This window comes from Mauremys mutica, chromosome 5, assembly GCF_020497125.1.
Source record: "Mauremys mutica isolate MM-2020 ecotype Southern chromosome 5, ASM2049712v1, whole genome shotgun sequence".
Lineage (NCBI taxonomy): Eukaryota > Metazoa > Chordata > Testudines > Geoemydidae > Mauremys > Mauremys mutica.
In genome coordinates, this window is record NC_059076.1 from 40,142,380 (window position 1) to 40,719,095 (window position 576,716).

The 576,716-nt window shown below is 41.6% G+C and overlaps 2 protein-coding genes and 3 long non-coding RNA genes across 21 annotated transcripts; 1 reads left to right on the top strand and 4 right to left on the bottom strand.

Moving 5' to 3' along the window:
- Positions 1-43,131: 43,131 nt before the first annotated feature.
- Positions 43,132-51,003, bottom strand: LOC123370950. Its single transcript, XR_006579652.1, has 5 exons — positions 50,202-51,003; positions 48,387-49,783; positions 46,581-47,977; positions 46,046-46,172; positions 43,132-44,347 (listed from the first exon to the last, which is right to left on the bottom strand). It is a non-coding gene; the product is annotated as an uncharacterized LOC123370950 (long non-coding RNA).
- Positions 51,004-53,381: 2,378 nt separating this feature from the next.
- LOC123370949 lies at positions 53,382-56,580 on the bottom strand. Its single transcript, XR_006579651.1, has 3 exons — positions 56,067-56,580; positions 54,258-55,657; positions 53,382-53,848 (listed from the first exon to the last, which is right to left on the bottom strand). It is a non-coding gene; the product is annotated as an uncharacterized LOC123370949 (long non-coding RNA).
- A 14,261-nt stretch (positions 56,581-70,841) lies between these two features.
- On the bottom strand, positions 70,842-348,869 carry CAMK2D (calcium/calmodulin dependent protein kinase II delta). 13 transcript variants are annotated; one of them, XM_045017932.1, is made up of 22 exons: positions 347,629-348,869; positions 346,116-346,210; positions 251,598-251,657; positions 194,556-194,610; positions 174,205-174,270; positions 169,904-169,976; positions 163,176-163,278; positions 158,011-158,094; positions 156,902-156,996; positions 154,699-154,821; positions 153,470-153,553; positions 152,649-152,691; positions 147,612-147,649; positions 146,134-146,166; positions 141,210-141,269; positions 139,556-139,597; positions 136,798-136,846; positions 108,217-108,292; positions 101,815-101,909; positions 97,340-97,568; positions 89,662-89,739; positions 70,842-72,045 (listed from the first exon to the last, which is right to left on the bottom strand). In XM_045017932.1, exons 1-21 carry the CDS (start codon positions 347,694-347,696, stop codon positions 89,724-89,726), a joined length of 1,587 nt encoding a protein of 528 aa, XP_044873867.1. In that variant the 5' UTR covers positions 347,697-348,869; the 3' UTR covers positions 70,842-72,045; positions 89,662-89,723. The 13 variants fall into 13 exon arrangements, with proteins under 13 accessions (XP_044873867.1, XP_044873866.1, XP_044873858.1 ...); XM_045017923.1 differs by lacking the exon at positions 169,904-169,976 and adding an exon at positions 170,960-171,032 and having other exon boundaries at positions 70,843-72,045; positions 147,612-147,646; positions 347,629-348,865; XM_045017922.1 differs by lacking the exon at positions 169,904-169,976 and adding an exon at positions 170,960-171,032 and having other exon boundaries at positions 70,843-72,045; positions 347,629-348,865.
- A 72,075-nt stretch (positions 348,870-420,944) lies between these two features.
- ARSJ (arylsulfatase family member J) lies at positions 420,945-468,341 on the bottom strand. 5 transcript variants are annotated; one of them, XM_045017918.1, is made up of 3 exons: positions 468,186-468,341; positions 466,738-466,877; positions 420,945-423,639 (listed from the first exon to the last, which is right to left on the bottom strand). In XM_045017918.1, the coding sequence occupies exons 2-3, from the start codon at positions 466,773-466,775 to the stop codon at positions 422,244-422,246; spliced, it is 1,434 nt and encodes a 477-aa protein (XP_044873853.1). In that variant the 5' UTR covers positions 466,776-466,877; positions 468,186-468,341; the 3' UTR covers positions 420,945-422,243. The 5 variants fall into 5 exon arrangements, with proteins under 5 accessions (XP_044873853.1, XP_044873855.1, XP_044873852.1 ...); XM_045017920.1 differs by having other exon boundaries at positions 466,738-466,980; positions 468,186-468,299; XM_045017917.1 differs by lacking the exon at positions 468,186-468,341 and having other exon boundaries at positions 420,945-423,218; positions 423,540-423,639; positions 466,738-467,595.
- On the top strand, positions 423,103-435,235 carry LOC123370951. The gene is made up of 3 exons (XR_006579654.1): positions 423,103-423,242; positions 434,106-434,150; positions 434,771-435,235. It is a non-coding gene; the product is annotated as an uncharacterized LOC123370951 (long non-coding RNA).
- Positions 468,342-576,716: the final 108,375 nt, after the last annotated feature.

The window sequence follows — 576,716 nt, forward strand, 5'->3', positions numbered from 1 at the left end:
GCTTAGTGCAAAGGAAGGCTTCCAAGTTATATGCAAAAGTCTTTTCCTCTATGAATTATGCATTTTCTGGAGCCCCCTAAAATAAATGATTACAGTATATATATTACAGTATATATAGGAAATCAGTATGTAAGCATTTCAAACGATGACTGGCCTCCTTTCAAATATCTACCTGTGAGCATTCTTGTGTATAGAGGCCCTGATCCAACAAACTTTACTTCTGCATGTAACAGCTACTCATGAAAGTAGTCCCCTGATCTCAGTGGGACTGCTTCTGATTAATTGCTACAAGCTCCTTTTTACAGCTAAATCACAAATTAATATGTGTTGTCTCATCCCAGCAATATGCATCTGGTATAAATGTTCTGGATTTAACAATTAATGTGCTAAGAATATGTAAGCATCACATGCACTCCTTAATTGAGGTTATGAGTGTATGGAGCCTAATGGAAAAGCCATGTCATGTTTTTTAGATTCCCAGAAATAATCTGTGTCTGAACATTATGAATTTGGCCTTGGCTAAGTGCATTCAGATAACTTTGCACAAAAGATGAGTCATTCCCCTCTCTCTCTATGAATTAGCAGCATTCACATAATCCAAAGCCTTCACTTGCTCTGCAGGACTTATTAGCTTTTCTTGTGCTTTACATTTTAGAAGTGGAATTGTATATTATATGCTCCTTTATAATGACTTTCAAAGTTAAGGGCAGTCAGTGCGTTCATGGCAAATACAACATATTACCTCATTTAGGGAAACTCACAAAAGGTTTGAGCTGTTAACAAGGAAGTGTTTTGTGACATGTACCCCAGAAGGAAATATTACAGCCATAAATGTGGGGAAAACTAAACATGTTCAGAGCATGATCAAACATATCAGTGGTACGCAGATCAGATCTTAAAAAATACAAAGAAAGTCAGTTCGTGAATATGTTCTGTAACCAGAGGAAAGAGTATAATCTGGTCCCTTCAAATGCTTAATTTAAATATATCTACCAATCCCAGATTTTGACACAGTGCAGTGCCATGAGTAGTGATTACAGTAGTATGTAATATACATACAGTAGTTAATATTCGCAGCCATAATTACAGAAGCAAAGAGCAGTTCCACATTTAGGCCACTGCATGAAACAAATCTGGAGATCACTCTTTGGATTAACTGTGTTTAGTGTTAATAGAGTATGTAAATGGGCCGAGTCACTCTCAGGAGTTCATACAGACTATGTTGGGGCTGGTCTATACTTGAATGGTGTGTGTGTGTGTCTTGTTGTGGAGGAAGGGTGTGTGTGTTTGGTGTTACAATTATACCAGTATACTAGTGTGGATGGAGTTATTGCAGTTATATTTGTTTAAAGCACCAGCTTTATAATGGTATAGCTATTCCTCTTCCTGCATTGGAAAGCTATCAGTATAAAGCACCTTTATGCCAATATGACTGCATCCACACTTGGTGGGTTGTACTGCTTTAACTATACCAGTATAATTAAAGTGGTACAACTTGTAGTGTAGACAAGATGTTGGTCTTCAAACCACCCCTCTTCTGGGGTTTGGCTTTATTGGTAATTTAAAACTCATCCTGATCTTATTCCCTGAGCTTATTCCCTGAGCCATGAAAGTTTTTCCCAGGACTTCCTCTGTGCAAGCTCCCTAGTTCCTCCAACCTCTCACAATTTTTACTGTTGTTTGAAGTGCTGCAGCAACACAAGAGAGGAGAGAACGTTCTTGGGAGTTGTTCTCTGCTGCAGCATTTCCACTGAGGAAAAGAGAGGGTTCTGGAACTGTAGGAAAGTAAATCTCTGGGTAGGTCTATGCTTAAAATGCTGCACCGGTGCAGCTGTGCTGCTATAGCACTTCAGTGAAGTTGCTATTACACCAACAGGAGAACTTCTCACCCCCGTGAGAGGCAGTAGCTATGTCGGCTGAAGAAGCCCTCCTGTCAACCAAGGGCTTGCTACACTACAGGTCTTGTTGGTATAACTTGACGCTCAGGAGTGTGAATAAGGCCATGTCTACACTAGCAAGCTTACAGCTGTACCAATGCAGCAGTAGTAGCTATATTTATGTGAGAAGCTCTTCACCAACATAGCACTGTGCACATACCACTTATGCTGGTGAAACTTATGTCGCTCAGGAGGGTATTTTTTTCTTATCCCTGAGTGACATAAATTTTGCCAACATAAGTGGTAGTGTAGGCATTGCCTAAACCGCCCTCCTGAGTGACTTAAGTTACACTCACCTAAATGCTGGTGTGGACAGTGCTGTGTCAGTGGGCGAACTCTCCTGGGTGCAGTTGCGCCGCTGTAGTGCTTCTCATGTACACTAGCCTATAGTGCTGTCTACACCTGGGGTTAGGTCAGTGTAACTGTATTGCTCAAGGGTATGGATTTTTCACACTCCCGAGCAATGTTGTTATACCAATTGTAAGTTTATGGTGTAGACCTGGCCTCCCTCAAACTTCCCTTTCAGGTTTTTAGAAACTTTATTTTAAGTCATCTGAGCACAAGACTAGGACTTCTCTGCATACAAACTGGAACCAAAATGACTAAATCAGTTGTAATTTGCACCAAAATAACTAAAAGTGTCAGTTTTATTTTGGAGTAAGAGTGTCTAAGTTCAATTTAACTAAAATTGATTTTTTTCTGACTTAAGTTACATTGAAAAGGGTACTTTTACTCCAAAGTAAGTGTCCACACACACACTGCCACAGAAATAAATAAGGTGTGAATTACAACCAAGTTAGTTATTTCAGCTCCAGTTTGTGAGTGTACGAGCCCAAGGAGCGTGGAACTCCTGAATTCTACTCCTGATTGAGCCATGGGTTACCTTTACCTCTCTAAAAGGGGATTAAAAATAATACCGATGTACCTTAGAAGGGTGCTGTGAGGACTGGGTCATAATGTTTGTAAAATGCATTTAATATTTAATATTAAAAGCACTGTATAAATATAACTTTTTTGGAACATGTCTCAGTTTATAAGGATAACATGCAAAATGCTAAATTGTGTGGCATATGTTCACAAAGTGACTTTGGCCTTTTAGCAATATCATTCTATGGGTGAGACTTTGATCCCCCTTGTCCCTATATGCTGCTGTGGTTAGGTACAAAGGCTGAAAAAAGCCTTTTATTCCAGCCAAGGAGAATTCCTGCAGGACAGTACTGTGCAGCATAGCCAGAGGCTCCCTAGGCACATCCCCTTGGAAGCTCCAGTACAGAGGACATGCCGGGTGTAAAGCTAGGGGTGGAAGGGAGCTTAACAGGGCAGTGAGAGCAGGCCTGTAGGGCTATGAGGATTCTTGACAAGGTCACTACTAGTAGCAAATCCAGAGCAGGCTGTATATAATTTAGGCACCCAGGATGGCTGCTCTAGAGATGCAGGAAGCTGCACTAGTCTGTAATTAGGAGGGCCTTGGCCTCCCCCAGGGTTATGAGTTCTTGCTGTGTCTCCAAGAGGTGAAGCACAGAATCTTGCCCGGTATTTCCATCCCCCTGCCCCCTCCATCCTGCTCCTTTGAAGAACTCTAGTATCAAAATAGCAGAGAGCATCCTGATATTTATCATTCTTAGAATGCTCTCTGCTGTTCAAAATATGGGGCCCCTGTCACTGGTTATTTTGTTTGTGTAATGTGCAAGGGATGTCTTTCCTTTAAGAAGTGATTTAATCATTTTCTTACTGCTCACAGGAGTAATTTTCCCACTTTGGCCTTTTGAATCTTATGGGAGTAAAGGTTCAGCTAAAACATATCTGACACTTATACAATAAAATAAATCACCACCTGTATGCATTAATTCTCAAAATAGGTTCCACTGGTGTCTCAAAATATCAGACCTTAACATAACATCACTCTGACCACCTTGCATTTTTTCCTACTTCAATTCCAATGTGATTTTAGCAGTTACCATTTTACAAATGGAGTGAGAGGTTAGTGCTTTTAGTTCAACTGAAAGCTGATTAGCTGTTATGCTTGAAGGTGTTAATGGCTACCAGCAAATATCTTTGATTTGTAGGCAGAAACCATGTTAAAGTTGATGGGCATGACAGTCACCTTTCATTAGGCTAAATGAAGAAGCAATTAAGCTCCTTTATGTAGCTGAAATAATAGAAGCTGCTACAGTGTATACGGCACTGTACCACATGGGAAGGCCTGAGAAAGAACTAATTCGGGGACAAGAGGGTTTTCCCTGAGGACTGATTGCAAATGCAGGGGCTGGGGATTGATTAGTTGCAGCTGTGTTTATCTGTGTGGGTTTCAGAGTCAAAAAGCAACCAGAAAGCCAAGAGACTAAAGGCATATCTACACTAGAGAGTTTACAGCTCTGTGTAGCTGTTCTAAGCTGATGGGAGAGAGCTGTCCCGTGGACTTAACTACTCCAGCCCCCATGAGTGGCAAAAGCTATGTTGGCACAGGGCCGCCTAGCGGGGGGGGGGGGCAAAGGGGTCAATTTGCCCCGGGCCCCAGGCTCCGCAGGGGCCCCCAAGAGAAGAGCGGAGGCTCCCGCCTCCGCCCCTCTCCTGGAGCCTCAGCGCATCAAACGCCGTGTCTCCGGCCGAGCCCCTGAGCCCCGCCCCGATCCGAGCCGCGTGATGAGGGGGCGGGGCTGGGAGCTCCGGGCTGAGCTCACAGCCCCGCCCCCCTCACCATGCGGCTCTGAGCGGGACGGAGCTCAGGCCCCGCCGGAGACGCGCTCGGGTAAGAGGCTGGGGCTGGGGCTGGGGCTGGGGCTGGGGGCGGGGAAGCGGGACCCGCCCCCGCCGAAGCGCAGCCCGGTCTTCGGTGGCAGGGGGCCCCTTCTGTTCCGGGACCCGCCGCCGAAGTGCCCCGAAGGCCCGCGGCGGGGACCTCCCCCCGCCACCGAATTACTGCTGAAGACCGGGCTGCACTTCGGCGGCGGGTCCCGCTTCGGTGGTAATTCGGCGGCGGGGGGCTCCCGCCGCGGGTCTTCGGGGCACTTTGGCAGCGGGTCCCGGAACGGAAGGGGCCCCCCGCCGACGAAGACCCCGGGCCCCCGGAATCCTCTGGGCGGCCCTGTGTTGGCAGGAGAAACTCTCCTGCTGACATAGCGGTGTCCACACCAGCACTTATGTCGGTATAACTTATGTTTCTCACGGGGGTGGTTTATTCATACTCCTGAATGACATAAATTATGCCAACATAGTTTAGGAGAGCCCGAGAAGTATTTGTGAGGATGCCTTTTGGAGGAAGAAGAGCCAGAACCCTGTGGGCACAGGACTGTCTGGAAAGGCAGACTTGGAAAATATGAACAAAGAAACTGCTTCCTGTTCTTTGTTTCTCCTATAGTCATGGAATCAACTTTGTGTATGTGCTTTGTAAGTAAACAGGATTGCACCAAAGAAATAGCTGACTTGTTGTTGTATTAATTTATTCTCCAAATAGAGACAATATGGTCAGGCTCTGAATTTTGGCCAAATGTTTAAGCCAAGGGCAACATACATTAGATGCTGCACTAACTTACACTAGGAGATCAGAGCAGCACACAGCTGGTCCGAGATTGTGAGAGCCTAAATGTGGCTTAAACCATCTTTGGCTCTCTCCCCGCTCCCCCTTGTTTTACCCAATGGGGTAGGGGTGTGGGGGGATGCTGTACACTCTTCAGTTGCAGACTAATCTTGGAATAAAAGTGTTTTAACAAGCAAAGTTCTTACCTCTTATCCACTGGCCAAAGATGGTAGAATGTACAGACTAACTGAGTCTATTTGTCTAATTACTGTGTTTATGCCATTGCTCAGGCACTCCAGGGTACTAGAATTAACAAGCCCACTCCCTTCTACTCATTAAAGGTTTTTAATTTTAATGTCTTTTAGTGCTTGAATTGTTAAAAACATTATCCTTCCATGACTTCTTTCATGTACCTAGCAGAACTAGTGTGACTATGTTTGCAAAAATCCCCAGCTAGATCTCTGCATGCATATTACTTAAAATTAATTAGATGCAAAATCTATAGCATTATATGCAGAATTAAGATTGAAATAAAAAATGAGGAAGGCCCAGATATGAGAACTCTTTCTGCAACCTTAAGTCAATCATCCTGCACATACTATGCATTTTGTAATGCACATTAATAACAAACAACAATACATTTTTACAAGGCTTTTTTTTTAACTTACCTGCTAAATGTATTACTTAAGTATCAGAAATTTGACATGTGCAACATGGTTAAGTTAGCATTTTGGGAGCAGCCTTAGCTTCTGGAAAGTCTTGATTTGAGTCCTTGATTATTACATTGCATTTTAATTTCCCTGGTATAGGTGTGTATATAATTTAAAAAAGATAGAGAAGAAATAGGAACCTGCAGCTATTTGGCTTGGGGAATTTAAGCTCCATTGCCTTTACCACTGGATCTTGTAAATTTTTCTCTCTGCCTTAGTAGTATTTTATTATCTTTATTGTGATAGCACCTAGGGACAGAATCTGGGATCAGGGCCCCATAATGTTAGGCATTGTACAAACAATAGTAGTCCCTGCCCTGAAGATGTTACAATTTAGATAATGAGGAGGGAGGTGGAAAAGAGAGAGATAACATACAAGCAGAATAACAATGTAATTATATGCAAGTGACATGTTTGTTCCACAATGTATGTTGTTTATTTGTTTTTTTAAGTTTTGAGTGGGGTTTTTTAGTAGGAAAGTAGTGAAACTGAAAGATAAAGGGAAAGGGGACTTAGAAGGGAGAGAAGAAAAAGGGGATAGAAGGGAGAGAAAGAAGGAGAGGGCCATGGAGTACTGTCAGAGTCAAACCCACGTCTGTGAGACCAGTGGTTTAAGATTTTATTTCCTTCCAAGGCCCTGAGGGACAATGGCAACCTTTTACCATCCTCCTGCATTCACCACAAGTGATTTATTGATTAGACTTCATACGTCTGATATTTCCACCCATTCTTTTCTTTGGGTAGTGAAGACATAGCCTTAGTAAAGATTCCTTTATTACTAGATGTGCATAGGTATGTTATTGGGAACCCACCAAGGGAAGGAAGAACAGGCCTTCTAGAGACGAAGTTCTTAAACTATTGTCCAGAGAGCACTAGCTGATGGTCCAAAGTGAACTGGCTAATTACAGTGTGCTGGCTCTACTCTTTTTTTCTAGCTAACTTGTATTAAAAATACCTCAAATAGTTTCCTAATATTTTTCCATATAAGCAATAATTATGATTGACACAGGGATGTTATTCAATTGTAAATGGGACTGGGAGGCCTGGCAGTTATGAATGAGCAAGCGGAGGTCTCCGTGAGACAATTAGTCTATTAAAATTCAGTCCACACCATGAACAAGCTTGAGAATGCCTATAAGGCCAAGAATTTAAAATGCCTACATTGCTTGCCTCTGAGCTCACAATACAGCTGGCACACTACCAAATTGGCAGTGAGCTTTTTGTAAAAGTCTCTCTCTCTAGTAGCCAATTCTGCTTTTAAACACAAAATAGTTACCCAGTCCCAAAAAACTAACAAACCGTCTATATATGTATTTACAGAGAAAATAGTAAGTGTATTATTGGATGTAGATGATTTACTCCCTCTCTCTTTTCTGTTCTGCTTTTGTCTTGCCTCTTCTTTCTTTCATTTCACATTGTTCTTGGCTCTTTGCCCTCTTCTTTCTCGTCATCCCACTAGTGTTGTTTTATCTGTAAAGTTTTGCAAAAACGTACACACTTTGGTCCCTCCAATTTGATCCCCTGTCCATTTGCTCTTGGAACTGCACTTCCACATGTTTTGTAGAAACAGGACACATCTGCCACACAACAAATCATGGAGGAGGGCATCTCAGTCTTTTAGTTCCCAAATCACTTTCTCCAAATATGGTGTAATGAAATAGGGACTAAAAATCAATTGTAATGTAATTGCCCAGGAAACGCACCCACCAATGTGTGCATTCCCAGTGAAATAAGATTGCTGCTGCTGCTGCTTTAGGGGAATATTAGAACAATTTACTAGTCACAAATAATGACAGCAGCAAAGAGTCCTGTGGCACCTTATAGACCAACAGCTGTATTGGAGCATGAGCTTTCGTGGGTGAATACCCACTTCGTTGGTACATGCATCCGACGAAGTGGGTATTCACCCACAAGAGCTCATGCTCCAATATGTCTGTTAGTCTATAAGGTGCCACAGGACTCTTTGCTGCTTTTACAAATCCAGACTAATATGGCTACCCCTCTGATACTTGAAATAATGACAGATTAACTTGTATCCACACCTGTCCTTCACCTTTTTATCACAGGTCACCATGCTTCACAGCTGATCCGTTACTAAGGAGGCATGTAGAGTGGAAACCACACTGAATCAGACCAATTGTACACAGAAAGATCTTATGTTCCTATGCTATGGTTGTAACAAAAGCTACAAGATAGCATACACAAGCCTGATTTTTATGCTGTTTCGTAGCTTTTGTAGTCAGTGGTGGAAGAACAGGTTCTGTAATGGGCATGCTGAAGGCGGAAACCATGTATTTGGGTTGTTATTACTACTTCAAGCCAGGAGGTGTGGCAGAACTTCTAGTTCCAACATCTATGTTTGTAGTCCTTTACACTTGTGCGAATGTGGAGGTAAAACACTCCTATTCTACTCTGATCGCATTTTACACCCATTCTGCAGAGCTGTAGATGAATATATGAGGTGCAAGTCAGTAGAGAAAAAGGCCCCTGGCAACTTCAGCTAGTGCTGAATCAGCAACAGTTTATTCCTTGAATGAGGCACACAGTTGTCACTCCATGATACCTCTGTCCAAGCTTTGCACAGGCTATGCAGTCATTTCTATATATAGTTGAAGGTTTTGGGTAGGAGCTAAGTAACATTGCTATATGGTCAGGAACCCAATTATTTAAGAGCTTGCCTCTCTCCCTATCTTCCACCTTGGGTATTATTGCCTCACTCTTACTCTCAGTCAACCTTAAACTTTCACAATGATGGTGGGGTTTTTTTTGAAGTAGTCAGCTGTTCACTAGCAACTGGGACCACCATCTCAGTTCACAAAAGCCACCAAACAGTTATCAAAAGGTAGCTATCAGTCAGCACTCATCTGGACCTGATTTGAATAAGCAATATAAAAAAGAATGCTTCTGTATCCTGTTACCAATCCCTTAAAACGGCTAAGGCTTGATTCTGATCTCATTTACAGTAGTATTAATAAGGTACCCTTTGACTTCAGTTATTTCTCACTTATACAATTATAAATGAGACCAGAATCTGCCTTTTTCCCCCTTCTCCACTAAATACTACTCAGCCTTGCCACTAATACCCTAAAAGCTACACAGTAATTGGGTTTGTGTAGCATTAATATAGGTTGTTACTGTAGGTGTCTTGTTTTCTTGTGCATAATAAAATTCAATCATAGTTTTAAGTCCCCAAACTGGTTTGTTTTCTATTTGAATGATATTCTTGATTGATTTGTAGGACTCTAGAATTCACACCAAAAAGATGTTTCTCAACTCCAAGTGGAAAGAATACTTTTTTTTTTCAGAAACAGTGGTATTTAAAATATGTATAAACAATACATGAGACTTAGGTACCTAGGTGCTTTGGAAAATCCCAACAGGAGTCTATCTGCATCGTTAAGCATCTACATACCTTTAAAAATCTGCCCCTAAATTTATTTTTCATCTCTTGTTAGCCATGACATGCTCATTAGCTGTGCACTGGATAAAGAAAGGCCATTCAGACATAGCCACTTGATTTAAAAGGGTCTTGAACATGTTGCTTATGTAAAAGCTTACAGACAATACAAAGATAATTCCTAGTGATTTTAGGACAACCTGACTCCCTTTCTAAGAATTTTAACAAAATAATTCTTTAAAAATACCTAAGCAGAACAGGTAAATGTAAGTGTTTTTCTTTATTATGATATAGATACAGTCTTTCCCTGACACCCTTGTGAACTTCCTTGTTATCTCTGGTGTCTTCTCTCATTATTCCGTTTGCCAGATCTGTACATACATATGTTGTATTTTTTATGGTTGCAGAATAATATCATTCTCTCCCATGTTTTCTTAGTTTTCTATTTTATGTTGTTTCTTAGTTATTCCAGTCATATGCATTTTTGAATATGGATTATATAATTAGAATGAAAGAACTGCTAGGAATAGACCTATGGTCCATCTAGTTTAAGATCCTGCTTCTGGCTGTAGCCATTGTCATTTGCTTCAAAGGAAGATACAAACTTGCCCTAATATAATTTTATATCAGAGTAAAGACATTTTTTCTTAAATCTAATTTGTAATCAGTTTATTTCATAGACATTTGGATTGATAACCTTCTAATTTCATCATAGCTGGATAAATGAAGATGCTATTTTTATTTTCACAATAATACTTCTCTAGTATATGCTTCCGAGAAAGGAGGTTTAAAAACCCCTCAAACCCAGAATTCATCAGAGGGAAAAAAATCCCTTCCTGACCCCTGCAGTTAGCCATCTAAAACTGTGAAGCTTTTAGGAACTTAAGACATAAAGTGGAAGCCAGGGCTGCCAAGGGCCCGCACCATCACAAGCAATCTCGTCATACAGTCATACTCACATATTTGTCCAGTTCTCTCTCAAAACTAATTGTTTGTCCGCTTAACTCCTGTTTGGAGGCTGTCCCAGAACCTCACTCCTCCAAATCTTCTTCTAATTTCCAGCCTGAATTTGCTCAAGACCAGTTTATATCCATTTGTCCTTGTGCCAGCATTGTCCTTTATCTTAAATAGCTCTTCATCTTCTGTGATATTTACCCCCTAATGTACATATAGAAAGCATAAGAACATAAGAACAGCTGTACTGGGTCAGACCAAAGGTCCATCTAGCCCAGTATCCTGTCTTCCAATAGGGCCAGTGCCAGGTGCTTCAGAGGGAATCCATTCCCAGCTTCTGGCAAAGAGAGTTTAGGGTCACCATCCCTGCCCATCCTCGCTAATAGCCATTGATGGACCTATCCTCCATTAACTTAACTAATTCTTTTTTTAACCCTGTTGTAGTCTTGGCCTTCACGACATCCTGTGGCAAAAAGTTTCACAGGTTGACTCTGCATTGTGTGAAGAAATACTTCCTTTTGTTTGAAACCTGCTGCCTATTAATTTCATTTGTTCTTGTGTTATGAGAAGGAGAAAATAACACTTCCTTATTTCGCCACACCAGTCATGGTTTTATAGACCTCCGTCATGTCCCCCCTTAGTCATCTTTCTTCTAAGCTGAAAAGTCCCAGTTTTATTAATCTCTCTTCATATGGAAGCTATTCTATACCCCTAGTCATTTTTGTTGCCCCTTTCTGTACCCTTTCCAATTCCAAGATATTTTTTTTTAGATTGACAGGGGGGACACACCAGATTTGCACACAGTATTCAAGATGCGAGCATACCATGGATTTATATAGCAGCATTATGATATTTTCTGTCTTATTATCTATCCCTTTCTTAATGATTCCCAACATTCTGTTAGCTTTTTTGACAGCTGCTGCACATTGAGTGGATGTTTTCAGAGAACTATCCACAATGACTCCAAGATCTCTTTCTTGAGTGGTAACAGCTAATTTAGACCCCTCATTTTGCATGTACAGTTGGGATTATATTTTCCATTGTGCATTACTTTGCATTTATCAACATCTGCTATTTTGTTGTCCAGTCACCAAGTTTTGGGAGATCTCTTTGTAACTCTTCGCAGTCTGCTTTGGATGCAACTATCTTGTGTAGTTTTGTATCCTTAGCAAATTTTGTCACCTCACTGTTTACTCCTTTCCAGATCATAACCCCTCTCAGCCTTCTTTTTGCTAGACTAAACAAGCCAAGCTATTCCAGGCTCCTCTCTTAAAATAGGCCCTCCATTCCCTCAATTATCCTAGTAGCTCTTCTCTGTACCTGGTCCAGTTTAAATTAATCTTTCTTGAACATGGATGACCAGAACTGTACACAGCATTCCAGATGAGGTCTTACCAGTTGTGATGGGTTCTCCCCCACGCACCTCAGGGTGTCACCTGGAACTGAGGTACAGCTGAGCCCTCAGTCTCACCAATCTGGGTTCCCTTCTTGCACTGTGATGTGACAAGCTGCATAGCTCTCCAAACTTGCACTCACACCAACATCCACAGACAGAAACCACACCCAACTGTGTTCATGAATGCTCTGGCCAGCCACTCATGCACCCACAATAGAGAGGCTACAGCCAAAATACTCCCAGCTCCCCAGCTTAAGACCTCAGAGCTGCACCTTCCTACCCTAGTCAAAACCCGTCCAGTATGAATTTATTGCCCAGTCCGCCACTTCTACAAAGGAAAGTGGACGTGCATCAACTCTTGATCATGAGCTCAGATTTATCCCCTTTGCACTTCAAACAACACACAGTGTTTTAGGTAAAGTATAAAATAGCTTTTAAATGATAGCAAACAGATCAAAGTAGATTACTGTATAAAATAAAACAAAACCACAATCTAAGCCTAATGTACTCTTTAGTATTTGAATCAAGCATACACAGGCAGGCTTCCTTCTTTCCTGCCTGGGACCAGCACTTCCCCCTCAGTTCATTCTTTTTCCTCCGGTACTTTCAGGTGTGGGGTTGTGGAGAGAGTGAGGTCCAGTCATGATGTCATTTCCCCTCCTCCCCCGCCTTTTATATCTTCTTCTAACTTGCTTGAAAGCTCTTTTGCTGTGATCTGGGTCAAACAGTTCCCATTGTGTAGTGCTATCTCTGAGGGGTTTCTATTGTACACAGTTTCTGGGGTAATCTTTGTGCTTGTGTGTATTTCCTTAATATTTTTTTGGCCTTTTTATTGTTGTACCTGAAAGGCTAGCTGTGAGTGTTCCCAGAGTAAGCACATTTGATATACAGATATCTAGTCATTATTCATAACTTCAGATACAAAAAATACATGCACACTAATAGGCTAATCATATTCAGCAAATCATAACTTTTCCAATGACATCTTACATGACACACCTTGTACAAAATGCATCATAATTATGCCATAATCATATCCTAATAATATCACTATGCTGAATATGGGGTGTAGTGTCAGACCAGTGTCTTGTACAATGGCATTAATACTTCTCTATCACTGGAAATGCTTCTCCTGCATCCTAGGATTGCAGTTGCCTTTTTCACAGCTGTATTTCATTGGTGGCTCACGGTCATCCTGTGCTCAATCCATACACTCAGCATGAAATAACAAAATAAAAATGGAAGAAAAGAAAATACAATAAAAATTAGAAGGCTATAGGATAAATTCATTAAAATATTAAAAGCAAGGAACTTACCTCCTTGAATGCTGCTACTCAAAAGTGGTCCAACCATGTGTGAAGAGAGAATGGCTGACTTACTGCTATGGCATCTGAAAATGAGAGGGTTTAATTACTACCACTTATGCCAGAGGTGGGCAAACTATGGCCCACGGGACCCTCCTGCCCGGCCCCTGAGCTCCTGGCCTCCTCTAACCGGCCCTTCATTCAATTTTGGAAACCCGGTGTAGTCCTCAGGCCAAAAAGTTTGCCCACCCCCGACTTATGCGCACACACACAATCTTGTGCTAGACAGAGCTATGGAACAAACCAAAAATGCGAACAGGTGAAAATAGATATTGTGAATCCCAGATCCTATGCACCTGCTCCAGGATGCCAGACATTATGGAATATATTCAGCAATCCAGATGAACTACAATGCCTGTAGGGAATGCTGTCTGTGGATGCAGTGCTCTTTGTGCTCCAACAGGGTGCCTCGTGTGGAGACAGTGCGCCACTGCAGCAGCACAATCACACCCATGCAAGATGAGTATGTAAAATTCTCTAGTGAAGATAGTCCCAAGGAAACACAAAACTAAGGGTCCACCTACTTTGATAAAAATACCATGTTGGGGAGTCATGTTATTTGGTTTTATCCCGGACTCATTTTACAAGGCTAGTACAATGCTATATTGTGCTATGGTCTTGATTGTTGGTCTCTGTGTTTCAGATCTCAGAAGGCTGGGTCCATACCAGGAAAATTAGCTGTTGCTGATAACAGGTCTCACTTTCAACTGGCCTTAACTACAGTTTCCTGAAGGTGCAAAACACAGCTTGTCCTGATCTAGGCTTGCAATTAAACCATGTGCAAGTGAACAGGTGCTGAACCTGTTGCTGAAACTTGTTGACATCATGCAAGAGGTAATTTTCCTAGTGTAGGTGAGACAAAAAGGTGTGACTGTTTCATGAAAACCAAGCACATGTTTCAGGAAGGAGAAAATTGCTCTTTTTTTTTGGTCCAACCAATGATCTTTCTAGGCTTTAACATTTGAATTAGATGGTGAGGAATATGCTTGTGGATATGAAATTATTTCCAAGATCTGTCCCTCACCTGCAGAACGAACTTTTAATTTAAATAGTAAAATTATATAATTTGCCAAATGTTATTGCTCATAGATTTAGATATTTAAACATACTGTAGTAAATTCAGCCCTGGTGTAAGTGGGTCAAACTTCGGTGGAATTTGGAAGTAATACACATGTTCAGACAGGTGACCAAGTTTGTGCCCCAAGCTTATTGTCTTGGGAGGCCAGAACCAGGAGCATGGCAGAGAGAACAGATTGCAGATTTCTCAAGCAATCTTATCTGGCTGTCATGTGAATCAGCATTTAGCATTCTGTATGGAGGAACATTTAGCATTCCTCAACCTCCAAGTGTGTGTGTGGGCAGTGAATACAAGTGGAGAAAATTGGGAGAATTTAATTAAACCCTCCTCCTCTTCAAAGTTTAAATGTTGAAATAAAGTGTTGCTCAGAATACTTTATCTCTGACATCTGATGTCACCTTTTCCAATGGGACTTATAACTGCTATTATAGGTCAAAGTTTTGTTTAGTGACTTGGAGGCATTTTTAAATGACATTTTGGGCAAGTTTGGCAAAATTCCACCAGCAGTTCATGAATTATAGAAAAATCCATGGAAGATTTTGTCCAGAGTTGTCTTTTTCCATGGGTTCCCTGAGAAATAGTGTGTACCATACGCTATTATCGCCTCTGAGTGTCCCTAGTACAAGAACCTGGACCCAGATTTCTCTTAGGCCTGGTCTACGCTGGGAGGGGGATCGACCTAAGATACGCAACTTCAGCTATGAGAATAGTGTAGCTGAAGTTGATGTATCTTAGGTCGACTTAACTCACGTCCGCACAGGGTCGACTGCTGCCACTCCCCAGTTGACTCTGCTTCCGCCTCTCGCCACGGTGGAGTACAGGAGTCAACGGCAGAGTGATTGGGGATTGATTTATTGCATCTACACTAGCTGCGATAAATCAATCCCCGATAGGTTGATCACTACCCGCCAATCTGGAGGGTAGTGTAGATGTACCCAGTGATGAGCTGCCAAAATATTAACAATCGGTTCCTTCCTCCGCACCCCAAGAGGGGGTCATGCCCCCGCCCGGGACTCCTGCCCCATCCAACCCTCCACGTTCCTTGACAGCCCCCCACCATGGGACAACCGGTTCTAAAAGGGCTTCTAAATTTAACAACTGGTTCCCGCGAATCGGTGGTAACTGGCTACAGCTCACCACTGGATGTACCCAAAGTCTATATAGACTGTCACATTCGGTAGAAAAAATGATCCTCTGTGGAGAATACCAGTTGCCTGTTGATTCCATTCCCAGCAGAAATATGAGTTTTATAATCTATGGTACTAAAGTTTTTCAACTCCCACCTTTTCATTTTAAAATATCCTGTCTATAGATATTCTTCCTGAGAATTCACTTCTTGGCTTCTCTCCACTGTCTGAGTCAAGTATTTCATTTTCCTGCTAAATGTAACAGTGCTATTTGCAACCCAGAACATGTCTCCTATGTTGCTTGGTTGATTCTACCACTTGGTAGTAACTGGGTCTTAAGTCTGGGATGTCATGTATTACGGTATGATCAGTAGGAAGGACAAATTTTGAACCACCTTTGCCAATTTAGGTGACTGTTTTACCTCTAAGGAACCACTTTGATGATTGAGTAGGCCTTGCTTTTCTCATGCACAGAAGGGATTCCTGTATCCCATGTGTAGTGTCACCAGTTCCAGGGCCGCCCAGAGGATTCCGGGGGCCCGGGGTCTTCGGCGGCGGGGGGGCCCTTCCGTTCCGGGACCCGCCGCCGAAGTGCCCCGAAGACCCGCAGCGGGGCTCCCCCCGCCGCCAAATTACCGCCGAAGCGGGACCCGCCGCGGAAGTGCAGCCCGGTCTTCGGCGGTAATTCGGCTGCGGGTGGGGGCCCGCCGCGGGTCTTCGAGGCACTTCGGCGGCGGGTCCCGGAACGGAAGGGGCCCCCCGCCGCTAAAGACCGGGCTGCGCTTCCGTGGTGGGTCCCACTTCCCCCCCGCCCCGGCCCCGGCCCCAGCCCCAGCCCCAACCTCTTACCCCCGGCTCCCTCCTCACCCGGAGTCTCAGCGCCTCGCCGGAACAGCCGCAGCGTGCGGCCGGCGGGGCCTGAGCTCCGTCCCGCTCCGAGCCGAGTGGTGAGGGGGCGGGGCTGGGAGCTCCACGCCGAGCGGAGGGAGCGGAGCTCCCAGCCCCGCCCCCTCACCACGCGGCTCTGAGCGGGGCGGGGCTCAGGGGCCCCGGCGGAGACTCGGCGCTTGATGCGCTGAGGCTCCAGGAGAGGGGCGGAGGCGGGAGCCTCCGCTGTTCTCTTGGGGGCCCCTGCGGAGCCCGGGGCCCGGGGCAAATTGCCCCCTTTGTCCCCCCCCTCTGGGCGGCCCTGACCAGTTCTGGGCTCAAAGTCTGACTCTTGAAGTTAGCATTCAAGGCTGGTAGCTTGTCCTTTTAGCTGAACTTCAGTCATAAAGCCAAAACATTCAACCAATAAAAAGTTAGTTGGGAGGCTTAGTTTTCTCACTTTTATAGCAATTTCTAGTTATATAGACTATGTTTTTATTGGTATTTTTAAAATAAAAAAATATAACAGAAAACAGAATTGTTGATAAGGGAAATATTTTTTTACATTAGAAGTAAGAGAGAGTGTCTCACATACACAGTATATCAGAATACAGTAGAGTCAGAGAAATACACCTCTACTCCGATATAACACTGTCCTCGGGAGACAAAAAATCTTACGAAACCACGATATGTCAAATTTGCTTTGATCCACTGGCATGTGCCGCCCCGCCCCTCCCCGCCCCCAGAGCACTGCTTTACCGTGTTATATCCGAATTCATGTTCTATCGGGTCACGTTATATCGGGGTAGAGGTGTATCAAGTATTGGTTATGGTAAAGGTACATACTGTTATAGACATAATCAATTATTTATTTTTAACCGATTTGTCCCATTTGTTTTATTTTTCATCCAATAGTTTAGTTGTTAACTTCACACACATATCAAGAAAGTTGAATGACTATATTTAATTCGTGTCAACCTCATTTCCACAGTTGTTAGTTGTTTCTGAAGCCATAAAGACAGGTGTCTTTACAGTGACAAGGATTCCAAACAACTATTTCTTTGATTAATTTCTAAGTATTGGAAATACTTCCCTAACACAAGTTGTGACCTCTATGTGGCAGACACTGTCTTTGTGCTATTTGTACATGCAGAGTCTAGTACAATGAGATCTGGAATCCAAATCTGGATTCCTAAGTGCTTCTGCAATAGAAATAAACAACAATGATAAATAATAGGAATCTTGCACCAAGGACTAGAGGACAATTTTTATGAGTTTAGGCTTTAATTTATTTATATTGTAGTACCCTCAACCAGGTTAAGGTCCCACTTTGCTCAGCACTGAATAGACATAGTAAATGAAAGTCCCTGTCCAAAACAGCTTACAATTTAAATGACAAGATTTTACAGTTGGGTGAAACAAATAAGCAGGGAGCAGGGACAGATAGGATGGGTTAACAATAACAATAGGATATTTTAGCACAGATTAGCGGTCTGTGCAATTCTAAGCCAGTCAATAACAGCAGTCACAACTCACCAAGTGCCTAGCTATTAGGAAATCGGAAAAGGAAATGAAGCAACAAATCTCTCCAGAAGCATGGAAGATTATAACTAATTACTATAAGCAGGACAAGTTCAGCCTCTCAGGAAAGATATTGGAAGAAATTTATTGTTAGATATTTCCACACGCCAGTTTTAAAAAATGAAACCAATTCAAAACTCAGAACAAAATACAGGAGGGAATGCTATAGTAAGGGGAACCATCTCTTGGGAATATTTCCAAACTGAAAGGTATTTGCTAGTGTTAGAAATCTGGAATATCTAGATATTCCAGTGTTAGAAATCTGGAATATTAAAAAAAAATTAACTTATCCTCTCACTAAACTTCTACATTCTCCTATCTTTTCACTTCTTCTACATGAAGTCCATTTTCTCAATCAGTGTCTTCCATGCGACTTTATTAACTAAAATGTAATCCTCGATTACTCATACAATATTTTGCCACCACCCTTGCTTGGGTGCAGTTTGAAAGTCTCAGCCTAGTATGAATTTCAGATCCAAAATGATCTTACATGGGTCTCCAGAAGGGAAAGTAAACCAGAAACAATACCATCATCCCGACAGGTTTACGTAATATCTTGTCTTTTATACAACATTTAATATATCTATTTAATTCTGTATGCAGTAGTGGTGTAGCTGTGTTGGTCCCAGTATATTAGAGAGACAAGGTGGATGAGGAAATATCTTTTATTGGATCAACTTCTGTTGGTGAGAGAGAGAAGTTTTTGAATTTACACAGAGCTCTTCTCTCTTACTAACAGAAGTTGGTCCAATAAAAAATATTGCCTCACCCACCTTGTCTCTCTGTTTAATTTTGTCCTTTGAGTGTTCGGATTTTATTAAACAATATTTTTGGCATTTCTCTTCTGTCTCTTGTAGGTTCACTGAGTGTCATTTAAAGCGCTCCATCCCACTATGTTAGCATAATTATTTTGCATTAATTTCACATTTTTTATAGGAGTGTGTTTGGGTTCCTCTGAATCAGGAGTCCCCAACGCGGTGCCCGCGGGTGCCATGGCGCCCGCGGGGGCATCTAAATGCACCCGAGTTCTGGCCAGCGGTGTAACATCCACCGAAATGCCGCGTATTTCTGCGACATGCAGCAAGCAACGTCATCGAGAGGCTTCGCCGCCGAAATGCCGCAGAAATTCAGCGGCATTTCGGCAGATGCTCCACCACCGCCAGAGTCCTTCGTCTGACACCCACCAGACGAGAAGGTTGTGGACCACTGCTCTGAATGATCTTTGAATCTTAGAATCATAGGGTTAGAAAGGACTGTAAGGGTCATCTAGTCTAACCCTCTGCCAAGATGCAGGATTTGTTGTGTCTAAACCATCCAAGACAGATGGCTATCCAGCCTCCTTTTGAAAACCTCCAGTGAAAAAGCTTTCACAACCTCCCGAGGCAGTCTATTCCCATTGTCCTACTGTTCTTAGATTTAGGAAGTTTTTCCTGCTATTTAATCTAAACCTGCTAGGCTGTACCCATTGCCTCTTGTCCTGCCATCTGTGGCAAGAGAGAATAACTTTTCTCCATCTTTTTTATGGCAGCCTTTCAAGTATCTGAAGATCCCTATTATCCCCCCCTTTAATCTCCTCTTTTCTGAACTAAACATATCCAGTTACTTTAGCCTTTGCTCATATGGCTTGCATTCCATCCATTTGCATACTTGTATCTTCAAGGGTACCGCCACCGTTTTATCTATTTTTATGCTCTCTCCCACCTTATTAGACTTTTTGCTATAGCGACTGCCCGCAGCTGCGAATGGCAGCACGGGACAACTATTACCCTGTCAAAATTTGTATGAGGTGTAAAAAAAGGGGGTCAACCAATGTTTGGAGGCAAGGAACTTCACTCCAGAATTGCCCAGAGGGATGGATGCCTGCATAGGTTGAGCACACTGTTTCTTCAGTACTCTTAGCCACTGTCACTCAAGGAGCAAAGACTTATGCTCAAGTGATGAACTCTGAGTCTCTTCAGGCTAATGCAAAGCCATTGTGTCTTGTTAAGATATTAGAGTCATTAATTAAAACAAATCCAAATGTCTAACATGAATTAAAACCAAAAATACTTTAAATCTTTCATGCTATTTATTATGGAACAGATTCCCTTCTGGTCTTCACTTATAACAGCTTCTGGAATGCTACTGTATATATAATTAAAAAATCTATGTAGATGAAAAGGGATTTTCTCTTGTCACTTTATAGTACTGTCTTTCAGTATAGATCTGTTTTGCCTTTGACATGTCTAAATGATTGCCTCAGATAGTATTTGCAAATACATTTTTCTTTGCAACTTATCAGTAAAATATGAAGTTTTCCTGATGCATTATATTCACACAGGAATTACTTTGATGAAAAGAGCAGAGATCAATTGCACTATATGTATTCTGAGAAACTTGGGAAGAGGCACCATCTAGTGCTTTCTCTGTAGTATTGAAAGAAACTCTCTTTCTTCTTGTGGCTATAGTTACTTCTCTCCCAGTTCTGCCAAAGCTACATTGAAGTTGTGAAGAAAAAATATCTATAAGTGATGGTGCAGATGGGTAAATCCCTTAACATTATGTTTAAAAACATTCTTTGTGCATACCAATTAAAATTTGTATTAAAGTTAATGTTTAAAATCAAATTTACACAAGTTAAGAGGGAAGGTACTACACATCTGGGGTTGGGCTTGGGTTATGGGGGATTGCAAGTATCGGTTACATTCAAGGTTCACGTGGTACATACATATCACATAACCAGCATAGATCCAGATTGGGGTGTGGGAGTTTTTAAAGCATCAGTGGATAAGTGTGCTTGGGTATGCCACCCATGGAATGTATTAACAGTCCAAGTCGGTACTGGTGTAGAGAATAAGTACATGGGTGGGGTGCATCCCTTGGTTCGTCAGGGAAGGAAGTGGGTTATTTCCCTGGTCAGCGTTCTCGGTTACTCGACCTGGTACTGGTGGTGTCCTGTGATGTGTTCCGTGTAGATGTCTCCGGATAGTACTCACCTGGCCTAAAGTTAGGCACTTGAGTTGAGAATTCTGATACTTAAAATATCACTTTAGCAACAGTATTATATTGTATGTTTCTGTATTTACATGTTTTAGTATAATACAAACAGGAGGCTAAATTCACTGCTCGGATAAGCAAGTGTGACTCCCCTCATTGATGTCTGTCTGTTTATACCAATTGTGAATTTGGTGAAGGGAATGAAAAACACAAAGATAAGACTTTCTAGTGAAGGACTTGGATCCTGAATCAATTCACAATAAATAAGAATATTTTTAAAATTACAGATCATATGTAATAAAAAGCTAATATATTCTTATTTTGAGATGATCCATACCATCTGTCTGACTTCCACTAGTGGGGTAACCTGGAATATATTCCCCCACCTCGATGCACATGAAAATGGAGAAAATATGCTCCCTCATAATTTTTTTTCAAGGTTTGAATGAGATGCCAAATATATTCAGTGAACTTGCTTCTTTATAGCTGACCAGTACTCCTGGTACAAATAATTGGACATATGTAACTACTGCTAGGATGTATGCAGAAAGGGGTTACTTTTGGACACAAGTTACAGAAAACTTTAAAATGGTAACAAACAGTTGTCAATAATGCAAAACTAGTGCCAAATTAACTTTTTTAAATTAAAAAATGCAACATTTTTTAAAATTAAAAAGACTATGCAGGTTCTTATGTGACTGAGTCATTGTAGTATCTAAGTGCCTTCCAGAAATGCAGAAAGGACTAAGTGATGTAACTGGCTACTTGCACCTATGAGTGTCCCAAAAACAAGTAGCAGAAAACATACAATACAAACAAAAGCACTTAACAATCAGAGTATTTATATAGCCCTCTATCAGCCAAGCAACACGTAGCTCTACCTATGGTCTTCCATCTCCAGTTTCAGAAGCACACTGGTCTTATGTTTTATTAGTCCATAACACTGTCCTCAAACTCCCTCAGCTCTCCCCCAAATTCATATAAGGGTCAGTCATCCACCCTACTTGCCCACAGATAAAAATTAATTAGTATTTGATAAATCAAAGGTGAACATTCAAAAGGAACCTTCAGGGTACATTCTCACTACGGCAATGGGACGGCTTCTCCTTTCGCTGTAGTTACTCCATCTCCCCAAGAGGCAGTAGCTAAGTCAACAGAAGAATTTTTCCATCAACCTAGCACTATCTACACTTCCCTGCTCACTCAAGACCCTACATTCTCTTTCCTCCAGCCGTTCCTCAGCTGGGCCCACTCAGTAGTTAAACCTGGAATCACCTAATTTCTCTCAGGTGGGGCCCATTCTGTAATCAGGGCTGGCTTAGTCAGGGGCTCTCTATTATTATCTCAGAGCTCTGGATGATCTCTGAGTGTTGATCTCTCTCTCTCTCTCTCTCTCCATATATTTTTATTTATGAATTTTGTTGTCAAGCCCTGGCTCTGTCCCTCTTACACCAATCACTGTAACTGACTTCTGCTCTGGGTTATCTGGATTCTTCTAATGATATTGGGACAGCCAATAGTACCATGCTGCATTCCATGAGGTGAGGATCTGGCCCATTGTTCTTATGTTGGGCCAGATTCTGCCACCCTTATGTTGATTAGTACAATACCCCACAAGCAAGCCCCATTGAAATCAGTGTTAGTAGAGTGAGGTATTACTCAGTGTGAGTAGGGGTGGCAGAATCTTGCCTATTATGGCTAACTATGCTTTCTACATGTAGCAATGTAAATTAAAGGCTGTTTTCTAAAGACTACACTTTTAAAAGTAGATTTTCTCCTTGCCTAATGCAGCTGCTATCTTGTCCTTACGATGCAGCATGTTACACAGTCACTGTGTTTTCTCAGTCATGGAAAATTTCTCTTTGTTCAGTCTTTGGGCCCAATTCTGAGAAGTGCTGAGCACCCACTAGTTCAGTGGGAGATCAGGATGCTGAGTACCTTGCAGGAAGCAGTTAGTGCCTCTTAGGGTTAAGCCCTTTCTTTGGTGTTTTTTCCTTGACCTGAAATGAAACCAAATCTAGACTGAAGAGTATGTTTTACTCTATGAGTATGAGCATGAAAAACATCATTCCTGTGACTTGGAATCACCTTTGCCATAGCCTGTGGAGGGTCTTTACCTTGTGAAAGATTTTGTGTTTAGGTAACAACTGTAGCACTGCTGTCTTGTCTATTTATATCCTTCTGCTTGTACGTCAGTGTGTTGTGATCCTGCATGTCGTATCAGTGCACTTACATTTTCCCATACATTATACAAAGAAGTATCTGACAGATTTTCAAGGAGCAGATTTATACCATACAGCTTTATACCTGCGGAGAACTGATGCATTCTGACTTGTATATTTAGTATATGTTTTTGAAAGTCATAAAATTTCACCATAGAAGATAGTTTAAAATTTTATTTTGCAAATGTCAGTTACTTACGTGCTGCAATTATCTGTGCATTTGACCATCACCAACACGAATACACAGTCAAGTAATTGAAAACAATCACTCCACTAGATATGAAATTGTTCTTTTGTGAAAGGAGTTGTGCTGAAGGGTTGCCATGTTGTCAGAAGTTTAAAGGAAATATAGGCCAAGATGAGCTTGTCTTTTAGCTAAAAAGGTTGGAAAGCCCCTCAAGGGAAATTAAGATTAAAGGGGTTTATTTGATGGCCTTTACTGGTTATCTAGCACAGTTTTGGTCTAACAGGGAGATGAAGCTGTCCATAAAAGGAAAAGTACAGGCAAACTTGACACAGACCAAGAGAGAGGAAAAGGAAGAGAAATGATGTGGGAAATATGCCATGAATTTTGTTGTGGTGCCATAATTGTTAGATGAACAGTGGGAGTAAGGGAAATATAGAAGATACTTATTTAGACCTAGTTGGAAGATCTATTATTTTCTTAAAGGTATTTATGGACTGGACAGCCCAACAGCGTTTGGCATTTTATAAAATCTCTAGCTTTGTGAAACAGTTTTTATGATGGTGGCAGGAAAATAAACATAACAGTGTCTAGTAGAATGGAGCAAACATCCTCCCCAAAACAAAAATGGTGGAACAGTAAACTGGGTGCTTTATATAAATATACAGGGATGAACATGAAGAAAAAAGACACTAAAAATTGTGAAAAGAAACCACCACAGGAAAAATATTTATCTCACTTTCTGTGTTTTTTGAGAGGTGGGATATGAATTTGCTCCACGGTTAAGAATCGAAAACAGACGCAAAAATCAGTAGGTGTGCATCTTCCAGGTCCAGTTATAAAGTAGCCAAAATCTCATGAGTGGGTCTAAAAATGGGATTTTTTTTTTCATGAAAAGAGTCAGCGCCGGCCCTGGCCTTGCTGACTTTCTTGGTTTTCTGTAGATGCCAACAGACTTGGCAACAACAGTCTATTTGGATGATCTACATCTGCTTTTTCTATCCTATGCTTTCCCCAGGTTAGTCATTACTGATGGGGAGTTTACATAAAGCCTCTGAAGATAGTATGTAAAAGTGAAGAGTTAAAATGGCCTGCTTGAAGAGAGATTACATCGAGTTGCTTCTATGCTTTAACTGGGCCAATATTTTTCTCGCCCATTCTGTCAAAGTAAAGTGTCTACACTTTATATCAGGGGTCGGCAACCTTTCCGAAGTGGTGTGCTGAGTCTTCATTTATTCACTCTAGTTTAAGGTTTCGCATGCCAGTAATACATGTTAACGTTTTCAGAAGGTCTCTTTCTATAAGTCTATAATATATAACTAAACTATTGTTGTATGTAAAGTAACTAAGGCTTTAAAAATGTTTAAGAAGCTTCATTTAAAATTAAATTAAAATGCAGAGCCCCCCGGACTGGTGGCCAGGACCCAGGCAGTGTGAGTGCCACTGAAAATCAGCTTGCGTTCCACCTTTGGCACCCGTGCCATAGGTTGCTTACCCCTGCTTTATATGCTAACCTCTAGTGTTTTCATTAGAGCAATTCCCCCCACCCCACCCCGCAGGACGGCCAAGTTTGGGAAATATAGAAAAAACATGATGCTACTTGTTTGTATGATAGTGTAATATACCACCATTTTCAATTCTGTGTGGCACATTATCAAATGCAATAAAGTATGGGATCATATCTGGATTAGCCTCACTCCATATCAGTTTTGCAATTTTGACATCAAACTGATTTACCTTGGTGCTTCAGAACAGCCAGCGTGCACTCTGCTTGATCTTTGCTTTAGAGTTTGGCAAGGAAAAGTGGCCAGACGAAAGGATAAAATAAGATGGCATGGCTATGGAATTGACAATTTTGCCATTAGGGAAACAAGCATCATTTTGTTCATGGCCATGCACATACATTGTGCTTCTGTGCAGAAGATGACAATTCTGTATTAGCAATTTGGAATGCATTAGCTGGTGCATAGCTTTGCCCCCTTGTTGGTGAACCACATTTCCGTGGGCAATGTAGTAGTGTGTGATACTTGGCCTGCATCTTTTAACATTATCTTGAGCACTAGATAGATACCCTGTACTTGGGGAAAGAATCACTACATCTTATTCTGGCCCTGTATCTGCCTAGTCCTGAGAACTCCCAAGTTGTTGCTTTTTGTTAGGTGGAGCACTTGGTTTCCATTGCTATTAGTCATTAAAGTACCCTAATTATCTAAGGCTCCAGGATTGTTCATTCTAATCCAATGTGTTCAAATAAATTCGAAAAATTTGGTAGAAGGTTGTAAATAAGGATTAAGAACAAATAAATTCTCGGGCTTTTTTCCCCCTTAAGCTTGAGGACATGCTATACATTGTACATCTTAAGTTCATCTACTGCTGCTTATCTACATATCACCACTGCTTATGGCATTAGAAACAACTTGCTATGGAAGTTATGAGGTCACAGAAAAGGGAAGATTATGGTATGCAAATAGCCTTAGCAAGAAAATGAGGCAAGAAACACATGGGGCCAAATGGGGCCACCCCTCATCAAAGCTCAAAATCTGGCTTTGGGTGGATATTTTGCCCCTTAGCCTGCTGGGTTTGCATGTAATAGCTGCACTGGTGCTCTAGTGGTAGAGACAAATGAAGTTCCTATACACCTCATACATTGGTTGTCACCTACTACAGCACAGACCTGTCTAGTGGCTACACCCGCAGCCCTCCACTCTGTTGCAAAGAAAGGTATGACAGAGTCCAAGGGGCATAGAGACTTCCCAGCACACACCCTGTTCTCAGCAGAGTAAAGCTATTCTGCTTGTATTCTGGTTTTGTATATAAACAGAGGGTAGGGCAGCACGTGTGACTTAATGTAGTGGTTGATTAGTTTCTAAAATGTTTGGGAGGTTTCCTACTCTAGGAGGTGCCAGCTTTCATTCTTTTACACATCAAAACTGAGCAAAATTGAAAGACATGTCATCTGATCTTATGAGGTCTTGCCCAAGCAAAGCAAGTATGTCTTAGACCACTTCACCTTTTTACATTGTAGAGACAGTCTCCCTTTGTACAGCTTATAGCCAGTCTAGAGTATCTCATATCCTGAGATGCAGGACTGAAGGAGATAGGCCTGGGAAATACTTCAGTAACCGCAACACATTTTCAGTGTGTATATTTTCTTACATAATGTGCTTGAACTGTTTTAAGTATTTTGCTCAATTTTACATAAGGTGGTTACATGTTTACAAAAGGAAATATGATCGTATGTATAATGTACATGTACAATGTAGCATTTGCAATATAAAATGATGTTCCTGGCCAATGCAATGCTATAACAATATATACATGTGGGACTCAGTTATGGCTCTAAGTTTATGGCTACATTAGCGCTTCAAAGCGCTGCCGTGGCAGCGCTCCCGCGGCAGCGCTTTGAAGCGCTAAGTGTAGTCAAAGCACCAGCGCTGGGAGAAAGCTCTCTGTGGGGAATAACGGACAGCACTGGGAGCCGCGCTCCCAGCGCTGGGGCTTTGACTACACTGGCGCTTTGTAGCGCCGCAATTTGCAGCGCTGCAGAGGGTGTTTTTTCACACCCTGCTGCAGCGCTGCAAATTTGCAAGTGTAGCCATACCCTCAGAGTGGGATGGGGGAGCTGCACTGACTGAGTGGTGGAGGTACAGAATGTCACACCATGAAAATGTTACATTTCTTCTGGGAGGATTAGACCCTCAATAGCTGAACGCATCTTTACTTTGTGACCAGAGTCAGCGCTAGCACAATGAGAGTCCATGAAAATGTTACATTTCGTCTGGGTGGATTAGATCCTCAATAGCGGAACACATCTTTAAGAAACTTGTGGCTAGAGTTGGCGCCGGCCCTGGCCTTGCAGCCAGAGTTAGCACTGGCACAATGAAAGTCCATGAAAATGTTACATTTCTTCTGGGAGGATTGCTCTTCAGCCAGGCTCTCCCCTTTGATCAGCGCTTCAGTCGCTTGGTGTGATGTCTGTAGATGTAGCTGGATCTCCCTTTTATCAAGTTCTTTCTTCCCTCTTGGCTTTGCCCCTCCCCCTTCAAAGTCAGGTGAGCATTAGCTCATCACAGTCCTAAACTGTCCAAAGGAAGGGGGCGTGACTCACTCGAGAGTCCAACAGATTCTTTTGTTGCTCCTAGGCCTTTGTTCCTGTGAGGCTAGGCTGGGTTTGTCCCATACATGCCCTGATGAGGTGTGAACTGCTTCTCTACTCTTGGAGAGTTTTTGCTTGGGCTTATTTTAAGCCATGAAGACACATTTTCAGCCTCACAACTATATACATGAAATTATAACCTATAACATTACTATGACCACAATGCTCAGTGCATCATGAGCCTTCCGAAGACACCCAACATGACAAACTTTGCATTAGATATCACACAATCATATTATAAGGATGAACATGGGGGTGTAGGGTGTTCCCATGAGGTACAGAATGTCACACCATGAAAATGTTACATTTCTACTGGGAGGATTAGATCCTCAGTAACTGAACACATCTTTATGAAACTTGCAGCCACAGTCGGAGCCAGCCCTAGTCGGCACCAGCCCAATGAGAGTGGGTTTGCAGTTTTGTTCATTTGCTTTCAGTACCCCACAACATCTTCTCATGGGATTTCACCCTGGTGTGGAATACAGATGCCCCATCCCTGGAAAGTCATGGGAGAATGGGGAGCATAGCCCATGACAGTCTGAGGGCTCTGGTAAGTCTGCTTTCTCTGCTTTGAAAGCCAAAATCTCAAATTTCTTATAAAAGTGCAGGAAGACTTGGGAGACTCTAACCAAATTAATATGCACAAAAATGTTTTCATGGTTTCTTCATGTGATTTTTCTTTTTTAATTTAAGTGGAAATAGTTTTCTTGTTGAATTAAAACACATTTCCCTGCCATGATGGAAACTCCATCACAACAGTCTATTCTAGGGCTTGAGATCCAGAAAAATTAAACCACAGGAAGTGAAGAGAATTAAACAAACCAGAAGAATTTCCCTGCCCAAGCCAAGAGGAAGGCAAATGTTAAAAGAGAAGAAACCAGCAAAACTGGTGAACACTGAATTTCATTTTTTAAAAAAATATTTGAATTTTTTCATCCCAGGGACACACTTGGTAAAAAATACATAATGTGACTTCTCTGCATAACCTCCTTCTGACTACATTGTAAATCATAGTCATCCATGTGCGTACCTCTCTACCATGTGTTACTTTACTAATTGCTCATCCTGTTTTATGAATTATTCTCAATTTTTCACTATTGTCAGCTACTTGGAGTGATCAACAGGACATGATAGTCACACTTTCCAGCTGCATCTATTCCTCAGCTCCAGTATGTATATTAAGACCTGGAAATAACAATGAGTTAAGATTTCATTTTCTCAGAGCTTTCTATCTCCTATGGTTTCACAAAAAGAAGATACCGATGATTTGTGCTGTCTACATTTTAAATGCAGCAAAGAATCCTGTGGTACCTTATAGACTAACAGACGTTTTGCAGCATGAGCTTTCGTGGGTGAATACCCACTTCTTCAGGCTTGCATCTGAAGAAGTGGGTATTCACCCACGAAAGCTCATGTTGCAAAACGTCTGTTAGTCTATAAGGTGCCACAGGATTCTTTGCTGCTTTTACAGATCCAGACTAACACGGCTATCCCTCTGATACTCTATATTTTAAATGTGCCTTCTAAATTGGAGGAAATGGTTAAAGTTGAGATTTGCCAATATTTTTGGGAGGCCTAACCCTTTCCTCCCACATTTACTTCATCCATGCCTAGCAAACTTTAAATATTCCTAAACTATTTCTGTCTCTCAAATGAAGGAGGTTATGAATGTGAAGTGCACTGGCTGGAGGTCTTTTCCGTACCACTTTGGAATTGTGAATGATCTTCTTAAATGATAGAAATTAATGTATGATAAAAAGCCTGTATGTATGTGGATCCAACATGAGTTAACAGGGTTGTGTATTGTCACGGGTGGTCACTTTCACAAAAATAAATAAATAAATAAATAAATAAAAGGAGTAAACGTCATAAAAGAACTGGAAAACAGAAAGAAAAACTCTGGAAGCTCCAAGAAGGAAAATCTTGTAAGTAGAAAATGATCAAAGAAACATTCTCCAAACAAATTCAAAGACATAAAGGAAAGACACAGCAGTCTATGTAGGACCCTCAACAAACTCCAGGCTCAAGTTTCCCACACACAAAAAAGGAGTGTATAAACATCATCATGACCACCAGGTGTTTGCTGCATGTTTGCCTCGTACTGCTTTACTCCACTGAAATTTCATCTCACCTCTGTACCATGCTTCACTTCCAGTAGAACAAAATGAACAAAGAGAGCTTTGGAGCTTCTGAAGAAAAAGAGAAAAAATTTCCCCTCACAATGCATAAATGAAAGGGCAGCTTTCAAGCCCACTCAGGATGTTGTCCAACTTCCAGTGTCCCAGAAGGAGAATGCCAAGGTGGCAATCCAAGAGATCGTCCAAGAGATGATCAACATCTTTAGCAAAAACCTCATCCAAAGTGCTTGGGATGGGACTTCCATAGTCAGGTTCCAAAGTGGACTTTACCAGCAGATTCAGCAGCTGAAGGCATGTTTGAGAGGGAAGGAATTAACCAGCCCAGAAAGTGAGGACCTCCAGCTCACCAGTCGGAGAGTGAAACAATACTTTCAGGGGGTAGATGCTTTCCTGAGAGAAAAGCAATACAGCCTGTGTGCCTGGGAGATCATTCACATGGAAATACCCAGATGTTTTGTACTGATTGACAAACTCACAAGAAGACTTAGTAACTAAGGTACAATACAAAAATTTTCCCTGCAGTAAATGAATCAACATTAGTGTAATTTATACAGCTGAACAGAAAGAGAGAATAGTTTATAATTCTTTTTATATAGGGCCTGATCCTTCTTCCACAGGTTCAATGGCCGAATAGCAACTGATTTCCATGGCAGCTGCTTTAGCCACTTCCTGTCCTGTACTGGAAATGGATTTTCAGTGACATGGATTTATTTTTCTGTGTTTCTATTATTATTTATTTTTGCAGATCTTCATAATCTCCAACGTATCAGTACTGTGTGCAGTAGGTAATTGGCAGACCAAGCAACAAAGTACACATATGTGGAATACTTAGGCACCTCACCAGCACTTTGGTCATCAGGTAATGATACTTCCCTCCCAAACCACAAAGTACTCTGACTTCGACATATGTAGCATTTCTACGATTATCATCATTGCTATTAGTTAATCTGTCCTCATGAGAACTATTTCTAGTATTCCAAAGTTTGAGAAGCTTCTTAGAGACTTTAAAAAAAATATGAACATACTAAAAGACTTGTGAGCTTTCATATTTTCATTTCATTTATTGAGATCTATTCAATGAAAATTATATTTTTTTCCCTTTCTGTTTCAACTATTTCCTATTTCATTTCAGCTCTGGATGCTGCAACTACTGAGGTTAAGACAGAAGGATGCAATGGAATCTCTCCTCTCTGCTGAGTCTTCCCACAGTGACTTCTAACACTCCATAATGCTTGACGTGTTATGCAATACATTCACTCTATTATGAAATGATACTATGTGGGTTAATCAAGCCCTGATGGAGAAGAAATGCTAGGAGAGAAAAACAACAACTAATGGTGACAATATTATGATCTCAAGGAACAGAGGAGGGGACTATTCTGATTATATGTATTTCTCAGAACATTTCATGACTTGCATCTAGATCAGTGATACTCAGAGTTCAGCTTGTGAGCCGCAAGTGGCTCTTTGATGTATCTTTGCAGCATATGATATAAAAACACCAGCTGATTTAATTATTAGCCAGTCTTAGTTATTAACCAGTCAGTATGCTTTTATTATGTCATTAACCAATTAAGTTATCAACTTGCTCTAATAATATACATTATATAAAATATAATATATATATTATATAAAAAAACTAAATATTTCCTCTGTCATACTGTTTAAATATGAATACTAAATGAATCAATGCATTCACACAACTGTGGCTCTTTTGGGTAATGTTGATTGCTAATTTGGCTCCTGAACTACTGAGGTCTGACTATCACTGATCTATATATTGAAGTTCTGCAACATGCAAACTGTATTCCCTTAACTGGAGGGAAAGTCTTTGCTGTGGTAACTGACAGGTTAACATGCACTACAGTGACAGTTACAGGTAGAAGGTCTAGCACAAGCTGATTATTACTTATCATGTTATTATGGGTACTGTACCAGCATACAGTAAAAGAATGCCCAAGAGGACTTCACTATCTTTAGCAAAATCCTCATGCCAACTGCCTGGGATGGGAGTTCCATAGTCGGGTGACAGTACGGCTTTATCTGCAAATTCAAAGACTGGAGGCATGTTTGAGAGCACAGAATTAACCAACCCAGAAAACAAGGAGCACCAGTTCACCAGAGTGAAAAAGTACTTCCATGGGATAGATGCACACCTGAAGGAAAAAAAAAAAAAGCAATACAGCCTGTGTGTTTGTGAGATCAGTCACATGGAAATACCCAGATATTTTCTACTTATTGACAGACTCTGTAGAAGGCTTGTCCAGTACAAAACTTTTCCCCAGAGTAATTGAATTAGCGTTACTGAAGAGAGAGATTTCAGGTGGCCCCAACAGGGTCTCAAGCCCACAGAGTCCCTGAAGGAGAATGCTCAGGTGGCAATCCAGGAACCCTTCCAACACATTTCCTGCTGATTTTGCAAACATTTCTCACAAGCTACCTAAGTTCCATTCAGATACTCAAAATACTCATCAGCAAGTTGGGCATCTGGAGACATGTTTGGTTGTAGTGATGGAAAGTGGGACTCTTACTGGGAAGGATGGACTTACAGCTCACCAGGATGGAAGTGAAGAGATACCAATTATTTCATAATAGATATGCAGTTAACTTCAGCCTTAGTGCTGGCAAGAGAATCCAAGGAGAATTGAGAAGTTTTCAAATATGCGACAAACTAATAAGGAAATTTAGATATAAAAATACCAACTTTTTGGAAGTACTAACTGAAATTAATGAATCTTTTATATGGCATACAAAATGAGATGAAGTGGAATTTTAACAGCTGTTGCTACTGTTTATTCTCCTTATGCGCTGTGACAATATTTTCAGATCATTTTACTGGATTTGTAACAGTATATTTGTCAGTCTACTATTTATTTATTCTTCTTGTTTATGTCATTTTCATAGGTATTTATTACTTATAAATAAAATATTATTTCATACAAAATGGCAACCTCCAACAGTAGTGATTTGTATTAAATACCTATATAAGCAAAAACAAACAAAAAACCCCAAACCAACCCAACTCCAACTCTGTAATTGTTCATCCTTAAAACTCCAATTCCAAAAAGTACTTAAGCACATGAGACTCATCCCACTGAAGTTCATGCTTCAAGCTGGGAACACACTTAAATACATTGATGAATCTCAACTTCACAGTGCTTCCATATGAAAAAAATACTAACTGTGTAATAATTAGTCTTTCCACTGTAACAGATCACACACCACATGGATCTCTATCTCTTTTTCCTCTTCTACCCTTTACTAGATTATTTTTGCCCAGTAGTTGTGGATGTTTGGTGTAGAAGATGGTTATGTTAGCAGAGGCTAGTTTGGTGTTCTCTCCCCACCAATCAAGTCTGCATGCCCTGCCAAAAACACACCAATTAAACTCATTTGTAACCAGCCTGTCTATGCCCTCCCAAAATCAGGTTAGCCTGCATTCACACACCCCAACCTAAAATCAATCATGATTCCATGTATTGAGCTCTTCTCCACAATATATTTATAAGCAATCATCCCCCATTTAAGTGTGTGCGCACATGCGTTCCCAGCAGATTTGTATGTCCTCTCCTTCCCTGCAGCTGACTCCTTTGTATGTGCCCAGCCTAGACTAAATTCATGCTTGCAGGCTAAAATGTGTCAGACAGCATAGCTCCTGATAGATGGTTCAAGTACACCCTTCCCCACTTCCCTCAATCAGGCTTGTGTGTGCCTGGCTACTCCTATCCCTCCCCAGCTGAGACTGCATGCATCTGTGCAGTAATCAGGCTTGTGTTTACCCCCAATCACCATCACTCACATTTTCATACACCCCCCACACTTCCCCCAGATTAGATTTGCATACACTCCCCTGCACCAACCTAGCTTGCTTGCCCCTCCCCCTCTCAAACAAATGAGATTTACATCAGCACAGCCATCTCTCCTCCCCATCAATCAGTTTGGCATGCAACCGTTTCATATACCACATACTGGATATTAACATGTGGGGACTCCCTGATTGCTGTAACTGCAGATAGCATTCCAGCCATGTGCACACAGACTGGCTTCCCAGCGCCACCTCTAAACATCCCTTCAGAAACCTGTGCTCCTCCCTCCCAGTTCCATAGAGGTTGCTGCAGCCATCAGCCCTTCAAATCCTCACCATCAAGCAGGTTTCAGTGTGCCCAGTCTCACTCTCCCCCACTAATCAAGCTCGCAAGGGCCTGCTTTACCCCCCTCCATCAATCAGGCTTGCATGCACCTATCCCTGTCAACCAAGCTTGAGTACACTCAGCTGACAAATTTCATCTCCAAGGCTTGTAGTCACTAGGCCATTTATCCCTATGTCACAAATCTCTCTGGGCTCCCCCTCTTGGCAGCTCCCCAGACACTGAATCCCCCTTGGACTTTCAGATTCTCTGGGTCTCAGTAGGTGGCAGAACTGTTTCTTCCCTTGGCCTCCCTGGCACACTTCCTAGGCCCTGACTCTCACTCTATTACCTCATCATGGAAATAGAATCTTGCAGCCTATCAGCCTTAGGCCCTCATAGGGTGACTAGATAGCAAGTGTGAAAAATCAAGACGGGGGTGGGGGGGTAATAGGAGCCTATATAAGAAAAAGACCCAAAAATCGGGACTGTCCCTATAAAATCGGGACATCTGGTAGACCTAGGCTCTCAGGACCAGCATGACACCCAAAATATTTTCATAGTTTAACATGTCCTCTACCAGAAATCAGGGCCGCCCGGGGAGGGAGAGGGGCAAGAGGTGCAATTTGCCCCAGGCCCCGGGCCCCGCAGGGGCCCCCACGAGAGTTTTTTGGGGCCCCTGGAGTGGGGTCCTTCACTCGCTCCAGGGGCCCCGGAAACTCTTGCGGGGCCCAGCCCCTGGAGCTTCTTCCGCTCCGGGTCATCGTCGGCAATTCGGCAGTGGGGGGGTCTTTCCGCCCCGGGACCCGCCACCAAAGTGCCGGGTCTTCGGCAGCAATTCGGCGGCGGGGGCCCCCCGCTGCCGAAGACCCCGGGCCCTCTGAATCCTCTGAGTGGCCCTGCCATAAATACACCTATAGGTGGGAGCCTTCTTGTTTTCCTCATCAAAGGACCATATGATAGGTATAGCCTAGACCATCCAGGCACTTTGCACAGGATTCTAACACCCTATTGCTCTTTTCTTAATGACACAAGAAATGCACAGATTTATACAAAAATTGTAAACCCGACATGAAACTCCCCGTTTCAGTTTCCTCCACACTTCGGCAATTTTATGGGCCTGGATCATGGTTACTTGGGGCCACCCTACATCCTTCTTTTGCAGTGCATTGCTTATATTGACTAAACATGACCCTAACGCCAACATTTAAAAATATGGTACTAAAACTGCCTGTTGGATCATATCTAGTGAGAAGCCACCTCTCTCCCACATTTTTGGTAGGTAGATAGTGTTTATGGAGAGCTCAGTCAACGATAGCACTACAATAACAAATTTCAGCCACAGTCTAAACAGCTGAGACATATTAAAATGTATGAAAAACGTCTGGCTCTTTGTAAACATTTTCAGAAATATTTGTATGTGTGAGTTTTTGATCGAAAACAGCATTTGGGTAAAGACAAAGTTTAACCAGTACTTTTATAACTACACATTTTAAAGAGGATTCTCTCCAGAAAAGTTCACGTAGTCATCTTGAAAGCAGTTTTGAATTCGAAGGCAATCAATCAGAGAAGAGACATAATTACATCGACTCAGGTGAACCATCATACAGAACAAGTAGTAAATTATGAATAGGGAATAGTCAAAGCAAAAGATGTGGTGAGAAGATCCTGAGCAATCAGAGAGTGGAATGTAAGCCATTTGTCAAATCATATTAAATAAACACATTAACAAAATCTGAATTTATTTGCAGATTATTTGCAAATAGGAAAAGGCAACAAATTAATCTCTAATTACACATTCAAATAAAGATGGCTGACATATAGAGGAGAAAAAAATCCCAAAAAAGTTTTCTGCTCTTTTTAATTGAAATTTAAATATACAGGATTTCATCAAATTCTAGGAAATATTTCACCCAGCTGAGTCTGTATCTAATCTTTCCCAGAAAACAGTGCTGATACAAATATACCGATAGACTGTGTCTTTACTTCCATTGCTTTCTTACTTTAACTTTTCTTGTTAGGGTTCAGATTTTTAAATTTCTCTCTCTCTCTTATAAATATTCCCTCCTAAGCTTCAACTTGCCATGAAATGCGCACACAGAACTCCCATGGGAGATGGGAGTGTATAAGCCATGGGTCCTGTGCACAGTATTTCTATATACACACAATAAACATCATTCTTTAAAGTGACACTTCCAAGTAGTTTGGGCACAAACTCTGTATTCTGATAAAAGAAAGCACCTGAGGAGATGGGGGAGAGAGATGTGACAGAACTAGTAAACAGAAATATTCTTATGTTTTCTTCCTTTCCTTTTTTTAAATTAATATAAAAATTATTTTCAATTTTTGGATTGAAACCCATTCTCCTTCACTGATGGAAACTCCAACATGACAGCCTAGTGCTATGGCATGGAAAACAGAAAGTGAAACTTGCAACAGAATGCAGCAAAGAATCCTGTGGCACCTTATAGACTAACAGACGTTTTGCAGCATGAGCTTTCGTGGGTGAATACCCACTTCTTCGGATGCAAGTCACGGCTACCCCTCTGATACTTGCAACAGAATGTGTAGCTCGTTCAACAGACCACTGAAGTTGCAGTGTTTAAGCCTAAAAACACACACATTGAAATAAGAAAAAAGCACAAATGGTGAAAAGTCAATCACATTTGAAACTATTAACCTCATTCATTTATCTCAGGCTCTCTAGCATATTTATTACCTACCACATCATCTTTTTGGACAACTCCCTCCCATGTCACTACACTACATCACTGGGAACTACTCAGAAGTGCCCAACAAGACAACATGTTCATACAATTCAACCAAACCTGTTCCTCAGCTTTTTCACAGCTGGTATCAGGTTCCTAAGTAAAGCTCCAGTTTCTCAGTGCCCTCTGTCCATCCTCTGGTAATCCCTACTAACAAGGTTTTTCCTCCCTCATTTTTCAAATGGTCAGGAAATTGCATGAGATTAATAGCTGTCTGGCCCCAATCTCCCACAGGAATTCTTTCCTTGCCTTATCAAAATTTTAGAGGTCCCTACAGCATTACACCCTCTCAAAGCTTGGAAGGAAGGAACGAGACAGCTAGAGCATAGCAGGTTTTTATGATTTTCAGTGTCACAAGATAGGGAAAAGAACAAGGAGTACTTGTGGTGACTGATACAGACTAACATGGCTGCCACGCTGAAATATCTCAAGATAGGGAAAGTTTTCCATCTTCTGGCAAAATGAAGGAACAGCAGCTTTACACATCACTCCACCGCTCTTGTCTGTAGGGTCTAGCAAAAAGAAGCTTTGCATTAGTTCGCCCCCTCCCTGCATCTTCCCAAATTCATTGTTATCACTTCAATGCATGGATAATCTTACTAAGGTAACAGACATTCATACCTAACAATGTTAGTTACAGGTACTTGGGAGTAGACAGACAGGTCCCTACTCTAACCTGTAACTGTATGACAACTGTGAATCATCATACTCTTCTTACCCATTCCACCCCACTATCAACCTCAGCCTGGACCAATCTACACGGGAGGTCCACTTCCTAGACACCACGGTGCAAATAAGTGATGGTCACATTACCACCACCCTATACCGAAAACCTACCGACCGCTATGCCTATCTTCATGCCTCCAGCTTCCATCCCGGGCACACCACACAATCCATTGTCTACAGCCAAGCACTGAGGTACTACCGCATCTGCTTTAACTCCTCAGACAGAGACCAACACCTACAAAATCTCCACCAAGCATTCTCAAAACTACAGTACCCTCACGAAGAAATAAGGAAACAGATCAACAGAGCCAGACGTGTACCCAGAAGCCTCCTACTGCAAGACAAACCCAAGAAAGAAACCAACAGGACTCCACTGGCCATCACATACAGTCCCCAGCTAAAACCCCTCCAACGCATCATCAGGGATCTACAACCCATCCTGGACAATGATCCCACACTTTCATGGGCCTTGGGTGGCAGGCCAGTCCTCGCCCACAGACAACCTGAAGCATATTCTCACCAGTAACTGCACACCGCACCATAATAACTCTAGCTCAGGAACCAATCCATGCAACAAACCTCAATGCCAACTCTGCCCACATATCTACACCAGCGACACCATCACAGGACCTAACCAGATCAGCCACACCATCACCGGTTCATTCATCTGCACGTCCACCAATGTAATATACGCCATCATATGCCAGCAATGCCCCTCTGCTATGTACATCGGCCAAACTGGACAGTCTCTACGGAAAAGGATAAATGGACACAAATCAGATATTAGGAATGGCAATATACAAAAACCTGTAGGAGAACACTCCAACCTCCCTGGCCACACAATAGCAGATCTTAAGGTGGCCATCCTGCAGCAACAAAACTTCAGGACCAGACTTCAGAGAGAAACTGCTGAGCTTCAGTTCATCTGCAAATTTGACACCATCAGCTCAGGATTAAACAAAGACTGTGAATGGCTTGCCAACTACAGAACCAGTTTCTCCTCTCTTGGTTTTCACACCTCAACTGCTAGAACAGGGCCTCATCCTCCCTGATTGAACTAACCTCGTTATCTCTAGCTTGCGTCTTGCTTGCATATATATACCTGCCCCTGGAAATTTCCACTACATGCAGCCGACGAAGTGGGGATTCACCCACGAAAGCTCATGCTCTAAAATGTCTGTTAGTCTATAAGGTGCCACAGGATTCTTTGCTGTTCTTACCCTTTAGATTTGGTTTTGTTCTTCTGATTTGTTTGTTCACTTCCTTAAATAAAAAGTAGAAAACTGAAAGTAAAAAGAAAACTAGAAAGTGATGAAAGAAAAACCTTCTCCGACATATACTTACATTCAGAGTGCAGTGTATTAAATTGCTACCCATAGGAATGTGCTACATACTGTGTACTGCTTACAGTTGTCAGGCCTGGTGCTCTGTGAGTAGCACATTCCTACAGGGAGCAATTTAACAAACTACACCCCAGTGGCTCTCGCAGCCACGCTGCCCTAAACGACCTCGCTGCCCAGAGTGCAGGTAGCATGAAGAGCTGAGGCTGCGGGGGTGGGGGAGTAGAGGGAGGGGCTGGGGCAAGCCTCCCTGGCTGGGACCTCAAGGGCTGGGCAGGACTGTCCCACAGGCCGGATGTGGCCCACGGGCTGTAGTTTGCTCACCTCTCCTTGAGTTACCTCAGAGCTTCCTGCCTCAAACCCAACCCTTCCCTCTGCTTGTGCCCCTTCTGTGGGTTTGCCCCCAGCCTCCTACTGCCCTCTCAGCATTGCTCCTTCCTCAGCGCCTTCTGCCTGCCCCATGTTGCAGTTTCCCAAACAACCCACATTCCGTCTACCGCTGCCTCAGACTTCCCGCCAGAGCCAGCTGCTTCCCGCCGTCTCATCGTGGCGCTCCAGCCTCACCTTTGCCCCTCCTGCCACCTCACAACCCGGCCACCCGCTCCTCTTTCTCAGGCAGTGCCTGTCGCTGCTTCCCATCCGGCCTCCTTGCGGTCCCTGCACCACTTTCAGCCTAAGGCACAGTCCCTCTCATGCCGCCATGTGGAAGCCTGGTCCGAGCTTGTTTCATCTGGTCCCAACCAGTCTGATGTTCTCGGGGTAGCGGGGCCCCCTGCAAGGTTCTACTGGCTGTGGGCAGCTCCTAGTGCCGCTTCTCCCCGTTGAGCCCCCCTTTCCCTGAGGGCCTGGAGCAGTGTCAGAATTTTGAAGACCAGGGCCCCCACCTGGGCACGTGGCCCTCTGCTCCTAAGCCCCGCCCCCGGATCGTGCCGCCTCAGAGGTTCTCACGGGCCCACCTCACAGTTGGCGCCTGCCATCCTCTAACCTGAAGTCTTGCCTCAGTCTCGAGCTGATTCAACCTCTCTCTCACACCGAACACCCTCCCTCTTGAACCAATTCCCGCCCAGTCTGAGCCCCGCCCCCTGGTGGAGCCCCAGGTGGGCTCCGTCCAGCCCTTGTGTCTGTGACTAAGTTTTGGAGTCCTGGTGCCCTGGTGGCAGCAGGGCAGCGATGCACAGAGCTGCCTCCAGAGGCGCGAGGGGCGGATCTCACTTGTCACGGCAGCCCCTGCACTGAGCCTGCCCTGGCCTCTTCCTATGGGGCAGGAGGAACCAAACCATCCCCTGCTGTCCCTCAGCAGTGCACAGAGCCTGCCTGCACCTGCTTCCCCACTGTGCCAAGCTTGGCCCCATCCCTGCTGCTCAGGCTTTAGTACCAAGCCCACCATGGCTTCCCTCGTCCCCAGCAGCGTGGGGCCATCCCAGGCTCTTTGGCAGAGCCCACCACCAGCCCAGGGAGGAGTTGGGCCACTCCCAGCCTTAGGCAGTGACTTCCCACTTGCACAGCCCGACTCCACTGACAGGAAAGAGAAACCAGAGGAGACCGACCCACATCCACAAAGATGTTTGGGCCCCTCACTCCCCTCACATAATGGCTATGTACCTTGGAGGAGCTGGGCCAATATAGCCAAACGATACAGCAAAAGCTTCTAGTGTAAAGAGACATCCCCTGCACAGGCATCAGTAAGGAAATGACCTGCACACTGAAATGTGCTGAGGTGCTATCTACACATCAGTATACTGAGTCCTCGAGGTTCTTCTTTTTATCCATAGAGGTTTAAATGAATCTTTGAGGCAAAGCACTTTCAACCTTGATTTAATTATATGCATGTGTTTTAGAGCACACAAAAATAAAGAGCTTGTAATTTTACAATTCTATCTACAAGAGAGCAAATGTCATAACCCAGTACCTTTAACTTTAAACCATACTAGAGTTACATGGAAATTCTGTTCTTTATTTCCCCTGAAGAAATAGAATATATAGGGTTTGTATGTGTGTTTGAATCTTTAGCGATAATAATCCCAGTAGCTAGCCGTGAATAAGTGTTTGCAGAGGACATATGTAGATTTGTTTATGTAACTTTAGCGTCCTCGTGGCCAAGATGGAGTCTGCTCTGCAGACAGCTATGACCAAGAAAAGGGCCGTGCAAGAACGCAGCAGAGAAAGATCCTTCTACCCCAGGGGCATCTGGTCCAACCCCACCCCGAGTGAACACACACCCCCCCCGGAAGAATATGTTTGTTTCCACAGGGATGAAAGGAGAAAAATAACAGGGGGAAAGTTGGGGGAAGCGGTAAAACTGGGCTGCAGTCATTACAAGGCCCCACTAGTACCACCGTCGGAAAGAGCTGGGGGGGAGAACGGTAATTCTATTTTGTAGAGGATTTTGCTATTTCAAAATCAGATTTCATTCTGATTTGGAATCCTATTCAAAAATTTTGAAATTCTCTGTGAAATGGAATTGCTGATCTCCACTGAGCTCTAAAGCAGCCTTGTAGGCTGCCCCAGAGCTGGAGACCCTTGGAGCCTTACAAGACCTAACTCCACGGTAGCACACCTGGTGGGCTGTCCTGGAGCCAAGGACCGTAAGAGCCCTACCTGGCGAGGAGTCCCGAGCCTGGCAGCTGGGGCTCCCGCAACTTTCAGGCTCCCAGCTTCCCATCAGCCCACCAGGCAGGCAGCTGAAGAACTGGGAGCCTGGAAGCCCGGGTTCCCCAGCAGCGTGCCACATGGTCTGTGAAGGAGCCAGGCAGCTGAGCTGTCAGGAAGCCAAGCAAGTTTCCAATGGAATTCTGCCTGGCCGGCAAAGTTCCATTGGAAACATGCTCGGTTTCTGGTGGATGCTGTCAGAATTGACACAGTCCTGCAGTGTGTTTCAATTTCAACAAAAGAGCAAACTCTGGCAATTGTTTTTTTCTAACAAGCTCCACTAATTAGAGAGCAACACGACACAATAGTTTTAAACAATAAGACAAATCAAACAGCAAGGAAGATAATTTTTATATAGGCAGAATGCATGGTAATTATTCAGTGGAAATGCAACCTGCACCAACGCAGTCTTTGAGAGGTTTAGCCAACTTTACACCAGGTTAACTAGCTGCAACCTTTTCTATTGAATAGTCATTCCTGGCAGATCTTTTGTTTAGCTGTAGAAGCCCTTTCTTTTTCCAGGTACGCATGACGACTCTGGCTGAGGTATGCTAAAACGGTACTTTGCTGAATTAGCGCCCTCATCATCATACCATCAGGTTTCAGGTCTCTCCTAGCATGGAAGGAAGTGCACCTGTGACTCATCAGCTGCCTCTGAATTGGGCTTAAGTGAAGGGGGAAAGGGGCAAGTCAGAGTACCTGTAAACAGAGAAAAGATGACTATTGAATCTATTGAAGTCATAGAGTTCCCCTAGTGTAACTGCAGCTGCTGTACACTTAGACTTTGTTCATCTGCTTTTTCTACACCAGGTGAACAATCACCTAAGACTGAGTATTTGCTTTCCAAGTTGCCCACCTTTGAATAATAAATCATAGGGCAAGAGTCATAAATAGAAAGCACATCCCCATGCACATTTCAATGGAACAAAAAGCATCTGGTATAGGAGAAATGAATTAACAAATGCAAAGAGAGAGAGGCCGTTTCAATTCATTATTCACAGGACAGTTTTCTTCACAGCATTAGCAAAATTAATGCCTGCATAGTGAATTATATCTTCATGCACCCTACCAAAGTTAATCTCTAGTTCTCTCCCACCCCTATAGAATCTCATTTTTAGTATAAATTCTGTTTAGTGCTTTTCTTCAGTAGGTCTCAAAACAATTTACAAATGAGGTCAGTACAATCATCTCCCCTCCCCACTTTTTTTTAAATGGAGGGGGACACTGGCACAGGGAGGTGACGTGACAACCAAGTGACCCAAGGACAGCCAGTGACCCAGCAGCAGAGCCAGCAATAGAAACCAGGTCACCTGAATCCCAGGCCAGTGCTCTAAACCACTAGACCACACTACCTCCCATGTATTAGCATATTGAAAATTTAGTGCACCGTAGAAGTAAATTTCTGAGAAACTTGAGATTAAGTTAAATATAAAAATATTACATTAATCTACTTTTTACAAAATTTCTGAACGGGAAAGGTGCAGAAACCAGAGGACCTTGCTAGTTTTAGGCCAATCTTATTATAGCCACAATCATATTTTGTGCAAAGGAAGTGAGCTCTAGGGTCTGCAGATCTCAAACAATCTGTAAGCCCGTGAACAGTGAAGGGACCAAACAAAGGCCTATTCTTGTGCACCTAAAAAGCTCTAGGAGGGCAATCTTATGCACCTAAGTGGCAGTGAGATCTTCATCCTCAAGATCACGCTGCAGTCTGCCCAAAACGCGGGATCCAAGAGAAAAAATCAAACTTGCACCACTACAGGGTAGTTACTTCCAATGACCGCATGAAAAGGGTAAAACAATGTTAATTAAATTAAACGTAACAATACCAAAATTCTTCACAAGTTTACCAGATTCCTTTTTCTTTAGCCACAGAAAAAATGGAGACAATACCTGAATGCATACATTTTATTAATTGAATGACATAAAGAGTAATAAATACATTCATAAATAAGGAGTTACAGAAAGCAAAGCAATGTGATATGACAATCAAAGTTCAATCCATGCATTTAATATGGAGCAGTCCAACTTTTATCAAATAGGTATAATCAGACCTAGTTAATTCATATCACACATCATAAAGTGGTGATTTTAGCAAAATCATCTTAATACAGAACAGAATTAACTACCAGTGTAAATCCTTTAATACAGATTATTGTTCAACACTTAAGTGGCAGAAGTAGAAGTTTTCCACAATTATTGCACTTTGAAAAGCTGCAGACATGCTATCCTCTTGAAAGTCTCTGGAGATATCTTTATTCTTCTTTATATGGTCATCTTCATCCAAGATTTTGGAATTAGGAATGAAAGTTAGAATTGAGGTAGCCAGGTGGGTCCTGCATCCCCGTTGAGCTACAAATTCAAAGCTCAGGGCTTTCAAACACCTACCCGAAATTAACTTTTACACCAATCAAATTGCACCAAACAGACAACCTCAGCTTTGCCCTCTAAATACAACTACTAATGTAAGTACACAAAAACATCTAAAATTGCCAACAATTAACACTAAACCAATACCAGAAAAACAATCATAATCACAAAATACTGCACCTCTGCTCAAATACCAAGACTTAACAGAAAAATACCTACCTAAACATCCACATCATCATCCTCTGAATTCAATCAGCATAAAAGATTATTAAAACACCACTATTGCCACGTCCACCAATGGACACAACTACTAAAAACACTAACTTCTGACAAAATAGGTGCAAAGTTAATATTGATTGTGTGGTACACTTTGGTTGGTGAGACCGTTTAAGTAGAGTAGGTGTTTGAAAGTTGTGAAGTGCAGGAAGTAACTGCCAGATGCCAGAATATTTAGTTTTGTTTGCTCCCTTTTAGAAATGTGTGAGAAATACACAAGTTAGGCGTTACCTGGAGTAAATGTTAATTTTGTGAACCTTAAATTTATTTGAGGAGTTTGGGGGGCAGAATTGGGGGTGAGTGGAGAATAAAAATCTATGGCTTCCCTTCAGTCACATCCTTGCACTTCCAATAGGAAATGATGACTTATTAATAAAAGGAAGTAATCATTCTATAGAACTTGTGTGTTTAAGGTCTCTGCATTTCACATTCACAGTCATGCCTTGGTATTGATACTTCCTTCTTCTCCACTTGTGCTTCAAGATGCCTGAAACAGAGAAAGGCAGCATAAGGAATCTGTAAGTGAGAACCGCTTTCAACAACTCCAGGTTCCGCATGCAAACTCAGTATAAAATACTGATACAGTGTTCTTTTCCGCATCTGCAAAGAGTCTGGAGATTTAGGTCAAAGACAGTTCTTTGTGGTCCTCACAGACTTCCGCAAGCATTTCCCCCTCCTCCCAAGCTGCACTGGCTGAGAAAAGTCCTGGACCCCTCCTCCTCTAAAGCCACAATCTCCACATTTCCCCTTGACAATTATTTCACCAGGCAGTCTCCATACCAAATCAAGAGGAAGTAAATAATGAGGGGCAGGAAAGAATTAAGTGACAAGTATTCCTAAAGCAATGAGACAGGGTCTACTGCCTGGAATGACTTCGTCCAAATCGCCACAGGACACTCCCTTTCGCAGCTTACCACCAATAGCAAGTCAGGTCTCCAAGAGTCCAAGAAGGGAGTAGAAAGCAGGAGACTTGGCTGCAGAATTCCAGGCACGTTGCAAGCGCTGCTTAATGGGCTGGAACTCTGGACACAGTCTCATGGGGGCACCATAAATAACAGCTGATGAGACCTGTACCCTGTTTACAGGGTGCTCATTCGGGGCAGTGGCTGCATTTGGCCTAGTGCCAAGAGACTAGAGGGCAAAGACCCGTCCCTGATGACAGGGCGGTCGTTCGCAGCACGCTGTGAAGACAGCACGAGGCCAAGAGACCCAAAGGGCCTCGGAGACCAAACCCTAGTTACAGGGAGGTCAAGCTGCCCATGTTACGGAAATGATTCTAATCCCCCAGATTTCAAAAGCGAATTGCTACCTGTCCCCTCATTACAGGGTGGTCGCTGACATTAGCCAAATAGGAGAGACCATAACCGGAATTACAGGGAGGTCCAGCTATGAAAGTACCAAAGAGCTCCATATCTTCCCATTTAAGAGTAACTTGTGACCTAGACCCTAATTCCAGGGTTGTCACGCTGACTAATGGGGCAGAGCACGGCGTAAAGCCAAATGAGCAAGTGGGCAGAGACCCGGGCCCTAGTTACAGGGCGGTCACATTGCTCAGTTTAACAAAGAGCTCAATGCCCCCCCACATTTAGGGGGAGGTGACTTGCACCCTGATTGCAGGGCAGTCACACTCACTAACAGCTAATGGAGACCCAAAGGGCCTCGGAGACTCAAACCCTAGTTACAGGGAGGTCAAGCTGCCCATGTTACGGAAATGATTCCAATCCCCCAGATTTCAAAAGCAAGATGCAACCTGTCCCCTCATTACAGGGTGGTCGCTGGCATTAGCCAAAGAGGAGAGACCATAACCTGAATTACAGGAAGGTCCAGCTGTGAAAGTACCAAAGAGCTCGATATGTCCTATTCTGGAGAGCCTTGTGACATGGACCCTAATTACAGAGTTGTCACGGTGACTAGTGGGGCAGAGCACGGCGTAAAGCCAAATGAGCAAGTGGGCAGAGACCCGGGCCCTAGTTACAGGGCGGTCACAATGCTCAATTAAAGAAAGAGCTCAATGCCCCTCCACATTTAGGGGGAGGTGACTGGCACCCTGATTACAGGGCAGTCACGCACACTAGCCAGATGACGGAGCAGAATGTCCAAAGGGGACAGACCGGGACTCAGAATACAGGGCGGTCACTCTGCTCAAGGTATTAAAAGGCTCCAGATTCCCATACAGTCTAATTACATGACCTAAGGCTGATTTGAGGGAGGGTACTGTGCCCAGAGTTCCTTTCCTTTTCCTCCATCTTCTTTTCTCCTCTGTCTGTGGCATTCCTGACACTTCCTTCTTCTCCACTTGTGCTTCATGATGCCTGAAACAGAGAGAGGGAGCACAAGGCATGTGTAAGTGAGATCCCCTTTCGACAACGCCACGGAAACTCAATGTCAACTACTGATATAGTGTTCTTTTCTGCATCTGCAAAGAGTCTGGAGATTTAGGTCCAAGACAGTTCTTTGTGGTCCTCACAGCTTCCGCAAGCATCTCCCCCTCCTCCCAAGCTGCACTGGCTGAGAAAAGTCCTGGACCCCTCCTCCTCTAAAGCCACAATCTCCACATTTCCCCTTGACACCAGGCAGTCTCCATACCAAATCAAGAGGAAGTAAATAATGAGGGGCAGGAAAGAATTAAGTGACAAGTATTCCTAAAGAAATGGGACAGGGTCTACTGCCAGGAATGACTTCGCCCAAATCGCCACAGGACACTCCCTTTCGCAGCTTACCACCAATAGCAAGTCAGGTCTCCAAGAGTCCAAGAAGGGAGTAGAAAGCAGGAGACTTGGCTGCAGAATTCCAGGCACGTTGGAAGCGCTGCTTAATGGGCTGGAACTCTGGACACAGTCTCATGGGGGCACCATAAATAACAGCTGATGAGACCTGTACCCTGTTTACAGGGTGCTCATTCGGGGCAGTGGCTGCATTTGGCCTAGTGCCAAGAGACTAGAGGGCAAAGACCCGTCCCTGATGACAGGGCGGTCCTTCGCAGCACGCTGTGAAGACAGCACGAGGCCAAGAGACCCAAAGGGACTCGGAGACCAAACCCTAGTTACAGGGAGGTCAAGCTGCCCATGTTACGGAAATGATTCTAATCCCCCAGATTTCAAAAGTGAGATGCAACCTGTCCCCTCAGTACAGGGTGGTCGCTGGCATTAGCCAAAGAGGAGAGACCATAACCTGAATTACAGGAAGGTCCAGATGTGAAAGTACCAAAGAGCTCCATATGTCCCATTTAAGAGTGACTTGTGACCTAGACCCTAATTACAGGGTTGTCACGCTGACTAATGGGGCAGAGCACGGCGTAAAGCCAAATGAGCAAGTGGGCAGAGACCCGGGCCCTAGTTACAGGGCGGTCACATTGCTCAGTTTAACAAAGAGCTCAATGCCCCCCCACATTTAGGGGGAGGTGACTTGCACCCTGATTGCAGGGCAGTCACACTCACTAACAGCTAATGGAGACCCAAAGGGCTTCGGAGACTCAAACCCTAGTTACAGGGAGGTCAAGCTGCCCATGTTACGGAAATGATTCTAATCCCCCAGATTTCAAAAGCGAGATGCAACCTGTCCCCTCAGTACAGGGTGGTCGCTGGCATTAGCCAAATAGGAGAGACCATAACCTGAATTACAGGAAGGTCCAGCTGTGAAAGCACCAAAGAGCTCGATATGTCCTATTCTGAAGAGCCTTGTGACATGGACCCTAATTACAGGGTTGTCACGCTGACTAGTGGGGCAGAGCACGGCGTAGTGCCAAATGAGCAAGTGGGCAGAGACCCGGACCCTAGTTACAGGGCGGTCACAATGCTCCATTAAAGAAAGAGCTCAATGCCCCTCCACATTTAGGGGGAGGTGACTGGCCCCCTGATTACAGGGCAGTCACTCACACTAGCCAGATGACGGAGCAGAATGTCCAAAGGGGACAGACCGGGACCCAGCTTACAGGGCGGTCACGCTGCTCAAGGTATTAAAAGGCTCCAGATTCCCATACAGTCTAATTACATGACCTGAGGCTGATTTGAGGGAGGGTACTGTGCCCAGAGTTCCTTTCCTTTTCCTCCATCTTCTTTTCTCCTCTGTCTGTGGCATTCCTGACACTTCCTTCTTCTCCACTTGTGCTTCACGATGCCTGAAACAGAGAGAGGGAGCACAAGGCGTGTGTAAGTGAGATCCCCTTTCGACAACGCCATGGAAACTCAATGTCAACTACTGATACAGTGTTCTTTTCCGCATCTGCAAAGAGTCTGGAGATTTAGGTCTAAGACAGTTCTTTGTGGTCCTCACAGACTTCCGCAAGCATTTCCCCCTCCTCCCAAGCTGCACTGGCTGAGAAAAGTCCTGGACCCCTCCTCCTCTAAAGCCACAATCTCCACATTTCCCCTTGACACCAGGCAGTCTCCATACCAAATCAAGAGGAAGTAAATAATGAGGGGCAGGAAAGAATTAAGTGACAAGTATTCCTAAAGCAATGAGACAGGGTCTACTGCCTGGAATGACTTCGTCCAAATCGCCACAGGACACTCCCTTTCGCAGCTTACCACCAATAGCAAGTCAGGTCTCCAAGAGTCCAAGAAGGGAGTAGAAAGCAGGAGACTTGGCTGCAGAATTCCAGGCACGTTGCAAGCGCTGCTTAATGGGCTGGAACTCTGGACACAGTCTCATGGGGGCACCATAAATAACAGCTGATGAGACCTGTACCCTGTTTACAGGGTGCTCATTCGGGGCAGTGGCTGCATTTGGCCTAGTGCCAAGAGACTAGAGGGCAAAGACCCGTCCCTGATGACAGGGCGGTCCTTCGCAGCACGCTGTGAAGAGAGCACGAGGCCAAGAGACCCAAAGGGCCTCGGAGACCAAACCCTAGTTACAGGGAGGTCAAGCTGCCCATGTTACGGAAATGATTCTAATCCCCCAGATTTCAAAAGTGAGACGCAACCTGTCCCCTCAGTACAGGGTGGTCGCTGGCATTAGCCAAAGAGGAGAGACCATAACCTGAATTACAGGAAGGTCCAGCTGTGAAATTACCAAAGAGCTCGATATGTCCCATTTAAGAGTAACTTGTGACCTAGACCCTAATTACAGGGTTGTCACGCTGACTAATGGGGTAGAGCACAGCGTAAAGCCAAATGAGCAAGTGGGCAGAGACCCGGGCCCTAGTTACAGGGCGGTCACATTGCTCAGTTTAACAAAGAGCTCAATGCCCCCCCACATTTAGGGGGAGGTGACTTGCACCCTGATTGCAGGGCAGTCACACTCACTAACAGCTAATGGAGACCCAAAGGGCTTCGGAGACTCAAACCCTAGTTACAGGGAGGTCAAGCTGCCCATGTTATGGAAATGATTCCAATCCCCCAGATTTCAAAAGCGAGATGCAACCTGTCCCCTCATTACAGGGTGGTCGCTGGCATTAGCCAAATAGGAGAGACCATAACCTGAATTACAGGAAGGTCCAGCTGTGAAAGTACCAAAGAGCTCGATATGTCCCATTCTGGAGAGCCTTGTGACATGAACCATAATTACAGGGTTGTCACGCTGACTAGTGGGGCAGAGCACGGCGTAATGCCAAATGAGCAAGTGGGCAGAGACCCGGACCCTGGTTACAGGGCGGTCACAATGCTCAATTAAAGAAAGAGCTCAATGCCCCTCCACATTTAGGGGGAGGTGACTGGCACCCTGATTACAGGGCAGTCACGCACACTAGCCAGATGACGGAGCAGAATGTCCAAAGGGGACAGACCGGGACCCAGCTTACAGGGCGGTCACGCTGCTCAAGGTATTAAAAGGCTCGAGATTCCAATACAGTCTAATTACATGACCTGAGGCTGATTTGAGGGAGGGTACTGTGCCCAGAGTTCCTTTCCTTTTCCTCCATCTTCTTTTCTCCTCTGTCTGTGGCATTCCTGACACTTCCTTCTTCTCCACTTGTGCTTCACGATGCCTGAAACAGAGAGAGGGAGCACAAGGCGTGTGTAAGTGAGATCCCCTTTCGACAACGCCACGGAAACTCAATGTCAACTACTGATACAGTGTGCTTTTCCGCATCTGCAAAGAGTCTGGAGATTTAGGTCCAAGACAGTTCTTTGTGGTCCTCACAGACTTCCGCAAGCATTTCCCCCTCCTCCCAAGCTGCACTGGCTGAGAAAAGTCCTGGACCCCTCCTCCTCTAAAGCCACAATCTCCACATTTCCCCTTGACAATTATTTCACCAGGCAGTCTCCATACCAAATCAAGAGGAAGTAAATAATGAGGGGCAGGAAAGAATTAAGTGACAAGTATTCCTAAAGCAATGAGACAGGGTCTACTGCCTGGAATGACTTCGTCCAAATCGCCACAGGACACTCCCTTTCGCAGCTTACCACCAATAGCAAGTCAGGTCTCCAAGAGTCCAAGAAGGGAGCAGAAAGCAGGAGACTTGGCTGCAGAATTCCAGGCACGTTGCAAGCGCTGCTTAATGGGCTGGAACTCTGGACACAGTCTCATGGGGGCACCATAAATAACAGCTGATGAGACCTGTACCCTGTTTACAGGGTGCTCATTCGGGGCAGTGGCTGCATTTGACCTAGTGCCAAGAGACTAGAGGGCAAAGACCCGTCCCTGATGACAGGGCGGTCCTTCGCAGCACGCTGTGAAGACAGCACGAGGCCAAGAGACCCAAAGGGCCTCAGAGACCAAACCCTAGTTACAGGGAGGTCAAGCTGCCCATGTTACGGAAATGATTCTAATCCCCCAGATTTCAAATGCGAATTGCTACCTGTCCCCTCATTACAGGGTGGTCGCTGACATTAGCCAAATAGGAGAGACCATAACCTGAATTACAGGAAGGTCCAGCTGTGAAAGTACCAAAGAGCTCCATATCTTCCCATTTAAGAGTAACTTGTGACCTAGACCCTAATTACAGGGTTGTCACGCTGACTAATGGGGCAGAGCACAGCGTAAAGCCAAATGAGCAAGTGGGCAGAGACCCGGGCCCTAGTTACAGGGGGGTCACATTGCTCAGTTTAACAAAGAGCTCAATGCCCCCCCACATTTAGGGGGAGGTGACTTGCACCCTGATTGCAGGGCAGTCACACTCACTAACAGCTAATGGAGACCCAAAGGGCCTCGGAGACTCAAACCCTAGTTACAGGGAGGTCAAGCTGCCCATGTTACGGAAATGATTCCAATCCGCCAGATTTCAAAAGCAAGATGCAACCTCTATCCTCAGTATAGGGTGGTCGCTGGCATTAGCCAAAGAGGAGAGACCATAACCTGAATTACAGGAAGGTCCAGCTGTGAAAGTACCAAAGAGCTCGATATGTCCTATTCTGGAGAGCCTTGTGACATGGACCCTAATTACAGGGTTGTCACGGTGACTAGTGGGGCAGAGCACGGCGTAAAGCCAAATGAGCAAGTGGGCAGAGACCCGGGCCCTAGTTACAGGGCGGTCACATTGCTCAGTTTAACAAAGAGCTCAATGCCCCCCCACATTTAGGGGGAGGTGACTTGCACCCTGATTGCAGGGCAGACACACTCACTAACAGCTAATGGAGACCCAAAGGGCTTCGGAGACTCAAACCCTAGTTACAGGGAGGTCAAGCTGCCCATGTTACGGAAATGATTCCAATCCCCCAGATTTCAAAAGCAAGATGCAACCTCTACCCTCATTACAGGGTGGTCGCTGGCATTAGCCAAATAGGAGAGACCATAACCTGAATTACAGGAAGGTCCAGCTGTGAAAGTACCAAAGAGCTCGATATGTCCCATTCTGGAGAGCCTTGTGACATGAACCATAATTACAGGGTTGTCACGCTGACTAGTGGGGCAGAGCACGGCGTAATGCCAAATGAGCAAGTGGGCAGAGACCCGGACCCTGGTTACAGGGCGGTCACAATGCTCAATTAAAGAAAGAGCTCAATGCCCCTCCACATTTAGGGGGAGGTGACTGGCACCCTGATTACAGGGCAGTCACGCACACTAGCCAGATGACGGAGCAGAATGTCCAAAGGGGACAGACCGGGACCCAGCTTACAGGGCGGTCACTCTGCTCAAGGTATTAAAAGGCTCCAGATTCCCATACAGTCTAATTACATGACCTGAGGCTGATTTGAGGGAGGGTACTGTGCCCAGAGTTCCTTTCCTTTTCCTCCATCTTCTTTTCTCCTCTGTCTGTGGCATTCCTGACACTTCCTTCTTCTCCACTTGTGCTTCACGATGCCTGAAACAGAGAGAGGGAGCACAAGGCGTGTGTAAGTGAGATCCCCTTTCGACAACGCCAGGGAAACTCAATGTCAACTACTGATACAGTGTTCTTTTCCGCATCTGCAAAGAGTCTGGAGATTTAGGTCCAAGACAGTTCTTTGTGGTCCTCACAGACTTCCGCAAGCATTTCCCCCTCCTCCCAAGCTGCACTGGCTGAGAAAAGTCCTGGACCCCTCCTCCTCTAAAGCCACAATCTCCACATTTCCCCTTGACACCAGGCAGTCTCCATACCAAATCAAGAGGAAGTAAATAATGAGGGGCAGGAAAGAATTAAGTGACAAGTATTCCTAAAGCAATGAGACAGGGTCTACTGCCTCGAATGACTTCGTCCAAATCGCCACAGGACACTCCCTTTCGCAGCTTACCACCAATAGCAAGTCAGGTCTCCAAGAGTCCAAGAAGGGAGTAGAAAGCAGGAGACTTGGCTGCAGAATTCCAGGCACGTTGCAAGCGCTGCTTAATGGGCTGGAACTCTGGACACAGTCTCATGGGGGCACCATAAATAACAGCTGATGAGACCTGTACCCTGTTTACAGGGTGCTCATTCGGGGCAGTGGCTGCATTTGGCCTAGTGCCAAGAGACTAGAGGGCAAAGACCCGTCCCTGATGACAGGGCGGTCCTTCGCAGCACGCTGTGAAGACAGCACGAGGCCAAGAGACCCAAAGGGCCTCGGGGACCAAACCCTAGTTACAGGGAGGTCAAGCTGCCCATGTTACGGAAATGATTCTAATCCCCCAGATTTCAAAAGTGAGATGCAACCTGTCCCCTCAGTACAGGGTGGTCGCTGGCATTAGCCAAAGAGGAGAGACCATAACCTGAATTACAGGAAGGTCCAGCTGTGAAATTACCAAAGAGCTCCATATGTCCCATTTAAGAGTAACTTGTGACCTAGACCCTAATTACAGGGTTGTCACGCTGACTAATGGGGCAGAGCACAGCGTAAAGCCAAATGAGCAAGTGGGCAGAGACCCGGGCCCTAGTTACAGGGCGGTCACATTGCTCAGTGAGCTAACAAAGAGCTCAATGCCCCCCCACATTTAGGGGGAGGTGACTTGCACCCTGATTGCAGGGCAGTCACACTCACTAACAGCTAATGGAGACCCAAAGGGCTTGGGAGACTCAAACCCTAGTTACAGGGAGGTCAAGCTGCCCATGTTACGGAAATGATTCCAATCCCCCAGATTTCAAAAGCAAGATGCAACCTCTACCCTCATTACAGGGTGGTCGCTGGCATTAGCCAAATAGGAGAGACCATAACCTGAATTACAGGAAGGTCCAGCTGTGAAAGTACCAAAGAGCTCGATATGTCCCATTCTGGAGAGCCTTGTGACATGAACCATAATTACAGGGTTGTCACGCTGACTAGTGGGGCAGAGCACGGCGTAATGCCAAATGAGCAAGTGGGCAGAGACCCGGACCCTGGTTACAGGGCGGTCACAATGCTCAATTAAAGAAAGAGCTCAATGCCCCTCCACATTTAGGGGGAGGTGACTGGCACCCTGATTACAGGGCAGTCACGCACACTAGCCAGATGACGGAGCAGAATGTCCAAAGGGGACAGACCGGGACCCAGCTTACAGGGCGGTCACTCTGCTCAAGGTATTAAAAGGCTCCAGATTCCCATACAGTCTAATTACATGACCTGAGGCTGATTTGAGGGAGGGTACTGTGCCCAGAGTTCCTTTCCTTTTCCTCCATCTTCTTTTCTCCTCTGTCTGTGGCATTCCTGACACTTCCTTCTTCTCCACTTGTGCTTCACGATGCCTGAAACAGAGAGAGGGAGCACAAGGCGTGTGTAAGTGAGATCCCCTTTCGACAACGCCACGGAAACTCAATGTCAACTACTGATACAGTGTTCTTTTCCGCATCTGCAAAGAGTCTGGAGATTTAGGTCCAAGACAGTTCTTTGTGGTCCTCACAGACTTCCGCAAGCATTTCCCCCTCCTCCCAAGCTGCACTGGCTGAGAAAAGTCCTGGACCCCTCCTCCTCTAAAGCCACAATCTCCACATTTCCCCTTGACACCAGGCAGTCTCCATACCAAATCAAGAGGAAGTAAATAATGAGGGGCAGGAAAGAATTAAGTGACAAGTATTCCTAAAGCAATGAGACAGGGTCTACTGCCTCGAATGACTTCGTCCAAATCGCCACAGGACACTCCCTTTCGCAGCTTACCACCAATAGCAAGTCAGGTCTCCAAGAGTCCAAGAAGGGAGTAGAAAGCAGGAGACTTGGCTGCAGAATTCCAGGCACGTTGCAAGCGCTGCTTAATGGGCTGGAACTCTGGACACAGTCTCATGGGGGCACCATAAATAACAGCTGATGAGAACTGTACCCTGTTTACAGGGTGCTCATTCGGGGCAGTGGCTGCATTTGGCCTAGTGCCAAGAGACTAGAGGGCAAAGACCCGTCCCTGATGACAGGGCGGTCCTTCGCAGCATGCTGTGAAGACAGCACGAGGCCAAGAGACCCAAAGGGCCTCGGGGACCAAACCCTAGTTACAGGGAGGTCAAGCTGCCCATGTTACGGAAATGATTCTAATCCCCCAGATTTCAAAAGTGAGATGCAACCTGTCCCCTCAGTACAGGGTGGTCGCTGGCATTAGCCAAAGAGGAGAGACCATAACCTGAATTACAGGAAGGTCCAGCTGTGAAATTACCAAAGAGCTCCATATGTCCCATTTAAGAGTAACTTGTGACCTAGACCCTAATTACAGGGTTGTCACGCTGACTAATGGGGCAGAGCACAGCGTAAAGCCAAATGAGCAAGTGGGCAGAGACCCGGGCCCTAGTTACAGGGCGGTCACATTGCTCAGTGAGCTAACAAAGAGCTCAATGCCCCCCCACATTTAGGGGGAGGTGACTTGCACCCTGATTGCAGGGCAGTCACACTCACTAACAGCTAATGGAGACCCAAAGGGCTTGGGAGACTCAAACCCTAGTTACAGGGAGGTCAAGCTGCCCATGTTACGGAAATGATTCCAATCCCCCAGATTTCAAAAGCAAGATGCAACCTCTACCCTCATTACAGGGTGGTCGCTGGCATTAGCCAAATAGGAGAGACCATAACCTGAATTACAGGAAGGTCCAGCTGTGAAAGTACCAAAGAGCTCGATATGTCCCATTCTGGAGAGCCTTGTGACATGAACCATAATTACAGGGTTGTCACGCTGACTAGTGGGGCAGAGCACGGCGTAATGCCAAATGAGCAAGTGGGCAGAGACCCGGACCCTGGTTACAGGGCGGTCACAATGCTCAATTAAAGAAAGAGCTCAATGCCCCTCCACATTTAGGGGGAGGTGACTGGCACCCTGATTACAGGGCAGTCACGCACACTAGCCAGATGACGGAGCAGAATGTCCAAAGGGGACAGACCGGGACCCAGCTTACAGGGCGGTCACTCTGCTCAAGGTATTAAAAGGCTCCAGATTCCCATACAGTCTAATTACATGACCTGAGGCTGATTTGAGGGAGGGTACTGTGCCCAGAGTTCCTTTCCTTTTCCTCCATCTTCTTTTCTCCTCTGTCTGTGGCATTCCTGACACTTCCTTCTTCTCCACTTGTGCTTCACGATGCCTGAAACAGAGAGAGGGAGCACAAGGCGTGTGTAAGTGAGATCCCCTTTCGACAACGCCACGGAAACTCAATGTCAACTACTGATACAGTGTTCTTTTCCGCATCTGCAAAGAGTCTGGAGATTTAGGTCAAAGACAGTTCTTTGTGGTCCTCACAGACTTCCGCAAGCATTTCCCCCTCCTCCCAAGCTGCACTGGCTGAGAAAAGTCCTGGACCCCTCCTCCTCTAAAGCCACAATCTCCACATTTCCCCTTGACACCAGGCAGTCTCCATACCAAATCAAGAGGAAGTAAATAATGAGGGGCAGGAAAGAATTAAGTGACAAGTATTCCTAAAGCAATGAGACAGGGTCTACTGCCTGGAATGACTTCGTCCAAATCGCCACAGGACACTCCCTTTCGCAGCTTACCACCAATAGCAAGTCAGGTCTCCAAGAGTCCAAGAAGGGAGTAGAAAGCAGGAGACTTGGCTGCAGAATTCCAGGCACGTTGCAAGCGCTGCTTAATGGGCTGGAACTCTGGACAGTCTCATGGGGGCACCATAAATAACAGCTGATGAGACCTGTACCCTGTTTACAGGGTGCTCATTCGGGGCAGTGGCTGCATTTGGCCTAGTGCCAAGAGACTAGAGGGCAAAGACCCGTCCCTGATGACAGGGCGGTCCTTCGCAGCACGCTGTGAAGACAGCACGAGGCCAAGACACCCAAAGGGCCTCGGAGACCAAACCCTAGTTACAGGGAGGTCAAGCTGCCCATGTTACGGAAATGATTCTAATCCCCCAGATTTCAAATGCGAATTGCTACCTGTCCCCTCATTACAGGGTGGTCGCTGACATTAGCCAAATAGGAGAGACCATAACCTGAATTACAGGAAGGTCCAGCTGTGAAAGTACCAAAGAGCTCCATATCTTCCCATTTAAGAGTAACTTGTGACCTAGACCCGAATTCCAGGGTTGTCACGCTGACTAATGGGGCAGAGCACGGCGTAAAGCCAAATGAGCAAGTGGGCAGAGACCCGTGCCCTAGTTACAGGGCGGTCACATTGCTCAGTTTAACAAAGAGCTCAATGCCCCCCCACATTTAGGGGGAGGTGACTTGCACCCTGATTGCAGGGCAGTCACACTCACTAACAGCTAATGGAGACCCAAAGGGCTTCGGAGACTCAAACCCTAGTTACAGGGAGGTCAAGCTGCCCATGTTACGGAAATGATTCCAATCCCCCAGATTTCAAAAGCAAGATGCAACCTCTACCCTCAGTACAGGGTGGTCGCTGGCATTAGCCAAATAGGAGAGACCATAACCTGAATTACAGGAAGGTCCAGCTGTGAAAGTACCAAAGAGCTCGATATGTCCTATTCTGGAGAGCCTTGTGACATGGACCCTAACTACAGGGTTGTCACGGTGACTAGTGGGGCAGAGCACGGTGTAAAGCCAAATGAGCAAGTGGGCAGAGACCCGGGCCCTAGTTACAGGGCGGTCACATTGCTCAGTTTAACAAAGAGCTCAATGCCCCCCCACATTTAGGGGGAGGTGACTTGCACCCTGATTGCAGGGCAGTCACACTCACTAACAGCTAATGGAGACCCAAAGGGCCTCGGAGACTCAAACCCTAGTTACAGGGAGGTCAAGCTGCCCATGTTACGGAAATGATTCCAATCCCCCAGATTTCAAAAGCGAGATGCAACCTGTCCCCTCAGTACAGGGTGATCGCTGGCATTAGCCAAATAGGAGAGACCATAACCTTAATTACAGGAAGGTCCAGCTGTGAAAGTACTAAAGAGCTCGATATGTCCCATTCTGGAGAGCCTTGTGACATGAACCATAATTACAGGGTTGTCACGCTGACTAGTGGGGCAGAGCACGGCGTAATGCCAAATGAGCAAGTGGGCAGAGACCCGGACCCTGGTTACAGGGCGGTCACAATGCTCAATTAAAGAAAGAGCTCAATGCCCCTCCACATTTAGGGGGAGGTGACTGGCACCCTGATTACAGGGCAGTCACGCACACTAGCCAGATGACGGAGCAGAATGTCCAAAGGGGACAGACCGGGACCCAGCTTACAGGGCGGTCACGCTGCTCAAGGTATTAAAAGGCTCGAGATTCCAATACAGTCTAATTACATGACCTGAGGCTGATTTGAGGGAGGGTACTGTGCCCAGAGTTCCTTTCCTTTTCCTCCATCTTCTTTTCTCCTCTGTCTGTGGCATTCCTGACACTTCCTTCTTCTCCACTTGTGCTTCATGATGCCTGAAACAGAGAGAGGGAGCACAAGGCGTGTGTAAGTGAGATCCCCTTTCGACAACGCCACGGAAACTCAATGTCAACGACTGATACAGTGTTCTTTTCCGCATCTGCAAAGAGTCTGGAGATTTAGGTCCAAGACAGTTCTTTGTGGTCCTCACAGACTTCCGCAAGCATTTCCCCCTCCTCCCAAGCTGCACTGGCTGAGAAAAGTCCTGGACCCCTCCTCCTCTAAAGCCACAATCTCCACATTTCCCCTTGACAATTATTTCACCAGGCAGTCTCCATACCAAATCAAGAGGAAGTAAATAATGAGGGGCAGGAAAGAATTAAGTGACAAGTATTCCTAAAGCAATGAGACAGGGTCTACTGCCTGGAATGACTTCGTCCAAATCGCCACAGGACACTCCCTTTCGCAGCTTACCACCAATAGCAAGTCAGGTCTCCAAGAGTCCAAGAAGGGAGCAGAAAGCAGGAGACTTGGCTGCAGAATTCCAGGCACGTTGGAAGCGCTGCTTAATGGGCTGGAACTCTGGACACAGTCTCATGGGGGCACCATAAATAACAGCTGATGAGACCTGTACCCTGTTTACAGGGTGCTCATTCGGGGCAGTGGCTGCATTTGGCCTAGTGCCAAGAGACTAGAGGGCAAAGACCCGTCCCTGATGACAGGGCGGTCCTTCGCAGCACGCTGTGAAGACAGCACGAGGCCAAGAGACCCAAAGGGCCTTGGAGACCAAACCCTAGTTACAGGGAGGTCAAGCTGCCCATGTTACGGAAATGATTCTAATCCCCCAGATTTCAAAAGTGAGATGCAACCTGTCCCCTCAGTACAGGGTGGTCGCTGGCATTAGCCAAATAGGAGAGACCATAACCTGAATTACAGGAAGGTCCAGCTGTGAAAGTACCAAAGAGCTCGATATGTCCCATTCTGGAGAGCCTTGTGACATGGACCCTAATTACAGGGTTGTCACGGTGACTAGTGGGGCAGAGCACGGCGTAAAGCCAAATGAGCAAATGGGCAGAGACCCGGGCCCTAGTTATAGGGCGGTCACATTGCTCAGTGAGCTAACAAAGAGCTCAATGCCCCCCCACATTTAGGGGGAGGTGACTTGCACCCTGATTGCAGGGCAGTCACACTCACTAACAGCTAATGGAGACCCAAAGGGCCTCGGAGACTCAAACCCTAGTTACAGGGAGGTCAAGCTGCCCATGTTACGGAAATGATTCTAATCCCCCAGATTTCAAAAGCGAGATGCAACCTGTCCCCTCAGTACAGGGTGGTTGCTGGCATTAGCCAAATAGGAGAGACCATAACCTGAATTACAGGAAGGTCCAGCTGTGAAAGTACCAAAGAGCTCGATATGTCCCATTCTGGAGAGCCTTGTGACATGAACCATAATTACAGGGTTGTCACGCTGACTAGTGGGGCAGAGCACGGCGTAATGCCAAATGAGCAAGTGGGCAGAGACCCGGACCCTAGTTACAGGGCGGTCACAATGCTCCATTAAAGAAAGAGCTCAATGCCCCTCCACATTTAGGGGGAGGTGACTGGCACCCTGCTTACAGGGCAGTCACTCACTCTAGCCATGTAACGGAGCAGAATGTCCAAAGGAGACAAGGACACGGACCGGGACCCAGCTTACATGGCTTTCACTGTTCTCAGGTTTGTACAGAGATCGATATCCCCATCAAGATAGAGAGATTTAGTGTCTCCCCTATTTAGAAAATCAGCACTCCCACCAACCTGCTGATGTGGCCTGATGTCAAAATAATGAAGGGGAGAGACTAAAACCCTTGATAGAGAGTGGTCAAGTTGCCCAGCTACTAGGAGATCCTGTATTTCCTTTGACCTAAATCACCCTCATGAAAGGCCAATCTTTGCCCTCAGCCCACTAATAGGAACTGAACCTAAAGAAAGCAGAACTGGAGAGCGATTCTCCTGTGCACTAAAAGATGCTATCTGAGCTTTTACTCTTTCCTTTTGTGGGGAGGAGGAGGATAAATATAATAATACACATTGAGCTCTTTTTCCAATTCTGAGGAGAGTAAAGAAAAAACACTGCAGTGATTTAACTGAAAGAACTCAAAATAAATAAATAAATATATAAATATACATATTCACACCCATTTGTATCACGTTCACTCACATACACATATATACAAAACAAAGGGGGACTTCCCAGAACAGAAAGAGAGTTCATTGCAATAGGTTACTTGACCCACAGTGTTAAACTTGACCAATTTTCCTCCCTTCCAAAAAGAAAGGGAAAAGGCATAAGACCTGGACCCTGCTTACAGAGGGGTCATGCTGTTCAAGGGATTAAAATGCTCGAGCTCCCCATACAGTGTAATTAGATGACCGGTGGCCTGATTACAGGCAAGTTACTGTGCCCAGAGTCCCTTTCCTTTGCCTCCATCTTCAGTGACTTGTCTTCTTTCTTCCTCTTGGCTTGACATTCCTCAACCTTTCCTCTTGTCCACTTGTGTTTGAAGCTGCCTGAAAAAGAGAGAGGGAGCACAGAGGCATGTGTTAGTCAGACACCTTTACAACAACTCCACAACTCTCAGATAAGGATTTTCCCCTCCTGAGTCAGAAAAATACCAAATCTTTCCTGCCCAGGCTCCAGTCTCCACCCCCATTCAGAGTCACCACAGACTTTTAGGCCAAGGCTCTGACAGCCCCCACCCTTCAGAGTCACCACAGCCTTTCCTGCCCAGGATCCGACCCACCCCTTCACAGTCACCTCAGCCTTTCCCACCCAGGCTCGGACCCACCCCCTTGAGAGTCTTCTCAGCCTCTCTCGCCCAGGCTCTGACACCTCGCCACTTTAGCGTCACCTCAGCTTTTCCCGCCCAGACTCTGACACTCCCCCTTGAGAGTCACCTCAGGTCTTTTCCCACCCAGTCTCCAACACCTGCCCCTCCCTTCAGAGTCACTTCAGCTAGTCCTGCCTAATTTCTGAGCCCCTCCCCTGCTGTCACCTCACCCTTTCCCTCCCAGAAGCCAAGCTCCTCTTTCACTGCCACCTCAGCCTTTCCCGCCCAGATGTAGAGCTCCTCGTCAGGCGTCACCTAAGCCTTTCCCGCCCAGGTTCCAACCCACCCCCTTCAGAGTCACCTCAGCCTTTTCCGCCCAGGCTCCGATCCACCCGCTTCAGAGTCACTTCAGTCTTTCCTGCCCAGGCTCTGACACCTGCCACCCCCCCACACACACACATTAGAGTCACCTCAGTGTTTCCTGCCCAGGCTTTGACCCCCCTCAGCTTTTTTCGCCCAAGTGCCGGACACCTCCTCCTCTGCCATCTCAGTTTTTCCCGCCCAGGCTCCGACCCACCCCCTTGAGAGTCTCCTCAGTCTTTCCCGCCCAGGCTCTGACACCTGGCCCCCCCGCACACACTTCAGAGTCACCTCAGTGTTTCCTGCCCAGGCTTTGACCCCCCTCAGCTTTTTTTGCTCAAGTGTCGGACTCCTCCTCCTCTGACACCTCAGCTTTTCCCGCCCAGGATCCGACCCCCGCCTCTTTCAGAGTCACCTCAGCCTTTCCCGCCGAGGCTCTGACACCCCGCCCCCCTTTAGCATCACCTCAGTCTTTCCTGCCCAGACTCTGACATTCCCTTTTGAGAGTCACCTCAGGTTTTCCCGCCCAATCTCCAAGCCCTGCCCCTCCCTTCAGAGTCACTTCAGCTAGTCTTGCCTAATGTCTGAGCCCCTCCTCAGGCGTCACCTCAGCCTTTCCCTCCAAGGATCCGACCCACCCCTTTAAGAGTCACCTCAGCCTTTCCTGCCCAGGTTCAAGTCCCCATCCCCATTCAGAGTCACCACAGACTTTCCCACCCAGGCTCCGACCCACTCCCTTGAGAATCTCCTCAGTCTTTCCCGCCCAGGCTCTGACACCTGTCCCCCTCCCCCGCACACACTTCAGAGTCCCCTCAGCGTTTCCTGCCCAGGCTTTGACCCCCCTCAGCTTTTTTCGCTCAAGTGCCGGACACCTCCTCCTCTACCACATCAGCTTTTCCCGCCCAGGCTCCGACTCCGGCCTTCTTCAGAGTCACCTCAGCCTTTCCCACCCAGACTCTGACATTCCCCCTTGAGAGTCACCTCAGGTTTTCCCGCCCAGTCTCCAACCCCTGCCCCTTCCTTCCGAGTCACTTCAGCTACTCCTGCTTAATTTCTGAGCCCCTCCCCTGCTGTCACCTCACCCTTTCCCTCCCAGGAGCCAAGCTCCTCTTCTGCTGCCACCTCAGCCTTTCCCGCCCAGACGTCGTGCTCCTGCTCAGGCGTCACCTCAGCTTTTCCCACCCAGGTGCCAAGCCCACTCCTCTGGGATCACTTCAGCACTTCCCCCTACCTCGCTGATCTACCTCAGACCTTTCCCGCCTCAGCTCAAGCCCCATACACCAACTTGTGCCACCACATCTCTTTGCCCATCCTGCTGCCTCTAATCACGTTCCTCACCCCTTGTGCAACCTCAGCATTTCCCTACTGAACTTGAACCCTTCCTTATGCCCTGACCTCTCTGTGCCTGGCTGGAGCCCTGCCCCTCTGGTGCCCAGTCACACGCTCCTCACCCCTCTCCTCGAGTTACCTCAGTGCTTCCTGCCTCAAGACCAACCCTTCCCTCTGCTCGTGCCACTTCTGTGGGTTTGCCCCCAGCCTCCTACTGCCCTCTCAGCATTGCTCCTTCCTCAGCACCTTCTGCCTGCCCCATGTTGCAGTTTCCCAAACAACCCACATTCCGTCTACCGCTGCCTCAGACTTCCCGCCAGAGCCAGCTGCTTTCCGCCGTCTCATCGTGGCGCTCCAGCCTCACCTTTGCCCCTCCTGCCACCTCACAACCCGGCCACCCGCTCCTCTTTCTCAGGCAGTGCCTGTTGCTGCTTCCCATCTGGCCTCCTTGCGGTGCCTGCACCACTTTCAGCCTCAGCCGCAGTCCCTCTCATGCCGCCATGTGGAAGCCTGGTCTGAGCCCCCCGCCTCTGAGGTGCTTGTTTCATCTGGTCCCAACCAGTCTGATGTTCTCGGGGTAGCGGGGCCCCCTGCAAGGTTCTACTGGCTGTGGGCAGCTCCTAGTGCTGCTTCTCCCCGTTGAGCCCCCCTTTCCCTGAGGGCCTGGAGCAGTGTCAGAATTTTGAAGACCAGGGCCCCCACCTGGGCACGTGGCCCTCTGCTCCTAAGCCCCGCCCCCGGATCGTGCCGCCTCAGAGGTTCTCACGGGCCCACCTCACAGTTGGTGCCTGCCATCCTCTAACCTGAAGTCTTGCCTCAGTCTCGAGCTGACTCAGCCTCTCTCTCACACTGAACACCCTCCCTCTTGAACCAATTCCCGCCCAGTCTGAGCCCCGCCCCCTGGTGGAGCCCCAGGTGGGCTCCGTCCAGCCCTTGTGCCTGTGACTAAGTTTTGGAGTCCTGGTGCCCTGGTGGCAGCAGGGCAGCGGTGCACAGAGCTGCCTCCAGAGGCGCGAGGGGCGGATCTCACTTGTCAGGCTTCTCATGGCAGCCCCCACACTGAGCCTGCCCTGGCCTCTTCCTATGGGGCAGGAGGAACCAAACCATCCCCTGCTGTCCCTCAGCAGTGCACAGAGCCTGCCTGCACCTGCTTCCCCACTGTGCCAAGCTTGGCCCCATCCCTGCTGCTCAGGCTTTAGTACCAAGCCCACCATGGCTTCCCTTGTCCCCAGCAGCGTGGGGCCATCCCAGGCTCTTTGGCAGAGCCCACCACCAGCCCAGGGAGGAGTTGGGCCACTCCCAGCCTTAGGCAGTGACTTCCCACTTGCACAGCCCGACTCCACTGACAGGAAAGAGAAACCAGGGGAGACCGACCCATATCCTCAAAGATGTTTGGGCCCCTCACTCCCCTCACATAATGGCTATGTACCTTGGAGGAGCTGGGCCAATATAGCCAAAAGATACAGCAAAAGCTTCTAGTGTAAAGAGACATCCCCTGCACAGGCATCAGTAAGGAAATGACCTGCACACTGAAATGTGCTGAGGTGCTATCTACACATCAGTATACTGAGTCCCCGAGGTTCTTCTTTTTATCCATAGAGGGTTAAATGAATCTTCGAGGCAAAGCACTTTCAACCTTGATTTAATTATATGCATGTGTTTTAGAGCACACAAAAATAAAGAGCTTGTAATTTTACAATTCTATCTACAAGAGAGCAAATGTCATAACCCAGTACCTTTAACTTTAAACCATACTAGAGTTACATGGAAATTCTGTTCTTTATTCCCCCTGAAGAAATAGAATATATAGGGTTTGTATGTGTGTTTGAATCTTTAGCGATAATAATCCCAGTAGCTAGCCGTGAATAAGTGTTTGCAGAGGACATATGTAGATTTGTTTATGTAACTTTAGCACCCTCGTGGCCAAGATGGAGTCTGCTCTGCAGGCAGCTCTGACCAAGAAAAGGGCCGTGCAGGAACGCAGGAGGGAAAGATCCTTCTACCCCAGGAGCATCAGTTCCAACCCCCCCGAGTGAACACACACACCCCGGAAGAATATAGGAAAGGGAAATATTTTTGTTTCCACAGGGATGAAAGGAGAAAAATAACAGGGGGAAAGTTGGGGGAAGCAGTAAAATAGGGTGGCATTCATTACAAGGCCCCACTAGTACCACCGTCGGAAAGAGCTGGGGGGAAAACGGTAATTCTATTTTGTAGAGGATTTGCTATTTCAAAATCAGATTTCATTCTGATTTGGAATCCTATTCAAAAATTTTGAAATTCTCTGTGAAATGGAATTGCTGATCTCCACTGAGCTCTAAAGCAGCCTTGTAGGCTGCCCCAGAGCTGGAGACCCTTGGAGCCTTACAAGACCTAACTCCACGGTAGCACACCTGGTGGGCTGTCCTGGAGCCAAGGACTGTAAGAGCCCTACCTGGCGAGGAGTCACGAGCCTGGCAGCTGGGGCTCCCGCAACTTTCAGGCTCCCAGCTTCCCATCAGCCTACCAGGCAGGCAGCTGAGGAGCTGGGTGCCTGGAAGCCCGGGTTCCCCAGCAGCGTGCCACATGGTCTGTGAAGGAGCCAGGCAGCTGAGCTGTTAGGAAGCCAAGCAAGTTTCCGATGGCATTCTGCTTGGCCGGCAAAGTTCCATTGGAAACAAGCTCGGTTTCTGGTGGATGCTGTCAGAATAGACACAGTCCTGCCGCGTGTTTCAATTTCAACAAAAGAGCAAACTCTGGCAATTGTTTTTTTCTAACAAGCTCTGCTAATTAGCGGTGGAGAGCAACACGACACAATAGTTTTAAACAATAAGACAAATGAAACAGCAAGGAAGATAATTTTAAATAGGCAGAATGCATGGTAATTATTCAGTGGAAATGCAACCTGCACCAACGCAGTCTTTGAGAGGGTTAGCCAACTTTACACCAGGTTAACTAGCTGCAACCTATTCTATTGAATAGTCAGTCCTGGCAGATCTGAATTAGCGCCCTCATCATCATACCATCAGGTTTCAGGTCTCTCCTAGCATGGAAGGAAGTGCACCTGTGACTCATCAGCTGCCTCTGAATTGCGTTTAAGTGAAGGGGGAAAGGGGCAAGTCAGAGTACCTGTAAACAGAGAAAAGATGACTATTGAATCTATTGAAGTCATAGAGTTCCCCTTGTGTAACTGCAGCTGCTGTACACTTAGACTTTGTTCACCTGCTTTTTCTACACCAGGTGAACAATCACCTAAGACTGAGTATTTGCTTTCCAAGTTGCCCACCTTTGAATAATAAATCATAGGGGAAGAGTCATAAATAAAAAGCACATCCCCATGCACATTTCAATAGAACAAAAAGCATCTGGTATAGAAGAAATGAATTAACGAATGCAAAGAGAGAGAGGCTGTTTCAATTCAATGAGGCTGATGACCAGGGGAGCAGAGTGGACAGGGAGCTACAGACAGGGGAGTTTGAGAGGGAGTTTGACAGAGGGAGGCTTATGATGGTTAGGAAGACCCGCAACACCTGTGCCAGCACTGCTTCTGTCTCCTCCACCTGTGCCTGTTCCAGACAGAGCACCTGAGCATGGATGCTTCTACCCAGATCCTGGTATGGTTTTGCAGGGACTGTAACTTGCAATTTCCACTTACTGATATCCAGGCTGGGGGGGGGGCATCCAATGTGAAAGGTGCCTACTGGTGGAATCTCTCAGGCAGCAGGTGGGAGAGCTACAGGAGGAGATGGCTAGGTTGAGGAGCATCCGAATCCACGAACGATTCCTGGACAGTGTCCATGTGGAGACAGCTGAGGTAGCTGTTCTAGTACACAATACTGCTGACACACCACTGGTGGAGGAGGAGATGGCTCAGGGTGGACACTGGCAGCTGGTTACTTCTGGCAGTGGGCAGTGCTCCATCCCTGCTCCGAACCCTCCTGCCGTGGTAATAGGTAACCGTTATGCTCTTCTTAATACAGGAGACAAGGAATCACCCCCTACAGTAAAGGAGGAGAAGTCTCATACCCCTAAGGCTGGGAGGTCTGCTGCCACCAGTGCGACTAGAAAATGTAGGGTAGTGGTGGTCGGAGACTCTCTGCTGAGGGGGATGGAGGCGCTCATCTGTCGCCCTGACATTTCATCTCGGGAGGTATGCGCTGCCTGCTGGGGGCCCGTATCCGAGATATTACAGAGGCATTGTCGAGGATTATCCAGCCCTCTGACTACTACCCCATGCTATTCATCCATGTGGGCACAAATGATACTGCGAGGTGTGACACTGAGCGCATCAAGAGTGACTACAGGGCTCTGGGAGTATGGGTGAAGGAGTTTGGAGCGCAGGTGGTATTCTCTTCGATTCTTCCTGTCAAAGGTAGGGGCTTGGGCAGAGACAGATGCATCATGGAGGTGAATGCCTGGCTGCGAAGATGGTGTCGCCAGGAGGGCTTTGGCTTCCTCAACCACGGGATGCTATTCGAGGAAGGACTGCTAGGCAGAGATGGCGTTCACCTTTTGAGGCGAGGAAAGACCCTATTTGCACACAGACTGGCTAACCTAGTGAGGAGGACTTTAAACTAGGTTCAACAGGGACAGGTGAGCAAAGCCCACAGGCAAGTGGGGAACATGGAGACCTGGGAGATGGGTCGGAAACAAGAGGGAGCGTGGGCTATAATGGCAGAGAGAAAGGAGGGTCAGGGCAAAACTGGGAGGCAAGATCAAACCAGTAGCTTAGATGCCTATATACAAATGCGAGAAGTATAGGTAATAAGCAGGAAGAACTGGAAGTCCTAATAAATAAATACAACTATGACATTGTTGGCATCACTGAAACTTGGTGGGATAATACACAGGATTGGAATGTTGGTGTGGATAGGTACAGCTTGCTCAGGAAGGATAGACAGGGGAAAAAGGGAGGAGGTGTTGCCTTATATATTGAAAATGTACACACTTGGACTGAGATGGAGATGGACATAGGAGACGGAAGTGTTGAGAGTCTCTGGGTTAGGCTAAAAGGGGTAAAAAACAAGGGTGATGTCGTGCTAGGAGTCTACTACAGGCCACCTAACCAGGTGGAAGAGGTGGATGAGGCTTTTTTTAAACAACTAACAAAATCATCCAAAGCCCAAGACTTGGTGGTGATGGGGAACTTCAACTATCCAGATATATGTTGGGAAAATAACACCGTGGGGCACAGACTATCCAATAAGTTTTTGGACTGCATTGCAGACAACTTTTTATTTCAGAAGGTTGAAAAAGCTACTAGGGGAGAAGCTGGTTTAGATTTGATTTTAACAAATAGGGAGGAACTCGTTGAGAATTTGAAAGTAGAAGGCAGCTTGGGTGAAAGTGATCATGAAATCATAGAGTTTGAAATTCGAAGGAAGGGTAGAAGGGAGTACAGCAAAATAGAGACAATGGATTTCAGGAAGGCGGATTTTGGTAAGCTCAGAGAGCTGATAGGTAAGGTCCCATGGGAATCAAGACTGAGGGGAAAAACAACTGAGGAGAGTTGGCAGTTTTTCAAAGGGATACTATTAAGGGCCCAAAAGCAAGCTATTCCGCTGGGTAGGAAAGACAGAAAATGTGGCAAAAGACCACGTTGGCTTAACCACGAGATCTTGCATGATCTAAAAAATAAAAAGGAGTCATATAAAAATGGAAACTAGGTCAGATTACAAAGGATGAATATAGACAAACAACACAGGAATGCAGGGGCAAGATTAGAAAGGCAAAGGCACAAAATGAGCTCAAACTAGCTATGGGAATAAAGGGAAACAAGAAGAGTTTTTATCAATACATTAAAAGCAAGAGGAAGACCAAGAACAGGGTAGGCCCACTGCTCAGTGAGGAGGGAGAAACAGTAAAAGGAAACTTGGAAATGGCAGAGATGCTTAATGACTTCTTTGTTTCGGTCTTCACTGAGAAGTTTGAAGGAATGCCTAACATAGTGAATGCTTATGAGAAGCGGGTAGGTTTAGAAGATAAAATAAAAAAAAGAACTAGTTAAAAATCACTTAGAAAAGTTAGATGCCTGCAAGTCACCAGGGCCTGATGAAATGCATCCTAGAATACTCAAGGAGCTAATAGAGGAGGTATCTGAGCCTCCAGCTATTATCTTTGGAAAATCATAGGAGACGGGAGAGATTCCAGAAGACTGGAAAAGGGCAAATATAGTGCCCATCTATAAAAAGGGAAATAAAAACAACCCAGGAAACTACAGACCAGTTAGTTTAACTTCCGTGCCAGGGAAGATAATGGAGCAAGTAATTAAGGAAATCATCTGCAAACACTTGGAAGGTGGTAAGGTGATAGGGAATAGCCAGCCTGGTTTTGTAAAGAACAAATCGTGTCAAACCAATCTGATAGCTTTCTTTGATAGGATAACGAGTCTTGTGGATAAGGGAGAAGCGATGGATGTGGTATACCTAGACTTTAGTAAGGCATTTGATACGGTCTCGCATGATATTCTCATCGATAAACTAGGCAAATACAATTTAGATGGGGCTACCATAAGGTGGGTGCATAACTGGCTGGATAACCGTACTCAGAGAGTAGTTATTAATGGTTCCCAATACTGCTGGAAAGGTATAATAAGTGGGGTTCCACAGGGGTCTGTTTTGGGACCATCTCTGTTCAATATCTTCATCAACGACTTAGATGTTGGCATAGAAAGTACGCTTATTAAGTTTGCAGATGATACCAAACTGGGAGGGATTGCAACTGCTTTGGAGGACAGGGTCATAATTCAAAATGATCTGGACAAATTAGAGAAATGGTCTGAGGTAAACAGGATGAAGTTTAATAAAGACAAATGCAAAGTGCTCCACTTAGGAAGGAACAATCAGTTTCACACATACAGAATAGGAAGAGACTGTCTAGGAAGGAGTACGGCAGAAAGGGATCTAGGGGTTATAGTGGACCACAAGCTAAATATGAGTCAACAGTGTGATGCTGTTGCAAAAAAAGCAAACGTGATTCTGGGATGCATTAACAGGTGTGTTGTGAGCAAGACACAAGAAGCCATTCTTTCGCTCTACCCTGCGCTCGTTAGGCCTCAACTGGAGTATTGTGTCCAGTTCCGGGCACCGCATTTCAAGAAAGATGTGGAGAAATTGGAGAGGGTCCAGAGAAGAGCAACAAGAATGATTAAAGGTCGAGAACATGACCTACAAAGGAAGGCTGAAAGAATTGGGTTTGTTTAGTTTGGAAAAGAGAAGACTGAGAGGGGACATGATAGCAGTTTTCAGGTATCTAAAAGGGTGTCATCAGGAGGAGGGAGAAAACTTGTTCACCTTAGCCTCTAATGATAGAACAAGAAGCAATGGGCTTAAACTGTAGATTTAGGTTGGACATTAGGAAAAAGTTCCTGTCAGGGTGGTTAAACACTGGAATAAATTGCCTAGGGAGGCTGTGGAATCTCCATTTCTGGAGATATTTAAGAGTAGGTTAGATAAATGTCTATCAGGGATGGTCTAGACAGTATTTGGTCCTGCCATGAGGGCAGGGGACTGGACTCGATGACCTCTCAAGGTCCCTTCCAGTCCAGAGTCTATGAATCTATGAATTCATTATTCACAAGACAGTTTTCTTCACAGCATTAGCAAAATTAATGCCTACATATTGAATTATATCTTCATGCATCCTACCAAAGTTAATCTCTAGTTCTCTCCCACCCCTATAGAATCTCATTTTTAGAAAAAATTCTGTTTAGTACTTTTCTTCAGTAGGTCTCAAAACACTTTACAAACGAGGCCAGTAGAATCATCTCCTCTCTCCCCCTTTTTTTAAATGGAGGGGGACACTGACACAGGGAGGTGAAGTGACAGCCAAGTGACCCAAGGACAGCCAGTGACCCAGCAGCAGAGCCAGCAATAGAAACCAGGTCACCTAAATCCCAGGCCAGTGCTTTAAACCACTAGACCACACTACCTCACATGTATTAGCATATTGAAAATTTAGTGCACCGTAAAAGTAAATTTCTGAGAAACTTGAGATTAAATTAAATATAAAAAAATTACATTAATCTACTTTTTAAAAAATTTCTGAATGGAAAAGGTGCAGAAACCAGAGGACTTTGCCAGTTTTAGGCCAGTCTTATCATAACCACAATCATATATTGTGCTCAGGAAGTGAGCTCTAGGACCTGCAGATCTCAAGCAATCTATAAACCTGTGAACAGTGAAGGAACTAAACAAAGGCTTATTCTTGTGCACTGTAGCTCTAGGAGGGCAACCTTATGCACCTAAGTGGCAGTGAGATCTTCATCTTCAAGATCACGCTGCAGTCTGCCCAAAACGCGGGATCCAAGAGAAAAATCAAACTTGCACCACTACAGGGTAGTTACTTCCAATGACTGCATGAAAAGGGTAAAAAAAATGTTAATTAAATTAAACGTATAACGATACCAAAATTCTTCACAAGTTTACCAGATTCCTTTTTCTTTAGCCACAGAAAAAATGGAGACAATACCTGAATGCATACATTTTATTAATTGAATGACATAAGTAGTAATAAATACATTCATATATAAGGAGTTACAGAAAGCAAAGCAATGTGATATGACAATCAAGGTTCAATCTATGCATTTAATATGGAGTAGTCCAACTTTTATCAAATAAGTATAATCAGACCTACTTAATTCATTTCACACATCATAAAGTGGTGATTTTAGCAAAAACATCTTAATACAGAACAGAATTAACTACTAGTGTAAATCCTTTAATACAGATTATTGTTCAACACTTAAGTGGCAGAAGTAGAAATTTTCCACAATTATTATACTTTGAAAAGCTCAATAAGGTTTAAGGGATCCCCTAAAGCTGCAGAAATGCTACCCTCTTGAAAGTCTCTGGAGATATCTTTATTCTGCCTGGTCATCTTCATCCAAGATTTTGGAATTAGGAATGAAAGTAAGAATTGAGGTAGCCAGGTGGGTCCTGCATCCCTGTTGAGCTACAAATTAAAAGCTCACGGCTTTCAAACACCTACCCGAAATTAACTTTTACACCAATCAAATTGCACCAAACAGGCAACCTCAGCTTTGCCCAAATACATCTACTAATGTAAGTATACAAAAACATCTAAAATTGCCAACAATTCACACTAAACCAATACCAGAAAAACAATCATAATCACAAAATACTGCACCTCTGCCCAAATACCAAGACTTAACAGAAAAATAGCTACCTAAAACATCCACATTATCATCCTCTGAATTCAATAAGCTTAAAAGACTATTAAAACACCACTATTGCCACATCCACCAATGGACACAACTACTAAAAACACTAACTTCTGACACAATAGGCGCAAAGTTAATATTGAATGTGTGGTACACTTTGAGTGGTGTGACCGTTTAAGTAGAGTAGGTGTTTGAAAGTTGTGAAGTAACTGCTAGTTGCCAGAACATTTAGTTCTATTTGCTTCCTTTTAGAAATGTGTGAGAAATACACAAGTTAGGCGTTACCTGGAGTAAATGTTAATTTTGTGAACCTTAACTTTATTTGAGGAGTTTGGGGGGCAGAATTGGGGCTGAGTGGAGAATACAAACGTATGCCTTCCCTTCAGTCACATCTTTGCACTTTCCAGTAGGAAATGATGACTTATTAATAATAGGAAGCTATGATTCTATAAAACTTGTGTGTTTAAGGTCTCTGCATTTCAGATTCAGTTATGCCTTGGTACTGACACTTCCTTCTTCTCCATTTGTGCTTCAAGATGCCTGAAACAGAGAGAGGGAGAATAAGGAATGTGTAAGTGAGAAACGCTTTCGACAACTCCAGGTCCCGCATGCAAACTCAGTGTAAACTAGAGATACAGTGTTCTTTTCCGCATCTGCAGACTGTCTGGATATTTAGGTCCAAGACAGTTCTTTGTGGTCCTCAGACACTTCCACAAACATTTCCCCTCTCCCCCCAAGCCACAATCTCCAGATTTCCCTTGACAATTATTTCACCAGGCAGTCTCCATACCAAATCAAGAGGAATTAAATGATGAAGGGCAGTAAGGAATTTATTGACAAGTATTCCTAAAGCAATGGGACACGGTATACTGCCTGGAATGGCTTAGTCCAAATTGCCATAGGACACTCCCTTTTGCAACTTACCACCAATAGCATGTCAGGTCTCCAAGAGTCCAAGAAGGGAGTAGAAAGCAGGAGACTTGGCTGCAAATTTCCAGGCACGTTGCAAGCGCTGCTTAAAGCCCGGAACTCTGGACACAGTCTCATGGGGGCACCATAAATAGTAGCTGATGAGACCTGTACCCTGTTTACAGGGTGCTCATTCGGGGCAGTGGCTGCATTTGGCCTAGTGCCAAGAGACTAGAGGGCAAAGGCCCAATCCCTGATGACAGGGCGGTCCTTCGCAGCAGGCTGTGAAGACAGCACGAGGCCAAGAGACCCAAAGGGCCTCGGAGACCAAACCCTAGTTACAGGGAGGTCAAGCTGCCCATGTTACTGAAATGATGCTAATCCCCCAGATTTGAAGAGCCTGCCTGCCTGCATCTGCTTCCCCACTGTGTGAAGCCCCATCCCTACTGCTCAGGCTCTAGCACCAAGCCCGCCCTGACTTCCTTCATCCCCAGCAGCGCGGGGCCATACCAGGCACGTTGGCAGAGCCCACCACTAGCCCAGGGAGGAGTTCGGCCTCTCCCAGCCTTAGTCAGCGACTTCTCATTTTCACAACCCGACTCCACTGATGGGAAACAGAATCCAAGTGATAGCAGCCCGGATCCTGAAAGTTCTTTAGGCCCCTCACTCCCATTATGGTTAAATACCTTGGAGGATCTGGGCTAATATGGTAAGAAGGAAAAGAGAAACCAGAAGAGAGCGACCCACATCCTCAAAGATGTTTGGGCCCCTCACTCCCCTCACATAATGGCTATGTACCTTGGAGGAGCTGGGCCAATATAGCCAAAAGATACAGTAAAAGCTCCTAGTGTAGAGAAAGCTCTTGCACTGGCATCAGAAAGGAAATGACTTGCTCACTGACATGTGCTGAGGTGCTATCTACACATCAGTATATTGAATTTTCAAGGTTCTTCTTTTTATCTATAGAGGTTTAAATGAATCTTCTAGGCAAAGGACTTTCAACCTTGATTTAATTATATGGATGTCTTTTATAGTACACAAAAAAAAAGAGCTTGTGTTATAGGTCTCACCCCCACTCTGAACTTTAGGGTACAGATGTGGGGACCTGCATGGACACTTCTAAGCTTAATTACCAGCTTAGATTTGGTCTCCCTGCCACCATCCAGATTTTTGTGTACCTGGAACACTCCCTTTTCCCCCCAAAACCTTCCCCTCCCTGGAAAGCCTTGAGAGACTCCTCCACCAATTCCCTGGTGAGTCCAGTTCCAATTCCCTTGGATCTAAAAATTAGGGAAAAAAATCAATCAGGTTCTTAAAAAGAAGGCTTTTAATTAAAAAAAAGAAAGGTAAAAGAAAGAAAAAAAAAACCCTCTGGGAGACAGCATATCAGCTAATCTCACAGACAACAGATTGAAAACACAGGATGTTCCCCTGGGCAAAATCTTAATACACAGAAGACTACCCAATTTGATAATTCCCTTAATTGCACTAAGACAAGTTACAAAAGAAAATAAACATAAACCTATTTATTTCTTTCTAAAACTTACTACTCTGATAAGAGGCTGGTTCCTTGATCTTTTTTACTCCAGCTGAAACTGAAACTGACTAAACAAAGGAAACTTCCCTCCTTCCTTTTGAAACATCTTGTTCCCCCATTGGTTCCTCTGGTCAGGTGTCAGCTAGGCTAGGTGAACTTCTTAACCTAAAAGAGGCATTAACTCTTAACTATCTGTTTATGACAGCTTGTAATTTATAATTCTATTCTGTTGTGTATTCCTCCTGATGAAATATAATATATAGGGTTTGTATGTATGTTTGAATCTTTAGCGATGATAATCCCAGTAGATATCCGGGAATAAGTGCTTGCAGAGGATATCTGTAGATTTGTTTATGTAACTTTAGCACCCCTGTGGCTAAAATGGAGTCTGCCCTGCAGGCAGCTCTGGCCAAGAAAAGGCATGTACAGGAATGCAGCAGGGAAAGGTTCTTCTACCCCGGGGCATCTATTCCAAACCCGCAAGAGTGAACACATGCATACCAGAAGACTATAGGAAAAGGAAATATGTTTGTTTCCACGGGGATGAAAGGAGAAAAACAACAGGGGGAATATAGGAGAAGCAGTAAATCAGGATTGCATTCAACACAAGGCCCAGAGGCCTTCACAGTGTGAAAGCACAGATGCCAAGCAATGCGTTTGCACTCAGAGTTCAGGAGTCTTGAGGAAAGTTCCAGTGAGTCTTGGGTGCTCCTGGTTGTCTTTAGTGCCAGTAACTTTTCCCCAACAAACCCCTCAAGTGCTCTCTTCTGCTGCTCTCTGCCAAACCACACAGAATGACAACCTCTTCACTTAACTAGCTACAGCTTCCCCTGTTTATTTCCAAAGGAAAGTCACCAGCTCAAGTATTATGGCCCTATACAGTTCTGGGCAGCAGTGATACTGGGTCCAGCTCCGGGTTGTCCTTGGGCAATTCCTCAGTGGCACAGTGCTCCTCCTGGCTCCTGTCCTGAGGTGTCCCGGATCAGCCGCTCTCCCCTCTCTGCTTCCCCACCCACAGCACCCCCCCCCCCCTCAGGATAAAGATTCCTCCTCATTGATAGGCATCCAATCTTGATTTTAAACATTTTCTCTCTAGTCTAACCCCTCTATAACACAGACAATAGGACTTTCCTGAATTTATTCCCTTTTGAACAGATCTTTTAGAAAAGCATCCAATCCTAATGTCCAGTAATGGAGACTTCACCGCAATTCTTGCTAAGTTGTTCCAATGGTTAATTACCCTCACTGTTAAAAATGTAGGCCTTATTTCCAGTCTGAATTTGTCTAGCTTCAACTTTTAGCCCTTGAATTTGTCTGCTAGATTAAAAAGCCCTCTGCAAAGCACCCTCACAGGGAACAGAAACTTAACAGACTGTAATGAGTCATCCCTTCGTTATCTCTTTGATAAGCTAAATAGATTGACCTCTTGAGTCTATCACCATAAGAGTCTCCCTCCATTTGATCTTCTGGGTGCATTTGTTCAGACTTGAGTTCTAAGACAGTGCTAATTTTCCCCCCACCATGAAGAGAACTGATAGCAGCCCTCAGTGGAATATTACTGGAAAAGTTGTGTGAGGTTATGAATATGAGCAAATATTGGTACTGATTTTATAACTAATGCTCTACCGCAATAAAAAAAATCATATACAATTTATAGAGGCCACTGTTTACTCACATGTACTACAATGTAGTAACAGAGCTATGCCCATATTTTCCTGGTTTTAGGCTAAGAAATGGCTGCAGTAGCTTGGTATCATTATCTACAGTTATCACATAAACACTGACTTTTAATGGTGACCACTATCAGGCTTTAGCTGAATAGTCTCCTCAGAAATTCAGTTAAAAAATATCTAGATATATGAACATCCATCTTTCCCCACATCTTACATGGTGCTGCTCAAACTTACACACCTACGTGACAGGGTTGCCAGCCCTCCAGGGGTGTCCAGGATTAATCTTTAATTAAAGACTATGTCATGTGATGAAATGTCCAGGAATGCACCAAACCAAAATTGGCAACCCCACTACCTGAATACATATCATCCCACATACCCTGGCGGCCGTCACCGAGTCACATACACAGTTACCATTTGTGTGCACATACACTGTCGATACATATTCACCCACACATGCACTGAGGCAGTAGATAGTCTCTTCCCCATTGCTTGCATATACTTATATTCCCATGACATAAATATCACACAGGCAATCCAACATGTGCATACAATACACATACTTTTCAGGTGATCCCAGCCATGCACACAGGGTGAACTCCTGGCCCCACTTAAGTTAGTGGGTGTTTTGCAAGGTTAGCCATCTGCACAAGGGGTCAACAGCTACACAACACCCTGCTCAGTGTTATCAGAACACCGTTCTATATAAACATAGCACAACCCTTCAAAAAAACAGCCATGAAATATACAGGATTTGATAAAATCGTGTAAACTCATGAACACTCCATGGTTTTTTTTTGTCTCTTTTTACTGTTGCACCTTTAAAAAAAATTAAAAATTGCATATGAATGTTATTGTTTCTGTTTAGGTTGCATAATTAAAGGCACTCACCAATACTTATAATAACTTTGCATTATGTATCCATCCTTAAACACTGCAATATGGTATATGAAGGATGCGGGCTTGATACTGTTGGAGAATCTAACGTTTTGCAACTCTTGACTTTTGAGTCTTCATACCCTCCTATGTGGAAAGTGTTATGTCCTAGGGGCCGCCGGTGTAGGAAGCAATCACTTGAGGCCAGAGAGCAGACAGCTAACCAAAACCTCCATTTTATTTACAGACACAGAGAGCTCACTCAGCCGGTTGAAACCAGCTGAGCTATCCCTTAATAGTCTAAACTCAGTTGCCATAGTAACAAAACCCATGACAACCAAATACACAACAGAAAGTCTAAGGGAAAGTATCTGCCTGATTGGTTTCCCTTCCCCATTCTCCTGCTGGTGGAGGAAGGACAGAGAATCAGAGCTGTTGCATGTGCTAAGGAATAGCCCCAGTCCACAAAGCAGGCAGTGCTTTCTTCCTCTGCCCTTGCGAGCACAGGGCTGGGGAGTTCTGAAGCACTCAGTGCTGAGCAGTTAGAATAAGGGGGAGGACAGCAGCTACTTCTTGGTCCTGCAACCTTCAGCCTGCTCTACACTATAAAGTTTTATCAGCAAAACTTGCCTTCTGCTGGCACAGCCTAGCATGCAACCCCACTTAATTTGGCAAAAAGCCTCCATTTTTGCTGTCATAGTGTTGAGTCTGAACTTTTTATGAACTGAAACTTAACTCAGACTTCATGTCTCTGTCTGAAACTTTTAATCAAAAAACTCTGACCTGCGAACTACTCATGACCCCTCCCCTCCCAATAAGTAGCCATAAGTAGCCATCCCCTCTTTTGTCTTCTCCAATTTACATTTTAACCTGTTTTGTCCTGTAGAATCTTGATTGATTATGCATGACCATTATGATCTGTTAATCACTTTGTTTACTTCTGTGTATAAACATTGATGCTTACCCCTAATAAACTGGCCACACTCCTCCAAAGCTTGGCTCTTAAGCTAAGGATGGTGTGAGCCCGTTGATCAACGAATTGTTTTGTCTGGTCTCTGACAGATCTCTGAGCCCTATACCAACTCCGCACAAACTCGGGTGCTGGAGAGGTGAGTAGGACTTGCTTTTTACCTAACAATTTGGGGGCTCGTCCGGGATTCCTTCTGGTGCGGTGCCTCTGTCCAGTGGTCAGACCACTCATATACGAATTGGCAGGCGCCACGGGAGATTTCTCCCAGCCAATTCAATATTGAGGGGTTGTGTACTGGACAGCAGGATAAACGCCAGTTGGAGGGCTCCTGTCAGACACCATGGGTCAAGGGACTAGCGTGCCTCTTGAGAGTCCGCTGGGGATTGTAAATAAGTTATGGAATGAAGGGAAACTCCCAGTACAGACAGGAATGTCTAGGAGGAAGTTGTACACACTGTGTGTAAGGAATTGGACTGGGTATACCGCGGTATTGGCCGACCCGAGGATGAGGTGGCCTTCGTATGGCTCTTTCGAACAGGCTGCCTTAAGAGGAGTAAGGAGCCAGATCGAAAAAGACCATCCGGGACAGTTATGTTACTGGTTTTGTTGGGACACAGCAGCAGAGCTGTGGAAATCTTTAAAGATTATGGCAGTCAGGTATTCTTCCGAGAGTGAACCCCCTCCATGTTATTTCGATGAAGGGTGTAAACCACGGCGTGTTTTAACTCGTCAGTTGGTCCCCACTGCACCTGCCCCTATTCCTCCGCAAGGGGACTCTCTCCAGAGTGCAGAGGGGAATCTGCAGGACTCCAGATTGGAATCTCTGCAGAGGGATAAGGAGGAAATGGAGGGGCACACCTCGGGAGGAGTTTTGCATGGGAGAAAGGGAAAGTAGTAAAAAGAAAGAGAAAAGGAAGAATATAAGTTGATGGCTTTAGCTTTTTGCGGTGGTATTCGAGGCAGAAGCCGTGGCCGTGGCAGGGGATTTCAGGGTGCTCGGGGAAGAGGGTCCTGGCAACCCCAGCCACCAGGAAATTGTTTTCAGTGCGGACAACCCGGTCACTTTAAACGTGAATGCCCGTGGGGACGCCCAGAGGGTCCGGTCGCATCCGCAGATACTTACACCAGGGACGAATACACTCCTGCACCACCAGCCCAGCCCGTTCCTCAGGCCTGGATCAACTACGGGCAACAGCAACAGCTGCAGCGAACTCAGCCTTCTCAATGACGGTACCCCGGGGGCGAAGGCAAACAATGTGATGGTCTTATTTCCTTAATGTCTTTAGCCGGCTCTTTCCTCACTTTCTCCCCTCCCAGCAAAGAGCCTCATCTAACCCTTTCAGTCCAGGGACTGCCTGTCTGTTTCCTCATTGATACTGGAGCTACTTTCTCTCTTTAAAATCATGCCCCCTCTCCCTGGCTATCCTCTGAGGTTAAAACTGCAACTGGGGTGGAAGGCAATCCACAGTCTCTGGGACTCACTTTGCCTCTAAATGTTATTTATGCTGATAAATGTTTTTCTCACCGTTTTCTTTTTTCCCCAGCTTGTCCGATCCCTTTGATGGGCCGGGATTTACTCTGTAAGCTTGAGGCTACTTTAACCTGCACTCCTGAAGGGGTAGGATTATTAATGACAGTGTTAGGAGATTTGGCCCTAACTCAGGGTAATTGGGAAACCCCCCCCCCCTCTCTCCCCTGACCTCACTGACTTGCCTTTAACCCTCTGGGGAATTTCTGACACGGATGTTGGCCTGCTCCTTTCAGCAGAGCCAGTAAGGATTCAAGTGAAGCCCTCCTTAGCCCCCCCCGTCAGTCCCCCAATACCCCCTGTCGCTGGAAGCCCGGGAAGGCATCCGCCCCATTGTCGAGGGATTCATTGCACAAAAGCTAGTCCGCCCTCAGCGCACTCCCTGTAATACCCCTATACTGCCTGTCAAAAAGCCTCCTAAAAAGGACGGAGACCCTATTCGTTGGCGCTTTGTACAGGATCTACGGGTTATTAATCAGTATGTGGTCCCTCTTCATGCAGTAGTTCCTGATCCAGCTACTATCATCAGCCAAATCCCCTGGGATGCTGAGTGGTTCACTGTTATTGACTTAAAATCAGCCTTTTTCAGCATTCCTGTGCAACCTTCACCTGGGAGGGACAAAGTTATGTCTGGCAACGACTTCCTCAAGGCTACAGAGACAGCCCCACGATTTTCAGCCAATGCCTCCGCCACGACTTGGAAGGCTTCACCAGTCCGCAGGGATCCACGTTAGTCCTATACGTAGATGACATCCTACTAGGTAACCGCGAAGAAGCCGCCCTCCGCATCGATGGTAAGGCACTTTTATTATACCTACACACCAGAGGCCACAAGGTAGACCCTAACAAGATTCAGTGGGTCTCACAGAAGGTCCGATATCTGGGCTTCCTGTTAACCCCAGAGGGGAGACAAATGGACCCAGCCCGCATAAAGACTATCCAAAACTGCCCTCTGCCAAACACCAAGAAACAACTTCGAGGTTTCTTAGGATTAATTGGCTTCTGTCGACCTTGGTTGCCGTCCTGCGGGGAGTTGAGCAAACCGCTCCACCGACTGACTGCTAACCTTGCTCCTGACCCTTTGCAGTGGTCCCCAGACACGATTCAAGCCTTTCAGTTACTCAAGGACAGTGTGGCCTCCTCCATGTCTCTCCGCCCCCCCCAATTACAGCAAACCCTTTCACCTTTTTGTCCACGAGAGGGGCGGAATTGCTAGTGGCGTCCTTACCCAGCTGAGCGGGCCCCACCATTTCCCGCTTGCTTTTTACTCCCAGCAGATCGACCCTGTCGCTCAGGGAACCCCATCCTGCACCCGGACTCTGGCAGCAGCTGCCCTGCTGATCACAAAGGCAAAGAGCCTGACCCTGGGTCATTTTACCACGGTCTGGACCTCTCATGCCTTGTCAGCCCTTCTGCGTAAGGGCACGACCCAAGTCTTTTCGGCCCATCGTCAGCAGCAGCTAGAGGCCGAACTCCTAGAAGACACTAAGCTAATTTTTGAAAGGTGTGGGCCCCTTAATCCAGGTACCTTGCTTCCTGATCTGCCAGTCCTCCAGGATCAGCACGACTGTGTGGAAGTAGTTCATAGCATCTTACAGATAAGGAACAACCTGTTTGACGTGCCACTGGACAACCCTGATTGCATCCTCTTCTCGGACGGAAGCTCCTTCTATGTTGATGGCAAGCGTTTCACCGGTTATGCAGTCACCTCTGAATGGGACATTCAAGAGGCCGCCTCACTGCCAGGCAACTGGGGAGCCCAAGCCGCCGAACTCTACGCCCTGGCCCGAGCTTGCCAGTTGGCCGCTGGTAAGACCGTTACCATTTTTACTGATAGCAAGTATGCTTTTACCCCGTACCAGTACCCGCTGAACTACAGTCGTGGGAGAGCCTCGGAGCCACTCTGGTCAAAGGGACCTGGCTTATGCCGGATGGCCGAGCCTGCCTCCCTCGCTCCACATACCCCGTGGCAGTTCGCTGGCACCATGATAAGGGGGGTCACTACGGCACGCACGCCCTTGTGGACACCATTGCTCGCTTTTGGTATGCTCCAGGCATTCAACCCTACTGCCTGTCAATAGTGAAAGCATGCAGCACATGTCAGCGAAATGGACCTGCTCCGCCTCTTAACAAAATTAAGGGTGGAAGACCGCCACCTGCTGTTCCATTTCAACATCTTCAAATTGACTTTGCAGATATGCCAAAGGCTTTTGGGAAAAAGCACCTCCTTGTTTTGGTTTGCCCTCTGACTTCATGGGTCGAAGCTTTTCCTACTGCTAATTGTACTGCTGCCACAGTGGCGAAGATCCTCCTTAGAGACATTGTACCCCGTTTTGGCATCCCTCTCATACTTGATTCAGATCGCGGACCCCACTTTACTGGTAATGTCCTTGGCCATTTAGAACAAGGACTGGGCATTTCACACTCCTTTCATACACCCTACCACCCCCAGTCTAGCGGGAAAGTTGAGCGTATGAATAGGGAGCTTAAGCTTACATTGGCTAAATACTGTCAGGAAACAGGGTTAAACTGGCCTCAGGTACTTCCCTTGGTCCTGTTTCACCTTCGCACTCGCCCAACCCGTGTATTGGGATTATCCCCCTTTGAACTGCTCTATGGACACCCCCCTTTCAAAGGCGGGGCGCTACCACGTGCTGATGTTTCACTATTGGGAGGGGATCATATGACCGCGTGCCAGTTTCTCTCCCTACAGGCTCGCCTCCGTACCCTTTGGAAAGCCTCACAGTTTTCCCAGACCGTGCCGCTGGAAGAACAGATCCACCCGTTCCAACCAGGGGACTTCGTCTGGGCCAAAAAGTTCGTTCGTGGCGACGCCCTCCAGCCGAGGTTTACTGGACCCCACCAGGTTCTTTTAACAACCCAGACTGCAGTGTTCCTGGAAGGACGCAAATCCTGGATCCACCACTCCCACGTCAAGCCAGCCGTAGTGGACCACAGTGACGAACCAGCAGCTCTTGCCACCACTGAGGATACTGCCTCTAACCAGTGGACCAGCTTACCTCTTTCAGACATCAGACTTAAATTGACTCAAAAAATGAGAGGACCTTTTATTCTGACAACTGTATGTTTTTTATTATGCCTTTTTATTTTATTTTCTGCTTATGAAAAATGCTGTGTTTTTGTAAACGACACCTACCCTGACACTTTTCAACGTACCAAACATCTAAGGGAAATGGCTAAGAACTACTCCTCTGGCCAGCCACCTTATGATTGGTGGGGAGCCTTATGGAATTGGTTGCCTGGATTTGGGTGGGTTAAAAAACTCTTGGTGGGTGTTGTTGGGGCCATAGTAATCCTTATAATACTGTGTTGCTGTATTCACTGTGTTCCCTCCCTCATAAACTCATGTGGGTCAGTTTATTCTTTTTCTACTTCAGCCAAAGGCCTTACTCTCTTCGAGTTGGCCCAGGCTGAAATTGCCAAGCGGCCCTTGGCTCCTTAAAATAGGGTGTAGCATTTGGTAAATAGTTATCCCAAAGCTACAAATGGAGGAATGTTGAGTCTGAACTTTTTATGAACTGAAACTTAACTCAGACTTCATGTCTCTGTCTGAAACTTTTAATCAAAAAACTCTGACCTGCGAACTACTCATGACCCCTCCCCTCCCAATAAGTAGCCATAAGTAGCCATCCCCTCTTTTGTCTTCTCCAATTTACATTTTAACCTGTTTTGTCCTGTAGAATCTTGATTGATTATGCATGACCATTATGATCTGTTAATCACTTTGTTTACTTCTGTGTATAAACATTGATGCTTACCCCTAATAAACTGGCCACACTCCTCCAAAGCTTGGCTCTTAAGCTAAGGATGGTGTGAGCCCGTTGATCAACGAATTGTTTTGTCTGGTCTCTGACAGATCTCTGAGCCCTATACCAACTCCGCACAAACTCGGGTGCTGGAGAGGTGAGTAGGACTTGCTTTTTACCTAACAATTGCTCTTCCCTTTTTCAAAGCTGTAGTAGATCTTTGCCAGTATAGTTATATCAACACAGTGCCAGTATGAAAGCAAATGTATCTGTACTGGACGTATAAGATGTCTTTCAACAATAGTCCCAAAATGCAACAGTCCCTTCTAAGGCTACCATATTTTAGGTTCCTAAAAAGAGGACACAGAGACATGAGGGAGCTGGAGGGTGGGGGTACTTGCGGCGGGGGCAGCGTGCGGAGCCTCCTGGCTCCCCAAGCATAGGAGCCAGAGGGGGAACATGCTGCTGCTTCTGAGAGTCGCAGGGAGCCTGCCTTAGCCCTGCTGTGCCACTGACCAGAGTTTTCACGGCCTGGTCAGTGGTGCTGAGCAGAGCCACCAGGGTCCCTTTTTGACTAGGCATGCCCTACCAGTGTCACTCCTTGTTACAATGACAGGCGCAAGCCCAGGACACAGGGATGGCCGTCAGTCAGGGCTTGGAGCTGGCGCCTGGTTGGGCAGAATCCTTCAGCTATGGCTTGCAGGGGAATGGACCAATTAGTTGCAGATGAAGGGGAGGAACCATCAGTAAGTGGACCAATCGGGGCTCTTTCTGAGCTGCAGCTTGTCTGCTCTGCAAAAACCTGGCCATTTCCTGTTACTTGAAAAACCTGCCCAGAAAGAGAAAGGAAGCTCAAAAAAAGAGGCGGTGGCAGGGAAAACCTGGATATATAGTAACCCTGTGGCTTTGGCAGTGAATTGTCTGATACATTTTAAACTCTGCTGCTGTCCCACCATCAAGCCTGGGAGGCTAGGGGACAAAGAAATCTGCCCTGGACCTGCCAACTCTATCCCAGTGTTGATAAGGGGGGGTCACTGGCCTAGAAGAGCAGAGACCAGTACCAGCAGAACAGCCCTTCAGATCAATACTGGGAAGACACTACAATGTGCTAAGGTGTATGGGGGGGGGGGGGGGGAAGGGCTGTATTCATTTGTGTGCTAGGAGGCTGGGCGCAGTATTACTCCAGGTACTTGAGAGGGCAGGGTGTGTTATTAATCCAGGTGCCAGGGATCACTAATGGGTAATATTAATTCATGGGTCAGGTGCCAGTAGGAGACAGAATTAATTGGTGTTTGTGTAGGGTTTTTTTTTTTTGGGACTCCCTCACACCAATAGGTAGGAGCTGGAAGAAAACACACAGGCAGACACTGCTTTATGTGAAATTATATAAATATAAAATACACTTGGATTCTGGGCACCCATTAAGATGTTGACAGGTACCTCACAGTCAGTTAGCTGGATAATATTTGCACATGCACCCAAGGGCTTGTCTACATGGAGCAGTAATCCACTCTACAGGGGATGTGATTTCTAAAGCACACTAAGGTGTTGCAGACTAATTGGTCCTTGTAGGCCCTGCTGGTGCACACTAAAGTTTCCCTAGTGCACTTTAAGGGAGTATTGTTTCAAACAACATTACATTAAAGTGCACCAGCAAGGTCTACATGGACCAATTAATATGCAAAACATTAGTGCACTTCAGAAATCACACCCCCGTAGAGTGAATTAACCACCAGTCTAGAGAAACTCTAAATGACTCAGGAGACTAAGTCCCATATTCAAAACTTTTGAAAATGGGACTTAGGTGCCTAAGAAAATGGCCCATTATATAAGTTCCTAATGACTTAGGGACTTTTTAAAATGTAAAATTTGTCGCCTCTCATTGCACCAGAAAGGCAGGGCAGCCCTTCTGAAAATTTAGGTGTAATGTCTCAGTCATGCAGTCCTTTCACATGCAAAACTCCCCTTGATTTCGATGGGAACTATGCAGACAATGGCAAGATTAAGTCCTCAATGTTAATTGATATGTTTCCTTCCAACTAATAATTGTTTAAAGATAGGGAAGCTGAAATCTTAAAGTCCTCTTGAAGCCATTTGAACCATTTTCCTGATTGTTAATACAGCTAATTTGAGGGACTAAAGATCTTTTGCTGGAATATATTGGAAAGTTACTGAATATAAAATATGATCATAAGGATCCAAGAAGTGAGAGCTTACAATAACCAGGGTCCAGCGAGATCTCCAAAAAGACTAAACAAAACAAAGACACTCTCCCTGCCCCTCAATCTTTCTGAGAATAGAAATAGTATATTTGTGAGAGATTTACAGCACTTGAGGAAATAGTAAAGGACAGCCTCTCTGGAACAAAGTTCTGTAGACAAGTTAAAGTTAGAGGGGAAAATAGTTATTTTCTTCACTAATCCCTTTGAAATCAGTCTTTGGATAATGGATTCAGTTTGTTTCCATCATGCTTGTGGATAATGTAGTGTAATTATGAGTTCTTGTTAAAAAACAGATCTTCCAGCCATGACACACCCTGTGTTGCTTGTTCATAGTTGAAAGAGGTTCATGAAAAGTACGGTACTTTTTCCATTGTGGAACACATTGAATCTGTTTGGGCAGTCCCAAATAGAAAGAGGGTGAGGGATAGCTCAGTGGTTTGAGCATTGGCCTGCTAAACCAAGGATTGTAAATTCAATCCTTGAGGGGGCCACTTAGGGATCTGAGGCAAAAATCAGTACTTGGTCCTCCTAGTGAAGGCAGGGGGGTAGACTCAATGACCTGTCAGGGCCCCTTCCAGTTCTATGAGATAGGTATATCTCCATATATTATTATTAAAACATAGAAACACAAAAATCCACCAGGTGGCAGCATACGAAAATATTTATTGCATGGTGCCACAGATGTTCAAAGTGAGGTTAAAAACATTTCCCAAAAATCTTTAACCTGTTTGTTTTTTTTCCTCTCTCGTCAACTAGTTTATTTTATACACCGGCCTATATTCTAATCTGTCTACCCCACTGTAAATGCATGGTAAATCCATTGGCTTCAGAGCAGCTACTGCAAATTTACATCAGCATAGCTAAAATTGTAATCTAGTCTGTCATCTGTAGGGCCCTACCAAATTCACAGCCATGATAAATGCGTCAAGGACCATGAAATCTAATCTCCCCCTGTGAAATTTGGTCTTTTGTGTGCTTTTACCCTATATAATACAGATTTCATGGGGGAGACCAGTGTTTCTCAAATTGGGGGTCCTGACACAAAAGGGAGTTGCAGGGGGAGTCAGAAAGGTATTTTAGGGTGGTTGCGGTATTGCCACCCTTACTTCTGCGCTGCTTTTAGAACTGGGTGGATGGAGAGCGGCAGCTGTTGGCCAGGCGCTCAGCTCCGAAAGTAGCACCCCACCAGGAGCAGCACAGAAGGGTAGCAAAATCATACCACACCACCCTTTACTTCTGCGCTGCTGCCTTCAGAGCTGGGCAGCCAGAGAGTGGTGGCTGCTGACTGAGGGGCCTGCTCTGTGGGCAGTAGTGCAGAAGTAAGGGTGGCAATACCACACCATGCCATCCTCTGGTGCTGGTGGTGGCTCTGCCTTCAGACCTGGGCTCCCGGCCAGCAGCTGCCGCTCTCCAGCTGCCCAGCTCTGAAGGCAGTACCACTGCCACCAGCAGTGCAGATGTAAGGGTAGCAGTATTGCAACCACCCCCCACCCCACAATAACCTTGTGACCCCCACACAACTCTTTTTTGGGTCAGGACCCTTACAATTACAACACCATGACATTTCAGATTTAAATAGCTGAAGTCATGACATTTACTATTATAAAAATCCTATGGCCATGAAATTGGCCAAAATGGACCCTGAATTTGGTAGGGCCCTAATTATGTGGATCGATTTCACTATTATCAACAATACTTGTAACATAGTAGAATATCTGTGGGACTAGGTTAGTTTCATACAGCTAAACCATTCCCCAACTTATACAAATAATAAAGAAAATTGCGTTTCCTAATACCATTTACATTTTTGGGTTAAATTTTCAAAAGTGCTGAAGTAATTTCGGAGCCTAAATGTAAAGCTCGGCAAAGAACAGTAATACCATTTTGTGTTACAGATTTTAAAATTTTGTTTTGTTTTGATTTGGAACAAAACCCCAAAATGTTGAAGTTCTCCACAAAATGGAATTGCTGTTCTTTGCCTAGCTCTACCAGGAACCCTGCTTTTGGGGCAGTCCACCTGAGCCAGGGACTCCGGAGCCCCCAACTCTGTGACAGCCCATCATGTAAGCTGCCCTACAGGAAGCCAAGAAGTCATGAGCCTGGGAGCTAAGACTCCCGAGGCTTCCACACTCTGGGCTCCCCAGCAGCCCACCAGGTGGACTGCCAAGGACCTGGACAGGTGAATTGGCAGGAAACCAGGTTTTTCACTGCATTGTTAGCTCTAGCTATAACTTGAGTTTTGTGCCTAACCCAACACCCATCCACACATAAAAATCTATAACTTAAGTTAAACGGTACTTTAAACTTGAGCTAGTTGGCCAGTTGCAGGGAAGGAGGGTTGAAGTTTGAATGCTGCTGATGCTCAAGCTAGCAATGCAGTGGTGATGCCACACTTTGAGTAACAAACCCACCAGCTGCTAATAAAATTACTCTTTGCAGCTCGAGCGCTGTTTCACAGTGTGGCTACTCTCACTCAAGTTAGGCTGTCTTGAATAGAGTAACTTGAATGAGGCAACTGCTGCAGTGAAGACAAACCCTTAAATCTTATTTGCCTACTCACTTTTGAAAATGGGGTTTACGCTTCTAAATCATGTAGGGGCTCTTAAAATTTATCTCCATGTTTTTTTAATTTTGTTGAAGGGACTGAGTTGGTTCCATGTATTTCCAATATTTCACAAGAGATCTAAAGTCCTATGTACTTAATTTATCTTGAAGAGTATTGTACACTGAAGTTGTTGAATAGAACTTACCCTAAATAATATAATCAAAACTGAAAACACTGACCATTTCAGGAAGATAATCTTGAAATCCCAGTATTTCACCCTAAACATATCATATCTCAAACTTTTTTTCCTTAAGACCAGTTGGGGTTTGTGACATATTGTTTGCTGCTGATATACTCATGTAGAAGCTTGTGCTCCTTTTCTGTTATCAGCCTGAGGGCAAGGACTATCTTCCTATGTCTAGGTACAGGGCCTAGCATAATTGGCTCTTGATCCTGATTGAGGTGTTTCAGCTCTACCACAATACAGATAGTCCACAGTAATAATTATTTCTGTAACAAACATATCTTCGCTCTTCCACATTCGTATTTGCATTATAATGTAGTCCCTATGCTGACGTGATAGTGTAAATGTTAGGATACAAGCAAAGGCTATGTTGAAGATTAGGGTTAAAATTTAATCCAGCTCATGTTAAAATTAAATTGTGTGTTAAAATTATAGGTAGAGAGAGCTAAGGTTATGTTTAGGATTATGGCTATACTAAGGGCTGTGTGAAGCAGACAGTCAAATCATGTATAACATCAACATGACATTTTAACTATGGCCAGTTTTTTCCTGGAATAGTCCGTTCTTTTTATAGTAACATATTAGTTACTCAGAAGGCTTTTTAAAACGTCAAGAATTGTTCTGACCAACACCCCAATTGCCTCAACACAGTGTATCCAACTCACAGAAAAAAACATTCTGCAAAATTAAGTTAGATCAATTAGTAAAAATTAGATTAGTAATTTTAGTGATTTATTAAGAGTCATTATGCAGACCAAGATGATACTGTCAGGCTGGAGAGTGTACTTATTTATGCTTTTCAGATATGTGGAAATGGAACGTAACTCCTTTCTAGAACAGTATTTGGTGGGGAAAATGAGTAAATGTGTGGGGGTCACAAGTAGTGAAGACATATGTATGACAAAATGTAGGACCAGCTGATAAATTGCATGTATTTTCTTTGGGACTTGCTGTAGCATTCCAAATGTTTGAGCACCTTCAGATAGCCGTTGTTTCCCTCTTTTCCTTTTTAAATGTGGAATTTCCCCCCAAAAACAATAGCCTGAGGCCTTGGACAAGCAGTAAACAATCCCAGACCACTGGCAATTTAACACTGGGTACTATGGGCCTGATTCACCACTATATTACTCTTGGCATAAAACTACACCACCACAGTGGTGCATAAGGCTCTGTATTTCACGAGCCATTAAGCCTAGAAGTTCCCCCATTTTTCCAATGATATGAAGCACTCTTTCTAGTCCTGGCTCATAGTGAGATGACAGATCTTAAAAGCACAAGATTATGTGTGTAAGCTTTTACAGTAACGTTTAGGTTTTTAAACTTCAATAGCCTTCCAAGGGGAGTAGGGCAGGCAAAAAACCGAACTGGCTTCAAGACTGAGCTTGAGAAGTTTATGGATGGTATGGTGTGATGAGACTGCCTACAATGGCATGTAGCCAATCTATGACTGCTAGCAGCAAATATCTCTAATGGCTGGTGATGGGACACTAGATGCGGAGGGCTGTACATTACTACAGAGAATTCTCTCTCAGATGTCTGGCTGGCGAGTCTTGCCCACATGCTCAGGGTCTAACTGATCGCCATATTTGGGGTTGGGAAGGAAGTTTCCGCCGGGTCAGATTGGAAGAGAATCTGGGGGTTTTTCGCCTCCCTCTGTAGCATAGGGCATGGGTCACTTGCAGGTTTACACTAGTGTCAATGGTGGATTCTCTGTAACTTGAAGTCTTTAAGCCATGATTTGAGGACTTCAGTAACTCAGCCAGAGGTTAGGAGCCTATAGCAGGAGTGGGTTGGTGAGGTTTTGTGGCCTGCAATATGCAGGAGGTCAGACTAGATAATCATGATGGTCTCCTTTTGATCTTAAAGTCTATGAGTCTATGTATACCTTTTCTCTCCTGTCAAGATCTGCAGTGTTAGACTCATGGTAATCAATACAGCATCCTGTTTTTACAGGCTGTGGGATCTGAAAAATAATACCAACAAAAAATTTAAAACTCTAAAACATTTCTAAATGCTTTCCTATAAAATATAAGATATATGCAAAATTCATCATCATGGTGTATACTAAAGGGAATAATACCAGGGCCTTAGGAGAGAGAATTTTTGAAATCGAAACTAAATTAAAGACAGAATCAGGAAAGCCACTGCTTACAAACTGAAGGAGAACTCTGTTATTGGACTATCAAATACTTTAGGTGCTCTTTTCAACTAATAGTTTGGAAAAACATATAGATGTAATATAAAATATTGTGCTTTTTTCCCCATGCTTTGCACAACACGACTTATTGTGAAATAAAACCACAAACACAGTATCAGCAGAAATCACAAATTTATTAATCCTTAAATATATCTGTCAGTCATTTACCATTATGGCAAGAAATATGTACACTGTGTCCCATGGTAAACTGCAGTGTTCCAAAATGACAGAAGACAAGTGTATAATTCGATTGTGGTGGAGAGAACGAGTCACAATTTCCTCACGTCTTGGTGTGGAAGACAAACTTGATCTACAGTAATACGTCAACACCACATGCTATGTTAAAAGTGTAAAAAAAACCAAACCCCACCCTACACCTAATTTTGTTAAATTTAAATACATTTATACTACTTGTAGCTGCTTCACAAAAAAAGTAAAGAAATTAATGAGAAAAAAATTAGGCCATTACTTTTTTGTTTTTCACAGATCCCATTGGCAGGTTAATATGGCTCAACACATTTACTGTAAATGCTTATTTTAAATATACATTTTTAAAAATCATGTAATATTATCAGAGAAGCTTAAATCCATCTATTGTACATCCACTAATAACAACATCAAAGTGTAAAGGAACGCTTTTGATTTATAGTCAACACAGAAAGTAAAATTATACAAATTAGGAAGTCTTCCCATTTTAAAAATTTCAGGTTGCTGAGAGCTGTAAATTGTAATTGCTAAAAAGAACACTGATTGAGATATCATGCACTATACAGAGCTGCAGAAAACAGTTAGCCCCACTGATAATAAAACAATGAACAACAACAACAACAACAAAAAGGGAACAGACAGCCCCTCTATTTTTCTATTAAAAATGGGTGGGGAGAAAGGAGGGAGACTAAATCTAAATGTTTGCAGGAATATACATTCACAGCTATAAAACAGAAGCAAAAACAGTCCAGGTCACAAAGTATATGTTTTAAATTGACACCGAGAGCATTCCCTGCTTACTTTACAGGTGTATGCAGCAACAGAAAAAAAATAGTAAGTAATGCTGCAATACTAGTTGTCCCTAATATTACGCACCGTGCAAGGATTTTAATAAGCCAAGAGAAAATTGGGGGCAAAACACCATTGTAAAGTGTTACAGTATTATTAGAAAATTGGTATATTCATGATAGTTTTTCAGAGTAGTAGCTGCTACAATGGAAAGTAAACAAACGCTTTATATTAAGCTTGTAAGGCCTAATATTTCTAGGTTAAACTAACCACATATCTGGACTAGAGCATAAACAAAATAAAATAATCCTCTAAAGCTTCCTTAATAAATTTACTGTACACCCTGAAAGTGATAAAAATCTATTTTGTTTTATCCTTTCACTTTAATCATCACAAATTTTAATTTTGCTCTTCCATCACTCAATATAAATTTTCAGTTAGCATAAAAAAGTAAAGGTAAAGAATCAAAATAGAAAGACAAAAAATGTTACTCACTGGCCAGAACAGTAGAATTTAATTCTAAAGTATTCAAGCCAGCAAATGATACAATTTTTCCAGTTTCATAACTAAAATAGCTTCAGCTGGTACCAATCCAACATATATTTGCTTTCACATGCATCAGTGATTTTATCCATCTTTGTGTTCCAACAAAACTATTCTGAAGCATTAGCAAAGCTCTAAGTGGAAATCTCATCGATTTCTACTATGACCCAAAGCAAAACCCAGTGGTTTTGGAAACAAATAAGCCAAAAACAGTTGTTTAAAAAAAAACAAAAACAAAATGAGAACATGTACTTTTTCTCTTTTTTATAAACATAGTAATTTTAAAGTTATTTGTTAAAACTTAGCATTAATAGAGAAAAATGACAAGTGGATTGTGTATCTACTACTGTACACTGATTTTTGTTTTGTTTTGTCATTTCCAATTTGCTGAAGTGTAAACAACATGTACAGATAAAATATACAACAAAATGATGCATCAAATGCATTACATGTAGAACTGTCAGCTTCATGCACTCAGAAACATGCATGAAGAGAAGAACAGGATGGCCCACATGGTAACCAATCAGGTGCTTTGAGTACGGAGAATGCAAGAGTGGCGGTCGTAGAATTTTAGCTAGAAGGAGGAAAAACCCCAATATTGCTGTTATTGACTTAGCAATATCACCACTTTATGCAGCACACTACAAGTGCTGGAAAAGTACTATAAAGTCTTCCCCAATCTACAACCTTGCAGGATACTGCTTTGAAAAGCAAACAAATAAGTAAGAACTTACATTGTTCTTTCACTCTTCAAATCACTTTATAAACACCAATTAACCTTCACTACATGCCAGGAGGTTAGTTAAAAGTATCCTTACTTTAGAGAATGGGAAACTCAGGCAGAAAGCTTTACTGACTTGCCTAAGTCCACAGAAGGGATTAAGTTCAGAACTGAGCTGTAGTCAGTCCAAAGGGCATCTAAATTGGTATATTTTACACCACTTTATGGTACTGTCAGTGTGCATATTACAAAAACTTATAATGACTAACAGATTCACATACAACTAAACAATATATCATTTACATCCCCACTTTACACACCACCTTTGAATTTGGCCCAGTAAGTTGTGAATGTCAGGGAGTGTGAGCTGATATCATTTTCATGCAGAAGGGCCAGAAGAGGTGGGTAAGAGGAAAAGAAACTAACAGGAATGTGTAAGAATATTTAGAGTAGGCCACTCAATATTATTATCAATATCATTATTAATTATTTGTATTACCCTAGTGCCTAGGAGCCCTAGTCATGCACCACGGTCCCATTGTGCTAGGTGCTATACAATCACAAAACAAAATCCTTACTTAAGCCTTCTTTTGGCTCCTCAGTATGTAATTTAAAACAACTTAGATTCCCTTATACACTGATAAATGGGTACAAGGGAATCTAGTGAAGTATTACATCATGTCTGAATTTGGCCTTTGGAATCAGTTTCAGACCCAGTAGTCCCATGGCTGCTAATTCCATGCTGAGACCAGGAGACTACTCTTCTGTGTGTGTGTGCACATCTGTTCAGTAGTTTTGCAAAAATAAGCTAAAAGAACTAAATCATAAGAATACTGAACACAGAGAAAGTTAACAGAGATAATCTCTCATCAAACGTACCACTTCTGTAGATACAAGCAGTGGAACAGATGGAAACCAAAGCTTTTCAGTAATTTTCTTGACTCAGTTAAAAAATAATCTAAGTTTGTGGCCATTTTATGAGCCAAATGAATTCATGTCGAAGAGAAACATCTCTGTGTGTATACAGCAGCATAGGAGCTGAGTTCTGGCCTCAGATTTAATATGCATTCATCACTGCAGTCTTGACAAATCAGCCACTGTGCTTGCCCAAGCTGATTTGACACAATCCAGTGAAACATATTCCCGCAAAGGTGGAAGACAATAGCTGATTACTTTTGTAATTTTATTGTATTTGAAATCTTTTTCTTCAGCCAGTGTGAGTAAGATTTACTATGTATTACAAAGTGTATTAATGAATGGAAAATATAACATTAATAAATATTCTTATAATGATAGATCTATATCTGATGGAGTGCAAGTATTCTAAATCCAAGAAAAAAAGAAATAATAAGGATATGGTTCTGTGGAATTCCACTTTTGTGAGGCTCTAGAATGGAGATATGTTTGCATTGCTATATTCTCTGTCAGAATTGATGGTAAATTCCAAGACCTTATAAAAGATAACCAGGAAGGTTTGTAGAAAGTGACTTCTATGTGTTACTCATGTTGCATAAGTTAAAAATGGTGAGCCTCATTAAAATACTATACCCCACATCGATCATTTACTCCCAAAGCTGTAGAATCTACGGTTTGCAGGAATTACTAGGCAAAATTCTAGTTATGCAGGTGGTAGATGGTCATTAAACTAAATGGTCATTAATCTTCCTTCTGGCCTTACTTCTATGAATGTGTGTATGTATGAAACTACTCGGTTCTCTCTAAGTACTTAGCAAAATACGTACAAGCAGAAAAGTTAAAATGGAAAGGACTAAAATTTTCCATAATCTAGTTCCTGTCATCCTGGTAGGAACCCATGTTTTTCAGTGAGTATCAGGATGAAATATTGATTCTTAGATACTAATCCTTTCAGGACTTTGTCATTTATGCTTTTGGCCCCCAACATGAGATGGGGCAGACCTATTCCACATATCCCTCCAATGTAAAACCTGTGTCTTATAACCACCAAAATCTCTCCTTTTCTGTTACACTAAATATACTTTGTTAAGCACTGGCAGTGTGTTTGGAGCTGTGCAAAACAGAGAAAGACAATGCGCCTGCCACCAATGGGTTTACATTTTAAAATAAACACTATGGTACAAGCATACAGATTAATAGATTATAAAGCCAGGCGATGGGTTTCTCTAAAAACAGCATTTCATTCCTTTTTAAAGTTTAACACCACTTTGTTCTATCACTATATTTCATTGGTTGACAGATTGACATTGCAAGGCTATGTGGAAGAAGCATGTTGTAAGGAGGGAAGGTAATTGATGCAAAAGGCAAGGTGAGAATGCCAGGTATAAAGAATAGAACAAAGGCATAAGTGGGAGAAACATAATAGCGAAGTTACGTGGGAAAGGAAAATTAGAAAGAATAAAAAAATAAAGAAATGAGAGCAGAGCTGTAGACATAAATGGACTGAGGCAGAGCCTTGAGAGTGAGGACAAGAGGCTTGAACGTGATACCAGAGATGATAGGAAGACAACTGAGGGAATCAAAGTTGTGAAAGGAGCAGACAAAATGGATTATTACAAGAGCAATTTTGGATAGACTAGCTGGGGCAGTGTGGAAAACAGGGAGGCTATGGGAGAAGGAGATTGTTGCAGTCAAGGTAGGAGATCACCAAAGGAAATGCATACAAGCACTTTTTAGCTGTGAGGATGGAAAGGATGGATTTTTGAGATGTGGTAGAGGAAGAGCCAAAGGATTTAGCGACATCCTGGAGGTAGAAAGAGGAGTCTAAAGTAACACTGAGGCCTTGTCATCCAAGTTTGCAATCTCAGAAACTGCCTCCATCAAGGAAATTCACACTGGTGTAAGTACATTGATGTGCAATCTTCAAATGTAGATGTGCTGCTACAGTGCAGCTTAATTTGGGAACATACCAAAAGTAAGCTGCAATGGTATAGCATGTCTACATTAGGAGTTGACACACTGATACTGTTGCACCAATAGGAATTTTCTTAATGTAGACAGGGCTGCAGTTTGCAAGCCTGAATCATGGGGAGAGCAGTGGTGTAAATTACATTAATGAGTGGGGGAAAAGCAGAGGGTTGAGAGGAAAGACGAGGGGCCAGAACCTCAGCTGGTACAACGTGATGTAGCTATGGGATCAATGGACAAACATGATTTACACAACTGAGGATCCAGCCTGAGGAATTCAGTATTTTGCATGCTGAGTCTAAGGCCTTCGCTACACTTGAGAGTTACAGCGCAATAAAGCCGCCCACAGCGCTGTAACTCACTCCCCGTTCACACTGGCAAGGCACATACAGTGCTGAATCTCCGTGGCTACAGCGCTGCAGGTACTCCACCTCCCCGAGAGGAATAACAGCTGCTGCGGAGTGGCTGAGACGCTGGTGCTCCAGTGTAAACGGGGAGTAACCTTATCACGCAGTGATTGACCTCCGGAAACTCCCCATAATCCTTTTAAGTGAAGATTCCTCTCCTTGTTTTATTGTGATGCCTCTCTTTGTTTTGTTGTGAACTCCGGGCTCTGGGAGCTGCTTATCAAAAAAACAAACACAGCTACTGTTTGCTGTGAACGAGTAGAGGCAGGTGGGGGGCTCCCTTTGGAATGCCCACAGCTAATGTTTGCTTGAAGAGAGAGGCGGCGCGGGGGGGAGGGGAAGGGTCCGTTTCGGGGAGCGGCTGCTTATCTGGTCTGTGAGAAAAAAACCAAACAGCTGCTGTTTGCTTTCAGTGAGTGAGAGAGGGGTGGAGGAGGGAGGGGGGTTGGAACTTGCAAGGCAGGGTGCTGACACACTGTCAGCACTCCAAAAATCCACTCTCTCTCCGCCCCACACTCCCTGTCACACTCCACCCCACCCCCACTTTTGAAAAGCACGTTGCAGCCACTTGAATGCTGGGATAGCTGCCCATAATGCACTACTCCCAATGCCGCTGCAAATGTGGCCACGACAGTGCGTTGGTAGCTGTCAGTGTGGACAGACTGCAGCACTTTCCCTACTCAGCTGTACGAAGACAGGTTTAACTCCCAGCGCTGTACAGCTGCAAGTGTAGCCATACCCTAAGCTGCTATGATTCCAAGGATGCAATATCAGAAGATACTTAGAGATGCCTGAACACAGTGGGATAGACCACAAATAGAGGGAGAGATTTGAACATCAACCACACAGACATAGTAACTGAAGCAGTGAGAACTGACCAGCTCACTCAATAGGAAAGTGTAAAGGGGGGAAGAGAAGAATTTATGATTCTTATTTGTATCTTATAATTTATAAAGTAAATAATCTGATTCTAAATCATCTAGCTATGTACATGGCTAGTATGTGTAAGCACTAGGGCTAGCTGGAAAACAGGAAAATTGCTAACATTTTCATTTTTCATCAACTTTTTGTTTTTGTTGAAATTTTCCAGCCGGATCTAAATAATTATATGTTTCCTATCATTTCTCTCTCTTTACTTCCTGCCAGTCCCCTTGGACTGTATTTGTTATGGCCCTTTTGTGTCTTGTTTCAGGGCCTGTCTACATTAAAGAAGCTTCCACCAAAGTAATTACAGCAATGTGATTACACCATTGTAAACCCCTGCATGTAGACATGCTGCACAGGTAGAAAGTGCTGCTGACACTTGTGACGCTCAATCCAGGGATTTACTAAAGTAACCTGCACTAGTGTAAGCCCGACTTTGTATTGAGGCAGCGCGTCTATGTTAGTGGTAGTGTAACCACATCAGCTGAGTTACACTGGGGCAAACTTCCTTTGTGAAGAGGAGGCCTAAAATTAAAACTATTGAAACTCTTCAGAGCAGACACTGTCTATGTGTATGTACTTGTACATGTTCTTACTATGTGTACGTACAACACCCAGCACAGTGAAGTCCTAAGCTTAAATGGGCATGATTGTAAACAAATAATACAAATTATTACAAATATTTGCACTAATACTGTATGCAGCATACTGAATTATTAAACAGACTTTTCAGAATTGACAGTGCAGAAGTTACACTGCAATGCTACTTTCAAGAGAGTGAAAGTTTTAGAGTTTAAGGCCAGAAAGGACGTTTAGATCATCTAGTCTGACCTCCTACATAACACAGGACATCCTTACCCCGTAGTTAATACTGTTTGGATAGATTTCTTACTTGATTGGTACTGTTGGTGACCCTGAACAGTGAAAATGAACATTCTGCCATTTGCCATCACGGCGGTGCCAGACCCGGGTCTCCTCGGACTGCATAGTTTTTGGCATTCCACTTCCGTCCATGTACTGCGTCAGCCGTATGTATGCAATGCAGGCAGCATCATCGCCCACAAGATGGACATGGGGATTGAGGATAATGGTGTGGATTGGCTTATTACCCTTGGACAAAGCTATGGGGGGAAACACACACAAAATCAGTTTTTCCCCAAGTAAACCAACAGAGTTAGCCATGTCTCTCAGTACTGAAAATGGTATGTAAATATATCAAGATTGGCAGATGCTAAATACTAACCACTGTTTTACTGATAAGCAAGCAAAACTAGCACAAAAAGTTGCAGCAGTGGGAAGGGAGTGGCACTACAGAAAGGAAGCATGTTCTCCTCTCTTCTATCAGAAAATCATTCCAAAATAACTGTGGTCTATACTAATCTGCCAAATAAGTTACAATAATTGTCTGCTTTTCAACCCTGATCAGTTTCAAGATGTCTTGCCATAATAAAGACATAAAAGAAGGATGTGTAATTATATTGTTCCCTTTCCTTTGTTCACTTTGTTGTTCACTTTTAAAAGTGAGGTCACGGGATGAATCTCATTAGTTAGCACCTGAATTCTGCTCACAGTAATATATTTGCATTATTCCTATCTCTGATTCCTCCCAGCTATAAATTTCCTTCTTTTATTTTTTTTAGTTGGCATTTCTTATTTCTTATGCGCTACCTTTGTTGAAATGATCTCATCAAAGTCTTTGGCCAGATTTCAACATGATTATTATCCAAAGTGATCTTGATTTGTTTTATATGTATCGTTTGATGGTTCTAGTGCAGTAGTGAAAGCTGTTACCAAATGCTTTATTTATGTGGTTATACTTCTTTGTACTTTAGAAAATGTAGTAAAAAGACATTTAAAAACAGAATTACTTTCTGTGATTTGGGATCTGTGTGTGTCATATTGTGAACTCCATGTTGTTTTGTGACCCAGTTTTGTTTCAGGGCTCTACTTTGCTCTGTAGCAGTCTTTGTGGATTAGAGCATCCATTTTGCAATAGGGACTTGACTCCTAGTAGAAAGACTATGTCTGAGAAGTAGAGACAAAGCAATCGAGAGCCATCAATGTTGAATAACCTTTTTCTATGGAACAATGGGTCTTCTACTGGTAAGGCCATGGTCTTTGAAGGTCTCTCTACAAGGAAGTTGATGTGGGGAGAGTAGGGGGGTGGAACATGGAATTTCCTCAGTGGAAAGAGACATGCACCAAGAGAAACAAAGGCTGTTATTAAAAGCTAGCTGCTACTCTGAGCAAAGGGTTAGTCTCTTGCTGCATGTCAGAAGGAAAGGGCAGGAGGAAAGACAAAGCAGGAAGGGCTCCCTAGCCTGTGCACACTGACTTCAGACTCAAAGAAGTGGGGAGATCAGACTTAAAGGGAGCACATTCAGAACTGTTTGTTATTTTCCAAAGATCTGAAACTCTTGTGCTGTTTAAGAGCAAAATGCCTGTGGTTAACAAATCCCTTTGCTAAGTTTGTCTTCCTTCCACATTGCCCCTGAAGGAGTTAATCAAGAAACCAGAGCTCCCACAGCCAGGTGGACTCTGGGAGAATGTGACTAAGCACTGGGGGGGTTAGGCGGGGGACACTGGTTCTAGGGTCTAAGGCAGCTGGACTCCAGAGTCTCACTGCCCAAGAAGAGTGTCAGACACGGGGTCTGCACTGGGTAGTGTGCCTGAGAGACCCAGAATTAGGAACAGTGACCATTACCCATGACCTGGGGTTTAGAAGTACATGGGATTCTGTGGTTGGATCCACATGCACCAGACTAGTGTCTGTTCACAGAAGGGGTAGGTTGTGACGCAGTGGTATGAAAAACAAGCAAATCCTGAAATTCCACTTTTCCCACCAATATCACAACCTGGGCCAACTCCCATTTCTGCACAAATACCAGTCTGTTGTGAGTGGATCCAACCACAGGATCCTATGTGCTTCTGGCATGCTGTTCTTCTGGCTTGACTACTGTTATGGAGATAGGAGAGATGTACTCCAGAGTCAGTTCTTTTCCCATCCTGCCTGTTTCCTTTCTAGCTGGGTGGAGGAGGCTGAGTTCACCCCACCCAGCCTGGGCTGTGAGGAAAACTGCTCTCTGCCCACAGAGCTGGCCAAGCTCCCCAACTAGACCCTCGATAAGGAGAAAGCAGGAGACACAAACCCTTCCTTTTGTCTCTCACTTTTCTCGGCCTAGCTCTCTGCCTGAAACCTGTGGGGGCCCCTAGGGGCTCCAAACACCTCAGAAAGGGAGTGAAGGTGAGAGGACAATCTCTCCCAGAATCAAACACAGCCCTGGGACACAGCTGGGAATTTGATGGACACATTATTGAGCTGCACTGTTAGTCTACAAACTTGAAATCAAGTTTGGAATTTCCTTCCCAAAAGCCCTGGAACAGGGCGTGTCTAGCTGAGCTATCAGCCACAGGGGAGTGGAGGGAGGAAACTGGAGGCAACTTCAGAGGGCAGGACATTCCCCTGTCACCAGTGACTGACGGGTCTGGTTCTGCCCCCAAGCTGCAAGCAGGCTGAAGTACCCATTGTAAAGGGCCTATAGACCTTAGCACTAAGGAGAACACGCTAAATGCTTGCAGTTCTCATTTCAAAGTACGTTAGACAGTAACCCACAGGAATGGGTTACCCAGGGAGGAAGTGAAATCTCTATCTTTAGAGGTTTTTAAGGCCTGGCTTGACAAAGCCCTGGCTGGGATGATTTAGTTGGGGTTGGTCCTGCTTTGAGCTAGATGACATCCTGAAGTCTCTTCCAACCCTAATATTCTATGTTTTTAAGTAATCTGAATCCTTACCCAGGACATTTTTTTACTAAATAAACGCAGCAAAGAATCCTGTGGCACCTTATAGACTAACAGACGTTTTGCAGCATGAGCTTTCGTGGGTGAATACCCACTTCGTCGGATGCAAGTAGTGGAAATATCCAGGGACAGGTATATATATGCAAGCAAGAAGCAAGCTAGAGATAACGAGGTTAGTTCAATCAGAGAGGATGAGGCCCTGTTCTAGCAGTTGAGGTGTGAAAACCAAGGGAGGAGAAACTGGTTCTGTAGTTGGCAAGCCATTCACAGTCTTTGTTTAATCCTGAGCTGATGGTGTCAAATTTGCAGATGAACTGAAGCTCAGCAGTTTCTCTTTAAAGTCTGGTCCTGAAGTTTTTTTGCTGCAGGATGGCCACCTTAAGATCTGCTATTGTGTCCATTTATCCTTTTCCGTAGAGAAAAGGATAAATGGACACAAATCAGATATTAGGAATGGCAAATCAGATATTAGGAATGGCAAATCAGATATTAGGAATGGCAATATACAAAAACCTGTAGGAGAACACTTCAACCTCCCTGGCCACACAATAGCAGATCTTCAGGTGGCCATCCTGCAGCAACAAAACTTCAGGACAAGACTTCAAAGAGAAACCGCTGAGCTTCAGTTCATCTGCAAATGCTCATGCTGCAAAACGTTTGTTAGTCTGTAAGGTGCCACAGGATTCTTTGCTGCTTTTACAGATCCAGACTAACACAGCTACCCCTCTGATACTAAATAAACAACCACCACCACAACCACTTCATTAATATCTGTACAGATGGGGAAACTGAGGCACTGAAATTCAATGATGTGTTCACAAGACAGAATGGGAGTCCATCTCAGATTTGAGATTAGAATTTAGGAGTCCCTGGAGCGAGTCTTGTGCCCTGACATTTCTCATTCAGAAATTGCTGGATGAGAAAATCAATTTCATTAGTTAATTTATACCACGATCAGCCTCCCTTTGAGTTTCAAATCTGTTCTGAAACTATGTCATCTATAGTACCTGATCGTCCATGGTATGAACAAGTAAGCAGTGTAGCTTTTATTTTCTGAAGCTGACATGGTTGTATTAAATCCACCAACTGACGTGCTGTGATCACCATTAAGAGAGTCATGAGGCCAGTGCTTCAGCTAGTGTGAATCAGCACAGTGACTATAGTTTTTCCTTAGACTTACAGTAAGAAAGAATAATGATCAACTGTTAGGAAATGCTGACTTTTTAATGGTGATCAGTTTGTCCATCACTGCAGACTTTTCAAATGTGCCCAGTGCTGTGGTATTCAGCCCCTCTAGCTCTGAAAAACAGAGTGGGAATCACTTGCCTTCCAACCCTATTTACCTTTTAGCCGTCCCTCCATACCCCTCTCCTCAAAAAGATATTACATGAACTTGACAATTCCCTCCACAATAAAAAGTTCCCCATGGTTTCTAAGCAAGTTTAAAGTATTTTATACTGCATAATTCAAAATGAAATTTCAAAAACATCATAAGCAGCTACAAAAAACAGCTGGATTTGAGAAGCACACCTGGAAATATTTTAAATGTGATCAAATAGGAAAACACACCATTTTCAAAGTAGAACCTGTGAAAGTCCATCCCTTCCACCAGATTCCCCAAAGCTTCAGGTTCAAAAGATGTAAGGCCTGGATCACAGATCTTTCTGTGGAAGAGAAAATTGAACAGTGATGACAAATGTATAGTTAGTTTCAGATACAGCACAGGACTGCTTTCTTCTTGATAACTCTGAAACCAAAGGAATCCCCAAATTGCAATTTTCTATCCCTAATACATACAATTCACTGCAAGAGGGAATTCAGACTAAGTCAGCGTTTCTCAAATGTGGCCACCGTGGCTTCATGCAGCCACCAGGGACTTTTCTTGCGGCCACAGCCTCCTGGGCTGTGATGGAGGGGGAGTGAGGGGGTGGGAAAAGTAACTCTCTCTCCTCCTCCCTGTTGCTCCTGGATGCACCCCCTTGTTGCTGGTACTGTGGCCACCAGCAGGGATTGGGCCCTGCCTCCCTCTGGAGTCACCTGGGGCACAATGCTGTAGGAACAGGCAGCCATCGAGTTCCCCACTTTCCCTGGGGCAGTGGGGCTCAGGCTTTGGGCTTCAGCCCTGGGGTGGTGGGGTGGCAGGCTCTGGACACTGGGCTTTGGGTTCAGTCCCGGGCTCTGGCTGCGTGGCAGCAGGCCTCAGGCGCCAGTGGCAGGCTTCGGGCTCCGTCCCTGGATCCCATCCTCCAGTGGCAGGCTTTGGGCTCTGACAGCATGGCTTCAGGCTCCAGCCCCCCGCTGCCTTCCCCAGCTCCCCACCCCCATCTTCCTTGATCCCCACTGCCTCCCTCGACCCTCCCTCCAGGGCTTAATTTGTTCCCAGGCTTGCCAGGGCTGAGTAAGTCTGCTGTGAAAAGTGAGACTTGTATGTTTGTAAATATCACTTTTCACAACGGACTTACTAGCTAGCAATAAATAAATTACAATGATTTGGACATGTATATGTGCATATTTATTTGGTTTTCCTAAAGCTAATTAAGTATTTTCAGAAAAATTTGTCTTAAGAATCCCTGCTCTAAGTGATGATTATGATGGCGCTGAGGGAAAATTGGAGAATCTTTATACCAGAGGCAATATGGAGCAGAAAGCTGAACAGTAAAGGAGAGACTACATATGAGGATGTCTGAGGAAAGACTTCAGAAGTCAGAGGGGCAGGAATGGTAAAATGAGTGCTATAGCCATGTGGAAAAGAAAGCTTGAAGAAATGCGGTCTATCAACTAGAATATTAAGGTCCAGATTAGAAAGAGAGATTACTCACTGTATGCAGTAGCTGTAGTTCTTCCAAGATGTGTGTCCCTATGGGTGCTCCACTTCGGTGTGCACCTTTCATGGGAGATTTTCATTAGCAGTGTCTGTTGGCCCTCGCATGCACTGTTAATAACTTGTGCCCTGCACTGAGGTTATATCAGGCTGCGTGGGCAAACTTCCCTCAGTTCCTTCTCCACTGCTGAGTCTCAGAAGGAAACTCTGAAGCAGAGGGGAAGGAGGACGGGTAGTGGAGCACCCCTAGGTAAGGCTGAGATTCTTTCACAGAGGTCATGAAAGTCATGGATTCCCTGACTTCTGCATTGGCTGGTGCAGCTGACTTCAAGCCGCCTGATCAACGGGCCCCAAGGCCAAATGCTCAGGCACCCCACGGCTAGCCACACTGGCCACTGCTGGAGCGACCCAGGGCCAGCTGCACTGGCCACTGCTCGGGCTGTCCCAGGCAACTGGCTATAGTGGCACTGTCACACCCCAATGGCTCCCTCCCTCAGGGAGTTCCCGGGGAAGGCAGATCAGCATTGTATGTGGCTAACGTTGTTGCAAGAAGGGGGGCTGTGCTGGGCCCCAGACGTCCGGAGGAGGAATGGGGGGGCTGGCCCCAGGCCTCTGCGGGAGGGTTGGACGGGGGACTGGCCCCAGGCCACCGCTGGGGGTGGGAGGGCTGGCCACTTCCTGTGGAAAGTAGAGTGACCTGGCCCCAGCCTGCTCTGCTCCCCTGGCTCCCAGACTGGGGGGAGGGGGGAACTGCCCCCCCGCTGCACTCACCAGCGGCGTGGCTGGGAGCCAGGGGAGTGGAGCAGGCTGGGGCTGGGTCGCTCAATTTACCGCTGAGTGCAGGCCTGACAGCTTCTGGAGTCCTCAGGGGAGTGGGGGCGGGGAAGAGGCAAGGTGGGGCGGAGCAGGGTCAGGAAGAGGCAGGGCTGGGGCAGTGAAAAGTGGGAGCGGAGCCGGGCGGGGGCCCTGGGGAAGAGCCGGAGCAGGGGCTGGAGCAGCACACAGCTGCACGGGGCACCAGGAAATTTCCTGGTTCCCTACGCAGCTGCATACTTTGTGTATGGGTAAGGATGGCCCTGGGGTAGACTTATACTGTTGTTGTTTGCCCCAGTCATTCACCACATCAACCACTAGAGAGTCAGGTGGAACGTGAGAAAATAGGAACACACAGTCGTTAATGTGAACATAATACTTTTTAGTGACTCTTTTTCACATGGGTGTTACTGTAGCAGGTTTCTCAACTGATTTTTGCAGGTCCCAGCAGAGCCTCGTTGATAGGAAGGGCAACTATGGATGGTGTTGCAGAGTGAAGAATATACAACAGCTCTGATCTCCTGAAGAGGTATATGTAAGGGAGTCTGACACCTATTTAATGAGGTCTTGAGGCTGCCATAGCCATAGATGGAGGAGGAGTGATTACTGCCTCCATCTGGTGAAAAAGAAGAGATGGTAGTTGTAGGGGGTTGCTTCTTTGTTCACTTACGTCTCTTGAGCCTCGAACATTTTCTCCTGCTGCTGGGGAGGAGAATCTTGAGTCTCCCTATCATCCGAGGGAATAGGGTCAGGGCCCTGGAGACCTGTCAGTGATAAACTGCTCAGGGATTCTAATTTAGGCATTGAGGACCAGAAGAGGGAGGGGATGGCATCCAGGGTTGCTCCCACCAGGAATGATGAGTTCCCAGGCATTTTCCTTGTCTCTTAGAGAAAGATAGTTCATATATGGGTATGTAGGAGAACCCTGAACAGAGATTGAAGATACCGAAGAGAGGTCTCCATCTTCTTACTTTAATGGGGAGCAGCGACTGAAAAGAAAGGGATGTTAAAGGGTCTAGAAACCAAGAGGTTCTTGACACCAAGAAACGCCCAGTACCTGCCAGCAGTGGAGACTCAGGTTAGCAGTCACCGGTAAGTCCTTCTGGTACGTAAAGTCTTGCAGTACCGAGTGTGGTTACAGCACTGAGTGGAGTTATGGCACCATTGGCGTTGTATGCTTCTCCCTACAGAATGGTACCGATGGTTTTGAGCGCTTCACAGACATTGTTGATGTAGATGGAGGCTTAGTCTTACACAGTACAGAAGAGCCTGATAAAAGTACCAAGAGAGGGTTTAAGTCCGACAGTACCAATCTGTGTTTGCTCTGACCATCTCTGCTAGATGGCTCCAGAGACTCCTCAGAGCTATGTTTACTCTTAGAGCTGTGGAATTTTCCTGCTTCATTGATTCTGGAGAAGCCCTTCGCCTCAACAATACCAAGCTTTGAGGATCAAGTCTCTGAGGCCGTTTACCAAAAAGTGAGGTCTCTTTGAGGTGGGTTCCTTAAAGAGGAGAATTAGAGCTCCTCTTAGGATATTCAGAGGAGGATTCAGGCTTTCCCTTTCTAGAAGAGTGTTGTGCTGAGGTTGAAGGGGCACAAGAGACCCCGAGGAACTGATGTACAATGAGGTTCTCCTGACCTGGTTCCAAAGGGGAGTGAAGAGATCAATCCATCATTAACAGTTGCATCTTGATTTCCCAGTTCTTCCAAGCCTTGGATTTGAGGGCTGAACGAAGTTACACTTCTGTGGATTGTGCGACTCTTCCAGGGAGGAAACACAGTTACAGTGTCCATCGCTGAGTGATACAGCCTCTCTACATGTGAGGCAACCTTTAAACTCTGATGAACTGGGAATGCCCCTCACAAGGAGGATTTCCCCAGAGGAAATAAAACAATCTTTCAATAGTCGCAGTATTTATCTATTGGCTAACAACCTAACTAACTAAACTAAGAAGAACAAAATCGGCAAACAGTTGAGACACGCATAATGCAAAGATGCTAAACTCAGTCTCAAGCCGAGGCGACTGAGAAGGAACTGAGGGCGGTTTGCCCATACTCGGTGCAGGGCATGAGGATATCAGCAGTGCATGTGTGGGCTGAATGGACACTGCTAATGAAAATCTCTGATCAAAGGTGCATAGGGTGCACATGCACCTGAAGTAGAGCACCCATGGGGACACTACTCAAAGAAGAGCCACCCATTCCTACCATGCTTTTTTTTCCTTTCCAGATTTTCCTCTCTTATGGCAAGTAGAGCTGGGTTCATAAAGCCATTATTCCCATGGATCTTGTTTCCCAGGAATGATGAAAAATTTCTAATTGGAGACTTTTCCCACAAGAATACTATTTGCCATTGTAATGTCCACTGTTTTGACAATTAACACAAACAATAAAACAGCCTTCCAACTCTGAGATTTAAATGAGGTGGCATTCTATTTGTTTCATGATAACCCAGAACAAAGGTTCCTTATCCTCCATCCAGTTTGCCCTACTGCAGAGCATGCTTGACCTCAAAGGCATATGACCTCATACAAATCAGCCTGTGAAGCAGAAATATGATGTATGTGAAATTCTGTGATCCATTGATAAACATGGGCATTACCATTTCTGTCTGTCTTGCTTTCCTATGTGTCATTCCAACAGGGAACATAAATTATATACTGCATCATGCTGGAATGAAACACAACACATATAGGCATGAAGGATGAAATCTTGGTCCCAATGAAATCAGTGGTATTTTTGCCATTGACTTCTATAGGATCAGCATTTCACCTAAAATTTTCTTTTGGTGTTTGGCCAGAAGATACATTTTCAAAGCCATAAATGGACGTTAGGCATCTAAATCCTACTGGAAGTCATAGGACTTAGATATTCAGCTGTTATTTGTGCCTTTGAAAATCTCCCCCATGATATGTTAAGTCTAAAACCAATGTTGCTACCAATGTTTAAATGGTAATTTAATTTTGGTTAGATGTTTCTAAGGCTTGAGTTTTGCCATGCTGCAAAACAGAAAAGTTTTGAGCAAACTTCCATTTGATATTTTTGTACAACAGTTTTTGTAACAGTCAAAGGCTATAAAGTGCTCATACCAGGCAAAGGCACATTACTGGTAATTTGTCACTGTCTCATAGGAGTATTACCTCCCTATTTCAACTATTCTAGAACCTTTAGCTCTTCATGAGCTGAAACAGTGTCTTTAGCTCTACACCTTTAACTTTAAACAAAATATAATTTGTTTTCGTTCCAAATACATTTAATGGGTTGGAGTAAAGAAACAACAGAACTGGCCATAAGGTTATTTTAAAAATGGAATTAGTTCTTGAAGCAGAATTTTTTTGGGTCCTGAACAAAATTTCCGAAGTAGGGCATCCAATGAAGTGGGCCCACGAAACCTTATGCTCAAATAAATTTGTTAGTCTCTAAGGTGCCACAAGTACTCCTGTTCTTTTTGCAAAGTAACACTGGTGCAGCACGCAATGGGAAGCAGTCAGAGAGAGGCAGGAGAAGGCCAAAGTAAGTGCTTGAGGTCTTGCTTTTTTTATTTAATTTTTTAAGGGAGTGTGGAGAGAAAGGAACTTATGCTGTAACTTTTGGGGGGTTGCAGTGATTGGAGTGGTCTTGTGACACTGCAGGGGAAAGTGTCTGTCCCCACCAATTCTGGAGACAAAATAGTTCCACTTACACAGTGACACACAGTTTTAAGTGAAATACTGTAGAATGGAAATGCTTGTAAACACAGAGAAAATAACTGGCCACATGGACCCTACTACCACAAATAGAAGTTCCATAGTGCACATTGATGTGCTGCTATGTGAAATGAAAAGGGTAGGGGTATGTCAAAGTGCATTACATAACTTTTAGTGCTTGGTAGCAGGGTCTACATGGCCAGTTAGTGCATGGCAGGTGAGTGTGCTGCAAATTCACACCCAGGCTTGCTATGTACTAGCTCTCTATGTAAATGAACCATAAGTCCCAAGTGGCATTAATGTATTACAGTGCAACAGATAGAATTCTGGTGACAGTGAACCTCTGCTTATACTGAAATGTTTCTCTTAAAACAGCTTTCCAGTGTATTTTGATCTTGATTCTTAGATTTTAAATCATGAACATTCTCTCCTCTCTGCCTGATGAAAGAGATCACTGCATATGTTATGTAGCAATAATGGGTCTGATTCACTATGGTGTTATTCCATGTTTATCCTAATATAACGCTACTGAAATCTGCTGTTATACCAGTATGTGACTTGTGCAATACAGCAGTGAATCAGGTTCTGTGTTTCCTCAACATTTTTATACATTTATCTCATCTTGTCTCTTGCAAAATGAGTCAACTTACGTGTAAGCTTCAAAGTCCCCATTGTTGATAGCTTCAATCAGCTGCTCAGTAACCTTGATAATCTCCTGCTTACGAGCTAAAGAAAGGATAAACAGACACAAATACAACAAAACATGAGATGGGAACAAAAGTGGAAAGTGACAGCATAAAAGACTGTCAGACTAAATAACAAAGGCAAGGACATTTAGATATTTCCCTGGTCAGTGTGACTGCCATTCATTCCATGATTCCACTATTCCACTTTCTTTTCTAGTACCATAGCCAGAAGTGTTAAATTACTCGCTTTACAATATATTGGCCTTAGTGTATTCCTGTATTCATAAGGAAATAAAGCACATGTCACAGATCAATGATACATTTTCTGCCTCAATTCTGATCCACTTTCTCTCACTGAAGGACCTGCCTTTAAAAACACAACAAGCTCTTGACCTTTACAGAAGTGTAAAAGCAGCCAGTTGTCATTTTATGAGCAATATTGTAATGATTCACCTACATCTGGAATCTGGAGCTTGTAAGTGTACAATCCTGATCTCAGAAATCTATGTTTACAATGAATTTTTCCCCACTTACCATTTGTTTTGGCCAAATGCAAAAAGGCGGGGTGCCAGCACTACCTTAAATGGCGCTCTGCCTTTAATTGCAGAGATGTAACCATAAGAAATTAAGAATGTAAGAACAGCCATACCATTGTCCATTTAGCCCAGTATCCTGTCTCTGACAGTGACCAGTGCCAGATGCTTCAGAATGAACAGAACAGGGCAATTTCAAAGCAGCCATCCCTTGTTGTTTAGTCCCAGCTTCTGGCAGTTGGAGGTTTACAGACACCCAGAGCATGGGGCTGTGTCCTGACCATCTTGGTTAATAGCCATTGATGAACCTATCCTCCATGAACATACTTAATTCTTTTTTGAAACCAGTTTTACTTTTGGCCTTCACAACATCTCATAGCAATGTGTTCCGCAGGTTGACTGCACTGCACTTTTGTTTGTTTGAAACCTGCTGCCTATTAATTTCATCAGCTGAACTCTAGTTCTTGTGTTATGTGAAGAGGTAAATAAACTTTCCTATTTACTTGCTCCATAGCATTCATGATTTTATAGACCTCCATCATATCCTCCCCTTAGTCGTCTCTTTTTGAAGCTTGAACAGTCCTAGTCTTTTTAATCTCTCCTTGTAAGGAAGCTATTCTATACTTCTAATCATTTCTGTTGCCATTTTCTGCACTTTTTCAATTCTAATACATCTTTTTTTGAGAGGGAGCAACCAGAACTACACACACAGTATTCAAGATGTGAGCATACCATGGACTTATATAGTGGCATTATATTTTCTGTTTTACTCTCTCTCTCTTTCCTAATGGTTCCTGTTAGCTTTTTGACTGCCACTGAATACTGAGTTGATATTTTCAGAGAACTGTTGGGACTCCAAGATCTTTTTCTTGAGTGGTAACAGCTAATTTAGATCCCATTATTTTGTACGTATAGCTGGGATTATTTTTCAGTGTGCATTACTTTGCATTTATCAATACTGAATTGTATCTGCCATTTTATTGCCATTTTTAACTCTTCACAGCCAGCTTTGACTTAATTATCTTGAGTAATTTTGTATTGTCTGCAACCGCTCCTGAAATAAGCCCAAACCACTATTTAAGAGAAATTTAGGTCCTGATACTATATCCAGATCTTCCTCTGCAAAGTCGCATTGATTACAGTAGGATCTGTATGGATTCAACACAGATCTAACTGCAGCAATGAGTCCTTCCGTTGTAAGCTCTGTGGCACAGTGACTATGCCTATTATTATGTTTGTAAGCAAGAGTTACAACAGATCTTTTGGTGCTACCATAAACAAATATTAAAATAATAAAAATGCCTTATAAAAGACCAGTATTTTAAAAGTTGTGTGTGCGCGCGCGTGCACACGTGTATTTTCCTTTAGCAATTATGGAAGTCCCAGTAAGACTAAATGGTCACTCTGCTAGCAGGGCTAGTGGGTAGCATGGTGGGATAAGGAAGATTTTTAAAAATAAAGAGAGGTTTCAGTTGCCTGATTTCTTGCAGGTATTGTGGATGAATTTGTATGAGGTGAGGACAGTGGCTTTGCTGACCAGCACTGGCAGGGTGCTCCACATATACAGAATGATGTAGAAGGAACTGTGGAGATAGTTGTGGGAGAAGCAGAAAAATGGGGCACCAAGACTGGCATCATCAGCAGAACAAAGAGGATAGTGGGGTGATGAGATAAAAGACAAGGGGAGTAGAATGAGGAAGGGTCTAGAAACTGAAGGACAAGAAGTTTAAACTTGATGTGATGAAGAAAGGGGAGTGAGTAGAGGGATTCAAGGAGGGAGGATAAGATGGTGAGATGAGAGGGGAAGGAAGATGATGCCTGAAATCAGAAATCTTGTATGCCATACCTAGTGTAAAAGTAATTTATCTAGAGATTTAACAATACATTAAGACATGACAAATTATTAAATTAGGCAATAGAAAACAATATAATTTTCTATTGTTGGATAGAATATAATTGTTGGATCACTGTAAATAAGGCCAAGATCTAAAGATATATGCTATTTTCCAGATTCAATTTACACTAAACCCTAAGGACAGATCATATTCAGCTGGTTGGTGATAATTTTATGTATGTTGATATTATTCTTTGTTTCACAATTTATTAATACCACATTTGATTTCCCAGTTTTACCATAACATGCCCACAGTTGGATACAAGGTCATGTATATTGCAAATTAAGTGGTGAACATCTGAATATACTCTGTATCATAATATACTACTAAGTGATCCCAAGGGGCTGCAGGAGATGGTTTTTCAGTGGAGCACTGTCAATGGCATGTCTTAGCATAATTCACTTTGGCAATACTTAACTCATTCTCATCTGTCTGTGGTTTCAATTGCACAATCTAGAGTTGTGTAAAAGACAGCAGCTCAATTTCACAAAGGATTTTCAGATTTTGAAAACTGGCTTCATTCTTTAGAGAAACATGTCACAGGGTGGACCGGCCCTTTAAAGTGGAACTGATATGTCCCACCTGTGTCTCATTAACAGCATCACAATGGGGCCTGATAGAGGATAGATGGTTTCCATAAAGAGCCAGAGAAGGAACAGGAAATAGGAAGATGAAGCTGTGGCAGAGACTGCAGTTAGCAGCAGGGAAGATTTGGGCTTAGAAGCTAGAGGGCCTGGGGGGCAGGGGAAGAATGGGGCAGGATTGCCTGCTGAACTCTCAAAGCAGGGAAATAGACAGCACTGGGAGAGTGATGAACTCTCTCCTAGGGAAGAAAGGACTCCAGGTAGGAAGACCAGGGATTTCCTGCTGTGAAAAGCAGAGAAGGACTCTAGCTAGAAGGGATGGAGTGGCTCCTTGATAAAAAGTGGGTTGGACAGAGGAGGAACCTGGGGACTGGCAGAAGATGCCAGGGATGAACTTTTGAGACTTTGAAGACAGTTTGAATTGTTTGGTAATAAACTCAGCCCCCAAGGAGGGGTAATTATTGGTCACAAGAGAGCCTCTAGTGGAGTTAGTGATTTAAGAAGCCCTGAGCAGAAGGGAAAACTGAGGCAGATTGCCACAGATCCACCACTGACCATGGGAGGCGGCTCATCCTGTTACAGAATTAAACCAGAAAATGTGAAAATTCTCTGTGAAGAAACACAAAATGTTTAAAAAAAGAGAAAAACTGAAACAATTTGTTCCAAAAATGTCAAAACATTTGCCCCTCCCCAACTTTCCAAAATGAAATTATACTTAAACTGACATGATTTTGTGAAGCATTTTGATTTCAACGGAATTGAACATTCTGATGGAATATAATTCAGTTGAAGTTTCTCTGTCCAGCTCTAGTATGAACATTTGGTAAAACTATGCATCGGCTGATCTGCCCTCTGAGCACAAAGCATATCCAACCAGCAAGCTCCACAGGCTAGCAAACGAGATTACGGAAATATAGTTGGCTCAAACAGCACAACTGCTTTATGTATTCCAGTACTAGTATCAATCCCTCTAGTGCTCTTCACACTTGTGGAAAGACTTTTCAGCAAATAAAACTCACTGTAGGAAATTCACAATTCTATACTATGTTGCTATAATATATATGTGGGCTACACACATACAACTGTACATGTACAAAAAAAAGTTAGATTTATTTCTATTCAGTGAGTTTATTGAAATGCAGCATCTACTGGCTCTCAATCAAATGTTCCTAAGACAAAAGTGCAATACAATTCAGAGTAGCAAAATCTGTTCCAGCAGTGCTTCTTCCTGTACGAAGAAAACTCAGATTCTCATGCCTTACTTATCTGAAAGCTGGAATGAACATTATGAAAAAACAACAGCTCAGAACAAATGTAAGCAACAAGAAATGTTTAGTAATTAAAGTGAAACACAATACAAAATCTCCACAGCTCATGGAATTCTACACAAACAGCAGACTGTTAATAGTATTTTTTGAAATATCACAAACCTTACCTTTTTTTGGGGTCGGGGGAGAGAAGGGAATAACAGATACAAGAACTGGTTCGGCGTATCTATCTATCTATCTATAAATGTTTAAAATTGTTTATAATATATCCAGAATCCAGGGTGGGCAGAGGCAGAGTTTGGGGAGCAGGGGAAAATAGGAGATTGGAAGGGATATAGACTGGGGAGAGGTACAGGAAACATGTCATAGAACTATGCTTCACTTCACAAGGCAGGAGACTTGACAGACGTGGAGAAGGAGATACAGTGGCATAGAAGACTAGATGAGCTATCAGTGAGAGTGCAGTGAACTAGGTGATGTGGATATTGGTTGGAACATGGCTTTACCTTTGCAGACCTTATGAATCAACCTAATTTTAACTTTTGGCACTCATTAAAAGTCAGGGAAATTCCTAAATAAAATTTCATTAAAAAGTTACGGCTGCATTTCAGTGGAGCCTACCTAATGTGTGCTCTCCATGACCCTCCAATTTTTTTTTTACATTCAAATACACTTCACAAAACAAATAGTAAAAAGCCTGCCAATGAACAGGTAAGGCATGAAGATAGCTAACAAATCCCCCTCTGCCATATAATTCTTCATCACTCTTTCACCATACTCAGTTTATGCTCCCTACCCAACTTTAAACTTAATTTCATTCTTTTTTGTTTTGTTTTCTAATGGAAATACATTGTTTGCTGCACACTGATGATTTTATATCTGCATATTTTGGGGAAAATGTGCAGTAAAGATTTCAAAAGGAGGATTCTCTGCACCTTGAGGTCTTTAAACCACGATTTGAGGACTTCAGTAACTCAGACATAGGTTAGGGGTTTGTTACAGGAATGGGTGGGTGAGATTCTGTGGCCTGTGTTGTGCAGGAGGTCAGACTAGATAATCATAATGGTCCCTTCTGACCTTAAAGTCTATGAGTATATTAAGTCATGTTAGAGTTTTATAAATTCTCTCCTAGTGCAATATGCTGAAGGAGTAGAAGAATGTTTTTATGCAGAGAACTGGAATGGATCAGCTCTTTTGTGTTATGTAGTGTGTTGATCATAAGGTGCTGTGAGGTTATATAAAGTTTATTGACCTTGAAAGTGCTTAAATTATATTCACTGTATCGTGTAATGCCTAACATATGTAATAGGCTTTTATTTTTGGTAAAGATCAATCTTATAATATATCAGTGGTATGGCTTAAAAAGTTGAGACCTACCATAGAGAAAGGGAAAGTTTGCCCAGGAGGAGAGGCTACTAAGAACTGCTAGTGAGGTCCAGTAACAAGGAGCCTGAGACAGTGGCTAGCCTTTCTGTCTGTCCCCCCCACCTAGTGTGGGGACAGACTGACACTATAGGCCTGATATAGGTGAGGGGCCCTGGAGGGCTGCTCCCAGACAGTGATCTGTGGTAGAACTGGGAGCACTGCCAGGGACTAGAAGTAACTGGACTCAAGGACCATGGGAGTAAGCTGAACTCTCACCAGGAACAGAGAGATTGCCCATGAGTGAGGGCTCCTCTAGCAGACTCAGGGTAAGAGCCTCAAAAAGACTAAGACCGAGCCTAGGCTGAGGGTCGTCCGATCACAGACCTGTGATCTGACTTCAATATATAATCTACACAGTATATAAAACAAAGCATAGTGAGTTAAGGGATTGTGTTAACAGTATTTCACACAAATGTGACTTTTATTTTAGCACGTGGGCAGGTATATGATGATTACAAAGACATTTCTAACAAAAATATTTTGAAGTCAAGCTAAAATGGAAATCTAATACAATGGAATTAAGGGAATGTGTGACAATTTTGGATAAAATTATCTCATTTAGCATTATAATAGCATTAAACTCAGTACATGCATCAATTCTTGTTGATTTATTAGACTCTGGCCACATTTTACAGGGATGTATTTTACATCTACTGCATGTTTGACGATCTACTGGTATACAAGCTATGCAAAGAGGGTTTGAGCTTGTTTGCCCCACGAACATAGCAAGTGGTAATTTGACTATTAATTGGAGGCTTATGGTATGAAAAAATCCTACCCTCCATCTTATTTAGATGCAGAAAATACTGTGGCATCTAATCCTTTGATGCACTGTGGACTCAGTAGAGTAATACAGTATTTTTAAAAAGTGACAATTTCTGATGTATTATGTGCTGTTCTCCACTTTAATAAATGGAGTTAGAAGGAAGAAATCAGGAATAACTTTGAATCCTGAAGGAATTATTTGCTCATTTCTGTAGAGGAAATGACTAGACGTGATGTATTAACCTCTGCAGAATTGATTTAAAGGACCAAACAAGATAAATTGTTTTAACTTGTTGCTCTTCCCTCCTGTCTCCTTGATATTTAAAGGAAAAAGAGGAGGATTTTTAAAAAAAATCTTTTAAATTCGTATATGAGTAAGCAGCAAAAATAACTTTTTATAATTATATTACATTATGATATTTAAAATAGTATGTTATTTTTATTTTGGAATCATACAACAGAACAAAATGCATGGAATTAAGAACTGATCACACCAATCAACAACATAAGTCCTTGTTTATATAAAACAATGCTGTCTACCAAATGACGAGAATACTTTGCATTTATATAGCATCTTTACTCAGAAGACCTCAATTGCTTAACAATTATGGGTATGTACAGTATTACTATTGCCATTTTAAAGAATAGGAAATGGAAGCACAGAGAGATTAAATGGTTTGTCCAAGGTCATAGAGTGAATCAATATCAGGAATAAATCAAAGTCTCTTGATTTGCAGTCCCCTCCTTTAATCTCCAGTTCATGATGCCTGGCACAATAATGATGTGGGACATATGGAAGGATTGGGATGGAATAGATTTCTCTGGTCAGTTTGTCTGGTTGAAAGGCATGGAACAGAAAGCACACCAAAGGGGCAGGGCCTACAATGCCTTCTTTAATGTCTTAGCTTAGTGGTTTGAGCATTGGCCTGCTAAACCCAGGGTTGTGAGTTCAATTCTTGAGGGGGCCACTTAGGGATCTGGGGCAAAAAAATCAGTACTTGGTCCTGCTAGTGAAGGCAGGGGGCTGGACTCGATGACCTTTTGAGGTCCCTTCCAGTTCTAGGAGATTGGTATATCTCCAATTATTAAATTAAAATTATTAAAATTAAATTAAAATAAATCTTAGAAGAAAACTTCAGGTTCATTTCAGATAAATGATACCTATGTCAATAAAAAAAGCTGTGTATCCTGGCAATTACTGTGGGGAGTAATGGCGACTAAAACAGGTAGTTTTAATTTACATGCTGACACACAGTTCATTGTACACTTCATATTAGCTAATCTTAACCTTGTGATCCAGACTATAGACCTTAAAATCAATCAAGTAGAAATGTATGAGTTCACATTGCTCATAGTGCTGCCTTTTCGTCACTTTTTTGGAAGAAAAGATATTTTGAAGCACCACCCCAACCCAAACGTCAACAATGACATGATCTACCATGCAAAGGAAAGAGCCTGATTCACTGCTGCAGTACTTCAGTTTGACACTATTGTAACTTAGGCCTGGGCTACACTGGCGCTTTACAGCACTGCAACTTTCTCACTCAGGGGTGTGAAAAAACACCCCCCTGAGCGCTGCAAGTTATAGTGCTGTAAAGTGCCAGTGTAAGCGTGGCTCCCAGCGCTGTAAGCTAATCCCCTCGGGGAGGTGGAGTACGTGCAGTGCTGGGAGAGCTCTCTCCCAGTGCTGGCGCCGCGACCACACTCGCACTTCAAAGCGCTGCTGTGGGAGCGCTCCCGCGGCAGCGCTTTGGAGTTTTGAGTGCAGCCAAGCCCTATAATGGAGTTACATTTGCAAAACAACTGTACGAATGCAGAGGTGAACTCAGGTCCTTAAATTTATAAAAATGAATTCACTGGTGTAGATTGAAGTGGAACATGTGTTTGCATCTGCCCTTATTTTAATTCAAGATCAGGTGCTGGGAAATGACCATATACGACACACACTGTAAACTGACCACCAGCCTAATCACCACCACATTATACTCTTTTATGTCTATACTTTTTTATGCCACATTTGAGAAGGGCAGATTATATAGTATAATGGTTGTGACACTGCACTCCATAATGTTTTATGGAAATATGCTTATGAGTGTGAATATAATGTAACTGGAATATGCTTTATGCAAAAGGCCTCTTGTAAGGTATCGTTAGAAAGCTTATAACCTACTGAGTGTGTTCATCCTATTTGTATGAATGTATCATTGTTGTACCTGAAAGTAGGAACATGAAGTATAACTCTGAGGTCCTATTGTAATTATGCAGCGTGTGGGCCATCAATGGTGGTTTGGAAGCTTCATGCCTCCCGTTGACTGTTTACTTGCAAACCTTCCAGTGTACGTGCAGGCCAGCCCCAGAAGAATGGAGGCTGGGGTCTCACAGGACATGTGAACATGTCACCTGATTCTGGAAGCCATCTTAAACCTGGTGCTTTTCCTTTTAGAAGATTCCTGCCTTGTGCCAAAGATATAAAAGGGGGTAGAACAGAACAAAAGGGGCTGCCAGTCATGAGAAAACCCTTAGTTTCCAATTAAGATGTCTGCAGGAACTAACAAGGACTGTCCCAGAGGAAAGGATTGGGCCTGAACTAGGAAGGAGTCTAGTCTGTGAAAGCAGCTTATTGGAAGATCTCTGAGGATGAGATTTTACCTGTATTCAGTTTCTTAATGTATTAGGCTTAGACTTGTGTGTTTTTGCTTTATTTTGCGTGGTGATTTGCTTTGTTCTGCCTGTTACTATTTGAAACAACTTAAATACTACTTTTTATAGTTAATAAAATCACTTTTGTTTATTAGTAAACCCAGAGTAAGTGATTAATACCGGGGAGGGGCGGGGCAAACAGCTGCGCATAGCTCTCTATCGGTGTTATAAGAGGGCGGACAATTTATGAGTTTACCCTGTATAGGCTTTATACAGAGTAAAAACGGACTTATTTGGGGTTTGGATCCCATTGGGAGCTGGGTCTCTGGGTGCTCGAGGCACGTTACCTGCTGAACAGTTTTTATTTAAAGTCTGCAGCTTTGGGGGCGTGGACCAGACCTGGGTCTGTGTTGCAGCAGGCTAGCATGTCTGGCTCAACAAGGCAGGGTTCTGGAGTCCCAAGCCAGCAGGGAAAATGGGCTCGGAGTTAATTTCAGCACATCAGGTGACAGTCCCAAGGGCGTCTCTGTGACTGAACCCGTCACAATGGTCATCCTTAAAGACCTGCAACTGTCTTAGAAAATGCTTTAGATATCTTAACTTTACCCCAGTAACTGTAGTATTCCAGGTATTCCCTATAGTAAGTATAGAAAGTACAAATGAATACTGCAGATACTGAGATAATTGCAGACACTTAGCTATTTTGCCTACTGTAATTCTGGAAAGTTCTTAAGGGTAATCACTGTATATATATCTTGAAGTATGCAAGACATAAAACCCAGGACCTCTTGAATACGCAACTCTGTAGAACCAGCATGTGTTCCCTACAGACTTATAATACTTTACACAAAGCTCAGGACTGGAGATTAACTACCAATCTGATACATTACCATTATGATTAACCATGTTTTCAAGAATCATTGCCAAAATAGGGATTTAAACCAAGACATTTTGTGTTGTGAGCAATCAGATCAGTTATAGCAGGCTATCATTATGAAATTATTTTGCATACAGCAGATGGTTGTTTAATAGCATTATGCCATTTCTTAAAGAAAATATCTGTCATTTTATATAAGCACTGTGAGAAGTTTTTTGTAAGGGGAGAAGGGATTAGGGAGCTTGTGTGTTTTGTGTTGCTGGGGGGAAGGGAGGAATGGACAGAAGTAGTACAGATTTGTTGACATTGTTAATACTATATCCTTACACACTACAGTACAACCTTTCAAGGCAGCCAAACTTCCAATCCACTTCCTACAAAAACTGTGATATTACGTGTGGTCTATACATTGTTGAAATCAACAACAAAAGTACATCTGGTCATGTGAGGTGTTCTTTACTTTAGTGCATCTTGTGATGGACAGGTGTCCTCAGTACACCGTGACCCTTTCTGTAGCCCACCTGGTTGATATATTTTCTTTGTCCTGCTTTTGCATTTTCTTTCCCCTCCAATGCTATTTCTATGTTGTGACAAACAATGCAGCTGCAGGTCAGCTGAACTCAGCAAGTCCCATCAGTTAGAGCCTTTTCCTTCAACACTGATTCTTCTCTCTTCCATCTATCTATTAAATGCCCACATCTACGTATTCTGCACCTTATATAGGAAAAATGTATTAAGTTACACCAAGTGACAACACATGTGATCTGGTGTGTTCTAACTAACTTGCCAGTGCCATATCTGTTTCTAGATTGGATCAGCAAAAAAGTGCAAAAGCTCCAAGAAAGTGAGATATAATCTCAGCAAACATACAGATCCATGCACAGTAAGGTCATCTTATTATTTTGTTCCATAGGTATGCACAGTGTTTTAAAACTGGATAAAACTGGATAAAACACAAGTGCCTTGCTTCTTGGAGCTACCTTTCAAGTAGCACAAATTATTTGATACTCAAAAAGGATGAAGACACAACATGTTGTTCATGCACCCCATAAAATCAACAATTAGCATGTATATGGTTATGTCAACCATCACTCCTTATTTTACTGGAATGACAAAACCAAAATATAGAATATTGCATTTGAGTGCTATTTAAATTTTTCATAGGGGTTTGATGAAAAATGAATGGATACAGAAAGAATAAGTTATTTTTTCACTGGATTATCTCACTTTCCTTTATACCCCTTTTGCAAGAAATCTTACACATTACACAGGACCTGTCCTTTGGCCACATTGTTGCTTCTCATGTGCTGTTTCGGATTTCTAGAATATCAGTTATGCATAGGTAGTGTTTGTCTACAGTCCAGCAAATTTTTATAACTATTTATCCATAATGAAAAATAAGTGTGTCAAAGCACACCCAGTGAAGTTTAATTTGACAACAAATCTTCCCTGGCATGAGACTGTCATATGAGTGAGAAAGAGGGAGAGAGATTCCCTCACTAAACACCCTTGTAGCCTAGGTCCAGGAGTTCAACACACCTCTAACAACTGAGCCAAGGCAGGTGCCTTAGTGATATTCATAAACAGAACAAATAATTAATTTGGTGGGTTATTGCTTGGATGCTGTTTCATCCTGCCCTATGCTGTTCAAGTTGATTTGTACAGCTTTAAAGAGAGGAGCTGTACAGGGTATATGCAAAGACCTCAAGACTGATCATTCCATCCATGTCACCAGAAACATCCTCCTAATTTATGTGAAATAATTCTGTTCCATATAAGGATGGCTTTTCTTATGTCAGGCTTATCACACAAGGTTTTTCATTCTACTCTTCAGCACAGACATTTTACACAGTGGAACTGGACTTTACCCGGCCTTCAAGACAGATTTCAGGAATGACTTCCTTGGAGCATTAATCTGCCACACAGGTGACTTTTTTTCCAGAACTATGAATAGCTATTTACTATAGTAAATGATGCTGCTTTAACTAAGGAACAAAACAAATGCAAAACCCACCCAAACCATACTATTTTAAACAACAACAAAAATAATGGTCAGTCTAGACCAGATTGCAAAGGTCTTTTGTCTGACTGTGAGATGGGGGGCCATCTCAACTGATGGTATCTCTCAACTTACACAGCGCAGAGGAAGGAGTGGATTGGAAAGGCTCAGACTCATGTGAGTGACTCTGTGAGTTAACATTTTCCATGGACTTGGCCGTTGAATTGATGGAAAGAAACACAACATATGAACAAACAAAGATGAAGAGGTAGAGCATGATCAGAATCCTCAGTAGACACTGACAGCAGGAGCGGCTGCTGGGGCACAGCAAAGATGGTGACCAGTGAGATGAAGAAGCAATGGAAGAAGAGGAGTGGTGAGCAGAACATAACCTCTCCATATCACCCTCCTTTTTGAAAGCTGTATGTGGGGCATGGAGATGTGAGGAAAGAAAAAAAGAAGGCCAAAAAAATGGTAATTTAATTACAAACAAATGGATAAAATATCTGAACACAAAAATAACACTAACAATGCATTTTAGGGAAATGAGGGTTGAGGTCAAGGAAAAGGAGACAGTGGTATCACAAATGTCTCTGTTCAGATGCCAGTGGTAAGTGTCAATCCCTTTAATCGGATACTGGGATGTAATGGGTTTGAAAAGAGCCATAATCTTATATTCTTTGGGTCTTAAAAGACTAGTTTTGTGAAAATAATAAGTAAGCTAAACAACAAACAATATATAATTCAACCTGCTTAATTTAAAGTAGTTTATTCATAGAATTTTAAACCAGAATAAAATGAATTCAAATTAACAAATCATATGTAGGCGTTTCCTGAATGGATTACATATAAAAGGTACCCACCATATGGACAAATTGAGCAGCACAGATGAACCAGAATTTATCTGCTTTGAAAATGCCCTGAAGCTGAACACTTTTGCCCATGGGAAATCATCACTCTTACTATCGTTTACATCAGTCCATCCTCAGGAACACACCATCATGAGAAATCTAGATACCCAGATCATTTCACATTCAATAAATCACCTCTCTAAAGCTTAGGTGTATTACTGGCAAAAAATAAAGGTATTCTACAATATTAGTGAGAAAACATATCTACCATTCTTACACTGCAGAGATGCTGTTGATGTGTTTCAGCCTCATAATCTACCTTCATAAAAGGAGGAGAAATCCCACAGGTATTCCTGTCAGATGCCCTTTACTGTGGGTTAAATTTGCAAACTCATCTTCATTTCCACAGCTGCAATTATTTCCAGGTCCCTTTACTACCACTTGGATGTCAACATAATCTATAGTTACAGTCATGTCCTTATGTGTCCAAGTGCCCTAAACCGGTACAAAGGATTTCATGCACAACATTTGTCCAGGTATATATTTTTAGAAGTCTTGCGCTTTACCATTGTCTCAAAGAAAGTTTCTATTAAAAATCCACTTTTAAAAATACATACCTATAAATGGTACATGTATATGGTTTGATGACCCACATTTACTTGCAGTATTATTTTTAAATGGAAATGATTACATTAAAATGTATGAAAAATGAACTCTCGCTCTGGTTTCACTGCCTCCAAATTACAGAAATACCTCCCTTCTAATACAAACCAATAGCATAAGGCCCTGACATACAATGTTAGAATATGCCCTGCATGTCTCTGATGAAGTCAAGGAGTAAGAATCTGTGCTTGAAGACAGATTTGTGAAAGCAGAACTCAGGCTGCTTTTTAAAATATTCAAACCTCTTAACTAACCACAATGCCTCTATACATTCACGCACGCACACATGCACGTGCGCACACATGCTCAGCATAAAAGGAATCCTCCAGGAAAATTTTAAGTCTCACACAGATTCATAGTGCCCTCATATCTGTAATGCTGTCTGTAAACACTCAATAACTTATGAAATAAACAAATTAAAGGATTTGTTCATATCATAAATTGAATATACCCCACTGCATTTGGGTTGCTGCTCCATACGTGTGCAAATGGGTGGGGTAGGGGAAGACCTATGTATATTTGCACAAGAGAAAGCCACAATCCTGCTGCTTGTTCAGTTTGTGCACAATGTAAAAAGAATGGGGGCATGTTAAGTACCTTCAAGCACTTGTAACACTTTAAAGCGGGCTTGCCAGGTTAGGAGTGGGTCCAGAACATTTTTACATATGCTGCATCTCCAAAAATAAGCTGGGTGTAACTTCTCAGTGTGCTCTTCCCAGAATCCCCGAAGGCATCCCAACTTCTTCTCTTCTCCATAGGAAGAAAGTTTCCAGCCTTTGCCTCTATTGTGGTCAGCCTCTACAAATCCCTTGAAGTGGCAGTGACTACAAAAGTCACAATATATTAGCAAAATATGCCAGGTTATGAGACCTTGCATAATGTAAAGCTGCTGTTCCCCTGTCTCATTCTAGCAGTCAGAACAAGTGGGTCCGATCACCTTTAATCCATGATATAAAATAGCTTGAATATCACTTCAAGGGATAGAGGGAACAACGGGCACAGACAAAGGGGTGCTGCCAGGAGCAACCCTAGGGACAGGCGCAAACATAAATATACTCAAACTGGCTGAAGGTTTATATTTGTTATTTAAATAATAAATAAATAAATAATAATGCTCCCTATATTGGACTAAGTTTGTGTACTGTGTTAGGAGCAGGATAGGAATAATAGAATATCAGGGTTGGAATATTAGGAGGTCATCTAGTCCAACCCCCTGCTCAAAGCAGGACCAATCCCCAACTAAATCATCCCTGCCAGGGCTGTCAAGCCTGACCTTAAAAACCTCTAAGGAAGGAGATTCCACCACCTCCCTAGGTAACCTATTCCATCAACCTCTTAGTGAAAAAGTTTTTCCTAATATCCAATCTAAACCTCCCCCACTGCAACTTGAGATCATTACTCCTTGTTCTGTCATCTGCTACCACTGAGAACAGCCTAGATCAGGGGTCGGCAACCGGTGGCTCGCGGCTCGCCAGGGTAAGCACCCTGGCGGGCCGGCCCGGTTTGTTTATCTGCCGCGTCGGCAAGTTCGGCCGATCGCGGCTCCCACTGGCCGCGGTTCGCGGTCCCAGGCCAATGCGGGAGGCAGGAAGCTGCGGCCAGAACATCCCTCGGCTCGCGCCACTTCCTGCCTCCCGCATTGGCCTGGGACCGCGAACCGCGGCCAGTGGGAGCCGCGATCGGCCGAACTTGCCGACGCGGCAGATAAACAAACCGGGCCGGCCCGCCAGGGTGCTTACCCTGGCGAGCCGCGAGCCACCGGTTGCCGACCCCTGGCCTAGATCCATCCTCTGTGTAACCCCTTTCAGGTAGTTGAAAGCAGCTATCAAATCCCCCCTCATTTTTCTCTTCTGCAGACTAAACAATCCCAGTTCCCTCAGCCTCTCCTCATATGTCATGTGTTCCAGCCCCCTAATCATTTTTGTTGCCCTCCTCTGGACTCTTTCCAATTTTTCCACATCCTACCTGTAGTGTGGGGCCCAAAATTGGACACAGCACTCCAGATGAGGCCTCCCCATTGCCGAATAGAGGGGAATGATCATGTCCCTCGATCTGCTGGCAACCCCAAATGTTGTTCACCTTCTTGGCAACAAAGGCACACTGTTGACTCATATCCAGCTTCTCGTCCACTGTAACCCCAAGGTTCTTTTCTGCAGAACTGCTGCCTAGCCAGTTGGTCCCTAGTCTATAGCAGTGCATGGGATTCTTCTGTCCTAAGTGCAGGACTCTGCACTTGTCCTTGTTGAACCTCAGATTTCTTTTGGCCCAATCCTCTAATTTGTCTAGGTCCCTCTGTTTCCTATCCATACCCTCCAGCATATCTACCACTCCTCCCAGTTTAGTGTCATCTGCAAACTTGCTGAGCGTGCAATCCACGCCATCCTCCAGATTATTAGTGAAGATATTGTACAAAACCAGTCCCAGGACCGACCCTTGGGACACTCTGTTTGGTACTGGCTGCCAACTAGACATTGAGCCATTGATCACTAAACGTTGAGCCCAATGATCTAGCCAGCTTTCTATCCACCGTATAGTCCATTCATCCAGCCCATACTACTTTAACTTGCTGGCAAGAATACTGTGGGAGACCGTATCAAAAGCTTTACTAAAGTCAAGGAATAACATGCCCACTGCTTTCCCCTCATCCACAGAGCCAGTTATCTCATTATAGAAGGCAATTAGGTTAGTCAGGCATGACTTGCCCTTGGTGAATCCATGCTGATTGTTCCTGATCACTTTCCTCTCCTCAGAGTGCTTCAAAATTGATTCCTTGAGGACTTGCTCCATGATTTTTCCAGGGACTGAGGTGAGGCTGACTGGCCTGTAGTTCCCCGGATTCTCCTTCTTCACTTTTTAAAAAATAGGCACTACATTAGCCTTTTTCCAGTGATCCGGGACCTCCCCTGATCGCCATGAGTTTTCAAAGATAATGGCCAATGGCTCTGCAATCACATCAGCCAACTCCTTTAGCACCTTTCGGATGCAGTACATCTAGCCCCATGGACTTGTGCTCGTCCAGCTTTTCTAAATGGTCCTGAGCCACTTCTTTCTCAGGAATGATACCTGCCGCATCTATTAGGAACTTGTACAGTATTCCTGAACAGATTGATGCTAAACAATGGGGAAAATAACATCAGAAGATGATTCCTCAAGTCACTGCTTCCATTCAGAACTCTTCATAATCTGCCCCAATATATACGTATCTGATCAGTTATTCAACTGGAACAAACAAGCAAACTTTTATTCCTGCACTGTAATTAACTGGCACAATGTTAGAGTCCCTGCAGCAGCAATGATAATGAAACACTGATATTTTAAAATTCTTCATTTTCAATCAACAATAAATCAGCTCCAGTTAGATCAGCTATTCCACGTATTTATTCTCCATCAAATTATTAAATGGTATTTTGCATTTTGTATCTCAACAGCCTCAGTGACAATAATATTCTTCATTACCCTTTTGGGGCAAGAGGGATAAGTGGGTCCACAACAGGGTCACTAAAATGTAGGAATCAATAGTGCCTAACAGGGACAACCCTCAGTAAAGGGTTGTGCCAAAGTGGGAATTTGGGGAGCAATTGTGACTCAGAGAGGCACAATGCTTCCTGGAGCTCCCCAACATGCAGAGGGGCTTGTCTCTTCACAGATACAGCTTCCACTCTCCCTGCACACTCACCTCCTTCCTGCCAACTATGTGGTGATTACATCTGCAGGGGCACAAGGATGGAGGAGACTCCACACTCTGGGAAGGGGACTCAGGAATAGCAAATGGGCCTGCCACTGTCTGTAGGCACAGTCATCTTGTGCTCTCTCCACCTCACGTAATGGTACTGACTAGACTTTGTGTAGGCTGTACAACACAGCAGCATTATTGAGGTGTTTCAGATGTTTATTGTTCTCCCTTGAGAAGACTGCTTCGTGACTCCTGATAACGCTTTTGTAATTAAGGTAATTAACAGGAGTTCTCTTATGTCCTTCAGCCAATTTTCCACTTTTCTCTTTAATTTAACCAGGACACAGATGATAGGCATCTAGGGCTTGACTTCTATGGGAGCAGGCGCAATGGAGACCATTCCAAGGACAGGACAGCTTAAAAAATAAACAGCTATCAAGCCCTTGCTGCTCTGCCCAACAATTTTGCTGCTTAGTTTCTGTTGCATTTGTTAACTGCTCTGTAGCAGAACCAGGAGCAGGACCACTCTCTCTTCTAATTCAGACATGTATTGTTATTATCCTTCCTATCAGGAAACTGTGAGTATAAAGGGTATATAAACGTTTGTTAATTTTGATATTAAACAACCAAATAAACAATCTTAAGCAAAACATTTTTTTATTTACGTTCTCTGATAACTACATTCCTGGATGAGCTAAATTTCAAACAAACTTTTATAGCTAAATTATAAACCCAAGAAAATATGGGCGTATTATATGGTATTATCTCTAATCATAAACATGGCATTATTTCTAATAGTGCAGAGGCTCAACTATAATTAAATTATATAGTTAATGAGGTTAGTTGCTAAACTACACAGGATGGTTTGAAGGAGGATATTACAAATAAAAGTAAATTACACTGCAACTATTTTTCTTCACATCAGTTGCAGATAAACTTAATTGTTCTTCAAGCTATTGCTTTCCATTAACTGAAATCATTATCATTATGCTGTTATTTAAACTGAGAAGTTACTGGTTGCTAATATACCTGAAATATGCTCGAGTCAAGGTAAATCACACACTGAAATTTTGGGAACAGAAGGCAACATCAGTGACTTAATTAAAGTTAGTTCTAGATCATATACTACTAAAAAGCATAATCTACAATTAGATTGTAACTAGCTCTGCATGTGTGTGAAACTGAGAGGAAGAGAGCACAGGAAATCTGCTCACCACCCCTCGTACAATGAATGAAAAAATTTACCCAAGTGCAGAGGGCCAGCATAAGCCCTATGAACCACTTGAGCAGTTCTAGTCTCTGCAGATGTAGTGGAAAAAAGGAGTGGAGAGAACAATAGTCAGTGTTAACACAGCTGAGCAGGCATAAGGAGTACACATGGTGAAACCGTTCCAAGATAGTAGGAGGGGTCACCCTCCCATGGGTACTCAACAAAGTCTATAATGCCTCATGCTAGGGCAATGCACATCCCTGCCTCTCCTACTGAGTGGTTGTGGCTTTACAGTCACAATCTAGTATTCAGTGAAACTCTGAGGACATTTGCCCTGGTTTTGATTAGGACTATCACTCCCTTGACAAGTGAGGGATTAACTGTAACAAACTTCCCAAGATCCCATTTACTGGTACAGCTAGTATCAAGTCATCTGCATTTTTGGAATCTCATTGTAGTCTGAAAAGTTGCTATGTGAAAAAGGCACATCTTGTTAGGTTTTACATCTGCTCCATGTGCATACAGAATTGTATCTGTTGCCTTCAATGACTAATAACTTCTTAGTACTTTGTTTCCTGTGTTTTACCTGCAAAGTCAACACAGCTAAGAGTGAGCGAGCTACAGATTCATCTGGGAGAGAATGGATTATATTCCTTCTTACAAATCATCAGCACAATTGTTTTCTAAGTTCCAATTCTAGTGCTAACAAGTTATACTTAGGGGATCTCATTGTCTTCTTGAAGGCAATGAGGTTCCACAAGCACCACTGATGAGATAATTTTCTTACTGGTGATGTTGCCTGAGAAGAAAATAACTAACCTTGATTTTCAGGTTCATTTTCAAGGCTGAGAGTTACAAGTAAAAAAGATGCATTTTTTTCCTAAAACAAACATATTTGGTATTAGAGAGGCAAAGTGGATATTTGAGAGCCACCTTGTCTTTCTAATATCCTGTTACCAACACAGCTATAACAACATTGCATACATATTTGGCATGGAAGTAAATGAAAAATGGGGACTCCATAATACACTTTTTACAGAAGCAAAACCACACTTCAGGAAAATGGATTTAACCTATTCCAAAATTAAGTGTTAATTTTGGCTTTCTAAAATCTCTCCTACTGGACTATCTACTATAATTCCCATAGTCTCTGCAAGTATTTTTTTTTATCATGACTAAAGCAAAAACAATAAAACTACATAGGCCAGGAGAACAATTTGACAAGTGACATCATGGAAGTGAGAATTTTCCTTTTTTGAACATGCCTTCTGCTGAAGTTCAAGAGTATTTTTATGGCCTTTTTCCATACTGCCCTTTCTTTGCCAGCTCTTCCCTACATACCTACCGTGCCCTCATACACTTGTTCTGTGTGCTACAGACATATGAAACACCCCAAGACCTACATAGAAAAACATGGGGCTTTGTTTTTTATTCACATTTAATGTCATGTGATGACCAACTTGTATCATCTGTATTAACCCAACAACTTTTTTCAGGGATCTCTCTCTTTTGGAAACAGTGAGACTATTAAAAACAAAATCTAACTATAGTACTTCATTCAAGCCTCTTCTTTATTTTCAAGTGGACAGTGACATACTAAGCAAAACTGTACAATTGGGAATTTTCTGTAGCTATACTGGTTCCTGAAATAACAGGGCAAAAGGAACTTCTCTATTCTGCATTACAAGTCGATAACTAGATTGTTCAGCCATCTCTGACTACTGCATCAAGGGTAGTATGATGTCCATCCTCCAATCTTCTAACTGTACTCTTCTACACCATGTGCGTGACCATCTGCATCCCTACCACACAATCAGATGGTGAAGATTGGGCTAAGACACTATACCACAGTCACACTCTGAGGATTGGGCTAAACCAAATTTCTGCATTGTGGCAGCCACTCTGCCTTCTCCTCTCAGCAGTCTGTTAAGACTAGTCCATGATCTACATCTAAGGTCGCAAATAAGTAGATCTAAATCAGTGCTTCTGAAGTTTGCCAACACGCCTGCCTTTCTGTTCCAGAGTAGCTGCCATTCTATGAAGAAATAGCATTTGGCCCTAATGTGCCATTGTTCATCTGAGATGGGCACTGGGCTGGCAGCATGAGACATTTTCCCTATGCTAAGAATTTTCCCCTCCCAGGGAGGTTTATTCCTGTTTTTTGTAAATCTAAAGTTTTGCCTAGAGAGGAATCCTCTGTGTCTTACTACCCTGTAAAATTATCTTATCTTCCATCCTGATTTTACAGAGGTGTTTCTTTTACTTTTTTCTTTATAATAAAGTTCTGTTTTTAAGAACCTGATTGGTTTTTAGTGTCCTAAAAACCCAAGGGTCTGGTCTGTGCTCACTTTCTCTACCTATTTGGTTGGTACATTATTCTCAAGCCTTCCCAGGAAATATCTAAACTAAGCATCTAATACTGCAGAAATACTAAGTAATAGCAAAGAAATGCGTTAGTTTATCTTTTGTTTTAGCTTGTGAATTTTCCCTGTGCTAAGAAGGAGGTTTATCTCTGTTTTTGTAACTTTAAAGTTTTGCCTAGAGGGGAAATCCTCTGATTTTACAGAAGTGATTTTTACATTAAAATTTTTCTTTTAAGAACCCGATTGATTTTTCATTGTTCTTAAGATCCAAGGGTTTGGGTCTGTGTTCACCTTTACTAATTGGTGAGGATATTATTCTCAAGCCTTCCCCAGGAAAGGGGATGCAGGGCTTGGGGAGAATATTTTGGGGGAATAGGACACCAAGTGGTCCTTTCCCTGATTCTTTGTCTAAATCACTTGGTGGTGGCAGCATACAGTTCAAGGCAAGGTGGAATTTGTGCCTTGGGAAAGTTTTTAACCTAAGCTGGTAAAAATAAGCGTAGGGGGTCTTTCATGTGAGGCCCCACATCTGTACCCTAGAGTTCAGAGTGGGGAAGGAACCCTGACACAGGTGTAGGTGTTTTCTTCTGGAAGTGGGTAGATCTTCTGATAGGAAGTATGGGTTGCTTATTTGTACCTGTTGTCAGATTTGTATTCAGCAGGTTGTTTTCATTCATCATAATCCTCCACAGTTTTATGGGAGCTATATGTGCCACTGCATATAAATCGGATGTTAAAGTACGGCAAAGACAACCACTAATGATATGTGTGGTTGTGTTCATCTCCGAATCAATGAGATGCATATGCCAACTTCTGCCCCAAACTGTTGCATTCTACTCCACTGATGCGAGAATACCAGCCCAGGACTGAGGTGAGTAAAACATCTGCCTCGGCCTCCAGGCTGTTCTTGCTAGCCTCTGGATCAAGGCAGTGCAGGAAGTAAACTTTTACTTTAAATGTTCTAAATGGGACTGGTATGTTAGGCCGAGGTCCAATTTGACTGCTAAATTAGTGACCTCTGGTTGGAAAGGGAGTGAACGATCCTCAACACAAACTGTAAGGGGCCAATTGGCCAGGCAATTATTCAGATGGAAGGTTGCAGCCACCTTCTTAAGATTCATTTAGTGCAAGTCTCCACTGATGAAGCTAAGTAGCCAGAGCGTTCATGTCCCTGCTGAATCACTCTTCGATATTTAGTAGATTACTACCCATGTTGGTAGGTCATAAGTATATATGTTGACCAGGAGAGGCACTAGAATGGATCCTTGCAAGAGTGCATTACGAAGACTCCAAAGCCAAATGACAGTCTCCAGCTTGCAAGATGAAGCTCCATTTTGTTATTTCCATGATGAACTACACAATAGGCTTACAGGAAATAGTCTGCAGAAACTTAGTGATTAGCCCCACATGCTAGACAGTATTGAATGCAGCTGACAAGTCTGCCAGAATGGCGCAAAGGCATGTTCAATATCTTGTGTTAGGTGAATGACTTGATCTTAGGTGCACCACCTGTCAGGATCTAGGCAGTCAGGCCTGGTGGTTGGAGTGGTGGTTGAGGACGGGTACCAAGAGTCAAAGCTGGACGCAGAGTCAGGACCAGCTGAGGGCAATGTTAAACCAGGATCCACGGACAGACCATGGATAAGAACTGGGGTCAGAGTCGGTAGATAAGCCAAATCAGGATTATAGTCGGAGTCCAGATGTAGGTCGAAGCAGGGCTGGAGTCAGTCCAATGGTCTAGGAGGAAGAAGGCGGGTGCAGGGCTGGAACGGGTCAGAAACATGGCTGAGCAAGGTTGGAATAGGGTACAGACAGTCTGAAGTGGGCTGGAACAAGGCTTGGGCAAGACTGGGGCAGAAACAGGGACAGGATTGAAGGCAAGCTCGAACCTTAGGGCACCTGTAACACTGTGAGGCAGCAGGAGAGTTCCTAGCTGAGTGGTGCTGTTGAACAGATTAAGGCTGTGTCTACACTGCCACTTTCAGCGCTAAAACTTTAGTCATTCAGGTGTGTGAAAAAACACTCCCGAGGGACAAAAGTTTTAGTGCTGAAAAGCGCCAGTATAGACAGTGCTTTATCGCCAGGAACCTGGCTCTCAGTGATAAAGCTACCATCGCTCGTTCAAGGTGTTTTTTTTTTTTTAATTGCTGGGAGAGTTCTCCTTCGACAATAAAATGTGTCTACACTGCCCATGTCACAGTGCTGCTGCGGCTGCACTGTAACGTTGGCAGTGTAGACATACCCTAACTTGCAGAGAGAGTGAAATACCTGTGCCTGGGGGGTAATTTGACCTAGGCCCTGCTCAGGGATAGGCATGCCTGAGTGATGAGTCACTGCAGGCTCTGCTTTGAGGGATAAGTTGGTGTAGTTGCATTGCCCCAGCATGCTTTTGAGATGAGTCACTGAAGGCTCTGCTGGAGGGGTGAGTCTTTGTAGCTGAGTGAACAGCCCTGGTCTGTTTACGGGTTTGCCTTACATTAATTTCTCCTTGTCTGAAATCAGCCTGAACAAAGGGCAGTTGTGGCTCGATAGCCTCACTGATGTGCATCAGAATCAGTCTCTCAGAATCATAAGCTTGTATGTAACACAACGGAGAGAGATGGGTCAATAGCTCTTAAAATCTTCCAGTGGTTTTGGAATGGCTACGACCTTTGCCCTGTGCCACATTTTTGGAATGCAGTTGTCCTGGAATCATCAATTAAGGAATTTGAGCAGCAAACTTTTGGGCCTAGGTGAAGAAGGAACTCATGTATTATCCAGGCCTCTGGGGGAGGTGTCTACTGCCTTCCTGTGACATCCCCATGAATAGTGCACAGCAAAATGAAAGTCAATGAAGTGTTGAACATAGGCAAAGAGCAAAGTGAACTGCATTTTAATGCACACATTTTGAGTCTGAAAAGGTCTCTTCAAGTGTCAACTTGTTCAGTGGAACTAACAGAGCAGTGTATAATTATGAATATGATTTTGAGCTTCTACTGCATCTGTGGTTAATTCTGGATAGTTTATTCCCCTCCCCGCACACACACACTATATTAAAAGCAAATATTTATACTACAGTAGCATCCAAAAGCTCCAATTGGGATTGAAGCCCTATTGTGTTGATTACTGTACAAACACACTATAGAAAATCCCTGCCCTGCCCTAAACAAATCTAATGGTTCATTTACACTGTAAATGACTACAATAAATGGATCCAAAGCACCTGCAGGAAATAATGGAAGCATTTACATTGCCACAGTGTTCTAAATATTTCCAAATTTATTCATTTTTGATAGTAATGGGGAATCAGAGGAACTGCACCAACAGTCTGGATCAAAAAAACAAACAAAAACACCCCAAACTTACCTTACTGCAAATGACAATGCTTTCCAAAATTAAATTTCATTAAATTAAATTTAAATTAAATTTGAGAAGAAATTCTAAATCTCACTTTCCGACTCTCTGCTGCTTTGGAGGAAAAAGCAATGCATGGTTTGTTGGAACTAACCAGTATTTTTCAGAGAAATTTGTTTAACTGTCTTTCAAAGCAGAGAATGTGAAATATTTAGGTACATTAATATGTGGATGAAAGCTTGCAAACTGGCTTATTTTTGAATTTGCACGAAGTTACATAGAGCTATTTAATTGTGATCATCTCCAGTGCCTGATTTTGAAATGTCAAGATTAACTGGCTGTTTAAAAATAGTTTCCCCATTATTCTTTTGCTCAGTAATTAGGAACAAAAATATTAATAATGAGATTGTGCTGTAAAAGGTGTGATCGCACACTGTGCCAGGTGTTCTTCTGATAGCCTTTTACTTAAATAAAAGGAAAAATTAAATAAAGGTTTGACTGCTTCATTGCCCATTTGTTTATTAGGCCTTCTGATGAGGCTTTCGGTAATACCTGTTTGAGAGGAACTGGGCTGGTGAGATCACAATCACAAGAACTTGCAGGAACCAAAATACCTTGGAGTCATCAGGTAAGTGTCATATATTTCATGGGACTTGTAGAGGAGTAGTTATATAATAGCACCACACATGTTCCCTGGGATTTACTTAGAAATATTGGAATGCTATTTTGCGTGAACTGAGTGTTGGTGATAGGAAGAGGAAGTAAGCAGGACTTTCTAAAGGGTGGGACAAGAAGCATCCTTAAGCTTGGATAGTTCCATCTGCTTTGCACAGCGGGTGGTAATTCATTGAGTTCAGCCTAATATATTCAGGCAGCTGTGAATGCTGGATAGTTCCAATTACATTTTTAAGGTAGGTGTGTAACCTTACCTTTAACGGTGGAGCACACCCCTTGGGGGGTGGGTGGGGAAGAAAGGCATGAAGGATTAGCCAGAAAGTTAGGCAGCAGACAGTCCTCCCATTTTTCTCCAGAGGATCAGCTTTCATTGAGGAAAAAAATGTGTCTAGCTATTACATTTGCACAGAAAACCTTCAGTACATGAAGGTGAGCTTAACCAATTGTCTTCCTGCATTTGCAGGGAGCCTGAAACAATTGCTCTGAAGTGCCTCATTCCTTTCAGTGGGAGCTAACTCCAATGATAGTTAACAATGTTGATGTTTAAAGTAATTCATTGCTCAAAGCACGTAAGAAAGGAAAGGAAAGAAAGTTACTTAGTTAATCAGTACCATTTGGATAGTGGAGGAAATTTACCCCAGGTTATATGGACAGGCACCTTATGTTTATGTTCCCCCCTTCCTCATGGGACATGGGGCTGGGATTATCTGTTAGTATCAGGTTGTTACACTTCATTCCATCAATTCCACAATATTTCAGGGACTGGGCACTGATGGACCTGTCATCATCCTCTTTTTTTATAACTAAGTTTTTCCTCTGGAGACTACATAGGTATTTCTATCTATCTATCTGTTTGAGATGAATGATCCTGTTGAAGTGACAATATACCAAACCAGACAACACTGCTTAGCAGGAGAACATTGTTACTTGAACCTTGGGATAAGATTTTATAGCACACAAAATAAAAGTGAAACAGAAGCTATATACCTCATTAAGCAAAAGAACACTGTCTAAAATAGACAATATATAGGATATCACCAGGTTACTGATGTTCATTTGAATGCCAGCTCATAAACAATGGAGTGTCCTACTAAAGAATTATCTTATCTTGTATTTCTTATTACATTTCTGACTTGGAGATACTCATGAGTCCTAAAGCATTACATTATCTGTCCCTAAGGGTATGGCTACATTTACAAATCTGCAGCGCTGGTAGTTGCAGCGCTGGTCGTCCAGCTGTGCAGGGCCAGCGCTGGTGTGTGGCCACACTCACAGCTACCAGCGCTGCAGTGTGGCCACATTTGCAGCGCTGTTGGGAGTGATGAATTATGGGCAGCTATCCCAGCATTCAAGTGGTAGCAACGTGCTTTTCAAAAGAGGGGGGTGTGGGGCAGTGTGACAGGGACCGGGGGGAGGGCGGGGGGAGAGTGGATTTTTGGAACTGACTGTGCAAAATCAGAATTTTCCCACCCCCTTACTGTTAACTGCAAACAGCCTGCATCCAACATACCCTCTTTCCCCCCTCTGCCCCCTCCCCCCGTTTCTCTCAAGCAAAGCAAACACTCAACCCCTGTGAATGACTCCTTTTCTCGCTGCTGGTCAAGCAAAATGCAAACACTCAACCCCTGTGAATCATGCAGGGAGGAGGATCTCATTTGATTGTTCACAGATTGATCACAGCAAAGAGGAGCTGATAAGCAGCTCTGGTAGAGCAGCTCCCGAGGTTCATCATAAAACAAAGGGAGTAATTTAGTTAAAAGCATCTGGGATACACCCTTATACCCTGGAGGCCAATAACAGCGCTGGTGTGTGGCCACACTTGATGACCAGCGCTGCAATCCTTATTCCCCATGCTGAGTGAGGTGTACGGCCAGCGCTGCAGCCAGGGAGTTGCAGCGCTGGAAGTGCCCTGCAGGTGTGGCCACTTACTAATTGCAGTGCTGGAAAGCCTCCACCAGCGCTGCAACTCGCAAGTGTAGCCATACCCTTACTCTGACAACACCAGTTACTTTATCAAGCAAGGATATTGCATGCTCCACTATCCAGAAATAAAACAACAGTTTACCAAACATGATTTGAGCAACTGCATCCACTGAATCGGTTTCATATTCTAAAATGTTCTCTCACAGTCTTGAAGCTATTGAAAACTCTAGCATCTTAGAATCTATATTTTCATGCATATTTCTGCTAATAAACACGTTAATAGTGATAGCCACAGACATAACACTTCTAGTATAGTACAGCGCAAAACCTGCCCAACACTCTAATGCAGAGGTGGGCAACCTGTCAGAAGTGGTGTGCCGAGTCTTCATTTATTCACTCTAATTTAAGGTTTTGCGTGCCAGTAATACGTTTTAACGTTTTTGGAAGGTCTCTTTCTATAAGTCTATAATATATAACTAAACTATTGTTGTATGTAAAATAAATAATGTTTTTAAAATGTTTAAGAAACTTCATTTAAGCTTCATTTAAAATTAAATTAAAATGCAGAGCCTCCCGGCAGGGGCGGCGCTACAAATTTGGCCGCCCCAAGCAGTCATGCCCGGGAGGCGCCCCCGAGCCGCAGGAGCAGCGGACCTCCCGCGGGCATGACTGCGGAGGGTCCGCTGGTCGTGCGGCTCGGCTGGACCTCCCGCAGCTGCGGGCGGTTCGCTGGTCCGGCGGCTCCGGTTGAGCTGCCGCAGTCATGCCTGCGGGAGGTCCAGCCGAGCCGCGGGACCAGCGAACCGTCTGCAGTCATGCCTGCGGGAGGTCCACTGGAGCTGCCGGCCGAGCGTCCCCTCCGCAGTCATGCCTGCGGCAGGTCCGCTGCTCCCGGGGCTCCAGTGGACCTCCCGCAGGCATGACTGTGGCAGGTCCGCCGGCCCAGCCTGCCGCCCCCCCCCGGGAAAGGGCCGCCCCAGGCGGGTGCTTGCCCCGCTGGGCTCTGGAGCCGGCCCTGCCTCCCGGACCTGAGCAGTGTGAGTGCCATAGGTTGCTTACCCCTGCTCTAATGGTTAATTAACTGAGAAATCTCTCTTTTTCTTACCACTTCCCCTCTTATTTTTCATCATGTCCCTTCTTATTCCTGTCTCTGTTTTGTGGATCCACTAGAGCTAAAATTTTGTACTTAAAGCTAAAAACCAATGTCTTGTATGAAACATATAATACACAAGCTGAATATACTGGTTTTAAACCCACCAAATGTTATTAAAATAAGAATGAATAATGTCACAGCATAGAATTCAAAAAAAGAAAAAAAACTACCCCCCCCAAAAGATTACAAAGTTAAGAAGGTTATTGTGCAGAAAATTGAAAAGGAAAGAAAAAAGTGACTGAAGTTAAGACAATTATAGGGCCAGAATACAAGAGAAGCACAAAAAAACACTGGCATCTGAACAGAAATGTTTTATAAATGCTGATCTGAAAAAATGCATTAAGAACACATGAAGCAAGCAAACAAAAAATGCAAATTATCATATACAAAATGAAATTTAAAATAATATTAAATGTTATTAGTTTTTAAATCTACACTTACTACTGCCATAACTATAATTTTAAATGAGAAACTTCCTTATTCCAAAATGCTACAGAAATGGTACATGTAAAAGTTAGACTATCAAAGTCAGACTATCAAAGTCAGAACTTAACATATAGAACTTCAGCAACAAACATGATTTTCAAAAATAATAATATGTTCTCCTTGGATTACTTAGGAACTCCCTCCATCTGACATATTAACAAAAGTTAATAAAACCTACTGAAATATATGCATGTAGCCATGATTTTGCCTTTCCAACTGTTAATCATACCTTTCACATCTTCATCTTCAATAGTCGTATTGGAACTTTCTGTTGACTCCTGTTGAGAAGTAAATACAAGTGAAATGCATAAAGTGACCCAGCATATTATTCATGCACCTATGAAAATTACACTTGGTATTGTACAGATCATGCAAAGCCTTGAAGCAGGCTATGTGGATGTAATTCACAAACAAATGGCCACAGGGATTGAGATGTTTGTACCTGAAACTAAATGTCAATAATTTCCATCCATTTCAAAAGGGAACATTTTTATTAAACGTATTTCTGGCTGTCTAGTTTTTGAATGTCCAAGGAATGTATGGGGAAATATAAAAATATCTTCAGGAAAATGAGTTAGCTTGTTGTTGTTGTTTTTTCCCCCCACTTTCTATTAGACAAAGGATGTCTGAACTGTTATATGAATTACGTCAGCCAAATATTAGAACTTGCTATTTTAAGCTTAGTGAATATCAACTGTGTAAAATAAGTCATTCCATTTGAGCTTTTAAGTATAAAGTAAGGAGAATGCTGCATTTCACAATTTACAGTAATTCTTCTGCTGATATAAGAACTGATGCAATAAACTGACTCCCATTGATTTCAATAAGAATTGGGTCAAATCCATGATTATATTTTTATACTCTCCTTGTGCCAAAAATTTTGAAAGCGAGAGCAAAGTTACTGGAGAGGCCCACAACAATGCTCCTAGATAATCTAAAGTATCTTTGAAGAAATATTCTTTAACCAACCAGCCACACAAAGGAATGACTTGTCCATCAGACAGTTGTATTGAAATTTTTGCAATGTTAAAAGGCAAGGCTACTTATCACAATTTTTATAAGATATTAGAAATGTGAAAAATTAGGGAGCACACTTAAAAGGACACTGTCAAAGCTAGTAGGCAAAAAATCTGACCTACTCTTTTTCTCCTATTTTTTTTTGTAGAAGATCTATTCTTTATGATTTTTAAAAATAAATGCTTTGTTGCAAATAAAAAAAGAAAAAGTCAGCAGCAAAAAACGCAAGAGTAAAAATACCCATAACAAGCCAGTTTACTTCTGAGACAGAGGGGGAAAAATTGGATTTGTTTCAAGCTTCCAAAGAGTTACTATACATATTAATTAATTAAATGAAAAATCCCAAATACCCTAACAGTGTCCTTTTGTCTACTATGATTTCACAATGACAAGTCAAAGAAAAGTTTCGGAATGGTTAATGTATTATTCAAATGTAAAAGAACAAAATTATATTCATCAATAAACAAACTACTAATCAATCCACACATACAAACCAAGCTAAATAAACCATCATGCTTTTCCTATTGTGAATGGTGTTAGACTATTCACTTCACACAATGGACATACCATGCTCTATCATATATAGTATCTAGAAGAAAATAAAAACCGCACACATACAAGCAGGAAACATCATGCACAAGCTCACACAAGAGATGTGGCCAGTAATATGGAAGCATCCACTCCAGTTGTCATGCAAAAATATTTGTTTTTGCAGATAATGAAATTTAACAGTAACTTTCCCCATTAGTGGTTTTCCTGTCCATGTTATGACTTTTTGGGATATAAAATATCTAAATTGCTATGAATATATAATAAAGTCAAGTAGATGTAGTCATGCCAAAGAGCTCCAGTGTTTTGGTTTTTTGTTTCCCTTTGCTGGGCTTTAGTAAAGATTTGACTAAAATTAAAATACTGGCGGAACACTGCCTATTAATAAAACATGGGAGATGAAATATGGACCAGGGGTGCAGAGAGTAGTTGGTACAGGAGTGAAATGAGCATCACAACTTATTCTTACTCACAAAGTATAAAATAAATAATCAAACGAAGAAGAGATATGACTACAATATGCACAGTTAACACTTTTTCTATGCTTGTGAAATGCCTGCATCTGATATTTTCCACTCAGACTCAATCCTTTGCAAATACAGTGTTGAGCGATCACAAGTAATTACACTAGATAAATGTGACAACAATCTTAGGGAACTTTAAGTTCTCAGCATACCCATTTAAATCTGTTTAAATAAGTGAAATCTGCATATGAAAACTAGGAACATGAATCACAAACGACAATATTCCCTAACCCTTTTCAAGTCCACACAGGGAGAAAAAATTACCACGTTATAGAAACCAGACACCAAACACAACCATCACAGCACACAGAAGAAAATCAATGAGAAAAACGCATCAAATCAAGATTTATGAATTCAAAAGAGCTTCTTGTCACTTCCAGTGTTAGCTTCTTTTGAAACTGCAAGATGATGTTATGGAATAAGTCAAAAGTTCCATGCAGAAGACATGTCACAGTATGATGCATAAGCATGCTGAGAAACAGCAGATGGAAACCGCTCAAAATATGCCTTCATCTTTAGTGAAAGCTTCATACATAAGTCTTAAAAATAACCTCACTATACTCTGTCTGAACACAATGTTCCTTTGTTTTTTTGAGAACTGAAAGTTCTTGCCTGAAGCAAGAGATGTACAACACACCATGGACCTGATTCCTCAGGGTGCTGAGTGCTCTCATCGCCTACAGACATCCACAGGAGCTGAGGGAGCCAGCAGCCAGGCAGAAAGCATTCAGTGGGAATGAGCCACAGATGAATTAGGCCCAAGAGGCACCAGGTGCAACAGATCCAGGAATGAGATTTTCCTTACTAAGCTCTGGGTAATGGGCACATTCTGGCTTAGAATAGTGGATGAAATGTGCACTTTGGAAAAGCAAGATGGAGCTGATTCTTTCTGAATACCTTATTTCCATCAGGGTTGTGGATTACTGTAGTTTGGGGCTCCTGAGTGAGAACAAAATAAAGAGAAAAACAGTTCCCATTGGTAAATACATTCACATTAGTGTGAGGGAGCACGAGAAGAGCCAGCAGACAAGTGCTAAACAGTGACAAGAGCTAAAGCAAATGTTAACTGCTGCCAAAAGATGAAACAATGTCTCTAATAAAGATTCCTCCACTGGCAAGCCAGCAAGGTAGGCTACCTTACCTATTGCAGCGGCATGCAAAGACCTTATTCATGATCAACACACACACAGGGCTTTGAAGCTCTGGGGAGGCAGCTGAAGAGGCACCGTGTTTCACAATGTCTCCTATCAGATACATTGTCCCTTTTTGTCTGACCCTGCTTTAGCTCAAAAATGGTGAACTATTTTAATTTAAAAAATAGTGTATGCTTATTACTATAGCAAAAATGAACACAAATCAAAATAAAGATGGGCTGAGCAGATTCAGAAAGATTTGGGTACCTCTAAACACAAACGGTGTTTGGAAGTACAGGGGTTATATCCAGTCTGTTGCCCATTTGAACAGCAGAGATACCAACTATGATGGAAGTTCCTGATGCCATTTCAAAGTTTAACTCCCCTCTTGCTTCCCATAAAATGCCAGTTAGCTGGCACAGGAACAAGCTGCAGCAACTGTAACTTTTTAATGCACTCACAGAGGTCTGGGAATACTTGATGGAGTTGAGGACTCATGTACATACCATAAAACCTGTAAACTACTCCTCTGAAATTACTTGACTTAATACAGGCTTTCATGGGAGCTGCACATACAAATCTATGGGCAGAATTTGTCCTTATGTTTATATTAAAAAGCAGAAGCATTTCTTCAGAGCTATGTACCAAAGTACATGAGAAGTAATACTGCTTAAATTTAGGTAATTAAATAGTAGCATGTGTGTTCGTAAGCCTTCCTCCATAGCATATTCTTAAGAAATGTGACTTACCAACAGAAGCAAGATTGTGACATAGAATATTCATGTACGTTGTCCTACTGTTTAGTAATATTCCCCCAGCAGAACTTATTACTGAGTAACGCCTACTGCAGATTTAAAGTGGTACTATACAAAAAGCTTTATAGGACTAAGGTGCCTCTTGATCCCAGTAAGTGAAGCCTTGCAAAGTCCTGCTGGGTTGTCAGAGAACAGGGGGAATGAAAATCTGAATAAGGTCTATGTTGTTGTTGCCTAGCAATAATCCTGTTAGCTCTCCTTGATGTCAAAACTTGCATTAAGGCAAAAGAAAAGATAATAGGTACAATTTAAAAAATAAGTCAGCATTTAAAAGCACTGAAACAACCATCAGATGAAGAGCTAAGGGCAACATCAAGCGCATTCTATTCACTTTCTTACACTGCATGCAAAAAATTAAACTATCGCTACTAATGCTACCACACTACCACATCCAGCTTTCGTGTCACGTTTTCTATTTTATAAACATGTTGCTTCACAATGGACTTTCTCACAAAAAGAAAACAAAAAGTACAAACAACAAGAAAGAGAAAAATTGTTCCAAATGTTTAGAAAACAAAAAGAATAAAGGCAAAAAAAAGAAAAAACAAACAGAAAACAGTAAAGAACTTAAAGATAGGGCGAAAAGGAAGATTCCAGGTATACCAGCGCCGGGGTAGGAATATTTTCTTTGGGGCTGGTTACCACGTTGGTTTTGTTGTTTATCTGTAGGTATGCAGAAAATAGAAACAGACAAGCCTTAGAATTCTTGGTAGCTAGCATATCTATATCTCTCTATATAGAATATCTATATACAGATATAGATAGCGAAATAAAGAGTCACAGAAAGGTCAGCTTATGAACTTGAAAAGAACACTGACAACAGATTTGATAACTGGCTATAGCTTCTCCCAAAGACGCTAGTGACAGTATTTTGGACTTGCTTAAGGAAGTTCTATATAAAGCATACGCAGTTTCAGCTCTGACTCTTAGTGAATAAAGAATTTTTTAATAGTGGCTATAACCAGGTAATAGGAATTCACAATTAATATGGCTTTAAGAAAGAAAATGCCTACATTTCCATTGTGATTTATTCACCAGTTTACGATCATGCAACAGTGTTAATTAATATACCATCATTTCACTTTATTTCTAGGAGGGTGTCACTAGGTTAAATGTCATTTTGTTTTCCATGGAAGGAATCTTCAGTGGGTCAAATGTATGTGTCATTTACACCCATATAAATCTGGAATTACTCCATGGAAATTGGTAACTCCAGATTTATATGGGTGTCATTGAGGTCAGAATATGTACAGGTATATTCACTTTGAGATTTTTTTCAATTAAGCATTTAGTATTTCAAATGAAAAACATACACATTTCATTTTCATTAAATGAAATAAACTAATTTGTTTGTTTTAAAAAACCTCAATACTATCATTTTCCAATCTGGCTGCGCCTGCAGTAATACCTTTTGTTTACTGTACATTGGCCTTTCAGACCACAGAGCCTAAATTAAGAGTATAACTTCCTGTACAGTAGCTTCTCAACACTACTATTTTTGGCCCTGATCCTGCAAACAGTTATATATGGGAGTAGTCTCAATGACTTCAAAACATGTAAGTCTTTGAAGGACTGGGCTTTTATCTGTTTAAAAAAAATTATTCCCTTCTCTTTCTTTCTCTCTCTCTACGTAAGACTTAGCAATTAATATAAATTTCTCTGATTCTTATACCCATTTTTAAAACCCACCTTCCATAACTGCACCTGTACAATCAGGTAGGTAAATATCACTGTGGTTGCAAAACTGAAGAGATTTTAAATATCAAGCCCCAAATAAAGTATTAATACCAACTGGAAAGCTGGTTTCAATTATAACCAAAGCTTGTTGGATTCGGTTGCTGTCAAACTATTTCCAATTAAAATTACTAGGATTTTTAAAAAATATTTTTGATCAGTTCTACTTAAAACTGCAGCAGGTCAAAGCAGCAAAATGTAAGGTAGGCTATCGCATACAGGGTTGGCATCATTTCTATCTGTCGGGTACAGAACCTCTACCGCTCCACTGTGTCATTACTCTGGTACTGAAAACGTAAACATTAAATGGGACAGAAATACAATAATGCAAATCCAGACTTCTCTTCTTTCACTGATGGACATTTTGTCAGTATTAAAGTAAAATTAACTACCACATTTAAAAACCAAAAGTCAAGCCCTTTGTGTCAGTCAGGCTGTTGGGGAATATTTTTCTTATATAAAAGTCTTTAGGAAATCCAAAATGTTGAAGACCTGAATAATATTTACCAGAGAGTATAATGACATATATTAGCCTACCCCTAGACTAATGGTTCGAGCACTGGGCTGAGAGCCAAGAATTTCTGAGTTCTACTTTCAGCTCATCAATCCCTCCATGGCCTTAGGTAAATCACTTAACCTCTTTGTGAGATGGAGTTAATGATATTTAGGCCATGTCTACACTTCAGATTTCACCCAATTCTACCTCTGCACTAGTGCAATCCCTAGTACAGACTGATAAAGCTGCTGAGTAAGCGTTATTTGGGCAAATGTGCCCTAGGGGTGAAATCATGACCCCACTGAAATCAACGGAAGCTGCTGTAGCATTGATTTTAATTGTGCCAGGATTTCACCGGAGATGTTTGCACTGGTGGCTGACCATCACTTGCTGGAATCAGAGCAAATGTGAAACATAGCCAACGTCTTAGTTAGGACATGTCTAGACTAGGGAACTCTGTTCTACTGTAACTAAATCCACGTAGTTAAGATGATGGAAATCCCTAATACAGACACATTGCTCTGGTGCAAAATGGGCTTGCACAGGAGTTCGATTTATCCTCTAAGATACTGAAAGACACATGCCAAGCAGGGCAGTGTCTCTACATTAGGGACAATCTTGGCCAGCACTTTACCTTACAGGGGTGTAGTAAAGAACAATTAATGACAGAAAATGTTACTACCTGCATTCCTTACTCAGGGAAAAAAACCCACTGAATTCAAGGAAATGTTTTTGTTTTTTTTTAAAGTAAGACTACATAGATTATGGAATAACAACAGTACACACAACAATGGACAATCATATTCTTTTTCTCTTGTAACAAGAGAAAAATCACTCTCCCAAGTTGTACAACCAAAAATGAATATTCATTGACAGTTTGGCCATCAAGAAAGAAGTAATCAAAGAGTAAAAGAACGAAGCAATGAACACATACAAAGTAAATATGAGGGAGGGAATGAAAGTTTCAACAGACTTCACACAGTCCTAATCAGCAACATCAGAAATCAAATAACACACCACAGAAGTGCTCGTCATGGAACACATAACAGACAAAGGATAACCAAATTTCAAAGAGAATTTTGCCTGAGTAAGGAGAGCAGGATTGAGCCCATACTCCCCTGGTCAAAATCCTATAAAAAACAAACAACAACATTCATTCCACTACCACTGAGAACTGGAAGAATATATATTCAAGCCTATTAATGGTACATCACAAATACAGAATTTACATTAGTACAAATGAAAAAGAGATAATATATTGCATAGTCAAGTTATTTCATCAGTGTGAGCACAGCTTGGCTAAACACTTCCAAACTTAAAGAGAAATGGTAGGTTTTAAATATTTTAAATCACCTTTATTGCATTTATTTTAACAGAAAGGGGAAACTATTAAAAAAGAAATTCAGCATTTTCATACCAAATGATTAAGTGATTATGGAAAATTATTCTAAATTGGTATACTTCTACTTGTTGTCAGGAAGGAAATTTTTTTTAAACTAAAATTGTGGTTGCCAGGAAACACCTTTTAACTTTATAACAACCCTCTCACTCACTCTCTCAGAGCAAACAGTTGGGCAGGGCCATACAATCCTGAGTATTAATGTTTTTTATATATTTTATAAAAAATTGTATAAAACTGTGTCTCGGGATCTAAATCCTCCAAGCCAGTGGTTCTCAAAGCCGGTACGCCGCTTGTTATGGGAAAGCCCATGGCGGCCGGGTCGGTTTGTTTACCTGCCGCGTCTGCAGGTTCAGCTGATTGCGGCTCCCACTGGCTGCGGTTTGCCTCTTCAGGCCAATGGGGGCTGCGGGAAGAGTGATCAGCTCATTTCTTGGCCCGCGCTGCTTCCCGCTGCCCCCATTGGCCCTCAGCGGTGAACCGTGGCCAGTGGGAGCTGCGATCGGCCGAACCTGTGGCCACGGCAGGTAAACAAACTGGCCCAGTCCGCCAGGGGCTTTCCCATAACAAGCTGTGGACCGGCTTTGAGAACCACTGCTCCAAGCATTCTGTGTGGTGTTTCAGCAGACTGTAAGAGCTGGCACGCAGTATGTTTGGGATGCTGAAAATATCCCACCCTATCTGGTAAATGGCCTGTACTTTTATATTAAAATGAACTGTTCTCTTGCATGAAACATTGTATCCAGCTAGATGATGATATAAGCCATTTACCAGACAGGTATTTTCTGCTTTTCAAGGGGAAGTCTGCTTGCCCGTGACAGTTGGAGGAAGTGGAACATTTGCTCCCTTCTACCTGGATCTGCAGTACAGAGGCACGGTGAAATGTCACCAGTGAGTAAGCTGCCTCGCCAGGATCACCACCATCATCCCAGAATTCAGAATCAATGCCCGTTAAACAGGAGGATAGTCACTGCCTGCCTGGGGACTCTGGTGCTGGGGGAAGGGAGTCTATGTATTGGTTCTCAAGATGGGGGATCTGAGTTAGAGGTTGAGGTCGTCTTGGGATGAGGCTCTGGACTAGGAAGGAGGTTGGTTGGGGGACTGGAGAAGGGAAGGAAGGCGGCATGTCTGCTGTGGCCTGTGCTTGTAGCTTGACATCCTGATGTGAGTCAAATGACACTAACCTTATTCTTTGATTCTAAAAGTACAACATTCCCAAAAAGAAAATAAACAACCATCCTTCCATTTGATTTCAAGGGACAATAAAAATATACAAATCAGGGTTTTGAAAATCACCTTAAAATGTCCTAAATACTGGATATGTACTCAGTTAAAGCTGGAATTTATTTATATATATATATATATTTTTACAGAAGGAGCAGCAGGGGTAGAGAGGTATCTCTTAATGGATTCCTGATGTTGAACCATATTCATACTATATGGGTAAAAGCTCTAGCAATTTCCCAAGTATTGCAATTTTAATTTTTTTTTAAGTTTCTATGTAAATAACTACACAGAGGGTAATGTCTTCATTACACTTATTACTATCCATTTATTATTTTTATGTTATTCGTTTTTAATACAAGGAGATTAAAAAAAATTGTATTTGTTTAAACAGTCTTCCATAAATTTTTTAGTGTACTAAAGGACAGCTGCATTGGCCAATGTTACATCTACTTTTTTGTATTTATATTTCTATAGCTAAAAATCTTGCTTTAAAGAATTGTGGAACAATTAATTACAGATGGCAGATAGCACTTCTTGGCTTAGAAGTCACAAGTTTTCATGTTAAAGGTCTTGTAGCTTCTCAAGTTATGTTAACAGATTAAATGCAATTATTTGATTTCTAAGTGTGAATGTTTCACAGGAGGAAAAATCTGGCAGATAAAGATCCTCACCATCATTTGAACACTCGAACTGGACTTCCTTTTCTGAATTGACCAGTCAGAGAGAAAAGGAAAAGAAGAAAATGTGACTGGTTGGATTGAAAATATCAATGCATGGAGTACAGTATATTTTTGTTTTCAAAAAGACAGCCTAAGCTGCAGTAGAGAAGGAAATACTTTTTTTTTGTAGGGGGAAGTTTCTACATGAGAAAAATGCTGAAAACAGACTCCCACGCAGGTAAACATTTCCCCCCTTGCTTCACATAACTGAGCAGGAAAATGGTAAAAAACTGAAATGTCCTGAAAACCGCAAGTATCAGATCCCAACAAGTGTAATATTAGCAAACCATCAAGGATAATTCTCAGCAACATTGCTATCAAAAAGGAGATACAGCAGATGCCATTATAAACCTGTAGGAAGAATGGTATTTATAAAAATACTAGCCTGACTGGAGCACATAAAATTCCTGCATTCCACAAAGACGTGTTAAGGAATCTGTATTGCAATGACCTAATCATACAGAATGACGTGCTTCTTCATCCTCTCTAAAATGCCCATTATTTGACTTTGTGTAACATCAGGCTACAATGGATTCATTTTAAGAGCCTTAACATTTTTAAGTGTGAGAGAATGTGTGTGTGTGTGTGTGTGTGTGTGTAAGTGAGTAAAGGACAAATCTGCTGTGAATTGAGTATTTAAGTAAGTAGCACTCTGTTAAAGAAAAGGAGGTTTAAACAGAAAACTAAAATTCAGGTCAAAGACACACTGCTGAGAAATGAGGCAGAACTGAGAAGAGAAGAAACTTTGCATTATCTAAGGAAAGCTGGGGTGCTTTATTTAGTCTTCAGGAATCCTCTGAGAAAAAGAAATAAAACATTTTTCAATGCTCAGAGATTTTTTTCCTGGCTATTTTTCAAAGTATCTATCTAGAACATTCATTTGTGAAGCATCTCTCCTCCCACGGGACCTGGTAATATGAAAATAGGAACTCTAAATCATCTATGAAAGTTGCCAAAATGTTCCCATTCTTACCAAGGTCTGTCAGGATGAGCTTATTCACTGAGATCTTAAACCCCTGGACTTCTGCCAAGTACCCCTGGTAGAATGTACTTCATGTGTGACCCAAACTACCAGTAAGCTTCTGACGTTCCATCAAGCTAACACACCCACGACCAAAGTCTCATTTATATTAAACAGCTAAAAATACAGTGAATCACTAATGACAGGATTATCCTTTATTAAAAAGCAAGGAAAATATTCCCTTGTCAGCATTTTTCCTAACCTTGTTTGAAATATGGTACAGTTTTTCAGTTATTTCTTTTCTGACACATTATTTTGAGCTTCAAATATACAGTGAGAACCATTTCTTAACACAACCTATGAAGACGAGATGTAGTTATTTCCAATCGCAAAGTCAATAGAAGTTGGAATGGTACAAGGAAAAGAAGGCTGAATGAGATATATAGTTTGGTGCATTTGTTTAACTTACCTTGACTCCATCAGGTTTTTTTAGTAAACTTTTTGCTGCTGTAAAATGAGAGAATAAATTCAATGTCAGCAGGTTATCAATAAAGTCCATCAGGTCTGAAGCAAAGCAAGCACTTTCTGTTTTTAGTTCCTCCTTCTGCTGCTTTACATTTAGGAAATGGAATATTTACAAATCCCAGACTACTGGACATAAGGCTGCAGTAGCACTTTTCTTAGATTTGCTACCTTGATTTTGTCAAGATCTACATCGAGCTGCATTAGGCACTGCCATATCCAATAGAACCTCATTATTTCACATTGAGAGTCCTACTATAAGTTTCTAAAATGTGTGCATTAGCATATAAGTAAACACACAAAAACCATGAATTGGCAAAGGCTTACACATATAACTCTAACTGTATGAGTAGATGCACTGAATTCAACTGAATTATTCACATAGGTAAATGCTTGCAGGGTCACAGCCAAAAATATCAAGAATAACAAATCACAAAATGTGGCTGTCATTTACTGTTTTGCTTTATTTATGAGTGAATATGTACTCCTAGGAAATACAATGCAGAATACAGTAGAACCCCATTTAACCAAGCCTTTATTATGTGGCTCTCTGTATTAACTGAACCACCAGTTGCCCGGCACTGACAGCAGCAGGACTTGGGCTGACAGCCCTGGGAGGCTGGGGCTCCTGACTGTCGTGCTTACAGTCGGAGCCCCGCTGCCCAGGACTCACAACTGGAGCCCTGCCACCCATTCCCCATTCTAGTTTATCTAATTTTTTAGTTATCCAGTCTGGCCCTGGTCACAATTAGATTGGCTAATTGTGATTCCACTGTATTTTGTAAAGATTATAGCCTTTTACTATTACATTTTTGCTCAGAAATGGGGAGAGATTAGCTTTTTGGTGATAGATACAAATGCCCACCTTGCTAGTTGGCACTGGGGCTGTGGCCAAGCCAACCCAGGGGAGAGAGACCCTAGAGCCTTGACTCCTAGGGGTGCCTGCGATCTATGTAGGGTTATGGTGGAGTGGAGGGGAATATAGAGGTTGGAAATGGCCGTGAATCCCAGCCTGTAGTCGTCCACCTAGTTCAGTGGACTCAAAGACACATTACTGACTCCCTGTTCCTTTGATTTGGAGTATTAGTACTACTTCTGGAGACAGGTGACCAATTCCTGGTGCTCTCTTCACATAGCAAGATACCCAGGATGAGGAACAGAAGAAGAGCTGAAGGCTGCAGAGGTGAGTTAGGAGTTGCAACCTCTAGGTCTTGTCCATGCTGTTATAGCTGGTGGTGACATAAGGTGACTAAGTGGCTGTGGGTAAGCCATTGGGCTGCCATTTGTTCACAAATTTTTAAAGGGGAGTTTGCAGCCATTTCTCCTTGTTACACAGAGAGGCAGTTGCTGAGGACAAAAGTGCAAAGAAATGGAGGGTTTGGAAGACTTTGGACCTGACTCTTGGTGTTGCTGGGGATGGGGAGTTGGCTTCACTGTCTTGCACAGCTTGAAACATTACTCATCTGGACCATTATCCTGAACATGAAGAAGGATAGTAGGGAGCAAAGACATTTCAGAAAGGCCCCTTCATTTGACTGGCGGAAGGAGGGCTTATTCTGTTGGGAACAGCATTAGTCTAGTTTCAGCCAGTTTGCTGGGGTACCACCATTTCTCTTGGTTAAGTTAATGAAGATAAAGCTTCTGCCTCATATATATTTCTGTGTCCATGTATTATTCACCTGCTGTGTCTGGGTCAAGTGCTCATATTATTGTGGTTCTACCGTAAACATGATGGACTATATAACCATAGAAACTGTGCAGAAAAGAACAAATCTTCATTAAAGTGTCTTTCACATTTGTTAAAAGGATATTGGAACTTTAACTAGAGCTGAAGTTAAGGTTATCTTCTATAATCTAGTAAAACTCCTCAAAATCACTTTACCAGTTAGGATAGCAGATCCACTCAGACCACTGTTAACACTGTGTCACTGCTGCCCATCATAAACCCCTATTTTTCAGGAGCAGAAAAATTTCATTCATAAAAATTTATTTCAAGCTAAAGTTGACACAAAGTATCTCCACCTGTGCTAAGGAAGAGTAATGCATAATATTTTTATATGTGGAAATGCATGTGTTATATTTAAAATATGCTGGTGTTATACTTTTAACTCTTTGGACTAAAGACTGCCTTTTTGTTAAATGTAGGTACAGCACCTAGCACAATGGCCCTTGATTCTTGATTGGGTTTTGGGCCCTACCTCTGTACAATTAATCAGATAGGAAGAGCATCAAAGTCTTAAACTAATTTAGCAGAAAATGGCTATTTTCAAGCTACAGGAAAGAAAAGAAAATTAGAAGTTTATTGGCTTCACAGGTTATTTTATACTAAGAGACCTAAAAAAACACACCACCTATTGAAAAAATATAATTCTTACAAGTTGCTTGTCATAAGATGAACTATTTATGTTTTATGTTTAAAATCTTTTACATGTTTTGGAAACAATTTTTAAAATAAAAATTAAATAAAACAAAACAACAAGAGAGTCATAATGAAGGTTGTAACAGCCATTACCCCTCCCATTGTGCCTGTAGGATTGCTAGCATGTAAGGGGATGTGTCCCTGGAAAGGTTTCTTGTATGAGACTGGTATGTGATATTTAATATTATGGGACATATTCTATACTTCAGTCCTGTACATTAACAGGAGCTTCATGCCCAGAACAAGCGCAGTATATATCCTGTACTTTGCACACTGCAATAACCACACACAACTGTTTAAAGAAGTGTTAGCACCAGCTTTAGCTACGAATCTTTTGCCTTTTTTGTTGGCTTGTGATATAATTCTAATACTATTTAAAAGCATTTTGTGTAAGCAAGGACACTGTATGCGAATCAAAAACTGCAGTAGCAAAGCATATTCTAAAGTAAGCTAACAATGAAAAATTTGACCATGCTGATTTCCCACAACTAAAAAGCAATTGTTATAAATAAATCCGAAGGCACTGCTAATAAGCCAGAAGGCAAACTGAGAAGAAATGGAATTGTGACAACATGCAGAGATTAGTGAGATTCAGGGCAGATGGCAATTTTGCTTAGGAGGTACAAAAAAGATGTTTCTTTCAGTTGCTGAGGGTCTTACCTCACAAGAAACACACATTCCACATAAAAGGAAGAAAGAAAAGGAAAAATAAAACACTTTATAAACACATTGTTATGGACAAACAACCTTAAAAAGCATGCGTTCAATGAAATTCAATGAATAACTCAAAAACTAAAATGTCATCTCAAGTGCAGGTACGTCTTAAATTAACCACTGAAATGATGGATGAAAAAGTCTTTGATCACCATGCCGAGACATTCTGAAATAATATTTTTAAAGGACTATGACATTCTTGTTCTTCAGAGAGGTGTTAGACCTTACATATGATGTATGTGAAACAATGATTATGGAGAATGATTAGAAATGATACACATGCTTTATATTTTAAGATAATCCATTTTTGACAAGATACTCAGTCTTAGACTACAGCATTTTGTTCAACTCTTAAAGGAAATTGAAAGTTACTGGCAATTCATTAAACATTAACCAAATATAATTTACAATCCCTAACGATGGTTTTACATGTTACAGCTGTATATTAAATAGGGGAACCTAACAAAGAAGGGCACTTGCATCCTGCTGTAGCTTGTTTATTTTTGGATGCTTTGATGCTTATTATTCTTCAAAACATGCCCAATACACTATAGTATTTTTATCTGTTAATTAAATATATTGCAACAGAATTACCTCAGACAGAGACAGGATGTTGCAAAGTTACTGAAGAATTCACCCTAAGTTATTCAAATGCCTGCACTCCTGTTTATGGGTGTCTTATATGCATTAACAATGTCTGGTTAGGATGAAGGTTGCCAGAATAATTCTCAAATATTGAGGTTTACATTGGGAGGTTCCTAGCTCCTCCCTTCTAAATAAGAATGGAAACACAATGTAAACAAAAATATATCATAGCTATTTGGGGGACAAGAGTCTGGCTAATCAGCAGGGAGAGGAGTAGATGGGTGGGGGGAAGGAAGAAAACAAGAAGGCAGAGAAGTGTAGGCAATCGGAGGAATGAAGGGAAAGAAAGGCTTTAACACTTTTACAAATTTCCCTTTCAGAAATTTATAGCTATTTTATTTTTGGTATTTCTTCTTTTCTCTTTCATTGAAAACTTTAAATATGTAACTATAAATGTAAGCATAACACAATATTTTGAGGGCGTCCCTAATTAAGACAAAATTATAACTGTGCCCTGGGCTAACAAACACCTTGGACCTATTCAGCCAAGGGTACAGCTATTATTTCATATGCAGAAAGTACTCTTATGTTGCTATAATATGATGCTCGAGAACGAGACAGAGGTAAAAGAGTAACGAACTATCATGTGTTTATTAGTATTAAGAAACCCAAACAAATAGGAATGGTATTAGAAGTAAACTTGATTTGATATATTACTGGAAAAGTAGCAAAATATGTACTATAAGGTTGCTTTTTATATAAGATAAGAACATAAAACTTATGTCTGTAAAGTTTAGAAATGTATTTTAGTTTTGCATATTCAACCCCTCTTCTACTATGTAATTTAACTTTTAAAATATTATTCTTTGACCATATTTCAATTTGCACATTTATCCTTAGCATTTGCAATTTTTCTCTTCCTACCTGGAATATTTTCTGGGCTCTTTGATAGGATTCTACAAATAAGAATGAAAAAAACCCTCCCCCTTCACAATAAGGGAAAAAAACAGACATTGCATCAAATTATTACAACTACCACCAGTATCTTACAAAAAGCTCAATGTGACCCTTTAGTTTAATCTACAGCAGCGAGTAATTTCTGCTCTGATCACTGCAAAAAAGAAATAACTTTTATACACTATACTTTACATACTCCACAGTAGCAAAGACCTTGACTGTACTAAACTAATTCTAATTACAGCCTGGTTGCATTAAGCAGATACCAAAACGTAAAGAACATAAGGATTTGGAGCTCAATAAACGTACCTGAGAAATTTCTGGTAGCCAGCATAGTTGTCAAAATGGCCCCCTGCGTACACATATGTTAACTCAAATTAGCATTATTGATGCACAGCTCTGAGCATGAATAGACCAAAAAGGCAAATTTGCTTAATCATAAATCATTTGAATATCTAAGTCAACTCTGGAATGATGGATTTTCCATGCATTATTTGGCATAAGGTGCAATACATTGGGAATGGATAAAGTATAGCTTATTCTTAAAGCTATTACCTACCATAATATCCCTGAATAGTTACTAAGCTGTCAGAACAAGTCTTGCCACAAATGTATGGGATGAGTTGTGTTCAGAGAGTGAGTGAGTGAGTGAGAGTGTGAGTGAGTGTGTGATGTTGTCCACTAGTGGCTGGCCTGCAAAGAGTATTAAGGGTACACTACCACAATCAACTAAGGGAGGTTTTCCTTTACCTAAAGAGAGAAATGCCTGTGATTTTAAAATGAAGGGTCATCACTATCGTCCTGATTCCAGAGGGGTATGTAGATTATATTTATATTAATTGCATCTTAAAAGTAGTCAAAATGCTGCTGGAAATGCATGCAGCGCTCAACCTTATGTTGTTTATTAAGCACTGCAGCACAGTTCACATGGCTGTACTTATTTAAAGATCGAAGCCTGATGTTTGTTTATATAGCTTTGTTTTTAAGTGTTCACAAGATGGTTAATATTCACCATAAAAATCCCTTTAAGGAATGGTTATCCTCTACATGGAATATATGTCACCTTATCCTTTTACCCTTCAAAAATTACCTGCTACTAAAATGGCCCTGAAGAAAATTTTCTTTCTTACCTTTAGTTTTCTTCTTGCATTGAATTTCTTCAAGCAATCTACAGTCTCCTGCCTGTGCATCATAGAGGCCACGGTAGAACGTTGCTGAGGGAGAAGCAAAGAACAATATTCAATACACACAAATTTATGAGTAATGTTGTATTTACTGGAGAACAAGCATATCATAACCTGCATGGGCCAAATTCTTAAATCTTAAGCTCCTATCCTTCACTGGTATCTACTCAAGCAAACCTCAATGCCCCAGTGAAGTCTCCAAGATTTTGCCTGGGTGCAGGGATCCATGCCCATGGAACCTGATGCAAAACTGGAGACTCAGTTTGTACTCAGTCCTTACCTATGAAAAACTCCAACTTAAATCAGTGGGATTTACACCCGTGTAGAGACTAACTAAAAACAAACCATTTTGGCCATATATAATTATAAAAATAAAAAATCTGTAATAGTATCCTGAATTGTAGTGTCCTGTAAAATTCTATTTTAAAAAAAGAAATGGAATTTTATTTAACATTAGAAGTACTGTGTGATGCGCAGGAACAGAAAATGTGTAAAAAAGAAATATTCAAATCCTCCTTATTTCCTCTGAAACTCATTATCACTTGTATTGTTCTACGATAGAGAAGACAGTGCAGCCTACTTAGAATGAGTACAGAGCGGGGCACCAGGAACACACCAGTTCTGATTGTGGTTCTGTTAGTGACTCGCAGAGTATCCTCAGGCAAATCCCTATCTTATTGTTTCCGTGTTTCACCCTACCTTCACAATGGGGGCAGTATCATTTACCTATCTCCCAGTGTTTTGAGAATTAATTGCTCTGAAGTTGCAAAGCACGATATAACAATTTTTATTGATACAGCTCCATACTATATTCCCTGAGCATGCACATAATAATGATGTCTTAAAGGCCATGATTCTCCATTCTCCTCAGTGCAAGTGGATGTCTGTATCTGCTCAAGAGCCCCAGTGAAGTCTCTATCTGCCTGGGCACAAGGGTCTGCCTGCATGGAGCAGTTTCTCAGGCTGGAGCCTCAGTTATGGTAATTATTTCTAGGTTCACAGAGTCTAGATAATTATAGTTTTATCTCCTCTATTTAACTACATTGCAATGAAACAGCTCTAAGGAAGTAAAAAAATAATCATTAATCTTCTGAATTTGTTCACTAGATTTCGGAGAATGCTATCAACTATTTCGCATGTGAAAATTTTTAGATGTGCAAGTGGAAACTACTTACACATATCCACGGATGCTTCAGTGCCTCTGATGCTGTGATACGTTTGGCAGGGTTGATGGTAAGCATTTTATTGATGAGGTCTTTGGCTTCAGGAGTCACTGTATCCCACTCTGGTGAGGGAAACTTAAGGAAAAATATATACGTAATTCTCTCTCTATATATACATGCGTACACACACACACACACACACACACACACACACACACACACAGAGTATGTCACATGAATGGATAGCAGAGCTTAAAATTTGAAGAGTAAAGAAGCCTACTATATAGAAAACAATTTCAAACAAATTTTTCTGTAAACATTATGTTTTTTCTTCTTTATTGTTTTGATGACTTCTAACAGGCTTGATGCAGATGTCAACTTATTTTGTAGTGGAACATTTACAGAAATGTGTACAACAACATGATACAAACTGACACTTAGAGGATGAAATTACAAATTCAAGGGGAATAGAGTAGGCTAAGAAATTCAGATCAGCAAGTGTGCCTTTCTGTGTGTTTGTACACTGCCTAATACAGTACTGCAATAAAAATAATAAATACAAATATCATAGACTCATTTGTCTTCTTGAATGTTAAACAGTGTATATGACATCTTAATGTTTAACCCCTGATTTATGAAACCACTTAATCAGGTACTTAAGCCCATCCCTGATCAGCAAAACATTTAAGCATGTGCTGAAGTCCCATTGGAATGGGACTAAGTGTGTGCTCAAGTGCTTTCCTGAAACACAGCCATAAACATCTTGTGTTTTTCGCTTTTTAAATTAATGAATTTAGAGCTTGTGGAAATTCAGCATGGGGCACGGGTCACTTGCAGGTTTAAACTAGTATAAATGGTGGATTCTCTATAACTTGAAGTCTTTAAAACATGATTTGAGGACTTCAGTAACTCAACCAGAGGTTAGGGGTCTACTGCAGAAGTGAGTGGTTGAGGTTCCTTGGCCTGCAATGTGCAGGAGGTCAGACTAGATGATCATGATAGTCCCTTCTGCCCTTAAAGTCTATGAATCTAATAGCCCCTCTAGTCACTGATGATCCACAGAACAGGTATCAAAGGGGAGTGACAGTGCTACCTTCTTCTGCAGGGACCACCATTATGGAAGCATGGTCCAGTCTCTATACGTATTTAATCACTGCCTTCTCAGCTGTGACTGTAGTGCCAACTGGAATGGTATGTTCTGCAATATGGGCACTTGACCACCAAGAACAAGCCTGAGACCATAATCTCATTTCCACTACAAGGCTTACATGAATGGCTTAAAAGATAGAAAGCTCTGTATGCCTTACAATTTTTTGAGTCATTCAGTCTTTAAATTGCTTAACAGTTGAGCGCCAATAGACTTTATTTCACTGTGTCTAAAATAAATGTACTGTACTGTAAAATCTATAACACTTCTGAACTACTAGTCTAATCCTGCCACTGCTCACTGCTGGGCACTGAGAGTCAATGGGACTATTCCCACGTAAGTGTTTGCAGAAATGCGCTCTATGACACTACCGTTATGCCTGTTTAGGCACGCTACAACTTTATGAAAGATAATGCACAGGAAGAAGTAATTTAGGTTGGTAGCAGTGATATGCTGAAGAGTTTAAAGTTTTGCCAATTTCAAAATATTACTGAAGATCTGAACAAGGCAAAAGTAACCATCATTTATAAAGGATTTTAGATTAATGTAACTACCAGACTCTGAGCAGTAAAGGAATTTGATAAAAACATACTGTAGGAGGTACTCGTATTTGTAAGGCTCCTTTTGCTCACATTTGTCCCAGCCAGACACACACATGCAAACTTGTAAGTGAATCAACTGAGATCACAGCTGTGATACTCTGTAACTAATCTAATTGAAATGTAAAATCAGTAACAATAAGCAGCTTAAAGAGAAACCTTGTGCTCTCTGAACATCACCCCTAAAAAGCAACAGCGGTAGGATTGTGGGCAAAGGCACACAATAGTAGAAATATAGGTACTGTTTAAACAGGTGGATAGAAATATATTGCGTAATGGTATACATTATATATTGTACGGGCCAAAGAGATGTTTACACACATAAAAAGAGTGGATCATAAAAATGCTGATAAAAACAGAAATATTTAGGAACTAATTCCTACTTAGTTTTCACTCCCTTCTTAGTCTAGCAAAATCATATTGAAAGCTGTGATTAAAAACAATTATAAGAGTAGCTCATAATACATACGTCATAAGCACCAGCCTTGATCTGCTGATAGAGTCTGTGCTGGTCTTCATCCCAGAAAGGAGGGTATCCCACAAGGAGAATATAGAGAATGACACCTGCAGGAAGTCCAGAGTAGCACTAATTAAGCCATTCATGCAAACTAGCCCCAGGGAACATGAACTGAATCATACCTCAAGGCTGCACAAAACAGGTACAAACAAATAAGGCAAATGACTTATTTGGTAGTACAGCTGAATAGAAATCTTCCAGATGTTGGAAAATAAACATCCTGACAATGCTCTGAGGCAGCTGTTGAGTTCACATGACGACACTCTGGAACAAAGTATGGGGAGTGCAGGGGAAGACTATGTGCCAGGAAATGGTGCCTATATACTATGGGGGCCACAATGGAAATGTCTAGTTAGCTCTAGAGACAGACAGGGATATATCCTCTAGCCCTACTCGGAACAGTCTTAGACAACACAGAGATTAAAACCAGCCTGCTAATGTAAGTGCTCTCATAAGTGGAGATGCACTGCTGGTAAAGATGATGGAAGTTTTAAGCAAAGAGTCTACCATAGACAAGCCTTTCTGTCATTTATTCGGCCGTGGTTTAGTGATAACTACAAGACACAAGTGCATTCACAGATATGGCCCAATCAGTCTGTCTGTGCTACAAATAGTACCCGTTAAAGAACCAGGTTACAAAATAGTTGTCCCTTAACCTGGTTACAGATATGATTTCAGGGCAATTCAAAGGTTTTAACTGGGAGGCTAAGGCTACGGAGAGAGATTGGTATTTAGCTTGGTAATGAAATATAATTAAGGCCCAGTCTTTAATACAAACTGGAACCGTGTTTGTAACCATGTTAAGGAAAAAATGTTCTGTTGCTAGGTTCTATGACATGGTTACAACTGTAATGTAGACAGAGTCAAGAGTGCTCTGACAGCACATTTGCTTAACTGTAACATTCAAATAATAACTACTGTTCAAATAAACTACCACTGAAAAGGTAAATATGAGATGAGGGAACATTTAAAATTAACTCTGAAATACACTAAACAGAGGCTCTTAACTGACAGACCACAATGCAGTGGGCTAAATACAGTTCTTTAAAATTGTTTCTTACCACATGCCCACATGTCCACTGGCTTCCCATAGGGATCTTTTCGTAACACCTCTGGCGAAAGATATCCTGGTGTACCAGCAAAACCTGTCAGAAAGCATGATGAGAGAGTTAGCCAGTCAGTCATGAGAACAGTTGTGTTCCCCATAACTGTATATACAGTATAATAAAGGGTTTCTTAAATAACACCCTCTTCTACAGACTGTGTCTATATTAGATATTTAGTTTTAAGATCTCCTACCTTTCGGACACCTGTAGCTCAGTTCATCAGGTGACAATGGGAGTGTTGCTGTATACAGGACACCACTATGTTCAGTGTAGAGGTATGGTAGTAAAAATAACATTGGCCCCTTGCCTACATCTGCAATCCCACTGTTGCTACTGGTGGAGCTACACTGATGATAGAGCAAGAATGGGAGATTTCACAAAAAGATTCAGTGCAGACACTCTCATGGTTTATGTACTACAGCATATCTATTTTAGGACTCCAGCAATGACAAGCAAGTGCATTTATTTAGTGTCACAGAATCACAAAAGTTACAGAGGGAAAATATCTACTAGATCTTCCCGTCTGTCTCCCGGGAAATGCAGTATCTTTTCTATTTTATCCAGCTCCTAAGTGACGTAGTTAGCCCCTAAGTATGTTACAGAGAGGGAAAAAAGAGGTGTACCTACATGATCGTATGACCATTTTTGCTGGTTGTTTGTTATTAGACTGATCAGAGATAGCATAAGATAGATCTAAACTACAGAAATTATCTCAGTAGAGCTCATTTAGGAATCACAAATCATTTCCTGTGGATCCTTTAATTCAACCATCTATCCATTCTGTGGATCACCAGACTGACATCCACACAGATTTGTTACAAATGTTATCACATATTTTATACTTCAGTGGTATTTCAAGTGCACTTATTGTCCAAACGGAATACAGTAAGAGTAAAGCTACAGTCTCATGTTCATATTTAAAAAGTGAAAATACTGTATGAATAAAATGCCGCTGGCACACATGGAAAGTTTTATCAATGTATAATCAATAGGTAGGGCCAGAATTAGAAATAGTGTAGATCAGTGTATATTACAAAATGTTGTCCAAACCCCTTCTCCCAATGTGGGGATTCATCCCAGTCAATGTCAGGTTGTGGTACTACCACTGCCCTCCTTTGAAAAATGCGTGAGGGGAGTAGAAGTTATTGCTCCTACCAGAGCATCATAGTGGCAGTTGCTCACAGTAGAAATCAAATCAGGCTGCAGCCTGTTTCCAAACACTGTCCTTCATTTTTCAGACTGTGCTGGCCCTTTCCAGGCCACCTCTGATATAACTGACATTGTGGCAGTTTTCTACTACTGTACCTGTGCACCCCCGGGGATGTTTCAGGTAAAAGATGGCCCAAACTCTGTAGTGAATCTGGCTCGTGGAATTTACAAGTTCCTCCTCATTCTTTAAATACTAGACAATGTTGTTTTCCTCTTAGGAGAAACAGAATGGAGGCATGGAAGACACCAAATATAATCTATTGCCTCCTTTTTCTTATAACATGCCAAGCATTATGGAAAAATGAAAGTTATAGGTGAATGAAAGTAATAGATGACTAGAATGAATGAATGCTGGGACACTGAGAGATGAATAATCTCAGACTTTTTCTAAAACACAGTTTTAGTGGAATCTGTCCCGTTTGCCAATGGTCATGAAGTACTATTGCGTATAAGGCTGCCTGAACGACTAGAATATTGATTTGGTGACTGTTACTGTATTATGCAAACTTGGGTAGCATATTTTTATCCATCTATAATTGAAAAGATATGCAAGGGCCTACGAAGACCAGAAGACCATTTAACTGAATAGTGTCTATGTGCCTAGAGCCTCAGCTGTTAATCTTTCCAGCATCCCACTCCCCCAACTATACCTCCCTCCTCCCTCCACAGCAGTGTCCTCTTTTGGGGAACCTGAAATATGGTAACCCTAAATTTAAGACAAGGTGCAACTTGGGCTCAATCCAGCTCCCAATGAGTTAACAGGATCTTTCCATGGACCTTAATGTAGGGTAATTAGTCATTTGCTTAAGTGAGTCAACAGAGCCCACTTGATGGGTTTCCAGTAGATTAAACACCTGCTAACTGGGTGGAGTGTATTGGGAAAACGTTGCCAAGCTTTTTACAAACAGCTACACAGAAATGAGGCTTATTTGATTAACAAATGTGCAAAACAGGAAAGTATCCTGTATTCTCCAAACAGGATATAATATATTCTGAACCATATTCTCCGCTGACATAAATCCACTGACTTCAGTGCAACTCTGCCAGGAGAGAATTTGTCCCTCACACAATTTTGCAGGATAGTTACAAACTAGTTACATAGAAAAACTATGAACTAGTTACATAGAAAAAGATCCTGATTGGTTCAGAGCTATAAGTAGTATTTGTGAGTCACTAAGTGCTGGAAAATCCACCAGATAACAAAAGTTCCACTGGAAGAGGGGAGAGAGAGAAAGTTCAACATGCTATTACTATACAGGGTATGCAAGTTCAAGTTCTTCATTGTAGGGCTAGCTATGGGTAGATCTACACTAAAACCAAAGCTGTGACTGTAGCTTAGCTAGAATACCTGTGCTAGCTTTAATCAACCTAACATGCCTAAAATGCAGTCAAGCTACAGCAGCATAGGCTTCAGCATGGGCTGTACAAGCCTGCCCAGAACCCTGGGTACATATTTGCATTGCTAGCCCACACTGAAACATGTGCTGCTGCAGCTTCACTGCTATTTTTAGTCATGTTTGCTAAATTAAAGCTGGCATGGGTATGCTTACCTGAGCTTTAATCAATCCCCCCACTTTCGATTGCAGTGTAGACATAGGAAGAATGGCACTTGACATGCATGAGAAGGAGCTGCTTCTTGTTACTGTTCTTCACAGAACTATCCCAAAGACTCATACATCATGTACCAATATTCAACACTGCATTTAATTAGGCATGATCCATGCATGTTCCTTGCAAATACCTGAACAAACCATCCTTGCATCATGGGCTTTGGACTTTTACCAGTATAAGTAGCAGATTAGGGCCTAACTCTGAACTCATAGCGGTGTAAGTCAAAAGTAACTCCATGAAAGTCAATGGAAAATGAAGCCCAAATTAGATACTATGCAAGGGTTTTGTGGGTGGAAAAAGTGGGGATTTAAAACATTGTTAGAAATGGATGGGGGAAGAAAATTAGGGCTCCAAAACAGGCACAGAACCCTTCATCCCCAAACAGAAAAACAAATAAAAACTGCTTTGTTACAACATGCTATTTTCCTCATTCCACTGCTAACAGCTGAATCCATACCAAAGATATTTTGAAAACAAATCCATTCACACTCTCTTCCCTCTCCTTGTGATCTGCCCTACAACTCCCCCACACTTCCTTTAACAAGATGGGGAAGTTTTTAACTACTGGGTGAAGGTTGAATTGGTTCTTTTTGTATTTCAGAACCACTTTGTCCTTCCCTAATTTCAACAGTACCACAGAGCTGTTTGATTAAAGAGTAATACTGGGCCTATCCTATTCTTACTGCTTTCACACCAGAGGCCTTGGTCACTTACCACATTGGTTTCATTTTAAAATTACATAATAATGTTCATTTTTCACTAACCTACGCAACAATGTACAGAATTTCTTACATTATACCCTTCTTCAAGTTTTGTGTGGCGGCCCCTGTTGAATTACTTGTAGCCCAGAACATTTACTTTAAATGCATCACAGCTCCATAGGATCAACTGCAGGATTTTTTTTTACATAGATCCACAGGAACTGCAAAATCCTGAGCACTCTTCTCAATTCACCCTATTACTGAAATACCATTTAAAAAAATCTCAGGATTAACGATCACCCTGATTAATTTTTTCCTGATTTGCCAGCTGTTTTCGCCATTAATACACACCAACTTCATTCTGTATTATTTTTGACCAAGTCCTGTTGTGCTGGCTTTTTCAGTTATATGCAGTGGTAATATTTAGGTCTCCAGTGCAACTCTGTATCTTCTGGATTATAGAAATCCACTATAAAACAGAGCAGGATTTAAAACACTGAACTAGTTAATAAGGATGCTGTTATGCACAAATGTGTACATCTGTACCCAATTCTTCAGACACTCAGCATGGCTAACCAATGCTTTTGTTCTGTTATTCTTATGCTTTGACAGCAAACTCTGTTTTTTTTAATTTAATTTTTAAACATAGTTTTCCAGCTACTGTACGTGTGAATGGGTATCTGCTACAACCATTTTGCTATATTGTTCCTTTGGGGTCACAATTATTTTTGCTTACGCTTGACATCTGTTGAGTTACAAACACCATATTCATACATACCTTAGTATTTTTAAAAAAAAACTGAGAATAAACCCTTTTTCTTGCTTTTATTTATTTTGACCTTCAGGTAATGACAATAATGAATTTGCAATCTGCAGATGTTTAAATCAGGCCTGGATGAACTGATTGATTAGTTATCTGGGGGCTGTATTATCTTTTCTGAAGTGCGAAGGGGAAAATGTGTGTCTCCCACCCCTGGTGATCCTATTCCCCCCTGCACACTTTGGGTCTACTTACTACCCTTACCATGGATCTCAGAATGTGCGTAAAGAGCTCTGCTTGACCCCTTCATGCATGATCTAGAGGGTATAATCTGACAGTGTATATCTTCCTTCTTAAGGAAGTGGGGGGGGGAGCATTTAGGAGATGACTTGAAAAAAGAAATTTCTCTTTTTGAAGTCATAATGGATACATTTGACTCCACCCTTCAATATATCTTTGTGCCTCTTACTGAAAGTCAATGGGACTTAGGCTTCTTAGTCTCTAAGTGACATCTGCAAACGGGACTTAGGCTCCTATGTCACATAAGCGCTTTAAAAAATTTTACCCACTGAGTTTTTAAGCAAGATGCTGAGCTCCCCAGACTCTGCTGAGGTAATAAGAATTCAGGATGCTCAACACTGTGCAGAAAAAAGCCCAAAGTGAAGTAAGATGTAGAAACTGAATTACAGTACAAACCAAATAGCCAACCATTACATATTCAACTCTACTATGTATGATTGTCCATTATTATTATTAGGGTGGGTAACAGGAAGGGTTGGGAGGATGGGCAGAAATGTGAGATCAAACAACAAACAAAAAATAAAAGAAGGTTCACTTACCAAACCAAGCCTGTTGCTCTCCTTGAACTTCTATAGCCAATCCGAAGTCTGCCAATTTTACAGCTGCTCCCTTGGATTTGCTAGCTAACAGTAAATTCTCAGGCTTTATTCAGAGAGAGAGAGAGCAAAAGAGGAGGACGACGGGGGGGGGGGGGGGGGGGGGGGGGGGGGGGGGGGGGGGGGGGGGGGGAGAACACATTGTAAGTAACTTTTTTCAGCATTTACATTTCCCAGTACAGTATCCAATTACAGTTTTGTACTTTTCAGTATTGCCTATCTTATAGAGTGAAGAAAAAAACATGCATTTCCCCCTGAATATTACAGAAACCTATGCATTTCATTCCTGCTTCTAAAAGACTTCCTGGCATGCAAATAGCCTTCCCAATCCTACGACAGCCAGACTAAAGGAGATGTGTAGACCTACTGAAGAGATTATGGGGACCTGTGTGATCAAATAAGTGTTTTGCACCTTCCTTTGTGACACAAAGCTGGCAATCACAATTTACCTACAAAAATGCTGTAGGAAAAAAATATAGGTTGGGTCTGATCTGCATGCAGAATTTTTGCAGGATCAGTATATTATCTGCAGCAACATTATAAATGTGTAAAAAGCAACAAAGATTCTTATGGCACCTAATAGACTAACAGATGTATTGGAGCATAAACTTTCGTGGGTGAATACCCACTTCATCAGATGCATGTAATGGAAATTTCCAGAGGCAAGTATAAATATGCAGACCAGAATCAGGCTGGAGATAACGAGGTTAGTTCAATCAGGAAGGATGAGGCCCTCTTCTAGCAGTTGAAGTGTGAACACCAAGGGAGGAGAAACTGCTTTTGTAGTTGGCTAGCCATTCACAGTCTTTGTTTAATCCTGAGCTGATGGTGTCAAATTTGCAAATGAACTGAAGCTCAGCAGTTTCTCTTTGAAGTCTGGTCCTGGTCCTGCTACCCCTCTGATTATAAATGTGCTTTGCATCAGATAGTAATAACAGTAAGAGTCATGATTTTATATACATATTTAGAGAATGGATATTAAATAGATTATATAGTGCAATCTTTTCTGCATGAGGACTGTACCCTCTGTGTTTGCACAGTGCCTCACACATGGTCTGTAACCAGAAATAGCAACAGCAAAGATAGTAATAATAGCTACTGTTATTGTTGCTATTTGTCATAACGTTCAATTACAAGTTAGATTCTAGGCAACAGCAAGAAATGACTATTTTTAACCAAATAAATGTTTTTGAACAATTGCTGTACACTGAATCTGAGAGAGTTTTTCTTTTTGTATAGGTATATCTACTACTATTGGCAATTATCATTAATTTCGATAGAACACTATTAATGATTGCTTATGAGTTTCAGAAGAAACTGGAAAAATTTCTGCACTGCTTAAAGTATTTTGATTAGGTACTTTGTAAGTAAGGTACTTGGCTTTGTTTCTAATGTGAATTCAAATGCAACATTAACTTTACATATTTAAAATAGAAGCTAAGGAAATGCAAAAGTTAGCATTCAAAATAGTGTTTAATTTAAAATATGTCAGTGTATGCTGTTAAATACACCCTTTAGAACAGTGGTCCCCAACCTTTTTCGTCTGGCAGGCACCAGATGATGAGCCATGGAGGATTGTGGTGGCGGACGAACATCCCCTGAAATTCCACTGACAAGCGGCAATGTCAACAGGCGTCATCGCCGAAATGCCGCCGCCAAGCAGCGTCATCCAGAGGCGTCGGCATTTCGGTGGCAATGCCTCTGGATAACGCAGCTTGTTGGCAGCATTTCAGCGGATGCTCGTCTGCCGGCCAGTACGCGGGCACACTTAGACGCCATGGCACCCAGAGGCACCGCGTTGGGGGTCTGCTTTAGAATATACAGGACATCAATCTTGGCCAAGATAAGGCTGCTAGAGCAAAGTTAACTTTTTTTAGAATTTGCAGAATATTGTAGAGTTCAGAAAAAATATAGCTGAGACACTATCTGTAGGACCCAATATTCTTCCCCTGACATTTCCCCCTCCCCTCTTATTAAAACATTTTCTTTAAAAAAGAGGACATGCCCTATGTTTACTTTAGTTACAATCTCCCTCCTGCAAATTTATCTCACTAATTACCTGAACCATCTCTTGTGCAGGGATGTTAAAAATAGTGCATCAAATCATTACATTTTGTCTTAAAGTGAGGCCCCAATACTGCCAACACTTCAATGCAAGCTTTATTTTAAGCATGTGAGCAACTTCATCGGTTTCAGTGGAACTATACACATGCTTAAGGTTAATAATGTTTGCAAGATCAGAGCCTAAGGCTGTAAGCCTTTTGGGGTGGAGGCTGACTTTTAGTATATGTCTTTACAGTGCCTAGCACAAAAGGACCCTAATGTGGGTAGGGCCTTTAGGCATTGCAGTGATGATGATGATGATGATAAATAATAATGGCTTCTTACTAGGTTCTTCTAAAATCTTGTTGAGAAGTTTATTTTTTTCTTGTTACACAAAACTTTTATTAATCAAAAACCTAGCAAAGAACTAACTATTAATTAAATGCTACTTATACCAACAGGTTTATTTTTCTTTTTTTCCTTGCTATTTTTGTGGTAGCTGTAGCTAAAAAGGTTTAATCAAAAGTATTAAGTATTTTTTCACAGCCACTGAATTTAAAAATGGCTAAATGAAACTTCCTTGACTTCTCATCTTCTCTCTATTCCCTCCCCCCGCCCCCCCGCCAAAAAATCAACTTTAGGTTGAGACCAAGAATGATTAAAGGTCTTGAGAACATGACCTACGAAGGAAGGCTGAAAGAATTGGGTTTGTTTAGTTTGGAAAAGAGAAGACTGAGAGGGGACATGATAGCAGTTTTCAGGTGTCTAAAAGGGTGTCATAAGGAGGAGGGAGAAAACTTGTTACCTTAGCCTCTAAGGATAGAACAAAAAGCAATGGGCTTAAACTGCAGCAAGGGAGGTTTAGGTTGGACATTAGGAAAAAGTTCCTAACTGTCAGGGTGGTTAAATACTGGAATAAATTACCTAGGGAGGTTGTGGAATCTCCATCTCTGGAGATATTTAGGAGTAGGTTAGATAAATGTCTATCTGGGATGGTCTAGAAAGTATTTGGTCCTGTCATGAGGGCAGGAGACTGGACTCAATGACCTCTCGAGGTCCCTTCCAGTCCTAGAATCTATGAATGGATGCTACCTGTAAAAACTGAGTTATGCATGGACATGTGACTTGCCCAGGTGACTCCTAAACTCCATCTTGGAGCTGGACTTTGCATAGGAGTGAGGAGGGGGTCTCCACCCACAAGAGAAAGTCTATTTAAACCCCTGGGAGACCCCTCCATTTTGTCTTCAGCTGGCTAAAGAGGGAGCCACTAAAGCAATGGATGGTCGTATTTGTTTGTGATCTTCAACAATCCAACAGTGAAATTTCATACACTACCAGTTGACACACAGAAGTCCTAATTTGTCAAGCACATACCCTATTTTGAATGGGATCACATTGTGAAATGGTCTCCGCGCCCCCCCCCCACACACTTTTTTATACAATTAGAAATCTGTAATCTCCTTATTAAATGAGATTAAAGTATTGTAAGCAAATACCATTGTCATAAGATAATAAGTATGTTTCAATAAAAAAAGAAGCAGCACATTTACTCCTATGATAAGATCAACAGCCTTCCAGGCAGTGAAGTGTGGGACTATGCCCTTAAAGAACATGCAGCTGCCAGTTCAGGATAACAAGAAACACACTAGATATTTATCATGCATGAACGTCAAATGACTAATGCGTAAGTGCATAACTGGAGAGGAACTGGGAGATTTTACAGCATAATCTTGTGTATCATCCATGATTCTAACAAATCAGTCTGGATCAAAAAGTTGCACTCTGCACTAAGGAAGTTTGGCTGCAGTCATGCATGTAGAAAAGCAGTGATGATTTTAAAAGTTACTTGTAAATAAATTAACAGAGATAAATTTATGGCTTGTGTGTGGAAACGTGTTTATTCGGAAAGGTTTTGTATGGATTTTAATACATCTGGAGCTTGATCTTGATTATTTTTTTCACAAGGGGAGTTTGTGGGGGTTGTTAATCGTCTTAGATTCTCAAGAGAAACATTGGTGCTGATTGCCAGAGCCAATGTAACTTAGATCTTGAAATTTCTACATGCAAGAGTGTTGTGAACTATGTGAAAGAAGGCAGCAAGTGTTTCTGCCAGCAATTTTAAATATCTATGAGATAGTTTTTTTTCTGGATTGGGTTCTAGACCCATTCCAATACACCAAGGTTCCCAAACAGTGTTCCATGGAGCACTTCCTGGTGGTCATATGGTGCCAGATCACGTCTTCATTTCTAGCTGCTCAACTGCATTAAAAAAAGAGCTAGAAATATATGCATACTTCCCTAAAATGAAGCCAGATCATCCCTCTCACACCAAATGGGAAAGGACATTTTGTAAGCATGCTGTCAGGATACGGACAGGGTTTGAGGAAAAGCTACCTCCAAACCCTCACCATTCCCCCAGCTGCCTGGCCGCCTGCCGCTCCAGTTCTAAGTGGCCTCTCCAGGCTTTCTTGCTGGAGTTTCACCAGATCCTTGTGTGGAGAGAGTTGTGGAAAACTGAATATGGCCCGGTTACGTATTCCCTTCTCTGTGTCACTTCCATGTGGGCCGAAGGGGGCTGATTTTCAGTTTTCATCTTGAAAATGAAATTATTTCAAATTTAAGCACTGAAGTGTAATAGGAACAAAGTGTCTCTACTGCTTCCAATTCATTCAGGATTTGCCAAAATAAAAAAATCCACAAGTGGGCTGAGGTGGAGAGAGCACAGTTGGGTTACACATAAGGGATAACTCTTTTTTCATGCATCACTGAAGAAAATGTCACTTTATATGAACCTATGAATGGTACATCAACCACTCCTTATCCTCTCAGTGTATATAGCTACACTCCAGTTTCTTTAATGGTGGATTGTACAGTATATAGAGTGGGATCAGGCATCTTTAAAGCATCTGGTCAAATTTCATATCCTTTCATTTAAAGCTGGTGCTGACCGAGACATGAGTTATCCAGCTGCTGAGAAGGATTTGTAGACTGGACAGAGACTTGGCATTGTAATGTTGTCCAAAATATGAAATATGGTAGCTCCATAAGGGCAAAATGGGGGATGCAGTCTGTGCTTTTGGAATCCACCACATCCTCTAGGTTCTCATTCCTGTTTTCCTGCATTACAACCCCTTAGATTTATCTAGCGTAACATTAAGGAAATCTATAAATAAAGTAACTATACAGCTCTTTCCTAGGGTGAGAGATGAGGAGAGGGAAGACAACGTTCTAATCCTGGCTCTATCACTGGTGATGGAAAACCCCAATCTGGAAAGGAAATTCCACCATCCTATAATAAAATTCCCTGACCAAAGAGAAAGGGAATTGGCAGTATGGAGAAAACAGAGACAGAGAGAAAGAGTGTGCTCAAACAACTGCCTTGGGCTATAAAGATACCACCTTTTTATTTCCTATAGCCCAAGCCAAAATGTCTACACTGCAATTAAACAGCCATGCAGCCCAAGCCCTGTGAGCCTGGTCTCTACATTGCAATTAGACACAGCTGGCCTGTGCGAACTGACTCAGGCTCGCAGGGCTTGGGCTGCATGGCTGTTTAATTGCAGTGTAGACATTTTGGCTGCTGGGCTATAGCCTGAGCTCTGGGACCATCCCATCTTGCAGGGTCCTAGAACCTGGGCTCCAGCCGATTGTCTACACTGCAATTAAATAGCCCCTTAGCCCGAGCTCCATGAACCTGAGTTAGCTGGCATAAGTCAGCCATGGGTTTTTAATTGCAGTGTAGAAATACCCTATGAGCCATCCAGGAGCAGAAAGGGAGAGATCACTTCAACCTCTTTAGTTCCATCTCCAACTTGCATCAGATGGAATTTGATGTAGCAGTTATCACCAGTCATTTGGAAATCTATGTAGTTAAGACGGGGTGATATTCCTCTTAGCAAAGGGAACTTCTTTCCCAAAATTCTATTCTAAATACTAACACCACTCTGTGAAGAACTCTAACCTTCAAGAACTTTCTGGTCAGAAAACTGCAGCAATTCCAGCTTTAAACAAAGGTGGCCTGCAGCACAGTCATCAGCCACAACAGGAAGTAGAATAGGGCAGGCCTCAGTAGCAGCGATCTCAGGATGGCCATTTACTACTAGGACATGGGGCCTGCATGTATTAATATGCTTCACAGGCAGCTCTTTCTAAAAATGGTTTGAACGTCATATTCATGTTAGCTCTGCTGCTCCCCCACACCCACTCCAGACAGCTCTGGGATGACAGAGTGGCATACTATTTATGTAATTACATTACGGGCTCTAATACTTGAAAAATGACTCCTTTTTCCCTTTGTTCTCTGTTACTAAGATGTATAGATAATGACAATCCCTGAGCAGGTTGAGAGGATTTTAGAGGTTCACTCCTATTTTTGCCACTGAGGAGGGAAAGGAAAATATTTACAATTTCACTGGACAAGTTTGGTATCTGTAATTGTTTTTTAAATTGAAATTCTATTAAACAGCAACAATTTGTTCAATTAGGTTAGCTATTCCAGTTCGGTAAAGTCTACAAGCAAGTTTATGCAAAAAGACATGCTCATCTCTTCTGCCTTTACATGCACATCTGCAGCTGAACAGTAAGTAGGAGCTGTGTGGTGTGAGATCTGCTCCAACAGCATTACTCACCTTCAAGTCCCGATGGACTACTCCCATCTGATGACAGTGTAGCACAGCCTCCAGGATCTGCTGAATGCAATGACTGCATGCAAACACCAGGGGGCGTGTGTTAGTTCCAAGCTTACACTCACTGTCTGTATACTCTCAGCGAGACCGGGTTAAAGTGCAAAACTAGCAAACAACTGAAGATGTTTTACACAACCTTCAGAAATGTACACACATCACTCACACAGAGCAGCTACTATCTCAGAAATGCCATGCCATGTGAAGGCTTTACCTTATTTTAACCCATTTTGATCTGTACAGGGAGTTTGGAAGAAGGAAGGTCAACGTGGACTCCACTTGGTTTAATGTAGAAGTCCTGTTAACATGGATGTGCTGTTTTGGAGATTACTGTATTTTAAAAATGCAACAAATACTGAAAATGTGTTGATAACATTTTTAAAAAAGTTATGTTAAATATTTAGTGGCATTTGTTCCTTTTCCTCCCTTACTTCCTGAGAGCTCTCTGTTGCATTAGAAATCATAGCAGCCATTAAGGTAAAATTACTGTAAGTAATGTATTTTAGATAACTTATTAACTTCTCATGCTTTAATTTAGTTGGAAATCTTCATCTCTTGCCTGAGAGTTCATCATACTCTAATGGAGCAATGTGTGACCAGTTGTTCTGCTACTGCAACCCATGGTCTCAGAACAGAAGTGGTGTTTAAATCTGCAGGCTGACATACATCACAGCCAAAGTGCAACTCCAGGTGCATTCAGAATGATTAAAGAAATCCCTTCCAAAATATATGCATCATACCAACCACATTCAGCTAGGTGTGATAAGTCCAACACCTTGGAAGGTTACAGGTTTTAATCTTAAAGCAACTACTTCCCCTTTTGCCATGATGTATGTTAGGCCTGTAGACTTGCAAACTGGAAAGAGGCATCATGCATTATTTATTCTTTTAGTCATTTTGAGGGTGAGGAGGATAAGCAAGGGAACATCTCAGCCAACCCACCCTCTGCCCTTTCAAAGTAAAAAAAAACTCTTATCCAATTGATGGGCACCAGATACTGACCTTCAGGTCTCTGTGAACTATGCCATTTAGGTGACAATGATTAACACTTTCTAGAATCTGCTGTATACAATGACTGCAAAGATACAAGGGCAGAATGGAAGGGAGAACATTTTAAAGGCACATAATCACATCAAATACAAAATAAAATAAAATTTTAACAAAATATAAGGAACAAAAACGGATTTACATTTCTTGACAAATCTTAATTGCACATGGAACGGGAACAAAACAATGCTGAATATGAAAATACACCTCTACCCCGATATAACATGCAGGGGCGGCTCCAGGCCCCAGCATGCCAAGTGCGTGCTTGGGGCGGCAAGCTGTGGGGGGCGCTCTGCCGGTCACCGCGAGGGCAGCAGGCAGGCTGCCTTCGGCGGCTTGCCTGCGGACGGTCCGCTGGTCCCGTGGCTTCGGAGGACCTCCCGCAGGCACGCTTGCGGGAGGTCCGCCGAAGCCGCGGGACCAGCAGACCCTCCGCAGGCAAGCCACCAAAGGCAGCCTGCCTGCCGTGCTTGGGGGGGTAAAATGCCGAGAGCTGCTCCTGATAATGTGACCTAATATAACATGAATTTGGATATAACGCGGTAAAGCAGCGCTCTGGGAGGGGCAGGACTGTGCACTCCAGCGGATCAAAGCAAGTTCGATATAACGCGGTTTCACCTATAACGTGGTAAGTTTTTTTGGCTCCCAAGGACAGCGTTATATCGGGGTAGAGGTGTATTTCCAGATCTAAAACAAACAAAAACTAAATATAAAAACAAACAAAAAAGACATTTAACATCTAAAGTGTGGTATCATCAAACAGAACAATTTATGTGATGTTTTCATTCAGCAGCAAGGAGATTTTTAAAGAACATTTCAAATCTTAAAAAAAAAAAAAATCAGAAAAAATCTGGGAGGGCAGTGAAATCCTTAAGTAGTTTCTGATGTACTTTCGGAGAAAGTTTATAGTCTGGCATCAATATTAACACACAAGTGTTGAAATAAGGAAATGAACAAAAATGAAAAGATACAGAAGAAATGAGAGTAAAGATTAAAAAATAAACAAGAAAAAGCAAAACATTTATCATTTTGAATATAATGGTTTCTTGTAGAAAGTATTAATGGGAAAATAAATGTAAATAATTCAATAAGGAGGTATACATTTTCATTTAAAACAGCAGTGACAACAATAATTTGGTTAGTTGGCACGTGTAAAATGGAAATCAGCATTAAAGGCCCTGAACTAAAATGTTCAAACATGGGTGTATGAATATAGGTTCCTAAATGGATAAGTGTACAACCAAATGCTGAGAACCCATAATTCTCATTGAAATAATTACCACTGAAAAATCAGGCCGCTTTTATTTAGGTGCTTAAAACGTGGAATTAGCAGCATGGTTTTATACATGCAATTTGAAACTTTTGGCCAATCTATAGTGCCAAAAAATCACAGCTGAAAACTTTGGTTTTCTACACCAATGGAATGATTTTTAGACATTTTTAGCACTGTTACGGCCAATGAGAAGAGCTCATTTTTACTTCCCATTGGGTCAGAAATCTGGGACTATATGTATTGTACTTGCCAAAGGGCCATGGATTTGATGCTGATCATAGCAAATGTTTTCGCCATGAAATTCAGTAGGTAGGAACAGTCATAAATCAGTAAGTAGAGCCCAGTTCTGAAAACCCTTTCTTACATGAGTAGTCACTAACACATTTAAGTAGTCCTACTGATTGTTTAAACTGCTTGCATGAATAAGGACTACTTAGGTAAGGGTTTGCTGGAACAAGACTTATTTTTATTATAGATCATGCATCTATAAAGCTCATTAGCTACTTCTAAGGACACACACAAACACATACATAGATGCATAACACCCATAAACACTCCACTTGTTTAATACAGAATATATTTGTATGCACCCCTTTGCATCATATAATAACTTTTAAAACAGAATAATCACCTCAGGTTTTATTTTCTTTAACAACAAAGCATAACCACTTTGTGGCATTTGGCATCAGCATTAGAAAATGTGACTGTTTCCATAGAACTAAAGAAATTAGGGTATGCAAAAATTATTGTCAGCCCTCCACAACTGCTAATCCAGTTTTCTCCTCTGCAGCATGTTTTATCCAGCTTAGTTTTAAATGTCATGAGCGATCAGGTTTCCACCCCTTTTCTTGGGAGATTATTTTTCAGTCTAATCAATTTTAGTGTCAGGAGGTTTCCTAACATCCAGCCCAGATTTTCCTTAGTTCACCATCATCCCATTACTACTTGTTATACACACTTGGGACACTGCTAATGTTTTCTCTCTGTCTGCTAAATGAAATTTAAAGGACAGAATATTTGTGCTGTTATTTAAAACACTCCCAATAATGTGTTTTACATAAAATGACTGTGGTCTAAAAGAACAACCCTTACCATTGTAAAGGACTGACTGAATGTTATATTGCTACATGGCATCTCTATGTGATTTGGGTATTATAAATATATAGAAGCAAAATATCTAGCTAAATTTATTTTAAAAGGAATTTTCCCATAGAAGTTAGCAATGGGACAAATATGAAGAGGTGCATTAGGGAACCTAATGGACCAGAGTGTTTGCAGATTTGGAAACGTCATGAGTTCAGCAGAACACTGAATTGGGAAAAGACTATGGTACCCTGGATGCCCCTACCTCTAAAGAATCATGTTAAGGTTCAGTCTTTTCTTCTCTTTTTTCAATAAGCAGTTGCAATTACAGTTAGTAACTGTAGCTCCACAATCTGAGCACTGACAGAGACACAGTAGCTATTACCGTTTGTTAATGGAAAAAAATGTATCTCAAAGGAAGGAAAAGTTTTTTGGATTCAGAACACAAGTAAAACTAAATATGTAGAGATTTTCAAAATTGGTGTGTATGTCACATTAAAGTATTATTTCCATTCTACAGATGGGAAAATTGAGGCAGAAAGTGTCTTTGCTAAGGACAGAGTAGGTGTCAGAATCAGGTTATAATACCAAGGGTGAAATCTTGGCTCTATTGAAGGCAATGGGAAATTTACCATCACCCAAACTGAGCTCAAGCCACTAGACTATGTCTATCTTCCAAATCTAACAAAGCCTTGATGGGAACTATAGATGAAGACTGAATTGCTTTGTTCTAACTGATGCCAAACACCATAACTAAACACCAAAATAAGTATATATGGTAGCATAATCAAAGACAATTGTTAAAATCTAGCAATAAACAACATTCTAAAAATCAAGCACTTACCTGGCATCTGCTTCACTGTAATATTCCCTTGCAACTATATCTTCAAACAGTTCACCTCCAGTGACTCTGTGAAAACAAATGATTCATTAGGGCCAGAAGCAATGTGGCAAAAAAGTATCTTAAAGTATTGTTATGGATATAACCATTATCCATTTTTTTTTTGTGGAACAGGCTGTCATCCTTATTACAATGCCAGACTTTCCCAGCTAAGTTCAAGGAGCTGCAACTGCTTACATCGGGGTGAATTTGATCTACGACTCATGTTGTGCCAGAACCTCCCCCCCCATACACAAACTATGAACATGTACAGGCTGCAATAATGTTTGTATATTTATCTTGTGGTAGAAACTGACACAGGATAAATATACAAAATTTAACTAATACAAAGTATATATAAGCACAAATAAGATCATCTTAATTTTGTCATAGAGTTCTTTAAAAAAAAAAAAGAAGAGTTCAAATGCAGCCATTCACCAAAAACCCATTAGAGTGAGGACATGTAAATTCATCCAAAATACACACGAACAATGATGTCAAGTATGTTCTAGGAAAAAGAGCCAGCTTATTAAATCAGGGTATGCACCAACACGTAACATGAACAAACATCCCCAATATACTTTAATGGCCACCAGTTCAACAGAACACTTATGAGAGTGTTTAACTTTAAGCACATGAATAGTCCTATTGGAGTCAGGGTGTTTAAAGTTAAACATGCAGTTAAATGCCCTCCAGAATCAGAGCCTTAATTATCAGAAGACTTTACTGACTTCTCACTAAGCCATAATTACTAATTTGGCAGGCCCGCTCAGTCCTGGTGAGTTCTGCCCCAGTCACCACGCTTGAGAGAAGTTCTGTTCTCCCTCCAGTTGCAGTCCTGAATGAAACAGAAGTCCAAAGATATGCTGCCTTCCTCACTGCATCCTTAAAAGGTCCCTTGCTACCACAAACAGATATCCTGAATTGATTGTTATTCTATTATAAATACACTACTGTAATCCAGAGGAGGATTTAGAATAATTTATTTTAAATTTACAAAAAGTCTACTTACTTTTACTTGCTTCTTCCCTTTCCACCATAAAATACCACCTCAGTTTGCATATCTGTATAGAACCTAAAAGGACTCCTTGCAAGAAGTCTGAGTTATATGTATGCCCTTTCTGTTGGATTTTTGAAAAGTCTTGCCTCCAGTGATCTCTGCATATAAGGTGATTCCAGGATGTCAAGTCTCCAAAGAGGTCATATTTCATCATAGTATATGAATCAAGTGAAGCCTTTTATAGCACACTGTGTTAGAAAATTGTCAAACTAGAAATTTTAGCTCTGGGCTTGTCTCCATGTTGCGTTAGACTGCACTAGAGGGATGTAAACTCCAGTGCACTACCTGATCTGAACATGTTGTGCATTACCTAACCTGCCTGGACCCTGCTGGTGCACACTAAAAGTTCCCTAGTGAACATTAATGTAGTCCTCTGTACTACATTAATGCACATTAGGGGACTTTTAGTGTGCACCAGCAGCGTCCACACAGGCCAGTTAGTGTGCAACATGCCAGTGCTCACTAGAATTTATACCCCTCTTGTGCAGATGAGCACACTGTATAAACAAGCCCTCTTAAGCAGTAGAAGAATATAAGGAATGTGTATTAAGTTGCTTGAAAATCCATCATTTTAAGCACACTGAACTGCGTTTTTTATTTGCAGAACCTAATTGTATTTTATGTGAAAAAGTAAACCAGTAGTGGGAGCTGAATTCTACAAAACTGCATTATTTATTTCCCTATTGCTGTAGTAGTTACTTGCGGCTAAATAGCTATAGGCTGAATATTAGTTATTCAGTACAAAAAAGCAATTAGCTGAGACACAGGAATGAACTGCTCAGTAAGGAGAAAAGCCCCCTTTGTAGGGGCAGGTTGTTGCAAATTGTATTTTTATTTTTCTGTGTCCATTTGCTGGCTGGAATAAATCCCCCATATTCTAGGCTAACATATTAGGGACTCTGGAGAGCAATCTACTTCATATAACAGAATGTTATTTCATAGCACAGTCTGTAGCAAAAACTAGGAGTTATACTGCATTCACAGACAGGTTGCCTAACTGTCATTTCTTTTCGTCTTCTACCCTCCAGTGTTTGAGTTGGTTGTTAAGGCATAAAAATACCCGATAAATGCATATTTTAACTCTCCTTGGTAGCTCCTATTACATATATTTTTGTTTGCTTTGTTTTTGGTAAAGAGAATTTTCACTGTTATGTGAATGAATAAAAACAAAACATCCTTTCATCTCGTGCCTCACTAGAACAAACTCTTTAGATCCAAGCCGAAAAGAAAAGAAAAAGCTTTTAATCAAAGCAGCTTTTAATTAAAGAGTACATCAAAATGTTGCTTATTCTAATCAAAATTGAAGAAAAGGGAAAATGGCTACATATTTACTGACACTGGATGTTTACATGGCATCCACAGCTAGTGCTATGAGATGGAAAAACAAAAGCAAGAAAAATAAAATTGAAATTTTACTGACAGAAAACAAATAGCCAGAAATTCCTGCATTCCTTCCCCTCAAAGAAAAGAATTAGACTCTTAGGGAACCTTCAACATTATCAGCAGTGTAACTGGCCACAGATAGGACAATAATAATTAGAACAATTAACATTAATCTCTCCCTTCCTCTCACCCTGGCAATTTAGTACCGAAGTGGCCACAACGCATTCCTACCAACGTGTGAATAAGTTTTACTTTGCAAAGAAGTTATTTCCTATATCTTCAGTTACAAAACAAATATAACTGAGAGGGGTCTGAGGTGCCAAGCATGGATATAAGCTTTCCCAAAGATTGGGGGTGTTTGGTTATGAGGTTCTGGTTGCATCTCTAATGCAATAACATGAACTTGAACCATGATCATCAACTGCAGAAATAATTAAGGTTAATCTCTAAAATCAATTTATACAGAGGAAAATTAATGCAGCCCATATCTAAAACATTAACTTCCTAATATTAGGATCTTCTGTTTAACCATTTCTCAGGGCTTGACTAGAGAAAAACTGAAAGTTCTGCAAAGCACTATGGAGAAAGGAAATGCATCATATATAGAGATTAGGTTATGTATGCAAGGTTGAAGCTAGCTTCCAGATACGGACTAGACCTCACACTGTACAGGTGCAGAGTGTGGCATGAATAAGCAAACTATAATGAAGGAGCAAACGTGATTCTGACTCTGCACTAGAAAGCTAATGAATGGCTGCCAAGTCACCTCCCTGCAGCAATTAAGGCCTAGGAGGGAAACACACAGCTAGGGGCAAGGACTGCATTTTTGTGGTATGGACAGTGCCTAGCTCAAGGAGGCCCTGATCCAAGGAGCAACGAGGCAATGCCACAATACAAATACTATTACTCCTACTAATAATAATCAGTGCCTCATAATAAAGTTCACACTTAAACCACTCTCCTCAGACAGACCTACCCTATTACTAATTTCATCCTTATTTTTGGATGAAAATAAGGGGGGTACTGGGGGCTTGAGACTTAATGCCTTTCAGTGTGGATGATTATGTATAGCCCTTGACCTTCCTTGTGCCTGTTTCATTTGCACTGCATTTGCACTGACACACAACCTTGAATATCACACTGCACGGCACACAAGGGCTGCAGCATCAAGGCCTACAAAACATATTTTGACTTCCTTCTCCCTTCGTAACTGCACAAAATCAAACCAATCTGCTTCAAATCTTACATGTGCCCCCACAGTCCCCCTGAGAAATTACTAAGGTTAACAGTTATGGGGAGTACGCAGTGCAGTGAGTTTTAAAGGGAAGGAATCTGGCGGGGATGGGCAGCTGTATTTCTTCCCCTTTGCCCCATAAGGGACAAAGGCTTTTATGTTACCATGAAGGCCAGGAAAGAGGAGACACAAAGAGGATTAGACAGGCATGGATGTTGGCAGGATCATTAGGTGCAGGGGGTATGGCCAGTTATGAGGATGTGGGGGAAGGAGTGGGAGTCTCCCCCAGGGGTACGTTCCAGTTCCGTTCCTAATTCCGAATCCACAATATTCATAGAAAGAAATGACCTCCTTTTGCTGGCAGTCCTCGTGTATCATAAGCCAATGCATGCACACTCTCTTTTTATTAAAGGAGATGTGATAAGAATAAGCACGCCGTTGGGATTTCATTGAAGCCCTCCTTCTGAAAACTGGATACACTGTTCAAGCCCAAGCAGCTGTATTTTCTAGTGTTATTATTGCCGCTAAATTAGTTTTGTTTAAGAAGTGAATTGGGCGGAAACAACTTCTCTTTTCATAATGATTATCTATAAATGGTTATTCAGTCCCTTTGGAAGCGCAAGTGTAAGCCACATGCATACACTGCTGCATTTAGTTTCGTACGTAAGGGAAGAGAAAGTAGGGTGGATACATAATTTCTTGGTTTTGTTTCGGGGACGCTGTGTCTGTACAGATTTGCCAGAGCCAGGTGGGATACTCCCCTGCAGGAGCCAGAAATCATGGGTGTAGCCATTGCTAAACATTCTCAGTAGCCATTTCAAAGATATATAAGAAGCTTCTGTTGCAGGACATACTCATAGTCACCATCTGAAGGCTCAAACAACTGGAGCTCAGTGAGAAGACGACAAAATAGGGAAAGTTGGAGAGAGCCAGTGAGAACTCGACAGCTAAGCAATGCAGGGATAAGAGCTATCCACTGCGAGATCTGTGTCTCAGGACGGTGGCAAACCCTTTGGATCCAGGCAGTGTGCTCCCTAGCTCACTGTAAACAAGAGAAGGAGACTGGTAATTATCACTGGTTATGAGAGTTGAAAACTGTTGCTGCTGATGAGCTGCAATAGTCACAACCATTTAAAATATTGCTTTCAGGTTGTTCGTGCTTATTAACTGTTACTTCTTGACAAATTGTGGGTCAGACTTTCTCTCTCAGAACTTTAACTCCGTGTAATGTTAAATCTTTGTACGGAAAGCACTGAGCTGTGGCTTGTGCTTCCGCAGGGGAGCAGGCTGAAATGTCGGCAGGAGCACTGGAACTAGAGGTGCTGACGTGCTTTGCATCATGTACAGGGTTTACAGGTTTGTTCAATGGCGTTCAGCACCCCCACTATAAAAACTGTTCCAATGCCAGTGAGTGCAGGAAAAGGGAAGTAATCACATATAATATCGTAAACTACAAGCCATATCCTGAACACACAGAGGTCAGATTTATTATTGATTCAGTGAGAGCAGCATCAGGCCCTATATTTTGTGGAACCTGTAGAAAATTAAAGATAGGCGCTGTGATTGATTTAGAGTATTAGCTACAGGCTGGTGACATTAAAGGGGTGATACCGTTGAGTCGCCCTGGAATTCAGTAATAGCAGTCCTGGCATCAAAGGCTCTCTATTTAGATAACTAATGAGGCTCAGTAAGGCATGGCATCAAGCTGAGCTGGTATGCACCACTGCAGTTAACATGGCTTTGAGCCAAGAAGTTGTGCTCCTTGGATATTGTGAATGAGGACTGTGTAGTTAGAACCTTTCAAGAAGGGTGTACTGGGGTCTTATGGTGAACATCTCCTCTTCGATATCAGGAAAAGCAAGGTGACTATTGGGGTTTCCAAATCATCTATGTAGATATACTGGATGAAGGCTTTTGGGTAATCTGAGATACTGTGAGAGTATATTTAAGTTAATAGTTATTATTCATTTAGAGCTGTGGCTCTCAACTGTTCCAGAGTACTGTATCTCTTTCAGTCTGATTTGTCTTGTATACCCCCAAGTTTTACCTCACTTAAAAACTAACAAAATCAGACATAAAAATACAAGTGTCACAGCACACTATTACTGAAAAATTGCTTACTTTCTCATTTTTTACCATATATTCATAAAATAAATCAATTAGATTATAAATATTATACTTACATTTCAGTGTATAGTATAGAGAGCAGTATAAACAAATCATTGTCTATGAAATTTTAGTTTGTACTGACTTTGCTAGTGCTTTTTATGTAGCCTGTTGTAAAACTAAGCAAATTTCTAGATTAACTGATGTACGGCCCAAAAGACCTTTGTGTACCCCCAGGGGTACATGTACCCCTGGTTGAGAACCACTGATTTAGAGAAAGATCATTCAGTATTTATTTACATTGACTTCTTTATAAAAAGTGCTTTAAGTGTATACATGTATCTATTCCATATATAAATCTTATTCCTCCCCTTTGTTACTTTGACAATAGTGATAAGTGTTAGTAAAAGTAATAAACCTGTCTTAATTTCCATAACCTTCTGATGGGTGCTTGATAATAACTGTATAAGGAATCAGTAACCGGGGAGGAGGATGAGCTTAACATTGTTCAACCTTCAATAACATGGAGGTCAGGGACTCATCACTTTTCCCTGAGTAACTCTATAAAATAGGGGGTTGGTGGCAGCAAATCAATTGAAAATTATCTTCTAGATTAAAAAAAAATACAAAAGAACCAAACCAAGCCCTTCTTATGGATGACTTCTGTAAGGTAGAGCTTGCCAGGACAAGTGTTTTCATTCAGTTAGATATTCACCAGAACTAAGACCTATGAATATACTACTATCATCTAGAAAACGCTTTAAGGTTCTTTTGCAGACAGATATGATTGAAAAATGGTGTGCTGTGTTTGCTCACCACTTAGGCACTGCTGTCTGTTTCCTCCTAATGAAGTGTTAGTGGAGGGAACAATGGTGAATATGGAAATTGCTGGATTCTTATTTGTAGGGATTTGCAAGTTACACTATCCTGCTGTGGCACCAGGTAGCATCTACTTTCTAAACAGGCATCTGTCATGAGTTATTTCTTTACACTGGGTTTGATTTGATTGTTCTGTTCCCAATGCATTCTGCATATGCCAATGATATATTTTCTGTTCCTGTCTTCCATATATAACTTTCTGAAGAGTGCATTACAATGATGCCAAATTAAACGTGTTTACTTTCAAAACAAAACAGAGTAGTAGTGTCATAAACAGATAGTTAAGGGTTAATGCCTCTTTTACCTGTAAAGGGTTAAGAAGTTCACCTAGCCTCGCTGCCACCATCCCCCAAGTACTATTTTTTTTTCCTTGGGTAGTCTTGAGAGACTTCATCAATTTCCTGAACACAGATCCAAACCCCTTGGATCTTAAAACAAGGAGAAATTAACCATCCCCTTTCCTTTCTCCCACCAAGTCCTGGTGGATCCAGATCCAACCCCCTTGGATCTAAAAACAAGGAAAAATCAATCAGGTATTAAGAAAAAAGGCTTTTAATTAAAGAAAAGAATTCTTAACCCTTTACAGGTAAAAGAGGCATTAACCCTTAACTATCTGTTTATGACAAGTAGTATCATACAGAACTGTCAAGACTCTCTACACCAGGTGCATCTTTTTGTGGGAATGCATATGTGGGAACAAGAGGGAGGGCTTCCCACATAAAGCGCAGTTACTTCCATTTCACCTTAAAAGAGCAACAGCAGTTAGCAGTTTTTCATTGTTCAGTTTGAGGGCATTTGTATTCAGTGCAATGAATTTTATAATCACTAAGTCAATTTCTAACATTTGCTAGTGTTAAAGTAGCTTCTAATATTGTCTTTTGTTGTGATCATTTAGAAGAGCACATTTACCTCATGTATAGAATATAATTGCTTAGAAAAGCTTATACATATCAACAAGTCTTTAACAGGAAAAGGCAGGCTCTCAAATTGTTAACACCAATAAAAAATCTCCACAAAATAAACATCACTTTTTTTTTAATCTCCTGGTTTACACTTGTTATTTACTAAAATAGCTTTCATTGACAGATACAAAGGGGGAAATAATAGCCTTCGAATTACCATGGCTGTATATTTTAACATTGGTCTGTGACCTTTTTCCTTTCTGCGGCAACACACACACACACACACACACACACAAGCCCCTTCTCTTGAAATCCTACACCAATGCTGATTGTAACAATTGTATTCCAACAAGTACTCTCTGTTTTATGACAGATCACACTGGACTCTATGAAAAAGGATTTAATTGACTAATATAAAAGAATCTTCAAGTGGTTTAGCTGTTTCCATTCAGGTACCATAACTGCCAGCGTACATGGAGGTAACAGGATTTGAACTCACTAATATGAAAAGGTGACTTGTTCATGTTTTTTTCCACTGTAGCATGCAGGTGCTAAATGATCTTGAACAACATTGCATAAGTAGAGCCTCCTTAGCTAAAAAAGGGTAGAAAGGCAGAAAACTTCATGAAGTCCATTAGGGATATCACAGGTTTTAGTTATCTGGGAATCACTCATACACTAGGGGAATCGGTAACATAAAAGCCCTAAGAAAGCCAGATAAGAGTCTATTCCCATTCCACCATTTCAGCTTCCATTAAGATTGCCCTATGTGATGTTTCTCTGTATCTACCCACCTCTCCCATCTCACATAAACAGAGGCAACGGATCGTGGAACAGAAAAGTAATTATTTGTATCTATTACAAATGGTCAAAAAATGAAAAACTATTTTTATGAAAAAAATTGAAATTGTTTTAATTTTGAAGGATTTGAAGTGTTTCCGTTTTTTAAACATTTCAATACTTTTTGGGAAATGTTTATAAAAAATATCAAAATGGCTGCTGAACATTTTTGTTTATTGGAAACTTTTCTGTAAATGCAAATTTTCTATAACTATTTTAATAATGTCTACAATAGTGTTTTTGATCAAATTTGCAAAAAAATTCATTAAGTAAACATTTTTGACTATGTTGACAATATTTTGTGAAAAAATATTTTGAAAAAGGACTGTTTTTTGTTGAAAACACTTTTCCTTCCAAAATTTGTTACCAGCTCTAATCTCTATGCTGTTTCAGTTCAACCATAATCTGAATACTGTATTCAGTTTTTGGCATAAACAACCATAACAACATTGAAAACTTTGAGTGTATTCAAAGAAGAGCAACAAAAAATGTTAGGAGGGGAGGCTGAAGGAAACAAAAGAGCTACCTACGTATAGAATGAGTCAGAAATAAATGTTCATGTGTATGCATGTGAGCATATGTATATGTGAGGTGGAAGGGAATAAAAAGTAATTTCAGTGACCTGGTATTACTTTGCTCACTGCCCCATGCAACTATCACATGCGTGCAAGTGCATGTAGGACACAGAGAAGGGCAAGGGTTGTAAACAATATGCAACATACCCACACAAGAGAATGATCCTCCTCTGACGTACATCAGTATAAATCATGACTAGCTTCAATAAAGTCAGTGGAGTTTCAGTGGTATAAAACTGATTTTGGCAAGAGGCAGCTCAGGCCTCCAACCTTAAATTCACCAGTAAACACCAGTGAATGCCTGCATAGTCATAGCTAGCATGCATTCTTAAGTGTTTTTTTTTTGTCAATCCCAGGTCTGTTGACACACCTCCCCATGAAAGCTATACCTATTGGGAGGAGCAGGCTAACAGGGATCTGCAGCACTATTTACAAGGGCTCCTTCACACTTCTGCATAAATGCAAGTCGGAGGATTTACACTTGGGAGAACTGTCACTTTGAATTCCTGAATTTTTGTGCAATTAAAATCTCAACCAGTGAATTACAGTAAAATAGCTACTGTTTCATAGAATCATAGAATATCAGGGTTGGAAGGGACCTCAGGAGATCATCTAGTCCAACCCACTGCTCAAAGCAGGAACAATCCCCAGACATGTCCCCTTCAAGGATTGAACTCACAACCCTGGGTTTAGCAGGCCAATGCTCAAACCACTGAGCTATCCCTCCCACCAAGGATAAGGGTGCTGTTATGGAATGTTAGGCTAATAGTTAAGGAATGTTAGGCTCTGTAAAATTATATAGTAAGATAGTCTCTGTCTTGAAGAGTTCACAATCTAAAGAAAAATAACTGAAAAGGTCATGTAACACAACAGAATAAAAATGATTCATGCAAGCTTACGCCAAAGATATACCAACCAAAATGGTTCAGATCAAAGCACAACCGGTATTAAGGTATACAACCAGCAAACTCTCCTTTCAAATAGCAAACTCTCCTTTCAAATAGCAAATTTATCTAGAACAGTCATTGTAAAGAAATTGTCAGATTGTGAAAATTATCCCTTTTTCTACTGACAGAAAAGCCCCCCCCTCAGTTTTTTGGGTACTATGCAATTTTAAAGGAATTTATGAAGATATGGTAGTATTTAATCCCACACAGTCTGAAAGCAACCATTAAGATAAAGGAACGATTCTGGATGGGGTGGGATATGGTAGTGTTTGCCACAATCAGAGATCACTTAAAAAAAAAGCCAGGTATGTAGTTTCTACACTAAAGAAACATAGAAAGGACATTTTTGTAGGATATAAAACATTCTAAATCTTTTACCTCCATTAATTTTTCTAACAAGTCACCAAAGTGCATTTAAAAGTAGACATTTATAACTGCTGCAAATGATATAATGTCTCATGTCATCAGAGGATTTAGAGCACTTCTAAAAAAATAGTTATTTTTTAGTAAAAATAAAAATAAATCCATCCCCACTAAAAACAAGAATGAAACACATACTGTTCCCACCTTCCAAGAGACCTCACAATCAACCTACCTCCCCAGCTTGCAGGATTTCTTTTCTTTTGTTACTCTCTCTGACTCTTAGATGGCATGTTTCACAAACATATAAATACATGCAATCCAGTTGCAATCCAGTCTTCTTAAAGAGAACCACATAAACGGAAACACACATTGCCAGCTATTTCCCTGAGGTGAGCTGCAGGTCCCTTAGGCTATTCATAGGCTGATTCTGATTGTCTGGTCCCTTATATAACACACACAAGAAACGTACACTACAGAAGGCTTGTCTGTCTCTGCAAGAGTGTCTTTAACTTTGAAGTCAACAGAATTCATTTACATTTGCATTGGTGGAACAGCAGAATCTGACTCTCTTTTTGTGCTATCCCTACCAAGTTATAGATATGGGGTGCAAAGAGCTATTTGACATTTGTATACTGATCAACTGTCCTGGCCCACATGGTACCTATAATTTGCTGAGATACCCTTTCTGTTATACACCCAATATACTGCACAAACACAGCAAGTGCAACTACAGTAGATATAGCTTCTAAAAATACATTAATAAAAGGGCTAAACACAAAAAAGCCCCTCTGCCAGTTGCCAGAAGAGATGACTCCCATAGAACTAAAACCTTTATACTGTAGCATATCTGACTTATATCTGCCTGCACCCATGAACTGACAGCAATAACATTTCACATGGGTGGAAAAATCTGTTTTTTCCATAGAAGATATGTGTGACATCAGTACATTTCATTTTGTTTTCACATAGAGACCTTGTTATACATAGATCAAGTTACCAAGCACTCCCCCTTTACTAGTTAGAGCAGTGGTTCTTAACCTTTACTGCAGCCTGCACCCCTTTGGTTCTCAAACTATGTTCTTGAACCCCTTATCAAAAATCAAACTATGTTCTCGCACTCCTTGTCAAAAATCAATGAAGTTGGTCAGTTCTTTAAACCTAGATATATTTTTTGTTTGTATATTACAGTAATCGTTAAAAAATGTATGTTAATAAATACATAGGTTTGATTAAACAAAGTAGTTGTACTTACGTGCCTGTGCTTAATTTGTGTATTCTAAACAAATCTGGCATGTCTTGCACCCCCTGAAAGAGCATCTCGCACCCCCAAGGGGTGCGCGCACCCCAGGTTAAGAACCACTGAGTTAGAGTAATCTAGGAGCATTTAAGAGAACAATATAGGATCAGCATGGGCAGAGGATATAAACAGCTGCTTTCTGCTAATGTTACCCTTAGTCTCTGTGACAACAACCTTTTGGCAATAGCTTTTGTCTCTACTAGTTATAATGTATACAATTCGTCAGTGTTAGAATTACTTTATTTCTTAATAGTACAATACATTATAATGAAATAAATATATAGATGCAATCGGTGTAAAAAGAATATCAACAGGGAGGCATATGGACTTAAAGACTAAACCTTCTTTTTAGAGGGTGCACAGGATTTTCAGCTTTGCAATTACTGAAATGAAATGGCAATCTGAAGGAGGACTAGTGTTGCTATAATAAGAGAGTTCCTTGATACACGCTGTGCATTCTGAATTCCACTGGAACAATGTTCAAATGAAGCTGCTTCTCCAGGCTGTAAAAGCTGTACATCAGGAATAAAACATGCAGAGCATTCTTCGTCTTTTTCAGGAAATCAGGTTTATCGTTCAGTCTAGCAAACACAGAGCTTTCCTGTGAAATGGCAAAATCTCTACCTGTTTATTTTGGTATGTTTCCTTTTGCTGACAATTTCCTCCCAGCAAACTTACATTTCAGAGTCATATAGTCATTTGGCTTCCTAAATATCTCATTTATATAAATTCCATAGCAGAAACTCATGTCATGAGAGTTTTTTTCAAAAGTGTATCAGTATGACAAAAATAGAAATGCAATGATAGTTACAAAGTATACAACATTGTGAACTTCCGCTGGGCATTCACATTAGCTTGATATTGCATTTGTGATTTTCTCTTTAAGCACTAACTGCACCACATACAAAGAATCTAGACAACCACACACACAAAAACTGCACTAAAAAGTACATTGTTAAGGTAGCAAAGTCAAGAACTCCAAAATTAGGAAATGCCAGAATGAAAGTTTCCTGTGTAACCTTAATTATGCTCCATTGTATATATACATTATGATAGTGTTTAATTATGTAAATGCATGCTATTTTTCCCCACAGGACCCCCACCGCTTTCAATGCAGATGGGGCAGTGCTCACTTAATGAGCACCTATTATTTTCTTTTCGTTCTACGTGTGGCCCCACGGCAACCTTATTTGCTGTGCATTATTCAAACCCTATTTTAAAGACAGAACTTTTAATTTAATTATGGATGTTTGGTATGGTGGCTATCATTACAATATCTGAGTGCTTCACAAACAATAATGCATTTATTTCCCCTGTGAGATGAGTAGATATTTTTATTCCTATTTTACAGATGGGGAACTGAGGCACAGATAGACTAAGGACAAAAGTATAGCTGGGTTGGACCTGGAATTTCCATCCCGTGGGAAATATGCAATTTCAAAATTTCTGTTGTTCTGATTCCACAGCCTGGAAGCCCAATCTCCCCAGAAGCTTCTCCAGCAGACTGCCAAGGAACCATGGAGGCAGGTGAACTGGCAGGGAATCAAGTTTCAGAAACCACTCTGGTTTCTGCCAAAATTTAGCCAAAAGTCAACATGTTCCCAGAGAATCTCTCTGTTTTGATAAATCAGCATTTCCTGATGGGAAAATGTTCTGTCTGGAAAGTTCTGGCCAGCTTTAGTCAAAAGTTTCCACTAATTGGGGTGCCCTGAGACTCGTGGGACCTGATTTTTCAAAGTACTTAGCATTATAATACCACTTCATATGTTCAAAGCACAGCTCCCATTCACTTCAGTTGCAGCAGTGAGTGCTCAGCACTTCTGCAAATCAGACTTTCAGTCTCAAGTCAGGCAACCAGAAAAAAAAAGAGGAATTAGTGTCCATCTGTGAAAAGTTTGCTTTAACAGATTTGTGTAGCATCACATGGGAATTCTCTGCAGAGACAGAGAGAGAATGCAGTTCTCCAGGGCAGCACTGAACTGCTTCAACCATGAGACCATTCTTTCTCTTCCTGCAATCCCTGCCTCACTCACTACAAACCTTCCAATTTCTGCAACAAATGAAGCTGGGGTCCCACAGACCACAGCCTCATTCACTGAACAACACTGATTTGCCTCCAGAGCATGTCCATCGTGTGCACTGAATGAGGCCGTGGTCTTGTGGAAAAAAATAATACATGATCATGTAATTAAGCACTACATCACATAATGTACACACACAAGGTGGCTGAATTAGGTAGAGTTCCATAGGCAACCTTAATCTTGGCATTTCCTAAGTTTGAGTGCTTGACTTTGCAATCTAAATAACATTCTTTTAACATCGTTTTTTCGGGGGGTAAAATTTCCTAGGTTTTAAAAACAAACTGAAAATACAGAAATTCCATCATATAGCTTATGGACATCAGTAGCTTCTGTTGCACAGACCTGTGCCACTTAATCTAACAGAGTAACCGATAGCAGTAGCAGGCTGTCATACCTTATGTGGATCAGCACTAGAGGGGGATAAGACATGCACGTTGCCAGTGGGTTTCACAGACATTTGCCAACAGCAGAAGAATGGGGAGACTCAGGGTACGTCTACACTACGGGACTATTCCGAATTTGCATAAACCGGTTTTGTAAAACAGATTTTATAAAATCGATTGCGCGCGACCACACTAAACACATTAAATCGGTGGTGTGCGTCCATGGTCCGAGGCTAGCGTCGATTTCTGGAGCGTTGCACTGTGGGTAGCTATCCCGTAGCTATCCCATAGTTCCCGCAGCCTCCCCCGCCCCTTGGCATTTCCGGGTTGAGATCCCAGTGCCTGATGGGGCAAAAATCATTGTCGCGGGTGGTTCTGGATACAGCCTCACCCCTCCCTCCCTGAGCAGCAGACAACCGTTTCACGCCTTTTTTTGCTTGGTGAACTGTGCAGACGCCATAGCACAGCAAGCATGGACCCTGCTCAGCTCCATACCGCAATCGTGAATGTTTTAAACACCTCGCGCACTCTAGTGCAGTCTATGGTGAACCAGGACCTTCAATCCGAGGCGAGGAGGAGGCGGATACGGCAGCGCGGCGATGACAGTGATGGACGTAGACACAGAATTCTCTCAAACAGCGGGCCCCTGCGCTTTGGAGATCCTGATGGTAATGGGGCAGATTCTATCCATTGAACGCCGATTTTGGGCCTGGGAAACAAGCACTGACTGGTGGGACCGCATTGTGTTGCAGGTGTGGGACGATTCCCAGTGGCTGCGAAACTTTCGCATGCGTAAGGGCACTTTCATGGAACTTTGTGACTTGCTTGCCCCTGCCCTGAAACGCCGTAATACCAAGATGAGAGCAGCCCTCACAGTAGAGAAGCGAGTGGCGATAGCCCTGTGGAAGCTTGCAACGCCAGACAGCTACCGGTCAGTCGGGAATCAATTTGGAGTTGGAAAATCTACTGTGGGGGCTGCTGTGATGCAAGTAGCCAAAGCAATCACTAAGCTGCTGCTACGAAAGGTTGTGACTCTGGGAAACGTGCAGGCCATAGTGGATGGCTTTGCTGCAATGGGATTCCCTAACTGTGGGGGGGCGATAGATGGAACCCATATCCCTATCTTGGCACCGCAGCGCCAGGGCACCCAGTACGTAAACCGCAAGGGGTACTTTTCAATGGTGCTGCAAGCACTGGTAGATCACAAGGGACGTTTCACAAACATCCACGTGGGATGGCCAGGGAGGGTTCATGACGCTCGCGTCTTCAGAAGCACTACTCTGTTTAAACGGCTGCAGCAAGGGAATTACTTCCCAGACCAGAAAATAACAGTTGGGGATGTTGAAATGCCTGTCGTTATCCTGGGGGACCCAGCCTACCCCTTGATGCCATGGCTCATGAAGCCATACACAGGCAGCCTGGACAGTGGTCAGGATCTGTTCAATTACAGGCTGAGCAAGTGCAGAATGGTGGTGGAATGTGCATTTGGCCGTTTAAAGGCGCGCTGGCGGACATTACTCACTCGCTCAGACCTCAGCCAAACCAATGTCCCCTATGTTATTACTGCTTGCTGTATTCTCCACAATCTCTGTGAGAGTAAGGGGGAGACCTTTATGGCGGGGTGGGAGGCTGAGGCAAATCACCTGGCCGCTGATTACGCGCAGCCAGACACCAGGGAGATTAGAAGAGCACACCAGGAAGCGGTGCGCATCAGAGAAGCTTTGAAAACGAGCTTCATCAATGGCCAGGTTACAGTGTGACTGCTGTGTTTGTTGATGAACACCCAACCCCCTTGATTGACTCAGTCCCTGTAAGCAACTCCCCCACCCCCTTCGAGTACAGCTTACTTATGCAAATAAAGTCACTCTCATTTAAAAAGCATGAATTCTTTATTGATTCCTTATAAAAAGAGGGAGAGAAGTAAGGGTGTGGTTTGGGAGGAGGATAGGAGGGATGGAGAAGGCCATTAAAAAAAAAATTCACAGTAACGACAGCCTTCTGGTTGGGCTGTCCACGGGGGTGGAGTGGGCGGGTGCACGGAGCCTCCCCCCACGCGTTCTTACACGTCTGGGTGAGGAGGATGTGGAACAAGGTGAGGGTTGAGGGTGGTTATACAGGGGCTGCAGCGGCACTCTGTGATCATGCTGCCTTTCCTGAAGCTCCACAAGACGCCGGAGCATGTCAGTTTGATCACGCAGCAGCCCCAGAGTTGCATCCCGCCACCGCTGATCTTCCTGCCGCCACCGCTGATTTTCCTGCCGGTCTTCCTGCCGCCACCTCTCATCTCGGTTGTCCCTCCTGTCCTCACGTTCATCCCTCCTGTCCTCACGTTCACTGGCCTCTTTCCTGTAATTTGAAACCACGTCCTTCCACTCATTCAGATGAGCTCTTTCATTGCGTGTAACTTCCATAATATCCGAGAACATCTCATCTCGCGTCTTCTTTTTCCTCCGCCTTATCTGTGCTAGCCTTTGGGATGGAGGAGGGATGGTTGAAAAATTTGCAGCTGCATGAGGGAGATAAATATTTAGAAAGATACATTTTACAGAACAATGATTATACTCTTTGAAAAGAAGTATTCACCTAGCACATGTGATTTCCCTACAAGGTCGCATTTTTAATCTTAATAGTGAGTGCCTGCAGCTCTGGAGTTACAGATCTCACAGACACAGGTCCAGGCATCAGAATTCAGCTTGCATGCGGCCATGGTAAGCCACTGTCTTTCTGCTTCTGTAGTGATGTACCCCTCCCCCCCAACGCATGGCTAATACCACGCTAGCTCCCTGCTAATCAACAACCTTCCCCCCCCCCACCCACTGCGTGTCTGGTACCTTGGGGAAGATCGCCGGTGACCAAACACAGAAAAGATCATCGGCATTTCACTCCTCCCCTCCCCCCGCTTCGCTACGTGCAGGAAAGTTTTTTTTTTAAGCTGATGCAGTCCACGAACCCAGTAGAAAAATGGCCACCCCCCTTACTTAAATTCCTGATTTTTAACCAGGTTATCCTGAACGATATCACTTTGCTGAGGATAACAGAACAAGATAAAGAACGGATGCTTCTTGAATGCCAGCAGTCACCGGGACCATACGCTGCTATGCTTTGCCACGCAATGATACCTGATTACTTGCTACATGCATGGCGTGGTAAAGTGTCCTACCACGGTGGGCGGAACAAGGCTGCCTTGCCCAGAAACCTTCTGCAAAGGCTTCTGGAGTACCTACAGGAGCGCTTCATCGAGATGTCCCTGGAGGATTTCCTCTCAATCCCCGGACATGTTAACAAACTTTTCTAAGTAACTATACTGTCTGCGAATGCATCCCAAGTCCTCAGGGCAAATCAATCATTAAAAAAGGCTTGCTTAAAAAACAATGTTTGCTATTTGCAAAGGTACACTCACCAGAGCTCCCTTCCATGGCGTCATTGTCTGGGATAGTGGCTTGTGAGGGCTGGGAGGACGGTAATTCCGTCAGGGTGATAAAAAGCTCCTGGCTGCTGGGGCTCACGGAGTGCTGTGTGCTCTCTGCTATGTCTTCCTCCTCTTCTTCATCTTCATCTTCCCCGTCTGCATAATCCTCAGCCATGGCAGAGATTACAACCCCCACCTCGGAATCCACCATCAGGGGTGGGGTACTTGTGGCACAGCCCCCTAAAATTGCATGCAGCTCAGCATAGAAGCGGCATGTTTTTCGACCTGCCCCGGACCTTCCGTTTGCTTCTTTGGTTTTCTGGTAGCCTTGTCTGAGCTCCTTAACTTTCACTCTGCACTGCACTGAGTCCCGGCTGTGGCCTTTATCCGTCATAGCCTTAGAAATTCTTTCAAATACTTTTTCATTTCGTCTTTTGGAACGCAGTTCTGTTAGCACTGAATCCTCTCCCCAGATAGCGATCAGATCCAGTACCTCCCGTGCAGTCCATGCTGGGGCTCTTTTACGATTCTCAGGAGACTGCATTGTTAACTGTGCTGATGAGCTGTGCGTGGTCACCTGTGCTGATGAGATGAGATCTCCACGCTGGGGAAGCAGGAAATGAATTTCAAAAGTTCGCGGGGCTTTTCCTGTCTACCTGGCCAGTGCATCCGAGTTCAGAATGCTGTCCAGAGCGGTCACTGGTGCACTGTGGGATAGCTCCCGGAGGCCAATGCCGTCGATCAGCGTCCACACTAACCCTAATCCGATATTTTAATACCGATACTAGCGTTACTCCTCTCGTTAGGGAGGAGTACAGAAACCGGTTTAAAGAGCCATTAAAATCGATATATGGTGCCTCCTAGTGTGGACGGTTGTGGCGTTAAATTGGTTTTACGCTCCTAAAACCGGTTTAAACGCGTAGTGTAGACCAGGCTTTAGGCATCTTGGGTTCCGTTCCAGATTCTGGTGGGACATGTGCTCTAGTGGGCACAGATTCTTCTACCCATTCCCCTCAAGACTGGTCCCTTCTATTCTGTGCCTCCAACCAGTTCCTGTCTGAGTCCTGTTTCTTCCCCACTCCTGGCTCCTCACCCAGTGCCATTCTCCTAACTTAACTAGTCCTAGTCTCCACTGGTGAGGTTTGTCATCCCAGCCCCAGTTGCCTTGCTGAGCAAGTCCTATTCTCACCCATCTGAACTCCCTGTTCTGGCTCCAATCTCCCTCACTTCCAGTTTTCTTGCCCAGCTCCTCATCTGATCTGTCGCTCTCCCACCTGCTTCCAATGCCTGTCGCCATGGATCTCATCCCCACTGACTTCCACTCCAGTATCCATCCCTGGGCTCTTCATTCAACCTCTTTGTCCTAGTCTCCCTGCCCATCCAGGCTCAGTTCCAATCATTCTCAATGACAAGTCCCAATTTCTCTCCCCCCCTGGCCAGACTCTAAGTTCCAGGGTCTCCAGACCCACCCTCAAGTCCAGTTCTTGTCCCCTCTGCATTTGAGTCAGGCAGCAGATTCCTTCTCCACACTGCCTGGGTTCAGCAGGGACATCAGTGAAAATACAGGCGAGAGAGTCTCACTGCTCTCAGTTCTGGTGCACGGTCCCAGTCTGGTCAGCAGCAGCCCTGGCTGGAGCATATCCAGCATGCATGGATTCAGGGAAATTAGCTAAAAAGCTCTAGCAAATCTCTATTGAGCATGTGCAAACTGAAATTTTTCAAAGCCAATACCTTGGCCAAATTTTCATGGATTGCCACAGGGATGGCAAAAGGCACATCCCTACCACATCTCTACCTCATCCCTTAAAGGTAATAAAAGGTAATAATTGGAGATATACCAATCTCCTAGAACTGGAAGGGACCTTGAAAGGTCATCAAGTCCAGCCCCCTGCCTTCACTAGCAGGACCAATTTTTGCCCCAGATTCCTAAGTGGCCCCCTCAAGGATTGAACTCACAACCCTGGGTTTAGCAGGCCAATGCTCAAACCACTGAGCTATCCCTCCTCCCTATCCCTTCTGAACTTCAAGCATCTGCTTCAAAGCATGGCGGCACTAGAGTTTCTCAGACAAAAATAAAAGGTTGCCAGAATTTTTTAAACATGACCACCAAAACATATTTTCTCCTAGTCTCACTCTCAGAAATGTCTGAATTGATTTGGCTAAAATTCTCCCTCAAAATTCATCTTGAGGTAGACTCCCAGCATGGAAAATTTCAGCCTGTATGGTTCAAGTTTGGCAAAGTTATCAGCAACTGAAAACAGAATCTTTTAACATGAAGTGTCGGGCAACCTTAATGACAGGTGACACTACTAGTCCCATCTATAATACAGTATTAAATGTACAGAACCGATAACATTTTATTATATGACTAGTATATTACATATTAAACACTTATAGTAATTGTAAAATCCACAGAAAGTAATCACAGGATGGGCTAGTTTGCTGTGAGATAATGAGAAAATCCTTTACTAAATTTCAAGAAGAAAATCCTTTAGTAAACTTGCTAAAAGTCAAATTTAAAATAAACAGAATTTTAAGCAGCTACAGCTATGGGTGAAAAAAGATCACAGCTGTGATTAATAATGTCAAAACATATAGCAGTTTGGTGTTAGTTTAAGCTGATGTTCAAAATACGTTCAGGAGGGTTTTCAACATTTGGATATGCAAAGCTTTGCACATGCTGTTATCACAGTGACATATACAAGTCAGATGTGTACACACAACTGATCAGTTATGCATCATCTTGGCCATGTGCATGCACATCATGTTATGAGCTTATTTTTGCTCCTAAAAATTTTGAACATCAGGTCCCCGGTGTGTTTTTGTTCTACAAGCATACACAAGGCATATACTTACAAATCAAAGACTAAGTAATGGAATCCTTCTTCTGATATGCTGTCATGAAGCCGCACTATTAAAAGAAGAAGAAAAAAGAGAAACAGATTTATCTCTCATGACTCTGTTTTTTCACTCTACCCCAGGTTTTTTGGTTGGTTGGTGTTGTGTTGTTCTTCCACCCTTTCTCCCCAACCCTTTCTCAAGTTGTTTTTTTTTTGCTTCGGGCTTTTCTTCTTGATGAGATAAGAAACAAAACTGTTCATATGATTCACTATGTACTTATTTTTAGGGGTGCCGTGTTATGCCAGAGAAGCACTCTGTGATCACTTCCTATACTCCCTCCCCACAACATACATACAGCAACAGGCATGAGCATCACTTTGCCTCTGCCCTTAGTGTGTGATAGAATTTCTGCAAACACCATCTGAAAATATATTACATTAATATTAACGCCAACCAACTAATTCCTTTCCCTTGACAAACACTCTCTGACTACCAGTCTTTGAAATAAGAGTGTACAAAGGTTCCCAACTGCTGAACTTCAACTGTGTTAGATACACGGTATTAGTAATAAAGATTATTTTCTCAAAACCATTAACCAGGAATGCAATATAAAAATAGTTAAGTGTCAACTAATGCTAGATTTCAGCAGAACAAACTACTCTAAGCATTGTTTTAACAGCTAAAATGTTCAATAAGCAGACACAAATATATGCCAGGGGATTATAACCGGCAGAGAAACAAGAAAGCATTATCTTTTGCAGGCTTCATTGTGAATAAATCAAAAGCTTTTGACTATCTAAAAGAGAGATGAATAAAAAAAAAACAACCCAAAACCTACACACTTCAGTTAATATTATGAGACACTGGCTTTATGTAAGTAGAAAGTAGCCAATGTTAAAAACAAAATTGTAGCTTATGCAGATAATTAATTGTGTTGTTCTTGTCAGTTTCTCAAAGTCTAGCTAAATTAACTGCCAGCAGTTTCAGTCCAACCCTCATTTAAAATGTCCAAACAAATGATCTAAGAAATAAGTAATTGCACTCTACAACACACTGAGTCAAGTCCTACCAAATAGAAATACAACACATTTTCCTTTCCAAATCCACTCTTTTGTTTAGTATATATGTTTTTGCTCTTGAGGTACTAATGGAACAGTCTTCTGAATGAAAAGGGTATGGCTTGGTGTGAACTCATTTTCTCTCTGCCTTTCTAAACAGAAAAGTGAAGAGACTACAGAGATCACCCACCACCACTGAAGACTCCGCAAAATTGGTGGGTACATCTCACTGCAATAAAAGACTTGTGGCATGGCCACAGCTGGCCCAGGTTAGCTGACTTCAGCTCATAGGGCTTGGGCTGAGAGGCTATAAAATTGCAGTGTAAAACCTTTGAATTTGGGATGAAGCCCGGGCTTTGAGACCCCACAAGGGGGTTGGGTTTCAGCTGACCTGGGCTCAAAGACTTGGTGCCATGTTTTTTTGTATTGCAGTGCAGACGTAGCATGTGATACATACAGCAGCTTTTCATAGGCTGAGCACTGGCACCCAAAAGACACTGAACCTGAAGTATCCCAAATGGTGTTTGCAATATAGAGTAGCACAGTTGATCTTCAGAACTCATTGCCACCAGATATGATTCAGAACAAGAGCTCTGTTGGATTCAAAAAAGGATTAGCTCTCTCTATGGATACCAGAACACCCAAAAGTGTTACTGGTAAAGATTAACAAACAAACAAAATAAAATGTTGAAAGGTACAGATGCTTCAGAGTATAAGCCAAATTCTAACTAATGAGGTTTATGAATAATTTTTCACTTTGTAGTTGTCATTCCACAATTATCTGGTGCAAGATTTCTTGAACCTTCCTCTGAAGCAGCTGGTATGAGCCATTATTAGATATAGGATACTAGACTAGATGGACCATTGATCTGATCCAGTATTGTAATTCCTGTTTTCTTATATTCCCAGAGCTGTATGAACTTTTCACATTGCAACCTAAATAATATGAAAAACTGCCAATATTAGATACAAAATTACATTAGTAGAATTTTGAGACTGCGAATATTTATCTGAAACTCACAGCAAAATTAACAGGTTTCCAAGTTTCATAATTTTGCTATGATTTCATAATGAAACTTGTGAAATTGGTCTCTGTTTGGGGTGAAATGTACTGTTGTGGACTCTTGTGAAATCTTATAGACTATAGAGAGTTTAATGGAACTCACCATTAGGTTATGTTGGGTTCAAATGAATTTTTTTTTTTTTTATAAAGTAGTGATTACTAGGTAAAGTAAGTGAAAAATTATATTTGGAGAACTACCCTGCAAAAAGGCAGATATCCCCTTAAACTATAATTGTATGTGTGCATTCTCCTCCTGTAAGTCAACAGGAAACAAAAACAAACTTGTGACAACTAACCAGATAGCTGTGGATAATGCTGTAGTTCTTCAGAAATACATCATGGTTCAAAGCTAAGTTCACATGTCCTACAAAGACTCTTTAGCCATAATACTAAGACAAGCATACAAAAAAGAAAGATAAATGGTAGAATTAGAATATGATCTGATTATAATGTTATCCCCCAATAATTATAGAGTATATAAGTATAATGTGCTCTCTCCGTTTTTATAGAAATCAATATTACATTTTGCTGACAGGCTATCCTTTTGTGTGTGGAGGGGACTAGGGGATGAGGAAAGGTTGGTACAGTAAGAGGAAGGATTTTGGAGATGGAGCATCCTTCAATATATACTATATTTACCCTATTCTGTCATGTTTTCTCTATTCTACTATTGTTTATTTATTTTACTGCACCCAAAATTGTGCTAGGCGCTTCACAGCAGACAAAAAGAGATGTGATCTGTGCCAGAAAAGTGTTTACATTCTAAGGATTCTGCAAACAACTATACAGATTAACAACTTTACACACACACAAAGAATCCCACTGAATTTACTGGAACCCTTCACACAAGTAAAGTTATTTATCTGCAAAAGTACTTGCAGGATTTTTAGCTGTGACTAGCAAGAGTGACGAGTAGGCAGTAGATGGGGTGCAAATGCATAAAGGTCACAGATATGTAGTCATGTAGTTGTGGTGAAGCCTTATGGACATCATGACTGTTCTAGTCTGTTATGATTGCAAAGCAATATTTTATAGGTTTTTTAAAAGAATTTTATGACTATGCATTTCGATAATTTTTCCTCTGCAAATTTCTAATTAAACATAAACCAGTTATATTTATGTGAAAATCAGAGTCATCCCAAACTCCAAGAATCTTTTACTTGCTTCATTTTCCTTGAAAGGATGTTTTACAAACTGGACTGTTCAAAGGGAACTTTAAGAGATGTGAAGCCATGTGTAGAGACAGAGAAAAAGGAGTGTTGCAACTTGTGTGTATGGGAACTCACATATTTCACCCAGCTCTGATAGTGAGAGCAGTAGAGCAATCACTATTTGTACATTTGCACAGGTTACTCCTCTGTCTGTTTCATTAAGTGTCAAACACCTACCTCAAAAGACAACCTAAGAAATCTCCAACAAGTTCAATGCACTTTTGAAGTCACATACAATCCTTTTTACAAACTAAAATAGTGCAGGCCTGTAGGCTTACGAAAAGTGTCAGACCTTTTCAATATGAAATAATCCAATTGCATTACAGCATTCAGCATACTGGATCCTTTCATTCTAAACAGGTGACCTATTAACCCTTACAAAAATGGCCACCACACCCCTCAAAATTGTTTGTTCTCATGGTTTCCAAGTGGGAGCAGCAGTATGAAGACTAGATATGGCTTCTATCAGTGGAGAACCACAACAGGTTAGGACTCTTGCCTAGAGTCCCGCCTGCCCTGCCTTGCCTCACTACTGAAAAAAAATCCCCTTATTTCCCACATGTACCCTTCACACTCTGCCTCCACCTGTTGGCTCACCATTAAATTGGGATACTATCAATCAGAGATAGGTTACCTAGGAATGCTCATCTGTTGGGGGTTAGCACACAGACTGAGGGAACTAGCAAAAAGATTTAGAGGTACCTTGGAGTTTTGACTAGGGTTTGGTAGGGGGGAGGAAATAGAGAAGAAAACAAAAATAGAATGGATTGGGTCTCTTGTACAGGGGAGGGAGAAGCAGGAGAAAGGACTTAATTAGCACACAGGTAACTGGGAGCATACCTTTTGAGAAGCACCTAGAATTAAGGACAATGAGGGGCATTAAATCTGTAAAACAAGGAATATAATGTAGGACAATCTCCCGCCTCCCCTAAAAAAACCAACTCTGTATCCCTCCACTGGCTCCCAATATCCCCACTTAGACTTCTCAGTCTGTCTCTCTCATACAGGTCGGTCGCATCTTTCAGCTTTATGCAGTCGGCAAAAACAACCAACCAACAAAAACCAATTTTAATACTGTACCTGTAGTGTGGGTGATCCCCCCCGCTATTCAACTCAATGTAATTTTGACTATACGTGGTTTTCGCTTTACGCGCTAACTGCAGAATGGAACCCTCATGTAAGATGAGACTTGCCTGTATTGTCTATTCCTCCTACCTGTTTTCTGCCTCAGACACGAGTGATGAAAGGCTACAAGTGAGTAGGCACAGTACTGGCAGATCATGGACTTCAAATCTATTCCAGGGTTCCATAGTAGCAGCAGAGGAATGTAGCAGTAGGGGGAGCAGAAGGGAAGGAAGTGCACACCAACTATACCCACCAGAGCTCAGCCAGATTTACAGGCATCTATGAATCAGACAGCCAGATCAACCAGGAGGATTAGTTTCAGGAATGTCTGGGGAAATGGTGGGTAGCAGGACAACCCTCCCATAAAATCACCTTGAGGAGTAAAATCTTGAAAAATGTGAGATGCTTGAGAGGGTTAGTTAGGACCAGAGGACAGTGGAGGGATGAGGAGCCTGGGAAAGAGAATATACTTCTAATTTCCTTTGTGCTATTCACTATTTACTAATCCACAGTACTCTACTGGTTAAGAGGTGCATGTAAAATTTTGTATTATTTTTCTGTTCAGGAACCCTTTAAACACCATTTATCTTCCTTCAAATTAATTTGAAGACATACACATGGGACCACCAAATACTATTTTTCATTAATGTCTGCCAAAATAACTTAGAGAGGATTTCTACAAGAATGAACTACTGTGACAGTCTGTACCCTTATGTTCACCCTTTTTACAAGACTATGATAAATTTTGTACAAAGTATGCCTTGTGAGGTATCATTTTAAAATTCATAATCTGCTGAACATTACTGTCCTGGTAAAATGTGTGGGACAACATTGTATGTAAAGTTTATCTAAATCAGTGTGTATTTGGACTGAAGTGTTTGGGAAACTATTTGAGATAACAAGGCTTGTGCATATCATTTTCTATTAATGAAATTTACAGACTTTATATGAGCTTGTGTTGTCTAGGAAGGTGCTAGGCAGTACAAGATGCACATTTCTGGGGGGAAAACTGGGACTGGGAATTTTCTGGTGTCTCTCTGTAATGTAATTCAGGGTGGCTATACTCTTGAAGTATGAGATGCTGGAGGCTGTATGAAAGCAGGCCAGCGAAGCAGTGTAAAAGGCACCCCACGCTGGAGAATTGAGGGGACACAAGTAACTGTTCAACAGTCCAGATCATACCCTGGGTAATGTCACAGCTAGTCAACTGCAGAATCTTTTAAATTGTGTTAGCAATTTAAATCATATTGCAGAAGAACTATGAAACAATTCTTATGTGTTTTCACTACAATAAACTGTATTGGCATCAATGGTTCAATGAACAATGACAACATTGTTCATAGAACCAAATACAGACTCAGGCTACTCCAAAACCATTTTGTATTCAGAAACTAAGTTTATGAAGCAAGCATGAGGAGGAGGATTTTCAGATTTCCCCAGATGATATCTTAATATATTAAATAATATTTCCATGCATATGAAATTTTTAAATAGGGAAATCAAATAAACTTAACTTTTTCCTTAGTAACATTTTGCTTTAGAAAACATCTTGTGTTTATACAATACTGAAGAGAAAAACAGTTCTTGGCTGACTCTCTGCCCAGAACTTCTGCTGAATCAGAAAAGCCAAGTCTGTAGGTCCAAATCAGAATGAATGGAAAGTTTGGCTGGTTCTGCAAACTAAGTGTTTCCTGCTTCAGATGCATTGCTTGCCATGAATGGGGTATACAAAGAAGATGCTCCAGTAACACATCTATTCATTCATAGCCAATGTAAGAACATAAGAACTAAAATATCAAAGTCAAGAAAATAATGTAAATTATAAAACATAATGGATATTAAAAATACTTAAACACCAGCAGTACAGAAACAGGAGGAAACAGTTTGGATATTAAAGACAGCTTATTTTGAATCTTCCAGCTGTCACATTGGCTTGATTTTTTCAAAGTACCTTTATGGCCTATAGTTATTTCTGTTTGTTATTTTCTGCGACCCAATATTTTGCCTTTTTAAGAGCCAGGGACCTGGGGCCAGCCATCTCTGTTTGTTTATCTGAAGCAACTGCGGAGGAGACAGGTGTTCCCTCTAAAGAACTGGGCTGTCAGTAAGAAAGTAGAAAGCAGGAGCAGTGGGAGGTTCCCTCAAAGAGATTTCCAGAGTCCCCTGGAAGGAGAGGCAGTGGAAAGCTGCTGCAAAAAAAGGGGCTTCCCAGGAGCACGCAAAGAAGTATTCCGCACAGCGGGAAAAGGGGCAAAGAATGTGGCAAGAGGCGCCGAAGTTATGGTTTCATATATTTGGTTAGGACATGGTATGACCACAGTTGAAGATGAGAACAGGAAAGGAGACATTAGAGGGGAAAACGATCCTTTGTGCCTGATTTCTTATCTATTGGACACTGTCAGATTTGGAGTCTTTATTTTTGAACCTCACAGGCATATATTTTTCTTAATAAATTACCCCCAAACAAATGTGTTACTGAAATGAGGAGTTTATTCTTTCAATGGACAATCACATCCTCCAAGCACCCAGAATTTGATAGGAACAATGAAGTCAGACAGTAGATTAGTTCACCTAAAAGTTCCCTTGTATAAAGAAAAATAATCACATCTAAAAAGTGGCGCCTAGATTTCTTTTTGTCATACCGTTAAACAAAATGATCACAGTATGTTGAACAGAGAACAATGATAAAGTGCATATCTGAAAGAATCGCTTTGAAAAAAAATCCATTTATTTTAGCTTCTAGTTATACCAAGAACAATTAGAGAAATACTTTGATTTGCCTCACAAATTGTGAGATTAAAAAGGTACTTTGTGATTCACATTTTTCTTGTATTTTAATTTGGTAGCTAATTATCTCCTATATACCAGTCTCCTATATCCAAGCCAGACCTCTCTTCCGATAACTGCTAATAACAATCCATTTTTATTAGCCAAATATCACTAGGATTAGGAACTAGTACCCCACGTAAAAGAAATTTGAACTCTACCTCTGCATGAACAACTTTATTTTAAACCTAGTATGTGCTACAGTTAGTGTAACAGACTTCAGACATCCAGAACACTAAAATGCATGCACACTGTCACAGTTCAGGGCAATTGTGCCTGTATTCCCTATCAGTGGCCCAGCAAGAGCACCCACTACGTTCCTCAGCTGTTGCTTCTCTTGAGTGGAGACTCGTGCCCCTCTGGCTTCCAACTGGGGTATTTCTGAGCTGCACAGTTCCCTGCCTTGCCTCCACTCTGTATTTCCCAGCACAGGCAGGTTTCTCAAGGATACATGCCTAGTTTCTTCATTACAGAGAAAAAAACAGTAAAAATATGAAATATCCTACACAAGTATCCTACACACATGTCCTACATAAGCTTACCAGAATAACACCAACCCTAACGTGGTTTCTGGCAGGACAAGTCATTCCACACTCCAACCTAGTGGAGTATTTGTGATTTCCAGTTCATCACACCTTCAGCTCAGAACAAGCACACTCTGAACATGTTTAGTTGACCCTTTTATACAGATATGGGGTCTTCGATCTGGAGTTTCCAGAAGCAGGTAATTACTACACAATGGGTCTCTCCTCTCCTGCACTTATCTTCAAAAGGTTGGCTTTGGAGGGGAGAATTTGCATTCCCCTTTACCCAAGGTCAGACATATTGTTCCAAAAAGACCTATGAAGGTCTCAATACCTTTCAAAGATTGCATTTATCTTGTCTTCTTGCTAAAGAAGTTCCATACACTCTCACAATAGTACATAAACATTTGCATTTCTAATTCACTGTACCCCAAAGGTATTAAGTTCAATCTTATTGAATTAGGGTTAATTCAATAAAGTTCATTCAGGATATTACAGGATATTGTCAATCTGTCACACACATCACAGAGAGGAGCCGCACTTGTTAAGACTGAATGAAATATAAACCATGTGCCATAGACAATGAAAGTGTGTGAGTTAAACTGCAGAGGTCCCTCCTACTAAAGAAGATGCTCTAAAACTTCTCCAGTCACCCTGTTTATTAATACAGCATGGAAGGGAATTACATTGCAATACTTCCAGCCTTATTTTACATAAGGAGATGAAAAATAAACAAGATCCAGAGAGTCCCCTCTCTTGCCCACCCTAGGGTGTGTCGCTTACCAGCCATCAGGGCAGATCAGTCAAATTAAAGCTCTAACTTGAATTAGTGTATTACTAGAAAGGCACACGCACATTCATCAGTAATGGACATGGAGCTGTAAAAGACCAAGAAGGCAAACAATGACACAGCCTTGTCGCTAAATGTCGGCATGTGTAAACGCTCTTTGTCGGCAAAATACTTCCAGCCCTGCGAGCGGCATTTGCCTTGTCGGTAGGAGAGCACTGCTGCCGACAAAGCCGCATTCATGCTGCCACTTGCCGTGGCAAAACTTTTATCTATTTTTTGGGGGGGGATGAGGGCAGGCAGCTTTTTTAAGTACCCGTGGAAGACAAAAGTTTTGTCGACAACTTGGCAGTGTAGACAAGCCCTCTGAAACAGATGATGACATCAGACTCCTTTAGACAGTTTTCACTCTCGAGTTCTCGCTCCTGTGCTGACTGACTGTTTGCTCTACCTAGCCACTTCCTGCCCCCCACCACTCCTTTGACACAGTCACTTCACTTCAGCCTCACTCCTGCCCTATGTGCTCTACTTTTTCCTTTAATATCACCTCTTCCTTCCTTTGTCTTTCAGCTCAGCTAAAGCCTCCTAACACAACTGTATGTCAATTTTGTTTGGGACCCAGACACAGCCATGATACAAACACATAGCAGCAGCATGTGTGCTGTGGAATAGAGGTGGCAGCTCTCCAGCTTACTGTTGTATAGATGAAGTAAGATATCTGGTAACTTCCCTACACCACAAAACCGGGGGAAGGGGAAGGTAAGTGCATTAATCACAGATCAGCACCCTCTGTGTTTCATTGGTGACTGGCACCAGGGGTGCTGGAACTGGGGGTGCTGCCACACCCCCTGGCTTGAAGTGGTTTCCATCATATACAGGGTTTAGAGTTGGGTTCAACGGATCTCAGCAACCCCACCATAAAAATTGTTCCAGCACCACTGACTGGCACTACTCCACTGTGTGTAGGGGAGGATTTCTTCCTCAGCTCAAACCTCTGAAACCCAGTGAGTACAGTTGAGATACTTGCCAATACTGTTAAAATAGGGATTTGCCCTTCACAATGTCTTTTTTACTGGCACATCCTGTAATTCCACTCATCTGAGTCCACTGAGGTTTGTTGCTTTCTAATAATAATACTTAGCATTTACAGTAGATAGCGCTTTACAAGCATTAGTTAATGAGGGCTCTTGTCTAAGGGATTTGAGATATTTAGAGGCTAATCTGGTGAGATTAGCTATGGTACAAATGCTCAGGAGCATCTGATTTTTGGAAGATATTTATACTGTGATTATACTGTGATATTTTGTGTATCTAAAATAATAATCTTCCGCCATGCTGACAGAGTACACATATTGTATATTAAAATATTTACTACTGTTTGCAAAAGCCATTTATTCTGCAGTGCTGCGAATGAACCTATCTTCAGCACTGATGTATGAGAATTGTACAGCATTCAAATTCATTCAAAAGATAAACAACTTTTTATTACAGCACTAGTACACAGTCGTTTGTGGTCACAATTGGATAACAATCCTCTTAAGATGCATATTCACTAGCATAAAGGGAAAAGGCAGCAAAAAATAATTAGGCATTTTAATAATTGGACAGAATGCATTTGTCCCAGAGGCACTGTATCATTAAATGTTAACTTGTATGAACAAAATTCCACCTATTCTAAAAATACTCAATTGTGCCTAACAGCCAAGTGTTGAGGGGACAGAAGGCTAAATTTTTGTATCCCGAATAAATGACAGAAATTTTTCTACTTAGAGCCTCCAACAAATTCTGCACTCAAATTTTACACTGTTACTCAACAATAATATAATGATACCACTTTTAAAAAAAAAAAGGTTTTTCACTACATTAACTTGGGCAAAAGACTCCTGCGATGCAGACAAAAATACAAAATTAACCCAAGACTGGCACACAGAATTAGTGGAACTGAACTCATATGAAAAAAATGTTGGGCCAGATACTCAATTGAGAGTCACACAAAGGCATTGAATTCTGGTCACAAATGACCAGTCAGAAATTTCCCCGGTGCATGAGAAGTCCCTGCTGCCATAAGCTGGCAAATGGAAAGCCTGCATGAGACTACTTCTGAAATGTAGGGTGCATATCCGAGAAAAACGGGTTTGGGAAAGAGCAAGTAGATTGTGTGGCCAGGAACGCTCTGAGATGCTACATTAATGGTACAAGTTAAAGCAGCTCCACACCTCAACTCTTCTTAAGATCAGGGAGCCTATGACCAGCTCCCTGGCACTCTTGTCTGCACTGAGTGGAGCTTGACCATAGGACCTCCTCTGACCTGATCCACAAGTTGCAAAACGATTAGCTAGAGTTTAATTTGATTTGGGAAGACATAAATAAATTATGAAATACAGACAGACATTGCGTGAGGTCTTACTGTATGTGAGAAGTTTTCAGGAAGAATAGCTGAGACTACCCGGACACATTTTTTCTTCATTTTGTACAGTACTTTCAGTCTACATCATACACATACTCACACAGCTTTTGAGAGAACTGCATTCTTAAACCCTTACTCATGTTGAGTAGTACCTTATTTAATTAGAAATCCCACTGAAGTCAGTGGAAACAGGGCATAAAATCAATTGTTTAAAAACAATACAATTTTTTAAATATAAATCAGATTTTAATTTAAATTAAATACACATTTAGTTAAAATAAAACTATTTAAAATTAAATTTGAAATTATAATAACCTGAGTTGAGGCCTAAATTTGCTACAATCTATTAAAATCATTTAAAAGTAAATGCATTTAAAAAAATTAAGCAGTATATGCTGGGTGCTATATTTAAAAGAAAGTCAAACCACTGAATTGACGGAAGTCATTGGCTAAGCACCTGAGTTTGTTGAAGTGCTAAACCAGCTTTTGACAACAGTAGCCTTGTATGCAGATGTGGAGAGAATATTTTCTTCACTTAAGTTTATTCAACTAGTTTAGCTCAATGTCTAGTTCAGCCAACATTAAGAAACCAATGGGAGTTAAAAAACGTAGAAAAGTTTGTTGTCTTCTTCCAATCTATGTATAAGAACTAGGTGTGAGAGCTGAGCTCTACTAGTTCTAATATCTTGAAGGACCTGGTGACCAGAAACAATCAGTTCAAGTCATAAACTACAGATACTCTGTTTAATAAATCAGTTAGTTTTAAAAGCAAAACATGTTCTTACAGACTTTTTGATAAGCTATTGTTCTTATGCGTCCAGCACATTTAAGATAGTTTTATTTTACAAATAAAGAATTTGAAAACGCTGGTTTCGTGTATTTTTAATTGAATTTCAATTTCAATCCAAACAGAGATTTACACAAAGCACAAGTAAAAAAAATAATTTAATAAAAATGAAATGCATCATTTACCATCTTCTAACATAAAAATTGTAAAAATTAAGATCTGAATAAATATAACATATAATTGCTTAAATAAATATGTATAAATATAGTGTATTCTGATTAGCAAAAAGCATAAAATTTACTATATTTAGCTGCAAATCAACATATTTTAATGGTTACCAATCAATGACAATCAGCCTCTCTTTAGGAAAACAACTAAGAGTTACAAATGCAAAAGAAGATTAAAATTGATTATTTAAAACAAGATTTCCTACTTTCTGATTTAAATGAAACCACTCTGAATGTGGATACTCAAGGACTAAGGTATTACTCAGTGTAAGAACATCAGAATTTGGCGTATTGTGTTTAATAACTGTATTTTTACAGGCATTTGCAGAAGGAAGTTGGAGTATTATATTTGGGCAGCATTTTACTTTTTGAACACTATGCAAGTATTTGAATCATTACTTATATACTATCTTTTTGATTGGTTTCTAAACATTGGGCCAAATTCTGTTTTCCGTTATTCCCATGGGACCCACCAACTTCAACGAACTTTTACAAGTATAACTGAGGGCAGAATTTTACCTTATGATTAACAAGACATTGAGAGCCACCTAGTGATCTTAATTACATCCATGCAACCCCAATGAAATCAAAAGTTGCATGAGTATATAAAGCAGAATTTGTCTTTTTTATGTATAAAATCAGTCTCTCTCTATGTGCTTATGTATGCCTTACCTTTTCACTTCCTTCACTGTTGCATTTATTTATTTCTCTTTTCTAATCAAGATTAGACAAAATGGTAAGTAGAAATATGTACACCTTTTGCATTAAAGCCAAAATATACTCAATTTGAGGATTTAATATGGTCTGATAATTTGCTGAAGATTACAGGAGCTTTGCCACTGACTTCAATGGTTCCAGATTTTACCTCGTGTGAATCCTGACGACTACTTAGACCAGTGCTCCCCAAGATTGATGCTCTCAGATAAAAATAAAACGAAGTCTCTAGCTGCGACAATTACAGCTTCAAAAAAAAAAACCTTCAAAATTTGAAGAGTGTAACGAAATCAAAGATGTCTGCCTGAGATTGCAGAGAGCCTGAAACAATAACTTTGAGAGGTGTAAACTGCTAACTCAGATGCCAACATTGATGCTTTAAAAATCAACATTTTTAACTATTTCATTGCTCATGAAAGTATGTAAGCAAAGAGAGGATGTGTAATAATATAATGGTCTACACAAGAATTTCCAGAAGTGTTAACTAGTGAAGGACTAAGTACAGAACAAGGAAAATGTATAAATTAAGTTTAACAGATTTTGAACAGCACATAGGAAAACTAAAGAGAGGGAATGCAATTGGTTTCACTTTACTGAAGGAAGGGCTCAACTTTCAAGTTTGGGTAAGACTGGTTTAGATCACCCCTTCCTACCACATTACCTGTCTCCATTCAACATGTCTGGTCTCCCCCTTCGGTCCTTCTCAGAAAGAGGCCTTTATATTTGGACAAAAATGTTCAAATATCTTCTAGTGCTGATTTCTCACACCATAGTGGAAACTAAAAATCCATATGCAAGGACAGACTTTATGTCCTTCACTAATTAAAAGTGCAGTGCTTTGTCTGTCTTGATGACCTGCTGGATAGCTCTACTTTCTACGGTATAGGAAATATGGATTTGGAAGGAACCTTATCACCCTTGCTTTTCAGGTTGGTTAGTATGGAATCATGATGGTCTGTGGTTTATCAGCTGCAGAGACCCATTAAAGAAGAGTAAGAGTACAGAACTGACAAGTAAAAGTTCATTGAAGAAGAGGGCAAAAGACAGAATGAAAAACTGGATGAAATCTACTGCAATGGACAAGTTTCCCTGCATATGATACTCAGACCAACCAAATCTACCCATTAGCTACTGCAATGGGAAGATAAGGCTCTCTCTCCTCTCATTGTACACTTTTACCATATCCAAATGGGGTGAAAAAATTGGAACACCTTGTGAGGGGTTCTCCACAGGGTGCCACCTGGAACTGGGGTACCACTGAGTCCACCTAACTCACCAGCCTGGGCTCTATTTACACTGTACTACTGTGACAGGCTCTCAAGCCCCCTCCAGCAGTAACCATGGGCCTCACCCTCTGCATCTGACCAGTGGGCAGACATGACTGTGCCTCCTCCTCCACCACTTTTGTGCCCAAGGAGGCCCAGCCAGGTCGTGCTGTCAGCAGAACATGGAGTGTGGGAAAGTGGAGCAGGAACTGCCTCATGGGAGGATGGTCTTGGTGAAGGTGCTTGGTGGTCCCTAAGAGATGAAGTTTCTATTCTTGGTGCTGCCTTCGCCAGTGATGCCCTGTGTGACCTTGGGCAAGGCCTCAATTCCCCAGCTGTCACACAGGGATAATAACAACCCATCTCTCTCTCTCTCTCTCTCTCTCTCTCTCTCTCTCACACACACACACACACACACACACACGTTGCTTGTAAACAGTCTTACAGAGAGATGTCTCAACCTAAAAAAGGAAAATTGACAACTAACACCGCCAATTCCAAGATAAGTGGACTGTTGATTATTTTGTCACTGAGTACAAACAGACTGCCTCATGTCTGATCTGCAAAGACAAAGTTGCTGTTTTAGAAGACTACAATATCAAATGACATTACACAACACAATATGCACAGCAATGTGATAAATATCAGAGAGAAGAGAGAGATGGTCTTACAACTGAAAAAAGAATTAGAGAAGCAGCAGCAGCTTTTTCAGAAAGCGAGAAAAGAGTCAGAGTCAGCAGTTTTGGCAAGTTATGTCATGAGTGAAATGATTGTGAAGTGTGGGAAGCCATTTACTGATGGTGGGGAGGGGTCAAGAACCCACCGGGCAGAGGGGAAGTTGGCGCCTGTGAGTGAGATCGTATGTCCCGATAGGAGAAATGTTTTCAGCAATATCAGCCTATCTCCAAATACAGTAGCAGAGCATATTCTTGAGCTCTCTAAGGATATCGATGGGCAGTTCATCGAGAAAAGTACAGCTTTCCATGTATTTTCAATCGCAATTGATGAGAGTACTGATTTGGTTGACAGTGTGCAGCTTGCCATATTTGTGAGAGGTGTTGATGAAAACTTTGCAGTAACTGAAGAATTGCTCAGCTTGTCAACAATGTGTGGTAGAACAACGGCCAGAGAAATTTTTCACTGCCTCATAGAAGCACGGGAACAATGCAGTCTGCCATGGCACTCGTTAGCAGGCTTAACCACTGACCGGGGGGGGGGGGGGGGGGGCTCAGCAATCAATGGTCAAAAAAAATGGATTGGTAGCACCAGTGCAAAGAAAGATGGCCGAGCAAAACGCTGAGCAACCAATAGCGCTACACTGCATCATTCACCAACAAGCACCGTGCAGTAAATCTTTGAAATCTGACAATGTCATGTCATTTGTGAAATATGTGAATTATTTGCTCAAGAGGCTTGCAGCACAGAGAGTTTTGCGCTTTCTTGGAGGAAACTGATTCTAAATACGGTAACTTGCTCTACTTCACTGAAGTGCGCTGGCTAAGCAGGGGTTCTACTTTAAAGAGATTCTTTGAATTGAAAACAGACGTGAAAAGATTCATGGAAGAAATTAAAATACCACAATTTGAAGATCACAAATGGATGACAGATCTTGCATTCCTTGTCGACATAACACAAGAGCTGAATATCCTAAAGCTGAAGCTGCAAGGTCCAGGCCAGCTGGTGACAGCAGAGTATGATAATATGAACGCATTCACAACTAAATTAAAATTGTGGAAAAAATCATACTTCTCAAGGGAATCTCACTCAATTCCCAGCATGCAACTCACTTGTGGAAGAGCTCGGCTCTGAAATACAGTTCAGTGGTTCTGAATAGGCTACTAAGCTTGACCTGCTTTTGCAAGAATTTGATCAGCGGTTTACAGATTTCAGAAAGCTCAAAGAAAGCTTTGATATGTTTGCTAATCCATTTTCTGTTGATGTGGAAACAGCAACATGTGATTTACAAATGGAACTCATTGATATGCTGTGCCACACATTTTTAAAGACTAAATTCAGAGAAACCAAGGATGTTACAGAGTTCTTCAGACAGCTACCACCATCTTTCCCAAATCTTTGCAAAACCTTCAGAAAAATCATGTCCTTGTTTGGCAGTACTTACATTTGTGAGAAACTTTTTTCCACAATGAATATAAACAAGTCAAAATACCGAATACAACTATCTGATGTACACCTTGCTGCAATCCTGAAAGTTTCAACTGCTCAGCCCGAGGCCAAAAATCAACAACTGAGAACTGAACTGAAGTGTTGCCAGGTATCTGGCAAACACTAAAAACTCTCTGGCAGGCGAAGAATTATATAAAGTTGTATGATAGTTTTATTATTTTTAAGAAATTCAAAATAAAAAATACAATATAAACGTTTTCTTTTCTAAACACCATCTTCAGTCACATTATTGGTCCGCTGGGAGGATTTGAGGACTGGCACTGGCCCTAAGATAAATTGAGTTTGAGACCCCCGTCTAGAAGATACCATCATAGATGCTTAGTTTTGCAGTTCTTAAACTGGATTTGTGTCTCCAGAGAACATGCCGGTTAACAGAAAAAATGTTTAAAATAAATAAATAAATAAATAATATATAGAGGTGAGAAATAACAGACCTCAACCATACTGTCCTCTGCAAATTTATGTACACGGAGTCAATTCCTTACCTCTCTCTAAAAGTGCAAAGTTTCAAAAAGTTCAATGAATAGAAGACTGTTGGGGGTGGAATAGATCTGGACAAGGAGAAGAAGTCTGGAGATAAATGTGAGAAGGGAGGGACAGGCAGTAGAAACAGAAGTGAAATTGTTTGAGCACCATATTCCAGAAGTCGAGGCCTTTCTGAATGAAGCCTTCATGGATTTGAAATCTACCATACCATTCTCTCACTAGAAGGGAAAACCTATAATGGCAGCTGGTCGTAAGAGAGATCCAGTTTCATATTTAATGAAGATCCTCTACCTGTGGATAAGACAGGCGTGCATGCAAAATGCAAATAGTGCAACAAAGAAAGGCAAGGCTTGGTTACCCAAATGAAACAACATCATGAGAAGTGTTCCTTCTCAGGAGGAAGCTGCACTGAAAATGATGAAAGGAACATGTCTGAACATGAAGGATCTTCAGGTTGGTAAACTTTTTTCATACTTCTTTCTTAAGGACTGCCTGTCTTCCTTCTGGACTATTCTTGAATTCTTATGTTTGAGCAAAAAATATAGTTGTTACTGTATGGTACTATCATTTTAGATGCAGTTGTGATAAAAAATAAATAGCTGAAATAGACAGATCTTCCTTTTACAATTTGATCTTTAAAGTAGTACTGAGTGTCAGCAAGTAATGAGTAATACTAAACGAGCAGTATGGTAATAATAATTAAGTAACTGCATTGACTTATTTTGTTTCGGAGAATCCATCCTCAACATACAGGATTCTGAAGATTATCCACCTTCAAGATCACCATCATTTTCTATAGTTTCAGAGTTATCTGACATGATGTGACTGAAACACTATCATTGGATGTCACATAGCCACAGTAGCAAAAAGAAAAAAAAATCTCCATCATCCAGAAACAACCATAGATAAGTTTGTGATAGGAACCAGCAGATTACAAAAAGAGGTAATTGATGAAAAAATTGCCCAGTTTGTTTATGCAACAAACTCTCCTTTCTGTATGATTGAGAACCCACACTTCATTAACATGGTTCAGTCATTAAGACCAGGCTACAGTCCACCCAACGGAGCAGATGTCGTAGGCAAATTGCTGGATAAAGTGTATGAAAATGAAATTGAGCAGTGTGCAAAAGGTCTAGAGGGTAAAATTGACAACCTGAGTCTTGATGGGTGGAGCAATGTCCACAATGATCCTGTTGTATATGCTTGTGTGACAACAGAAGAAGGAAATGTCTTCGTTACAGAAACAATTGATACATCAGGAAATGCACACACAGCAGAATACTTAAAAAACTAGCAGTAAAAGCTATAACAAACTGTGGGAAAAAATGCTAATGTCTAGTATGCAGCTTGGTCACAGACAATTCTGTAAATGTATCCAAGATTAGAAGAAATTATTTAGAAGAGAGCGAAGAGAGTCCCAAAATAATAACATATGGTTGGAGTGCTCATTTGATGCACCTCCTACCCAAAGACTTCAGTGTTCCAGAAATAAAGGCTAATATTGTTGAAATTGCAAAATACTTCCCTAACAACCACTTTGCACCAGCTGCTCTGAAAAATGAGGGGGGAACCAAGCTAACTCTCCCACAAGATGTGCGATGGAACTCAGTAGTGGACTGTTTTGAGCACTATATTAAGTACTGGCCTAATCTGATGACAGTTTGTGAACAAAATTGTGAAAAAATAGATGGCACTGTCACAGCCAAAGTTCTCAACATTGGGCTTAAGAGAAATGTTGAAAACATGCTGAGTACCCTAAAACCTATTTCTGTAGCCTTAAACAAAATGCAAGGAAATAGCTGTTTTATTGCTGATGCTCTTGAAATTTGGAAGGAACTGACTGAGATCTTAAAAAGAGAAATATGCAATGACAGAGTTAAATTACAAGCATTAAAAAAAACAAATGGGACAAGCACTATCTCCAGCTCATTTTCTTGCAAATATTCTCAATATTCGGTACCAGGGTCAAACCTTAACTGCTGAAGAAGAGGAGTTGGCTATGACATAGCCATCCAGCAATCATCCCTCCATAATGCCTGTCATAAACAGCTAGTTAAGGGTTAAGGTCTCTTTTACCTGTAAAGGGTTAACAAGCAGTACCTGAGGAACACCTGACCAGAGGACCAATCAGGGACAAGATAATTTCAAATCTCTGTGGAGGGAAGTTTTTTTTTTTTTCTGTGTTCTTTGTTTTGAGTTGAGTCTCTCTTGGGAGTTAAGGGAGTCCAGACATCTTAATCAAGTCCTCCCAGGTTTCTGCAGTATGTTTCATCTATTCAGTCTAGTGAGTATTAGAAAGGCGTACTAGTATTATAAGTTTATTTCTACATTTGCAATTGTGTGTTTTGCTGAAGGAATCTCTTTATTTCTATTGCTGTTACTTTGCTTTTACTGAGAAAGAAAGGGGGAGGGGGAATTCTCTCCAGGTTTATAGGTTAGACTCTGTGTATTGTTCCATCCTGGTATTACAGAGATAGTGTACTTTCTTTTTGTTCTTTTAATAAATTCTTTTCTTTTCTTTGGACTTGGTTAATTCCTTCTCTTGTGGAAATTCAGGGGAAGGGGATGGTGGAAGAGTGAGTTCCTCCTGGGTTTGATTCACGGAGTTGAATCGGTGTGTCTCTCTCCGGAGTAGGCTAGGAGAGAGAGGGAGGGGGGAAGTGGGCTGCTTCCCTTTGTGTTGAGATTCAGGGAGATTGAAAACTATAATAAACTTCTGAGCTAAGGGTGACCCATTCAAGAAATGTATGTTTGCTGATGATGTTGTAACGAAAGTCACACCAGTGAACGAGTGGAAGTCACTTAAGCACTTGGATTCAGAGACCGTTGAAGTGATAATCTCACTTTTAACAGCAGTAGCTTCTTCTGCTGGTGTAGAAAGAATATTTTCTTCCTTTGGACTAATTCATTCCAAATTGAGAAATTGTTTGGGACCTGAAAAAGCAGGAAAGCTTGTTTTTCTTTTTCCAGATTATGAACAAACAGGAAAATGAAGGTGAAGACGACTGAGTTAGCTGCAGAAGTTTCAATATTTTAAGTTTCTCATGTTGACCTGGCTGATAGGGTAGATTTTTTTTTAATATTTCACTTAACTACTTTAGTTAAAAACAATTTTAATAAAAACAAACCTGATTTTAAAAAACTTGAATGTTTAACTAAATTAAAAAATTCATATGCTTGTTTTGTTAAAGTATTATGTTTGCTTTTGAAGAAAAAATCCAGAATACGTAACATTGTTTTAGTTAAATAAAACAATGTAAATGTCTGTCTGGTGATGTTCTCCTCCTAATACAGCATGGCAAGAAAATCCTCCAAATATTAATGATTAACTTGTAGAATTGGAGATTGTTCACCTCCCAATGACTTCATAAATATCTGCTTCAATTACCTTTGGTAAATGAAATAACCAATCATTCATTTTCTAATATAGCTATAAAACTAATTTGAAACGTTTTCAAAATAAATCACTTTAAAATGTATAGTGTGTACCTTCTAAAAATGAAACCTACATCTTATCTCTGAGTTGTGAAGCATATGTATTAAGGTTATAACACAACAAGAATGCACTTTTATGTAGAAATCCATGATTAAATAGAGTCTTCTTGACTAGTGATTTAAATCATGATTTAAATCAAATCCACCCTACTTGAGGGGAAGCTGCATTTACTTGCAGCTTAAAACCACAGGTATACCTTTCACAGGCTAGAAATCTCTCTAGCCTGGGTTCAGCTCTTCTTCCCCAGTTCATTCCTTGTTTCTTAGGTGTTTCCAGAAGTAATCTTGGGTGGGAAGTCAGTGAAGAAGAACCAGGGTGATGTCACACCCCTGCCTTAAATAGCTTTTGCATATGGTGGGAACCCTTTGTCTCCAACTTTTTAGTTCCCATGCCTTTCAGTGGAAAAACACTGGTATTCTATGATGGAGTCCAGTACCAGGTGACTTGGTCACATGCCTCTGTAGGGCCATAGCAGCCATGAGTCAGAGGCTGTTTGTAAAGTCCTCAGGAAGGCTCCCTGGTGGGAGATTAGCATCTTCTTAGACCTATTGTTCTCCCTTATGGCCCTTCCCAGCCAGCCATCCAGGCTGACTGCATTCTTCCTAGTGGGTGTTCCCCAGGAGAAAACACATTTGTAACAGATGCCATAGGCGGCAGGTTTGTATAATTTTTGGTGGGGCCCAAAATGGTGGTGCCCCCCCCCGCTCCCGCCCTGTAAGCCGATATAAAATGAAGCTACAACGCGTCAGCGCCACAAGATTACAAGGGTCAATTAAAAGTGGAAAGTCAGAAGCAGCACTTGCCTACTTCAATATACGGTATTATATTTTGTTGCATCTGTTGTGATGAAGTGGGAATGTTCTTAATATTTTCTCTGAATACTGTGTGGGTGCCTCAGTTTCCCCTGCAAGATGCCAACTGAAGGTGTTGGGGACAAAGAGATCAGGTGGCCTCCTTGTCCAGAAGAGACACAGAGGCCAGAGGAGGGAGTGTCAGTTTGGAGCTGGCTGGGGAAATTGGGAGAGACCCAGAACTTGGTTCTGGGCTCCCCACCCCCCAAGATGGACCTGACAGAGGGGTTCTGTTTTCTGTACCAACAAGCTCTGTTTAAACTGTGTTCCCGTCATCTAATAAACCTTCTGTTTTACTGTCTGGCTGAGAGTCACATCTGACTGCAGAGTTGGGGTGCAGCGACCTCTGGTTGCCCCAGGACCAGCCTGGGCAGACTCACTTTGGAAAGTGCATGACGTGGAAGGGCATGCTGAATGCTCCGAGGTCAGACCCAGGAAGGTGTAAGCTTCTTGCCCTGGAGACAGTATGCTCCGAGAGAGGAGGCTCCCCCAGAGTCCTGACTGGCTTTGTATGGAGATGTTCCAAAGCATCACAGCATCCCCTTCCACACCGTGCACTTCCCAGAAGTCCGCACAGGCACTGACACTCCCTCCTCCGGCCTTTGTCTCTTTTCCAGGCATTAGGAGGCCACCTGATCTCTCTGTTCTCCAACACCTTCAGTTGGCACCGTGCAGGGGAAACTGATTTGGGAGAAATGAAGTAAAAGCTGCCCAAACCGAGCTTGAGCACTCCTGAATTTTGAGGTGTTCAAATCTGGAAGGCAGGTGCTGGGGGTGGGAGAGGGCTGTGGGCTCCATGGGGAAGCATGGCAGCAACTGTCTGGAGCTGCATGGAGCCAGATACGCTGGTCTGAGTAGCACAGTAAGCAGTTTGGGGGTTGGAGAAGAGGTAGGGAGTTCCGGGGGGCAGTCAAGGGACAAGGAGCAGGGGGAGTTGGATGGGGCAGAGGTTCGAAGGGGCAGTCAGGGGACAGGCAGCAATTGGATAGGCATGGGAGTCTAAGAGGTTTATCAGGGGACAGGTAGGGGGTGCGGTCCTGGGGGGGGGAAGTTGGGTGGGGTCTCAGGAGGGGGCAGTTGGGGACAAGGAGAAGGGAGGCTTAGATAGGGGCTGAGGTCCCAAGGGGCAGTTAGGGGCAGGGGTCTCGGGAGGGGGTAATTGGGGAACAAGGACCAGTGGGGCTTAGATAGGGGGTGGAGGTTCTGGGGGGCAGTTGGGGCAGGGGTCTGGGGAGGGGGCAATCAGCGGACAGAGGCTGGGATTCAAAGGGCTCTGGGCTGCTGGCAGCCGCGGGGATCCCAGAGCCCTTTGAATCCCAGCCCCGGCTGGGAGTCAGAGGACTCTGGGCTGCCTGCAACCGCAGGGAGCCCAGAGCCTTTTAAATCCCAGCCGGGGCCGGGAATCAGAGGGCTCTGGGCTGCCCGCTGCGGCGGGGAGCCCAGAACCCTTTAAATCTCAGCCGCTGCTGGGATTTAAAGGGCTCTGGGCTGCCTGCAACCGCGGGGAGCCCGCAGCCCTTAAAAACTCAGCCGCGGCAGGGATTTAAAGGGCTCTGGGCTGCCTGCAACCGGGGGGAGCTGAGACCCTTTTAAATCCCAGCCGCAGCCGGGAATCAGAGGGCTCTGCGCTGCCCGCTGCGGCGGGGAGCCCAGAGCCCTTTAAATCTCAGCCGCGGCTGGGATTTAAAGGGCTCTGGGCTGCCTGCACCCGCGGGGAGCACAGAGCTTTTAAAATCCCAGCCGCGGCCGGGAATCAGAGGGCTCTGGGCTGTCTGCTGCGGCGGGCAGCCCAGAGCCTTTTAAATCCCAGCCGCCGCCGGGAATCAGAGGGCTCTGGGCTGCCTGCAACCGCGGGGAGCCCAGAGCCTTTTAAATCTCAGCCGCTGCTGGGATTTAAAGGGCTCTGGGCTGCCTGCAACCGCGGGGAGCCCAGAGCCTTTTAAATCCCAGCCGCCGCCGGGAATCAGAGGGCTCTGGGCTTCCCGCTGCAGCAGGCAGCCCAGAGCCCTCTGATTCCCGGCGGCGGCTGGGATTTAAAGGGCTCTGGGCAGCCCTGGCGGCGGCGGCGGCAGCGGCGGGGGGGCGCTCCAAGCAGGGGAGAAAAAACATTGGTGGGGCAGAGCCCCTGCTTGGGATTTATTCATGGGGCTAAAGCCCCAGAGCCCCATATAAGTCGGCGCCTATGACAGATGCATAGACTATATTCCTAATTGCAGATACCAAAATGATACATGCATACAAACAGGGTAATCATATGACATCTCACATGACCTATTTTGAATAAAATATATCATAGTTATGCCACAATCATATCATAACATACCTCTATGAAGAATATGGGGAGTAGTGTCACACACCTGGACAATAAAAGTAAAGAAACAGACTGGAAATACCAGCCTTTAAAATATATCACTTTATATATAGCTACACTTAAAATATATTTAATAACTTTCTTTGTCAAGGAACTCAGAGTAATCCAAAACAGATTTCAACTAGATCCTGGCCTCATAACAATAAAATAAAACCGGATAGTATTTCCTACCTGTCTAGAAGGGCCCACCCCCACACACTTTAAAGCTTGCAAGTGGAAGGTTTCAGCACTAAATCCAGATCTATTTTTGATAATCCAGTGTATGACCTACTAAGTCTAGAAAATTGGTTTACTGTGGCTCTAATCAGCCAAGCGCAGTTAGGATTTCCTCTCGTCTTCCCTTCTCATCTGAAATATCTTTGAAAGAGAAACAGAACAGTTTTACTTACTTATCATTGCCAGGGCAGTGAGAAGTGTGTTCTACCTATTTACGAGGTGTCCCACTTCCATAAGATCTGGGTTTTAGGGTATCTTAAAACACTAGCTCATGAAAAAAATAAAGTTGGATTTAATTACTCACAAAAAGAGAGCAGCTAATCTTAACCCTATGGCGTAAATGCAAATGAAACTCAGAATGAAGTGTTCCCTACTCCACTGGATCTTTTCAAAAGATATATGGCAGGCGTTAAACCATCTAGTGCAATATTTTCAAAAGTGAGTAACTCAACATTTGAGACACCTTAAATCACTAGTCACTTTTGAAAAAATCTTGGCAAAAGTATACTTCTAGCCAATATCAGCAATTAGATAAAATAAATTTCCTGTGACTTTTCCTTTTTAGAGCAATTCAACCTCATAATTTAGTATCAGAGGGGTAGCCGTGTTAGTCTGGTTCTGTAGAAGCAGCAAAGAATCCTGTGGCACCTTATAGACTAACAGACGTTTTGCAGCATGAGCTTTCGTGGGTGAATACGAAGAAGTGGGTATTCACCCACGAAAGCTCATGCTGCAAAACGTCTGTTAGTCTATAAGGTGCCACAGGATTCTTTGCTGCTCATAATTTAGTTTCTTTCTCATTAGTTTATCACAAATCAGGAAGAAGTACAATTAACTTTCTAATTTTTCAAAGTATCACAAGCAAAAGCAATGGTTCTGCATTTGAACAGGGGTTCCTTTCATCATGGTCCTGCTAAATATGCTTATACTTTTTTACATTTCAAGATGCACACAGAAAGACTAAAAGGGGATTCAATTTCTGAGTTGAAGACAGGTTTAAAAAAACAAAACACCATGATTTGTAATAGACACAACTACAGTCTGCAGTACTGCAAGGAAAGAACAGTTAGAACCTTTGTTAAAAAACAAAGCTATTCCTCTCTACAGCCATTTCTGGCAGGTAATTTACAAATTATTTAGTGAAATAAATTAATATTATTAAGATTCTTGCTAGCAACTTGATTCAAGTTAAAAAAAAAAGATCACCCCTACACACACAGAAATAATCCTAACAGGAAGGGTGTTTAAAAGTAACCCGCATTACTGCTTTGATCATAGCAAGCGCTGGAACTGCAGAGTCTGTGCCCACAATTCTGGACTTTGTACCATCTTTTACCCAGTCCTTCAGTCCTGTTATTCTATTCTCCATCTAGCTGTTACAATTGTTATGTAAATTAACTTTTTGAAAAATAAAAATAAGATGGATCACTAATTATTTCTTTGGGAACAATTCCTTAACACATTGTGATCAGTGAATTCAGGTAGTTTTCATTCCAGCGACATGAAAAAAACAACAACCCAGAGATACATGACCAGAATGTTGAAGCTATCTACAATATATGACAACTATGTCACTTTCTTTTTTTAAGGTTAGCAACCTTATTTATTCATATAGTTTGATTTGTAAAACAAGAATCAGCCACCTCCTAAACTGTGGGCCTTTGCATCATTTACAATTAATTTATCAATGTCACCTGTCTGCCAAATAGTAGCCAACCTTGAGGCCTTGCAAGTCGATTTCTCATTGGAGGAGAAATCCATGGCACACAATCTAGCTATTTGCTTAGAGTTGCTCATTTTATTTTCCATATACACAGTCCTTGAACAGAGGTGACCACCGAAAGTACATAGGAAAATCCCTCTTTCAGAAATCTCAGCCCTAATACCAATGGCTTGCTTCCCAGGAAAAAATTCTGCCCCCCAAAATGGCTCGTTAGAAAATTTAAGGCAAAGAACAAATTCTTCCACTGTTTGCAACAGCTTTTTCTAACAAGAAACTGCTAACAAAACTAACAATAATACAGCATTTCTTCAAAAAGACTACACTGCTCCCCTGCCAAGAAAAATAACTTGGAAGACTCTGTGTAACAGCGCCATTCAGTAACTCTCACCATAATATTACATCATCAAAATTTACTTAAAACTAGACTGCACCCATAAGCCATTTTCTACCCATGATGATAACCTCTGCACAATCTATGGCTCCGAGTCTCTGTTAGCCTATCCTACAATAATGGAGTGTGGGAAAGATGGATCCAGGCCCCTTGCCTGCCCTCTTCTTTCCACACCTTGCCTGCAATACAGCCCCATGCCAGCAGCATTATGTTGGTGGAGGAGTCCACTTACATAGTATATTTTCATGAGGGCTCTTTTCTCCCCTTTAAATATCCTGAACAATGCAAAGGGATGCTAGTGTAATAATTGGAGAATAGGAGAATTGGCCCTACTGTGTCCCTCTTCCCCAATCCCTGGGGAAAACAGACAGACATTGTCCTTCACCTTCCAGTGATCATCCTCAGCTAAAGTTTAGGATGTGATCCAGAATGAAGTTAGCTTCCTCAGCTCTTGGTCCATGGAAGTCCTTGAGTTTTCTGTTTTCCATAGCCACAGCCCTATTTCCTGGGACAGCATTTCTGACATGTATGGGAAGGGAGGGGAAGAATCTTAGAGGGCTGCAGTCTAAAGTTATCAGGAAAATTCTATCTCAGAAATTAGCCTGGCAGAAGAAAATACTCCGGTGACCTCCCATTCCACAACCTTTTATCCAAGACAAATCAGTGATGTGAGAAGAGGAAAGCTGCAGTAACTTCATCAGCAATTAGTGGCAGAGCAGCTTCTTGTTGCAGCCTTTCAACTGAAGAGGGGGATTATTTTGCCAGTCCTGCAGATACTTAGCACTGCCTCTGAGGTGCTGAGCGGTGGCGCAAATCCTAGAGCCGCCCCTGGTGCTGAGGACCCTCATCTCCCACTGATTCTTGTGGGAAATGAGGACAGCAAGCACTTCTCAGTATCAGGCCCTATATTTGTCATTTACAGGGTTTTCAAGAAGTAGGTTAACGGTAACTATTCAAGATAAAAAAATATTCTGAACAGCGTCAGCAGCATTCTATCAGTCTCTGAGAAACCTTGTTACCATACTTTCACACTCCTGGAGGGGACAAAAGCTCAGAAATAATTGTTTTTGTGATTTGCTTCTTGAAATGACAATGCATACACCTTATGCATTTATTACATATAATTTTTTAGTGAAGCAGTACAAAAAAAAATCAGCCATGATTTTTATTCATCCAGTCTGAGAAAAAACAGTCTTTATAACCAAAACTTGAGTGGAATAGTTCATGGACTGTGGAATTCTATAAGCAAGGTATTCCTCAAAAATCAATATGCAAGTTAATTAATTTTCCAATCAGAGCAAATGAACATTTAAGTCATCAGAACAACAAAGTTAAGTGTACACGAAGAGACTAGATCGTTAGGAATATTAAAACCACCATACCAGATAGACCAATGTGTAACAAATTGCTAGGGACATTATAAAATCCTATAAAATCTCATTTAAGGCATCCATTCTAGAATAAGACCTTAAAAATATGGTATTTTAATCTTTGTATGTATTTTTGCAAAAATTGTAAAAGGCACTGCACCAAACTGGTCCATATGAACGGCAAAGTTCGGAAAAGGTAGAAGTGAGCTGCAGGAGAAGCTGCAGAGCCAGTCAGGGAGATCTGCTTTGGCATGTCTTTCATAGACCCCAATCCTGAACACATCCTTTAAACACAACCTTAAAAATAAGCTGTAACTTATCATGGGAATAATCTGATTGGCTTCAAAGAAACTACTTGTATGAATAAAGTTAAGTACATGCTTGCAGGACTGGAGCCTATGTAGGGTATGCACAATACAGCCATTAGAAAATGGGGAAAATGTCAGAGAAAAAAATGACCTTTTTTTTTGGTCAAAACATTTCAAAGTTTGAAGTTTTTCTACCAGCTCTAATACAGAACATCTAAGCCTTGAAAGAGGCCACTCTGTTAATTCATTACATACCAGATTCTAAAGCTGTACATGTTATGAGGTTTCCAAAGTATTCAGAGATCCTAGATTAAAAGCACCACACAAATTCTAAGCAGTATTACTAATAAACTGACTTGCACAAAGGGGTATTTTAATCTCTTATCCTGTGTCTTTGACAGTGATGTTTGCTATGAGCAATGAAAACCATGATCTGCATTTTTCTTGCCTGTCCGTTCCATGTTGTTAATACATTTATATATGCAATATGTAAGCCATTACATCTTACGTCCAAATAGAGCCCTGCAAATCCGTGGGTATCCACTTTATATCTGTGGACCATTTCTGTACATACCAGCGTGGATGGGGATACAAATTTTGTATCCGCGCATGGCTCTGACGGTAAGAGTGGGCAGGCAGCTGTGAGGAACCACAGCGCGGATCCTCCACCTGCCCTGGGTGGATGGCCTAGGGGCCAGGGCCAGGGCCAGGGGCATAGGTGCTGATTCCATGGGTGCTGGAGTACACATGGGGAAAGCAGCCCCCCTATAGAACCTTCCCCCCCACAGCAGGCCCCACCGATCGGCACCTCCCGCTCCCTCGCTGTGCCTACTACCTGTCACGGATCATCTGTTTCCTGGCATCAGGAGGCACTGAGGGGAGGATCGAGGGGAAGGGGCAGAACGGGGGTGGGGTGTGTGGAGCCTTGGGGGAAGCGGTGGAGTAGGGGTGGGGCCTGGGCAAAGCCGCGGGGAGCACCCCCCAGCAGATTATAAACTCGGTGCCTATGGACAAGGAGTTGCTCAGGCCCCATGCCCAGGGCAGGTGGAGGGTCTGCCATGGCTCCGCACAGTTGCCCGCCCAACTTTTACCGTGGACGGACTGAGGCTCTGAGATGCTGCCCTGGCCGGAACCGGGTTGGGGAGAGCCTCACTGGCAGCTGTGGGGAGCCTGGGTCCCTCCACCTGCCCTGGGCCAGGGGGCTGGGACACTGGCTGGGACACTGCTCAGGATCCCCGTCCAGGGCAGGTGGAGGGTCCGCTGTGGCTCCCCACAGCTGCCAGCATGTCTCGCCCCTACCAGGCTCTGGTGTAGAGCCCTACAAATCCACGGAGATCTACAAATATCCGCATCTGCAGATAATTTTTGTGGATTGTCTGCAGATACACATTTGTAGGGCTCTAGTTCCAAAATGATGTATGATATTGTAATATCCGGGAACTATCACATTACATTATACTCTTGTTTTCAAGAATCCGCTAGTAAGAGTGTAGGAATAACGACAACAATGGAAACCTTAGAGGCTAACAAACAAAAACCTGTTATATTTACAAATAAATGTCAGCATTTTACTTCAGGAGGATGTGAGACACTGACCTTAAGGCAATGAAGTACACGTGTGTCCCATCAATTATGGGATAAACTGTTGCTGGGATTAAAAAACCCAACAACTATTCCTAATACAGGTATATAATTTTATACTTACATCGTAAATTCTTCCAGGCAGGGCCTGTCTCTTTTTTCTGTGTTTGTATAGCACTTAGCCCAATGAGGCCTTAATCAATGACTGGGCAACCCAGGCACTACTGTAGTCTAAATAAATAAGTAAGTAAGTAATGGAGCTGGAAAAATAATTACATTTAGTAGGTAGAATTGTCCTCCAGAATACAATGCCTGCTAATTTTCGAATGTGACTGTTCAGAGACTGAGGGCCTGATACTGCAAAAAGCTAGCTCATATGAGCAAAGGATCAGACTCTAATCACAAAAATATGCTGTAGCTAAAGTCCTAGCTTATACCTACAAGAGATAGCAATTTCAGACTAAATATATCCAATTACATAAAGGTCCTTGCAATCCATATTTGTCCAGATACTAATTTCAATTATGTGCATGTCTTTAAAAATCCACTATACTTTCCCTCAAAACAAATTGTATTTACTCTTTATAAGGGGCGCTTAGGAAGTATTGAAGTCTAGCTTAAACTTTATATTCAAAATATATATTCATTCAAAAAGTATGTTTAGAACACAAAGCTTTACTCTCTTCAAGGTCGTATATGTGTGTGTATCTTTATTACCGTATTACATTGTCAAGTCATTGGGACCAGGACTGTCATTTTCTATGTGTGTACATGGCCAATCTGGTTGTCCTTTAGGATGGCTTCCAGGCAATTAACAATAGTATATATTTCTGACTGCTCAATAAAACTCTTCCAAACATGTGAAGTGTTGCTGTAAATAGATTTAAAATCTTTCTTTGTATATTAAAATAGGAAACCTCACAATGATGTTTGTTTTGAAACCACCAAAAATAGTGTAAAACACAGGACTTGGAGAATCCTGCTCTGTGTTACTTTAGTGTGGGGGTTCTCGCCACAAATTTTTTGGTGGCCTCAGAATGTGGCCACCAACTCTTGCTGATGGCCGCACTGAAACTTTTTCCTAAAATTCTTGATTAACTTTAGGAAAAACAAATAAATATTCACATATACACACCCACATCACTGTAATTTATGTAGGTTTTTATTTATTTATTTATTTATTTTGCAAACTTAATAATAAAACTATTACCATGAAAAGTAGTATTTGTATGTTTGTTAATATCAATCACCTTTCACAGGACACTTAGTAGCTATCTGAAAGGCTGTGAAAAGTGATACTTGCATGTTAGTTAATATCACTTTTCTCAGAAAGTCTCAGAACAAATTAAGCCCTGGACGGGGGAGGGTGGAGGCAGAGGGGGACATGGGCGGGATGGAGGGGTGGATGCAGAGCCATGAAGGCTGTGGGGTCCAGGGGCGATGGGGAGGCGGACATGGATGCGGGGCCAAAAGAGAGGAGGGTGAGTCCTGCAGCTGTGTGGCTGGAGCCAGGAGTTGACACTTGCTGCCATGCAGCTCGGGGTCAGTGCCAGACATGCCAAACCCGCGCGGGGGGGGGGGGGGGGCCAAACCAGAAATTTGGCTTGGTTTTGGCTTAATTGGCTTGTGAGTTGCTTGTTGTCTAGTTTTTGGCTTGTAGCTTGTTTGGCTTGTGGCTTGCTGTAGTTTGGTGCTTCTTTTTTTAAAATCAGCTCCGGGCAAGCAGGGATAAGGGGGGGAGAGAGTCAGGGGTACAGAGCAGGCCCACCACATTCCCAGACTGCACGCCGGGGGGATCTAGTCACATAGAGTGTTGGGGTTCTTAGGGACTGGCTCATTTTGGCCTTGTTTTGAAATGGGATTCGCTTGATTTTTGGGTTGTTGTGGAAGCTGGGGTGCTTATTTACAGCATGAAAGTTGGCAGCTGTGGTCAGTGCCGATGGCCAGAGCCCAGAGCTAGAGGCAGACGCTGCACGGCGGGGAGGGGGTCAGTGCACACACCGACCTGGAGCAGGAGCTGCACGGCTGAGGTAGGGAGTTGGAGCCCAGGGCTAGTGCCTGCCGCCATGCAGCCAGAGCCTGGAGCTGGCTGTTGGAGCCCGAGACCACGTGGCCAGATCCAAGGATTAGTGCTTGCTGCCATGGGGCCAAAGCCACCATCCACTGCTGCACACCTGGGAATCGGCACACACACGGGGACGAGGATTGATGCCTGCTGCCTTCTCTGGGGCCAGGGATCAGTGCCCAGGGCCAGCAGCTATGACTGGAGGTTGAAGCACATGGCTGGGGGTTGGTGTCTGAGGCCAGCGGCTGCCACCGGAGTCAGGGGGTCAGTGCCACGTGGCCAGCATCACATGGCCAGAGACAGGGATTGGAGCCTGCTGCTGCGTGGCCAGGGGTTGGAGCCTGAACTGAAGCCCTATGGCCCAAGGCCAGGGTCGCATGGCCGGAGCTGGGGGTCGGCACCCGAAACCCTGCAGCCAGAGCCAGGTGCTGGTGCCTGAAGTCCAATGGCTGGAGTCCTGGTCCGCGCAGCCAGGCTCCCTAAGTCCCGCTGCTGGACCCCACCTCCCAACCTCCCCAGAGCTAAAGCCCGAGCCTCATTCCCCCCGAGTAGAGAACTCAAAATAGTCCTGCAGCATTGTGCCCCACTTGTCTCCCAGGGACGTGCAGGGGTGCACATCCAGGAGGAACAGGGAATGAGGGGCCAATGCTTTGCCTACCCCCCCCCCCCCAAATCAGTAAACTGTCCTGGCGGCCATATTTGAGAAATGTTGCTTTAGTGCACAATGGGAGGGGAAAGTGGTGAAGAAACAGGGAGCCTCTTTCCTCTGTACAAGCAGCAGGGCAAGATCTCTGCATAGCACCCAGCACTGCACAAGGAGGTGGTTCTAGCTAACACTTTGATTAGCACACAATGATTCCCAAGGTCAGTGGCTTTACCCAGCAAGAGTTATTTTGTAGAGATTGAACTGAGCAAAATCTCTGCTATCCTTTCCCTTTAGCCAGTAAAGAATACCTACAATAAAAACGGTTTACTTCATAGTCCTTTACTGTATGATATTTCTTAGAATCTTATGCATATATTCTGTATGTCTTTGAAGGTAGCAGAATGCCTGTCTAAAAGGTTTAAGAGACCAAAAACAAAAAAAACAGATAGTTTCTATATTTGGTCTCCTACTTCCAGCTATCAGTGATATGCAGCCAAGTGCCATACAACGTCAAAAATAGTGAACAGAAAATTTCCACTAACCTGGATAACCAAATGCTTCTAGAATCAATCAAAATGACATCTAAGCAGATTCAATAACTTAATAAAGCACAAGACTGTGGGTCAGCTGGAATATTTCCATAATGGTGTCATTCCAGCACTGCCCAATGGGCTGGGACTCAGACCCATCTGTGAAAGTTCCTGAGTCAGCACGGCTCTCTCTGTATCAATGAATTATTACAACAATTCTCTGCCACCAGTGATAGAACCAAAGACATCTATAAATGACTTGATTTTTATGGCATGGCACTGTGCAAATGAGTGATGATTCCAAGTGACTGAAAGAGTTTGTTTTAAAATGGGGGCAGGAAAGGCATATTAATCTAACAGATGACAAACTGCAGGGCTGTGATGAAAAATTGTCATATTTTAACTTCTGTTCACTGTGGGGTCTGGAAATTAATTAGCTCTGTAGCAACCTACATAGATCTTAGAGGGAAGAAGCTGCAGGTGAGAAGACTATGAAGAAGGAACCAAGAAGCCAGTCTGTATGCACAAGGCCTAAATGCTAGCTGCAGCTTCAGAATCTCTGTACTCGGTTCTCTTAATTAAGAGCCGGTTTAGTTTTAGAAACATGGAGTCCTTTCATGTTATTGCCCAGATGTGTTACATGAAACATAGTGGCAGTGGGTCAGTAGTGAGACACATAACAAGGAAGAGAGTGTGATTAACAGGCAAACAAAGTAGCACTCAGAAACAGAGCAAACAGGCAGCATGGAGGGACTCAGATTCCCAAGAAAGCTGGATTTACAGACAAAAACTTTGCATGAGCATGAAAATGGTAGAAGCAAGAACTGAGTCTGTATACAGAGCTGATCAAGAGGAATAAGATAAATAAGGGTAAAGCTTTTTTTTATTATCTTATTGGTAAAAAGGGATACGAAATGAGTGTGATACTGTTGCCAAGTATAATGCCCAAAGCACTGGAAAAGCAAATGAAAGGTTCTGATGAGTACTATGATCTCAGACAGAATGAGACTTTTTTTTTTTTTTTAAACAAAACCAAGAAGCAGAAGGAAGAATAGATACTTACGTGACAGATGTGGGAATTCTGGCATCCACATGTAATTTTGGAAACATTAAAGATTCTCAAATTAAGGATGTATTCCACAAAGGATCCTGTGATTCCAGTTTATAGGAGAGATCACAGAGAAAACAGACTTAAACCTAGAGAAATGCCTCCAAATATGAAGGACAGCTCAGCTGTCCAGGTAATGCATCAAAACAATGACAGCCATTAGTGTAAAACAAGTACACTGGCTCAAGCAATCCAGGAAATAGGACAGAGATAGATTGATCAAGAATGTAGGCATACATGGTCCAGTGTGCAGCATGAAAGACAAAGGAAAATGTACATCAAATTATCTGTCATGCAAGAAATGTAGGAAACAATCACTTTATGTCCCAATGCCACAGCTTCCCCAGGAAGAAAAATGCAGTGATACATTCAAGGACTGAGGATGTAGAAGCTTCCAATGAGAAGGATATCTGCTATGGGATCTGGGCAGATCCAAAGACCCAACATATTAATGCACTGCAAAAATCTGCCAGCTATTCAAACTGCCAGATTTGTAACTATGCTCTTTGATTGATAAACAGTTTGATTCCAGCTGGAACGTGGAGCCTGCTGCCATGGAATCACAGTATGATACCTGCATATCCTCAACATGAAAAAGGAGGGAGCATAGTCACTATGAGACCTGTCCAGCATTTTAACCAGAATATAAAGGCGTATTTCAAGGACAGGGACTACTAGAGGACAAGGTGAAGTTAGAAACAGACCCCCTCAGGCAGCCTGTGAAGCTACCAAAACGGAGTTCCATTAGCTAGTCTCAAAGAGCCTGTTTAGTTTTACAAGCATGGAGTCCTTTTTACCCTATATGCGGTATATGAAACAAGCTCAGCTACACAAAAATGTTGTCTCAGAAAGTACAGAAATAGGAACACTTACTATACTTCCACAACTTCCAAACAGAATGAGAAAGATTATATTCCATCAGAAGTAGTTTGGGATGAGGTTCCATCCGTGTGTAAATGATTTTCATTTAGTTGTTAAAAATAAATAAATAGCCTGAGGATGGTTGCTGGTGTGTGAATGTAGACTTGGATAAGGAGGTCTTCAAAATCCAACCACCGCTTGGTGACTTTTTGAAATGTATTGCAGTTTCTAGTGAACAGGTGTCCACATCACAAAACCACCACCATATTTGTCACAGACTGAGTGGGCATGGAAACTATACTATGCTCTCTCTCCTTAGAAGTGGTCCATCAAGAAGATGACCGGGGGCACAATGGCAGGCCACTGGGGAAAGGCTTGTACTGCCACTGTTTGTAAGGTTACTTTTGTATAAATAAAGAACTTTGGTCTCCAGAGCTGTCCCATATAGAAATTTTGACTAGTAAAAATTAATTTATTTACGCAGTAAAAAAATCATCTTTGTTTATTTTTAATTAAAAAACCCTAATGTAGCAGTCTGAAAAGAAACTTCACATAAAATGTAATATAGAGCTGTTTGCTTATATAAGGCACCATAGTTTACAGCATTAAATCAACAGCCCTGGACAGAGATACAGGACAATTGGCACACTGGGATCATCCAGTAAACCAGTCATTTGAAATTTTGCGAACCTATGATGGAGGAAATACTTCCAGAGTTATGTTGCATGATATTCTCTTTTTGAAGGGAATCTAGAAATACTGGCAGTCTTGAGCGGGAATCACCCTCCTCCAATAATAGAAGAGTGTGATTCCTGCTACTGAAAACGGCCAGTATTTCTATATGCTTCTCTGTACTATCAGAGCTGTAGGTAACAGCTGCAGCACCAGAATTGTCAAGTGGCAGATATTGTCCTTCGTGTCCCTATACTTGCCTAGGATTTTTAAACCAAATCCTAATGTTCTGACGTGGCCAGCCCTACCGTACTCAAGAAACAGTGTGTCTCAATGTCATTTGCCAAATACAGAAATGAAATTTCTCCCAGTAGTTCTGTCCCTGAACTCAATTACCCTCAAATGAGTGAGATTAGCTTTTCAAAATAAGAAAAAGGCAGTAGATTATAATTTACTGTGTTTGATGGAGATAAAATTACCACTAAAGTATGTGTTATGTATGCAGAAAATTGCTACCAACAATTATGTGGCATTGGGAGGCTTGTGCTCAAAAGCCTAGAGTATAACAGAGCTGAAGACCAAGATAAAAGAGCTAGATTATTTTGCTTATGCTAAATTCTAATGCAAATCCAAGAGTGCAAAACAAAAATCCTTTAAGAAACCAAAACACAAGCTCCACTTACTTTTATACAAGTCACTTCATAATTAAATGGATTTCCTAGCCTTTTTTAGGGTGGGAGAAAGAGAGAAAACATGGCAGGGGGAAATGTTCCCTTCCAAAGTATTTTTTCCACTTTCATAATAGTAAAAACACTGTGCTTCATTCACTAATTTCTGTGTATTTTTCTTTTTTATACCCAGTAGCCACCATTTCATATGTTGGCTCCCAAATACACTAGAGTTCCCCATGATTCCTCTTATGAAATGTGTAATCTGTGGGACAGAAAGCCTAATTGAAAGGGTAATATTAATTTTTTTTAAAGAGAAAAAGGGAGTTCTGTGAATGGCACAAACCAAAACCAAGTACTCCATAGGCTGTAAACTTCCACACACACAAAAAAAGCCATTTGTGAATCAGTTGGAAAGTACATTCAGAGACACCAGGCATTCTGCTTACAAATTCTAGTTAATGTCACAATATTTTATCATTACAATTACCACTGACAAACAAAGAAAATAATGCCCGGATGCTACAGCTGTAGTCAAGACTCTGTATTTCATGGTTTATACCTCCTCTTCCATTGGTTAGCAAAAAATGAATTGTGCTAAATAAAACACTTCGAAATGATATAGCTGCTCATGTCCAGTTATTGTAAGAATGCCATTCTGCATCTTTTAAGGAAAGTATATTTTATCAACAAGACAGCATTCACAATTATTTTTGTCTGCAGAAGCTTTTACAGGGGTATCTATTATGAGAAATGACTGATGTAGGACATTTATTTTTCAAATTTGTAATTCATAGCACACAAACAACTCCTTGCCATAGCCTGTATCTTCTGCATTCAAAATAATGAGTGCCATTAATTATCTGTTCATTACACTCAATCTTAACATTTTATAAACAATCTAACTATTGTTCCCACTGCATGCAGAATGCAAGATTTGCTCAACAAAGATTTGATGAAGGTAGAGCAGCACCTATAATTCCTTCTCACTAGATTTTATGTGCCTGCACTGTTTTCAGAAGGGCAACTGAAAGCTAATACAAAACATACATAAATTATGAAATGATACAGACAAGACATCACAGTACCGAGAGAACCACACTAGAGCTTTATAGTGAATAGAACTCAGAGCCTTCTTCTCCAAAAATCAGAGGTCTCTACCATTTGAGATAGTGGAGACTCTTCATTATCTTTAAAGTAGTACTGGGGCTTATATTTTTATGGGACAGCTTCTAGAGGGCAACTTAGTCACAAATATGTGACCTGCACCAATTCTATCCAAGCCAATAGCACGCATACACATCCGTGCAAGCTAGCTAGGCACAGCTTGTCCTCCGCCTTAATGGAGAGCATGTGGGGTACATAAGATTTTACCAATCTGATATTGTACTCAGAACCTTCTGCTCCAAAAACATAACCCATTACACCAAATGAGTTGAAAGAAAAATCTCCTTTTAGTTGGAGTATTAGAGACCCATGTTTTTGGAGGAAAAGGTCCAGAGGAAAACTGCATGTTTGTGGTTTAGCTAGGAGCCATGATGTCTACGCATATGTATAACATGTGGTCACAGATTCACTATGAACTGTTTTCCAATAAAACTTCATACAAGGGTTCAAAAGTAAAGATTTATTTCTTGCATATTAAAAAAGTATGCAATTAATATTGGACTAAATTATTTTTATCGCTCTCAAATCTCCAATGCAATTGGAGCATGAGGGTTTTTTTCTGGTATTTTTTTTTTTTTTTTTTTTAGGAAATATACCAGGTAAACAAAACAATAAATCAAATTATAAGTGAAGTGCAACAGTTTTCATAGTCTACTGATCTTACGCAACTGCAGCAGGGTCTTCAAGATAGTTACGTACATTGTATTAGTCTACTTTACATTTAAAATCAGTGGCTACGGAAATACAATTTTACTCTAGCTTTATGGAAAGAAGAAAACAACTTTGCAGAAGGTATAGAAATGAGAAAAATGTTATGAAAACAGTTTCTGAAATTAAAAGTAGCTACAAGTAGGCTGTGTAAACCCTCCAAAGTTTGGTTTATGAAAGTTTATATTTTATCATCAGATACATATGACCACAGTATGCATGGTGCTGCACCGGGGGAAAAAAGGTACAGTTGGCAGCAAACCTTAGGACACCTTAACTTCTATATCACACTAAGAATACTACTGTGATCTCCAGGGATGTTGCGGCTGACAGCTAAGGGCACAAGTGTTGTGAGCTCAGGATAGGCTATTTTCTTTTTTCTAGAGGGCTTCAAGGGCCTCCATAAATCTCTATATTATTTAAGAAGACAATAACATAGTGGGTTTTTTGGATTTACAGGCAGGATGCTCCTTTTTGCACACACCTTCTCTCTCTATAAACGAGGATATATGTGGCATTGTCCCTCCTAGATACTTTTTTCCTGGAATAACCCTTTAGAGTGCAATCCAAAGGCCCAATCCTGTTCCTATTTCAGTAAATGGGAGAAGGATCAAGCCCTATCTGAAATGAAGAGAGTCCACAATAAGAATCTTTTACATTTCTTTTATTTAGTGCCTAGATATTACTGTATTGTGCACACTACACATTACCCCCAGGAGTAATTAGAGAGAGGCAGAGCACAGCATTATTGCTATACAACTGCATATCATACTTGGTTGGGACAGTGTTAAAAATAACAGACAAATTGATAAGCACAAAACAGTTCAAAATATGTGTTTAATTAATTTATTATTTTCCTGATTTCATAGAATCATAGATGATCAGGGTTGGAAGAGACCTCAGGAGGTCATTTAGTCCAACCCCCTGCTCAAGCAGTAATAGCTAGGTACTAAATAAAAGAAGTGTAAAACATTCTTATTATGGACCATCTTTTCATTTCAGATAGGGCCTGATCCTTCTCCCATTTCTCCTACTCTCTCTCTCTCTGCCCCCTTTATAAGGCTGCTATTACAGAAGGGAAAGGGCACAGCTACTGTTTAATAATTTGGCCAAAGTAATTTCCTGGCTCAAGCATCTGAAGTCAAATCCTCCTGCTATTCTCTACCCCTTAACTAGCAACTCTTATGGGTAAAAGAACTCAAACACATAACAATCAGCATATGAAGAAGACTGTAGTAAAGGCATAGGTAATGAGAAGAATATGATGCCCCATTCACATAGTAACAGATCCAAATTATGCACCTTTATATCTTCTCCTCAGCCACATTACAGTGTGGTTCAGTTCACGGATAGCTACTACTGCAGCTGCTTATGTCATTTGATTTATTTACTTTTGTTGCACTTTACTATTCAACAGCATGCTGTAACTGAGATTAAAACTCTGGTTGCACTATTCTGACCACGTATTTAACCGTCTTTTACATTAACTAGGAAATTTAACGTTACATTATTTTAAAAAATCACCAGAAGAAAATGATCCATTTTATTTATAAAGGAAGATACAGCACTTTGTTAATTGATTAGAATGAGCGCTATCTAGAATTACACCTCTACCGCGTTATATCGAACTTGCTTTGATCCACCGGAGTGCGCAGCCCTGCCCCCTCCGGAGCGCTGCTTTAGTGCATTATATCCGAATTCGTGTTACATCGGGTCACATTATATCGGGGTAGAGGTGTACTAAAATGACTATCCCATCTAACTGCTGTTGGTATGAAGAGGAGGCAACTGGAAGTGAAACTGGATCACATGGATGCCCGAAGCCCATGGTTTAGAGCTGCCATGTAAAAGATTAAATGCTCTCACATATTCCTGAAACCAGCATATACAGTATATATCTAAATGATGACTTGTTTGATTTTGTTTTATGGAGGGAAGAAGGGGGATAATGCATTTGATTGCTAAAGTCTGTACTTGTTTTATTTACAATGAATTAGAAAATAAGGAAATGTGAGATTTCAAGTCAAAAAATTTACCTTGCTACTAATTATGTGTGCCACGCACACACGCATGCTCACACACACACACACACACACACACACACACACGCATACGGCCTGATTTATATCTCATATCAGTTTTACACACAGACTTGATGACTTCAGTCAAACTACTCCTAATTTATGCTAGTGTAAAATCAGAATTAGGCTCTTTTTTTTAAAGTCAATCTCTGTCAGATATTTTCTATCAGTTGCTGTGGAGCTTACAAAATCTGTAACATTTATTGTATATTACCAATGTGTATTTGAATGTAGTGCTATGCACAGCTTCATACAAATTGTAGCCACAAGACATTCTGAATTTAAAATTAAAGGTCTATCTCCTAAAAAATATATGTCAACACAACATTGTTTTATTCTCAATTGAAGGGACATAGTGAGGTGAAAATAAATGAATTTTTCTTCTTCCCTCATGCAGCATTTAACAGGTTCTGTGCTGTAACTAGTTACTGTGATGTGTAAGCTAAATCTTATCAAAATTAAAAAGAGCAGACAAGGATGAAGATACTTCTGAATAATTAAGGGAACCACAGGATTCTAAGTCACCACCAAAAGAAACAAAGAGTTGAGTGCCAGCATAGTGTTATACCAGCAAAAGTTTCAGGAGATGCAGATTAGCAATCAGAAGCACAGCAGGATTTGAGCTCACTGTGATTGCTAAGCAACGGTTGGGAATTCAGCACTTACTGAAAGGTTAAAGACCAGAAAATAAAAAGGTAAGAGGTAGTCTTCATTATTAAGAGCAGATTATTCTCCTTTCAGAATTTCCGCAACAGGTCCTATTCTCCTCCACAATTGGAAGCATCAGTATATGCAACAGCTAAAAATGTAACAGTTACATTAAATGGCACAAGTCCTTTGTGGGCTTTTTGCTCAATAATGGGTATGCTTTTAGTGTAATCTGAAGTGTATATAAAAACTGTATATAAAAATTAAAAAACAGCTTTCCCCTGACAGTTGTCTTAATCTATATTATAGAGTCTCTTTTGGAAGTTTACAATCACATTAGCTAGCTGTAACAAACAATAAAAAGCACTGTATACTATAGTATTATTGTTTTCTTTCTATGGCAGTTTGTAGGGGTGCTGTATTTTTCAGAGTTGGGGACACATTTCTTATACAGAGGAATAATCATGCTTCCATTTTATTGTATGAATATGTGACAGAACGTGGCCCTCTGCTCCTGTCTTCTCATACAAATGTGGGGCCTACTTCCGTTCGTTCCTTGTTTCACGCATCCGGGCAGAGTTCCTCTGGGCAGCATCCACTTGGTTCCTAGACACCTCTGAGGAGCAGTGGGTGCTGTCCTGGGTTCTCTGCTCAGTGTCCCCCATCTGGATCCCTGATTCAGTACCTATGACCCTGTTACTCATTAGTTGTCCTCTGTCATTATTTCAATCTCAGGTCCAGTAGGGGAAGGGGCCTTCAGATGCGGGTGGGCTTGCGCCCATCCGCCGACCACCTCCTGGACTTCAGTAGATGCTGGGTCTCACCACTCTGTTACAGAAGAATGTTGGTGATTGTGAAATGTATCAGATGGAAGCCGATGTGTCTATTACTGTGATCTGGAGCATCTGTTACCATGACCTAAGGGGCCAACTTTAGGAAGGAGAAGATAGATAAGTAAACATAATTGTTTATTTGCTGATCTTCCATTTTCCTGAAACTCCCACCAAAGATTCATAGATTCTAGGACTGGAAGGGAACTCGAGAGGTCATCGAGTCCAGTCCCCTGCCCTCATGGCAGGACCAAATACTGTCTAGACCTTCCCAGATAGACATTTATCTAACCTACTCTTAAATAACTCCAGAGATAGAGATTCCGCAACCTCGCTAGGCAATTTATTCCAGTGTTTAACCACCCTGACAGTTAGGAACTTTTTCCTAATGTCCAACCTAAACCCCCCTTGCTGCAGTTTAAGCCCATTGCTTCTTGTTCTATCCTTAGAGGCGAAGGTGAACAAGTCTTCTCCCTCCTCCTTATGACACCCTTTTAGACACCTGAAAATTGCTATCATGTCCCCTCTCAGTCTTCTCTTTTCCAAACTAAACAAACCCAATAACATGACATGCATCTGACGAAATGGGTATTCACCCACGAAAGCTCAATATGTCTGTTAGTCTATAAGGTGCCACAGGACTCCTTTGCTGCAAACCCAATTCTTTCAGCCTTCCTTCATAGGTTATGTTCTCTAGACCTTTAATCATTCTTGTTGCTCTTCTCTGGACCCTCTCCAATTTCGCCACGTTTCTTGAATGCGGTGCCCAGAACTGGAAACAATACTCCAGTTGAGGCCTAACCAGCACACAGTAGAGAGGAAGAATGACTTCTCGTGTCTTGCTCACAACACACCTGTTAATGCATCCCAGACTCATGTTTGCTTTTTTTGAAACAGCATCACACTGTTGACTCATATTTAGCTTGTGGTCCACTATAACCCCTAGATCCCTTTCTGCCATACTCCTTCCTAGACAGTCTCTTCCTATTCTGTATGTGTGAAACTGATTGTTCCTTCCTAAGTGGAGCACTTTGCATTTGTCTTTATTAAACTTCATCCTGTTTACCTCAGACCATTTCTCTAATTTGTCCAGATCATTTTGAATTATGACCCTATCCTCCAAAGCAGTTGCAATCCCTCCCAGTTTGGTATCATCTGCAAACTTAATAAGCGTACTTTCTATGCCAATATCTAAGTCGTTGATGAAGATATTGAACAGAGCCGGTCCCAAAACAGACCCCTGCGGAACTCTACTTGTTATACCTTTCCAGCAGGATTGGGAACCATTAATAACTACTCTCTGAGGCCTGGTCTACACTAGGATCTTAAATCGAATTTAGCAGCGTTAATTCGAACTAATCGCTCAACCGTCCACACCAGGAAGCCATTTAATTCGAACTAGGGGGCTCCTTAGTTCGAATTTGGTACTCCACCCCGACAGGTGGAGTAACGCTAAATTCGCACTTGCTAGCTCGAATTAGGCTACGTGTGGATGCAAATCGAACTTAGTAGCTCCGGGAGCTATCCCACAGTGCACCACTCTGTTGACGCTCTGGACAGCAGTCCGAGCTTGGATGTTTGACCCGGGAAAATTTGAAATCCTTTTCCTGTCTGGACAGTTAGAATCTCATTTCTTGCTTTGACATCGGGGCGAGCTCCGCGGCACCTGCAACGATGCAGAGCTCTCCAGCAGAGGAGTCAGCCCAATGCAAGAATAGAAAGAGATCCCCAGCATGGACAGACCGGGAAGTCCAGGATCTGATCGCTGTGTGGGGCGAGGAGTCTGTGCTGTCGGAGCTGCGCTCCAACAAGCGTAATGCAAAGACCTTCGAGAAGGTCTCCCAAGCCATGACACAGAAAGGATACAGCCGGGATGCGATGCAGTGCCGCGTGAAAGTCAAGGACCTGAGGCAAGGCTATCAAAAAGTCAGAGCGGCAAACGGACGCTCCGGAGCACAGCCCCAGACATGCCGCTTCTACGAGGCACTGCATGCCATTCTCGGTGGGTCTGCCACCACTGTCCCACCAGTGACCGTGGACTCAGTGGATGGCATAGTGAGCCAGGACAGTTCCTACTCGATGTTCGCCGATGGGCAAGACGACGAAGGGTCCGTGGAGGAAGGCGCAGGCGACAGCGAACACAATGCCGCTTTCCCTGACAGCCAGGATCTGTTCCTCACCCTCACAGAGATCCCCTACCAACCCTCACCGGCCGTGAACCCGGACTCAGAGTCAGGGGAAGGATCAGGCGGTAAGTCGTATAAACAAGAAAATATTTATTTGCTCGAAAACATGTATACCAAAAATATAAATTCTATCTATAAATACTATATCTAAAAGTTTTTAAAGGGAAACTAAACGAACAGTAGGTCTACACAGATTGGGATGGAACAATAGTCCTCCATGGACAATTCCACAAATGCTTCAAACAGTTCCTCAAATACCCTCCGCAGGAGGTTTCGAGGAAGAGGTGCCTTATTTGGTCCTCCGGTGAAGCTCACTCTTCCACGCCACGACATCCTCAGATACAGGGGAACCATCGCCTCTACCAGCATGGCCGCGTAGGGTCCCGGTCGGTGAAGTGCTTCCCTTAACATCCTTTCTTTCTGCACTCGAGAGACACGCCTCAGGGTAATCTCGTTACTGAAGTGCTGCATCTAATTAGGGCAATTAGCGAATAGTTACTGTTCTTAATGGTTTACTTATACTTTGCATAACAAAGCCCCGCGCTTAGCAGCCACGTGCTGTAGGCCACACAGGAAAAGCATACATTGATCTTTCCCCTGCAGTGTCGGGAGTGGCTGCAAAAGGGTCATAGTATCTGATTTCCAGATTGCCTTTAGCACGACGGCACAGCTATCCGTTAACTGATAAGCATAGTGTACTGTAAGGCTTACCAGGACTCTCTGCTAGAGGGATTCTGCTATCTCTCCCGACTTCTCCGCTCTCCTGTGCAATGGCGCAGCCAATCAGAGCGTAGGCCAAAATGTTGTGCTTCTCTGGAGACCACGTGACACTTGTTGTCCGGTACGGTCTTCTTCATAGAAATTGACTAGACGGTGTTCACTGTTCGCCAAAATGTATCTGTACAAGGAAATCACTAACTTTCCCCATCACACAGCTTCGGCTCCTTCCCGGACTGCCCCGGCATCCCCCTCGCAGAGACTGGCAATGATTAGACGGCGAAAGAAGAAGACTAGGGACGACATGTTCGCTGAACTGATGGCCTGCTCCCGAGCAGAGGCTGCAGAGCAGAAACACTGGAGGGAGACCCTATGTGAGCAGCATCGCACACTCATGGAACGTGAGGATAGGTGGCGGCAGGAAGACCAGCAGACCACCCAAACGCTGCTTGGTCTCATGAAGGAACAAACGGACACGCTTCGTCGCCTTGTTGATGTCCTGCAGGACCGCAGGCTGGAGGACAGGGCCCCCCTGCAGTGTCTCTGCAATCGCCCTCCCCAGCCAAGAAGTCCTGGCCCCCCCTCACCCAAAAGTACAAGACGGAGGGGTGGTAGAGGCCGTGAGAACTGTCACTGAACCAGAGCAGAGCGGCCGTGTACCCTGCACTTCTCACGTTAGAAATTTGTAGAAGTGCTTCCCTTATAGGCTCAGCCAGTCCCAAATCCAAGGTTCATCCCCCCACTGTTTATTAGATTAATAAAAGATGTTTGCTGTTAATCACTGTTTCCGTCATGTCTTTCCTGTCAGAGGATTTTTCGGTGTATGGGGTGGACAGGGGTTTCATACTTGCACGGTATAGCCTACAGTACCAGGATACAGACTTGGGGAAAGGATCAACTGCGGGGCACACACACACTGCAGTCAGTAGGCACCAGGGTCATTCTGTGTTGTGTATGCTGCCCCTGATCATTTCGTAATGTGTATGCTTGTCCAGGGTCCTAGCGCCTGCCACGCCATTACTGTGAAGGCAGGCTGCCCTTACGATGCACTTGCAACGGATCCACGAGCCTATCCGCTGCCCTGAGCCCCAACAAGAGCCCTCATCCACGGACAGATAGTCACCCTTCTCCCACACCCATCACCCCTTCCCACGCAGAAACCCGCAGCCCACTGCCGTCATCCAAACCCCTATGCAAAGAAGGCACCACTCGCCCCTTCCTGCAAACCCTCCCCTTCATGCAGAACCACTGTCATCCGTCCCCCACCCCAGAGACCTATGTAGGAGCAGGAGGATGTCAGTCCTCTATGGAGGAAGCGGTCTGTACGTCAGTGCACACCATGCCCAGCACAGTATGCGTCCATGTCTCAACACCAGAACAGAAATGCAAAGTAAAAGAAAGATTTATTAATAATGAGTGTAACAATTAATTTGCTTAAAAATGTGCTTTGGAAGTGGGGGAAACTTGGAGAACGCGGCATGTAGCCGCAGATCCAAATCGACACAAACTGACACAGGCCCAGGATCAGTTTCTCTTGAAAGCAAGTGGAGAGTCATAGGTTACCCTGATCTCCGAGGAAACTTGCTTTCAAAGCCTCCCGGATACAGAGCGCTTCCCGCTGGGATATTCTCTCGGCACGGGTGTCTGGCTGAGCGTAAACTGCAGCCAGGCGATTTGCCTCAACCTCCCATCCGGACAAAAAGGCCTCGCCCTTGCTCTCACACAGATTGTGCAGCACACAGCATGCAGCAATAACTACGGGGATATTCTTTTCGCTGATGTCCGAGCGAGTGAGTAAGCTCCGCCATCTCCCCTTGAGACGTCCGAAAGCACACTCCACCACCATTCTGCACTTGCTCAGCCGGTAGTTGAAGAGTTCCTTCTCTCTGTCCAGGGCGCCTGTATAGGGCTTCATGAGCCAGGGCATTAGCGGGTAGGCTGGGTCCCCGAGGATCACTGTAGGCATCTGCACATCCCCAACCGTTATTTTGTGGTCCGGGAAGAAAGTACCTGCCTGGAGGAGTCTAAAGAGACCAGAGCTCCTGAACACACGCGCGTCATGAACCTTGCCCGCCCACCCAACGTTGATGTTGGTAAAACGTCCCCTATGGTCCACCAGTCCTTGCAGCACCATGGAAAAGTAGCCCTTTCGGTTAATGTAATGGCTGGCCTGGTGGGCCGGTGCCAGGATAGGGATGTGAGTCCCATCTATAGCCCCACCGCAGTTTGGGAATCCCATCGCGGCGAAGCCGTCTATGACAACCTGGACGTTTCCCAGGGTCACCACCTTTGAGAGCAGTTGCTCAACGATTGCGTGGGCTACTTGCATCACAGCAACCCCCACGGTAGATTTGCCCACGCCAAAGTGGTTCGCTACTGACCGGTAGCTGTCTGGCGTGGCAAGTTTCCAGAGGGCTATGGCCACTCGCTTCTGCGGCAGGGGACAGCAAGTCACACAGTTCAAGGAAAGTGCCCTTACGCATCCTGAAGTTTCGCAGCCACTCTGTGTCATCCCAGACCTGCAGCACTATGCGGTCCCACCAGTCCGTGCTTGTTTCCCGGGCCCAGAATCTCCGTTCCACAGCATGAACTTGACCCATTGCCACCATGATCTCCACTGCCCGGCGTACCCTGCTTTCTGAGAGGTCTGCGCCACTCTCCTCACCGCGCTGCTGGAGCCTCCTCGCCCGATTTCTCAGCAGCTGACTGTTGCAGAGGTGGACGATAAGGTGCGAGGAGTTGACAACGGCCATAAGTGCAGCGATGATCGCAGCGGGCTCCATGCTCGCAGTGCTGTGGCGTCCGCGCTGTAACCGACCAGAAAAGTGCGCGAACAGATTTCCCGCCGGCGCTTTCAGGGAGGGAGGGCGTTTGTGAGTGACGGTTGAATGATGACAGTTACCCAAAACCACCCTCGACACATTTTTCCCCCAGCAGGCATTGCGAGCTCTACCCAGCATTCCAATGGGCAGCGGGGACTGCGGGAACTGTGGGATAGCTTCCCACAGTGCACCGCTTCCAAAGTCGACGCTGGCCCCGTGAATGTGGACTCAGAAATTCGAATTAGTGTATTTAGTATGGATACACAAATTCGACTTCATAAGGTCGAATCCACAAATTCGAACTAAGTTGATTCGAAATAGTCTTGTAGTGTAGACAAGGCCTGAGTACGGTTATCCAGCCAGTTATGCACCCACCTTATGGTAACCCCATCTAAGTTGCCTAGTTTATTGATAAGAATATCATGCGAGACCGTATCAAATGCCTTACTAAAGTCTAGGTATACCACATCCACCGCTTCTCCCTTATGCACAAGACTCATTATCCTATCATGCTCCATTACTATCCAGATGCTCCATTACTATCAATTAGTGTCATGGGTTTTGGGATGTTAATTCCTATCTCTGAGGAACTATTCTGTCTAATTTCACTTAGACGACTGAGTGTTCATTGTACTGAGTTCATTTTCTTTGCCTCTATGGGCTGGATTTGAACCAGTGATCTAGCAGTGAAAGGTTTTCTATCCTCTTACAAGCCTCTTGACCCATTCAGTCCTCTTGAACATCTGTTCAAGAAAACATTTTATTCCTCTCGAATGTATCCAATGACAGTGTTTAGCAAGATGACTCTCAACATGATCCTCCAAAGTTACTTTGTAGGAAGAGTTCAGCACCTCACAGGATTGAGCACACAAGTTGGGGGATAGATTAACACAATAAGCATAACACCTTTTCCTGCACTGTCTGGTCCTACAGGCAATTCAAAGATTTCTGGTACATAATAACTGCTGTAATGGAAAGCTGCCACACACTGGTTTATGACCCCAGATTTGTTGAATTTCACTGATAATACCATAAATTTTCAACCATTAGAACATGCAATATCCTTGATGGTATTTTTTCAGAAAGTGTAATAAAAACAAATACAACTGTGGTTTTGCTGCTCGTCCATCTGTCTGTGTTTCATGGTGTCACATAATTTTTCCAAGATTGTGTTTGCCAACTTCAATTGGGAAATGAGAATGCATCTGAGAGTGCTGCAGAGACAATCTGCTCAAATTAATTTATTTTATCAGAAAGAGAAAGGAAAGAGGAATGAGAAAGAGTTGTGAAAGGAGAGTTTTCCTTTCACACTGAGCAACTGGCTATACTCTTTGACTGCAGAGATATTTGTACCCAGCCCACAGTTCCAAAGGTGACAGGTTGCCTTAAAACACAGCCGTAGAAAGGAGAAAATATTGGGGTAGGTTATGCAATTCCTAAAGTCAGTTTCCCTTCTAATTTATTTTGTGTACAGTTTGTGATTTTTTTTTTCACCATAGTCCATTTCTCTTTTGATTTGTATGGGTCTTTCATAGAACAGAAGATACAGGCCCTTTTTTTAAAATAGGAAAATATGGTTGTAAAACCACACGAAATGGTAATGGGACTCAGGGACAAGGGGGGATGGGGTTGAGGGATTGATACTACTTCCCAGGTTTTTATAAATAAATATTATAAATCATCCCTAATAACCAGTGGGCTCAGTGGATAATGTTCTGTTTTTATACCTGGAGGTGAATCCTAAAAAAAGATTTGGAAAAATAGACATTTTTTTAGTTCAATATGGTAAAAAAAAAAAAAAAAAGCATTTTCAAGCTGACAGTCTCTTGAAATCACAGATCTAGACTGAATTGTGGATCACTGAAGTCAATGGCTCTTAAGCACATATTTAACATTAAACACATGCTTACGTACTTTGCTGGATACCAATGAGGTCCTAATTAGCAGTAGGCTGCAAGGACTCTAAAAAAGAACTTGATTTAATTTTTTTCTGTAGGTGACATTATAAAGCTGCTTGGAACCTGCAGATAAATGCAGATGAAATGACAGTGTTGAATGCTGTTAAACTTTCATCACACTATACAAAACATTTTGGTATTGCAAAGAAATCTATCTTGGCATTTCTAAGGGCTTGTCCACACAGACACTTAGTCCTTATCAAGATGGGGAGTAAATCTACAGTGTGTTAGCCTGCTGCGCTGCACTAAGTGGCCATGTGGACCCTGTTACCATGCACTGTAAATTCTGTAGTGCAATTTGAAACAGCAGTAAGTCAAAGCACATTATGGAACTTTCCGTGCATGGCTAGCTAGTGCACTGTACATAAACACCCCAGCTTGCTGTGCATTAAGTTTCTGCGTGGACAGGCCCTAATGCACCTCTCAGCACTTATCAGCTAGGTGCAGAAATGAACAGTATGAGATACCAACACTTAAGTGGATTCCCAGGTTTTTATAAATAAATATTACAAATCATCCCTAATAACCAGTGGGGCTCAGTGGATAATGTTCTGTTCTTATACCTGGAGGTGAATCCTAATAAAACATTTGGAAAATAGACTTTTTTATTTCATCAATATGGTTAAAAAAAAATCATCCCTATTAAATTAATCCCAGTTAGCACTGAGAGAAATGTTTCCACCAAAATTTATTTTGGAGAAAAATGCAGGCTCAAGTTGACCAAAACATTTCTCAAATTTGTGTAAAATTTGCCAAGTTGTCTTAGCTGAAAAAAAAAATCTGAAAAAAAATTGAAAATGTCTAAATAGAACAACTCAAAGTGACATATTTTAATTTTTTAATTCAAAATGGCAATTTCAAAATTTCCTTCAAGTTTATTAAAAAAATCTTTAAAAAATATCAAAATCAAAACAAAGGGTTTTGTTTTGGGTTGAATTAAATGTTTTGTTTGACCCAAAACACGTTGTTTTCTTTACTTTTTGGTTCGCCAATATTTTCTTTCAGTTTTTCAGAACTGACAGTGATATGAAAAAATTAGTTATTACATAGCTTTAATCCCATCTAAAACTAACCAGTATTCCCAAACGATCCGAAGATCATTTAAATTTATCATTGTCTATGACTTGCTTTTTTGAAAAAGAAGGAAGACTGCCAGCCTAAGACTTTCTTCACTGAAAATTTAAAACCTTGGCAATTTATACCTTAAACTAAAAAGTTTCATGGTTCACATGTGCATGAGAATTTTGAATGTCAAGAGCATATCTCTCACCCAATTAATATTTTTTATAGTTGGGATTTATTTCTACTACTTAAGACCAAAGAATTTCATACTATATTAATTGGAAATCTTTTGCCGTGCAGAACACCAACACAATTTGTTTGTCCCTGGCTCCATGTACATGGAACACTTTCAGAAGCATGTGGTCTGGCTAGAAGTACTATCTTGTGGTATAAACTAAATCTACAGCAGAAATTTCAAAGTAAAAGGTCAATGACGGAGATCTATTGTTATGCAAATGTATTAACCAATGTCCTGTCCAACTTGGTTTGGCTTGCGCTTAACTGATTAAACAGTATATGCCAGTTTCATAAACTAGCAGGGTTTCTGAACAAGGGTATGGTCCTGATTTGTTTATGACAGTCCTAGGTTTTTACAAACAGTCCTGATGACCCAATGTCCTGGAACACAAAGGAAGATTTTCTGCCTGCCTGCCAGCCTGACTATTTATTTAGAAAGTTCTGAGGTAAGGTGGGGGTCCTCATTAAGTTATTGCACAAAAGGGCAATCACAGAAAGATCTGGCTGCAGGGCAGAAACTTGACTGGTTCTTGGCTTCTGGGCTTTCTACAAAGAATACATCTGCAGTAAGAGTGAGGACACTACAGGGGAGACGCAACTGGTTGGGGAGGCGTGGGATCTCCATGGGTTCAGCTAGTTAGTAGAACTCTCAACATTTTGAGACCTTGATCTGAGATACTCATTAAAGTCACTTTATATTCATCAGGATGTGTTGACTCAGGCCATCATATTGTGGTGAGAAACCCAGCACTGCTATAAATTAGTCTAGTGTACAACCTATTCATGTATAAAGCACACTGTTGGAGCTCTGCTAATAAAAGAGCATTCACCTTTTATCTGTGTGTTTGCCTAGATTTTCTTCTGCAAGACACTGTAAGGGAGGCCTGGAGCCCTAAAAATGATGTGGGGGACAAGAGGATAGAAGGAACCTGGAGCCCTAAAAAAGGCAGCTATAGAGGGGAGTAGAGGACACTAGGAGCACCAAAGAGTATCTTTGGTGGACTGGTGGGGGAGAAGGGGCTCAGAGCCTCAAAGAATAGGAAGTTACTTACCTTAAAGTACAGTAACTGGAGGTTCTTCAAGATGTGTGATTCCTATCTGTATTCCACTGTGGATATGCATGTGCTCTATGAGCCTGGAGCCTGAGAATTTTAAAAGCAGTGCCCATTGGTCCACACATGTGACTTGGCTCACCTTGCACCCCTGACCGAGGAGATAAAGGGTGGGTAGGAAACACTACCTCTCCATTTCCTACTCTGCTGTGAACCAAAAGATGATCCAAAGCACAGGGGAAGGAGTGCAGGTAGTAGAATACACATACGGATTACATCTTGAAGAACCTCCAGTTACTATAAGGTAAGTAACTTCCTCTTCTTTGATTGCTGGTCCCTATGTATATTCCACTGTGGGTGACTGACAAGCAGTACTCAAGTAGGAGGAGGGTACGAGGATGCAGGTGGCAGAGCCAAACGAAGAAATGCCATTCCAAAGGATGCATCAGTGATATGGTTCTGAACTAAAGCATAACGCCTTGCAAATGTGTAGACAGATATTCACAGCTGCTTTGCCAGTATCAAGTAGAGGCACTCTTGAAGCGATGCCATACACGTAGCTTGCACCCTCAAGGAATGAGCCCTTACCCCATGAAGGGGAGGAAGAGTAAACATCTGATAGCAGAGCAAAATACAGCCAAAAATCCATACTGAGATTCTTTGAGAGGATATAGCCTGACCCTGAATTCTTTCCACTATGGCAACAAATAGCCCAGGAGACTTTGATAGGTTTTGTTCTCTACAGGTAAAAGGCCAAAAAGCTCGTTGAACACTAAAGGAATGGAGCCTCCTTTCTTTTGAGGATGGGTGACATTTTTGAAAAAACACAGATAAGTGAATTCACTGGTTTAGGTGAAATGCTGAAACTACAGTGGAGGAGAATTGAGGGTGCACATGTAATGAAACTTTGTCTCTATGGAATATAGTCTAAGGAAGATCCTCTATCAGCACTCCAAGCTCACCAACCCTCCTGGCTGAGATGATGGTTACCAGGAATGCAACTTTCGTGGATAGGAAAGACATGGAGCAAGAAGCTAATGATACAAAGGGAGGCATAGTGAGTACTGAAATAATAAAATTTAAGTCCCATTAAGGAGCTTTTTTATTGGCAGAAAGTTTCCGATTAGGCCTTTCCAGAATCTGTTAGTCAGTGAGTGTGTGAAGATTGAGTAACCCTCTTAAGGTGAATGGTATGCACTGATTGCCGCCAAGTGGACATATAAGGAGCTCATGGACAAGCCTGCTATCTTTCAGGAAAGAATATAGTCCAAAATAAGAGAACTTATGGGGCTATAAGTCTTTGATTGCCCATATAGAAAAATGTCTCCACTTGGCAAAATAGCATTTGCTAGTGGAATTCTTCCCAGAAAAGATGCTCTGTACTGCATCAGAACATAATATTTCTAAAACTATTTACAGATAAAGGAATAAAGACGAAGCTTTGGACACTGGAGGTTCCGACCCACCCTTTATCTCCTCAGTCAGATGCACAAGGAGACTGAGGGCATGTGTGGACCAACGGGCACTGCTTTCAAAATTCTCCAGCTCCAGATGCATTGAGCGCATGCCTACCTACAGTGGAACACACATAGGGACCAGCACTTGAAGAAGAACAGATACTGCTAGCTGTGCAATGAATAGTTTGGGATGTCAGCAGCAGTGCAGTGCTCAGATGTAGCTCCTGTTGGTAGCCAGAGAGGATCCTGATATGAACACAGCCTCATTTAGAGGCAGGGGAGAGACACATTTTCAGGAAATCAAAACTACATATTTAAGTTGATGAGGAAGAAGTTTAATTCTAGATCAGTGGGTCTCAAACTGTGGGTCAGGATCCCAAAGTGGGTCGCAACCCCATTTTAATGGGGTCACCAGGGCTATCATTAAACTTACTCGGGCCCTGGGCTGAGGCCCTCAAGCTTCGGCACCCCCCACGGCGGGGGTGCTCAGTCTTCAGTCCCCCTTTCTGGGATCTTCTAGTAATTTTAGTTGTCAGAAGGGGGTCGTGGTGCAGTGAAATTTGAGAAACCGTGTTTTAGACACTTCTCTATTATCACAGAATTTAAAATAATTAATAGACTTGTCCAGATTAATTAAATGTTCCTACAAAGATTCGACACCAATAATTATTTTTTGTGGAAAGACATAAGCAAAAAATAAAGGCTCTCGTATGTTGCCAGTGGTCTACATTTTGGTTTCCTGCATCAGTCCCCTTTTAAGACTATTTGTTTCTATTTTAAAAAAGGATGAATGTATTTCTAGGGTTAGGCTGCAATTTTAAAAGCTGCTTTATCAACACACTGCTGTTTTGATCTGATTATAAAGAAAAACATCATGAAAGGCAATTAAGAAGGGCATTTTTTTTTAAAACATATCTGGTCAGAAAATAAATCAGTAAGGCTTTGCTCACGAATATGAAAGATAAACTGTACAGACTAATATAGTCTAGAAATTGTTCTAGAAAAATAAATCAAATGCTGACAATTTCAGAAGGGAGATTTAATCAAATGAACTATGAACAATAAAAAATGGCACTTCAGTTACTGTCACTTAAGAACAGGTAAAAGCAACTTTAAAAAAATAAAAGGGATTTTTCTTCTGAACTGTTTCTTGAAGTTTTTAAGTTTTGAGGCTGTAAAACCAGATCACTCACTCACCCAGGACTGAAAGAGAAGAGAAAGGATGATTTAATTCTAACTAGGGAAAGACAGAGACATAAATTAACTCATAGAAAAACTGCAAGTTATGAAAAACCAACCTAAGTAAAAAAATTTTTTTGTAGTCTTATGAGAAGGAAAATAATAAATTAAATAGATGTTTGCTTTTCTCTGCAGATTGCATTTTCAAGAACCATTTCAGCACCTTAATTTAGATTTTTACTGTAGCAAGGACTTTTTTGTTTCAAAAGAATCCATTATTTTCTAGGCTACAATCAATTCATGAGCTGTACATCACTAAGAGAAAAATGAAGTGCAGAAGAAAATATAAATAGTCCTTCACAGATTAAATCGGCTTGCGCTCATAAAAAAAACAATGTATTCATACTCAATATACCCCTTGCCATATGTAAATTTTAACACACTACTACCATATTTCATAGTTATAACAAAGCTTGCTAAAAATAAGTTCTGTAAACATTTTCAGAAATTAAATTTTATTGTGATACTATCACATATTCTTGCTGATCAAGAGAGAATTTTAGGAATAAAAGTGTTTAGACTGAATTTTTATACAGTTTATAAGCACTTCACTGGTAGTATGCTGTAATGTCCAAAGCTATAGGCTGAAGGTACTGTTACCCACTGGAGTTTATATTTATAAGTACATGGGGCAGCAGTTTTTCCTTTTAAACTAAAAGATTCAGTCTAGCATACACACAATATATGTGTTGTTATACCTCATTAACATATCTTTTTATGTTCTAAACGTGATACAGCTTCAGTTACAGACATAAGTCTAGTCTAACTTACAAGATCATGCACTCAGCACTAATCTAACTCTGCGTTCCACTGAAGTTTTACCATTAACTTCAATTGGACCAGAATAAGGCTAACACTGAGCAGTTTTGGAAATCTCACCTCAGTCAATAATAAGCCCAAAAGTAAGACTGGCTGCCAATATAAATGCAAGTGAAACTTCTCCAATTTTACAGTGTCTGTTTGCCACATCCACATTACATCTTTGAATGGGATTTTCAAAACTACCTAAGAAGTAAGGCACATATTGAAAGTCAGTGGGACTTGAATGCCCAAGTCCTTCAGATGCCTTTGAAACTCCCACCTTTCATTTGCATTGTAACATTATTCACAGCATTTTAAAGTATTTAATTTTACTTTTAAGGAATGTGGACAACAACGTTTAAATCAACAGTTGCTAAATCAAAAAAGCAGGAGCAGAAAAAGGATTTCCACATATTATGATTTCAGAAAACTTTGCACGTAAGTTTTCAAAAGTGGGACCCTAAAGTTTGGCTCCTAGTTCTCCATTTAGGCACCCAAATAAGTGGTCTGATTTGTGAAAGATTTGAACAGCTCCCCAGAGACTAACGTCCATGGGAGCTGCTGGCAGCTAAGCACATATGAGAATGAGGTTGTGTATTTGTCAAGGGAGGCAAGGCCTTGTTTTCAACTTGATGGCCTTTCTGTCTGCATGTAGTAGAATAACTTCTTAACTCTCTATCTGATCATTCCAGAATTTCAGGGAATATTCTAGGCTTCATTGGGCAGAATCCTATTGATTGTGGTGAAAAGTGGAAAACCAGAAAATCCTCATCCCACTCCAGTCTGCTTGACCCTCACAGGATCCCTCGCCCCTTCCCATTATTGGCCAGTCCCCCGAGCCAGGCTCTCTCTCCCATTAGTCAGGCCCCTCACCTATGGAGAGGGGACATGGGGTAGAGCCAGGTTTACAATTTGGCCTGATTTAGCAATGAAGAGTGCAAACCTCTAGTTTAGGTGTCTAAATGTGAATTTAGAAGTCTAATTTTAGGCTCTCATTTTTGAAAAGCAGAGTCTTTGTAAATGTACAGGATTTTTTTCTACTCTTGAAACTATCTCTGTGATCTTACTCCAAGATAGTAGAGACCAGACTTAAAGCAAACTTCTTCACTCAGCTGTACAAACAAGGTACTTTAATACTTGAGAGCTTTTAGGATGGATATAAAACTAGTTCTCTGACAGTCACACACTTTCCATGCTCAGCAGGATATTCTATTATAGGGAAAGGGGAGTAGATACATTTCAGTGACTTGATAGTGTTCATGGAGATTCTGCAGCATGAAAACAAACAGCCTCTCTCATAAGATTCTGAATCCCGATATTCTTTCTGAAACTGAACAGCAAATTAGAAGAAAAAGCGTACTCTATTGTGTGATTCACTGACTGAATTACCTATTTCAGAGTAGGTTGCACAGCATGGAATTTCCTCTGTGCCATCTTATTGAACATCAACAGTGTCTCAACAACTACAACACTTCTGTGTTTTCAAGCTGTATGTTTACTTTCTATAATAAGTTAGAACAACAGCTGGACAGCATACAATAATAATATTGATTCAAACTATTCAATGGAACAAAGGAATTTAATCACATGCAGTCATATATTTCAACAGTCCTTTGTGGATTTTAGCTCTTCCCATTTCATAGCAATTACTTTTTAGATTTCTTCTTAATCATCTTCAACATTGCTTTACTATAGAAAGGGATGGGCAAACTGGTTTGGGAACAGTAAAGAAGCAACAAACTGTATCTAACCAAATCTTTTAAAAAGTTTGAAAATGTTCAAGGGAGTTACAAGGTTCCTCCTGTCTCTGTGTCTTTGAACTTCCTGTTTTTTTGGCTGTGACACAGTGTTTTGAATTCTCTGGGGAAAACACAAAGTGTTTGAAATTTTGATGGAGATTTTTGAGTGATTCCAATCTCCATTTTGAGCTGTGGTTTTTGAATTTTTTTGTTCGTATTTTTTTTAAACCCTTTGTCATTGCCATTAAAGGGGAGGAGACATTACTGAGTATGAGACAAAATCATACTTTTGCTGCTGGGCTACTGAGGTAGCCTAAAGTTGGCTCAAGTGAAGTATATATTCATAGATGTGCACTGAGACTGCTGGCAGATAAACTAGTGTCTCAGTACTCCTCAGAGCGTGATTCCTCATGGCTGACAAAGTTATCATCAGTTCCAATTGGTTCACATTTTCAAGACAACAAGCAACCCAAATCAAAATCTTTGTCAGCCTCTACTGTGAATGCTTGAATGCAGGGACACAACGGTGAGGAGAGGAAGGGTTTTACTCTTCTGTATACATCTTCAACAAAGGGACATAAGTCACAAAAACACCAAGCATGAGCTCAAGGAGATGAAGTCAGTATGGATGGCTGGAGGTGACCGCCTCAGAGGACATCACATCTCAGGGGAGCATTATGAGTTTGGAAAGAACTCCACTGTATAAAGAAACCTTCTTTCCAAGTGTTTCCTTTAACTTCCCCCAACTTTCTACCCCTATGAAGCTATTCTGTATTTTCTCTTTTAATTTCTGTACTGACACACACCATATAAAGTGATGAAATTTTCTTACCGATATTAGGGTGTTTCAAAAGGCGACAGATTCTAGCTTCCCTCTCCAATTTCTGGTGATCTGCAAGAAAGAGAAACACAATCGTAACTTTTTTGTTTAATCATGAAAAGCCACATCATTCTATATGGTACTGTGAGTTGAAAAACATATGGTACAGTATGTGACGTGGTCGTTAAAACATATCCTCCTTCTCCTATTTAGAATCATGATTGTACATCTACATTGTATGCCACACTGAATCAAGATACTACATCCACCCCTTGCTTTGCCTATCTGCTCAGCCTATAGTAGTTTCAAAAAATCAAGTTGCCTTCTCAGTGGGAGATGGGACATATCCACACCACGACCTATAATTATCAGATAATAAATTATGATTATAGAATTAATAAGAATGAAGAAGACAGCCCTGAATCTTTAGAAAAATTCTAATCCTAGACTATTAAGTGTTTCAGTGATGCCTAAGGTACTAAGTACGTCACCAATGAAGTGCTAATATTCCATTGTAAAGACAACACTTTTCAACATGCTAGGGCAGGGGTCGGCAACCTTTCAGAAGTGGTGTGCCGAGTCTTCATTTATTCACTCTAAGGTTTCGTGTGCCAGTAATACATTGTAACGTTTTTAGAAGGTCTCTTTCTCTAAGTCTATAATATATAACTAAACTATTGTTGTATGTAAAGTAAATAAAGGTTTTAAAATGTTTAAGAAGCTTCTTTTAAAATTAAATTAAAATGCAGAGCCCCCTGGACTGGTGGCCAGGACCCGGGCAGTGTGAGTGCCACTGAAAATCAGCTCGCGGGCCGACTTCGGCACCTGTGCCATAGGTTGCCTACCCCTGTGCTAGGGCATTCTACCAACACAGGGATGCTACAGGAGGATTCAGTAGCTAAATGATCAACAGCAGCATCCCCCCCACAATGCCTACATTACACTACTTCTCAGTTAAGCTGATTACCTGTTAGACTAAGGATAACATATGCTCTTTTCCCATTTATTCTTAAAAGGTGTTTCTTTGTTGTGGGTTGCTCTAATGTGGTCCCCATGTGCCAACACAGCCTAACAAACAAACAAGAACTTGTTCATAAAAAGTTATAGATATCAGATGTCTGGAAAAATATATTCTTCTAATGGATCTTGTAATCTTGTTTTCAGGGTCTTGTAGGGCAAAACTTCCAAAGAGACAAATGGAAGGTAATTCCTTTCATTTGTTCCTTTTAATTGATGTGGACCAGTTCCTCATCATAATTCCACCCGCTCTACTTGTTTGTGTTTTTGTAGCAGAATGATGTAAAGCACAGTTGTTTTATAGCTGTGGAGTAACAAGATGACCACATCTTTGAACACATCTTTGAACACAACCTAAGGTCAACAAATTAAATTATAGATCTCTGACAACAGCAACAGGATCAGAAACAGAACAGCATCAACATCTATCTCACAAATACTGTCATATCAACAGCATTTTACACACAGCATGCTGGTGCTCAAGGACAACAATGTTGCTATATAAACTAAGGCCAATAAATAAAACTATAGATCTTTTAATGTCATCATCATCATGTTTACAAAGTGTTATAGCCTCATCTTTCTTCCAGTGCAGAGCCCACTTTAGCAGCATCCTCACTGTGGCTTGGCCTCATAAGCCAGTGGGCAGATGTTCAAGGGAATATGAGAAGGCATACAAAGGAAAATATAATGAGGATAATGAATAAACAAACAGCAAACTGGAAAATGGAATCGCTCCCAGCCTCCCCTTTGCTGATCTCATATGCAGAAAAAGGGGGAAATCAAGTGCAGTACAATCAAATGAGCCAGAAAAAAAGTAAGACAGAAACAACTGTTGACTGACACTCGTTCTAGGTTGTCCTTGGTATCGTCTCTCTGCCAAATGGAATCAACTCCGGCACACTCTCTCTCTCTCTCGCCCCCACTTACTACATGAACTGAAATGGTGACCAAAAAATACAGTGCCTGCTGTGTGTACATAAAGCAATCGCTGACAGGTTTTCTGCACAGGGCTTTTGTTATTCACGCTCGAAGTGTTTCTTCATATTATCCTTCTCCTCCATGTCCTGTTCTTCAACACCACTTGCACCAGCTGAATGGTCTAGCTTTAGTAATCACATGGATTCAGGCATGTGTGCATTTTAACAAAGACAGTGCCTGTGGAGAGAGAGGTATGCCTGTAACTGAATAAAGCATCTTATGTGCTAAAAAGATAGTTTAAGTAAACAATTAAGGGGCGACAACGAAGTGTTAAATAGCTACATGAAACAGGGCTGGCCACATATCCCTCTTTACCTGGAAATACAGTGAAGTGTCTTTATGGGTAGACACAACAATGGTAGCTGGCAGATATATCCATCAACCCTCTCTGTGGCCATAGCTTTGGTTGAATCTTCTTGTAGCTTTTGGAAAATCCAGACAGTCCTCCAGGCCATCTCCACCATAGCCATAGCACCAGACCCTGTTGCACATGCTCCTTTTTATGGCATGATGCTGCCCAGCATTTGAACCAGGGCCCTTCTGCAGGCACTTAGTTAATTATTCTTTGCTTCCAGTGGTTTCTGTCCTCTGTGTTTTTAAATCTGAGGTCCTGTAACAGGCTAATGATGCTTGCCTGAAGTTACTTACCTTATTGTAACAAGTTCTTTGAGATGTGTGGTCCCTATCTGTATTTCACTGTGGGATATGCATGTGCACCATGCACCAGGGTCCAGAAGAATCTTCCAAGCAGTATCCATTGGTCTGCACCTGCACTCTTGCTCTCCTCCTTCACGAGGATGTAAGAGATGGTGCGGACTGACCACCTCTCTAGTTCCTTCTCTACCACAAATCATTTAAAGATCCGAAACAGAGGGGAAAGAGGGGCGGCTAATGGAATACAGATAGGGACCACACATCTCAAAGACTCCAGTGACAATAAGCTGAGTAACTTCCCTTTTTTCTTTGAGTGCTTGTCCCTACATGGGTGACTGACAAGCAGTGCTCAGGTAAGAAGGAGGGTGTGAAGGAGCAGGCAAGATAGATGGATATAGGATCGCCACCTAAAGGATGCATCATCTCTGGAGGCTTGAACTCAGGTGTAGCACTTAGTGAACATATGAATAGAGCTGCACATTGCTGCTCTGCAAATGTCAAATAAGGCCACTCATGAAGTGAGGCTACCGAGGCTGCTTTTGCTCAGGCGGAGTGAGCTCTCGCCCTGTGTGGTGGAGATGCACTGATTAATAAAGTAGGATACAGCACTTAGAGGTCCTCTGAAGGGATGAAGGTTGTCCTCTCATTTGTTCTGCTATAGCAATGAATAATGTCAGTGACTTTCTGATCATTTCATTTTTTGCAGGTAAAAAGCTAATGCACATCTCACACAGAGGGAACAGAAGAGACTTCATTCATCAGGGATGTGAGGCTTTGGGAAAAACAACGGAAACAAAGGAAAGTATAGTGTCTGATTTAAGGCAGACGGGTTGACATTTGCAGGAGACTTAGAACATAAGAATAGCCACACTGAGTCAGAGCAAATGTCCATCTAGCCCGGTATCCTGTCTTCAAACACGATACAGTGCCCGGTGCTTCAGAGGGAATGAACAGAACAGACAATCATCAAGTGATCTATCCCCTGTTGTCCATTCCCAGCTTCTGGCAAACAGAGGCGAGGGACACCATCCCTGCCCATCCTGGCTAATACCATTGATGGACCTATCTTCCAGTACATCCAATTCCCCCGACAATGAAAAAGTTGGGTCCATTTTCATCAGCGGTGAAGTCCATACTGTTGGCTAGCACAGGAGATGGGGGTGGACTTTTTTCAGAGTCCCTTATGCCTGATGGTCTCAGTCTTCCTAATGAGGATTGGTGTTTCTAAACAGGGTTCTCATGCCTGCTGGGTACAGCTGGGAAAAGAGCAGTAGTTATTGCACATGGAGGAGATTCAGGAATCTCCAAGGCAGCAAAGGCAGCATTTGTGGTCACCACTGATTGGAAAGGAGCAAGGACAGGAGATGTAGTTTTCAAACCCTGATAACTGGGGCATAAATCTAAACCCTGCACCAGGGAGAATTACCTGCAGTGAGGATTACCGACAACTAACTATCCTGATAAAACTATATAAAACTATATACAAACATTAAGAATTTTAAAAAATATTTACTAAATGAGGAGAAAGAATCAGTTCCAGACACTGGAGGATTCTCTCTCAAACCATGTAATGGTAAATAGGAACTGGAAAGGCCGGTGTTCTGCACCACCCTTTATGACCTAGGTATGATGCATGCGGAGATAAGGGCATAGGTGTGGACCAACAGACACTGCTTGCAAGATCCTTCTGGCCCCAGGCCTATGGAGCACATGTGTACCTGTAAAGGGGTTTACAAACCCCATACTGAGCATAGGCTGAAGGGAGAGACGAGTCTTTCCTGCTTACTAGCAAGCAACTTGATCACACCTCCACACAGCTGCCAGAACTGCCAATCCATAAGACAGGCACTCACAGCTGTGGCCAACAGAGAAAACAAGAACAGAAAGAGAGAGGGAGGCAGGGAGGCCTGACACACCAAAGGGACTACAACCCTGCATCAGGCTGCCTCTCAGAAAGCAAGCAGGAAGCAGAAGGAGATTGCAACTCTGGAATTCAAGAGCTGACAGACTCAGTTTAAGGTGTGCATTCAGGAACTGATCAGATTGGAAACAAAGTGAAGAAGGCCACTTAAGAGACGCGGAGACCCCTACATAGGCCACACCCAGATGTGCTGACAGTACCCCACAGTGGAATACACTTTGGGACCAGCACTTTAAGAAGAACCACAACATATAAGCAGGTCATCATCTTGCTGGAAAGTGTTAAGTGGATTTTGCTGACTCATTGTTTCAGATATAAAAGAAGGTGGGTGTGGCCCTCAGGCAGAGATAAATTTAGGTTTGGGGAAGATGGCTCCTGAGAGAAGGAACCTCAAGTGCAGGCAAATCAGGGAAGATGCCTTAGACTAGGAGAAATAGGGGGGATTGACCTGAGACAAAGGCTTTGCCTGGAGTTTCATAGATGTAGTTTTGGAATTAGCATTTTGTTAGCAAGCCAGACCCCAAGGAGGGGTGATTTTATATGGATTGTATAAAAGAACAGCTTTGTTTGGAGTGGAAGGGACATCCCAGGCTTACACATCCATCAATGACCTTTGTGCAACACTTCCCATAACAACATGCTTTTGTAAATGTGACCACCTCTGAAGAGAAACCACCTGTTATCAGCAACTACTTGCACAGGCCACAGAACACCAACCCTCTCTGGGGTGCAAACCTTTGAAGAGAGACCACCTCTTACAAGTGACCACCTTTGCTAACTCCCATGAGCGGTCACTCTGGACAGGTTTTACTGTATCAGAAACCAGTTTGTGGCTGCAATTGCAAAAAGGTAATCAGAAATAGAGAATGTAAATGAAAATGAATCATGCATGGGGGGCTCTTTAGAATCACCCCAATAATGGAAGAGCTTGGACAAACCCTGTGAGAGAAATATTAAACCTCTTACATATCATTCCATTGTGCTGATAAAAAGAAGTTCTTAAAAACCAAGTGGATTACTGAATATGATGGGATTATAGACACTGGACATAGTGTCATAATGCCACACAGCATGAGGTTGGCATGCTAAGCATAATCCACAAGGCCCATATGGATACTGAGAAGTGTAAGAGAAACAGCCTGAAATGCTCTATTCTGGCCAGACACAAACCATGCCATCAACAATAAGGCATCCAAGGGTGGACTCTGCAGTAAATACAGGATATAGAATGCAAAAGAACAACGGATACCACAGTTTTCTCTCAAAGGGATTCCAGACAAATTAACAAAAGCTAATGGTCCTCAATGTACGAGTAGTTCATTCCGGCAAATCTCTTTGACCAATCAGTTGAAGCACACCTTATCAGGATCTTAGTATTCATAATTAAATATGTTAGCAGAAAGGTCAATGCAAATAGTAAAGAATTTCACTGTAAAAGTTCTGCTGAGTTCAACATATTTAGTACTTTTTTTTAGCATACCTCACAAAATGATTTTCTAGGATCACCAGTTCAGAGCAGAAAATAAAAATCTTTGCATCAACATCTAACAAGCTTCTTGAGCTAAAGACAAATAAACCTGTAGGAATCACAAAAGTACCATATATACTTGTTCATTAGCCCGTTCGTTTATAAGCCGACCCCCAAGATGGTTAGGTAAAAATAGCAAAAACTGTATGACCCTTTCATAAGCTGACCCTATATTTCAGGGGTTGGCAAACTTTGGCTCCTGGCCATCAGGATAAGCCACTGGCGAGTCGGGATGTTTTGTTTACCTGGAACAACTGCAGGTATGGAGCCCCTCAGCTCCCTGTGGCCGCGATTCGCTGTTCCCAGCCACAGGGAGCTGAGGGGCTCCATGCCTGCAGACGCTCCAAGCAAACAAAACGACAATGTATTAGATATTCAATTCAATGATTCTGTAGAGTTTTAAATCATCAAATTTTAGTGTAGACCCATTTTTAAGCCAACCCTGATGCGTCACTTTTTTACCAAAAATATTGACTTATGAATGAGTATATACGGTATCTATCAGGAATCTAGAATAGAAGAAATAGTACAAGAATGCCAAACTCCTATTACAAGTGGAGCTGAATGTTAGATTTCAAATATAAAATGGCTGGCAACCTACCAAGGTAACAAGGATACCATAAAATCAGGATATAATCCCTTGGTAACCCTAACCCAATCACCTATATTTATAATCTTTGGAGAAAATCTGAATGACAGTTCTATAAAGACTTCCAGTGAATCAACAGATAGTATAATTAGGGATCCTGAGATTGTCAAAGTAAGAGTGGTAATAGAAATCATGTTCAGTAATGCTAATAATTAAAGCATCATCACAGAACCCTGAACAATGGCCTAAAAATGCCAACAGCACAAAGAGGAAATGCTAAAGCATCAAAAGAAGAAAAGCTATTGAGATGTGGGTACACTGATGAAAAATACATTTGAAACTAAACTTTAAGCAGCTAAATGAAGACCTGCTGAAATGCTGTATGTATAACAAACTCAGATAATTAACTGCAAATCCTCTGAAGGTAGCAGGAACTTCCAAAGGCAAATAATGTAAGCTTGAGCATCAATTAAGTCAAAATTAAATTAAAAACAATGCAACTCCAACAATTTATTGGGGGATAGGGGGGAACCACACCACCCAACAGCTGCACCACAAGATGTCTGGCTCCCTATACAGCAACAATTGTGAAAATAATATTATACTGTACATTACCTTAGGCAAGCCAAAGTATTTGGTTATCACTGTGCAAATCTGTTTGGCATTATGATATCCTTCTGGCAATACGTTCAGTCTGTGAAAGAAATATGCACTACCCTGCAATAAATTTTAAATAATTAGGCTAGAGTATTAACTCTAACAGTATGCAATCAAATGGCTTTAAATTTGCTCCTATCGAGTAAGGAACTGTAATCTGCTCTTATCAAATTAAATATATATATATAAGATCTAGTTTTAGGCATAGCTGGGATAGGGCTATTTGTAGGTTTTTGTGCTACTATGATCCTATTATGTGAATGTTTTTAAAAAAACATAAATACCCTTGAAAAAAGAACAGTGATCATAATGTTCATTTCATTAGGTTGTAAGTATAAATTTCCTTTGCATAAGTATACATAATAAGAGTACTTCTGTGACTTATTAATACGGACTGGGTCCGTATAGATCATTGTTACAACTAAGGTCCTGTAGTGGCACCAAATCTTGTATAAAGGGGGTCAAATAAGGTGTCTAAGACAAGGTTATGCTTTGCTGGTTATGATTATGCTATCTGTACGCATGTATCATTTTTATATTTAAAGTTGTAAGTACTGGCTCTATACTGTCTGCATTTCAAACTTGTGCTATGCTGGGTGACACCCCAGACAATTTGGCATCAGTACTGCCTAGCCTGCTTGATGGCCCATTAAGGACCATCAGCTATACAACTGATCCATTGAGAGAAGGCAGATACACCTTGTGACTCAGCAAGGTATGCAGGGTCTTGCCTATGGACAGAGCTCTAAGATTTTTTCTTGCCATGTGACCGAATGCATGTCTTTGGGACAAAGAAAGCAGAGACCACATGACAAGAGACTAAAAAGCTGCTGCAGCTACTCCATCTTGTCTTCAATCCTGCTTCTTACCTCTGGAGAGACTTTGCTACAAATGGAAGCTCTACACAAAGTACTGATGACCCACCCCAGATGTGGATATACTCCAGAGACTTGATTTGAACCTGCAGTTTATTCTGTTACTGCTACAAGCCTGAACCAAGAACTTTGCCATTACTGTATGTAATTGATTCCATTTAAACAATTCTAGCTCTCATCTATATCTTTTTCCTTTTATGAATAAACCTTTAGATTTTAGATTCTAAAGGACTGCCAACAGCGTGATTGTGGGTAAGATCTGATTTGTATATTGACCTGGGTCTGGGGCTTGGTCCTTTGGGATCAAGAGAACCTCTTTTCTTTTACCAGGGGGTATTGGTTTTCATAACCATTCGTCCCCATAACGAATGGGACTGGTGGTGATACTGGGAAACTGGAGTGTTTAAGGGAGTTGCTTGTGTGACTTGTGGTTAGCCAGTGCGGTAAAACCAAAGTCCTTTCTGTTTGGCTGGTTTGGTTTGCCTTAGAGGTGGAAAAACCTTGGGCTGCCTGTAACTGCCCTGCTTTAAGCAGTTTGTCCTGAATTGGCACTCTCCGAAGTGTCCCGCAATAACCTCATCGTTACAACTTCCAAGATAAAAAATTGTATATGCCCAAGTAAAAAGTATAATATTAAGTCTCTTTTAATACCACTATTTGTATTATTTTTTAAAAAAATATGAATTTTAGGTGTAAGAATCAAAGTCTATACAAAATACTACAGTAAGTACCATAAATCAACAACTAATAACAAGGGTAAAGAGACATTACTTTTACACAAAGTTTTTCTTTTGGCAAATAAAATTAAACCAGCTAAAAAAATGCTAACATTGAAACACTACATATTTACTCGTAAATACAATCATCGTATATCACAATAAATATATGTTAAAGTTACTTCTGACAATATTAAAGAGTGGACAAATTTAAGAAACATAACCACCAAATACACACCAATGTTAGCATCAATCTTTTGGCATCTGAAAGTAGACAACTATTTAGGACAGTGTAACTTTAAAGTTATAATACTGTGACACTCACCAATTAAGAAATGTATGTAAAAGAACACTGACAGATTAAAATAAAAAGAATCCCTATCTCTGTTAATAATAACACCTAAAATTAATGAAACAAATAATTTGAAACTCTGTTGGTTTGTTTTCTATTACTTGTCCTATTTCTTTTACTTTTTTCACTACTGTCAGCTTGAACAATGAAAATAAATGAAGCAGTTTCTCCTGTGATCCTGGTTAGTATCATTTTCCGTCTCGCATACCAGCACAAAGTTGCAATAACTAAGTTGCACGCAGTATGGGGGAGGATGTTCAAATCCAGCCCAAAACAAGTTTGCCTTAGAATAAAATAGGAAATATTTCCAATAATCTCAGGCAAAAAATAAAATATCCTGGTGCAGATACTTAGCAGATGTAAACTGTCATAGCTCCATTGCGCTAACAGTACCCCTTTAAAAGATCCTAGGTTAAAGCACTCACATTTGAGCATTGGCCTGCTAAACCCAGGGTTGTGAGTTCAATCCTTGCGGGGGCAACTTAGGGTTCTGGGACAAAATCAGTACTTGGTCCTGCTAGTGAAGGCAGGGAGCTGGACTCAATGACCTTTCAGGGTCCCTTCCAGTTCTATGAGATAGGTATATCTCCAAAAGACTAGCACTCAAGGCCTGATCCTTTAAGATGTTGAGTGTCTCTGCTGAGAACTCTAACTCACTCTTTGTTGTGTTGGTTCTACTGGGCTAACAGCAGTAACAGCAGCAGTAAAACACTTATAGTTGTAGTTAATCTCTTATTGTCACTATATAATAACTTTTCAAAGTTGAACCAGAGTCTAAGAACTGACATAATACAAAATTATTCACTATAAACAAACACTTTTGTTAAATTTAACAGACAATAAAACTCAAATGCAAAATTTGACTAAAAATGTGGTCAGTATATTCTTCTATACATAGGACATCATTTCCTACCACACAGCAGAAGGTCAGAATGCTAAACATAATCCACAATGCCCATATGGTTACTGAGAAATATAAGAACAAAGCCTGAACTTTTGTATATTCTGACGAGAAAAGAGTATTCACTATGAAGCACAATTTATATCAAATGCTGTAAATTTACCCCCCCCATAACAATTTTACTCTGTAAAATACATTACAAGAAACTGAACCAATTGAGTAGATATCCTAGATTAAGTAAAGAGGTGCAAATACATGACACTTGGCCCAATCTTGTGATGCGCTCAGAACTTTCATCTCCAACTGACGTCATTATGATTTGAATACCATTTAGGATGTTTTTTCTTTTTTTAAAAAAAATGACATTCTGTACATGTTTTCAGTGAACAATATAAATAGCAACAGCACCACTCCAAATGTTAAGTGACTAGTTGAACAAATACAGTGACAAACTGAAGGTACTGAATTCTTCTTGCCTGCTGAGTTTCACATTGCTCACTGTGCATCTTTAATTAGCACTTTCGTCAAAAAGATATCTTTCCCTCATAGCTTATACTAGTTTCTCTTAATATCTATTTTCTAGACACACTCAAACATCAAATTGCAAGGAACTGCCAATTAATGTATCACGTGGATACAATGGGTGCACCCAGAGGTGTGTGAGTAATCACCACCACCACACTCTCGTATGTCTTACTGCTTAAATATCATGCTAAGGAATGTTCCTGCTTTCCTTGTGCACCCAAAAACTCTCATCAAGTCAATGGAAGTTTTGCATGTGTAAGGAACTCAGGATTGTGCTGGAAAACAAATGATCTATTCATGAGATTTCCTGTCTTTCAATACCTGCATTTAAAATAATACAAAGTTCTGATACATTGGAACATATTTTGCCCTGTTTTATATGCAATGTTGCTTTCAAAATGCAAAGTGTTTGGGCTGAACTTTTATTAGGATTCTATATGACAACCTAAGCTTGTAATACATGACTTCCTAATTGCCAACAATTGAATTCATTAGTGTATTAATCCTGGTCCTTTGGGGAATCACAGCAAACAATGCCTTAACAGCACATCCAGCTAGATGTACTGCAAACATGAAGGTCCAATGAAACAGCACACTTGCTTTTTTCATAATACATGATGATTTCATGCTATAAAATGTTCATGCTTTATCCATATTGAGAAGCAGATGTTTGCATAAAATATATCAAAGAATGAAATTTACTTGAAGGCCAAATTACTGCAAACTAAAAAAGGAATTCATCTCATGTTGACAGTGTATAAATCATTAGTGCTAAGACCATGTACACATCCCAGTATGAGGGAGGAGGGGAGCTGAGCAGCAAGAGAAAAATCAGGCTTTAATGCCAAACATATAATCAAAAACGTAACATGTCAAGAAAGAGTTATATACTTATTTCTCTCTCTCTCTCTCTCTCTCATTTAGCTGTCTATATGTCAATTATAAAAGGATTGTCTACCACCTTCATATTTTTTCCACCTGAGAAGCTAAAAAACAGAGCTAGAATGGTAAAAATTAACACATACACAGAGATAAGAGAAACTCAAACTCAAGAAAACAGTCAGGACAATGCTATTTGTTTTGAGTTTCATTTTAAAAAAAAGCCCTCAAAATGGAAGTGAGGAGCTTAAACATCAGCAAGATAAATCCAGACCTCTTTCCTGTGTTCTAAACTATTTTATTAAAGCAAAATCTTTTTCTTCTGCTATTGTAGACAAACTACTGACATCTATTCACACTAATAAATAGTCAACACAGTGGGAGAAAGAACATGGGCTCCTAAATGATTTAGAAGACAGAAGCAATGGGAACAATAAGATTTTATAAATGGAAAGGGTTTTCTTTGAAAATACTATTTCCTGAGGCTAGATGTAGATAACTTTAATGGAACATGTAGCTCAAGAACATACTGAAGTATATGACATGTTCAGATTCTACAATGACTAATGAAGCTCACAGAAACCTGGAAAAATATACAATATGAAACATTGAATTTGCGAGACTGATTGTATGAATGGTCAGACTTGAACTCCTCGTGGATTACTAGGAACTGAAGGTTGTACCATTACCATGCATCCTTGTGTAGACGTGCACTTCGTTGCTCGCGGTACAAAGTCACACACCAGTGCCCTTTTATTTCCCAGTATTTTCCCACCACCACGTATATACAGCTATATACAATTCAATACCAGTCAGGTAGCCCCTTAGGGAACAGCTTGCTCTTATAGCAGCTGGGAGCAACAAGCCCTCACTTCCCTGTTCCTCCCCCCTACTTCCTTCCTGCTAGCTTTATAGGCCTTCCTCTCAGCAGGCTCCCAGGTGATTGCTCTCAGGCTCCTTTAATGAGCTACACCCTGCCAGCTCCAGCCAGTTCCCCTTGATGGGAGCTATGCTATCAGTTTCTGAGCTATCAGGGGCTGGTTCAGTGCCTCTTAAGCCAGCACCCTGTTACACCTTGACAGTAGATTTTTCCAGTAGTTATTTCCTCCAGATAGGCAATATCTTGAACTTGACATATGATTTCTGTGGCAAATGGTTTAAAGAATCCCCATATGTTTGGTAATAAATGGGCAAATAAATGTAGGAATTTGAGGGGATAGGGTGTTGGGGAGATAAAGCGTAAAGTTTTGGAAGTATTTAACTTATTTATACTGAATATACGAGTTCCTTGGATGAGGTCAAAACACATTTTGTAAGAGCAGAGTTATTAACACTGCTGTCCTAGCCTAAATTTCCTTTTAATATAATACCCTGCACTTCAAATCCCAAACTGCCATCACAATACGCATGTACAAATTAAACTTTCCAACATGATAAGAACTCCTCTTATTTCAAGTGTGGATGTGTCCCCATTGTAACAAGCAGCTATGCAGAACATCAAGATCATGGTCGGTGCACACAGCCTGAGAACCTAAGTTCTTCATCTCATCATTGCTAAGACCGCTGGATCTTTAATAAACTTAGTGGTTCATCCTAGAATGCACCTACACCCCAATGCAACCAGTGTGCCCAAAACTGAATAAAGTACTCCAGATGGAGCTTCATCTTGCATTATGCAACAACACAATTTTTCCCTTGCCATTTTTAAAAAAAATAAAATCTTGATTTTACTGGTATTCTTTGAGGCAACTGAACAACATGTTCCCATCTTCATGAGGCTCTCAACTTTTAGTCCCTCACCATTTTCACTGTTATTATATTCCAGAGCCCTAGCCAACAGCAGGCAGGCCACTTACTCAGAAAAAATTATATTTGCTCAAGTTAAAATCACCCAGGCAGCTCACAGAGCATTCGTCTTTCTAAAGATCTGTATTTGACACTTTCTTTTAACTGTAGCCAACTGCAGGACTTCTAAAGATTTTCAGAGTCTTTCTTTGATCAACTGGACTAAGGAATCCAACCAACTGTTTGATCCCAGTTTGGCTTTCTTCATACCATGTGGGTACCTGAATGGGAGATCATCTTCTTTTCTATGACAGTTTTAGGAATGCAAGCTATTTTTGGTAGGCAATACATCTGCAACCAGAAAAAGCTTCTACACCATTCATTCTGCTGTATCATCTCACCATACCCAGTGACTGGGAGCTGTAACACGCAGGACTGCTTCCAAAATCTTAGGACTTTGGATACAGTGATTGTTATCAGTGACACAGCTGCAGCAGAAGGAAGAAGGAGATATGGCTTTCCAAGACAAGCTACAGAGAGAGCGGATCTTGAATCTCTGAGCTTCATTGTTTTCAAAACTGATCTAAGTTTGGGATAAATTATTTTCTTGACTTAAAACAAAAACAAAGCAAAAACAAACAAACAAAACCACTAGGGTTGGTATTTTCAAAAGTACCCCAAAAGAGGTAATTGATAAAAAAATTGCCCATGTGTTTATGCAACAAACTCTCCTTTCTGTACGATTGAGAACCCACACTTCATTAACATGGTTCAGTGATTAAGACCAGGATACAGATCACCCAACGGAGCAGATGTCGCAGGCAAATTGCTGGATCAAGTGGATGAAAGAGAAATTGAACAGTGTGCAAAAGGTCTAGAGGGTAAAATTGATAACCTGAGTCTCGATGGGTGGAGCAATGTCCACAATGATCCTGTTGTATGTGCTTGTGTGACAGAAGGGAATGTCTTCCTTACAGAAATAATTGGTACATCAGGAAATGCACACACAGCAGAATACTTACAAGAAGCAGCAGTAAAAGCTATAAGAAACTGGGGAAAAAATGCAAATGTCTAGTACACGGCTTGGTCACACACAATTCTGTAAATGTATCCAAGATGAGAAGAAATTTAGAAGAGAGTCCCAAGCTAATAACATACGGTTGCAATGCTCATTTGATGCACCTCCTACCCAAAGACGTCAGTGTTCCGGAAATAAAGGCGAATGTTGTTGAAATTGCAAAATACTTCCCTAACAATCACTTTGCACCAGGTGCTGCTCTGAAAAAAGTGGGAGGAACCAAGCTAGCTCTCCCACAAAACGTGCTATGGAACTCAGTAGTGGACTGTTTTGAGCACTGTATCAAGAACTGGCCTAATCTGATGACAGTTTGTGAACAAAATTGTGAAAAAATAGATGGCACTGTCACAGCCAAAGTTCTCAACATTGGGCTTAAGAGAAATGTTGAAAACATGCTGAGTACCCTGAAGCCTATTTCTGTAGCCTTGAACAAAATGCAGGGAATAGCTGTTTTATTGCTGATGCTATTGAAATTTGAAAGGAACTGAGTAAGATCTTAAAAAGAGAAATATGTAATGACAGAGTTAAATTACAAGCATTAAAAAAACGAATGGGACAAGGCACTATCTCCAGCTCATTTTCTTGCAAATATTCGGTACCAGGGTCAAACCTTAACTGCTGGAGAAGAGAAGTTGGCTATGACATAGCCATCCAGCAATCATCCCTCCATAATGCCAACTATAATAAACTTCAGAGCTAAGAGTGACCCATTCAAGAAATATATGTTTGCTGATGATATTTTAAAGAAAGTCACACCAGTAAACTGGTGGAAGTCACTTAAGCACTTTGATTCAGAGTCTGTTGAAGGAATAATTTTAACAGCAGTAGTGTCTTCTGCTGGCATAGAAAGAATATTTTCTTCCTTTGGACTAATTCATTCCAAATTGAGAAATCGTTTGGAAATTGAAAAAGCAGGAAAGCTTGTTTTCCTTTTCCAGATTATGAACAAACAGGAAAATGAAGGTGAAGACAACTGAATTAGCTGCAGAAGCCAATATTTTAAGTTTCTCATGTTGACCTGGCTGACACAGTCGATTTAATTTTTGGTTTTAAAAAAAATATATTTCATTTAACTATTTTAGTTAAAAACAATTTTAACAAAAACAAAACTGATTTTAAAAAACTTGAATGTTTAACTAAATTCAAAAATTCATATGCTTGTTTTGTTAAACTATATGCTTGCCGTTGAAGAAAAAAATCCAGAATACATAACGTTGTTGTTTTAGTTAAATATTAGGTGGTGTTCTCCTAATACAGCATGGCAAGAAAATCCTCCAAATATTAAAGTTTAACCTGTTGAATTGGAGATAGTTCACCTCCCAATGACTTCAAAAATATCTGCTTCAATTACCTTTGGAAAATGAAATAACCAATCATTCATTTTCTGATATAGCTGTAAAACTAATCTGAAAGGTTTTCAAAATAAATCACTTTAAAAATGTATAGTGTGTACCCTCTAAAAATGAAACCTACATCTATCTCTGAGTTGTGAAGAATATGCATTAAGGTTACAACAACCAACAAGAATGCACTTTTATGTAGAAATCCATGATTAAATCGAGTCTTCCTGACTAGTGATTTAAACCATGATTTAAATCAATTTGATTTAAATCAAATCCATCTTACCACAACTTCTGCAATATTGCATTGGAAGAAATTGGATGGCTCAACAGGCAGGTCCCCGGGCACATAGGATTTTATAGGTCAAAACCAACACCTTAAATTCCATCAACAACCCTTCAACCAGACAGTGCAGATCCCAGAGTACCAGTCGCATGCACTCAAAGCGAGTAACATCACTTAATAAATTGGCAGCTATATTCTAAATAAGCTTTATTTTCTTGGTTGATTTATGGAATAGCCCCTTTTAGGATACACAGCAATATTCTAATCATGCAGTCACAAAGCTGTTGTTCATTGTACCAAAAGCCACATCTGAAAGGAAAGGCTGAAACCTTCTAGCCTGAAAAAGTACGATAAAAGCTTTTCTAGCACAAATCCACTCAACTTTATCCACAAAGGAATAAAAAATGCCCTTGTAATGGAAGATTCTTGATGGTTATGTAGAGGTAGATTATTAATTTAGCTGTCCACCACTTGAAACATCAATTGAACAAGACTTTGTGAATGTTATGGTTGGTGAAGAGAACCTTTCTTTGCCTCTCACACAGCCGTACTGTAAGAAATGAGAAAAACTCCTTATAATAGAATAGTTCAGCATCAGTCTGTGACATCTACCACTTATACAAGGAAGCACTCAATATCCCATCTTCTCACTAAATCATTTAGAATAAGAGATCTGCCTACAAAAGATACTCTACAGCAATGGCACAGAAGGAGTTAACTGGAGCTCTTCTTTAGGAAGTAATCTGGTAGATACAGTAAAGCATTTGAAAGATTTGAGTGCTGAGATTATAATAAGATCTTCTATGTACACATATTGCCATGTACAGAAAAGAGCAATGCAGAGAGTTATGAAAAATACTGTGCAACCAACCACAGGATGTAATGCAGTAAGACTGCCTGCATTTTAGCAATATTTTAGCAGCCACAAACTCACTTTGCATTCTTCTTTGGGGGGTTATCAAATGCAAAGCAGCTGTTTTTAGGAAAAACAGTGACAAAATCAGATGATGACAACCTTCTTAAGAAATACATGACGCAGAAAGAATCACTGTGCGTAGTGTTGAATGTAAATACTTATGACCTATGGGTCTATTGTATGAGACTGAAATTGCTGTCACCTTCATCTGCTTTGCTCCTGTTCAAAACCAAGGAACGTGGTTTATATGTAATTTAAGAGCATCAAATAAATATATTTTGAAGACTCTTCTCAGCCACAATACTCTCTGAAAAACGGTCTAATTCCCTTTCTAAAATTAGGACCAATAAATTACATGAGCTAAAATCATTAATACAGCATCTATGCTACCAAGCCCCTGCCTGAGCGTGTTAATTTGGAAGAGACAATAATTTACAGTACCTTTGACATGTTGCAGTACAGTCATTTGTAGACTATATGAGAATTCAAAAACAGCACAGTAGTTCACATTACAGCTAGCAAACCTCTGAGTTTTCCATTAGTGGATTTCAGATACCCGAATGATTAAAAACAGACAGACCCACAGCCCCCACCCACCTATCATTAAAACGACGGCAAATGTAGTAGAATATTGGTTCTTAGAATTCTCATAAATGGTGCTCTTTTTCAAATCAAATTCTTTAGCATTCACTCCCTATTCCTGGGAAAACATTTGAAATTCAATCTTTATTTTCTCTTCTCTCACTGGTGTTTACAGCTCAAAAGTGGGACACAAATATAATGGATATATATACTAAACAAACTACTGTGGACATTAAGAGAAAGGCATTTAACTGAACCCAACTTTCCTAATACTTCCTGACTGTAAGCACTTCCCAAGTGGTCATTATTGTAAAAACAACTTTTCCATGGATACGCCAAACCATAATGGATGCCAATCTACAATAATGGGAAACAACAGCAGAGTCAAATCTCGTTCCTGGGCCATTGGTCAAAAGCATCAGACAAGAAATTAGAGCACACAGTTTGCCTTGAGTTATTTCTGTAGGCATGCTCTGGAAATGAGTGTCGATTCAGTCAGACTTTTGAATAAGAAGGGCAAACAAAATGTATAACATTAATTCAAGATGCTTTGTGATCATTGAACAGATGATAAATAAAAACACCTGCTGACTTTCAAAATTCACCTTTAAGGCGTAAAGACCAAAAAAGCTGTAGAAGCTTCCAACAATAGGAACAGACAAGAAAACATATTCTCAGATAGCTAGTGCTTTTTTAGGGCTTTATTCCTGCCTTCTTTTTTAATATTTTGCCCTCATAAAAGGTGCCAAATTGATAAATAGGGTTCAGTCTCCAAGTCTATCTACAAAGCAGGTATGACACAGGCAGAGGCTTATCCAAACCACCCTATAAAGCACTTCAAACCTGACTTTAACTCACTAATTTGAAGGGGCAAAAAGGCTAGTTCAGTCTCTGTTCAGTTCTTGGCATTTCTGCTGAGACTGAAATTCTTTTAAATATATATATATAAATATTTGTCCTCTAAAAATTGGATAGAAACCACAAGCACATTTGACATTGAGCACTGAGCAAAGAGAAAATAGTAACCAAAAGTGATTCCTATTATTATATTTACATTTTCTTTGAGAGTGCCCAAAATTGTGTTAGGTTTTTAACAGGTCTCTAATTAGGCTCACCAAAGAGCCTATTATCTAAATACTGACTTGGGCTGGATTTGAACCAGTGACACAGAACTGAAAGGAATATTTAAAAACAAACAAACAAAAGAAAAGAACTCCTTGTGCTCTGCTGTCAAAATGAAAAAAAGATGGATCCAGTGAAGGGACTTGAGGGGAGATGGCATGGTTTAAGTGTTCAGACAAAATGACTGTTTTAGCTTCTGAATGTTGACTGAAGAAGGAACAGAGGTGAGATTAAGGGATGCTTTATGGATGGAGGTTACAGTAATCCAATCAAGAAAGAACAATGGGGATCCAGAGTTTTGGCAGTAGAAAGGACATGGGGTGTGTTTTAGAAATGGCTATGTTACAGCTACTGTTGTACAAACACATGCAAAACACCAGTCCTAACTGAGAAAAATTTTGCTCATGGTCTAAAAAGCAGCAGCAGCGACAAGATTTGGCAAAAGCTTGGTTGTGAGGAGAAAAGGCTCAGGAGAAGTCAAAGATAACGCCAAGGCTGCAAGCTTGAGTGCCAGGAAGAATGATAAAATTGGCAAAGGTGAGAGGTGAAAGGAAGTAAGGGAAAAATTTTAGAAGGAAAAATGGGCTCAGTTTTTGCCATGTTTAGATTAAGGAAGGGCTAGGTCTTCCATGAGGAGCTATAGGAAAAACAGGAAGAGATGCAGGCCTGAACAGAGAGTAAGAAGTCAGAAGTGGAGATGTACAGTTGAGGTGATGAGAGAGACCATTATACACAAAAGTTAAGTATCTGGTGTAATTTAATCAGAAAACAAGTGTAACTGACTAAATACTTTCACTTGCATTTGGCATTCAGTGAGCCTGAGTCTCCACTGTGCTACACCACTTTTGTACCAATGTTACTCAACTTCAGTGGGGTTACACTGATATATAATTAGTATAATCCAGTAAAGATTCAGACTCAGAGGTAGCTGAAACAATATTAACATATTTATTTGGAATTCTCTGGGGACTATAAATGAGAGTTGTTTTCATTTACACCAGGACTCAGTACTTACTGCACTAGATAGTGTAACCATATACAATTTGTGCTTGTGTTTTCAGTGCTCTTGTAAGTGACTGTATTGGAATAGGAGGTGGGCCGGAAGGGGACGGGGACAAAGACTGGATAATTGACTCCTACAACCTCAGTGATATATGGTGGGGAGACAGATTAGTGGATTTCATTGTTCTAGTTTTACTAAGAAATATGGAAAGGTCAATAATTAAAGTTTCAGTTTGCATACCTAGTTTGTGCAGATTAAGATTTTGGAAGACAGATTAGGAAAAAACCTAAGATTGGAAAAGGCCCTTTGGGGGGGAATAATATGAAGGAAAGTCCAATATCATGTCTCCTAGATTTAATTTTTGGAGCCATCTTAGTAAATAGTGTGTAATTACAATTAGTATTTTCTGCTGAAACTGTCTTCATTTCTTAGCGAGTTTCTGACTCTGAGCCTTTTTACGTATCCCCATTTAGTAATAATGAGTGCAAAAATATACTGGAGAGAGAAAGAGAGAGAGAGAGTGTGTGCGCGCGCGTGCTGCTGCCTGATTGTGTACTTCCCGTTCCAAATGAAGTGTGTGGTTGACCGATCAGTTTGTAACTCTGAGGTTCTATTGTAGTTATTTTATCTGTTTGGGGGTTAGGTGATGGTGGTGGTGGTGGTGGTGGTTGTTTTGTTATTGTTGGGGTTTTTTTTGTAGGATGAGAGGAAATTAAATGAAAATCAAAACCCTTGAGACTCACTTTTGTTTCCTCTAGTCTAGTCTGCAGAATAGTATGTGTTCGCGGAATCCTGCTACTGAGCAACCACTTGACTTACTCAATAAACTGTTGAGGCATGTTACATAGAAATAAAGATGAGGTGCTAAAACCAATACTCACAAGGCTAAACTAGAGAATTTCATTTACTGGAATGTATATTTTCAGACAAAAAGTACCAGTTTCCTTGTCTGAAAAAAAGTCCTCTCGCCACAACCCAAATGCCTGCATACAGCATCCCACCCATACATAATGCAAGTGATTTACAATTAACTCTCATTAATATAATCAATATTTTAAATGCTAATACGAGAAGAGTATTGCTATCTGTTGTAGTATTTTAGAGCACTGGTACTGACTTCATTTGGATTATATTTTAGATTAGATTTGTTACTGTTCCAATCATTTAAGTGAGAACATGCATCCAAGAAGTGAACACTCGTTACACCATCTTAAAGATACAGTCATGTTTTATTATTCTCTAGAGCCATTTGGAGCAGGGGCTGATCTCACCATTGTTTTCACTGAGTCACTGAGCAAAAATCCCAGCTAGCACTTGTATGGTCATGAGGGCACACTGAATTAGCAAATTAACCATTGTGTAATTAAAACAGATGCTGTGAGAATGTGTGATAAATGGGAAAGAACCCCATCAATGCATAAATCTTATAGATATATCTATATATATCTATATACACACACACACTTCAAAAGTGCTATGCAATACAAAAGCCAAATGCTTTATTTACTACCGAATGTACCTACCTGCTTATACTTTCATATACCCATTGATTTATATGGGGCAAGCATAGCCATTCCTCCACATTCAAGCTTTTAATGATTGTTATATTTCAAAAATACAGAAGTATAAAATATATGTTGAGCAACTGAAAATTACAAGCACAGCGCAGCCAACACGGCCATTTGTGATGGAACTGCACTCATTTCCTTCCCTGTTTAGATGTGAATGGAACCTGAAGCTGATGAATCTTTAGATCACAGTACAAAGCCACCTATTTCCCCAGGCTATCGAGGGGAGGGTATAATGGGTGGGCTTAATTTGCCATTTGGGGGTGGTTATTTTAGGAAGGATGAGATATGTTAGCTTTATTCTTGTTTATATGAATAAGTCTTAAACATATGTCAAATCCATTTATAGCCATGTGTAGGAGCTGTATAAAACAAGATACATTAAAAGCAATTTCCAAACAGTGGGAGAATATGGCACAAGGACAATCCATCTTCTCAGGTATGACTGTATTAACAGCAGTAATCAGCTCATCTCATCTTCAAAGCCTGGCACAAACATTAACTAATTACCGGTAATCCTCCCAACACCCCTATGAGGTAAGCAAGCATGAGTATCAATTTAACAGGTGGGGGAAAATGATCAGAGATTAATGCCCAAATCCTCCATCCTAGTAAATAGGGCTTCTCTAACAGGGGCACAGGAGGAATCATCCTCCACTGGTTGCAGAGCACTCAAGAAGCACTCTACAGCTGCTTCAATAATCTCCATAGCCACCGAATCCTCCTCACACAGAGGAGTTTGGCAATGTGTGCAAGGAGTACAGGCCTCCCTAGTGAGGACACTCCTCTCTGTGGCCTCTTCGCTACCCACCCATAACCCACACACATTGTAGAATGTAATTCTTCCTCCTCCTCCTCTATACCCACAGAGGGCCCCCAGCTGCAGGTGAACAAGGCAGATTCTGCTTGCACAGGGATTGGAGGACAGGATTCTGTGACTTAGAGGAGTTTACATCCCCTCTGTCTCACAGAGCTGAGCCCCATAGGAGCTCTTCCATCTCTGGCACACAGAAGAGTTTTGGGGCAGACTGGAGAAGAAATGGAGTGGTGGATCCAGGACTACATAACTTGCACAGTAGGTGTGGTAAGGGTTATCACTTCTCTAGAGGTGCATGGATCTACTATCAGCTTTTACTCTGTGATGAAGAGGGGAAGATTCTCCCCCACCTTCTTCATTTAGACCCTTGCAGCCCTCCCAGGTGCACAATCCAGTTACTTAGGCTGCACACTGCATGCCATATTTACCCTTAGTGGTTTTCCCAAGGCCATGTTGGAATTCATTCTCAAAGCCAAGATTAGCACTTGAATTTTATTGAATTGGTAATGCAATGTTTCATTCTGAAAGAACTCACTTAATTCTCAGATAGCTCCCCCTGGCACCCAGGGCTTCACTCTGGCTTAGTTTTGCACGTGTCAAAGGTCACACTCCGGTGATCAGGAAGGAATAAGAGGAGCTCCCACCCAACAGCACGTCAACAGCTCTGTTCCAGACTCTAAACAAAGTAGCCTCCCCCAAAATCACCTCCCCTACCCACCTCTGTTAGCCTCAGGAAAGAGTCACGTTTCAGCATGGAAGGCAACCAATTCCTTTCTTATCTTGGAGGGAAAAAGACAGCCTTGCTCATCCTGCTTTCTGAGCTCTGGAAGTAGGTCCTGACCACTCTTATGGAAACTTATGCTGGGCTCAGTAGGACCACAGTTGTTCCCTGCTCCAAAATTATACTTTCCTTCATCAGATATGTGACTCCGGTACATGGCTGGCTAATAAACACATACTGATACTTAGGTATGAATATTCCCCAATATGTCTACAGTTAAAAGGAAACTGTGTGTTTTCCTTCCAAATCCTGATGAAGCAATAATTCATCAACAAAAAAACCTGCAGCTCACTGTATCAGTCAAGAACACTGTATCAGTTAAGCCACATTCGTACATGATTTACAGTAGCAGGTCATTTTATAGCTTGAAATGAATCATGCCCCACTGATTGTTAGCCGGTGATGACTGAAGTGAATCATCATTACATTTAAAACAGTCACCGAGAATCACTTACCAGTACCTAAAATAGAACATGAGTAAAATCTCTGGTTTTGAACCTGCTTCAGGAAATAATTTGGAAATCTGACCAGGTTTTTCATTTCTGGTTCTAAAAATAAAATATCACAATGTCACTATGCTGCATCTTTTGCTCAGGTGTTATTTCCAGAACTAGGAATTGTATTAGTCATTTGTGAGGGACAACTTGGATCTTATTTTGGAAAATGAGGAATGGGTTGGAGATGTTAGGGAACATCCTAAGAAGTCACCATAGGAGCAAAAAGGAGAATACAGTTAAAAGGGGATACAAAGAACTGAAATAATGAAGCTATTTTGAGCTGGTGACAGTATGTGTTCTAAACTCTTCTATCGAGATGGCCAACTCTCCTTCATATTTCTCAATGCATTATTATCTTTACAGGGAATTGGCTTTGGAAACAGTTGAAAAATGTTCACCTGCAGATAGTCTTGTTAAAGGTCACTGGGATAGGAAAGATTTTCATGTTTTAGATTCTCTCTCTAAAAACATATTTTTGTCATTTCAGGCTAAATTAACTGAATTAATGGTGATACATTTGGTCCACCATACATTATTTAATATTTGTGCATCTACTTTATGATGCGTGAACTTTTATCAATTCACTGGCAGCCTATGGGTGGCTCAAATTTAACAAAAGAAAAGAGACCTGATGGAGCTGATTCAAAAGATGATCTCAGCAATCCCATTGTCCAGGCAAATGGAGAATGAACAGAGTATTACCAAAATGCCAAACATTCTCTTCTAGGTTTAACGGCTCACGTTTGGGTGGGTTCCAGAAAGTCACATCAGGCCAGTATCCTTTATTTCTTCTTTGCTTGTAACCATTGAAAGAAAAAGCCTGAGGATGTCTTAGCTATATTGGCAATAAACTGCTCGAAATCCGTTTCCAGATGTGAAAGCCAAGGTCTTAAAGAAACAAAAGTCATCTGCTTCCTGGCCTCTGGGAAGCAGCAAAGGGAATCTACATTATCTATCTGACCCAAATCTGTTCATAAATGGTATTCTTTCATTCTTTCTTAAAAGAGCTAGACACCCAACCTGTAAATCAACAAAATGAGTCAATCTCATCAAAGACACTTTATACTCTGGCAGTATAAAGAGGCCTTAAAGGGAATAAAGTATATTTTACATCCAACTTTTAGGCTTTTCCACATGACTAGAGCAGTGTAAAGTGGCCTTAGCATAAACGAGAATAAAGCCCAGAGAACCTAGTATTACTACTGGGGGGAGGGATAGCTCAATGGTTTGAGCAATGGCCTGCTAAACCCAGGGTTCTGAGTTCAATCCTTGAGGGAGCCACTTAGGGATTTGAGACAAAATCAGTACTTGGTCCTGCTAGTGAAGGCAGAGGGCTGGACTCAATGACCTTTCAAGGTCCCTTCCAGTTCTATGAGATAGGTATATCTCCATATATATTACTTCCCTGGCATTGCTCCAAGAAATAAGCCAACTCAACCACCTTTTCTGTAGTCACTGTTACTTGAAAAATACAATGCACAATGACAAATATTATTCCAGCAGAGGCCAGAGATAAAACATGCAGAAACTAAGATACTTTTGTTTCCTTATGCAAATCTCTCTCAACTCAGTGATGATTATCTCAGACAGCACAATAGACTTTAACCCTTATGGGGGTGGGGGGGGAAACAGAATGAGGAAGAGGTCTGATAAGAACAAAAGCAAACATAGATCTGGTGACTTTTATTCTGGCTTTAAAAGGAAATTTGCTGACACTATCAAAGTCTGAATTTTCATACAAAGGCCAAAAGCTAGGAATATTAAAGTGTGTGTCAACAAAGCGCTTTTTTTTTAAACCGTATAAGTACTTAAACGCACACGGTGTTTCCTTTTAATATGTTGATAGTGCTACAAAAACAGAGATGTTCATGCACTATGAAAACGAATTACTAAAAGATCATTTGACTTAATCTCAATATTTACTGAATAGCAGAAAAACAACACAGAAACAAGCAACAAAGAGTCCTGTGGCACCTTATACACTAACAGATGTATTGGAGCATAAGCTTTCGTGGGTGAATACCCACTTCGTCGGATGCACCATAAAAGCTTATGCTCCAATACATCTGTTAGTCTATAAGGTGCCACAGGACTCTCTGTTGCTTTTTTACAGATCCAGACTAAGGCTAGGTCTACGCTGGGGGGGGGGGGAGGGAGTCGCGAATAGCGTAGCTGAAGTCGGCGAATCTTAGGTCGATTTACCTGGCCGTGAGGATGGCGGCGAGTCAACCACTGCCACTCCCCCGTGCCGCAGTGGAGTTCCAGAGTCGAGGCAGAGCGATCAGGGATCGATTTTATTGCGTCTACATGATCCGGCGGGTAGTGTAGACATACCCTAACACAGCTACCACTCTTATACTTAACACAGAAACAGGTATCTATTTCCACATAAAACTGCTCTACAGCAATCATGACAACCAGCTCAAACAGACTTCCATATTGAATAATAATTCTATTATCTTTCCTTTTAAAATGAAGTATATTATGGCTAACTCACTTTATTATATTTTTTGCTACACTGCCAGGATGCTAAATCTTTGCTCATAAATATAGCAGTTCTCATAAAATCTATTAAGGAACACAAACTGCAATTTAACTACCTAAAGCTTTATTCTATTCCTAAGAGACAGCACTTAAACAATCACTTCACAAGGATTATGGGCTTTACATTACAGCAGTCTTTGATATAAGGATACTGGAGTCATAATCGCCTGAACTACCTAAGGATACTCCTATTATGAAAAGTAACTAAAAATAACATCATGATGATCCATATTGATTGCATCTCATTAATCCCACATTGGATTTGCTCAATTTTCAAATTTAAAAAAGAGATTTTTTTTAATAGCCAGCCTTGCAAACATGGTGTAGGATCAGAGACTCAAGCTGGTTTCTTTCACCTTCTAAAATCATGATCAGTAGTAAGTAGGCTAAATTACGTCATCATTGTGCTACCAGGGCAACTTCAAAGTCTTTAGCTAATACTCTCAGTTAAAATGGTGCGAGTTTATGCAAAGACTCATGGCCAGGTTTGTCTATACCTGCAGAGATGCCTAGGATTTATTGCCAAGAAGGCCAACGGCATATTGGGCTGTATTAGTATGAGCCAGCAGAACAAGGGGAGTGACTATTCCCCTATATTCGGCACTAGTGAGGCCATATCTGGAATATTGCATCCAGTTTTGATCCCCCCATTACAGAAGGGATATGGACAAATTGGAGAGGGTCCAGTGGAGGGCAACAAAAATGATTAGGGGGCTGGGGCACATGACTTACGAGGAGAGGCTGAGGGAACTGGGCTTGTTTAGTCTGCAGAAGAGAAGACTGTGGGGGGATTTGATAGCAGCCTTCAACTACCTGAAGCGGGGTTCCAAAGAGGATGGAGCTACGCTGTTCTCAGTGGTGGAAGATGCCAGAACAAGAACCTATGGTCTCAAGTTGCAGTGAGGGAGGTCTAGACTGGATATTAGGAAACACTATTTCACTAGGAGGGTGAAGCACTGGAACGAGTTACCTAGGGAGGTGGTGGAATCTCCATCTTTAGAGGTTTTTAAGGCCTTGCTTGACAAAACCCTGGGTGGGATGATTTAGTTGGTGTTGGTCCTGCTTTGAGCAGGGGACTGGACTAGATGACCTCCTGAGGTCTCTTCCAACCCTAATATTCTATTATTTAGATAAATCTTCCTGTATCTTTCATCTGATTTTCTATTTTAACAGTCAGTCCACCTTAAGGAATTGAACTGTGGACCTCTTGATCTAAAAGCATGAGCCTCCACCATTTAAACAGAAATGTTAAGTTCCTTAGCTGGCATCTGTAGCAGACTTATTAACCTCTTATGTGGGGTAGCAACTGGGGGGAAGGGAGGAGATACACTGTTTCTTGACTTAGTCATAAGAAGCAGCTTGATACATGATTAAGTTTTCAAATAGTTTAAAATCCTCTGCCATTTTTTCTATATGGTGCACAAATCCTAGTCCATGTTTCTCAGTCAGTTCAATTTGCTCATCTAAATTGGTAATTTTTGAGGATACTTTGTCCATTTTACCAAGACTGTTTGTCAAGGAGATAGCAGTGAGGCCCTCACCTGAGAAGAAAGGTCACAGTTATTCATGCACAGTGAACCTCTAGGTTAAATTACTGAAATGCTCTTTAATTCGATGCTTGAGAGCTTCTGCTATTGCAGAAGACAGCTGTTGCTTAGTGGTGTTTCTTGTAACACACATGCTTCAGAGCCCGCACTGGCTTCCATTTCACCTTTGAAAACATATCTAATTATTAGTTTTAACATACAAGCCCTTAATGGTTTGGTCCTGTCTACTTCAGAGACCACCCTGCTGAGCTTAACTTTCCTCATGCCCTATCCCAACAGCAGATATGAACTGAGGCACTTGAGGTAACAGCGCCCCAGTAAAACAGTGTCAAAACTAACTCACTGTCCTCCTTCAAATCCCCCCTTCAAATTCTCCTCTCTTGTGAAGCCCACTATAAACTTAACAATGGTTAGGCTGCTGCTGTGCTGAGACCACAGCCTGTCATGCCGACCAATACTGCCTCCTTTGGGTATGTCTACACTTTGAGCTGGAGGCATAAATCACAGCTTGATGAATACAGTGCTAGCTGTGAGCGAGCTAGAGAGCTAAAACCAGCAGCCATGGCAATGTGAATGGCAGAAAGAGCTACCAGCTGAGTATGTTTAATCTCTCAGATTGTATCATATTTAGGGCAACTAGCTCCTCCCACTGCTCATGCCGCAACAGGCTACACTCTATTTTTAGTATCCTAGTTAATCAGAGCTAGCATGGGTATGTCTCCTCAAACGACCTTCAGCTCAAAGTGCAGACATACCTATTGTTTCCTTGTATTTCTCCCATCTGTCTGTTGTCTCTTGTCTTATACTTGGATTGTAAATTCCTTGGGCCCTGGACTGTCTTTTTGTTCTATGTTTGTACAGCGCCCAGCACAGTGGGATCCTGACCCATAACTGGGAGCTATGATATTGCAAATAATAATAAATAATCCAGGGATGATGGCAGGTCATTCTGAAAGGAGGTTCCTTGAACCTGACATTTGCTCTCTCACTGGTACAACCTACCCTGAGTTTGCTGACCTTCCAGACACATTACAAGTGCCATCTATTTGCACAAATTTTGCCTAAGGAAATGATCTGCTGTGCTTCTGTGTTTGTTTATTTGCTACAATTTTTTATGAGAGAGGGTGCCCCTTTATTGCACTTTTTATTGAGTTGTAGAGGTTCTGGCTGAAGTCAATGGATTGAGTGAATTGGTCAATCAATATTTTGTTATTGAAATGAGCATGTATTCATTCTGCACATGTACTTGTAGGAGTAGATTACAAAATCTAAAACACCAAAAAAAAAAAGTCATTCTTCAATACACTTAGTCTCTCTGTTCATTAAGACAATGGAAAATCCAATTCTTTTATCCAGCTTCTGGGAGAAATTCTATCACCTGCGGGGTAGGGTTGGACTAGAAAGCCGTGCTAGTCCCTTCTGGCCTTGGAATCTGTGAATCTACGAGTCTCCCATTTCATCTCCCTCCTTAATGGGTGAGTGCCTGCATTGCCCTCAAGCTCACCTGCAGGGTCTACATGGACCAATTAATTCATAACCCACTAGTGCATAATCACACCCCAGTGGAGTGCGCTACCCTACCATATAGACAGACTCTAATTCTTATCTATGATTAAATATATATTCAGTCTTTTAAAACAACATGCAGCTCTCTGGTCCTGCGAGTTTCAGCAGTAAAGCTGAAGTACACACTGATATGCAATATTATATGAAAAACTACTTTTCTGTTATCGTTGCAATAATATGTATGTAATAAGATGTTTAGCATCTAGGCAATAGTCTCTATATACGTATAGAGAAATGTATGGAACACTGAAAATGTTATCTAGCTGAAAAGGTAAAACACAAGATTTAAAGACAACCACTATACTGTATTTCAAAATCTTAAAAAACAACATGCCAAATTGAAAATAGGCAGTTAACTGGCTTAACAATTCCGAGGCTCATACTTATGAAACTCTGAACACTGATTTTATTTACAGACATTCTTAACTATGTTTCTAAAAGTACATTCTAATATGAATGGTTCAGAAGATCAAAGACATTATTTTAAATAATGAATATTTAATGCTCTGGTTAAAGATAAATGTAAGGTATTTTTATACTGCCAAATCCTATTTATTGAAGAAAGTTGGGATTCAGCCACTAGACCTCACAGAGTTCAATTTTTGTTCCAGAATCTTGCATCATGAAGGTGGAAAGAAGGAGATTAATCCTTAATCAAGGGAAACAGTTTCTCCACTCTGAATTATTACACTGAAAAAAAGTGCCTACGTTAAACATGCAGGTACACTTAAGAAAAATGGTGTTTTAGGACCTATTCCTTCTTCCATTGAATATCAGGTCCTAATTGACCAATAATGTTTTTTCCTCAGGACCTGCTGCATAAATAAAAAAGGGTATTTCACAGAAATACTGTAGCTTCTGAAAAGTTTTGTGCTACCATAAAGATATTCATTAGGGCAGTGGTTCTCAACCAGAGGTCTTCCAGTGGGCCATCTAGGTATCTGCCTAGTTTTACAACAGGCTATATAGAAAGCACTAGCAAAGTCATTACAAATTAAGATTTCATACAGACAATGACTTGTTTATGCTGCTCCCTACACTGTATCAGCAGTTCTCAAACTGTGGATTACGAGTTTGTTTTTATGGGTTTGACTGGGGCGGTGTTAGACTCGCTAGGGTCCAGGGCAGAAAGCCAAAGCCCGAGATCCGCTGCCCGGGGCTGAAGCCAAAGCCCAAGGGCTTCAGCCCCAGGCACTGGGGCTCGGGCTTTGGCTTCAGCCCCAGGTGGTGGATGTTAGATTGCTGGAGCCCAGTAGAGAACGCTGAAGCCAGAGTCTTGTCATATAGGGCTAAAGCCCAAGCCTAAGCAACTTAGCTTCGTGGAGCCCCCGGCAATTACCCTGCTTATGGAGGGGTAGAGAACTTAGCCTCTAGATTTAATTAAATCTCTGGCACAAAACCATGGAGAAAGTAGCATTGTAACAGTAAGTTCACAGAGCAAAGACTCATTGCTTATATACCGTACATGCCCACAAAATTTTCAGTTAATTCCAGGCACTCACATCGATAGCACACATAGCTCAGCTGTGAGAGCTGGAAAAGCATTCTGGTTACATGTATGGAAAAGTACATAGCCACATTCTTGCTTTGCCTCTTAAATTTCTATAGTCAGGTCTGCAAAGAGTTTTATAAACTAACAGAGCAGAGTGTGATGATTTCTGCTTTACCCCAGCATGGCTCTTCAAGATTTGAAAGAAAAGAAAAAAAACAAAACAAAACTGTATTTCAATATCATTCATTATCTATGACACAGCCGGAATGCTTTCAAATTTGCAGTTTTGAGAGGCACACTGCAGCCTATTTCAGCTGCCTGTGTTGTTCAGAAGAGCATATCTGTCATGAAAGCACGCTGTGTAAGGAAAGTAGTTTGTAAGATAATCAGTTGCTTTTTACTGTCTGTAGCAGATTTATCTCACCCAATAGATCTGATGATTGCCACAGAGGAATGTTGGTAAAAGCCAATGTGTGGAGTCATTCTTGGAGATGAAGATGGAAACAGTGATCCTGACCATAAACTTAAATACAACATTATTCAAGCCTATCTCAAGAGGAAAAAACAAAACAAAAAACCCACAAGGATAGGAAACAGAGACAGACTTTAAACTAATATGTAAGAGTTAGAAAGTACACTTCAGCATGCCTACAGTATGTACAAATCACCTACTGTTTGAAAAATCACCTGGCAATACTGGAGGCTTAAATTGGCTCATTCCGTTAAGAACGGTTCACCTTTAACTCTGAACTGAATTTAATTTATTAGTTAAAATTCAATGTAAAATGTTACTTGACCATAGTTCCACATATATAGCTACATAGAGAGACTAGAGACTGTGACGATTCACACTATATGGCTGACATAGATCAGGGGTTCTCACACTTTACTGCACTGAAACCTCCTTTTGCATACCACTACTATCTCGGAACCTCCCTTTTTTTCTGGCCAAGACCCCCCACTTCTGATAAGCAACTAGGAAAGGCAGTCGGTTGTAACCCTCAGGATGAGAACTCCTGCCACAGATGGATTAGACAATTACTAAGCATCTCATGTCTCTATATTTAATGGTAGTATTAAAAATAAGGGTGTCTCAGGGTGTTGAAAAGATCAGCCACTGAATGAAAATGAAAAATGGACACTGTCAAATTATGTTGTGGTTTGTTTTCTCTATTGTTTATAATGCTCTTATAGGAACTTGAAAACAATTGGTCTTTTGATATTGATACTAAATGTTCTTTCAGCTAAATGCTGCTCTGTTCCTGATCAGTAGGCGTAAAATTACCTCTGGGGGAATTCTGTGCCACTGCGCATGCACACTATTTTTGTCCCCCACAGATTTCTTTGCTTCCCCACAGAAAAATGACTATCTGACAGAGAAACAAAGGGAAGCCACAAGAGCGATCCTACGACCCCTTCCCCCCCCAGCAATACGTTTCGGATGCCCAGGGCACCAGCAGAGAGGTAAATCACTGTGGGGCAGGGGGCAGGACTGGAGAAGACCCGTCTGGTGGCTCCTACCCTGCACTGGGCTCAGCTACTAGTCCTGGCTGGGTTGGGGAGGACAGGACTTCCTCTTCCCCTTAACGGCATCTGGGGCAGTGTCAGACCCATCCCCAGATTTCTCCCTCGGCTGTAGGAAGCTTTGCAAACGCTTCCCCTCCACGTCCACTGTGCTTCCCACACCCATCGCTTCTCAACTGGAGGGGGAGGGATCACTGTACAGGGAGCTGCTCCCGCATCCACCCAACCCCCCAGGCATTCAGACCCCCCTCATATCTAGACCCTCCCGCTGAGCTCCACTCCCCATGCAGCTGGACCACCCCAAGCCACCTGCATCCAGATCCCCATCCCACTGAGACCCACTCCCCCAGCATCTGGACCCCCCACTGAACCTCCCAGACCCCTCTGCCGAGCTCTAGCCCTCTCACACCTAGACACCCCCCCCACACTCAGCCGCAACCACATTCACCTGGACCCCCCCAACAAAGTCCCATTACCATGGCATCCAGAAACACCCCCCCCAGAAGCTCCTGTGCATCCAGATCCCCCCACACCCAGATCCCCCACTGAGCCGCCCGCACCCAGATTGCCCAAAACAGAACCCCTCCACACTAGGTTCCTGAATTGTTGAGCCTGCCTGCCCATACCGGATACACCTGGCACAGAAGGGCAGGGCTCTGGGGTGTTTCTGGGGCAGGCCTGGTCCTTGCACTATGTCAGGATTGGGTACAGCCTCACCACTGAGTCCGTGTTCCAGGGGAAGCTGCACAGTGATCTCCCACATCTGTGCAGCCAGTGGCCTGTGCTCCCAATGCCATGCTGGAGTCTCCACATTTATATGAAAAATAAAATTTGCAGAATTTTAAAATATTGTGTGCAGAATTTTTAATTTTTTGGCATAGAATGCCCTCAGGAGTAGAAAATGTATGGCGATCTTTCTTCCTGACCAGAAATTCCAACTCCAGCATGCAGCTGGGAAGAAGCATAAATCATGCTTGCACTCTGCCAAAAAGATCTGCATGGCCCATGTCTAATGTTCCAAACATTGCTGTGGTTGATTGTCAAAGGGATATACCAACCAAACATGTCTACAGTTGGGACTCTGCAGGTCAGAACAATGAAAATGCTGGGATCAGCACTGAAGACTGAATTCCAATAGCCCAAACCTTAGTAACTTACATTTCAGCAAAATAATAAATAAGTAGTGAGTGGAAAACCCTTCACTAAGACGAAAACGGCTAAAAGTCTCTAAATTGACAGTGAACCAAATACTTCATTTGCCACCTCAAAGGGCAGCAGAATCAATGTAACACCTTCCCACTTATAGATAAGGGCACAATATCCTCTTACTTCCTGCTCTATAAAAGGCCAAGCTACCCCCAACTTGGTAAGGCAACTCCCATCTTTTCATGTCTTGTAATATATATACTGCTTACTGTATTTTTCACTCCAGGCATCTGATGAAGTAGGTTCTAGCCCACGAAAGCTTATTCCCAAATAAATTTGTTAGTCTCTAAGGTTCCACAAGGACTTCTCATTGTTTTGGCTGATACAGACTAACACGGCTACCACTCTGAAATCCGACACTGTAGGAAATGTTTTTTATGTTCCTTTTCTACTCTGATAATTAAAAAATGATTTGAGGTGTTTAAAATGTATTTTGAATCTACCATGAACAACGACTTCAATGAGAACTAGTGCCATCAGCTTTCCAAACAAATGTATAACAATTTAAAGTCATGCATCATGATACTTTCTACAAACTTAGATAAACTATAAATAGAAGGAAGTCTAGCTGTCAACTAGCAAGAAAGCTTAAAGAGTTTCATTGCCAAGGCAATCAGAATCAGGGGAAAGGGCAAGATAGCCTGTAATTTTCCAACTCACCACTACATATAGCTCTAGGCTAGGGACACTGCCTGAGCTTCCAATCACCAAGCCTCCTCTCTCTGCCAAAGAGGCTGGTCTTTAGACAACTGCAGCACATGTAAAATAGTAACCCCTCATGGTCAGTACATGGAATTGAATCCACAGAGATCAGATGCATGGAACTGGGAACTTATGTGCATGAGCCATCTGCTTTCTCTTGGGTCTTTGCTGGTCCCAACTAGGGGGCAGCCAGGTACAATAGATTATTCCTGAAGATTGGTATGGTCAGCATATAACTTGCCAATTTTGAAGTTGAGTCAGAATATATTAAGGCATTAGAGTGAATGACACATACAGTAATATCAAACACTTCTATAGAATGAGCTAGATTCTCTACTGGAATCCACCCCCTACAAGCATAAAGGAGATGGATTCTGGCAGCAAATTACCAGCAGAGAATTCTCCTGCTGGAAGGGAATTCAGTGGTGTTCCAGCTGTGCCAGACCCAGGTCTAATTCCAGCATAAAGAGCATAGTGAGTGGTACCAAGGGGTGGGGAAATAGCAAAACAGATCTCCAACACACTACAACAAATGTGTGTGATTGGCAGCTAACTGGCAGCAGCTCTAATGCATATCAGGGCTGAAGCAGCTCTCAAGAGCTAGGGAGCAGTAATCCGCTTCTTCACACAACCCTCCCATTCCAGCACCACATAAATCAAGAGAGAATCTACAAGGGGGCTTAGTTACTGTCTCTGGAAAGTGTTACTGTGAATTTCCTGAATTCTATGTGCTTAAAATCTTATTAATAAAATTGTACTGATGTTAAGTTTATACATACTAATAACCGTGCTCCTTCCCCCCGAACTATAAGGGAGCACATTTTAGACATGTATTTATTTAAATAAAACTGTAATGAAAAGATAAGTAAAGAGTATCTGACAGGACCTGGAAACATGTTACATTTCCAGAGTCTTGTTTGCTACAGTAAATATTTAATAAAGCAATTCTCTCTTCTACCACACTAGCCTCTAAAGTATGCATCTGTCTGAATTTGAATTTTGATAGAAGAAACAGCCATCCTTCAAAACAAGATCTTTACACAAAGAATGCAGACCAACTCATATACAGAGTAAACCTAATTGGAGACTCAATCATAAAAACACTCAGCCAAACTCTGCAGTTGTTATTCTGGCAAAATAAATAAATAATTAAATAAAAAATTGCTTCTGACTTCAGTCATTGCTCTGGGAGAACTGTCACTGAAGTATTTGGTCCACAGCTTGTAAATTATGAGTCATGGTACAGAAACTTGGCTCTATTACTACTTTCAGGTCTAAAATTTACTCTGACATCCTACATTCTGGCTTTTGCCATAACAGTATCTATATCTACTGCCAAAAGACAGTTCAATATCACCAAGTGTTTCCTGAGATAGTATGTACACACTATACTGAAAGAGCCATTACAAGTTAGCTGTTTTGCTGCCTTTTCTTTCACAGGATCTAGTTAAAGAGAGCCAGAAATTGAGCTGCTTCTAAAAGTCAATTAAGCATCAGCAACATTGTCAAACATCCCCGTATTTTATAGCCTAACCTAGTGCTTACAAAACACAAAAATACACTGTGCTTTTATTTTTCTTACATGGTAAAATCCCATGTAAAATCCCTTCCTTACTCTTCATTTTTAATTGGATGGTTACAAGCAATATTTTGTTTTGTTTAAAAGTTGGAGTGGAGAAATGTAGAAAGATATGGTCCCTGCCCTGAGGAGTATACAAAGACCCCCAATTCTGCAGTGAGAACTCTGTGGGCAGAGCCTGCACCCATGTGGTTCTCTTTGCTGGATGGGGAGGCTATAGAGCTGGCTATAGAGCTCAGCAGGAAGAGACACTATTTGAAGATTGTCAGGTGGTTCACCATTATGACAGAAGGAGCATTTAGTTAAGCCTCAAAGTCTTATTTTCATGAACATGTAATTTTTCCATAGATGTAAATCCCCAGACAGAGTTATAAATATACAATATTCCTGCTTTGCTATCTGAAGATAAGCATCCAAATGCCACGAGTATAAATGAATAAACTAAAAAAAAATGAAATCGAACACTCACATGGAGAAAGACTTAAAACAAATGCAAACCCAATACCTCTAATATAAGTACCGCAAAATGTAATGCAAAACTGGGGGAGGGGGTGTGTGAAAAACTCTCTTTGCTCTAATCCTCAGGTGCTGCCCACTCCTGGGTGTAACTTTTCAGAACCATGTTTTTGGTGTGGCAGAGTTGATGCTTTCATAAACCTTATTCAGATGACAGATTCGGACCACATTCATGTCTTCTGTTACTTTAAATCAATTGTCCATGCTATCAGAGCAAGAGTTACTGACAAATACTAATTAAATTCACTACCCATTCAGGCTCACTGCTTAAAATAGTTGAAAAACAACAGCTAGTGGCTGCTGTGTGTGTCTAACGAGTATTTGTTCTTTTAAATGAGTAACAAAGCATTTTACAGACCATACTAGATTGAAATTGGTTTCCCTTCGGTACCTGGCCATGGCCTCCAGTCCTCCCACATACAAATGTAGTGCTAACGTCTGACAAGATTGCCTGAAACAAAGATTTAGGACTATGAACCCGCTTCATTACTAGCCTCTTTGCAACTTCCTGCCCTCATTACTGGTTCAGACCATTCTGCTAGTCTGTTCCTTTCCCTCCCTCACTTCTGAAACACATGGCCAGAGTATTGGGGATAAGCACTGACAGACAGCAAGAGAAACGTCTCTCATACGTGAAAAACCCTTACTTAGGGTATGTCTTCACTACTAGCCGGATCAGCGGGCAGCAATCGATCCAGTGGGGATCGATGTATTGCATCTAGTCTAGATAGAATAAATCTATCCCTGAGCGTTCTCCCGTCGACTCCTGTACTCCAGCTCGGCAAAAGGCACAGGCAGAGTCGACGGGGAGTGGCAGCAATTGACTCACCGTAGTGAAGACACTCCAGTAAGTAGATCTAAGTACGTCGACTTCAGCTACGTTATTCACGTAGCTGAATTTGCATAACTTTTCCCTGCCCAGTGGAGACCAGGCCTTAGATCTCACCTCCTTGACTGGGACAGATGCACCGCACAGCAAAGAATGCTTGGATGATTGGACTGACTGGAAGGAGAGGAGTGGGGTGCCAGTGTACAGACGTGCACCGCACCCACATTACTGGAAGAGAAGGGAGGGCAAGGAAGAGACAAAACAAAGAGGACAAAGGGATAGGATACTAAAGAAGAGAAAAATCCAAATCTGCTCCCAGATCTGTACACTCTTTCACCAGCACTATGAAAACCTACTGAAGCCTCTGGCTGGAATTTGATAGCACTCTAACTAATTAAATCTCTAATTCTGGAGCATAAACAAATAGAACAAATAGCTATATTTCAACCTTATATTATCCTGCATAATTATTAACAGGCCTATTCATAGGCTGCCAGTCTGATACCAAGATTCTGATATATCCAGCGCATTAGAGCTGGATGAGCTAGTCTTTGCAGACAATTTATTTGAGGAATTTAACCTACTATCTGGTCTCAAGTTGTCTGTAAACAGGTCACTGTTTACAAATTGTTCCTTATTAGAAATCCTTTGGCAAACACATTTGATGAACATTTATCTGAGCTAAGGCTTGTTTGTGAAATCTTTGCAGTGAGTGAGCCACCAGTGGTAGCTATCCCAAGATAACAGGTCAGGAACAAGTGACTCCAGCAGAGGACTGCCAGCCTTAAAGACGTGTTACGGTGGGGATGTTTCACTAGTCAACAAGTCAGCACGCATCTCTTTTTCCATTAAGTAATAAGAGTCTGCCAAGCTTCTCTAAGACTTTAAAACTGGAGTGAGCAAGGGGAGGAGGAGTCAGGCCTGCCCATGCAGGGGGAGGAGGATATTTGCAGTGATGCACTGTGATACTTTCAGCTTTGGGTAAAATGTTTTGCTCTTTCTACAGTGTTACTTTTCAGTTTCTCCTTTTAAAGGCCCCAATTCAAGAAGGTACTCTAGGACAGTGGTTCTCAAACTTGGGCTGCCGCTTGTTCAGGGAAAGCCCCTGACGGGCTGGGCCGGTTGTTTACCTGCTATGTCCACAGGTTCGGCTCATCGCAGTTCCCACTGGCCGCGGTTCGCCATCCCAGGCCAATGGGAGCTGCAGGAAGCAGTGCAGGCTGAGGGACATGCTGGCTACCCTTCCTGCAGCCCCCATTGGCTTGGAGCGGCGAACCACAGCAACGAGGATTAATTCAAGTCTATGAGTCAGACACAAAGGTGAATCAGGCTGTGAATCTACTTATTTTAAAGTATCGTAAGCTAATGAATTCTAAGTAAATAGGATTGCAGCACTGTGGAGGTCTCCCATGGACACTATGTTAAAGCTAAGAGAAAAGTAGCAATGGCAGCAGTCAGTCATCCACCCTGCCACCTGTTGTCTAGCAACCAGATTTCCCATCATACTGTGACCACTTGACAGAAACACAGTGAAACTATCACAGCATGCAAAATGTCTAGCTATTTTCACCTTACGAGCAAAACCTTACAGAAAAAGAGGAACATTAAAAATGTTTTCAAAGGAACTTTCAGCAGCACTGTTCTATTTATATCACTGTCCAGTGAAACAGTTTTCTGTGCCTGTTGCAAAGTGTGCTGCTACATACAGAAGAGGAACTATACAAAGCCCTTTGAGATGGCCACTAAAAATCACTGCAGTTTCACAGTGAAACCAATTCTAAACACATAGATGTAAATACTACAGTCAGTTGATTTTCACTACAAAAATAGGAAGTTCACACATTTCCATTGTGACAACACGTTGCCATATTATTTATTTGTAACCAAACTGACTTCATTCTCTCTGTGTGCACAGTCTATTTTTCCTTAAGAGAAGTTGAATATTATTGTGACACATGGGGCCATACATAATTTAGTTACAAAAAATATTCAAGAGAAGAGAAGGGCTGTTTCTATAGTTCTTGAAAAAATTGTTGTTTAGACAACTTCAGTCTCTCAAAACAAAGTATGAAAATACTCCCAGGATGCTCAGAATCTCTGACCTGGACAGATAAGAGAATTCTTGATTGCAGTGGGAGATTTTGCATTCAGAGATCTACATAACATAAAAAACTTGTCCCTGTTTATTAGCCTGCCTTTTTCTGATGTGCCAGATTCTTTTTTATGTGACTGTTCATCATCTGATCCGGCCTTACATTATATTTCTCATTCCTCTGCTCCTGACTATAACCTGGAGATTCTCTATCATCAGACTCTCCCCTAAGAGAAGTCTGTGTCCGATCCACACGCTTCTCTGCAGCAGTCGGCTTTCCCCCATCACCTAGTTTAAAAACTGCTCTACAACCTTTTTAATGTTTAGCGCCAGCAGTCTGGTTCCACTTTGGTTTAGGTGGAGCCCATCTCTCCTGTATAGGCTCCTCCCATCCCAGAAGTTTCCCCAGTTCCTAATGAACGTGAACCCCTCCTCTCTACACCATCGTCTCATCCACGCATTGAGACTCTGAAGCTCTGCCTGCCTACCTGGCCCTGCGCGTGGAACTGGGAGCATTTCTGAAAATGCCACCATAGAGGTCCTGGATTTCAGTCTCTTCCCTAGCAGCCTAAATTTGGCTTCCAGGACATCTCTCCTACCCTTCCCTATGTCATTGGTACCTACATGTACCACGACCACCGGCTCCTCCCCAGCACTACACATAAGTCTATCTAGATGCCTCGAGAGATCCGCAACCTTCGCACCAGGCAGGCAAGTCACCATACGGTTCTCCCGGTCATCACAGACCCAGCTATCTACATTTCTAATAATCGAATCTCCCATTACTAACACCTGCCTTTTCCTAGAAACTGGAGTTCCCTCCCCCGGAGAGGCAACCTCAGTGCGAGAGGCAACCCCAGCACCATCTGGAAGGAGGGTCCCAACTACGGGAAGGTTTCCCTCTGCTCCCATTGCCTGCTCTACTTCCCTGGGCCCTTCTTCCTCCTCAACAGCACAGGTGCTGTCTAAGCGGAGGTGGGACAATTCTACAGTGTCCCGGAAAGCCTCATCAACATACCTCTCTGCCTCTCTCAGCTCCTCCAGTTCTGCCACCCTGGCCTCCAAAGTCTGTACATGGTCTCTGAGGGCCAGGAGCTCCTTGCACCGACTGCACACATACGCAACCCGCCCACAGGGCAGGTAATCATACATGCTACACTCAGTGCAATAAACTGGATAGCCCCCACTCTGCTGCTGGGCTTCTGCCTGCATTGTCTCCTAGTTAGTGAAAGGCTGGTTTACAGAAAGTAGTTTTGGAATGTAGTTTGGTTTATAGGTTTTAGGATTTTAGGGGGGGCTACAGGGAAGGGGTTATGGCCGGCGAGGGACTCCCGCTCCCTTCCCACTCCCCTTCTAAACTCCCTTGCGAAACTCCCTGTTAGCAGCCCCTGGTCGCTTGTGCGCGGCTTTATAAAGCCCTGGCCTGGCCTGAGTGAATGCCCCGCCCACTGATTAAGGCTCAGCCTCTGGTAATTGGCTTCGAGCTTTCAAACCTGCCTCCAACTGCCAGCCAGAGCACACGGTCCCTCAAACAACCAAACAAACAAACAGACTGACAAACACAAGCTCAGCACACAGCAAGTAACCCCCAAACACAAACAAACACACACTACAGACAGTCACTTACCCCACAGATGCTGGATTAGCTCCTCCTTCACCTGGAGAACTCCCTTGCGAAACTCCCTGTTAGCAGCCCCTGTTCGCAAAGCTCCCTGGTCGCTTGTGCGCGGCTTTATAAAGCCCTGGCCTGGCCTGAGTGAATGCCCCGCCCACTGATTAAGGCTCAGCCAATTACCAGAGGCTTCGAGCTTTCAAACCTGCCTCCAACTGCCAGCCAGAGCACACGGTCCCTCAAACAACCAAACAAACAAACAGACTGACAAACACAAGCTCAGCACACAGCAAGTAACCCCCAAACACAAACAAACACACACTACAGACAGTCACTTACCCCACAGATGCTGGATTAGCTCCTCCTTCACCTGGAGAACTCCCTTGCGAAACTCCCTGTTAGCAGCCCCTGTTCGCAAAGCTCCCTGGTCGCTTGTGCGCGGCTTTATAAAGCCCTGGCCTGGCCTGGCCTCTCTCACAGGTTAGGAATTATGAGTGAGATTTCAAAGTCACAAAGAGCAGCCGGGTACCTGACTACCACTGAAACCCAATGGGCTTACAGCCCACTTGTGCCACTAAAAATCTTCCCTCTATATTTGTAAAAGGATCCAGCATGTGACTACCATATGGAAAACTAAAAATTAAATATGAATGAGCTGGATTCAGCCCCTTTCACTGCCGCAGAATGAACAACATATATCCAGAGAAGAGACACTTGAACACTGTACTGCACTGTCTTATAGAAGATAAATCCAGGTACACATACACACACAGCTTTAAGATTTATTATCAGAGCTGCTATGCTGTGCCTTTAAACAGCTTTTATTCCATACTAATTACCAGAAGTTTTCAGATTACAACATTACAGGGGCACACCCTTCTAGATAACACTTTGGAATTCTTGTACCTAATTATCTGCATTATCACTGAAAATACTGGTGGTATGAATTAAACTACAGCACCGGGAGGAAGAGTGGCGGGGATGGAGGGTTAAGTAGCCTAGATTTTATGCCACTTTAGTTATTTGTTAAGCTACCACAAAAATCAGTATGCATGCTTTCAAGAGTAACTACCACCTCCTCTGCTCCAAAAAACAAAACAACAAAAACAGTGGAGTACAGATTTCCTTTGTTATTAATAATAATAAATAATGTCTAGCTCTTATATAGCTCTTTGCACACACAGATTTCTAAGTGCTTTACAAAAAAGGTCAGTATCATTATCCCCATTTTACAAATGGGGAAACTGCAGCACAGAGAGGTCAAGTGATTTGCCTAAGCTCACTTAGCAGGCCAGTGGCAGAGTGGAGAAAACAACCCAGGTCTCCAGTCCAATGTTCTAAGCATTAGACCATACTGCAGATACCACACATCTACATGAAGTGAATTTATACCGAAAAGGTGACCTTGTACCAAGATACAAGTGGCATTACAGGTTTCCAAGCCGACTGCATCTCTGATTTCTATCTCAAATTTGTTCAATTTACAAGTAAAAATACGTTTTTATCTAATAGACTGCCCCACAAACTCAACCTGAGATCTACATGTCAAGTGGTATTCTTTCTGTCTTGCTCATCACCATGAGCAATAAAGAATCTACTACTAAAACTTGGCTAGGTAATCTGTCAAGACAGAGAATAGCTTATTGGATCTGCAGTGCTGACAATAGTCAATTTTTTTTCCAACACAGGAACAAGACAACAAAACATTCACTATACAGATAGAACAAGTCAGTTATCTGTCTCCCTTTCTGATTATAACTACACAGAAAACTAATGCTATGTAAACCACATGGCCTCTAACCCATTCCCACACCCAAAGTAGTAGTAGTAATAATTAGATATGTTCATAAAATTATCATCTGCAAAATAAAGCACATATATGACCACATGTCAAGCAGACCTGCAGGTATTACAGATAACTATTCTGCAAAAAGGAAAGGTAACATGGGTTTGACTCTGGAAAACACCTTCCTGTTTAAATGTATTTTAAAACAGAACAATGACAGCGGTAGACATGTACCGCGAAGTCAGTGGCTCTGTTGCAGGCACCAAAACACAGGCAACTTTAAAGATTTAAACACCCAGAGTGCTAACATGTTAATCCAATATACTAGAAAATTCAAGGCCTGCTGCATCTCAGGAAAGGCTGCTGTGCTCATTGCTTATCATTGCTCCATGTTACTTGTAAAGTGGCATAAGTCAAAGAGATACTTACTGGCCTAAAAATAAAGCACAAAGGGGGGGGGGCAAATTGAAGAGGACAAAACAGCAAAAAAAATTGTAAGAGCAGAGGGAGTATGAATTATGTCTGTTATTGTGGTGCTACAGTGGCACTTTATATTTAGTTTCCATTTCACCTACACTCACTTTAAAAAAAAAACTCATCCACTTGCAAGGACTTTTGTCAATAGGGTGCTCCTAGACACTAAAAGGTTATGCTACATATTATATACTTTGTTGTTAAAACCCTAATCTTCACAGTCATAAGAGTTCATGTAAAGACCATTCGCCACGAAAGGTTAAAAACCTCACACAGCTTCTAAGAGAAGGAGATCTGTTGCATTATATGGTGTTAGACTTTCATTCCATTAGTCCTCAAAATCTAACGTAGAGCCTACATTTAGGCATTTCAATAAATCAGTGTAGCTGGACTGAGCAAACCAATATCATTCAGTTTTCATCAGCTAGCACAGAAAGATTTCCAGTTTTAGTAAAGCTGGTTGTCTTGGTGTGCCAGTCCCCAGTGCAGTGCTGAACAATCTTTACCAACGTAGTCTGCACTGCTAAATGAGTCCCACGGGTGTATAAAACCAGAGAATTTGTCTGTGCAACATGCTATAGCAAAACACACACAACTAAACAATAAGTTTCCAACAGGAAAGTTCCATAATATTAGTTCAAGATGATTTTATTAACCATTTTTGTAATTTTTAACAAGTTTTACCTAAACTACCCTTCTATTCATTGAATCTTTCAAAGGAAAGCTTCAATAAGCTAAAAAATTAGTAGAAATTATCTGTCTCTTCAGGTAGATAGCATGTACTGAAACATTTCTTGCAATTAGATATCTTAGTCTGGAGAAGAGAAGACTGAGAGCGGACATTATAACAGTTTTCAAGCACATAAAAGGTTGTTACAATGAGGAGGGAGAAAAAATGTTCTCCTTAACCTGTGGCAATAGACAACAAGCAATGGGCTTAAATTGCAGTAAGGTTGTTTAGGTTGGACATTAGGAAAAGCTTCCTTCCAGGGCAGTTAAGCACTGGAATAAATTGCCTAAGGAGGTTGTGAAATCTCCATCATGGGAGATTTTTAAAAGAAGGTTAGCAGGGATGGTCTACGTCAGTGGTTCCCAAACTTGTTCCGCCAAAGGCGGGGGCCGAGGGACGTTCTGGCCACCGCTTCCAGCGGCTCCCATTGGCCTGGAGCAGTGAACCGCAGCCCCTGGGAGCCGCGAGCGGCCGAACCTGCGGATGTGGCAGGTAAACAAACCGGCCCGGCCCACCAGGGCTTTCCCAGCAAAAGCGGTGGAACAAGTTTGGGAACCACTGGTCTAGATAATACTTTGTCCTACCATGAGTGCAGGGGACTGGACTAGATGACCTTTCAAGGTCTCTTCCACTCTTACGATTCTATGATCTTTAAATGACTGCACCAGCTTTTGACTCACTTCACTGGCAGAGTGTCAAGAGAATATGCAAATTGTTCAGTGAAGTTCAAGAGAAAAATATAAAGAGCCACAGCTCTAAATAGATCAACATGCTGTGCCTACTGTACAGGGCCAGCCCTAGATCAAATGACTCCCCAGGCAAGGAGCGTCTTCGGTGCTCCCTCCCCTGTCCCATTTATTAAACTTTTCAATACCTTATTTTTATTGTAACCCATTTAACGACTTTGATCCACAATTTGCATGCATGATTTACCCATCATATAAGATGATAAATTTGCACGCTAGGATCTGTGAATCTGTATTTATTCATGCATATATAAGCAAATCAAAAGATTAGTTTCCTCTAGCTTATAGAAACTTTTTAATTTTAAGGGTTTTAAATTTCAGGATGTTAGTGAAAAATGAAACCGCATACGGAATACCTGAAATATGTTACTTCAAACATGCTCTTTTCTCTTTTGCTGCTAACAAAAATTACTCTGAGCCTGGAGCCCCCCAAGCCCAATACCCCACGCGGTTGCCTGGGTCCCCCGTCCCTAAATCCAGCCCTGCCACTGCATTGTATGCAACTGTGTACTGATAGTGCCTGATTAACACAAAAACACCTGGTCATCTGAAACTCTACCTCACACAAAGATGTTCTCTCATGGAATTGTTCCATAAAAAAGACAAAAACAAAGCAGAGAAAGAACAAAGAGAAATGTGCCAAGTGCAATATTAAATTACTTCACTTCTAGAGCCAACCAGGGCTGGCTGTGGCACTGTGTGAGAGTTTGTTCTCTTAGAAAAGAGACAGGTACCAACACAATGAACCGAAGGACAATCTTGTTATAACTGAAGTTTTCAGGATCGGTTGTATTTTTTTCCCTACTGCTCTCCACTGATGTGAATAGCTTTCCTTAGAGAACATCTTTTGTTAAGAGCTTTACTAATCGTTACAGCTATTCATGCTACACTATCATATAGTAAGATTGCTACTATAGATGTATGTAGATTCTGCAATTAAAAAAAAAAGAACGTATGTGTAAATTCTGCTATAAAATTAACCGACAGTGTAAAAAAGCTGTGATTCACAGGTGTGACGCCAAAATAGGTCATTAAAGACAAGAGCAATGTCACACTCACAAATAGCTTATACAAAACAATTTTTTTTAAAAATGGTAGTGTAACTTTGCAAATAATTTTAACATTAATAGAGATGTTTCATCCTCCCCAGTTAGCATTTTCAATACATTATGAAAATAAGTAGGATAGCTGTGGGTAATGTGCTACTGAAAGCTGCACCTGCACTAAATTTAGTAAAAGAGAAACAAAATATAAAACAATGACTACTCCTTGGGTTTCATGCATACAGCCATGTTGCTTTAAATCATTAAAAATCTAGAACAGGAATACTAAAACATTTCAATGGAACGCGCGCGCACACAAAACATATCAGAGGTGGTTGAATACATTTAAGATAAAAATTTACATTTACACCTACACAGAGCTTGAAAAAACAGACTGTGTCAGAGTGACTGTTCCCTTTAAGGAAAGATGGGGCCAGCTCCATGTGTGCCAATAATTAATATGTGCTTCCTAGCCCGAGGGGGCAGGAATAAGGGTGGGGAGGGGGTCAAGTAACAGTTTATTGAGCACCCGGACCTTATAAAAGGACTGAGTGCATGCAGTCTGGGTGTGGAAGTCTCCTGTGGAAGGCCCAAAGCCAGGTCTGTAGGAGCCCAGATACTTTCAATAGCTGCTTCAATCACCACTGACCTGGAGTGGGGCAGAATTAGGGGGGAAACGACAAGTCTTGCTCGGTGGCTGGGAGATGTACGGTCTCAATTCAGAGTCTGGAGATGACTACTTTCCCTTCCACTGACCATGGAGGGATTGACCCCATCAAAGCCATGGATCAGTGCTGGGATCCTGAAGTCTTCTGAAGATTCACCATTATAGCAGACTTCCCCCTCGCTGGTACTGATGGGTAGACAAGCATAGAACCCAGAGAGAGGTGCAATACTGAACGCTGCAGTGCAGGAATTGGTGCCGAATGGCCTGATGGCACTGGAAGAACTATACCAGCACCAACAGGCTTAGAAGGTGTCTTGCTGCTGCAAATGCCTCAGATGCAGTCGGCACTGAGATTGTCTTTGATGGCTTTAGTGCCGCTGAAGTCAAGTGTGCCCTTTCTGGTGTACAGGTTCCATCAAGACAGACATTGCCTGAGTCAATAATCCAAGTACTGCCACAGACCTGGAGGAGGAGTGCTTTGAATCAATATGTTCTTGACTCCTTTCCTCCCTCTTAACTGGCTTGGAGGTGATAATCTTGCTCTTGACTTTGGAAGGCTTAGGCCTCTTCGTAGGCACTGGAGAAAGAAACCAGTGCTGGGAATCTCAGAAGTGCCCTTCTGACTGAAAGTGCAGCACTCAGCACCTACTCAGACTGGATGGCTCCAATGGTGGTTTCAGAGCCACCTCCATTAGCAGGAACTTCAGCCTAGACTCCCTGTCTTTCTTTGTCTTAAGCTTAAAGTCCTGACAAATTTGGCAGTGGTCTCTTATGTGAGTCTTGCCCAGGTATTTGAGATAAGAGTACTGCGGGTTGCTCATGGGCATGAGATAAGAGTACTGCGGGTTGCTCATGGGCATGAGATAAGAGTACTGCGGGTTGCTCATGGGCATGAGATAAGAGTACTGCGGGTTGCTTCAAGAAGCACAGGTCCTGAAGGGGTAGGTTTGGGGTTATTTTAAGTAACAGCTACTAAATAACTCATTAAAACTTTTAAAACTATTTACATTGAAATACAGAACTACCTATAAAAGGCTGAAAGATATTGCTAATGCAATAGAAAGCAATTCTATTGTGCACCGTCAGGAGCAGTAGGAAGAAACTAGGGGGGATGGGGTGGATATGCCCTTTGAACCTGACCTCACTGGCATGTGGCAGCAAAGGGCACTCGAGCCACTAGCACAGGTACTGCTGAGGGGAAAAATTTCCGACAGCCGTGCACTGGGTGCACAGACAATAGGTGTGGAATTCATATTGCAATCACTCAAAGAAGCTTTTTTTTGTTTCTTGGGACTTCTAAGTTTGAACTTTCGCTACCCCAAGGGGATTAGGTGTGGAGAGGGACCAAGCTGGAAGGCAGAGCCATGTGAACCCTTAGGAGGGACAAAAAATCTTGGGCTGAGGGGTGCAGCACTGACACCAGCAGCGACAGACTTGGCCTCAGGGGGCACTATGGGGAGGCATGCCTCATCTCTCTCTCTCACAAAAAATCAGGCACAGAGAACCTTCCAAAGGTGAATCAAATATAAACTAATTTAGTGTCATTTTCTGTATATATAGTTGGCTAGCTCCAAGAAGGCAGTAAGAACTCCAAGAAATTAACATGACTCAGAACAGTTTCAACACTGCTATGCTAAATCCCAAGGGCAGCAAGTTAAACTGACAGTAATGTCAATTTCATACTACCGCATGTTTGGGAAAGCTATGAACAGCAGCCAAGAGAGGAAGGTACATGAGTTATTACCAGGGTGGAGGATCCCCAAAAACGGAGGAGAGGTAGAGTAACAGTGTAGTCTGTACCCTATGCCCTTAAGCTCAGAGGGTTCTGGAAGAAGGACAGAGTTACAGAAAACGTTCCCTTTAAGCAGCTGCAGGTTTTACCAGCCTGAGGCTAAATCAAAAGATACAGCCCCAATCAGAGCCCAATGGCAGTACCCTGGTTGAAATCCTTTCCCAATACTTAGAGAGTGTTGTTACTGTCCCTTGTGGGTCGAGCCTGATCACTTGTGTTTTGGACTGTTAGATTTAGTCCTTGTACCTAGTATATCTAGGCTGAAATAATGGATACTCACCAGACAGCAGTTTGAACCCACATACTGGAACTGTGTGCTTCTGTGCCCAGGTCTGGACAGGCTCTGGCCTCTTGGGCATATTTCTCAAACACAGACTCCCTTCTCTGGTATCGCTTGTAAGAAATAGGATCCTACGATCCAACTGCCCAGGGCACCGGACTTAACACTGAACTCCCCAAGTCTCCACATTATCTTATGCACCCCCTTCCTGGAGCACCACCCACATTGATAATCTGATTTATAGTTTAATCCTTCAGGGACATGTGATAGTTGAAGTAAGTAACAGATTTTGCAGAGGGATTTCTAAGCTAAACATGCTTACAAATCACAAAAGATACATCCATCTAGGCAAAATAATACACAATGGCACAAAAAACTCTGCCTTAGTTTCCTCACCACCACAAGCATCCTTGGGGATTTGGTACATGTCCTTTTTTACTTCCCAGAACCCTCCTCTCTTCCTTCCTTCCTCCTGTCCACGCTCACCTTCTTGTCCTGGTTGGCAAGGGCACTTAAAACAGACCTTCTCTTTCTCCTCTGTCATGTGACCCTCCTGGTCAGCCTCAAAGCCCCCATCAGATGATCAAGTTCCCACCAGGTAATCAGTTGCTTAGTTACTGCCCATTTGGATTCCAGAATGGAAAAACTGTTGTTTGCAGATGTGGTTACACTCTTTAGCATATCTATAGCATTGCTAGGGCGAAGCCATTCAATGGTAACAACCCTTCATTGCTCAGCATTGTTTCCCATGTGTCAACCACCCCTCAGAACTTCAGTCCAACATGGGAGATAAAAAGACAACAGGGCGGGCACAAGACAATCTGACAAAAATGATTACAAAACAAATTGGAGTTTAATTTGATAGAGATACATACAGACGTACTCAATCTTCACAATTACTGACTGACTATCTATATAGCTAAACACACATATATATACACACACACACACACACACACGTAAATATAAAACACAGTTTTCTTTGTAAGTTTCATTTACAAAGAAGTAGTAGTCTATACAGTACATAATTCATTCTAGAACTTGCAACAGGCCAAGATTAGGTTATGTTCATATATATTCAGAACCAATTTTTTGGAAGGTAGAAATCCAGCTTCGTACACAAGTGTAGCTGCACGAGTATTTACTGTATTTGTATATGCAAATCAGTAAGTTGTTCACAGAGTAATCAGGTGCCTAACTGTGCACATATTTATTCTGTTTTATGCATGCAACTTTGGTGAATGTACACACAAGCATGTGTACTTTGACCTGACTACTGCCGATAAAAATGAGACTGGCAGAAGCTCCGCATCTTTGCAACATCAGGCTACTTATATTTAGGACTTTAAATATAGTTTTTAGGAGCCTAACTTTAGGCACCCACATTTGACCTAGCCACAGAGCGTATGTCTACACTGCAATTGAAAACCCACAGGTGCCCCGTGCCAGCTGACTCAGGTTCATGGGGCTCTGGCTAGGTGGGGAAGTGCTAGGTGGGAAGGTCCCAGAGCCCACTCTGCAGCCTGAGCCAAAATATCTACACTGCTACTAAACACCCCTGCAGCCCAAGCCCCACGAACCCGAGTCAGCTGGCACAGGGCAACCACGCGTATCTAACTGCAGTGTAAACATACCCTCTACAGCTAAGTCACTTTTGAAAGTGGGACTTAGGGTCCTCTGTCACTTAGACAATAAATTTTGCCCACAGCCTTCCTGGAAGTTCCCAACCATGGAACTGCAGTTTGTGTCTGAAAAGTAACTAAGTAAAAAATCTTGGCACTTCCTTAATGATTCTGCTCCCTGTGGGGCAGAGCCGAATGGGACGGAGTCAATGGGATTTCGGCTGCTACACACTTCAGTCACTTTTGAAAATGGGACTTAGTCAATTTTGAAAATCTTAACCTGCATGTTTTGGATGGGAATGGCAGGGACTGTTAATAATAGGTCACTTTTAGGAAGAATCATCATAATGAACTTGAACCCAAAATATCCCTTAAAAGTTTGAAGCCAACATTACCCATTTAAAGGGGTGGAAATTTACATTTTCCTTAAAGATTGAAAGTTGAGATGAGCATTGACATGCAGACCCACGCTTTTAATCAAGCCTGAACCAGGTTTCCATTTTTGTCCCCTCCAGCTGAGAAGGGATGGACATAGCTTTCACCAAACTGTATGTTTCTCTTCCAGTTGGCCATATGAAGTCACTAGTCAGTGATGTGAAATACTTCCCAGTCTGAGGCTAAGCACTCGATGCCCTTGTTGACACTGCAGTGATGTACTGAGATTGGTCCTGAATGCTGATGCACTAGGAAGACATCTGCAAAACTGAGTCATCTCTCCCCTTCCCGTTCCATTTGTGCGTGTGTGTCCCTGTCCCACTCCATCTGGCCCCTTCTTTTTAATCATCCTTCCCTTTCTGGCAAACCCATCACAAACATGGTATAGTACCAGCAGTTCATCACAATTCATGCTTGAACTCCAACACAGAGATTTTCTCCAGGTGTGCTGGCAGAGAAGAGTGAAATACACTAGAGTTGGTCACTTATCACAGAATGTCTCATTCTGCTACTGCCAGTACTACTGGAGAAGTGCTAAATGCAGAAGCTCAAGCAGTGTTCTGTACCATGGAATTCTACAGAGGAATCATTTTAAAATATGAATGACATAGCAGGACCAGATTCTCCAAGTGAGGTACATACAATTAAATTGCATGCATCTGTTTGCGCATGCCTAACTTTGGAAGTCAGGCCCTTACTACACATTACATTGAGTTCTGAGATGCCACATCACAACAGTGAATCACAACTCAGCAACAGATCAAAATAATGACATGACACAAATCAAGGAATTGGCGGACTGGACTCTGCATCATTTAATCACACTTTGATGTGTTTGATGATTCACCCTGCCCAAAGGTTACAAATGTCAGACTCCAAGTGAAGTTTATGCAAGTTACAAGACTCCAGAAAATGTGATTTGAGAAAGGCAGAATGAGTATTGGAGAGCCAGACGAGGAACATTTTTTAAATGTTAAAGTGAGAGAAGACATTTTATACAATAATTACTGCAGTTTCACAATTAAAATCTCCTTCTTCAGTTCAGCCCCTGGGTTTTATTTAACTTTGATAATCTATGCACAGTGCTTATGTCAATATTTGAAACTCCAAGAGGCAGTCAGTTAAAGTGATGCAAATTATACATTAAATGTTGCTGTGCCCAATCAGAGTCCACAGCCAGAGGCATTTAACTGCATTACTGAGTTAAACTTACTGCAGGCACAATTCTCTACATAAAATCATCAGCTCATGTGTTGCTTTCTCATAAACATCTACTTTTCTGAATGTTTAAGAACAGTGAAAATGAAAAGCAATTAAACCATTCTGAAAAGCTGAAAACAAAAACAAAGCCAGACCCATATTATTTTTCTACATAGATCACCCTTCCCACCAGCCAGTCAGAGGTTTCATCATTCTTCAGTTTTTTAAAGAACTCATATCTATTCTCAGCATGACTTCATGTAACTAGTATAACACTGGAGATTGGTCAGTGACAATTTTAGTTTAACTCTTTGTAGAACATTCCTTTGCAATTCACTTCCACTAGAGCAGGACTGGATTACCCAATAGCACGTGCTTAGGGCGCCAGCAAAGCAGGGGACACCAAAAAAAAAAAAAGCATTGAAGTAGTCATCATGGGAAAAATCAGAACTTTGTTAGACTTCCTTACACTCCACTACACAACAGGGACTGTGTACTGTTTTGTTTGCAAACTTTTTGCATATAAAGCTTCAACATCCTGGTTTGCTGGAGATGGATTTAATGACTGGCGGAATACTATTTTAATTGAACAACATGAAAATAGCACTACTCACAGAGATTCAATGTTGACATTTAAATCGAAGACAGGGATTTGGACTGACACAAAAATTGGAACAACAAATTAAAGGGAAGCATGAATACTGGCAACGTGTCTTGCAGTGTGTTATAGCTGTTATTCAAATATTAGCTGAACGTGGTCTGCCTTTCTGGGGATCAAATAACACATTTGGATCATTGCAGAATGGAAATTTCTTGGGATTATTGGAGCTTGTGGCTCAGTTTGACCCATTTTTAGCAGGCCATATCTCAAACTATGGGAATGCTGGCAAAGGTAACGCATCATACTTATCCAAGACAACATGTGATGAACTCATTGGTCTAATGAGTGACAAAGTTTGTTCAGCTATTGTGAATGAAATAAGTACTGCTGGATATTTCAGTTTATCTGTCGACTCTACACCTGATCTTTCACATACTGATCAACTGAATATTGTGCTAAGATATGTCTCCCCCACAGATGGAAAACCAGTTGAACGATTTATAACATTCCTCAATTTGAAAAGCCACACTGGTGAAGAAATGGCAAATTAAGTTCTGCATTATCTGTGTCAAGTTTGCAAAACAGATTTCTCAAAGTGCAGAGGTCAATCTTATGACAATGCTGCCAACATGTCAGGGCGTTATCAAGAAATGCAGAAGAAGCTTTTAGAACAGAACAAATATACCATATTCATACCATGTGCTGTACACACAGTCTCTCAGTCTTGTTGGCCGCAGTGCTGTTGATTGTTGTCCGGTGGCAGTAAGGTTTTTCTCAACAGTCCAGTAACTTTATACATTTTTCTCTGCCTCAACATACCGATGGGCAGTTCTTAAAACATATTTGAGCAATGATCATGTGTTGAAATCTCTTTCTAATACTCGCTGGGAGGTACATGCAGTGGCAACAAGTGCTATTCTGAAGTCCTACTCAAAGATTGTGGATGCATCAGAAAGTATAGCTGAAGACCAGTCACAAAAGGGAGAAACTATACAAGAGGCAGAAAACATTGCAAACAAGATGCAAGAACTAGTTTGTATTCATGTTGACCCTGTGGAATGAAATTTTACCACACTTACCACACAAAAGTCAAGCTCTGCAAGAAAAATAACTGGATTTGAAAACATGTGCAGACCTCTGTCAATCATTAACAGACCACTTACACGCTTTGAGGAATGATTTTGAAAGATTTGAAGACCTATTAAAAGATATCTTGCCTGATACCAACTACAAAGAAGCCCAGTCCCGCAAGGAATCAGGAAAAAACAAGCAAATGATAGCAGTGCAACAGAAACAACACTGAACCCTAGAGACAAATTTCACGTATCTTTCTTCATGACACAATACTGAAAGACGGAATACAATGTGTATTTCCAAATGTATAAATCACACTATGTATTTTTCTAACATTGATGATTACTAACTGCTCTGCAGAATGCTCTTTTTCTCAGCTGAAAAGAATAAAAAACCCTCAGAGAACAAAAATGTGTCAGGACAGACTTGATTCACTTTCCCTATTGTGTATGGAAGCAGACATGCTTCGTCGAGTCAGCTTCAACGAACTTATCCAGAATTTTGCCATCAGAAAATCTAGAAAGAAGCTATTTTAATTTCAGCATACATGTAAGTTTTGTGTCATTTCAAAAAATACAATTTTATTTTATGGTATAGTATTGTTTTTATTTTGAGTTACATGGTGGGGCACCATAATCTTTTCAGTGCTTAGGGCCTCTAAAGGTCTTAATGCAGCCCTGCACTAGAGGTGTAGTGTCCATTAATATATATATTATATACACACACTTTTTTTTTTCAAAGCAGAAATGGTACCAACTGTAGTAGTTAAGGTCAACTTTCCACTTCTTTAATAATATCCTTTTTCAGTTCCTCATAAACCTTGTCTAGCAAAATCCTTTTTTAGGCTGGAAAAAAAAAACCCTCAGAAGACTGAGTGCCTTGCATGGTGCCAAGTATCATGGGGTAGCCATGTTAGTCTGTATCCACAAAAACAAGGAGTCCAGTGGCACCTTAAAGACTAACAGATTTATTTGGGCATAAGCTTTTGTGGGAAGAAGTGGGTTTTTTACTCACAAAAGTTTATGCCCAAATAAATCTGTTAGTCTTTAAGGTACCACCGGACTCCTCGTTGTTGTTACAGAAAACAAAGTCCCCTGGCAAGAATTTTGCACACACAGAACTCAACAACCAAGTTGACCTGACGCAGAGATACCTAGTCTTGCAGATCTGTTTGTGATCAAGACTTGTTTGAAGTAATTTATTTTAACAGTTTTTCAGTTATAAGCATTTAAAGTTTTTTCTCATTTATGCACTACAGGTTTATATTTTTGTTTGAACTAGATCTAAACCTTACAATGTTTTAAAGACATATGACCTAACAAAATACAAAAACAAATAAACCCCATATTCCTCCATTACTTTCAGTGCAATTTACTAACATTTCCTCTTTAGTCCTAGAGTTGTATTTGGGCAGAGCAAAAATATATGATGACCCTCTTCTTCCTCACTCAACCCACAACCAATTAAAAGAAACTAAATCAATAATTGTACTTACTCTACAGAGTCATTTCAATGTCTGAAATCTCTGCATCACTAATTGCTGCAGAATTTATCATTAACAGCTTAAAGATAGTGACAAGATTGCAGACTTCCACTTATATATAGCTGCAGGAGGATAGTTGGTCCTATGTTCATAGAACTTTTCCCCTGTATTTTTGAGCATCTAGGATTCAAATTAGGTACAAATAATTCAATACTGCAACTCAGAGCTAACATCACAAGCCTAGGCCATGCTAATGACCAGTATTAACCCCAAACACAATACAAGTGAAAAATGCAGAACACTTGTTCCTGTCTATCATAGAGGAGAAATATACTTATAACTGAAATATTTGCATTTTACTGTATATAAGTTTGCTGTATTTTGTGCAAATTTATTTTAACTACAGAAAGGATTTCAATTGCAATAACTGGGCCCCTTCAGGTGAAAAAAAAAAGCTGTTTGACAGATTCTGAACTGATTTCTGAATCTATCCTTTTAAGGACACAGCAGGTTTGAGATTATTTACCTTGTATTCACCTTAGATTCAGAAAAATTTACATTGTCTCCCAATCCCTTTAGGATCATGGATATTCACTCTGATCAGATTCCTTTGGTGACAGCACACTATTAATGTTGAGACATGTTGCTCATCCAAAGGGTCAGGCCATTTAAATGGGCCAACCTTAATCGTCAAGGGAGAAAATAAAAACGTGTATGTATATCAAGTCAAATGACAGTTACTTGGACATATGTATTATCTATGCCTATAGGGTTTTTAAATGGTTAAAATTAAGATGAGTAGTTTTTCTCTGTACATACAGCATGTATTAGAGAGGTGCCTGTCACTGAGGCTTCTAAACGTACCACCAAGGAAAATAAAGCTATGTCTTATTACAATATTAGAGAAGCCAGATCAAACTAAGTTTTAACAGTTTTAACCCAGGAGACCTGGTCTTTCACCAGCGAGATTTACTTTCAGAACAAAAGCTGTATCAAGGAGATTATCTGATTAAGGATAAATAGCTAAAGCCTGGAAAATGTTTAACTGATCTAAGTGATTTGAAAGACAAGGTGGGTGAAATAATATCTTTTATTGAACCAACTTGTTTTGGTGTTAGTGAAAGACAAGCTTTTGAGCTTACACAAAGATCTTCTTCTCATCCACCTTGTCACTGTAATGTACTGAGACCAACATGCTACAACAACACAGCAAACACTAAATGATTTGGTAATCTGACTGGTTTCTTAAAAGGGGACATTTCCCGTAACCAGAGAGTTGTTTGGGTTGGTTGGTGTTTTGTACTTTCTTTTAGGAAGTGGTTTGCTTTCAAACAACCACCATTACACCAATGTTTCAAAGACTGCAAACATTTCCCAGAGGATACACGTATCAAATACACAAGACACAATAGCAAACCCTGTCTCCCATCAGACTTTTGCATTCATGGAAGGCGCTCACTGCACAAAATCAGTATGATTTTGCACCAGGTCTTGGAACGATATGGAACCATTAGCTTTCAGAAGGAGATACAATAGCTGCAAGGCAGCTCTGTTGCTTCTTCATGCCAGAGTCCACGGGGAGAAGTTCTCTCTCATCCAGCACCCAAGGATGTTCCTCTTGTTCATCTCAGTTCAAGGAGATGGGCATGAGGGACAGAGCTTGTGATTAATTTTGAAATTTTCTAAAACCATGTTAAAATAGCAAGAGAGAAATAGGTTTTTAAGAAGAGTAACAGGAGATGTTAAAAACACAAAAGCGTTGAAGACCACAGTAAGGGTCCTGCCTGGGTTATTAAGGATACTGTGGATTTGGTTGGGAAGAAGCCTGTATGTATGTATGTTCATATACATACATGAATTTGATGAAATGGGACAGGCAGAGTGTCCTTGATTTCCTCTTACAACCTTCCCAAATCACAATGTTCTCTAGGTTACAGATTCTGTTTGTCACTATAAATAGAAAATAACTTTTTGCTTATAAAAATGATTGACTAGAGACTGTTCCAGGCTTTAAAGGGTCAGAATCGTAAGGACAGAAGATATTTAGGCAATAATGAATGAGTTATAGGGTCTTTCTTGGAGATTAATGAGCAGATAATCACAACCAATTATTACTGATAATAGTGTCTAATGCAGGGCCCTTCATTTCAAAGTGCTTTTTAAATATTATGGGCTTCAAGCAACCCCCACAAATGCAAAGGAGACAAAATTTGCACCCCTGTGTGCTACTGGAGGCAGCTAACCCCATGAGGAGATTCATACACAGGGTGCCACCTTCCCCAGGGAAAATGCAAGAAATGTTTTAAACTCTTTAAAAGCCCTCCTAGCAGAGGCTATCTGTGAGATTAACTGAATCATTACATTGTTTGGGCCAGAAACAAGGGTGATGTGATGGGCTCTGCTGGGATCAGACCATACCTGTGAAATGGGATCAGCAGTTTGTACTCTGACCCTTCAGGAGGGCTTTCTGCTACTGGGATATGGCTTGGATTTTGCCAGCAAGGCGGGTTCGGGGGAGGTGCATGCACGCGCCACACAGAGGAATCCTTTCACCCACCACTGAAATGCACCTACCTCTCTGGGGTGGAATGCTTCAACTGTTTAACAGCACACAGCATACTCCATCACTTAGGGCTTGTCTTTGCAGCGGCGCTGATTTAGCATGGTAGTATTGATGCAGAGGTGTCGATTTAGTGCGTCTGGTGAAGACTCATTAAGTCAAGGGGAGAGCGTTCTCACATCGATGTAATTACTCCACCTCAACGAGAGGCAGAAGCTATGCCAGCAGGAGAGCATCTCCCGCTGACATAGTGTGGTGTAGACACCACTTTAAGTTGATGTAAGTTACGTCGCTCAAGGGAGTAGTTTTTTTCCACACCCCGAGCGACATAGCTTACACTGATTTAGGCGGTAGTGTAAACAAGCGCTTAGAATGGGACATGCAGAAGAAAACATGATCTAACTGGAACTGATGCAGGTATTTAGGTAGGGAGAATATATTTTCCCAAACTGAAATTTAAACAGACTACTTGGGCTAACACTTGTACCCTTACAAAATATTTTACTGCATACCTGATGACCAGAGGTGCCCTTTGACTTTATGCTAAGGTAGCGGTTGGAATAGTCTCACAGCTAAATCACTCTCATCCTTCCTGAAGGAACCTAGGTTTTACTTAGAGGTCTCCCCTGAAAGTATTAAGCACAGCCTCAATTGAAATCCCACTAGATCACAGTCCACGATGGCACCCTTGATAGTTATTACCATTATAAAAGCTGAAAATGAAAAATAAAGCAGTTTTCAGATTTGTTTAACAGGTGATACAGTTTCAGTACTTCATGACCTTCTGGTATACATGAATTAGACTGCTTGAATTCCCGATAAGTATTCCATTCAATTTGCAGTATGCCATAGATTTTAAAAGCCATTCTAATGATCTTCCTAACTAATCTGCAAAAAATGTTGCAAGTCAGGTATGAGTCAACAGATAAATGTAAGCAAGAGATCTGGAAGCAATATGCCATGGTTTACAAATTTAATTTCTTGATGTTATTTGCTGTGGACATAGTGGCAAAATGAGGACAGACACATGCATGGATTAAGCAGCAGGCCACAACTTTTATTAAAAGGGATGGGGTATTACCTGCCCACCACCTATACTCTCCTACACCTGGCATTTAATTGAATCCATTCCGAGGGTTACAGGGCTCCTTACCATATAACCTGTAACGGGCTCCTGATCATATAACCCATAATGCAGGGTAGGCTCTGGTCAACCTACGCCCCTCCCCCCAGGACTCAGCTCTCTCTCTTTCTCTGAGACCAGAATCCTTCTCCCCACGGGGACAGAGGGTGTTAAGGTGGGAACCTGTGCCCGCGAGGGCCACAAGATTTCACCCTATCACATGAACTCAAGGCTCAACACCAAAATTTGAGGTATTTTAACACTGGGAGCTGTTAATTTTATTCCCTATCTGCACTGGAAACTGGCCACATGTTACAGCGAATAAACAACTCCACCTCAGTACCTCCGTTAGATACTAAGCATGATCCTACTCAATCCTCTGTGGCTTGAACATGCTGAAAGGAAGGCAAAAAACTCACTGGTGCAAAAAATCCCTTCCTGCTGCCCTAAACAGGCTAGACCTGCAGCATCTGTCAGGTCGGGTTCCCATTCCTAGTTCAGGGTGGGCTGCTCGAACAGAGCCGAAAGAGGCTCCACATTGCCCCTGTGCTGGGCTAAACCCTGGGAGCTGGGGAATCTTGGCTAATCAGTCCCCCTCTTCCCCAGCTGGCCAATGGGTGCTAGAGATGCCCAGGAGGAACTATCTATTTTCCACTGGGACTGTCTCCCTTTCACCACTGGCCCCATCAAGTTCCACTACCCATTGATGTAGGTGGGTGGCATTTCTCATGCCACACTGGTAGGGTCTTTCTCCTTCGTCACCTCTTAGATTAATACTCAGAGATTTTTAAAAGAGTGCAGATAAATGGTATCTTTCTCAGAAAGGCAGCATAGTCTAGCAAACCAATGCAATGATGACACACAAAATATGGAGCTTATCAACATGACAGACATCTGCACATCTTGGCATAACTTAAGCTTAAGCCTTTAAAACATGTCGAACACCAGATGCTGTTTCTGTGTTTCACACAGAGCAGACAGACTGAGTTGCTAACTTGCTAGGCTTAACCACAACCTCTTGCTAGAGCTATAAAGTAACTTTCTCTTTTACTTTTTTTCCTTCTATATGTTATGCCTATAAATTTGTGAGAGAGATACAGCAGATCAAGCTATATTATTTGATACAGTCTGGTAAGATAGAGTGTTATTACTAAATAAAGAAATCTGAACAGGTGTCACTTATGATTTAAGAAACCATATCAGAAAATTAAAGCTGTCTCAAGGCATTCTGTAACAGGCCCTTTCAGTTTGAGGAAGTTCTGTGACCTAGCCAACCTTATCACAAAATATTGCAAATAGTTCAGACCATGTTGTCTATTTTAAATTGAAAAGTGATCAATACGATATATATAACCGATCTTTAATAAAGGTATAAGCAAACAAAGTATTTGTATTAAAGAAGCCAATTCATTCAAATGGCATGTTGAAAAGGCAAAATGAAGTTGCAAATCTTTAAGGTGAACCAACCAACAGGTTATAAAGCCATACAAACTGATCAATTGTATGATTGGCAGTTGCACAGAGAGAATTTTGCATATAAAGTGTTCCTGCTAACCCTATCGCTGAGTTGTAGGGAACAACTAATTACTGGTCCAAAGGTGTGTAGAGCTTTTTTGCATGATTTAATTAATTGTGATCTCCTACTGGTGACTGATCAAGCAAATAAGTCAAATGATTTTAACTGCTGCATGATGAACTCTTACACAAGGATGGAACCATCAAGTAGTATGGAGAGTTTTTATGTCAAATCTCTTTTCTAACTTCAGAATGGTCATTTCTGAAAACAGCTAAAAGTGCTGATAGAAAGAACATGAAATGGTGCAAAGTTGGCCAGAGGACCATACAAGATAGAAAGTAACTTGCCAAAGTAGGCTGCTGACCAGAGCTAAACCAGCAAGTGTTCAGTGTATGGCCAGGTTTACACAAAATGGAATGGGGCACAAGATGTTTTGCATGAAGATACTAGAATTTTCCAGACACAGTTGCAAGAACCCATAAAGGAGACGCCTCATTTTTTCATTAGATATTGAGAATGGACACAAATCATATCCTGGATGGTTATTTCAAACCTTTGCCAGAAGCATGGGTCACTTTCTGATTGGCCCAGGGCAACTTTGCTAAGGAGAGAACAAGGTTACACTACCCAGCAGAAAGTGCCCTGTATCATTCACCATATTGTTCCCTGAAGCTAAAACATCTGGACAAGAATGTGAAAAAACCTCGGCACTGTGAGCAGGAGGGTCACTGCCTGGCCAGGAGACCACCCCATGGTTGGAAACACTAAACTCCTGTCTTTCAAAGACCTACCTCGGGAGACTGCTGTGAAATCCAGAAAGAGAACAGGAATATGGTTGTCATTTGTCTTGAGAAACCAGTAATTGAAATTTTGAAGTTGAGCTGGAGAATCCACCTTCATACCAGTTCCTACTGATAAGCAAAATGAGTTGTATACATGTGTTGTTTACCCAAGTGATAATTTGGTTACCTAAAACTAAATGTATATAAGAAGTAGGAACCTGAGTTAAAACCCTCTGAATGATTACAATGGATGATGTACACTAGCATTTCACTAACAAGTTTTGTTTTAGTTGTCAAAAAATTACAGTGAATCACTAACTCAGTTTAGAGTGTTGAGAGACTGGAGAAATTCATTACGCTAACTAAGCCTAGTACTGCATATCTGTAGCAGGAAACTGTGCTTTCCTATAGCAGAAGTTAGCTGTGAGACATCCTGGAAGTTTCAGAGTTTATCTAGAAATCACAGAGATTTTGTGGTCAAGAGATTGACAGTTTCTCAGATAAAAAGAGGAAGAAGCTTTGAATCATGATGTAAACTACAGCTTTTGTCTCTATCCGAACCTTTGGTTAAATTGACATAAGAGTTCACAGTATTGCTGAAACTCTAAAGAAATTAGAATAGCTTCAAAATACTTGCCTGCATACTGTATTTGGGTTTAATATGCATGTATAAGTGTCAAAGCTTGGCTATGAGTATCATCTGAACTGAACTGACATTCTTTGATAATTAAATAACTTGTCTAAATTTCTAGATACTACTTTAAAATTGTTTGGTTGAACTTACACAAGTAGTCCCATAAATTCATATAAGCTTGACAGGAAGTAAATAAGACTCTATAGTCAAAGATCCACAGGTCTAGACTGATACCAAAATCACCTGCCCAGTCTAATACAGAACTTGGATAAATAAGACCTTGTATTAATTAAAATGATTTATTATCTCTTGTATGCGCTGTTATTGTAGCCATGTTGGTCCAGGATATGAAAGACACAAGGTGGGTGAGGTAATCTTTTATTGTGCAAAAGATATTACCTCACCCATTTTGTCTCTTTATTATATCTTGAAAATTTTAACATCCCATGTAGAATTCAATTTCTGAATTCATCTAACCATCTTTATTTTGTTTTCTGTAACTTATTATTTGCTTTAAAAGTTATTTTGGCTAATAAAACTCAAATTTAAAATAATTCTCCAGTCTGCATTTTAGCTAAGGAACACAGATCCAAAAGAAGAAAAATGTAGGAGAAGTAACTGGTTAATTTAACCAATGTGTGTTTTAAAACCTATCTTTCTCATACCAAAGCACAGAAATTAGGAGATGTTAGTCCACAACTGTAGTTCTGGCCAGGTCACAAACTAACTGCATGGTATCAGGCAACTAATTTCAATTTCCTCTGCCATTTTTTAGAAAAAGGACACATGGTTTAGGAGCACAAAGTTTCCTATGTAATTTTGCACCTGCATTTGCACATATGATTGCAATTGCACATGCAAATCAAGCATTTGTGCAGAGATAATACCTAACGAGGGTAGCTAATGTTACACTAATTTTAAAGACACTGTTTATCACTCATTCACAACAGGTAGGCCAATATTTGTCCTAATAACATTAATTCATGTAACTAAAAGAAAGATCTTTGAACTGATTCGCCAACATTCTTTCCTGTGAACTACTAATGCAAACTTGACTTGGCTAGATTGACCAACTACCATTCTCATTATTCCCGTTTGAGTGACCCACAAAACCACAGGAATACATGATTAGCATGTTCTGCATCTCCCAAACATCTTTAAGCCTTTGTTCACAGTTTGTTCCTTTAACTGATTATCAGTTCTCATTACATATTTACCGTACAAAGAAAACACATTCCACAGTAGCAATGTAAACATTGTTCAACACTCTAGAAATGAAACTCTAACAAATTAACTCTACCAAAACAAATTCTCAATATATGCTTGTAATTTAATGACATCAGGATAAATCATGAATCAATGTTCTCACTTGAATTCATTTTAAGTTTAATTATCTAAATAGTTAATCTGGACAGTGTTTTAGTCATGTCCCCAATTGACAAGTTCAGGGCTATTTTAAATACAAATGAGCTTAGAGAAATCACATGGTAGTTATTGTTTGCTTTGACGTTGTTAAGCAACTGGAAGTCTATCAGGTTTCTTCAGCCAATTAATTGCCCATCCTGCCTTAGCAGAAAGCAAGATCAATGGGTCAAATCCTCAAATAGCTTTAAACCTTGCACAAAGGGGCTTTGCGTGCTACTATCAAGAGATAGGGCTCAGATAGATAATTCCCACAGAGCAAGTCTAGGTTAAGAATTCTTTCTGCGTTTGTACTTTGTTTCTTTCACTTTAGAAGAAACATATTCTACAGATGAAAGCAATACAGGCACTCCTAAGGTAGGAATCTGTCATATCTAAAAAGAAACAGTGATAACCTATTGTAATTCAAGATAGCATGCTGTGCAAAAGATGGAACAGAGGACATATGAATGAAACATTTTCCCCTCTCACAAACATCATATCTGTAACAGCTCTATATCCATGTGCATTAATTTTCTCTCCACTAATGACTACTGACTTTATTAGCTTTATATTTTTTTTAAAGTGGAAAGATGAGCAGTGCATTACTTGAACTTAAAGACAGGTCAACTAAGCAAGAACTAGATACTTTTCACAGGAATTGGTTGCATCAGTTAATAAAGCTATACAAATCCTCACATATTCATTTCTCACAAAGATCCAAGTATCACATTTCACTTCTTCTATGTTGTCCAAACAAAGAAAAAGCATGACCCTGAATTGGGGTGACTAAAAATAAGTCTTTTGCAAACAAATGAAGACAAAACATCTGTACAATATAAACTCTATGGTTTTAGTTTGATAACACGTTCAGAACAAGCTAGGCTTCAGAGAATCAAAGATGACATCTTGGGTAAACCCACTTCACTGCGTCACAAATGTAATCTCATCTTGAATGCCTCCAGGTTTGCCATACCTACCACACCTCACGGGGTAAACTCTTCCACTGACAAACTGACTTCACTAACATAGTTTTTACTGATTTCCAAGTTACGATTTTGTTTGTTTTTACTAACCACATAAATGCTGCCTAATATGAGGTATGTGAGACAAAACTACACTTTGACTGCTGAACCATCTCTGACGGGCAAACAGCGCCATGGAATGTCAAAACATCAATGAATGCTGTGATTGAGACCAGCAGAGAAGGGGTTAATATAAAGCCATTGTTCCTTGGTTTAACTGGTGTCCCATTAAAGAGAAATCATTTTCCCCCACCCCCTTTGGAGCATTATACTTTAAATATTTATCTAGAGTGATGTGTCCACCATCTCTCATCAGAGTAATGTCTAAAATTAGCTTCTTCAGCCTCCTACTCTAAATGACGGTAACTGATACATCCTCAATATCACAATTAAGTTTGATGTTTACGTTTTTCAAACTCGTACCTCCCATTTTTCCTGACCCATTTTACTTTGCAAGCAGAGATGTTAAACAGTTTAAAGAATTGTTCTTTAATTTCTGATCTCACTCAGCAAAAAGATTCTAGTCTACATTGTGACAGTTTCCCTAACAGGCTGGATGCTGTACAGACAGCACTTCTATTTAAAGATGCTTTTTTAAATTGCCCTCTCATAACTGTAGATATGTTAGATTGAGTTATCAGTCATGCATTAATACATCTGCTTAGAAATCAGACTAGATACTTCAAAGGTTTAAGAGGCTACAGTAGAGGGGACTCAGGCAGGGGACTCAAAATAAAGTATTTCACTTCTTGCTATTTTCAGTACAAACAGGCTTCACTTCCTGTATTTCTTCCCTTTTTTAATGCTTTGAAAAAATAGCCTGTACTCCCACCATGCCAAATCTAATCTAAATATATTACAAAAGAGAAATGAGTATTGTTTTAATCATTACATTGGAAGTTTTGAAACTATATACATCTGAAGTAAAAAAAGCTATACAAAGAGTTCTTTTCTTATTTGATAATTGGTGAGCTAGGGAGGACGTGTGTTGGCTCCATCAATCCACATTTCCCAACCCTAATGTGACAGGCAAGGAGAGATTAAGAATGTAAACCAATAGGTGCACAGAATTTTGGTGTCACATCAAATATTCCTCTGCAATTAGGGAATATAGATAGATAAACTTTCACTTGCAAAAAGACAATTTAAAATAAAATAGTGTCTGGCATTGCAGCAAAGGTAGAAAATGTTAAAATAAACTTCCTATAAAATAGCCTGTAGTCTGGTACCCTTAGTGACCAACTGGGGACACTGGGAATAGACAGATTTCCACACCCAGATTAGGTTTCTGTCCCCTTCTTCAAGGGTCTGTTCATTGTTTTCCCAAACAAAGGAAAAAAATTATACAAAAACTCAACACTAACAACGTTCTGGTTAGAGATGAAGACGGGGGTCCCCTGGCTTCTGGTAGCTACCCAATAGGGCCTTTTTGACCCCAGGGAAAGGGTTCCACAAGACCAACCTGCAGCCTCCTGCTCTGTTTCCCAGAAAGTATCCTCTCTCCTGGCTTCCCCTCACTCATCATCGTAGACTCATAGATGCCAAGGCCAGAATGGACCATTGTGATCCTCTAATCTGACCTCCAGTATAACAAAGGCCACAGAACTTCCCTGAAAGGGTTCCTAAAGCGAATCTTCTAGAAAAACATCCAGGGTTGATTTAAAAATTATCAGTGATGGAGAATCCACCATGACCCTTGGTAAGTTGCTCCAATGATCAATTATTCTCACCGTTTACTGAGCTCTTCTTTATATTCAAGCTGAGAGTGTGGGCCAGTCATAAGGTGCTGATCAGCTGATTCCCAGCAACTCTCCTGGGCTTCTCTCTGAGGTAGAGTCAGTTGCTCCCTTCCCCATCCCTCTTCCAGGGCTATTAAAGGGGAAGATTGCCAGTTACATAGCCTAACATGAACAGTTTAACTCATCGTTTCTTTGAGAAGTTAGGAACAAAATGGACAACAATTCTCTTTTTCAAAGAGCAAGACATTCCAGAGACTAAAGTGGGGAGGATTCTCTGCCTGACAAATCCAAACAAGAACCACAATTTTCAGATAAGAAAATAAGCAGCCTGAACTTCCAAATTCAGCAAGCTGGGATGCATAATCTGTTTAGAAATATTCTCTCTTTAATAAATTAAGGAGGAAAAACTGCAGTGTCAGTGACTCCAAAATAAAAGAAAAAAAATCAGACTATTGGTGCAGTAGCAGCCACCAAGACTCGCTCTTTTATGTGAAAAGTCAAATATGCAATTGTTGTCACCAAATTTTCCCAACTGGTAAAATATCTAAAGAACTTGCATGTAACAGTTCTGTGGACAGAGTGAATTACAAACTTCATGAAAGAGAGAAAAGACATAAATAAATAGGGAAAACCCCGAAAGGGAGATCAAGTAGGAAACAAAGATGGAGATAACATTACCTGGTAAAAAACTTGAAGTGAAAGAAAAAAAAATCTACTGAATCTAAGAAAAAGAATGAGGCCTTGTGCCCAACTGGAGAAGAGAATAGTAAGACAAAGGAATTCAAGAGCATACAAGTATTACTAAAGACCAGGGGTTAAAATCCTGGTCCCCTTAAGGTTTATGGGAGTTTTATTATTGATTTCAATGGGGTCAGGATCTCATCCAAGACCTCAGACCACAAGTAAGCAAATAGGACTTATAGGCTGAAAAACAAATAAATGAATGAGGCCATGTTACAGAAACAGTTAAACTTTTTGATCAGCTGATCCTAATCATTTGGTATAAGCTCAGAGAGCTAGAATTCTGCTGAGCTCTAAATGACACTAGATCAGGGGTCAGCAACCTTTCAGAAGTGGTGTGCCCAGTCTTTATTTATTCACTCTAATTTAAGGTTTCGTGTGCTAGTAATACATTTTAAGGTTTTTAGAAGGTCTCTTTCTATAAGTCTGTAATATATAACTAAACTAAACTATTGTTGTATGGAAAGTAAATAAGGTTTTTAAAATGTTTAAGAAGCTTTTAAAATTAAATTAAAATGCAGAACCCCCTGGACCGGTGGCCAGGACCCAGGCAGTGTGAGTGCCACTGAAAATCAGCTTGCATGCCGCCTTCGGTGCACGTGCCATAGGCTGCCTATACCTGCACTAGATAGAGGATAGCACCTCAGGGCACAGTCAAATAATTGAAGAAGGCTTCCAGGGTGCTTTCCCAAATCTACAAAATATTGTTTATGTGCCATCAATGAAAACAGTCACAATGAAAGCTATGCTACTACAGTCATGTCCATGAGAAAACAGCTTCAAAAGACGGTGTATAGTACATTTCTGATGTACTGCAGCTTGAGCTCTATCATTTTCTTGACATTAATTCATTATTTGATTGTACCCAAACTTTTCTTTGTTGGGTTTCTTTCTTAAAATATTAATTGATCACATATTGTTTACCATCATTGTTGACTACTGGATAAAAAATACTGACAGCAAATAGTATGTGATCAATTACTGTTTAAAAAAAATCACAAAAAAGTCTGGGTATATCCAAAATATTTACAAATAAATTTATGAAAGACAATCTTCTGGTTGATAATCCATAAGCAGAAAAGGAAGTGGAGTTCATTAAGTACGTTAATCACTGAATTATTGACTCAGCTCCAGTGAAAACACAGACAACGGGCTTATAGATCACTAAATATCATTGTGTACATACAAAATAAACATCATTGAGATGGGATTTAAATTTATAACACAGAGGTACTTTTCTCAATTAAACATTAATATTGTATAGCTGTAGGACTTACTCTTCTGCTTGACACATCTATTTTAGATTTGGATGATGTTTCTTTACAGGACTGTCAAAGCTAGATAAACATCTTGACCAAAGAAAACCAAAACTTCTAAAACTCAAATATTTCACTACAGTCTTCACCACCTTAAGTATTTATTTAACAAAAGATAAAAGAAAAGTTGGGCTGACTAGGTAGACTCGCGTTATTCTACTGTTTTTAGCTAAGCTTAAAGTTGTTCTGTAATATATAAATGAAAGCATGTTTATCTAAAACTTATTAATATGAAACAGAGAAGAGGAAAGTTCCCCTCTAAAAACACATTCATTTCTCCCATTAAACCTGGAGGACAGCATTAGGTGCCAAGCCACTTCCCCAATACAACACAGCTCAGCAGGACTTGGGTGCATAATTTGTGCAGAAGACTTTATTCAAAACTTCCCCAAGAAACTATGTTATCCTTTTTCCTTTGAAGGAACTGATCTGGTTTTTAAAAGGGGACTCCCTCCTCCTGTCTACAATGTAGGGTTGCCAACTTTCTGATTGCACAAAACCGAACACCCTTACCCCACCCCTTACCTCTCCCCTAGGACCTGTCCCTGCTCCCCCCTTCTCCGAGGCCCCATCCCTGCTCACTCCCCCCACCCTTGCTCACTTGCTCATTTTCACTGGGCTAAGGAAGGGGGTTGAATTGCGGAAGGGGGTGATGGCTCTGGCTGGGCTGGGGGCTCTGGGGTGAGGCCAGGGATGAGGAGTTTGGGGTGCAGGAGGGGGCTCCGGGCTGGGACGGGGCTCCGGGCTGGGACGGGGCATTGGGGTGCAAGATGGGGTGAGGTGTACAGGCTCTGGGAGGGAGTTTGGGTGCAGAAGGGGGCTGGGGATTGGCGTGTGGGCTCTAGAAGGGAGTTTGGGCGCAGGGGGTCTCAAGACTGGGGCAGGGGTTGGGATGCAGGAGGGAGTGAGGGGTGTTGGTTCTGGGCAGCACTTACCTCAGGAGGGTCCCAGGAAGCATCTCCCTCTGGCTCCTAGGCACAGGGGCAGCCAGGGGGCTCTGTGTGCTGTGCCCGTCTCCAGACACCGCCCCCACAGCTCCCATTGGCCGCAGTTCCAAATTTCTGTTAAAGTTCCCAATTATTCTTTGAAATAAACTGATTAAAGCCATTATTTTAAGTACTTCAATATGTCTTGCTGACAGTCATCCCTTTCTCAGCTGCCTAGTTTCTTTACTAATTTTTAATGTGATCAATTGAAACATTCTATGTCTAAAAATTAAAATTATGTGAAGAGATGACACACACCAGAGCTTACATCCATGTGTTTTTATGCAGAATAGACAAGTCAAGGGTGTAGAGTTCATCATAACTAAGAATTATGATGAACAAAAAATATTAAAGACCAGCTGATACCACTATTATTTATTATTTTTATTAATCATACCTAAAATGTAAAACAATTAGTTTATTTTCAAATATATTTTCCATAATTAAAAGTCCTCTGTGTTTCCAGACTCAAACTATGATGCAGAATTAGATTAATGGAAAACACAAACTTTCATAAAGTCACTATATGATATCATCTGAGTTGTATATCACACACTGATATGTACTTGGTGGGTATATGTCTTTGAAGAAAAAAAGTCTCCCTGGGACTTGCTAGAAGTACTGCAAGGGCAGCTCAGCCTCTAGATGAGTAGAGGGAGGGGACTGCTCATGGATGGACCCAGATGGGCATAAAATAGAACGGTCATGATCCTGCAATAGTTATGCATGTGGAAACTTTGCCAGACTATTCAAATGGGTAAATTTGCTCCTATGAGCATTTGCATGGTTAGTTCTATAACACTGAAAGGCTGCATGAGAAATCTATAAAATGGAGTCCAATAACACTTACAATCACCAACAACTTATTTACTAACTTGAATCACTGGTTATGGATAATGGGATATGGATTCAAAAAACATATGTGAGCTACATTTATTTCTAAAACAGTTAGAAAGGGATGAATTGGCAAATAATAATAAATAATAATAATAATAATAATAATAAAAATAAAAAACAGTGTCTGGCTTTGCAGAAAAGGTAGAAAATGCCAAGATAAATTTCCTATAAATAGCCATGAGCAGATTACAAAGAGGAGCTGAAGCAAGGAAATAATAGTTGAAGTATTTTCATACAGAATCACTCGTAACTAACCAAAATCACCATAACTAGCAATTGTTTTCAGACATACTTATTTGCTACAGAGTAATAGCTTTGAAAGTGAATGTGAAAATTACCTTAAATTGCATAGGCCACAGGCATTTCTTAATAGACACAACAGGTCAAGTCCCAGAGTGTTTTCCTGGATGGGGTTGTGTGTGTGGCTCTCTCTCCCTTTTCTTCAGGATACTTTGGCAACACATGCATAGCTTTTCATACCACAAAAGCCTCACTAAATTTGAATTTACATGGTAACACTTTCCTCATTCTGTCCTCCATCTGTACATGAAATAACTTCAATGCATGGCTTTTTTTCCACACAACCACTTACACGTGGAAATAGGAGGTTTGCAGGCATTATTGGGCTATACAAATGACAATGCGTAAAAATTATGCAATGCAACTGCCTTCCGCTATATGTTCAAAGTGTATATGTTCAAAATGTGTCCAATAAGTGAAGATCAAGCAGAAAAAACACTTCTATTTACTGTAATCTTGAAAGGATAGCAAATTAGTTAATCCATATGCAGCTGCATATTAGTATATATGTTAAGATATTCAGATGATTGTAACAGATCCCTCAGTGACTTCACAATTTCCATTTTGCTACCAAGCTTGAATTTTGATATGAGGAACACTCATTCATTATAGGATACTGAGTACAACAAAAATACTGAAATTTTACATTGTTCCTTTCCATTAAAGGTCACCAAAAGGTCATCAGTCATAATATTTGAACAGTTCAAGTATTATTATTTGCAAATAAAGTAATGTTTATGGAAAAATACATTACCATCTTCCCTGAACAAATGGAGCTGGATATGAAATGAAGAAATTAAAATCTGAGGTCATGAGTTCCATTTATCAGATTTTAGCCAACAAAATTTCTATAAATATGTTTATGATGTAACTAAAATAGAAAAAATTTCAATGCTGCCAGCTAGGAGACAATCTCACAGGAGATTGCATGCGGCAAAAGGGAGTTTTTGATCATGGGCTGGTAAGAAGAATTAGTGCTAAAACATCATAAAGAAAGCAAAACAGCTAATATAACACTTCCACAGCTTTTTAACAGCACAAGTGACTGTACATTCTATGTTTCATCCTGCCACTTCCAACCTTCATCATTCACTCTCATCTAATGCGGCATTCTTTCCTTTACCTACTTTATAGACACCCTCTCCCCCTCCACACACACACCCCAAAAAAGATTACAGGGTGCCAGAAAGAGAGGCAGCTGACAGGGCTATTATGTTATACATGAACAATGGAATATACCTCACAGGATTCTACATAGATATCTTGCAATGTATTTCTTCTCCAGCAGCCACATGAACATGCAAAAAAAACATTCATATACAGTCACTTTAGTCCAACAGGAAAGCATGCAAATAAAGGCTTTATCTATAAATATCTTCAGGGAATAATTATGAGAGAAAAGGCCTATGCAGAGTAACTACGGAGCTTATCAGTCAGAGATAATCCTTTACAACAACATGCAAAGATGTTGAGAAAGATGAACAAGTATTACAATATCTAAACTTCAGCAGGAAGGTACAGCACAAATCAGTATCAAGGGGTGTTTAAGGCCAGGAAGTTGCCAGAGTAGTATATTTAAGGTTTTCAGATTAAGACATCCTTCCATATTCTAAACTTCTGTACATGATTTATAGAAATTTCTTATTAACAAAATTTTGGCATTTACAGATCACAGTGTAAGCAGAGGAACATCTTGCCAGGCAAGAACACTTTCATGGATTTCTTTGACAATTATTTAATGCCAATAAAGTTAAGGAATATTTTACCATGACAGCTGAAAATGTTTTGTCAGTGTGTTGTTTGTAAAACATTAGAGAGTTGCGGTTGCTACTCCACAGTAATGGTTTGAGACAGTTTTCTTTCTATGCCTAAATTTGACACCCTAACTTTCTCACAAAAACAACATCCATCCTTTTGGACTGAAAAATGTGTATGCCCAGTCTTAGTTTTGGGTGAAATTTTGATACCTGTTCAGACAAAGTATTTTCAAGTTATGGGCCTTAGAACAAATATTTTTACATTTTAAAAGTTGTTCTAAAATGTTTTGCTCCACTAATACCTCAAAATGGCTCCACCTAAACACTCCAGAAATCTTTTACACATTAGTACCAATTAAATACATAAGATACAATTTACACCTAAGTACTTTGGAACTTAAGTCCCAGTTTTAAAAGTGACTTGGGCACTTAGGAGACTAAGTCTCATTCTGAGATAGGCTCCCAGTGCCCAAGTCACTTTTAAAACTGGGACTTAAGCTCCAAAATCACTTAAGTTGTGAACATTTTACCCTAATGAGTAGGTTTAATTTTCCCTATAAATCTTTAGTTTACCCCATTTCCCCCATCACCATCAATAAACATTATCAATTATACATGGAAGCCTTAGGACCTTTTAATTTCCATGGACTCTGATGTAATACAATGTCCGCAGGTGGAATTTATGCGAATTATCATCTCTGAGCACCAATGCAGCAGGGAAAGGTAGGGGCTAGTGTAACCCACATATCTCCTGGGTGTGGTGTTCTGTCCCATCTAGTGGCACCGAGATCACTTATAGAGAAAGATAAAATGAGTCTGCTCCACAGCCTTAGCTAACAGCTAGTTGGCTTTTAGCTCGTGCAGTAGAGGCTTATGCACTAAGCTCCAGAAGTTCCAGATTTGATCCCACCCGCCGATGACCGGGGTTGGTCGGCATTACACTAGCACACTGCCCGTTATCCTGAATGACTACTTCAGTCTTATAGAAACATACTAAATCCACGTACCACACTTTTTTATACACTTCCAACATGAGCTACATATTCCCTTGATAGCAGCCCGTATTCTACCTAATAATGTACAAATTACACTCTTCCTTTACTGGAACCTTCTACTCAGCCACAGTTCCTCCTTAAAACTCTCCCTTCCAAAGACAACCACTACAATGAGTTCTTTCTTCTTATATACAGGACAGATCAAAGAATTGTCTCTCCCATATTCTCACTATAGTCCAGAAATTATAGTATTTTCACATTTCATCAATACACTATCTTCAAAAAAACCTGTAACTGCTCATCTGCTCTGCTCTCCATAAAGAGTACAAACACTAACAAAGACCCAGCTATCCACAGAAGATTCCCACCATGACCCAATGTACTCTACAAACAGCAGCAGTAAACCAGAGATCTTTATGTGATTCTCCAGGAAAAATACCAAAATGTAACCTTATTAGTGGTTACACATCAAGGACAAAGAGGAGTATTTATTGTTTGTATCCCAATAGTACGTAAAGGGCCCAGTTGAGAGTAGGGCACCATTGTGCTCAGTTCTGTATAAATACATAGATAGAGACAGTCTATGTACTGAAGACCTTAGAGAACACAAACAGTAATAAGCACATAACAGAGAAGCAAAATGCAAAAGTGAACATCTTGTTACTTACATTAATTTTGTTTATTTAACAATTTCCTTCCAGTATGTCCAGAATCTCTAGCCAGTCTGCTCTATCAATACAGCCTAAATACATCCTTCTTTCAGTTCAGCCATTACATGGTGAGTGATACAACGCCAAAGGAAAAATGGTGTTTACAAAAGTTTGAAAAGAATCTGAAATAGTTAAGGTAGGTGTTAATCTACCATGTGGGTAATGCACACCAAACCCATGGTACAGAGACAAATAAAGTTATTCATGGGATCTTAGCTCTGAATTTTCAAAGTTTTGTTTTCATCTCCCTCCTGCCCTCATAAATTCAACCTTATTAATTTCCTGTGTTCCATGTTTTGTCTTTTCATGCAGTTTTTAATAAGGTTACAGCTAAGAAGTTTTTTAGCAGCAGTACCAACAATCGATATATCCTTATATTTTCCCTCCTGCACCTTCTAGTAAACCTGATACATAAATGAATATCTATTTAGAGTTAATTACCCTTGAAATTACTCTTGTTCCATATGTAAAATTAAATGACATTAATTGAATATCTAAAATGTCAATTACAAATTAAAGAAAAATTAATCTGACTTTATCTGTCATGCCTATGTTGTCAGTACATCTTTTTCTTTATTTGTTTAATGCCAACAAACCCTGATTGTTGGCAGGCAGGATTGAACCGGGGACTTCTGGAGCTTAGTGCATAAGCCTCTACTGCATGAGCTAGAAGCCAAGTAGCTATTAACTAAGGCTGTGAGGCAGACTCCTTTTATCTCTCTCTTTAAGTGGTCTCAGTGCCACTAGATGGGACAGAACACCACACCCAGGAGGTGCGTGGGTTACATTTGCACTAACTGAACATGTACTAACAACACAGGCAGTTATTTTCTGTAATTCAAACAAGGGACTATTAGTCTAATTAAATATGGATGTAAACATTAAGATTCAGCAAGGTACCTAAGCACATACATAACTTAAGGCATGCAAGTACTCTCATGGATTACTCACTTTCTATAAGGTACATATATGTACTTTACATATCTTGTTGAATCAGGGCCTAAACTTTTTAAAAACAGGTTTTTACTAATTTGAACCCTGATCCTACAAAGGCACGTGCTTAATTCACTGTAAGTAGCCCCAATGAATTCAATGCTAAATTCAGATTGTGCATAAGCCTTTTCAGGATGAGGGGCTTGGACTTTCCAATTCAAAACTAGTACTATGAAAGAATGAGATGCTCTTTGTGATAGGCAGGTTTGCTATATTATAACTTCTCTAAAGCTGGGGAGAGACTTTGTCCTAGTTCTTCACAGATAAAGTCAAACTTTGCATCAGAAATCGTTGTGTAAATTAGTCATCAAATAGACTGGTGGCAGACTGGTGGGAAACACAATGACTCAAGGAATTGGAAACAGTAATTCTTTAGTCTCTAGATGACTGGCTCATACACAGTTCACAGTTTTAGTGAACAAGCATCACTCTCGCCTCAATGGCACTTGTCTATTATATGTAGCTACGCCTACTTGGTGTGGCATTCTGTGCTGGCGAGGCCAGCTACAGGTGGATGAGGCTACAACTTGGTTACGAGAGCTGGGTCTTTTAGCTCACACTATTGCAGCTCATGTATTAAGATCCAGAGATCTCATGATCAATCCCCAGCATTACAAGCAGCCGCTCTTATGGGGAATTGAACTAGGAAACCTCTGAAGCTCAGGACATGCTTCCCTGGACAGGGGAAGTATGTAAGCTATGCCTACTTGGTGTGGCACTCTATCGTCCTCTAGGGATGGGTAAGCCATCTAGAGACTGCAGCCATGGCTAACAGACCAGGGTCTTCTAGCTCTGGCTGGAGAGGCTCGTATATTAAGATCTAGCAACCCCAACTCCAATCCCTGCTGCTGATGATCCACACAGGAGTTACTGACTACTTTTCCTTGGTTTTCCACCAGCTCTGTTGCTAACACTGATTGAATATTGTCACTTAACGTCAACACAATGCTTTGTTTCACATTCCAAATCTGTTAAAAAAAACAAAAACAAAAAAACCCCATAGATTTTAAAATTACAATAATTTTTAAAACAAAATGGAAATATCAATTTCATACGTCCTTAGCTGCAAAGACTGGAGATCAGGATTCTGGGCTCAAAGTTGGGAGGAAGTGCTGGACTCTGTAACACAAGGCCCTGTGTGTTTCCTTCACAGAGGGCAATGTCACAAACACCTAAAACAGAAGGAGTGAAATTTCTGATACACCTTGAATTGATTCTGTCCTCAGTTGTTAAAGGTGAAACACAGAACTCTGACATCAGTTCTCGGTGGGAGCAACGTTTTTCAATTCACCTTGAAAATTAATACTTTTTAAATCACAAACTTTCTTTTTCTGCATTGCAACTACCTTCTCCTCACTCTCCCATTTAAACATCAGGAAACTAAAATGAATTACTCTAGGGAAATAACCTCCTATTTCTGATGAAACATCAGAATCAATAATTAAATGAAACACTTGGCCTCCGATTATAGTTTCCTTGTCAGAGGGCCTACAAGACAGCCATCTGCCACTGCAGTATCATTGCTTCCTCCATCTGTCCTTGGCACTGTGGTACATTACAGAGCCCAGCAGTCACTGTTCCCTCTTCTCCATAGTTCATTCTGCTGGACAATGAATGTGAATTAGACGAATTCAGAGGCAAAATTACTTGCCTTCAAGAATACTTCCAAAAACTGTGAAGTACAGAAATAGCACTGTAGGAGTTATCTTATAGGTTAAAAGCTATGACCCTGATTCTCCAATGCGTCCGAACTGTGGATGGATGTGGTAAAGAACTGTAATTCGGGGGAGACAATTGCGGCTTCCTAATCTTTGGCCCTGGCAGAAGAGAGAGCAGAAGGGGGCCTATTCTAACTGCGGATTTGTCTATACTGGAACTTCAATCGGCAAAACTTTTGTCATTCGGGGGTGTTAAAAAAACCACACCCCCGAACAACAAAAGTTTTACCGACAAAAAGCACCTCTGTGGAACAGTACTTTGTCGGCAGGTGCCCTCTCCTGTCGACAAAGCTGCTGCCGCTCCTCGGGTGTGAAAGTTTCTTGTCAGCAGTAGAGCTCTCTCCTGCAGACAAATAGCAGCTTTACTGCATGCCTTTTAGCAGCACAGCTGTAGCAGCATAGCTATGTCGCTAAAAAGTGAGTAGTACAGAAAAAGCTGTAGACCAGTGGAGGATAAGACACAGTGGGCCTCTGCTTCAACATGGCACCTTCCCTGTCCACATCTCTCTTTTCTCCCGAAGTACCCCCCTCCCTCCCTTACATACTGGGTTTGGCAGACAGCTAGCATAAAAGAGCAGCTGCACAGAAAAAAGTTAATGTAAGTGACTTCTATGCTAAAAGCCTGATGCAAATACCACTGAGTCTTTCCACTGAATTCAGGGATCTTTGAATCAGACCCTAAAAGCTGGAAAATACAGCTATCCCAACACACCACCAGTGTAATACTAAAAATACTTAAATAAGAAAGTATATTTTAAGGAGTATGCCAAACAGACTCTCAAACACACAGTGACAAATCAATAAAGCTATTGGAATTACAATCATTTACTAGTACATAAATGGGAGGCAAGATATGGGACAAGGTGTGACAGGAAGAGACCATACTTGAAACAGGCTGAACAACCACCACTTTGAATTAGTAACCAATCAACTGAGAAGCTTGGTAGTACAAGAAAATATGACATATTCCTACTAAATGGCAGCACCCTCTGGTTTTCTAACTACCGGCTTTACAGCAAACAAACAAGTGTTATTGAACTAGAATTCCCAGATTTGTCTTGGTTCTGTGTTACACCAAAGAGTAAACATTCCCCCCCCCGCCCAGCCCCGCCAAGGTCACCTATAAAGGTGACCTTTTCTTCTAGTTTTTTTAAAACACTGAAAATATCATCTTGACTTTCATTGTTGTTAGAGGGCTCTTTGGAAAATTAGCAATCCAGTGAGATTAGGGTATCAAAAGAGACTGAAACGAGAGCAAGTAAGAGGGGAAAGGATTTTTAGTTAAACTATTTAAAAGCGTGGGCCAGATCTTCAGCTGGTAAAAATTGGCATTGACTACATATGCCATCTGAGAATCTGGCTCTCTTTTTTGTTTTTGTTGACATCTATTTAATTCAAACTGCTGACTTGGGAGAACTATTTTTTTGTGAAAGATTCATCCCAACACTCTTTCAATGGCTATAAAATTTTCCATCCCAATTATACAGTTCTCCAAGGAGCCATCCCAATAAAACAGAGATGACAAGGCTTAATACTCCAGTTACACAGAATAAAACAAAAAACAAGCAAGGAATGAAACAAAAAAGAACCCTACTTTTAAGCCTTCTTTGCATAGTCAAAAAGGAACTAACTTTTTTCACCTCTAAAACACTTTTTTGCCCTTCTGTGGTAACCTTTTTCAAGTCTCCAAAGTCAACACTAAAGGGAGAACATTACTACCACTCAAAGCAATTTTGAGAATTTGATGACAGCTTTGACACATCCCTCTTTCCTGAGCAGCCTTTCACTTTTAAAAAAGTAAAGCATAGTCACTTATGAAAGCTTCAAGTGGGCCAGCAATGCTCATCACTCAGCAATTCATCACACGACACTGATTTGCCTAATTAAAGTCATGCTGGAGTAAGTGACGGACCATTTTGTTCAGATTTCCATAGAAAGTCTCATCAGAACATGAAAAACCTTCCTACATTGATAAGTTACAATGTACAACAACAAAAAGCCTTTATAAATACACTATTAGCAATAGATAACTTTCAAGATTAGAAAGAAAGAAAGAATGACTTGATTCTGCCTTTTGATTTGTATTCATTTGGTTTTAAGATTGACGTAACTCCTTATCACTACAAACCCATAATCAGTAGAACAGGGATTGGCAACCTTTGGCATGCGGCTCGCCAGGGTAAGCACCCTGGTGGGCCGGGCCAGTTTGTTTACCTGCCGCGTCTGCGGGTTTGGCTGATTGTGGCTACCACTGGCCGTGGTTCACCGTCCCAGGCCAATGGGGGCTGCAGGAAGTGGCGCGGGCTGAGGGATATGGTGGCCGCTGCTTCCCGCCACCCCCATTGGCCTGCAGCGGTAAACCACGGCCAGTGAGAGCCGCGATCGGCCGAACCTGCGGAAGCGGCAGGTAAACAAACTGGCCCGTCCCGTCATGATGCTTACCCTGGTGAGCCGCATGCCAAAGATTGCCGATCCCTGCAGTAGAGTCTATCAATTTTTTTAATAAAACTGCAGGATCCGGGGTGTTACATAAAAGAAAATCTTTTACTATAAAATTTACAAAGAAATATCTAGATTTTTATCTTCCTTCCCAACTGCCATGGAACATTCCTTCATGGTGACCTATATCCATACTGGGACCCTCTTTTCCATAATGGGACACCCCCACTTTCAATCTTCCTGGGATCCAACAAGTACCTCACTTCCATTTATCATCATGGGAGGGACTGGGTGGTCAAAACCCTATACCCAGGTTGAGAACTACATTCTATACTATATCAAGTTAGAATGACTGACAAATTAAAATTAACCTGTCGCATTTCCGATTTAATTCACAAGAGTCTGGACTCTATGTAGGACCAATACATAATAGGGGATGGATGGGTGTAACATGAATGAACAGTGACCAGTTTGGAAAACAGTGTCATGTGTTGAAAATGTGTGTGCAATATTGGAGCTGAGCTGACTCTGAGATAGCCAAAAATCTGGATAGAATAAAAAATGTAGCAATTTCAAATTCAGTTAAGCATTTGTGGATTCAGACAAGAAAACTGTACAACTTGTGTTAGTGTATCTAGTAAAGAGACAGAGTTTCAAGAACATAGATGATATGGTGATTTATGTGGGAAGATAACTTAGATAGAGCCAAAATTCTGATGTATCAGAAAAGGCTTACTCAGACCATATGCCATCATTTTTATCTTGTGACGGAGTTTTAAAGGTGTGCTGGGGAACAAGGAATGGTGACATCAGTTTCAACACAGAAACCAGGATTGTCAATTCCAAAAGCATCTTTTACAACTGTCCTAAGTGTCAGAGTTAAGATGGAGACTGGCCCCAAACTGAGAGGGTGTGTTCTAGCTCACCATGAATCATGGAAGGATTCTGCATGGGAACAACTTGGACTTCCAAATAAGTCTCTAGGAAAGGGGTTATGGCGTTAAGGTTGTCCATATTCTCCTGTAACATCATCAAAAGTCACTAAATCTGAAGGTCCAGACCAGCTGTGCACACAGAAACACTAAATCAGCCAACTAATTTTAAGCATCTAAGTAATTCCAATTATTTCAGTGACTTGTGCTGAAAGTGAGGCATGTATCTAAAAACCTTGCTAAATCAGGGCCCAAGGCCCAGATTTTAAAATATATTTAGTCATTGCTGTAACATCTAACTGATTTAGGAGCATAAATCTCATTTTCAAAAGCGATTTAGGCACATAGTCAATAGGATTTAGGTTCCAAAGTGCCTAAAACACTTTTAAAAATGAAATTTGTGCTCCTAAACAAATAAGGCATTGCAACGCTGAGTGCATCAATGCCTAAATACCTTTAAAATTTTTGGACTCTAGTGTCTAGGTCATCTCTATATTAGAAGGGGATTTGAGAATAAATAGAAAGAGTATAAGAATTAAGCTGTTGTGTACAGTTTCTTACCATAATTTCAACCTTAATTCTCCCTTTGTGGCTTTTACATCAAGAAAAAAAGATTATAACTGCCCAATTAAGAACATGAAAACTATTAACATAAAACCAAAAGAAAAGGCATCAAATACAAATGCTTACATTGTGTTTTTATCAATGTAGAGTGGGATTTTGGAAGCAGATCAGAAGTGCTCAGCATTTACCTAACACCCCACTCATGAGTTTTATATTGCAGTCCATCACAGAAGTATCTGAGTACCTTCTACATAAAATCAATAGTGAAATCACTATGTCACAGATTCTCTAATATGCCTACCTTTTTGAGAGTCAAAGCTCTGCTTGAGGTAGGTTTTTAATTTTAAAATAATTTTAATTACTTTTTTGGCTGATTAGATAGCACTGGATGGGTAGAAGGAGGTGTCAATGTTGTGTGTTTCATTCTTACGGTGGAAATAAGAATGTGTATCATAAAAATATTTCTATAAAGAAATAAACAAAATACAAAAATCAATGGGGCCTTTAGATGTTCATCAACTCTAAAAAATATAGGCCACACATTTTTATGCTTAACTTTAGGCATTTAAAGTTGAAAATTTTAGTAGTTTTATAATGGAACCTGGCTGAAATCTGAGCTTTATAGCTAAACCATGGCTCTATAAGCTTGTTTAGGTAACTTGTATGGTCACATATTCCCTACCTGGCAACTAGTTAACTGGAGTAACATATTCAAGTTTATTCTTTATATTTAGGTCTATTGGCTGAAGACACATTAAGTAGTGTTAGTAGGCAATATTCTATCACTTTATCATATATGTCTTACAACTGGTGAATCCAGTTTTGATATTTAAGTCTGATAGTAACAGAATATAGTGTGGCATTATTGTAGAATTATATTTAATACTAAGGGAGCCATGCTACTTTTGAATTAAAGTTTTGACTTATTTTATATCTTCCTTTTCTATTTCAATACTGGGAACAAACTATTTTCAGATGTTTTCTTTCTGCTATACAATAGTTAGTATAATGTTCTCTGCCATCCCTGCACAAATTATCTACATATCTGAATTACTCTGTGAAGGAGAATTCTTTCTATGACAATTGATGACTTAATTTATTGGAGAGAATGGCAGCCTATTTTCTAAAATCTGATGGGGGGGAGGGACGCTCATTTTTTCCAGTATTGTATTAACATTCACAATATTAAAAGCAAAAAAGTTTTACATAAATGATTGTATTTTCCTCACCAGCAGAAGAGAAGCTTCTAAACATTATCAGGAAACAATCAATTTGAATGTCCTATATGAAAACAAGACAGCATGAAATGGCAGCTATAAATGCATACCTCCCATATGTAAGTGTTTTTCCCCTGACAATTTCTAAGTTAAATAAATTGAAAAATGTTATGTTGCACAGGAATTGGTTTTCTGTTGAACACATAGTCATTTAACATTTAAAATACTTATCCATGTAAGTTGTATTCTAAAACATGATCCTAGATAGATACATGATCCCAGGCTTCAGTATACATTTATTTACTTCCTGAATCTGTTCCACTCACTATCCAATGCAAACCAAGGCCTGGACTCACAAACACTTACACACATGTGTAACTTTATGCATATTAGTAGCCCCACTGAACTTTTCACATGCTTAGTTGTTGACCTATACCGGGCTTCCAGGCTGATAACATTCCACTTTAGAAAAGATAAACAGCAAAAGAAAAAGTTCTTGACTTAGCATAGCCTGTTTCAATAAACTTTTGAACATAAGCAGCTAAACAGGTAAAATGTAAAAGCTCTGTGCACTATAAAAAAATGCAAAAAGACAGTGTAGTTGTAATATCCTCAAATGCAAAAGGCAACCATTATGTTTCCACGATGAAATGATTCCTTGTCTTTTCATGAATAAGGTGTCCTACAAACAGTCAAAACAACATTTATTGAAGGATGTTTTCTCCACTGAAATTTACTCAAGGCTTAAGGTATGTAATCTCTTGAGAACCCTTTCTGGAAAAGGCAGAAAGCAAATCATCATATGCTGCTGTCAAAGCTAGGTATCAATCACAAAAGGTCAGTGGTACCTTAGCTGCCTTGCAGCAAATCAAGGTAATCTACACTACAATACAAAATCTTCACTGCAATGCAGTACCACAGTAACCAAGAACTTCTCAGTGATACATTACATTTTGGTTTAGAGTACTGATAAAAATAAGATTGCTTCTTACATTGAAGGATTTGAATAAAGTCAGTCAAAAGAACAAAACTGTAAGAGAAATATTAGACTAATTAAAGACACCAAACTCAAAGCGACATCCAGTCAAAAAAACATTCCCACAAGAAATCTCCCAAAACACACAATATCTAAGCACTGGTGTGAGGTTTGATATGCAATACAAATAACTCATAGGCCTCCCTTGCCTAATTAAATCACTAACCCATCTCCTGAAGAGGTTAAAATGTAAATGAGAGCTTAGGCTTGGCAAATCCCATCAGATTGTCAAATATGGATATTATGTAGGTACTCCATCTGTTCCTGCAGTTATATGAATATGCAATATGACTGACACCACAGAACCTGCATTCACGTTGCGGAATATTACAAGTAAGCAGTTTCTAATTATAATTAAATCGGGAAAAAAAGTTTTGAAAGCATCTAAAACAGACTTCTTGCTACAAATTGTTTGCTTATGAACTCCAGACATTGACAGTTCACATTTCCCATCCTTTAAGCTTTGGGATGGAATAATTTTACAGTATTCGCATACTGTGCTTACCAATTACATCAAATGGAATGATTTTGAGAGCTAAATTTCAATCTAGTCTACATCTTGGTCATAGTTAACATTTGTCTGAAAATGAATTTCCAATGCACCCTAACATTTTTGTTTTTGGATTAAAGCTAGATAGGTTAAAATTACTACTGTGCTATCTATCTGACTTCTCCCTACAGATGTAACAAAGCAGATAGATGATGGAAACAAAACAATGTTACAAAAAAGGAAAAGAATTATCAGCTTCCTATCTTGGTATACAAAGCACTTAGGTTTTAGTCAAAATTCAAGCCAAATTATTGTTAATTTGTCTAGAACTGATCAGCAAAAGATACATAGACTGTGGACCCCATCAACAGCAAGCATGGGTCCAATTTCAAAGTGACTGCACAAATATTCAGAAATTCATATCAAATGAATGAAAGAGTCTAGCTTCCCAGCAGAAGTGTCAGTATAACTTGGTGCAGTGCTATGAAAATAAAATTAAAAAAATAAAAATTACACCTCATATGAAGAGAAATTTCCTTTACAGTTGCCATCAAAATATCAATACTGTTACTTTTCTATTATTATTTAAAATTATTTTAATGTGATAGATTTTTTTTAATCAAACATGCCTAATACTTTAAGTTCTCTGTGAAATACTTAATATTCATAAAAGGTAATACCGAAAGCTGAAGTTTCATAGGTTGCTTCGGACCACTAGCTAAAGCAAAGGAGATTTCTACCAAATACAAAACAGATGCACTGTTGTATGGACAGATCTCTAATGAGCTGAGCAGGCCTTCACATTCAGACAGCCTTCTATCCCTTTAAAATAATGACAAGGTAATTTCTAATCCTAATGTTGAGTTGTTTTTTCTAGTCTGATTTTAGTTGTAATTCTAACCACATTCTCTATTTTTTCTTCAAATGAAAGAGAAAATGAGTTGAAGTTATTTTAATGTTTGCCACTAGCGAAAAACTGGCTGAACAGATGAAAATTTTTTTTTTAAATTGGGACACTAAAGATCACAGCTGTGCAGGCACTAGCTTTTCTGCTCCGGAGACCTAAGTTCTAAGCTAGACTCAGACAACAGGTGGAAAAACAAGCTTTGTCACCATCATACAATATGAGGAGGGGCTAATTTAGCTACAACGAGTCAGGAAAAAGATCTTGGAGTCATCGTGGATAGTTCTCTGAAGATGTCCACGCAGTGTGCAGAGGCGGTCAAAAAAGCAAACAGGATGTTAGGAATCATTAAAAAGGGGATAGAGAAAAAGACTGAGAATATATTATTGCCCTTATATAAATCCATGGTACGCCCACATCTCGAATACTGTGTACAGATGTGGTCTCCTCACCTCAAAAAAGATATTCTAGCACTAGAAAAGGTTCAGAAAAGGGCAACTAAAATGATTAGGGGTTTGGAGAGGGTCCCATACGAGGAAAGATTAAAGAGGCTAGGACTCTTCAGCTTGGAAAAGAGGAAACTAAGGGGGGATATGATAGAGGTATATAAAATCATGAGTGATGTTGAGAAAGTGGATAAGGAAAAGTTATTTACTTATTCCCATAATACAAGAACTAGGGGTCACCAAATGAAATTAATAGGCAGCAGGTTTAAAACAAATAAAAGGAAGTTCTTCTTCACGCAGCGCACAGTCAACTTGTGGAACTCCTTACCTGAGGAGGTTGTGAAGGCTAGGACTATAACAATGTTTGAAAGGGAACTGGATAAATTCATGGTGGCTAAGTCCATAAATGGCTATTAGCCAGGATGGGTAAAGAATGGTGTCCCTAGCCTCTGTTCGTCAGAGGATGGAGATGGATGGCAGGAGAGAGATCACTTGATCATTGCCTGTTAGGTTCACTCCCTCTGGGGCACCTGGCATTGGCCACTGTCGGTAGACAGATACTGGGCTAGATGGACCTTTGGTCTGACCCGGTACGGCCATTCTTATGTTATTTTTCTTATAAAAAACCACCACTGAACAATTCACCACGTTTGGCAGTTTCCACTCAAGAGACCCCAAGACTGGAATAACAGAAGCATTACAAGTCAAGGGAAAGCTGCATGGAGGAAATATGCACAGGTCTTAACTATACTTGGCAGGAGCCAGTGCTTTCAGCCAGTATCACTTTCATGAGCACCAAATTCACTCAAATGTTAAATACGTTGCACTGGAGCTGACAACTCCTTTAGTAACTTCCAATCAAATGTAACATGAAATAGCAGAGTTACAAGTCTCATATGAAGAGGAAGACAACGCTACTGAACCTCAAACATAGGAGAATGGACAGGCAGCACTATAATGAAAAAATAACAACAGTTGAAGAGTAGGTGGGACTACAGTAATAAAAAAACAAAAAACAAAAAAAACCCTCTCACAAAAGGCAACATCTGCTCAGGCTGGTATTACATAAATAAAGGCTCTGGTGCACAAAACATTTCCAGTAATACTCAGGTTACAGTGAGAGGAACAGATATTATATATATTCTCACACACACACACTTACAAGAATATACAGACAGATTGGATTTATGTAGCTCTCCAATATGAAGCAGATGTTCCATTCAATTTCAAGGCACGATTAATTTAAAATAAACAGTTAAACAAAAGGGCTATCACCTTCAACATGGGGTATGTATTGTATGTTTCCCTCATCCAATAAAGTTAGGAAGTGGTTATGCTTTTCTATAATACTTTACAATCCTCAAATTTTCCTTACAAAGAATCCCACAAGTGCTAGGTAACTGCATATGAAGAATGTAGAACCCTGAAGAAATAAAACCCAGCGGTATCAGTAAGATCCACTCAGATACTCTATCCCACATATCTGAGGGTGCACAATAAAAGGTAGGTAAATGATTACATTATTTTGCTTATGTTTGCCTGTGCAAATAAAATATTTGGTTTACTTTTTTTAATCTGTCAGAATCACCAGGCTGTCAAAGCAGGTGTTTTTAGGTTACAGGAAGAGGTTATGTTTTCACCGCGCCCTTCAAGTCACAGTGTCAGAAAAGCAGCTGATGTGGGAAAGACTTGGAATATTAAGGGTGAAATAAGAGTAGTAAGAATGGCTACTACATGCCAATCATGACTGGGATAGAGTAATGTACCAATACCTCTTATCTGCACACCTAATACCTCTTATTGCCTCATTAGAGTATTGCTTTCATTTTTCATTTTCAATAAACTAGTTCATTTTAAAACCTAATCAGATGGACAATGAACAAGAATTCACTCTAGCCCTAGCAATCTATGTAACATAAGCATCTGCCTAATTTTAAATTAATAGGACAACTCACATGTTAAAGACAGACAATGTATTTAAGTACCTTACTGAACTGAGGCCTCAAATCACAATAGACATAAAATGCTGTACATTCTTTTGCATACTAAATAACTGAATAAAATAAACATACAATAAAATTGCAAATGTTTAATAATGTTCTTGTGCCCTTATTTTCACATTTTAAGACAATAATTAATGTATTAAGTACATCATATTCATATGAACATATATGTAAACACACACAAGTAATACTTTAGATACACAGAACATATTAGACGGGTTTGCAGTCTTCATATAAAAATAATAAAAACAAGGAAAAGAGGTTTAAAAAAAAGTAACAGGGAGAACACCAAGAGGCTGTGGAAGAGCAAGTAACATTGTTGCTTTGATTCCTGGTTTTCGGAATACTATTAAAAGATTACTAACGGCCCGCTTCTGAAAATAGTTACTATTGAATATCTCTTTTTATTCCTGCTTGCAGCCCTACTGAAGTCATTGGGATTATGCATGTGACAGTGTGTGTGTGTGTGTGTGTGTGTGTGTACAGTAGTAACTGTGAACAGGATTGATCACTTAATTTTTTTCTCTCTCTTAAAAGTGTTTTGTTGCGTTTTAAGATTAGCTTTTGCGTTGAAATTTTATTTGAATTTAAGCAAAATACATTCAGTGAACAAATTCTCTACGAAAACAGAAGACAGGAAAAATATATTTATGTTCCAAAATCAACATGGAGATTTAGAAACTGTACAATATGGGGAATTCAAGATGAAGACCTCAGTGCCTAGGTCTCTTCCCTCTTATGTTGAGTGAATCTGAAATAACTCCAGTTACTTTGGCATAGAACCAGCTAAGTGAGAGGCCCATAGTCTACAGTGAGAGGCCCCCTCTGGCTGACTCTTTAGTGGAAGGAACCTACTCATGAGAAGATGGGTCAGACGCCCAATTCGGTAATGGAATAGAATGAGAAAACAGAGAGATCCCAGACAATGTTCCTTCTCTCCCCAAAAAGTTCTTCAAATTTTGGGGCACATTTAATGATTTCATAAACTGGAATGGAAAAATGAGCATTTCCCCCAGTCTTTATCTACCATATCTTACTTGCATCACTGAATGAGTTTCAAAATATAATTCTATGATATTTTCCCCCATGACCTTATACATTTGGGGTTTAATCCTATATCCACTACAGCCAGGGCAAAGCTCCTGCTGACTTCAATGTTGCAGACCCTTTAGAAGCAATGTTTTCAAAATACCATTTCTAAACCACAGTGAAAGTTGTACGTGCCCTAGGGCACCTATATGTTTATCACATTTCCCTGGCCTGCAGGAAGAATGTTAATTCCAATATTATTAAATTTTTCCCTGCAGGGAAAGTTTTTTCAGCTGTGCTGATATGTTTTCCTTTTCCAGGATATATCTCCTAATAAAAACTAAAATGTCAATGTAACAGCAACAAGCTGTGGCCATACTCAGAACAAAAAATATGATTTCATATTTTTTTGTGTCCATCACTGTATAGACTTTAAAAAAAGAAAACGATTCTTTCCTGAACACATCAGCACTCGCAATGAACAGGAGAAAAATTCTTTTCAAAAGGAAAGGAAAGGAAAATTGGCTTCATAGAAATTATATGAAATTTGCTATGGATAATTTATCTACTAGTTGCATGAACACCCCAGTCAAATCTAGTTTTATATGTTAAAGAAATTACTACCACCCAAAATTAGTGACAGTGAATTCAGGATTTATGAGGCAATCTCAATGATGTCTGAAAAGTTCTTAAAATAATTAGTTATTTGGTAAAAACAAACTAACAAAAGAGCAGTTAACACAAAAACCTCCAAAACCCAAACGGCACTTTTCAGTGAAGCACATGTAAGTGTCTCTTGAAGTTGACCCTGTATACTAAAATCTCTTCAACCATATGGTAAGTACTTGGTGATGGGACTGTACAAACATTTTCCACACTCACAAGCTTTCTGAACTCACTGATATTTTAAACATTTGGAGAAGGGGGAAAAAATAGCACCAATTTACCTGAAGAACTGAATATTTGCAAATACATATGAAAAAAAACATTTACACTGAATTTGTAAAGCACAGCGGACACAGGACTCCTATATTAACTAGTACAATATGAGGCTGTAATTAAACTAAGTCTCAGACAGAAAATAGTGAGTGACTAGGAAAAGGCCAATCAGGTGTAACCGATTATCATTTCCTGTCATCCTAAAGGAAATACTGAAAGGGCAAAACATTTAATACATGAAAGAAAACATGTTACCAATCAACATATAATTAACATGAGAAACAGACCTCCACATTAAGTTACTGAAGCAAATGGTTTAGAGCCCAATTCTGTGGTCCTTGCACATACAAAACTGACATTTGCTTCACTGAGGGTTACAAGATCAGTCCCTGAGGGGTTTTGTTTGTTTGTTTGATTATAGACAACAGTATGAATAAGAGCACCATCCAGTTATGCTAAAATTACAAAGATAGAAGTCTAAATGTTATTAATTCTTGTGCTTCAGGGTTACGCTGATCATCGGCTGGGGTCAGAATGAAATTTTCCCTATGGTATATAGTACTGCACTGTTGGGTGCATTATTGCAGTTTTCTGGATTCCTGCAAAACATACAGCATTGATAGAGACAAGATACGTGACTAAATGGACCACTAGTCTGTAGTGGCATGGTAATTTTTCTCTTTGCCATAAAAAACTATGCTGAAAAATACCACCTTATATGGTCCACATTTCCATTTATCTCCCTACAGCATTTTAAACAACTTTATGGTTTGTGAAATGTTCCACATGGATAGATTTATAGATGGAACTACTCAAGCCACACAGGAAAATTCACCACAGTCTCCCAACAAAATGTTGTTCCAAAAGGGTGAGAGTGCCTCTTCAGCCTCCATGCCCATCACATGTAGTTGTAAGAATCTGCAATTGGTGTGGTTACCTGTGGCACTTCCTTGCACATGGGGACTCTTCAGTGGGTAAACTACAGGAAATATCAGTGAAGCACTTCTCTCTTTCATAAAATAGAAAGATACTGAGAGGAGTGGAGAGGGGGCCAACTGAGAAGACAATAAGTAACCAGCAGAAACCTCCAAGGATCTGATCCAAAGCGCTATGAAACTAATTGCAAGTCTCTCACTGATGTCAGTAGACTTTGGATCTGGTGACGGGTATGGAAAGAATGGAACTGATAACTCTTACGGGTTCCTGTATCTGCCCTACAAATATGTATGCTTGCCACAGATAGTTGCTCATCTTTCTGCTGTCATGACCAAAGGGTGGGGTATTTTTTGGCAATATGGACAAAGGCACACTAGGAACTGGACAGTATCATTGAGTGATCATCAGAAGGCAAGTACATTTGGTCATTACAGATCTGGTGCAAGTTCAGATGAGTGAAATGACTGCATACAATGAACAATCCGCTGAGCACATTGATTTCTGTTCCTTTTCAATCCAATTAGAGAGAGTATGTCAAAAGTACAACGGTTGCCAAAATCTTTCATATTTTCTTATTGTCCGTGAAACACATACATTGTAATTGGAGATTAAGACCTCAGTCCTGCAATGGGATCTGCGTAGGCAGAGGATCTATTCACTTAGAGCTCATGGTAGGGTTAAAGCCACAATTCTTTGGGGAAAAAAAAAAAGTTCAAAGAAAAAATAAACGCTATTAAGTTTTGTCTTTTTTTTTAAATAAAAAAAAGTTTGATCATAATAGGGCAAGACTGAATAAAATAATATTTTAGAATAGCAAACTTTATTCATCCTAACTATATACCCACAAAGAGGACAGCGTCTGCAAATAAAACCAAGACTTAATAAAAAGTAATAGAATATATATAAGATGAAGCCTACTACAATGCAAAAGCAGCACAGATATACTGGTTTTTGGTACTACTTTTCCATACACTTGCCAACTCTTCCACTTTCTTTCAGGGGTCTACTTTCCTGCAGTATATTCATACTCCTAGTTTATTTAGAACGTATTCTTCTGATACAAATGACCAACTGTTAATTTAATTCAGATTCATATTGTTAGAAAATAATCTCTTCATTCTTCATTAAAGTTTAATAACTTAAAAAAACTATAATTTGCATACGAAGCGTGACATTTTTAAATGAAAAGCGGAACTTTTGTATGTTCCTACTGAAATATTAGTTAACTAACACAAAAATTGTTCACAAAAGGTGCTTCTAAAAGGTTATACTTCTATTATTGTTTAAGAACAACAAATCAACAGAGAACCATGGAACTGATGAAATTTCTACCTGTTATCAATATTATAGCAAACCACGCACTTAAAATCAAATTCTTCATTTTAAAAAAAAAAACTAACTTTAAACAATAGTACTTTTTCTATTGCTATTTGGATTAGTTTGGTATGTGACCACATTCCAAATATATGTAATTTGTCATAAATTTAAAACACAAACTTAATTTTGAAAGTAAGAGCAGTTGAAATGCAACGTGTTGTGCAAAAGACCCCCAAACAAATGAAAAAGAACATGCAGCACTTTAAACACAAGAGTGTTTTTAAACTCCTTTGTAAACATTTAATTATGCAGGGAAACTATGAAGAAAGTGTAAATCCACAGACAGCTTTGCATGACCAGATCAATATTTCACATTGGGATGACTATGAATCTAAGTGTTCAAATATAGTCAAAGAAAACGTACGTGGGAAAGAGCTGTTTGACTAGGCAGCACTAATTGAAACCCATAACTAAGATTATTAATACTGTTTTAAATAAACTTAGTAAAATATAATCAGTCTTGATTTTTCCATATCATTTGTTAAAATACCTCTTCTTCAATGTTTCAAGCAAAAGTCTTATGGAACACTATGTGAATTTAGTGAACTACACAAAGAGAGCCAGTCACCAGACATGAAATTCACCTCAGCACAGAGTATGTCCAGTAACTCCTCACTTAACATTGTAGTTATGTTCCTGAAAAATGCAACTTTATGCGAAACGATGTTAAGCAAATCCAATTTCCCCATAAAAATTAAAGTAAATAGGGGAAATTAGGTACACCGCAATGAATGATTGTGAAGCTTGGTTGAGGTGGTGGCGTAAGAGAGTGCAATATTTCCCAGAGAATGCCTTGCTGCTAAATGATGAACCAGCATTCAGCTAAGCCCTCAAGGGTTAATAGGCTGTTGTTAATGTAGCCTCACACGCTGCAAGGCAGCATGAACTGAGGCAGGAGGGAGGAAACACAATAGATGCAGGGCAGTAGCTGCAAACACTTCCCTGCAAAAACTGAACATGATGATGAGCCCATGCTATCCAGCTGGAGCGCACCACTCCCTCCTCCTGACAGCATATGCATGGCTGCACAGGTGCTGACTTTCCAAAGTGCTGGGGGGTGCGTACATGAGTGAGAGAGAGAGAGAGAGACACCTGCATTGCCCCTTTAAGTATGCTGACACCACTTCAAATACGTTGCCCTTTTAAGCAGATCACCAGTTCAGACAGCAGCAAAGAATCCTGTGGCACCTTATAGACTAACAGACGTTTTGCAGCATGAGCTTTCGTGGGTGAATACCCACTTGCATCCGACGAAGTGGGCATTCACCCACGAAAGCTCATGCTGCAAAACGTCTGTTAGTCTATAAGGTGCCACAGGATTCTTTGCTGCTTTTACAGAACCAGACTAACACAGCTACCCCTCTGATACAGTTCAGACAGGAAGCAACAGCTTCCAGCCAGCTCCCTCCTTTCTGACCTTCTCCTCCGCTTTGTGGAGAGGGAGTACAGAATGCGGGGGGGGGGGGGGGGGGAGGGAGAAAGAAGAGGAGGAGAACATCCTCATATCAGCACCCCTCTGCCCCTCTCCCCCAGCAAGCAGGAAGCTCCCGGGAGCAGCTCCAAGGCAGAGGGCAGGGCAGGAGCAGCACAGCAGTGTCGGGAGGGACAGCTGAACTACTGCTGGGCAGCTGCCGAGTCACATAATTTACAGGGAATTTAGGGGAGCTGATGGGGGAGTGGACTGCTGGCCCTCCCTGTTTCTAATCCCCTTCCAGAGAATCCTGCAAGCAGTGGACAAAGCAGGCAGCTGCCAAATGACGTTATAAGGAAACATTGCACAACTTTAAACGAGCTTGTTCCCTAATAGATCAGCAACACAACAACAAAACAACATTAACCGGGACATTAAGTGAGGAGTTACTGTACCCTATGCACTGGGATGAAGTTCATTTTATGAACTGCCCATTAGAATTAAACAATAGCATGCTCTGTATCATTTCATACATCAGTGAATTATCGTATGAACCCATGAAAATCAACCGCTCTATCTCACAATGAAAAACATGTCAAGATGTGAAAAGAATTAAATAATGGTGTGATTTCAAATAGTATCTAAACTACAATCTGTAAACCCATTATCAGTTATCCAAATTTAAATGTATCACAGTTTGATGCTATGTAACGTATAGCTTCTATATCATAAGAAATATCTGAATACTGAGAAATTGGAAGCATGCTTTTAAATAGACAACAAATGGTTAGGGTCACAAGTACATATTTTTCTAACCCGATGCATGCTTGATCATTACTGTTTCATATCCGGAGCTATTTAGCTGACAAAATACCTCAGTACACTGAGTCTGTGTAGTTATTATATGTATACTGTATGTATGTGTAGATATATACACACACAATACAAAGCAATTTCTTATGTATGTTAATACCCTCACTATATGGACCATATCACTGCAATAGAAATGAAAGTAAAACTTCCTACTAGCAATTTTTGAAGAGTTCTGTAAACACTAGCTCTGTGAAAGTTGCCTAATCGATGACCAGACTATTTGTGCAAATTTGTACAGGCAGAGCTGGACAGTTAGCATTCTCTACCCCTATAATACTCACTTAAATCCACTGACACTATATCGTGTATTCACACGTGTATATGTAAGGAAAATGACATGCCTGCAATCTATTATTCAGATGTAAAGTTTAAATCCACAAAAGTAAAGGAACTCAGAGTTGAATTCTTGGGTACCATGAATGCAGAAATCCAAAATCTGTGCATGATGTTACACTGCATACTGTGCTCTCAATTTCCTTGGTGAAATTCCACTTAAATTAAAAGAATACACCAAAGATGAATTTGGTCCTGTATGTGCTGCAATGTCTAGATATAATGGTGTAAGAACAAGTAAATGCTTCTATTTTACACATGTCCTGTGCTACTTTTAGGAGTTTACAGCAGACTCTTTAAAATTTGCTTTAATAAATGTTATAGTTTCTTCACTGTAATATGCATATTTAAAATCATAATATATGTGTTACATTCAAACCATAATTAATTAACAATCCAGTGTTGATTTCATTACAGTCTCTCGTGTCAAGAAGGACTTACATTTTTAAACATTTATCTGTTTTAAATGTCAATATTTGGGCTATTTTTCTTTTAAATATCCAAACTAACAGATCAACATTATCAACTGACTGAGAAAAAATAATTTAAAATCAAAACGTATTTTTAAGTAAAAAAAAATTCTCAAATCACAAACTTCCATTTACTTTCCTCACCCCTCCATTAAAAAAATAACCGAAATCCTAAAAATGAACAGACTCTTTAGAAATATGGTTTTACAAAACTAAAAGAAGGGAAAAAATAAATCTCTCTCACGTTAAGAGCCTGAAGTCTAAGAGTTAGTGAAAAGTAAACTTTTACAGCCCTGCTACTGAGCTGAAAATAAGATTATATAACTCAAAATGCTGAATGATCCCCAGCTGTTAGAGAAGCATTAAAAGTTACAGCTATGCCACCATAGAATTATTTTATATATTTATTAAATGAATTAATGAAATCAGAGTGCTGCTTATATACAACGCTCCCCTTGTATAAAACATAAACCAAGCCACAAAGGCAGGTTTACACACTGACGTTGTTTGTTTACTCATTTCTGTGCTCATCACAGTACCATAAATTCATATGAAAGTAAAGATAATGTCAACAGAGAATAATCCTTAATCCCCAACATCCTCGTACTAGCATGTTAGTGTGGATTTACCAAACAATAAATATAAGGCCTATTTTCAGCAGTCCTAACACACAGTAAATATATAGTTTCTTTAATGTAGTGTAAGTACACAAGCAGTGAATATCTATATATAGATATAGATACAGCTGTAAAATACACACTCAAATATATACCACATAAGAAAAATACAAATAAAAGGAGAAGAAAATGTGAGCATGATAGAAATAACAGTACAAATGCTTCACTTAAACATCACTACTTGGTATACAAATAGTTACTTTATAAAATGTCTACCCTATTACACTACATTTTCCTTTGAAAAATTGTATGTGCAGCAGATAAAAAAAATTTCTAAAGACGTTCACTGTTAAATATGGCTTGATTAATTATGTTCATATTTAAATATAATGGAAGAATGTGATTGAATTAAGATTTGACCTATTTTTTCTTAATAAAAATTAGAGTGAGAGCATTTTCTCAAAAAATAATTAAAGAAAATGACATTCCAGGCTGTTATTCAAACTCTCTCTCAAAGCTGAAAAGCAGATTTGCATCTTCAAACAAAATGCTCTAGAATTTGTACATCTTTCCTTTTAGCATGGTGGAGCAGTAATCTCATATCTAAGCATTGTCAGTCAGTAAAAGATTACTTAACAACATGGAAAATCTAACCAGTATTTTAGGGAAATGGAAAATATACAAAGAAAAATTTAAATATCTACTCAGTGTGTAAATGCTTAGATATAATACTATTTTAAGCACAAAAAGGGGGGGGGGAAGACAAGAGAGAGAGAGACACTGAAAATACTGGGTTGAAAAATACCCACCTCGAGCAGACAGCTTTTTGGTGTTGATAATTTTGGCAGCATACTCTTGTCCTGTAGGAATTTTCACACATCTTCTCACCACTGAGAACGCCCCCCTGAAAACCAATAGCCAGACAAACATCAATACAAGGGCTGTAATACTGGATAATGGTTCTAATAATTTGGGTGTTTTAACTGATTTGATTGAAACGCATAATGTCAATACAGGAGACAGGAAAATGAGCACAAAATGGCAATCATTACTCATTCTATAGACTATAATAGTAAATTGGATTTAAAATACAAGTGAGCACAAGTCACATCATTAAACAGTTTAAATATATGTACACAGTAAATTATAAGCGATGGTATTTACACACCGGAAACATACACATTTTTACAGTTCCCTGACTCAAAAGCCTCAAATGCTCTGTGACTATCTTACAGGCAGCAAAAAAAGTATGAAAAACGAAACAAAATCTGTGTAAAAAATTCACTTCCAGCTCTGTCAACATGGCGATTGTATTTAATTAAATTTAAACACTGAGCCCACTTGTGTGACTAGGAAGTAGATCTTAATGAATACAACGCTACACGGTGACATTCCTACTCCTTGCAGAAAAGGAGCATTTGAATTAGATTGCTGTTTACGACATATTCTCCATGTTTTTAATACCAAATGGTATCGCCACAAGCCTTTTCAAGTCATTTACATAACGAAATGACACAGCAATGAACTCACAAATTTAAAAAAAAATCAAAGAGAAACTGGAGAATGGGTAATAGTTAATTTCAGGTCTGAACATTACACAGCCATCAAGCTTCTTTGTAAACAATGGATCTATGAACGTTTGGGTGTATTTTCGAGTGTCAAATAAACCGCACAGCTTTTCTGATCGTGGTCATGAAAAATACAAAAGCACACCCGACTCTGGGCAGAGCATTCTCGTCTCCATCGGGTTTCTCCTACACCCTGGCTAGAATGGTGGCTATAAATCCTGAAGAGAGTGATAGATACAGTGTGACATTAAGATCGAGAACAACAACCTTTCATAAATAACAAGAGGAGGGAAGGGGAGGGGGCAAGCTACATTAACGCAGGGTCGCCCTTCCTCCCTATTAAAAGTGCTGGGAGCAAAATATACTGAATGCCTAGCTGAACTTTCTGCATCAATAAACGTGGCACCTAATTGTATCAAGTATAAAACAGACAAGCATGCAAAGCAGAGAAGCAGCTGTGTCTAAAAAATATGAATGTATCATCTAGATACGTGCATAGAGGTGAATCCTCCCTCCCCCATGACAGCTCCAACTGCAGAGATCAGCAATGCACTAAGTCTCCTTTGCAAAGGATCTGAGGCAACAACCAGACGGACACCCCCCCACCACTTCATTTTACACCCAAACAAAAGCCACCTCTTTGCCCAGCCTTGATGTGTCAAACCACCTCCCCTGCCCCCAACCGAAATACCCCTCCCCTCCCGTCCGGGACCCCTTCCCCCGCCCAGTGTGCAGCGGCCGGCAGGTCTCTTACTTCCCAAGCTCCTCGAAGAGCTGGTACTCGTCGGTGAATCTGGTGCAGGTAGTGGTTGAAGCCATCATGAGTCCAGGCTGCTCCTGCCGGTGCCTCGGAGCAGAGGGGCTGGGAGGAGCGGGGACGGAAAGGAGGCGAGACGGGAGCGGGGACGCGCTTCTTCTCCTCCGGACGAGTCGGTGTCACCCTCGCCGGCTTCTTTACTTTCTTACCGGCTGGTTGGATGGGGCTGGTCGGGAGGGGTGGGGAGCTCCACGCCTCTCCGCCAGCTGCCTCGCCGCGCTTCCTTCGCGCACAGCTGCTCCCCCGCTCCGCTCCGCTCCGCTCCGCCCCGCGGCTTGGGCTTTGTTCGAACGCAAACCCCGCCGGTCAGGGGGAAACTGACAGCAAAAGGGAAACCAAAAGCAGCCGGGAGAGCGGGAAGGCGAGCGGCAGCCAAGCCAGGCGTGACTCAGACCGAGACAGCTGGGTGGCTGGGTGGGGGGCAGGCGGGCGGGAGGAGGAGAGAACGGGGACCCAGCCGCAGCAGCCCCAGTCCACTCCGCCTCTGCTCCGCGGCGGGGCTGTGCGCTGGCCCTGACCGCGGCGGGGCTCTGCGGCTCCTCCGGCCGCCGCTCCTGACAGCAGCAGCAGCAGCGCAGCGCTGAGGAGGCAGGGGGCAGGCCGCGCTGGGGGGTCTTTCTCCTCCTGCGGCAGCCGCCGCTCCCTTCTCCCTCCCTCTCCCTGTGGCACGGCTCCCTCTAGCGGCGGCTCCCTCTCCCGCCCCACGGGGAAAGCGGGCGCTCGGGTGGCTTTCCACGGGAGACCGTCTCTGCGGCCGCCTCCTTGCTCAAACGAGCGGCCGGCCGCGGCACCCCCCTCCCTTCCCGCTTTTTTGGGGGGCGGGCAGCGCTCCCACCGTGGGAACCGGGCACGTTTTGCGCACAAGCAGCGGGGAGATGGATGCATTTCTCACTGGAACAGCAACGCTTCCCCCCCCACCCCGCGGCACAGGCTGGACGTGAGCCGAACCCAAACGAGCGAGCAGGGGAGGGGGCAGCGCTGCTTTGTGTGCCAGGACTGGAGCAAAGCCTGCCGCCAGCGCCCCGTCCTTGTGCCGCCCAGCCTCAGCCAGCCAGCCGAGAGGCACGTGGGGCTATTCAGCAGCTGAGGGACGTTGTGCATGACCCCCGCCTACGGGTGACAGCTGCGCACTGCCAGGGCACGGTTCCCCTGCCGCCCACCGCCCGCGCGAGCGGCCGCAGCGCGCGCTCCCCCCCCCCGATCACTGCATCCGCCCTTCGCCGCGTTCCATTCTGTAGCGTCATAATTGACACACTCTCTGCGTGTGCTCCAGGCAGCCTCCTTAAGGCTACGGGCAGCCAAGCGAGGCGGGCAGCTTCTCGCGAGACTTCTTTTCTGGTTGGGGCGGGGCAGGAGCGAGTAGCCTCACGAGACGAGCAGCTGCTCCCTAGGGCCGGGGCCGGGGGGACGCTGAACCTGCGGGTTTAGCGCAGCGCAGAGGGAAAGCTGGTTGGTGTGTACGGGCTTCGCTTTATGCATCCGCATGGGTGGCGTGTCTATGTGCAGGGAGGCCAGGTACCCATGCAGGGAGAGTTTTGTGCACATAGACACAAAGTACCTTTCCCCACTGCTGTAGCCTACAAAATCACCTGGACACCTCTTTGTAGTTTTCCCAGCTCCAAAGACTCCCCACCACTGGGAATCTGGTTTATAATCTGGTGTATTGTAGGCAGTGCGGGTAGCATCCATGCCTATGGTTACATTTACACAACACCCTGTTTTCAGTTGCTTATCACTTTGCCAGCCTTTAATCTTTTAATCTGAAATGTTACATGGTAGGTTTCTGCCACAGGCTGATTAATGTAGGCATTTAATTTTTATTTTATTTCTTTGAAAATTTCAGCAAAAAACAGTTCAGATAATTTCCAAACAGGAGGCTAAAGGGAAATATGTTCTTTACCCATGTTAAAAAATTCTGTTGACCTTTTCTTCAAACAGCTGTAGTGCCCTTTTGCTTCAGAAAAGGGACTTGACATTTGGTAGAAAGGTGGCCTTTGCATCAAGGATATCCCTTTTGCTGTCCCCATGACAAGCTGCCCCAATTGCAGTTTGTGCACAGTCAGTAGAGACTTCTTTAATTTTAGTAGCAAAAATCTCTGAAGATTTTATCTTATTCAGTGTGTTCCACCCCCTCCCAGCTGCTTGTGCTGACCAGACTATGCAGGCATTTAGCTCCACAGAGTAACTGAGCATGCTCTCAACTTCTGTGTGTAGCAGGACTCTACATTAAAGGAACATTATTCAAGTTACAAAGTTAAGCACTCAAAGTTGGGAAATGTCACAATTAAGGTTGGTTTTGTTATGTGCTTATACAGGGCACAGAAGAATGAGGTACTGGTCTATGACTAACATCCTGATCTACAATTAAAGTTCTCAGGCATTACTTCAGTACAAATAATAATACAATAGAGATCTAGTTAATTATAGGTATTAATAGAGACATAGTTATTGGGGTAACAGGATGAAATTTAATGGTGTATGCTATACAGGAGGTTAAACTAAATGTTCTAGTGGTCCCTTCTGGCCTTAAACCCTGTGAATCTATGAATCTCCCTGCCCACTCAGGGTCCTTAAAAATACCAGAATGTTAACCCAAGTAGCCGGGCCAAATACCAAGCAGGGCAATTCTTTCTGTGTCTTACTGAGACTGGGGTGAGAGGGGTTCCTTTAATCAGATGCAGATTTTCTTTATCTTGTCTCAAACTTTACAGTATTTCTGTTAATTAGTTCATTCACTGATATGTCCCCATCCCAGAGACAATTATGTCTCACTGCTGGGATCCCTGTAAACATAACGGTTGTCTCGGGGTCGGCAACCTTTCAGAAGTGGTGTGCCGAGTCTTCATTTATTCACTTTAATTTAAGGTTTCGCATGCCAGTAATACATTTTAATGTTTTTAGAAGGTCTCTTTCTATAAGTCTATAATATATAACTAAACTATTGTTGTATGTAAAGTAAATAAGGTTTTTAAAATGTTTAAGAAGCTTCATTTAAAATTAAATTAAAATGCAGAGCCCCTCGGACCGGTGGCCAGGACCCAGGCAGTGTGAGTGCCACTGAAAATCAGCTCGCGTGCCGCCTTCAGCACTTGTGCCATAGGTTGCTTACCCCTGGGCTTGTCTATACAGAAAAGTAGTGCACAACAGTAAGTTTTAGCCTACAAGCCTGATCTTGACTATTCACCACAGGAGAGAGTTAAGAATGTAATAACTTTTGTCTATAGTGAGACAAAGAATACCTAACTCTTTTTAAAGGTAAGTTTCCACTGGATGAAATGCAGGTGAGGCATGGATGCAGACCTCCCAGGCTCATTGTGTGCATAGCAGAAAGAAAGAGGGTGTGGCCTTTGTAAACAAAGTCATGACCAGGTACAAAACATTTACACCATATGTTCTACCCCAACATTGCGTATTCAGCAAAGAACTTAAACAACTGGAGGATGCATAAACACAGGCAATAGCACTCACCACAGAGGGAGGAAAGAAATTACAGGCATATGGGGAGGACATGGTGCAAAAAAAAAAAAAAAGCAGCCAGCTTGTTAGCATACCTTCCAATATCCTCTAGCTGTAAAATAGGATGCAAGTTGTGCATAAATGTACATACATTTCCATAAATAAGGCACAATAAATCAGCAGTTTTAAAACCCCAATGCATCTTGATAACTGCATGCACTTCAGGGATGTGTTTGGTAGACATTATTTATATATATTCAAAAAATAAACATATTTCCATGTTATGTTACCAATACTGTTCTTATCTCATTTTCATGGTGATATGTCCCAATAACAAGTATTTGGGGGAAGCACCTATTAGTATATTCGTGGGGGAATTCTGCTCCAAAAAGTTAAAAATTCTGTATATAATATTTTTAAATGCAGCAAAATTCTGCATATTTTATTTGTCAAAATAACAATATAATCATGCCAGCTTCAATTATTTTGGTAAATTATTTCAAAATACCTGTCTGTAACAATAAGACAAAAAAGATCCAGGAAATGTTTTTTGACAAACAGGTTCCTTACTAGGCATATTAATACAGAACTTTGAGTAATAATTCATTTAAACTACAATACAGAAGTGTATTTCCTACACCCCTCAGAAGCAGTGCAAAGGCTGGGGCAAGTTAGGGTTAATGGAGGAGCTGAGGGAGAGGGAAGTAATTGCTGGGAAGGAGCTTGGGAGCGAACCTGGAGGAGTGTTGAGTGTGGGTGGGAGAATGGTTAGGGAGTTGAAGAGACTTCCTCATGCAGAGCCTGACTGACTTCTAGCTTTGCCCATTCAGCCAGGCATAACTGCCCCTGTTTCCATGTGTCCCTGCATGCCCACTCAGCCACTCCCACTTCCCCCATCCCCATGTGGCCCTGCACCTCCACTCCCATTCAGCCCTTGGCTCAATGTCACCCCCTAACTCCTGTGCCCCTGCCCCAATCTATCCTCTGCACTAGCCCTTCTGAATCTCAGTCTGAGAGACTCCCCAGCAGTCCCATGTGCCCCACTCTGTCCATCCCCACCCCCATATCCTGTGCCTCTTTACCTGGTCCTGTGGGCAGGGTGCTGTCAGGAAGACAACATCTACCCCACTTCCTCTCTGTTGCTTACTGCTCCAGCCCACGAGCCAGCTGTCCTCTCTTCTGGTGCCACATCAGGCCTGGTGGGTGAAAGGTGTAATTGCAGCTTCCCTTCGCCTCCTCATCAGAATCAATTATTCCGGGGCGGAGGGGGGGGATCAGCAAGGGACATTAATTCTACACTTGCGCAGTGACACAGAATTTCCCCAAGAGTAATTAGTAGTAGTACCCCATGCTTGTCATTTAATTAACACAAAATGTCAAAAGGAAATGAAGAAAGTCAAGTAATTTTCATCAGCTCTATATTGGTGTCCTTATGGTTATGACATCATGTAACTGCACACTGGAAAGATCCAAAAAAATCATTCCTCTCACCCTTTTCCTCCCTCATGGAACAATCTGAATAAAATCCAAAATAGGTCCAAGGAGTTTTCATAGGAAATGTTAAACTGGAATTGGCAAAACCTGAGAAAATTGGGCATTTGAAAAAGGGAAATATTTACTTACACTTCTTTATAGTGAGAAAAGCTTGGGAATCTGGATTCAGAAAATTTACATTATGAAAGAAGTCAGAGACAACTCTGAAACATCTTTAAGGCTGGGATATTTCTTAAAACACACCATTCACTCTGGATGAAATTCATCCCTCTGCAGATGGTGGGGAGGAGCGTAATTCCTAGCTGACATTTAAGTCCCACATAAGCCCTCAAAATCAGATTTGAGTCAAAACAGCAAAAAAAGGCAACCAAGGATCTGGCCCACTAAATTCACTTTTGAAAAAAATGACTAATTGTTCAGAATGCTACTAAGGCTACAGAAACAGATCTTTAATTTGTGGGTCTTATATTGGATGAAGAAAGATATAAATAGAGAACAAAAAAGCTTTAAAAAAAAACCCTGAAACAGAAAAATTCAAGAGAGGATTGTATATAGATAAAATATATGAAAAACCGGATAGCTAGTTCCTCTAAAGAGTCTGTAATTTAACAAAATCTTGCAATTCAATGGAAAGAACTTAACTGTAAACTGTGATAAGGCATTTACTGTGGAAAAGGAAGTGGCATTTATTTTAAAGGTTTTACTATTCAGTGAAGTTTTTAGCTATATAGTTTTATTTTTAGATAGTCAGAGTGACTATCATTTATTTGTGATACTTGCAAACACAGGCTTTCAATTTGCCAGTGATGTGAAAGAGTTACTGAGCTTTTAAAAGGTCATTTGTGTAGACTTCTCATTATGAGCACTGCTAGGAATACTATACATATATATATATTGCTCATGAACAAATTCAGCAGCCAATTTATAACAAAGGTCTAGACACAAAATGGCCTGGAAAATGGAACAGTTTTATTTGGTGTTAGATATATATTTATTTTTATGACCAGATGGTCTTGAACTGCAATATATCTCCAAGGCCTCATATTCTCTTATGGCAAAATCCCTGAGCACCCTAGGGCAGCAGACTGGAAATTCTGAAGGAGCTTGAGGTGTGTTATTGAATTAAATATGAAAATGAATACTTCAATCAATAAAATATTCCTTTTGTTATTCATTTGGGGTTTGATTCAAAGCCCATTGAATTCAAAGGTTCCCATTGACTTAATGTGCTTTAGTCCTTTTACTGTCAGATTCAGTTTATTGTAGTCTGCTAATTGTTCCTCAGATGTTAGTACTGACAGCGCATGACTATGTTACAGAAGTTGTCAAGTGGGTAGCTGGAGATATTGGCAGCTGGGGCATTTGGTTAACTATCAAAGTGTAGGAGGTAGTTTGAGTTTGTGAGATAAAAACATTAGCTGAACATTTCTGCTAAAATTATAAGTGAAATGGTTAGCAACATTTTCATTTAAAGTGTTATCATTAGGTTTCAGAGCAAACAGCTTGTTTGCCTGAATGAGGGCAGTTTGTTTTTCTCTTAGAATGATGAAGAAAGACATCAGTGATTGGTTTATATATGGTCCTGTTTGGAAAGTTCTCGTGGAAGACCTATGGTCTATTGCGGGGGTGGGGGGCTGAATGTAAAGGTTAGAGGAGGGAGATGAGACAGGAGATGAAAAGGAGGAAAGGGAAGACAGAGGATGGAGAAGACAGAGTAGAGAAAGCAAGCACATTGTGTAAAAGGTAGGGGGGAAGAGGAGACTAATTTGATTTTAGGTGGAAAAGGGAAAGAGGAGACAGACTGGATGCTGCAGGGGAAGGAAAGATTAGACTGGAGGGTATCTGAGCAAGGAAATGTATCTGCTGTACATTTAGAGGGAATGAATGAGTTTTTTGCTAATGGGTGGAAAATTCGAGAGAGACATGATGAATGAAGAGGACAGGAGATAGAAGTAGAGAATGTGTTTAGAAAAGGGAAAGTTGTGAAGATACTGAAGAGTGGGGAGAGAGAGAGAAAGATTGCAGGTGAGAAGTAAGATTAAAAAGCTTGAAAATGATGGCGTATGGGAAGAAGTATAAATGAAGGAAGGAGGAAGAGAGGATTGGGTGTAAGAAAAAAAAGAAGGTGGAAGAGATGGAACAAACATGGGGAAAAGAAGGAGGGAACACAGAAAAAATGATGGATGAAAATACAGACAAAAATATACAACAAAAGGAATGAAAAAGTGAACCGGAGGTCAGGAAAAAGAAGGAAGAACAAAAGCCAAGGAGGCACATGGCAATAAGTTGCATTTTTAGACATTTATATCATAGAAAGCTGAATTCCAAAATATTGCAATAAAATTAATTTCAGTAGTGATGCATTGCATTGCAATATAAAACACTATATCCTGGATAGACAGAACACAGCTTTAAAGACATATGTATGTTTATAAAGATATATTGACATGCATTTTATTGCAACATTTTGACATTCTGTTTTCTATGATAGACAGTGTTCCCACTGCCTGTGAGAAGGCTGTATGTGTGCGGGAGGAAGTAGGGGTTCTGCCCTTTCACCCTCTATCTTAAATACCAAGCCATCCCTGCTTGAGATGCCTTTTATCGTTGGCTCATTGAAGACACTTCTGAGGAGCAATATTTTGGAACTTGATTCGCTTCCACTGGAGCAAAGAGGTACAATTCCTCCTTAAGGGAAAGCAGGCAGTCAATGCCCTAACACTCTTTGCCCTCCCTTAGGAGTTCTGCTGGTGGAGTGCAGCTTGACACTGTGATTCGAGTTCCATAACAGTCCCTTAAGAAGAGATTGTCTTGGCTACTCTCTCACTCTCATCAGTACTGCCCACTTTGGGGGCTTTGCTAGCTGTGTCCTTCATCCCCGGGGGTGCTGCATGTGAACTGTAAGAGCCAGCATCACTCTGGTTTATAGCCCAGGATGACTGAAGTGCTTGGGATTATACTAAATGATGGGCATTTTTAAAAAATAATTCTCAGAGAGGATACCCCTGGTTCCTGTGTAAATTCCTCAGTTCAGCAATGGGGGGGGGGTGTGTGAAAGGGAAGAATGGAAAGACGGAAAGAATGTAGGTGGTGTAGTCTTACACACGAAATGCTGAGGATAAATAATGCAGCTCATAGCAATGCCTGAAATACAGGAATCTGGACTCCAGCAGTAAAGATAGCGAATACCACTGCTCTAGGCTATGCTACCTTTTGAACACAGAGATCTTTATTAAAAAAGGGATCCAAAACACGATTGTAAACTGTTATGTGTTGGAACATTACTACAGCATATCTTTCATAAGAAAAGTGGTTTTCTTTTTTTCCTTAGAATCATAGAAGATTAGGGTTGGATGAGACCTCAGGAGGTCATCTAGTCCAACCCCTGCTCAAAGCAGGACCAACCCCAACTAAATCATCCCAGCCAGGGCTTTGTCAAGCCAGGCATTAAAAACCTCTAAGGATGGAGATTCCACCACCTCCCTCGGTAACCCAGTGCTTCACCACCCTCCTAGTGAAATAGTTTTTCCTAATATCCAATCTAGACCTCCCCCACTACAGCTTGAGATCATTGCTTCTTGTTCTGTCATCTTCCACCACTGAGAACAGCCGAGCTCCATCTTCTTTGGAACCCCTCTTTAGGTAGTCGAAGGCTGCTATCAAATGCCCCCTCACTCTTCTACAGACTAAATAAGCCCAGTTCCCTCAGCCTCTCCTCATAAGTCATCTGCCCCAGCCCCCTAATCATTTTCCTTGCCCTCCGCTGGACTCTCTCCAATTTGTCCACATCCTATCTGTAGTGGGTGTAGTGGGGGGGGGGGCGGGTGCAAAACTGGATGCAGTACTCCAGATGTGGCCTCACCAGTGCCAAATAGAGGGGAATAATCACTTCCCTCGATCTGCTGACAATGTTCCTATTAATGCAGCCCAATATGCCGTTAGCCTTCTTGTCAACAAGGGCACACTGTTGACTCATATCCAGCTTCTCGTCCACTGTAATCCCAGGTCCTTTTCTGCAGAACTGCCACTTAGCCTGTTGGTCCCCAGCCTGTAGCAGTGCATGGATTCTTCCGTCCTAAGTGCAGGACTCTGCACTTGTCCTTGTTGAACCTCATCAGATTTCTTTTGGCCCAATCCTCCAATTTGTCTAGGTCACTCTGGACCCTATCCCTACCCTCCAGCATATCTACCTCTTCCCCCAGTTTAGTCTCATCCGCGAGGATACAATGCATCCCATCATCCAGATCATTAATGAAGATGTTGAACAAAACCAGCCCCAGCCCGACCTATGGAGCACCCCGCTTGATACCGGCTGCCAACTAGATATCGAGCAGTTGATCACTGGGGGGGAGGATGGCTCAGTGGTTTAAGAATTGGCCTGCTAAACCCAGGGTTGTGAGTTCAATCCTTGAGGGGGCCACTTAGTGATCTGGGGCAAAAATCAGTACTTGGTCCTGCTAGTAAAGGCAGGGGGCTGGACTTGATGACCTTTCAGGGTCCCTTCCAGTTATAGGATATCTCCATTGACTTAGATTTTACCCATTGAGCCAGATGATCTAGCCAGCTTTCTATCCACCTTATAGTCCATTTATCCAATCCTTACTTTTTTAACTTGCTGGCAAGAATACTTTGGGAGACCGTATCAAAAGCTTTGCTAAAGTCAAGATATATCACATCCACCACTTTCCCCATATCCACAGAGCCAGTTATCTCATCATAGAAGGCAATCAGGTTGGTCAGGCATGACTTGCCCTTGGTGAATCCAGGTTGACTGTTCCTGATCACCTTCCTCTCCTCCAAGTGCTTCAAAATGGATTCCTTGAGGACCTGCTCCATGATTTTTCCAGGGATTGAGGTGAGGCTGTAGTTCCCTGGATTCTTCTTCTTCCCTTTTTTAAAGATGGGCACTATATTCGCCTTTTTCCAATCGTCTGGCACCTCCCCCAGTCACCACGAGTTTTCAAAGATAATGGCCAATGCCTCTGCAATCACATCAATCAACTCTCTCAGCACCCTCGGATGCATTAGATCTGGACCCATGGACTTGTGCGTGTCCAGCTTTTCTAAATAGTCCTTAACCTGTTCTGAGGGCTGCTTACCTCCTCCCCATACTGTTCTGATAAGTGCAGCAGTCTGGGAGCTGACCTTGTCTGGGAATACTGAGGCAAAAAAAGCATTGAGTACTTCAGCTTTTTCCACATCATCTGTCACTAGGTTGCCTCCCCCATTCAGTAAGGGTCCCACACTTTCCCTGATCACCTTCTTGTTGCTAACATACCTGTAAAAACCCTTCTTGTCACCCTTCACATCCGTTGCTAGCTGCAACTCCAATTGTGCTTTGGCCTTCCTGATTACACCCCTGCATGCTCAAGCAATATTTTTATACTCCTCCCTAGTCATCTGTCCAAGTTTCCACTTCTTGTAAGCTTTCTTTTTATGTTTAAGATCACCAAAGATTTCTCTGTTAAGCCAAGCTAGTTGTCTGCCATATTTGCTATTCTTTCTGCACATCGGGATGGTTTGTTCCTGTGCCCTCAATAAGGCTTCTTTAAAATACAGCCAGATCTCCTGGACTCCTTTCCCCCTCATGTTATTTTCCCAGGGGATCCTGCCCATCAGTTCACTGAGGGAGTAAAAGTCTGCTTTTCTGAAGTCCAGGGTCCGTATTCTGTTGCTCTCCTTTCTTCCTTTTGTCAGGATCCTGAACTCGTCCATCTCATGGTCATTACTGCCCAGATTGCCACCCACTTCTACTTCCCCTACCAATTCTTCCCTGTTTGTGAGCAGAAAGTCAAGAGGACTTGCACCAGGAAGTTGTCCCCAACACTCTCCAAAAACTTCCTGGATTGTCTGTGCACTGCTGTGATGCTCTCCAAGCAGATGTCAGGGTGATTGTATTGCTCTCCAAGCAGATGTCAGGGTGATTGAAGTCCCCCATGAGAACCAGGGCCTGTGATCTGGAAACTTCTGTTAGTTGTCCGAAGAAAGCCTCGTCTACCTCATCCTCCTGGTCTGGTGGTCTGTAGCAGATGCCCACCACCACATCACCCTTGTTACTCTTGCCTCTAAACTTAACCCAAAGACTCTCAACAGGCTTTTCTCCAGTTTCATACTGGAGCTCTGAGAAATCATACTGCTCTCTTACATACAGTGCAACTCCTCCACCTTTTCTCCTCTACCTGGCCTTCCTGAACAGTTTATACTCATCCATGACAGTGCTCCAGTCATGTGAGTTATCCCACCAAGTTTCTGTTATTCTAATCACATCATAGTTCCTTGACTGTGCCAGGACTTCCAATTCTTCCTGCTTGTTTCCCAGGCTTCTAAGATAACTAGCCTATTGCCCTACTTTCTCAATATGAATCAGGAGGCCACCCCTGTTGCACCCTCCTCCTTGTGTTTCCTCTCAGTATCCCACTTCCCCACTTACCTCTGGGCTTAGGTCACCATTCTCTGGTAAATCTAGTTTAAAGCCCTCCTCACTAGGTTAGCAAGCTTGCCTGTGAAGATGCTCTTCCTTCTCTTCGTTAGATGGATCCCATCTCTTCCTAGTAATTCTTCTTCCTGGAACAAGTCCCATGGTCGAAGACTCCAATGCCCTCTCTCCACCACCACCTGCACAACCACGCATTTACAACCACAATTTGATGGTCCCTACCTGGGCCTTTTCCTTAAACAGGGAGGATGGATGACTTGCACCTCAGACTCCTTTTTCCTTCTTCCCAGAGCCACGCAGTCTGCAGTGACCCACTCAAGGTCATTCTTGGCAGTATCATTGATGCCCACATGGAGAAGTAGGAAGGGGTAGCGGTCCAAGGGCTTGATCAGTCTTGGCAGACACTCTGTCACATCCTGAATTCTAGCTCCTGGCAAGCAGCACACTTCTTGAGTTTCTGGGTCTGGACGGCAGATGGATGACTCCGTCCCCCTTAGGAGTGAGTCCCCAACCACCACTGCCTATCTCCTCCTCTTGGGAGTGGTGGTCGTGGAACCCCCATCCCTAGGACAATGCGTCCTATGCCTTCCAATCAATGGGGTCTCCTTCTGATCCCTTCCCTCAGATGACTCTTCCAAACCATTCTTCATCATAGTACCTGTGCAGAGAGCCTGAAAAGGGTTTCTTACCTCTATCTGCATTGAGGGTACCTGGGTTCTCTTTCTTCTTCTGGAGGTCACATGCTGCCAATTTTCTTCCCTATTCTGCACTGCCCTTCTGACTCTTCAGCATGCTGTGCCTGCAGAACTAAACACTGACTTCTAGCCAGAAAGTCTTCATGTTCTGTGATGCAATGTAGGGTTGATACTTGGGATACGTAGGGTTAATACTAGTCCTTTAACCTTCTCTTCCAATATGGAGACCAGCTTGCACTTCATACCGACAAAGTCGCTTCTATCCTCTGGGAAAAAGACAAACATGGCACATCCTCTGCAGGTCACAACAGCTAATTGCTCACTGTCCATAATGTCTTCCTTCTAAGAGCATCTTCAGATGTTGTATTTACTGCTCACAGAAGCCTGAAAAGCAAAAACACTCTGTGGGAACTCCTCCTGGGCAAACTCCCTCTGTTTGCCTGTCCTCTGTTCGCCACTTAATCCAGCGAAGGGCTGGATCCCTGTAGGTTGAGCCACCATCACCCGCCATTAACTACAGGTGAATCACTCCTCTTAAGTGAGTAAGAATGTGCCTACTGAAGTCAATGGGAATCTTTATATCAATTTTGGTGGATAATGGATTAGGTCCTAAACCTGGTGAGGACAACAGTTTGGACATTCACAGCTGCAAATTTTCTTACCCAGCCAGACGGCAGGGCCATTAATCGCATCCTGCTATGAAGGACTGTGACTCTGAGAAATGAGTAGCTTTGCAGCAATGGAGTTCCCTTACTACTGCGGGGTGATAGATGGCATGCATATCCCCATTTTGGCCCCAGTCCGAGTACATCAATAGAGAGGGTGTAACAGGGTCCTCCGCCCACCCCCTCTTCCTGAGGCCCTCTGCTGCCCCGATAAAGCACAGAGAGAGGCTTCTCTTGCTGCAGCACCCTGTTCCCACAAGTTCCCACCACCAGTGATACTATTTACAGAGCTTGCAGGCCTGACAATCTCCTCTCCTACATGGAGTCTGCCCTCAGCCTGGAGACTGACCTTCCCCTGGCTGTTCTCCCTTCTTCTGGCTGCCAGCCAGCCTTTATAGCCCTTGAAGCCTCAGGCCCACAGGTGCAGCCTGTTCTAAAGGCCAGGCACCAGACTTCTCCCTAGCCCCAATCTATTTCCCCTGATTGGGGCTGGCTGAGCAGGGGCTAATTAGGTGCCTTTGCACCAGCACCCTGCTACAGAGGGCTATTTCTTTATGGTATTGCAGGTGCTTGTGGATCACTGAGGCCATTTCACTGATAACAATGCTGGCAATAGGCCTCCTGAAGTTGGAGTCTATTGTGAGTGGGATTTCCCCTGAACTGCAAATAGGCTTCAGGCAGTAAAGACAGAAATGTCACCTAAACAGACATTCAGAGATTGAACTGCACAACCCGGCTACATCATTAGCTGCTTGTATATGTTTATTATGTATAATGTCCAAGAGCTGATATCAAGGCTGAATCTAATCACAACCAGATAGCAGTAATCTCAATAACTATGTATTGGGATATATATTTTATATTTAAGAGGTGCAGTGAAGAGAAGGTACAAGTAGGAGGGAGGAACCGCATGAGAAAAATATTACATCTTTCAATGATACCTTTAATTTTTAGTCATGAAATTAACATTAAATAGTTCCAAGATGCCACTAAAAGCTGAATTTCATGACTAATCATCTGGCTAATATTATCGTTTACATTTAATAACTTTCAGGCTTTCTTTGTTCAGCATTTCCAACATCAACAAAATAATGCTCTGGTATGAAATATATATGGTGACAAATATAGGCATATCTGTTACAAATGTCTCTGAAAATCAGGCACACCCAGACTTCATCAAATTCCTCTCCACTCTCCCTTAAGGAGGAATAAAAGAGAACTCTACTGCACAGAAAAATCAAATCTAGATAAAATGATAAGAAGATTTATCAGATGGACAAAGTGACTCCAAGTAAAGAGAAAGAAAGAATAAACAGCATGTCTCACCTAAACAGACATAAAAAACCCTATGAGTCAAAACACCAATGTAAAAATGGCTATGCAACCCTGTCCGAACAATGAAATTGACCTGTTGCTGACAATTCCAGTTTCGTATTACTGGAAGACTAACAGATTCTGAAGCATGTGTACCAACGATGCTTTTACATGGCTGGTGATCACATGGTGCTAAAGCTTTGGTGGCACAATAAGATTGCCAGTAATGGTAAGAAACTGAATATCCAGCCAGATTATCTTAAGGACATAGTCAGCAATGGATCCAGGTGCAGCTCAGTCTGCAAGGAGGTCACATCACTTTGGGATTTGCCATGATGATGAAGTAGTTTTGGATTGTCAAATCATGGGTAAAAAACAGTAAAATCCTGAGGTTCTCTTGCATTGTGCATTTGACATTGATTTGTGTCTAAAGAGTTTCCCCTGTTGCTTTTGTGCACCAAAAAGAAAAAGAAAAACATGTTAAGAATATAAAAACTGGATTCAACACTCTCTAGTTACAGTGCCCACCCCTACCCTGTCTGTCTAGAGCAGGGGCAGACAAACTTTTTGGCCTGATGGGGTTTCCAAAATTGTATGGAGGGCCGGTTAGGGTAGGCTGTGCCTCCCCAAACAGCCAGGCATGGCCCAGCCCCCGCCCTCTATCCAACTCCCTCTGCTTCTTGCCCCCCAGACTACTGCCCATCCAACACCCCCTGTTCTCTGCACCCCCTTCCCTGTCCCCTGACTGCCTCCAGAACCCCCGCCCCAACTGCCCCCCCGCTGCCCCATCCAACCCCTCCTGTCATTCCTGACTGCCCCCCCGGGACCCCTGCCCCATCCAACCACCCCTTCTCCCTGTCCCCTGATTGCCCCCGGAACCCCTGCCCCTGCCCGCCCCCTGCCACCCCATCCAACCCCTGCTTCTTCCTGACTGCCCCCTGGGACCTGTACCCCCATTCAGCCCCCCCCGTTCCCCACCCTCTGACCGCCCTGACCCCTAGCCACAACCCCACCCCCGACCACCACCCCAAACTCCCCTGCCCCCTTACCATGCTGCCTGGAGCACCGGTGGCTGGCGGCGCTACAACTGCACCACCCAGAGCAGCAGAACAGGCAGCTGCGCCACCCGGCAGGAGCCAGGCCACTCCACCGTGCAGCACAGAGCACTGGGTCAGGCCAGGCTCTGCAGCTGCGCTGCCCCAGGAGCTCACAGCTCCGCCGCCCAGAGCACTGTCCCAGCGGCGCAGTGAGCTGAGGCTGTGGGGGAGGCGGAACAGCGGGGGAGGAGCCAGGGGCTAGACTCCTGGGCCAGGAGCTCAGGGGCTGGGCAGGAGGGTCCCGCAGGCCGTAGTTTGCCCACCTCTGCTCTAGGGGCTGTTACGCTTCTGTAAATTATGCTACCAGCCTGTGGAGCAGCACAGCATAGCGTGGGGCAGGGGAGATGCAAAAGCGTCTTACCCTCTCCCTAGGCTGCACCCTTCTGTGCCATGCCTCTTAGAGGCACCAGAGAGAATCTCAACCTCTATTTCTTTGTCTTTTCTACACGTCACTCTTTAAAATGTAATGACGTATGTGCACACCAATAAAGAAGCCTCTAACTGTTCAACTTCATACCTGATGTTAATGTTTGATTTTTAACAGAGTACTTTCACCCCAAAGCATGACTGGGAGATACTGGCTCTGATCCAAAGCTCATAGAAGTCAATGGCTTTCCATTGACTTCACTAGGCTTTGAATCAGGCCCATTCTGAGCTCTGATACAACGCAGTCCTAGGTGTATTGTAAGGAAGTTACATTAAGGTACCTTTGGAACAAATGATCAATTGAGTGACTCACTTCTAACCTATTTCTAACTAGTATTCTAATGACTGAATTGTTTGGTTCCTTCCCCCCTCCCCCCGAAATATTCCTTTCATTATCCTATTTGTGTTTTAAAAAAATCAGTACTTCTTTAGCCTTTAATCTTTGTTTAATATTGTATACTGTTAGCCATGGATTTATTTTGGGCTTTTTTGTGTTATTTTTGGAAAAGAGAAGGTGTCAAACCCAAATTAGGTTTCATAGCAATGCCACTGCCTAACTGCCCTATTAGTAGCTCTATACAAAGCTATTAATAGCAGGTCCTGGCCTGCAGCTTCCACATCTAAATCGTTAGGGTGTAGTGCAACAACGAATGGCAATAATAGGCAGCATATTAGTTATTCCACCTCAGAAAAGAACGCAAGAGATTTATGAGATGCTGAGTAATATATTATTTATTGGTTGCCAGGTGGTTGTGTTGCTCTTTTACTTTTCCAGACTCTCAGGAGGTTTTATTTGTTGCAGTTTATTTCTCAGTGTACACATATATGCTGACAAGCTACCCAGTAACAGTTATATGTGACAGACTGAAAACATTGTCTCAGGGTCCTTTAGAGAAGTGGCAGGACAGCTGGGGCTGGAAGGCATGCAGTTTTTGTAAACAGTTATGACCTTGCAGTCTGAACACTGAAACCTTGGTTATCTCCTGGGCTAAGGTCTGACTAATGTTCACATTTGCCAATACCTTAACCAGTCTCTTAAATGCATACAAGCCTGCCCAATTGTGCAAACATTCCACACAAAAGGAGATAGGACTCAGGTTGAGAAACTCTCAGAAGTCAGGAAATTCCAAAATTTAAGGTTAAACTCTCAAACTAATTCTTCCCTCCTTCTGCATATGCTTTAAAATGGGGACTCCTTATATCCTCTAATATTATGTTTCATATATATAGATATATATAAATAAAGCAATAACATAAATCATGTTGAAAGCCAACTCCTCAGATGGTGTAAGCTCCATTGACCAACTGAAAAGGTCAGAACTTCAGCTGGCAATCTGTTATATTGACCAGCTGAACATCTAGCTTACAATATAAAGTAGAATTTCACTGTCTTGTATTTCAGCTTCTCCAAACTTTATTACACTAATTCCTTTTGTGTTGACATTTTTCTTGCTTTATTTCTATACACACTTGCACCCACACAGCCTGAACCTGAGCTCTGTATTGTGGCAAAGCTCCCTTGAAGTTCTGCTTGACGTAAAATAATCTGGTGTAGGCCCACACAATCTGATCCAGAACATTTCACATGTAAACAAAAGACCAATTTAGAAAAAAGAAAATACATGCTCCCCCCACCAGATATTATTTCAGTAAAAATAGGCACCTTAAAAATGACACTATAGATTAGCTACAGTTCATAAATTCACACCAAAGGTCTGAACTGGAAAAGAGAAAGCACTTTTCCATGACCTAATAATCTCCCATTCCTCGATCACTGGGTATTTGCTTCAATGGTCAAGCATTAAGATCCTGGTTAAGCAAGCTACTTAAACAGGTACTTAACTTTAAGGATGTGAGTAGTTCTACAAAAGACAATGGACCTTACTCATATATTAGGTATATGCTTAAGTAGCTTGCTAAACTGGGGCCTACGGATTGGGGGGGGAGGTATAAAAACTTCAAATGCAAGAATAATTTCAGTGGTTGGTATTGCAAAGCAGTACCCCAGATTCTACAAGGATAATCCAATCTGCACTCCTCTTCAGGCAAGATTCCTATTGATTACAATGAGATTACACTGAAAAAGAGCTATATTAGAAGGCTGAGTGCTGCAAGCTTCTTGGAGGCTAAGCTAAAAACCAAGCACATGTATGCTTTTACCTCAACCCTATACAGAGTGACCAGATGTCCCGATTTTATAGGGACAGTCCTGATTTTTTGAAGCTTTGTCTTATATAGGTGCCTATTACCCCTCACCCCCATCCCGATTTTTCACACTTGCTGTCTGCTCATCCTAACCCTATAGGACTGAAACTGTAAAGTGAAAATGTGAGAGACCAGAGAGTTCTACTTTTAATAATTTAGATGCCAATTGTGCAGTCAGCTTCATGTGGGTCCAAGGGCCTTAGAATGGCAATGAAATAACAAGAGACAAACTAAACTAAATAAATACCAAATGGAAATGTTCTAAAATACAATTTGAATAACATATTTCCAAAAGCAAAACTCAAGAAGTCATTCGGTTTTCTAAGTAAGCGAGAACAATCGCTGCAATTCTCAATCCCATTTGAGTTTTGAAAGGGATATTACAGCGATTACATCAAATCATGCTATTATTCTTCCATTTTGCTGAAATGAATGTATGTAATTTGTATCCAGAATGCCTTGGTATGTTAAGTTTCAAAGATTATTGGCAAAGTACTTGGGATCATACATGCAAGCCTCCTGCTTCAATCCACTGGGCCAGATTCATCCCTCACATAACTTTCTTAACTTTAAATGGAGTTACAACAGGGGTGAATTTGATCCTTTTTGTTTTGGCAAATTGTGGATCTGATCCTACAAACCCTTACTGAAATGGAGAGTCCTTTCTTACATGAGTATATAGGGCTACTTACATGAGTAAAGATTGCTGTTGTAAGGATTTGCATAATCAAATCTTATAACCTTAGGAACCTGATCCTACAATCTGAATTGTGACAGAGTATGCAGTGTAAATCAGGCGCTTGAAATATTAAAATAAAATAAAATAAAATAAAAATAAAAAAAACCCAACAAGAAGGAATTCATGTTTTAAATGTACAAGGTTCGTGAGGGAAATAGCCTATTAGGGTTTTCCATTCACTTCAGTGAGAGCAGGATTGGGCCCTAGAAGATGACTTCAAAAGGAAAAATCTCCAGAGATTTTCACAAATAGCCCATTAGGTAATTTTACTGAAGTCTTTTTACAACAAGGTAACTTTAGCCATTGTTATGTCTGCCAATTTAGTAAAATACTAGTTTATATATACCACAGTGGCCATCGTGTATGTGCATCTAATTCTCCCACCTATGGTTTCAGACAATTCAGTATCTTATTTCACAGTGGCCTTTTTTGTCAGGTATGACTATGGGCTTGTTAGTGCAAAGTACAAATGATGATGGGCTGTTCCTCATTCTCTAACAGCCGTTTCTTGAGCAGCAGTAGCTCAGCTGGGTATTTTGCAAATAAAGCAGGCATAGTGTTTGCAGTTCTGTGCCTTTGATGCTGATGATGTTTGCTGTAAAGCAGTGATAATATTCCAGGGGCAATTACAAAAATATCAAGCAGTTTAAGGTCTTTTTCATCTGACAAACCAGGACGTGAGGGATTAGTATACCCCAAGAAACCCTGAGAAATAAAAGCTTTGTATTTGTTTCAAGAGACATTCATTCTGCCAAAACACTTGGAAAGGCAACTTTCTGCATTTATCATTTAAGATCGGTGGGAAGTATGAATTGCAATACCCTACCAGTAAAGTTACCTGTCATGTACTACAGAATAAAACAATCTCAATTCACTCATGATGAAAAGAGCACTTTCATTACTCCCGAGTGGAAGGATGGGACATTGGTACACTGTGCTCTGCCTCTTTCATTTACCTTCCTGATCTCAGCTGAAAAATAATCAGAGACTTATCTGGCCTTGAAACCTCTAGTCTGAGCAGTGGTGCTGCAACCCTTTTAATAGTGGGGGTGCTGAAAGCCAACCCCCAACCCTTGTCCACACCTCCTGCCCTGCACATCGCTGGGAGCAGTGCCTTGTCTCCAGGAGGGCGGAACCCGGACAGGGATAAGGAGACAAAGGCTGGGAGAGGGCATAGGGCCAGCGGCTGTGACCCTGGGAGCAGAACCTTGTGAGTGGGAGCCGGGCTGTGGGGCACCGGGCCAGGAAGCGGGGCCAGTAGCCAGGACCTGAGCCAGGGCCAGGGAGCAGAGTCCCGAGCATGGGGCCCTGGGTGTGGGGCCGGAAGCAGATCCCCGGAGCGGGGCCCCGGTGTGGAGCCCCAGGCACGGGGGCAGCAGCTGAGACCTAAGCCCTGGGCTGGGGAGTGGAGGCCTGGATGCAGGGCTAGCAGCCCCACGTAAAATCTGGGGGTGCTGCAGCACCCCCACACCCTTAGTTCCCACGCCCATAAGTCTGAGGGAAAACATTTTTCAGCTTATTAAGACAAAATAGTTCCATATAGTTCCCTTTCCTTCCCCCACCCTCAAGGTTAATCTATTTCTTCTTGAATTAAAATGATGAATCAAGGCAAGTGTACCCCAGGTATGTACTCAGTTGCAGTGATGACTATAGACCCAGATAAGTGATTTTGCAAGTTCAAAAAAGTTGTATGAAACTCTGTTGTGAAATAAATGCAAGATAATATTGAGAAAGGCAATATTTAATGCAATGTGGATGTTTTCTATATGGCAGTGTATTGTTTCTTAACAACCTGTGTGGTATTTCAATCACTAGCTAGATCTCCCAGTATTTTTAGGTTTGGTCTTCATGCTTTCAAACTATCATTTGTATAGTTTGGTATGGTAGACGGATGGATACATTTAATGGGTGAAATTGTGTTTGGAAGGAAATTCTCTGACAGGTGTGTGTAGAGGGAGAGGGTAACCTTTATGGAAAGTATTTGTAAACAAGTGTCATAGATGGAGGTATAACTAATTAGCAATCATGTTTGTCTGTTGGTTGAAAATCAGCTTAAATCATTGAGGGCTGGATTCTGTCAGCCCTGAACCATACTTTACTCTGAGGGTAGTCCCATTGAAATGATTGCTAAATATGAGTAAAGCTATCAGAATCTGGCCCTGAATGATACTGGGTAGGCATGTTTTTGTTGAACCTCGTTCTTCTTTCACTGTTTTTACACTGGTATGACTCCATTGATTTCAGCAGTGCCACACTGGTATAAGTGAAATGAGAATCAAGTCCTAAGGGTAGGATACACAAGGGGGACATAGGTGCCTAATTGCCACTCTAGGCACCTAAAGTCCAAAATGTAGATCCTCAAAACCCCTGCGCAGCTGCTGCCTAACCCTGTAGGCACCAAAAGTCCCTGAATGCCTAAGTTTCCACAGGTACCTAAATTTCTGTGGGTGGGCATGTGCACAGCTATTCCTGACACCACTGAGCAGCTCGGCATGTAACTCATGCCTAAGCCTCAACAGGATTCAAAAACTAGGTGTTCTCCTCGGTCATCTGAGGTGCCCAGTCTGGTAGGCATGAGCAGACACACCTTAGAGCATGTCTACCAGAGCAGGCTCTGCACAGCCAGCAGCAGTGGTGGTGGCAGCAGCAAGTGGTAGTGGTACTCCTTATCTCAGTAGTTGGGGCACTCACCTGAGATTTAGGAAGCATGGATGCAAGTTCCTGCTCCTCCACCTCCTCATCTTGTCTTTTTTTCTTTAAAAAGAGCTGAGCTGGCTTAGATGCCTAACTCCAGGAGAGGGTTCACAGCTATGAATCCTGAGTGCAGGAAGGTACTTCCGTCCAACCTGAATTTAGGTACCTAAGTCGCTTTGAGGGGTGGGGCTTTGTCCACCCCCTCAACTCAGCATTTCCTACTGGCTAACTTAGGTGGCTTCTTGCTCAGCATGCTGGCTTCAATAAATCCCTTTTTAGGAGCCTAATTCTCCCCATGCATTGTTTAGGGAACCCAGGCACCTAACTCAAGGCAGAAGATTCCATTTGGCAGCAGGACACCCAAAAGTTGCAATTGCAATGCTCAGCCTGAGTCCCCCTGTGAATCCCCTCCTATGTGCCTTCTTGAGGCAGATATCCTTACTGTGTTACGCCTTTTTTGCAGCCAGTCTTTGAATCCTGTTCCTCTGAAAATTCCTGGCTTGTATGTGTGACCTCAAAACCAGGATCTGAAGGAAATGGTATTTGATGTTAAAGAAATGCAACTGCTTCAGTACTTAAAGGAAAACTGCACACATATTGCTCAGCCCAGTAGTATAAAAGTTCACAGGATAGGAAGTACTTGTCACCATAAATAACTGTGACATTTTAATTATAACTGGTATATGTAAGCTTAGAAACAGAGACAGCCATCTGGTTGAAAAATTATATCTTTTGTAACACTAGCAGTGTGAGACCCCTAGGGAAGAGACTGGAAAGCAGTTTCCATCCTGATTTACTGATAGAAAGCCCTCTAATATGTAAAGATGACATGTTGTTCCAGAGACTAAATACAGCAGAGAGGGTGGGACATCAGAAAGCTGGCTGGGACGCCTTGATCCTGGGGCCAATCCTGGGGCAGCTGTATACGAACCTTCACAGGAAGGAAGTACCAAATATTAAACAGCTCTTTAATCTAGCTGCGAAAGCATAACAAGAACCAATAGCTGGAGGCTATAGCCAGACAAATTTAAATGAGAAATAAGGCATACATTTTTCACAGTGAGGATGGTTAACCACTAGAACAGACTCCCCTGGGAAGTGGTTGATTCTCTATCTCTTGATATATTCGGGTCAAGACTGGATGCTGTGAACCTAAGAACCCCTCCAATGCCAACTGGCAAAGGGTTCACTATGCAGTGTCAGCAACTCCTAACAGGCCTAACACACCAATTTCATGGTATTTATCCATCAGTAGTGTCAAATAAAAGCTGGTGTCGTGCTGGTCATTAATATCATTTTGAAATGTATGCACTGCTGCTATTTAAATAATTATGTGTTCTTACTAAAAAGGTGTTTAAACTATATAACAAAGCAGACAAAGCATGGCTATTCACCTATCCCCGTCTCTGATTTAAAGTAAGCATTGTAAGCCCAACACAATGGGAACTACATTTGCATTCCAAGTCAACATGAGGATGTAAAGTCAACATGGGGATCAGCACACCAGAGAACACTCAGCAGAGAGCATTTCAAACATTTACTGACTATAACGGAAGGATGAGAAAGCCATTTTAGTACCCATTTACTGAGGAAACCCGTTGAAGACTGTGAGGTGTTCATGAAAACTTGGATCCTTGTTTTGACTGAAACCTGAAGCTCTGTCAGACTGAATCCTCAGGAGAAAATCTACTTTATTAAATAGGAAAAGTAACCATTAATAAGTATGACCTAGGAATGCATTTTATGCTTTGTTTTATATGTGCAGCCATTTCTGTTTCCATTTTGTTATCTTTACTATCTCTTAAAATTAACTTTGATAATAAAATTATGTTTGATTCACTATAAATATATTTCAGTGCTGTAATATTATAAAGAACGTGATCTTGTGGTGTACCAGTCACACTGTGTGTGTACTGTTCCTCTGGGAACAGCAAATCTGATAATTACTGTGAGTGTCCAGTGACAGGAACTGGACACTTTAGGGGAACTCAGGTGCCAGGGTACACAAAGTATTAACCTGCAAGGCAAAGTAAGGGCTGGCAGAGTCCTAAGTAGATCGTTTGGGTGGCTAACAAACTGGGGATGTTGGGGAACAGATGACCAGTTTAAACACAGGCAAGTCTCTCTTTCTCACAGAGGCAGGTGGTAATAGGATACTCTCAGTCCTGGATACACCAAGAAAGTGGGTCAGAGTGGCATGGGTGGGAGGTTTTACATACAGTTTGCTGGTTAACTAAGGTTCACACTCCAAGCAAATTGGATTCTGAGAGATTCACAAGAGAGATGTTTGGGAACAGACAAAGAAAGGTTACATTTTTTTATTTTCTGTATTTCAGGGAAAGGAAGTAAAACAAAAGAAGTAAGATGAGTAAGCATCATAAACAGTAAAAAAAAACAACCTGATTCACCAGGAGGACTTGAGGGCAAAGACACAGCCCATAATGAGACAGTCACACAACTCAGACTGGCTGAGATAGAGTTACAGAAGCTGGAAATAGCAGAGAAGGAAAAAGAAATGGATCTGGAGGGCAGAAAGTGGGTACACCAAGGAGCCCTGGAAACTGAGAAACAGAAAGAGGCAGCAGAAATGGCTGCCCCTCAGTGAGACACATACCCAGAATAGTGAAACATGAGGCTAGTGAACACAAACACAAGATGCTGGAGATGCAGACTCTCAAGCAACAATCAGTCCTTCCCAAAAGTCATCCAGCTGAGAAAAACTCTGCCCTGCATACAAAGAAATGGATTTCTCTCACCACTTTTGAAAGAATTTGAAAACTCCATAAGATTACAGAAGAGAAGAGGGTTCTCATGCTTATCTCCAAACTCTCGGGGAGAGCATTGCAAGTATTTAATGACATAGACATGAAGGAGGCTTTGAAATATGATTTGTAAAAAGCTGTGTTTCGAAACTTTCAACTCACCCCTGTGGTGTATAGGTTAAGATTCAAGAATCTCATAAAGCATAAGATGAGTCACTGAGAATGTTTGCATAGGATGTGTGATTTAATGAAGAATGGACAAATGGAAAAAAGGTAGAGAATTATGACCCTTTATTTGACCTCTTTGCACAGGAACATTTCCTGAGTATATGATCTGAGGAGATCAGAGCGGCCATTTGGGCTAAATCCCTTGGCAATATACAAGAGGAAGAGGATTTTGCTGATTCCTACATACAAACTAGAGTGTCTAGTGAGCTCTAACAGCAGAGAGCAGGGCAGAAGGCTGGGGTAATGGGAGGGCACGTTTTATCCCTGGGAAAAGGGACGGTGGCGAGGAGTCCAGGCACCTACCACCACAGAACCAATTCCCTCCATGTAATCATAATTACAGGCCTTTATCACAGGAAATGGCCCAAGGAAGTGTTACTCATATGGCCCCACTGAGCACATGAGAAAAGATGATCTTGAGCAGGAATCCAGATACAAACCCAGGCTGGCCCAGGTTAATGCAACACCTTAGACTCAGGACCCAAGGGGCTTCCTGAGAAGACCCTGGTGAATTTTGCAAAGACCAACCCACTGGAAGTTGATAAAGAGTTTATTAAAGTTGCCAAGTTGAACAACAAGTTATGCCACATTGACACCCAGATTTCTCTGGTCAGAAAAGGCATGGTTAGGGAAGCTGATATGCTTGCTTGGGAAAATGTACAACTCCTTGCACTGGGACAATTTGAAACCATTGTGCCTTTATCAAAATACAGTAGGAATGGGGAGATTTAAACAGCACTTTAAATGTTAGGATACCGGATAGCATTCCAGCAGAAGTGTTAACTGGGGTAATGATATATTGTCTGTGTCCAAAGCTGTTAATATAATAACCTGTAGTAAAAAGGAATACATCTTTGTCATCCCAGAAGTGAACTGCGAAGACAGAAAAGCAGCTGGGGTGCAGGGATGTTTCCAGCCCCTAGTCAGCAGAGGGCGACTGTTGGTACATCTACACTGTAAACCAAACAAGCAAACGACAGCAGCAAGTCTCAGAGATCTGGTCAACTGACTCAGGCTCACAGGGCTAAAATACCTGTGTAGACTTTCCCTCTTGGGAGATCCTGGAGACATCCTCCACAACAGGGGAACCCCAAAAGGGGAGGTGAAGCCAGCTTTGTGGAACAAATGGAGCAAAGCCAGCCAGGCTTTCTACCCATCAAGAATGTCCTTCCATTCTGGCTACCCATACATCTACAGCTACATTTTCCTTCCACTGGACTCATGCACAGCTAGTGACATGAGGAAAAAATACTTTTCTGTAAGATGCCTGGTTCCAGCAACAGGTTCATAAAAGTACATTTTAATTAAACATTCTATTTCACTGTTTATTCATGGAGATAATTACGTCTTACCCTATGCACTTTGAAATTGCTTGGCTGAATGGAACAGAATGTTGTCTTCCTTTAAGGAGCTCATGATCAACAGTCAGAGAGATATTCACAACTGATAGTTCTTTAAAAAAAATAAATAATAGGGCCCAAAAGCTTCTGGCTTGTAACGAAATATCAGTTTGGCCCAAGTCCAGTTCTGCTCACTTCAACCCTATATTCATGGATTTATGGAGGCAATATATATGAATTACAAAAACTGATCATGAAATATTAGCTATGCTGGGATTTATGGTCCATACTATCTCTTTGCTACAGGGTTAGCTGCCAACACTTGAGAGATTTTCTTGCATTGAAGACAATTAGCCATGCATAATGAAAGCATTAGATTCTTGCTATTTTGGAACCTTTCCAAACCTTTACCAGGGTTGGCCTTGGAGGCCTATAAAGCCCCCCTAGCCACAAGCTTCTGGATGTTTGGGATCCTGCAAATGTCAAAGTCAAGTGTGATCTCAATTTATAATTAAAAAAAAGAGAAAGTGTCTGTCTCTTTTCATGATTTCAGGAGCCTTTGTAATAGAAACTGATTGCTGGGGCTAAAAGCTTCTCACAGTGATCAATCCTACAATAAAATGGCTTATTTATGTCACCACAACAGCCACCCAGGATTGGCATGTGTGACCTGCAAACCCCATGATTGTGAATCCCCGCCGCCCTTTTTGGGGGGGGGGGGGGGTGAGGAAGGAGAGGAAAGGGTGGGTTGATTTGCATCTGAGGGGAAAATGCCATGCCCAAACCAGTCTTATTTAGAGAATTGTCACTTGAAAACGTTTTCAGATGTTGCCAATTTGCATGAGCCCCTGGATCCCTCTTCTCTTGCAGAAGAGGAAGCTGGTGATGGTCTGAAGAGCTTTACTTTGTATTTAAAATGACCCTTTCAGTTCTGGAATGTTCCCCAAATTTAAAATCTCAGTGGCCTTCTCTAAAATTACTAAAGCTGACCTATGTCCTCATTTAGAGTACCTAACAAACCAATATAAATATGGCCCCCAGACACTGCAAGTGAACAGGAGCAACTAATAAGGGAGATTTGGAGAGCATTTAGAGAGGATATGTGAAAGTCTTTCTTTCTAGGTACAGTTTTGTGTTCAATACCATAATGGCCAGCACTGGGTCAGGATCCACAGGGCTTTTAGGAGACACCTTGTGACCTGATAACCATCACCGGAAATAGAAGCTAACCTCTGACAGAAGACTCCAATCCTGAGATCTGACTGGTGGAACTCTGGGGATCCTTACTAGTTCCCTGCTGTATTTAGACAGAGCACAAGAACAATAAGTTGTCCATGCAGCTGGGTTCTCCCTGCTTAGGACTTCTGCCCTTTTGCTACCTGCTCCTACTTCCTGACTCTGGTTTCCTAGTAACCTGACCCTGCCTGCTTCCTGACACCTGACTCTTGGTTTGCCCTTTGGCCTGTGACTCTGACCTCCTGGTGACCTGACCCAGCCTGGCTCCCAACTCCGGCTTCCATCACTGGGTTAGACTGCCCATATCCCAGTTGTGACACACTGGAATAGTGGTTGTGACCTGCAATGAATTTTCTTTGCTTCCTGGAACCAGAAGAGACTCCCTCTGAATTAAGAATAAGTTGGTGGCTGTACTGGAAGAAAAGATTCATGATTTGGAAGGACAAGTATTGACTGTACTCCAGAGAACAGAAGGGTGTGCTGTCTGCCAGGTGCTAGCATACGGGATGTGGATGAGAGGCTGAAGAGGAGACCCTAATGGGAGCGGGAAAAAATCCACTGATTGCCCTTCATGTGGGAACAAATGATACGGCTAGATTCTCGCTGGAACATACCCAGGGAGACTATACCAGGCTGGGGAAGACACTCAAGGAAATTTAGACTCAGGTGATCTTCAGTGGGATTCTGCCTGTTCCTAGCGAAGGGCAACAAAGGTGTGACAAGATTATGATGATCAACAGATGGCTCAGGCAGTGGTGCTATAAGGAGGGTTTTGGGAAGAATGGCCACTGGAAGGCATTCATGGACAGAGGACTGTTCTCTCAGGATGGACTTCACCTGAGTAGGGAGGGAAATAGACTTCTAGGATGGAGGCTGGCACAACTGATTAAGAGAGCTTTAAACTAGGAATTTGGGGGAGATGGTGGGAGATGTCCAGGTAATCTCCACGCCAGATTTTAACATTGAGAAGGAAGAAAACGAAGCAAGAAAGGATACTGTCGTGGGTAGGAGAATGGACATACGGAGGAAGGGTACTGTAGATCCAATTCTAGTAGGTGATACTGGTGGCAGAACGTCTGGGCCTAATTGGGTAAAAAATGTGAGCAAAGCCAAACAGCAAAAATTAAGATGTTTGTACACCAATGCGAGGAGCCTAGGTAACAAAATGGAGAAACTAAAGTTACGGTGGAGGAAGTGAAACCAGATATTACAGAGATAACAGAAACATGGTGGAATAGTAGTCATGACTGGAGTACAGGTATTGAAGGGTATGTGCTGTTTAGGAAAGACAGAAATAAAGGCAAAGGTGGTGGAGTAGCATTGTATATCAGTGATGAGGTAGACTGTAAAGAAATAAGCGATGAAACGGATAAGACAGAGTCTGTCTGGGCAAAAATCACATTGGGGAAGAAAGCTACTAGAGCCTCCCCTGAGATAGTGCATGTGGTGTGCTATAGACCCGGGATCTGATCTGGGTATGGATAGAGACCTCTTTAATGTTTTTAATGAAGTAAATACTAATGGGAATTGTGAGATCATGGGAGACTAACTTCCCAGATATAGACTGGAGGACAAGTGCTAGTAATAGTTATAGGGCTCAGATTTTCCTAGATGCGATAACTGATGGATTCCTTCACCAAGTAGTTGCTGAACCAACAAGAGGGATGCCATTTTAGATTTGGTTTTGGTGTGTAGTAAAGACCTCACAGAAGAAATAGTTGTAGGGGACAACCTTGGCTTGAGCGACCATGAGCTAATTCAGTTCAAACTAAATGGAAGGATAAACAAAAATAGATCTGTGACTAGGGTTTTTTATTTCAAGAGGGCTAACTTTAAAAAATTAAGGAAATTAGTTAGTGAAATGGATTGGACTGAAGATTGTGGATCTAAAGGCAGAAGAGGCCTGGAATTACTTCAAGTCAAAGTTGCAGAAACTATCAGAAGCCTGCTATCCCAAGAAAGGGGAAAAAATTCATAGGCAGGAGTTGTAGACCAAGCTGGATGAGCAAGCATCTCAGAGAGGTGATTAAGAAAAAGCAGAAAGCCTACAGGGAGTGGAAGATGGGAGGGATCAGCAAGGAAAGTTACCTTATTGAGGTCAGAAAATGTAGGGATAAAGTGAGAAAGGCCAAAAGTCATGTAGAGTTGGACCTTGCAAAGGGAATTAAAACCAATAGTAAAAGGTTCTATAGCCATATAAATAAGAAGAAAACAAAGAAAGAAGAAATGGGACCGCTATACACTGAGGATGAAGTGGAGGTTAAGGATAATCTAGGCATGGCCCAATATCTAAACAAATATTTTGCCTCAGTCTTTCATGAGGCTAATGAGGAGCTTAGGGATAATGGCAGAATGACAAATGGGAATGAGGATATGGAGGTAGATATTATCACATCCAAGGTAGAAGCCAAACTCAAACAGCTTAATGGGACTAAATGGAGGGGGGGGGGCAGATAATCTTCATCCAAGATTATTAAAGGAACTGGCACATGAAATTACAAGACCATTAGCAAAAATTTTTAATGAATCTGTAAACTCAGGGGTTGTACCGTATGACTGGAAAATTGCTAACACAGTTCTTATTTTTAAGCAAGGGGAAAAAAAGTGATCCAGGTAACTACAGACCTGTCAGTTTGACATCTGTAGTATGCAAGGTCTTGGGAAAAAATCTGAAGGAGAAAGTAGTTAAGGACATTGAGGTCAATGGTAATTGGGACAAAATACAACACGGTTTTACAAAAGGTAGATCATGCCAAACCAACCTGATCTCCTTCTTTGAGAAGGTAACAGATTTTTTAGATAAAGGAAACACAGTGGATCTAATTTACCTCGATTTCAGTAAGGCATTTGATACGGTTCCACATGGGGAATTATTAGTTACATCGGAAAAGATGATGATCAATATGAAAATTGAAAGGTGGATAAGGAACTGGTTGAAGGGGAGACTCCAATGGTTCACACTGAAAGGTGAACTGTCAGGCTGGAGGGAGGTTACTAGTGGAGTTCTTCAGGGATCGGTTTTGGGACCAATCCTATTTAATCTTTTTATTACTGACCTTGGCACAAAAAGTGGGAGTGTGCTAATAAAGTTTGCGGAAGACACAAAGCTGGGAGGTATTGCCAATACAGAGAAGGACTGGGATATCATACAGGAAGATCTGGATGACCTTGTAAACTGGAGTAATACTAAGAGGATGAAATTTAATAGTGAAAAGTGCAAGGTCATGCATTTAGGGATTAACAAGAATTTCTGTTATAAGCTGGGGACTCATCAGTTACAAGTAACAGAGGAGGAGAAGGACCTCAGAGTATTGGTTGATCACAGGATGACTATGAGCCGCCAATGTGATACAGTCATGAAAAAAGCTAATGTGGTCTTGGGATGCATTAAGCGAGGTATTTCCAGTAGCGATAAGGAGGTGTTAGTACCATTATACAAGGCATTGGTGAGACCTCATCTGAATACTGTGTGCAGTTCTGGTCTCCCATGTTTAAGAAGGATGAATTCAAACTAGAACAGGTACAGAGAAGGGCTACTAGGATGATCCGAGGAATGGAAAACCTGTCTTATGAAAGGAGACTCAAAGAGCTCGGCTTGTTTAGCCTAACCAAAAGAAGGCTGAGGGGAGATATGATTGCTCTCTATAAAAATATATCAGAGGGATAAATACCAGGAAGGGAGAGGAATTATTTAAGCTCAGTACCTATGTGGACACAAGAACAAGTGGATATAAACTGGCCATTAGGAAGTTTAGGCTTGAAATTAGATGAAGGTTTCTAACCATCAGAGGAGTGAAGTTCTGGAACAGCCTTCCAAGGGGATCAGTGGGGGCAAAAGACATATCTGGCTTCAAGACTAAGCTTGATAAGTTTATGGAGGGGATGGTATGATGGGACAGCCTAATTTTGGCAATTAATTGACTATTAGCGGTAAATATACCCAATGGCCTGTGACAAGATGTTAAATGGGGTGGGATCTGCTTTACTATTGAGGATTCTTTCCTAGGTGTCTGGCTGGTGAGTCTTGCCCACATGCTCAGGATTTAGCTGATCACCATATCTGGGGTTGGGAAGGAATTTTCCTCCAGGGCAGATTGGCAGAGGCCCTGGGGTTTTTTCACCTTCCTCTGTAGCGTGGGGCATGGGTCACTTGCTGGAGGATTCTCTGGACCTTGAAGTCTTTAAACCATGATTTGAGGACTTGAATGGCTCAGACATAGGTTAGGGGCTTGTTGCGGGAGTGGGTGGGTGAGATTCTGCAGCCTGCGTTGAGCAGGAGGTCAGACTAGACGATCATATTGGTCCCGTCTGACCTTAAAGTCTATGACTCTATGACATGTCAGAGAATCACAGAGGCTGACGAGTACTTGGACAACCAGATTAGAGAAGCATCACCATGCCAGATTCAAGAAAGAAAGCAAGCAAGGGATTGTCAACCCATAGAACCAGAAAGAGTGGAAACCAGAGAGGAGGAATGGCAGTTCATAGTCATTAGAGGAAAGAGGACCAAATGACATTCTGCATGGCTGGATGAAGAAGAGGATAGGCTGGCTGTGACCACCAAAGAGAAAAGGACCAGAAGGAATTCTACAGCTAGATGTATCCAATCATCACCAGGTTCTCACTGTGGAAACTGCTGGAAACGTCTCTGAAGACCCAAATGGTCACTGACAATTTGGAAGCAAATGACCTTGAGTTCTGATGGATCAGTTTTCTAACAAATAAACCAAAGTCTTTCAAACCACTCTGCAAGAGTATACTTTTCTAGATTGTTAATTGCCATTTAGCAGAATAAGCAAATGACTAAAGTGAGCAGCATAAGATCTTTAGTCACTTTGATTAAATCAAATCAGCCAGATTTCTGTGGATGCCAGTACTGTAAAACCAAGGGTCTGATCCAAAGCCCATTGAAGTCAAATGGAGATTTTCCAATGGGTTCCATGGGCTTTGGGTCAAGCCCTTAAAGGGGCTATCATAAATGCAGAAAGAACCGCCTTTTGGGGATGAATATAATGGTGCTGATCCTCTGACTGAATAGCATCTTACAAATGTAGGTTTAATTGGTCCTGCCTCACCACAAGGGGCTGGCCCTAATGGCTTCTCGAGGTGCCTTCCAGTCTTATATTTCTATGAGTCTATGAAATGAGAGCCATGGGATGAGCTGTAAAAGACTGTTTACCACGTTCTCAAATGCAGGGTGAGCTGAAAAGAGCTGCATACGGCGCTTGCTCCACACTTGGCTTTCAGCTTTTTAAATCAATACTGTATAATAATTAAAAAACGCTCAAATGTTCCACTGTGACTTAAGCTTCTCTTTCCTTTTTCCTCCTCTGTCACCTTTCTTTAAACAATGGTTTGAAATACTTTCCTTGCCACCTCCTCTGTCCCTGTCTCACTCACTGATATCTGTGCTAGTTCTCTCTCACCTTGGGCTTCCTGCTCTGACTGGTGGAGAAGAAGTATCACAAGTCTGTAAATTTGGTCTGAACTTGATGTTTTATTTCAGTGATTCTGCTGGATCCCCTTCTTTCAAACCTTTGCATTTCCTCCCAGCTCAGAGGCTCCAATTTCAGTATTTTCTTTACAGTAGCTCCTAGTTGTGGCTATCCAAATGGACGTATCTTTCATCATAAATAAATCCCTTTCACACACAAGAGCAACAATGAGACTAGTAGGGGAGCATTCAGTGTGCCTTAGTGGTAGCATGAGGATGAGGAAGGAAGCAAGGTTTGTAAGTTGCATGAGAGATGCTCTAGGCAGAGGGAGCAAATAAAGTAACTGACAAAAGCAGCCCCTTTAGGAAAAACAAGCATAAATACAAATACATATAAATACTTAAAATACAAATAATAAAAAATAAAGCTACTAGAATCTGTGCGTTCTCTTTGCTGTTATGATACTGCAGTGGTCATTTTAGCAAATAGGGTCACTGAAGGAAAATATCTGTATTTAAAATGTGTTAACATCATCTAAATAAACAGGCATATAATTCTCCACCATTGAACTTTGTTCATAAAGTGCCAGCAGTGAATTATATACTAGAGAGTCCTAATTACCAACACTAGAGAGTTGTATTATACATCTGCCTTAGAGCATCTTTTTGGGGCAGAGAGGCCACAATGGATTAGTGCATGGATTAATTCTCTTGAAGCTGTGGACTTAATACTCAACTGCACAGCCTTCAAAATCTATGTCTATGTAGTCCACACATTCAGAAAATGTCATGACAAATTATAATGCCTTAACAAACAAAGCAACAAACAAAAAACACTAACAAGGGAAACTGAATACTGAAACTGAAATAAAAATCATGTTAGCAACTTTGATTTACACCCAATGAAATCTGACTCTCTTTTGCAATGATTGAACTCTCAATGGATTCATTTCATGCAATGAAATGGAGTCAAAGTTCTTATAACCCCAGAACTCAGCACTATAGTGCTGAGGTCAGAGATGAGTAACAAAGGATATCTAATCACAGGATATCTAAACAGAGGCTATCTAAAAATTTGGCATGTTGAATGTACATTTTTCCATGAAGTCTGTCTCCTACAGGCTACATGTAATTTGTTTGCAATGATTCTGTAAAGTTGTCAGGGATATTTTGAGTTCTTTTGCTCAACCAGGTCTTAGGTAGAAAGTTGGAGTTAATGTTTTCTAGGCTGGGAAATCCTTTCAATTTTCATTTCTCCAGGATAATCCTATGCTGGTATATGCTATTTCCTGATTAGTTGTGTTAGGAGATCCTTTTTCTTCATAGCTGTATCTTTTGTTTAGTTTATGCAAAGATAATCTTTGGGCCATTCTATGGGTCTGTGGAGCTTGCAGATATTTCGTTACTTATATTTCATAATGAATATTTTTTATGTACATTTCCTGGAAATGTTTTTTCAATATGTTTTGAGTTTGTCTCAAGCCTTGTCTACACTATCGTGGTAAATTGACTTAAGTTACACTACTCCAGCTATGTGAACAACGTAGCTGGGGTCGATGTAGCTTAGGTTGACTTACTGCGGTGTCTACACCGTGCTGCGTCGATGGGAGATGCTCTCCTGTCGATTTTACCTTACTCCTCTTGTTCCAGTACAGTATCAGAGTTGACCAGAGACCGGCTAAATTGACCCCTGCTGCATCGATCGCAGCAGCATCGATCCCCAGTAAGTGTAGAGATGGCCTCAATGTCTGGGCAACGCACAACATTTTGGACCATGTTGCCATTTTAATATAAGACATTATCTTTTTTGTCTTCGAAAATATACCAGTGTTGCAACATTCTGCAACTGGTACCACATAGGGCTGGGTTGCAGGCTCTAGCCCTATTCTATTTACAGTCCAAGTGCTGCTGACGTTTAAATTATTGGGGTTGTGCAGTGATTTTTTTCTGTATTATATCAGAGCTGGCAAAGTCAAACAAATTATTTCGTTTCCCCCAGTTAAGATTTAGCCTTAGAGTTAGTAGAAAAATAGAGGAGGAGGGCAAATATTGCAAAGATTTTTTAGAATATTTCCCCATATGTTTTTTTAAATCAAAATTTGAAATTTAACATTTAGACTAGCTTTATAGTTAGATGACAAGTGAGAAATTTTTTTATAAAAATGTTTACAACATTTCCCTGCTCTGTTCATCAACATTTCTAATTTCACTGAAATTTTGAAATTAGAAAAATATATAGTTTTACATATTGCATTTCCTCTCATTTCTCAAAGTCATCATTATGTCCCCAAATTGTATTGCTACAGTTTACTGGCATAATAAGTGTTAAATCATAAAACTGATATTAGACTCATGCTGCAAAAAGGAAAAATTTTGCTTACCTCATTTTCTTTTCATGGGATTATTATTCCTACGAATCCATCAGAAAGGGTTCAACTATTCTCTTAAAATATTGGGGACGGCAGGAAACTTGTCAGTCAAAGTTGCCTCTCATAACTCTTTGTTTTTATATATAATTCTGGAAACATGATCTAAAAATTAAAACATTAACTTCATATAAGATGTGTATAAATTAAATTCTTCATAACATTATGTTGCTGTTCAATTTTTCCCCACCTTATAGTGTTCTAGAAAATGTACACTTTCTAATCAAGATTAAAGGATGATGCAGGGAATTTGATTAAAAAATTGACTAACAAATGCCATTTCCTTTGAGGGGCTGAACTTTGAAGAGATACTTTCTCCCAAAACATCCTTCCTCTTAACCATCATTTTGATGATTGCATAGTACTTCCCATGAAAGGATGTAGACATCTGTTGACCACAGGGATTGCAGAATCACTGTCATTATCATCTATTTGGTGACCGTATTGTGAATTCCTTTCAGCTTGCTTTAACTATCGGATCATTTAGGTATGGATAAATGTGAGCTTCCTGAAATCTCAGTGAGACTATTATTGCTGATGAAACAGTTAGGCCAAATCCTGCAATCTTGAATTCTTTCCTTGACAAGACTCTTCTTGAAGTTTTGTGGAATTTTACTGAATAAAGGACTGAATAAAGATTAGACCTTCAAGAATATTCTTGGCCAAAGTGTAGGGATTTTGTATTGATAATGTTGCTCTCTATATGAAGATTTCAGTATTTGGTGATTCCCTTCCTTGATGTAGAAAGTAGCAGTACATTGATGCACATGACTTTTGTCCTTGCAAAGAAATTTATATATGCAAAAGAACATGTAGTAATTTTGGAAAATCATATTACAGCTTCCACATAATACAGTGAAAAAAGTTAGGATTTTCTTTTCCCTTTCTAAAAGAGACACACTGTAACAGATGACCCAATGATGAATGAATTTCCCCAGTGATTGGAGATAGGCTTGAATGTAGGATTTGCTAATTATGGTGAATTTCCTCAACTATTTAAGATCTATTCCTCCATCGCCCACTCTGCATGAGATCTACATATAAGGAAGAGTATATTAGGCCTCAATATTTCTTTGGTTCAGAGACTATTTCTGTGGTTCCTTTGTTTAAATGATGATATACCACTGTTTGGTAGTTAATACTGGAGATTTGTGTGCACTCCCATTTCCGTAACAGAACCATCTCATCACTTCTAATGTACCCACCTGTTGCTGGTTCTTCATAAGCAGCAAAGAATCCTGTGACACCTTATAGACTAACAGACGTTTTGCAGCATGAGCTTTCGTGGGTGAATGCCCACTTCGTCGGATGCAAGAGTGGAAATTTCCAGGGGCAGGTAAATATAAGCAAGCAAGAAGCAAGCTAGAGATAATGAGGTTAGATCAATCAGGGAGGATGAGGCCCTGTTCTAGCAGTTGAGGTGTGAAAACCAAGGGAGGAGAAACTGGTTCTGTAGTTGGCAAGCCATTCACAGTCTTTGTTTAATCCTAAACTGATGGTGTCAAATTTGCAAATGAACTGAAGCTCAGCAGTTTCTCTTAGAAGTCTGGTCCTAAAGTTTTTTTGCTGGAGGATGGCCACCTTAAGATCTGCTATTGTGTGGCCAGGGAGGTTGAAGTGTTCTCCTACAGGTTTTTGTATATTGCCATTCCTAATATCTGATTTGTGTCCATTTATCCTTTTCCTTAGAGACTGTCCAGTTTGGCCGATGTACATAGCAGAGGGGCATTGCTGGCATATATTACATTGGTGGATGTGCAGGTGAATGAACCGGTGATGGTGTGGCTGATCTGGTTAGGTCCTGTGATGGTGTTGCTGGTGTAGATATGTGGGCAGAGTTGGCATCGAGGTTTGTTGCATGGATTGGTTCCTGAGCTAGAGTTACTATGGTGCGGTGTGCAGTTACTGGTGAGAATATGCTTCAGGTTGGCAGGTTGTCTGTGGGCGAGGACTGGCCTGCCACCCAAGGCCTGTGAAAGTGTGGGATCATTGTCCAGGATGGGTTGTAGATCCCTGATGATGCGTTGGAGGGGCTTTAGCTGGGGACTGTATGTGATGGCCAGTGGAGTCCTGTTGGTTTCTTTCTTGGGTTTGTCTTGCAGTAGGAGGCTTCTAGGTACACGTCTGGCTCTGTTGATCTGTTTCCTTATTTCCTCATGCGGGTACTGTAGTTTTGAGAATGCTTGGTGGATATTTTCTAGGTGTTGGTCTCTGTCTGCGGGGTTAGAGCAGATACGGTTGTACCTCAGTGCTTGGCTGCAGACAATGGATCTTGTGGTGTGTCCGGGATGGAAGCTGGAGGCATGAAGGTAGACATAGCGGTCGGTAGGTTTTCGGTATAGGGTGGTGTTAATGTGACCATCACTTATTAGCACCGTGGTGTCTAGGAAGTGGACCTCCCGTGTAGATTGGTCCAGGCTGAGGTTGATGGAGGGGTGGAAGCTGTTGAAATCGTGGTGGACTTCTAAGAGAAACTGCTGAGCTTCAGTTCATTTGCAAATTTGACACCATCAGTTTAGGATTAAACAAAGACTGTGAATGGCTTGCCAACTACAGAACCAGTTTCTCCTCCCTTGGTTTTCACACCTCAACTGCTAGAACAGGGCATCATCCTCCCTGATTGATCTAACCTCGTTACCTCTAGCTTGCTTCTTGCTTGCTTATATTTACCTGCCCCTGGAAATTTCCACTCTTGCATCCGATGAAGTGGGCATTCACCCACGAAAGCTCATGCTGCAAAACATCTGTTAGTCTATAAGATGCCACAGGATTCTTTGCTGCTTTTACAGAACCAGACTAACACGGCTACCTCTCTGATACTTGGTTCTTCATAGACATCCCATAGGAGCAATTAAAAATCTTTCCTCTTAAAGTCTGTGGCAAGATCTATCTAGCAGAACCCGAGTCTCTTTGTTATCCTGGTGACGGGGAGAAACATGAAAAGAATTAAAATAGTAAAGTAACTTTCCTAAATAATAGTAGCAAAATGTTAGCTTTCTCAGCTCTCTCTGACACAAACTTCCCTAATGTTTCTCCAAATACTTTATTCTCCCCTGCATATTTTGCTGATGCTAGCAGATGCTTAGCTTGTGTCAGCCCTCCAGGGATGTAGCCATAAATGTCTTCCTTGAAACTGCATCTAATGCCATTGCCCTCAGAGCAAAATTTAATGAATTCACAGAGGTATAAACAAAACAAAACAAATGAGGCTGCTAACAAAAATGAATTAAAGTAAGAGGTTACTTTTTTATCCTTGGGTGAATTCATAGGTTTCTGAAACCCTTGAAAGGGTTTCACTCTTTAAAAGTGATTCCTAAATGGACTTTTTGAACTTCATGGACAATACCTATGACATGACATTAGGGGTGGGTAGGTGGGAGTGGGACAATGGGGAGGGACAGGAGAAGAATATATGTAAAACAGCTACTTTATTTGATCAGGTGCCACTAAGAGGATATGTGAGCAAAAAAGAAAAGAACTTTCCATAAAGTTGGAGGAGAGTAGAAACCAAGAGATTTGAACCCAAAGAAATCTAAATGGATTGTGTCTTGTGAGTAAATGTTATTTCTTGCTGAAGCTAGAGAGTTAAGTGTTGCAGTGCTTGAGATTTTTTTTTCAGTCTCACAATATTTGTTATTTTTCTTAAAGCCTTAGCTCCTGGTGATTACATGAAAATATTGGCTTTTACTTTATTTTTTAAGTAAGTTTCTATTAGCTCTCATGGCTTTGGAGAAAAGCTTGCAAATGTGAATCTAAAGACTCAAAAACCAGAAGGCAAGTAAAAAGCCAAAATGTATTATGTTATAAAAATCTCAATTTCTGAGTCAATCTCACGTTTTTTTGGGGGGCCTGCCTCAAAAATATCTGAGTGTTGTACATATTATTTTATGTGGTAATTCAGATGAATTATGCTTTTATAAGAATATGCTAATAGAGTATTTAGTGGAATGATTTTGTATGAGTTTGATTATTTTATTATTTTAAAAAAGTATAATGGGAACTTACTATTTTTGAAGAAGTGGACCTGGGGGAAAAATTTTAAGAACTTACACACTATGCATTATTTTTTCAGTGATGCAGGTAGATTTGGAAATCAATTATAAAGGGAAAAGAGAGTTGTATTGGATTGAGTAATTGGTATAAGTATATTGTTCTAATAGATTATAAATCTCAGATCCTTATCTGATGTAAATCAGCCTAGCTTAATTGATTTAAATGGACCTTAAATTGACCTAAATGGAGCTAATACCAGTTTAGCCCAGCTAGGGGTCTGATCCTAACCATATAGGAATTTGATTTATTGAAATTCTGAACTTACACTTATGGTCCTTGATGTCTGGGTCTGGCTTGCTTTGTCTTTTTAAAACACATACAGGGAGGGGAAAAAACCCACAGAGGAGAAGCACCAACAAAGGGTATATTTCATACTCCTATAGCCACTGGGGCCAGGAGCCTCATTAGGCAGAGATCAGCAATACTGTGCCTCCAGGCAGATAGACTGATCTACTTCAGAGGCAATTGGTGGACACTGTATTGCTCCAACATTGACTCCATGTGAGAGGAATGTTGGGCACATAGGCTTGATTTTATATTACTTATTTGGATATTTTTCCAAATAGAGTGCGGACTATATACAAAGAAACTCACTGTAACGAGTGGAATTTTGATGAGTGTATTAATATCTATGTTTATGTTAATATTAACCTGAAACGTACAAATTAGTTTGGCCAATTGATCACATGCCTTGTCTCTGTTTGTAAGCATAAATCCATGTACTTTTATTGTTAGTTTGCTCCCTTCAGGGGAAGGGAACATTTCTCCTTGCTAACCTTAGAGGGACTATAATCCTGGACCGGGAGAAACAAAGTGGTAAAATTTCAGCAGATTGTCGTAGAGTTGGAGGATTAGATCAATGCTACAGAATGTACATTGCTACCACAGCTTCACGTGGTAATTCCTCCAACTGCTATCCAGATCTTTTTAACTGAGCTGTTGCCTAGGAAGAAAAGGTTTCCCTCTGCATGGATAACAATGTCATACTCCCAAGTGGCCCTATCGGAAAAGGCAGCAGTAGAAAATGAATCTGTAGCACACAGGCTGTAAAGTTCTGTTTCTTGATCCCTTCACAGAGGGTGGGGGCTTCTATAATTGTACCAAAGGGCTGCAGGATTTCATCCTATGTATCACACCCAAAACATGGACCTACAATAGCATCATTCTAGTGATGCTAGAAAGGGTTTCACTCTTTAAAAGTGATTCCTAAGTGGACTTTTTTAACTTTTAGGTATTCCTAAATAGGAATTGCTGTTTTCAGTATTCCCAATAGGAATTGTGCTTGTTACTGCAATTTTTAACATAACATGGTGAATGTATGTATTAAAATTATTCAGATTGCATCAATGTATGAAATGGGCATATTATATAATTCACTTGTTATTTGTTTTAATAAATGTGTGCAACTGGGCCTCTCATCACCAAAGGAAATGAAAACAGCATTTTCTGCAATTATTTGTATGGAATGTATCACTACAAGAGGGAATATACTCTGCTCATACCAGCTGTGCAAATTACAAAAAGAAAAAAATGCAGCTTTACTATACATTCTGTGAGATCCCTTTGGAAACCTTAGGAAACAGGGTATTGCAATGCAGATTTCCATGACTTTCTGAAGAATTTCACAGTTTCATGAATCCTTACCTGAAGAAATTTTACTTTTCAACAGTTTTCACTACAATACAAATATTTTTGACAGCTCCTGTGTCCCTCCTTGATTCTAACAAGTTTAATGTTTGCATTACAAATCACTTTCCACATGAGAATATGGTTCTTGGTAAATAGCTGAAAGCTACCACTGCAGTATTTATTTTGTAGCAGTCTTTGTCCTCAGAGAAAATGATACGCTTGAAATACCTTTTTCTCTTCACTTACTGAAATGTTGAACAACATAGTAGTAAGTACTTAATTGGCTTTAGAACCATGGAGGAAATAAATGCACATACTTCCTCAATTTAAAAAATATGAGATACAGAACTGAGTTTTGATTCAAACTGATTCTCTGTGGTGCTGGTTGAATAATAAATTTGTGAGATTAATAGTGAATCTGATTTGCTGATGTCATGGAGTGACATTATTTGTGAATTGCAGATATTTGTAAAACTGTCAGTATTTTTGAAGTTATATGTGAATCTCAAAGTTTCACCAGTTTGTCCTGGAAATGGGTTATTCATTGTTATTGTTCATCTTTTTCCATTAGGAAGGGTCAGCCATCTGAGCAGGGAGCCAAAACAATATAATATGAACAACCAGGCATCACAAACTGCAAATAGTGAACATTTGGAGTGAACAGTTTTTGAACCACTTTTAATCTGAAAATCATTCAGTGGCTACTTATGACTAACCAATATTTTATGACTAACTGGCAGAAAGCAGGAATGATTAACAAATAATTCACAAAAACCAAAGACCTAAACTTATCAAAGTTCTGGTTAGAAAAATATTATGAAAACAAGTTCAATATCTGTACAGAGGTATACACAAAGATACACTGTGTACTAAATAAATATGCAGCAAAATCTGATTATTAAAAATCACTAGGACTGTCAATTAATCGCAGTTAACTCACACGATTAACTCAAAAAATTAAACACGATTAAAAAAATCAATCACAGTTTTAATCACACTGTTAAACAATAGAATACCAATTAAAATTTATTAAATATGTTTGGATGTTTTTCTACATTTTAAAAATGTTGTGATTTCAATTACAACACAGAATACAAAGTGTATAGTGCTCACTCTATATTATTTTTATTACAAATATTTACACTGTAAAATGATAAACAAAAGAAACAGTATTTTTCAATTCACCTTATACAAGTACTATAGTACAATCTCTTTATCATGCAAGTACAACTTACAAATGTAAATTTTTTTGTTACATAACTGTACTCAAAAACAAAACAATGCAAAACTTTAGAGCCTACAAGTCCACTCATTCAGACTTCTCCTTCAGCCAATCGCTAAGACAAACAAAATTGTTTACTTTTACAGGAGATAATGCTGCCCACTTATTTACAATGTCACCAGAAAGTGAGAACAGGTGTTCGCATAGGACTTTTGTAGCCAGCATTGCAAGGTATTTACGTGCCATTTGTATGCCCCTTCATGCTTCTGCCACCATTCCAGAAAACATGCTTCCATGCAGATGACACTTGTTAAAAAAATAATACGTTAATTAAATTTGTGACTGAACTCCTTGGGGGAGAATTGTACGTCTCTGACTCTATTTTACCCGCATTCTGCCATATAGTTCATGTTATAGAAGTCTTGGATGATGACTCAGCACATGTTGTTTATTTTAAGAACACTTTCACTGCAGATTTGACAAAATGCAAAGAAAGTACCAATGTGAGATTTCTACAGATAGCTACAGCACTCAACCTAAGGTTTAAGAATCAGAAGTGCCTTCCAAAACCTGAGAGGAACGAGGTATGGAGCATGCTTTCAGAAGACTTAAAAGAGCAATACTCTGATGCAGAAACTACAGAACCCGAACCACCAAAAAAGAAAATCAACCTTCTGCTGGTGGCATCTAACTCAGATGATGAAAATGAACATGCGTCGATCCGCATTGCTTTAGATTGTTATCGAGCAGAACCCATCATAAGCATGGACCCACATCCTCTGGAATGGTGGTTGAAGCATGAAGGGACATACGAATCTTTAGTGCATCTGGCATGTAAATAGCTTGCAACACCGGCTACAACAGTGCCATGAGAACACCTGTTCTCACTTTCAGGTGACATTGTGAACAAGAAGCGGGCAGCATTATCTCCTGCAAATGTAAACAAACTTGTTTGCCTGAGCAATTGGCTGAACAAGAAATAGGACTGAGTGGACTGGTAGGCTCTAAAGTTTTACATTATTTTATTTTTGAATGCAGGTTTTTTGTTTTTTTACATAATTCTACACTTGTAAGTTCAACTTTCATGATATTAGGTCATTGAAAAATACTATTTCTTTTGTTTTTTACACTGCAAATATGTATAATAAAAATAAATATAAAGTGAGCACTGTACACTTTGTATTCTGTGTTATGACTGAAATCTATATTTGAAAAATGTAGAAAACATCCAAAAATATTTAAATAAGTGGTATTCTGTTATTGTTTAGCAGTGTAATTAATTGTGATTAATTTTTTTAATTGCTTGACAGCCCTAAAAATGATGCTATATAAATCAGTACTGTTGTGGAGATCCTGCCTTTCTTTGCTATGTTTTGTCCTTGTCTATGTTTGTGTCTGTTTTTTCTTTTTGTGTAGCGGTGGGAGGTCATCTATTGAAATCTAACAAAGTGGAGTCAGTAGGAGAACAAATACAATTTAAGGGTACATATCCACTGCAGCTGGGAGTGTGCTAAAAATAGAAGTGTACCAGAGGCAGCACAGGCAGCAGCTTGGACTAACTGCTGGACTACAAACCTTCCCAGACCCCCTGAGTACTTACTCAGGCAACCAGCTCAATCAGCCACCTATGGCTATCCTGCTATTTTTAGCGTGCTAGCTCTGCTTGAGCTAGCGCATCTGTCTACTCAAGCTGGGAAGCATGCTCCCAGCTGCAGTTTAGACATACCCTAAATAATTTCTAGTTTTCAAGAAAGGCAAATTGATGATGGGCATCTAATATAGGCAAACAGGATGGACATAGATAATGTTTTTGTACTTATTCCCTCTCCTCCTTTCCCTGACAGAGCATGGTTCACTCAGAAATATAACAAAGACTGCAGTATTTGAATAGCAGTGACATTTAAGGGAGTGCACATTTACACACTATTGAAGTCAGAACATTGTTGTAAGTATATTAATCCATATTTTATTATCTTTAAATATTAATGTATCATTATTTCTGATTTTTCTTATTTAGCACTTGAACCTAATAAGCAGCGAGAATGGGAAAGTGGGAAAATGGGTGTGGAGGCCAAGAATTAATTAATATAGGTTTGAAGGGATCTTAATGTATGTTAGCTAATTTAGCAGAAGTTAGGATGTGACCCTGCATGCTGTAAGATATCTGGTACAGAGTGAATTGTGTCAAGAGTCATTACGACCTTGTAAACTGCAGTTTTGTTTTCTGTTCTAGTATTGAAGACAAATAAGATAGCGAATAGGCTTATGTATAAACAAATGCAAATGTTTACTTTTACTGTCTCCAGGTTTGCTAGCCACTGTCTGTAATAAAGGTATAAAAATTGCTATGATTGTTTACTAATTGAGAGAGATCCGTCCGGGACAAGGGGCAACCCAGTTCTTGACACTCTCTCCCTCTTGTGTTCACTAGAGAAATAAATAAAGTATTTAATTTTGCTGCACCCAAACAAAAAGCGAGAACTTAGTTTTTTCTTCGACATGGGCAAGTGTGATCATAACGGAAAGTATTATAATGGAACTAGTAATATCTGGTGTGTCAGTGGGTGAGCCGGCTGGTTTATTTAATTTCCTCGAGCATCAGGTAGCATAGGCTAAACTACCAAACAAATGGCAGCTGTCACTAGTAAGAATCATGGCACATGGAGTCCCTCCCTGCTCAAGCCAGATGAATATAAAAGTATAAAAGCTATACAAAGATAAGTAGATACCTAAATAAAGCTTTTCTCCAATTTGTTCTTATTTGTTCCTGGTTAGGGTATATTCAGGCCATTGTGCCCTTTATTTATTAATCTGTGAAAGAAAAAATAAAAACTCACCTTGGTATAGATCAGATATGCATGACTTTTTCTCTACAGCTTCAAATTAGCTTTTATTTTGTTTTTTCTCCTCTTTCCCCACCCCCAAAATTCTTTTACATGTAAATTTATTGCGGATTGTGTTGAATTGGCAGCACTAGACTAGAGTATATTTTTCTGTTGAGTAGGTTACGTAAAGGCAAAACTGAAAATTTAATCAATGTGTGTCACTCTGTAGGACAGATGGTAAACAGAGACTGTCTGTGATGCGGGTAAGTGTACTGAGCCGCTGTGCTGAAATTACAAAGTTTTCAGTTATAACTGTGGTTTTGTAACCACTAGAGAGACTGATACTGACCCCTGTGATTTGACAGATGATCCTGGTCCACATCATATGATTGGGGCAGAAAATAAACAGAAGCACTCCTGTGTGTGTCACACTCTTATTAAATAGTGTCAGAAGAAAACTTAAGTGTTGGCAAAAATTAAATAAATGAAGCCATTTCGATCCCTCAGTTGTGGAAGCAAGGGGTATTGCAGAGAAATTGGAGTAAAATTCTCCAAATGCTGTGTGTAGCTAGCCCAGAGGCATTGGAGAGCTACAATGTGTTCCAGTACAATCACAAAGATGACTGGAAACTGCCACAGTTATGGAGAAGTCTCAGGAATACTGTGATCCACACTAGAATGCAACAGTAAGGCATGTTTTCTTTACAAGAAACTAGGTGCCTGACAAAACCGTTGACCACTGTGTTACAGACCTATGTGACAATGTTATATTCAACAGTTATCTGTTATTTGTAACTAATTCTGCTATAACGAATAAACAGGTGAGAGCAAGGTTACTGCAAGAAATGGACTTGACTTTAAAAAGAATCTTGGGTATTTGCAGGATAGTGAAAACAATGCTTCCGAAACGAAAGAGTCAACAAGCAGTGAAAGAACAGAAGTTCATCTAATTAAGATTTCCTACCAAAGCATAAAGACAAAATTTCAAGGGTGAACAAATGGCAGAGACCAGATTGATTTTTTTTTGCAATAAGTGTGGAAGAAAGATGTCCAGAACAAAGGATGTGGTATCACAACTGCTATAAAAGCAATTGTTTTGCAAAAGTTTTGCTGCGCTCAACACAAACCACAAAGGAAAAAAAGGCAAAAGCAAAATTAAAAAAGTGACTTCCGCGGAACTATTCACATTATTAAAGTTACTCATGTGTTCAAGGCCCCAATTCAGCAGAGCTCTTTGGGTTTAAGCATGTGTCTAGGTGATTGTTGAATTAGAGCATGCATCACCATTTTTACTGTTTGTATATAATATTTGTTTTTACCAATTTATGACAGTTGCTTCTTTGTGTTTTCTTAGCATTTAAAAACATCAGTTTTACACTTAAGTTTCCACTATGGTTTGATGATTTGGTTTATTGTGCCATTAAATACAGAAATAAAAGGGCCCAATTTTGATCCCTTTTAGTCAATGAAAATTTGGCCATTGACTTTAACAGGAACATGATCTTGCCACAAATGTGTTAAACTCAACATTTTTTTATTTAATTTACTCTCCTTTACTGTTTGATTCCTTTTAAAGTTACCTTTTGCAATAAATGTTTCCGAACACTGTCTCCCAAGCTACATACATAACTCCTCTTTAGCTTTAGGCTTCAACAGTTCAGCTACCCACACACAGAAAGCCTAATGTTCCTTGTCAGTTTACATAAATTTAATAGTTGTTCCACTGAAATTCTGTAGTGATTGGTGCAGTCACTGTATTCAGATCATTTACATGAATGCTTAAAATTAATAGCAGTTTAATTCACTTTCTATAAATAAAGTTTCAGTTTCATAACCAAAAATATGCAATAAACAAAGTAGCTTCCTTACAAAAATATGGGACTATGATCACTTGTATATTTCTTTAAATAGTTTAACTATCCTAAATAACTAAAACAAACATTTAAACCAGCAAGTAAGTACTATATTGTCAATTTAGGCTGCTTTGTTCTGTGAGCACTTTCAGTTCAAAATACGTGTTCAAGTAATTTCCCTTAACAAAATACTTTCCTTTACAACTGCCCAGAATAATAAAGGATTTGAGCCCTCTTAACTCATACTGTCTAAACTCTGAGGGGAAAATGTTATTGCATACTGAAAGTCATTATGACAACTCCAGCCAAGACAGAAAATAAAAAAGCACTAGTACAGCTAGCATATCAACGCCTGTTAAAAAATAATGAAGAACTTGTCTGTTTTTGTAGATACTTACCAGTTTCCCAATGAAAAGGAAGTGGAGCTCATGGAATCTTTCCTGCAAATGTCTTGGTAACGAAGTGGAGTTCTGGAGCTTGCTTCAAAGCCTATAACAGTCAATGGGAGATGTTCTGTTTATTTCAACTGGTTTTGAATCATGGCCTTAGTAGGAGACAACTTCTTTTTGAGTCAGTACCAAACCCATCCTGCAGCCTCTTGTTAGGGGTCACCATATTGCTGGAGGGAGCAGGGCCGCCCAGAGGATTCAGGGGGCCTGGGGCAAAGCAATTTCTGGGGCCCCTTCCATACAAAAAAGTTGCAATACTATATTTTTTACATTTCCAAATACATGATACTAACCAGTGAAATACATTCAAAAATTAATTTTTAATAATTTGAAAATACACAAAAATACATTATTTAAAAACATTAAATGCTTTAATAGAATGTCTACATTTGTAATTACATAATAGGCTGTTGCTGGGTGATGATGATGGTTGGTGCCAATGGGCTGTCACTGCCTGGGGGTGGTGCTGCTGTTGCCCGGGGCTGGGTGGGGAGCTGGGCTCTGGGTCAGGGGATGCTCGGTTCACAGGGGCTGGGCTCAGAGCTGGGGGTCAGGGCTGTGGGGCGAGGGTCGGGGGGGTGTCCGGCTCAGAGGGACTGGGTTCAGAGCTGGGGATCAGGGCTGTGGGGTGGGGTCAGGGGGGTGTATGGCTCAGAGGCGCTGGGCTCAGAGCTGAGGGTCAGGGCTGGGGGGAGCCTGGGGGGCGTCCGGCTCAGAGGGGCTGGGCTCGGAGTGGGGGGCCAGGGGAGTGTCTGGCTCAGAGGGGCTTACCATGCTGCTTACTCCCACCTCCCCCGTCTGCCGGAGCCTCAGCACGCCGCGTCCAGAAGCTGCCCTGGGCAGAGCTAAAGCGGCGTGGCTCCATGGGACTTGAGCTCCCACCACTTGGCTGCAGCCCCGCCCCCTTACCACGCGGCTCCGAGTGGGAGGAGCTCAGGCCCCAGCGGAGCCACGCCGCTTTAGCTCTGTCCAGGGCCGCTCTGGACACGGCACGCTGAGGCGCCAGGGGATGGGGGAAGGCGGGGGGGGGGGAGCTGCTGACATTCTCGTGGGGGCCCCTGTGTGGCCCGGGGCCCAGGGCAAATTGCCCCACTTGCCCCCGCCCAGGCAGCCCTGGGAGGGAGCACCATGTGCTCTTTCAGATAAGATGAATAACTGAGGTTCTGCCCATACCGTAGCCATGTAACAGAAGATTCCATAACACACTTTGAAAAGGTAGGGGGTTCTAAGCTTGAAATCCTGACCATGTTCCTATATGGGTAATTACAATATCACTACCTAACAGTTCCCTAGTAGTTTCAATTGGATATGCCTTTTCTATTTCAAATTATTTCACACTGTGAATCACTTCACCCCTTTCATAGGCCATCTCTCCTTCCAACACAGTGCCAGTCCTGACCCCACACCTTCCCTATGGCAGCCACAGGACTTGATTATATTAAAATATAATATTACAGCAGTAATATTAAGGAGACAAGATGAGAATAAACTTGCCTTATGTGATGGTTGTGGTTGGTTATTTTGGTTATTTCCTTTTTAAAAAAACAACAAAAAAACCATGATGTTTATTTCCTCTGCCTGGGACATTTCATTTATGTATATAAAATTTCCCCTCATTGCCTCCAATTCCTGCTGTACTAAGGCACTTTGCAGTTGGGCTCTGCCTTCCTATGTGCTTACCAAACCCCACCATTTTGAACTGAAATAGCCAGCTGTGGGTAATGAATAGTATTCCCTCAATGAGTTTGATATGCCACACCCATGTTCCCCATTTGCCACGCCCATTTTTCTACCTCTCTCAAAGTCATAGTGATATAGGCTTCAGGTAACAATAATAACCACCACTATCTTTTCTACTGCATTTTGTCTACTATGCAGTATGTTTTTCTATACTCACAGAGCAACCATGTACTTTCAGTCTGACTTATTTTAGATACAGGAAAACAAAACAACAACATGAGCAAAAGTAAAAAAATCTCCTTGTGAGAGTGCAAATTGTGCATTTTTTCTGCATATGTTGTAACAACTCTGCAAACAAAATGGCTGCTGTTTCTGCTCCTAGTTCCTAGGGTTCTTAGACGTGTAAAAAAATGTAGCACTCAATAAATAAGAGCATCACAGTTCCATAGCTATATACGCTGCAATTCAATGTCTATCTAATTTTTATCTCTGTGCGTTTTGCAGCCTTACCTTTGTTTAATGGAGGGTTCCCACAGTAGCACTGCCTATTTCCTTTCTGCTGAGTTTGTTCTCCTGCATCCTTTCCTCTTCCATGTCTTCCTACATTTTCTCTCCTTCAATTTTTCCTTTCCCCCTATTTTCTTGCTCTTCTGACTTCATCAGCAGGAAAGTGCTGACTATCTCTTGGCAAATAGTGAGAAAAAAAATCATTAATATTTTGGTGATTTCTATATAAAATTTCACTTTGGGATCTTTTACATCCCTTTTCATTCATTTTTCATGAACATGCTTATGATCAGTTTTGTTCATGATACAGAGTTATTTCAGGCCCGATGTGACGTTTCCTCAGTGAAAATTTTTATCTCTGTGCGTTTTGCAGCCTTACCTTTGTTTAATGGAGGGTTCCCACATTATTTTTTCCTGGCAGAAGTAGTTTATAAAGCTTAAGTCATCCAATCAGGAAACAGAAACTGTACCATATGATCTGTGTGACCAATCCCATAGTTCAATTCTAAGCTCAAAAGCATTATGTATTTACTCTCAAGGGAATTCATAGAATCATAGAATATCTGGGTTGGAAGGGACCTCAGGAGGTCATCTAGTCCAACCCCCTGCTCAAAGCAGGACCAATCCCCAGACAGATTTTTGACTCAAATCCCTAAATGGCCTCCTCAAGGATTAAACTCACAACCCTGGGTTTAGCAGGCTAATGCTCAAACCACTGAGCTATCCCTCTGCAGCAAACAGTTTGTGAGCAATCTGTAGGCCAGGGGTCAGCAAGCTCTGGCACATGGCTCGCCAGGGTAAGCACCCTGGCGGGCTGGGCCAGTTTGTTTACCTCCCAGGTCAGCAGGTTCGGCGGACCGTGGCGCCCACTGGCTGCAGTTCGCCGTCCCAGGCCAATGGGGGTGGTGGGAAGCCGCAGCCAGCACATCCCTCGCCTGTGCCGCTTCCTGCCACCCCCATTGGCCTGGGACTGTGAACCACAGCCAGTGGGAGCCGTGGTCTGCCGAACCTGCCGATGCGGCAGGTAAACAAACTGGCCCGGCCCGCCAGGGCGCTTACCCTGGCAAGCCATGTGCCTGAGGTTGCTGACCCCTGCTGTAGGCTGATACATAAAAACACCTGAACAATTTAATAGCAAGCACATTCCTTACATTCAGTTTATTCACAAACAATTTGCAAAAAGTAAAGTGGTTAAACTCACCAAATGAAAGCTGTTAATTGCTTGTGTGGATTCTTTTCAGTCACCTACTGGCCCCATACAGAAATGTTAGAAAATTACCTGTTTAATTGAAAGCACCATAAAAATATATGGCTTTCCTGGTTTCCACTATTTCTGGAAGACAGTCAAAAATGTAGTGTTTTTAATTTATCTTGAAAGTATTTTGTAAATGATATCTCCTTCTCTACAAATCAGTGTTGTTGCACTTGCCTACAATCAGCTCACTATGTCACTGTAGGCAGCTCAATAAAGACCTTTGTACAATGTGCAGCTGCGGTCAACAAAGCTAACAAGATACGAGGATGCACAGAAACCGGATAGTGAATCAAACAGAGAACATTATACCTTTACCTAAATTAATGGTACAGCCTCATCTGGAACAAGTGTGTGTGCAGTACTGGTCTCCCCATCTCAAAAAGTATACTGTAAAACTAGCAGAAGTTCAGAGAACAGCAAAAATGATTAAGGGCCTAGAAAAACTCTCATAAAAAAGGGAGACTGAAAAGGTTGGGATTGTTTACCTCAGAAAGGAGGCAAATACCTCATAAAAGTACATACAGTAATGAATGGTCTAGAGCAGGGGTTCTCACAGCAAATTTTTGGGTGGCCTCAGAGTGCAGCCACCAACTCTTGCTTGTGGCCTTACTGACAATTTTTCCTAAAATACTTATCTTTATGAAAAACAAAATAAATATGCACATATACATGTCCAAATCATTGTAATTTATGTATGTGGGTTTTTTTCAGACTCTGTAATAAAAATAATTTACATTTGTCGCTATTCTTTATTGGACCTAAACAGAATAGAAACACAAATAAGACACTTTGCATGTTATTGTCTTTTGTTGTTGTTTCTTTTGCTTTTTTGCTTGTGCTTTTTTTTTTTTTTTCCCCCTAAGTCTTGCTAGCTGGTAAGTCTTCTGCAGTGGAACATGATATTTGTATGTTTGTTAATATCACTTTTCACAGCAGACTTACTCGGCCCCGGCAAGCCGTGGAACAAATTAAGCCCTGGATGGGGAGATGGGCAGGGGGGCAGCAGGGCCCAGGGATGATGGTGTGGGTGGTGAGCCTGGGGCCGGATCCTGGAACCAGACCCTGCCACCCTGTGGATGGAGCCCGAAGCCCTGTGGCTGGAGCCTGTCTCCCCTACTTCCAGAAAAGTGGGGAATTCACCAGCTGCCTGCACCTCTAGTGTTCGTGTCTCCAGACGGGGGCAGGGCTGCTGGCGGCCCAGTGAGAGGGGCCACTGCTTTCTGCCCCCCTTCCCCCACCACAGCCCAGGAGGCTGTGGCCCCAAGAAAAGGTCCTGGTGGTCGCATGAGAAATACTGGCAGAGAAGGTAGATTGGGAACATCCCAATTTCACAACAACAACAACAAGATATTTGGTTATATTAAAAGGTGGAAAATTCAATACTTCATACAACATGTAACTGAACTGTGGAATTAATTGCCACAGGAAGTAATTGAGGCTAAAAACTTTGCAAGATTTAAAAAGGGATTGGACATTTCTATAGATATCAAGAATATCCCGTTTTCATAATCAATGATAGCAAACATTTTGGAAAGGATATTAAATTTCATGCTTCAATATTTAAGACAATCTTTAACTATAAGACCCATAATGTGGGGGCATATTATCCTACATCTGCCTACTGTGGAGTTATTATAACTAACCCTGAAGCATCTTCTATGGCCAGTGCCAGAGACTAGCTTCTGGAGTAGGTGGACCTACAGATTCTGTATGGCAATCCCTATGTACAGTAGCTAGTGGCCTAGGCCAAGAATAAAAATAATAGTATTGTTTATTTTACAATCACTATTTTTTCTATCAGATACATTTAGGTATATTCCTTGTCATGCCTGGCTCAGTTATATGTAACAGAAAGGAATACTTGTAAATAGCATAAATTAAATAGCTATTAAAACACCATTACACAGATCAAAGATTTTGTAATTAATTTATTATTATTGTTGTTATTGTTATAGTAAGAACCTAACGAGAAAACAAAATTACTGCTGCCAGTAAAAAGTGTACTTTTTAAATGAGATTCTGTATGCATGCAGAGGTTGTTATGAATGAGAAAATACATTTTCTTTGAGTATTGTAGCCCTTACAGAAAACCCTTAATGTTTTTGTCTTTGCAAGTTTCATTGAATCTATTATATTAATGTGACTGCCTGGGCCCCTCAGGTGGATAATATAACAAATAAAAAGTTCTTACTCCCCACCCCAACATATCCCCAGTGCACTGTATAGCCTGTTATAGAATGCTGCTGTTGTAATACAGATATGGCTGGTTTCCATTAGATTTAATCTATCATCTGTTTTTATTTATATCACTGTGGATGAATCGGTTCTCATCCTCTTTATACGAACAGTTCAACTATTAACACTTATCACATGCAGACGAGCTAAGTGTGAAAAAAGGAAAGGTTAAGACAATCAGGGAATTTATTTGAGATGACTATTTAGTGTAATCAAGCACAGTTCTCATTTGCTAATGGCTTCCCTTTACATGCTACACAATTAACATTTCTGTTTGAAAATCATTCTTTGAAGGAAAAGTATGATATCCCTGCAAAATTTATTGTTAATAAATATCTTATACTCTGAGAAAGTATTCATTACTTGTGGTGAGGCTTATATTTTCAGAAATTTGATACTGGAATGGGATTGATTCATCTTTTCCCCTTCTTTGACATATTATCACAGAGAGTTCTGACACATGTGAGCTGTGAGTCATAGACTCAGGTATTGTGAAGAGGAAAGAGGCAGAAAGTAACTTAGGAGCACTAAACATACAGCAAAAAATATATACTTCTTTAGATTAAGGTCTTATAGGAAATTAAATAAATTCAGTTACAAAAATTTCCAGAGCAAATTCATAGCAATATAGCTCTCAGCTAAAGTAAGAACTTCTAGAGCTAGATTGGGGTAGGCAACCTGTGGCACGTGCGCCAAAGGCAACACGCGAGCTGATTTTCAGTGGAACTCACACTGCCCGGGTCCTGGCCACCGGTCTGGGGGGCTCTTCATTTTAATTTAATTTTAAATGAAGCTTCTTAAACATTTTAAAATCCTTATTTACTTTACATAAAACAATAGTTTAGTTATATATTATAGACTTATAGAAAGAGACCTTCTAAAAACGTTAAAATGTATTACTGGCACGTGAAACCTTAAATTAGAGTGAATAAATGAAGACTTGGCACATCACTTCTGAAAGGTTGCTGACCCCTGAGCTAGATAAAGCCTTTGTCTAGGCTGAACAAAAAATCTGATACAGCTAGGGTGACCAGACAGCAAATGTGAAAAATCGGGACTGGGGGTGGGGAGTAATAGGAGTCTATATAAGAAAAAGACCCAAAAATCGGGACTGCCCCTATAAAATCAGGACATCTGGTCACCCTAGATACAGCTCTCTGTCAGGTTTCTAGGCTAAAGTCAATGTTTCAAGCCTGGAACAAGCGTCTACCTAACCTCAACTAACTAAGTCTTCCAAAGCTGGAGCCTAAACTAACCTCCCAACCGAGGAAAAGTCTTTCTAGCTGGAGCAAATCTTTCAAATTGGGCAGAGCATCTGGCTAAGCCAGGCTGACTAAGTCTCCCAAAGCTAGAGCAGACCTGTAGCTGAGCCAAGCTCCCAAACTAGGCTCACTATTGTAATGCTGGGGTAGGCTTCATAGCTCCTGAACTCCACCCCCATTAAACACCAGCCAATCAGAAACACACAGTCTCAGAGCACTCCAGTCCACTTCTATGAAATGCACCCACCCAAATATCTGCATTTGCAAGCCATTTATTTTTCCTTTTTGACAAGGAATCACAGAAATGTAGGGCTGGAAGAGATAATCTAGTTCAGCCCCTGCACTGAGGCTGGACCAAGTATACCTAGAACATCCCTGGCAGGTGTTTGTCTAACCTGTTCTTAAAAACCTCCAACAATGGAGATTCCCCTACCTCCATTGGTAACCTATTCCAGTATTTAACTACCCTTATAGAACCTTTTCCTAATATCTCCCATTGCTGCATATTAAGCCGATTACTTATTGACCTACTGTTAGTGGACATGGGGAACAATTGATCAACGTCCTCTTTATAACAGCCATTAACATATTTGAAGATGGTTATCAATCCTCCCTCAGGCTTCTTTTCTCAAGAATAAACTTTCCATTTTTTTAACCTTTTCCTCAAAGGCCAGGTTTCCTAACTTTTTATCAGTGTTATAGCTCTGCTCTGGACTGTCTCCAGTTTCGCCACATCCTTCTTATTGTGGCAGCTAACACTGGATCAATACTCCAGGTCAGACCTCACCTGTGCCGAGTGGAGCAGAATAATTACCTCCCATGTCTGACATACAACACTTCTGTTAACCCATCACAGAATGACACTAGCCTTTTTCTGAGCATTAGTCTAATAGAACATTGTGTTTACTGGGCCAAGTGTTGAAGTCTTTATTGAATTTTTTTTACTCAGTCCTTAATCAAGGAAAATGCCCACTGATGAAACCTTCCCAATTGATCACTCAAAGGACTGAAACACACTGATTACTTAATGAAGGTATTTCAATGGGAGTTTTCCCTGTGAAATGTTGATTAAGGATTTCATGATTTGGTTCATTATCTGCAAAGTGCTATGCAATCATTAATGAATTACACTTCACAACATCCCTCCAGTGATTATCTCCACTTTACAGATGGGAAACGGATACAAAGAGGTTAAATGATATGTCCATGGTTACATGGCAGTACAGTGGCAGAGCCAGGATTACAAAACAAGGGTCTGCTGATTCCACTAGTCAGCATTTCTATACTATTGAACATATTCAATAGAACTGATAAACAGCCCTATGAGCTGCATAAGAACACCATTGTTACAAAAATAATAAAGTTAGAAAAGGGTTAACCATTTACATGGTCAACTTAAAGGAAAACACAACTGAGATTAATGCCATACAGAGGAGCAATTGTGCCATTTATTATTGCCAATGATATTATTGCCATATAGCACTTTCTCATTCAGAGGCATCCTGAAGAGCTTTAGAAACTTTACTCATGGATTAACAATCCCGGGATGAGATTCTGTGCTGTCTCTCTAATGGTATGTCTACACTGCAGCTGGGAGTGTGTTTCCTAGCCTGAGTAGACAGACATGTGCTAGTTCTACTCGAGCAAGTGTGCTAAAAATAGTGTCACCAGAGGTAGCCTGGCTGTTGGCATGGGCTAGCTGCCCAAGTACATAACCGGGGGATCCAGGCAGGTTGGACTCAGGCAGCTAGCCTGAGCTGCCACCAGGGCCGGCTCCAGACCCCAGCGCGCCAAGCGCACGCTTGGGGCGGCATTTTGCCGGCAGGGCGGCAGCCGGCTCCGGCGGACCTTCCGCAGTCATGCCTGCGGGAGGTCCACTGGAGCCGCGGGACCAGCGACCGCCAGAGCGCGCCCCGCGGCGCGCTGCCCTGCTTGGGGCGGCGGGATTCCTAGAGCCGCCCCTGGCTGCCACCCACGCTACCCTTGGCTACACTGCTATTTTTAGTGCACTCGCTCAAGCAGCGCTAGTGCATGTCTGTCTACCTGGGCTGGGAAGTACCCTCCGAGCTGCAATGTAGACAAACCCTAAGAGGTGCAGCGCAGATCTCATAGTCATGGGAAAGGAGGAGATAAGGCAGCTTTAAGACACTTTTGTCCTCCTGATCCTGGGCTATTAAAGGCTCTGGAGAGGCCCCCAACATCACTGAGATAGTGTAACTTAGACAGCCCCGGGGACCTGTCTAAGTTAGAAGAGCCAGACTGCCCATGGGGTACAGTACTGCCTGGAACTGGGCATGCGAGTGGTCCTAGGGAGGCAGCCTTGCTGCTGTTTCCCACAATGCCTGTATCAAGGGAATCCTCCCTGGACCAGATATGGGGCTTTTAGGGCCCCTTTACATCACTCTGACCCTTTTACATGGCACTAAGGAGTCAAAGTAGGGGTGAGATTCTCACACATATATAGAACTCACTTCACCCACTGATGAAGTGCAGACATCTCTGGGCTGAAGTACAGCAACTGTTTAAGGGCCAAATCATCCCCCCTGCATCCCTGCGAAGAGAGGTGGAAGGGTTAAAAAGAACACAAATGTATTCCCTTTATTTCTTTAGATTTATACACCTTCAAAATGGTTCTTATCCATTTGATCTAGGAGGCCTTGAAATTTCTTACAAATACATTTAAAAAAATTTCTCCAACACTACTGAACAATAGTTATACCCTCTAACATGACCCAAGCTAGCAAGCCAGGCAAATGAAAAGTTAATAACTTCCCTTCGTTTCCAACAATTCATCAACTTCTCTATTCTTCCTCACTTTCAAATGTTTGCAAAACCTGGCTGAAAAGTACGGGGGGGGGGGGGGAGGAGGAAAGCAATAGCCAATAGTGTTCCTTTCCATTGGTTTTCCTGTTTTGCCTAATGGTCTAATACTGGCAATATGCCATGTTATAAACTTTCAGCCAGTCTCCTCAAGAGGTCCTTCATAATGCTATGTGGGAGCTGTTCAGTCAAGAATCTGAAAGTTTACACAGTCTATAGACTGTACATTTTTCCATGTTTTGTGAAGCTTGACTCTCTGGTGAAGAATCAGAGATCAGTGCAGGAAGCTGACGGGATGGCTTTCTTTTACTTTTTGGGTCATGATTTTTGCATTTCTCTAATAGTCTCATCTTGGAATGGTTCTGTGTAAGGGGAGGTATAGAATTCATGGTTGGCTTGAATACCCTTGAGGCTGCAAAATTTGGCTGAAAATCTTGCAAGAATGAACTCATGACGTTTCACATCTTTCCCACTTCCAGTAGTGCCAAAAATACGTACAGATCAGCTGTTCTCAGAATAATTTGGGACTTTCCACCTATAGATGAAGTCTAGAAGTGCAGAGCCAAATGGAAAGGGAAAGCAGAGTGAGAAAAAAGATAAACAGAACGTATCAGAACCTTCAGAGAGGTTCTATCGAGTTCTAGAAATTAGCAATTTTCGAGGAAGGCAAAGGAATTCTTTTTCCCCCCCTTCTACCAACCAATTATTCCCTATCCCATACATCCTTCCCTTTGCCCAGCATTCTGCTCAGTCTCACAGTGAGAGTGCCCTTAGCATTTGTAAACCATTACTGCTTTGCCAATTGCTGGCAATCTCAGCTTAACCTCTCTGAAAAAATGTGTAAGAGTAGAGCTGGGTTTCTTTTAAACAGCTTTTCAGATTTGTGTTTGTAGCTCAGTAACTACTCAGGAAGGCAATTAGGAGTGACGCACTAGCATGGCTTTCATATTCATGATCTTAAAAGTACTGTGTTCTCCTATACTGGGAAAGTCAGCCCCTTGGGTTTTTATTTACATTGTATTCTTGTCATTCAACATCAAGCAATTGTATCATGTTTGGCCTCTAAAACTCAAAGTTAAAACATGCTAAGCAGCTCCCTCCCTCCCCACCCAGCAGGAGAGGTTGCTGTTCTTCTGAGAAACCTGCCTAGAGCAGTCTCAGCTCAGCATGTGTGAAATGTCTCATTTGAGAAGTATTTCCATCTTTAGCTTCTCCAAGGACTTTCGCTCAACTTCTGACCTTTCTAAAATCTATCTTTTAGTCAGCAGCTGAAAAACAGGGGATGTGTTAGAAGCCATTCTGGATCAGTGCCAGAAACTGAGTACTGCAGCATTCTGGTCTCACATGCACTATTGTCTGTGGCGTAACCCACAAGAACAGCTTCCATGCACTGCAGATTTAATGGGCATAAGCACCCACAGCCTCCCCAATGGGAGGGGATCAAAGGGTCAGTTTACCCTGGGCCCCATTTGAGTGGGCCCCCAAATCAAGTGGTACTGTGATCCCATGCATCGGACTGCAAGGCCACTCACTGCAGAGGGACTGCCAGACTGAACACGTTATATTCTTAAAAGCAACGTTTTGCCAACATGACTTCGTCTACACTAAGGCCTTCTGTGAGCACCTCTCTGTCAGTCAGGGATCACAGCTCTTCACACCCCTGACCAACATAGCTATACCGGCAAAAGTCTGTAGGGCTGGCCTAAGCTAGACAGTTATCAGGCAACTTCTTACCAGGAGCAGCGCCAGGGTTTCTGGCGCAGAATTTGGGGGGCGGCATTTTGTGTGCTCCCCACAGGGCGCGTGGGAGCTTCCGGTTCCACTCCCATCGCGCCGCCAAAGAAGGACCTTCCGCCGAAATGCCGCAGGCGACAGCGGCAGTCATTGAGCGGCTCAATTGCCTACCGCTGTTTTCCGTGGCACGTCGGCAGAAGGTCCTCCTTCGGCGGCACGACAGAAGCGGAACCGGAAGCTCCCGTGCGCCCCATGGGGAGCGCACAAAATGCTGCCCCCCAAATCCTGGTGCCCCAGGCGACCGCCTAGGGTCGCCTAATGGAAGCGCCGGCCCTGCTTCTTACCCATATAACTATGTTGACACTTGTGATTGTATTGGTATAACTATATCAATATAAGATCACACTGCTAAAGTTATACTGGTACAAAAACCTTTTGCATAGGCCAGACCTAAGGTGATTATTTGAATTCAAGCTTAATCTGCAGCAAGGGAGATTTTTAACTATGAGGATAGTTAACTATTTGAGTATTCTTCCAAGGGAGGTTGTGGAATCTCCATCATTGGAGGTTTTTAAAAACAGGTTAGACAAACACTTGTCAGAGATGGTCTAGGTATACTTGGTTCTGCCTCAGCGCAAGGAGCTGGACTAGATGACTTCTCAAGATCCCTTCTGGCCCTACATTTCTATGATTCTCTGGAGCATATTTCATAGTCTTTCTTCACAAATCACAGAAAAGGTATCAGCCCCACTTTCACAAACACTAAATTAATTGAATTAGTGAACATTAAATTAAATGACACTCCTCCCCCCACCTTTTCTGTTATACATACATCTCATTTATTTATGTAGCTGTCACTTTTGCAAGAGGAGGAGGAGGGAGGGTCTTCTGAATGAGAGTCTGGACTCCGGCATTCTATTCACAGCTCTTCCACAGTCTTCTTGTGTGACCATAGGCAATTCTGAACCTCAGTCTTCCCACCTGGAAAAATTATTATTTTTTATCTCAGAGGATGTTGAGAGACTGAACTCATTCGTGTCTGCAAAGATTTTTTAAAGTAGAAGATAGCTTGTGCTATACAAGTGACAAGTATTTTATTCTCAAACAAAAAAATACTATTAACTAAATTTTTGATGCCACAGAAGATTTTTAGTGTGAAATTTACTCAAGTGTAGGAGCCCCTGCAAATCCCTCTGCACTCCTTGCACCCTAAAAGTGGGCATTAAGTGTTTGAGGATGGATGATCTTGAGGGTAAGGAATGGGGCTAGGACTCAGGACACCTGGGTTCTTTGCCTATCTTTGCCACTAACTTTCCAGGTGGCTTTGGACCAATCTGTGTTTTAGTTGCTATGACAGAGTGTGGGGCACAAGCAACACTCTGACCACAGCAACTCCAACTAGTTGCTCAGAGCACACCTGACTATGGGAACTGCGCCCAATAGTTTGATTGGAATGGGCTGGAGAGAGTTCAAAGGCAAATTAACTCATTACCAGAAGGTACAAAAAGCATAGGAAGGAAGTGGGGAGAAGTGTCAGTCTTGTGGAGTCAGAGCCACAAGAGATCTTTCCTTTCCTTGCCTCAGGAGCTGAGGGCTTCATGTTACTGTTGGTATAAGGCTATATAGTATGTGAAGGTGTCAAGGTTCCCTCCCCACTCTGAACTTTAGAGTACAGATGTGGGGACCCACATGAAAGACCCCCTAAGCTTATTTTTACCAGCTTAGGTTAACAGTACGCTGCCACCACCAAGCGAGTTAACCAAATATTTAGGGAGAGCCACTTGGAACTCTGCCTTTCCCCAAATATCTCCTAAGTCCCTAACCCCCCTTTTCTGGGCAGGCTTGAGAATGATTTCCCCCAAAGCCTCTACACCTCTTTTCCTGGGTAGACTTGAGAATAATCCTCCCCAAGCCCCTACATCCCTTTCCCTGGGAAGGCTTGAGAATGTCCCCTCACCACTTAGTCCTGGTGAACACAGATCCAAACCCTTGGATCTTAAAACAATGAAAAATCAATCAGGTTCTTAAAAGAAGAATTTTAATTAAAGAAAAAAGGTGAAAGGAGTACCTCTGTAAGATTAGAATGAAAGATAAGCTCACAGACAATCAGATTCAAAACACAGAGGGGTTCCCTCTGGCAAAACTTTAAAGTTACGCAAAGAACCCAAATTTATCCTCCCTCTTATTTGCAAAATAACTCACAAACAAGAAAATAAAAGTAATCTAACCCATTCCTTCTCTAAATACTCATTGCCCTATAGGAGTGGGATGGCTCCTTCTTTCTCTGTTTCCAGCAAAAGCACAGACAAAAGACTTTTTCCCCCTTCCAGATATTTAAAGTTTCTTGTCCCCTTATTGGTCCTTCTGGTCAGGTGTCAGCTAGATTATGTGAGCTTCTTAACCCTTTATAGGTAAAAGAGGAATTAACCCTTAACTGTATGTTTATGACAGAAGGCGGTGGAAAAGAGCCCTGTAAATAAACTGTACAACTGTACATAGCTGAAGTTGCGCATCAAAGATCGATATCCCCCCCCCCCTCACCGCCCCCCAGTGTAGACCAGGCCTGAGACATTTGTGGGCTAGAAAGTAGGTGAGACCAAGACTGCCCTGCCACATCTGCCCATCTGCTTTCCTGCCTCACAGAGTTGTGAGGATAGATTCAGTAAATGTTTGTAAGAGGGCCAGCATGGAGCACGCTAGAAAAGCTTATAAATAATAAGATATCTAGGCATGTATGTTATGTTCATCACAGTAGTTTCTGAGTGTGTGTGGGGGTTACCTTTCTGGAAGATATGCTTTAATCAAACACAAGCTGTTGGGCTCAATACAGAGGAAATTGGGTAAAATATGATGGCTTGTGATAAACAGAAGGTCAGACTAGATGATCTAATGGTTCCTTCTGGTCTAACATTCTATGAATCGATGAGGAAAGGAGCTCTCTCTCGGAGATTGACCTTGTACACGTTTCAAAAGAGACCCAACAACAATATTTAGGAAAAGAAGTGTCTTGTTTCAGAGATTATACAACTTTTTTTGAGCTCTGGCATTTCTGAATGGTTATAATGCAGTGGGTTTAACAACATGCTGCAAGATGGAAAAGGTCCTTGTTTAATGAGGGACTGAACACTTGCCAGTAAGAGCGAGGGGCATTCAGCACATCAATTCAGGGCTCCCTCATCTCACAGGATCAGGCTTTTACTTTGCTGTCCACTCTCATACGAAGTGTGAGCTTGATGATGATAAATACCACCCACTAAGCTGTTTACAGCCAGACAAGGTTGCTTTCTGGTTAGTTACAACCTAACTGTAGCAAGCTGAGTTTTCAAAATGTATCTGTAATGTTGCATAGTTTTCCTATTGTTAAATTCTCCCCAACGTGTTGTTGACCTGTGTGTATTTTCTTATGAAGAAAAATAATTTTTTTCTGGGCCACTTGCACATATTAGCAGGGACCTGCACTTGCACCAGGTGTTCAGTCATGTTCTCCTGTATCTGAAAGCTCAGCCCAAGCTGCTGCAATGCAAGAGTCAGCTTTGTTCCGTCAAAACCAATGGATTCTTAAAAATGTACTTGCATTTGATGTCACAGCTTCTCTATGGGTAAGCAGGAAGCCAAGTAAAAGAGGAGGCGAGTCATCTCCCATCTCCCAAAACCAGTCTTAAACATGGTCATCATGATGTTGCCAGAGAAATGTCAAAGGCCATGTTTTCAAAGGGCTTTGATATGCATGCACACAAAATGCATTCACACATATATGTAATGTATTTAATTCTATCTCTCTCATTGGTACTTCTGTGGTCCCCAGTTATCTCATGATACCATATTTATCTTCATAATAACCCTATCAGCTAGAGGGAATTACTGTTATCCCAATTATTTTCCAAATGGAAGCTGCGGCACAGAAGATAAGTGACTTGCCCAAGGTTTCTCAGGAAATTTGTGGCAGAGCATGGACTTGAACCCAGCTGTCCCAATTTGCAGCCTGACACCCTAACCAAATATCAGGCACTGTAGTTACATTCATGATCATCTGATTTGTGCACACAAATTCAGGTCAGATGAATAGATCATTGTAATAAAAGAGAGAATGTCACCTCTATCAGGTAGCACAGAATTGATTATCTAACTCCCTAATATCCCTTTTCTCACACACTGCTCATACCTTCCACTCTCTTGACTCTCTGTCTACTGATTCCCAAATATCTGGACATATTTGTTGTTACCCGAATACAGATTATCATTTGTGAAGAGCAGATGATGATGTGCAGATCAGATAATCTACTGATGATCAGATTCTGTACTACATATTTAAAACCTTGGAAATGGGGAAGATATGGATGCACCTGAGAGAAGCTAGCACTTATAATTTAAAAGGAATCAAAGAAAGGTACTGGAAATTGCAGCCTGATAAGCCTCCTTGTCTTTAGCAATGGTGAAAATACTATCTATAAACACTGACAGGAACACGAGAACAGCACCCTATTGATGGATGCTAGGCATGCATTTATGATAGGATTATGTAAAGCACTTTCTTGAATTTCTTTATGGCAATACAGTCAGTGATACAGGAGAGGATGGACATTTAGGACAGTGCTGCAGTTCAGCAGGCTGAAGGCTCCATGCTCTTTTCCATTCTGTGGCATAGAGAGGAGCAAAAGAGAAGGCAAAGGTTATAGGTGAAATCATGGCCCTTTTGCAGGTAATAGCAAAGCTTCCGTTGACTTCAATAGGGCCAGGATTTCATTCTCTATGTTTAGAAAGTACTTAGGAGGCAGAGTGGCTGGAAAAAAAAGGACCAGTAACAGCACAAGCACTCAGCTCAGTCTCTGCTTGCTCATTATACTGGAAATAACTATTGCTTACTGGGCATTCTCAATGGCTAAACACAAACTTTATGGTTTAACCACTTCCAGACTAGTTACCTGACACCCAGGCTTATGAAGTGGTAGAATGCCCCCCACCTTCTCAGAACAGGATGGTGGGAATGGAGTCAACACTGAATGTTCTCCTTTCTTGGGAGCCTGGTGTTCGCTGGGGCAAGCGAAGATGGAAGCAGTGACCTATCACATAAGAGGATTTTAAAGCAGAAAGCCACACAATTAATCAATCATGTTGGAAATAGAATTAATCCTATGGCTTCAAAATGGATTCTTTTCAGAAGGAGGGTAAATAGGTAATGGCAGGTCAACTCCCATGGAAACTGTGCTGACAGAAGGAGGAGACTGCTGAATAACTGGAGCTCTGTAGGGTCATAATCTGATTTCCTTGAGGTCCATAGAGTTCACAGCCATAGCCCGTGCCCCCTCCATGCTTCCACTAATCCTTCCTCAGAAGGTAGAATTTATTGCATTATGGATTTCAAGCCATGAGGATTTTTGATTACTTTCCCCCTCTGTCCTTTAGGTTTTACTGGGGGTGTGGATCACAGAGGTCTAACTTTCAAATCTACAAGATTTACATGTATAGTGCAGGAGGTGAGTTACTTGTGTGCATAAACTGGCTTGGTAATTACAGTTTGCATGAGGGGATAAGCAGTCTGAGATGGGTGGAGGTCATCAATGAAGTGCCACTAGGCTCTCTCTCTGAGACTATGTTCACTCTAATAGTTTAGAAGGAAATGTGGTAAAACGTGATGAAATTCTCTAATGAAACAAAGGCAGGAAGGCAATGAGTATAAGAGAAATGGGCAATCAAAGTTTGAATGACTTGAATAGGTTGTGAGAGCCCAGAGATAACTGGTTCATATTGTTAGCCCAATTGCTTAGACACTAGATGGGGTCTTGCGGGGAGTTTCTGTTAGGAGAAATTGATTATAGAGTCAGGTATTTCTTTGATGCGATCCTGTTTATTTACAAAGAATGTGGAAAGTTCCATTTCCCTGAACACAGCAGGAATCAAAGAACAGGAAGCAGTTTCTTTGCTCACAGTTCCAAGCCTCTTTCCAGCCCACACTCTGCCCCCAAAGCTCCCTCTCTTCATTTTCTCCCAGTGCTCTTGCTGTCTGCTTGTTTTTTTTGAAGTGGGCTTCATACACACACACCCCTCCATCTAACAATACCCAGTGAAAACCCTCCACCCACATAGCTAAATTGGCTCCTATTATCTCAGCTAATTTTACTTCAAAAAGGAGTTTAACTGCTTCTTACCTTTATCCTGAATGAAGGGCAGCTGTCACACACAATTTCAACAAGGTTTCACCAACTCTGCATAAGTAGACACAGATTAGTAAGAACAGATAGATGTTGGCTTTGTGGCCACCTGGATCATTCGTTCATCTCTGGTACCTCACTCTCCTGAAAATTAAGTGCAAAACCCTCCTGAGAATGAAGTGTCAGCTCAAAGGTGGCTCATTTCTGTCTATCCATAAAATTGAACATTTTTAAAGAGGTTCCCCCAGTATATACCTAATAGCTCACAATGTTAGAGAAGACCTTTAGTAAATAAAAGCTCTGCTTTTGGCCCTTCATCAAACAGTTTATAAGAATAGGTTTAAAGTCCTCAAGTGGTCTTCAAATTAAACACACAGAGGATGACTTATTTTTTGCAATTAGATAATAGGATAAGTTACTCCACAGAAGACACTGGCAATCCTCAGTGAATGCTCTGAACTGTGCTTCTATTTATATTCTTTTAAAATGGCTCTTTACATACTTGCACTGGAAAAATATTCATACATTTAAAGACTGAATTTCTTCTGGGTGCAGTTAAGTATTATCTACTTTTCCCCTGCAGAAGCAAATCTTAATTAAAAAAAAAAAAAAAGGAATCATATGGCTTGTTGTATTATTTCAGATGGTTTAAATGGATCCAAAAATCAAAAAAGTGTTAAGAAGATCCTAACTTTCCAATATTAAACAGTTTTTAAACAAGATTCGAGTTTGGTATACAGAGATCTCAGCCTGTGTAATACCACGGCAAACACACTTTTTAACCTTTTATTAAAATTAATCACAAAACGTTTGGTACTGCAACAGCTCTTGGTTCAGGTGGTTTGAAATTCAACTCAGAGTCACTTTAGTAGCAGCCCTGAATTAAGGTGGCATTTTGTTCACATGGGAAATTACCCAAGATGTTCTTTCAATAAAAGTTTGCTTTAGCACCTTAACCTTCAACAATTTAAAACATTTAATTTTTGTTACTTTTGCTTTTTTAAAAAAATTCTTTACATTAAAACTTTGAAGTTATTACCATTTACAAAAGCTATAAACATTAAAATTAACAAAAAAAGGGAAAACAAATCAAAGCATTTCTTAAAAAGCTTTTAGACAAATTATCAATTGCTATAAAACAATTAACTTTCTTATTTTTGAAAAAAAAATTACTTTGCATGCTTATTTCAAACCAGTTCAACATATTTAAGGATTTAAAATAACAAACTTTTGTTGTAAACCAACTTTGAAAACTACTGCTTGTTTGCCAAGATGCCAGCTTCTGAGTATATATTAACCCTTTAGGCCCACCCAAGGATGTAAAAAATGTTGTGTTAATTTAGATGGAATATATGGGCCCAAAGAGTCAAACATGTTAACATGATCCAGAAATTGTCCAACATTAAACAGTTTTAACCAAGGTTTTGGTTTGGTATATAGCAGGAGTTCTTAAACTGGGGGTCAAGACCCCTCAGAGGGTCGTGAGGTTATTACATGGGAGTTGCAAGCTGTCAGCCTCCACCCCAAACCCTGCTTTGCATCCAGCATTTATAATGGTGTTAAATATATAAACAAGTGCTTTTAATTTATGAGGGGTCGCACTCAGAGGTTTGCTATATAAAAGGGGTCACGAGTACAATAATTTGAGAACCACTGGTATATAGAGACCTCAGCCTGCTTAGTACCATGGCATGCACATCAAATAGTTAAAGCATTTGAAATAAGTCTTTCATTTCAACAACATCCCTTGTTACCTTTCCCAGGTAAGAAAGAAAACCTCCCTTGCAGGACAATCTCTGAGCTGGCATTAAAATGGTAATAATTGGCCCTTTGGGGAAAAGAGAAGTTAGTTGAGATGGACTGGAGCTGATGTTGTTAAGACAAAGAAAACAAAACAGGACAAATACACCAAAGGGAAAGAGAAGAACAGCAAAGATAGAAGAATGCAGCTTCTTTCTCTGGTGTTGACTCTCACTTGTGACCTCGCTGCTGGAACAAACACAGATACAGCACACAGTCTTATCAGCCACTCCAAGACCTGGCAAACTTGTAATGGGCTGTTTAGGGAATTGTTTTTAGCTGCCTCTTTCTGGTCACAAACGTACAGCAGTGTTGTAACATATACAACCATGTCCTGCTAAGACAGACTCTTATTAAACAAAAAGGAAAAAGGAGGAGGACTGGAAAGACAAGAAATAAGGTGGGGAAGGAAAAGTGAGTGACAAAGTATGACATCCCAGGTGGTATTTGGGATTTAGCCAAAGCTAGTGGAAGTAGCAATATCATTTGGCTCCCTTTCTTTAGCCCGGTCTGCTCAGGGACATCTCTCAGGATTAGGATGAAAAAGGTCTGGGGGACCCATAAACAGTGGGAGTTGCAGCCATCATGGACAGGGGCGGCTCTAGGTATTTTACCGCACCAAACATGGCAGGCAGGCTGCCTTTGGCGGCTTGCCTGCGGGAGGTCCCTGGTCCCGCGGATTCGGCAGCATGCCTACGGGAGGTCTGCCGAAGCCATGGGACTAGCGGACCCTCTGCAGGCATGCCGCCGAAGGCAACCTGCCTGCCGCCCTCACGGCAACCGGCAGAGCGCCCCCCGTGGCTTGCTGCCCCAGGCATGCGCTTGGCGTGCTGGTGCCTGGAGCCGCCCCTGATCATGGAGCAGCTCTCGTGCCTTCCCCTTCTCTCACCTTTCAGTCAGCCAGCATTTCAGTCGTCCTGCTGCTATTTTTCTTACCTCCCCAAGTCTCTTTCTGAGGAATCTAAAAGGGAGTGATGGGCAGAGTAGCCTGTCCTCTCATTATTTTGTCCATCAATTAGGCCGTTTGATATACCAGTTTCGGTTCACTGATTTTTCATTCCCACACTTCTCGTTTACCCAGCAGGATCTTGACATAATTCTTAAGTTATCTCAGTGGGCCTTTTTGTTTTACACTAATTCAGATTTCTTTCTCCTTTTGTACCTTTTCCCATCAACAGCTATTGTGACATTTATAAACTTTCACTCACTTTTTACAGTTGAGCTCACAATTAGAGTCAATCTGTAGGCCTTGTCACAACAGGCCTTGTCAAGTGATTAACAGACACAGACTTTTAATCAAATCTAGAGATCAGCATCAAACATTACATATGTTCCTTCAAGTTCTGCAGTAACTGAATGTGATTAAATACATGTCTAATTAAAAAACCTAGATGTTTCAGTAAAAGTCATTTTAAAAATATGTTTTTCAGAAAGTGTCGGAGTGACATCACAGGTCCTTATTCTCTCCCCATTATGGAAATAGGCAAAAAGGTAATTAATAAGCTAGACAGTTTCTAAGTAGTATTTCTGATTGTAATTTAAATGAATAGAATTAACAAGGTAGCTTGCACACTAAAGCAGGGGTTCTCAACCTTTTTTCTTTCTGAGCCCCCCGCAACATGCTATAAAAATTCCACGGCCCACCTGTGCCACAACATTTTTCTGCATATAAAAGGCAGGGCATTAGGGGGTAGCAGGGCAATTGCTACTGTGAAACTAAGTTGCTCAGGCTTCAGCTCTGTTATCATTTACTGTCCCAGTAGAGGTGAAAAGCAGCATGATGTAGAAAAAAAGAGAAGGTTTTGTTTTTTACTGATGGCCTTCCTCCTTAGATCAAAAATCTTAATTCATCAAAGCATTTAAGCATGTAGTTAACTTCATCCCTATTCAGCAAAAGACTTAAGAATGTACTTAATTCCACTGAAGTAAAGTTAAGCATATGTTTAAGAACTTTGCTGAATAGGGCTGGGCTGCTGAATTGGGTACTGAGTTATCTCAGAGCAAAAATAAGTCTTACAATCCTCTTCATGGTAATGCGTGTCTTCTGCTGTTCCTAGGAAACCAGGAAAATAAACATTAGAGTACTAGAACCAAGTGAATGTTTGATTTTCCATATAATATACATTCACCAAGCTGTGATGTTTGGACAATCAGTAGAGGTTTTACCAAAGAGAAATAAAAATGAACCGAATAATCTCAATTTTAGATTCTAAAATGCAGGAAAATACCAGGAGAAAGATTATCAATATAGTGAGGTTTATTTATTTATTTTAAGTGGAATGTGCGTGTGTGTGTGGGGCACCAGGGGTTATTATATATTTTTGTAATTTGAAAATTCAGTGCTTGTGATGCCAGCTGTCAGGACTGATGCCCTCTATTTATTCACAGACTAGGAAAAGAAAGCTTTCCCATACTGTCTTGCCTCAGGGAATTGAATTAATTTTGTCCCAAATAGACACTCCTTGCAAGGAGAGTGTGTAGTTCATTTAGATTTGAATCAGTAACCAAGAGATGAAAAGATTCATATCCCACTATCAATCCTTCACGTATCTGTGTGCTGAATGGATCGAGCATTGATATTCAACTCAATACATTTGGAACATAAGGTAAATAACACCTGATTCACTAGGCTTAAAATGACTGATTAACATCCATAGGAATTTAAAGATTTTATTGTGACAACCAGAAGGAGCCTGTATTGTTCTGTGAATGTAACAAACAATGAAAATTACAAAGCAGGTGCAGGGTGCGTTTTCAAGAATTCAGTATAAAAGACAATAATGTTAAATCAAAGTGTGGTCCCCTGGCTCATAACAAGATCTCCATGCTTGAAAATTTTATTGCAAAAATGAACGTGGTTGTTTCTAGCTCTTTTTTAAAATTGAACAACAGCCAGACTTTTCTTAAATGTTGGTTTTAAAGGGCAACTATCCAAATATACATGGGGTTCCTGTGGGTGTTTGTATATGGAATGTGTGAGGGAGAGGAAAAAGGGGAAGTTAAGAACGTGCAGCAAAACCATAAAATAATTAATTTTCAATGCTTGATGTTGTCTAGACAATACCTCAGATTCCTCATGAAGTTTAGTTCTGTACAGATGGAAACACGAGTGTTCTTTACCAACTTGATCTCAAATCCATGACCTCAATATGAGAGGGAAGAGTTGCTTGCTTTACTGGCATAGTCCACTTTTCAAAAAGGCTCACGTCCCAAAGGCTACAGGGATCTGTTGGATTGCTTTGGCTGTTAATGCATCCATTAGTGATGACAAATCATCTTCAGTGCCTGAGCTTCAGTACACGATGGTCTTTTTCCCCACATCCCACAGAATGAGTCACATACAGAGACTGTCATTTTAAAGAATCATTTACCATTCATAACATGCACTTCCACTTATCTTTGTTTTTTTTGCAGCAAGGAAACTCTTATGCTTCCAATTCCACGTCACGCTAAATCAAAAAAAACAAAAAACAAAACAACCTAACTCTCAATAGTGGATAATAAAACCATTTAGCAATTTTAAAAGCATTGAATGGGGTTCTAGGTAGGGATTGACGAAGGTTGAGAAACGAAACACAGAAAAGGACAGGATTAAGTGTCTTCATATCTGCCAGCTTTTCAAATGAAAACGAGGGTGATACACAGTATTTAAAGGTGATGTGTCAGGAGGCAGGGGGTATTTTCCCTCCAGTTCTTTTCCCTCCCTTAGATTCCTCTCTTTTCTCTTACCCGCCAGTTCTGCTTTTCCTTCTGCATGGTGCTGCAGTGAGGAAGTACTGAACTGCGGGGATGAGGCTAAGGAAGGAAAGCAGCTTTCATCTCTCACAAAAACACAGTCACCAACAGTACATGGGAAAAGGAAGAAAAGAAGCATCTGTCTTCAGTATGGTGTTTCCAAGGCTCCTGCAGACAGCACTGATGCCATGTGAAGATGTTAGGACCAGCCCACATAGATTATGTCAGCCCCATCTTGTCCATGTGCCCATGATAGGATATGGTAAACAGCAGTCCATATCAAAAACCCTATTCTTCCTTTAAACACTTCAAAACAGTTTCATTACCCATTTTTGAAGGGTCAGAGGGTGCAAGACTTTCTTTCTTGAAAATGTAAATGCAGGCCTGTCTTTGCACACATTTTTCAGCTTCAAAAAAGTAATGGGCTTTCTCCTTATTCCTGTACAATATCCAATGGGCCTTCCAATTTTGCTTTGGAATATGGGATTGTTGTCTAAGCAACTCCGGTTACCTCTGCTGAGGTGGCCGCTGTGTTCAACTCTAATGACTTCCAAGAGTATGAGCAATACATTCTTAGGCACATTTGACTTTGTGAGTGAATGAGCGTTGAATACGCTATCACGCAACACCTCAGTAAAGAGAATGTCCTATTGAAGACACATGTGGTTGAAGATCATGGAGACAAAGCTGTGGCTGAAAGGGTCTATTGCAGGTTGGAAGAATATGCTGTATGCTTTGGGAAATGAGAAGAACCAAGCTGGACTGTGAGTAAAGAGGGCAAAAGCTAGAAGTGATTGTAAAGGTTTGGAAATGTTCAATAAAAGATTCAGATGTGCTTCCAAAATTTTCAAGGCTTTTTTAAACCCAACTTTCAACCCTGCTGTGCTTTGCCCACTAGTTTAACTGTACCTCACCTCTTGACTTTAATAGGACAGCAGAACTAAAATCTAATGCAATCTTTAGAAAGTATGCGCTGGTAGCATCATCTGGTTTTATAAATGTTTTCTCCGGTGGCATATGTAGAATATATATAGGAATATAGAGACTTCTGATCCACCATTATACTTTATGCTGATTACATTCAAGAAGTTCTTCCTTTGCTCTGTAGCTGAACACAAAGAAATAATGGAATAAAACATTGTCATATAATAATGACGACCTCTGTTTTCTTCTGACCAGTAAATGTCAAGAAAACCACAAAACTTATTTTCAAAGAGGAAGTCACTGATTGTATGATGATGGCATTTTAATACCATGGACTTTATTTGTATTAGCCAAGGAAATTGATGGAGAAGCTGTCCTTTCTGTCTGCTAGAAATTGGTGTGATAAAATGAATTAGCCACTGCACTATTATTGAAGAGCTGTGTTCTAAGCAATTGAGAGAATAACTTATGCGGTTTAGCCATTAAGAGATAAGCTCATCTCAGTCCTGCCAAATATACAAATATTCCCTATAGATTACATATTTTTGGTCCTTTCTACAGGACAATTGAGAAACCTTTTTTTTTTTTTTTTTTTTTTTTTAATGCTGGGATATTTCACATGAAACCAAAGAGTGATTTGAGTGCGTTAAGACATCTCCCTAGCACTACAGTGTTTAAAATCATCTTCTTTCCTGATTTACCTAATAATTTTGATTACCCAAATCTAGATTCTCTCAGTAAATGTAATTCTAGGCCAATATTTTACTCTATTTTTTAAATGTCCACACCCCCATTCAAGTTTACATATTTGACATATGTTATGAGAACTTCTCAGGGTTGCCTTAAAAATATTTCAGGTCTATCCCTGAAGGCAGAAAACAAACTACACTTGCTTCTGATGCTGTGTTGACGATGGTTTGATTTTGACGAAATTATATAAATTTGCACTGTAGCGATTTTTGTTAGACGATATTAGCAGTTACATTATCTGCAGAGATACAATCTATTTTTTTAAATTGTACTTTTATCAGTATGCTGGACTTGTATCTGATTTCAGTTTACGCTGATTTTAAACTGGTGTAACTCCATCGAATGCAACGGCTTTACACAGATTTCAGGCTCTCTGTTTCTAATGGTTGAAATGGTATTCTCATTTAAATTTTTACCACAAGTTAGGTGATAGCTATTTAGTATGTGGATCAGCTGGCATTAATTTCATTTGCTATATGTTATGTTAAGACACAGATTTGCCATGGGCCACATCCACCCTGATTGAATCAGCCTTATTAGCACTGACCCCCCCCCCCACTTGGTAAGGCAACTCCCATCTTTTCATGTGCTGTATATTTATATCTTTCTACTGTATTTTTCACTCCATGCATCTATAGTCCATGAAAACTTATGCGTGTGACAAAGTGGGACTGTTCTTAATGTTTCCTCTAAATACTGTGTGGGTGCCTGAGTTTCCCCTATGCATTTCCTAATTCTCCAGTGTGCATAAATTCCCGACACTTTGTATCCTAGCAACAAATGGCTGGGCCCTTCACCCTGCAAGGGGATAGCTAAAGGTGAACAAAGAGATCAGGTGACCTCCTGGCCCAGGAAAGAGACAAAGGCCAGAAAGGAGGGGCTGGAGGGGGTTTCAGTATGGAGCTGTCTGGGGACTGGAAGTGAGGGCAGACGGGGTGGTCTGCCTCGCTGGGCCCCAGAATGGACCCGGCTGAGGGGTCCCGTTCTCTGTACCTACAAGCTCTGTTTTAGACCGTGTTCCTGTCATCTAATAAACCTCTGTTTTACTGGCTGGCTAAGAGTCATGTCTGACTGTGAAGCAAAGTGGGGGTGCAGGACCCTCTGGCTTCCCCAGGACCCCGCCTGTGCAGACTCACTGTGGGAAGCACACGGAGGGGCAGAGGATGCTGAATGCTCCAAGGAGAGACCCAGGAGGTGAAGCCGTGTAAGCTTCTTGCCCTGAAGGCAGTCTGCTACAAGGGAGAGGAGGCTCCCCAAAGTCTCGACTGGCTTTGTGGGGAGCAGTTCCAGAGCATCACCCGGGGACTCCGTGACAATGCCCAAATAAATTTGTTAGTCTCTAAGGTGCCACGAGGATTCCTCGTTGTTTTATTCATGGGAACTCTGAATTACATTATCTACCGTAAAACAGCAAGATTAAAAAAGCCAATGTAACCATCCAGCTGGGTACTGGAGAATTCTTCATTAGCATCCTTGGAGATAAGGACAGTTTTAATAGTGTCCTGAATTCAGTCATTCTTTGAAGGATGGAACTGTATCTCAGAAATGAAATGTCATCAAATCAAGCCTGCATTTAAAAAAAACAACCAAAACAAAGCTTAGCAAGATCATTTAAAAAAAAATCAAGAACTTAATTATGACCTTCAGTGCAAAGGAGAGACAGAATACTTTATGAATGCCATAAAAATAAAATATTTTAATAGATATATAAATAAAAGGTTTAGAGTAGACTTCCCCCCAAAAAAACAAAGCTTCCATACAGAAACTGAACAACAATATTTCAAGTGACCACTGAGTCAAATAATCACTTTGATACATTCAAATTAATTGGAGGCAAATACATAATGAAATGATGTACCTGAATCACTCTTCTTTTTCATCTTAGCAGTATTTACAGTAATTTGTGTTTTTACAGTACTATGCAGATTTGGATATGTAAAATAAAACCCCTAATGATAGAGCAAATCAAATCAAATAAAACAAAAAGGTGGCTTGCATCACCCACTGTGAAAGCTTTAATACACGTGAAGTAATTGACTTGTGTTGTAAAATAAATTATGTTTTTATGTACTGTAGCCAGGGCCGGCTCCAGGGTTTTTGCCGCCCCAAGCGGCGGGGGAGGGGGAAAAAAAGCCACGCTCGCTATCGGCGGCACGTCCTTCCCTTCGAGAGGGACCAAGGGACCCGCCGCTGAATTGCCACCAAAGAGCCGGACGTGCCACCCCTTCCCCTGGGCCGCCCCAAGCACCTGCTTGCTGCGCTGGTGCCTGGAGCTGGCCCTGACTGTAGCAGAGTTAACTTAAAGTGAATAAACATTACATTCGTTTTGGTGGTGTTCTCAAAGACTACATCTCTGCGTATCCCTATGGTAAATAATATGAGCCATGCACTAACTGATTCTTGTGTGTGCTTCTGTTTTTAATGGAAAGCAGTGTAACCTAACACACAAAAAAATAATCTCCCATTTATGTAAGACAGACATAATTTAATTAAAAGCAGCTTTTTTAAAAAGTATATAGACTATTAGGGGGCTTAAACTTTTGCTGTGCTTAATTAAAAAAAAAAATCACAACATGGTGACTACAACCCAATGTAACCTAAAATGAGAGTCCGATTTTGGGTTTTACTTCTCTCTATAGACAATCTTTATCGGTTTGGGAAATACCAGTAACTTTTCCATACCATTATTGAAATATACAGTCTATTTTGGGCATGGAATCACCCCACCAAGTATCCTTCAAACAGAGAAATACTGGAACAGAGTTATTTCCACTGTTATATGGAATGTAGCTATGATGGGAACACATTTGTGCTGAAAAGAACGTTTGCCACATGGGCATTTATATATTCTTCAGGTAGAGTGTCAGGATAACTTACGCTGGTATAACGTGAGAACAAACCAGAATGGGAGATTTTTCATTCAATCATAGTGCAGAGCTGGTATTTCTACTCTGGTGGAATGTCAGGAGCTCCCAAAAGTTGGAGTAGACTGAGTTAGGTTTATGCAATGACAGTAGTTGATCCTATCCACCAGCAAGGTGCAAACGGCAATGTAAGGACTGTCCCTTTTTCTGACTTGTTTTTTTCTTGTTCTTCTTTTGCTTATTCTCTCCCTTAATTTTACCTGGCTTCTTTTTCTTCTCATCCTCCTTAAACCATGGGCCCCAGACTCCTCCATTGAGTTTAGGGTTACTTCTAGGGTCTTTAGCTGGGTATCGAACAGGAACTGCAGTCTTATTGAACTGTGAAAGTCTCCGCAACAACTGCTTCACTATATCCGGATACTTACCAGAAAGGTCCACTCGTTCATATGGGTCTGCAGTTATGTTAAAAAGCCACACTGTTTTGCCAGCCATCCAAGAAACTCGTTCGTTATGCCAGCGATTGGGGCCAACGTTGCTAAAAGATTGAGGAGGGACCCAGTCACTGTATCCAGGATTTCCTGTCAGTAGTTTCCAGTGGTTTACTCTGATTGCTGACTGAATTGCTGTGTTCCAGATCCCAAAGCCTGCTGCCCATGAGCCATTTTTGGCTTTGGTGTAAATGGGGTCAATATTGTGTAAAATGTCCACCCTTGGGGAACGTCTGCCTTCACTTATGGTCTCCCATATATCATAGCCATCTAACTGGATGTCCTCATCAATCTGCCCTTCTGCCAATGTGATCAAAGTGGGGAACCAGTCTGTGATGTGCACAAGCTCCTTACACACAGACCCTTTGTTTTTCAGAAGGGGGCTATGGACAAAGCCAACAGCACGGATTCCTCCCTCCCAATATGACCCTTTGCTTCCTCTGAGAGGCCAGTTACTTCCTCCAGCCGTGGGTTGCCCACCGTTATCTGAAGAGTAGATGAGAATGCTGTTGTCATAGTAACCATACCTCTTTAAAGCAAGGGTCACATTGTTGATGGCTTCATCCAAACAGGCCAGCATGGCAGCATATCTCCGCCTGTTTATATTATTGATTGATCTGTAATGTTCAAAATACTTGCCTGGTGCCTGTAGTGGAGAGTGAACAGCTTGGTAAGCAATATATAAAAATATTGGAGTCTTGGGATTATGAGAGGCTAAGATTTGTTGTACTTTTTGAGTGTACATCTGTGTTGAATATATGCCATTGTCATGATCCCAAGCTGCATTGTCATTCTCATATAGGTCATAGCCACATATCCCAGGGCTGTCACATTTGTAGTGAGTGTAATAATCCCCACTGCCCAAGAGTGAACCAAAAAAAGAATCAAATCCTCTTTGTGTCGGCATGCATTCTTTACGGTAAAACCCCAAGTGCCATTTGCCAACCATGTGTGTTGAGTAGCCAACCTCCTTCAGCTTCTGAGGTAGAGTCACATTATCCAGAGGTAAACAGTTAGGCTGGGTAGGCCTTATGACAGAATGCTGAAGGCCTGTGTGTATCTGGTATCTGAAAAAGACAAAAAAGGAGAAATACATATTAGAGGAGAGAAAAGAAAGGTATGTGGACACATCCACAAACAAGAACACACATGCAATAAATAGTAACAACAAATGTTCCTGCACAAAATAGTCATTGTTGGAAATGTTTTAAAAGTATACATCTCAAAGAATAATACCGAGACATTTGTCGAAACAAGGAAATGGCATATGTTTTACTTTAGAAAAGTTTAAAGGTTAATAGCCAATCTTTTCAGTATACGCTATATAAACTAGGACCTGTTGAAAACTGACAATGTCCGGCACCTTCTTGTGCCTGAATCATTTCCTTAATATTTGTCTGAGTTAAACTGTAAACTCTTCAAAGCACAGATCTGTTTTTTTTAACCTAGTCTATGCAGAGCTGTGTGGAATTACTATATACTATATAAATAATAACTATAACTATAAATCCACCAACATTAAAGCTACTAAAGAAGACACTGCAGCATTATGGCGTCTTTCACAATGTTTCATAGCTTCTAACAGAGGCTATCTATACAAACTGGTGTAGATATGGCAATTGAAAAATAAGAACGAAAACTTCATCAACAGATTTCTATTTGCCTTATTGTTATCTTGGTCATACATACAGCATTAGAGTTCAACAAGCAAGCTCTGACCTTGTTCAACAGTCAAGTTCTCACCTTGCCAAAATATTCAAATAAACATCTCCTTATGTCTGTCAATCTCTAAATAGTCAGAGAGTTACCCAAAACATTTACTTATCTGATAATACCCAGATTTGCTGCACCATTCTTTTCCCCACATCCCCATCACATTTGGCTTAGAGAAAATTATGCTGTAGAGTATATATTTATGTAAATGTGTTAAAAGTCCTCATACTTTAGAGGTGGTAAGCAAATCTACAGAGTGCATATATACTGTCCAGTAATGTGAACAATTAGCAGCATTTTATTTAAATGGTACAATAATGAATTCTGGATTATAGTGGATTCCTATAAAATACATATGACATCCACAGAACTAGAAAATGAAGTAAATGTGACTAGCAGTATTAATGATAGAGCCAAATCAGTTAATATCAGTTTGATAGTAAAAAATAAAATGTAAGTTAATGCTTTAAATCTAAAGAAGTCTTTCCCCTGGCGATAAGAATTTTTGAAATTCCAGGAACTGGATGAAACCACTGGGCCCATCATGCCTATGTCATATCTTATTCAATGCGGCTTTTCAATTAACTCTTTGATGCCATGGGGGTTAGGGTTAGGTGTTCTTAATACATTATGCTAATATATAACATATTACCATAATAGCATTAATCTGAGAGATCCTAAGCCAAACAGTACCAGGACTTGACCTCAACCATAAATTCTCTTACATCCTCTATTTTCTTCTGTTTAGGATAAAATTTATCATGTGTGTAGGGTCTTCAGCTATTTATTGGACAGATTATTACTATCTGTTTCTGTCTGTGTCTTTAAATATATCTGTAAAACAATCAACTGTATGTGAAAATGTTCCAGTTGTAGAAACAGTTCAAAGAAATATCAGGGTGTTCTTTGTCATTGCAAAGATGGACAGGATTTTCCTTCTCTACATGTCTTCCTAACTGACTGATATGGTGAGTGCCAGCATTATCTTTTAAGTGAACATATTCAATTTTCAAAGAGCCTTCAGGTTGTTACAAAGCAAAGCAGTTGAGACAGGGATTACTATGGAAGGAAAATGGCACCAATAGCAATGGGAAAGGTTTCTCAACATAAGTGCTCTGCATTTTTTATTATTTGTATTGCCCACAGGCGCCACTTAAGAACAAAACCACAAAGGCAATAAGTGACAGGTTTGGTTCTGTGGAAGGCGAGTTTATGAGCAACCTTACTCACAGTGACTATCTTGCAATCTTTCTGAGATGAATTCTGTACATTTTATGACTTTCCATTGCAAGACTAGATAAATCTTATGAATAAATTTCTTGAATATAATCCCATATGTAAAACAGGCGTATTATGCTAAAAAGTCTGGAATTCATTATCATAATTACAGCATTAGTAACCAATTACATACAAACAAATGCTGACAGGCTGGGATGCAGAATCTAATTTTACAGTTTCTGACTTTGATCTTTATAAATAGCATTTACAGAAAGGTAATAGTGTGATTTGTGCTGTTTTATAAGTTCTTACGATGTACCATTCTCCCCATCCAATTTTTAGGTTATAACTCTGGTTTTTACATATTTAAATTTTGCAGAATAGACCAGTATTTCTGCTCTTACAGAGGAACTAACTAAGCAGAATGTGTGTGTAAAACTGCAGCTAAAATGTGCCTATATGGAAATAGTTATAATAATGATTTTTATTTATTGTAAACTGCAGTTAGATCAACATTCATTGTGTTATTTTCTATTATTACTTCTTTACTAGGCTGGAGGCTGCTCAGATGTTTGCAGTAAAAACATTGTAATAATTCTTCCAGCTGGATGCAGATACTTAATGCTATCAGACTTTTACTCTGCTTTGTTTACTCCTTTATAACGGAAACTTTAAATAAAGAAACTGCACTGGAAAGATACTCACTATCAGAGCGTTGTGCTGACGCCATAGATCTTGGGCCCCTACGGCCTTTTACACTGAAATGCAGTATGTCACAGACTTCTTTTCTTAAAAAAATGCTCAAATCTGAGTGTTCTCTTCTGTTTTCTGATATTGCAAGTTATATCTTTACCTAATCTAATCAAATGAGATGGAAACTTTCAACAAAATTGGATGGAAACTTCTTATAAACTTCTACTCCCTAAACTCTGGAATGAGAAAATTTCCCCCTTTTGTTCCAGACTGGAAATGACCAATTCCATTTAGCCATGTTTTATACTATACTTACCTCCTGCCACAAAGTGGAGTAGATATTACACTGTCAGGGTAGGCTCCAGGCACGAGCGCAGGAAGCAGGTGCGTGGGGCAGCCAATGGAAAAGGGCAGCATGTCCGGGTCTTTGGCGGCGGGTCCCTCAGTACCTCTCAGAGCAAAGGACCCGTTGCCAAACTGCCGCCGAAGAATGAAGTGGCGCGGTAGAGCTGCCGCTGAACTGCCACCGATCACGGCTTTATCTTTTTCCCCCTGCCCTTTCGCTTTGCCGCTTGGGGCGGCAAAAAAGCTGGAGCCAGCCCTGTACACTGTAAAAGTTCAGTTTCCGAATGCAAGGCACCAGATCCTGCATCAGCATAGCATCATCAAAATCGAACTTGTCAAATTTCTAGACTTTTGAATGAATGATTTTGCAGTTTCAGTGTTGTAGTAAAGCTAGTTTGCCTGAAGTAATTTCCCTGATTTTGTTTTTTAAAGAAGAAAGGAGAAAGAAAGAAAACCCAAAGCTACTTTGGAGTTTACAGAACTTCTCCACTGGATCTTGAAAGTTTCTTGGACTATCTATTCAGCTTGTGGAGCATGACTCACAGTAGGAATACAGTCCTGTGTAATAAAGGGCTCTGCTGCAGTGGCCAGATGTCCCCTGATGCTTATGTGCTCCTGAACTACACTAATTCAGATGCCTTCCTAACAAGTTTTCCTCAATAAGAGCCTTCTTAACCAGTTGTCCTTTAAGGAATATCTTAATTTCAATGAGAATTCTCAGCAAGGAAAGTAAAGGCTGGTCTAAACAGGGACACTCAGGAAAATTAATCCAAATTAATGAAAGGTGTGAAATTAAAGTGGTTTTGTTAAACTGCATTAAACTCCAAGGTGGATACTCTTATTCAGAATTAAAGTGACGTTAATTCGATTTATGTTAAATCTTGTTGGAAGTGAATGAAGCTGAACTGAATTAAAGCTACTTTAATTCTGAATAAAATAAAAATCCACATAGGGGTTTAATGCAATTTAACTAATCCACTCTAAAAGTTAATTTGGATTAATTCTCGAGTGTCCCTGTGTAGACAAGCCCTAAGAAGTGGAGACCTTTCTAATTATTCTAATATGCATGTATGGAACTGCTGAATTTTAAACATTCATAACTTTAAAAATATTGAACTAATTTTCTTCATATCTGGATTCCTTTTAAGTCTCAATAAGGACTGACAAAAAAGCAAAATCTGAAGATTTTAACTTTGGCCATTTTTGCTAGCACAACATTTTCCAATGAAACATGTGGAGATGATGTATTTCTGTCAGGCTTGCACAACAAAAGAAACAAAAGAACTAAAAGAAAAAGGGATGAAAGCCCTGAAGTGGGAGCTCAACATTAATTACAGTGGGCACTATTAATGACTGTGATAATAAAGATGACAATGGCAAAGAGGATTGTAAATTATACCAAGTGCTGGACTGTGCCACCTTTACTCAGTGCAGATCAATGCAGAAGACATTGGCCTTGGCCAATGAAGCTAACTGATTTAAATCAGCTGAGAATCTGGTCCAATCTTTAAATGAACACATTAGAATTTCACATGAATCCCTGCAAAACGTAGCTTTTAAAAGGGTTCAGAGAACATGAGAATGGCCATACTGGGTCAGACCAATGGTCTAGCCCACTATCCTGTCTTCTGAGTGGCCAATAACAGATGCCTCAAAGGGAATGAACAAAACAGAGCAAATGTTGAGCGATCCATTCCCCATCATCCAGTCCCAGTTCCTGGCAATGAGAGATTTAGGAGCATCTGGAACATGGGTTTGCATCCCTGACTATCTTGCCATTGATGAACCTACCCTCCATGAACTTATCCAATTCTTTTTTTAAACCCAATTATAGTTTTGGCCTTCACAACATCCCTTGGCAACAATTTCCACAGGTTGACTTGTGCACTGTGTGAAGAAGTACTTCCTCATGTTTGTTTTAAACCTGCTGCCTATTAATTTCATAGGGTGGCCCCTAGTTCTTGTGTCATGCAAAGGGGTAAATAACACTTCCCTAAATACTTTTTCTACATCATTCATGATTTTATAGACCTCTATCTTATCCCCTCCCTTAGTCATCTCTTTTCTAAGCTGACCAGTCCTACTCTTTATAATCTCTCCTCATATGGAAGCTGTTCCGTGCCGTTAATCATTTTCATTGCCCTTCTCTGTATTTTTTCCAATTCTATCTTTTTTTGAGATGGGGCAGCCAGAACTGTATGCAGTATTCAAGGTGTGGGCTTAGCATGGATTTATATAGCGGCACTATGTGATTTTCTGTCTTCTTATTTATCCCTTTTCTAATGGTTCCTAACATTCTGTTAGCTATTTTGACTGCCTCTGCACATAAGCAGATGTTTTCAGAGAACTATTTACCATAACTCCAAGATCTCTTATTTGAGTGGTAATAGCTACTTTAAACCTCATCATTTTGTATGAATACATGGGATTATTTTTCCAATGTGCATTACTTTGTACTTATCAATATTGAATTTTATCTGCCATTTTGTTGCCAAAACACCCAGTTTTTAGATCTCTTTGTAATTCTTTGCAGTCTGCTTTGGACTTGAGTAATTTGTACCATCTACAAACTTTGCTACCTCACTGCTTATCCCCTTTCTAGATAATTTATAAATATGATGAACAGCATAGGTCTCATTACAGATCCCTGTGGGGACACTGCTATTTACCTCTCTCCATTCTGAAAATTGACCATTTATTCTTACTCTTTGTTTTCTGTCATTTAAGCAGATACTGATCCCTCTTAACCCATGACTTCTTAGTTTGCTTAAGGGCCTTTGGTGAGAGACCTTGTCAAAGGCTTTCTGAAAGTCCAAATATACTATATCACCTTTGTACACGTTTCTTGACCCCCTCAAAGAATTCTAATAGATTGGTGAGTCATGATTTCCCTTTACAAAAGATGGGTTGACTCTTCCCCAACATACTGTGTTTATCTATGTTTCAATAAATTTGCCTGGTATTGAAGTTAGGCTTACTGGCTTGTAATTGCCAGGATCACCTCTGGAGCCTTTTTAAAAATCGACATTACATTAGCTCTCCTCCAGTCCTCTGGTATAGAGGTTGATTTAAGCAATAAGTTACATGCCATAGTTAGTACTTCTGCAATTTCATATTTGAGTTTCTTCAGAGTCTTTGTTTCTATTTTTTACTCAGATCATTTTACTGATTAAGTGCTTTTTTATTTCAAAAAGTCTTATATTTTCTAAATATCAGCAAAAAGTTTTAAAAAGTTACCTCACACACTATAGATTAGTCCTAGAATAAATCCTTGTAAACACTGAGTACTACAATATTTCTTATTTTTAAGAGACAGTGGATACCACAATCACATGGTGGACTGGTTTATATTGCCCCAGGACCCAGATACTTTACTCCAACGTATTGTTTCAATTCAACAAAGCACTGAATTGTAGTTCCATTGATGTCAGCCAGGTACTTTGCTGACTCAGGACCAAAAGTAAGCAATCAACTTTTGTACATAAATACAAAAGATTCTCTAGGTATGAAAGTAACTGTACAAGTGAAGCATATGACATTTTGTCCAGGGACAGACTTGTTTAGATTATGAGAGATCCTATAGGGAATCAAGGAAATGTTATATATAAGAATATGATCTTCCTAGAACATGCAGAATTCTTAGGATAAGAGAAATTAAAGATGGAAAAAACCTATTAGGTCATCTAAACTATTTTCCTGCCAGTTCAAGATAGTGGGTAATATGTTCTGCCTACCCACAATATTCTTCCTGTAGTTTTAAACAGACACCGTATTAATCTTCATCAATGCATAGCAACTGATATTACAGTTTCAACTAGATGAACACAATGGTCCCTTCTGGCCTTGGAATCTATGAATCATCCTGCACCAGTGAAGCCCTTTTTGCCACAGGACCATGGGGAGTTACACTATGATAAGAAGACTGTTGTTCCACCACTGTCCTCCCTTATCATTTCCATTTTCAGCTTATGGCTGGATCTTCATCAGTGCCCCGGTGGAGAACACTACAGGTAAGATGTGTTGCATAAGCCACACTTCCTGGCCAGTTTGGGGGAAACTGTTGGTCCCCTTTGTCTCTCAAACTTGGTGGCCTATCCACTTTTGGGATCCTCCATCAGCATTTAACCAGACATAAGACAGCAAAAACTTTACATGAATCTGGCTCAGTGTTTTATCAGTCAGGTCTTCTGGGTAAGAATTATATTATTTTGCAGTGATCACTCATGGAAAACAAGCACAACACAACTAAGACTTGAAACCACAGGATAGTTTCACAGCAGCAACTGTAATTTAAAAACACAGCCCTCTGCTGGCAATCACTGTGTTTGCCCACATAAAACACCACTGTGGAGAAGGTACAACACACATACTGTAGCTTCATCTGGATTCCTTCAATTTTTATGTGGTTGTGAATCAAATTGTAACAAAGATTTTTTTTTTTTAAACACAGTATGTGTGTAGGAAGAACAGTCAACTTCTATTAATTGTTTTATTACTTAGGCAGCCTCACTTTTTGCTCTCATTTGAAAAGTTTCAGATTTAATCAGATTTAAGAAGATTTAATCAATTCTTCCAAAGAAACATTAGGATGTTATGTTACAAAAAACAACACAAAAACAAAACGAGCAAAAATCCCAACACACATAAAACAGGCTATCCATAATTTACTAAATTTAGACATTTTGGCTCGGATTTTCAAAGGGTCATAAGTGAGTTAAGGAGGCCAAATCCTATTGAAATTCACTGCAGTTTGGGTGTTTAAACCATTTTGGATATCTCAGTCTTACATTATTAGTGCTGCAATTGGATTAACTTTGCAGTACTTAAATTACTCGATCTACCACTGTACCACTTGAACTGTGAACATCCTCTCAGCATCCAGCATACTCACAGACTTTAAATCCCAGCCTGTTACTCCAGTTCTTGCCATTAAAATAAAATAAAATAAAAAAGAAAACAAAAGGAAAGAAAGGATGTTTTACTGATAGTTACTAATCTGTGGTATCTCTGGTAACTCCTATGGATACTCACCAGCTCTGGAGTGGCAACTAAGCTAGATTTTGCAGTCTATTAGGGCAGTTGTGCTTCAGTCCTCTCTGATGAGCAGCTGCTCTAAAGCTGGAGAATCAAGCCAGTAAAGTATTTCCCTATGCTGCCTTTATGCTCTTACCTGTGCAGTATCAAGCATGTGCTTCAAACCAAGAGTGTTTTTGCCTTCCCTTCTCGTCTTCGTGGAACTGTCCACCAGAGGCAAGAGTGTCCTTGAACTCATTGGTGAGTGACAGGACAGTGAATGCAGTCACTGGAGAACCTGTTTTTTAAAGAATAATGGCTGTCTACTAAATACCACCCAGAAAAGACAGGAAGCAGAAACCTTCATTGGCATTTTCTGGGGGTGTACGTCTCTGGGTGTAAGGGAAATTGCTTGTGCAGGGAGATGTAAATTAAAATTCCCCCATGTCAGTTAGTGAATTTTTTTGGCCAGATTCACTATCTTACCATCCTTCCAACAAATACAGTAGTCATATATCACTTCCCATTTTAAACAAGCCATTATTAAACTCCCACTATTTCTTCTACTAACCTTTTCCTTCACTGAGACAATTCATTTATTTAAAATGGGTGGAATAAAAAGAACAATGGAGAACGTGTGAAACAACATGTGTGTACATATATGTGGTTATTGTTTCCTTTTGTTCAGTTTCTTGGGAACAGAACAAAAGATTCCCAACTTTATCATAAATATTTTTTAAAGAAAAATAATGGATTGCATAATCAATGTACTGACTTTACTAAAACCTACACATATATGACATGAAAAGAAAAAGGTTTGACAAAATAATTTGCTTGCTTGCCACAGATGCAGTCCTTTCCACCAACTCTGAGCTCTGAGTGAAAGCAGATCATTCTTACTCTTCAACCAGAGCCATGTCATGTTATGAAGAAAAAACATGTACTGGGCTGTAATGGCACAACAAGACAGTCGTGTAAAAGAAATGCTGTAATCATGTCCAAATTAATTCAGAAGAACTTCAGTTTACTTGTCTGTGCACACATGTATCTGTATGTACAGACTTTGCAGAGAAATAAAATATTTCTTTTCAATTCAATATAGGTACAAATTTTGGAGTCTGAGCTCTTTTGTTTATCTATAGGACATAAGCAAGGACAATGGCAGTGCCAGCTTATTCACAGTGGGTGAGATTGTGACCATACTATGGCCTTTTTCTTGGTATACAGGGCTGGCAGTGACACACCGGTTGCAGGTGGGGGAGTATTCCCCAGCACAAAAACCTAAGAAAGGTAGTCACAGGCGGTCCTCTGAGGACCAGTGTATGGGTGTACTAGGGACTGGGACAGGAGAGAATACTGGCACAGAGATGAGGCACTGCAGAGAAGGTTTTCTAAGTTACACAAGGGCCATTGCAGGGCTCTGGATCAATCCCCAACTGAGAAGGTGTAAATGTAGTTTAACACCACCATAGCTGCTGCTCCCTCTTGGTTGTGAGTTCTGTGCCATGCCTCAGATACCATTCCAGGTGAGAGTGCTGTCAACATTCATTTCCATTCAATCTTTCCTCCTCTGCTGAGCCGTCAAGCAAAGGGACCAGATAACACTGATAGCTTTACTGATGCAGATTCATGTCTTCCAGGAACTATAGACCAACAACTTGCTCTTCATAAGAGACGTCAAATAGTTCATAATGATTTTTGTCACTACCAAGCTGGACTGGATTTGATCCGTTAACCTATGCTCTTCTATCTCAAGTCACTAATAATACCCTGGGCCAACCATTCCTGCAGACAGAGTACATGTCAACATGTCGAGTGTAATCAGTCAATGACTTCTTGAAATATTCTGGCTGGAGTAATGAAATATTGTAATATTGTATTACAATTGTAATTGTATTGTAATATTGTAACCTATTAAGGTTTTCTATAGTCAAGAGTAACGTATTCAACAAATGGCTCATTCAGAACATGAAAAGTATCTATATGTTGTCTGAAATGTTTCTTTATAAAAGGCATGTAAAATAAAAGCAGAATCAATATTTATTGATGTTTCAGACATTCTTGAACAATTATTTTAATATATTTTAATGAAAATACACATTTCAATCATGCAAAACCACTTCTGAATTAATTTCATCCATGTGTGTTACTTATATACCCAGCACTTAAGAGTCTGTATGAATCTAAATGCTGTGGGAGGACCTTAACTTGACAGCAAAGATTGGCTGGGGGAGGAAGGTCAAGAATCCAAAAAGCAACAGATATAATATAGGAAAACCAATACTGTGTCCTGCTAGTATAAAACATAAGCTGAATCAGTTTATCACAGCATTGCAATATCTGAAAGTTGGGGCTATTTGGAAGTGATTACTGGAAAGATATATAAAATATATATTCATATCTATGTCCAAATTCTGCAAAGCCTGCCATTAACCATTTTTCATCATCCATGCAACAACTACATAAATGTGACACTTATGAGAATGACATTAGACCATGGGAATATGTTAATCAAGTGAGGATGATGCAGAAATTTTTTTGATATTTTTAGATGCCTATTACCTGGATATACAGGTGCCTAGGACTGCTTGCAAAGGTAGGAATTACAGAAAATGAGGGCCAGATTTTGACATCCTTAGTTACATTAAGTTATAGTTTACTCCTTGAATAGACCAATTGATTCCAATGGGGCTACTTTAAGACTAAAATACTACTCAGTCAGAGTAATGGTGGCAGAATCAATCCATAATTTAATATAATGGCAGCCCTTTCCTAGTTCAGAGTTCCTTTGTGTAGGAATACCTATGGACACTTGTTATTTCTGTGCCATCTAATCTTTATTATTCCCACTGTTCTGTCTAACCATTAAGTGTAATTATACAATAGCATTCTTGTGACAGAATGTAAAATAGAGACATTTTAATACAGACCTATTAAAATGACAATCTTCCCCCTTTTGCCAAAAATATTGCACAGCATTTCAACACAGAAAATGGGCTGATTAATACTGCTGGCCTGAAAATAATAAATTAACTATGTAATATATCTTTAATTCAAAGAAAGAAATGTGAGAGCATTAAGGACAAATTAAAAAACATTCATCACACAGATTGCAATGTCTGCCAATTACCCACCTTCTTTTTTAATTTTAATCAATCACTGCATTCTTGGCAGTATAATAAAGAAAGATGCCTTTTTATTGTGCTGTTTCAACAGGTGCCCTGGGATGGATGCATGCCAGAAATTGGTTCCTGCAACCCCAGAGCTTCTGACAGAACTGAATTCTGTTTCCAAGAAAAGCTACAGCCCTGATAGTTTGAACAATAGTTTTAACTGGATGAAACCAAAAGGGATTTTGACTTTTAAATAATGCACATACTTTGGTGTGCTGTTGTATATTGTCAACAGAGGTGTCAATGTATGAGAGGCAGGAAGGATAATCCTGAGTTGAAATATAGGACTGGGAGACTGTATATCCAGGTTTTATTCTTGTTTCTGCCAGAGACTTCCTCCACAATCTGAAGCATGACCACTGGAGCTGAGCACCTAATGCTCTTAGGCCCCTCTGAAAAATTTCAGTCCTGGTCTATTAGTACTTAATATTTCTCATTTGTTATATGGGGACAATACTACTTTCCTTCTTCAAAGCAGAGCCAGAAGCTGAAGGTTATTAATGTTAAAACAAATGTTAATATTTTAAATATTTGCTCCTCCAAATGAAAGATTGCATGATTATCCTGCTTTTATGTACTAAATGAAAAATAATAAAATTAGACAATAACAAATCCTGTCACATATTGCTGACTACAGATCCTCTTCTGCATGCATCTGATTCACAGACTGTTGGTGGCTGAACGGAGCACCACGACCATCAGAGATAGCCTGGATTGTTTCTGAAACATAACTGTATTTCTTCTTTCTCAGAACGGTTTGCTCGCTCCTCTTAGGCAATTGAAATAGACCACCTTATCCTTGCTGTTCCTCCCATTTAAGCCATTCAGAACTGATCTCTGGAACTCCCTCTCCGAGGATGTCCGCTCCTATCTCCTTCCCTTGGATGGATACATCTTTGACCATTTTGGCCTGCCATTTAGCCCATCAGCTATTTCATTTGCAATTATTTTCTTACATATTTTTTCTTAAGAAAATGACTAGTGTTGCTGGGCATGGGCTTCAATAAAAAGCCAAAACAAAGAGCAAAGTGTTCAATTAAAAAAAACGTAAGTTTTCACCCTGGTGAAAAGTGCCTGACTGAAAGCAGGGAAAACTAAAGTTCTTTATTTATTCCATGGAACAGGTTCAACATGGAATTTAAACACCCTTATTACCATCATCTGAACTGGTGTCTATGCAGGTGGGCGTGCCTTTGTATCTCAGACAAAGAAATGAGTAGGTAGCAGTGTATGTACTCTACTTCACTACTGTTAGTCATTTGACAATTCTCAATTAACATATCAAAGCGTTAAATGGCATGAAAAGAAAAATCAAATTCACAGAATGTCATTCAAAGCACAATGTTTTATTTATTGCAAGATTTTTTAAAATTCATGCAAAGTAATGAAAACATGGAGGCAAACTGTCCTTTCCTCCCACCCATGAATGCTGTGGGACCAATATTATTTATTTTAAAAAAATCCACATGCTGAGATTGAGAGGGGTAACGTGGCTTTGGTACATTGACACGTCCAGCTAGTAAGAGACAGTCCCTGTCTTGATCAATTTCCAGTCTAAAGATTGTCAAAGGCATGAAGGGAAACAGGTTCCTATTCAACCCTTAGTCACTGATGCCAATGAGACTATAGCTCAAATTAGGTCTGAGTACGAAACAGAAAAGGCCCATATACCTAAAGACAGATTTTAGAACCACATTTTCTAATTCAGGATCAGATCCTTTCCCTCTTTGTATGCCTTGCTTCAGGCAGTGGCATTACCTGACCCAGAGACTGAATTAGTAGAGGGAACCAATGAAAGAACCCTCGGGACACTAACAGTCAATTTTTATTTTTAAAAAACTTTTTATAGTAGTAAAACTGAGCTCTGTTCACAGTATAGTAATTAAAAATCCCATTACTTTGTTCTCAAGAGTAGTGGGATGACAACACAAAGCCATGTCCACACGGAACGCTATTGGAGAGACTTCCACAGGATCCCAGTGCTTCAGAGTTGTCTCCCCCACTCTGAGGAGATGTGCTAGAATTCATGTGGAGGGTACAATCTAAACATGAGTAAGCACAACAAGATTTGGTTCTACAGTATTGTTTCCTAGGTCTATAATAATTTGACAGATTTAAATGTAAATAATTTTATAATTATACATTTTGTAAAAAAAAGGCTATTTCAACTAAGTGACTGTCTAAAGATTATGTCTAATATTAAACAACATATACATAAGCCATACAATGTCTATTTTTAATATTTTTATTAAACTATACTTATTTAGGGAGTTAGAGGCTGATTTTGATCCCATACCAAAATACATCAAAATTAACTGTATTAGCGGTAGTGGAGTTACACTGGCATAAATGAGAGTGTAAGTAGTTGCTTAAAGAGTCTTGGTGATAAATTTTCAATGCACTGAACACAAATAAATCCATTACAAATTAATCCTAAATGCTACTTTTTTGTTTCACTTAATTGTATTATATTGCTGTGTTCTGTGGATATTTTTCTCTATCTAAAAGTATTTGTGTAGTTGAGTGATATTAACACTATACATGCTCTGATAGCTGATGACAAGACAGATGCCCCTTTGAAAATATAGACTGCTGCACATCAAAGTAAGGGAATGCATTACTCAGGAAAAGAAAACTTCAGTGCAACAGTAATGTTCAAGAAGTAGATGGGATTTATTGTAGGGTTACCATGTGCCCAGATTGTCGCAGATGTGACCTCTTTTTCGATCCTCTGCCCCCTGTATGGGCAGATTTTTCAAATAAGAGGCAATGTCTGGGATTTTTGCAGAGCAGACATTGCAGCTCAGTGCCTCAATTAGTCCCTTCCCTATAGCCGCAGCTGATCGGTCCCTTCCCTGCAGCCAAAACTGCTGGATCCTACCCACCCAGGCCCTGGCTTCCCGCCAGGAAAGGGGAGAGGCCCTCAGGGAGGCACTGACTGCCCCCACCTCGAGAGTGAGGTCACAGGTACCCCCTCCAAACACCCCTCAGGTACTCCTCCCAGTACACGCATACACCCCTTCCGCACACCCCAAATACCCCTCCCAGTACACCCCCTCATAGTACACCTCCAGCACCCCCTCAGAGTACACACACACACACACACACACACCCCTCCCACACACCCCAAATATGTCCTCCAGCTCCCTTTCAGGAGTGTCCTCTTCCTGGGAACCTGAAATAAAACCCTAATTTATGGGCCTGATTCAAAACCCATCAAAGTCAAAGGAAAGGCTCCCATTCACTTTGGACCAAGTCTCACATTTCTGATTTTCTCTTTCCACATTCTCAGAGGCTCAAAAGGATACTTGTTCATACTTTATTTTGTCTTGTACCAAAACCAAACAATGCTCATACATCCACATCAATCTTATTGGGGTATGTCTCATTATAAGATGTTCACTATTTATTGGTTGTGTATTGTACAGAAAATTTATCATAATACATGGACATGTGTTCACTAAAAAAACCTGTATGTGGTACCAAGTTCCAAACACAATATTGCTAGCCTCCCTAAAATATAATGAGATTGCCTTAAAAATCATTAGATTTTTAAAAATAATTTTTGGGGGGGGGGGGGGCGGCATCTGGTGGTGGAACCTGTAGGAATCATGTTTTCAACTATGAGGGCTAGAAGCTATTTTTTAAAATGAAAGAGATCCTCAGGTAATAACAGAAGCTGGGAGCTTTAAATACATAAATAAAAAAGGAACCACATTCAGTGTTCTAGTAAAATGCAGGTCTAATTATAAGAACCTAAGGCTCTGATACAGGAAAGCATTTCTAGTCTGGACAGCACTTCAGCATGTGCTTAAACCTGTTAAAGTCAAAGATAAGCACATGCTGAAGTGCAGTCTTGAAGGGGGATGGATTTAAACACATACTGAAGTGCTTTCGCTGAACTGATGATGCACCTCTGCCTTCTGAACACCTCTGCCTTCTGAACACAGTAAGAGCCTAGGACCAGATTTTTAAAGGTACTTAGCTGTCTAAAGATACAAAAAGGCACCTAGTGGGATTTTCAAAAGTGTCCAGGTACTTAACTCATATTGATTTAAATGGGAGTTAGGTACTTTAAAAAAATCCCACTAGGTTCCCATCTGTATCTTCAGGCACCTAAATACCTTTAAAAATCCGTCCCTTAGGAGTCTTGTCAACCCTCACTTTAAAGTCAAGTTAAGATGTGTGCATGTGGACAGGCCCCGCTAGTATAACTTCTGGGTTCTCAGGGTAACACACACTGCAACAGGAGTTCAGTATGCATTCCCCTCTGTACCTTGCCTATGTAAGGAGTGGGAAGCTGAAGAATGGGGAGGCAAGTGGCAGGTCTACCCTTGCACACTGCTTGTGCTACTCATCCATGCTATAGTTCTTATACAGGGGTGTAAACATTGTTCCCACTATGCCATCCTTCCTGTCCTGGCCCACCACAACCTGTTCTGTAGTTTAAGATAAAACCGCTGTAATTTAAAAAGAAAAAGAGCAAGAGAACCTGTTAGCCAGGTGGCTTGCCCTCTGTTTACTTGAATATTGTAACAATTTATTTGAGAGCTAGTTGGAGTCAGGATGAGATGTTTTCCTACCTCCATTATTAAGAAGAACAGTTTTCCATTGGTTGGAGCAAAATGGGCATCCTGGTTTCTATTCCCAGCTGTGACACAGACTTTGTATGTCACCTTGGTCATATCACATTGGGCCTGATTTTCAGAATTTCTGAGCACTAGTAGTTCCCACTGACCTCAGTTGCAGTTGTTCAACATTTCTGAACACCAGGCCTGTAACCTCAGTTCCTTAATTTTCCTCCCTCCCCCCGCCCCGTATCACTGGGATAATAATAGTTATGTCACGGGGGCGTTGTGAAGCTTAATTAATATTTATGAAACCTCTTAAGATCCTTGGATGAAAGCATCCAGGACTGCAAGTGCAAAATATAATTATTATCCATCTGTAATTACTGTGAGGAGCATATTTCACAGCAGTCTGGTACTTCAATAATTTTTTTATGTAGTGAATAAAATAATGATTATTTTTATAAGTTGATGAGGACTGCTTATTAGACTTATTTCTCATAACATGATGATGATTGTTAAGAAACCCTTACCATGTTCTAATATTTGTACTCTATGTCCATGTTAGCTGCAATTAGCCTTCTGTATTATTTTTTCAGATTAAAGTTTCTTTCATCTCAGTTTAACTAATCATTGAAATTTTCATTGAAAAAGACTTGTTTTAAAACACTAAAAAATTACTATATCTCCTTGAGTGATTTGACAACTATACTGAACCCAAAAAGCAATAAACCCTGCATTTAAAGTTTCACAAACAGAAGGCAGAAAATATAAAACCCAGAAATGTCAAGCAAGTCACATATCTAAATGTTGTCCTTATATAATCCCCAAGGATTAATATAGCAGGAAAAAGGATGAAGCTGTAATCAATAACTTACGACTCTAGAGCCACATATACCTTTTCAGGGCCACATAGTTGCAGTGTTTACGTGTTTGACTGCAGCACCAATCACACCAGTAATAGCCATACTGACTGAGGCACAGCTAAACAGATTATAACCACGAAGAGCCTTCTTTGATTTTCCCAACCGTCACCAAAGTGCAGTGGGAGGTGATAGGAAAGGAGGAAAAGAGAGGAAATCCTCCTCTCCCTGCCCCACCAGCCAGAATGGGGAGGAGGGAAAAGAGAAGAAAGACCCATCTCCTCTTATCAGCCCAGAATGATGGAAAGAGGAGGAAAATAAAGGAAATACTATTATCCTTTCCTTCCCAGCAGCCAGGAGAGTCACAGGGAGGAGTCAAAGAATCAAAGGGTATTGCAGAGAGGCATTACATTAATCACATAGTAGTATGCTGGCATTGCTCAATCTGCATCATGACCTTGCTGCAACACACGGAACTGATGAGTTGTGACAACAGCACTTACATACCAAAGTGATACGCATCTTTGATTATATAAAGATGATAATAAAACAGCACAACAGCAGACTACTGCTCAATCATTTGCATTTCTTTATGAATTTATTCATTCACCAAACAGCTCTCCATCTCTTTAGGATAATTTCCACAGGTCACTTAACAGATGAACCCTGCTAACAGATCCAAGAGAGGCTGTACACCAGCCAAGGTCCTGGCAATAAATCGTGGTAGAAAATTTCTTACTGTACTTTCCTACTAGTAAAGAGGTGTGTTTTTTTTTACCACTGTGCATGCTATATAGGATGAGATCATAAGTTTCAATGGAGTTGGGAGATGGAAAGTGGGAGATCTATAATAATCTGTCCCAATCTGTATTAAACTCAGACACTGTTTTCCTTCCCCAAACCTGAGGAAGAGCTCTGTGAAGCTTGAAAGCTTGTACTGTCTACCAACAGAAGTTGGTCCAATAAAAGATATTACCCCAAGACATCACCCTTGTTGCTCTCATCTCTAAACTTAACCCAAAGACTCTCAACAGCCTTTTCTCCAGTTTCATACTGTAGCTCTGAGCAATCATACTGCGGGGGGGGGGGGGGGGGGGGGGGGGTAAGATAGACGTCTATGAGGGCGAGAAGCTATTTTTTAAAATGAAAGCAGAGACCCTTTATAGAAGTCTATAAAATCATGAACAGTATGGAGCAAGTGAATAATGAAATGTTATTTATCCCTTTGCACACCACAAGAACTAGGGGTCATCCAATTAAATCAATAGGTAGCAGGTTTAAAACAGTCATACTTCTTCACACAATGCACAGTCCACCTTTAGAACTCATTGCCAGGGGATGGATCACTCAATAATTACCCTGTTCTTTCACTCCTTTTGAAGCACCTGGCATTACCCACCATCAGAAGACAGGATAGTGGGCTTGATGGAACATTGGTCTGATCCAGTATGGACATTTTTATGTACTTATGTTCCCAGACTTAGAGATGGTGCCCTATATTTTTACATTAATCAACCATCCCTTGCCCCGAACTAGCTATGTCAATATACTCAGTACATACAGTATGAGCTAAGTATTTGTCTTTGTCATGCATCCAAATAGTATCTGACAACAGGAGACATGTATTTGCTGAAGAATCAATTAACCATGTTTCTCACCAGACGTGGGCACATATACTGTAAAATGAGTACATTTTCACAGTCTTATATCACTGAGGAGTCTTGGAATCTGTTCCTGCAATTTGTGAGCTTGGTTGTCTAACTGAACTGGGTTTTCATGGCTGTCTCTTTTGATCATCAGTGTAAAACTCAGTATATAATACAATTAGAATATTAACATACTCTTAATGCATGCATGCCAGATTCCTAAATATTTAAAGTTTCAACTTTTCATCAGTAGAGTCTTACAATTGTCACCACAGCCTTCATAGCTTTTATTTGCTTACATTTTTTTTAAATATGCTTGAACAAGCATATTATAAGCTAAAATGGGGTTGGCCCAAAAGTCTAGCAGCAGCACAATGAGATACCACAAAAGATATTTGAGACTTTAACTCAAGCTTCTGACTAGCAAGGAATGAGAAGTGTCATGGAAACACTGCTCTCAGACTCTGGGAGAACGAAGACTCTTGTACCACTCTGAAGCAAGCAATCCATCTGGCCAATACAGCAGCAGCATTGGTAATCTCTTAAGGATGGTTGCTGCAACACAAAGCTTATGGGAAAGGGGTTAGGAGAAAAAAGGAAAAATACAGGAACTCTTGGGCTCTAAGACAGAGAGAGGAAATGCAATAAGGACCTGATCCATCTACCACTGGCTTCAGTGAGCATTAGATTAGGGCCTAACTGAATTGGTACATTGCTTTTACTGACTTCTTCCAGATAAATTTTAAATGGGGAATAGTTTGCCTTAGCCCCCAACAACTTATCCATATTTTGCCTTATTAAATAAGAAGAGTATTTGTATATGCTTTTATGCACTCTACAGGTTTTATGCAAGGAAGGAAGGAAGTCTCAAAAATTGACTTAAGAGTGATAACGCTGCATGATGGGAGAAATAATTACTTCACCATCCCATGATTTCTTGAAGGTACTTTTTAAAAAAAATATTACTGTCTAATGTCCTAAAGAATTTTAATCACTCTCGGAGAATGGAAATGTTCTGTAGCTGCAGATTGCAGTATCAAAAACTTGCCTTATCTAATATATCAAATGGAGAGAATACCAGGTGCCACACTAGCTTTCAGCACTGGCAGTCTTTGTGGTTTGGGTAGAAGGAAGAAGCCTGGGAGTAACAATAAAGTGGAACACTAAATTATTATATTGAGCAATATAGTACATCCTGAGACAATTTAAAAAAAGAAAGCCGTGGTCTGACATATTTCTTCTTGAAATACATAAGCTGGATTTGGTTGTGCATTATGCAAGTCAAAACATTTCATGCTGACTCCTTAGTTCTATGCTAAGTCACGCAGCATAGTCACACAGTCCCCACCCCAAACATAAATGTTTGTGAATTAAGAGTCTTTGAACTATATTTCCCTGATCCGTTAAATGAATTTCCGTTGTCTTCTTGCAGTTATACCCCATGTGCTACTGCAGACTCATTATCCGTTATTGTCACAAACAGTAATCCCTCCCCCATCATAACACAAAAAACCCAGCCAATTCTGATGCCTCAGCTTGCAGCACAATAAACTCTCCTCTTGCTGGTGTTAATATATGGTTTGCATAAAAACAGCTGCTGATGCACTGTATATGTCGTATTTATGTATGTTTCATGGAAGGCTTAGAACTGAGAACAGCTAGAGCAACCTAGAAAGATTTTCCTCTCAAGTACCTTGGGTCATCTCTCCTTAAATGAGACAGTAAAAAAGCATGTGTAACAGAGTACAGGAGTGAACAGGTGAGCTTTCACTCTGATCACTCAGATACCAATTAGTTTCCCCAGAGAAAGATGACTGAGGTAATCAGATAATCAGGTTGGCAGGCTGGATGACAAAGAGTCAATTAGCCCATCAACCTAGAAGGTTAAAGGACCTCCTTAGGACCCCTGCTCCTCTGTGGTCCTGAGGATATTTTAACAGACTTTAGTGGTATAGGTGGAGGGAACTCAAATAAATAGCACTGTGAATGCACAACCAGTGGAGTCCTTGCAGTTTCTGCAAGGCAAGAAGACAGGAGCAACAGTCCACCCTGTTACATGGAGTGAGAACCTTGATCATTAGAACCTGATTCTGCGGTGAAAAGCATCTGGGTATGTGGATCTGTCCATGCAGCTCTCATTGCAGACTGGAGCTTTTGGTCACAACAGTGGTTTTGAGGCTGTTCGATTCCTTCCCTACTTCTCATTTCCCACTCTTCATTTTTTTTTAAATGATGAAATACCTATGATGTGCAAAAATAGCAGTGTGTATCTCAGAGGGTTTGATAAAGTTCATCACCATAGTCTCTGAGCACTGCACAGGTAAATTAGGTCCGTATTGACTAAACTTCACAAAATGCTCTGTTCTTCTCTGGTTCTAAAAAGCTCTCTTTTCCCATCTTCCCCCACCTATCATTCTCATCATAGTCCCTCCTTTATTGAAGAGGCACATCTAGAAGTTACAACCAGATGCCTTTATAACATCCCTAACCCAGAAACACTGGTATGACCTGAAGCCGAGTAGCATTCTTCAACAAAGTATGAAAAATTGGTCAAAATGATTTTTCATTTATGAACTCGATATTAAATACACCTCCAATCTGAAGTGTTGACTTGTTTCCAACACTTCTTTGTACCCCTCTCACTCAAAACTGGTTTGTCACTATTCAAATCTCCTTGTAAACTTACACATCATCTGTATTTGAAGAGCTTATGGGGTGAAATAATAGACACAGCCTCTCTGTGCCTGATACAGAGGGATTCTGAATCAGTGTAAATGTGGTGTCTTGAGGACTGTGTTGGAATTGCAAGGTACCACTGTAAGGGTACATCTTCACTACCCGCCGTATCGGCGGGTAGCAATCGATTTCTCGGGGATCAATATAGTGCGTCTCAGACGCGATATATCGATCCCCGAACGCGCTCATGTTGACTCCGTAACTCCACCAACGCGAACGGTGGTACCAGCGGAGTCGACATGGGGAGCCGCGGACGTCGATCCCGCGCCGTGAGGACGGTAAGTAATTCGATATCAGATACTTCGACTTCAGCTACGTTATTCACGTAGCTGAAGTTGCGTATCTTATATCGATTTTCCCCCATAGTGTAGACCTGCCCTAAGAGCCTGCGGAAGGCCAGAGTAGCAAAGCACAGGAGCAGAGCCAGCTTAAAGCATGGTGAGGGTGTGTCATGTGTCTGCCTTAGGGAGCAGCCTATTTCTCTCTCTCTCTGGTTTTGCGTTCTGCATTATCGTTCTGAATTCTAACAAATAAAGTAGGGTTATGTTGCAACCTTCCAGAAACAGTATTTATGTTTTTATCTAATTTCTGTGTGTGTGCTGTGAACATAAACAATGAACATGGATTTTCCAGTGGCTCATCTCCATGGTAGTCTCCTATGATGTCCTGTGGAACTTTTGCCAGAGGATGTTGTGAAGGCCAAGACTATAACAGGGTTCAAAAAAGAACTAGATAAGTTCATGGAGAATAGGTTCATCAATGGGTATTAGGCAGGATGGGTAAGGATGCAAAACCATGCTCTGAAGTGTCCCTAGCCTCTGTTTGCCATAAGCTGGGAATGGGCGACAGGGGATGGATCACTTGATGATTACCTGTTCTGTTCATTCCTTCTGAAGCACCTGGCATTGGCCACTGTCGGAAAACAGGATACTGGGCTAGATGGACCATTGGTCTGAACCAATATGGCCGTTTTTATGACCTATGCAGAGTTGGCACAGGGACTTTTTTTGCTACACACAGGGCCGGCTCCAGACCCCAGCGTGCCAAGCGCGCGCTTGGGGCGGCGTCCCGTGGGAGGGCGGCAGGCGGCTCCGGCGGACCTCCCGCAGGCATGCCTGCGGAGGGGCCGCTGGTCCCGCGGCTCAGGTGGAGCATCCGCAGGCATGCCTGTGGGAGGTCCACCGGAGCCGCGGGACCAGTGGACCCTCCGCAGGCACATCTGCGAGAGATCCACCGGCACCGTGGGACCGGCGACCGGCAGAGCGCCCCCTGTGGCATGCCGCCCTGCTTGGGGCGGCGGAAATCCTAGAGCCGCCCCTGGCTACACACAGGTGATATACAGGCATCCACTCTGCCCATGTTCACCCACTCGGCTGTTGTGCAAAGCTTAAGTGGTTCAGGGGATCTTGCACTGGCTCTCCACACTCCAGATGAGTTTCACCCCTGATGACCTGCTCCAAACAGAGTAGCCTATTTGAAGGAGGAGAATCATAATGGATAGATGTGGTGGTGCTTTTCCCGCATAGCCAGACCTGCTTAATGTGCTAAAAGCACTTTTCAGACAGTCACAGTAATTCATTTTTAGGGACAGGAAAGTTGATGACAACTTGGGGAGCTCCAGCTGGGTACATTTATGCAGTTTCTGAATATAGGTATTTTGGCATTCTGACAATACTAACATTACAAAATTCTTGCAGCCAACAAAATGAAAAATATGTTTTTGTCTGCATTTCTTGCTTTTGTAACTAATATCAGCATAATAGAATATCTTTCTGATACTTCTAGGCTATCATCCCTTGGAATGAGAAAAAGAAAAAAAAAAGAAAAAAAGACATACTTAAGCTCTCCCCAAAGTTGCACTCACTCTACTTGCAATTTCTAAAGAGTGTTAATGAGACAGCAAAAGAAAATAAGAACAAAAGATAACCTGGTTTGAAAGCAGAGGATCACAAGTGGGTGTCTCCCACAGAGCTTCCTGTAACAGCTCTGAAAAGAAGCCTTTTAAATCAGTTTTCTGAACAAGAGAAAGCACCTAAAGAGTGTTCTATTCTTTATAAAAGACAAAAGTATATATATGGTATCTCATACAGTACCTCGTCCTGTCACCAGATGAAATGCCTGCTCCCACTCACTCCCTGAGGAATGTGCTTCCAAAATTCCATTTCTCCTGACTCAATAACTCGCACTTCAGAACTCTTTCCAATTATGGAGACATCTTCCAGCTCCTTTTGTAAACAGTGTTTGATAGCTTAGTGTTACCTGCAATTAGTTTATTTTCTGGAGGCTACAGGAAACAAAGCTATGTCTGCATGCTGCAGTTTTCCACGTCAGGATGGTCTGGCAGTTAAAGCAATAATGTGAGTTCTGTTCTTGGATCTGCCAGACCTCCTGTGTGACCCAGGCCAAGTTTTTCTGTGCCATAGTTACCCTATCTGGCACTAGGGAGACTACATATTTACCTTCCCCCCCCCCCCGTGTTGTAAGTTTTAGTTTATTAATGTTTATAAAGCTCTGTGAAATGTTTTAGAAGGTGCCATAAAAGGCTCAAATCTTATTAGTGAAACCTACTTTACACCAAAGGACCCATAATTTACACAATACCCCAATCACCTGTGGGTGAACACTTTTCAAAAAGCGATCACTCTATATCTGACCTATCAATCCTCCTCCTCAAAGGAAACAAGTGCAACACTTTCAAAAGAGGAGCCTAAGGCCTTGGCTACATTTGCAAGTTAGAGCGCATTAAATCAGTCCCGGGCACCCTCACTCCTGAGGTGTCCACACTTAGAGCAAGGCACTTAGAGCGCCTGGACTCTGCAGCTGGAGCGCTCCTGGTAATCCACCTCCACGAGAGGCATAGAGCTTGCTGTGCCCTGACTGAAATGCCCTGGTGTCAGTGTGGATGACCTGTTGCATTACTGCGCTGTGATTGGCCTTCAGAAACTTCCCATAATCTCTTGAAGGCAAGTGGCCACTCTTGTCATTGTTTTGAACTCGGCTGCAGGCATGCAGCTATCTACTTTCAAAGCTCCGTTTCTGACAACCGGCATGCTTATCTGCTCCAGGACAAAGCAAACCATTACTGTGGAATGCTGCTGGGGCTGATGTCGGGGTTTCCCCCTGCTGCTGTCTGAACTTACAAGACAGCATGCTGACACTCTCTGCCGCCCATAACACACTGATTTGTCCCAGGCCCCGCACCGCTCTAGGGATGGCTCCGACATGCTGCCTGAGTGGTGTGTTAAGGGTGGGAGGCAGGTGGGCAAGCGGGGTGAGGAGGCAAATGGGGAGGTGAGTGGCAGGCAGGAGGGGGTGAGGAGGCAGGTAGGCGGGAAGATGGTGAGCAGGAGAGCGGCAGTCGGGCGGACGAGGGGAGGCGTGCCGGACAGACGGTGAGGAGACTAGCAGGGAGGAGAGCAGTGGGCAGGTAGGTGGAGTGAGGAGGCGATTGGCAGCCGGGCTGGGGGGCGCGCTGGGCAGACGGTGAGGAGACTAGTGGGGAGGCTGATTTGTCCCGGTCTCCGCAACCCTCTAGAGATGGCTCCGACACACTGCTCTGAGCAGCGTGTTAAGGGTGCTGGGCTGGGGCCGAGGGTTTGGATAAGGGGCAGAAGGTCCTGGGGGCGGTCAGGGGACAAGAAGCCTTCCCTACCCAATATAACACGGTTTCACCTATAACGCGGTAAGATTTTTTGGCTCCCGAGGACCATGTTATGGTGGAGTAGAGGTGTAGTTGATACCTTTATTTAAAAAAAGAAGCAGGTAATTCTCTCTGGGTCAGATTCTCTGCTCTGCCAAGTTCATGATGCACATACAAAATCAAGATCAAGAAATGTATATCAAGGATGTAAAGTAAATACATTAGAGAGTAATGCCAATTAGGCCACATTTTTTTTAACTCCTGCTTTGCTTGGTGAACGTAGATCTTAATATACAAGTGGTTATCAACCTAAGCCTGCAAACCCTTCCTCAGATGATTACTCCTTACTCATACAATTAGTTCCAGGAACATAGCAATGGGTTTGCAGGGTTGGGCCCTTTGTTGTTAAAAGCATACCATAACAATGATTCACGGTCAAGCTGGAAGGGCATGACCTTCCAAAGTAGGATCCTGCATGGATCAGTTCTGTTCAATATTGTCATCAATGATTTTGATAATGGCATAGAGAGTATACTTATAAAGTTTGCAGATGATCCCAAGCTGGGAGGAGTAGCAAGAGCTTTGGCGGATAGAATTAAAAGTCAAAATGATCTGGACAAACTGGACAAATGGCCTGAGGTAAATAGGATGAAATTCAATAAGGACAAATGCAAAGTATTCCACTTAGGAAGGAACAATCAGTTGCACACATACAAAAATGGGAAATGACTGCCTAGGAAGGAGTACTGCAGAAAGGGATTTGAGGGTCTTAGTGGATCACAAGCTAAATATTCAACAGCGTAACACTGTTGCAAAAAAAAGCAAATCACTCTGGGATGTATTAGCAGGAGTTTTGAAAGCAAGACACGAGAAGTAATTCTTCCGCTCTACTCCGTGCTGAGTATTCTGGGCACCACATTTCAGGAAAGATGTGGACAAATTGGAGAAAGTCCAGAGAAAAGCAACAAAAATTATTACAGTTCTAGATAATGTGACCTATAAGGGAAGATTGAAAAAAAATGGGTTTGTTTAGTCTAGAGAAGAGAAGACTCAGTGGGGACATAAGTTTTCAAGTTCATAAAAGGTTATTACAAGGAGGAGAAGAAAAAAATATTCTCCTTAACTTCTAAGAATAGGATAAGAAGCAATAGGCTTAAATTGCAGCAAGGGAGGTTTAAATTGGACATTAGGAAAAACTTCTTAGCTGGCAGGGTAGTTAAATACTGGAACAAACTGACCAGGGAGGTTATGGAATCTCCATCACTGGAGATTGTTAAGAGCAGGTTAGATAAACACCTGTCAGGAATGGACTTTAATAATTAGTCATTAGCCATGAGTGCAGAGTGTGACATTGGGCAGTCTATATGGTTTTATAAAAAAATTAATAAGTGAATATCATGTAAATGAGATATGCTTCATGCAAAAGGTCTCTTGTAAGTTATCACTACAAAGCTTATAATTTACTGAGTGTAATCATCCTATTTGTATAAATGTACCACTCTTGTATCTGAAACTAGAAATATGAAATATAACTCTGAGGGCCTATTGCAATTATGTAAAGTATGGGCCATTAACAGTGGTTTGGAATCTTGGGGACTCCCATTAACTAGGACTACTGTCTGCAAATGGCTGTGTTTTACCTGTAAGTCTTCCTGTATACCTGTGTGCTGGCAAGTGGGTAATGAAGTCTTGCAGTGACATGTGATCATGTCACCTGAACTGGAATCCATCTTTAACCTGGTGTCTTTCCATTGAGAAGGAGGGGGTGGGAAGTCAGAGAGGGACAAAAGGATTCCCACCTTATGCAAAAGATATATAAAGGGGTGGAAGAGAACAAAGGGAAGGAGGAGCCATTATGAAGAATCCTCTAGCTACCACCTGAGCTGGAACAAGAGCTGTACCAGGGGAAAGAATTGTGCCCAGGCCTGGAAGGTGTCCAGTCTGAGGAAAAAACTTACTGAAGCAGCTCTGAGGGTGAGATTATCTGTATTCAGTTTGATTAGACATAGATTTGCACATTTTATTTTATTTTGCTTGGTGACTTACTTTGTTCTGTCTGTTACTACTTGGAACCACTTAAATCCTACTTTCTGTATTTAATAAAATCACTTTTTACTTATTAATTAACTCAGAGTATGTACTAATACCTGGGGGAGCAAACAACTGTGCATCTCTCTCTATCAGTGCTATAGAGGGCAAACAATTTATGAGTTTACCCTGCATAAGCTTTATACAGGGTAAAACGGATTTATTTGGGTTTAGACCCCATTGGGAGTTGGGTATCTGAGTGCTAAAGACAAGCACACTTCTGTGAGCTGTTTTCAGGTAAACCTGCAGCTTTGGGGCAAGTAATTCACAGCCTGGGTCTTTGTTGGAGCAGACGGGAGTGTCTGGCTCAGCAAGACAGGGTGCTGGGGTCCTGAGCTGGCAGGGAAAACAGGAGCAGAGGTAATCTGGGCACATCAGTTGGCAGCTCCCAGGGGGGTTTCTGTGATCCAACCTGTCACACAGAGGACTGAACTAGATGACCTCGCGAGGTCTCTTCCATTCCTACAATTCTATGATTCTATCTGCAATACCTCCAATGAGGCCAAATTAATACTGCTGTAGAGTAGAGGTGGTTGATAAAATGGAGAAGATATTCTGTTATATCACATCTAATACTATACGAGGTTGTGCTTTTAATTGTATAAATCCATGAAATCCCTGGCTGAATTAAGACGGTAAGATTATAAAATCCTGTTTACAGATGCTTATAACTTTGCTAAACTTTAACTGTTTGGACTGACATTATTTATTTTGCAGTAGCACCTACAATCTGCTAGGTGCATTCCAAACAATCAAAAGGCAAAGTTCCTGCCCCCAAAACATAGAATTCTAAAGGACACATCCTATATTATTGGTTTTTACCTGTTTGGGAATCTCACTGAAGTGCAGGTTGAAGCCTATGTTTGCATTTTTTCCCTTCAAAGGGAATTCAGGTCATTATGGACAATTATGCAATTACTAGAGAAATTCTCAATTGAACAGTTAGTGGCTGGCTTATGCCCTCAAATATGAGAGGTTGTAGCCCTTATAATTTTATTATATAATATAACTCTGGATATTATTATTAAATCCTACAAAGATCTTGGCCTCAATTATATCTGGCAGTGTATTCCAAAGGTTAATTATGCATTTAAAAATATATTTCCTTTTATTAATTTTAAATTTGTATTAGATTAAGACAATCATTCTCACACAAAATTTTAAAGACATACTTTAAGTCAAATATGTAAACAAAATAATGCACATCGTCCATCTGCTATTTTGTTTATTCGCACTGCTTTACTTATATACGGACATAGAATGTGCCCTCATTTACTTGGGATACTTTTAACATTTTGTTTTAACAAAACCAAACAATTAAACAGAATAAACACTACACTGTTGTGAATAAAGCAATTTAAAAGGTATGTTAAAACGCTAAATGGCTTGACAATGACCTTTTAATTTTATTCTGTAATAGTAATAGTGACTTTTTTTTTTTAAAAAGTTGTATGAAGTTGCTGTAGCTAATTAACCATGTCCATATGAGGCCAAATCTTCCAAGCAATAGCTTTATTGACTGTTAAATTTAGATTAAAATTCAATGGAATGTCTAAAATACTATAACATACCTTAAATTTTAACCTCTTTAGGGAAGGGAATATCTTTCTGTGTGATGCTTGTAAAATGCCAGGCACATTTACAGTACTATATAAGTGAGTTTGAATAATAATGTTAAGAATTCTGCTCTGCTACACCAGCGTAAATCTAGAGTAACACCAATGATTTCAGTGAAATTAACAAATGGCTGAATTTGGCCCAATAGCTGGGTATATTGAATTAACATTAAAGAACACCCTAGGCAGAGGTGAAAGTGGGTGGGTACAGGACGGTACGGCATACCCCTAAGAAGTGGCCACTGGCCCATACATAGCCAACGTTAAAGAGCTGCCCGGCAGTGCTTTAACATCGCTGCCCCTTTTGCTCCTCCACCCCAATGACCACTGACAGAGGAGGGCTAAAGGGGCAGATGTCCTGGGACACAGCGATTTAAAAGGGCCCAGAGCTCTCGGACGACACTGCCGCCACAGCAGCCAGAGCCCTGGGCCCTTTAAATCACTGCCAGAGCCCCAGGCGGCACGGGCCGGGCAGCATGGAAGGGCTGGCTGGGGGGGCTAACCCCCAACCCCACCCCTTCTGCTCAAGGATCCAGCCATGGTTCTGGCCACTCTATGCCCCTGTCTACCACTTCCACCCCCACTTTCTTGGGAGGATAGGGATGGGAGCAAGAACAGTGTCAGGCATGCAACCCATTTTCCCCACTATGTTTGGACCCAAGATCCAGGGATCCTTCATGCAGCCTCAAAGGGGGGTGAGGTCTAATACCCCCCCCACCTCCACTCTGTTGTATGGCCACATTAAGGTGAATCAGAAACTGGCCCTAGGTAAATGAGGTTTTTTTTGTTTTTTTATGTGTTGGGAAATGAACAAAGTTTACTCTGAACCACAGAGTTGCTTCTAACATCTAAAGACTATACTGATATTTAAAAACACGCACTATCAGTGCTGTCAAACCATCTATGCATACTATTAATTCAAAAGAACGATTGCATTTGAAGTGTGTTATGTCAGAATGCATCTATGCCATCAGTTTTCTCCAGGCTATGATGCCATGAGCTAAGAGGATGGGTTACATGTTACTCTGTTTGTAAAACAAGAACTGCATAGACTTGGGGGAGTGGGGAAGAGAACTAATCAACCATAAACCAAAAAACCAATCTTCCCCATCCCCTGAGGCCCTTATTCTGAAAATATTTTGCTTAAGAAATGAAGCTTAAAAGGAGTTACCAATACAAGGAACTTCATATGAAAATATTTTACCCACAGGTTGATCTAAAGCTTAAAATAAATTCCTGGGCAGTAAGAAAGGCAGGCAATTGGGTTCATTACAGATATGTTTATATTTCATATGGAATATATTTTAAAGGTAAAATACATATAGCCACATCCCCCCATCACTCTCCTTTCTTAATGGTTCACTTTGCTGAGCAACAAGAACAGAGATACAGAGACAACAACAGAAAAAAGCCAAGCTGAGTCATTTGATGTTTAAATAGTTCCCTTGCATAAAATGACGAGCTCCTGCTAATGGAACATTGGCTATACAAGCCAAGTCCAACAAACCTTGTCATTGTTTAGAGCATTTTGAATCAGAATACTGTAGATGCAAATAAAACATCTGCTTTCCTAAAAACATCTCACTCATATCAGGTTGCAAACCAAAGCGTAATAGATTTCACTATATAGCAAAGACAAGCTGGCAGCAACAGAAGAACTGATTCCAGAACTTGTAGTAAATCAGTGAAGCATAGACTGGTTCGAAGAGAAGGTGAGCTCAACAGGAGAACCATCTCTCATATTACAGTGAGACAGATACCTTCATTTTAGAAGCTCCTGAATTCTTTCTGGGTGCCAAGGACTCTTAGGATAAGGGCAGCTTCCCTTTATAAATTAGTTTCTCTTCCCTGTTCTTATTATTTTCTCTTTGCAATTACAAGTCAAATATCAAAGGAGGTTAACTCTCCCACCCTCCATTTCTAATACATATTTGCTAGAATGCTTTAAACATTTTATGCAGTATATTTTCAAAGCAGTGATTGGGAGTTTTACTAACATAACTCAAAGTAGATTACTATTGCAGCACTTAATTTACCTTTGCAGTGCTCCTGTATGGTAAGTTTCATTACAAATACTTTATGGATGAGTAAAGTAAAGCTCAGGCAGGTTAGGTGATCAACTCAAGACCACATAGCAAGTCAACAGATGAATGAAGGTGCTTAGGTCTCAGTACTGTGCTCTAACCACTACAATACACTCTGTATATAATCCAACTGTTAACCCTGAAATTCACCTTGGGCTATCATAGTAAAACCAGGTTCTTTCCTTCTTGTATATCACCACCAGTAATAACGATTCAGCAGGCCAAGTTATGTCCTCAGTGATACCGATGCAACTGCATTGTCTTCAGAGCATTTGACATTTTATTAATTGTGTTAGCACAGAAGGAGGAATGGAATCCAATTCACTCTCTTTTATCTATGTTGGGATAACAGTAGCAAAACTTATTTTTTGTCATCTCTGTTCACGTCTGTGACGATCTAATTTAAGGAAATGTTTGTTGAGTAAGCAAGGGCCATTTTCAAATAGCTGTTTTTCAGAGTGAACAGCACAGAAAAGGCTGTATGTGTGAAAACAAAATTTTGAACTCAACTCACTGACAAACACTGTGCCAACTGAGAGAATGCAACACTGTCAGCAAGAATACAGGTTGTCAAATTGTGGTGCTCTTCAAGGTGGCATTTAATATCAAAAGCAGGCAAACCATCAAAAAGAGCACTGCAGAAATCCTGTTGGCTTGTAGTAGCAACATGGATAAGAAGAGTCTTGGGATTAGTCACAGAAAACACATTACTTTGGCTGTTTTCCTGATGGACACAAGCCAAGCTTTTCTGTGGCAGAAACATTCTTGAACACAGAAAGCTTGGAATCCAAAGTGACCCCAAATATTCCTTACTGAATCAATTACCAAAAGATTTGACCCATTTATACCTAAGCTAAGGAATCACATATGCCTCACCACCACTGTCTTGTGTAGGGTGACCAGACAGCAAGTGTGAAAAATCAGGACGGGGGTGGGGGGTAATAGGAGCCTATATAAGAAAAAGACCCAAAAATCGGGACTGTCCCTATAAAATTTGGACATCTGGTCACCCTAGTCTTGTGCCAATCTACAGCAATTGAATTTGGGCTAGATTCAGGCAGGGCCCCCCAAAACTACATTTCAACCAGACAGTAAAATATCAGGATCCGACAGAAGGGATAAAAAAATTCAAGCATAATTCCTCTTACAATGGAAGCTTAATTCATGACACATGACAACTGTACCAGATGGCAACACAGACACAAAAAAAGAATTAGAGTCAAAACAAAAATCTTAAGAGTTGCCATATGCCGTTTCAGTGGGGCCAATTACTGCCAAAGGATATAAAGTGAAGCCTCAAAGAGAGTCAAGACTCAAACTGGGCCGAAAGAGTGACAAACAGTATTACACATGATCTTAATCATTACAGTCAAATCTCATGGTTTGTAGCATCACAACATACATATATTCAGTACTGATGGCTGAGGAGTCGTGGTCAAATCATTCTTCATTACATCAGAAAGACAAAGAGACTTCTGGTAAGAACACAGAGAATTACTTACAGTGACAAAAATAGGGCAAATCAAAGCAGGAAATATAAATTAAAATAAAATAAAGGGAAACCTTTTCTCTATGTACACTACACACAGAAAGAAAGGTTAGTTTCCCCCTACATATGAATTCTGGATTATTATAACACCATAATGAAAATAGAATAAAAGACAAAAAACACAAAGAGCAAGGAGTACAGTAACTCCTCACTTAACATTGTAGTTATGTTTCTGAAAAATGTGATTTTAAGCAAAACGATGTTAAGTGAATCCAATTTCCCCATAAGAATTAATGTAAATGAGGGGGTTAGGTTCCAGGGAATTTTTTTTCACCAAACAAAAGACTCTAGATCTATCTATATACACATACACATACAGTACAAGTTTTAAACAAACAATTTAAATACTGGTACACAGTGATGATGATTGTGAAGCTTGGTTGAGGTGGAGGAGTCAGAGGGGGGATATTTCCCTTACTGCTAAATGATGAACTAGCAATTGGCTGAGCCCTCAAGGGTTAACTCTCTCACTACAAGGCAGCAGGAATGGAGGGAGATATGTGCATTTCACCTTTAAGTACACTGCCTTGTTAATTAGATCAGCTTGCTGAGACTGCAGCTGCTGCAAGCTCCCTCCATCCTGAGCCCTGGTATGTCGTTCCTCTCCCCTCCTCCCCTGCTCTATGGAAGACAGGGTAAGTGGGGTGCAGGAGCAGGGGGGAGGGGGACACCCTGACATTAGCCTCCCTCTTCCTTCTCTCCCGTCCGCACAGCAAGCAGGAGTCTCGGGGAGCAGCTCCAAGGCAGAGGGCAGGAGAAGCACATGGCGGGTGGGGGAGGGACACAGCTGAACTGCAGGCAGCTGCTGCACAGGGAACTTAGGAGAGTGGGGAGCTGATAGGGGGCTGCTGGTCCACACTGGTTCCAAGCCCCCACCAGCTAGCTGCAACAGGCTGCTCTTCCTGCAAGCAGTAGACAATTAGGAGGGAGCATTACACAACTTTAAAGGAGTATGTTCCCTAATTGATCAGCAATGTAACAACGAAACAACGTTAACCGGGATGACTTTAAGTGAGGAGTTACTGTACTTGTGACTAAACTACTCTCTAAGGTGCCACAAGTACTCCTCGTTCTTTTTGCTGATACAGACTAACATGGCTACCACTCAGAAAAAACGCAAACACTATGCATAATTGCATCAAGTAAGGGGTGCAGCTGAAATTTTTCAGGAATGCACAATGGCCCACACTCACTTCACACTACTTCTTTGCAGTTTGTTTGTGATTTCTTTTCCCCTTCTCAATTTCCAATCTTGTGCCTCCCTCCCTTGGCCAAATAATTCATCCCTGTCTGCTTCCTTCTCTCTTATGGTTCAGAAATCAGTTTCCACATTTTTACAGCTCCTAATAACAGCTGTGTCCAGTTTAACAGTCTATACAATTAAGATAATTTTGGTTAAATAAAAGTTTATTGCTAGATATAGGGTAGTGTTGCACAGTACAACATCCAGCGAACAAGGAGTAAATACCAGCTCAGCTTCACTCTCAACATGGGAAGGGCTGCTAGGCAGATGGAGGGAGGAAAAAGCATTTGAGAAGCTAGGACTCTACACCCCAGGGTTATGGAACTGGGCTGAACCTCTAGTTTGGAAGTTTTCTGTATACTTGTCTATTATGTTAATTTACTTTCTCATTATAAACAACAAGTACCTGATTCAGAACTGACGGATTCTCTTTTACGGAATGTAACTGGATTTACTCTATCATAAAGATGGACTAGTCTAGTGCTGAATCAGGCCTTAACATCTGAGGATAAGATGTTGCTTATTGAGTTACTGCACTGGTTGACAGAAATTAAAGAGAAAGATAATCAAATAAACAATAACTATAAAGAAACTTATTTTTTTGTTATAACAAAAAGCATCACATGAAAAAGATTATGCTGCAAATACTACACACAGTAGTTCTTCTTCTCCCACAGCCTAAAAAAATGCATCAAGTCTTCTTCCAACTTGACAGCCCAGCAAGTGAGATGCATGTCCACCTTCCCATTTTCCTTAGTCTAAAATGTGACCAAGGGGGTTGCTTGCATACACACCTCAATGATGGCTTTGAACTCCACAGAAATCAAAATAGTCCCCATTTCTAGGCTGTCATGTAGCACAGAACAACATGAAACTCTTCAAGGTTTACAATAGCAACAATAATTCAGATCAGGAAAGGTACAAATTATACCAGACTTGACAATAGATTTTTCTTTTTATAACTATTTAATTTCCCCACCACCACGCTTCTTAAGATTTATGTATTAATAATATTGGGAAAATCTCTGAAGAGGAATAATATTTAAAAATAAGAAAATATTCCCCAAGATCCAGAAATTTCAACAATTCTGCTAATGGTGCAGCTTTGTCTATTTTTTCAGTTTCTTATAACAGTACATGTCATCATAGTATTGTGGAGAGCCTGGATATCATGAAAAAAAATGTATGGTCAGCATAAGGTTTGGTTTGTATCTTCAAATGAAAGAGGGAATTCTCCAGGCACACACATAAAATTCACACAAACTCAAACCCAAATCCAGCTGCTGGTGGAACACAGCATATTTTAGATGCTATTTTGTAGAGTCGGGACATCCCTGGAGAATACCCATGAAAGGTGGGAAAGGCTAGCATATATAAATCTGAAATGCAGAGGATAATCTTAAGAATGGGCACCTGGTAATCTTATAGAGGTGTTGCCATTTTCAGCAATATGTTTCTTTCCCAAATTCCTGCCCTATTGATCTCTTCCATTTTCCAAACCAAAAGCAATCGAGTCAGATGACCAGGACAAGCCTGGCTGTTTTAAGAGTTAATTCACAGGCAACTAGGAGTTTCTGACACACCATATGTTTGATAAAAAGCTTTCCTTTTAAAACACTCTGAAAAGCCCCAACTAAATTGTGCAACAGAGAGTAGGCCATAAACTAAAAGCAAGAATAGCATAATTAAACCTGCTGTTAGAAGAAATTAAAGCATTCTTCATTTAAGGGACATTTACACATATAGGCTATCTTAGATATTAAAAAAGATTAAATGTATAGGAAACTAGGTTTTACACTGAGGCCAAAAAAATCTATTTTCCAAAATAAGGTATTTGTAACTTTGCAATTGTTACAAATTACAATAATTTTTTATACAGGACATTAAAGGCTTGTCTACATGTACAGCGCTGCAGCAGCGCCACTGTAGCACTTGAATGAAAAACGCTAATATGCCAATGAAAAAGCTTCTCCCACAGGTGTAGTTAATCCACCTCCGTGAGAGGCAGTAGCTATGTTGACAGGAGAAGTTCTCCTGTTGACATAGTGCTGTCTACACTGGGGGTTAGGACAGCATAACTGTCTTTTCACACCCCTAAGTGACGTAGTTATACTGATGTGAGCTTAGACCTAGCCTCAGATATGGAACTCACTAAGCCAAAATTAATGAGATAATAAACCAGATATGACAGTTAGTAATTCCTCTACAGCAGGAGCAGAAGAGTGATATGATAGGTCTTTCCTGATTTTTGTCTCCTTCACTGTCTTTGTTCAGAATCTTGTCAGTTCTCCAGCTGCTACTCTGTGGGCTCTAAACAAAACTCTGGGAAGCCCCCAATGCATAAATTAGATGTGATAATAAGGGACAAATAAGATGCATGACTCAGGAACCTGCACATCCTGCCCACCTTGAGGAGAGCTGCTATACAGCACACATTGGCGTAAGAATGGAAATGAAAGGAAAAATGGGGCTGATGCCAGAGGATCTTCTCAAAATTAAATAAAAATTCAGGCTAAATGCTTGCTGGTATAGTTTAATTATAACTATGTATTTATTTGGTGCAATTATTATGCAATGGAGAGATTTACTGGCACTAAGTACTTGACAATTTTAATAGCAAGCAGAAAGAAATCTGACACTTTTCAACATCTGATCGTCCCCTTGGATCATCCACTGGAAATTTCAGGAGTCCCTATAAAATTAACTAGGGATCCTCTGTAGATTTCAGATGTTCATCATTATGAGCCCCGTGAGTACCACAATATGAGCTCTAACGCAATGTTCACCATTGTGATAAATGTTGATAGAATGGAATAAACATTTATGAATCAGATTTTTGAAGGGTCTTCCTTTTACATGTGCACCTCTTTGTGTGTACACAATGTTCATCTGTGTGTGCATACTGGTACAAGAGAAGCTTGAAACTGTTGACCTTCTAGGCACACTGCAAGCCCATCCATCCTTTTGCTAAAGATTTGGGGAAGGCTGAAGTATGAAGGGGAAGTCAGACCTGAAAAGGATTTTTGCCAATTTGCTGGGTTTTCTTTTTATTTGTGAGAGATGGGATTTGTGGCAGTGCTTTGTTCGTTTGCTTGATGAATTTTAAAAAACTTTTGAAGTGCCCAGTATGTGTAATAGGCACTTGATGTTTATAAATCAAAATATATATAGTATGGGTCAGATGTATCAAACCAGAGGCCAGAAGTCCATTTGTAAAACAGTGTATTCTTATTTGTGTGAACATCTAACACAAATAGATGTATTGATCATAAAACTGTGCAGGTACAATTTTGTCCATGTGGTTTCTGTATATTGGTGTTTGGCCTTTGGGTTAAAAAAGTAGGCCTACATGCCCATAGCATACTGAAGGAATTTATAATCCCTCTTCTTCATTTAAAGTTTATCTGATACAGTCATCTCAAACAAGAAAGGACAGTTTTGTACTTAAGACATGGGACTACAACTCAGTCTAGAATCTAGATTCGATTCCCAGCTCTACCAGTATCAGAGCGGTAGCCGTGTTAATCTGGATCTGTAAAAAGCAACAAAGAGTCCTGCCTGACGAAGTGGGTATTCACCCACGAAAGCTCATGCTCCAATACGTCTGTTAGTCTATAAGGTGCCACAGGACTCTTTGTTGCTTTTTACAGCTCTACCAGTGACTTCCTTTTTGACCAGTGGATATTATGGTGATGAGAACCATACAATTACTTACATACATAAATAGGTGATTGCCTGACAACTAGTTTACACACTCCTATTAGAACTAGAAAAGTGGTTCACTCATTTATTATGAGCCACAAAGTACAGAAAATTCCCAAATTCAATATTTAAACAATTGCATCATGGGTCATAGAGAAAAGTCAAAAGTAATTTTAATCAGATTTCAATCATTCAGGCACCTTTATATGAACTTCAAGGGGCAACAATTTACAAGTATTATATTAATTTATTTCTTGAACTATTCATATTGAGTGTGAGGCCATCAGTTTAGTTTAGAGAAACAAAGATCCCCTGAGGTCCCTGTTTCTCTGTACTGGGTTTTAATTAAGACAATTTCTATAAACTGGGTAGCTGATTAGCCAAAAATTATACTAAAATCAATTTTACATACTCTCTCACTGGCCCTGCTGGGAGGCAAACTGCTGAGTTGCAGCCGCCCGAGAAAGGTAGGAAGCAGCCCCAGCTGAACAGGGGCTGGAGCGGGCAATGACCCAGCGCCTCCACCGCTCGCAGTACCCGGACTTTGGGTGTCCAGTCAGTAAACCTGACTGAACACTGTCAAGTCCCCTTTTTTTAACTAGACTTTCTGGTCGAAAAGCAGGCACCAGTTCACCCGATGCTTTGCTCCATTATGTGTTGTGTTTTTTTTCTGATGCATTAGAAATAAAGTGATACTAATAGACTCCTGATATCTTTAAAGTATATTGCATTTTAGAGTTCAGGAGTCCATTAACTGGACATTACTGGCTGCACAAACAACAGAGGACAGTAGAGGGACAGAATACCACAAGAAAAGGAATTCTTTAAATTAATCTTTTTTTTTTTTTAAATTCTCTCTCTCCCTTATTTCCAGGAACCCTTACTCAATGCATACAGATAGACACTACAGTCATCACCTAAAGATACATACAAGGACACAGAAAGGAGACCTCAACATCTTTGGTTTCAGACACTCTACCCACTGAGCAGAAGTCATCCGCAAAAGCACTGGCCCCCATAAGGCAAAGCTCATTGAGCTCAGTGCAGAGTTTCTGTGATTCATAAAAAGTGACAAAGAGTCCTTATAGACTAACAGACGTATTGGAGCATAAGCTTTCGTGGGTGAATACCCACTTCGTCAGATGAATCATAGGCATTCTATCCAACATTTGATTGCCAAAGTACTCTCTGGCCCTCAAAATGGACTAGTGGGAACTCCAAGTCCTATGGATGTCAAGAGACTCTCAAGGGACCAGACCAAACCTTTGCCTCCAAAACCACGTATAGCTTATGAATCTATTATACTTATAAATAAATTACTTTTTTCTAATTATAGTACTTGTGACGTTATTAATATGAACTGTAACCATTGTAGATCATTGTTGCAATCACTGTTATATATTTGCAGCAAACATTATACGAAGGTTGCTGTGTGAGGTGTCTATGGGAAGGTTGTAGTTTGCTGGTTATGATTATATTGTCCGTATGTGTGTGTCATTTTTATAGTTAAAGTTATGAATATTGTCTATGTACTTGTATCTCAATGTGTTTTGATTCTAAGAAGCCTCAGTGAAGGTCAGCTTCTTGAGAAGAGACTATTCTCAGTAAGTGTCCAATCAAGAAACACTTAATGGACAAAGGACTTTGGGAGATGCCAATCCACATCTGAACTTTCCTGGGAATATTCAAACTAACATGTAAACAATGGGCTCAGCCTGCAAACTGAGTCATGCATGGACATGTGACTTGCCCATGTGACTCCAGACTCCATCTTGCTGCTGGGATTTTCCACAGTAAGAACAAAGAGGTGTCCTACCACGGGCAGAGAATATAAAAAGGCCCTGAAAACATCTCCATCTTGTCTTCAATCCTGCTTCTTGCCTCTGGAGGGACTTTGCTACAAACTGAAGCTCTGAACAAAGGACTAAATGACCCATCTCAGCTGTGGATGTACTCCAGAAACTTGATTTGAACCTGCAGTTTATTCCATCACTGCTACAAGCCTGAACCAAGAACTTTGCAATTACTGTATGTAATTAATTCCATTTAACCAATTCTAGCTCTCATTTATATCTTTTTCCTTTTATGAAAAAGCCTTAGGATTCTAAAGGATTTGTGGGTAATTTGTATATTGACCTGGGTCTGGGGCTTGGTCCTTTGGGATCAGGAGAACCTTTTTTATTTTACTGGGGTACTGGTTTTCATAACCATTCATCCCCATAATGAGTGGCGCTGGTGGTGATACTGGGAAACTGGAGTGTCTAAGGGAATTGCTTGTGTGACTTATGGTTAGCTAGTGGGGTAAAACCAAAGTCCTCTGTGTTTGGTTGGTTTGGTTTGCCTTGCCTTGCCTTGGTGTGCAAAGGAACCCCAGCCTTGAGCTGTAACTGCCCTGCTTTCAGCAATTTGTCCTGAATTGACTCTCTCAGAAGTGTCCTACCAGAGGCAGCATCGTTACAGTACTATTTTAATTAATTATTTTATTAAATAGGCTATTGACAGAGCAGACACATCACCACCTCACTCAAGCACGTACTTGCCCATTTCAATGTCATCTGGTACAGCCAAGCACCACACTCATCACCTCCAAAGGCTTCATACCTCAGCAGTACTTTATCCAAAGAAAGGCTCCTTCTCTTAATTCCAATATTTTGATACTTCTCAAAAAAAAGACTCTGTTGGAAAATGGTATTTTGCATGTTTCAAAGTAATCCTTGGTTTTAATGGAAGTCGGTAGCAGTACCACATCTGACTAAACCAAGTACTGCATGTTGTACTATTTGTTCAACTTGCTCATATGTACACACACTTTATACAAAAAAGTATCTCAAGTATTTCCAATTTTTTAGGTCATCTGCACTATTCTATATATCAAGGCCTACTTGTATACCATCCATAATCTTCCTGCATTTTTCTTAAATGTCAAAATATTTTCAAAAATGGAAAAATTTTCAGACCGCCACGGTGCGTTTCCTAATTATGATGTTTACACAAGTGTATCCTTTTTCTTTTAAATGTAGCAGTCAGTCAAATGGCAATATTTCACTTCAGCCTTTTCCTATGACACATTCCTATCTCTGTATATTTTATTGATATTCCAACATATGGGATGTATATATCCCTTTAGATTTCTTCTCACCAGTACACGAGTAAGATAGCTTCTGTCTTAGCTCTAGTTCTGCAAGCTATGTGTCCTGAAATATTCTGATTCATAGAATCATAGAAATGTAGGGCTGGAAGGGACCTCAAGAGGGCATCAAGTCCAGCCCCCATGCTAAGGCAGGACCAAGTATACCTAGACCATCCCTGATAGGAGTTTGTCCAACCTGTTATTCAAAACCTCCAATGATGGAGATTCCACAACCTCCCTGGAAAGTCTAGTCTGGAACTTAACTACCCTTATAGTTAGGTATTAGTAAAAACTTTCTAATTGCTGCAGATTAAGTCCATTACTTCTTGTCCTGCCTTCAGTGGACATGGAGAACAATTGATCAGTGTCTCTTTATAACAGCCCTTAACATATTTGAAGACTATTAGGTCCCCCCTCAATCTTCTTTTCTCAAGATTAAACATGCCCAGGTGTTTGGTTTTTTTTTTAAACCTTTCCTCATAGATCAGGTTTCTAAACCTTTTATCATTTTTGTTGTTCTCCTCTGGACTCCTGATTTGTCCATATTTTTCCTAATGTGTGGTGACTAAAATTGGACACAGTACCAGCACTGGTGGGACAATAGCTAAGTAGAGCAGGACAATTACCTCTCATGTCTTACATCCAACAATTCTGTTAACACTGCCTGGAATGATATTAGCCTTTTCCACAACAGCATCACACTGTTGTTATTATTACACAACTTATTTGCTTCAAAGTTGTACCCACTTGACAACACCTCAAACAAACAAGCCACTGTCTAACTCAAATTAGCAGTACCTCAAAGAGCAAAGCAAGCGTAGACAGAGATCTTTAGAAACTTCAATCTGACAGGCAATGTTTTCTAAACTAGCAATGGGACCTTTGGAAGGAATCAAATTAGTTCCAGGGCTGAACTGAAGAGCAGTGCAGATCAGAGAAAATTATATAATTCTAAGATCCACCCAGTCTTTTGCAATCCTGGTTCTGCACCTGCAGATCTAGGGGCAGCCTGCTTCCTGAAAGCTGACTGCCTTATCTCCCCCCTTTGGCCCCAATGCAGCTACCACAGGAGCAGACCACCTGTGGCATTAAGCCCACTGGCTCAGGCTTTCAATCTCACCTTGAGTCATCAATATCAAGGGATATTATGCACAAAATTTAGAGGGAAAGTAGAAACCTTAGAGGACTTCAAATGACTTAATTATGAGAGCAATTTTTACTGATTTATTTATTTTGTCATTAATGTATTCCAGTCCTTGCCCTTATTTATTCTTATTTTACCTCTATGCAGACAGCATCATAACATATTACCTCTGGCACCCATCTCTATACAAAAGAAGGACGACAATATTCTTCTGGCTCTACATTGTTAATATCTTGCCCAGACCTAGCCTCTCCTAACCACTTCCTTCCCCTATTTCTCATTTCTGTAAAGTGGTCTTTTCCTTCTACTGTTCCTTCTTCTGAAAGTAAAACAGAAAGAAAAAAAGTTTGAATGGTGATAGTCCAGCAGACTGTAAGTAAATAAAATGAAATGAATGAAGTGTAGGCAAATCTCTTCCCCACCCGGCCCCCCCGCCCCCCAAAAGGTTCCAAAATTAAAGAGGCAGATTTTCAGGGTCTGTCTCTTCTTGCAACCTGATTAAAAGAATAGGATTCCCAAAAATGTGCCCATTTTATTTTCGCTTTTTTCATTAACCTAAAAAAAGTTACTTGCATTAGATATTTTAAAGGAAGGGTAAAATAAACTAAAAGTTACTTATTTTTCCCCTTAGTTTTTCTTCCTTTTGCCCTGATGATGCGATAACTGCCACTAATCTCAAAAAGGCTTGCACAACACCCTGATTTCTTTGTAACACAACAATGCCATTCTTTACATGACTGGGTAAGTCAGAGTTGTGCAGCATGAGATTCCCCTCTTAAAGCAGCAGTTTCCCAACTGTGGGCTCCAGAAGACTTGCTGGTGGTCTACAGAGAACTGGCTGATCAGATAGTGCTGGCTCTGCTCCTTCTTTCCAGCTGCTACATTACAGCAAAGGCAGCTAAAACACACAAAAGATTAACCCAATATTACTTTTCTATACAAACTCTACTTTAGTTGCTAAAAGGATGTTATGTTACTGTGAGCTAGGGAGTAGATGTCCACAAGACAAACTCTATTAGGATATGGTCCACAGTTTGAGAACCCTTGATGGTGAGTTTCCCTGCAGAACTCCCTGTCCTGGCAAGTTTGGGAAATGGAAGATTGGGAGCAGGAATCAAATCAAGTTTTTTCACATGGTAATGAGAGACATTAGGCCACTTGCTTGTTTTAGTTAAAAATCAGGGTGTTTTTTTCCCATTTCCAGTTGTGCCAACAAGATCACTATTAAATTGGTTATATTGATTACTTACCTAACAGATTTTTTTTTAAATACCAGGTAGTGCAAGACTGACAGATGTAGCCCCATTTTTGCATGTGGAAGCTTTTCTGGTGGCACCATAGACAATTGTTTGCAAAGTGGCAATTACATTGTAAGAAGAGAGATACTGCAGCTTAAATACCCGCACAATTCTACATTCCCTCTGCTTCTGTATAGCTCAAATTCAATGGAACCCTCCTATAACACCACAGCAAGACTTCACTTAAGGAAAAGTTCACTGTGAGAAGAGCAACAATTTGCACATTGCAATATATATGGAAACAACTTGGAACATTCATTCTACTTCACCAACAAAGAATTTGTCTTTAAGTCACCTCATGTACAATCTGCCCTAAGGAAGTTACATAACTGACCTAGATGATCACTGAATGCATAATACCAAAATATATTAAGTGACAACTAGCACTTATATGTATATAAAGGAAAATCCATTCCTACAATATTAAGAAGTGGGTAATTCAGCTGATTTCTTGTTGGCTAACAAGATTACAGAGTGCAGGTCTTTATTCCACTATAAAAGTAATCTGGAAAAGTCTATTTTGTCCAAAGGAAAAAATGTATTAAACTTTAAAGTGAATCAACAGGTTATTTTCCCCCAAAATAAGATAAACTCAATTTACATCTAATTACCTTCATCACCCGGAGAGCTTGTGCTGCCTTTAAGAGGAAGAGGTTATAGCATTAAGTTTAAGAAGGTGAGAAGAATTAAGTAGCAAACTTACTTTCCTGTGATAAATTGGCTTCTGGAAGGCGTGCACATAGGCTGAACATAGTAATTCTCCAGTTTAACCCCTTCAGCTGCCAGCCTGTCCAGAGTTGGTGTCCTGATCTCTGACCCGTGGTACCCTACATCTCTGAATCCCTGATCGTCGGCCAGGATGAAAACGATGTGAGGCTGAGAGGTGGCTGCGGTGGCCTCTGGCTCCTCTCCAAGCTTGGCCCTTGTGGTCTCTGTTTCCTCCAGGCTAGATCCAAGGGTGTCCCAGGACAGGTAGCCGTAGGTGAGGAGGCTGAGCACGGAGAAGCCGACCAGCACCCCCCCGGCTAGCATTGTCCCCTTGCAGAGCCAGTGATGCGGTGCACACCCACCGGGGGCCATTCACTTCGCCTAAGGCTGGCGAGGGCGCAGGACAGATAGGGGCTCTAGGCACCGGAGCGAGGGCAGCCTCAAGGGGTTCCCACCCCAGGCGAGCCACGGGGAGCCCAGCTCATCCCGACTTCAGCTGCCTCTGCAGGCGGGGCGGGGGCAGACCCCAGCCCCTCCTCCAAGCCCCAAAGGCACGAGGATGGCCGCAGCCAAGCCAGGATCAGAGCATCCTTCGCCAGTGTCCCGCCTGGAGCCAGGGGAGCTGCTGCTGCGTCCCCGCGCCCATGCCGGGGCGATTCGGCGCCCGCGAGAGGGGGGCACCCCCAGGCGCTGCCTCTCCGCGGGGGGGGGGGTCGGCTGCTGCTAGAGGAGAAGCCCCCGGGCGCCCCCAGTCCAGTCTCCCGCCTGCTCGGCCGGGCGCTCCCCCCGCGCCACGCCGGGCATCAGGCAGAGTCTGCAGAACAAGCCGCCCCGCACCCTGACGCGAGCCCTCCCGCCTGCGCTGGCGCTGCCGCTGCCGAGCGGCTCCCTCCGCCCTCCCCGCTCGGCGGGAGCCTCCCCCTCGCCTCCAGCTGCTCCCAGCGCACGCACCGGCCGGCGGCTTCCTCTGCGGGGAGCCGGCGGGGGGGGGGGAGCTGCCCCGGCCAGCCCCACTCGGGGCCGCTTCCCCGCGGAGCCTGGAGCCTGGCTCGGGCACCCCCCGCCCCCGGCCCGGCGGCTCGCGGGAGGAAGGGGACAGGGCGGGGGAGCCCTGCGGGAGAACGTCTCCGAGCGCCGGAGTCAGCGCCCCGCCGCTCTCTGCCCAGCCTCGCCCCCTCCCCTCACGCCCCGCCTGGGTCCCCCCTTTCGCTCGCGCTCCTCGCTGTCGCCCGTATCTCCCCTTCCCCTCCCCTGCAGTCCCATCGCCTCCATCCACGCCTCCACTCGACTCTGTCCCTCTGCTTCCAGCCTCTCCGCACTCCCGCCCTTCCCTGCAGCCGGAGCTGGGCTCCTTAGCTGGAGACTTTCACTTTTCTTTTCTTTCTCTCCCCTCCCTTCTTCCTGTTGGCCGCAGCCTCCTTTCCCCTGCCCAAGTTGTTCTACCCTTTGCCTCTCTTCTCGGACGGCGGCAGGCTCCTTCCAGGCTCCAGCTGCGCAGCTATGGGAAAAAAAGCCACCCAGGGCCTGAAACTCTTCCCCCGACGGGGCCCAGCTGCTGGAGATCCAGACTAAGGAGCCCCAGGCCCAGCTCCTTTCCGCTTTATTGCTCGGTGCACTTCGCGGGCGTCCCCGGTGCCAAAGCTCAGGCAGCGCATTCCTAGCAGCCACCTCAGCAAGGCACCGTTTGTTTTGATTTTTCCTTCCCTTTCTTAAAACAATCCCGAGGCCAATTCCGAGGCTCCCAGCGGACGGGTTTTTCTTTCATCCCACCGTCTCCTTTGCAGAGGTTTCTCAGTCATTTTCGCTTCGCAAAACTATCCTGTGCAATGTTTCTGAAATTACCACCAAAGCTGGAAAATATGAATGTGCAGAATTTGTCAGTTACAAGCCTCTTTAATTCTGGTGCAATTGAGGCAAATGTTTGGAGAATACTGTTCAAAAAAGTCTCTTTTTTGTTGTTTTTTTTTGTTTTAAAATGTGTGTGCAGCAGTTTTTCAAATTCTTGTTAATGTGCTGGTTTAAGCTGTTTAATATGAATAACCATGAACAACTTTTACCCAAACTAGATTACTTAGAAATCATTAACTCATAACCACCCAGTCAAACAGAAGTCAAGATTTACCACACTTCTGAAGCACTGTTATCTTACAGTACCTTCATGTGCAGCTCTTAGAAGCTCAAAGAACCCTCATTAAGATGTGAATTGGTTAGTATTCCATGTGGAGGACTATTCTAACAGGAATGTTTCACTCTATATTTTTATAAAAACGAGGATTCTCCAAAAATTACTAAAACCCAGAACTATTCTGTGAAGAATTCTAGCTGTTTCACATTGTATGATTTTGATCTTTCACACTATATGTTCTTATGCCTTTAGACTACACATTTTGATACTTCATTATTTGTTTGGCACAGCTTTCCTATTATATAACTCTGCATTCACTGATAAATTTATAATAGATCAATATTGTCTTAACATTACAGGAAAAATAAAATTAACTACATCATTAAGGGCATAGGAATCACTACACAGGCCAAGACCAATAATCCATCTATACTGATATCTGTCTCTTTCAGTGGCCTGCACTAGACGCTTCAGAGGAAAGTTCAAGAAACCTGTAATGGACACTTACGGGAATCATGGGAAGTTTCTACCTAACCAACATCAATTAGTATTTGTATTAAACCCTGAAGCATGCAGGTTTCTATTCTTTAATTTTTTAATCCTATTTAACGCAAGTGCTTGGACAGACATTTTGCCTGGTTTGTTGTCTGGACAGACATAAATTAATACATAGCAGCACTTAGTGTCACGCTCAGCACCAGACACTGAAGGAACACTGTCAACTTTAATTTGGGCCAACATTTAAATAATGTGAAAACAAGCTTTCATAAAATGTAAAACCTATACAAGTGTTTCCAATATAAAATTTCCACTGAAAACAGTTGTTTTAAAAGAAATAAACATTCCACTGCAACATTTGAAACCCAAGTACTGCAGCAGTAAGAACCTGAAAGTGAAACTGGATTCAGTGATTTTAGACCTCCAACTTAAGGGCTTGTCTACAATGGAAAGTTTTGCTAGTTATACTGTACTGGTATAACTATACCAATATCACGATATTGGTTTTATTCCTAGTGTGGACACTTTTATTCCAAAATAAGAATGGCTTTTTAATCAGTTTAGCTTAAACCCCTTCTGAAGAGATATATGCTTAACTGAAAATAGACCCTTATACTGGAATGAGAGTGGGCACAAAGTGACTTTTACTGGTATAACTATATCTATTTAAATTCATACCTTAACATAAAATATACAAAAAAGAACACCAAACAAAATGGATATACAGTGAAATGTCAATTGGATTAAAAATATTCTCTCACTTTTAATAATTGATTCTTCAGGGAAATATATTTGTTTTCTCTTTAGTTAGTACGTGCTCTAACAGTATACCTTGCCTGGACAGATATTTAGAGCACCCTATAGACTAACCAGGCCTAAGGACACTATAAATACTGCATGCAATTTAGCTTGTAATTTAAGACCAGACAAATTTTGGCCTCAAGTTTTATAATCATTTAAACAAAACATATATATTTAAAAGTATCAGTTATTTTCTGTCCTCAATTTATCTCAAATATTTCAGGAACATCCAAAATGTTCGGATAAACATGGAGTTGGCTCCCCAAGATCATTGCTGAGTAAGTGATTAATGCTAGTGAACAGACCTATAGGGTCAGAGAAGAGGGACCTTAGAGTTGAAAAGGTTTTTACTCTACTGTGCAGACACAATAGAATTTATCTTTGGATAATAAACAGGGGAACAGCTGTATAACCAGACAAGAACAGAACACACCTTCCTATTTTCCTGTCCTGCCTTATTAAAAGTGGCTCCCTTACTCATGCAAAACTGTAAGTCATCACTCAGTAACAAATGAAAACATTCCATGGTCGTCACTGTCAAAGGTCTAAAAACCTGGCTGCTATTCTATGTATACTTGATTAAACAGTTGTTCGTTTTTACAAAATAGGCTTGCATCAGCATGGCATTACACTGACCTTGGAGTAAGAGTGTTTGCCTGTCTTTAATATTTCACTTTAGAACATCTTTTGAGCAACTGGTATTTGTAAACAATGATTTATGCAATCCCAGAATGCCCAAAGAAACTGAATTAGAAGGGAAACTACATGAAGTGTTTTTACTTTATGAAAAAATATTTAACAGTCACATAAACCTGTTTTTGAAGGAAATTTACCTGTCAATTCATATGTAAAGTAATTATAACAGCATATAATTGTTACTTTATAGGAAGCCAGTGGGGTGCAGCATCTTTGTGCCACACTGCTGGCATAGAAAGGCCATAAAGCTAATTTAACTGTCACAGGGAGGATCACCTTAGTGTAAGGGTTATCATCTGGTGGTAAGAGCTCTTAAACTAGACAATACCTAAGGTATTCATATCACCATTTAGGGTGACCAGATGTCCCAATTGTATAGGGACAGTCCCGATTTTGGAGGCTTTTTCTTATATAGGCACCTATTACCCTCCCACAATCTGTCCTGATTTTTTACACTTGCTGTCTGGTCACCCTATCACCATTGTAGCTGAGCACCTCCCTATCTTTAATGTATTTTCCCTCACAACACCCCCGTGAGGCAGGAAAGTGCTATTATTGCCATTTTGAGGATGGGGAACAGAACAACTGAGAAGCTACGTGTCATACCCAAGTTAACACAGGAAGTCTGTGGCATAGCAGGGACTTCAACCCAGGTCTTTAAAGTCCTAGGCAAATAATCTAACCACTAGACCATCCTTCATCTGACAACCACCCTATAACCTTCCTTCTCTCATAAGAACATAAGAATGGCCATACTGGGTCAGACCAAAGGTCCATCCAGCCCAGTATCCTGTCTACTGACAGTGGCCAATGCCAGGTGCCCCAGAAGGAGTGAACCTAACAGGTAATGATCAAGTGATCTCTCTCCTGCCGTCCATCACCACCCTCTGACAAACAGAGGCTAGGGACACCATTCCTTACCCATCCTGGCTAATAGCCATTAACGGACTTAACCTCCATGAATTTATCCAGTTCTCTTTTAAACTCTGTTATAATCCTAGCCTTCACAACCTCCTCAGGTAAGGAGTTCCACAAGTTGACTGTGCGCTGTGTGAAGAAGAACTTCCTTTTATTTGTCTTAAATTTGCTGCCCATTAATTTCATTTGGTGGCCCCTAGTTCTTATATTATGGGAACAAGTAAATAACTTTTCCTTATTCACTTTCTCCACATCACTCATGATTTTATATACCTCTGTCATATCCCCCCTTAGTCTCCTCTTTTCCAAGCTGAAAAGTCCTAGCCTCTTTAATGTCTCCTCATATGGGAACCGTTCCAAACCCCTAATCATTTTAGTTGCCCTTCTCTGAACCTTTTCTAATGCCAGTATATCTTTTTTTGAGATGAGGAGACCACATCTGTACGCAGTATTCAAGATGTGGGCGTACCATGGATTTATATAAGGGCAATAAGATATTCTCTGTCTTATTCTCTATCCCCTTCTTAATGATTCCTAACATCCTGTTTGCTTTTTTGACTGCCACTGCGTGGATGTCTTCAGAGAACTATCCACAATAACTCCAAGATCTTTTTCCTGATTAGTTGTAGCTAAATTAGCCCTCCATCATATTGTATGTATAGTTGGGGTTATTTTTCCCAATGTGCATTACTTTACATTTATCCACATTACATTTCATTTACCATTTTGTTGCCCAATCACTTAGTTTTGTGAGATCTTTTTTAAGTTCTTCACAGTCTGCTTTGGTCTTAACTATCTTGAGCAGTTTAGTATCATCTGCAAACTTTGCCACCTCACTTTTAATCCCTTTCTCCAGATCATTTATGAATAATTTAATTAGGATTGGTCCTAGGACTGACCCTTGGGGAACACCACTAGTTACCCCTCTCCATTCTGAAAATTTACCATTTATTCCTACCCTTTGTTCCCTGTCTTTTAACCAGTTCTCAATCCATGAAAGGATCTTCCCTCTTATCCCATGACAACTTAATTTATATCAGAGCCTTTGGTGAGGGACTTTGTCAAAGGCTTTCTGGAAATCTAAGTACACTGTGTCCACTGGATCTCCCTGTCCACATGTTTGTTGACCCCTTCAAAGAACTCTAATAGATTAGTAAGACATGATTTCCTTTAACAGAAACCATGTTGACTTTTGCCCAACAATTTATGTTCTTCTATGTGTCTGACAATTTTATTCTTTACGATTGTTTCAACTAATTTGCCTGGTACTGACATTAGACTTACCAGTTTGTAATTGCTGGGATCACCTCTAGAGCCCTTTTTAAATATTGCATTACATTAGCTATCTTCCAGTCATTGGGTACTGAAGCAGATTTAAAGGACAGGTTACAAACCATAGTTAGTAGTTCTGCAATTTCACATTTGAGTTCTTTCAGAACTCTTGGGTGAATGCCATCTGGTCCCGCTTACTTGTTACTGTTAAGTAGGGTGACCAGATGTCCCGATTTAATAGGGAAAGTCCCGATTTTGGGGGCTTTTTCTTAAATAGACACCTATTGCGCCCCACTCCCATCCTGATTTTTTACACTTGTTATCTGGTGACCCTACTGTTAAGTTTATCAATTAATTCCAAAATCTCCTCTAGTGACCCCTCAATCTGTGACAATTCCTCAGATTTGTCACTTACAAAAGCCAGCTCAGGTTTGGGAATCTCCCTAACATCCTCAGCCGTGAACACCGAAGCAAAGAATTAATTTAGTTTCTCCACAATGACTTTATCATCTTTAAGCACTCCTTTTGTATCTCGATCATCCAGGGGCCCCACTGGTTGTTTATCAGGCTTCCTGCTTCTGATATACTTAAAAAACATTTTATTACCTTTTGAGTTTTTGGCTAGCTGTTCTTCAAACTCCTTTTTGGCTTTTCTTATTACATTTTTACACTTAGTTTGGCAATGTTTATGCTCCTTTCTATTTACCTCACTAGGATTTGACTTCCACTTTTTAAAAGATGCCTTTTTATCTCCCACTGCTTCTTTTATATGGTTGTTAAGCCATGGTGGCTCTTTTTTTAGTTCTTTTACTGTGTTTTTTAATTTGGGGTATACATTTAAGTTGGGCCTCTATTATGGTATCTTTGAAGAGTGTCCATGCAGCTTGCAGGGATTTCACTCTAGTCACTGTACCTTTTAATTTCTATTTAACTAACCCCTTTATTTTTGCATAGTTCCCCTTCTGAAGTTAAATGCCACAGTATTGGGCTGTTGAGGTGTTCTTCCCACCACAGGAATGTTAAAAGTTATTATATTATGGTCACTATTTCCAAGCGATCCTGTTATAGTTATCTCTTCGACCAGATCCTGCGCTCCACTCAGGACTAAATTGTCTCTCCCCTTGCCAGTTCCCATACCAGCGGCTCCAAGAAGCAGTCATTTAAAGTATTGAGAAATTTTGTCTCTGTATTTCGTCCTGAAGTGACATGTTCTTATGTTATCTTATGTTATGTTATGTTCCCAATCAATATGGGGATAATTGAAGTCTCCCACTATTATTGAGGTCTTTATTTTGCTAGCCTCTCTAATCTCCCTTAGCATTTCATCGTCACTATCACTGTCCTGGTCAGGTGGTCAATAATAGATCCCTAATGTTATATTCTTATTAAAGCATGAAATTACTATCCATAGAGATTCTATGGAACATGTGGATTCACTTAAGATTTTTACTTCATTTGAGTCTACATTTTCTTTCACATATAGTGCCACTCTTCCACCCCCTCCACCCCAGGCACGACCTGTTCTGTCCTTCCAATATATTTTGTACCCTGGAATGATTGTGTCCCATTGATTGTCCTCCCTCCACCAGGTTTCTGTGATGCCTATTATATCAATATTCTCCTTTAACACGAGGCATTCTAGTTCACCCATCTTATTATTTAGACTCTAGCGTTTGTGTACAAGCACTTTAAAAACTTGTCACTGTTTATTTGTCTGCCCTTTTCTGATATGTCCGATTCTTTTTTATGTGAATGTTTCTTGTCTGATCTGGCCCCTACTTTATCCTCTTCCATCCTCTCCTCCTGACTAAAACCTAGAGAATCTCTATCAATAGACTCTCCTCTAAGAGAAGTCTCTGTCCGATCCACATGTTCCTCTGCAGCAGACAGCTTTTCCCAATCTTAGTTTAAAAACTGCTCTGCAACCTTTTTAATGTTAAGTGCCAGCAGTCTGGATCCACTTTGGTTTAGGTGGAGCCCATCTCTCCTGTATAGGCTCCCCGATCCCAAAAATTTCCCCAGTTCCTAATAAATCTAAACCCCTCCTCTCTACACCATCATCTCATCCACGCGTTGAGACTCTGAAACTCTGCCTGCCTACCTGGTCCTGCGTGTGGAACTGGAAGCATTTCTGAGAATGCCACCATAGAGGTCCTGGAGTTCAGTCTCTTCCCTAGCATCCTAAATGTAGGATGATGGAGGAGGAGGAGGAGTTAGATAAAGTGAAGCATGACTGAGATGTTCCTAACTTCATGAAGGTCCTGGTAGCTGTTGCATCTAATTTTGAATTAGAACAGCCCTCACTCTTCTTTGACACAGTGCAGGGGAATGGTCATGCACAGAGCAGCACCAGGATCAGCTTTTAAGTCACCATTTCATATTTTTAGGCCCCGTCCCAAGGCTAGCATACTTAATAGTTTAGCCACACAATGTGCATTTTATTGCAAAAATATCTACAACCAGCTAGTCTTTTGTTTAAACAAGACTAAAAATGTTAATGTATTTATATATTACTTTTAAGTACAATTTTGGAATATTGTTACTATGACAAGACTGAGTGTATATTTGGGGTACCCTGGAATGAGTCACCTTGTAGTACCTGAGTGTCAGCTCCCTAGCACCGCCAGCCTTTCAGCCACTGAAGCACTCTCCACTGAGCTCTGCCCCATGTTCACACTGCAGGTTAACGATAGATGCACTCCGAGGTCCCTGGAATCATTCCTCTGCTATCAGTCCCTGACACTGGATACTTACAGAAATTCCAGATCATTTGCACCCAAAGATGCAATGTACCCCAATTTACCGGTTTTACCTTAAACCACTACTCCTGTACATCACAGAGCATTTGTGAACACTTATGATAAAACAAAAGTAGGTTTATTTAAGAAAGAATAAAGATTTAACTAGAAACAAGAGTGTGGTGGAAACAAGTTATTATAATACAAACCAAAATCATAAAATGTGAACCTGGGTTTACATTTATCAATGGTAATGTTTCCTATCTAATAAAGTAGACTCTCCCTTCTCCCACCCCAAGCTTAGTCTGTTGCAGAGCTGCCTGGTTTCTCAATAATCAGGATTCAAATCATTCTTTAAAGCAAACCCCTCTCCCAGGGGTTTTCCACGGTGATTGGATCCAGAGTATCTTTCCCTATACTCTGTTATACAGAAAACAGTCTTTTGTTTCTGTTCATAGCCAGGCAAAGGTCTGTCTGTTGTAATGTTCCTTTTTCACCTGTAAGAAATTTTGATTGTTTGGTGGTGCCTCTGATGGTTTTCCATTGGTAGTTTTGGGAGGGAGCAAGGCTGGTCAATTGAGCCTTGCATTGCCTCAGTGGCTGATTAGGGAGTCACAAACTTCCTATTACTTGGATGGGCCATTCCCAAGGCTGCAAACACACTCAGGAAGATAACAGTTTTATAAAATGCAGGACAGTTGAAAAATCAAATGAGATTAGGTGAAAGCCTGCTTATACCACCCATGTGTTTTTAATGAGAGAGAACACAAAGGATTAACATAATATGGCTAGACTCTGACTTTAGGCATAGCTCTGAGGTAGGGGTAGTATATAAACTGCACCACCCCAGGAATAGCTCTGGTGGGAGGCATTTGTGACTCAGAAATGCACTTCAGTCACAATTCCTCTCCTGTTCCCTTCTCGCTCCCAAGGGATAGCTATTTACTGCTGGCCTGTACTAGATACCAATAATAAGGAGTTTGGGATTAAAAAGGTTTAGATAAATGTTTCTTACCCTTATGAAAGGCACAATGCAAGTTACTTTGGAGAATGTACATAAGAATGTTTCCAAGAGAAGATGAAAACATACTTCAGATTTTCCTGTTCTGCCTTACAACAGTGATTACTCTGGCCAGCAAGTATGGAGATGAAATCAAAGCTCTACCCATTCCCCACCTCTTCCAGTGAGGTCATAAGAAGCCCTTACCTCTAGCCCTGCTTACTTCTATGTGAATGGACCTACAGTGTGGGAAACCCGTGTTGGAACATATTAAAGGGATTCTTATTCCCTCATACTTCCTTGTATGAGTGCACAATCTGAGTGACACTCTAGGGGTACGTCTACACTACCCGCCGGATCAGCAGGTAGCGATCGATCTATCAGGGATCGATTTATCGTGAGTAGTGTAGATGTGATAAATCGATCCCCGATTGCTCTCCCATCGACTGCTGAACTCCAGCTTGGCGAGAGGTGGAAGCAAAGTTGACGGGGGAGCGGCGGACGTCTATCCCGTGCCGTGAGGACACGAAATAAATGATTCTAAATCAATCTAAGATACGTCAACTTCAGCTATGCTATTCTCGTAACCGAACTTGCGTATCTTAGATCGATCCCCCTGCTCCAGTGTAGACCAGGCCTAAGTTATAGTGGGAAAAGGTAGTAGAAGCAAGGGTAGAAACTCCAAATCACATTCTGGAAGCAGATAATGTTGAAATAATTGTGAGGAACTACTAGTTAGAAATTCAAATGATAAAATTATAATTGTTCCTGCTAACATGTAGCCAGACAGTCCTCAATAGTGGAGACTAGCATGGTCTCTTCTTACCTTGAGGTCTAAGCTGTCTTTGTACCAAATGAAAATAAATAGGTCATAACTCAGAGTGAGCCTTTCTGTAGACCTCAGATGATATCCCTTAGGGATAAATACCCCGCAAGATATGAGCTAGTTACAAAAAACAGGACCCTTTGCCAAGGGGTGTAACCCATTTCACTGGGTTTATCATTTGTTCTGCTAGAGGCCAGAAAAATGATTATTTTTAGTTTGTTTAAAGAGCAATTATACTGTACTATTATATTTAGTTTAATAAGTACAATTGTGGGAACAAACACAACTTTGACTTACAGAAACAGTAATTTTCATGTTTACAATAACAAGAAATTTAATTTTATCTTTCGTACTAACAGTGCTTCTATTGCTAATTTAATTCCTGCACATCACTGTCTTCAGTGTTCCTGAAAAATATTGGACTGCAGAGTGAGGCAACATTTTGTTTCCTAAGTGGATGCTGTGCTTTTGCCAGGCACTCATTGCAGGAAACAACATACTATAAACATGAATAAAAATCTGGTGATTTATGAGAGTGACATCATTCCCTTTGCTTTCATTGGTGGAACCTGGTAATTATTTCACAGATGTGATATCCATGAATTGCCTGATTCCACCGGTGAGTTGCTCTGTGGTTTACGACATAACTTGTTCTATATTTAATGCAGATTTTCCTCAATTCCCTGCAGGATTTCATGGGAAAAAGTCCTGATTCTGATCTCAGCTGCATACAATGGTATAAATCTGGAGTTATTCAACTGGTGCCAATAAAGTTACTCTGGACTGACATCTGGGAAAGTGAGATCAGGATTTAAACCCTATGTATTCATATCATGGCAACTCCTGCAGAGATTCAAACCTGTTGAAGTTTGTAGAGAGAATCTTTTGCCTTTATGTATGTAACCCTTCTGCCCCTCTGAGTTGGCAGCAACAAGTGCCGGGTTCAGTATCCAGGGGTTCCGTTTCAATAACACAATGCAAAACCGGCTCGAGCCCCCACCCAGTGACCTGGGACAATTACCTACCACCCCCCCGGGCGCCTCTAGGAGGCAATACTTCCCCACTCGCAAGCACGAAGTCTGAGTGTAGCAAAATCCTTTTAATAAAGGAGGGAAACAATGTGGCATCACGTTGGAGAGACACCACAAACAGGACTATACACAAACCATAAGCAAAAACCCACCTCCAAGTACATTTGGCACTGTCCTTAGGGTCTTAAGTCCAATCACCCCAAAGTCCAACAACCCAAAAGTCTCAGTCTCCGGTCAGTGCCACCCCAGAGTTCAAAAGTTTATCTGCAGAGTTTTACCCCCCCCAGCCTGGGTGGAAATGGGGGGAGGTCGCACACACAGGGTGCTAGGGACACCTTACGTGGGCCAGGGCCGACTGCCCCGCTTCTCCGTGGAGTTCTGCTGCAGCCTTCACCACGACTGGCTCCACTCCACCAGCTGTGCCGCTCCTCCAGCAGACCCGTGAACCATGTCAGCCGTCCCCCACAAACCGCTCCATACTGCTCACTGTTCCATGGGTTGCTCCAACGTGCTGCAGACTGCTCCGCTCTGCCAGCTGCTTGGTGATAGATCTTCAGGCTCTCCCACTACTTAACACAGCACTCAGTGATCTCAGCTTAGTAAGCTTAGCTCTTTTAGTGATTTCAGCTCTTAGTGATTTCAACTTGTAGTAGGAGAGCCCCACTGCCACATGGCCCAACGTGAATTCAGGTCAGCAACCTCTAGATGGACTCCTAAAGGATTCAAAATTAGCTCTGCTCTTTAACAGTGGAGAGAGGAGGAAGTGCAATTGGTGTTCCAGGCTCTCAAAAGGGGCCCATACCATCAGGTACACACACCAGTCCCCAGCCTCTCTCCCTTCACTGGGTTTTGGAACCCATGTCCCTTGTCTAGCAAGTGCTACTTAATGTAGGTTGAGTCATTTCTGTCATAAAGCAGTCTCATAGTTCCTCATTCACATAATTAAGGTAACAGCCCCATTTTTTTCTTCCTGCCCCAATAACAATGAAATTGGGGATTCCACAGTGTGAAAATAACCATCCCATGCTGCTGTGTGTTATGCTAAGTGGAGTGGGTTTACCAATGCAAATGCACATTCCTAAAATTCCTTTGCCCACTCCTCATAATGTACCACCAGATCTCATCCTGACTCTGCTTACATGTAGGAACCTACTACTATTATACCACTATTTTCTTTCCATATAGCACCTTTGCTCCAAAAGAAAACGGAAGCATTTATATATATATATACACACACACTGTACAGCATCATTGAAGTACAGCTGTTTCTGAAAGTGGCAACTGATAAATTGCACACTACATATTAATTAGGGAAGGGGATATTTTGATGGTGGACCAAGCACAAACCCCTGCTAAAACAGAAAGTGGCATGTGATCTGTAGTGATCATGCAGAGCAGAGAGGATATATTTTCCGCTCCCTCCCACCTCAATTTACTGTATCTGTGCTATAGCTAAGAACAATAGTTAGATTCTTCTACTACGAGGGTGCCCAATTTACAAAGGGGCTGCGCCAGCCCCACCTTATTTTGCTACTTTTAGCACATTGAACCCAGTCACTTTGCCTGACAGACAATCTGCTTACCCTCCAACCTAACTCCCAGTCTGTGTCTTACTCTACTTGTCTGTCTGTTGCTCTTTCATGCTTCCTGTCCCACCAATTGTCCTCTCTTTTGAGGCTTTAGTGTTGCCTGCAACCAACGGCAGAGATCTAGTCAGGCCACCTGATGTATTAATGTGGTCCCTGCACACATACAGTTTGGGCCTCTTCTTGTGGTAGGCATCCCCATGCCCATTCTGAAAATGCTATTTGGTCCACCCCCAATACCTAAGCATTGTTGGTAGGTGCCCCCTGCTAGTACATTAGCCCCTGTTGAAAATTCTCTTGGGAGCACAAGAGCAACCTGACTGGAATACCCATAGGCCAAGTAATGGTTTTGGTACCTCCTGTGGTTTGAAAAAACACTGCCGTCTAGGTGTTGGCAATGAGGGGGTGGATGACAGAAGGAGGTTGCTGGGTGCTTGTCTGGGCTTAACTGCCATTTTGCAAATTCCAAATGCACCTAAATAGTTACTATGGGCATCTATGTGGTGCTTTAGGCACCTAGTTCCTTTTTTGAAAATCTGGCTCCAGCTTGCTAAAATGTGTTACTTTTCTGAGAGACTGACATCTCCAATACAATTCATTGGCTTTGCCACAAGTGCTGCAATACAGGCAACTTTGTTTACTGGTCCTCAGTTACAAAATGTTTTAAACTTTACTTTTTTTTTTAAATTGCCCCAGTACTTATGCAGTGAGAAGTGACAGAGCATGAGAAGAACTGGAGCAATGCTTGAGCTCACAATGTAACAAAAGTCTGGAAAATTTAGAGGCCATGTTTTCACAAAGCCTCAAAATTTTGCAGTAAATGCAGGCTTTTCCTATTTATAAAGAAAGGAATTTTTAATTTATGAGGACTTGAAGGCATAGCCTGCTGTGCGGATGTCACCAGTAAGTGATATCACCACCATTTATTATTCACAAAACAGTACATTTTTTCTGGAAACAATCAAACTGACAATGTGTGTTCTGATTGGTCAAGACGCTGCACTTGTAACATAATATATGTTCTGAGCATTACATTTTGTCTCCTAGGGGGTATTTGATTTCAAGGTGGTGGGTGCACAGCTGCAATAAAGCTGTCTTTCTGTACTGTTGGCATTAAGGGCAAGGGATTTTAAATTTTGGAATTATGTCTGTTCTACAGGAAGAGTAATTCTAACTTGCTGCTTCTAAGGCTTTGTTTGTTTCTCTGTTTAAATAGCTATTAAATATTAGAAACATCATTTGGGCAATTATATGCTGAACATAACATGAACCTTGTGCCATATGTTGAAATTTTTACATACTGCAATATCATGGATTACACAGTTATTGTATTTTTTTTATGCTATAGTACCTGCAAATAATAAATATATAGCTGAATTTTCAGAAGGCCCTCAGCCCAACCAACTGTGCCCCCCAAAATGGAGATCACTCTTGAAAATTTAGGCCACAGTGTTTAAGTACACAGAACGTTTATTTAAGTGCTTCCTTTAGTTATTGCCCTGTGCTAACCAGAGAAGATCTCTCACAGATGCGTCCATTATGGTCTTTAATCTTCTTTCCAATGGAATCTAATGTTAATCTTCTGTCAGTGTTTCCCCATAGTTCTGTTTTGCAAATACAGCAATATAATAGTTTCATCCTTTCAGATGTATTTAAAAATGATGACAGATCATCTGGCAGAATCCACATTTGCCTTGTTATTTATAGCTTTGCTCAGTCCCAGAGTGTTTCAGTGGCTGCTGAGCTATAGAAAATCTACAAGATTTGCAGGCTATGCAGATGCAAACATTCCCCCCTCCTCTGCCTTTAAGGAGCTACAGAATATCAATTATTCCCTTATATGATTATTCAAATTTAACCCCTCTCCTTAACTCTGTCTAGTTTAATTTACCATATATGGGAATAATAGGATCATGTCAATTGCATCCCTTGTGGTTCTAACCTGCACTGAGATGTATTCTTCCCTGACAGTCAGCTTTTGAAGAAAGCTAGGCTCTCTTTACCCCAGATAACCTAATGAGTCAAGTTTTGTTTTGGGTAGCAGAGAGAAAGGAAGTTTTGAAAACCATTAGTCCTTAGCACGTTAGTGGCTTTAAGTGGATCTAGAACTGAGTGGAGAGCCAGTGGAGTCTTTAGATCACTAATGCAGTATGCTCAATTTTGGTTTTGTGGCCTGATGGATAGGCTGCTGCATGTTGAGTTTGCTGTACCTTTAGCATGGACTTCACCATTAGTACCAGGGAACGTGCTCTACAACAGTATAGCATGGTGACAAACGTGAGGCTCATCAAAGCTAGCTCAACTGACATGAATGGACCAATCTCTTTGCTAGCCAGACATGGAAACAGGCATTTTTCACCTCTCTTGCTCCTTGTGCATATAGTAATGATGAGTCCGGTAGTATTGCATGTTACAGTACTTTAACAATTGAAGAGCAAATGCCCTCAAAGGGTTATTTCACTGCTTCAGCTAGCTCCTTGAAGCAATTCTCTCTTCCTGTCAGTATTAAATTACCTCTGTCATGTTCAGTCTGAGTTTGACATAGGTGCCTTTTAGCCACACATAAATGATAATTATCCTTCAGGCCAGTGGTTCTCATTCTGTGGCCTGTGGGCCTCTTGCAGCCCAATCAGCACACAGCTGCAGCCCATGTGAAATCCTCAGGGCCATACTGGTAATATATATATTATGGATGCATCCCACATAACACATGTAGAGTTGCATGTGCAGCCTACAATAGTAAATAGGTTGAGAACCATTGCTTTAGGCACTTGGCCATCCAGTTGATGGTGATGGCTTTGTTTGCGGAGGACAGCTGGATGCCACTGGAATATTGGTGACACTGAAACCTATGGTATTTTATTACCTTTCTTAGAGGCCTCACATATATATTAAAGGTGACAAAAGACCATTGCCTTCATTCCATCCTATGGGATACTGGAATAGAAGTATAATTTGCCAGATTTGTAATCTATTTCTCCTAGGTTGTGATTTTTAGTAGTGATACTTATTTGTTAATATAAGCAGATGTCCACAAGGATTATTGCACTTTAAACTTGACCACATGTGACTGGAAAAAAGAATCAACTAAAAAATGTTTTAACTCAGATCACATGGTCAGAGATCAAGATATTTTACCTTGGGATTAATATGGTTTTGTGCAAATATAAAAATCTAAATTCCCTTGCATGACACATACACAATCCAAAAAAATTTAATCTTTGGTTCTCAAAGCATCAGATCCTTATTCCCTGAACTAAAATCATGTCACAACACAGTTCCGATTGTTGCTATCTTCAGATTTCTTAAGAGTTTCTTTAAGTCCCTTTATACTCTATAATCTGCCAGGTCCTGAATTCTGCAGGCTCTCTCAGCCCTACACCCTGCAGGGGTTTTCTTTTATCCATGTAAATAAACCGATGGTCAGAATCACCAATGACTATCTGCTAACCAGTTCTCCTTCATTTCCTCTCAGTTCACGAAGTGTTTTCTTCACCCTCAGATTTCATGTAAAACGCTCAGTCTGTCAGTTAGGAATAAGCTATACAAACCATAAAGTGATATAGTTCTAAAATCCAAATCATTTTCAGGTAACATAACTTAATATAAAATTTCTTATATCACAAATGTAACCTTAAACCTTCACATAGTTAAATTTTCACTAACCCAAAGCAAATCTATTCTGCATTGCCAACCTGTGACACTGAGGGATGTATGATATCAGAATCATGTTTTCAGAGTTTACACAGTGACGGTTTCCAACTATTCAGATAGATTCACCAGCTAAATTCTTACTGGAAAATTGTCTTAATTTAGAAACTATATAAGGAAACTGAATATCTTAATCAAACAGGTTGGAGGGGGAATAGGCAAAGATTTTGAAGGGAGTAAAAAGGATCGATTATCTGGGGAAAGAATTTTTCACTATTGCTATTTTCCATTACTGCAGCAATTTATTTAGATTTATACAAAAAATAAAAAGGGGCAACTATGCAAAGCTTTCAGCACCCCTGCCATAAATTGTAAAAACATAAAACCACCTGCAGAATACCAGTCTCACCTCTTCTAAATCTGATTTCTTTGAAAAGCCTACCTTCATAGCAGCCTACATAAACAGATCAACTTGAAGGGCAGTAGACTTGATCTATTTCAGACTGGAGGAGAAACCTGTTCCAGAACAATAGATAATGCTCCACAGATAATGCTCTGTTGCTCCATTCCCTCTTTTGAGCCAAGGAGGAATCTAGCTCCAGTGCCTCTGCTGGTCATAACTGTGGCAGCATGGCATGAGGAGAGAGGAGGTGTGACGTTCCCCTCTGGCGATATGCAGACTGGTGATCTGCTAGGTCACTCCAATCCTTGACTCTTGGAGCCAGCCTTACCCTGCTCTGCTGTGAGAACCCACACTCCTGGGCTGTTCATGCACAGCCTCTGGCATGTAAGCTGCTCTCAGCTACTTGCAAGTGAATGACACTAGCCAATATCTCCGATCCCAGACACAAACCTAGGAACCTCCATCTTGCAGTGTCCAGTTATGCCTGCTGGATGCTGCAAGCTTATATGAGTTTGTCAATTTAATAAAGAAATTATCCCAAGGAGAATCTCTGACACACTTCAGACCAAACACACTGCTTCAGGTAAAATAATACATAGGACAGCTGAAACAGCTGAGACATAAGACATGACATAGCTTCACAGGTGCAGATGCAAATTGTTCTAAACTAAACATCCAGTAGCTTGCTTAGATGATCAGTTCATCATTGTCAGTAGCTATCCCTCTATCAGAGGCGGCTCTAGGTATTTTGCACAAGATCAGGCTCTCTCTTGGTATTTCAATTTCTTAAATTTAGACATACTGATAAAAATACCAGATTTCTCATTATTTCTGCCAGTTAATTGCTCCTGAGGAAAAAGCAAACTAAAGAGCCCATGAAATACATGAACACAAGTATCAAGATTTGGTTTTGCATAAATACTAAGACCTGATCCAATACAGTGAAGTCTTTCCATTGAATGCAGTGGGCTTTTGACTTTTTTCAGACTCCTGAAGAACTAAAGTCTGTAGCTCTACTTGAAGTATAAGGATCAGGAATAAAGTATGAACATTGTCTCAGTAAAGAATCACAGTATACAGGGTTTATCAACAAAACAAGTGTATGCTCAAGTAGAAAATTCAATGTACAAAAATTGTGGGGAATACGTATACAAGCAGTGGGTAAGATAACATATGTTACATTTTATGCCAAAACTAGAGAAAGCTAGTCATTTTGCAGTCTATTGCAGATTTAAGTAAAGCAAAGAACTAAACAGATAGTAAATCATCACTCATGTAAACAAGTTAGGAATAGAGAAAGATTTAAAAAGTACTGCTGAAGATCTTTAAGTACCAGAGTATATGTGCTAAATATTTGTACACATTGTATCTGTGCACATTGTAAAGGTGGGAATGGTTAATAAGCCTGTGACCATCATAACAAATTCTGGTGTTCATATAATCTAATAAAACAACTCATGTTATCGAATTATACTCCACTAGCCCAAATTCTAGATTACACATATAAATATTTTTCAATCATGGTATCAGAAAACAGTCATGGTCTTAAGAAATTTCCATGAACCTGCTGAATTCTGAAATCAGTATGGAGATATTCTGTGTTATAGGAAAAGATGTCTCTTATCAATGGAAAACATCACAGGGCTTGAATTTCATATAAATAGTTCAGAAAATTACCCAAAATGAAACACTAAACTCATTTATAGACCACCTGTTAGTGGAATATTATGATCCATTCCATAGGCTAGGGAAAATAAAAATTTCAGGTGAAATCTCACTGTCCAGCTGTAGCACAATTTCATTTCTGAATTCCCTTTCACATCTAGAAAGAACAAGGAGAAATATAATTTTCATGCTAAACATATTTCTCCCCCTAATGAGCAGTGTGTGTGTAGCAAGGAAATGACATGAGTTTTGACTTTTTTTGTAGTGGAGTAGGAAGTGCATGAGGAAAGAGTGATCCAGTGTTCCATGCAATGTGTTTGGAGAACAGAAATTAACCCTATTAGTTGTGGATTAATGGTGTGTGTGAAATAATTACACATAGAACGGGCTTGTTTGTCTTCGTTCTCAACAAAATATTGTGGCACTTACTATTGAAATATTAAACTGACTGCCACTTACTGAAATGGGAAGTGCTTTCCTTACAAAGGATAGCAATGTTCAGTGAAGGAAGGCTGAATGGGTCAGAGGAGTAGTAAAAAGATATGGATCCATTCACCTGTAAATCACCAGTTCAGATTGGATGGTTGGTAGTGGCTTTTTCCTTGGAGTGGGGGTTGATCAGTAAGTCATCAAGTAAGGTTTAGATATTATCTCCTTCCCTCAAAGAGCTGCATTACTATCTACAAATACCCTACAGACAGTTGGTAGTTCAAAGGTGACTGAAATGTTGTGTGATAATCAGAGGAATTTTCTGGTCACCGCTGGATAAATATGTGAAGATAGGCTTCTTTCAAATCTATTGAAGTCATGGAGTTCCCCTGGTGTAAGTGCGGCTACTGCACACTTTAGACTTTGTTCATCTGCTTTTTCTATAGCAGGCGAACAATCACCTAATATTGAGTATTTGCTTTCAAAGTTGCCCACTTTTGAACAATAAATCATAGGTCAAGGTAATAAATAAAAAGTACATCCCCACTGCATACATATTTTAAATGGAACAAACAGCATCTGGTACACTAGAAATGAACGAACAAATGCCAAGAGAGAGAGACTATTTAAATTCATTATACACCAAGACAGTTTTCTTCACCGGCTTAGCACAATTAATATTTACATAGTGTATTATATCTTCATGCACCCGTACCAAAGTTAATCTCTAGTTCTCTCCCACCCCTATAGAATTTCATTTTTAGTAAAAATTCCGGTTAATGCTTTTCTTCAGTAGATCTCAAAACACTTTACAAATGAGCTCAGTACAATCATCTCACCCACACTTTTTAAAAAATCAGATAGAGAAGCTGGCGTATGGAGGTGAAGTGACTTGCCCAAGGACAGCCAGTGGCCCAACAGCAGAGCCAGGAATAGAAACCAGGTCTCCTGAATCCAAGGCCAGTGCTCTAAACCACTAGACCACAGTACCTCACATTTAGAAGCATATTGAGAATGGAGTACACCATAAAAGTTAATTTCTGAGAAACATGAGATTGAATTATGTGACGTTGCACCTCATAATGCTTTATGGAAATATGCTTATGAATGTAAATATGACATAACTCTAAGATGTATTATGCTACATATGCCATGTAACATATCTCTGCAAAGGTTATGATCTACTGAATATATTCATCCTATTTGTATGCAGGTATCATTTTTGTATTCGAAGTTATGAATATTGGCTGGGTACTTGTTTGATTTTAAGTAGCCTTAGTAAGGCATTTGGTCAGCTTCTTTAGAAAGAAATTTGCAAGTTAAGTGCCCAATGAAGAAACACTTAACAGACAATGGATCTTGGAAGACTCCAATCCACATAAGAAGTCTACCTGGGGACATTCAAGGTAGCATGTAAGCTATGGCTGCCACCTGTGAAGTTCTGAGTCATGCACGGACATGTGACTTGCCTATGTGACTCCAAAACTCCATCTGATAGTTGGGATTCTATACAGGGGCAGGGAGGGGTCTCCACCCACAAGAGAAAATCTATTTAAGCCCCTAGGAGACACCTCCATTTTGTTTTCAGCTGGCTCAAGAGATAGCCTCTCCACCCCCAAAGGATACCAGAAAGAAACTGGAACCAATGACAGTAACCACAGGGGTGTGAGTGATTGGTGGACCCCGACTAGAAGGAGGCTAGTCTGTAAAAGAGGCTTAATGGAACATCTCTGAGGGTGAGATTTTTTCTGTATTCAGCTTCTTACTGTATTAGGCTTAGACTTGCGTGTTTTATTTTATTTTGCTTGGTAATTCACTTTGTTCTGGCTGTTATTACTTGGAAGCACTTAAATCCTACTTTCTGTATTTAATAAAATCACTTCTTACTAATTAATTAACCCAGAGTAAGTATTAATACCTGGCGGGGGGGGGGAGGGGGAAGGAGGCAAACAGCTGTGCATATCTCTCTATCAGTGTTATAGAGGATGAACAATTTATGAGTTTACCCTGTATAAGCTTTATACAGGGTAAAATGGATTTATTTAGGGTTTGGACCCCATTGGGAACTGGGCATCTGGGTGTTGGACACAGCAACACTTCTTAAGCTGATTTCAGTTTAGCTTGTACCTTTTGAGGGACGTGGTTCAGACCTGGGTCTGAGTTTGCAGCAGGCTAGTGTGTCTGGCTCAAACCAGGCAGGGCACTGAAGTCCCAAGCTGCCAGGGAAAATGGGCTCAGAGGTAGTCTCAGCACATCAATTGGCAGTCCCCAAAGAGGTTTCTGTGATCCAACCCATCACAAATTGACTATAAAATATTATATTAATCTACTTTTTAAAATATTTCTGAATGGGAAAGGTGCAGAAACCAGAGGACCTTGCTAGTTTTAGGCCAATCTTATCATAGCCACAATCATAAATTGTGCTCAGGAAGTGAGCTCTAGGGCCTGCAGATCTCAAACAATCTATAAGCCCATGAACAGTGAAGGGACCAAACAAAGGCTATTCCTGTGCACCTTAAAGCTCTACGAGGGCAACCTTATGTACCTAAGTGGCTGTGAGATCTTCATCCTCAAGATCACACTGCAGTCTGCCCAAAACGCGGGATCCAAGAGAAAAATCAAACTTGCACCACTACATGGTAGTTACTTCCAAGGACCGCATGAAAAGGGTAAAAAGATGTTAATTAAATTAAATGTAACGATACCAAAATTCTTCACAAGTTTACCAGATTCCTTATTGTTTAGCCACAGAAAACATGGAGACTATACTTGAATGTATACATTTTATTAATTGAATTACATAAATAGTAATAAATACATTAATAAATAAGGAGTTACAGAAAACAAAGCAATGTGATATGGCAATCAAAGTTCAATCCATGCATTTAATATGGAGTAGTCCAACTTTTATCAAATAGGTATAATCAGACCTACTTAATTCATTTCACACATCATAAAGTGGTGATTTTAGCAAAATCATCTTAATACAGAACAGAATTAACTACCAGTGTAAATCCTTTAATACAGATTATTGTTCAACACTTAAGTGGCAGAAGTAGAAGTTTTCCACAATTATTGCACTTTGAAAAGCTCAATAAGGTTTAAGGGATGCCCTAGAGCTGCAGAAATGCTACCATCTTGAAAGTCTCTGGAAATATCTTTATTCTGCCTGGTCATCTTCATCCAAGATTTTGGAATTAGGAATGACAGTAAGAACCGAGGTAGCCAAGTGGGTCCTGCATCCCTGTTGAGCTACAAATTCAAAGCTCAGGTATTTCAAATACATACCCAAAATTAACTTTCACACCAATCAAATTGCACCAAACAGGCAACCTCAGCTTTGCCCTCTAAATACATCTACTAATGTACGTATACAAAAACATCTAAAATTGCCAACAATTCACATTAAACCAATACCAGAAAAACAATCATAATCACAAAATACTGCACCTCTACCCAAATACCAAGACTTAACAGAAAAATACCTACCTAAACATCCACATCATCATCCTCTGAATTCAATCAGCATAAAAGACTATTAAAACACCACTATTGCCACGTCCACCAATGGACACAACTACTAAAAACACTATAACTTCTGACACAATAGGTGCAAAGTTAAAATTGAATGTGTGGTACACTTTGGTTGGTGTGACCATTTAAGAAGAGTAGGTGTTTGAAAGTTGTGAAGTACGGGAAGTAACTGCCACTTGCCAGAACATTTAGCTTTGTTTGCTTCCTTTTAGAAATATGTGAGAAATACACAAGTTAGGTGTTACCTGAAGTAAATGTTAATTTTGTGAACCTTAACTTTATATGAGGAGTTTGGGGGGCAGAATTGGAGGTGAGTGGAGAATAAAAAGGTATGCACTCCCTTCAGTCACATCACTGTACTTCCAGTAGGAAATGATGACTTAATAATAATAGGAAGTGATCATTCCATAGAACTTGTGTGTTTAAGGTCTCTGCATTTCAGATTCACAGCTATGCCTTGGTAATGACACCTCCTTCTTCTCCACTTGTGCTTCAAGATGACTGAAAGAGAGAGAGGGTACACAAGGCGTGTGTAAGTGAGAACCGCTTTTGACAACTCCACGTCCCGCACGCACACTCAATGTAAACTACTCAGACAGTGTTCTTTTCCGCCCGCATCTGCAGACAGTCTGGATATTGAGGTCCAAGACAATTCTTTGTGGTCCTCAGACACTTCCAGAAGCATTTCCCCCTCCTCCCAAGTCGCACGGGGTGAGAAAAGTACCGGACCCCTCCACCTCTAAAGCCACCATCTCCAGATTTCCCCTTGACAATTATTTCACCAGGCGGTCTTCATGCAAAATCAAGGGGAATTAAATGATTAAGGGCGGTAAGGAATGAATTGACAAGTATTCCTAAATGAATGTGACAAGGTATACTGCCTGGAATGACACAGTCCAAAAGCGCCACAAGACACTTTTGCAACTTTTTTCGCAACTTACCACCAATAGCATGTCAGCTGTCCAAGAGTCCGGGAAGGGAGTAGAAAGCAGGAGACTTGGCTGCAGATTTCCAGGCATGTTGGAAGCGCTGCTTGAAGGGCCGGAAGTCTGGACACAGTCTCATGGGGGCACCATAAATAGTAGCTGATGAGACCTGTACCCTGTTTACAGGGTGCTCATTCAGGGCAGTGGCTGCATTTGGCCTAGTGCCTAGAGACTAGAGGGCAAAGACCCGATCCCTGATTACAGGGCGGTCGTTCGCAGCAGGCTGTGAAGACAGCACGAGGCCAAGAGAGCCAAAGGGCCTCGGAGACACACACCCTAGTTACAGGGAGGTCAAGCTGCCCATGTTAGTGAAATGATGCTAAACTCCCAGTTTTTAAGAGCAAGCTGCAACCTGTACCCTGATTACAGGGTGGTCGCTGGCATTAGCCAAAGAGCAGGGACCACATCCTGAATTACAGGAAGATCAAGCTGTCAAAGTAGCAGAGAGCTCGATAGGGCCCATTCTAGAGAGACTTGTGACATAGACCCTAATTACAGGGTTGTCACGCTGACTAATGGGGCAGAGCACGGCGTAAAGCCAAATGAGCAAGAGGGCAGAGACCCGGACCCCAGTGACAGGGCGGTCACATTGCTCAGTTTAACAAAGAGCTCAATGCCCCTCCAAAGACAGGCGGAGGTGACTGGCATCCTGATTACAGGGCAGTCACACCTCACTAACCAGCTAACGGAGACCCTCAGGGCCTCAGAGACGCAAACCCTAGTTACAGGGAGGTCAAGCTGCCCATGTTACTGAAAAGTTTCTAATCCCCCAGATTTCAAAAGCGAGATGCAACTTGTACCCCGATTACAGGGTGGTCGCTGGCATTAGCCCAATAGGAGAGACCATAACCTGAATTACAGGAAGGTCAAGCTGTCAAAGTACCAGAGAGCTCGATAGGGCCCATTCTAGAGAGACTTGTGACATAGACCCTAATTACAGGGTTGTCACGCTGACTAATGGGGCAGAGCATGGCGTAAAGCCAAATGAGCAAGAGGGCAGAGACCCGGACCAGGACCCTAGTTACAGGGCGGTCACATTGCTCAGTTTAACAAAGAGCTCAATGCCCCTCCAAAGACAGGCGGAGGTGACTGGCACCCTGATTACAGGGCAGTCACTCACACTAGCCAGATAACGGAGCAGAATATCAAAAGGACACAATGGCACAGACCGGGACCCAGCTTACAGGGCGGTCACGCTGCTCCAGGTATTAAAAGGCTCGAGATTCCCATACAGTCTAATTACATGACCTGAGGCCTGATTTGAGGGAGGTTACTGTGCCCAGAGTTCCTTTCCTTTTCCTCCATCTTCTTATCTCCTCTGTGTGTGGCATTCCTGACACTTCCTTCTTCTCCACTTGTGCTTCAAGATGCCCGAAAGAGAGAGAGGGTGCACAAGGCGTGCGTAAGTGAGAACCGCTTTCGACAACTCCACGTCCCGCACGCACACTCACTGTAAACTACTCAGACAGTGTTCTTTTCCGCCCGCATCTGCAGACAGTCTGGATACTGAGGTCCAAGACAATTCTTTGTGGTCCTCAGACACTTCCAGAAGCATTTCCCCCTCCTCCCAAGTCGCACAGGGTGAGAAAAATACCGGACCCCTCCACCTCTAAAGCCACCATCTCCAGATTTCCCCTTGACAATTATTTCACCAGGCGGTCTCCATGCAAAATCAAGGGGAATTAAATGATTAAGGGCGGTAAGGAATGAATTGACAAGTATTCCTAAATGAATGTGACAAGGTATACTGCCTGGAATGACACAGTCCAAAAGCACCACAAGACACTCCCTTTCGCAACTTACCACCAATAGCATGTCAGCTGTCCAAGAGTCCGGGAAGGGAGTAGAAAGCAGGAGACTTGGCTGCAGATTTCCAGGCATGTTGGAAGCGCTGCTTGAAGGGCCGGAAGTCTGGACACAGTCTCATGGGGGCACCATAAATAGTAGCTGATGAGACCTGTACCCTGTTTTCAGGCTGCTCATTCAGGGCAGTGGCTGCATTTGGCCTAGTGCCTAGAGACTAGAGGGCAAAGACCCGATCCCTGATTACAGGGCGGTCGTTCGCAGCAGGCTGTGAAGACAGCACGAGGCCAAGAGAGCCAAAGGGCCTCGGAGACACACACCCTAGTTACAGGGAGGTCAAGCTGCCCATGTTAGTGAAATGATGCTAATCTCCCAGTTTTTAAGAGCAAGCTGCAACCTGTACCCTGATTACAGGGTGGTCGCTGGCATTAGCCAAAGAGCAGGGACCACATCCTGAATTACAGGAAGGTCAAGCTGTCAAAGTAGCAGAGAGCTCGATAGGGCCCATTCTAGAGAGACTTGTGACATAGACCCTAATTACAGGGTTGTCACGCTGACTAATGGGGCAGAGCACGGCGTAAAGCCAAATGAGCAAGAGGGCAGAGACCCGGACCCCAGTGACAGGGCGGTCACATTGCTCAGTTTAACAAAGAGCTCAATGCCCCTCCAAAGACAGGCGGAGGTGACTGGCATCCTGATTACAGGGCAGTCACACCTCACTAACCAGCTAACGGAGACCCTCAGGGCCTCAGAGACGCAAACCCTAGTTACAGGGAGGTCAAGCTGCCCATGTTACTGAAAAGTTTCTAATCCCCCAGATTTCAAAAGCGAGATGCAACTTGTACCCCGATTACAGGGTGGTCGCTGGCATTAGCCCAATAGGAGAGACCATAACCTGAATTACAGGAAGGTCAAGCTGTCAAAGTACCAGAGAGCTCGATAGGGCCCATTCTAGAGAGACTTGTGACATAGACCCTAATTACAGGGTTGTCACGCTGACTAATGGGGCAGAGCATGGCGTAAAGCCAAATGAGCAAGAGGGCAGAGACCCGGACCAGGACCCTAGTTACAGGGCGGTCACATTGCTCAGTTTAACAAAGAGCTCAATGCCCCTCCAAAGACAGGCGGAGGTGACTGGCACCCTGATTACAGGGCAGTCACTCACACTAGCCAGATAACGGAGCAGAATATCAAAAGGACACAATGGCACAGACCGGGACCCAGCTTACAGGGCGGTCACGCTGCTCCAGGTATTAAAAGGCTCGAGATTCCCATACAGTCTAATTACATGACCTGAGGCCTGATTTGAGGGAGGTTACTGTGCCCAGAGTTCCTTTCCTTTTCCTCCATCTTCTTATCTCCTCTGTGTGTGGCATTCCTGACACTTCCTTCTTCTCCACTTGTGCTTCAAGATGCCCGAAAGAGAGAGAGGGTGCACAAGGCGTGCGTAAGTGAGAACCGCTTTCGACAACTCCACGTCCCGCACGCACACTCACTGTAAACTACTCAGACAGTGTTCTTTTCCGCCCGCATCTGCAGACAGTCTGGATACTGAGGTCCAAGACAATTCTTTGTGGTCCTCAGACACTTCCAGAAGCATTTCCCCCTCCTCCCAAGTCGCACAGGGTGAGAAAAGTACCGGACCCCTCCACCTCTAAAGCCACCATCTCCAGATTTCCCCTTGACAATTATTTCACCAGGCGGTCTCCATGCAAAATCAAGGGGAATTAAATGATTAAGGGCGGTAAGGAATGAATTGACAAGTATTCCTAAATGAATGTGACAAGGTATACTGCCTGGAATGACACAGTCCAAAAGCGCCACAAGACACTCCCTTTCGCAACTTACCACCAATAGCATGTCAGCTGTCCAAGAGTCCGAGAAGGGAGTAGAAAGCAGGAGACTTGGCTGCAGATTTCCAGGCATGTTGGAAGCGCTGCTTGAAGGGCCGGAAGTCTGGACACAGTCTCATGGGGGCACCATAAATAGTAGCTGATGAGACCTGTACCCTGTTTACAGGGTGCTCATTCAGGGCAGTGGCTGCATTTGGCCTAGTGCCTAGAGACTAGAGGGCAAAGACCCGATCCCTGATTACAGGGCGGTCGTTCGCAGCAGGCTGTGAAGACAGCACGAGGCCAAGAGAGCCAAAGGGCCTCGGAGACACACACCCTAGTTACAGGGAGGTCAAGCTGCCCATGTTAGTGAAATGATGCTAATCTCCCAGTTTTTAAGAGCGAGCTGCAACCTGTACCCTGATTACAGGGTGGTCGCTGGCATTAGCCAAAGAGCAGGGACCACATCCTGAATTACAGGAAGGTCAAGCTGTCAAAGTAGCAGAGAGCTCGATAGGGCCCATTCTAGAGAGACTTGTGACATAGACCCTAATTACAGGGTTGTCACGCTGACTAATGGGGCAGAGCACGGCGTAAAGCCAAATGAGCAAGAGGGCAGAGACCCGGACCCCAGTGACAGGGCTGTCACATTGCTCAGTTTAACAAAGAGCTCAATGCCCCTCCAAAGACAGGCGGAGGTGACTGGCATCCTGATTACAGGGCAGTCACACCTCACTAACCAGCTAACGGAGTCCCTCAGGGCCTCAGAGACGCAAACCCTAGTTACAGGGAGGTCAAGCTGCCCATGTTACTGAAAAGTTTCTAATCCCCCAGATTTCAAAAGCGAGATGCAACTTGTACCCCGATTACAGGGTGGTCGCTGGCATTAGCCCAATAGGAGAGACCATAACCTGAATTACAGGAAGGTCAAGCTGTCAAAGTACCAGAGAGCTCGATAGGGCCCATTCTAGAGAGACTTGTGACATAGACCCTAATTACAGGGTTGTCACGCTGACTAGTGGGGCAGAGCATGGCGTAAAGCCAAATGAGCAAGAGGGCAGAGACCCGGACCCTAGTTACAGGGCAGTCACATTGCTCAGTTTAACAAAGAGCTCAATGCCCCTCCAAAGACAGGCGGAGGTGACTGGCACCCTGATTACAGGTCAGTCACTCACACTAGCCAGATAACGGAGCAGAATGTCAAAAGGACACTATGGCACAGACCGGGACCCAGCTTACACGGCTGTCACTCTTTTTAGGTTTCCAGAGAGATCGATATCCCCCAGAATACACAGCGTCTTGGTCTCTCCCCCAATTACAAAATCAGGACTCCCACCAACCTGCTGATGTGGCGTGCTGTCAAAATAATGATGGGCAGAGACCAAAACCCTGTATACAGAGTGGTCAAGTTGCCCCGGTACTAGGAGATCCTGTATTTTCTTTGACCTAAATCACCCTCATTAAAGGCCAATCTTTGCCATCGCCCACTAATAGGAACTGAACCTGAAGAAAGCAGAAGTGGAGAGAGATTCTCCTATGCACTAAAAGATGCTATCTGAGCTTTTACTCTTTCCTTTTGTGCGGAGGAGGAGGATTAATATATTAATACACATTCAGCTCTTTTTCCAATTCTGAGGAGAGTAAAGAAAAAGCACTGCAGTGATTTAACTGAAAGAACTCAACATAAATAAATAAATAAATATAGACGTTCACACCCATTTGTATCACGTTCACTCACATACACATACATAGAAAACAAAGGGGGACTTCCCAGAATAGAAAGAGAGCTGATTGCAATAGGTCACTTGACCCACAGTGTTAAACTTCACCAATCTTCCTTCCCTCCAAAAAGAAAGGGAAAAGGTATAAGACCTGGACCCTGCTTACAGGGGGGTCACGCTGTTCAAGGGATTAAAATGCTCGAGATCCCCATACAGTGTAATTAGGTGACCAGAGGCCTGATTACAGGCAGGTTACTGTGCCCAGAGTCCCTTTCCTTTGCCTCCATCTTCAGTGACTTCTCTTCTTTCTTCCCCTTGGCTTGACATTCCTCAACCTTTCCTCTTGTCCACTTGTGTTTGAAGCGGCCTGAAACAGAGAGAGGGAGCACAGAGGCATGTGTTAGTCAGACACCTTTACAACAACTCCACAACTCTCAGATAAGGATTTTCCCCTCCTGAGTCAGAGAAGTACCAAATCTTTCACGCTGCGCTCCTTCTCCTGCATCACCTCAGCCATTCCGGCCCAAGTTCCGACCCGCCCCTTCAGCATTATCTTAGCCTTTCCCACCCAGGCTACCGACCCACCCCCTTCAGAGTCACCTCAGCCTTTTCCGCCCAGGCTCTGACCCACCCCCTTCAGAGTCACCTCAGCCTTTCCCGCCCAGGCTCTGACCCACCCCCTTCAGAGTCACCTCAGCCTTTCCCACCCAGGCTTGACCCACCCCCTTCAGAGTCACCTCAGCCTTTCCCGCCCAGGCTACCGACCCACCCCCTTCAGAGTCACCTCAGCCTTTCCCGCCCAGGCTCTCACCCACCCCCTTCAGAGTCACCGCAGCCTTTCCCGCCCAGGCTCTGACAGACCCCGCAATTCAGAGTCACCTCAGCGTTTCCCGCCCAGACTCCAACCCGCCCCGTTAAGAGTCACCTCAGATTTTCCCACCCAGGCTTCAACCCACCCCCTTCAGAGTCACCACAGACTTTCCCTCCCAGGCTCCAACCCCACCCACCCTTGAGAGTCACTTCAGCTTTTCCCGCCCAAGTGCCGGACTCCTCCTCTGCCACCTCAGATTTTCCCGCCAGAGGGTCTGGGCTCCTAGTCTGGCGTTACACAGGCTCTGACCCCCTGGCACCTCAGCCTTTCCCACTCAGGCTCCGACCCCCATCTCCTTCAGAATCACCACAGCATTTCACGCCCAGGATCTGATCCCGCCAACATTCAGAGTCACCTCAGCCTTTCCTGCCTAGTCTCTGACTCCCCCCTTAGGGTCACCTCAGTTTTTCCACCCAAGTTCCGGACTCCTTCTCCTCTGCCACTGAAGACTTTCCTGCCCAGAGTCTAGGCTACTCCTCTGGCATTGCCCAAGCTCTGACACTCCCCCTTGAGAGTCACCTCAGAGTTTCCCGCCCAGTCTACGACCCCTGCCCCTCCTTTAGGGTCACTTCAGCTAGTCCTGTCCAGTTTTCCTCAGCTGCCACCTCCTCAGCTGCCGCCTTTCCCACCCAGGTGCCAAGCCCACTCCTCTGGGATCACTTCAGCACTTCCCCCTACCTCGTTGATCTACCTCAGACCTTTCCCGCCTCAGCTCAAACCCCATACACCAGCTTGTGCCACCACATCTCTTTGCCCATCCTGCTGCCTCAAATCACGTTCCTCAGCTCCTTGTGCAACCTCAGCATTTCCCTACTGAACTTGAACCCTTCCTTATGCCCTGACCTTTCCGTGCCTGGCTGGAGCCCTGCCCCTCTGGTGCCCAGTCACACGCTCCTCACCCCCACCTCGAGTTACCTCAGTGCTTCCTGCCTCAAGCCCAACCCTTCCTTCTGCTCGTGCCCCTTCTGTGGGTTTGCCCCCAGCCTCCTACTGCCCTCTCAGCACTGCTCCTTCCTCAGCGCCTTCTGCCTGCCCCATGTTGCAGTTTCCCAAACAACCCACATTCCGTCTACCGCTGCCTCAGACTTCCCGCCAGAGCCAGCTGCTTCCCGCCGTCTCATCGCGGCGCTCCAGCCTCACCTTTGCCCCTCCTGCCACCTCACAACCCGGCCACCCGCTCCTCTTTCTCAGGCAGTGCCTGTCACTGCTTCCCATCCGGCCTCCTTGCGGTGCCTGCACCACTTTCAGCCTAAGCCGCAGTCCCTCTCATGCCGCCATGTGGAAGCCTGGTCCGAGCCCCCCGCCTCTGAGGTGCTTGTTTCATCTGGTCCCAACCAGTCTGATGTTCTCGGGGTAGCGGGGCCCCCTGCAAGGTTCTACTGGCTGTGGGCAGCTCCTAGTGCCGCTTCTCCCTGTTGAGCCCCCCTTTCCCTGAGGGCCTGGAGCTGTGTCAGAATTTTGAAGACCAGGGCCCCCACCTGGGCACGTGGCCCTCTGCTCCTAAGCCCCGCCCCCGGATCGTGCTGCCTCAGAGGTTCTCACGGGCCCACCTCACAGTTGGTGCCTGCCATCCTCTAACCTGAAGTCTTGCCTCAGTCTCGAGCTGACTCAGCCTCTCTCTCACACTGAACACCCTCCCTCTTGAACCAATTCCCGCCCAGTCTGAGCCCCGCCCCCTGGTGGAGCCCCAGGTGGGCTCCGTCCAGCCCTTGTGTCTGTGACTAAGTTTTGGAGTCCTGGTGCCCTGGTGGCAGCAGGGCAGCGGTGCACAGAGCTGCCTCCAGAGGCGCGAGGGGCGGATCTCACTTGTCAGGCTTCTCATGGCAGCCCCCACACTGAGCCTGCCCTGGCCTCTTCCTATGGGGCAGGAGGAACCAAACCATCCCCTGCTGTCCCTCAGCAGTGCACAGAGCCTGCCTGCACCTGCTTCCCCACTGTGCCAAGCTTGGCCCCATCCCTGCTGCTCAGGCTTTAGTACCAAGCCCACCATGGCTTCCCTTGTCCCCAGCAGCGTGGGGCCATCCCAGGCTCTTTGGCAGAGCCCACCACCAGCCCAGGGAGGAGTTGGGCCACTCCCAGCCTTAGGCAGTGACTTCCCACTTGCACAGCCTGACTCCACTGACAGGAAAGAGAAACCAGGGGAGAGCGACCCACATCCTCAAAGATGTTTGGGCCCCTCACTCCCCTCACATAATGGTTATGTACCTTAGAGGAGCTGGGCCAATATAGCCAAAAGATACAGCAAAAGCTTCTAGTGTAAAGAGACATCCCCTGCACAGGCATCAGAAAGGAAATGACCTGCACACTGAAATGTGCTGAGGTGCTATCTACACATCAGTATACTGAGTCCTCGAGGTTCTTCTTTTTATCCATAGAGGTTTAAATGAATCTTCTTGGCAAAGCACTTTCAGCCTTGATTTAATTATATGGATGTGTTTTATAGTACACAAAAATAAAGAGCTTGTGATTTTACAATTCTATCTACAAGAGACCAAATGTCATAGCCTAGTATCTTTAACTGTAAACCATAGTAGAGTTACATGGAAATTCTGGTCTTTGTTCCCCTTGAAGAAATAGAATATATAGGATTTGTATGTGTGTTTGAATCTTTGGCGATAATAATTCCAGTAGCTAGCCGTAAATAAGTATTTGCAGAGGACATATGTAGATTTGTTTATGTAACTTTAGTGCCCTTGTGACCAAGATGGAGTCTGTTCTGCAGGCAGCTCTGGCCAAGAAAAGGGCCGCACAGGAATGCAGCAGTGAAAGATCCTTCTACCCCAGGGGCATCTGTTCCAAACCCCCCAGAGTGAACACACACACACCGGAAGAATATAAGAAAGGGAAATATTTTTGTTTCCACAGGGATGAAAGGAGAAAAATAACAGGGGGAAAGTTGGGGGAAGCAGTAAAACAGGGCTGCATTCATTACAAGGCTCCACTAGTATCACAGTCGGAAAGAGCTGGGGGGAGAACCAGGGGCGGCTCTAGGAATTGCGCCACCCCAAGCAGGGCGGCACGCCGCGGGGGGCGCTCGGGCAGTCGCCGGTCCCGCAGCTCCGGTGGACCTCCTGCAGACGTGCCTGCGGGAGGTCCACCGGAGCCGCGGGACCAGCGGTCCCTCCGCAGGCATGCCTGCAGGAGGTCCACCGGAACCGCCTGCCGCCTTCCCGCGGCACGCCGCCCCAAGCGCGCGCTTGGCACGCTGGGGTCTGGAGCCGGCCCTGGGGAGAACGGTAATTCTATTTTGTAGAGGATTTTGCTATTTCAAACTCAGATTTCATTCGGATTTGGAATTCTATTCAAAAATTTTGAAATTCTCTGTGTAATGGAATTGCTGATCTCCACTGAGCTCTAAAACGGCCTTGTAGGCTGCCCCGGAGCTGGAGACCCTTGGAGCCTTACAAGACCTAGCTCCACGGTAGCACACCTGGTGGGTTGTCCTGGAGCCATGGACCCTAAGAGCCCTACCTGGCCAGGAGTCATGAGCCTGGCAGCTGGGGCTCCCGCAACTTTCAGGCTCCCAGCTTCCCATCAGCCCACCAGGCAGGCAGCTGAGGAGCTGGGAGCCTGGAAGCCCGGGTTTCCCAGCAGCGTGCCACATGGTCTATCAAGGAGCCAGGCAGCTGAGCTGTCAGGAAGCCAAGCAAGTTTCTGATGGAATCCTGCCTGGCTGGCAAAGTTCCATTGGAAATATGCTTGGTTTCTGGTGGATTCTGTCAGAATTGACACAGTCTTGCAGCGTGTTTCAATTTCAACAAAAGAACAAACTCTGGCAATTGTTTTTTTCTAACAAGCTCTGCTAATTAGCAGTGGAGAGCAACACGACACAATAGTTTTAAACAATAAGACCATCATAGACAAATCAAACAGCAAGGAAGATAATTTTTAAATAGGCAGAATGCATGGTAATTATTCAGTGGAAATGCAACCTGCACCAATGCAGTCTTTGAGAGGTTTAGCCAACTTTACACCAGGTTAACTAGCTGCAACCTATTCTATTGAATAGTCAGTCCTGGCAGATCTTTTGTTTAGCTGTAGAAGCCCTTTCTTTTTCCAGGTATGCATGATGACTCTGGCTGAGGTATGCTAGAATGGTACTTTGCTGAATTAGAGCCCTCACCATCATACCATCAGGTTTCAGGTCTCTCGTAGTGTACCATTCATCCTCTAAGAAGGAAGAAGCCAACTGCACCTGTGATTCATCAGCTGCCTCTGAACTGGGTTTAAGGGAAAGGGGCAAGTCAGAGTACCTGTAAACAGAGAAAAGACGACTATTGAATCTATTGAAGTCATGGAGTTCCCCTAGTGTAACTGCAGCTGCTGCACGCTTAGACTTTGTTCATCTGCTTTTTCTACACCAGGCGGACAATCACCTAATATTGAGTATTTCCTTTCCAAGTTGCCCACTTCTGAATAATAAATCATAGGGCAAAGATAATAAATAGAAAGCACATCCCCATGCTTTTTGTTCCACTGAAATATGCATCTGCTATAGTAGAAATGAATTAACAAATGCAAAGAGAGGGGCTGTTTCAATTCATTATTCACAAGACAGTTTTCTTCACAGCATTAGCAAAATTAGTGCTATGCCTACATAGTGAATTATATCTTCATGCACCCTTACCAAAGTTAGGTAGATCTCAAGCAATCTATAAGCCCGTGAACAGTGAAGGAACCAAACAAGGGCCTATTCTGGTTCACCTTAAAAGCTCTAGGAGGGCAACCTTATGCACCTAAGTGGCTGTGAGATCTTCATCCTCAAGATCACACTGCAGTCTGCCCAAAACGCGGGTTCCAAGAGAAAAATCAAACTTGCACCACTACACGGTATCAAGTATCAGAGGGGTAGCCGTGTTAGTCTGGTTCTGTAGAAGCAGCAAAGAATCCTGTGGCACCTTATAGACTAACAGATGTTTTGCAGCATGAGCTTTCGTGGGTTCGCTGCTTGCATCCGAAGAAGTGGGTATTCACCCACAAAAGCTCATGCTGCAAAACGTCCGTTAGTCTATAAGGTGCCACAGGATTCTTTGCTGCTACTACACGGTAGTTACTTCCAATGACCGCATGAAAAGGGTAAAAAGATGTTAATTAAATTAAACGTAACCATACCAAAATTCTTCCACAAGTTTACCAGATTCCTTTTTGTTTAGCCAAAGAAAGAACTGAGACTATACTTGAATGCATACATTTTATTAATTTAATTACATAAATAGTAATAAATACATTCATAAATAAGGAGTTCCAGAAAGCAAAGCAATGTGATATGACAATCAACGTTCAGTCCATGCATTTAACATGGTGTAGTCCAACTTTTATCAAATAGGTATAATCAGACCTAGTTAATTCATTTCACACATCATAAAGTGGCGATTTTAGCAAAATCATCTTAATACAGAACAGAATTAACTACCAGTGTAAATCTTTTAATACAGGTCATTGTTCAACACTTAAGTGGCAGAAGTAGAAGTTTTCCACCATTATTACACTTTGAAAAGCTCATTAAGGTTTAAGGGCTCCCGTAAAGCTGCAGAAATGCTACCCTATCTTTATTTTCCCTGGTCATCTTCATCCAAGATTTTGGAATTAGGAATGACAGTAAGAATTGACAGGTTTCAGAGTAGCAGCCGTGTTAGTCTGTATCTGCAAAAAGAACAGGAGTACTTGTGGCACCTTAGAGACTAACAAATTTATTTCAGCATGAGCTTTCGTGAGCTACAGCTCACTTCTTCGGATGCATAGAATGGAACACGCAGACAGGAGATATTTATACATACAGAGAACATGAAAAGGTAGAAGGATGCACACCAACAGGAAGAGTCTAATCAATTGAGATGAGCTATCATCAGGAGAAAAAAAAACTTTTGAAGTGATAATTAAGATGACCCATAGAAGGTGTGAGGAGAACTTAACATAGGGAAATAGATTCAATTAGTGTAATGACCCAACCATTCCCAGTCTCTGTTTAAGCCTGAGTTAATTGTATCTAATTTGCATATTAATTCGAGTTCAGCAGTCTCTCTTTGGAGTCTGTTTTTGAAGTTTTTTTGTTGCAAAATTGCTACCTTCGAGTCTGTCACTGAGTGGTTAGAGAGGTTGAAGTGTTCTCCCACTGGTTTTTGAATGTTATGATTCCTGATGTCAGATTTGTGTCCATTTATTCTTTTGCGTAGAGACTGTCCGGTTTGGCCAATGTACATTGCAGAGGGGCATTGCTGGCACAAGATGACATATATCACGTTGGTAGATGTGCAGGTGAACGAGCCCCTGATGGCATGGCTGATGTGATTAGGTCCTATGATGGTGTCACTTGAATAGATATGTGGACAGAGCTGGCATCGGGCTTTGTTGCAAGGATAGGTTCCTGGGTTAGTGTTTGTGTTGTATGGTGTGCGGTTGCTGGTGAGTATTTGCTTCAGGTTGGGAGGCTGTCTATAAGTGAGAACTGGCCTGTCTCCCAAGATCTGTGAGAGTGAGGGATCATCTTTCAGGATGGATTGTAAATCTTTGATGATGCGCTGGAGAGGTTTTAGTTGGGGGCTGCAGGTGATGGCTAGTGGCGTTCTGTTATTTTCTTTGTTGGGCCTGTCCTGTAGTAGGTGGCTTCTGGGCACTCTTCGGGCTCTGTCAATCTGTTTTTTCACTTCAGCAGGTGGGTATTGTAGTTTTAAGAATGCTTGATAGAGATCTTGTACGTGTTTATCTCTGTCTGAGGGATTGGAGCAAATACGGTTGTATCTTAGAGCTTGGCTGTAGACAATGGATCGTGTGGTGTGTCCTGGATGGAAGCTGGAGGCATGTAGGTAAGTATAGCGGTCAGTGGGTTTCCGGTATAGGGTGGTGTTTATGTGACCATCGCTTATTAGCACAGTAGTGTCTAGGAAATGGACCGCTTGTGTGGATTGGTCTAGGCTGAGGTTGATGGTGGGATGGAAATTGTTAAAATCACGGTGGAATTCCTCGAGGGCTTCTTTTCCATGAGTCCAGATGACGAAGATGTCACCAATGTAGCGCAAGTAAAGTAGGGCCGTTAGGGAACGAGAGCTAAGGAAGCCTTGTTCTAAGTCAGCCATAAAGATGTTGGCATACTGTGGGGCCATGCAGGTACCCATAGCAGTGCTGCTGACTTGAAGGTATATATATTTTTAGTAAGAACTGAGGTAGCCGGGTGGGTCCTGCTTCCCCGTTGAGCTACAAATTCAAGTCTCAGGGCTTTCAAACACCTAACCGAAATTAATGTTCGCACCAATCAAATTGCACCAAACAGGCAACCTCAGCTTTGCCCTCTAAATACATCTACTAATGTACGTATACAAAAACATCTAAACTTGCCAATAATTCACACTAAACCAATACCAGAAAAACAGTCATAATCACAAAATACTGCGCCTCTACCCAAATACCAAGACTTAACAGAAAAAGACCTTCCTAAAACATCCAGATCATCATCTTCTGAATTCAATAAGCATAAAAAACCATTAAAACACCACTATTGCCACTTACATCAATGGACACAACTACTAAAAACACTCTAGCTTCTGACACAATAGGTGCAAAGTTAAAATTGAATGTGTGGTACACTTTGGTTGGCGTGACCGTTTAAGTAGAGTAGGTGTTTGAAAGTTGTGAAGGGTGGTGAGTAACTGCCAGTTACTAGAACATTTAGTTTTGTTTGCTTCCTTTTAGAAATGTGTGAGAAATTCACAAGTTAGGTGTTACCTGGAGTAAATGTTAATCTTGTGAACCTTAACTTTATTTGAAGAGTTTTTGGGGCAGAGTTGAGGGGGAATAGTGAATACAAATGTATGCCTTCCCTTAAGTCACATCTTTGCACTTCCAGTAGGAAATGATGATTTATTAATAGTAAGCTATGATTCTATAGAACTCATGTGTTTAAGGTCTATGAATTTCAAATTCACAGTTATGCCTTGGTACTGACACTTCCTTCTTCTCCACTTGTGCTTCGAGATGCCTGAAATAGAGAGAGGGAGCACAAGGCGTGTGTAAGTGAGAACCGCTTTCGACAACTCCACGTCCCGCATGCAAACTCACTGTAAACTCAGACCTGTACTCTGTTTACAGGATGTTCATTCAGGGCAGTGGCTGCACTTGGCCTGGTGCCAAGAGACTAGATTGCAAAGACCCGATCCCTGATTATAGGGTGATTATTTACAGCAAGCTGTAAAGACAGCATGAGGCCAAGAGAGCCAAAGGGCCTCAGAGATGCAAACCCTAGTTATAGGGAGGTCAACAATTGTTGAAATCCCCAGATGAGTTGCTTCCTTTGATGTGAGCTAGATCCGGTAATGCTTGGTAGATAAGCAGGCTTGACTCAAGAGACTTCCCTGGATTTACTTTCCTTTTCAAATCCTATACCTTTTTCTCTTCTAGCATGGTTGTCCCTTTTTTTCAGTATCTGTGGTATTTCTGGCTGTGCAATGGCTGTCACTTGTATAAAATAATCTATGGAGGGGCAGTTCTAGTACTTTTTAAGACAGTAGAGATTTCTCTTTCCTACCAATAAACCCCACCACAGCTTTATCCAGTCACTCTCAGAACAGGCTAACTCACAATAAGACAGTAGTCAGCTGTTTATGATTGTAATCAATGTTCCATGTATGCTGGCACCATATTTGTTTAAGAACTGATATTAGATGCCATAGAAAAAACATCGTGAATAAGAGCATTAAGAGAAGTGTCCATAAAAAGTGATTCTGCTAATGAAATATTATGTACCAGCTTTGTAAAGTCTCTTTTTCCCCCCCAAGTAATTTGTGTTTATAGCTTATCTGTGCATGCTAGGGTCATTTTTCTAAATTTCCTATGGCATTCAGCACAGTAGTAACTTCCATACATTAATGAATTGTCCAAGATCACATAGGAAATCTGAAGCAGAGCTAGGAACACAACCCCAGATCTCCTAAGTCCCAGTCCAGTGCCTTAGCCATAAATCCATCATTTCTTCAAGTTGGTAAAACACCTAGAAGCTGATGTGGCTTTTATGGCCAGTACCCGTCAGCCTCCTTCATCAGAAACTCCCCTTCTGATGGAGTTACAGTATCTGTTAAGTGTGCATGACAGTAGTGTTCACAGATTTGTATGACAGTAGTGTTCACAGTAGTGTTCACTGCATTTGTATAGCACTAAGCATAAAGCAAAAATGGTTCCTTTCCCCAGGGGTTTTAAATTTGTTGTTGCAGCTACCTTAAATACTGTTGTAAAACTGCTCTCTTTTTAAGAAACACCCATTCTGCTTTTATAAATCTCTTTGAGTGATGAGGATAGGAACAATCATTATATCTTGTTTACTTCTGAGGGGAAGTACTTCCTGGGCAATTGAGCTTCCCCCACACTCTTATCTCTATCCTGAACTTTTGTGTTCAGTGAGGTAACTAGCCCATGTACCATTATAGACAAGAACTGAACTGAGAATAGCTCCTTTCATGCTTCAGAATTTAGATATTGACTCTGGTTTGATTTAGAGATATCCAGGTGCTTCTTTTTCTGAGGGGCTTTTTCCTATGAAGGAGTTGAAGGGCTTGGAGCATGCTCTCATTAGAATGCATTTTTGTTTTGACTTTAACTCCATGTCCTTTGTGTCTAGTTTTCATGGTGGTTTTGGTGCTCCGTGGCATCTGAAGATGGGTCCTGGTTGCTCTATACCTAAACTCTAGCAAATACTATGCCATAATATACTGCAAAAAAGACAAAGAAAAGTGCATTAAATTGAACATTATGCCATTGAAAAGTTTTGTGCAAAGTTAAAAATCATCCTTAAATGAATACTGTGCAGTTTGAGCCAAATATTGCAACTGTTATTCAAGCAAAAGTCTCATCCATTTCCTTTTAACTGGCTTAAAGTTCCAAGGATCTGAGTAGAGCTGTTTTTACACAGGTGAATTTTCAGGCTAAAAGGTAAGGAGATATACATTACACTCTCATAAACTATAATGGGAGTTATAAGCTTAGATTATGAAGAGCAGCAATGTTAAAAATATGGGGATGAGGTTAGTGAAAAGGTCACCAGGTTTAATAGACAAAGTGTTCTGGAGTTTCAGGTGATTTCTTTCTTTTTTTAATATAAATATTGTACCTTATTTCTCTGGTTCTAATCAGGTCATTTCATTCAGCTGGTTTTTAGCTATGAATTATAGTGACTGCTAGAATGTCATTCGCCAAGCAAAATGTTAGCCATATATCTTAAATATTTATTTCAGTAAACTGGAATAATTCAAAACCCAACCAGTGTGACTATTTTAAACAGTATAGCTATCTATATAGATTTAAACAATGATTCATATTTTTCTCTTAGTAAAAATCTGCTTACAAAACCAACAAAAATCATAGTCTCTGGCACATGTACATTGTCTAGGTGTAGTAAATATTCAGATGAGAAATAGCAAAGCTAGGAGTTTCTCCTGTGATAGTATTCACAAATTGAAGGGAAAAAATTTAATTCTCAGTTATTTCATTTGTTTGCTTTTAAAAAAATATACAGAGGGTAACTTTTAAAAAAGGCATCATTTACTGAACCATTGCTTCACCTTAATAGCAGTATGATTTATGGATTATGTTACTACAGCAATAAGATTCTCAAAAGCACTCATTGTAGACCTCTCCTCTCATTTAAGCCAGTAAGAGCCATTGCTTTAATTGGGAGCAGATTTAGGTCAACAACAAGCAGCTTTGGAAATCGCACCCATACTAAGTATGGGTATTTCACATTTATACACACTCTAAAATACTGACAGATGGACATTTTAAAAATAATCTTGAAACTCCTTCTCTGGTCTCCCCTCCAACTTCCCCAGAAAGCTGTACTCTGGATTGAGATGTGGCATCTGACATTTCAGGAGGATTGGTTCTTTTGGGGAAAGTTGATGGAGGGGAGGAAACCGTACTTACAATCAGAATGTAGCTTCAGCTTTGTGGAAAGCAGACAGCTGCTCCATAGATAATTTCTTTTTTAGCTGTATATTCATATGTAGTCACGCAGAGAAAGAAAAAACAAATAAAAACAGAAACAGACTCAACAAAAGAAACAAAATAAAAAAAACAACCAAACACCCTCTGCCCCAAAACCAACTACCTCAGACAGAGTGCTTAGGTTTTGATGATCCACAGTTTGAGGTGGAATGCACTGTAAGGTCCTTCTGATATGTAGAAGCAAAGGGGCACATTAAAGAAAGTTTTGTTAGTTGTCCATGCCTTTGAGAACAGAGCATGCATCACACCTAACTTAAATTTTTTTTCCTTAAAGTAATTTTTTGCCTTTAAAATTCACATTCAGTCATAAGTGGCTTTAGTGCTCATTTTAAAAAGCGCTGGATTGACAGCCGGAGAAAATGAACTTCTCTATTTATCCATAGAACAGATAGAGTTCTGGGAACACCATATGACCAAACACCTCTCCCATAACACTCTCTCTCCAATCCTGAGCTGGAGGGAATACCTGTAAGATCCTTTACACAATTGTATTTTGTAACTACTTCATGACATCTGACCTGGTTACAAAATGCCCAATTTAAATTGCATCTACATTACAGCTTATTTGCTTCAGTGAACAGCATTTGCATATCCAAACCTACTCCAGAGCTTAACTGTGTGTGTATCAGTACATCCAGGGAAAATGTGGGATGATATACCATACTGCCTGAGCAAGGTACAGTGCATGGATTACATGTAAGCTGTTGGAGCTATTCAGCAGTGTGTAAAGCAATGTACTCTCTTTTTTCCCCAACAGCAAAGGGAAATAGGAAGGAGGAAAGGCTAAACACGTGACACAGGCACAGTGGGGAGTTCCTGTTTATATTGCCAAACCAAAACTACTAAGAGCATGCTGAAATGGCACAGGAAGGACGTGCCAACAGAGGCCTCTGGCAAGAGGGAAACACTATTAGGTGCCACAATTACTAACTGAGTACTACCCAGGTGGTATGTGAGCATACACCATATTTAGAGTCAGCCACGCCAGTAGCTGGGTACAAACTCATTTAGGAGCTGTAGTGTGGACAGGCCCTAAGGCCTGATCGTAAGCCCACTTAAATTAATGGGAATTCTTCCCATAGGTGCTGACTTCCCTTCTGCCTGGTGGTTGCTCGACCCCCTGGCCCCACCTCTTCCCGCCATTGCACCACCCTTGCCCCATCCCCATTCCGTCTCTTCCCCCAAGTCCACACACCAGCCCCGCCTCTTCTCCACCTCCTCCCCTGCTCCTCCACTTCCCCGTCCCTTCCGGAAAGTCCTAAGCACTGCCTGTGACAGGTTGGATCACAGAAACCCCCCATGGAGCTGCCAACTGATGTGCCAAGACTACCTCTGCTCCTGTTTTCCCTGCCAGCTCAGGACTCCAGCACCCTGTCTTGCTGAACCAGACACTCCCGTCTGCTCCAAAAAAAGACCCAGGGTCTGAATCAGGGCGGGAGCAAGGATGTTTCGCGCCCTAGATGAAACTTCCACCTTGTGCCCCCCCCGCCGAGCCCTGTGGCAGCTCCCCGCCCCAGCTCATCTCTGCTCCACCTCCTCCCGGAGCACGCCGTCGCCACTCCACTTCTCCCGCCTCCCAGGATTGTGGTGCCAAATCAGCAAGCCTGGGAGGGAGAGAAGCAGAGCGGGGAAGCGTGCTCAGGGGAGGAGGTGGAGCAGAGGTGAGCTGGGGTGGGGAGCGGTTCCCCTGCGTGCTGCAGGCGGCCCTCCCTGCGTCCCTGTGCCCCAGGTCCCTCTGCCTAAATGCCAACAACGACCGGGGTGGCCGAAGATCCGGCTGCTGCGGTCGCCGCCAAAGGACCCGAAATGCCACCCCCCAAATGCTAGCAGGTGGTCACCTAATGGGTTGCACTGGCCCTGGTCTGAATTACTTGCCCCAAAGCTGCAGGTTGACCTGAAAACAGCTCACAGAAGTGTGCTTGTCTTTAGCACTCAGATGCTCAACTCCCAATGGGGTCTAATCCCAAATAAATCCATTTTACCCTGTATAAAGCTAATGCAGGGTAAACTCATAAATTGTTCACCCTCTATAACACTGATAGAGAGTTATGCACAGTCGTTTGCTCCCCCAGGTATCAATACATACTCTGAGGTAATTAATTAAGTAAAAAGTGATTTTTATTAAATACAGAAAATAGGATTTAAGTGGTTCCAAGTAGTAACAGACAGAACAAAGTAAGTCATCAAGCAAAATAAAATAGAACGTGCAAATCTATGTCTAATCAAACTGAAAACAGATACTGAAACATCTCTGAGGGTGAAATTAAGTTTTTTCTCAGACTGGACACCTTCCAGGCCTGGGCACAATTCATTCCCCTGGTACAGCTCTTGTCCCGGCTTAGGGATAGCTAGGGAGTTCTTCATGATGGCTCCTCCTCTCTTTGTTCTCTTTCACCCACTTATACATCTTTTGCATAAGGTGGGAATCCTTTTGTCCCTCTCTGACTTCCCATCCCCTCCTCACTGGAAAGAGACCAGGTTAAAGATGGATTTCAGTTCAGGTGACATGATCACATGTCACTGCAAGACTTCATTACTCACTTGCCAGCACACAGGTATACAGGAAGACTTACAGGTAAAACACAACCATTTGCAGACAGTGGTCCTAGTTAATGGGAGTCCTTAAGATTCCAAACCACCATTAATGGCCCATACTTTACATAATTACAATCGGCCCTCAAAGTTATATTTCATATTTCTAGTTTCAGATACAAGAGTGGTACATTTATACAAATAGGATGATTACACTCAGTAGATTAGAAGCTTTGTAATGATACCTTACAAGACACCTTTTGCATGAAGCATCTCAGTTACATTTATATTCACTTATTATTAAATTTTATAAAACCATATAGACTGCACAATGTCACAGAGCTGTTAGGCAGCAGGAGGGCGGGAAGCCCTGGACGGGGGAGGAGGGAGAAGGGAAGAGCTGGGATGCAGCATGCTCAGGGGAGTTGGGGGGAGGTTGGCTGCTGGTGGGTGCAGAGCACCCACTAATTTTTCCCCGTGGGTGCTTCATCCCCAGAACACCCACAGAGTCAGCGCCTATGCTTCTTTCATTGAGTTCAGTGGGCTTTGGATCAAACCCTAATGGAGGAGAAGGGAGTTCAGCCTCTATAACTCTTCAGTCCTTTACCTTGCACAAAGCAGATAGTAAGACTGTCATGAATATCACTTTTGTGGGCTCTTTTGGGATGTCAACACCTATTGACTAGACTCTAGACTGAAATCAACAAGTAATTCCACAAGGGCAATAAAACAGGCATCAGATGTTAATGACTTCTGCTCCCTTGCAAATTGATTCAGATCCAAATCCAAGACCTAGAGATGAAATCTTCTATATTCTATTACAGAGCCCTTAAGCTATCCATTCATCTGAGATTCTTCTGTATATACACAATATGGTGTCTTACTTTCAGACTATAAATTTTCAGTTAAACTAAGTATTATTAGATTGCAGGGTAATAAGCAATTTGGCAGAGAGTAAAATGTTTCTCAAAAACCAAAATATATTGCAGAAAAAGAATGCAGTTATATTATAGTATAGAACAGCCAAATAGAAATTTAGCATACAACCTAACATAGTTGTCATTCAGAAGTACAAAATCTGTGTGCAACAGATTCTGAAAATCTTATAAAAATTGCTGTGCCTATACAGGAAATAGCCTAAAAGGATGAAATATGGACCTGTGGGATTCTTCCAAGGACAGTGGAAACCAACTAGATCAGCATTATAAGTATCAGACACATACATTAGAGATGTTGGAGGGCCTTTTAAACCTTGCATCAAGTTTTTTAAAGCTTCCAAAATTATTTCAAGATAATACATGTGCAAACTTGCTTGGATTAATACATACCTTGTTTTCACTCTCTCTGTTGGGTCTCTTTCCATCCTCATATCCTACCTTGCTTACATACATTTGCCAAGATGTGCATTACATTCCAGCGTTGCATAATTTAAATGAGGAAACAGCTTTCTGACACCCTTTATGGTTAAAATACATGAAAATCCAACACGCAAGGATGTAAATGAAATCAGAATACAATTGGAGCAAGTGTCTATGCTCTCTCTAACACCTACATATAATCCTCATTAATTGTTCAACCCTGTGAGGAGTTGAGCTTCTCCTGAAAGCTTTTGAGTTCCTTCAGTTCCCATTGACTGCAGTGGAAAAGGCCTATTAAGCTCATGTTGTAGAACCTTGTGTCACAGAACAATCCTGCAAGGGTTTCCGAGTGCCTTGGCCAACCATGTGTTTGTGAGAAAGGATGGTTTTGTCGCTAAAGGCCATATCCTCTATTAGTATCTCTAATTACTATATTACTCTGTCAGTAACTATGGCAGCTAACAGTGTTTCAACCCTGCTAAAGGCCTCTGCTGCCACATGACCTTCCACTTACCATTGGACTAGGACTCAGGAGTTCTTGGTTCAATTCCTAGCTCTGCCACAGATTTTCTCTGTGACCTTGGGCAAATTACTTAATCTATCCATATCCCAGTCTCCCCAGCTATCTGAGGGGGATAGTAATACTTCCTTAGTTTGTCTTGTTTCTTTTGATTGTAAACTGTTAGGGCAGGAACTCTCTTAGTATGTATACATGTCTGGTGCGCAGGACAGTGCAGTATGTATATAGTATGTATAGATGTGTGGTGCACAGGACAATGGGCTCTAATCTTGGTTGTAGTCTCTAGGCAATATTGTAATATAAAATTATTAATAATAAAATTTTAAATTACTCAAATAATGTGTTTCCACAACACTTTGGGAAGTCACGGGTGATCCAAAAGTTAGCAAGTATTAACTTGGTTAAGTAAGAACCAAAACTAACCTGGCAGTAACTTGTGAAGATACTGCTTTTCTTTTTTGAATTGAAGATGTATAAAATCTCTCTTATAGCTGTGCTTTTATTTGGATATTTTACACATGCTACTGGGTAAATTATGAACTATGTCCAGTGTTACAGTTACCATGTTCACACATTGGGCCCTGCTGTTTCTCCCTCCTTAGAGTATTTCCCCCCAAAAATACTCCTTTTAAGATTTTTTTTTAAGTGTTATGTCAAACTGTCTTTTCAATTAGACTCAAGGATTCTGAAGCATCTCCACAAGTAATCAAATACTGCGGGGTAGTGCAGACTCTGATCCCATTGCAGGAAGGTCACTGACAAAGACTTCCCTTCCTATGAAAACAAATTTGGTACTTATCAATACTGTTCTGTTATCTTGGACCCTGGCCCCAGCATGGAGGACTTCTTATCAATCATTCATTAAAGCTTTCCCCCTCCCCAGGTATGCACCTTTGCATAAGACATTTATGTAGCAACCCACTCCTCTGAGAAGAGTTCAGAAAGATGTGATCATGCAATAAAATCAAGCTGCTCTCTCAGACGGGTTAGTGTTTCCTCCATTATAGATAGGCAGTAACTGAAATGAAAACCTCATGTCTCCTTGTTTCCCCATTTGGGATGAATTACCCATGTAGGTTACTTCATTGCCAACTCAGTGCTATTGACAGTGTCATTAAGCTTAGTGCCACCAGGGACAAATCGTTTTACACGCTGAACAGTAAAACTTTTATGCTTCTAAATGAGTTTGGTGGTGTTCCTAACATTGCATGTTGTGTGGAAAGGTCGGTACCTATACTGTGCAGAAAAATTAAATAGGCAGAACATTCAAAGCATTCACTGTTAGAAGCCTTTGTGCATAGAGCAAGCCTTGATTTATCTTTTACTGGGCCCCACAAGCTAGAACAAAGATCTCTCACTTCTTTGCCATTTACTTTACTACTAGGGTGAATGCTTGGGCCTTTACCATAAATTAAAGATGAGTTAAATTATTGCACAAATATCTAAGGGTGTGTATGTGTTGGAGTTGTGGCAGCATAATGTAACATCCAAAATACAATTTCAGGGAACAAATGTACTTCTCAGTGAGAGACTGGGTGTGCTGTATTGTGTAATGCTTGCTGTTGCTAGAAAAAGGAATGAAGGGGTCAAATAATCCAGTTAATTAAGAGCCTGATACATAGTACACTGAGATCAATGAAAAGGCTCACTCCAGATCAGGGGCTGAGAGTCAGATGTCTTGCAAGCCTTTTACAAAGATACCACAGTATTCTGCAAGAAGGGTCCAAAACATTATAGCTTGCAGTAGTGACTCTGCAGTTGTTCAAACCATTACTATAGAATATTGTGAACTATATTTATTTATTTACACATACAAGGGCTGTAAACAGAAGCTTTTGATAGAACAGAATGCTACTTAATTCACTCTAACCAATTTTTCAATTCCCCTGTTCAGTGCCAGGGTAGTTGGATCACTGCCAGACATGTTTTACGAAACAAACTATTAACATATGTGACAGATAAAAAAGAAGACACACACAAATTTGGTGGGTGTGACTTTCTCTTTCAATCATCTGAGTATAAGTGACTTTGGTTCACCATGAACTATGTAAAAAGTCCAGATTATTTAAACAACAAACTGCAGCATTTTTCTAGGAAGCACTCTACACTACAATATACTCTACACTATAACTGTTTAATAAAATCTAGCTTCAAAAACTGAATTACCTGCTGTCAGTAGATCAACACATTAAAAACAAAAAGTTATTTTCATTGATCTGTGATACTTAACCTCTAAGGGACCCACCTCACCAGCTATTCAAGGGCAATAACTAATGCAACCTTAAAAATGTAAAATTTCTGAATATATATAGTGGGGTTTGTGGTCTATGCTTCCATTCCATTGCCTGCATATATCACAGTTGGCAAATTCTGCCCTGCACTCCATGAAATGCTACTAGAGTCAATAGGGTTGCATGAAATCTTAGGAATCAAGACAGAATTTGGCCAAGTATTTTTCTGACATTCAGAAATGAGGATGGTATACATGCACACATACATGCATAAGGGCATACCCACTTTTTTGTTTTTGGATAGAAGATTTTGGGAACTGTATTAAGCTACTTAGTCTACCTCTCTGCCAATGTAGGATTTCCCTCTAATTTCCCTCACACACTGGAGAGAGGATAACAGTTTGAAAAAAAAACTGAACGTGCACAGTATTGTCAAAATCAACGGATCTAAAATCATGAGGCAGTCTCCCAGAATAATGGTTTTAAAAAAAAAAAAAAACCAAAAAAACAAAAACCCAACCAAGCAACCAATTTTGATCCTGTTTTATTTTCCTTCTGGATTTTGAAGCATTTCGGGTGCATTTGAATCATTTCCTCTGCAATTGCAAGAGCTAGAATCTTACTACTTTTAACATGAAAGCTGAGATCTTCAACTATTCGTGCATCTCCATGAGTTCAGGCTTTAAAAGAAAACACCAAGTAAGATTTGCGATAAAACTGTGAGAATTGGCAACACCGCATTCAGCTATATTTTCACCTTCTGATGGCATTTGGAGCATATTCTCACAAGTAAAATGTTGTTTGCAGAAATATTCAAAGGCAGCAAAATTCAGCGGTTGTAGCCAATATTAATAATAATGAGAAATTCAGTTCAGGTAGAAATAAGTTATAAAGCTTAGGTCTTCCAGTAGGGGAATATAAGCAATACTGTATGAGTCAGGTGGCAAATAACTGAGCTCAAAAACCAAATTTCAAATATTGAATAATTAAATGATTAATTGAATGAATACTTGTTACAAACTTTTCACTCGCAGACTCCATAGATAAGAATGTATTCTCATAAACCATTCATCAAACAATTCAAACAAACAGATTTTTAAAAATAGTGATCTGTATACAGGCAATTCACAAAAACAGAAAAAATAAAAAAGGGCTAAGTCTGCCCAATGACAGGATTGCAAGAGTCAGTCAAATTATTTCTGTTCTCTAGTGCTATGTCTAATCTGGTTTTAAATAGTGCTGAGGAAAAAGATTTAATGATATATTCCAGTTGGTTTACAGAAAGTTTATTTGAAGCTATTGAGTCAACAAATCTCCCCAAAATTATTAAAAATAAAGGTCAAATAATCTGCTCTACTGTCAGACAGATGGTTTAATAACCCCACTGAAAAAAACCCCAAAGTTTCCTCCTCCTCCCAGAACATCATTGTATAAAGAAAGTGTTTTTTTGGGTACTGTGATAAGCTTGGCAGACAGGCATAAAACAAACACCTTACTTATTGACTTGCTTTATGGAAATATCTGCTACCAACTAATAAGTGATACGTGCTGTAGACACATTGGTCATGTCAAACCTGTCAGTAGGCTAAATCCCATTTAAATGGGAGTTTTGCTTGCATAAGGACTCCAGCATTTAACTCTACACCAAATCAGAGAACCCAATGGGAAAAATCCCAGTGATTTAATCACGATGAAGATTGAGCCTAAACTACAGTAGCAAGCAATCTGGTGTCAGTGAGAGCATTTCTGTCACTTCTATACAAGGTTGGTGGATGTGTGCGTGCAGATTGAATGAATGGGATGAGTTTGTCCCAGTGATTTTCAGATTATAGGCTTCAATCTATTTGTTTGTTGCGGATATGGAACCACAGAGTTCCTGTGTATCACACAGAGTAGCTCTATATCTAAAAATTGCCATGGCTGACAGTACTTACTCACAACCATTTTCAGCAGAAAGAGACAGTCATTTCTCCTCTGTTCTTTTCTCCTGCATGTTTACAACATTTGGATGGATTATGTTAGTTTTTTGTGTTGCTGTGTTATTTGCAAGAAAGTAATTAATAAATAACTTACAGTTGTTAAAATGAATGGGTGTCAGTAAGTTTTCATTAAAAAAAAAAGCTCTTTGATTCATTTCTGTGTATCCTGGAGAGCAGCTAGGCCCCTGCTTGACTCCCCTTTGCCCCCCCAGATTTGACTGACATGATTTAAAAGAATGATCTAGGAAGCAATGTATTATAGATTTCAGAACATTTCTTATAGCAATGGTTTTGAAGAAGGATAAAAATTTGGGCAGCTCTGGAATCTCATTCCACTTGAAGTTTTGTTACTTGCATACCTTACTTCTCTGAATCTTAGATACAATCAGTCAGTGTGCACACACTGTACATTTCCCCAGCACCTGGAGACGGGATGAAGTTACTTACTTTTGGGAAAAAACAAGTTAATGGAGGCCATGGGACAGTATTATTCCTAAATTCCTGCAAAAGGTTGTCACCAATGGAATTACACAAAAAATGAATTTACTTCCATAGTGACTCAAAATACACTCAGCCTCAGGGCTAAACTGCCCTGATGACCCTTTGAAAAAATAGTTTTGCTCTTTGGAGAGTATGGTGAGGTCATTTCTAAAGAGTCTAGTGACTGAAACATTGTGCCTTATATAGTCTACTATTCTCTCATATTTTCCTTTTAAAGGGTTTATTAAGCAATAATCTCTTTTGCCTGCTTTTCATCTGCAAATTTTCTAGAACTATAAAAATGGATTTCAAGTTGTAGACCACTTTCTAATTATACACAATTAAGGAGTAGCAAGAAGGACAGTAGCACTTAATAAAAATAAACAAGTTAAAGTAAAGTTGGCAACAATATCTCCTTGACTAATATGGTTAGCCTTTTGGGCATTACCTACATGCCACATTTTTTTTAGTGTGCTAGCAATTCTCTATTTCTCTCATACTCACTGTTATGCATTTACCATTATTAATTTCTTACTTACAGGTTTCAATTGTTTTAACAATTCCATAGGAACTCAACTGCTGTTTAAACATTATTTCATTATAATGTATTGCTGTAACGAGTATCACATATCAAACTAATTTTAGTATTTGTGTGAATATCAGTGTTTCCATGGTAATTTAATATCAGATTATGGATACAAGAGATAAGCACCAACATAGTTTGTGAAATGCCTCTGGAATCAATGTGGAATGATTTATTTTCAGATACTAAGTTTATTGTACATTTTGAATTCATTAAACACTATGAGCACTGTGCATAAGATGTTACAAGCTGAATTACACCCTGGTAAACTGTCTGTGCCAAAAAGGAAAGAGCAAACAAACAAACACAACAAACCAACCCCACATTCCTGCTTTTAAGAAGCAATACTCATGCTTGTAAATGGGGGGGCGGGAAATAAACATGCAAACAAAAAATAACTACTGTTTAGAAGCAAATATGGAATTTCAATCAGGCCAGGTCTACAATAGAAACTTTTGCTGGCATAAAAATGTTGTTTAGGGGGTGCAACATTCCTATTCTGGAAAAATCTGTAGTGTAAATATGATTGTATCAGTATCAAAGTGCTTCAGTCAGTGTAGCTTATTTTGCTCACCACCCTGGTACAATTATGCTGGCAAAAGTACTATTTTGCTGTTAAGCTGCTTCTGCACTAGGAGGGTTTTGTCAGTATAATTGTACAGGTAAAACTGCATAGTGTATACTACACGTTACTTTCACCTGAATAGGAAGAACAAGGTTTGTTTTACTGAAAACACAAACAAAAACAAACTTTTGATTTCACTGTTATTCATTTTAAATACTAGCATGAATATCTTAGAAAATAATAATTTAGTTATAGATTTTGTAGGAATTTATATAGGAATGTCACCTGCTTTATCACTGTCAAATTATCGTTCTTTGTTTATTTCAAAGCAGCCCTGTAGACTGGCATGTCTGTGGCGATAACAGGCTATTTAAATTTTATTATAGCTTCCATCGATTCTACATGTTATAGTTTCAGATCGGCTTGAGACTTACGAGGTCCATTGGTAGAAATGCATGAAGAGATCAAATTACACAGTAGCGGACTGACACCAGTGCCATAGTACTATCATTCACTGAATTTTTCTGATTGGCTTGTAAGGTGTAGCATTTTGTGAAATGCATGGGTCAAATGTCATGCAGATCTGCAGCACTGCTCTTTTAGCATTCATTTCAAGCCAATCTAGTCCATTAAATAAAGCCTTTGCAACTTTAAAGGGCTGCAGTATTGACATCAATATAAGTACACACTATAAAAATAATTATAATATAGTCCTGTAGAAGAACAATACTAGGAAAAGCAAACAGCTACTACTAGGAAAATTGAACTTTAGGGAAGCACGTGTTTTTAAGTGCTTTGTTTACATGGACATGAACTAAGAAAAATTATATAATCGGTATCCATACATTTTATTTATATTAATACTTCTATCTAAACAATAACAAATTGTATGTTTATTAAGTAAAAATAAAATTTTAGCAAATTTTTAAATACACGAATCCAGAATTGATGTTCCATCATCAGCGATCTATAACAGGTTAGGTAAATGTCCTGGCCCACCAGTGGCTTACCCTAATGTGCCAGGAGCCAAAGTTTGCTTATGAAAGGGTCATACAGTTTTTGCCATTTTTACCTATCCATCTTGGGGAGTCGGCTTATAAATGAATATGAATGATGAATAATAAATGAATATATAGGGTATGTTATGGATGTGGTCTAATTTGGTTTGTATTTAGTTGAAGAAAAATATTTATGGCAATTGTACTGTATGTACAATTTTGAAAAATATCTTATTAGTAAAGTATAGTCTAAACAGCATATATAAAACTTTTTTGTGTACCATATTTATGCTATCTGAGATGGGGAAGCACTATTGGAGAAAACTCTCATGTATACTATTAGAAATGTAGAAGGGTAATGAAACTAGGGAAAAACTAGCACAAGAGAGACTTTCACAGAATTTTAATGTATGGAACTGCCTTCCCCCAGTTCAATTGGCTTCTAGCAGTGCCTGTGAGTATAATGCAATGCAATGGTATGCATTTGAGTTTTCAATTATGTCCTTTATTAATTCCATTATTTCACTACTTACGCTAGTAAAGTTAGGCATTTGGTTAAGTGTTTGCAGGATTGGGGCCATAATTACTATACTTGTAGTTAGGATAGTAAAGCTAAGCATGTGTGTGTTTGCAGGATCAGCTCCTATGTCACTGTAAGGCTTTAGGATCATATTCTACTACTCCCATTGAGTTGTACCTTACTTTACAAGTAGTGCCATTGAGGTCAGTGGCATTACTTGCCTAGAAAGGTCCCACTCAATGGCACTAATGGCCAAAGAGGTCCATACTTTTTATTCATTGTTTTTAAACTGTGGATTCATAGAATGGACAGGATAAAATGAAAGTTTACTTTGGACATAAAAGTTTAAAACTAGGGCAAAAATCATACCTTCCCACAGGAATGTTCAGAACTTTCCCTCCCACAGTTTTCTCCATGTTCCTCCATCCAATGGGGAGAAGAGTTCCAAGGGTCCATCTGCCAGCTGAGCATAACTGGAGCTAAGTAATTTGTTCCTCCGTGCACTAATGGCCGCAGTAGAGGGGTGGGGGTTGTCTATGCCAGTTCTATGTTGGGGGAATCCCCAGCTGGGGAGACAGAGATGGCTGTTGGAGCTTCTCAAAGGGAAGCTATTTATACATGTGTCTCTATTGGTATGAGCAGTATCAAGGAAGGAACCTCTAGAGGAAATATGCTTGTCTCTAATCGTATTTGACTGCATGCTCATAGACCCAAAGTGTTCCAATATCCAATAAAGTTACACGCAGTCATTAGTTGTGTACCTTAATCTCTGGTGTGCCATATCAACATGCATGCTCCACCGCAGTCACAACCTGCTAGTTGGCAGTCACATTTTTGGGTCACCATCTAGCTCTCGATGGGTTGCAAGTGGCTGGGCATTTGAATTTTCAATACAGAAAATATTATATAAAAGTCAGTCTCAGGAAGATTCTCAAGAAGAAAATAATATTGGCCAAAAATCTCCACACTGAACAACAAAGACCACTTAAAACACGGTTAGAGGAGAGAGAGAAAGAAAAGATCCAGCCTAACGAGAAACCATTACTTCCCCTCCCCCCAAAAAAGTGGGACCAGGGCACATTTTCCCTCCCAGCTACAGCAGTGTAATGGTTTCGATGTTGTGTAACTGATGGACCAAATTTGCCTATTACTTTTAAGTATTAGGTATTCTTTCAGCTGAATCTTCTTACTTATTTTCTTTCTCTCCTACGTGCTTCTACCCAGCTCAACAGGATGTCTTCCTGCTTATCCAACTGAAAGTATGGGAGATGAGAAGAGATCATGTGCTGTGGAAGGCAGAGAGAATGGAACGTAACTGAAGCACTAAGGGAACAATTTGTTTCAATAAACCAGTTTAAGGGTCTGACTTCTGTCACTTTTCCTTTCTGATGCCTCAGTCCATAATCCTGAGAGGAACGATAGTCTTCTGGTTAAGGCACTGGACGATTCAGAAAACCTGGGTTTGTTTCTCAGCCCTGACACAGAATTCCTGTGTGCCCCTGAGTAATCCTCTAGGCATGAATACTATCCAACTAATAATAAACATTCAGTGCAAGTACTGGCGCAAGCTGCACCTCTCTGCTCCACGGACACCAGTAATGAATCCTGTCATGGGAATCTTGAGATATTTTCTTTCCATGAAAAAAATTGTAAAAATGAAATTCTATTGGAAAGAAAGTACTAGAAGCACATTGGAAGGAGTGACAGTGATAACACTGCTACCAATGCCCAAAAACATAACACTGAGGGAACAATTACTGTTTTACTGGTAAAAGTTTTATAAAGAAAAGTAACTCAATCCCATATAAGGATTTACATTTATGGAAGAAGAGACTGAACCCAGGTCTCAGTGCACATATTCTGTGAAGCTCCGGCTAATGAGAGGATAAAGCCAATAAAACTGCAGAGATGCTTACAAAATAAATACAGCCCAGATGAAAAACAGGCTAAATGAGTATTGCCAATTTTGTAAAAGAAAGGAAGTTCTTAGTCAATATAATTTCATTTCTGGAAACAATGAAGACTTTTTATTCAGCCAAATGAATTAGGAAAATACAATATTGCTAAATGCCTCAGACTATTAAAGAAGTGCTACTGTATGGCATTGACATTTGTTAAGAATTGTTTGGGGATTCTGAGGGGAATCAGCTGAATTGGGTCCACTTTCAAACAACAGGGTAAGCAGAAGAACTGAGGATATATTTGATATTTTTGGATGCAGTCTTACATTTATTATTTCACAAGTTTCACAAGTATGTTCAAAATCCTGAGCATCAGTACAGATTGTCACATCAATGAGTCATACCATAGCTATATGTGTGACAGGAGGGTTGCAGGTTGGGGACTATTGACCCAGAGGCAGTCTCTCAAAGAGGAGTGCTAAGGGTATGCCTTCACACCAGTTAAAACCTGCATCTGGCCTGTGCCACCAGAACTCAGGCTGATGGGGCTCGTCTAATTGCAGCGCAGATGTTCAGGCTCAAGCTGGAGCCCAGGTTCTAGGACCCTGCAAGGTGGGAGGGTCCCAGAACTCAGGCTGCAGACCGAGCCCAAATGTCTCCATTGCGATTAAACAGCCCTTCAGTCCGAGTCCTGTCAGCTGGCACAGGCCAACCAGGAGCTTTTAATTGCAGTGTAGACATATCCTTAGCTTTCATCGGAGTAGCATTAACTGGATGCAACTCATCTTGTTAAGAATTTAAGACTTTGTATGGGTCTTTTGTATGACAGTGGGAATGATTTATTGAATCATTTGGGAGAAAGTTTTGCTCTCTCATTTAGGAAAAAAAAGTAATAGGCGTATTAAAAATCAGAGGTGTAACCATATATAAAACTAGTGACATATTTATATCACACCTTTCCTATCCCAAAAGACTTTACAAACCATACATGTGAAGGTGAGAGACCGTCACCTACCCACTAACATGAAGCATCTTTGGAAAGAAATGCTGCAACAGTTTAATAATGAAGAGCAGCATTGCACAACAGTTTAGGAGATGCAATGTAGAACGCCTTGACCAAATGAAAGCACAAAGGGAATAGCTTAGTACTTTTAAAAATTGAAAAGCAGAGCAAGAAACGTACATAGCACTCAGAGCCAAAAAGAAAATAAACAGAACCAGCATCCAAAAGGCAAGATCACATCAGTAATATCAAAGTACAAAATATACTCAGCACATTTCACAGAATAGGCAGAAGTAATTTCAGGCACACATGAAGACCTTCACGAGCTTTAAAAAAAGACCCAGAATGCAGATCACTGAAGGTTGAGAACTGTTTGCCTTTTAAGATGGTTACCAGTTAGTCTTTCCAAGACAGCAATGTCTTTCATTTATCAAATCCATCAGTCTCTGGCTCAGATTTCAGAAGTAGGCTATTACACCTCTAGGTCCATAGACTGCCATACTTGTTCTAAGATCTTTAGGCCTAGGGCACTGACCGCCAGGTTATTTTACAGACTGGTCACCAAATATTGGTCAGCTGTGGGTCAAAACTACTACAGTTCACTTTTCCAAGAATTCCCCAGTAAACGACTGGGTAATCTGTATTAAATCAATATATTCTATGCAGCAAATACATTGAAGTTTCTCTGACACTGCAGCAAACCAATAACTTAGTAGCAGCTTGTCAGATTCTGGACAAAGCTTTCTCCTCAAAATGAGCACTATGCACATCAAGCAAGGGTCTTGGCATACAAAGTTTAGACCAGCAGTGCAAGTACGTTGGTATGCTCCGGTACGGCATAGCAGCAAGCTATTTATAGCGAGTATGGCGTACCGGAAAGACACAGCAGCAGCAGCCCCTCCAGAGGAGAGGGCTGGAGGTTCTTCTCGGTTCTCCCCGCCCCCTGCCCTTCCACAGAGCTGCATCTCCATCCTTCCTTCTGCTCCTTTCCCCACTGCGGTTCCCGGGAGAGCCCTGCCCCGAAGTCTCCGGCCCCCCACCCCTCCAGGTAACATGGGATGGATCGTAGGGAGGGGACAGGGAGAATGTGGGGGCCCTGGGCTGGTGGTGGGGCGGTGAGGAGTCACATGGAGGGACATGTGGGGAGGTCATGTGCTCCCCCCCATACTGGTAAGAAATGGATTTTACGTGCACCATGGACTACACTCAAGCCCTGATGTGAGGGGCCAAGTTTTTAGCCCCACCTCCAACTGCTTTGTACCACTCCAGCAGCACCTAGGAACTGAAAAGCTAGCATAAGCAATTTCCTGGAGGCTCACCATCACCATAAGAATCCCTGGGAGATGTAGAGTTGGCATAACAGTTCTGTGCCCTTCACCTCATCACAGTGTCTGGTGTGGGGCTGTGTCCAGGGAGCTGGGATATTCCTGGAACATCCCAGTACCCCAGCAATCTCTGGGAGCTGGAACAGCCTGCAGGGGCTGTGTCATTCAACTACAGCATAGTGTAGTCCTGTTGTTGCTCTAAATTAAAGCAGGGTCTGATTGTGTAAATGGTCATAAAGGTGGCTTGGGCCCACCAACTGCACAGGCTGTGGATATAGCCCAAAGTTTGTTATCTGCACTTATTGGAACCCAAACTTGGAGATCTTAAGGGTGGGATTTTTTTTTGATGAATTCAGAGCAAAATTAACTTCTTTACCTTTAAAAAAAACCCCAACATTGTGTAGTCACTTCAACCCCAACTCTCCCCTTTTTAATTTAGGCAGAATATAGAAGCCCAAAGATGTTAGTATAACCCAGTCACTGTCCAACATAGAACAGTAGTAAACAAGGTTCGGGGTTTGGTATTCAGTGACCTCAGCTTGCTTAACACCAGGGAAAAGACACTATTAAAAATCCTTTTAACCTTTTATTAAAGATAAAGAAAAGAAGGAAAAAGTTAAAGCCTTTGAAATGTAAATTATTTAAATAAAAGATTTAACAACATCCTTGTTTCCTTTCCCTTTAGTGGGAGAGAGTTTTTTGAAGGAAATCCCCATCCAAAAGTCCAATCTTATTTCATCCCAGGTGGTGTTCAGGATTTAGTGAGAGCTGGTAGAGGCATCAGTATCAGCTGGGTCCTTCTCTCTGGCCTGGTCAGGGCATTTCTCAGGATCATGATGATGCAGGCCTGGGGTCCCAGGAATTGGTTGAGGGTGGCAGCCATGATCATGAAGCTTGCTTCAATAGCCAATTTTTCTTTAATTAGTGGTAGTGTGGGGGCTGCCCATCCCATTATTTTGTGCACAAAATTAGTTGTAGTTTCTGACACACCAGTTTTGGATTTCTTATTTTGGTTCCAGACTTTTCTTGTTTACCAAGTATGATCTTAACATGCTCTGAGTTTTATCAGTAGGCCTTTTTGTTTGGACTACTTCAGTCTCTTTTTCAGGCTTTTTCCTCTATCAACATTTGTTATTATAGGTTATTGTGTCAACTTTTTATGGTTGAGCTCACAATTAGGGTAAATTTATAGGCTCAATTATCACACCACTACATGCATCCAATGAAGTGGGTATTCACCCACGAAAGCTCATGCTCCAAAACGTCTATTAGTCTATAAGGTGCCACAAGACTTTTTGCTGCTTTCACACCACCAACGGGGGTGCAGGTGAATGTCAGTATTAAGAGCAAAATTGGGGAAAGTATTTCTTTCCTATTCCAGGCCCTTGCAGATCGTAGTATAACATCTGAGTATATGTTTTTAGGGTATGAGCACACAGTAGTATTGTTTTTTTAAAGGGATGAGAGTAGCTGAAGTTTTTTGAAAGTATCTGGTGGAAAGACATAAATGTCAATGGGCTTTGGATCAGGCCTCTAGAGTGGATTACCATGTACTGAATCATCAAGAACACTTAAGGCCAGATCCTCAGGAGAGTAACTAAGTATGGCTTTCCTGAAATGGCTGCACCTATTTTCTCAAACAACAGCACATCTTAGTTCAGCATTAATGTTTTTTTGGGGAGGGAGCTCATCAGGAACATTAGTTTTAAACGAAGCTCCTTCCTCCCCCACTTTTGTTTAATTTTGGCAATAGGGTGAGAAACAAAGAGCAATAGTAAATAAAGTGTTAATCCCCAACCCAAAAGACATTTTGGATTGGGGATTAACACTTCATTTACCATTGCTGTTAATCAGTAGCTGCATTTATGGCCAATTTACTAATGAAAAATATACAATTCACTATAACTGATGTATGTCATGTCTAGATTGCACATGTTGAAAGTAACAATGTTCTAAAACCTCTATATTCCAGGAAAGTTTGTGTTTTTTTCTGTTTTACTGGCCTATAAAAAGCACAGGTGTCTTGATCCTTCTCCATCCCCTGCTTTCTGTCTCAGATTAGACAGTGTGCAATTGGCCGAGGGACAGTAAATTGCTGTTATGATATTATATTTGTCTCTTTACAGCCTGTGTTTTGGATCTCAACAAATATCTGGAGCAGATTAAAAATTAGCACGAACAAAACAAGACATAGAAGGAGATTTTTCTTGCAGCCATTTTACGCTAAGGTTGATTCTCAAAAATATTTGCATTTGAAAACCCTTACTGAACTGAATTCAGGCCAGTTGAACATATGGTACTTGGATTTCTTCTAGATGAGGTCATTTTAAACTGTGCTCTCTCAGAGAAGGTTTCTCCCCCACAGACACGTACATGCTGTCCTCAAAATTTGGTCATGACATATTGGATAAAATTATCACTCTCCCAGCCCTAAGCATATTCTCAATTCTGTTCTCTAAAGTCAGTTATGAGAAGATGTTCATATTATTTTGGAAGAGCTAACAGATTTTTACCTGGATTCTGGCCAAAATAATGTTTTGTAACTGCTTTATACAATGTTTTGGATATATTTCACCTCCTGCACTGCTGACATTCTTAGCATCTATTTTAAAAGTCCCTTTTATAAGGGAATATAATTGCTTCTCTAGTACATTTAGTTCTAGTTACAACTCAAGCAGTTTTTCTTTTAAAAAAAAGGAATGAATGTAGTACTGGAAAAAGATGCTGGATTTACAGTTTAAAGACTGAACTATACTTTCTTTAGACACAGAACAGATAGAGGACAGACTTCCTCACCATGGTCCACAGTTTGACTCAACCCTGACCTAGACAAACTTATGACCAAAAATAACAAGGTAGTTCAGTCTCCATGCCTATCCATTTGTTGAGCTCTTCTGAAACTACCAATGGAAGTGCAAATTAGTACTCATTGACTTGGTGTTTTTTCTGGTGTAGAGACAGAATCATGAGGAACTGAACTGAGATTACCAATTTATTTTATGTGACTTTTGAACAGCCATTAGAAATGGTAACACCCTTCACTCATTTATCCACCTGGAGTTGAATTAGAAGTCTAGAAATCAAAGAACTCTCATACCTTGATTACCAATCCCTAGAAACATCCAATCTTCTTACTGACTTCCCTCTATCCCCTAATGTTTGCGCTTATTAAATTTCTGTGCAACTAGAAGTCTTCACACTTCTCTCATGTCTCTCAATTGTCTAAAAGCACCCACAGTGTAATCAGTGCTGTATAAAACATTAGAATCAGTCCCTGCCTCAAGAAGCTTGCAATATAAACTGGACAGAAAGAGAACAGGGGTAATAGACTAGGATGTGGCATTTTTAATTTTTGTGATGATTATGCATTTATTCTATTTTTGAGAGCACTGTGTTAAGACACCGCACTCTTCAGTGAACTACTTCACTATCCAAATCCCAGGTTGAATACTGATTAGATAGAAGCAGTCATTTATTTAGCTATTAAAACCGTGTGAATAGTCTATTAAACAAAATGATCATAATTTCCCTGGCAGAATTTGCCATTTTTTAAAAACTGCTAAACCAATATCCCGTAGAAGATGTGGGGAAAACATGTGTTAGCTATTTTAACAATGTGAAAGATCAGCACCCACATGGAACCCATATGCAAACTATTAATAAAACCAGTGGTTCCTGTCACAAGGTACATTATTAAATGCTGAACAATGTGGGAATTGAAATGGCCAGGTTGATTGTTCATTATTCATTTCTGGTTGCTTCTGTTCCTCCACTTCACCTACCCACTCTGCATACAAACACAGATTTTAGTTATTACATAGCCACAAAAGGAAATTTAAAAAATGGAAAAACAAAAAGCTTAATCAACATCATCCAAAAGAAAAGAGACACCAAATAAATAAGAGATATTACTAATGTGTTATTTCTAAGTAGCTTCTTAGTTCACATGTCTCAGAAGGAATCATAACAATTCATGTGTATTTTCAGTACAAACATGTATGCACAATGATGAGAGACTATACTTGATTCTGTAATATTTACTATGAGTCAAGTGTAAAATATTTAACTGTGTGTGTGAGAGGCGACAAAAATATTTTCTGCCGTGGGCAGCAAAAAACTTCTAGGGCTGGCTCTGGCCACCTCTGTGGAGAAGTAGTTGTGGCTGCCTTGTACCTCTTCAACTTACCTCCCAGAGGATTTGCTAGTGGATGGAAAGGGAAGTGAAAGGGAAAATCTGCCCCAAAGAGGGATTTTCACACTAAAAAGCCTTCAAATACATTAGACCTAACCTGCTCAATGAAGCCAGAGAGACTAGGGGGGGTGTGGGTGTGGGTGTACTCAGCTACCACAATGGTGCGAATGGTACAATACCCTGAGTAGTTGTTTTCAATGCAACATCAATACAACCTGGCAGTAGAAGGTGAAGTGAAGAACCACCACCCACTTCAGAGTTGTTCTACCTGTGGTTTCCATGATATGTTGATGCTTAAACAAGGTTTATTAAGATCTCCAAAAGAAAGGGAACCTGCCCTCCACTCCACTGAAAATAAACCTGTGGTTTGTAAAAAGGGAAAGTCTGCTAACAAGCTACAATTGAAAAAAAGATTAGATGGTTTTGATAAAATAATAGGAAAGGGAATAGTACACCATTCCTTTAATATGTTTTTATCTCATTAACAGAAATATTTTAGTTTCACATTGTGGGTATTTGTACTGGATATAAATATTGATTCATTCAATGGACAGAGACAGGAGTTGTGGATTCTATTCCCAGCTCTGCCCCAGACTTAGTATGTGATTTTAGACAAGTCACTCAAACTCTCTATCCTCACGTATCCTATAAAAACACTTACCTGCTCACAAGAATGTTGTAAGACTAAATTAATATCTGTAAGTGATTTGAGATCTATTCATGAAAAATACTAAAAAAAAAAGAGCTAGAGAGACAAAGTGGGTGAGGTAATATATTTTATTGGATCAACTTCTGTTGGTGAAAGAGAGAAGCTTTCAAGCCACACAGAGCTGGGACCAACACAGCTACAACTACACTCCATGTAAGAGCTAGGTATTACTACTACTGTAGAACCTCATAGTTACGAACACCAGAGTTACAGACTGACCAGTCAATGCACACTTCCAATTCAAAATGCGGTGTGTGGATCAGGCAGCAGCAGAGAGACCAAAAACAAACAACCCACCTCCTGCCCTCCACCGAATCAAACAAATACAGTTCAGTACAGTAATATGTAAACTATTGAAAAGATAAAGGAAAAGTTTAAAAAAAACATTTGACAAGGAAAGGAAACTCTCTCTGTGCTTGTTGCATTTAAATTAAGATGATTAAAAGTAGCATTTCACTTCTGCATAGTAAAGTTTCAAAGCTGTATTAAGTCAATGTTCAGTTGTAAACTTTTGAAAGAACCACCATGACGTTTTTTTCAGTTACAAACATTTCAGAGTTACGAACAACCTCCATTCCCAAGGTGTTCACAACTTCAAGGTTCTACTGTATTTTTATTATTATTGAGACTCAGTTGAAAAGCACTGTTTAAGTATTATTTCCCTAGTAACATACATCAATATATCAAAAATATAATATATGGTTTCACTGCAGGATATAGCGAAAGGGTCATAAGGGAGAAAACTCTTACTTGAGCCAAAGTAGCTGCAAAAGGATCCACAAAAGCCATGTCTTTTTATACAACTCTGCTTTGCTCTAGGCTTCTACCAATGTGCAAATCCATCATTCAGTGAATCCAGCATTGTTATGACAGGCTTTCCACAAGAAAAGAACAGCAGCAACAAAAATATTAAAATATGATTATAATAAAGTTTGGAACTTCTGTGGAAGATTTCATCAGATTGTTTCAGATTGATGAACATTAGTTGAATTAAGCCTCAGAGCACTTTGTGAGGAAGTTAAATATTTATACTCAAAAATGGGTAAACTGATGCACCGAGAGGTTAAGGTTGTTTCAACTGAGATCAATATAAATTCAACACCTATAGTTAGTTTCAGGCTCAGATTTTCAGAAATGGGCATCTAAACTAGGCTCCAAAATACACGTTCTGGCTCCTAAATAAATGTGGCTTGATTTTCCAAAGTGCTGAGTGTTCACAGCTCCAGTGGGGATTGTTAGATGCTCATTGTGATAGATATGGCAATTTCCTGCATATCCTTGGGAGATTTCATTGAATTAAGTTGAAGTATTTTTTGGATCTATTGCATTAAATAGAAAGTTAATATATTATTGTGGGCTGGAATTGCAACCTCTCCAAAGAGATGGTATGATGGGAATTCAAAGGGTTATATTGAAAATGTGCCAGACAAGAATGGACTTTTAGGACAATAAATGTGAAGTGTATTTCCTGCTTGGAGGTGGGGGGTGGAGGGGAGGAAACCCCTAGGGAGAGGTTAATGTAAAATTCCCTCCCCTCTGGTTATACAAAAACCCAAACTTCTGAAGCTATGTCCTGAGGGTTGGGTCATTGTCTGCCAATTTTCTGTGTCCAGAAAGGAGATCAACTTTAAAAAAACAGCTCACACCTTTGAACTGCCCAGCCTATGTTCTGTTCTGAATCTGAGAACTTGTAATCCACTTGTGGGTTTTGAAGTACTGACATCTACCAGAGCCCAAGGTTGGAGTTGGGGTGGTGTCTGGTAAGCTTCTTAAAAACAAATAAATTCTTTAATTTTCAATATGTTTTCACTGTAATGCTTTCACCCTAAGAATAAATGTGATGGCTTGATCATAATGGTCCCTTCTGACCTTAAAGTCTATGACTCTAAAGGGCTGTATAGCAACTTATAACTGCAGGCAATACACAGTGCATAGCCTCAGGAGAGAAAGACAGCCTTAGACACTGGCCTTTTAGGCAGTCTGGCTTGCTGGGGATATCACAGTGTAAATCAGGGAGCTGTGAACCCTTAACACCCCGGTCAGGAGACAGCAAGAGAAAGAGAGAGAGCACTCTCCCCAAGAGAGATGACAGCTGAGGAGCCAGGACCCTAGAGTGGACGCCCTTGATGGATCACTGAGTGGGAGTATAGGTGCAGCTGTCTTGAAACTATGATACTCAGCACATCTGAGTACCAGGCCACTTTTATTTAGATGCATGAATGTGGATTTTAGGGACTTCTAATTTTTGCCCTGGAACATTAAAGATATCTATACAAGGAAATGCATCTTCCTTGCCTTTCATGGGAGCTGTGAGTGCTCATCACCCTGAAATCAGGCCATTTTCATTGAATGAAAGATCAGACACCCAGATTTGAAATTTTTGGCTTAAGTGACTTGCTATTTAATAGCCAAGCCTGGAATAGAATCCATGGTATGTTGACACAGCAATAAATAATCATTGGCTGGCTTGTGTCAGCTGACTCAGGCTCATGGGGCTATAAAATTGCAGTGTACAAGTTTGGGCTAGGGCTGGAGCTTGGGCACTTGGAAATTCCCCACTCGTGGCATTCCAGAACCTGGCAATAGCCCAAACCTCAACATCTACACTGCAATTTTATAGCCACATGAACCTGAGTCAGATGACACAAGCCAACCATGGGTGTTTTATTACAGCATAGACGTAGCACCAGTCCTCTGCTCTAACTTGTCCATCTCTCTCTTCTTTAACAGTCAGTCTGCCAAGATTTTATACAGAACTGAATGAAGGCAAAAACACAGCCAAATAAGAACAGTTGTTGGGAGTAGATCTTTTTAAAGATTAAAACAAGAACATTTATAATTCTCTTAACTGAAACAATTGTTTATGCATGGTAAGAAGACTGAATTTTTTCTTGTATATAATTAGTTTACTATTGTTTAGCTGGAGAGAATTGAAAAAATACCTGCCAGTGCGTCTTGTCCAACTACAGTTGAACCCTGTTATGTCGCCGGCCTAGGGGTTTGCCAAAAATAGTCCAGATAACCGATGATCGAGATAAACCCCTATCCACCCCCCCACCCCTGAACTCCCCTGCCCTCTCTCCAACACCCCCTCCCTGCCCCCTTACTGCGGTGCCTGCACGTGGCAGGATCCGGCGAAGCGGGACGGGGAAGCGGGGCCGGGCGGCCGTGGACAGGGACCCGGAGCCGGGCAGCCAAAGAAGCGGGACCCGGTAAGCGGGGCCGGGCGGCAGGCGAAGCGGGGACCGGGTAAGCGGGGCCGGGCAGGCGGGCGGCAGGCGAAGCGGGGACCGGGTAAGCGGGGCCGGGCGGGCGGGCGGCAGGCGAAGCGGGGACCGGGTATGCGGGGCCGGCGGCGGGCGGGTGGCAGGCGAAGCGGGGACCGGGTATGCGGGGCCGGGCGGGCGGGGACCGCGTAAGCGGGGCCGGGCGGGTGGGCTGCAGGCGACGCGGGGAAGGGCGAAGCGGGGGCGGGCGGGCGGCGAAGCGGGGACCGGGTATGCGGGGCCGAGCGGGAGGGCGGGGACCGGGTATGCGGGGGCCGAGCGGGCGGGCGGCGAAGCGGGGACCGGGTAAGCGGGGCCGGGCGGACGGGCGGGCGGCGAAGCGGGGACCGGGTATGCGGGGCCGGGCGGACGGGCGGGCGGCGAAACGGGGACCGGGTATGCGGGGCCGAGCGGGCGGGCGGGCGGGGACCGGGTATGCGGGGCCGGGCGGGCGGCGAAGCGGGGACCGGCGGGCGGCGAAGCGGAGACCGGCGAAGCGGGGCCGGGCGGGCGGCGAAGCGGGGTCCGGCTAAGGGGGGCCGGGCGGGCGGCGAAGCGGGGACCGGCGAAGCGGGGCCGGGCGGACGGGCGGGCGGCGAAGCGGGGACCGGCGAAGCGGGGACCGGCGAAGCGGGGCCGGGCGGACGGGCGGGCGGCGAACCGGGGCCGGGCGGGGACCGGCGAAGCGGGGCCGGGCGGGCGGGGACCGGGTATGCGGGGCCGGGCGGGTGGGCGGGGACCGGGTATGCGGGGCCGGGCGGGCGGGTGGGCGGGGACCGGCGAAGCGGGGCCGGGCGGGCGGGCCCGGCGAAGCGGGGCCGGGCGGGCGGCGAAGCGGGGACCGGCGAAGCGGGGCCGGGGCGGGGGGCGCCGCGGGGTCCGCCGCCGCGGGGCCCGGGCGGGGGGCGAGGCGGGGCCCGGCGAAGCGGGGCCGGGCGGGCGGCGAAGCGGGGACCGGCGAAGCGGGGCCGGGCGGGCGGCGAAGCGGGGCCCGGCGAAGCGGGGCCGGGCGGACGGCGAAGCGGGGACCGGCGAAGCGGGGCCGGGCAGGCGGGTACGCGGGGAACCGCGGGGCTGGGGAGCCGGGGCTAGGGCAGGAGTCGCGTGGCCGGGGAGCCGGGGCTAGGGCAGGAGTCGCGTGGCCGGGGAGGGATGCGGCAGGAGCCGGGCAGGGCCGCCGCCGGAGTTACAGTCGAACCCATTTATCTCGACCTCGGTTAGTGGCAAAAGCTCTTCTGTGCTCGAGATATTAGGGTTCGGCGAGATTAAAGAATCGACATAACCGATGAGAAACCGATAAGACAAAGAGGGAGTTTGGCGGTTCCACTACTAAAACGTTGACTTAATAGGGTTGGCAAGTTAACCGAGGTCGAGATAAATGGGTTCGACTGTATTATAAAAATAACATTAAGAAAAGGATCTAATTGGCATCTCACAGTCATGGCATGCATTTAGTTGCCAAACTCTTTGAACTACAGTAGAACACATAGAAATAGCAATGAGGAAAATATGGCTTAATAAAAAAAAAAATAAAAACTTTAAAACTCAAAATTGCAGCAGCATTATATTGAAGAAAAATGGATAACATTCATTTAAGAAACCATGCTTTATCATTTAACATCTAAGCTTTCTAATGACAGAAGATTTATGGCTAAATTGATGTACAGAGAGGGTAAGGTTAGTTACCTCCATTGAGAGGAATACAAATTCTGTTATTTTAATCATCATTTCAGGCCAAGATTTCCCAAAATGGGCATCTAAAGTTAGGTTCCTAAGTCCAGAATCAGGCTCAAATAAAAATGGCCTGATTTTCATAAGTATTGAACACCCTTCTCTCTATATAATTTCCAGTGGAGTAACTTTGTGATTTGAGAAGTACTCAATTCTCAATGGAGTAGAAATACAGATGGGGCCTGATCCTGAAATCAATGGAAATATTGTGTTTATGAAAAATGCCAAATTAATTTGGCCTTTACTAGACCACTTACTCAAAAAAGATGTGCAAAGTGGGAACTTTATATTTCCCTCTAAGAACATAAGAGTGGCCGTACCAGGTCAGACCAAAGGTCCATCTAGCCCAGTATCTGTCTACCGACAGTGGCCAATGCCAGGTTCACTCCCTCTGGGGCACCTAACAGGCAATGATGAAGTGATCACTCTCCTGCCATCAATCTCCATCCTCTGACAAACAGAGGCTAGGGACACCATTCTTACCCATCCTGGCTAATAGCCATTTATGGACTTAACCACCATGAATTTATCCAGTTCTCTTTTAAACTCTGTTATAATCCTAGCCTTCACAACCTCCTCAGGTAAGGAGTTCCACAAGTTGACGGTGCGCTGCGTGAAGAAGAACTTCCTTTTATTTGTTTTAAACCTGCTGCCCATTAATTTCATTTGATGATCCCTAGTTCTTGTATTATGGGAATAAGTAAATAACTTTTCCTTATCCACTTTCTCAACATCACTCATGATTTTATAGACCTCTATCATATCCCCCCTTAGTCTCCTCTTTTCCAAGCTGAAGGGTCCTAGCCTCTTTAATCTTTCCTCATATGGGACCCTCTCCAAACCCCTAATCATTTTAGTTGCCCTTTTCTGAGCCTTTTCTAGTGCCAGTATACTGGCATGCCTCTACTATTTACCTTACATTAATATAGGCCCAATGCTGCAAAAAACATTTAAGAGTGTGTGTGTGTGTGTGTGTGTGTGTGTGTGTATAACTTTACTCACATGAGTAGTTCCATTAAAGTCTCATATCATTTTTATTCAGCAAAGTACTTAGGTGTGTGACTTCAATGGGATTTAAACACATATATAAATATTTTCCTGATGAAGGATGGATTTAAGCTTGTGTTTAAATGCGTTGTTGAACTGTATCCTACATCCTTCGGTATTTTCCCCTCACTCTAACTGGTTAATTTCACAACTCTTGTCTTGGGTTACACTAGATTATTTACTTCCTTGCTTATCAGTGGTAAAAAAAAATCTCCCCACTTTTATGTCCAATTTATACAAATTTACATTAGTTACCAGAAAAACTAATTAAAATTTGACATTAAAAATTTTTAAATCTCAATACATCTAACCAATGCACAACAAACCCAACATAAAACAGTAAGGTTTTAAGTGATCTAGATCAGCAACCTATAATTTGTAAAGGGAAATGAAGATTACAAAATGATCAGACATTCAACTGCCACTGGCTTACCGTGGAGGAAATCCATGCATGTTGAATTCCAGGTAGAGGGAGAAGTGAGCAGGCTGAGAAGCAGGAAGGCAGAGAGTTGGGGCACTCAGCCTCCAGCAACTCACCATGAAGGTTCTTGTCGATATCAGTCCACATGGGCAGCTTTAATTTTAGTTTTCCAGATAGAAAATTGAGATTTGTTGGCAAAATTGAAAATTTCATTTAGAAAATTTTGATTTTGTAAATTGGACACTTTCTACTGGAAAAATCATTGTGATGGAAAATTCCCAACCAGCTTTAACTGGATGAGTGTAATGAATCCTTTTGACCTATTAAATTATTCACTCTCTCCTTCCAAGCAGCAACTAATGCCCAAAAGCTAGACTAGTTTTGACTTTAGCAAAATGAAGGGGTGCATGTTAACATTTTTAGAAGATGGCTAGAAACACAAGGGAAGGGAAATAAATGCTTATTTGCTGATGGAAACACAATTGGTGTTGGTGGGGGAGAAGATTATTTTTAATGTTTTTAGGAGGAAATTAATGAGCAGAGTAAAAAACAACACCATAGAAACCCCCCAAAAAGCAAACCCCTCCCCAAAACCAACATTTTAGCCAAGTATTAAGGGCCTAAATTTCAAAAGTGCTGAGCCCTGACATCCAGTTGCAGCTAATGGGAACTACAGGTACTTAGCATCTCTAAAAATGGTCTTTTCAAAACATACAGTCATCATTACAGCTTAACCTGCGGTGCCTCTCATGGACTTTAAACAAAAACAAAACAGCCCACCCCCTCAAACCACAAGTGACTAATACATTTTTTTGTATTTTATTAAAAAACTATACCCCAGGCAGAGACATAATTTGCCAACTTCCAGCTTACAATGAATTTTTACAGCTGAGTTTTAAACCTTTCAAAATAGGAGTTTATATAATGGAAAGGCTGACAACTTTAATTACAGTGAATGGAACCGTGCTACTATATTTTCCCCTGCTTTCACAGGTAATTCTGAACACTTTCTAGTATACATAACACAATGCAGAGCAAAGATTAACTCTTGATCTACATCATATAGTAAAACTAAGTAGAGGAAGTCAAGCAGCTATAAAGAGGCAACTATGAGGCTCATCAGCATGAAATGTTACACAAAGCAAAGTTTGCTGTTAAGTGAGGCACAGTGTCTCAACCTATGCTATATGGGGAAAGCCAAGCTAGAAGCTAGTATGTCTTTCAGAAGAGAACAAACAGGTTATAGCAAAAGTGGAAGAAATCCCTTGCATATTTTGATCTACTTTTCAGCAGGATACTGTACACTTTCATTCTGATAATCCCTAGATACAATAATTCTGAGACATGGCCATGACTCATGATTTATTTCAGCAAACCCCCTTACATAAGCTCCCTACAAGATAATTGTCTGCAAAACTGGGAACACTTGTTTCTGCTGCTGTGTGTGAAACTCATATTTCTTTTGGGTTTTCATCTTATATCTTGTGTACAAATAAAGGTTATTGCATTTTGTGCTTAAAAAAACCCTACATCTGCTCTAGGAGACTCTATATTGGTCACGTCTGTGCACAGAACTATAGTAAAACTCAGAGGCAACATGTTCAAACTTGGGGTGCCTAAAATTATTTTATATTTAGGTATCTTATAAAATAGTCGCCTGAATCCCAAAAGTGTTTAGCACCTGCAGCTACCTTCTGAAGTCATGTGCACAACTCAATAAGCTATTTAGTGTATGTGGTTATACCTAAATATAAATTTAGGTGCCTGAGTATAGACACCCACTTTCAATTTTGGCTTAAGCCAATAGTGTTTTTTCATCTCCAAGTGCTAACCAAAATTAAGTTTGTCCAGAGGATAAAATGTTCACTCTATAAATCTACTGCTTGTTTTAGGAAGCTCTTTTAAAAGTGATTACAACAAGATCAGAGCACCTTTAAAGTTAGTTTCCAGCAAAGAAGCTTTTAGAAGGGTTATACTTTAACCACAAAAATGTGTTGCTCATAATGCTTTGGCTCATAAAGTTAAGGTAAATGGGAAAAAAAACATGTTAGTCTTAGATCAACTGCAGTATATAACTTTGAGCATGAGAGTAGTTCCATAGGTTTAAAAAAAAGTTATGCATATGCTAAAGTACTTTCCTGAATCAGGGCCTAGATTTGCATTATTTATCTGTAAACAATCTTAGATGGTAGAAAGCACAAAAAAGAAAGAATATATGCAAAATTGTAGAGAAGGGCAGATTTTATAAATATATAAACCCACAAAGGGGGGCAGGGGCAGTTTTCAGAAGAGAATTCAGGGGCCTACAAGGGTGCTGAGCTCTTTGAAATTTAAACACAAAAATTAAGCAAGTTAAGTACAAAAATGTCACAGACTGATTCGCCATCATGGTACATCAGCAAATGGAGTTAGATTGGCAGAAAGCTTTAATGGCCCACACTTTGCATAAATACAATAGATCTCAGAGTTATATTTCATATTTCTAGCTTCAGATTCAAGAATGATGAATACAAGTTGGATGACCACACAGTAGATAAGCTTTGTAATGATATCTTACAAGAGACCTTTTGCATAGGGTGACCAGACGTCCCGATTTTATCGGGACTGTCCCGATATTTGCTTGTTTGTCCCGCGTCCCGACCGATGTTCGGTCGGGACACTGGACAAACAAGCAATTTTGCCCTCCGCTCCGGTGCATAGACGGAGCCCGGAGGGGCTTTCACCCCCCACTTCCCCCGACCATCCCCCTCCTTCCCCCATTGGATCCCTCCCCAACTCCCCGCCCTGGCCCCGCCTCTTCCCCAAGCACGCAGCATTCCTCCTCCCTCCCAGGTTTGCACACGGGCCATGGCCGGGGCTGGGAGCGCAGCACGGAGGCTGTTCCAGCCCTGCAGCCTGCAGGGCAGCGCAGAGCAGGCAGGGCCTGGGTGGGGGGGCGGAGACACGTGTGGGGCAGACACGCTCCTGCCAGGAGGGGCCGGGCCTGGCTGCCTGGTTCGCCCCCTGCCCAGGGGGGGGGGGGTGTCCCCGAGTTCCCTGCAGCCGGAGCGGGGCTGCCCGGGGCGAGTGTCCCAGGCGGGGCAGAGTGGAGCAGCCTCTGCTGTGGGGCTGGTGCAATGAAGCCCGGGAGCGGCTGGGCTGGGAGCTGCAAGAGGGGTCCGGAGCGTGGCTCGGCTGCACAGCTCGGGGCCCAGGAGCGAGGGGATGGGGGAGCTGGGAGTGTATTGGGGGTCAGAGCTGAGAGTTGGGTGGAGACGGGGCTGTGCCACTGCCGCCTGGTGGCGGGGGGCGCTCTGGCTTTTTTTTTTTTTTTGCTCCGTCCGTCCCCCGCCCCCCCCGCGCGTCCCGATATTTCATGTTTGTCATCTGGTCACCCTACTTTTGCATGAAGCATATTTCAGTTACATTTACACTCATTAGCATATTTTCATAAAATCATATGAAGTGCAACATCACAAGGTCCTTATCCAAATATATTTGGACATCAAAAAGGAGCATCTATGAGTTTGATTCTAGGATGAGTGAATGGTTCAAAGGTGGTTGAGTGTGGATGTTCTTTTTCTTTTTGAATTTAGTCTCATCTCCATTTTAGACCTGCTGATGCCTCCATTTTAGTTGTGACCCAAGTTATTCAGTTGCTGCCATAGCACTGGGACAGACACTTTGAGTGCCCATAGTTGTCAAAATGAGATCATCACAGTTTGCTCTAATTAGAACTGGGGATATGCAAAATGGGTCAGATAAAAATGAAGAACCCTGAATCTTTACATAAAACAAAACCTTTTCCAAAATTCAGAAGTGTTTCCTTAATCTTTTTCCTCCCACCATTATTTTTTGTTTTTCCATGACACTGCACTTTAGGGTGTTAGTCACACCTGGAAGCATAAATGCTGAATTTTGCCCAAAAAATCTGTTTTCACAAGATTTCAGACACCCATTGGCTGGGGCAAGAGGTTCAGATTTGTTTGGTACGTGTGAACTGAAGTGAAACTCCAAGCTTTTTGAGACGGAGTCTCATGACCAGTTAGACTCTGAGCGCAGAACAAAATCCCTTACCATGGCTAAAAGGCCAAGGAGGTCACCTTCAAATTTAGTAGCTTCAAGTCTTTACAGCACAAACTTATTTAAGATTTTATTTACCTTTCTGCCATGTGACAGCCTTGAAAAGATTAATCTCAGTAGTTGCTAGTGAATATCCAGCGATCAAGGTATTCTCAATTATTATAATCTGTTGCTTTTATTTTGCGCTTCACTTGAGGTGCTATGTCTTCTCTATGAAAATCTAATCTGTATTTTCTTTATAAGCACCTCACAAGACTGGGCATTTTGAGGCTCATTAATCACTAGTAAATCTTGCTCTCCCAAAGATCACCCATTTTTATTCCCTACTACTTTAAAATTTAATGTAGGATTTCCCCTAATTTTAAGAATGGCCTACTGGACTCAATTAAAAAAAAATCAAAAGCAGCACACAGCTGTAGCTTTTTGGGAAAACCATTGGGGGGGGGGTTGGGTTAAAAAGTGCTTCCTCAACAGGATTCTCAAGGACATTCTCTGTTCAGGAGTGTTTTCTTTTTAACATTGTGGAATCTCTGGTAGCTTTTCCTTATGACTATAGGAACCAGTTATACCAATGAATGCATTGTAGGAGCTATATATTTTTGTCTGTCTTTTCAGTGTTTATTTTACTTTGTTATTGTGTTTAGCTGTTCTTTTGGACTTAAAAAAACACAGGTAATAAACTCTCCTTGAGGATCTTAGATTGAAACAAAATGATGCTTTGTTTTATTATTTTAATGATGGTAGTTACTTGAAATACCTAAGAAGCTGAATGTTGGTCACCATTTCTGCCTGTAGGTTGTTGAATTCTTCACTACCTGCATGAACTTTAAAAAGCATTTAAAATATTATGTTAGGGAATATCTGAAGTGCAAGAGGAATAAATTAAGTCAAGTTTGTTTCCAACTACGACAAATCTTTCTGTCCAGATTACTGCTAGTACTTTAGACAGATCTTACTATGTGAAATATGTCCATTTAAGAAAGGTAAGTCCATACAAACCATTATGAGCTATAATAAATATATTGAAATCTTCACACAAAGCAAACACACCCACATTTAGAAAGCAGATAATTCTGTCCAAAAATTCTAAAGCTAGCTTTCTTTTAAATAGAAACTGATAAAAAGACCTAACCAGTAATATTTCTGTTTTTCACATTACCTTCTAATATTAGCTTCTCTGGTTACCTATGTAAAAAGATTCAGTATTCCCCAATGCAGGTTCTAGAAGACACACTACAAATTAGTACCATAAATGTTACTGCTGTTGGCATTATAAGCAGACAGGCCGAGCATGGAATGGGTTTGGAGACTCTTCTACCCATTCTCCATAAAAGTGGTCTTTGTAGATCAGGATGGAAGCATGCTGGCAGGAATAGGGAGGATTGGGCTGGCCCATGTCTTGCTGCCCCAATTCTATCCTATGGATGAAGATAGCTCTCCAGTCCCACTACATTTCTAAAATGGTAAACACTGTTTTGGGAAGCTTAACTGGAATCATAACATGTAGCAGACAAAAATAATTTCACAACAGCAAGAATCACAATTTGCAAACTCCACAACTTTGAAAACAATATTAAGACATGCTATACCACAGGAGCTGACTTTTGTTTTTACCTGTGGGTACTCCTTTCTACCCCCTTTCCCCCGGACGAGTGGCAGGTGGGACCTTGGGGGGGTGGGGGGGAAACAGGCAGAGTGGGGCAGGGCCACAGTCTGGGTGCTGGGTCCCACAAAAGATTAATCCAGCTCTGCAGGTGCTGAGCAGCTCCTATTTTTTTTTCAGTGGGTGCTTGAGCCCCGGAACACCCACAGGGTCAGTGCCGATGTACTATACAGTGCAAGGCAATAGGAGTTAAGGAGCTGAGCTCCCTGAACCTTTGCAAGCAGGCTTTGAAACTGACCCACATACTATGTGTGTCTCAAGCAATTCTCAGGCCCTAAAGCTCGGAATGGTCCTGACTCAAGTGCACCCACTTATCCCATTGTTAAACTTATGGCAAATGAAAGTTAGATTCAAGTGATTTACACAGATTTGCACCAGAACCTAAACTGGGTCTAATGGCCATATTTGAAAAATAGTTTTAAGAGCCCTATGTAAACAACTACACCAAGAAAGTCATTTGCAGTGTGCACCACCACTACATTGTATTGGTCCTACAAAATGCAGGAACTATAGTAGATATTTTTGAACCCCTATCTACAGGCATATTAACTATTTACATATGTACAGACATCTATCACTCTTCTAACAGGCACAGTCTATTCCTCCTCTTAGTATTTCTCTCTCCAAGACAAAGACTCTGCATTTTCCTCCAACATGTAGGGTTTCTCGCTCTATACCATTTGCCTCGTTTCTTTGTCTTTCTCAGAAACCGTGGGGATTTCCAAAACTATCCTTTCCTTCATCTAAGCCCTGTCATTTCCTCTTAGGCCTGTTTCCTTTCTAAACATTGTACAGTGCAATTGCTTTTATTTGGTTTGACAGCCTGTCTCTCCCAAGTGTGCATTAGTAAAAATACGACAATTTTTTGCAAAATATCTCGAGAAGTTTTTGATTGCTTTGAAAGACTGCTGGAAGCCTTCCAATAGCTCAGGGTAGCTGAGCTAATAAGAATAACATGGTATTGTAATTTTCTTTTAAGAACAACCAATAGCTCAACTAGTAAAGCAATCTATAATTATTAGGCTAAAACTTTCCTAAAATAATTGTCAACATTTACTGACTGTGAGGTAAAGCAGACTGTCAATAATGTACAATCATTATAATTTTACAATGGAACCATAAATAAATTCCCACAACCACCTTTCCCCAATGACATCAGTTAGGTGATGGCTTCTCTGTTTGACTCTGAGCTTTGCCATTGTGGTTGTATTTGAAACTTAATGAGATTACTGCACCCAACATAGCTAATTAAAAATAAATGTCTGTAACTCCTTTGGAGTTTACCACTTGTTTGAGAGCCTGGCCAGTCTATCTTCATAGAGGCAAGATTGGATGGGGCTCATATAAATACAGTCTATGCACCTCGAGAACAAAAGCTGCCTCAAAACCTTGCAATCCTAGCAATGGGTTTGGATTAAATTGCCATAGCAACTAAAGTGTATCTCTTCAGAAAGTCACTGGGAAAGATCACAAGACCTGTTGAATAAATAAAAAGCCTGGGATTTTTTCCCAAAGGAAAGGGAGCAAATGGTTGAGGGCAAGCATAGGAGAGTCAGACAGGGAGTTCTGTAGGGAATGGAAGGTTCAGCCAGAGCTATCTGTAAGAACCAGTTCCAGCTGCAGACACAGGAGCCTTAAGATCTTCCATATGGCCTGAAAGGCCATCATGGAAAGTGTTTGGCGAGAGATGAAGGCAGAAGGAATGCTTAATACTGTTCATCTTGGGACCTGCTCTAAAGGACTCTGTTCCAGCAGGACCAAGGAAATCATGCAGCTATAGTTAGTATCCAGTTTAATTAGACTTGGCTCCACCCATAATGGTGGAACGATTTATGAAAGATCAGTAACTTATCTCTGCTACCTCATCACTAGAGTCCACTCTCTATGGTAGCAGGACTCACTGCATCAATACCACTGAAGACTTTTAAATTTGGTAACTGGGTATTCAATAGTTTGGGCTATGAGAGGCGTTTCAGGAGTTAACTCTTACACAGGAGGTGTATATTCACTGGGAGTATTTGGGAACAAGGATAAATACTAATAATATATGGGTTTTATAGCAATAGTTTATTACATTTATATCACATTTGTTTACCCAGATCTTTCTTCAATATCTTATTTAGTTTCTTTTCCTTTGTCAGCTTAAGAAAGCCATTCCTGACTGATGACACCCTCTTTTTTTTTAAACTGTTCATTTGTGTGCACATTCATTGACACCTTATGTTACAAATAGGATGCTCTGAAGTTTCCTGGGGAAAACTTAAAGCCAATGCTTAAAGGGCAGGGTCCTCAACTGGTGCACATCAGCATAGCTTCACTGATTTCAGTGGTTCTATAACAATTTGCACCACCCACAGATCAGAATACAGACAGTTTCCTCAGGGGATATACTATGTACTCTTTTAGCTCTTTTGGAATTCCCTTGCCCCGTAAGATTACAAGTGACCAATGTCTCCTGCTTGAAGCCTGCGACCCAGAAGATAGTATCAGCAGCCAAAGGGATATTGCTAGACATCTCCTGAGTCTTGATGTGGGAATAGTGAAAGAGGCAGCCAGCCTTAGAATATTTAACAAACCCAATACAGCCTTGTCATATGCTGCAGAGAAAATTTCATCAAATTTGTACTTTTTAAAAAAAATCTATTTGCTGTTTCAGCAATCATGAAGATCTTTCAGATACAGTGAAAAAATGAGTTGTTCCCTAGTAGTTAATGAACATTTTTTTCACTGTAACTGTTGGGACAAATCTTGTCAGATTTACCTGAACATATATGAAGCCAATAATCAGAAATTAGGTTTCGACTAGTACAACTTCTTGCTGCACCATTAAAAATGAAAGGCTTTCTTATTTTTAATTTTAGAAAGAGAAACTAGTTTATAAATGTAATGTGCTTATGTAGGCATCCCCATAAGTCAGCCTTGTAGTCACTTTGCTTCTTGGACTAGCAAGAAAGGGGTGCATGTTGGGGGACATTCGCACACACAGGGAAAGTGATATAACCATTGAACAACCAGAACATCTCAGGAGCCGGGCAGAGAGTGAGTGAGTGACTGAAAACCAAAACCAAATACATTTTCATGAGTTACTAAGTCTCCAGCTTTGTCACAGCTTGGAGCAGCTGGGGATAATAATCTCCACAGTTTATTCAGGAGAGAAAAGAATCAAGGGGAAGATTATAGGCAAGTGGTTCTGGCTCAAGCAACAAGTCTAGGATGTAAACGTTTCATTACTATAATCTGGCACTGGAATAATTAATGCCATAAAATATGGACAGCTAGATTTCTGTCCCCCCACCCCCATGAAATAAAGATATGAATAGCAAATAAGTTCAGATATAGCTGTATTTTCCCTAACTGCTGAGTCCTTTGAATAACTTAGCCCTTTGACTGAAGTTTGTCCAAGAGGTAACAAATTAGTAAGAAAAAGAAATTCCTTAAAACTTTACAGCTGTTTTTTGTCATTTCTCTGTCTTTTTTTAAAAGGGACTATTTCACAGTAATGATTCAAGACACCATAAAAAACAGTACATTGTCAGTTCATTGTACAGTAGTACAATTTAATAAATTTAGTCTGTCTGCAAGTTTTCCATGAATGGTTTAAGAAAACATGAGCCACACTCCAGTTATTCACTACTCATAATTGACTGTTCATGTATGATTAGTCATCTAAGTCACATGGTGTTATTTTAATCTCCCCAGTTAGGTGACTCTCAAACCTACAAAGAACTTTCAAGTTGGACAAAAACTTATGGCACAAACAGTTGTGAAAAATACATAATTTTCCTAAAGCTAGTTGAAAGACTTCAAAACTCAAATGTTTTCAATAGTGCAAATTATTTTGTAAAAAAATTAGTTATACCTTTTTGTCAAAGAATGTGTCCCTTTTTTCATACCAGTTATAATACTAACATTTTAAATGAACATTTCCAAGAACAAAAATGAACTGACAGGAATGCTTGTAGAAAGGCAACAACAATAGTCATGATCATCAAAGCAAATTCATGTTTTAAATTTGAATGAATACTTTACTATAGTATATAGGTTTTTAAACAATTAATGGTTAGGCAAAGATATTTTTATCCTTCATATAATGGGGCTTTGAATGCCAATAAGACTTCTTTTTACCCAGTCATTTTCAGGTTGGAGAACTAAACACCTTATATGAATTACAAAAAGTTCACAAGTTCCCCTCTATTACAAGATAAGTATAGCACAAGAAGTGGGTAGTGCTGACGGGGGCATGAGGCGTAGCAGAGGATGAGCTGATTCAGTGGATCTCCATGACAACCTTGCTGGCAGGAGAAATTAAGTGGGCCCTAGTAGAGCTGGTCAAAACATTTTTAATTAAATGATTTTTCACCGAAATAGGCTGTCTTGACGCCAAAATGTTTCAGATATGTATTGGTTTCAATGAAGTTTTAGTTGGGAAGGTTTCTGAGCTCCAGATGGATTCTTCAGTAGCAGAGAGAGAGAGAGAGGATGGGCCAAACTGAAACCCTCATCATTTTGATCCAAAGAGATGTCACAACACAATTCCATTTTGCAAAAGGTTTTGTTTTCATTTCAAGGCTGAACAAAAACAACTTTAGAACCTACCATGGGAGGAGCCTCAAGAGAGGGCAGATGTCATTACTAACATCAGTCTCTGTGAACCACAGTGGGTGGGGGAGGAAATCCCTGGTCTTGGGTTTAATTTATAATTCATCCATACTAGTTTGTTTGAATCTGGCCCAGCATCTTGTGTTACACCTTACTCTGAAATTGCATCTTTTGACTCAATTAGGCAGAGTTCAAAGAAATCACTCTACAGCTCATAGGGACGGAATCCCACAGTCCTCATGTTGGATAACAGAGCTGGCATTGGGGGAGGCAGGGGGAATTAAGATGTACACTTGCAGTGGGCCAAAACCAGAGGGAAACAAACAGCGAACCACTGGAAGCTTCTATATCACAATTGTAAAAGAAGAACAAAAAATTTAAAACCAAGCCTGCAAGTACAATTTGTAATGAACAGTTCACATCCCAGAAACAACCTATACAATTTCACTCAGACACCCCCCTCACCCCCTCTCTCTCTCCTTTCAAGATTTGGTACATTTACATGCCTAATTCTACCATATAGCTAGATGGGAACAGACCCTATAGAGTTGCTGGAGTCTGTTCCGAGGAAGATTGGCAAAGAGAGAGAATGAATTGCCTCTTTTGCTAAGGAGGTCGATCTCCCCACATCAGATTTAAAGAAATTAGCAACCCACTGGTGGGAAGTTAATCACTGTGGTTGCCCACATTTGGTCTAAATGCTGTGGAGTATCTTGGTTCATTTTCCAAGTCTCCTTATGTCTTTGCTTAGCTCTGCTAGGCACGTAACCACAGAGGAAGAAGAGAGATGATCCACTGACAGCTAAATTAACTTAAAATCTACTTTCTTTCTCTACCTCTAAAGAGAAATATAGCAGTGTATGTCCCAGATCATCTGCCTAAAAATCTTCTATACAGCCATGATTATACTGCAGCAACACAAGCTTCACCCATATTGCCTCATCAGTGTGCTAGAAAGACTACTTGCAGGGACAAGAAGGAAACTAAGTCTCAACATCCATCAGGTAATAAATAATTCTTACACACACACACACACACCCCTACATTTCATCAGAAGATCTTAAAACAGTTACAAAAACAAATAGGCAGTTTTTCATCTGATTTTACAGATTAGGGAAACTGAGGCCCAGAAGGCCCAGGTCACATGACAAACACATGTAGAACAGAACCCAGATCTCCTGACTCCCCCTCTTTTGATTTCATTACAAAGAACATGCTATCTCCAAAACCATGCTCTTATACTTGGCCAGTCTACTAGCATGAATTCCATTTAGTGCTAGTGATTTTATGACATGGACACTTCATTTGTTTCATGAAGAAAATGTGTTGATTTTCCAGTCATTACTGATCTCAGCTACATTCACATTGGCAATTTTCAGGAGATGGGCCTCAGATCTCATTACTAGTCAACCCCTGAGTCACCAAGATTTATTTATTTATTTATTTTTGGACAGGTTTAATTCTAAGTGTAATCTCTATTTTTTCCAATTTGCTTGTTAGTTAGCATCGGTCACCCACTGGCTACTGCTTCATGCAATGTCCAACCTAATTAGAGAGCTTTAATTGAACTAATAGAAAGGATGCAACTTTAGGTCTTAAACAATTTGCTGCTCTTACAACATGTGCTGATTTGCCCCATTGTTGTCTTCACTATAAAATGGATTGATGAGGGGCTGCCAAAGGAATTAGTGTTTAATTAAGCCCTATTCACCTTGGATCACCGAAATTGTGCTAGTTACATTCCTGGCTCTGCCATTTCAAGTAGAACTTTTCAAACAGACAATCTTCTTGTTTAGACTGTGCCCAACATGGTTTTCACCATTTTCCAAAACACAGAGGAAAACAAAGTCCCTGATCAAAGACTGTATTATCAAACAAAGCCATGGTTGTAACTATCATGTTTTGGTACTCCAGTGCAAGAGTGCTTTTGTAACAAACAAAATAGCATCGATAAAAGCAATACTAAATGCTATCCCACCACAGAGTTCTAATACATTAGAACATGGGCCAAAATGCTACAAAGAAATCACATGGATGGACTTCCGTGCCTGGGTTGAGGTCCACATGGATCTCATAGGACCAGGGCCATGGTCTATAACTGCGTGAAGCGTGGGTGCACATTGTACTACAATTGTGGGTGTAATTGTATTAATAAGTATTTGTATACACAAGTCTACACAAAAAACAAAACCTGAGCATGAAATCCTAGGCCACTGAAGTCAGTGGGAGTTTTACTATTGACTTCAACAGGACCAAAATGTCACCTTTAAACTCTAGCATTTCAACTTGACACTCAGTGATGGACTGAAGCCTTGGGGCTACATTCTGCTCTTAGATGGCCAGTCTGAATCCCTGTACCGTGCCTCCACTGCAGTGTAAATCTGGAGCAACTCCACTGACATAACAGAGGGGAAAAATTTTGGCCCTCTACACTGAGGTGACTTAAAATGTCTGTTGTTCAATATAGCTTATATTTGTTGTGTAAAAGGTGGTCATTGTGTGGATATATGATTTCGCTCTTGGTGCCCTTAAGATTTCAATGTGAGTGACATCAAAAATTCCTAAAAATTGTCATAAGATATTTAATGATGTTTGTTAGAGAAAATCCTGTTAGTATTTTTCATAGATTCAAAGAGTGTAAGGCCAGTACAGACCATTAGGTTATCCATCTGACTTCCTATATGTCACAGACATTTCACTTAGTTACTCTTGTAACAGACCAATAAATTGTGCTTGTCTAAAGCATAATTTTCAGGAAGGCATCCAATCTTGATCTGTATTGGATAGTTTTCTGAAAACATCCACTCAATGTGCAGTAGCAATCAAAACAGCGAACAGAATGTTGGGAATCATTAAGAAAGGGATAGATAATAAGACAGAAAATATCAGATTGTCTCTATATAAATCCATGGTATGCTCACATCTTGAATACTACATGCAGATTTGGTTGCCCCCATCTCAAAAAAGATATATTGGAATGGGAAAACATACAGAGAAGGCAACAGAAATGATTAGGGATATGGAACAGCTGCCATCTGAGAAGAGATTAATAAGAGTGAGACTTTTCAGCTTGGAAAAGAGATGACCCGGGGGGGATATGATAGAGGTCTATAAAAATCATGACTGGTGTGGAGAAAGTAAATAAGGAAGTGTTATTTACTCCTTCTCATAACACAAGAACTAGGCATCACCAAATGAAATTAATAGACAGCAGATTTAAAACAAACAAAAGGAAGCATTTTTTCCACACAATGCAGTGTCAACCTGTGGAACTCCTTGCCAGAAGATGGTGTGAAGGCCAAGACTATAACAGGGTTCCAAAAAGAACTAGATAAGTTCATGAAGGATAGGTCCATCGATGGCTATTAGCCAGGATGGACATGGATGGTGTCCCTAGCCTCTGTTTGCCAGAAGCTGGGAATGGGCGACATGGGATGGATCACTTGATGATTACCTATTCTGTTCATTCCCTCTGGGGCACCTGGCTTTGGCCACTGTCAGAAGACAGGATACTGGGTTAGATGGACCTTTGGTCTGACTCAGTATGGCTGTTCTTATGAAGATATTTTCTACTCATTAAAGTATTTATACAGTGCAATTCAGTCACCTCAATCTTTTATTTTTGATAAAATAAACAGTCTGAACCCTTTACATCTCTCACTGTAAGGCATTTACTCCAGCTCTCAAGTATTGTTTGTGGCTCGTCTGCCCCCTCTCCTCTTCAGTTTTTCCAACATCCTCTTTAAGCTGTTGATACCAGAACTGAATGCAGTAGTCCAGTACAGCATTCCAAGCCTGAGGTTAAGTCAATATTGGTCTCACTAATGTCATATACAGAGGTTAAAAAAAAATCACCTCCTTCTTCTAGTCATTACTCCCTGTTTATGCAATCCTAGGATTGCATTAGCCCTTTTTGCCATAGCATCATATTGGGAGCACACATTAAGTTGCTTTTCCACTATGAGTCCTAATTCTTTTCTGGGATATAGTCTCTTATTCTATAGATATGGCCTTCATTACATGTTCCTAGATGTGTAACTTAGTACTTGGCTATAATAAAATATATTTTAGCTGAACAGCCCTAGTTTACCATGCAATCCAGATTGCTCTTTTTGAGTGTTCTGTTCTTATTATTTACCATTCTGCAAATCTTTGTGTCATCTCTAAATTTTTTCAGCAGTGACTTTTTAATTTACTTCCAGATCACTGATGAAAAAGTTGCTTTGCCTGGCGCCTCATCTTCACTGTGGGCAGACCACGCATTATTTTTCAAATTTAAGTAGACAACTACAATTGTTTGAGAAGTTGTGGTTGTAGGAACCAGTTTTCATAATCATTTCCAGAGTACACTGCACTAGCTATTTGAAGGCTATTAAAAAAAAAATCGGAACCAAATACCCGCCCCACCAAAAGGGGGAGGGGGAAGAACACCACACCAGCAGCCTGTAGAGGAACCCAGTTTGTATTTGGATTCTTTATAGATTCTTCCTCTATAAAGCCAATTAGGGTGTCTACACTGCAATACATCACTCGTGGCTGGCCCATGTCAGTTGACTCAGGCTGGCTGGGCTCAGGCAGTGGGGCTATAAAATTGTAGTGTAGACGTTTGGGCTCAGCCTGTTCTACGGGAGCCTGTGGGAGGTGGGGGGGGGGGGGGGGAAGGTCCCAGAGCCTGAGTCAGCTGACCCAGGCTAGCCATGATGTTTTACTGCAGTATAGACATACCCTTAAAGACTAACACTGGCCCCAGCAGGTGAGACTTCATTAGTAAGAAGATGAGCTGAATTGCTTTCTCAAGGGGAGGGAAAGCTCAAGGCCACTGTGTCAGTTAGAAAAGCATTTCATTTTGAAGTTGTTAGGGCAAATTGCTTCCAGACCTAATGTTAGCCAATTGTGGCACACATTAATGGGGGCTGGAGGAAGAAAAACTGATGGTAAATCAAAATACTGTTCTCTCAAACAAGCTCAGGGACTCTATCCAGTGTTTATGTTCATTAGTTATAACAGACAAGTGGCCTACTAGGAAGAGCACACCACTTACAGCAAAAGTTGAATGCATCGAGTAAACATTGTGCGTGACAGTTGCCAACCACTCTCTCTAAATCTGCATGTTTGGAGGGATGAGACAAATGAGGGGGAAGTATTCTGATAATGCCTGGCATATTTATGTTGTACTGAAGTGTCCCAAATGTTAAGTCACAGATTCATAAAAATTAGAGATGGAAAGACCGGTCTCCTGCCAATTCAATACTGGCAGAACATTCCTGAGTGATTTACTAGCGTTGACCAGATGACAAGTCCCTTTCACAGAAGCTTTTTAGTTTTCACTATTTGATTTTGTTCTGCGTTAGAGTGAAAACAAAACCTTTAGAAAGGTTGTGTGAAAATGGTGTTCACCTGTCACACTATGGCTGGGTGGCTAGGGCACAGGCCTGGAGGTTGGGAGACTAAGGTTAAAGTCCCTGCTCTGCCTAATTCAGAGCAGAGTTTATCATCCTCTATCACTCCAAATCAGACAGAGCCAAGATTTGAACCTGCATCTCTCATATCCCAGGCCGGTGCCCTAATTACCTAATTATAAAGTCAGAATGTCTGTTTCTCTCAACTCAAAAACCTTCCTGAGAAGAGTTCTATGGAGCCAAAGTGTTTCAGTTAGACAGCCTATTTTGGTAATAATGTTCCAGTCAGCTCTATAATTTACAGAATAAGTAGAGAGGTTAGTTCACCCGCCACCAAAGTTCAGCAGTCTCTGAACTGAAGGGCAGCAGATTTTTGCATCATTACTTCTACAAAGTTTCTTAGGAACAGGAAGGAAAATTTACTTTGGGCTTGTCTACAAGGGGAAATTAACTGGCATCACTAAAGTGAAATAAGCCATTCTGGTAAAACTCCCCTGTGTGGACACTATTCTGGAATAAGAGTGATTTTATTCTAAAATAACTATTCTGATACCAGAATGAAATCACTTCTATTCCAGAATAGAGCGTGCACACAGGTCTGTTATACCAGAATTGCTAGAATGGAATAGCTTATTCCACAATAGCTATGCCAGTCAATTTCCCCATGCCACCAAGCCCTAAATATCTTATTTTATAGTCTCACTTCAGCTCTCCATCTTCATTTCATGAGACAGATTGCTTAACAAAGTAGAGAATCTAGAGAAAATCCTATATTATAATCCTATACACACACACACAGCCAAATAGCAGTGTCTATCATCTGTATTTTAAAATGACAAGCATAGTATCTAAAAATATCAAAGCATAGCTCAGATGTACAGTATGCACCCAACAGATAAACAGGCTCATTATAGAACTGTACATCTTCCTCCCCACTCAAATTTGAGAGAATATCATGGTTGCTTGGTTAAAAACACTAAGAACTTAAATTGGTGGGAACTATGCATCAATTAATATGGAAAACTTTTACGCTACTGCTGGGTACATACATTTTCTCACAAGAACTGGTGAAAGTCCTGAAGTGCTGAAAATTTAGGCATTGGGCAGGTAACGTTTTCCAGGCAAACCAGTTTTCAGTTTCAGAGATTTTCATTGCTCCAGGACCATAAAATCTCACTCTTCCTAGCCAGCTTTAGCTCCCTCACTTCATTGGCCCACGCTCTCCCCCTCCTGCAGACATCAGACAATTATAATAAATAATAATAATACTATCACCCAGCTCTTGTATAATACTTTTCATCATTAGATCTCAAATGCTTTTAGGAAGGAGGTCAGTATCATTGTCCTCATTTCACATACGAGGAATTGTGGAATAAAGAAAAAAGTGACTTGCCCAAAGTAGGGCTGCCAATTTTGGTTTGAGGTATTCTTGGAGGTTTCATCACATGACACAACCTTTAATTAAATATTAATCTTTAATTCCTGGAGACTGCAGGACAATCCTGGAGGGTTGGCAACCCTAGCCCAATAGGCCAGAGACAGAGCCATGAGGTATTCCGAGTCCCAGTAGAGTACTCTATCCACTAGGCGGTATTGCAGAAGAGCAACTCTGCTTCTGTATGTGGTAGCTCAACTCTTTTTGCAGACCCCTCCTAAAGTCTGCAAGACCTTATCTTAGAAAGCCCGACGCACAGCCCATGGCCACCTTCAGTTCACTTCGCAGGACACAGCTAAGGTAGCAAGTACACATATACAGCACAGCCTTCCTTAGCCTAACATTCAGCAAGAAAAGTCAGTTTAATGTGTTATGGACATATGCAGAAGTAAATTTTCAGAGATTCATAACTTGGTCACATCCAAAGCAATTTTCACAAGGCCACTCAAAGGCAATTCTCCTCAGTGAGGGCTATTTCTAGTTCCTTTTTTTTTTACTTTTTGCCTCTGCCCATTTGTGCTGAAAATATGCTCAACAACAACAGTTATAAGAATTTTATTTTTTTAAATAATGGAAGCTGTATTCTCCTCCTCCCTCCATGGTCAATTTGCTTTTCAGTTCAACTTTTAAAATAAAATTTCACTCAGGCACAAACTATATTGGGAAGATTTTCCAAGATTAGAAAACTTTTCTAAATGTATAGGCACTGAAAACGTGAGGTTGGAATGGAAACAGTTTTAGCTATGGCAGTTGCTACCATCATGAGTACAATGCAGATTCCTCAAGGTGACTTGTCTGTGGAAGGAACAAGTAGGTCATGAAGAAACATGCACTTGACTCCAATAGCACATTCTGCGGTCACCTAGTGGATTAGCAATAACTGCTTACAAAAGACTTGAGTAATTGGGCTACATCAGGCCTTGGGACATAAATCAAGAGGCAGGCAAAATGGATGATTTCAGAAGACTATGACATTGCAAACAAAGCTTCCAGAGGCTGTTTGTGAAATATAGGTTTTGCTTCTGTATCATCTCCCTCTGACCCCACAAAATTGATTTTAAACAAAACAAGAGATCATATAGCACAGAGTCACCAGGGAATTCACTTAGGCAGGTTTACATTTTTCCACATCTCTCACAGCTGGTTATTTGTGAGAATGCTAACGGCTTCAAACTTCTCTCTAATTTCTGATTATTTTCTTTCTTTGATTTCCAACTCCTAACTTTTCCTTTGGTACAATTGTTGGAAGGTTGCTAAAAGGATGAATTTTGACAGTCTCAGCTGTTTGTCTTTAGATTAATAAATACTGGTTGCAACAAAACAGAAACCTTCCTTGTTTTATAAGTTATGAATGCAAATGAGGATGTGGGTGCTGTGCCATTAGAATAGAAAGCACAAGATGTTCTTTCATTTCAAAACCCAGAAGGAAGTTTCCATTGTAGATTAGGCAGTAGGTCCATGTGCAAACAAGTAACATTTTCTATGTAATTACAGAACCCACATCACACTCAGACAAGCAATAAAACAATATTTTGACTGAAATTCCATTTGACGGTCCTGTAAATGTTCTGTATATCCTTCCCAGACATTGCAGAACACGAAGAACTATGTGCCCATGGGAAGCAGTTCTTCTTATAAGCCAGCTTTCTATGCCTGTGCACTTCATTCATATACTCCATATACCTGTGTGTGAACACACACACACACTAAGCTATAAGTCATCATAGAGATCTCAGACCACAGATTTCATGTATCATCATGAAGAGCAAGAAATACACTGTTCGTCATGCCTCAGGAGGATTCAGATGACAGTGACATTTACACAAGAGCAAAGAATGCTTCAAGAGATTCAGGGCACAGCTGGGACTCTGCCAGGTGGAAGGAAACAAAAGGCAACAACAGAAGAACCAGTAACTTAAGATAAACTAATACAAAGCAAGGAGAAAGAAAGATTGGCCAGTAGGTTCCAGAAAAAGACTGGAACAATCTAGATTGTAAAGGGCTGTTAGGTGCCAGCTGATCATACTGTTTGTATGTGTGGCGGTGATAGCATTACAGAGGGTCAGGATATAGCACAGAGCCAAAGAAAATTCTTCTAACAGGGCTGATGAAGCCTTAACCCAGGTCTCCAGCCTTCCCCAATATTTAGCAGTATAGTATCTCACTCAGAAGACGATCTTATATTTTCTCATTTAGCAGGTCAAAGTCTGTCATCTCACACCCTATCGTTACTTAAATCCAGCTCAGTTCTCTTAATTGGCTTTGGTTGTCTTGGCCTGTAGAAAAACAAACCCCAAACCCTCTTTCTGTCTGAAAGTCTCCCCACCATTTGAGAGATGACATATATAGGGCCCAATTCTCTTCTCACTGCCAATGGAGTAACTCCATTGAAAATAGATATAATTAAGAGGAGAATCAGACCCACAGTGCTCAAGTAAAAACAAATGGCTTATTTTATTAGCAAAAAGGATGCTACAAAGACTTACAGATTTAACTGGTCAGAGATTTATATCAATTCTCTCAGGAGTTATACCTTTTACTTTTATTACATTCCACAAACCAGTCGCTTCATACTTAATGTAATTACAATACTGAATTGCTCTTTTTATGCTTTTTCATATTTTTAACCTTTTCCCAATGTAAAAATAACTTTTAAAATAAAGCATAGCAGTTATAATAAATGACCTAAAGGTAGAGGAGAGCTGGAATAGGAATCATGTAACAGGGGAACTCTCCTGTTAAATATACATTAATTTATTTTCAACAGAACCACATTTCACCACCACCACCTCTGCAAATCCTGAGATTTCCCTGACATTACACCTGCAGCTGTAGTTTCAGGAAACAGTCTCAATACAGATTCAAATAAATACTTCACACTTTCCTACGAACATTTCCTCTATACTTAGGGTGGTCCCTTTGCCAAATGGATAAAATCACAGAGTTCAAATTAAAATTTCATTACATCCATCAGCACTAACCAAAGTGGATTCTCAATATAGCATGTTTATGTAGAAACTGAGAAACCTTGGCATCTCACTAAAACATAGTGGCTGCAAGTCCAACACATGACACCTCATGCTCAAGTCTAAGGCACCACTATTGCTGATTCACATGTATCACAGTTCATCTTTCTTCACTCAGTGCAGTTGCTACTGTCACCTCCAGCTCTCACTAAACAAACATGCTGGCATTTGCCTCTGCTTCTTGTCACTGGAGTCAGTCATGCCATCATAGCCATCTTTGCTACTCCTTATTTCTCCCCCCAGCATCTGAACCCCAGGCCTAAATTCAATAGTCAGCCAGGGGTATCCCTAGCAAACTAGATCACTGCAGAACCTTTGTAGACAAACAGCCCAAGCCCCACTACTGCTATACCTGATCTCCAGCTTAACTATGACAACTCTCTATTCCTGGCTTGATCCTGAACTGTGGAGAAGAGAGTCCCTTAACAATACTTTAAAATCTTAGATTCAAGAACTGAAACACATATCACCAGCATTTCTGAATAAACACTCACAACATCCCTTGGAAGTAGGTCTGTATTCATATCATTTACAGCTCAGGGGGAAACAGACACAGAACTGCTAAATGCTTTCCCAGGGGTACAAAGCAGCATTTAGCTATAACCACACCCCTCCCAAGCACTGCTACTAGCCCAACTGTGGCTCAGACAAACTAACTCAATCATTACATTAGATTTTCCACTACTTAAGTAGGGATCATCCCCTTTCACTGGTACCTGAAACTTTGACATAGAGTATGTTCCATCTGGTGAGCATCTCCGGGTCACTTTCCCTCTGAGTATTGCTCCTTTATTTAAGAAGGCTTTCTGGGGTAAACTCTCAAGCAAACCATTTCTTTAGTCCTCAGAGAGGCTTGCCTTGGGTTACTATCTGAGTAATCCCCTCCTTTCTAAATTGAGCCTGACTTCTTCCATCTTTCTTAAAGGGCCACACCCAAAGCAGCACATGCTATACAAACACAGGCCATCATTTTCGAAAGTCACTACTGGTTTGGGGTGCCACTCTTGAGAGAAGGGAAGAACTGAAAATCAACACCAGTCAAGGCATCTCAGGTAGGCCACCACAATCACTAGACTAATTGCTTTTGGAAACCTTAGCAGCAGCACTTTCAGGACACTAGGAGCCCTCTCATTTCAGAAATGGTGCAGTCTCAAAGACAGCTGAAATCAATGTACCAGAGTGAGAAATGAGTGACTGGTTTTGAGGAAGAAAATGAACCCCAGAGGAACAATTAGGATCCTTAGCTGGTTTTCCTCCCTCCCACCCCCAATGAACAGTTCTATAAACTGTCATTGTATCTTATGTAAGGGAGAAGGATCAAGAACTCTTATGCAACTTCAGAACTTGTTATCATTCATCAGTTTAACCTTCAGTAATGCAATTAGAGCTAGGCTTTGGCATTCTTTAAAAAAAATCCAAATCATGCTGAGCTTTAGAACTTTTAAGGGAATACAATAGCCCATTATCCTGCTATTCATAACACTGAAAATAATGACATCCTGAGGGACTAGAGAGGACAGAGTTTTATACTATCATCTAGCCAGCACAACTTCAGCAGGGGAAGATGCTGTTACGCTCATCATCCTGATTGCATTTAAGAAAGTACAGAAAATTGCAGTACATATTACACACTTCACTTAGCTTTTAGAAAACCACTGATAAATTCCACATGGTTAGCTATTGGTGAACTGTGAGCAAAAGGATTCTCAATAAGACAGAGCATTCAAAACAAGATTCTGATAACACATAAACATGTAGAAGAAAATATAGTTCTAGTTAACTCTAAGATGACAAAATTAGCAGACTTACCGAGAACTATCCAAAAAAGCTTTTAAAGTTCCAGGATTTGAAACTCCTGCACACATTTATTGGGCTGAGGAGTGGTAACTGAATTCCCAGGAGATGTGTGTCAAACCACAGAAGATCTTATCCTTGTAAGAGACTGTATCAAACAAACTTTAGAAGTGTGTTAATATTTCCATTTGCTAAGCTCAGTCCTTTCAACTGTTCTGGGATCAACAAGAGCCTCACAAACATCAGGTGTGCTTCCATTCAGCCACATCTAGTTACCTAGTTAGTAACTCATTAGTCAGACTCTGCAATTCAGCTTTCAACCACTTGCTTTACAAGGAGTGCCATGAAAATGGCTTGAAAATATTAGAGAGCAATGTCATTACTATTTACTAGGACAGAATTTGCTGCAGGAATCTAAGATTCATCCTTGATAATTCCATCTACTCCTGCCTTATTATTTTTGTGTTTCTGTGCAGCTCTACTCACATTAACATTATATGAAAACACTCATTATACTAAATGCCTTAATTTTCAAAGGGATTACAACCAAAACACTTGGAAATTTTATAGTAAAGGCAATGTTCCCTATATCTCACTTCCCAAATGGGAAAAGGCACACCATCAGTATCCCCATGCAACAGCAACATTACTCAAAAGAGAATAGTTGAACCACTTTTAATCCTTGTAGTTGAAGGAGGAAAACCCTGTTTGTGTGGCCAAGAGAATGTGTAAACCCCATGGATTTACTTAAACAGGCTCTGCAGCAGGCTGACTGATCCCAAGGACAATGTGGAAGATGAAATGTTGGTGACCAGACTTGCTCAGTGAAGGTAAGCTGTGGAGTTAGTCTGGCAGAAAGACTTTTTTGCTCCTTGACTCCTGACTCCCACTCCACTCTCCTTCCTTTTGGTCCACAGAACTTCAGTAACTCACATTTTTTTAAATGATGAATTGCTACTGTGAATGACCATGGATAGTCATTGGGCCATAGAGGGAGAATGACTATAGCCTGGTAGTTAGGCCATTCACCTAGACTGTAGGAGAGGCAAATTCTCATCTCTGCTCCAGTGACTATTTGTAAAGTAAAACAGCTTCAATATAACAGATTAAGGAAGCTCCATACCAGAATATCCCATAGTGCACTATAGGAGACCCACATTCAAATTCCTACTCCACATTCAGCAGAGAGGGGAACTGAACTCCCACACCCTAGGTTAGTACCTTAACCACTGGGCTAAAATTATAAGGAGGGCACAATACCCTCCCTCTGGTCATTTTGTGAATCCAGCCTTCATTTGCATGTTTCATTTATCTCAACTTTTTCATTTGCCAAAAATTGGGTTTCAGGTCAACCCAAACTGAAATTTTTGCTTGGAGTTTTAGGAACTGGCAGCAAACTGAAAAATCCATGATCCATGCATCTCTAGTTACCATGAGTATGGCAGGAGGGGGAAGAGAGGAACTGGATTCTTTCCCCCCACCCCATAAAAGGGTTTTGTTGGCTGGTAGAGATGTTGGGGGTTTGGCACCAGGAGAAGTTATCTATTGTCCTTCCCTATGATCTACACAAGAGGGGGCTACTTCATTCCAATGGATGCTTGCCTGCACCCTTGTTGACAGCTCTGTTTCAAAGACAGCTCTTATCCAAAGACCGTGTTTTGGGCAGTATGTCCTGTTCAGTCTCCCTGACTGTCTGAGAACTGGGCAGCTTGGATCCACAAAGGAACTTAGGTGTTGCAATGCTCAGCATCACTGCACCTAACTTTTATATACCTCAAGAAACATTTGAACTGCACTGAGATCCACAAAGCCTGAGTTATGCACCTAGGCTCCCTATACAATAAATGAGGCGATATGGGCACCTTAGAATGGGATCCATAAAAAACTAGCAAGCTAGGTGGAAAGCCACCTAAGCTAGCCATTGGGAAATGCCAATGAGAAGAGTGTGTTTTAAACCTGGCTCCTTTATGGATTTAAGCATTTAAATCCAGACTGCAGGGAGGCAGACAACTTAGGCTCCTAAATAATTTCTTATGAGAATGAGTTGAGTACCTGCCTCGCTCCACGTAAAAATGACTGGAAAAGGATGAGGTGGCAGCATTCACTTTATAACTTTTAGCCCACTGGTTACAATTCAATTCACCTGGATTCATTTTTTCCCTAGGGGGGGGGGAATAATTTGAACATAGGTTTCCTGCACCTCTCAAGAGGGCTATCTAACCACTGAACTATGGGATACTCTGTTGTAGGTCTCCCTCAATCTCTCCTGTTGAAGATGTTCCAAGTTTGGAAAAATAATTGAAGTCATTGGAGATCGAGGATCCTGGTTTCCCACTCCCAAAGCAGGTCCCTAACCACCAGGCTATAAAAATCTCTCATATTCTTGCTCTAGCCCAGTGACTAGTTAAGTATTTATACACACTCTAACAGTATCAACAGGAGAGCCTGAGGGAGACCTGCTCCAGATTATCTCATATCTTAGTAGTTAGTGCAAGCACCTGTGAGGTGAGACCTCTGTTCAAATCCTTTCTCCCCCCACCACACATAGAGGGGGGAATTGATCCCAGGCCTCCCACAGCCAGGTGAGTTGTCTAATAATTGGGCTAAAAGTTATAAGCACCACCACATTTGGAATGGGCCCAATCTGGTAGCATGCTTACTAGATCAGGCCCCAAAGGTGAGTTAGGTGGAGTCATGGATCATGCTGGGAAATAGGAGTCCAGACGCCTAGCACGAGGCAGCAGTGTTTATGCTCCGAGGCAGAAACTTAGGTTCCCAGGGAACATTAACCCTGAAAATGGAGACACCAAGTTTAGGCACGTACAGGGTTAGGTGGCAGCTGAGCAGGGCTTTTGTGACTTGCCTTGGCATCTAAACCTGGTGTTTAGGTGCCTAAGTACTTTTGTGAATCTGAGCCTTCATTCTTTTCTTTGTGAAGGCTCCTTGAATTAGAAATTCACTTACCCTAGTTTGAGACAGCTCAAGTCAATTGACATTCTGAATATGCGGCAAAGCCCTTTTTTTTTTTTTGAATTTGCATTTGGAAAGGGATGAAATGGCTACTTTCTACTTACCGGTAAAGGTGAATTATTTTCTTGTTTGTTTAAATCAAAATCAGTAAATAACTATGGCTGAAAGTGCAGTTCAGTTAATAACAATGAGTTTTCTAATCCAGTACTACAATTGACTAACACATTTCCTCCAACTTTCCAGAGCTTTGGTGACCAATTACACTACACCTTTTTTCATGATGTAATTTAACTTCTGCTTCCATTGAATTACATTACAAATGCTTCATATAGAAAAGGCAAGTTCCCAGATTCCCAAGGTGTCATAAACAGATAGTTAAGGGTTAAAGTCTGTTTTACCTGTAAAGGGTTAACATGCAGTACCTGGTGACCACCTGACCGAAGGACCAATCAGAGATAAGATTTTTTCAAATCTCTGTGGAGGGAAGCTTTTGTCTGTGTTTTTCTTTGTTTGTCTCAGGTACTCTTTTGAATCTAAAAGAGACCAGTCATGTCTCCAAGTTCTCCTGGAGTAGTTTCTACTAATTAATAGTGAGTATTAATTAGAAAGGCGAATTAGTCTTATGATTTGATTTCTATATTTGCAATTGTGTGTTTGCTAAAGGAAATGCTTTATTCCTGTTTGCTGTTATTGCTTTTACTGAGAAAGGGGGGAGGGGGAATTCTCTCCAGAGATTGATAAGGTTATCCCCTATGAGTGTCCAGCTTGGGCTCATAGAGATTCTGTATTTTCTTTTTGTTCTCTTAATAAACTCTTTTTAAGTTCAGGACTTGGTTAAGTTCCTTACCTGTGGATTCAGGGGAAGGAAGCTAGGCGCCACTCTGTGGAGACAAGGGTTGTCTCCAAGCAGAGAAAGCAGGGAAGGGAGAGGGAAGTGAAAGAAATCTTTCTCCCTCTGTGATTTGATCTGTGCTTCCCCAGGAAAGTCTCTGGAAGGAGGAGGGGGGGAACAGAGGGGTGTCTCGATTCACCGAATTAAATCGAGTGGTGGCAGCGAGAAGGAAACCTAATCTAGGGGTTAGGGTGGGGGGAGAATACCTGCGGGTCCCCATCTTTGAACTCACAAGCTCAAAGTGGGGGTGAGACCCTAGGACATGGTGGCATGCGGGTCCTCACCTTGAAACCCCCCAGTTTCAAGTGAGGGTAGACCCATGACACAAGGACAACCTTATAGAGAAGGATTGGCACTTTGCAGTATGCAGAAAGACTGATGTAAGTATCAACAAGTATACTGAGCGATACTCTGACCCTTAATGACATTGGCCTATTTCCCTCAGGAAGATTAATGGCCTGATTCTGCAACTGTTAAGTTGAGTAGTGCCTTGTTCTGTGAGTAGTTTCATTTATTTCAGTGGGACTACTCATGGAGTAAGGTGCTACTTAGTGTGAGTAAGAGTGGAATAATGTAGCTTTAAATGATGAAAATAGGCCTACAGTATGGCATGAAGAAAATCAAGTTTGCTCATCAAACAATATGAGCAAGGGGCTCTGAAATCAATGGAAGCTGAGTCATTGACTTCAAGGGGGGAAAATAGCTGGAATGAGAGAGAGTAAATCTTGTCCCTGTCACCCAGCTTCTTCTTTATTGTCATTCTTGGTAACTGTAGACTTAATAAGGAGGGACTCCACTACTGCCAGGAATTCTGCAACCTACATGATGTCTGAACTTTAAATTCCTGCACTTCATTTATGAGACATCTGTCAGGAGAGGTGTCAAGTTTCAGAAATCCTCCAGTAGTCAATGACTCCCTCAGATGATTTCTTGTAAAACATATTGGAAGCAGTGGGTGTTGAACCACTGAAACAGAATTTCATTGTTGTATCTCTATTTTTAAAAATAAGTATTGTTCATATATGTTCATACACTGACACTAGCAATTCAGAATAAGGTTGAGCTGTTGGATTTTTTTCATCTCCTTTCTGAAGAACCTACCAAAGTGATCAAATGAAATAGGGATCCACATACATACATACATACATGCTCTCTATCTCAAATAAAAGGTTGCAAGCCCATATTGTTACTGCTATAAAACCAATAAACCATCATTGTCTACTCTGATCCCAGGCCAGATTCTCAACTGGTATAAATCCACATAGCTCCATCAATTTCAATGGACTTAAATCGACCCGACTCTTCAGTTTGACAGAAGCAGAAAGATAATGTACTGCTTCTCTAATTAATCACCACATTGGATCAATTTCCTCTCTTATTTACACTACTGTGACCATACGGAGCTCTTTGAGGTTTCATGAACTCTCCATATACATTCAGAATTAAATTCTACCCCCAGTTAAGTGCACACAAGTCAATAGGAATTGCACAATGGGGACTACGATTCTCATTCTTATTTAATAATCTGTGTTTAAATTATACACATCTGATAAACCTCTGACTGGAGAAAGGAAGGTCTTGAGGTTCAAATGCAGGATTGAGAGTAAGGCCATTGAGGTTCTAAGTGCAGCTCTACCACAGATTTCCTGTGTGACTTTAGGCAAATCACTTAATTTCTCTCTACCTTTGTTCCTCTGTCTGTTAAACTGAATTAATAAAACTTTTCCACCTCTCAGTAATGCTGTAAGGTTTAATAAATTAATACTGGTTCAGCACTTTGAGATTCTTACATGGAAGACACTACATAAAATTCAAATACTGCAAAGTAGCACAATCTATGCATTTGAAATGTGTAATATTTGCATGAACATGTAGTTCAAGTTATATTGTGATTGTGTGTTTTGTATTATCCTGAAGCTATCAGGCACCTTAATTTCCTGAGAGCATCAAGGTTAATGATTAACATGAATTTCACCCCATCTGTTCACCAAACTGGACAGGGGAAACAAACAAGCCAGCACACAAAAACACAATCCAAGCTTTTTGTGAGAGTAGTTTCAGTCAGCATTAAGACAGAAAATTTATGTGGCTATATACAACAAAAATAGAAAATATTCACATACAAGGACATGCATATGCTGCACATATCATTTATCAATTTCCACTAGCAAAGAAGAGATTATGATGGTTTAGACAGTGGCCCATCTTCTACTTCTCAGGCATTGGATCCTAAGCCAAATTCAGCCTTGATGCAACTCCACTATATCACTGAAGATACACCATGGCTGAATTTGGCCTCTTAAATTTTGAGACTGCAGAGGCAAGGTGTGCAGAGAAGGACAGTATTCACATTATATATATATATATATATTCACAGTGAACAGCATTTTCCATTCACATTTCTTGTGGCTTAGTATTTGAGGAGATATTAACTTACAGTTTATGGGCCAAATAAAGCCGTAGTATATTTTTAGTGACTTCAGTGGAGTTGTGCCTGATTATAACAGGGCTGTATTTGACTCTCTCTCAATCTCTAAAATGAATTCTTACTTCTCAACACTCTAAGGAAACATTATTTATCTTTCAGAATACATGTATCCTTTGTCGCTCAGCACAATGATATCATTACACTATAAACCAGATATATTTCCTTACTACAGTACAGCATGTGGAGATTAATATTGGAAATGATCTCTTAAATACAGACAGTCTGCATTGGTGACAAGTCGACTAATTCTTTATGCTAGCCATGTAAAAGAATGCCCATTTCAAGCTCTCAGAGGCTTTGACAAACTCTTAAAACTACAATTAATACAAACTCTGGCAATCAACTAATAGCACTAACCAAGCAACAACACAAGTGTAACAACATTTAATAAACCCAATCAACACGTCCACCTCCACAGTCCCCAATTTCACCCTTCTCCCAACTCTCTATGAACCAGGGAGAAAAGATCTGCATTGCCGTGTGCCCTGAAGGTTAACAGACTTGGACTGTTCTGTACCAAGGGGAAGAGGAGCATTTCAAAGGTGCAGGGCCCTAATGGAGAACAGCTTGCCAGCAGCTCATTCTCTTTTAACACCAACAGAGCTTAGCTCAGGCATCTCCCTTTACTGTGACCATGGCAGTTGCTCATATTATGCATCACTAGTCATGAAGATGATGCTTGGCAATTCCCAATTGTCTGGACTCCAGCATGAGGAGAGAGCACAAGGAACCCCATTCCTTCACCATAGGTACAGCTATGCAGAAGGCAGTCATAGTTTGGCTGGCTGTGCTCAGAAGTCCAAGAGAAGAGAAGACAGCTAGCTGGCAGAATTTAGTATCAGGTCTTACTAGCCCAAAAGTGGCATATCTGGCTAGTGCAGGAGTGTGTCCATGGTGGTTGCCCCCGGCCCTTATGCATAGAAAGCACCAGGAGTGGTGTGCTATGGAAAGTATAGGCTACAGCTTTTTAAAGATGTAGCAAGACCTAATCCTCATCTAATTTCATACAATGTCCCAGAAGCATTACACCTACTTCTACCCTGGCTGAAGTGCTACACATACTCACCCTCTTAAGTCAGAGCTCTAGAAGCTCTCAGGGCTATAATTTTGCCCTTAACATTAATTGAGGTTGCTCCTCAGTATATCCATCATCATGAACTCCTGAACTTATGTCATGAGAATGCTATATGGAATGCTGAGAGTGGGCTTCCAGCTGCTCAGATTAAGAATTTCCGTACACAGTAAAGCCACTTAGCATTTCCTTGGCGTTCTTGGAGGTTGAGTCTTTTGACATGAATCTATGTACTTGGGAACAATTGTAATTCACCCAGTAATGCAGAGTTCTGCCGTATGAATATGAGACCAGCAGCAGCTCACAGCCTTTGATGACAGCAAAGCACAAAAGTAAAGATAATGAGGCTGACCTCCTTTTACCGTAATGCACTGTGTTGTACTGTAAGGGAATTATTCAAAATCATCTCTACCATACACGCTCTCAAGGCAGCAAGTGTTTGATGTGAAAGTGCTCATGGGCTGCATCACATTACATTTAGTAATTTTTTTAAATGATACATGGTACCATGAATAGCAAGAGCATTACACACAAAGCAATATCCTCCTTTCATCCTTCCATGAGCCGCTATTGGCAATACTGCTAGATTCAAGAGATAAAATACTTTCTTTTTTCTTTATGTTTGGGGGAGGATGGGAGATGGGGCAGTTTAATGTAAACTCCAACTCTGCAAAAAGAACAGCTTTGTGGGAATAGCCTACTAACATGCTTAGCTGAAATGAGGGAGTACCCCTCAAACAGAAGAATCTTTGTGAATGCCCACATTTTTTTTCTTGTCCTTAGATCTTTAGCAAAGCTCCCTTCATTCCTATTGGTAGATTCTTTGTTTTAAACATGTGGTTAAAACACAGAACACAGGGTTGGGACTGTGCAGCTGGAAAGGAGATTGCAAAAGGAAGATGCTTTTTTAAAAATCCCCACACAGTTAAATCTGAGCTCAAAAAAGGGGAGGGGTAAGAAGCAGGGATGGGAATTTTTGCAGCTGGAGTGGGTCAGGAACATCCAGTTTATTTTTTATTCCAAAACAAGGCTCAGGGGGTGAGAATCTGCAGCTGAGAAAGGGAAGGGTGGGCAAGGGCTTAACCAGACATTTTTAAAAGATTAGTCACTTTAATATATTATCTTTAAAAAAAAGTCAGATCCTCGGTTGGTGTAAAAGGGAACAGCTAATTTAGTCAAATAGAGTCACACCATTTATACTACTTGAGGATCTAGCTAACATACCTACTGCTGGCTGGATGTCAAAGAAGAAAACACACACCGCATCAAAGCAGGGGAGGGCAGATCTTACAGAAATATGCCTTTCCTAAGGCAAAGGTGGATAGAAAATACTTTTTTTTTTTTTTTGGTTTTTCCTTTATATGAGAGAGAGTTTGTTCTTCAGGTGCATTTTCCCCAAGCTCTGACAGCTCCACTAATATCAGTGGCTTTTTGATTCAGCAGTGCTAAAAGTTGTGTCAGTATTTCCATCCTTCTTAAAAGTTGTTTGTTTTTTTTTGCTTTGTTTTAAAAACATTTCTACTAAGGGAAGGTTATCATGCTATATTCAGTGGAGTTGAGAGAGAGTTGACATGCCATCCTCAATGTATGCAAGTTGCGCCCAAATACTTCAAAAGGGTTAACATTTTATTTAAAAAAAAAAGATCCTACATCTTCCAAATGCCTTATAATACCAAAAAGTCTCCAGACATTTTACAAAAGAGGTACAATCATTTTATGAAAGTTGTCTGTGCTAGGCTAACAACAGAAAGGAAAGCAAAGAGAAGCAAAGGAGGCTTCAGTTTTGATACAAAGAAGAAAGGGTAGCAGTTTCCTTGATATTATGGAGAGAAAGGATGACATATCTGAAGCAACAACTGCTATCCCAGTGTGATACAGGCTGGGGTGAGCAGAATGAAGTCAGTGGATGCTGAGGTTGTCAGAAGTGACCGTGAATTTAGCTCAGGATTCTGAAAGGCTTTAATGGTAATTTAAAGACAAGCTTAAGACACTGTGGCCTGTAAAGGGCTAACAGGGCTGTTAGTATCTGTTAGTAAATATTAACCCTTTTAGTCCTTTCCTTTCAGTATATTTGATTTATATATTATGTTGAATTCTAAGGCCCAGAACACTGGTTCTTTGTTTGAAATCCCTACGTAATGACTAGGACCCTACCAAATTCACAGCCATGAAAAACGCATCATGGATCCTGAAATCTGGTCCCCATCCTGTGAAATCTGGTCTTTTGTGTGCTTTTACCCTATACCATACAGATTTCACAGAGGAGATCAGCATTTCTCAAATTGCGGGTTCTGACCCAAAAGGGATTTGCAGATGGTCGCAAGGTTATTTTACGGGGGGTCACAGTATTGCCACCCTTACTTCTGCACTGCCTTCAGAGCTGGGTAGCCGAAGAGCAGCAGCTGTTGGCCAGGCACCCAGCTGTGAAGGAAACGGCCTGCCAGTAGCAGCGCAGAAGTAAGTGTGGCAATACCATACCATGTCACCCTTACTTCTGTGCTGCTGCCTTTAGAGCTGGGTGGCCAGAGAGTGGTGGCTACTGACTGAGAGCCCAGCTCTGCAGGGAGCAATGCAGAAGTACAGGTGACATGGCATGATACCATACCAGGCCATCCTTACTTCTGTGCTGCTGCTGGCGGCTGCCTTCAGAGCTAGGCTCATAGCCAGCAGCCACCGCTCTCCAGCTGCCCTACTCTGAAGGCAGTGCCGCTACCAGCAGCAGTGTAGAAGGGTAACAGTACCATGACCCCCCCCTAAAATAATACCCCCCACACTCCTTTTTGGGTCAGGACCCCTACATTTACAACACCTTGAAATTTCAGATTTAAATAGCTGAAATAATGAAATTTACAATTTTAAAAATCCTGTGGCCATGAAATTGACCAAAATGGACCCAGAATTTGGTAGGACCATACCAATGACAGTGGTACTGAAACTAAATTGGGTAATGAATCTGTCACGTTTCTCCAAATACAGTGAGGGAGAAACACATAGCCAGCTCTTTATCTTCATCATCACATCAAAGGGTGATAATGTATCTATTCTTTCTGTATTCTATATAATACTGTACTAATCTCTGATTGATAATCTTTGATTAAATAATTCCTCTCAAGACAGTTATGTGACAATCATGAGTCATAATTAATTCAGATACACAGCAGGGCTAACCTATCACATGCCTGCTTAAGGGGTTTAGTGTAAAAGAAGGAGAAGCCAAACCACAGGGGGACAGGTATGTCCTCTTCCTGCCGGCTAAATGAGAGAAAGCCTTTGGGGATTATTGTCCTGTTTTTTTCAGTTGACATATGATCATTATGTGGACAATGAAACAAGCGCTGAGGAAAAGGTTTTAAATGCATTAATGGCCGGAACTTTATTTCCCTTTCTAGGCTGGTGAAATTGCCCACCAGTTTTCAGAGTTACACAGTTGTGGAATGGTATCTAGATGTAATTGAATGAGTAAGCGAGGGCAGCAGAGTTGGGCTCAAGTGTCTGTGTAGCTGCCCCTTTAATAGACAGCTGCTGAATATACCAGAAATCTAATTTGAGGCACTCAGGTTTAAACATGTTTCCCTGCCTTCAGTGGACCATTAATGAAGTGCAACAGAACAAAAGAAAAACAAAGCTGAGGACCAAAAATTAAAGAATTAAGTTGATTAGGCCCCTGGTAGCCTCATCTTTCCTATGAGTGTGTTGTTCAGATATTTTCTAACCCATCCCACTGCTAGTAATTTTAAGATATATTACAGGTTCAATATGTGTGGCATACATACCAGACAACTTCAATTAGAATAGAGAGCCGGTTTCATATTTTTGTTAAAAGTAGCAGGATTCAGCTTTGAATATTTTCCAGTGACCACATTTTTTTTCTTTTTTTGTGAACAAGAATACTGAGAGGCATGACTGGTATATAAAAGATTGGCATATTCTGAGCCTTTGGAAAATGTACATCCTAGAATTTTCCCTACTTAATCCTCCACTTCCCCCCACCAAAAAACCCCAAAACTCAACCAACCAAAAAAATGAAGCATCACATACAGTCTGTATCTTTCTAGTATTTAGTCGCCAACATTGGCCTAGGTCAGACACTTTAGACCTTTCTCTGATGTATCTGACACTGTGCACTGCTGAAGATAGGACACTAGGTAGATATTGGGTCTCTTCTAGTAAGTGTGTGTGTTCTTACCTTTGTTTCTAGGACAATATCACAGTTATAATGCTTCAACATAGTTCTCAGAGAAAGGCACAACTTGTAGGTGTGAAGGATGGTATGTCAGCCTTAACTTTTAAACTTAAGAGTCCAAGCTCTAGTCCTTTTGTAGTGGAATCTATTTGCCCTCCACTCTTCCTTTCAGAGCACTGGAGAATATATAAAATAGCCAATAGTTTATGATACAGGGAGAGAAAACAGTTAAGTGAAAAATAAGAGAGCAGTATGATTTGTTCCGGTTTCTCAGGGTATACGTATTTAATATCACAAATTAAATACATCTGATACATTTGCTGTAATAGCATTTTTTCCTAAACAAAAAGGTGATATTTTAGATACATACAAAGTAAAATCTTTTGACAACACATCATAGCACAATATGGACAATGCAAGAATTGACTCTAAATACTGTCCTGTGATGTTTTTGCACCTCACACTAGTGAATTCAGATGCTAACAAGCCTGATCTTAGTGGCAACTTTCAGATTTGAACTCAATTGGTTAAAAGAAGATTTTACATGCTCTGCATCACATGATTTTTCTCATTCTCTTCCCTTAAGTTGAGTGATACGCTGCAGCAGTCTAATGCAATACATCATTACTGTGAATCAGGCACATTTAACAATCTTTTTGGGGTTCATGCAGCAAGTATTACTTGAGAAAATTGTTCCACTGGTACATGTTTGTGGCATGGTAAGGGTGTGCATTTGAACCATATACACTCCATTATGGAATGCTTTTACTATGTTTAGGAAATGACCTCATCAGTATTTGGTGACCTTCCTTAAATTATTTCTACATTTATTAATTATTCTTATTATAATTAATGTGCTAAGATGTGCTAAGAACCTCACAAAGCTAGTGAAGACACAGACCAAAATTTTCACATCTGGAATCTAGATCCTTGACTGGTGTCAGTTGCCATAGCCTCATGTGTCTTTGGGTGCTAAATTTAGGCTCCTAAATTCAAAATCTGGCACCTTAATTTAAGTGGTCTGATTTTCTGAAATTCTGAGCAGGTACAAATTCCATTGAAATCAATACAGATTCCCAGCACCTTTGTACATCAGATCACCTAGATCAAACTACTTAATTACAGATTTAAAAGTTTAATTTTGAGCACCCAGGCTTGGAAATTTTATTTGCAGTTCCTTCCCTGAAGAGCATATAATCTAAAACTAAGATGCTAAAAAAAGGGAGGGTCATAAAGCAGAAAATAGAGAAGAGCATAGCAAAACCATAGGTAATAATCCTAAAATCACCAGTTGCTCAGTAAAGCATTTCACACTTAACTTTTTTTCTAATGTTGTCTTTCCTTCCTCACACTTTAGACTGCGTCATGATTAGTCAGCTAGGAATAATGAGATGAAAATAAAAATGTAGGCACTGAATAACAGGAAAAGAAGAGTAATCCACCCATTCCTTTAGCTAGGTAGCTTCCTTAGTACAGAAATAGCTGCTGCCTCATTTTATGGGAGGGATAAATATATATGGTGCTATCCAGTTCTCTTTTCACAGCACTCCTGTTGCTTGTGATGGTAACCCACATAAGTCACATAACACAGTCCACACAATGGGCCAAACTCTGTTTTCATTTACACCCACAGACAAAATCAGTGGGTTTTCATGGGCAAAATGGAGCAGTGTTTGGCCAAATGCCTTTTCAAGAAATCTAATGTATTGCAATTTTAAAAGAAATGTAATTTTACAAACAAAATAAGACATTATAAACCTACCTGAAACTTTGAACTATAACCCTTCTAACACAACCTTAAGAGAAACATCTACATGGTATTTAGACAGCTGTTTAATAACAACATAAAAAGCTTGCTAGCTGAGTTACATTATAGTTTCTACATGAGCTTCCAGCTGGCTGGGGCCTTGTCTGAGGGGAATGGAGACATGAGCCAAAGACACACACACTGCCTTGTGTCAGGATCAGAAAAAATAAAGGCCGAAGGCCAAATCATCCCCTCTGCTTCTAGGTACCCAGGGGATGGAAAGCATTCTAAGGCTCACCAAAACTGGCCAATATACATAAAAGGGAGGGGAGAGGCGCTCTAGTGGCATTATCACCCACCCCATCCTGGAATATGCAGAAACCACCAGAGGCCATTTTGGGATCTGCATGCTTTGATGGGCATAGCCAGGCGGATGGAGCGGTGGAAGCAGGAGATAATCACTTGGTGTGGAAGTTAAAGTACAAAAATCACCCATGGAAGTTAATGCTGATCCTATTCAAATTAATGAATGAAAAAATGGGCTCTGTACCTTCCTTTTCTTCCTCTGAGGGAGAGTATGTCCCAGGGCCCAGTGTGAACATGGGACACAGGGAGCTGGGAGAAAATGTATGCAGGTGTAGTCCCTTCATGCACGTGATCCAAGATCATTGGAATTTCCCTATTGATCTTAAGTTATATGCTGGGATGGAGGGTCACACATTTTGTCCCTCTGTAAAAACCTTGCCACTCAACAAGATCATCTGTCAAAACTCATACATTAAAACACAATTGTCAGCTTAGCTTTGGCCTTCCTGTGGGTTTCCAAATGACAGGACACACCTTAACTCTGAGATCACACTGGAAAATTTTGTACACATAAATGTATTTACATTAAATACACACAGAGGATATGCATGAGGTCAAAGATTTGAATTAACCCAGCAAAGCAAGGAATCTTGGAATGCAGGTGCCACTCCCTTAACTTGTTCTGATGTGCCCATCCACTGCAGTCATAATAGAAGAATGATATACTGTAATAAATGCCTCACACAGAGATGAAGAAATGAAAGCTAGCAAGAAAGAAACGGAAGTCTTATGGCCCAATCCCAGTCACGTGACCTGTGCCAGAGTCCTAAAGTTAACTATATGACCCGATTTAGTATCCACTCACACCTGTAGGTACTGTTACATGTATTATATACACAGCAGCACTATTCTGGAACCCTTACAATTCTTAGTATACCTAGCCACAAGAGGTATAAAAGAACCAAAGGGCAGCCTTAATTTGGTTCAATTGCTGTAGTTGAAAGGAAGGTGTTATTACTTATTATTATTAGCAGCAGCAATATCTCAAAATTGTAAAACTTCAAAAATGTTTGGTTCAGAGTTTGGTTCTAATAATGAGCAAAGGTTTGAGGGACTGGGGTGCTCATTTAATACAAATCAGTTCTGTAGCTTGGAGCTGAGATTCAAGGGCAGAAGATGTGAATACAGAAAGTCTCCTTCCCTTTTTTTTTACTGCACTGTATGTTGTTTAAAAGTTATAGTTATTTATAATTTATTTGACTGAAGTCAAGTCCTCATTAGTATCCTTCCTCCTTGAGCCAGGGACTGTGCATGATCCACCCATCCATGTTTTCCCTGGAGTGAGATTTGGTATAATGTGAATTCATCCCAAAATAAATCTTCAGCACAGAGTTTGCATGATTGCATATATATGGAAAGGTTCCCACTAATTTCAGGGGGCTTAGGATCAGGCCATTAGTGGGTTTCATTTCAGAATTCACTAAACCAGATGTGCTTTGTGATGTAGGAACTGCATGCACTTCACCTATATGTGTTGTATTAAATGCAGGGGTCCCCAGGAGGCAGTCAGAAATGAGAGGAGGGCTTGGGATGGGGCGGCAGGGGGCAGGGATTCTGGGGGCGGTCAGGGAGAAGGGGTGGTTGGAAGGGGCAGGGGTCCCGGGGCAGCAGTCAGCAAGGAGAGGAGGGGTTTGATGGGATGGCAGGGGGCAGTCAGGGGCAGGAGTTCTAGGGGCTGTCGGGGACAGGGAACAGGGGGGGGTTGGATGAGGCAGGAGTCCCAGGGGGGCCGTCAGGGGGTGAGAAGCAGGAGGGGGTCAGATAGGGGGCAGGGCCAGGCCATGCCTTGGTGTTTGGGGAGGCACAGCCATCGCTAACTGTCCCGCCATACAATTTGGAAACCCAACGTGGCCCTCAGGCCAAAAAGTTTCCCTGCCTGTGAACTAGGCCCTGTGGGCATCCATATGTTATGCAGAGCTCCCTTGCCCTGCAGCACAGCCCCTTGGTGCTATAGAGTTTGTGGTAAATATATGAAGCTATGTTTAGTTAGTTGCTTTTCTAATTTTGGAACCATTAGAGATGCACAGCTTTTTTCTATATCAGAAAATGAAGGCAAAAGTTAGCTGCCAGGTGTATGAGAATAATGCAGATATTGAAAATAAAACATTCAGTGACTGCGAATTTGCTCACTTTTGCAGTAGGGAAGAATTATTTCCCACACTGCAGGAACTGCTGGGCAAAATTCTGTGGCTTAGGTTAGTCAGGAGGTCAAATTAGAGTATCAAAGTGATCCCTTCTGGCCTAAAAATCTGTAAATCTATCTAAACCTTGAACTTTCTACACATACCGTGCAGCTTTAATGAGGCTAGTGTGGCTGGCATATAAATGTAAGACTCGGTAGTTAAGAACAAGAAACACATAACTTTGGTGGTTTTTAAATTTTCATAGCCTACAGGAAAAACCATGTTAGGCCTGCATAGTAACAAGGTAATCCGAGGCATCTTTATGAGATGAAACTCAATTTTGGGTTTTCCAGTGGAGTGGCATCCATTACAACCAGTGATGAGCTGCTAAAATCTTAACAACCGGTTCCCTATAAAAAGTTCTGATTTAAGGGATGTGCCACAGCATGTATTTTTTGTACCAATAGGGTTACCATACGTCCGTATTTTCCTGGGAGGAATTTTTAAGAACTGAAAAGCCTGACATGTCCAGGAAAATACAGATGTATGTTAATCCTACCTAAAGTTCTTTTTTAAAAAGATGGGGCTGAACTAGAAATGAGCTCCTTTTCACATGTGTGGGTCCCCGCCACTCCCTTGGGGTGTGCTAGGGTGACCAGATGTCCCAATTTTATAGGGACAGTCTCCATTTTTGGGTCTTTTTCTTATATAGGCTCCTATTACCCCCCACCCCCTGTCCCGATTTTTCACACTTGCTGTCTGGTCACCCTAGGGTGTGCACGTGTAGGTCCCAGCTGCTCCCTGCCCCCCCCTCATTAAAACAGGTGTGCAGGGTTACTGCCCTGGGAACTGCAGGGCACCAGTGGACGTGGGGCTGGCTGCAGACAGGGGCATGGGGCAGGGCTAGCTGGAGGCAGGGAGTGTGACATGGGCTGGCTGCGGGCAGCTGCAGGCAGGGGCTGTGGGCAGGGGGTGCGATGGGGGCTGGCTGCGGGCAGGGAAGGCGGGGGGGAGAAGCAGACACTCACATGGGGAGAGCGGCTGGGAGCAGCCCGAGCAGCAGGAGGCAGCCGGGGACCCACCAGGCAGCAGCAGCAGCAGGAGCCCCAGGGCCAGAGGTCTGAGGAGCAGCAGCAGCAACAGGGCCAGGAGGCAGCCCACATGGCTCCCGCAGCACAGCGCAGCGCCCCCTGGCGGACGGGAGGAGGAATTACAGGCTTCCCAGGCAGAGCCCATCAAAGCTTCCCTGGCAGGGAAGCCAGTTAACAAGTGGTTCTAAAACCGCTTCTAAATTTAACAACCGGTTCGTGTAAACTGGCTCCAGCTCACCCCTGATTACAACACCGTGTATACAAAGAAAAGATATTCAATGCTGTAATTAAAAAGAAGGCCACTGGGGGAATCCTCAGAAATCAAGGGCAAAATCACAGTGCTATATAGCTTGGGGCCCAGAATGCTTGAATGATTGTTTTGGTTTCTGTCTGGGAGCAGAATATGGTGTGCAGAGCACTGGAGACTTAAACAGATCTGCAGGAGGGAGGCCTGAATGAAACCATCCAATCTGGCACAAATAGAGACCATTTCTTAACTGAATGGGAAAAGTAAATAATGAACCTGTGAGGCTATAGTGTACAATATGTTCATAGCCCTGCTACTAAAAGCAGAAAGATAGCATCATGGGCTGCTGGCCTAACATAATTTCTGTGCCAATCTGCAGATCAGGGACTGTTTTGGAGACTATTAATGAAACAGTTTAGAGAGGAGGCTCTGAACATAGCTGATCCCAGAATCAGTCTGGTAGAAGAATAGTTACTAGAGGAAATCTTGAGGAAGAATAAGAGACTTTAACTGCATAGCTGTGTTTATTCCTCTCTATTACTGACACTGGAAAAAATTATCAAGGCACAGGAGAGATGGCTGAAGGAGGAATGCAAGAATGGATCTAAATCACTGCAGCTGATGGACAACGATGAACGGGAAGGAAGTTCCATCTGATCATCTAGGGTGTGACTACAGACAGGATTCAAGAAAATTCACAGAGGCTGACAAAAAGAATCACTGCAATAGTTCGAATGATCCAGCAAATACCGCACAACACTTCAGAAGGACTGAGTGGCAAGAAACCAGCCACCTAGTATGTGTAGACTAAACCAGTGCAATTGTCAGGGGAAAGGAACAAATAAAATGAGAAGTCTTACTTCAGGTAACTACTGAAAGTGAGTTTCACTAATTCTAGGAACCTTGATTTGTAGGTATTCTAAGTGATTATACCAGAGTCGGGAAAATAATTTTACTCCTATAAGAAGCTGGATCCAGTTCTGGGCTGTGTCGTCTTATGGTTGCGTATCCCCAGGAGCAGGATCCCTGGTGACAGAAAGTTTGCTCAGAGTGGATTTGAGCTGCACAAGTTGGTGGGAACCTCCCCTATGCTTCAGAACTCACAAAGAGCCAGCACATCCCTCAAAGAGAGCAAGGCTAGCCAAACAAGTGGTATAGCCAAGGTAACAATTTGGACTGATTCTATCAGTGGGGCTTCCATGGGGCCCCAGCTGCATCTTGAAGCTGAGTACCAACACCAGCTGCCCTCTTCTAGGGATGAATTACACTCTGGGAAGCATCAGCCCTCACTGGCAACCAGTTGGAAACAGTAGAGCTGAAGATGTTCTAATAAAGCATCCTTTAAAATTATGCACAAGTAGCTGGAAGACGAAATCAAAGGCTATAAAAAGTGATGAAAACACAGAGTTCTTCTGTGAGTTGTAAGGGAGTGTTTCCAGAGATACCAATGCTACACACAGGAATGCTCTGGAGGCTGATACTCCTTTGCAAGTAGCAAGTCATAATTGGCTGTGAAAAAAGATTTGTATTCACTCAGATATTCTAGTTTTATTCTATTTAATGTAAGAAGTAGACACTGCATAGTAGGGAGAAGAAAAAAGGGGGCAGGAGACAGATATACGGAAGAGAAAGATGTGGCTGACATAGATGCCAACATTTAATCCACTAAAAGCCACTCTGGAGACTGGCATGGTTGGAAGCAGCACCCATTAAGGCTCTATAGTAATAACTCTAAAAACCTATAGTATTTAATGAGAATGATCTTTTTCTCTATAGAATTTTTAAGCCATCCTATAGAATTTAATGGAGAATTATTTTTCTGGTACAGAATTCTACAGGACCTCTCCATGATTGTGTATCTGACAGAACCATGAATTCTACATTTTATTAATCCTATGGAATGGCAGAAGCACAATCTTCCAAGCCAAGTCTTGCTACTATTGTGAAGTAAGTTAGGGGGTTCTGCAAAGAGGTGTTCCTTCTCTGTGACTGAATTCTGATGTGGCTATCTATGTTGCTCATCACTTTAGATTTCTTCCCAAGAATGCAGAGGCTGGCTTTAAAAAAAAAATATCTGTTTCACA

Excerpts from the sequence above, each read along its gene's own strand:
- ARSJ (XM_045017916.1), bottom strand. The coding sequence starts at position 467,114 with ATGGCCCCCGGTGGGTGTGCACCGCATCACTGGCTCTGCAAGGGGACA. Across the intron at positions 423,640-466,737 it reads AGCCAATTTATCACAGGAAA|ATACCAGATACACACAGGCC; the intron begins GTAAGTTTGCTA and ends TGTCTTTTTCAG.
- CAMK2D (XM_045017932.1), bottom strand. The coding sequence starts at position 347,696 with ATGATGGCTTCAACCACTACCTGCACCAGATTCACCGACGAGTACCAG. Across the intron at positions 153,554-154,698 it reads TGAAGCATCCGTGGATATGT|CAACGTTCTACCGTGGCCTC; the intron begins GTAAGTAGTTTC and ends CTTCTCCCTCAG. Across the intron at positions 147,650-152,648 it reads GGCTACCAGAAATTTCTCAG|CAGCAAAAAGTTTACTAAAA; the intron begins GTACGTTTATTG and ends CTCATTTTACAG.